General features: G+C 41.0%; 2 protein-coding genes and 1 long non-coding RNA gene across 7 annotated transcripts; 1 reads left to right on the top strand and 2 right to left on the bottom strand.

Annotated features, from left to right (window-relative positions):
• The first annotated feature begins 125142 nt into the window (after nucleotides 1-125142).
• On the top strand, nucleotides 125143-240643 carry chd1 (chromodomain helicase DNA binding protein 1). The gene is made up of 37 exons (XM_073067738.1): nucleotides 125143-125398; nucleotides 126343-126528; nucleotides 174626-174833; nucleotides 175241-175345; nucleotides 177098-177174; nucleotides 177974-178099; nucleotides 179548-179813; nucleotides 180864-181089; nucleotides 182408-182508; nucleotides 187894-188072; nucleotides 190393-190520; nucleotides 191197-191413; nucleotides 192158-192247; nucleotides 194041-194231; nucleotides 194785-194973; nucleotides 196399-196561; nucleotides 198164-198316; nucleotides 201904-201975; nucleotides 204102-204251; nucleotides 205936-206084; nucleotides 209356-209452; nucleotides 212248-212343; nucleotides 214414-214581; nucleotides 218303-218460; nucleotides 219318-219359; nucleotides 219508-219635; nucleotides 222450-222588; nucleotides 224317-224467; nucleotides 225213-225332; nucleotides 226692-226829; nucleotides 227478-227738; nucleotides 228935-229066; nucleotides 231060-231238; nucleotides 233153-233252; nucleotides 234392-234443; nucleotides 234615-234831; nucleotides 236348-240643. Exons 2-37 carry the CDS (start codon nucleotides 126476-126478, stop codon nucleotides 236730-236732), a joined length of 5406 nt encoding a protein of 1801 aa, XP_072923839.1. The 5' UTR covers nucleotides 125143-125398; nucleotides 126343-126475; the 3' UTR covers nucleotides 236733-240643.
• Nucleotides 240644-247290: 6647 nt separating this feature from the next.
• rgmb (repulsive guidance molecule BMP co-receptor b) lies at nucleotides 247291-464829 on the bottom strand. 5 transcript variants are annotated; one of them, XM_073067752.1, is made up of 5 exons: nucleotides 464701-464829; nucleotides 271749-271786; nucleotides 254945-255117; nucleotides 253454-253986; nucleotides 247291-249739 (listed from the first exon to the last, which is right to left on the bottom strand). In XM_073067752.1, exons 1-5 carry the CDS (start codon nucleotides 464746-464748, stop codon nucleotides 249074-249076), a joined length of 1458 nt encoding a protein of 485 aa, XP_072923853.1. In that variant the 5' UTR covers nucleotides 464749-464829; the 3' UTR covers nucleotides 247291-249073. The 5 variants fall into 5 exon arrangements, with proteins under 5 accessions (XP_072923853.1, XP_072923874.1, XP_072923860.1 ...); XM_073067773.1 differs by lacking the exon at nucleotides 464701-464829 and adding an exon at nucleotides 389409-389427; XM_073067759.1 differs by lacking the exons at nucleotides 271749-271786; nucleotides 464701-464829 and adding an exon at nucleotides 263733-264058.
• Nucleotides 460832-464588, bottom strand: LOC140739473 (uncharacterized). The gene is made up of 2 exons (XR_012101650.1): nucleotides 464436-464588; nucleotides 460832-460957 (listed from the first exon to the last, which is right to left on the bottom strand). It is a non-coding gene; the product is annotated as an uncharacterized lncRNA (long non-coding RNA).
• Nucleotides 464830-576716: the final 111887 nt, after the last annotated feature.

The raw sequence follows: 576716 nt of genomic DNA, 5'->3' as shown, positions 1-576716 counted from the left end.
AAGTTTACAACCAAATTTGGCTGAGTGGTGCCACAACAACGAACTCTTACTCAACATCATCAAGACCAAGGAGCTAATTATTGACTTCAGAGGTCCATGAGCCAGTCCATATCAAAGGATTAGAGGTGGAGGGGGTCAGCAACTTTAAATGCCTTGGTGTTACTATTTCGGAGCACCCGTCCAGGGCTCAGTACATAAGTACAATTACAAAGTAAGCATGGCAGTGCCTCTACTCTCCACTTCCTTAGTTGTTTGCTAAGAATTTGGATATATATATATGGAACACAAATTCCTAAAAGAAATTGTAAGCTTTATTTGTCACATCGAGACATCAGAATGTACAGTAAAATGCACTGAGTTTACGTCAATGACTAACATAGTCCAAGGATGTGCTAGAATGAGCCTGCAAGCCTCACCACGCACCAACATGCCCACAACTTACTATCCTAACGCATACGTCTTTGAAGTGTGGGAGCACCTGGAGGAAGCCCACACAGTCACAGGGAAAACATACAAGCTGCTTACAAAGAGTGGAGGGGAAAGTTGCAGATGCTGGAGATCTGAGCAACGCACACAAAATGCTGGTGGAGCTCAGCAGGCCGGGCAGCATCCATGGGAAGAGTGAACAGTCAACGTTTCAGGCTGAGACCCTTCATGGGGGAAATTGAACCCCGATCGCTGAATGCTGATTGCTGGCGCTGTAAAGTGTTGCTCGAGCTGCTATGCTATTGTACTGCCCCATTTATAAAACATTTATTTTTTAATCACTCTCACAGTTGGTCCTGAACAAATAAAGGATTTTCCCTCACTCCTGTGAAATTTCTCGACTACAATACTGTTACTTATGTACTCCCTCATGTTCAGCATCACTCTTTTTGTTACTGAACAAATGAAATTAACATACAGGTTTATGAAAGTAAGGCAAAGCATTTAAAACACTCAGACATAAGTTGGATGAGGGAGTGATGGAAAATGCTGTCAGTGAGATTGTTGTTTTGTAACAGTACACCACCCAGGTGAAACAACATGAAACATCACTCATCTGGTGCCTGAGACAGCAGGTTGAGAACCAGACTCTGTGAGTTTCACCTGCAGCAGATCGTTAACAGCCCTGAGAAATAGCAGCATGTGAAAATGCATCTGCCTCGTTATTTAACCCTACATTTCTAAAAGGCACATTGGTTGATCATTAGCGTGAGTTAGCTTTATTATTTCCATGTTGCAAGGATTGTTAGCACTGGTAAACCTCTTTATTGTGGTAGAGATGTGATGAACAGCCCAAGGCTTACATTTTCAAATCGAAATACATCAAATCCAGAAACACGCACTTTCAGAAACATTTTTTTTCTCTGACGTGCAATGTTATAAATAAGAATAGAAATGCCCTTTATTTCACTTATCTGACTGCTCGTTTTATTTCCTAGTGTCAAGATAAAAAGATACAAGCTGAAAAATGCAAAGATCTTTGGCTTTTGGTATGTGTGGCAGCTTTGATTGAGTGTGTTATTAATAAGGAATGGAGACATGCCTCATGTTCCATTTATATAGTGTCAGCAGTAAAGTCAGAATCAAAGTGTTTCAGGTCTCTATCAAAACTCCCAAACATCATTACTTGCATGCATTTAATCCTACTTTAGAAACTCTCACAAGCATTTGACTCTGCAATCTGAAACTTCTCTTACCTTACAGCTAGAAGATACAGTTCCTATTTCCATACATGCCCTTCCCCAAGATGACTTTGGGAAAGCTAATTACCTGTTCCATCTTTCCTTAGCCTACAAGTTGCTCATGTCAGACTTGTCAGATCCTTGCTGTACATTTGCTCTGGGGTACTTTTTGTTTCCACAACTGATCCTCCCGAACCTTAGAACAGAAGTTGACCCCTTAAGTTTATTTTGTCATTCAATATTGTCCTGGCTGAGCAATGATTCACGCCAATAACTCTGCCATTGTTCCAATTTCCTGATACTAGGGGTGATTGATAAGTTCGTGGCCTGAGGTGGAAGGAGATGAGTTATACAGCTCTCGTTACATGCACATGCAGTTTAACTCTTTGAGTGATTATGTAGAAAGTTTGAAGTTAATAACTCATCAGTTAACTCATTTTGGGTGATTGATAAGTTTGTGGCCTAAGGTAGAAGGAGATGAGTTATTAACTTCCAACTTTCTGCCTAATCACTCAAAGAGTTGAACTGCATGTGCATGTAATGAGAGCAGTATAACTCATCTCCTTCTACCTTAGGCCACAAACTTATCAATCACCCCTGCTGTGGACACTTTCTGGAGGTCCAAGATCCGTATGCTCCAAGACCGCTGGACTAAGTGTGTAAATGTAGGAGGGGTCTATGTTGAAAAATAAATGTGCTAGATTTTCTAAAATTCACTCCTTCTTCCTAAGGCCATGAACTTATCAATCACCCTCGTATCTTTAGTTTTTAGAAAGCTAGTAATCCAATACTTAAAATCAAAAATTAATCTTATAAGAGTCACTCTTCACAGAAATATATTTAAAATTCTAATAATCTTCTGTGTAGAAGTGGATTGATTCTTTAAGGCTGTTACAGCCGGGGGTGGGTGGTAATGGGGACGAGCTCCCTCTGCCTATTAAATGGGATGCGCCTCAAATAGCCTCTGACAACCAAGTCCAGCTCCTGGCCTTCACATGTGGCTTAGCTACTGAGCCCGGCAGAACCATTTCTACGAACAGGAGAAGGGAAAAAGGGGGGTTACTGATGCCTTAAAACCAGACGCTTCGGGCAGGTGGGGTTCATGAGCTGTGGTTGGCAGCTTATCTAGGAGAAGAGAAACTCTCATCTTAAACCTCCGCTGTCTTTTGCAGGCACAACCGCTCATGGGGAGGGCTTTATGTGTAATCCCCAAGGAATAATTAAGAGCTGGAGTCCTTAACTGGACGGTCCCACGTTGAGTTTAACATTGACCGGCAACTCCTGCGAGTCTGCTTGCGCCAAATTGTATTGGTCTCTGCTGGTTTTTTTTGATTCATCAGCTGTATAAAGAGGGGAAGTCTGCTGCATCAGCAACAGCTTGTTCTCCATATCATACTGCCCTGGCTAGTATATCATGCAGACAGCTAGGATGCAATATCCATGGCTGACCCTGACCAACAGGGGGCCTCATTCAGAGGGTGGAGAAGCGGATTCTAGAAAGGCTTGGTTCAGGCCCGTAGTTAGTGTCCTCAAGCCCTAGATTCCAAAATCAGTAGGAATCACTTCTCACTATCTGCTTTTGCCAATTCCCATTTAATAAATGGAACAAATCAACCCTTGGTTTCCAGGGAATACTACATGCAATCTCGCTCTCGTAATACAACTGTCAGGGTCTAAAGACCATTCAAGGGAAAAGGCACTCCTGAAAGGGCAATATATCTATCCTGGTGTTTGGTGCTCAAAGCAGCAGAACTGCCTTGTCTAACTGGAGCTCCTTCAAGCTGTACAGCGATTTCTAGCTCCTCATGTTCTGATGCTGTACTTGTAAAAAAAATTATCTTTCTATTAGCCTCTTTGATTTTTTTAAAAACTACCAATAATATTTTAATAGTACATACCAACCCTTTCATTTCCTTGAAAGCTTTTCCTACAGTCATGCTTGTCCTTCAGATTTATAAACTGGTTCATAGTTAAACTCCTCCCACTACTCCTATGGATAATCTCTGACATTGTTGTCTTAATCTAGAATCTTAGTTGCTGTTTAACATTTTTGTTTTTAAAAATTACATCAAATTTAATCATATCATTATATCTTTTATATAAACCATAAACCACTATTGACAAACTCTAAGTCAATATAAAAGCTAATGAAGCCATCTCCATTGTTGGTCAGTGTTGCTTCTTATCTTGTGTCTGTCTACTGAATGAAATTATTTTGCAAGTTAAAATTGCATTGTGAATGAATACACCCTGCGTTTCCAATGTGTTTGACTATTCTCTCCACAAATGCATCACACCATTGACAGCTGATCTAAATACAACTCAAAGTATAGCTGTTACTCCTTTTCCAATACAGTGTTACAAGCTACTCTCTCCACTGGAAGTGGGAGCTCTTCTGTGTAAGGATGCAGGTAGCTGATGGCTACCAAGAGCACCTGCTTCTGGTTGAAACATAAAAACCTGAATCTTTATACAACCAAGAAGGATTAGTCCATGCGAAGAGCCTCAGCATGAAACATAACTGTCCATTTCCTTCCGCAAATGCTGCCTAATCTGTTGAGCTCCAGTAGCAGTTTGTTTTTTTTTTGGCTCCAGATTCCATAGTCTGCCATCTCATATGTCTCCGTTTCACTGCCCTAATCCACATGAAGGTCCTTAAACTGCAATGTTGACTGTCCATTTTCCTCCACAGATGCTGCTCAACCCACTAGGTTCTTCCAGAAGTTTGTTGTTTTTTTTTACTGCAGATTCTAACATCTGCAGTCTCTTGAGACCCCAAGAAGGACAATACTCTGCTGGGAGAGCACCTAATTAGACAAACCTTTATAACCATTGTAACTCGCGACACTGTCAAAAAAAGAGTCACATTTATTCAAATTTCAAACGTCACACTCACACATTTTGCATGTATCAAATAATGACTTAGGGTCCCTAGACTCCAAAGGTTTCAAAGGTCCATTTAATGTCAGAGTAATGTATACAATATACATCCTGAAATGCTTTTCTTCTCAACCATCCAGATGCAAGCAAAGGAGTCGCCTTTAGGTGCCATTAACCCTCCTAAGCTCCACCTTTAAGTAGGGAGGATAAAATGTCTGAAATCTCTGCATACATAAGTGTAACATTTTTACAGAGTACTTTAAAATGCCTTTCTTAAATCAACACAGCTTATTGCAGTATCTATCAGAACTGACAGCAAGTTTAAGGTAATGCCTGTTGATATTCAATGCCATTTGAAACCAGCTGCACAACTGACACAAAATAGTTATTAGCAATGTGGCTGTAGTTAAAGCTATGCGTAATTATCCTTCAATAGGAGTTTTGCAAACACTTGTTAATCTATTAACTGATCAATTCGTAATTGCCATTATTTTCAAAAGCTAGATCAACTGTAGATAAATCTTTCATTTTAAAACCTACAACATACATAAGGCGGCTACCAGGAGATATAAATCAGTAAAGAAAGTTGGCAGTGAGTATAATGTGGGGAAGTAGAAATGTTTTCATAGGAGAAGTAAAAAAGCATATCATCTAAATAGCGAGAGATTGCAGAGCTCTGAGATACACAGGGAAAAACGTGTTGCCTAGGGCATGATTGACAAAAAAGGTTCTGCAGGGAATTAGAAAAACAAACCAACATTTTTCATTTGCAAGACCCTTCTCCTCTTCTGTAGACAGTACTCAAGTTGTGATCTTATGAATGCCTATATAATCGAAGTATAAACTCCCTCTTGGAAATCTTGAGCAATGCACACAAAATGATGGAGAATCTCAGCAGATTAGGCTGAGACATCAACTGTTCATTTCCCTCGACAGATGTTGCCTGACCTGCTGAGTTCCTGCAGCATTTTGAATGTGTTTCTCAATATTTCTAGCATCTCTTATGCCTCCAACTTTTCCTTTACTTTACTTTACTTACTTTACTTTATTGTCACCAAACAATTGATACTAGAGCGTACAATCATCACAGCGATGTTTGATTCTGCACTTTGCGCTCCCTGAAGTACAAATCAAAGTAAATATAATAAAAATTTAAATTATAAGTCATAATTAGAAAATAGAAAAGGGAAAGTAAGGTAGTGCAAGTCAGGTCCGGATATTTGGAAGGTACGGCTCAGATCCGGGTCAGGATCCGTTCAGCAGTCTTATCACAGTTGGAAAGAAGCTGTTCCCAAATCTGGCCATACGAGTCTTCAAGCTCCTGAACCTTCTCCCAGAGGGAAGAGGGACAAAAAGTGTGTTGGCTGGGTGGGTCATGACCTTGATTATCCTGGCAGCACTGCTCCGACAGCGTGCGGTGTAAAGTGAGTCCAAGGATGGAAGATTGGTTCGTGTGATGTGCTGGGCTGTGTTCACGATCTTCTGCAGCTTCTTCCGGTCTTGAACAGGTCAACTTCCATACCAGGTTGTGATGCACCCTGGAAGAATGCTTTCTACAGTGCGTCTATAAAAATTAGTGAGGGTTTTAGGGGACAGGCCAAATTTCTTCAGCTTTCTCAGGAAGTAAAGGCACTGGTGGGCCTTCTTGGCAGTGGACTCTGCTTGGTTAGACCAAGTCAGGTCATTTATGATATTCACCCTGAGGAACTTAAAGCTTTTGACCTGTTCCACCTGCGCACCACCGATGTAGATGGGGTCGTGCGGTCCGCTGCTCCTTCTGAAGTCAACAACCAACTCCTTCGTCTTGCTGACGTTGAGGGATAGGTTATCTTCACACCATGCCACCAGGTTCTTAATTTCCTCTCTGTACTCAGACTTATCATTACCCAAGATACGGCCTAAAATTTATTTTAATTTATTGTAAGAGGAGTTAAATACAAAAGTAGAGAGTTTCTACTTCAATTATATAGGCAATGGGGAGATCACAATTTGAGTACTGTCTACAGAAGAAGAAAGGGACTTGATTTTAAAAAAACCCTGCGAGGTCTTGAAAGGTGGAAGATTTGTATCTTCTCCTATTGGGCAGATGATATGCAAACCTGAAAGCACGTGCCACCACATCCAAGGATTGCTTCTAACACACAGCTATCAGAGTCCTGAGTGGATCTCTTGTACTATAAGTTGGATCCTTGGCCTCACAATCTACCTCAAAATGATCTTGCCCTTGATTACTTACCTCCATTACATTCCATTATTGTTAGCTTTTACACTTTATTCTGCATTGTTATTGTTTTACCTTATTCCAGTTCAATGTACTGTGTAATGATTAGATCTGTATGAACACTATGTAAGATGTTTTTCACTGTATCTATGTACATGTGACAATAATAAACCAATACCAATGGATTGGATATGGAAAGGATCTTCCCTCTAAAAGGAGAATAGACAACTGGAGATAATTGTTTAAAATTAATAGACAATCATTTTAATAGTGTTGAGCTGATTTTTTTTTTAGTGTAACATCTCTTAGCAAGTAGGGAAGGCAAAATCATTCAGCATTTTAATGTGGAGGGAAGGAGATTCTTGACATGCAAGGGGGTGAAAGGATACTGGAGTAGGCAGGAATGTAGAGTTAATGCTCTCAGTCATATGGAGCATTGGAGCAGACCCCTCAAGCCTATTTCCAACGTTGATGTTCTTGCATTCGTTGAATAATTCATCGACACCAAACATCTGAGTTAGCAGACTACAGGGTACCTTTAATTGGAGTTGAACGTGAATACAGTTCACAGACATGAAAGAAAATTGTATACTTATGGAAATCATACTAAGTAATTACAGTGTGTCAATTAGAGCAATGATTTGTGCAGCAAATTAGGTGTCAGTGGAAATGGAGAAATCCTGCAGTACAACATTGGTTTAGTGACTGTGTGAGTGTTGATATGATTTTAAAAAAGTCATGAAATTCTGACCAATAGTGGCATTGTTGGTGAAGTACTAAATTAAATACCTGGCCTAGAGGTTGTCCTTTATCCATTGTCAGTGAGGCACACACACACTAGTCCTCGTTGAGGCGGAAAGGGTGAGCAGTTCCAAGTTCCTGGATGGACAACATCTCAGAGGATCCACCCTGAGCCCAATACGGTAATGCAAGGAATCGCGAAGGAGGCACGCCAGCCGCTGTATTTCATTAGGAGAATTGGTATGTCACCAAAACCAAAGAAATTTCTACAGATGAGCGGTGAACAGCATTCTGACAGGTTGCTTCACAGTCCCGTGTGGAGGCTCCAATGCACAGGATTGAGAGAGGCTGCAGAGAATTCGAGATTCAGCCAGCTCTATCATGGGCACAACCCTCTCCATCACCGAGAACAGTGCTTCAGGAAGATGACATCCATCATTAAGGACCCTAGCCACCTGGGGCATGCTGTCTTCTCATTACTGTCATCGGGGAGGAAGTTGAGGAGCCTCAAACTTTTAGGAACAAATTCTTCCCCTCTGCCATCAGATTTATAGATGTCCCATGAGCCAGGAACACTACCTCAGTATTCCTTTTTATTTTTGCCCTATTTACTTACTTACTTACTTATTATCTAACTACAGGTGTCCCCCACTTTACGAATGTTCACTTTACGCCACTTCGCTTTCACAAAAGACCTAAATTAGTGACCTGTTTTCGCATTACAAAGGATTTTCGCTTTTATGAAAATTTTTCCCATATAAGTTAATGGTTCTTTGCTTTACGCCATTTCGGCTTAAGAAAGGTTTCATAGGAATGCTCTACCTTTGTAAAGGGGGGGCACCTGTATCAATTTATTATTATCTGTTTACTTATTTGTAACTTGTAATGATTTTTATGTCTTGCACTGAACCGCTACCACAAAACAAAAAATTCACAACATAAATCAGTGATAATAAACCGGGATCTGATTCTGATTCATAGCCTGCAGATGTTAGAAAGGAAAAAAACCTACAAACACTAGAAATCTGAAACAATAACACAAAATTCTGGAAATACTCTGGCACAGTATAACTGGTAATAAAATGCCTCTCCACTGATGAGATAAAAGTTGATTTCCACCAAGCAGGGCCCCTGAGTGGAAGGAGACACAGAAACAGCAGGAGACAGGGAGGCACCGTAACCCAAAATATTAATAGAACTGTACAATTTATGGATCTATTTCTTTTAGAGCAATGACTCCCCACTAGCACTACATAACAGTATGAAATGTTGTCTATGCATGCATATTGATCTGTTGTCCATGCATGCACATTGCTCTCTCTCCCTCTCACTGCAACGTGACTACACCAGTTAAAACGCGTGTGCCTTTAATTAATTGCTATGTAGTTGCAGAACCACAATAAATTGATGACAAGTACAAGCCTGAATGTCAGAGAGTATCATGAACTGCACTGACAGTTACAAGATGAAACAACAAGAGGAAAGAGTTAAACAGTACTGAAAAGCCATCACAGACGCTAACAAAGGGGTTAGAATGCAGTGAAAAACATAACTAGCAAATTTAAAGAGAAAATAACGTGCCGATGGCTCCAGTCAGGACAGTTGGCGAATTTGATAGCGCTAATGCAGGCTGGGAGCCGTATGTTGAGAGGGTGGACCTGTATTGTAACACGAAAAACATGGGGGAGCAAAACGAAACCCCCACACTTCTTAGCTTAATGGGTGTTAGGGCGTACAGTCTCTTACACAACTTAGTAACCCCTGAAAAGCCAGCAAGCAAGACGTTCGATGAAATTGTTACAATTTTACAAAATCAGTTGCGCCCTAAACCATTGGCAACAGCTGAAAGATCTAGATTTTGCTAAAGCAACCAGTCAGAGGATGAAAGCATTTCTGAATACATTGCATAACTGCGCAAACTTTCCCAGTACTGTGGCTTTAGAGATGGACTTTCTGTTGCATTAAGGGACAGGCTTGTATGTGGCATGCATAGTCAAAGCACTCTAAAGAGGCTACTTGTGGTGAACTACATATACCTGTCTGGACACGCCCCCTGCTGACTGCTCCTGTGGCTCCTCCCACAGACCCCTATATAAAGGCGATTGAGGTCTGAGCCCGGCCTCTCTGTCTCCAGGATGTAGTATGGTGGTCAACCACTGTTTGTTCCTTCTTCCAGTCGATAAAAGCCGATATCTCGCCTTTACGTCTCAGAGTGAGTTATTGATGGTGCATCACTACTGTCAGAAAGAGACCGAACCTTAGAACAGGAATTGGTCATTGCAATATTGTTAGAGACTGCAGCAGAACTACAGAAAAAAAAGTTAGAATGTGAAACGCACAAAATATCCCCGAATGATGCCAAGAGCCAAAAATGCTATTAATGTGGCAAATCCTTCCAAGATGCAAATGGTTCAAAGAAAAAGTTTGCAGAATGTGTCACAGACAGGGTCACATGGAGTAAGAGGGCGCAAGGCAGACAAAAAGCACAACTGAGTGAAAAGTTTCAAACACAAAATTAAGCAAGTGCATAAAGTGACCAAATGTGAAACAGAATCAGACAAAGGTGAGCTGTCATGCCTAGAACTGCATAGTATAACTGAAACAGATCACAAAATCACCTGGATCACAATAGATGTGTCTGGTGTAAAACTGAAAATGGAGCTTGATACAGGGTCGGCTATGTCTATAATTTCAGTGATGCTAAAAACCTAAACAGGTGAAAAAGTGTCTTCTAAAGGCAAACTGAAAGTGAATGTGACGTATGGAGGCCAAACACAGCAGGTAGAGCTTTATGTGTTGAAAAGTGGAGGACCAACACTTCTCAGGCGTGAATGGTTGAGAAAACTCCAACTAGACTGGCATTCAACCAAAGCTCTCAATGCAACAGCAGCCCAAATGGTAGCATTAACCAGAGACCGGGAATATATAAACATTGAAGACTTGGCCAAAAGCTGTTTGAGATGCCAAAAGGTTCAAACTGCACCCCCTCAGGCACCGTTGCACCTGTGGGAGCAGCCATCTTCACCATGGTAAAGAGTATATATTGTCTCTGCTGGGCCATTTATGGACTCCATGTTTCTGATTGCTGTGAATGCTTATTTGAGTTGGCCAGAGGTTATATTAATGAAGTCAACCACCTCAGAAAAGACTGTCTCTGCTCTGAGGACTATCTTCACCAGAAACAGCTTGCCAGAACAAATTGTGAGTGACAATGAACCACAATACACGTCTGAAGAGTTCAGACTGTTCATGAAGAAAAATGGCATCAGACATTTCAAGTCAGCTCCTCACCACCCAGCAATGAATGGGTTAGATGAACGGTTGCTTGGCCAACAGCTTCATCCGCGGTCACCCTGTCAGTTACTGAGGTCCAGACTCCTACCTCCCTTTGAGTGAAAAAACATCTTATCTCCCCAATCATTGTGCCCGGGTTATAAATGTCTCTGCTAAGCCTGGGACTGAGCGTGTTACATAATTCAAGTTGTGAGCATGTAAGAAAATAAATGAAACATCAGGAGGAACCTGCATTATACAGTATTTCCACTTCTCTAGAAATGCTCCCAAAGGCTTCACAGCCTTAGCTGACATTTCCCAAAGTTCTTGATGTTAACCAGCCAAGGATGCAATTTATGATTGTGGAATATGGTGGTTTCTCAATACTGCCTCACTCCTAATTCTCTGTGGTAAAAATGCAGGATTTCTGTCTGGATTCTTTCAACAGCTGAACAACCATCATGTCCATAGAGAAATTAATCATCTGTGTTTATTTATCCTTATAACCTTCAATCTTGTACTTAATTAGATATTCTCTCTACCCTTGGACAGCATATAATAGAATTTAATTTAATTTGTACTCCTCAATTAATATTAATGGTCTAATAGATTTAGGTCAGATTTTTTGAGTGCTCTCATCTACCGAGGTCTTCATCTGAATATCGCAGATAACCTCAGGCACAGGGTCCGAGGTCCATCTGAATATCGCAGATAACCTCAGGCACAGGGTCCGAGGTCTATCTGAATATCGCAGATAACCTCAGGCACGGGGTCCGTAGGTTTCAGTCCTTAGCTACAGAAAATATTAGGCAACACACACAACATGCCAAAAGAATTCAGCAAGCCAGGCAGCATCCATGGAGGGTATTAAACTGTTGATGTTTCAGACCAAGATCTTTCATCAGGACAGGAAAGGAAGGCGGCAGAAGCCAGAATAAAAAGATGGGGAAGGATGTACAGGTGACAGGGGAGGCAAGGTAAGAGGGAAGGTAGGTGGGTGGGGGAGAGGGAGATGAGGTAAGAAGCTTGGAGTTGATAGGTGGAAGAGGTCAAGGGCTGAGGAAGAAAGAATCTAATAGGGTGTAATAGTGGACCATGGGAGAAAGGGAAAGAAGAGGGGCACCAGAGGGAGGTGATGGGCATGCAAGAAGAAGAGAAGGATACTGGGATTTTAATTTAAATGTTAAATTAAGGTTAAATCAAAACTTTCATTTATGTTCACTTTGAAGAAAATTGCAAGTATATTTGAGATAACAGAAGGACCAATTTTAAATCACAGGGAGGAACAAGTAAAACTCCCAGTCAGAGGGTATAAGGTATTAGGGAAGCGCACAGGTCAAAGGGGACAAATGGCTTTGGCCTGATTACTGCATTGCTTGGGTTTTAAAGGATGTAATTGCAGAGAGTGTTGACATTTTTCAAAACTTTTATAATTCCAGGAGGGTCACATAGAACTAGAAAACAGTCTATATGGTTCCCTCGATCAATAAGGATGGAAAACCGAAGGCAGGGAACCTTAAGCACAAGATATTCAGCAGATACTGGAAATCTAGAGTAACACACAAACTGCTGGAGGAACTCAGCAGGTTAGGGAGCATCTAAGGAAATGAATAAACAGTTAATGTTTCGGGCTAAGGATTGGAAAAGAAGGAGGAAGATGCCAGAATAAAAATGTAGAGGGTGGGGAAGGAGGACAAGCCAGAAGTTGGGTAGTAAAAGGTAAAGGGCTGGAGAGGAAGGAATCTGATAAGAGAGGAGAGTGGACCAAAAGAGAAAAGAAAGAAGGAGGGGCACCAAAGGGAAATGATAGGTGAGGACAAGAGGTAAGAGATCAGAATGGGGAATAGAAGAAGAGGGAAGCGGAGGGGGGGAAAGAATTACAGGAAGGAGAAATCAATGTTCATGCCATTAGGTTGAAGACATCTATTGTTGGCAATAATCAGGATCAGATTCAAATTCATTTATTTATCATACGTACATCGAAACATACAGTGAAATAAATGTGTCATTTGGGTTAACAGCCAATGCAATCTAACGATGAGTTAGAAGGAAGTGTTGAAACACATTCTGAGCCTATCTAGCATGCCCTCAATGCTCAGCAGAACAAAACAGAACACAACAAGCAACAATACAACAACGGCAAAACAAGCCTTGTTCATAACTTCCAAGCACCCACACACATGGCCAGTCCTCCAACTCCAGGACAGGGCTCTGGGCTCCAGTCTCCAGTCTCCGGGTTTTAGCCATTGGGCTTCAAATAATGGGCTTCCAATAACGGCCTCCAGGCTTCGTTCTGCAGTATCTACCCCCAGACTAGCCGATGATGAGACACGGACCTCCAGGCTTTGAACTCTGGGCTTGGCACTTCACCGGCCCTCAAGCTTCCTGCTCACATTGACAGGATATTGAATGTGCACGAGTTCTGCTGTACAGTGAAAGATCCGTGTCACCTGTGCTGTTAGACAGTGCCTGGATGTGCCTTCACACTGCTCCTGAGTGTTTAAAGGTGACAGACCCGTCCCCATCAAAAGTAGCTCCTTGTGTTATAAGCTGACTGGCAGCTGTCCATCAAAACTTCAATGAGGTGTTACGCAGCAACATACTGGTCCTTACCAGGAATGTTCCCCAGTTTTATTCAGGTGTAGACCTGTGGCTGGAAGTACTGAAGCTGCGTATAATGATGTGCATGTGCCTACTAGTGTTTAAGACCCAGTTTGGATACTCCAGGAATCCTTCAGCATCCAATTCAGGAAAATTGCCTTCAATGAATGAAAAGGAGAATACTTACTGAAACATGCTTACTTACTAGTTTATGTTTGGTCCTCTAGGACAAGTCAGATAGTATCATGTCTGCTGTATTTTATTGATTTTACTTAGAGATACAATACAGGACAGGCCATTCTGGCATTGCAAGTCACACTATCTAGTAACCCACCGAATTAACCTTGGTCTAATCACGGGGCAATTTACAATAACTAATTAACCTACTAGTCAGTACATCTTTAGAGGAATCTGAAGCACCCGGAGGAAACCCACACAGGCAAGGGAAGGAACTTATAGAGGACACCGGAACTGAACTCTGAAATCCAGCGCCCCAAGCTATAATAGCGTCACGCTAATCGCTACATTACTATGGTGCCCCAAGTTGTGTAATTCAGTTTAATTGACATGAATGGAATTAAACTTAAGTCTGGGTGTATCATGGTGAATCTATACCGTCCTTTTAGCCCTCCCAGCAAGAAGGATTTTTACCACACGGGCACAATATGGACCCTCCAGAGTGCCGCCTGGAGAGGCTTTTAGTGGCAATAAGAGAATGCCCCAACTCCTCACTACACTAATAGGCAGACAGTGCAGAAGGTACCTTCACTTACTCTACCTGCTTCATTTCCCATGAGGAACGGATCACTATGTGTGCAGATAATAATGTACGTCAGCTCCACTTAGCATCATACTTAGGGAAGATGGTTTAATTCATGAAAATTCTTTCACTGATACATCCTCATTATAACCATTCTGTCTCCCATTTACTAAAAGAAGATTTTGGGGATGTTTCTGAATGATTAGGAGGTAGCAGTCAAGGAACCTAATTTGTCATACGGAACTGGTGAACCTCTTAGGCTGAAAATGGAAACTATTTCATTAAAAATAAAATATTATCTAAGAATAGTGTATCATAATTTGTAAGACAGTTTTAGTATTCTGATAAGTCTGTTTTTAAAATAGGAATCATCCTCAATATTATCAATAACAAACTAAAATAACCTTCTATTTATCTGCTGTAGGAGCACCAAGCAAAGGTTTCATCTTTTGTCCCTGTCATGTTTGCAGTTATCAGTGAATAGTGTTACATTTATTAAATCTCTGTGGACTTTGGCTTTTATACCACTTGGATGATAAGGAATCTTAGATGTTGATATGCACCGACAAAAAATATCCTTTGTGTACTTAGATCCAGAAAGGTTCATGAGCCGCCTCCACCTGGAAGAGCAGTGTATTGTGTCTTTGCAACTACATATCTATTAAATAAAGGCACGCACACGGGAAATGGCCTTAACTGGTGCATTCACATTGCAGCGAGAGCGAGAGGGAGAGAGAGCAATGCACATGGGTAGACAACAGATCAATAGGTAGTGCTAAAGGGGATGTGGTCATTGCTCTAAAAGTAGATCCATACATTACACTTCCTCCCCCTATAGATTAATTCAACATAAAACTGTGTATGTACAAAACATTCAATTTCCCTTTCCTAAACCCATGTTCCAAATAAACGTTCTTTCATGATATCAGACCATAACAACTTTGCAGTTCTAAAGGTTCAGTCTTTTGGGTGGTGCTCTGTTTCCTTCGGGATAGTGCCCCTGGACCTATGCAGTGGCATCAGGCTTGGCAGTATCTTGTCAAAGATAACGTTCTCGGTTGCCGATATCATTTTGCTGTCAGTGACATGATTATCACTGAGAGGTAAATCCAGTGGCAGTAACATGTCCATCTTGTTGGATGCAATCAGCTCAGGCGTGTTCTTCCGTTGAGCATCCAGTATCTGGTCCACATGACGTCTCCATGTCTGATCTCCACCATCCAATGTCTACATCAGTGGTCCAGTTCTTGTAGCTATCCTACTGGGTGTCCACTTGACTTTTCAGTACTCATGCACTAGGACTTCCTGTCCAACCTCGAAGCGCTTCACGGATACACTTGGCAACTGGCTGAACTGTTTATTCTGCACTTCGCTCCAGAGGTCTGGTTTCAGGAGGTCTATGTAAGAACACAGATTCCTGTTCATGAACAGCATTGCAGGTGTTTGATTTGTCATCGCATGAACAGAGTTCTGATACCTTGAGCTGTAGAGAAATGTCCTCCTTGTCCATCGCATTAATAGACTTCTTGTATCAGCAAACAAGAAACAGCCTATCCTGAAGCCTTTCAAATCATTGTCAGGGACTTCAGTCTGGCCAGCTTGAAGAAATCTCTGCCCAATAATCATTTGCCTATCACCTGTAGCACCAGGGGTCCCAAAACACTTGACCGCTGCTATACTATGATTAAGAATGCCTACTGTTCCTTGCCCGGACTGAATTTCAGGAAATCTGATCACTTGGCTGATGCGCCCCCCCCCCCCCCCACCACCACCTGCATACAGGCTAAAGTTCAAGGCTGCAGAGATAAGGACAGTGAAGAGGTGGTTGTGGGAGACAGCGGAGCAGCTATGGGATTGATTTGAGTTGGTGGACTGGGCTCTGATCAGGACTCATCTGAATGAATACACCACGGTTTTCATAGACTTCATAAAAACACTCATACATGAGTATGTCCCCACAAAATCCTTCAGAGTCTTCCCCAGCCAGAAGCAGGAGATCCATAATCTGCTGAGGGCCTGATAGCTGTCCTTCGGGTCTGGTGAACACATTGAAAACAAGAAGTCCAGGTGCTATCTCCAGAAAACCATCTTACATATGAAGTGACAATTCCAGACCAAACCTGAAGCACTGAAGGAAGCTCAACAGCTGGTGCAGGGCTTGAATGCTATCACCTTCTACAACATAAAACCAAGTGACATGAATGACAACAAGGCTTCGCTCGCAGACGAGTTCAATACCTTTTATGCTCGTTTTGACCGTCAGAACACGGAGGAACCTTCACATACTCCCACAGGCCCCGAGGACCTTGTGATTTGAGACCAACGATCTGGAGGGTGAACCCACAGAAAGCATTCGGCCCAGATGGGGTACCTGGCCGAGTACTAAAGACCTGTGCTGATCAGCTGGCTGTAGTTCCAACGATACCTTTAACATCTTGCTTCGACAGTCTGAGGTACCCACCTATTTCAAGCCGGCTTCAATTGTACCGGGGCCTAAAAAGAACTTGGCGACCTGCCTCAATGACTATCACCCAGCAGCACTTACATCCACAGTGAGGAGGTGCCTTGAGAGGTTGGTGATGAAACATATCAACTCCTGCCTGAGAAGTGACTTGGATCCGCTCCACTTTGCCTACTAGAGCAACAGGTCCGCAAAAGGTATCATCTCATTGGCTCTTTACTCAACCTTGGAACATCTGGACGTCAAAGATGCCTACATCAGGATGCTCTTCATCAACTACAGCTCAGTGAAACTAATCAATAAGTTTCAAGACCTTGTCCTCAATACCTCCCTGTGCAACTGGATCCTCAATTTTCTCACTTGCAGAGCCCCAGTTAGTTCAGATGGGCAACATCTCCTCCACAATCTCCATCAGCACAGGTGCACCACAAAGATGTGTGCATAGCCCCCCTGCTCTACTCATGTTATACTTAATGACTGTAAGGCTAAGCCCAGTTCCAATGCCATGTACAAGCTTGCTGACAACACCTCTGTTGTAGGCCAAATCAAAATCAGTATAAAGGAGGGAGACTGAAAATCTGGTTGAGTGATGCCACAACAACAACCTCTTGCTCAGCAACAGCAAGACCATGACTACGGACTTCAGGTGAAGGAACCAGAGGTCCATGAGCCAGTCCTCGTCGGCAGTTCAGGGGTGGAGAGGATCAGCAACTTTAAATTCCTTGGTATCATAATTTCGGAGGATCTGCCCTGGGCCCAGCATGTGAGAAAACATTGCAGCACCTCTACTTCTTTAGAAGTTTGTGAAGGTTTGCATGGCATCTAAAACCTTGACAAGCTTCTATAGATGTGTGGTGGAGAGGATATTGACTGGTTGCATCACAGCCTGGTATAGAAACGCCAATGTCCTTGAATGGAAAATACTACAAAAAAGAAGTGAATGTGGCTCAGTGCATCATGGGTAAAGCCCTCCCCACCATTGATATATCCACTGCACTAGGAACATTGTCACAGGAAAGCAGCATCCATCATCAGGGAACTTTGATAATAAACTTACTTCGAACTTTGAACTTCGCAATGACTACCATCCTTAAGCTATGGGGTCTGTAAATGCTTCTGGGTTGGTTGGCGGGGTGAATAACTGCAGTGTTATATCATTCTTGCTGTTGTAAAGATGTTAATGTATTGCAAATGGCCATAAGACCATCAGACATAAGAGCAGAATTAGACCATTCAACCCATCGAGTCTGTTCTGCCTTTCCATCATGGCTGATATATTAGCCCTATCAACCCCATTCTCCTGCTTTCACCCCATAATCATTCACACCTTGACTAAGAACCTATCAGCTTCCACTTTAAATACTGTATTCCCAATGACTTGGCCTTCACAGCAGGCTATGGCAATGGTTTCCACAGATTCACCACCCTCTGGCTGAATAAGTGTTAAATTTTGACTGTGATCAAACTGCCCCATACAAATTTACAAAGGGCACATCGTAACTGATAAAAACAAACTCGAGATAACCAAAGCAAAAAGCAGCCTGCTGGAGGAACTCAGTGGCAGTATCAGCGGGAGGAAAGGAATGATTGATGTTTCGGACCCGAACCCTGCAACAGGATCGTTGCTTTACTCCCTCCGGATGCTGCTCGACGCTTTGAGTTCCTCCAGCAGATTGTTTGTTGCTCCAGATTCTATGATTTGCCGTCCCCTGTGTCTCTAAATAGCCAAACGCTTCTGATAGGACAAAGTAATTTATATGGATAGTGTAAAAGTTTGGAGGATAAGAACATAAAAACATAAAAAAAATAGGAGCACGATCCAAAGAAGACAACTTGTCTGCTCAAGCTGTCGCTCCAGTCAATATATATACATGACTTATATAGAGGCTTCAGCTTCTCTGCTATGCCAGTCAAAGTCAAAACAAATTTATTATCAAACTACTTATAAGTCACAATATACTATCCTGAGATTTATTTTCCTGCAGGCACTTACAGGGATATAAAGAAATACAATAGAATGTATGAAAAACTATATATAACAAAGACTGACAACAACCAATAATCCTGAGAACATGAGTTGTAGAGTTCTTGAAAGTGAGTCTATTTGGTGTTGAGTCAGGTCAGTGTTGAGGTAAGTGGAGTTATCAGCACTGATTCAGGAGCCAGTTCACTCAATCTATCTGTACCCTATTGCAGAATCACAATGTCTTCACCTCAACATGATAAAAGCCCCATACTCCTGAAACAGCCTCTGTTGTCACAATATTCTGAGGGATATTTCTCTGAATGAATTGAGAAATAGTACAAGGTTCAGACTTGGTGACAGATATATTGTATTGATGAATGGCTTATTATTTATCAAAGTTTCATTATGCATGTGTCTTTTTAAAGGATTGTCTTGTCAGTTTCCAAATCATACCTATTATGTGGTCTCCTACAGCATGTCCTACTCTCCTCACAGACACCGTCCTTGCTTAATTGGCTGTCCTTGTAGTTTCAAACCAAACACTACCAGTCCCATTAATAACTACCACACATTAACCTCTGATGACACTGAACAGTATCACTGGAAGAAACTTAGTCCCAGAACTTGTATGAGGACTTCTCAGCCTTCATGGAGAAGCCACAATGTAAATGAGTAAACTGACCACAGGACTCCGATACAGGGGGGGCTGGCAATTGAAGTTGGAGGATGACAAATATGGTGGCAGTAGGAGGCAGTTTTGTTACATTGGATACTATTTTCCGCATGTCCAATCCCAAGTCCCAAAGGCTCTGTTCCTTACACAGTGCCAGGGTTCCCTTGGGACAGTAGTGGTGTTTGGAATGGAAGGGGAATGATCCAGTCTTCATGGTCCTGTACACGGATAGGATAAAGAGCAAGATTCTGCTTAAGGGAAATGAGCCACATGCAAATTATCATAAGGTTAAAAATATATTTTATAATTAAATATAACATGACATTCAGAAACTGTGAGAGAAATAAACAGGCTCTTTTGCCCACAATGTTGTGCCAGCCATTTAGCCTAACCCTTCCCTCCTACATAGCCCTCTAATTTTCTTTCATCTATATGCCTATCTAAGAGTTTCTTTGATGTTCTAATGTATCTTCCTCTACCAACACCTCCATCTCCTTAAAAGTACGTCCTTTCCTATTAGCCACTTCTGCCCTGGGAAAAAGTCTCTGGCCATCCACTCAATCTACGTCTCTTATTTTCTACACTTCTAACCAGTCACCTCTCAACCTCCTTCGCTCCAAAGAGGAACAACCTAACTCATTCAGACTATCCTCCATAATCCAGGCAGCATCCCGGTGAATCTGTTCTGCACCTTCTCAAAAGCTTCCACATCCTTCCTATAATGAGGCAACCAAAACCAAACACAGTAGTTCAAGTATGGTCTAACCAGGGTTATACAGAGTTGCAACATTACCTCCTGGCACTTGGACTCGATCCCCCGACTAATGAAGGCCAACACACCAAATGCCTTCCTAACCCTATCAACTTGTGCGGCAACTTTGAGAGATCTACAGGATAAGGACCCCAAGATCCCTCTGTTCCTCCACACTGCTAAGAATTCTGCCATTAGCCCTGTATTCTGCTTTCATTGAACCTTCCAAAATAAATCACTTCACACTTTTTCCAGATTGAGCTCCATCTGCCTCTTCTCAGCCTAGCTCAGCATCTTGTGAATGTCCTGTTGAAACCAACCATGATAATCCAAGTTTGTCAGGAAAGGACAAAGTTGGAGTATCCTTCAATTAGAGCAAGGAAATTTGAGAATTTTGTTTTAAACGAAGGATCTTTAGACGTAGGTGACCTCCATAACAAAATGAGTAAATAAACAGCACACATAAATAAACAAATAAATAAAATCCAGTTATGTGGGGACCTGTTTGCAAAGTTTCCAAGATAGGAAATTAAATCTTCCAGGGTACTTAACTCTTAGAAGAGATGTTAGGGCTGAATGGTGCATAACTGTTAGCATAACACTTTAAAGCACCAGCAACCATAATCAGGGTTCAATTCCCACTGCTGCCTGTAAGGTAAACTTAGAAACATAGAAAATAGGTGCAGGAGTAGGCCATTCGGCCCTTTGAGCCTGCACCACCATTCAGTATGATCATGGCTGATCATCCAACTCAGAACCCTGTACCTGCTTTCTCTCCATACCCCCTGATCCCTTTAGCCACATGGGCCATATCGAACTTCCTCTTAAATATAGCCAATGAACTGGCCTCATTTGTTTCCTGTGGCAGAGAATTCCACAGATTCACCACTCTCTGTGTGAATCCGGTGTTTGTATGTTCTCCCCATGACTGTGTGGGTTTCCTCAGGGTGCTCCTGTTCCTCCAAAGACTTACAAGTTAGTAAGTTGTGGACTTGCTACGTTGGTGCCGGAAGCATGCCGACACATGTGGGTTGCCCCCAGCACAATCCTCAGGACTGTGCTGGTTGTTGACGCAAATGATGCATTTCACTGTATGTTTCAATCTACTGTATATGTGACAAATAAAACTAATCTTTAGAGTTAAAACAGAAAAGGAAATGAATATTAAAGAATGAGATAAATATAGCAGAGGGAAAGAATCTAAGCTCAGAAAATCATGAAGTCAAATCAGTTTGGGTGGAAGTATGAAGAGCAAAAGGAGGAAAGCTTTGGCAGGAGTTATACAATGGCCTCCAAATGGTAGTAGTAATGCAAAGAATAATTTAAATCATGAACTTACAAATATGTAAACATAAGCTACAATACAAGATCGCCCAAAAACGAACCTTCGTGAAAATCTGCTGGTTAGATTGCGCGACCTCGGCTTGCTGAGGGAATCGGGCCTGCAGTCCTCGGTGTCGCCTGCTGCCGGTGGCCGGAGGTGGGGACGTCGTGAGCGGTGTGCGAGGAAACGGAAGCGAGGCAAGCAGGCAGGAGTCCGTGCCAAGAAAAAAGCAAGCCCCAGCCAGCCGGCTCTCCCGTCCATTCTGCTCTCCAATGGACATTAAATTGGACTACATCTGTGGCAACGAAATACTTGGCGGGAGTACAGAAACGGACGGAATCCCGGATGCCACCATTCAGCTGTTTATTTATGTAACAGATTTTCCCCCAAGCCATCGGACTACCAACCTACTGCCCTCTGCTGTGCCTATTGCTTTGTTTATTATTTATTGTAATGCCTGCACTGTTCTGTGTACTTTATGCAGTCCTGGGTAGGTCTGTAGTCTAGTGTAGTTTTGTGTTGGTTTACGTAGTTCAGAGTAGTTTTTGTATTGTTTCATGTAGCATCGCCGTCCTGAAAAACGTTGTCTCTTTTTACTGTGTACTGTACCAGCAGTTATGGTCGAAATGACAAAAGTAGTAACTTGACTTGACTTGATAAGAGAGTCTACAGATGCTGGAATTCCAGAGTAAGACACACAAAATGCTGTAGGGACTCAGCAGATCAGGCAGCAGTTATGGAATGGAATAAAGAGCCGATGTTTTGGGCCAAGGGCCTTCATCATGACCCTTCATCTTAGAGGTGGGTAGAACGAGGGCGATATAATCATATATTTTGAACAACCCAAATTAACACTGGCAACGTGAATGGCAAATTCATGGAATGTACAAAGTTCTAGTTCACTGTGTTAAGGAACCAAGTAGAAGACAGATTGTTTTCAGTAATGAGAGATTACTTGATTTTTAAGAGGAGTGATCAGAATATTATAAATTTCATATGAAGATTAAAAGCAATTTGTTCAGTCTGAAACCAGCAGATTAAAACAAACTAGAAATTAACCTCAGCAGGTCAGGAAATAATATCAAAGGATGAACAATCATTAACATTTTGAAAATTAATACATAATTTACAAGTAATTTTAAGGCAAATAAGCAACAGGAAAAGGGATCTTGCTGTGGCTATCAAAATATGCCAATGAAATTTATTGAAGGAAAGAGCTTATAATGTTGGCAAAACCAGATTTAAGTCTAAGCATTGGAAATCTTTCAGGATTCAGCAAAGGAAGACCAAGAATTGAGAAGGTCTTTTTTTTTAGCCAAGGGGTGGTAAATTTATGGAATTCTTTGCCGCAGGCGGCTGTGGAGGCCAAGTCGTTTGGTATATTTAAAGCAGAGGTTGACAGGTTCTTGATTAGTAAGGGTGTCAAAGGTTACAGAAAGAAGGCAGGAGAATGGGATTGAGTGGGATAATAAACCAGTTATGATGGAATGGCCAAACAGACTCAATGAGCCAAATCGTCCAATTCTACTCTTTTGTCTTATGGTCTCAAGAGAGCAGTCTAGAAAGAAACATAAAAACAAATAATAAAAGCTTCTGTGGATAAGTAAAAGGAAAACATTAGTAAAAGCTGAAGTTCCTTCAGGCTGACAGAAGAAATTATACTTGAAGATAAAACAAATGCTAGAGAAATCAAATAAGTAAATACCATGTCAGAGTCTTGATTAATGAAGCAAGAAAACTTCCTAGAGATAATAGTTACATGTCTAGACTGAATGCAGTGTTCTAAGAAATTAGCAACAATAAAAAAAAATGAACACTGATGAAAGTACTGGGATTTAAAGCTAATATAAAGCCCCAAAACTTGATGGTCTGTGTTAAAAGCTTTGAAGGAGGCAGCTAACAAAAAATTGATTCATTTTTCATCTTGCAAAATTTCATAGATTCTGGAACATCTTTACTCTGAATTAGAATTAGGGAGTCCTCAGCTCTCTTCCAGATTTAGTTTTGTCTTTCACTCAGGCTGGCCCCCTGGATTCCACAAATAATTCTCTCTCAGGAACAAGTCCTTCAAATTGGCAAAGCATCAATTACCTCCTAACTGTTTTAGTGCCATTAAAATACATATTTTTAAAAATTTTACTACATGAAAAGGACAGTACAGTCAACTGTTTCATTTCCAGGGTGGTTATAACATGGTTGCAAAACATATAATGCATGCCCCAACATCATATCAGAGTGCTCTATATGGGGTTAATTGTCTCCCCTTTCTGAACAATGAGATATAAGGACACCTTAAACTTAGTCTGCTCTCTGAGGATCAGAAGTGGAGAGGGTGAGCAGTTTCTGCCACAAAATCCTGACGTCCCTTCTCCTGCACTGCCTCAGTCGACAACACCGGAATGGAATCGGTTATCCACAGCCCCAGAGGCACGTGTCTTGCAGGCCGCTTCTGGAGAACGTCAGAAAATGGCTGGTCGGTGAGCTCCAGGAACGGGAACACATCCGCTGTGAAAAACAGCAGTTTGAGTGCAGCTGCAGATCCCAGACTTAGATAGAAGCCCAGCCACCTTGAAAAGGAAATAACAGATATTACAGAGAGGGGCTTAAGCTGTTTCTGTAGCTGAGCTCGAAAAAGCTGCCATTTGGCAACATCCTAGTTCCATCTCAGAATCAGATACCATTTACGAGGCATTTAGACAGACAATTAAATAGGTAGCGGATAGAAGGATATGGTTCTAATGTAGGCAAGTCAAATTAGAGTAGATGGGCAAAATGTTTGGAGAGGATATGGTTTGCCATACAACTCTGTGACCCTATGATTCTATAAAATAGGTAAATTAATAAACCCGGAATAAAAATTAAGCTAATCTTCTGAATAGCAACCACAAAATGGTTAGGTAATCTTAAGAGCCCAGCTACTTAATTGAAGTTCCTCAGGGCAGGAATCCCGTAGTCCTAACCCTCAGCCATCTGGAGAACTCTTCCATCTGGTTGGCTCTGCGGGTATGGACAAATGGGAGAATTTCCAGGAACATTCACATCTTGTGAATGATTAAACAAGGAGAAAGTCAAGCAAAGCAAATTAATCAAATGACAGACGCCGTCATTTGTGCAGTTTATTTGCTGATAAACAAACTGGCTTTTTCCAGATCCTCAATGAAACATCTCTATCAATCAATATGGAGATCAATTGGTGTCAAACTGAAATTCCTAAAGGGTGCATGCCCAGTCACCTGTAATCAGACCTTCCCATTTCCCGGTTATATCGATGACTACATTCAGTGGTCATTTTATGAGGTACCTCCTGTACCTAATATATGGCCGCTGAATGTATGTTCATGGTCTTCCACTGCTGTAGGCCATTCCTTTCAAGGTTCAATGTATTGTGCATTGACAGGAAAGTGCCAGTAACTCAAGTAACCACAAGCTCTTCTGCACACATGTAGTTACGTGAGTTACTGGCACTTTCCTGTCAGCTTGAACCAGTCTGGCCATTCTCCTCTGACCTCTCTCATTAACAAGGTGTTTTTGTCCACAGAACTACTACTCACTGAATGTCTTTTGCACCATTTTCTGTAAACTGTAAGGACTGTTGTGTGTGAAAATCACAGATTATCAGTTTCTGAGATACACAAACTACCCTGTCTGGCACCAACAATCATTCAATGGTCAATGTCACTTAGATCACGTTTCTTCTCCATTCTGATGTTTGGCTTCAAAAACAACTGAACCTCTTGACCATGTCTACGTGCTTTTATGCTTTGAGTTGTTGCCACTTGATTGGCTGATTAGATATTTGCATTAACAAGGAGGTTGATAAAATGGGCACTGAGTGTATGTTGGCATACTTTATTACAATATTTTATGAATCATTTAAAAGGTAATGCAATGTTGCTATTGTTAAGAGAACTTTAAACTTTTCCTTTTTAAGAATAAAATCCACAATTACTATTTGAGACTTTCGGATCCTGGCATGGCTGATAAGACCAACATTTACTGCCCATCCCTAATTACCTTTGAGAAGGTGATAATGAGCAACTTTCACAAACCACTGCAGTCCTACCGGTTAAGATACTCCCACAGTGCTGTTCAATAAGAGCTTGAGGACTGAAGGTGCAGGTACCTTTGAAGGTGCAGAATGGTGTATGATTTATGAGTGTCAGTGGGGTGGCAAGGAAAGAAGTCTTTGTTTTGCATCATACAGCTGTGAATTTGTCCAATTAATCACATACATCAAAGGATTATCCATTCCAGTCCACTGTTACTGTAACCTTTGCAAACTTCCGAAAAGTTTTAAGACACTTACAGTGCCTATAAAAAGTATTCACTCGCTTGGTAGTTTTCATGTTTTATTGTTTTACGACATTGAATCACAGTAGATTTAATTTGGCTTTTTTGACACTGATCAGCAGAAAAAGATTCTTCTGTGTCAAAGTGAAAACAGATCTCTACAAAGTGATCTAAATTCATTTCAAGTAAAAAACACAAAATAATTGATTGCGTAAGTATTCACCTCCTTTATTATGCCACACCAAATCATCACTGGAGCAGCCAATTGGTTTTAGAAGTCAAATAATTAGTTAAATGGAGAACACCGTGTGCAGTCAAAGTGTTTCAAATGATTGTGGTAAAAATACACCTCTAACTGGAAGGTCCAGCTGCTGGTGAATCAGTATCCTAGCAAAAACTACACCATGAAGACAAAAGAACACTCCAAGCAACTCCACAAAAAGGTTATTGAAAAGCACAAGTCTGGAGATGCATACATGAAAATTTCCAAGTCACTGAATATCCCTTGGAGTACAGTTAAGCCAATCATCAAGAATGGAAAGAATATGGCACAGCTGTAAATCTGCCTAGAGCAGGCTGCCTTCAAAAACTGAGTGATCATGCAAGAAGGAGACTAGTGAGGGGGGTCACCAAGAGACTACGGCAACTCTGGAGGAGTTACAATCTTCAGTGGCTGAGATGGGAGAGATTGCGCACAAAACAACTGTTGCCCGGATGCTTCACCAGTCATAGCTTAATGGGAGAATGCCAACAAAGCCATTATTGAAAATATCTCACATGAAATCTCAGTTAGAGTTTGCCAGAGGGCATAAGGGAGATTTTTAAGTTAGCTGGAAGAAGATTCTATGGTCTAATGAAACCAAAATTGAGCTTTTTGGCCATCAGACTAAACACTATGTTTGGCATAAGCATCATGCTGTGGGGACGCTTCACTGCAGCAGTACCTGGAAGGCTTGTGAAGGTAGAGGGTAAAATGAATGCAGCAAAATACAGGGAAACCCTGGAGGAAAACCTGATGCAGTCTGCAAGAGAACTACAACTTGTGAGAAGATATGTTTTCCAGCAAGACAATACACCAAGCATAAAGCCAAAGCTACACAGGAATGGCTTAAAAACAACAAAGTTAATGTCCTGGAGTGGCCAAGTCAGAGTCTAGACCTCAATCCAACTGAGAATTTGTGGCTGGACTTGAAAAAGACTGTTCACTCACAAACCCCATGCAACAGAAGTTAAGCAGTTTTGTAAAGAAGAATGGGGAAAAATTGCAATGCCCGGATGTGCAAAGCTGAAAGAGACCTATCCATACAGACTCAAGATTGTAGTTTCTGCCAAAGGTGCATCTACTAAGTACTGACTTTTGCAGTCAATTATTTTGTGTTTCATATTTGTAGTTAATGTAGATCACTTTGCAGAGATCTGTTTTCACTTTGACACAGAGGAGTCTTTTCTCGGTTGATCGGTTGGTCAAAAAGCCAAATTAAATCAATTGCGATTCAATGTTGTTAAACAATAAAATATGAAAACTTCCCAGAAGGGTAAATACTTTTTCTAGGCGCTGTATAATAAACAGGCCTGTATGAACTTCACATGTGCTGAATGTACATCACCTCCAAGAGGACCACAAACTTGTCGTAGAGCTTGCAGGCTTTTGTGCCTCAATGACCCAAAGAGACATTTTGGCTGGAGTCAGGGCTTTATGCTTTGCCTCTTGGCAGGGTCACCCATGACAAACAGGTCAAAGGGTAGAGGCCAGGCTAAGAGTTGTCCTCTGGTCCTCCAGGTTCAGGGGTTCAGCTCAGGGCTAACAAGCCTGACTGGTCAAACAAAACCGTTACAGAAACAGCAATGAAGAATTCTTCTACATCTGAGTGTAATGGTATTCCTGAACTCCACTCAGGACTTGCATGACTGAGAGTAGTGAAAACTGAGCTACCGACATGATGAAAGAAGCCTCGAACGCCAGCAGAGATGGAGGACCTTCATTGCTGCCCTAACAGCCAGCGGCGTAACAGGCAGTACAGAAGGTACATCAGGATACAACGCCAATCATGCAGACATCTCCATCATCCCCACTACAGTCTCCACCATACATTATGTCCCATCTTTTGTGGGATGGAACATTTCAAAGATCGCATGCCAAAATTAGCCACTAATGACTCTATGCTACAGTGTGTGTAAATTGTTTCATCTCCTACTGAGCTCTTGGCTATTTGCACAAAGGAAAATGAACAAAAGATAGTATTGTACCATTATGAGTAATCACTTGGACTATTAGTACAAAACAAACATAATATTGTGTCCAGTCAGCCAAACATTTGGAATTTATCCATCACTTGTGATTGAAACTGAATGCCTGTTATTTCGATGCATGTAATGCCCATCGTTAGTGAAGGGAATGAATTTTAAAAATTAAATTACTTTTTTCCTACCTCTGTGTTGATCACCCCCTGTGAGCTGGACTCCATTGTCAGATTTGCTAGAATGGCACTCGTGCTGATGGGCATCAAGATGAAATAAGTCCAGTTAGGTTCTCCATGTCAGAATGTGCCAAAATCTCTCTGGTAATGGCCTTATTCCACTTCGTAAATTTTAATTTGATGCGATATTGGTCTCTGCTGAAATTATACTCAGTGCCCGTTTCCATAAGTACATCTGTACACCTGCATGTTGATTAAAATATCTAATCAGCCAATCATGTGGTAGCAACACAATCATGGTCAAGTGATTCAGTTCCTGTCCAAACCAAACATCAGAATGGGAAAAAGATGTAATCTCAGTGACTTTAACTGTGGAATGATTGTTGGTGCCAGATGGGGTGGTTTGAGTATCTTTGAAACTGTTGACCTCCTGGGATTTTCACATACAACGGTCTCTGGAGTTTACAGAAAATGGTTCAAAAAACAGAAAAATCCAGCAAGCAGAAGTTGTGTGGATAAAAACACCTTGTTAATGGGAGAAGATAGAATAGAATGGCCAAAATGTTCAAGCTGACAGGGAAACGCCAGTAACTCAAATAACCACACGTTACAACAGTGATGTGCAGAAGAACATCTCTGAACACACAACATGTTGCACCTCGAAGGGGATGGGCTACTGCAGCAGAAGACCATGAACATACTCTCAGTGGCCATTTTACTAAGTACCGGTACCTTCTGTACCTAATAAAGTGTCCACTGAGCATATAAAGGAGTTGTAGGGGAATGAGGTTCTGCCTGTGAGTCTACAAACAGCAGCAAAGAGCCTTCTCGTGCCAGACAATGAAAGTAACAATCTTCAGTATTTTGTCATCCCGGATAATCACACACATTCTGACTGTGCATTAACAAGTCTCCCTTCTATCCCTTTGTGATTTGCCTAACCTTCTCTTAATTTACAACTGAAATTAGATTTACAAAAGGAAATCAACTACTAATTATGGCTCTAAATTCATTAAAATTACAATTGCTACGAACTCTGAGGAAATGTTCCCACTATTATCTTAATCAGGCTTCAAAAGATAGTTAGCATGAGCAAAAATAATGGCATCCTTTCAGGAGATGGTATTATCCAGACAACTAACTACCATGAAAGAATTAGATGCAATAGAATGTGTGGAAAACATTGTGCCATTTAACCATCAATGAAAAAATTCTTTTTATTATTCATTTTTTAGGACCTGAGTATACTTGACCTTGAGAAGGGACTAGTGAGCCATTTTCATGAACTTCAGAACTTCTGGTGAAAGTATTTCTACTCTAGGAGTTGCAGAATTTACAATTAGCAATGATGAAAAACAGTGATACACACTCAGTAGCCAGTTTATTAAGTACCCTGCTGTACATCCTATACCTAATAAAGTGGTCACTGAGTGTATGTTCGTGATCTTCTGCTGCAGTAGTCCAACCATTTCAAGATTCAATGTATTGAGTGGTCAGAGTTGCTCTTCCGCACATCACTGTTGTAACATATGGTTATTTGAGATACTGTCACCTTCCTGTCGGTTTGAACCTGTCTGTCCATTCCCCTCTGACCTCTCTCATTAACAAAGCACTTTCACCCACAGAACTGCCACTTATTGGATGTTTTTTTTTGTTTCCCTGTGAACCCTAGAGACTGCTGTGCATTAAAATCCCAGTGGAACAGCAGTTTGTGAGGTACTCAAACCACCCTGTCTGGCACCAACAAACATTCCATGGTCAAAGTCACTTAGATCTCATTTCTCCCCCATTCTGATATTTGGTCTGAACAACAACTGAACCTCTTGACCATGTTGGGATGTTTTTATGCACTGATTTGCTGCCACATGATTGGCTGGTTAGATATTTGCCTTAACAAGCAGATCGGGTATACGCAATGAAGCGGCTACTGAGAACATGTTCAAGTTAGGATAGTTTGTAACTTGGAGGGAATATGAAGGCAGTAGCATTCCCAAGTATTGTTGCCTTTGTCTCTCTTTGTGGTGGAGGTTGCTGGTATGAGAGATGTAGTCACTGTGATGCACCATCAATAACTCACGCTGAGACTTAGGAAGCGAGATATCCGGCTTTTATTGACTGGAAGAATAAACAACACTACATCCTGGGGAAAATGAGGGAGAGCAGCAGCCCACAGTCGCCTTTATACAGGGGTCTGTGGGAGGAGCCACAGGAGCAGTCAGCAGGGTCTGTGGGAGGAGCCACAGGAGCAGTCAGACAGGTATATCTAGTTCACCACACACTGTGGCCTAGACTGCAGTGCAAATTGTAAATGATCCCTGTAGAAGCTGTTATGCGCATACGAGTGTTTTGGGCGGTAGCTGGGCCAACCAAGCATACTGCCTTTCCTGAATGTCCTCTGGAATGCTGTAGGATTTGCACTCCTCAAGGCAAGAAAACAAGTTAAATTGTTTCATTTCTCTCCACACAGCTTGCTTCACCTGCTAGAGATTTCCAATACTTCCTATCCTTGACATGCAATTGGAGAGAATCCATTAAAATAGGTCCTCTCTATCCATTAACAGAACAATTGATCACCGTGCGTCTCTTCTGCTGACTCCTGGTAAATTTCATTTCAACGTCTGCTCTCACTGATAGGCCGCCTCCAGACTCGCGTTGACCCCTGACCCCAGACCCGCTGATATGGAGGCTCACAAACTCTCGGAAAATCAGATGGCTGACTTCTGGGCTCACCAACTTCGACCTTGAGTCTTTGGGCTTTGACCTTTAGTGCCTTGACTTCTGGTCTGGCCCACGCAAATACAAAAAAAACTTAATTCAAAATTTAACCTGCTAAATATATAATTTATCACAAGGAAAATTTCATCAGTTTTTGTACAATTTCAGAGAGAAATAGTTTATTCAAAAACTCATTTAGTCTTCCTTACCTCATATTTGCCTCAAATAAAATAAAGGATTAAACAATAAATGTGTGACAAGAAATACTGACAGAAAATATATTTAAAATCACTCATAAGAACAAGATTTTAAATTAATGTAAAAGAAAAACAGATAAAAGTATTTAGTTGCATTTAGGACACAGATTTGTGCAATTATACTCCTGAAGTGCTTAAACCAAATCATCAGGAGCTTATTCTTTACAATGCTATTTGACATTCAGGCGATATTACCTGACTATCTGTGCAAAGGCTTTTAGCTCAATCTGTGAACAGTGTAAAGCAGGAAAAGGAAGCAAGTACAGAGGAATGAAAGAAAAATTCCATTTGCTAGCCCACGTAAGGCATTCACACTCCTGAGTTTACATTATCAGCATTTAAGCAGAAGCAATCAGAACGCAGTAGAACTTCAAATTATAGTACTTACGCTAATTGTCCATTAAAGGCTCTGTCATTTTGTGAATGGACAGAGAAAACACATATTAATGTAGGCATAAATAATTACATGGTTTATTATATTAAAAACCATAGTATATTCCTCTCTCATTAAAGCTCCATATCAAATGTTTGCATTCATAAAATTTGCCCTGTTATCCTTTTCAGTTCACCACAGAAGACTTTCACTTTCATTGGAAGTTGAAGTGAGTACCTCCAATTTCTTGGAGTAATTTCAGTCCAAATTACTACAAAATAAACACACACACACACACACACACACACACACACACACACACACACACACACACACACACACACACACACACACACACACACACACACACACACACACACACACAATGCTGGAGAAACTCAGTAGATCAGGCGGCATCTATGGATGGGAATAAACAGTCAGCGTTTCAGGCCAAGACCCTTCATCGGGCTGAGAAGGTGGTGGGAGGGGAAGGAATCAAAGCTAGAAGGTGATAGGTGAAGCCACGTGGGTGGGGGAGGGCAATGCAATGAGAAGCTGGAAGGTGATAGGTGGACAAGGTAGAGGGCTAAAGAAAAAGGAATCTGATAGGAGGTGAGAGTGGACAATGGAATAGGGGAAGGAGGAGGGGCACCAGAGGGAGGTATTGGGCAGGTGATGAGAAGTGAAGGGGTGACATGGTAACCAGGGTGGGAAATAGAAAAAGAGAGAAGGTGGTGGGGGGAGTAGCCAGCAGAATCAATGTTCATGCCGTCAGGTTGGAAGCTACCCAGAGGGAACATGAGTTTGACTCAGTTAATTGCTGAGACTACTCCTTACACCTCCTCTGAAGCCTGCAATCTCCTCCAACAAGAAGGATAAAGATAGTAGGCAGATAGAAAAATCCTCTCCCCTAGCTGCATGCCGTCCTAGCTTGGAGATATATTGTCAATCCATCATCATTACAGGATCTAAATCCTGAAACTCTTTACCTAAAGACAACATGGAAGTGCCTCCAACAGAATTGCAGGCTGAAGAAGATCGATCACGATCACCTTCTCAAAAGCAGTCAGAGGTGGTTAATAAAAGCTGTTCTTTCCAATATGCTGAGTATATTTTCAGCCACATACTGAAAAATGAACCAATAAAGAACAGAGTCCAAGCCCCGGCAATGAAAAGCATGTCCCTTGCTTTAGTTGGAAGCCGAGATGAGTACCTGCAGTTTCTCGGAAAGTGTACAATTTAGTACATTGAAAGGAGTCCATTGTTTCACGTGTTAATCTATTTCAATTCCATGGAATGGAAAATAAGTCATTTCTTCATAAGAAGTATGCAGCACGCGTAGAGATCCAGCGCTAAGTTGAAGATGAAATTTACTCCCTCTGTCAATCTTACATATTATAAATGAATCCAAATCATCATTTCTTGACAACCATACACTGCAAAAGACTACTGAAACCTATTTGGCAATTCCTACAATGAAGAAATTCAATTTCAGATCCAGCTACCCATGCACAGCACCTCTTTTTGATCAAAAGGCTTTGTAGCTCCCCTTTGAATTTGCTGAGATTTTCTGCCTTTATTGTCTCATTGGATAAAAGGTCAAATGGACTCTGTCAAATCATTAAACAGCTCTCTTCCTTTTCTCTAAACTTGAGTTCATATCCATACTCCAGAAAATGAATATCCCTTGAAATCTTGAATCCTTTCATAAAGTATGCACTAAGCATTGAACATCAAAATTATTAATTTCCTAAATCCATTATGATTCATACATACTTTGATTCATCCATAATGGAATTGCTAAATCTATTATGACTCATTCTTTGGGTGCAATTGGTGATTTTTACGACACAACGATGTTCTCAGTTTTCCAACCGAACTTTTTGAACACGAAATCCGTCATGGGCCAATGTAGTCACACAGCAATTTAAAATGCTTGTTTTTTTTTTAGAAAAATCCATTATATATTTAACAGTCCAATTTGAACCATACTGTTGAGTTTATCACAAGAATAAGGTTAATCCTAGTGCTGACAAAACACTTGTGAATAATGTGATATTAAGTAGTTTAAAAATGTAAGAATATACAGAAATATTTGCCATTTTATTGGTTACAATAGTGAATCAAAAGCCAGGTATATTTAATAGTATATAAATTGTTTCTATCAGTAAATTTATACCACTGACCTCCCAACCACCAAAATGAAATAATATTTCAAGCTTTGAAAGTCTAAAAAGGACCACAATTAGCAGAAAATATGAATGAAGATTAGTTTATAATCAACATTTCTGGTTTTTAAATCTGCTGTGCTGAGCATAATTAGTGCATAAAATATGACAATATTTTATGCTGCTTTCACCTTTTCCTGCATTAGTTTAGCCTCCTCCACTATCAGTTTGTCCCAAATGAAAAGAACAACTGAAAGTGTACTGGAATCGATTGATAAGTTACCATATTTTGATAATTTAGATCAAGTATCTTTATCTTGCTTTTTGATAATGAAAGAATTCCATTATAGATGAGGAGGAAATCACAGTGTATCAGTTAATAAGTGAGAACAACATATTCAAAAAGTCTTATCTGAGAAATTAACTTTGGAAAAAAATTGTGTATAAATGAGTTTTGGTCCAAGATTTTTCCCAGCACGCAGCACCAAGAAAACCAACACTGCCCTCTTCTGACCATGCAGGGTAAAGCAGAATTCAAATTTACACTCAGAGGCCTCTTTATTAGGTACAACTGTACACATGCTCGATAATGCAAATATTGAATCATCCAAACATATGGCAGCAACTCAATAAATAAAAGTATGTAAACATGGTCAAGAGGTTCAGTTGTTGTTCAGACTGAACATCAGAATGGGGAGGAAATGTGAACTAAGCGACTTGGACCATGCAATGATTGTTGGTGCCAGACAGGGTGGTTTGAGTATCTCAGAAACTGCTGATCTCCTGAGATTTTCACGCACAACGTCTTTAAAGTTTACAGACAATGATGCGAAAATGATCAACAACCAGTGGGTGACAACACCTTGTTAATGAGAGAGATCAGAGGAGAATGGCCAGAGTGGTTCAAGCTGACAGGAAGGTGCCAGTAACTCAAATAACCACATGTTACAACTGTGGTGAGGGAAGAGCAGCTCTAACTGTACAAAACGTCAAACCTTGAAGTCAGTGAGCTGCAACAGCAGAAGACCGTGAAAGAATAGAAATACATTCAATGGTCACTTTATTAGCTACTTCCTGTATGTAAAGCAGCCACTAAGTGTGTTGTGTCTATGCAACTACATTTTGATTAAATTAAAGCACGTACGTGGCAGGTGGCTTTAACTAGTGCATTCACACTGCAGTGACAGAGAGAGAGAACAATGCATATGCATAGACAACAGCCCATACGTAGTGTTAAGGGAAATCATTGCTCTAAATAGATTCATACATTACACTTCCTCCCCCTTTAGATGAATGCAATATAAAACTGTATATGTACAAAACATTCAATTTCCCTTTAACAAACCATATTCAAATAAATACGCTTTCACAATAACAGTCTGTTACTAACTTCACTCTACTAAAGATTCAGTCTTTCGGGTGGCGCTCTGTTTCCTACAGGATAGCGCCTCTGCATCTGCGGTGTTGCATCAGGTTTGGCAGGTGTCTTGTCAAAGACAACTCTCTCCATTTCCTGTGTCACGTTGCTGTCAGTCATATGATCATTACTGAGAGGTAATTCCGGTGACTGTAATGTGTCCGTCTTGTTGGATGCATTCTACACAGGCGTGTTCTTCAGTTGAGTAGCCAGTATCTGGTCCACATGACGTCTCCATCATGATACTTCTAGTGTCCTCCTTCCTCTCTCCCCCCCACCACCCCCCCACACACTTTTGTTCTGGAATCTTCCTCCTTCCTTTCCAGTCCTGATGAACCATCTCAGTCCGAGTCATCGTCTGTCTAGTCCATTTTGATACGTGCTGCCGGATCTGCTGAGTTCCTCCAGCACTGTGTGTGTGTTGCTCTGGATTTACGACATCTTGTGTCCCTATATCAATTTATTGATTTCAACCAATAACAAAGCTACCCATTTTTGACTCAGTCTCTTGCTATTATGCCTATTTCCTACAAAGAATCCACAAGCATTCTGATGTCGGAAATAGAAGACATTTCCTGGCATTAAGTTCAATGAGGTTGAGGCCACAACTCTCTGTTCTGGCAAAATATAGAAGTCTTGTAACTTCTGGCAAATGCTGATCAGTCAGCCTGGCAGCGCTCAGCTCCAAGTGAAAAAGTGAGAAAGTAATCCTCATCATGACAGCCTCCGCCATTTATTAGCGTAGCAGCATCTTAAATGATTTCTGTTACCCGTGGAAATTGTTCATGACAGAAATGTAAATGGGTCAGCTTTTTTCCTTTTTAAATCTTTTTATTGATTTTAAACAAACATAAATGAAACATTGAGTACAAAGAGCTTGAGAGTACATAATTAATAGGTTAAGGTATAAATACAAATAGATGATAATCCATATATAATAACCTCCCAAACTCATAGTGGTTACAGAAAATGGAAAAAATAAGAAAACCCCCCCAAAAAAAGCAAAAAACCTAACCAACATGGGCCATTGCATTATATCAAATATACACAGTAGCGTCAATAGCTCCGCACCTCTATGCAAATAATTAAAGATGATAAGAATAAGGTTTAGGAAAAGCCAGTTTAACTCGTATGAAAATGGTGAATAAATGGTCTCCAATTTTCTTCAAATTTAACTGAAGGGTCGAAGACAACACTTCTTTTTCTAAACTCAAACAAGAAATAGTTTGAGAAAACCACTGAAATATAGTTGGATGATTAATTTCTTTCCAGTTCAATAGGATAGATCTTCTAGCCATTAATGTAACAAATGCAATCATCCGCCGGGCTGAGGAAGATAAACAGCTATTATCCACCATTGGTAAACCGAAAATCGCAGTAATAGGATGCGGCTGCAATTTGATGTTCAGAACTGCTGAAATAATACCGAAAATATCTTTCCAATAATTTTGCAAACAGGGGCAAGACCAAAACATGTGGGTCAATGAAGCGACTTCAGAATGACATCTGTCACAGGTTGGATTAACAAAAATAAAATCGAGCAAGTTTGTCCTTGGACATATGAGCCCTATGTACGACCTTAAATTGTATTAGGGCATGTTTAGCACGAATAGAAGAAGAATTGACTAATTGTAAAATTTTCTCCCACTGCTCTGTGGGTATAAGACAGTGAAGTTCTTTTTCCCATTCCTTGTTAATTTTTTCTGATATTCCTGGCTGTATTTTCATGATCATATTGTAAATGATGGCTACTAAACCCTTCTGGCAAGGATTCAGAGCTAGAATTTTTTCCGTAATTTCCATTGGACATAATTTCAGAAGAGACTGTAACATATTATTCAAGAAATTTCTAACTTGCAAGTATCTAAAGAAATGAGTTTTAGGCAAATTATATTTATTGGACAGCTGTTCAAAGGACATAAAACTGTTATCTAAAAATAGATCACGAAAACATGTTATAGCTTTTATTTTCCATAACGCAAAGGCTTGGTCCATAAAAGAGGGCTTTTTCCAATCTTTTTATCAACACTGCAACAGTATTAACCATAATTAGATGGTTATAAGCAGCAAAATTTTTTTTAAAACTGACTTTGTTCTTCTGCTCTCCGACTGATTTTGTTGAATATAAAGATCATTTAAAGTGATTAGCACAAAAGATACTGCAGGTGCTGACAATGCAGAGCAACAGACACAAAATGCTGGAGGAACTCGGCAAGTCAGGCAGCAGCTAAGGAGGGAAATAAACAGTCGATGTTTCAGACCAAGAAAGGTTCCATACCAGGTGAGGGTAGCCGGCGGCCTCATACCCCAGTGAGATATGGACATGCCGTCTGGCAGCCCAAATCGGCAGCGGGAGCAGAGCAGAGAGAAGTAAATAAAAGTCCAGAAGGGACAAGCAGAGCAGCTGTTGTTGGGAGTGGGCCAGTGGTCAGAGTGACAGTGTCAGGCTTCAGCTGGCAAGAGACATTAGCTCCGGGTAAGTTTCTGTTAAGTTTCCCTTTTTCCTTACTGTGTTAGGGGTACCTGTTGTAGTATAAATGGCCGTTGTGTGTCCTTCATGCCAGATGTTGGAGTCCTGGGAGACTCTGGGTCTCCCAGGGAACCACATCTGCATGAAGTGCATCCGGCTGCAGCTCCTTGAAGACAGTGTTAGGGATCTGGAGCAGCAGCTGGATGACCTTCGGCTTGTATGGGAGAGTGAGGAGATCATCGATCAGAGATACAGGGAAGTAGTCACCCCGGAGTTGCAGGAGGCGGGTAGCTGGGTGACTGTCAGGAGAAGGAATGGGAAGGTGAGTAGGCAGTTAGCGCACAGGCACCTCTGTGGCCATTCCCCTCAATAATAAGTATACCGTTCTGGATACTGTTGTGGGGATAACCTCCTGGGGGAATGACACAGAGACCAGGGTAGACTGAGCAGAGGTCCATGGTGCAGAAGGGGAAGAGGGAGAAGAGGGGAGCAGTAGTGATAGGGGTCTCAATAGTCAGAGGAACAGACTGGGGATTCTGTAGACATAAATGCGATACCCGGATGGTATGCTGCCTCCCAGGTGCCAGGGTCAGGGACGTCTCAGATCGCGTCCACAGCATTTTGGAGGAGGATGGAGAGCAGCCAGATGTCTTGGTACATATTGGTACCAATGACTTAGGAAGGCAATGAGGTCCTGAAGAGAGAGCTAGGCAGAAAGCTGAGAAGCAGGACCTCTAGGGTAGTAATTTCTGGATTGCTACCTGGGCCGTGTGCCAGCGAGGGTAGAAACAGGATGATTTGGCACATGAATGCGTGGCTGAGAAGCTGGTGCAGGGGGCAGGGCTTCAGGTTCGTGGATCATTGGGATCTCTTCGGGGGGAGGTATGACCTGTACAAAAGGGACGGGTTGCACCTGAACCCGAGAGGGAGCAATATCCTCGCAAGTAGGTTTGTTGGAGCTGTTGGGGAGGGTTTAAACTAACTTAGCAGAGGGATGGGAACCGGGGTGAAGGGACTCAGGATAGGACGGACGGTAAAAAAGCAAAGACAGACTGCAGTCAGACTGTCAGGAAGGGCAGGCAGATGATAGAACAAAATTGCAGCTATCGGTGCTTTAGGGATGCAGAATCAAAAAGGGTAGTAAATACAGTACTCGAAGCTTTATATCGCAATGCATAGAGTATAAAAAATAAGGTGGATGATCTTGTTGTACTATTACAAATGGCCAGGTATGATGTTGTGGCCATCACTGAATCGTGGCTAAAGGATGGTTGTAGTTGGGAGCTGAATGTCCGAGGTTACACATTGTATTGGAGGGATAAGAGGTAGGTAGAGGGGGTGGCATGGCTCTGCTGGTAAAGAATGACAACAAATCATTAGAAACTGGAGGTGATTAGGGAGCTTAAGGTAAAGGAACCCTTAGGAAGTCATGATCACAATATGATTGAGTTCAGCTTGATATTTGATAGGGAGAAAGTAAAGTCTGACGTAGCAGTATTTCAGTGGAGTTAAGGAAATTACAGTGGTATGAGAGAGGAGTTGGCCGAAGTAAATTAGAAGAAGAAGCTGGTAGGGATGACAGCAGAGCAGCAATGGCGTGAGTTTCTGGGGAAAATGAGGAAGGTGCAGGATAGATGTATTCCAAAACAAAGAAATACTCAAATGGCAAAATATTTTGCATTGAGTATAGGGTGTTATGAAGGATGAACAACTCTGATGGGCAGAAGGGTGCAGAGTGGCCCCTGCCCCCTGCCCTTTTTGGAGAATTGCAAATCACTACTATTTTGATGCTGCTAACAAGGAAGTAAGAGAGACAAAAGGAAATCTGCCAGGGCAGTTGTTATTGATAACAGCTCATGAAAGAGAATGAGAGAGAGACACAGCTCAGATGTACACAAGGTGGAATGTCTCCTACTGACAAAAGAAGAGATTTACTGCTATTGTCTTTTGGAGAAGGATTGTTTACTTGGTACTGTTCTATTCATTGAAATCCCTCAGGGGACAGCCAGAGTGGGCTGGTGTGATGGGTTAAGTCATTCAAACCTGATTGACACCTGAGACCCCGTGAGTGGGGATAAAATTGAGGTCTGGGGTGACACCCCTCAGACGCACCAGGAGAAACGCTAGTGAGCAGCAGAAACCCACGAGACAGTGTGGGACATTGGAGACCGAACGAAGGGTTGGTAAATTTTAACTCACAATGTTTATAGCGAGACCGGTGGGGGCTTGTGTGTGTGTCCACCCTTGACTGGGTGACGAGTCCACCACGGAAGAACGGTCTAGCTAAAGGACAGAGGGGTAACACTTGAATGGCCACAACAACGACACATCGACGAATCGAAATCGTAAAGGAAGGTTGGCAAAGACCATAGCTGTTACTGTTTGCGCGCTCTCTTTCTCTCGTTTCTCTCTCTCTCCAACAATTGCAACACATCGACCGACAACTACCGCAGCCTGCATGAACTGAACTTAACTTTATACTTTCCCATGATAATTCATTATCCCCTAGACAACGATAGAGCTTGTTTATTATTGATTATTATTATACCCACACTTTTAGGTTTAGTATTGCTAACGTGTATTATCTGTATATTTGCATTGATATTGATTTGTATATTTTTACTAATGAACACTGTTGAAAATAGTACCACCAGACTCCAACGGACACTTCTATCTTTGCTGGTAAGACACCCAGTTACGGGGTATGTAACAAGGGGTTGGGATGTAATGTTAAAATTGTACAAGGCATTGGCAAGGCCAAATTTGGAGTATTGTGTACAGTTCTGGTCACCGAATTATAGGAAAGATGTCAACAAAATAGAGAGAGTACAGAGGAGATTTACTAGAATGTTACCTGGGTTTCAGCACCTAAGTTACAGAGAAAGGTTGAACAAGTTAGGTCTTTATTCTTTGGAGCATAGAAGGTTGAGGGGGGACTTGATAGAGGTATTTAAAATTATGAGGGGGATAGGGATCAGCCATGATTGAATGGCAGAGCAGATTCAATGAGGCCAAATGGCCCAATTCAGCTCCTATATCTTATGGACTTATTTCCTAGCATGTGAAGTCATCTCCGGTGGATTGGGGCAGATGAGATCAACAGTGTGATCCAACGGCCAGGAGGGTGGTTCTGCAACGCTTCATGGAGAGCTAAGGGCATGACAAGGCATAAAATAAGTCATGATCATCCACTACAACCAAGGAAGACCCCAGACCAGACCTTCCCCAGTACAACAGCTTTTGCACTTTGAAAACTCTCCCACATGGTTACAGCAGACAACTAACCACTTCAGGACATTTCATCCTTTTTTTTTCCCTGAATTTTTCCAATATCCTTTCTGAAGTAATATGATTAAAACTGCAAAGCATACTTCTAAACTGCCTAAAGTCAATGCAAGACTTCGACTAATAATCAACCCCATAAGATACAGCAAATTACTTGGATCAATCGCAGGTTAATGTTTGAGTTAAGGACAATGATCATCCTTTTTCACCTTTGTTAATGGTAACCCTTTTGTATAAGTCATATTTACTGTTAATTACTCCTGTGTGGGTTAACCTATCGTGTCCTATACAAAATCTTCATGCATTCATTATGTGCCATGACATTTGGCATGGGCGATCTTGGTCTTTCCCGGATCTCAACCACACAATTAATCCAAATTAGATGAAGATGGTCAGCTGATGAGTAGGGCAAATACACTTACAGTATTTCAGGGATTGTGACTCACAACCTTAACAATGTAGATTTCTCAGAGACTGTCCTTATGGAATACAGGATGAGCATTTGTATTTATCATCGCCATCTATCAAGCCGACAAACCAGTCGTTAATCCTGTTGATAATTCATTGCTTATTACTGAATCTTAATCTTCCTCATCTTTTATCTCATGTCCTTTGTCCATTTTGAAATCCAGGGTAACCTGAATTTACTGCAGTGATCTTAGTTTAGTTATCAGCACACTATAATAAATTGGGAAGATGCAGTCTATAATTGGGGCTGGCCAAAACTGGACTTTGAAGTGGATGGTCCAGCCGGGTCTCAGCCTGGGCAGCAGCAGTATCTGTGCGGAAGAAAGGCTTAGTGATCTCCTTCCATATTTTGGTTTCACACAGCAAGATCTTAACCTGGTTGCAAGGGAAAACAAATACTGGAGACCAGGCTCTGCCACATGGCATGAACACACTCATACACGAGCATACATGCAACATGTAGAAGAGGCTCATTGAATCAACAACAGTAGGAACACATACCCAGGTTAAACAACAAACCACTTGTTTGTTGTCAGTTTCATGGAGTAATGATGGCAAACACTGATAAACACAACTGTAAATTCTGGGTGTATCAGTAAAGTGCAAGAGATTCTGCACATGCTGGAAATCCAAACTAACACACACCAAATGCTGGAGGAACTCAGCACGTCAGGCAGCATCTACGGAGAGGAACAAACAGTCAACAGTACGGAGGGAAGAACTGAACAAGTCAGGCAGTATCCATGGAGAAGAATAAACAGTCAAAGTTACGGAGGAGGAACTCATCAAGTGAGACAGCATTTATAGAGGGGAAGAGACAAAGTTCAAAGCAAACTTATTACGAAAGTATATATATATCAACATACACAACCTTGAGATTCATTTTCTTGCGGGCATACTCAATAAATCCATAATAGAATAATAACCATAATAGAGTCATTGAAAGACTGCACCAACTTGTGCATTCAACAACTGTGCAAAAGACATCAAAATGCAAACACAGAAAGGAAGAAATAATAAATAAATAAACAAGCAAATGACCAAGCAAGCAATAAATATCAACAACATGAAATGAAGAGTCCTTGATGGTGAGTCCATAAGTTGAGGGAACATTTCAATGAGGGATCAAGTGAAGTTGACTGAAGTTATCCCCTTTGGTTCAAGAGCCTGATAGTATCAAAGGGGGTGATAAATCAACATACAGGAGGGAGACTGGAAATTTGGCTGTGGCCTCTCACTCAATATCAATAAGTCCAAGGAACTGATAGTAGACTTCAGGAGATGGAAACCAGATTTCCATGAGCTATTAATCATCGGAGGATCAGAGGTGGGAGTCACTATCTTGGAGGACCTGTCATATAAATATATTTGCGAAGAAAACACAACAGAGCTTCTACTTCCTCAGGGCTCTGCAGAGGTTCGGTGTGTCATCGAAGATCTTGGCAAACTTCTATAGATGTGTGGTGGAAAGTGTGCTGACTGGCTGCATTTAGGCCTGGTATGGGAACACCAATGCCTTTGAGCAGAAAGTCCTACAAAAAGTAGTGGATTCAGCCCAGTACATCACAGGTAAACCCTCCCGACCATTGAGCACATCTAGGTGAAACGTTGCTGTAGAAGAGCAGCCGCCATTATCAAATATCCTCAGCACCCAGGCCGTGCTCTTTTCTCACTGCTGCCATCAGGTACAGGAGCCTCAGACTCACACCACCAGGTTCAAGAACAGTTACAACCCCTCAACCATCAGGCTCTTAAAACAAAAAAATGATAGCTACACTCATTTAAGAACTCTTTTATCGTGTAATTTCATTCTCCTTATTTATTGCTATTTATTTGCATTTGCACAGCTTGTTTACAGTTAACAGTTCCTGATCTTGTCCTGCAGGCATACTGTTGCACAGATTTGCTAAGTATGCCTGCAGAAGAAGAATCTCAGGGTTGTATGTGGTGACATGTATGTACTTTGATTAATAAATTTTACTTAGAACTTTGAACTTTGAGAGGTAATAACTGTTCCTGAACTTGGTGGTGTGAGTCCTGAGGCTCCCTGTACCTTCTTCCTGTTGATAACAGCAAGAAGAGAGCACAACCAGGGTGGGGGTCTCTGATGATGGACGCTGTTTTCCGGCAACAACACTTCATGCAGATGTGCTCAATGGTGGGGAGGGCTTGGCCCTTGATGGACTGGGCCATTTCCACTACTTTTTGTAGGATTTTGTGGAACAGTATTCGAGACCCTTTATCAGGAGTCCTGATGAAGGGTCTCAGCCTGTAATGTTGGCTCTTTACACCCCTCCGTAGATGCTGTCTGACTTGCTGAGTTCCTCCAGCTCTCTTGTATTTTGCTGGGTCCTCTTTATATACGGTGTAAATTTATACATACCCGCCGGAGGGCGCTATTGTCAAATATGTGGAGGACGAAAAAACGGCTGACAAACTTCCTTCATAACACACAGAGGAGAAATCTGGTTCTACGCTTTAATTATAAAGTTTGCCATGCAGTAATTATTTGAAGGCAATGTGCTTTATGACCGACTGCAAGATAGTAGGTAATCAAGGCTATTCAACCCATTCTAACTCGGCCGAGGGAAGTATCAGAGAACTCAGATCTTTGCTGGATGATTCCTGGAGAGATGCCTCTGTAAGTCTGTGCTGTTTACTGATCGCATTCGATCTCTATGCATGATCATTTCCACCCTAAGGTATTCAGGGAAATAATATAGAAATTATATTCAAAAAGTTTTTTTAAAAAAGCAGAATATGCTGCCCAATTAATGTTTGAGGCAATGACTTTTCATCTGATGAGCACTTGTATCATTTTCTGTTTTCAATACTGTCATCATTTTCCAATGCCTGCTGGATGTACTGCTTTGGAATGTGGAAATGTCACTTAAGATGTTTCAAAAGCATAAGTGGAAGGAAGCAGGTAACTGGAGAATGGTGGGTTTAATGTCAATTGTCAAGAAGCTTAACTTTTATTATCATTATATCATTAGATCGTTAATATTTCCCTATGTGTCAGCATTCTTATAGTGCACTCTAAACCTCACTTGTTTCCCTATGGTCTTGCTTTTTTGTCCTTTTCAAACCAATTCGGCACATGGATGATAGAAAAATGGAGAGCTCTATGGGAGGGAAGGTTTACATTGATATTAGAGTAGGCACATTGATCACATCTACACGAAATATTATTACCAGGGAATCTCAGGACTCACACCACCAGGTTCAGGAACAGTTATTGCCTCTCAACCATCAGGCTCTTGAACCAAAGGGGATAACTTCACTCAACTTCACTTGCCCATCATTGAACTGTACCCACAACCAACAGATTCACTTTCAAGGACTCTTTATCTCATGTTCTCCATATTAATTGTTTATTTATTTATTTGTTTGTTTGCTTATTTTTGTGTTTTCACAGATTGTTGTCTTTGCTCTCTGGTAGAATGCCAAAGTAGGTGTGGTGTCCATCTCCCACGCCCCCCCCCCCCCCAATCCTCATCACATTTACAGGGGTTGTATTGAGAGCATCCTGAGCAGCTGCATCACTGCCTGGTTCAGAAATTGCACCATCACGGATCGCAAGACCCTGCAGCGGATAGTGAGGTCAGCTGAGAAGATCTTTGGGGTCTGTCTTCCTGCCATCACTGACATTTACACTACACGCTGCATCCGCAAAGGAAACAGGATTATGAAGGACCCCATGTACCCCTCATACAATCTCTTCTCCCTCCTGCCGTCTGGGAAAAGGCTCCGAAGCATTCGGGCTCTCACGACCAGACTACGTAACAGTTTCTTCCCCCAAGCTATCAGACTCCTCAATACCCAGAGCCTGGACTGACACCTTGCCCTATTGTCCTGTTTATTATTTATTGTAATGCCTGCACTGTTTTTGTGCACTTTACGCAGTCCAGTGTAGGTCTGTAGTCTAGTGTAGCTTTCCCTGTGTTGTTTTTTTTTCCGTAGTTCAGTCTAGTTTTTGTATTGTTTCATGTAACACCATGGTCCTGGAAACTGTTGTCTCATTTTTACTGTGTACTGTACCAGCAGTTATGGTCGAAATGACAATAAAAGTTGACTTGAGTTGAGAAGGGAGTCCTTTTAGAGTGGAGATGAGGAGGAGTTTCTTTAGCCAGAGAGTGGAGGCCAAGCCTTTATGTATACTTAAGGAAGAGGTTGAAAGTTTATTGACTGGTCGGGGCATGAAGGGATATGGGGGTGGGGCAGGAGATTGGGGCTGAGAGGCAAACTGGATCAGCCATGATGGAATGGCAGAGCAGACTCGATGAGCCAAATGGCCTAATTCTGCTCCTATATCTTATGGTTTTACGGTCTTATTTTGTTCAGGGTTTCTTGTTTTAGTGGACAAATGCCTGGTCTTACATTCCTGGGGTGTGAAGAAGGTCTGGAATGAGTGGCACCTGCCCATGAAAAGGGTTGGTTGAAACTGTAAGTAAAATTGAACAGCCTTTGTAAAGTCAAAGTCTGGGTAGAGAGTAGGTTCAGTCCTCAGAAAATTGACAACACCACTAACTAGAAAATGTTAGTATTTGATGGACACTTGAGACAGAATAGATTGGAGGGTTCTGAAGACCGAAATTGGGGAATGGGTCTGAGAGGATTGATCAGGCTGGGACAACCATTGACACTGTTGGATTGGCTTCTCTCTCTGTGCACTAACAAGTCTACCATGATATGATTCTGCAATTTGCACAGGAGAAAGGATCCTGTCTCTGGTATCACCCAGGTGATGCTTTGGGCCGCACTGTAGTTCAAGGTTCAAAGTAAAGCTATTACCAAAGTACATACACATCACCTTGAGGTCCACTTTCTCACAGGCGTTGACAGGGAAAACGAAGCTCAGAGAAAACTACACGCAAACAAAGACTGAGAAACAACTACCGGTAATGTGCAAAAGGAGGCAAATAAAAATAATACTGAGAATGTGAGTGGTAAAGGGTCCTTGAAAGTGCGTCTGCAGGTCGTAGAATCAGTTCAGAGACGCGGTGAGTGAAGTGATCCAAGCTGGTTCATGAGCCCGATGGTTTTCCTGCACTTGTTAGAAGTAAAGCTTCTGCATCTCCTGCACGATAGTGGTAATGAGACGAGGACATGGCCTGGAATGATGGGTTTTTTTGATGATGGCTGCTGCTTTCGTGTGGCAGTGTTCCAGATGAACGTACTCGGTGGGGGAGGGTTTTACCTGTGATGGACTGGGCTGTATCGATCACTTTCTGTGGACATTTCCATTCTGGGCATTTGTCTTTCCAGACCAGGCCTTGATCCAACCAGTTAGGATCCTCTCCACAGTAGCACATACAAAATGCTGGAGGAACTCAGCACGTCAGACAAAGGAATAAACAGTCGAAGTTTTGCCCGAGATCCTTCTATGGGACAGGAAAGGAAGGGGGAAAGAGGGTGGGGGGGAGGGGAAGGAGTACAAACTGGAAGGTGATAGTTGAGGCCATGTGGGGTGGAACAGGGAGGATGAAATGAGAAACTGGGAGATGATAGGTGGAAAAGTAAAGGGCTGAAGAAGAAGGAATATGATTGGAGAGGAGAGTGGAGCATGAGAAAAAGGGAAGGAGGAGGGGCACCAAGGGGAGGTGATGGACAGTTGAAGAGAGAAGAAAAAGGAGAGCCAGAGTGGGGAATGGAAGAAGAGAGAAGGAGAAGGGGGAAAATTGCCAGAAGTTGGAGCAATCGATGTTTATGCCACCAGGTTGGAGGCTACCTGGACCGAACATGAGGCGTTGCTCCACCAACCTGAGAGAGGCCTCATTGCGGCGGTCGAGGAGGCCTTGAACCGACATGTCAGAATGGGAGTGGAGACAGGAATTAAAAAGGTCGGCCGCCAGGAAATCTGCGCAGATACTCAGTGGAGGGTACTCGTATAGCACAGCAGCTATTCATTCAAGATTAAGTTTGCTGATGACAAAACTGCTGTAGGCTGAATCAATGGACAATCTGGCTGAGTGTTGCCATAACAACAACCTGTCATTCATTCTATGTCAGCTGGCTATTGGCTACAGGAGGAGGAAACCAAAGGTCCATGAGCCAGTCTGCATCAGGGATCAACAGCCTTAAGTTCCTATGTTATCATTTCAGAGGATCTGTTCTGGGTCCAGTGCATAAAAGCAATTATGAATGAAGTACAGCAGCGCCCCTGCTCCCTCAGAAGTCTGCGAGATTCAACGTGTCATCTGAAACCTTTGGGGTTCCAAGGCTTCACAGCCATGGGGACGAGTCGATTCTACGCTGGTGCCACCAACCGAAGCATCACAGGAGAGGATGAAACATCAGCAGCAGCAGATAAGCTGTCGCAGGGCTCTGTACTCAGCAAACTGCTCTCTCTCATCGGCGGGAGAGTTCGCTGCTGATTCTTGAGTCAGATAACTCAGGGAAAAGATGTGGCGTGGCAAACAGCGTAAATCAGCGAGTGTTTGGTCTGGCTAGTCTCTCTCTGAGTGACACCTCTCTGTCCCTTTGGCATGTCGAATTGTCAGGTGAGCAATTAGTTTGTGCTGTACTACAGATCACGGTCTCTCTTGGGGGCTTTGCTATTGCTTGTTTGATGGTGGGTGGTGGGTGGTGATGCTTTTTCCTGGAATATATGGGAGAAGGTTGATATCCTGCTGCTGCTTGTGAGTGGAGGGGGGAGTAGGGGGCTTTTAGGTTCTAACATTTTTACTGGCTCGCATTATTTCAGGCATTCTTCTAGTTTTATGGATGTGTGCGAAGAACAAGAATTTCAGGTGTATATTGTAGGCATTCTTTGATATTAAATGAAACTATTGAAAACTTTGACAGACTTCCACAGATGTGTGCTGGTTGACTGGTAGCATCATGGCCTGCTGTGAAAATACCAACACCCTTGAATGGAAAAGCCTACAAAAAGTAATGGACACGGCCCAGTCCATCACAGGGAAAGCCCTCTCCCCCACTGAGCACATCTACGTGCAGATGTCACAGGAAAGCAGTATCCATCATCAAGGACTCCCACCATCCACTCCATGTTGTCTTCTTGTTGTTGCCATCAGGAAGGTGGTACAGGAGTCTCAGGACCACACCGCCAGGTTCAGGAACAGTCAACCATCAGACTCTTGAACCAGAAGCTTCACTTGCCACAACCCATGGACTCACTTCTCAATATTTATTGCTTATTTATTATTATTTCATTTGTTTTTTATGCAAAAGTCCAGAAGAAAATGGATCTCAGGGTTGTACATGGTTACATATATGTACTTTGATAATAAATTTACTTCAAACTTTGAAAAAAAAAGAGATTGCTGTAAATGCTAGGTAATTGAGGCCACATCTGTGGGAGGAGAAACAGAGTTAGCACCTCTGATTGAAGACCCTTCATCAGAAACGGGAAAGAGACAGAAGAACATTGTTAAACTGCAGGGAGGGGGGTGACCAGGGGGATAAACCATAAACATGCCTATCTGGCCGGTGAGTGAATGGAACGAGAACTTAGGTAAAGGCACAGGCACAAAAGAATGTGGGAGCAGTGAAATGCAGAATAGAAAGGCATGCCTGGTGACAGAAAATGAGACAAAGGAAAAATAAAAATAAGCAAACAAGCTGAATTGCTATCACGGATAGATTATCTGCCACAGAACCTGACGCAGAATCAAGTTACCTGAAGTTGCCTAGTGCCTAAGGCTGCAATGTGCTGAGATGGAAGATAAGGGATTGTTCCTCGAGCTTGCACTGGGTTTTAGTGCAGAGGTACAGGAGAGCACAGATCTATAGGTCAGACTGGGGGTGGAGTGGAGAGCTTAATTGCACATGGCAGCTTTCTGTGAAATTGGCTCAGCTTGATTGTTTTTGTGTTCCTGTTTTTCCATCTTATTTGCTCAGGAACTGGAGGACATGCCTCCTCTGGCCGGCTGGACACACCTTCCTGACCTCCATTTTGAAATTCCTACACTGCTCTGTCTACATTCTCAATCTGTCAGCTTCCTTCTCACTCATCGACAAGATGATCTTGTCTGCAGCTTATTCTTATTCTAACCCCACCAGAGATACAGATCTCACCTCTCCTCCTGCATCTCTTCTGTCTTTCCAAGTTCTGGGGAACATTCTTCAACCTGAAATGTTTTAGTTTCTCTTCCCACAGATGCCACCTGATCAGCTGGGCATTTCTAGCATTGCCTGCTTCTATTTTAGATTTCCAACTTCTGCAGATTCTTTAAAATTCCATTGACTATTGCAATCAAGATTTTGGTAACTAAAAAAAAATCAAAACCACAAAGTAAGCGAACAGATAATGAAGTGGGAATGTGGGACATAAAAAAGCCTTTTGTGCTTGGTATATCTGGCGGTACAGCACAACCACAGAACAGGTGTGTCTTGTGACAAACCAGCTTTCAGAGATAAAAATAAAGAAGCAGTTTCTTTACGATAAAACCTCAGTTTATTCTCAAATAATTTTGCTAAGTAAGTTTGATTTATATTCGGAGACAGACTTTAATGACCATGGTGTTCGTGCTGGTTTACAAACAGCAGGTCGGCATGGATGCAGCATGGCTGGTATAACACCGTCACAGAACGAGTGACTCGGGTTCAATTCCCGCCACCGTCTGTGAGCAGTTTGTATGTTTTCCCCGTGAACCCACAGGTTTTCTCCAGGTGCTCCAGTTTCCTCCCACATTCCAAAGACGCAGAGGTTAGGGGTAGTAAATTGTATGCCTGCTATGCTGGTGCTGGAAGTGTGGCAGCACTTGCGGGCTGCCCCCTAGAACATCCTCAGGCTTTGTTGGTCATTGACACCAATTCACTATATGCTTTGATGTTCCAATGTACAATACTGTGCAAAAGTCTTAAGGCACATACATATACAGCTGGGGTGCCTAAGACTGTTGAACAGTACTGTATTTGTCATCGTGGAGTGGAGAGTGAGTTTGTAAATCTGGCAGGAGTACAAGGATGTTGGGAATGGCGAGGGTGGAGCACTACAAGAGGAGTGTCAGACAGGTAGCGCAGAAGGAGTTCCAGGGGCAGGTTGAGTGGTGTGGGTACAGACACACCAGGCAGCATAATTTGATTCCAAACAATTGGTTTATTAGTCATTATAGAATGTCTCTCTGGTGCTTCCCACTCCCTCCCCTCTCCCTTCCACTCCCATCTCTGCCTCCTTCCTCCTCTCTCGTGTGAGTCCACGAGAGAGACTCACATCAGAATCAGGTTTATCAATACTCACATATACATATCATGAAATTTGGATTTTTTTTTGCTGTAGTAGTACAGTGCAATGCATAAAATTACTACAGTACTGTTCGAGAGTCTTAGGCAGACTAGCTATATGTGTTTGCCTAAGACTTTTGCACAGAACAGTACGTATGATGAATAAAGGTAACCTTAATCTTTAAATTAAGTGCTAGGGTTGAGGATGCAGAATGGCAGAGGGCAGCACCAGAGAACTACTGGAATTTGGGCTGATATCCTGTTGCCCTGAGGACAACTACAAATCCTGACAGTTTCTGTTCTTCCAGCCCAAGGATACTTGAGGTCCCACTCCTCCTCCCTCCCTGCCCCTCACCTTCTCCCACAACATTAAGTGTTAAAAGCCATTTCATTTGGCTGTGTTCATGTTTGATTGAATGGCTATTAAACTTGAACTAGAAGTTTCCAGCTTTGACAATTGTCCACCTTCAAGGGTATGGATTAGCAGGTAGACAATCTTTTTTTTGTGGCAGGACCTCAGTCTAGTACAGGTAGATACCTCCCAGCAGTTTCTGAGGGTTCCTAATGACAGAATCTCTGTAGGTTTTCATTTCTTACTGAAGTCAATGATGAGCTGACCGGAGAAATAGAATGTGCTGGCTGGGTGTCAGAGCCATGCATTTTGTATGTGTCTACATTGTATTTTGTGGTGTGTTTATTATGGTAATTGGTGTCACATGGGTTGGGCATGGTAGAAGCAAATGGGTATTCATGCTTGGAGTTAGTTGTTAGCCAGTGGGAGTGAGCCACGGGCAATGATTTTTTTTGTTGTCTGCTTAAATATTCTAACTTTGCTAATTTAGTTTGACTGCTAATTACACTTAGCATCACTTAGTTATATTGCTAATTGGAACACTTAGCTACACTGAATTGAACACCAGCATTATTATTTCACTAATAGAGTCTCATTTGCTTTTTAAATCGCTACAAGATTGTTTGTTTTTGATGGTTTCGTAATAAAGGATCGAACATACCTTTAGATTTGGGAAGTTCGTTATCAGGAAGCGTGTCACAGTGTCGAGTACCCTGGCTTAGTCTCTCAGCGGTTCTGGTTTGTTTCCCAGTAACTGCTACACTGGGCTCAATGAAAACATTCCGATTCAGATTCGTTTATTTATCACACGTACTTCAAAACGTGCGGTCAAATGCACTTTTTTGCGCTAACAAGCTGAGGACGTGCTGGCAGCAGCCCACGAGTGTTGCCAAAGGTTCCTGTGCCAACAGGGCATGCCCACCATTTTCACGAGCAACTAACAGCAGAACAAAAGCATTGACACAACAACGGCAAAGCAAGCAAAGGACATCTGCAGACTCTGCAAATTCGAGCAACACCCACAAAATGCTGGAGGCAGCATCTACGGAAAAGAGTACAGTCGACATTTTGGACTGAGACCCTTCTTCAGGACTGCAAAGCAAGCTGCTTTCTACCCTCCACCCGCCCATACAAATGCAGTCCTCTAACCCCAGACCACACCACCGGGGAGCCTGCAGTCTCCAGAGGATTCACAGACTCTCAGAACTAGGCTTCAGCCACTGGACCCCGACTTCCAGACTTAATCAAACTCCCGGCTTCGACCTTCGGTAGCAACTGCAGGACTCACCAGTGATGAAGAATGAGGTCCCTAAGCTCCAGGCCTTGAACTCCAGTGTCTGATGATGGGATCCCATGCACTAGGACTTGAGCTCCAGTCTCACCGTCTCAAATTCCCAGTGGTTCTCCAACCCACGTGCCTCCTTCCCACAAGGAACTCGCCAGAACCCGCCAACAACTCGATGACCTGAAGGGGTCACTAGCCCTCATCCTCACTGGTCTGCTGAAATAATATCTAACCACCGACGTCCTTTGTCACATACCTATGTTACTGGCCTTCAAACACGGAGCATTCTCCTCCAAAAGTTAGATAAGGAAAGGTGATGATCTAGGAATTCCAGATACGCAGGTCAATGAACAGTATTTTGTCACCGTGACAAAGTTCTTTATTTCAAAAAACCTAAATTGTCATCCTCAAAAAAGAAAGACCTTGCACTATTAACATGTTAGAATACTTCCCTTCCAATCATTTCATGATGCATGTCCAGACAACCAGCCATCAAATGTGGACAGGGCAGTTAGAGTGGTGTGTGGGAAGGTCGCAGAGTGCAAAGGTTATTCTGGAGCATGAGCTGCTGTGGACGGTTCAAGGCCACAGCTGACGTAATATTGGATGGGAAGAATAATTGTTACTTTAAAACCATTACTTTTTAAACATCATTCTGGGTGACAACATTGTTTATGGAAGCAGACCATAAGAGCGCAAGAGACAGGAGCACAACTAAGCCATTCGGCCCATCACGTCTTCTCTGCCGTTCCATCATGGCTGATTTATTATCCCACTCAACCCCATTCTCCTGCCTGCTTGTAACCAAGGGGCCCGAAACTGCTCACAATACTCCAGATGTGTTCTGACCAATCCCTTATAAAGCCACGGCTTTATAAGTTTGAGGGTGCAGCTCAGGGCTCACAACCCTCACTGGTCAAGTAAAATTGTTATGGAAACAGCAATGAAAAATCCTTCCACATCAGAATGTAACATATTCCTGAGTCTCCACCCGGGACTTGCATGACTGACGGTAGTGAAAACCAAGACGAAGCTACTAAAATAATGAAGGAAGCCCTGAACACCACCAGAGATGGAGGACCTTCGCTGCTACCCTAAAGGCCAGTTGCATAACAGGCGGTGACTAAGTACTTTATTAACACAAGAAATTCTGAAGATGCTTACGGTGTTGTCTTTCCTACAGCTTATTATTTGGAAATGGCTGGGGCCTGGCAGAAACTGTGGAGATATGAGAATTTTGAACTATGTAGTGTGGGAAGGAGACTGTTCTTGTGAAAATAATAATAATTCTAAAGCAAACATGAGAGAAGAACGTTGAGCGATAGCCAAAAACGAGAGGAGGTGATCAAGCCGGTTGAGCAAAATGAGAACTGTATGATCAAATATAATGTTAAAGCAGAAGAACAGGTTAGACTTGTTGGACGTCAAGGTATTAATCCAGAAGTTCTTCTGAATTCACGATGAGGCATGAAACTTGATGATAATGCCCATTTCATTAAGTGCTGCCAGAGCAAAGATCAAATGAACCATAGAACCATAGACCATAGAACATTGCAGCACAGAAACAGGCCTTTTGGCCCTTCTTGGCTGTGCCGAACCATTTTTCTGCCTAGTCCCACTGTCCTGCACCTGGACTATATCCCTCCATACACCTCTCATCCATGTACCTTTCCAAGTTTTTCTTAAATGTTAGAAGTGAGCCCATATTTACCACTTCATCTGGCAGCTCATTCCACACTCCCACCACTCTGTGTGAAGAAGTCCCCCCCACCCCATGTTCCCTTTAAACTTTTCCCCCTTCACTCTTAACCCACGTCCTCTGGTTTATTTCTCCCCTAGTCTCAGTGGAAAAAGCCTGCTTGCATTCACTCTATCTATACCCATCATAATTTTATATACCTCTATCAAGTCTCCCCTCATTCTTCTACACTCCAGGGATTAAAGTCCTAACCTATTCAATCTTTCTCTGCAACTCAGTTTCTCAAGTCCCGGCAACATCCTTGTAAACCTTCTCTGCACTCTTTCAACCTTATTAATATCCTTCCTGTAATTTGGTGACAAAACTGCGCACAATACTCCAAATTCAGCCTCACCAATGCCTTATACAACCTCATCATAACATTCCAACTCTTATACTCAATACTTTGATTTATAAAGGCCAGTGTACCAAAAGCTTTCTTTACTACCCTATCTACCTTTAACGCCACTTTTAGGGAATTTTGTATCTGTATTCCCAAATCCCTCTGTTCTACTGCACTCCTCAGAGCCCTACCATTTACCTTGTATGTTCTACCTTGGTTTGTCCTTCCAAAGTGTAATACCTCACACTTGTCTGTATTAAACTCCATCTGCCATTTTTCAGCCCATTTTTCCAGCTGGTCCAGATCCCTCTGCAAGCTTTGAAAACCTTCCTCACTGTCTACTACACCTCCAATCTTTATATCAGCAAAGTTGCTGATCCAATTTATTACATTATCATCCAGATCATTGATATAGATGACAAATAACAATGGACCCAACACTGATCCCTGTGGCACACCACTTGTCACAGGCCTCCATTCAGAGTAGCAATCCTGCACTACCACTCTCTGACTTCTCCCATTGAGCCAATGTCTAATCCAATTTACTACCTCACCATGTATACCTAGCGACTGAATCTTCCTAACTAACCTCCCATGTGGCACCTTGTCAAAGGCCTTACTGAAGTCCATGTATACAACATCCACTGCCTTCTCTTCATCCACTTTCCTGGTAACCTCCTTGAAAAACTAATAGATTTGTTAAACATGACCTACCATGCACAAAGCCACATTGACTCTCCCCAATAAGTCTGTCTATCCAAATACTTGTAGATCCTATCTCTTAGTACTCCTTCCAATAATTTACCTACTACCGACGTCAAACTTACCGGCCTATAATTTCTGGGATTACTTTTAGAGCCTTTTTTAAACAACGGATCAACATTAGCTATCCTCCAATCCTCTGGCACCTCACCAGTAGATACTGACATTTTAAATATATCTGCCAGGGCCCCTGCAGTTTCAACACTAGTCTCCCTCAAGGTCCGAGGGAACACGCTGTCAGGTCCTGGGGATTTATCTACTCTGATCTGCCTCAAGATAGCAAGCACCTCCTCCTCTTCAATCTGTATAGGTTCCATGACCTCACTACCTGTTTGCTTTATTTCCATTGACTCCATGCTAGTTTCCTTAGTAAATACAGACGCAAAAAAACCCATTTAAGACCTCCCCCATTTCTTTTGGTTCCATACATAGCCGACCACTCTGATCTTCAAGAGGACCAATTATCCCTTACCATCCTTTTGCTCTTAATATACCAGTAGAAGCTCTTTGGATTATCCTTCACCTTGACTGACAGAGCAACCTCATGTCTCCTTTTAGCCCTCCTGATTTTTTTGTACATTTTATACTCCTCAAGCACCTTATTTGCTCCCTGTTTCTTATACATGTCATACATCTCTCTCTTCTTCTTTATCAGAGTTCCAATATCCCTAGAGAACCAAGGTTCCTTATTCTTATTCACTTTGCCTTTAATCCTGACAGGAACATACAAACTCTGCACTCTCAAAATTTCTCCTTTGAAGGTCTCCCATTTACCAATCACATCCTTGCCGGAGAACAACCGGTCCCAATCCACACTTTTTAGATCCTTTCTCATTTCTTCAAATTTGGCCTTTTTCCAGTTTAGAACCTCAACCCGAAGAAAAAAGACCAAGAAAAGGGAATCCTGGTGATCTCATACTCAGAGTAGAGATAAACACAATTCCAATGATAAGAACTCACCTCTAAAATAACCAGATTAAAGTGGTGTGACACCTGTTGCAGAAGATTGTATTTATTTATGGAGTAGGCCACGCAGCCCAGCCAGCCCTGACTTAATCCCAGCCTGATCACAGGACAATTACAATGATCAATTAATCTACCAACCGGGACGTCTTTGGACTGAAGGTAGAAACAGGGCCAACTGGAGGAAACACGCACAGTCACAGGGAGAACATACAAACTCCTCACTGACAGCGGTGAGAATTGAACCCTGCTCACCTGTACTGTAAAGCGTTGTACTAACCTCTATTCTGGTTCCCCCTCTTACCCCTCATCTTCTCCTCACATAATCATCATCTCTCTCTCTCTCTCTCTCTCGGGCCCCTCCTCCTTCCCTTTGTCTCACTGTCCACTATCCTCTCCTATCAGAATTCCTCCTTCAGCCCTTACAATTATCACCTCCCAGCTTCTCACTTCAATCTGCCCTACCCCACACACCTAGCTTTCCACTCACCTGGTCTCACCTTTCACCTGCCAGCTTGTACTCCTTCCTCTCCCCCATCCCACCCCCCAACTCCATGTTATTACGGCTTCTTCCTCCTTCCATTCCAGTCCCGATGAAGGGTCTCAGCCCAAAATGTCAACTGTCTATTCCTCTTAATAAATGCTGCTTGACTTGCTGAGCTCCTCCAGGATTTTGTGTGTGTTAATCTAAACAAACTGCAAATCCAAATGTATCTTCAAGAACCCATATCAGACTGACTGTTGAGACAGAACCAATGGAAACTGAAGCTACTAGGTTATCACGTCTAAAGGAGAGATAAGAAATAAAATCAGAATATGTCGGGAAAAACTCCGCAGTTCAGTAAGAATCTGTGGAAAGAAAAAGAGTCAAAAACCTTACATCAGAATTGAGAAGTCTGGGTTTTGAGAGCCATTGAATAATTTTATGTAAAAATACGTCCTAATCATCAACTAGGATAATGGCATCCATTATTAAGGACCCCCACCACCCAGGATATGCCCTCCCCTCATTGTTACCATCAGGAAGGAGGTACAGAATCCTGAAGCACTCACTCAGCAATTCAGGAACAGCTTCTTCCATGATTCTTAAAAGGATATTGAACACATTCACACTACCTCACTATTTTTAAAAATTTATTTCTGTTTTTTGCACTACTTATTTTGACTTAATATACATACATATAATTACTGTAATTGAGTTTGTTTCTATATTATGTATTGGCATTGTACTGCTGTTGCAAAGTTAACAAATTTCACGACATATGCTGGTGATATTATGCCTGATTCTGATTCTGAATTAAGTCGAAGCAAAAAGTTGTAACAAGGGTTCTGCTCTTAATTTATCACTTAATATTGACAGGGCTTTGGTGGATTTCTGCCATCTGTGTTTGCTAACTTTTCTTTTGATTTTTACTTTCAGCAGCTTGATTTGAACTTTGAAATGGAGAAAGGTGAAACTGTACAGGACTACAAGGAGCTGGCACACTAGCAGAAGAGGTAAGAATATGAAACTTTGCAAAAGAAAGTAACACTGAATTAGGAGTGTGACTCGATTAAAGAAATCTCATGAATAATATAATTCCACTTAAGCGACAAATTCACAGTTTTAGAAGGTTTCCATTTGAAAATGTCTAAAGGAAGTGGGTGAAAAAATTACACGTGCCTTGACACTAATAACATCCTCTCGATTCAGGAACCATTCCATTTAGACTGGAAAGATACAGATGTGCCTCAGCTATTCAAGGAAATGAAACTGAATAATAAACTACATGGAAGTTTTCCTGGCATATGTGATGAATAAACTCTTCTCCAGCCGGGTATAGATATCGATCTTAACCAATGTTTCAATATCAAGCTCTGCCATCTTCATCAGGGTTGATGCCTGGTCATGTCTAGTCCAGTGGTATTTATACCTCCATCATCCATCCCTTCTGAAATTCAATTGGAAACAAGGTGGGACAGTGGAAATCTGATTGGATGAGGATTAACCAATCAGGAGGGACAGACGATGGGGGTATAAATACCACTGGACTAGACATGCTCAGGCATCATCCTTGATGAAGATGGCAGAGGTTGTTATCGAAACATCAGCTAAAATTGATACCCATACCCAGCTGGAAACCTGAGAAGAGTTTGATAAAATTCTTGGTCTAACTTGTACTGATAGAAAATTCCTAGGATCTGGAATGAAGAATACAGTGATTCTGTATTTAGAGAGGTTTCATAATTCTTTATTGTAAACAATCCCACCCACCCTGCTTATGGACTGTTTGTTCCACTCTCATCAGGAAAGAGGCTACATAGCATCCATGCCAGGAACACTGGGCTCAAAAGCATTTACTTCCTCAAGTCATCAGGGTGATAAACACCTCCACCCAATACCCACCACTGTCCTACACCATCACTGTGTACACACCACCTAGTGTCACATTATGTACAGTCAGTGTATATAACAATTACTTATACGTTTATAAGATTGCCTTTATATTTATATTCATCGTGTTTTCTTTGTTTCTTTCTTGTGTTCTTTATGCATATTGTGTTATTTTATGCTAAGCATCGTTCTGTTCCCCTTCATACTCATGCACTGAAGCATGACAATAAACCATCTTTAATCGATTAGTTCAGTCTTTCTTTTTGTTTTATTTTTGTTCCTAACTCTAGTTCACCTCATCTCGATCACTCCATTATTTCATTCTGTTTCTTCAAATCCCATTGTTAAGAAGCTATTTTTGGGGAGAAGGCAGAAGATTGGGGCTGAGATGGAAAATGGATCAGTCATGATGGAATGGCCGAGGAGACTCCATGAGCAAAATGGCCTAATTCTGCCCTTGTATCTTATGGTCTTTAGATACCAGATTGACATCACTGACATTGACATCACTGCGCCATTGTCCGAGAATTTTAGTTTCTGAGAATAAATAACAGTTCTTGCAAAATGCAGGAAGGGATATGATGAAATAAATGGCTTCCTTGTGTGTTGTAAGATTTGGTCCGACATAGAGCAAATCATGCAATGAATACCAGGCACAAACTTGACAAAATAAGATAAACCACAAACACTAGAGATCCTGCAGATGCTGTAAATCCAGAGTAACGCACACACACAATGCTGGAGGAACTCAAAAGGAAAGTCAGCATCTGTGGAGGGGAATAAACGTTCAATGTTTCATAGAACATAGAACAATACAGCACAGTACAGCCTCTTCAGCCCACAATGTTGTGCTGACCCTTAAACCCTGCCTCCCATAAAACCCCCCACCTTAAATTCCTCCATATACCTGTCTAGTAGTCTCTTAAATTTCACTAGTGTATCTGCCTCCACCACTGACTCAGGCAGTGCATTCCACGCACCAACCACTCTGAGTGAAAAACCTTCATAGAAACATAGAAAATAGGTGCAGGAGTAGGCCATTCGGCCCTTCAAGCCTGCACCGCCATTCAGTATGATCATGGCTGATCATCCAACTCAGAACCCTGTACCTGCTTTCTCTCCATACCCCCTGATCCCTTTAGCCACAAGGGCCATATCTAACTTCCTCTTAAATATAGCCAATGAACCGGCCTCAACTGTTTCCTGTGGCAGAGAATTCCACAGATTCATCACTCTGTGTGAAGAAGTTTTTTCTCATCTCGGTCCTAAAAGGCTTCCCCTTTATCCTTAAACTGTGACCCCTCGTTCTGGACTTCCCCAACATCGAAAACAATCTTCCTGCATCTAGCCTGTACAATCCCTTTAGAATTTTATACGTTTCAATAAGATCCCCCCTCAATCTTCTAAATTCCAGTGAGTATAAGCCTAATCAATCCAGTCTTTCTTCATATGAAAGTCCTGCCATCCCAGGAATCAATCTGGTGAACCTTCTCTGTATTCCCTCTATGGCAAGAATGTCTTTCCTCAGATTAGGGGACCAAAACTGCACACAATATTCCAGGTGTGGTCTCACCAAGGCCTTGTACAACTGCAGTAGAACTTCCCTGCTCCTGTACTCAAATCCTTTTGCTATGAATGCCAACATACCATTTGCATTTTTCACCGCCTGCTGTACCTGCATGCCCACCTTCAATGACTGGTGTACAATGACACCCAGGTCTCGTTGCATCTCCCCTTTTCCTAATTGGCCACCGTTCAGATAATAATCTGTTTTCCTGTTCCTGCAACCAAAGTGGATAACCTCACATTTATCCACATTAAATTGCATCTGCCATGAATTTGCCCACTCACCTAACCTATCCAAGTCACCCTGCATCCTCTTAGCATCCTCCTCACAGCTAACACCGCTGCCCAGCTTCATGTCATCCACAAACTTGGAGATGCTGCATTTAATTCCCTCGTCTAAATCATTAATATATATTGTAAACAACTGGGGTCCCAGCATTGAGCCTTGCGGTACCCCACTGGTCACTGCCTGCCATTCTGAAAAGGTCCCGTTTACTCCCACTCTTTGCTTCCTGTCTGCCAACCAATTCTCTATCCACATCAATACCATACCCCCAATACCGTGTGCTTTAAGTTTGCACACTAATCTCCTGTGTGGGACCTTATCAAAAGCCTTTTGAAAATCTAAATATACCACATCCACTGCCTCTCCCCTATCCACTCTACTAGTTACATCTTCAAAAAATTCTATAAGATTCGTCAGACATGATTTTCCTTTCACAAATCCATGCTGACTTTGTCCGATGATTTCACCTCTTTCCAAATATGCTGTTATCACATCTTTGATAACCGACTCTAGCATTTTCCCCACCACCAATGTCAGACTAACCGGTCTATAATTTCCCGGTTTCTCTCTCCCTCCTTTTTTAAAAAGTGGGGTTACATTAGCCACCCTCTAATCCTCAGGAACTAATCCAGAATCTAAGGAGTTTTGAAAAATTAGCACTGACGCATCAACTATTTCTTGGGCTACTTCCTTAAGCACTCTGGGATGCAGACCATCTGGCCCTGGGGATTTATCTGCCTTTAATCCCTTCAATTTACCCAACACCACTTCCCTACTAACATGTATTTCCCTCAGTTCCTCCATCTCACTAGCCCCTCAGTCCCTTACTATTTCCAGAAGATTATTTATGTCCTCCTTAGTGAGGACAGAACCAAAGTAGTTATTCAATTGGCCTGCCATGTCTTTGATCAATTCACCTGTTTCTGACTGTAAAGGACCTACATTTGTCTTGACCAATCTTTTTCTTTTCACGTATCTATAAAAGCTTTTACAGTCAGTTTTTATGTTCCCTGCCAGCTTTCTCTCATAATCTTTTTTCCCTTTCCTAATTAAACCCTTTGTCCTCTACTGGTCTCTGAATTTCTCCCAGTCCTCAGGTGTGCAGCTTTTTTTTGCTAATTTATATGTTTCTTCTTTGGACTTGATACTATCCCTAATTTCCCTTGTCAGCCACGGGTGCACTACCTTCCCTGGTTTATTCTTTTGCCAAATTGGGATGAACAATTGTTGTTGCTCATCCATGCAATCTTTAAATGCTCGCCATTGCATATCCACCGTCAACCCTTTAAGTATCATTTGCCAGCCTATCTTAGCTAATTCACGTCTCATACCTTCAAAGTTACCCTTCTTTAAGTTCAGAACCTTTGTTTCTGAATTAACTATGTCACTCTCCATCTTAATGAAGAATTCCACCATATTATGGTCACTCTTACCCAAGGGGCCTTGCATGACTAGATTGCTAACTAACCCTTCCTCATTGCTCAATACCCAATCTAGAATGGCCTGCTCTCTAGTTGGTTCCTCGACATGTTGGTTCAGAAAACCATCCCGCATACATTCCAAGAAATCCTCTTCCTCAGCACCCTTACCAATTTGGTTCACCCAATCTGTATGTAGATTGAAGTCACCCATTATAACCACTGTTCCTTTATTGCACGCATTTCTAATTTCCTGTTTAATGCCATCCCCAACCTCACTACTACTGTTAGGTGGCCTGTACACAACTCCCACCAGCGTTTTCTGCCCCTTAGTGTTATGCAGCTCTACCCATATCGATTTCACATCCTCCAGGCTAATGTCCTTCCTTTCTATTGCGTTAATCTCCTCTCTAACCAGCAATGCTACCCCACCTCCTTTTCTTTCCTGTCTATCCCTCCTGAATATTGAATATCCCTGGATGTTGAGCTCCCATCCTTGGTCACCCTGGAGCCATGTCTCTGTGATCCCAACTATATCATTTTCATTAATAACTATCTGCACATTCAATTCATCCACCTTGTTATGAATGCACCTCGCATTGACACATAAAGCCTGCAGGCTTGTTTTTACAACACTCTTAGCCCTTATACAATTATGTTGAAAAATGGCTTTTTGCTTTTTGCCCTGGATTTGCCTGCCTGCCTGCCACTTTTACTTTTCACCTTACTACTTTTTGCTTCTACCCTCATTTTACACCCCTCTGTCTCTCTGCACTTGTTCCCATCCCCTTGCCACATTAGTTTAAAGCCTCCTGAACAGCAGTAGCAAACGCTCCCCCTAGGACATTGGTTCCAGTCCAGCCCAGGTCCAGACCGTCCTGTTTATACCAGTCCCACCTCCCCCAGAACTGGTTCCAATGCCCCAGAAATTTGAATCCCTCCCCCTTGCACCATTTTTCAAGCCACATATTCAACTGAAATATCCTCCTATTTCTACTCTGACTAGCACATGGCAGTGGTAGTAATCCAGAGATTATTACCTTTGTGGTCCTACTTTTTAGTTTATCTCCTAACTCCCTAAATTCACCTTGTAGGACCTCATCCCATTTTTTCTACCTATATCATTGGCACCTACGTGCACCACGACCACTGGCTGTTCACCCTCCTATTCCAGAATGTCCTGCAGCTGCTCAGAGACATCCTTGTCCCTTGCACCAGGGAGGCAACGTACCATCCTGGAGACTCGTTTGCGGCCGCAGAAATGCCTATCTATTCCCCTTACAATTGAATCCCCTATCACTATAGCTCTCCCACTCCTTTTCCTTCCCTCCCGTGCCGCAGAGCCACCCATGGCGCAATGAACTCGGCTGCTGCTGCCTTCCCCTGATGAGACATCTCCCCCAACAGTATCCAAAACAGTATATCTGTTTAGGAGAGAGATGACCTCAGGGGACTCCTGCACTACCTGCCTACTGCTACGCTGTCTAGTGGCCACCCCTTCCCTTTCTGCCTGTGTAGCCTTTACCCACGGTGTGGCCAACTCACTGAACGTGCTATTCACGACTTTCTCAGCATCGCGGATGCTCCAGTATGAATCCAATCGCAGCTCCAGATGCTCAATGCGGTCTGCCAGAAACTGCAACTGGACACACTTCCTGCACACTTAGTCGTCAGGGACACTGGAAGTATCCCTGATTTCCAACATGCTGCAGGATGAACAAACCATAGGGCTGATCTCAGCTGCCATGACCTACCCAATACTTGCTTCAACTTTTGAAACTTTCTCCTTTGAAAGGAACTTACCCAGCCTTACCTCACTTGGAGTGAAGCTCGTCCTCCGTCTCTTCTCTTCTCTTCTCTTCTCCTCTCTTCTCTTCTCCTTCACTAGCTGCTTTCCACAGGCTGCTCTGCTTGAGGTAACCCTCTATTTATTTGTTTGAGCTTTTCAAATTGCTTGGTCACCTGACCTCGATTGCCCAATCAGCTGCTTTCTGCTGAGTCTGAGCTATTCAAATCTTGATTGACTTGATTGCACAGTCCAACTGCCAAAACTGCCAGAATCTCTCGAGTCAAAGCCTCAAATCTCCACTCCTTCCTTCATATTCCTCTAATATCCCTCTTGGTCTTTCCTTCCCTTACCTTAAAGCCGTGTCCTCTTGTACTGAGCAGTGGTGCACTGGGGAAGAGGCGCTGGCTGTCCACTCTATCTATTCCTCTTAATTCTCAGTTTCAGGCTGAGAATTTTCATCAGGATAAGTCATAACATCCTTCAAAACTTTGAAGTAATCATAATGGGGTGGTGAATTAAAACCATTAATTTTGCCATAGTTTTACCAATTCAAGAAGAAAACAAAAGATTCTTAAGTTATCCAACATGCAAGTTATCCATCCATGCCAAAGGTTCATTTTAATATCAGAGAATGTACACCGTATACAACTTGAAATTCATACTCTTCACAGACATCCAAGAAAAAAAACCCATAGCATTAATGATAGAAATATTAAAGCTCTGAAACACCCCCCCCCCCTTTGCACAAGGTGCAGCAAAAGCATCGACCCCCTCCATTCCCCCCCCCGTGCCTGTGGAAGCACCAATCCCCCCTCACCCCCCATACCATGCAAGCAATAACAGAGACCTTGATCTAGAGTGCATCAAAACTACAGTCCACAACGCAGCCATTCAGTATCTCATACAGGCTCTCTCTCCCCAGCGAGGGAAAGAGATGTCACTCCTGCAACAGCAAGAGCGGAGACCAGCAACTCACTGTTCCGATGTTACAACCTTCCACGTCATCTCTCCAAGCCCTCCATCTCAATGATTGTCAGGATCTCACTCTCCATCAAGAGAGAGAGAGGGATCGCTTGAGTTCAGGGGTCTTCCTCCGACAGCAGCTGGTGATTAGCAAAAACATCGCCTGCTCCATTGGTGTTCTCGTCTCGATGTTCCAGTCAGCGAAATCGGTGAGAAACTGAGTTGTCCACAGGGCTGCTCCCCGACTTCCAACATCCCAGCCCAGGACGCACATCTTCCAGGCCATACCCGGAAATAGTGAAGTATTAGGCCGCACAATCAGTCCAAAATCCCACCACCTGCAAAGAACCATAGATCACCACCCAGCAACCTAGGCCCATTATTAACCTGATTAAATTTTTATTAAATTAAGCTCTGAAAATGTACTAACCACCTGTAAATTCAGTGAAATGGATGACTCCACCACATGATTGAAACATATAAGATTATTAAGGGAATGGACAAGATAGAGGCAGGAAATATGTTCCAGATGCTGGGAGAGTCCAGTACCAGAGGGCATGGTTTGAGAATAAGGGGTAGGTCATTTAGGACAGAGTTAAGGAAAAACTTCTTCTCCCAGAGAGTTGTGGGGGTCTGGAATGCACTGCCTCGGAAGGCCAATTCTCTGGATGCTTTCAAGAAGGAGCTAGATAGGTATCTTATAGATAGGGGAATCAAGGGATATGGGGACAAGGCAGGAACCGGGTATTGATAGTAATTGATCAGCCATGATCTCAAAATGGCGGTGCAGGCTCGAAGGGCCGAATGGTCTACTTCTGCACCTATTGTCTATTGTCTATTGTCTATGATCAGGTGTGTCCCAATTCCATATATTAAGATCCTGTGCCAGATAACCTGTTTAGAGTGTTTCAACACATCAAACCACATGGTAAGAAGCAGCTGTATGTTACCTTCATGACGGTTAACTGATAATTATTCATTGAAATGAAACTCAGTTTGAAATACAATTATTTTCAAGTGAGACTCAGCTTTGAGTGATTGAGCCCATTTGCTGGGAAACTGGATCCCATTTTGCCCTTAAAAAATAATTCTGTAATCAAAACAGAATTCAATGCAGTGTTTTATCTTTCAACTATGAATGCTTTTTCCTAAGTACCTTTAATAAGTCCTTATAATTTCATTATTTGCAGGATATTGACCAAGAAACGAGCAGATGGGTGTGGATTTTGGAAGATATACTGTATCTCACCATAAGCAATAACACTGTCAGAAAAGGTCGTCGATGACTTTACTTCTTGTTATCATAACCCATTTAGATCATTCCAGCCTCACCTGAAATGTTTGCATTAAATCTCACCAAACACTTTTTTTTCATTATGTCAGTTTTATTCTCATGAACCTGACAAGATCTGTGAGCAGGTGTGTTTTCTTATTCTTTATTGGACATCAGAGGTAGCAGGAGAAAAATAACGAAAAAAATTCTATTTTACTTCTACTAATAAGTTTTAGGATTATGTTTATGGCTTCTACTGTGCGGGACTACAGGAAGACAGATCGGAAAGGCAGGCAATTCAAAAAGAAATATTAGTTAACTATTGTATCTTGTGCTTATTTCTGCTACATTTTAGCTTTTCATGTCTATTGCAATTTTAATAATCATAAACTTTCGAAGAATCATGAAGGGACGGTGCAGCAGCATCATGGTTAGTTTAATGCTTTTCCACTGTGATCGTGGTTCATTCGGGGTTAACCACCTGTGACTGGGGTTCAATTCTTGCCGCTGTCTGTAAGGAGCTTCAGGTGGGTTTCCTCTGGGTGCTTTGGTTTTTTTTCACATTCCGTGACAAGACGTTATGTGTCAGTAGATTAATTGGTCACGTGGGTGTAACTGATCAGTATGGACTCATTGGGCTGGAAGGCCTATCACGGTGCTACTGACATCTCTAAATAAAATAAACAATAAAGGAATCGTCCCACCACCATCCCTCATGTTGTAGGCATGCTGTGTTGGGACTCAAACATAGTGACATCTGTGGGCTGCTCCCAGCACACCCTTGGACTGTGTTGGTCAATGACACAAATGACGCATTTCACTGTATGTTAGGGCCCTATTCTACCATTCAGGGCCCCAAACAGTCCTTTCAGGTGAGGTGACACTTCACCTGCGAGTCTGTTGGAGTCTGGTGCTGCCTGTGTGACCTGTATATTGGTGAGACTCGACATAGATTGGGAGACTGCTTCGCCGAGCACCTATGTTCCATCCACCAGAAGAAGCAGAGTCTCCCAGCGGCCACCCATTTTAATTTCCCCTTCCTATTCCCATTCCAATATGTCAATCCATGGCCTCCTCCACTGTCGTGATGAGGCCATACTCAGGTTGGAGGAACAGCACATCATCTTCCATCTGGGTAGCCTCCAACCTGACGGCATGAACATCAATTTCATCTCTCCCCCTCCCGGTTTCACTTACCACCTTGTGTTTCTCTCTCCCCTCCCCCACCTTTTAAATCTACTCCTCCTCTTTTTTTTTCTCCAGTCCTGCCGAAGGGTCTCAGCATGAAATGTCGACTGCATTTTTTTCCATAGATGCTGCTTGGCCTGCTGAGCTCCTCCAGCAGTTTGGGTGTGTTGCCAAACTTACCTTATCGGCACTGACCACCAAGCACCCTGCTCAGAGCTTCCACTACGATAATGGGTCGTATTGCTCAGCAGGCCTCTGGCGTTGACGGCAGCAATGAAGATCATCCTTCTCTGACAGTGTTCAGGGCTTCCTCCATCACGTCAATAACTTCCTTTCAGTTTTCACTACGGTAAGTCATGCAAATCCCAGGTGAAGGCTCAGGAATATCTTCGCACTCAGATGTAGAAAGATTCTTCGTTGCTGTTTCCGTAACTACTTTGTTTTACCAGTCAGGGTTGTCAGCCCCGAACTGAACCCCCGAACCTGGAGGACTGGTGGACCACTCTGAGTCTGACCTCTACCCTTTGACCTGTTTGGCATGGGTGACCCTACCTAGAGCCAAAATATAAAACCTTGACTCCAGCCAATGTAGTCCTCCAGGTCTTTGAGGCATGCAACCCCTCAAACCCTATGACAAAGTTGTGGTCCTTTTGAAGGACAATGATAACAAACAGTGAATTCAAAAGAACATCCAGACCAGGTAAAGTTTTTTAGCCGAATCAAAAGAGAGGGAAACAGCAGCTCCCATCATCTCCGGAGAGACCAGAGGATCAGGACCATCTGCCAACCCTTGAAACAGAAGCTGCTGGTGCCCAGAGAAGGTTGCACTTACCATATCAGATATGCTGTGGCTTTAATACCACCTCATCACACCAATCATCAATCATCCCACCTTGGCTAACATCAATCCTATAGGCAGCCTCTCCACATCATGTCTAGGGGTGATTAATTACTATAGGATCACTAGAGCCCAGCATACCAGCCTGCAGAAACAGGGAGGGAAGGGTTTGTAGCAGGTTCCAGGCATCCAGGTCCCACTGAACCTCCGGAAAACCTCATCAAACTTCAGCAAAGGGGGTACAGTAGCATACCAGTTAGTGTAACACTATTACAGCACCCGCGACCCAGTGTCAATTCCTGCCACCACCTATAAGGAGTTTGTACTTTCTCTCCGTGACCGCATGGGTTTCCCCTGGGTGCTACAGTTTCCACACACATTCCAGAGACGTACGGGGTAGAAGGTTAATTGGTCACATTGGTGTAATTGGTTGGCACAGACTCATTGGGCCGAAAGGGTCTGCTACTGAGTTGTAGCTCTAATTAAATGAATAAATAAAATTAACTCCATCTGCAATTCTCTAGCCTGCTAGGTTGTGGAGAAAGGATCTTTAAATGTACTTAAAGAAGTTTTATTGTAAGATCAGTGAATTAAGGACCCTGGTGAAAAGGCACAGGAGGAAATAAGGCATGGGCCAAAAAGCCATGACTATATTGAATGGTGGGGTGCGTTTGAGGGGCAGAGTGGCCTATTTCTGCTCTCCTGCTAGTTTTGTGTTCTCATGCAGACTTGTGCCTTTCTCCTTACAGTCAGAGTTTGGTAGAGATCAGGCAGAAGAATCAAAAGCTCAAAAACACACACCATCTGGCTCTAGGACAGTTTTTATCCCACTGGACCATGTACGACAATGATGAATTCTTGACCTCACAATCCACCTTATAGAAACATAGAAAACCTACAGCACAATATTGGCCCTTTGGCCCACAAAGTAGTGCCGAACATGTCTCCACCTTAGAAATTACTAGGCTTACCTATAGCCCTCTATTTCACTAAGATCCATGTACCTATCCAAAAGTCTCTTAAAGGACCCTATCCTATCCACCTCCACCACCGTTGCCAGCAGCCCATTCCACGCACTCACCACTCTCTGAGTAAAAAGCTGTGGTGAACTACATATACCTGTCTGGACAGCTCCTGTGGCTCCTCCCACAGACCCCTGCTGACTGCTCCTGTGGCTCCTCCCACAGACCCCTGTATAAAGGCGATTGAGGCCTGAGCCCGGCCTCATTCTCCAGGATGTAGTGTTGTTCATTCTTCCAGTCAATAAAAGCTGATATCTCGCTTCTTACGTCTCAGAGTGAGTTATTGATGGTGCATCAAAAACTTACCCCGACATCTCGTCTGTACCTACTCCCCAGCACCTTAAAACTGTGTCCTCTTGTGGCAACCATTTCAGCTCTGGGAAAAAGCCTCTGACTATCCACACAATCAATGCCTCTCATCATCTTGTACACCTCTATCAGGTCACCTCTCATTCTCCATCGCTCCAAGGAGAAAAGGCTGAGTTCACTCAACCTATTCTCATAAGGCATGCTCCCCAATCCAGGCAACATCCTTGTACTACTCCTCTGCACCCTTTCTATGGCTTCCACATCCTTCCTGTAATGAGGTGACCAGAACTGAGCACAGTACTCTAAGTGGAGTCTGATCAGGGTCCTATTGCCTCTCAACATTATTACCTCTGCAACATTACCTCTCGGCTCCTAAATTCAATTCCACGATTGATGAAGGCCAATACACCATATGCCTTTTTAACCCATGAGTCAACCTGCGCAGCTGCTTTGAGCGTCCTTTGGACTCGGACCCCAAGATCCCTCTGATCCTCCACACTGCCATGAGTCTTACCATTAATACTATATTCGGCCATCATATTTGAATATTCTGCCATCATATCTGATGGCCTTTATATCTTATCGACCAATTGCACTGCACTCCTGCTGTGACTGGAACACAAAGTTCGAAGTATATTTATTATCAACGTATGTATACATTATACAACCTTGAGAATTATCTCCTTACATGCAGCCACAAAACAAAGAAACCCAAAAGAACAAAACACAAATTGTGCAAACAACAAAAGTAAGCGAACAGCATTCAGAACTGAAGCTTAGTGAAAGTGAGTCCACAGGCACAAATCTGGACATCACCGCGGCTGGAACAGAGCACAGCCCCAGTTCGGCACAGAGCCAAGTTAAAGCAATAACAATACTGTTGTTGCTTTTCCCCTGTACTAATTTTCCCAATGCCAATGCCACAGAAAATTAAAGAGGTTGCAAATAGGTTAGCAATACTGAAGATCTTTGCTGATCAACTGGCTGGTGTGTTCACAGATATCTTCAACCGCTCGTTTCGGCAGTCTGTATGGTACCCACCTGACTCAGGTAGGCTTCAAACATACCGGTGCCCAAGAAGGGCATCGTGACCAGTCTCAATGACTATCGCTGACTGGCATTTACATCCATAGTGATGAAGAGTTTTGAGAGGCTGGTGTTGAAGCATATCAGCTCCTATCTGAGTGGCAACTCGGATCCACTCCAATTTACTCACCAAAGCAACAGGCCCACAGCAGATGCCATCTCATTGGCTCTTCACACAACCCTGGAAGATCTGGACAGAAAAGATGCATACATCAGGACGGTCTTTATTGATTACAGCTCAGCATTTAATGCCATCATCCCCTCAAAACTAATCAGTAAACTCTGAAACAAGAGAAAATCTGCAGATGCTGATCTGGGCCTCAGTATGGCCTTGTGCAATTTGATCCTGGATTTCCTCACTTTCATTCCCCAGTCCGTTCAGATTGGCAAAAGCATCTCCTTCACAATCACCATCAGCACAGGTGTGCCTTAGGGATGTGTACGAAGTCCCTTGCTCTACTCACTTTACACCAATGACTGTGTGGCTAAGTACAGCTCCAGCACTATTTTCATGTTTGCTGATGACACCACTGTTGTGGGCTGTATCAAAGGTGGTGATGAATCACCATACAGGAGAGAGATTGAAAATTTGGCTGAGTGGTGTCTTAACAACAACCTCTCACTCATTGTCAGCAAAACCGAGGAATTGATGATAGACTTCAGGAGAGGGAAACCAGAGGTCCATAAGCCAGTACTCATTGGAGCAGCAGAGGTGGAGAGGGTCAGTAACTTTAAATTCCTGAGTCTCACTATCTCAGAGGACCTGTTCTGGACCCATCATATAAATGTAGTTGCAAAGAAAGCTCAACAGTGTCTCTACATCCTTCAGAGTCTGCAGAAATTCAGCATATTATCAAAAACCTTGACAAATTTCCATGGATGTGTGGTGGAAAGTGTGCTGACAGGCTGCATTACAACCTGGTATGTGAACACCAATGCCTTTGAATGGAAAGTCCTACAAAAGGTAGTGAATTTGGCCCAGTACATCATAGGTAAAGCCCTCCCAATGAAAGAGTACATCTTACATGACAATGTTGTAGAAAAGCAGCATCCATTATCAAAGATCCTCACCACCCAAGCCACATTCTTTCCTCGCTGCTGCCATCAGGTAGAAGGTACAAGTGCCTCAGGACTCGCACCACCAGGTTCAAAAACAGTTACTACACCTCAACCATCAGGCTTTTGAACAAAAGAGGATAACTACACATTCTATTGCTGGTGCTCCCTCAAGGGATGGTCTCACATTAAGGACTCTTTATCTTGTCATTTCATGCTCTCATTATTTACTGCTGTTTATTTATGTTTGCCTTTGCACAGTTTGTTGTTCATTGATCCTGTTCACAATTACTGTTCTATGGATTTGCCAAGTATGTCTGCAGGCAAAAGAATCTCAGGCCTGTATGCGGTGGTGAGATGTATGTACTCTGATAATTAATTTTACTTTGAATTTTGAACTTTGAAGTCCTCAAACTGCAGTCGGATGAGAGGTGCTGGGGGCAAGTATTCCTCCTCCTCCACTTTGTGGGCGTTTGTGGAAGCTCCAAGTCCAGCCAGTGAATTCATGCCCTTGTAGGTTTTCAATGGGACTCGCACTCATTGAAAGATAGAATCAAGCGAGACTTCCTGAGCTTTACTGTGCACCTCAGTCGCGATATAGCGGGGAGAGCATTCTAACTGGTTGCATCACCATCTGGAATGGAGGGGCCAATGCACAGTTACTAAAGGTGCAGAGGGCTGTAAACTCCTTCGTGGGCACTAACCTCTCCACCACTGAGCACATCTTCAAACGACAGCATCTATTGTTAAGGACCCTCGCCTTCCCAGGGTATGCATTCTTCTCATTGTTATTAGAGAGGAGGTATGCAAGCCATAAGACACACAGGAACAGCTTCTTCCCCTTTGCCATCAGATTTCTGACTGGATCATGCACTCAACACCACGTGACTTTTTTGTTCCCTTTTTACACTATTTATTTTTTTCTTATTGTAACTTCTAGTAAATTTTTAACATATTACACCACACTGCTGCCACAAAACAACGAATTTCACGACATACGCCGGTGATATCAAACCTGATTCTGATTATGACAGAGGGAGTCTGGTGGCTGCCAAACACAGTTTTATTTTGTTTCTCCATTTTGTTTAGGCATCAAGACAGAAGCGAGACAGTAAATCCAGGGATCATTCTGCCTTAAGAGTTAAAGCAGATCAAACTGGGGAGAGTGTGACTAATATTTTCCTTACAAGCACTAGGAATTTATTGACCCATATTTCCAGGAAATGATATTTGTATAAATAGATTGGGTGGGTAAAGAATTGACTGATAATACAAATCCTTCCGAGTTTAGGAATTTTTCAGGCTTCATCCTGATGTTATGTGCCTAAATGTAACCAATCAGGGCAGATCCCAATAACAAAAAACATATTATAGCCCCAACAGGCAAGAAATAGCAAAGCTAATTTATTTATTCATAAAGGAACATAGCCAATATACTTACTGTTATAGTTTGTTAAAGTGAACATCCTGACCTGATGTGAGGTGATTAGGACAAAAAATTACAACATAGACCATACAACCTCACAGCACAGTGCAGGCCCTTTGCCCCATGATGTTGAGCCAACCTCTTAACCTGCTGCAAGGTAAATTTAACTTTTCTCTCCACAACCAGTGGCAGCACATTTCCACGCACGCACTACTCTGTGTGTAAAAAAAATCTTACTTCTTTCTGTACTGAAAATGCTCATAAAAGGCTGCAGATTTGCAATTCCCACTCATCAGGGCATATTTCCTTCATATTATGAAAAATATTATAAGCTTTCAGTGCAATTTCTGAACTCCTTCAGGATATATCAAAGGTTTCAAAGGTACATTTAATGTCAGAGAAATGCAGACAATATACATCCTGAAAAGCTTTTTCTTCACAACCATCCACGAAAACAGAGGAGTGCCCCAATGAATGAATGACAGTTAAATGTTAGAACCCCATAGTTCCCACCAGCTCCCCTCCCTCCCGCGCATTAGTGGCAGTAAGCAACAATCCCCCCCTCCCCCCCCACCGGCAGAAAAAAGTATTGGCATTGCCACCAAGCATTCAAGTGTGAGCAAAGCAACAGCAAAGACACAGACTTGCAGTTACCCCAGAGACTTCCCATTTCCCCCGGTATTTGACATACCAAAGGCTCCTTCTCTCTCTCCCAAACAGGGAAGAAAGAGATGGCTCTGCTTCACAGCGAGTGGGGAGACATAACAAACAACTCGCTGGTTTACAGTGTTATAAGCCCATTAAGTTGCTTTTTTTGAGCTCTGTGCCCAAAGGGTCTCTGGGCACACAGCCATGGAGATTCTGACTCCCCCGACAACACATGGATCTCCTGCTGTGACACCGACCTTCGACCCGCCCATCTCCAGAGCCCCGAGATCCTAGGCCTCCAAAGTTGAGCCGAATTCTTAGGCCGAGCCCTTGGCATGCCGAACAACAGCCAGTTATGAAACCCTGAGAGCAGGTCCCATTCCCGGGAAGAACCATATTCGGTATGTAACTCCAGGTCAGGGTCTTCAAAAGAACCCTGAAAGGGAAAAATAAAGATATTAAAGATGGAAGTAGAGCTGTTTCTGAAAATGCAAGCAAAGGAGTCCCCGTTCAGCGCCATCTTCAATTCGCTCTGCCCCGACATTTCAGATATAAAATTATGCAGAGTGACAGTACTTGATGGCCAACTGGCAAAATGTTCTAACTTACTGAGTGTTATCAGAATCAGGTTTAATATCACTGGCATATGTCATGAAATTTGTTGTTTTACAGCTGCAGTACAATGCAATACATACTAATTAAAAAACTAAAAATTACAGTAAGAATTATATATAAAAGTAAATTAAATAAGGGGGCAAAAAGAGAGGAAAAAAGTGTTCATGGGTTCATTGCCCATTCAGAAATCCAATGGTGGATGCTGCTCCTGAATCATTGAGTGTGTGTCTTCAGGCTTCTGTACCTCCTCCTTGATAGCAGCAATAAGAAGAGGACAAGTCATGGATGACGGGAGTCCTTATTGATGGATGCTGCTTTTTTGAAGCATTGCCTTTTGAAGGGAGGCTGGTGCCCATGATGGAGCAGACTGAGTTTCTGACTTTCTGCAGCTTATTTCAATCCAGTGCGGTGATTCAACCATACCAGATGGTGATGCAACCAGTTAGAGTGATTCCCATGGAACATCTGTAGAAACTTACAAAAGTCTTTAATGACATACCAAGTCTCCTCAAACTCCTAATGGAGCATAGCCACTATCATGCCTTCTTTGTAACTGAATCAATAGTTTGGGCCCAGGACAAAGATTTTGACATGCAGGAACTTGAAACTATTTACCCTTTCCACTGCTGGTCCATCAATGAGGGCGGGTGTGCGTACACTCAAATTCCCCTTCCTGAAGTACACAATCAATTACTTGAATTCAATGACGTTAAGTATAGGGTTATACCATTTAACCAGCTGATCTATCTCGCTCCTGCGCGCTTCCTCGTCACCACCTGAAATTCTGCCAACAAGAGTTGTGTCGTCGGCAGATATATACAGTAGATAGCATTTGCACTGTGACTAGCCACACAGTCATGGGTAGAGAGAGGGTAGAGCAGTGGGCTAAGCATGCATCCTTGAGACGTGTCAGTGTTGATTGTCAGCTAGAAGTTATTTCTGATCTGCACTCTCTGTGGTCACTTAATAAGGAAGTCAAGGATCCAGTTGTAGAAAGAATCCCCGGTTTTGGAGCTTTTTGATTAGTACTGAGGGAATGATTCTGTTGAACCCTGAGCTGTAATCAACAATCTGCAGCCTGGCCTAGGTATTGCTTTTGTCCAGGTGATCCAAGGCCAAGTAGAGAGCCCGTGAGATTACATCTGCTATAGACCTCTTGTGTCGATAAGAAAATTGCAGTGCCTCCAGATCCCTGTTCAGGCAAGAGTTGAGTCTGGCCATGACAAACCTCTCAAAGCACTTCATCACAGTAGTTGTGAGTGCATCAGAGAGATAGTCGTTGAGCAGCTCACCCTGCTGTTCTTGAGCACTGGGATGATTGATGTCCTTTTGAAGTGGGAGGCAACCTCTAACTGCAGCAGCGGAAGACTGAAGATATGCTTGGACATTGATTGCTCTGTAGCTTTTCAGTCCCCTACCAGCTACTCCATCGGCACCTTGCGAGGGTTCACCCCAGGGGTGTCAAACTCATTTTAGGTCACGGGCCGGATTGAGCAAAATGCAGCTTCATGCGGGCCGGATCAGTCGGACGCGTGCGAACGCAGCTTTCGTTGCCTCCGTTTTTTCAGCCTGCTCTCATGTGTCTCAGTCTCTGCTATAACTACAAAGTGTTTCACTTTACAAATTCCGTTTCTTATGAAGAAGACTGCCGAATAAACACTAAAAACCCTGAAAACCTGGTACCTGAATAAACTCAGCATTAGCTATATCATACGCCATAGGCGCTTCGATTACTGGGGCCAGCTTTAATAGTAATTAGATATTATCTCGCGTGCCAAAGATAATTCCACCGCGGGCTGGATTTGGCCCGCGGGCCTTGAGTTTGACATATATGGTTCACCCTCTTGAAAGATGTTCTGATGTCGCACTCCAAGACAGAGATTACAGGGTCATCCAGATGCTGCAGGGATTTGCGTGAATGTAATTTTATTCTCCCTTTCAAAACATGCATAAAAGGTCATCTGGGAGTGAAGAATCACAAGCATTCATGATGTTAGGTTTTGCTTTGGAGGAAGTAATGGCCTGCAAGCCCTGCCAGGGCTGACGTGCATCCGATTCCATCTCTAACCTTGATTGTTTCCTGCTGTTAAAATAACCTTCCGTAGGTCAGACTTGGATTTCTTATACAGTTCTGGACTTGAATGCCACAGACCTAGCCCTCAGCAGACTACAAATCTCCTGGTTTATCAGCAGCTTTTGGTTTGGGTATGCCCGGTATGTTCTCAAAGACACACACTCAACAGCACAGATCCTGATGAAGTCAGTGACAATTTGGTGTATTCATTCAGATTTGTAGATGAATCGCTGAATATTGTCTAATCCACTGAATCAAAGCAGTCCTATAAGTCCTCCTTCCTCCACCTCCCTTGACCATACCTTTTTGGTCCTCTCCACTGCTGCTGCAGTCTTTAGTCTCTGCCTGTTTGCCGGGAGTAAAAGTACAACCAGATGAAGTACTTTCCAAAGTGTGGGTGTGCGATGGCACAATAAGTGTTCTCAATGATGGTATGACAGTGGGCAAGTGTGTTGGCTCCTCTGGTTCCACAGGTGATATGTTGGTAATAATTGTTCAGAGACTTCTTCAAGCTAGCCTGGTTGAAATCCCCCTCACTGACAGGGGACCAATGAGAGTTCGCAGTTTCATGCCTGCTGATAATATTGTTCACCTCCTTCAGAGCCTGCTTGACACCGGCCTTCAGTGGAATGTACACCACAACTGAAGTGATGCTGGAAACCTCCCTCAGCAGATAAAATGGACAACGTTTGACCGCTAGATGTTCCAGGTCGGGTGAGCAGGACTGAGACAGAACCGCCACATCTGTGCACCACGATGAGTTAGTCATAAAGCAAACTTCACCTGCTCTCCCTTTAAGAGACTGAGCTGTCCTATCTTTGTGGAGATTGCTGAAGCCATTAGGCCACAGCGCTGAGTCCGAAATGGTGGGTGTGGGCCATGTTTCTGTGACGTAAAGTACACAACAGTCCCTGATGACCATTTGGTACTGCAATCTTGCTTTGAGGTCTTCAATTTTATTTTCCAGAGGCTGTACATTCACCAGCAGGATAGTCAGGAGTCCCCAGTTAAGGACCATAGGTTATAGCGAATGCTGTGTAAACGCAGTGTACCTGTAGCCCGGAATGACAGATTGTACACTAGCATAGAATTATAAAAGTATATTTGTCAAATTTTCAACTTTAACAGGCAGTTACAGAAAAAGAAAAGCACACATTATAGCTAAACCAGTCCAATGTGCACACAACATTGGAGCTCATTTGGAATAGTCAGGGAGTCTTTACTCATGTGCTGAACCCACTGTCTGTGTGAAAGCACCTGCCACGTTCCAAACTCCCCTCGAAGACCATCTCAAATGAACTGGCTCTCTCTCAGGAGTACCGGCCCTTCCTCCTTGGAGCTACTCATCTGCACAAAGCACTTCTTGCAATGGGGACTGCTGCAACTTCCCTTGTGCCCCGCTCCGCAGCTCCTACCAAAACACCCCAAACCAGACTACCGTTCTTCTGAAAACTCTTCCCCACAGCTCTCTCAAACCTTCTCTTACATCCCACAATCCTGATTGGTAGACACACATTCCCAAGTTGGACAACATGGCTCCTTATCTTTAGCTGAAGCCAACACACTCTTTCCAACAGGACACACTGCTTTAACAGAAAACTGTTAAAATACCTCACAGCACAGCAGTGGAAATCTTAACCAGGGTTAGAATACATGTGCATGCGACAGTCGTTAGCCTGGCATATTTCTTTCAAAACAACACATTTTCAGCACAAACATAAACAACTGGTTTCAGTAATGGGAAGTCATAGAGTCATGGAGTCACAGAACACGACAGCACAGAAACTGGCCCTTTTGCCCATCTAGTCCATGCCAATCTATCTATCTGCCCAGACCCATCAACCTGCTCCTGGACCATAGCCCTCCATACCCCTCCCATCCATGTACCTTTCCAAATTTCTTTTGAAATCAAACCTGCATACATCACTTCCTCTGGCAGCTAGTTCCACACTCTCACTACACTCTGAGTGAAGAAATTTCCATCGCCTTGTCGTCATCAACTTTCCAGTTAACTTCCTTGAAAAACTCTCTAAGATTAGTTGGACATCATGCACAAAGCCATGTTCACTATCCCTATACAGTCCCCTCATATATCCCGTCCCCTTTAGAACATCTTCCAATAACTTACCCACTACTGGTGTCAGGCTCATGGGCCTGTAATTGCTCGTATTCTTAGAAATTTTCTTAAACAACAGAACGACATTAGTTATCCTCCAATCCTCTGGCACCTCACCCACGGCCAAGGATATTTTAAGTATTTCTGCTAGGCTCCCTTCAATTTCTGTACTAACCTTCATAGTGTTCAAGGGAACACCTTCTCAGGCCCTGGCACAAACACTTTCTCCACTGTAATCCGTAAACAGCCCATCACCTCACTGCTACTTTGCCTCACTTCTGTGCATTCTGTGTCCAGCACCCGAGTGAATGCAGATGCAAAAAGCCTTTTAAGGTCTCCTCCATCTGTCTCAAACACAGCAGCCTCCTCATATAATTCCAACAACAGTAAAACTTGGGTGTGGGCTGTTAGAACAATTGTACTACATAAGGCTTCATGGTATGGCATGCTTAGGCAGCTAACTAGACTTCAGAGGAGCTGGCCAGTTATATACTAGAGTCCATCTAAAGTACCTTAAGAGATCTGGTCTCAAAATAATTGGTTCGAGGTGGATAAATGGAATAAAAGCAAAGACCAATTAGGATTTAATTGAATTGCAGAACAGACAAAAACAGAACAAAAAGTAATCTATGTCAGTTGTTGATGTCCTGACTACTCTCTCCTATCTGAAATAATGTTAAATTAACTAGATTATGCCATCAGCCACCAATCATGATTTGCATACCAGCCTCCTTTATTACAGTTCCTTGTTTCAGTGATGATCAATTTGAATAGATATGAGACATGATAAGTTTTAACTATATCAAGACTGCACTAAAATCACCATCTATGGAAGTATTGTATAATTACAGATGTAAATCTTCCAGTCTTGACATCTTTGTGCATCTGCAAGCACGTAAAAACACAAATTTTAATTTTCCATGTTTTAGTTTCTGGCGATTGTAATGTTCTGTTTGTTCTATTTCAATGTTATTAATAAACTTTTCCTGGATAGAATTTCTAATACATGAATGAAGCTTTCCAATATAATGTGTATTTGATTATTGTTTTTCAAATATTTCACATCACTTCCAAAATAAATCCTTCACACTATTATTAAGAAGAAATATTTCTAAGCAATTATATATTTAATTGTTGAGATTGTCTGAGGTGGATATACTACACAAGATGTTTCTAACTTAATTCATTACTTAAATGAAAGTACACGCCATTTTTGAGCAGCCAAGGCAATTTTGTGCCTACCAACAAGCTGTTTTCTTTAAAAAAAAAAAAAGAAGTGTCACAGAACGAAAAAGGTAGGAAGAAGGCTTTTGGTGCACATGGGACAGATTGGCACCCCGGAGGTGGCAACTATGCGTGTAGGTGGACAGATGTGACACGGTTGTACAACAGGCCAATAGCGATCACCACAGCGGGAGAAAGAAGGTCAGAGACTCAGAAAGTAATCGTGAAGGTCTTATGACAATTACTATACAGATTTACTTAAAGCCATCGTCATCTGGTAATCGTGCACCCACTTTTGATGAATTCTGTACAAAGCACTATATCTATTATACATTGGTTCCTAATGTATGCAGGATGCATTTAATATAACAAAATGTGTCAAAGTTCAAAATATAATTGCAATTAAGCAAATAATTAGAATCTACAATGTTGGAAAGAAAATAGACCTAGTCGCCTACTTTACATATTAATTGCCGTTGTATCTCCTGAATCTACGTTAAGTCAACCTAAAAACAATATATGCGCATTGTAATTTTTGATTAAATTTAGGAGGCATTTTAGCAGTTTCCTGAATCGAATTACTTAGATCTTTTCAAAAGGGATAAATATTTTAGAACTGAGGTTCCAAATAGTTTGTTGAATACTCTCATATTCATGTGAGTGAGAACATGAATTTAAATGCAAAATATGCTATATACAGTAAATTTTAAATTGACAGAAAAATTCCATTTACATTTGGAAACACATCAAATAATACAAACTGTATTAAGTAAAGATTACATGAAATCTGAAAGTTTTCATTCTTGACCAGCTCCCAACAACACCTGCCCGAAAGCAGGATATGTGACAAGTTGGCTCAGGTTCAGCTACACTGGCAGCCAAGTCAATTCAATGCACTAAGTCTACAGGCGCTTTTGGAAAGAATAACACTAATGTGAGGTACTTCAGTGGCACCCCATCCATCAACTAACTCTGGAAAGCATCCTTTGATGGCTGGTCAAGGATTACATCTGCAGCTTGCTACCACACAAACTGGACCCCCTACAATTCGCCTACTGACACAACTGATCGACAGATGATGAAATAGCCATTGCTCTATGTACTGTCCTTACACATCTGGAGAAGAGGGATGCTTATGTGAGAATGCTGTTCTTACATTTCAGCATTCAACACCATAGTTCCATCCAGGCTCGTCAAGAAGTTTCGAGACCTTGGCCTTGACCCTGCCTTGTGCAGCTGGATCCTGGACTTCCTGTCAGATCGCCAGTAGGTTGTAAGAGCGGGCTCCCTCACCTCCAACCCTCTGATTCTCAATAAAGGATCCCCTCAGAGCTGTGTACTGAGTTCCCTCCTTTACTCCCTGTATACCCATGACTGTATCGCCACCCACAGCTCCAATCTGCTAATTAAATTTGCCGACAACACTACATTGATTGGCCTTATCTCAAACAATAACGAGGTGGCCTACATGGAAGAAGTCATCTCTCTGACACAGTGGTGTCAAGAAAACAACCTCTCCCTCAATGTCGCAAAAACAAAGTTGCTGGTTCTGGATTACAGGAGGAATGGAGATGGGCTAACCCCTATTGACATCAATGGATCTGGGCTTGAGAGGGTAAACAGCTTCAAGTTCCTCAGCATCCACATCACCGAGGACCTCATGTAGTCTGTACATACCAGCTGTGTGGTATAAAAGGCACAACAGCGCTTCTTTCAGCTCAGACGGTTGAGGAAGTTTGGTATGGGTCCCAAATCCTAAGAACTTTCTACAGGGGCATAATTGAGAGCATCCTGACTGGCTGCATCACTGCACAGGACTCTGCAGAGAGTGGTGCGGACAGCCCAGCGCATCTGTAGTTGTGAACTTCCCATGATTCAGGACATTTACAAGGACAGGTGTGTAAAAAGGGCCCGTAGGATCACTGGGGACCCAAGCCATCCCAACATAATCTATTCCTGCTGCTGCCATCTGGGAAACCGTACTGCAGCATAAAAGTCAGGACCAACTGGCTCCGGGACAGCTTCTTCCACCAGGCCATCAGACTGATTAACTCACGCTGATTTGAGTGTACTCTATATTACATTGGCTGTTGAATTTATTATAAATTACTATGATTGCACATTTAGATGGGGACGTAACGTAAAGATTTTTACTCCTCATGTACAAACTGTGAAGGACGTAAGAAATAAAGTCAATTCAATTCAATTCTAATATATGGTAGAATAAGGGAGTACCAGCCAATGTGCTACTGTTGGTTGGGACTCTTACCCTTTAGGAGCACTGAGAGAAATTCCAAAGGTACAGTACTTAGTTAACAGATTGCTATGCACACACCTGAACTTCATGAAGTGCTTCCTTATATTTAAAACATTTATAATCTACCTACTGTCAATCTCATATGGATCGTTATTAGCTCTAACAATCTTTTGGCAGTGTAATCAAGATAATGAACAAAAACACTTTCTTTCATATTTACTTTATCTGTTGGACTTTTTCTGTGACGACGAAATCTTTCTCATTTTTTATCATCAAATGAAAATTGAATGTGCAATTATATATGGTGCATATTTAATATTTAAGCAATGTTTGTGCAATCTTGTATACTGTACATATTGTTTAATTAAGCATTTTTTTGTTTAAATAATTCATTTTAGGTTATATATATAAATAAATGAATTGCTACCACATGTGCACCTCGCTTAAAGTAAACCCGAAGTTAGACTCACATTTCGTACTTTGGTGTCTTTCTTTGAATTAACTTAATGTTTTTAAGTTACAAAACATAACACGGAAACATAGAAAATCTACAGCACACTACAGGCCCTTCGGCCCACAATGTTGTGCCGACCATGTAACCTACTCTGGAAGCTGCCAAGAATTTCCATACCGCACAGCCCTCTATTTTTCTAAGAGTCTCTTAAAATAATTTATTATATCCGCCTCTACCACCATCACTGGCATGCATTCCATACACCCACCACTCTCTGTGTGCAAAATTTACCTCTGACAACTCCCTTGTACCTACTTCCAAGCACCTTAAAACTATGCCCCCTCACATTAGCCATTTTAGCCCTGAGAAAAAGACTCGCGCAATCTCTAACAAGATAACAAAAACTAAAATATCAAAATATGATTATCTCTATAATCACAAATGTCCAAAAAGTCTGTTTTCTCCATCCTAAACAATTATATGATAGTCGCATTTTTGTACACATCAGATGGTTTAATAAGGATCTAAAGCAATACAATTTATTTGTTTATGGAACTAGCAAAATGGGATTAATAGTTCATTCTTCAGAATCCTGAGCTGTGGCTGTTAAAAGTTTGGTCTGGAGTAGTTTATGGCTAGATTAAATGAGGATGAACAGATATTTTTCATTAAAGTATTGGACAACCAGATGTTTTGTTCTTGCATTCTCCTACAGTCCAAAGATGTACTGGTTAATAGATTAATTGGTCATTGTCCTGTGATTAGACTAGAGTTAAATAGGTGAATTTCTGGGTGGTATGGCTCAAAAAGGTCTGCTCTGAGCGGTATCTCTACATAACTAAATAAATAATTGGTTCAGCGTACATAGTTGACAATAGTTCTTCTCATAGAATTACATAATTGCTTAAATATAATTCCCTAGCTGCCATGACGGAATTTGTACTCACAATGGACAAGAATTTTGATTAATGCTATTTACTATATAAATCATTTAGATCAAATTTTAATCTTCCATTGTCAATGGAATTAGCTATTTCTTCTGTTCTGTGATTCAGAATGAGGAGCTAAACAAAACTGAAACTTATTTATACAAGAGTACTGCACAAAAGCACTTGTTCACGGTAAGAACAGTGAATGTTTAAACAGCCTCTCCCAGAATGGAGCTCACAAGAGGTGAACAGGAAGTTTCAAAAATGTGGTTGAAAGGTTTTGAATAGGTATGCATGTCAATGGTTACTATAGCAAAGTAGGTGGATAGAGTTGAGGAACAGAAGATGTATGATATAATTTATATGCAGAAATTTCTTGGAAGTTGAGAAAGGATAGCCCTTAAAGTGAACACAAGAGATTCTGCAGATGCAGGAACTGCAGAGCAACACACACAAAACGCTGGAAAAACTCAACAGGTCAGGCAGCATCTCTGGAGAGGAATAAACAGAGGAATTTTTGGGCAGAGACTCAAGTGCCGAGGAAGTCTTATAGTGTACCTATTTAGCTTTAAGATTTTATATATATACGTGTGTGTGTGTGTGTGTGTGTGTGTGTGTGTGTGTGTGTGTGTGTGTGTGTGTGTGTGTGTGTGTGTGTGTGTGTGTGTGTGTGTGTGTGTGTGTGTGTGTGTGTGTGTGTGTGTGTCATATTCAACCATTACTGAACAAGAAGATAATGAGGATGTCCCCCTCATAAGAGTAAATAAAACAAATAACAACTGTTAATGCTTAGTGTCTGTAAAAGTAATTTGAAGGTAATACATACATAACGCTCAAAGAACAACTTGTTTTTTCTGCTACTGTACCATGCTGGATATTGGAAAAAATTAACTGCTGTACCTTTGAATGGATGGCATGCAAGACATGTTTTTCTCTGTATGTCAGCACATTTGACAATAATAAACAAATGTATCAATTTATCAATCTATTTCATTTTCCATTGATGCACTCTGTCCCACATTTTCTTTATTTTTGTTTTAGAAAGACTGCTGAAGTCCAAGCCTAGTGTATGTTCCAAAGTGGAGAAGTGTGAAGAATCTGTCATATTAGAACTGTTAATTCTTAGTGTATATTTGACAAATGTCTGTAAAATTTCTTTAGAGGTAATACAAACAAAATTCTGGAGAAACTCAGCAAGTTTTTTCTACTACTCTACCATACTGGATATAGAAAACATTATTTGCTGAACTTCTGATATGATGGGTACTTCACACTTCTTCTCCACATGGGAAAATACACAGGGTGTGGACTTCACCAGTCTTTCCAAAACAAAATAAAAGAAAATGTAGCTCAAGGTGCATCTATAGAAAGTGAAATAGATTGGTAAATTGAGAAATTTGTTTATTATTGTCAAATGTGCTGGTGTACAGTAAAAAAACTTGTCTTACATGCCATCCATGCCGGTCATTTCATCTGAGCAGTGCATTGAGGTGAACAATAAAAAAAGCAGTATGAGGTGTTACAGTTACAGAAAAAAATGCAATACAGGTAGACAATAAGCTGTAAGGCAATAACAAGGTAGATTATGAGGTCAAGAGTCCCTTTATCATACTAGGGGACTGCTCAGTAGTCTTCTAGCAATGGAATGGGGCTGTCCTTGAGCTTGGTGGAATGTGCTTTCAGACATTTGTATCTTCTGCCTGAAAGGAGAGAGGAGAAGAGAGAATGAGTGTGTGGTCTTTAATATGTTGGCTGCTTTACCGAGAGAGTCATCATGGGAGTCTGGTTTCCTAAGATGTGCTGATCAGGCATCCACAACTCTGCAGTTTCTTGAGGTCACGGGCAGAGCAGTTGCCATACCACACCAATGATGCAACCAGATAGCATATTTCTTCTGGTTCACCAATAAAATATGGTGAGGGTCAAAGAGGTCATGCCAAATTCCTTTAGCCTCCTGAGGACATAGAGGCATTGGTGAGCTTCCTTGGATGTGGCATCTACGTGATTGGACCAAGACGGTCTTTCGGTGATGTTCTCTCCTGGGAACCTGAGGCTCTCAACCCTCTTGACCTCAGCACCATTGAAAGAGGAGAATGTTCACCACTCCCCACTTCCTAAAGCCAATAAACAACTCTTTTGTTTTGCTAGCACTGAGGGAAAGGTTGTTGTCATGACATCATGTTACTAGGCCCTCTCTCTTGCTCCTGTATTCCAGTTCAACATTATTTGAGATACAACCCACTATGGTGGTATCATCTGCAAACTTGTAGATGAAGTTAAAGCAGAATATGGACACACAGTCATGAGTGTACAGGGAGTAGAGTAGGGGGCTGAGGACACAGTGTTAAGGGGCACCATTGTCGAGGATGAATATGGCAGATTCCTTAATGATTGCAGTCTGGTCATCCTGAAGTCATTAATAAATAATAGTCTAAAGTAGGTGGTAATTCCTATAAAAAGAAATAGATACGGTCCAGTCCTTCACAGGTAAAGCCCCCTCCACCGTTGAGTGCATCAATACAAAACATTGTTGCAGGAAAGTGGCATCCATCGCCAGGAACCTTCACTACCTGGGTCATGCCCCCTTCTTATTGCTGCCATCAGGAAAAAGGTACAGGAGCCTCAGGACTCACACCAGCAGTTTCAGGAACAGTTATTACCACTCAACCAAAGGGGAAAAGTTCACTCAACTTCACTTGCCCTTTATTGAAATGTTCCCACAACCTATGGACTCACTTTATTACTAGTTCTTTCTTTCGTATTTGTACATTTGTTGCCTTTTGCACACCGAATGAATGCTGAAGTTAGTATGGTCTTTTATTGATTCTGGTATGGTTCTTATTTTATGCATTCGTTGAGAATGCCCAGGAGAAAATAAATCTCAGGGTTGTATATCATGACATATATGTACTTTGATAATAAATTTACTTTGAACTTATTGTCCAGCTGTTTCTGAGGTGATTATAGGGGCAGGGAAATGGCATCTACCATAGGCTGGTTTCAGATTCCGATGGAGATTCAGATTTATCTATCACATGTACATCAAAACATACAGTGAAATGCGTTATTTGCGTTAATAACCAACACATCCGAGAATGTACTGGGGGGGGGGGGGGTTGCCTGCAAGTGTCGCCACATATTCCAGCACTAACGCAAGTGTGCCCACATTGATCAGCAAAACAACACAAGCAGCCACAACAACAGAACAGAACAAGCAGAAGTGAATTGTAATGGGAGTTCAAGTTGTCTGGAAGGCTAGAGTTAGTATGTGTCATGACCAGCCTGTTGAGGCACTTTGTGAACATGGATGCCAGAACCACCTTAAAGTACTCATGAAGGCACTTTACCAAGTTTTTCTTGGAAACAGAGTCAATGTTTTGGGCCAGAGATCCTTAATCAGAACTGAAAAGGAGACAAGGGAGCTGCTGAGAGGTTATGGGTGATGCAGGTCTGTGAAAAGATAAAACTGAGGAGATAATGAGGATAAGCTGTAAGCAAGTAATAGGAAGATTGGAGAGTGAGACATACCACAGCACCATAGTGCACAGAACAGGCTCTTTGGCCTAATTCATCCATGCCAACTGAGACGCTAATTCCTCTTTCCTGCATTTACCACATTTCTCTCTGTCCCTTTCCTGTCCATGTAACTGTCCAAATGCTTTTTAAATGCTGTGATTATTCCTGCTTCTACCACCTCCTCTGGTTCCATATCACCCTTTGTGAAAAAAAAATCTCCTTAGCTCACTGTTAAATGCTTCCCCTCTCACCCTATATTCTCCTCTAGTTTTAGATTTCTCTAACTTTGTAAAAACTTTGAACTTTGAGTAGAGTAACATTCACAAAATGCTTGAGGAACTCGGCAGGTCAGGCAGTGTCTTCCCTCTCCCTTTCCTGTCCTGATGAAGGATCTCGCCCGAAATGTCAACTGTTTATTTCTCTTTGTTGATGCTGCCTGAGCTGCTGAGTTCCTCCACCATTTTGTGTGCATTATTCTGGATTTCCAGCAACTGCGAAATCTCTTCTGTTTATGAGTATCCACCTTGTCTATGGTCCCCACATAGACTTCAACAAGGTCACATGTCAGCCTTGTGTGTCCAGTGAGAACAATTCAAGCCTAGCCAGTCTCTTCCACTCCAAGCAAGTGCTGATGAATGTCTTCTGTATCCTCTCTAGTGCTTCCATGTTCTTTCAACAGTGTAGTGATTGGGACTGCATACATTAGTCTAAGTTGTAATTAAACAATATCTTACATGGCGACAATATTCACTCAATAACCACTTTATTAGGTACACATGCATGTTAGTGCAAATCAGCCAATCATGTGGCAGCTACTCAATGCATCAAAGTGTGCAGACATGGTCAAAGGGTTTTGTTGTTCAGAGCAAACATCAGAATGAGAAAGAAACGAGCATTGGACCAGAAACCCCGACAAAGGATAGTGAGAACAGCTGAGAGGATCATAGGGGACTCCCTACCATCCATCAGGGAGATTTATCAGGAGCGCTGCATACACAGGGTTCTTATTGTTATTAAGGATCCCACCCATCCATCCAGAATCCTCTTCGACTTTCTACCATCAGGCAGGAGACTATGATGCATAAAAACAAGAACGGTCAGGATGAGCAACAGTTTCTTCCCTCAGGCTATTAGGCTTCTGAACTCCCTGCTGCATCGTATTCGAAGTGTCACTGGTTAATCTGTGTCGTACCCTACAGTATTTAATAATAATGTACTTTAGGCTGTTACTTACATGTAGTTCATCTGTAGATGTTATTCTTACCTCCATAAGTTATTGTGTGTTATGTGTACTACTGTTCTTTACACCGTGGTTCAGAGAAACATTGTCTCCATATATATTATATGGTTATATACGTTATATACATGTATATAGTTAAATGACAATAAACTTGACCTGACTAAGTGACCTTGACCATAGAATAATTGTTGGTGCCAGAAGGGGAGGCTTGAGTATCTCAGAAACTGCTGATCTCCCGGAATTTCCATGCACAACAGTCTCTAGAGTTTTCAGAGAATGGAGTGAAAAACAAAATAATCAAGTGAGCAGAAGTTCTGTGAGTGAAAATGCTTTGTTAATGAGAGGAGTCAAAGGAGAACGGCTAGACTGGTGCAAGCTGACAGGAAAGGGACAGTAAAGTGGCGTGTAGAAGAGCATCTCTGCATGCACAATACATCGAACCTTGAAATGGTCGGGCTACAGCAGCAGAACACCACGTAGGCATACATTCAGTGGCCCCTTATTAGATACAGGATGCACCAAATAAGGTGGCCACTGTGTGTACGCCCCAAGTTTTACACAAAGAACCTACACAAAAAAATGTGAGATTTGCAAACTGCAGAGGAAGAACGGGTCAAGCCTTTAAGGGAAAGCTGTGTGTGTTCTTCATTCTCAGAGGGAAATAAAGAGAAAAATATACATGAACTAATATTAGAGATGTACAGTATGGACGATATGGGCTGAGATATCATGTAACCTGAAGCCTTTCAAGAATGTCATGAACTAATATTAGAGATGTACAGTATGGACGATACGGGCTGAGATATCATGTAACCTAAAGCCTTTCAAGAATGTCTTATTTTTAAATCAAATTGATTTACTTGAACTTTCTAGTGAAATAATGGTCAGACTGACAGCTTGGAGACTAAAAAAAATTGATCGGTTAAGCTAGCTAGGACTGTTCCCTTTGGAATGAAGGAGAATGAGAGGTGAACTGATAGAAGCATGTAAGATGATAAGAAGTATAGATCAAGTGGGCAGCCAGAGACTTTTTCCCAGGGCAGGACTGGCTAATACAAGGGGGCAAAATTTTAAGGCGATTGGAGAAATATACAGCAAAAGAGGGAATCAGAGGTAAGCTTTTAACACAGAGAGTGGTGGCATGTGGAACTCCCTGCCAAGGGTGGTAGTAGAAGCAGATACATTTAAGAAACTCTTGGAAAGGTACATGGATGATAGAAAAATGAAGGGCTATGTCAAAGAGAAGGATTAGATTGATCTTAAAGTACCGTAGGTTAAAAGATCGACATGACATCATGAGCCTGTGCTGTGCTGTTCTGTTCTGTGTTCTATGTTCTAAAAGTTGTAAATGATTGCCCATCTCCCCAAGGTAGGTGAGAGGCTTAGAAAGTAATTGCAGAAGTTTTACAATGTTCAATAATGTTGAAAAGGAATGTCAGAGCTCAGGATCTAACCCATGAAGTAATTGCCCTGATATACTCTTGATGGACAAATCTTATTACATGAAGATAACGAAGATAAATGTTCACTCCTAAGAAGAAGTGTTAAGACTTGTTTCCCATGATGTTTCACATTTGTGTCTCTTTTTCTAAGCAGGACAGGGCATATTATAAATAAAAAGTGATATAAACTATTCCCAGGTAATAAACGGAATCTGTTTTACCAGACATGATTTTGTCCATGTCAGAAAGTTTACAAAAGTTGCTAGACATGTTAAACATATTGAACAAGTACTGTAGTGAATGGCATCAAAAACACAGAAGACTGATAAGAAAAAAAAACAATTACTAAAAGTGGAGAGAAAGCTAGATCTGATTTCTCAGGAATAAACATTTGTACATACAGTACATAGGACTTTTGAACTTAATAATATTATGGGAGCTCATTCATATGTTTGTGTGTCCATAAGTCAGGGTTTTGTAACCCATATATTGTTTCTATTGGTCAGTAAGTAATATCAAAACTTAAGGATTCTGGAAATGTAACATTCTCCAGCACCACTCAGTGACAGTACATGAATTGTTGTAGAAGGAAATTGAATAGCTTGAGTGTACTAGTATGAGTATACACAAGATGTTAATTCACGATATCAACTATTTTTTGAAGACAAGAATTGTGGAGTTGATAGAGGATCACTGTAAGAAACTGACACCTTGATAAACTGATTGGAAGAGTACAAAAGTAGGGAAGGTGCTTCACATTGTGGTTGTAGGGATGTGGGGAGAGACTAGCAGAAAAATACCTCACTGGAGAACAAAGGGAGAAATATCTCAGGGAGTTTCCAAGTACCAAGCTGAGAACCAAGAGGAGGACAATGCCTCAGTGAAGCGAAAGGCTGGAAAAGTCCCTCAGTGACAGAAAAATCTGAGGCACACCTCAGCATGTAGGCTTTGATCTTTAAACGAATGAGAAGATAGATTCCTTCTAATAAGGAATACATTGATGAATAGACTTTACCTGGAGTTCCAGTGAGGTACAAGTATCGATTACAACTGATGTTTCAACGACAAACTCTGCCATCTTCATCAGGGATACACTGGAATTCATTGAGTTGAAAAATGCTGACGGAGGATTTCTGGAGGGATGCCATATGACTGACTTACTCAGCTGATGTTAAACAATTTATGACTCTATACAATAAATTAGGAAGGTTTAATGGCTACTCTTAATTGGCCCTAATGGGTAATAAGTACCATCTGAGCAAGTTGATGAGGTTTAGGGAGATTAGGTCACAGGGAATATTACTTGGAGAATTGTGTTGTTCTGTTAGCCAGTCAATGGGCTGAATAGCCTCCTCTATGTCATAAGGAAACATGGATCGAAAATAAGGAAGATCCCTAAATGTCATGCCCGTGCTTATTCGTCAACCTACAATATCAAAATACATGCGATGGCCACTTTATTAGGTACACCTGTGCACCTAATTGTTAATGCAAATATCTAATCAGTTAATCACGTGGCAGCAGCTTAGTGCATAAAAGTATGCAGACATGGTCAAGAGGTTCAGTTGACTTTAGGTTACATGATTTAATAAAGCCTAACGATTCTGTTGTGACTGAGAGTCATCAATATATGAAGGAAAATTAGTATGGTTTGTTAACCATTTTTACAGATGGGTCAAAAGGTAATTTAACTGGGAATGTTGGTGTGGCTGTTTTTGTGCCTAAATTATAGGCCATGATAAAGAAATGACTTACTAACCATTTATCATTATATACAACAGAATTGGTTGTCATCATTTTAGGCTTAGAGTGAGTGGGGAAAATTTGTAACTTGTTCAGATTCCTTTTTCAGTTTTGAGCTTTAAAACAGGTCATTCTAGCAGTAGATCAGATTTACTGCTGGAAATTTATCAAACATAATTTCACCTTTAAAGTATTGGTTTAATTGTTTGCTTCTTATGGGTCCCGACACATAGAAAAGTTGAAGGGAATGAGCAAGTTGATTAATGAGCTAAAAAAAAAATTTCAGCCATGGATATAGAACTTCCACTTAATAAATCGGAAGCTAAGGGGTTAGTAGGGTTAAGATATGGGGGTTTATAGCAAGATTTGTGGGATACTAGGCATAAGGGATAATGCCTTTTTAGAGTACATAAAACTGTTGGGTTTATGGCAGAAGAGGGTAAGATAAGAAAGGAAGGCAATATTTGGACATGACTTAGAATTGGGCATACTACGCTTAATTATTCTTTGCATTTTGTTGGAAAACATTCTGGGTTGTGTAGGTTTTGTCATCATCATGAAACGGTTGAACATACATTATTACAGTGTGAAGCATACAAGGTTGACAGAAAACAAATGCATGCTCCATTACAATCTTTGGAGTTGATAGTTTTAATTTAAAAACTTTAGTTATGAGAGTTAGTTAATTCAATTCACAGTATCTTCCTTCATTACGTGCAATCTATAGGGCTTTTTGGGTTAATTTGGCTTTCATTTAAAGGAGAAGTAGTATGGGTTATTTTTCCCAATCCTCTACACCACACTCCAGTTCAGTTGGTAGTGGTAATGCACCTTTGTTGGACTGCCAACTGCCATAAAAAGTCAAAAGAAAAAGAACAGGTTCAGTTGTTGTTAAGACCAAACAACAGAATGGGGAAGAATTGTGATCTAAATGACTTTGACAATGGAATGTTTGTTGGTGTCAGATGGGATGGTTTGAGTATCTCAGAAATTGCTGACCTCCTGGGATTTTCACACACAACATCTCTGGAGCTTACAGAGAATGGCTCAAAAGACAAAATACATCCAGTGAATAGCAGTTCTGAGGGCAAAAATGGCTTGTTTGTGTGAGAGGTCAGAGGAGAATGGCAAGAGTGGTTTAAACTGACAGGAAGGCACAGTAACTGGACCAACCATGATATTACAACAGTGGTACTTAGATGAGCATCTCTGAATGCACTACACATCGAACTTCAAAGTGGATGGTCTACAACAGCAGAAGACCACAAACCTACACGCAGTAGGCTTTTTATTAAAAACAGGAGACGCCTAATAAAATGGCCACTCAAATTAGCTAGTAATTTAGCTGTAAATTAGCTAGTAATTTCTTAGAAGGTTATCTGTGCAGTGAACATCCACTGCCTCGATTGCCTTTTGCTAACATTACTATAAATCTGTTCCTCTAGGGCAGCGCTTCCCAACCTGGGGTCCACAAACCATTTGGTTAATGCTAGGGGTCCATGACCTAAAAAAGGTGGGAACCCTTGCCCTGAGGTCACAGTGACTGGGTAAATACACATTATGATGTGATCTGTTTATTAAACGCTTAAAGAGCCAGCACATTTATACGGATTAAATTGCTCATAAGTGCACAGGATACATCCTATTAGACTTCTCGATTTAAGCAAAGACATTTAGAATAGAGATGACGAGGGATTTCTTTAGCCAGAGGGTGGTAAATCTGTGGAATTCATCCCATAGACTTTCCTGGAGGATTAATCATTGAGTATACTTAGCGGAGAATTGATAGGCTCTTGATTAGTAAGGGCGGCAAAGGTTAAGTGGAGAAGGCAGCAGAATGGGGTTCAGAGGGATAGTAAGTTCGATCGCAATGGCGGAGCAGACTCCGTGGGCCGAATGGCCTAATTCTGCTCCTATGTCCTGTGGTCAATCGAAGTGAATATAGTTAGATTTGTTAATGAAATTCGATCCATTCAAATTCGTGCCGCTATCCTGAAAAAAAAATCAACGGGTTTCAACGCAATTTAGCAATCTAATCAAGACGAAATGACTTAGCATTCATATATATCGAATTGATATTTTTTAAAAATTGCATACTGAACAGATGACCGGGATTAATTGAATATCTGGGCTGTGCTAGATAGCATTGAGCTTTTGGGGATTATTACTAGATTACAAAGCGATTAAGCTTCATTTTATTAATTAGCAAATCAGCTGGCACGAAATGTGTCAGTTAATCATGTTTCATCGAACTCCGAACAAGGGTGAAATTGTTGCCAAAATCAGTATTTGTATTTTTAATATGAGTCTCAAAAGGTAAACAAACGTATTACTCGCCAGAACCTCAATGTGCGCGAAGATCACTTTCTAAAGTGCTTCAACACCGTGATTTTTAAAAATGGTTTAGAGACGATTGCACCATTCTAATTTGATATAAAAAGCATGACACATAAAATATGAAATTCTGACCTTTTTCGAGGTAGCTTTGGGGATCATATGTGACTTTTCGAGTCACTGACAGCTTGTAAATATTGAATTAATAAAATTGCAGAGCTATACATAATATGAAATAGTTGACATAAGCACAATTGTGAAACTCCAGATGTCTTTCCTTCCCTGTCGTGCATGTAGAAAATATGTGCGTGTTTGATGGGCGCTTGCAATTTATTTTGCTCCAAGTTACGATTAAAATTTAAGATTAAACAGACTTCATTTTAATTTAATATTGCTCAAATATCAGCCTTCAACATTAGATTGTGTACCAGCTCGTCCGTGAGGAATAATCATAGCAGCAGCTGCCGGCTCCCCTTCTATCTGCCACCTGGACGGCCGTATCCCGGGGAAGTGAAGCCTTCGCTTCCCGCTGTTCACCCCGAGTGTGCCAACTGCCACAAAGCGGGAACGTTGTGCGCACTTTATAAACGAAAAGCAATGATACGCGGATGAGAAAGTGATCCTTACAAGGTTATGCGTAGTAAACTCTAGCTCTTTTTCCGTAGATTCGTGCATACAACCTTTCAAGCATTAGTATCTCATGGCGAAAACTTTTTTTCTTCGCTCTGTGGAGCACCAATCAATCAACTTTTCTGCTTCATCAAGACTTGGATAGAAGTTGAAATTACCGTGCATTTTCTACAACAACCTCGACTCTGTAAGTAAATAGCGTTGGGTTGCTTTGGCATGTTGATACATTTTTACCTTCATCAAAATCATAAGAATTTAAACATAGCGTAGAATTTAAAATGGCGAAAAAAAGCATCTTGTTAAACGTTCTTAGAAATATTGTTAACTTTTCCTACTTTTTCGTTGTTTGGATACTCCAAAGGAAAAATGCATTCAGCATTCGAAAACTGGTGGGCTAAAAGGATAGATCAAACTTAGTTTATACAAATATAAAATAAATCTCCAGCTTTTTTTCGGATTCGCTATCACCAATGGCCACACCACGATATCCAGAACGGAGAAAAGAAGTATTGCATCCAACATTGTTTACTGTCACGTCTGATCGAGCGAGTTTTATTTATAATCTCGTCACTAATGTTAACGTATTGTAGTTACTGTTTAAAGATATCAATTTAAAGCTATCGCATATCAACCTGACTTTTGTCAAAAACCCGGAGAAATCTACGGTCGTGCAGTTTTGCCTGACAGTGTTTAGCACTGACAAATAATGCCTAACAAGGAATTAGATTATCAGCTTATTACCTATTTTGTAATAGTGCCATCTGCAAAAAAAAGTTAGCTAATTTAGTATATTGGGAAGAATGTTTCTTTTATGTGTGTATGTATGTATGTGTGTGTGTGTGTATATATTTGCACTGCTATATGTTGTGCCTCTGAAGCTGGCTCAGTCAATATACTAGATGGAAAAAAACGTTGGACACTTGTAGCTTCAGTGAGGTGGTAAAGCTGGGAGACCATAATTCTCACCTGCATGCAGCCAGGGAAAATAACAAGGTTAGCTTACATTCAAAAATCATGTAAGTAAGCCTTGAAACATCCTCACCTACAACCTTCCTGCCCAAGCAAAATTTTTGTTTCTTCAACTCTCCAATATTAGTAGATTTTTGGCATTACTTCTGATCCTGATTACTATCATTTCCAATTTTAAAAGGATACTCAAAGAATTCAGGAGCCTTTCTATTCTATAGTAAATGCAAAGTGGTGATGTATGGAAAATAGCATTTCAAAATTTTATTAGAAAAGGCAATTTCAGATTTCCATCAAACAATTAAAGAAGCAGAATTTCTTGATTTCATGTCTATATTTACCCTTCTAAATATCAGAGATTGAACTTCAAACTTTAAACTTGTACATATATTGGTTAGAAACAAAAAGGACCAATGTGGTCTCAAAATAGAAACACTGCTTTATCAAGGAGTTAGTGCTATTTTGCTTTGTTGTTGTCAACCATACTTCTATGGTGCAACATACTTTGTGGAGAATAAGTAAACCACATAACAGCAGGAACCAAGTTATGATAAAAATGAAATGTAAATTACATATATATCTGTTCCCTCATTTAAAATATGAAACCAACAAAGAATTATGAAGCAGCATAAATTCTTCATGGAAACATTATTTCCAAAAGCAAATTTTCAAATTGAAAATGGTCTGATTGAGCCAGGATTTTTAAAATATAAATTTTGTATTCATGTTACAGTGTGCAGTTGTTCAAGAATGTGTGATAAAATTGATGACAGCAGCACACAATTAATATTTATATAACATCTGGTGTTATTATGTCAATTGTATGCTGCTGATGAAATATTTGAAACCACTATAATTGTGAATATGTACAATAAATTAATTTCAAAGATTCAAATGGTTGATGCAATGTAATACTGTACAGAAATTTTCTGATCTACTGATAGACAACTTTAAATAAATTATATTAAAACCCATCCTCATTCAAAAACTTAAACATTTTTTTCCAGGAAATTATTATTGGATAGTGGTAAGACACAGGAAACCACTGTGTCTGTCCTCCACTCTACCCCCCCCCCCCACCACCGAGAGGCACTGAGGCCAATGTAATTGAGTTGATTCTTGCTGAGATATTCTAACTTAGCATAGTTGGAAATGAGCTTTGTGCCTCTCTGATCTGTGCCGTTAAGATTTTTTTCATTGAAACATTTTCATGGGTACTCCGTAATATTTTTTATCACTGTGTCATATTGATATAACCATATAACAATTACAGCACAGAAACAGGCCATCTCAGCCCTTCTAGTCCGTGCTGAATGCTTACTCTCACCTAGTCCCACCTACCTGCATTCAACCCATAACCCTCCATTCCTTTCCTGTCCATATACCTATCAAATTTTTTTTTTAATGACAATATCGAACCTGCCTCTACCACTTCTACTGGAAGCTCATTCCACACAGCTACCACTCTCTGAGTAAAGAAGTTCCCCCTCGTGTTACCCCTAAACTTTTGCCCCTTAACTCTCAACTCATGTCCTCTTGTTTGAATCTCCCCTACTCTCAATGGAAAAAGCCTAAGCACATCAACTCTATCTATCCCCCTCATAATTTTAAATACCTCTATCAAGTCCCCCCTCAACCTCCTACACTCCAAAGAATAAAGACCTAACTTGTTCAACCTTTCCCTGTAACTTAGGTGCTGAAACCCAGGTAACATTCTAGTAAATCTTATTATTATAATAATTATTATAAATCTTATTATTATTATTATAAATTATATGCATAATTTATTTTGGAATGCAAATAAATCTTTAACAGAAACAATCAAGATAAGTGATTACAGTTCAGAGTATGGAAGTACACAACAATTACATTACTGTAAATCCATGAGCTGAATAGTCACCATGTTAGTATTTTACAGATAGTTATTCACATTTCAGAAAACTTAATCTAAGTGTATATAAAATAGCTGTAATTACATAGAACCTTTTCCAACCTCACAACCAAAGATGTGCTTTTGAGGTGCAGTATCTATTCTTAACCGTTAGTTGAAAAACGTATGTTGAAGAAAAAGCAGCAAAGTTAAATAAGAAGAACAGCAACACTGTATTATTGCTCTGGAAGTTATTTTAAATTGTGTACTTTAGAATCCAAACTAGCTGAGAATGTTAACACCAAATTACACCTGACATTATTTCAATGGTTGTAGTCACTTTAAAAAGTGAATAATTTTAGAGAAATTTATTTTCCCCTTTCAGTACTTTCTTATAAACTAGAGTTCCCTGCTTGTTATTCAAGTCTATTTTTTCCTTAAAAATGACTAGAGAAAATATCACACATGAACTTAAAGAGAATAAGAAAATACCTAGAAGATCAGTCAACATCTGTGGGGAAAAACACTGTAAACATAATGAAGAGAGTTTAATTGGAAGTATTCTAGGCAGGGCATTTTAATATTGTATTTGAAATATCATAGTGCTAACTTGATGCCACAGTAGATGAAAGAGGCAAATGACTTTAAATAACTACAATTGAAAATCATAAGCACATGAGATTATGTAGATGCTGGACATGTTGATCAGCAAACACAAAATGGTGGAAGAAGTCAGCAAATGTTGCAGCATCTTTGGAGGGGAATAAACTGTTGACGTTTTGGGCCATCAGAACAGGAAAGGAAGGAGGCAGAAGCCAGAATAGGAAGGGGAAAGGCAAGGAATACTGTACACGTTTGCAGTTGATTGGTGAAACTTGTGAGGGGTAAAGTGAGGATGGGGAAGTGGGGATGAAATAAGCTGGGAGGTGATAAAGGGTCTCAGCCCTGAGCATCTGCTGTTTATTCCCCTCCATAGATGCTGCCTGACTTGATGAGTTCCTCCAGCAATTTGTGTGTCTTTTTCAATTGAAAGTACTGTATTAAATTATTCTAATTGTGTCCTTTTGACCATACTATGGATTGTTTTACTGTGGAACACTTCTGGCCACACACGACTACAATGCATGTGCTGCAAATGTGCCAGTCCAGGTAATTTTCCAACTTTGGCTTATTATAATACAGTACTGTGCAAAAGTCTTAGGGACGAGTGCCTAAGACTTTTGCACAGGACTGTATTTGTCAACCAGGAGCGGAAAGCGAGTTTGTAAATCTGGCGGGAGCGAATGTCGAGGGTGGTGCGCCGTGGAAGGGGTGTGGGACAGGAGGCCGAGGAGGGGTGGAGTGTAGCGCGTCTGCGGACACACCCAGACCTGAGAACGCCAGGCAACATCATTTGATTTTTAAAAATAGTTTATTGTTCTTTACAGACTGTCTCTCAGGTACTTCCCGCTCCCTCCCCTCTCACTTCTCCTTTTCCCAACCATGACCCCCCCCAACTTCTAGCCTACTTCCCACTTTCAGTCCACAATAGAAGGCCATATCAGAATCAGGTTTATCATCGCTCACATATGTCTTGAAATATGTTTTTTTTTGTTTTGCGGTAGCAGTATAGTGAAATACATAAAATTACTATAGTACTGTGCCAAAAGTATTGGGCATCCTAAGTGTGTGTGTGTGTGTGTGTGTGTGTGTGTGTGTGTGTGTGTGTGTGTGTGTGTGTGTGTGTGTGTGTGTGTGTGTGTGTGTGTGTGTGTGTGTGTGTGTGTGTGTGTGTGTGTGTGTGTGTGTGTGTGTGTGTGTGTGTGTGTGTGTGTGCGTGTGTGCTTGCTTGCTTAAGGCATCTTCGTACTGTACTGTAGATATTCTTTCACTCTTCTCTTCTGTTAGTACAGTGTCCATACATAAATAGCCAGAGATTTAGATACTCAAGTTAAATAGCTGCTTCTCATATACAAGGGAATTCTTTTAAAAATTGTGTAAGGAAGGGACATTAAAAACAGCAAAATCGTGACGCTGCACGTCAAATATTACTGGGACCTTCTGAATGCAGAGCTTCCGTTTTGATTAACATAATTTGGGTTGAAGTAGAGAAGTAACCCGTTTGTCTCCCATCGCCATCGGTAATAGGAACAAATCCAGTGGTCCGGATTTTGTGGTCACCAGCGAACTTTTCATTTTACAAAAATGGTTTTTAGCGTTCACAATGATCCGTTTAGGGAAAAAAATATTGTGTTGTAAGTCTATACTGTGCAGAAGTCACATGTAAATGATTATGTGAAGTGAAGATGCTTTCAAAAATAATGAAAAGTTTCTAAATATCAAAAATATTATAAAGAGCAATGAACAGTAGAAAACTAAATCAAATCAATATTTGGTGTAACCACCCTTTGCTTTTAAAACGGCGTCAGTTCTCTTAACTGTACACTCGTGCAGTTTTATAAGAAAATCGGCTAGTAGGTTGTTCCAAGCGTCTTGGAGAACTTACCACAGTTCTTCTCGCTGTTTCGCTAGCTTCTGTCTCTCCAGGTAATTCCAAACAGCCTCGATGATGCTGAGAATAGGGCTCTGTGGAGACGACACCATCGACAACATATAAAAACCTAGGGTGTCTAAGACTTGCTGAGGACTAGACTTCCGAGAGATATAACTGGAATGGCTCCAGAATTGTATAGGGACATTTAAAACGCTTTCAAAACATTTTAAAGATTTGCAGAAATGTAACAGAAAGTCAAATTAACAAGCTATTGACTAAATTCAGGAGTATTGAGGAGAAAACTTATTAAATTAGAAAGACAACCACTTGGAAATATTTTATGTTAGCAAAACTATTAAAAATCTGTCAACGTGAATACCTGTACCTGTTCCTGGTATTCCTTCCCTTCAAAATCTTCTCTCATTTTGGAGGAACATCCCCTTCATGCTCTCAAATTTGGTGCAAATACATCGTTGACGGAACGCGGTTTACAGCTGATGGAGACCCTGGATGAAACCAGGATCAGATGGACAAAATGCCACCACAACAGGTCCTTAGTCATATGATTTACACGCACTGTGCTACACACTGACGGCTATACCTGGGACTCTGCTTCCCAGATTCAGTTCCTTTTATAAAATGTATGCCATTGTTTTGCATGTTTGGGTGGGCAACCAAGCGTGAACTTCTGCCGCGACATCTTTCAGCTGTCGAAGGAGAACAAAACAGTTCCACTGTTTTCTTTTCTCCCCGGACAGAGGAGATAAAAGGAGATAAACCTTGCCGTTCCCGGTTTCCAAACTTGCCTCCCAGGAGAATTTGTGGGGAAAAAAAGTCACGAGCTTTTAATGACTTACTGTCGGAGGCCGTCTTTAATAATTATAGCGTGGCTTGTACTTTTGCGAACGAACCCCTTCAAAGGGGTTCAAAACAAAATATTTTTACCCGCTTTCCATTGGCCTGCCAATTTACCCCGAAACCGCCATGCTAATCATTTCCCTTTGAGGCTATGTAAACAATTCAAGAGGCGCGAATCTTCCGCATCTTGTCGCATCAGAAAACTACAGAATCGGCAAAACTGTACTCTACCAAATAAATTAAAGTTTCCTAGGAATTCTTTTGATAACGTTTAACTCCAGCAGTAATGCATAAGACATTTCACAAGAAATGTACTGGTAAATGTTTTAATTGTGATTACGTATGAATGCCTCATTTAGCTGACAACCATGCCACCGAGGATGAAGAAACCCTTTACTATTAACATCGGTGTTGTCATTGTCACATCTTTATACATGTAAACCAGGTATCGTGTCCAAATTATAAAACAATAATAACTCCGAATGTAAAAGCTACCGAAAAAGTGCAATGCAGGTAAATGATAAAGTGCCAGATCATAATTCTAGGTAAATAGTGAGGTCAAGAGTTCACAACACACACACACACAAAATGCTGGAGGAACTCAGTAGGCCAGGCAGCATCTCTGGAAAAGAGTAAACACTCGACGTTTCGGGCTGAGCCCCTTCATCTTAGGCCCGGAACTTCGACTCTTTACTCTTTTCCATAGATACTGCCTGGCTTGCTGTCTTGATTGTACAAGAGGACCGTTCAAGAGTCCGATAACAGTAGGATAGAAGCTGTCCTTGAGTCTGGTGGTCCGTGTTTTCGGGCCTTTGTATTTTCCGCCTGAAGGGAGAGGTGAGGAGAGATGATGTCGATCGAGGTGGTTGGTTGTGTTTTCACTAAGCTGGCGGAGGCGGCGAGCGTGTGGACGGAATGGTTCCTGTGAGGCGCTGAGCTGCAGTCAAACTCTGCAGTTTCTTGCGGTCATGTGGCGAGCAGTTACCATACCGAGCCGTTAGGCATCCGGACAGAATGCTTTCTTGGGTGCATCGGAGGAGGGGGGCCTGCCGAATTTCTTTAGCTTCCTGAGAAAGTCGAGGCGTTAGTGAGCTTCTTTGGCTGTGACATCAACATGGTTGGACCAGGGCAAACTATTGGAAATATGGCTAGGAAGCCTTAGTTAGCTGGCGGTATTGATCATAGAATGATTAAGGGTTTCACAAACAGAACTAACATAACAGTCGCTACATGAGTGAGATAATCTACCCAGTCTCTATTGAGGCTTGTCAGAAAGGGAAATATCTCTTTGTGAATGGCTCTATACGCTTTCCCCAAACTCTATTATGAAGTGTCTGTTTACCCAGCAATAGCTAAATCTGATCTTTTGATATCCAGTTCGTTTTGTAAGCAGAATGGTAAAGGGCTGAAGGGAAAGGAATCTGCTAAGAGAGGACAATGGATCGTGGGACAAAGGGAAGGAGGATAGGCATTGGAGGGAGGTGATGGGCACGGAGGACAAGAGAAGGGGTGACAGGGGAACCAGAATGGGGAATGGAAAAAGGAGAGTAGGGGGAGGGAAGAGAAATACCTGAAGTTAGAGAAATCGATATTCATGCCATCAGGTCGGAGGCTATCCAGACAGAATCCGGGCTGCCACTCCTCCAACCCGAGTGTGACCTCATGGTGGCAGCAGAGGAGGTCATGGGCCAACATGTTGGAATGGGAAGTTGAAGTGAAATGGGTGGCCACCAGGAAATCCCACCTTTAATAAAAAGAAGTTGGAGAAATCGATGTTCATGCCATCAGGTTGGGGTCTGCTCAGTACGCTTCCTTTTGACTGTCCTTGCTAAAATGACAAATATTCTTGAATATCTTTCTTCCAGCTTTGGTCAGCCTGAGATGCTTTTCTGTAACAGCAATTAGATTCAACTCTGTGTCAGTCCATCTGCATTGCTGTGAGTACTGTAAGCCTTTTGATACACTTTCAATTTTGCCATTTTAACAAGTGTTTTTTCCTCATATTTTGACCCAGTTACTGCTCGCCTTTGTTTCAGTTACCTATTTATTTTGCTTGCTACTTTTCCAACTTCCACTTTATGTTTTGTTTCTGTAATGAGCTCTTCAGGCATGTGCAGGGTGCCAGAGAGCATTTGTCTCAGGTTTTTAGAGTGCCTGGATTGGTTAATTGTTTCTAATGAGAGTCGTTAATGGTTTAGAGTTCCTTATGTTTTTTCTCTCTTGAATGACTTGCTCTTTGTAATGGGATCTCCTGGTGCTTTCTGTTTAAACTTGTTCCATTTATTTTGATATCTCTGGGATTTCTTGTTACTTGCATTATTTAAGCAGACACTAATTGTAGGGTCCTAGTTTGAAGAATGTTACGTCTTGCAGTGTCGCTTGGCCAAGCCACCAGTGTTCTTTTGAAGTCTGCCTTTCCTCCACACTTAGGTTCTGACATTGCCAGTACACATTGTGACAGTTCCTCTCCTTACTGAATCTCCATTAAGTTCCTGTCTCATTGCCGGGATAGTTTAACCCCTGTCCCAATGTCCAGTCAAACCTCCTTGCGAGAATATAGGACCCATTTCAGCTGAGGTGCCATAATTCTGGATCAGCCTGGCTGAAAGGGGAGGGTGGAGAGTTTCTACTCAGCACCAGCTGCATCAAGCATCAAAGTCTTGAGTTTCAATTCAGAATCAGGATCAGATTCAGGTTTAATATCACTGACATATGTTGTGAAATTTGTTCTTTTGCAGCAGCAGTGCAATACAATACATTGAAATTCAATAAATTACAAAAGAAATTCACATAAACATCAAGTTAAATAAGCAGTGCAAAAGGAGAGCAAATCTAGTGAGGTTGTGTTCATGGGTTCGTTGTCTATTCAGAATCTGATGGTGAAAGGGAAGAGCTAAAACATTGAGCGTGTGTCTTCAGGCTCCTGTACCTCTTCTCTGATGGTAGTAATAAGAAGAGAGCATGTCCTGGGTGATGGGGGTTCTTAATGATGGCTGCCACCTTTTGAAAATGTCTTCAGTCCTGGAGAGGCCAGTGCCTATGATGGAGCTGGCTGAGTTTGAAACCCTCTGCAGCTTTTGCTCATCCTATGCAGTGGCCCCTCCATGCCAGATGGTGATGCAACCAACACCATCAACACTGTCCTCAATCACATCTCTCCCATTTCACATACGTCTGCTCTTACCCCATCCTCCCACCACCCTATCAGGTTATTGTTGCCTTCACCTACCAGCCCACCAGCCTCCACATCCAGCACATAATTCTCTGAAACTTCTGCCACCTCCAATGGGATCCCACCACCAACTACATCTTTCCCTTCACCCCACTTTCTGCTTTCCACAGGGATCGCTCCCTATACGACTCCATGTCCATCCGTCCCTCCCCACTTATCTCCTTCCTGGCACTTACCCTTGCAAGCAGAGCAAGTGCTACACCTGCCCCATGCCTCCTCCCTCACTACTATCCAGGGCCCTTATCAGTCCTTCCGGGTGAGGCGACTCTTGACCTGTGAGTCTGTTGGGGTCACTTATTGTGTTCGGTGCTCCTGGTATGGCCTCCTGTACGGTGGTGATTCTCCACATAGATAGGGAGACCGCTTCACCGAGCATCTATGCCAGAACAAGTGAGATCTCCCAGTGGCCACCCATTTTAATTCCACTTCCCATTGTCATTCCGATATGTCCAACCATGATAAGGCCACAGTTAGGTTGGAGGACCAACACCTCATATTTTGTTTGGGTAGCCTCCAACCGGATGGCATGAACATCAATTTCTCAAACTTACAGTAATGCCCCCCCCCCCCCAAACCTCCCCCTCACCCTTCTCCATTTCCCATCCCCTTTTGCCTCTCTCACCATATCTCCTTGCCCACCCATCACTTCCCTCTGGTGCTCCGTCCCCTTTTTTCTTTCTTCCATAGCCTTCTGTCTCTTTCACCAGTCAACTTCCCAGCTCTTTACTTCATCCTTTCCCCTCCGGGTTTCACCTATCACCTGATGGCTCTCTCTCTCCTCCCCCACCTTTTAAATCTACTCCTCAGCTTTTATTCTCCAATCCTGCTTTGGCCTGAAACATCGACTGTACTTTTTTCCATAAATGCTGCCTGGGCCTGCTGAGTTCCTCCAGCATATTGTGTGTGTTGCTCAGATTTCCAGCATCTGCAGATTTTTTCTTGTTTGTGATTGCAATCTTATTGTTGTCTTTGAGTGATCCTCTTTACAAAGGCCCCTGTTACACCTCTGTTTGCAGTTTTTAAAACTCTGGCTATACCTTTCTAATGCCAGCCACCCACACTTCTTACAGTGGTGTAGCTGAATATTGAAAGACTGTTTCTATACTTGCGCTAAGTCTTTGATATATTATGGGAGGCCTAGTAAACAGCCACATGAACCTCACAATCCTCCAAGCCTGAGTCGCAGTGTTAATATTATTAAACTGATACTTTTAATAATTGATACCTCTGTGGTCAATGGTAACTGGGACAAACAAAGTATCTGTGTATCCAAGGTACCATCCTGCAGTTTGAGGAATGGATTTAAAAGTGTCAGGTTCTAAAGTCAGGTTCGAAGTGTCAACACCATAATTCCATCCAGGCTCGATAGGAAGCTCAGAGACCTCGACCTTGACTCTGCCTTGTGACGCTGGATCCTGGACTTCCTGTCAGATCACCAGCAGGTAGTAAGAGTGGGCTCCCTTACCTCCACCCCTCTGACTCTTAACACAGGAACCCCTCAGGGCTGTGTACTAAGTCCCCTGCATACCCATGACTGTATTGCCACCCACAGCTCTAATTTGCTGATGACATTACATTGATTGGCCTAATCTCAAAAAATAATAAAGTGGCCTACAGGTAAGAAGTCATCTCTCTGTCACAGTGGTGTCAAGAAAACAACCTCTCCCTCAACGTTGCAAAAACAAAGGAGCTGGTTGTGGATTACAGGAAAAAATGAGACAGGCTAACTCCTATTGACATCAATGGATCTGGGGTTGAGACGGTAAGCAGTTTTGTTCCTCAGCATCTGCATCACCGTGGACCTAACGTGGTCTGTACAGACCAGCTATGCAGTCAAAAAGGCACAACAGCGCCTCTTTCACCTCAGGTATTTGAGGGAGTTGGGTATGGGCCCCCAGATCCTAAGAACTTTCTACAGGGGCACAATTGAGAGCATCCTGACTGGCTGCATCACTGCCTGGTATGGGAACTGTACCTCCCTTAATCGCAGGACTCTGCAGAGAGTGGTGCGGACAGCCCAGCGCATCTGTAATTGTGAACTTTTTATGATTCAGGACATTTACAAGGACAGGTGTGTAAAAAGAGCCTTAGGATCTTTGGGGACCCGAGTCACCCCAACCACAATCTATTCCAGCTGCTTCCATCCAGGAAATGGTATCATAGCATTAAAGCCAGGACCAACAGGCTACGGAACAGCTTCTTCCATTTAGTTACTTACCGGTACTTTACTTTATTGTCACCAAACAATTGATACTAGAGCTCACAATCATCACAGCAATATTTGATTTTGCGCTTTGTGCTCCCTGAAGTACAAATTGAAGTAAATATAATAAAAATTTAAATTATAAATCATCATTAGAAAATAGAAAAGGGAAAGTAAGGTAGTGCAAGTCAGGTCTGGATATTTGGAAGGTACGGCCCAGATTCAGGTCACGATCCACTGATGTTAACACTGATTAACTCATGCTGATTTGAATGTATTTCTATGTTACATTGACTGTTCTATTTATTATAAATTACTATGATTGCACATGGCACATTTAGATGAAGATGTAACGAAAAGATTTTGACTCCTCGTGTGTGAAGGATGTAAGAAATAAAGTCAATTCAATTCAATTATAAAAATTCTTTACTATGCTCTTGATTATCTACCTAATATAGATAACAGAGGGCCTTCATTGAAGGTATCAACGATTGCATGGTCCAAATCTTCAGTTCCATGGTAACATTGGAGGTGGTTGTCACTACCTTCAATTTCTTTGTAGTTCTTAACTTGTTGAAGTAGTAAAATCATTTAATTTTTGCTCCTGGCCATTCCTGGCCTCTTCAAGCCTGAATGATGACTTACTGATGACAGTAAGCAAAACAGTTCTGAATTACCCTACTGCTTATTAATTGCCAACTATCAATGACAAAAATCATTGTTGTTTTGAACACAAGTGCACGCAACTGGCACTATTTAAAATCTGTTCTCTCTAAACATGGTGTAATGTCTAACTATCACACAATTGCATGCCTCAGATGCTAGCTAGAAATTGTTTGGCAACCGTTTCCTGCCCCAATTAAGTGGCATTGTGTCTCAAATAAACAAAGGGAATCCTGGCTATTTTCTTGATTAGATTTTGTTCTTTAAGAGTTGTCCAAATAAGTGGCTGTCCTGATTAACCGATGGACCAATTAACTGGAATCCACTGCATCTATATTTATAGTACCTGGTCGATACATAGGTATATTTAATACCTATATTGACCTGATCTATACTTGATATATATTTAATATATATTTTCTGCCTGTTGGATGCCTGTGAGATGACATAAAGTGGAACACAAAGAGTAACCGAATGCTGTAGCCTCAAAATTGCAAAAATTTGTTGCTGTCTCCTTTTGAGTTTGCCTGATCTCCTGTGATCTTGTTGGTTTTCCAGGGGTGTTTTGATTTCTCTTTGCATCCAAGCAACATACTAGTAAGTTATGTTAAATGATAAATTTCTGCAAGTTTACACTCAGTGGCCAGTTTATCAGGTGCTGAATGGTTGATGTGAATGTGGTATCTTCACGTTGTATTGTACTGCTATGACAATACAATCCCAAATGTATGTCTATCACTGATCACTCAGTTATCCATGCATTTTAGAAAGATTACATGTAATTAAAAAAAGTTGATCTGGTTTTCCATACTCTTTGATATTCGTTTCCTACATAATAGCACATCATTATCTTGTGCCAATGCAAGTTTATCAATCAAGTAGTTGCCAGTCATTCTCTATGTCCATTATACAGAGTGACTGGTAACAGTATAGAACAGTACAAACATTTTCAATCGGGCCTCCTTATGAATCATAGTGAAAGTCATTAGAATGATAGAAGAAGGTTTTGATCTCTGGTGTCACGTGACAAAAGTCTGATTCAAAAAGAACAACTTTATAACAGTGATGCAGATTATGAACCAGGAAATTACAATCAATCGTAATCCTTACCTTTCATCATGAGTGTGTGTTTGTAGACCAACCAATGTTATTGACTATTAATTGCCTCCTTAGAGGCAATTAGGAGCTAATGATGTACTTGTGTAATTGTGTGCTGGCTGAGTTTACAATTTTCTGCAGCCTTTTCCGATCTTATGCAGTGGCCCCTCCATATCAAACAGTGATGCAACCAGTTAGAATGCTCTCCATCTGTAGAAATTTGCAAGTATCTTTGGTGACATACAAATTCTCTTCAAACTCCTAATGCAATATAGCTGTTGCCATGCCCTCTTTGTAATTACATCAATATGTTGGGACCAGGACAGACCCTCAGAGATGTTGACACCCAAGAACTTTTATTGGTGACTGACCTTTGGACTGTTGTAATGGCTGATTATAAATATGCTAACAAAACTAATAAATTCTCTGATAATTATCAATTTATTATTAACATATCAATTAATTTATTTTCATATCTGCATGTTTTGCTGCTTTTAAACTTCATTTTTTATTTACTAATACATTTCCCTGATCACCCCCTTTGATTTGAACTATTCACTACAATATAGATCATAATGGTGGTCAAAAGAATCTCTGTGGTTATATGACAAATGTTCCTTTCCACGATAATTATATTATTTTATCAAACTACTTGAAGATAAAACACAACATCTGTCCTTGTATTTGGCCTCATATAGTCAGGAGAACGTGTAATTAATATTGCATTTCAGTTTTAACACTGATACCAAATGTAGTGTGTTTCTGTTCACTTTGTTTGTGGCATGACAAAACTTATTTTGAAAATAAAAACCTTCCAAAAGGATGCATTTCCTTTCAGAATAACAGATGGCAACTGATTTCACCTGGTCATCCCTTATCTTACAACTGTCTAGATAACCATTTTCCTAGTAATGTCATGCAAACCGCAAAGAAATGTTATTGAATTGAATTGACTTTATTTCTTACATCCTTCACGTACGTGAGGAGTAAAAATCATTATGTTACGTCTCTGTCTAAATGTGTAATATGCAATCATAGTAATTTATAATAAATAATAAATAGAACAGTCAATGTAATACAGAGTACCCTCAGTCTGATGGCCTGGTGGAAGAAGCTGCTCCGGAGCCTGTTGGTCCTGGCTTTTATGCTACAGTACTGCTTCCTAGATGGTAGCTGCTGGAATAGATTGTGGTTGGGGTGACTTGGGTTCCCATTGATCCTACGGGCCCTTTTTACACACCCGTCCTTGTAAATGTCCTGAATAGTGGGAAGTTCACAACTACAGATGCGCTGGGCTATCCGCACCACTCTCTACAGAGTCCTGCGATTGAGGGAGGTACAGTTCCCATACGAGGCAGTGATGCAGCCAGTCAGGATGCTCTCAATTGTGCCTCTGTAGAAGGTTCTTAGGATTTGAGAGCCCATACCAAACTTCCTCAACCGTCTGAGGTGAAAGAGGTGCTGTTGTGGCTTTTTCACCACACAGCTGGTATGTACAGACCTCCATTAAAAGAAACATTAAAAGAAATAGAGAACATTACAGCACAATACAGGCCCTGTGCCACACGATGTTGTGCTGACCTTTAACTTTAAGGTCAATCGAACTCCTGCCTTCCACATAGCCCTCTAATTTCTATCATCCATGTGCCTAAGTGTTTATTAACTGCCCTTAATGTATCTGCTTTCACCACCACCCCTGACAGGGCTTTCCACACACTCACCCTCTCAAAACTTACCTCTGACATTCCCCTCTTCTCTCCACCAACCTCTGTTAAATTATACCTCCTCATATTAGCCATTTCCACACTGGTGCTGGCTGCTCCCTTGATCCATGCCCATTATTTTCTTGTACACCTCTATCAAGTTGCCTCTCATCCTCCTTCACCCAGGAGAGAAAAGCCCAAGCTCACTCAACCTATCCTCATAAGACATGCTTTCTAATCCAGGCAGAAGCGACAGAAATAATACTCTGCTATTTCATCTGGCAAATAAACTACAGTGTCAGCTAAGTGTTACTTTGACAAAGTTAAAGACTGAAGTATGCTGAGAATGAACAATTTTAATCCTCACATTAAGCAACATGAAATCAAAGAATTAAATGAGACTAAATTAATTCCTGATTCAATGAATTCATAATTGACCATGTAAATGGTAATTCTCACATCATCCCTTGCTGATACTCTGATATGTAGAATCATGGATATGAGATTAAAAATCAACTCCAAGGACAACCAACATCTAATACAGACCAATCTTCAGCATGCTCTCTTTCCCATTACTACCATGAAGGAGGAGGAAGATGCACACTTAACATTTTAGGAACAGCTTCTTCCCCTCTGCCATCAGATTTCTGAATGTTTCATGAACCCTTGAGCAGTACCTCACTATTTTGGTCTCTTCTTGCACTACATAAATTGTTTTTATATATTCCTTATTGTAACTTATAGAATTGTTTTCTGTATTGCACTCTACCACTGCCACAAAACAACAAATTTCATGACACATGCCAGTGATAATAAACTTGATTCTGATTCTTGGGTGCAAGTTTATTGCTCCATGAAAGAGGTGACACGAGTGGATAGGGTATTAAAGAAGGTGCTTAGATACTCTCATAGGCTGGTGTATTGTGAATAAGAGATGGGACCCGTGTTGCAGCCTGAGAAGACATAGGTTAAAGTCACAGTAGGAATGTTGTATGCAGTTCTGTCACAATACTATAGAAAGGGGCAGCACGGTAGTGTAGAGGTTAGCACAATACTTTACAGTTTCTATGTTCTCCCAGTAACCATGTGTCCTCTGGGCGCTCCAGTTTCCTTCCACAGTCTTAAGATGCACCGATCGGTAGGTCAAATGGTCACTGTATATTGTCCTGAGACTAGGCTAGGATTAAAATTGGGGGATTGCTGGGTGGCATGGTTTGAAGGGCTGGAAGGAGAAAGGGGGCCCTTCTCCTTCACTATTTCCATTCCCATTTCCCCTTTCTCACCTTCTCTCCTTACTTGCCCATCACCTCCCTCTGGTGCTCCTCCCCCTTCCCTTTCTTACATGGCCTTCTGTCCTTTCCTTTCAGATTCCCCTTTCGCCAGCCCTTTACCTTTTTCACCAATCAATTCTCCAGCTATTTACTTCACACTTCACCCTCCTCTCACAGTTTCACCTATCACCTACTACCTTGTACTTCTTCCTCTCCTCCCCCCACCTTCTTCTTACTTCTAATCTCTTTTTTCTGGTTGCGATGACGGTTCTTGGCCCAAAACATTGAGTGTTTACTCTTTTTCATAGATGTTGCCTGGCCTGCTGAGTTCCTCCAGCATTTTGTGTGTATTAGTTTGATTTCCAACATCTGCAGATATTCTCTTGTTTGTGATTTGATCTATGTAACTTCGAGGAATCTAAATGTGGATTCTGTGACAACCCACAGTTATTGCTGTAGGCATAGATAAAAGAAAAACTGTTTGGAATTGTGAAAGGCATAATTGGACATTAATAGACAATAGGCACAGGAGTAGACCATTCAACCCTTCAAGCCAGCACCGCCATTCACTGTGATCATGGCTGATCATCCACAATCAGTACCCCGTTCCTGCCTTCTCCCCATATCCCTTGACTCCGCTATCTTTAAGAGTTCTATCTAACTCTTTCTTGAAAGCATCCAGAGAATTGGCCTCCACACTGCCTTCTGAGGCAGAGCATTCCACAAGTCCACAACTCTTTGGGTGAAAAGGTTTTTCCTCAACTCTGTTCTAAATGGCCTACCCCTTATTCTTAAACTGTGGCCTCTGGTTCTGGACTCCCCCAACATCGGGAACATGTTTCCTGCCTCAGCGTGTCCAATCCCTTAATAATCTTACATGTTTCAATCAGATCCCCTCTCATCCTTCTAAATTCCAGTGTATACAAGCCCAATCACTCCAATCTTTCAACATATGACAGTCCCGCCATCCTGGGAATTAACCTCGTGAACCTACGCTGCACTCCCTCAATAGCAAGAATGTCCTTCCTCAAATTTGGAGACCAAAACTGAACACAATACTCCAGGTGCGGTCTCACCAGGGCCCTGTAGAACTGCAGAAGGACCTCCTTGCTCCTATACTCAACTCCCCTTGTTATGAAGGACAACATGCCATTAGCTTTCTTCACTGCCTGCTGTACCTGCATGCTTACTTTCAGTGACTGATGAACAAGGACACCTAGATCTCGTTGTACTTTCCCTTTTCCTAACTTGACACTATTCAGATAGTAATCTGCCTTCCTGTTCTTGCCACCAAAGTGGATAACCTCACATTTATCCACATTAAACTGCATCTGCCATGCAACTGCCCACTCACCAACCTGTCCAAGTCACCCTGCGTACTCATAACATCCTCCTCACATTTCACACTGCCACCCAGCTTTGTGTCATCTGCAAATTTGCTAATGTTACTTTTAATCCCTTCATCTAAATCATTAATGAATATTGTAAATAGCTGTGGTCCCAGCACCAAGCCTTGCAGTACCCCACTAGTCGCTGCCTGCCATTCTGAAAGGGACACATTAATCCCTACTCCTTGTTTCCTGTCTGGCAACCAATTTTCTATCCATGTCTGTATCCTACCCCCAATACCATGTGCTCTAATTTTGCCCACTAATCTCCTAAGTGGGACCTTATCAAAAGCTTTCAGAAAGTCCAGGTACACTACATCCATTGGCTCTCCCTTGTCCATTTTCATAGTTACATCCTCAAAAAATTCCAGAAGATTAGTCAAACATGATTTCCCCTTCGTAAATCTATACTGACTCAGACCGATCCTATTACTGCTATCCAAATGTGCCGCTATTTCATATTTTATAATTGACTCCAGCATCTTCCCCACCAATGATGTCAGGCTAACTGGTCTATAATTCCCTGTTTTCTCTCTCCTTCCTTTCTTAAAAAGTAGGATAACATTAGCTACCCTCCAATCCTCAGGAACTGATCCTGAATCTATAGAACTTTGGAAAGTGATTACCAATGCATCTATGATTTCTAGAGCCACCTCCTTAAGTCCATGCCAATGGTTAACCTGCCTGGTCCCATCAATCCACACCTCCCATGCATATACTCATCCAAAATTCTCTTAAATGTTGCAGTCGTTCCTCATCCACCACTTCTGCTGGCAGCCCATTCTGCACTCACACTACCTTTTGAGTGAATCAGTTTCCCCTCAGGATCTCCTTAATTTCACCTTTTACCCTCAATGTTCTAGTTTGACCCACCCTCAGAAGAAAAAGCCTGCATGCATTTAGCTTATGTATACTTCTCGTAATTTTAATATCTCAATCAATTCTCCCCTTATTCTCCAACACTCCAGGGAATAAAGTCCTAACCTATTCAACCTTTCCCTATAACTCAGGTACTCAAGTCCCAGCAACATCCTTCAATCTTACTGATATCTTTCCTGTAGGTAGGTGATCAGAACTGCACACAATTGACTGAACAAACGATAGGCTTTTTATTAGAATTGAGAGATAGCAATAAACTGTGTACAGTCTAGATTAATCTGAAGGGCAATTTGGGAAAAAGAAAAGAGATGAGTGTTGGACATGTAGGAATGTGTTTTAGAAACAACTATATTTGAAATCTCACAGATGTTGTAGCTATGGGAAAATTGAATACGTGACTAAGGAATACTGATCTTTTTTATTTTAAAAACAGAAATCAGAAATTACTTTTCTCTCAATATTCACCTTGAGCTAATATACACTCTGTGGTCACTTTACTAGGTACCTCCTGAAGCTAATAAAGTGGCCACTGAGTGTATGGCTGTGGTCTTCTGCTGCTGTAGCCCATCCACTTCCAGGTTCGATGTGTTGTGCATTCAGAGATGCTCTTCTGGACACCACTATTTTCATTCACTTCTATTGCATTCAGAGATGCTCTTCTGGACACCACTACTTTCCTGTTAGCTTGAACCAGTCTGGTCATTCTCCTCTGACCTCTCTTATCACCAAGGTATTTTCGCCTACAGAACTGCTACGCAGTGGAATTTTTTTTTGTTTATCGCACCATTTTCTGTAATCTTTGGAGACTGGTGTGTGAAAATCCCAGGAGATCAGCAGTTTCTGAGATATTCAAACCACCCCATATGGCACCAAAGTTCAAAGTAAGTTTATTATCAAACCACATATATGTCACCATGTACAACCCTGAGGTTCATTTTCTTGTGGGCATACTCAATAAATGCTTAATAAATTAGAACCATTACAGAATTAATGAAAGACCATATCAACTTGGGTGTTCAATCTGTATACAAAAGACAACAAACTGTGCAAATACAAAAAGAATGAAATAATAATAATAATAATAATAATGAATAAGTTAGTAATAAATATTAAGAACATCAGATGAAGGGTCCTTGAAAGTGAGTCTATAGTTTGTGGGAAAATGTCAATGATGGGGCAAGTGAAGTTTAAGTGGAGTTAACCCCTTTGGTTCAAGCGCCATAAGATTGAGGACTATTAATTGTTCCTGAACTTGGTGGTGTGAGCCTGAGGGTCCTCATGGCAGCAGTGAGAAGCAAGCATGACCTGGGTGAGGGATCCCTCTTGATGAATGTTGCTTTTCTGCGACAACACTTTGTGTAAATGTGCTCAGTGGTTGAGAGGGCTTTACCCATGATGGACTGGGTCGCATTCACTACTTCTTATAGGATTTTCCATTCAAGGGCATAGAAAGGATTTACTGTTTCCATACAAGGCTGAGATACAGCCAGTCAATATATTCTCTATGACACTTCTATAGAAGTTTGTCAATTTCAGATGTCAGGCTGAAACTTAATAAACCTCTGATGAGTTAGAGGCCTTGCTGTACTTTCTTCATAATTACATTCTTGGTCCAGGACAGATCCTCCAAAATGATAACACAGAAGAATTTAAAGTTGCTGACCCTCTCCACATCTTCTGATCCTCAGATGAGGTCTGGCTAATGGACCTCTGGTTTTTTCCTCCTGCAGGCAATAATCAAGTTCTTCATCTTGATGGCGTTGGGCAAGAGGTTGTTGTTATGGCACCACTTGGCTAGATTTTCTATCTCCCTCCTATATGCTAATATATCACCACCTTTGTTTCGGCCTAAGACAGTGACCTATGACCAACAATCATCCCACGGTCCAAGTCACTTAGATCACATTTCTTCCCCATACTGATGTTTGATCTGTACATCTTGATCATGTCTGTATGCTTTTATGCATTGGGTTCCTGCCATATGCTTGGCTGATTAGACATTTTGCATTAATGAGCAGTTGTATAGATTTATATACACAAAGTTGCCACTGAGTGTATATAAATAAATTAGACACACTAGAATATAGAATGTTCAGAAACAGGCCTTCGGTCCATAATGTTGTGCAACTCTCCGTGGTTTTCACATAAGTCAGTTCAGGAGAATTTCAGAGACTTGAGTCAGTAGTAAAGGGGTCAAATACAGTGTTAGCGTTCATTTCGAGAGAGCTAGAATGGACTTCTGAAGCTGTATAAGTCATTGGTCAGACTGCATCTGGAATACTATCAGCAACTTTGGACCACATATCTAAAGAAGAATGTGCTGGCCTGGAAAGGATCCAGAAAGGCTCCACAAGAATAATCCCAGCAATGAAAGATTTTACAAATGAGGAGCACTTGATCCCTCTGGGTCTGTATTTATTGCAGCTCCTAAGGATGAGGAGAATCTCATTGAAACCCACTGGATACTGAAAGGACTGGAGAGGATGTTTCCATTATTAGGTGAGTGTAGTATCCAAGGGCAGAGCCTCAGAATGAAGAAACATCCCTTTAAAACTGAGATGCAAAAGAATTTCTGAGCCTCTGGATGGGGAATCTGTGGAATTCATAGCAACAGAGGGTTCTACAGGCTAAGTTACTGGGTGTATTTAAGGCAGAGATTGATAGGTTCTTGATCGGTAAGGAGATTAAGAGTTAATAGGAAAAGGCCAAAGAGTGGACAATTCCAGTAAAGACTGAATGATAGAGCAAATTCAACGGTCTAAATGGCCTAATTATGCTCGTATATATTATGGCTTTATAGCATGCAGGGGATGAGTCAGTAACTTGGAGTAAATAAAGAAGCACTGCAGTATTACAGGTTAAAATATCCCCAGTAATAATAGAAAATGCTGGAAATACATAGCAGGTTAGGCTGCATCTGTAGAAAGAGAAACTGAACTCACTTCTTTTTCTGGGTATCACCACTTTGTACCCTCAGCCCTGATACATCATCTCAGCCTGAAACACTGACCATCCCACTGCAACCAGAAATTGAGATTAGTATTTATTTATCATTGTCACATGGTTTATGTCACAATGTGTGCTGGCAATGTCAGAACCAAAGTGTGGAGGAAAGACAGACTCCAGTGTAGAGATGGTGACCAGGGTTTATTTATAAAAACTCCAACAGAACATCAATGGCTCAACTGAGTGGCACCATGAGATGTTACATTCTCTAAACTAGGACCACACGATTAGTGCTAATCAGGCATCTGCTTAAATAATGCAGTTAACATGGAATCTCAGTGCCTATCAAAATAAACTTAACAAGCTTGAACAGAAAGCACCTGCAGCCCTCATTACAAAGAGCGAGTCGCCCAAGTAAAACACAAGGAACTCTAATCGATTAACAACTCTCGTTAAACAACAACTAACCAATTCAGGTGCACAAGCCTAAAGAGCTCATTGGAGTTTATTATTGTAACAGGCTTGTCTTGCATCTGTTTATACAGATCAAATCAATATGCAGTCCATTGAACTTGAATAAAGTAAAACAAAAAACAATAAATAAAGTGTAAGCACTACTGAAAAAGTGTGGTGCAGGTAAATGGTAAGGTGCAAGAACATAATGAGGTAGATAGTGAGGCCAGGAGCCATCTCATACTAGGGAATCATTCAATAATCTTACAACAGAGGGATAGAATCTGTCCTTGAGCCTGTTGTAGAGGAAGGGCCCTGAAACATTGTTGAGGACCCCTACCACCCATCCCACAATCTCTTTGACCATCAGGAAGGAGGTGCAGGACCAGGACTGCCAGACTGAGTAACAACTTCTTCCCTCAGGCTGTGAAACTAATGAATACCCAGCCACCACCAAGGTCTCATCACTAGGATAGCAAGCTGTTTACTTTACCTGTACTGTGCACTAAATGCACTTTGAATTGTATTTTATGAACTTATTTATAGTAATAAGTTGTTTTTACGTGTTGTGTGTGATGCATGTTTTGAGGGTGCACCGAGGTCCTAAGGAACCTTGTTTCATTTGGTTATATAAGTGTACAGTCAGATGACAATAAACTTGAACTTGAAAGTATGCGCTTTCAGGCTTTTGTATCTTCTGTCCAATGGGAGAGGCAAGAAGAAAGAATGTCTCAGGTAGGTGAGGTCTTTAATAAGGCTGGCTACTTTACTGAGGCAGTGTGAAGTAGAGACGGTCCATGGAAGGGAGGCTGGGTTTCCAAATGTTGAGGCATGTCCATAACTCTCTGCTGTTTCTTGCAATCACATGCAGAACAGTTGACTTACCAAGCCATGATGCATCCAGATAGAATGCTTTATATGTGCATCAAGAAAAATTGGTAATGGTCTACGGGTCATACCAAACTTTTAAATCCACCTGAGGATGTAGAGATATTGATGACCTTTTTGACCATGCTATCATCCATACTCTTAGCCTATCTGTATTCCCAATATTCTCTAAATACCTTGTATTTTCCTTACTGTCATTCAAAGTTCAAAGTAAATTTATTATCAAAGCACATGTCTGTCACCATATACAACCCTGAGATTAATTTTCTTGCGGGCATACCCAATAAATCCATAATAGAATCAATGAAAGATCATTTGTCTTTTGTTCAACCACTATGCAAAAGACAAGAAGCTGTGTAAATATGAAAAGAAATAAATAATAATAAATAAATAAGCAATAAGTATCGAGAACATGAGATGGAAAATGATTCCATAGGTTGTGGGAACATTTCAATGATGGGGCAAGTGAAGTTATCCCCTTTGGTTCAAGACCCTGACGGTTGAGGGGTAATAACCGTTCATTAACCTGTTGGTGTGTATCCCAAGGCTCCTATACCTTCTTCCTGATGGTAGCAGCGAGAATAGAGCATGTTCAGCTTAGTGTAATCAGATAATGATGATATACTACACTTGCACTCCTCTTTCGAATCATTGATGTAAATTGTTAACAGCTTGGTCCTTTGTAAAAGAAACTAACATCATTTGTACTGATGCTAAAACCTAGCAGTTTCTCTCATGAACTTTAGCAATGGCGATCTAGATATCCAGAGAGCTGACCTTGAGACATTTCAGGCTGCAGGCTAGACTCAAATTACTGCATTTGCCACTCCTGTGTCAGTTGTGCATGTGTAATCTCTGACCCTGCATCTCTTTCCTGGAAGACCTGGTCATGTGTACACATATAAGTTTGAGGTTAATTACCAATGTCCAGGCCCATACCAGGGTATTTGCATTTTGGCCTGCACTTTTTAACAAAGCGCATGTAATCTGGATGATCTTTGTAAATAATCAGAAGAACCTACTTTAGGTCATTTTACCTGGTGTGGCCTGTAAATGTTTCCAGTTCTTCACTAGCATTCTTGATTTGTTGCTGCCTTTCTATATCGACTCAAATTATATCAAACCGCTTCAAAGCAGCTTTCTGGGGGCATCTTCTCCACACAGTTCAATCAGATGGCTGTCTGAATACTACTGAGAACAGGAAGAAAATGCAGGCGGGTCTGTTTTAAAATTTTAAACTACATCACTCCATTAATCACAGAGTACTCTCTGCCACTATTCGTACATGCACAAATGATTCATTTTCCATGTCAGATGAACACAAAAGGATGTCATTCCCTCTATATCACTCGGTTAGTGTTGCTGGGAGAAAGTAGTCTGCACTTTGCATCAATTTCTTCTTATCTAAGATTGCCATCCAAGCTAGATTTAGAATAGTGGTGCTTAACCTGTAGTGGTACAATTTTAAGGAATTCTCCCCGACCAGATCGTGAACGGGTTCTGCAAACCTAGCTAGCGCAGATAGGTTCCCTTTAATTTATAAACACAAAAAAATTCTTCATATGCCGGAAATCCAGAGTGACACATACTGCGTTCTGGAGGAACTCAGCAGGTCAGGCAGTATCTATGGAGAGGAATAAATAGTCACTCGACGTTTCATGCCCAGACCCTTCTACATCCCTTTATTACTTATTTATCAGCCCCCCCCTCACTTTTAGGGCCTTCAGTCCCAACATTACCCTAATCCTGGTTCAAAAGCAAGGACATAAACAGAAGACCTCTGGCACAACACCAGCCTTATTGACCTTACCAATTTAGGCTGACGTACCGAGATTGGCATTTCATACACAGAACAAGCACATTTTAGACTAGATGTTGTCATTGTGTAGTAGATCTAAAACAATGGAATGTTGCCTGCTGTGACTATTATATTGATTAATTTTGTTGCTTGTTCATGAGTATCAAACATAATTCCATATTTTTCTTGGCCCAGTTCTGAGTGACTCATGATGGGGTACTAGTTTGTTCAAAAAGTTGATGTATCCCAGAAAGCTCTGCACATGTGCAATGTCTGTCAGGTTTTCCTCCTTGGCTTCAGCTGTTTTCAGGCCATCCCTGGTGATTAACTAACACCGGCAGCAAACTTCTTCACTTTGAAAATGCTGGAAATACTCAGCAGGTCAGGCAGCGTCTATGGAGAAGGAAACAGAATTAATATTTCAGAGTCAGTAACATTTCATATGAGTAAGAAAAAGTTATCAATTAAAAGTTACAGAGACGAAAGAATGAAGGAAATGTCTGTAATAGGGTGGAGACCAATAGACACAATGGCATAGGTGGTGGTGATGTCAGCTTCAGGAGTCTGGTGAAATTTTGTTAATCACAGATGATCATTCTAAAGGAGATGTAAAGAAAGGAATAAAAAATGATGCTGGAACAAAGGCACAAAACACTACAGTTGATCCCTGAGATCTGTAATCAAATTCAAGTTTAATGTTCAACCATACATAACCGATGTTTTTGTTGTTCCTCTTCACGGCTTGTAGCGCATCAGGCAGCAACCTTGCCATTTCTTTGGCATTGCCTTTTTCTACAAGGCTGAGTTGTTAGCTCGACTCTCAACCTGACACAGATGGAAAGCGTGCAAGGAGTTGGCCAGATTCGAACCCAAGACCACTTGCCTCAAAGTCCAGTGCTGATGCCACTATACCACCAGCTGATAAAATCATACATTTGTATACAGGGAAATGAAACATCATTCCTCTGGGACCACAATGCAAAACAAAGTATATACAGTCACACAGAGCACATATACAGTAGTTACAACAGCATATACAGGCACAAAATAATATTAGCACAAATCCCAGAGCGGCATCATCTGAAGATGATGGTGCATGGAATGTAGTCTTGGAGCCATGCTTCTGCAATAACAAGAATGCAGCAGTTTCTCATCTCACACTGGGTCAGGTGCAGACGATGGGAATTCAGCTTGCCTTCCAGGAATCAAAGACTGGAGGGCAGCACTGATGAGAAATCCAGCCTTCAGGGGCCAGTCCCCAACTCAGCAGGGATTCCAGAACATCCTCTGTCCAACTGTTCTCTGCCACACCGTGTCTGGTGCCCCTCCCCTGGGTGGCTAACAGTACATGCGCCCAGTTCGAAGAGCCATATGTTTTCCCATGACTCTGCATTGGCTTTGAAGAACAGCTTAAGAAGCCCGAGACAATGAGGTCAACTTGTGAGTGGGATGGCAAATTAAAATGATAGGTGAGTGTCAAGTCATAGGGGACCAAACTTTAATTCTTTGCAAAGTTGACACCAATGAGAGGCATTGATCGTGTGGATTGTCAGAGGCTTTTTCCCAGGGCTGAAATGGCTAGCACGAGAGGGCACAGTTTTAAGGTGCTTGGAAGTAGATACAGAGGAGATATCAAGGGTAAGGCTTTTACACAGAGAGTGGTGAGTGCGTGGAATGGGCTGCCAGCGATGGTGGTGGAGAAAGATATGACAGGATCTTTTAAGAGACTCCTGGACAGGTGTATGGAGCTCAGAAAAGTAGAGGGCTATGGGTAACCCTAGGTAATTTCTCAGTTAAGGACATGTTTGGCACAGCTTTGTGGGCCAAAGGGCCTGTCTTGCTGCAGGTTTTCTATGCTTCAGTCTGCAAATGGTTTATCCAATGCAGAGACATTATAACCACTAAATTCTACACAAGGTTGGAAGGAGTACAGTTTTATCAAGAGCCACTTTATTACCAATAATCTACTCACAGATGCTCAGTTTGCTTTCAACAGGATTACTGAGTATCAGAGTTCATCACAGCCTTATTACAAACAAACAACACAGAACGGTACAACACAATACAGGCGCTTCAGCCCACAATGTTCTGCCAACCCTTTAACTTATTTCAAGATCAGTCTAACCCTTCCCTTCCACATAGCCACCAATTTTCTTTCATCCAGGTGCCCATCTACAAGTCTCTTAAATGCCCTTAATTGAAGGGTATTGAATCTGTGGAATATGAACTCATTGCCATAGGTGGCTGTGGAGGCCAAGTCATTGGGAATATTTAATATATGGCGGTTGATACATTCTTGATTGGGAAGGATGTCTAAAGTTCCAGGAAGAAGGCAGGAGAATAAGCTTGAGAAGGATAATAAATCAGCCATGATGAAATAGCAGCACTTACTCAATGGGCCGAGTGGCCTAATTCTGCTCTACGGTCTTATGATGTTAATGGAAGAAGGAACTGAATTCAAAGACAGAGGTAAGATTGACTGATTTTGGCATCAAGGCAGTATTTGACCAAGTGTGCCATCCATAAGCCTGAGTAAAACTGAAATCAAAGGGAAAATAGTCCAATGCTTGGACAAAGGAACTAAGTCACAATTGTTAGACGTCAAACATCTTACTCTAGATTTTCCTGCAGGAGTTCCTCAGGACAGTATCCTAAGCCCAACCATCTTCGACTGCTTCATAAGTGATCTTTCCTTACATGGCAAGTTCAGGCAAGGGAATGCTGGCTGGTGATTGCACAAAGTTCAATTCTATTCATATCTCATCAATAAAAGAAGATTCACAAAGATACTCCAAGGCTTTCTACCAAGCACAATGTCATAAGTCCTCTGCAAATTTTCCATGTGGCAAAGACCTAAATGATAGTTAAGCATGGGCTGATGTGTGACAATATTCATGCCACACAGTAGCCAAATGATGAATATTTCCAGGGGAAAATCTAACCAGTAACCTTTGCTATTCAATTTCATTGTCAGCCTTTAGGCCTAATGTTACCTCTTTGTCTTCCCTTCTTCTCTAAGCCGGGAGTTATCCAAAGGGTATGAATGCATTTCATTAAAAGGACCACCATTCTAAAGATAAGGAGTAAACCAAGATAAAAAAAAAGTTAGATGCGTAAGTACTCAGCATTCGTTTCATCAAATAGAGGTAATTTAGTAATTAACTTTTTCGAGTTAATGAAGTAACATACAAAATGCTGAGGCAACTCAGTAGGTCGTGCAGCATCTAAGCAGAAGAACTCCCTATTCCCAGTCCAACATGTTGGTCCATGGCCTCCTCTCTTGCCATGACATGGCCACTCTCAGGTTAAAGGAGCAACACCTCATATTCCACTTGGGTAGTCTCCAGCCTGAAGCATGAACATTGATTTCTTCATCTGGTACTTCCTCCTTTCCCTTTATCCAGTCCCCATCCTGGCTCCCTTCTTATCCTTTCCCTTCTGCTCACCTGCCCATCAATTCCTCTAGTGCCAGTCCACCTTCCCTTTCTCATCTAGTGAGCAGGCTTTAGATGATCTGAGCAATGGGATCAACATGTACGAAACAGCACACCCTAACACCTTCACCATCATTTTGGGGGATTTTAACCAAGCCAGTTTGAAAAAAAATCACTGAGCAATTACCATCAACAGATCACTTGCAATACTAGAGGAAACAGCACACTGGATCATTGCTACACCACCATCAAGAAATTCCACGCCCTCAGTTTGGGAAGTCTGATCATCTGGCTGTACTTCTACTCCCTGAGTATAAGCAGAGACTGAAGACTGCAGCACCGGCAGTGAGGACCAATAAGGTATGGACAAGGGAAGCACAGGAATGCCTATAGAACTGCTTTGAATTGGTGGACTGGACTGTATTCAGGGATTCATCTTTGAACCTGGATGAGTATGCTACAGTTGTTACCAATTTCATTAAAACCTGTGTGGATGAGTGTGTGCCTACAAAGACTTACAGTACATTCCCAAACCAAAATCCGTGGATGAACCAGGAGGTACGTCATCTGCTGAGGGCTAGATCTGTGGCATTCAAGTCTGGCGACCCAGGCCTGTACCAGAAAACCAGGTATGATTTGCAGAGGGCTATTTCAAGGGCAAAGAGATAATTTCAAATGAGTTTGGAGGCGACATTGGATGCACAGGGACTCTGGAAGGGTTTGCAAGACATTACTTCTTACAAAGCGAAACCCAATAGCATGAATGGCAACGATGTTTCACTACCAGATGAACTCAACGTCTTCTATGCCTGCTTTGAAAGGGAGAACACAACTATAGCTACGAAGATCCCTGCTGCACCCAGTGACCCTGTGATCTCTGTCTTGGAGGCTGCTGTTAGGATGTCTTTAAAGAGAGTGAACCCTCACAAGGCAGAAGGGTCCCGATGGAGTACTTGGTAAGGCTCTGAAAACCTGTGCCAACCAACTAGCGTGAGTATTCAAGGACATTTTCAACCTCTCACTGCTATGGGCGGAAGTTCCCACTTGCTTCAAAAAGGCAACAATTATACCAGTGCCCAAGAAGAATAATGTAAGCTGCCTTAATGACTATCACCCAGTAGCACTCACATTGACAGTGATGAAATGCTTTGAGAAGTTGGTCATGACTTGAATGAACTCCTGCTTCAGCAAGGACCTGGACCCATTGCAATTTGCCTTTTGCCACAATAGCTCAACAGCAGATGCAATCTCAGTGACTATCCACGTGGCTTTAGATCACCTGGACAACACAATCATCTATGTCAGGGTGCTGTTCATCAACTATAGCTCAGCATTTAATACCATCATTCCCACAATCCTGACTGAGAAGTTGCAGAACCTGGGCCTCTGTTCCTCTCTCTGCATTGGATCCTCGACTTCCTAACCGGAAGACCACAATCTGTGCAGATTGGTGATAACATATTCTCCTTGCTGACGATCAACACTGGCGCACCTCAGGGGTGTGTGCTTAGTCCACTACTCTATTCTCTATATACACATGACTGTATAGCTAGGCATAGGTCAAATACCTTCTATAAATTTGCTGACGATACAACCATTGTTGGTAGAATCTCAGGTGGTAACAAGAGGGTGTACAGGAGTGAGATACGCCAACTAGTGGAGTGGTGCCACAGCAACAATCTGGCACCCAATGTCAGTAAGATGAAAGAGCTGATTGTGGTCTTCAGGAAGGGTAAGATGAAGGAACACATACTAATCCTCATAGAAGGATCAGAAGTGGAGAGAGTGAGCAGTTTCAAGTTCCTGGGTGTCAAGATCTCTGAGGATCTAACCTGGTCCCAAAATATCGATGTAGTTATAAAGAAGGCAAGGCAGCGGCTATACTTTATTAGGAGTCTGAAGAGATTTACCATGTCAACAAATACACTCAAAAATTTCTATGGATGTACCATGGAGAGCATTCTGACAGGCTGCATCACTGCCTGTTATGGGGGGTGGGGGGGGGGCTGCTGCACAGGATTGTAAATTTAGCCAGCTCCATTTTGGGTACTAGCCTACAAAGTACCCAGGACATCTTCAGGGAGCAGTGACTCAGAAAGGCAGCGTCCATTATTAAGGATGTCCAGCACCCAGGCATGCCCTTTTCTCACTGTTAACATCAGGTAGGAGGTACAGAAACCTTAAGGCACACACTCAATGATTCAGGAACAGCTTTTTTCCCTCTGCCATCCAATTCCTAAATGGACATTGAACCCTTGGGCACTATGTCACATTTTAATATACAGTATTTCTGTTTTTTGCACTTTTTAATCTATTCAATATATGTATACGGTAATTGATTAACTTATTTATTTATCTATCTATCATTTTTCCTCCTATATTATGTATTGCATTGAGCTGCTGCTACTAAATTAACAACTTTCACGTCACATGCTAGTGATAATAAACCTGATTCTGATTATTCACTCTCCTCTCCTATCACATTCCTTCTTCAGCCCTTTCCACCTATCACCTCCACGTTTCTCACCTCATCCTCCCTCCCCCCACATTGGGTTTCACCTATCGCTTTACAGCTTGTACTCCTTTTTCCCCCACGTACTCCCCCATTTTCTTATTCTGGCTTCTTCCCCCTTCTTTTCCAACCCTGATGAAAGGTCTCGACTTAAAACGTTGACCTTCTATCTATCTCTGTAGAATTGATGCTGTCTACCTCAGCACTTCGCGCTTACTGCTCTGGATTTTCAGCATCTGCAGAACTTGTGTTTGTGGTTTATGACGGTTAGGTAAGAATTAAGCAGGATGTTTACAAGAAACGGTTTGCACCTTGGTTCAGCCTGAATAGACGGCACAGGAAATTGATAGGGCGCTCCAGAGCAATTTTGGCACACAGTACTGTACACAAAATTTGGTTTTAAATGTAGATCAACACGCAAAGTTCCTCCAGCGGTGTGTGTGCTTGTTGAACAGGATTTACAGCATTCGCAGTATCTCCTGTGTTAGAAATGTGCTCATTTTAATACGGTAGTCCCGTCTCTGACATAGCAGATTCGGATCTTGACTCAGTGTTTGACCTCTGAATTCGGAAGAACTTGTAGCAGCATCTCAATGTTTCACACAGACATTGCTTAAAAGCGACTCCACCGTACACTATTTCGGAGGACGACCCTGGAAACATGGGCTTGACCTGGCATCCGTCGGTTTGGATTTCCTCCTTTGGACCTCCTGCATATTTGAAATGCCTACGCTGTGCGTCCAAGCGATCAGTCAGACGCCGGGATGCCGAGCCCGGGACTCCTCCAGCCTGTCAGCCAGCTTCCCGTCATGCTCCACTCTCCAGTCAAGCGTCCCGCTCTCCTCCCCCCCCCCCCGGCGGGGTGTGGCTGACGTCATCGGCAGTGAGTCCCGGCCCGAAGTGTGAACGCGAGTCATGGCGGCCGTGTCTGCCGGCAGGGAGACCGTGAACGCGAAATAAAACTGTCCGTCGGCAGCCGAACTACAGGGGGGCAGGGACAGAGAGGGGGGGAAAAAGTCTGTCTGTGTGTGTGTGTGCTCGAGTGAGGGGAAGAAGGAAGAAAACGAAAGGGGGCAAGAAACGAACAGGGTCCCGAGACGACAGCAACACTGAAGGAGAACAAAACAGACGCACCGGGTGAGAAACCGTGCTGGAGTTGCCCTCCCTCCGCTCCGTCCCGGGGAGGGTGCTGTGAGACGGAGGGTTAGCCCCCCCACGACGCGTGGGGAAGCAACGCCGAGCGTGAGCTCCCGGGCTGACGTGCGGCCGCCGGGGAAGCGGCTCGAGCCCGGGGGGGGGGGGGGGGCGGGAGGAGAGGGCTCGCGCGCCCGCGCGCATTCCATCAGCAGCCGGCGTTGGCGGAGCGGAGGGGCCCGGACGGACGGACGGACAGACGGACCCGCAGCGGCGCGCTAGGCCGAGGCCTGCAAGTGGATGTACAGTGCGCTCCGCCAGCCCCAGCCACAGGCGCTTTGTTGTTCATCCAAGGCCCAGCGCACAGCCACCCTGAGGTTGGGGGCAAGCTGTGCTGGAAGACTGTAGGCATTTACAGGACAGAATTGTGTTTTCTCTCTCTCTCTCTCTCTCTTTGGATTTTTTCCCCTCCCTCACATCTTCCTTTGTCTGACATGTTCACTTTCCGGGAGTAAGTTAATCCGTGCATGTTCAATGACTACCGAACATGGGGTCCGGTGTTTCCCGGCAAAATTGGCGATTTATATTAGACGGTAGTGGTGGAAGTGACATTACAATACGGCCATGGGCATCGCTTAACAAGATTGTCTTTTACATCAACGTTTATACTGTGAGTAACAGTAGGAGTCCGCATGGTGATCCCCTTCAAGTGTAAAAAAAAATGAAAGCTAGACAATCGAAATCGATTGAATGTAGGAACGAAGAACGTTTTGTGTTTTGGTTAATTTTAAGAGCTTTCTGGCAGAGCTGTTCAAAATCGATGCTAGTTATTTGATTTTATCAGACGGTAATAAGTGTCGTAGTATTCGGTCCGTATTTATCTCTCGTAACGCCAGCTTTTGCGATTGTAAGGAGATTCCTGAATACTTCTATTTCTTTCCTTGCAGAAACGTGGGACACGCATTTGGAGAATAAGGAGAATAAGAACCGGTGTGGGCCGATCTGTTTTATTTCGAAGCGGGATCTTGGCAGTTTTCTAGCTTGTGAAGACTCTTGATACTTTCCTTTTCGAACCTGCAAATGGAGGGTCACGGTGATGAGGACAGCGTCAGTAACAGTAGTGGAGACTCAAGGTATTAAAAGCTTTATGCTCAACGCTAAGCAACAGAGCTCTAGCGCGCTGCAACATTTTTAAGTGGCATTTCCTGGTGTATTCTGCATTTACAATTGAAAATGTATTTCTACCTCTATGGGTTCAGTGATTTGAATGGTCTATTATAGTTTTGACAACAATCTGAAAATTAGCATTCTGTTGTTAATGCTGCCAAGAATTTGAAAATCAAATAAAATTCTCAAAGAAAAATTTCCAAATATTTAAGGCAGTAATAGCTACTGGAAATGTAGACACTGGACTATTATCCACTGACAAGGTTCTACCACTTCAGTTGATGAATTTTAAATAATTAAATGAAACAAGAATTTTAAAAGTTGTGCAACCACTGGTTGACTCATGCCTTTTTGGATAAATTTTTACAATCCTTTACTGGCCAGCCAAAATGTCACTCTCAACCCGCACATCCTCAGTTTGGAAAATCAGAGATGGGCAACATCTGCCTGTGTTGTTCAGAATGTCCACATCATGTAACGAATGAGACCACTTTTTTTTTCTTTCGCTTTCATACTTTGACATCTTGACTTTTTAAGTGTGTAATACAATCTATTTCCAATCAGATACTATGCAGAATTTCCATTGCCTGTGGAGTACCTTTACGTGTTTGATTGCCATGCAGGCTTCATTATCAGCCATTCCTTGGTGGAAGTTTGTCTGGGGCACAAATTTCTGGAGGCATTTGGCAAAGAAAGTCCTATATTTAATTTCATTCCGCAATTTCTTTTGCCCCTGAGTTCTGGCACCAACATGAAGTGTGTGAACTTACTATAACTGGGCAAAAGGTTCTTGGGAAACTGAACAGTTTGAAGTTAGATAAATCAACTGGGCCAAATGGTATACACCCCGGAGTTCTGAAAGAGGTTGCTGAAGAGACTGTGGAGATATTAGTAATGATTTTTCAAGAATCACTAGATTCTGGACGACTGTCAATCCACTCTTCAAGAAGGCAGAGGCACAGAGGACAGGAAACTATATGCCAGTCAGTCTGACCTCAGTGGATGGGAAAGTGTTGGAATAGCTTGTTAAGGATGAGGCCTCAAGGTACTTGGAGGCACATGATAAAATAGGCTGCAGTCAGCATGGTTTCCTTGAGGGAAAATCTTGCCTGACAAATCTGTTGGAATTCTTTGAAGAAATAACAAGCAGGATTGACAAAGGAGAATCAGTTGATGTTGTGTACTTGGATTTTTAGAAGACCTTTGACAAGGTGTCACACGTGAGACTGCTTAACAAGCTACAAATCCATGGTGTTACAAGAAATGATCTAGCATGGATAATGCAGTGGCTAATTGGCAGGAGGCAAAGTGTGGGAATAAAGTGAGCCTTTTCTGGCTGGCTGCCGGTGACTAGCTTTGTTGCACAGATGTCTGTGTTGGGACTGATTCTTTTAATGTTCTTTGCAGATGATATGAAGCTGGGTGCAGGGGCAGGTAGTTTTGAGGAAGTAGAGAAGCTTTAGAAGGACTCAGCTTTGGAGAATGGGCAAGGAAATAGCAGATAGAATACAGCATCGGGAATTGTATGGTTATGCACTTTGGTAGAAGAAATGAAAGGGCAGACTATTTTCTAAATGGAGAGAAAATACAAAATTACTGAGGTGCAAAGGGGTTTTTTGTGTGACTTTGTACAGAATTCCCAAAATGTTAATTTGCAGGTTGAGTCTGTGGTAAGGAAGGCAACTACAATTTCAAGAGGACCAGGATATGAAAGCAAGGATGTAATATTGAGAAACTTTATAAAGCACTGGTGAAACCCTACTTGGAGTATTGTGAGCAGGTTTGGGCCCCTTATCTAAGAAAGGATGTGCTGAAACTGCAGAGGGTTCAAAGGAGGTTCATGAAAATGATTCCAGGGTTGAATGGCTTGTCTTATGAAGACTGTTTGATGGCTCTGGGCCTGTATTCATTGGTATTCAGAAGAATGACAGGTGGCCTCATTGAAACCTGTTGAAGGCCTTGATAGAGTGGATGTGGACAGGATATTTGCTATGGTGGGAGAGTCTTAAGACTAGTGGACAAGACCTCAGAATAGAGGGGCATCCATTCGAACAGAGATGAGGGATTTCTTTAGCAAGAGAGTGGTGAATCTGTGGCATTCTTTGCCACAGGCAGCTGTGAAGGTCAAGTCTTTATGTATATTTAAGGCAGAGTTAATAGATTATTGATTTGTTAGCTGGAGATTGGAGTGAAGGGAACATTGGATCAGCCATGATGAAATGGTGGAGCAAACGCGATGGGCCACCTAATTCTGCTACTATATCTTATGCTCTTGTTTCACTGCTGGTCATCAGCAAAAGAAAAATGAGATATCACCTTGTGCACTATTCAGTGTTTTACACAATTACATTTCACGAGAAACCACAGATCACAAAAATGTATGATATTTAAGTTTTAATACTTTAAAATGACTGTTTCAGTTAAATTTTTGTGATTAAGCTGTTGTTCATATGCTTAATATAATATTTTGTGAAGTTCTCTTATTCAGTGAATCATCAGAACTGTCCTAAAGCATTTACTAAGAGAACTTGTGTAAAGGCTTTTGCTTTAGTATTGCAAATTGGAAAATGTCCCACACCCAGAATTTAATACTTGCACCTGTTTTACTTGGGATGCATTTTATTACTTCAAAACAAAGTGTATTACTTTTGGCATTTAACTAAGAGGGATGGCCCTCATTGTATGTGGTAGATAGTTTGCTCTCAAGCTTGGATGTCATGGCAAATTTAAATTATGCTGCTTGTTGACAGTGAATTTTTATCACTTTTCCATTGATGCACTGTTGAAAGATATGTTCTCAAAAGGCAGAAGTAAATCCTGCAGTTTTTTTATTGTCTCGGCGAGGCGTTGGTTACATTATACTGAGGAACTGTCCAGTTAACAAACAATACCTCCTGAACATTAGTTGATAAAAATTGGGAGAAGGAAATTGTTCAATTCTCACTCTTAATGAAAGATCATGATGCATACATAACTACTGACCACTTTTGTTTGAGGGATATGGACCTCAAACGAGACTCTGTTGTGATGTCAACATTTGCAGGAAAAGGTTCTGAAATGCAGATTTGATTATAATTGCAGTTGAATCTTAGTAATTATTATGTATATGATCCTTCAACTATGTTCAAGTGTACATCCAAATATTGATTGAGATTTAATAAAAAGAGATCAAATTGTTCCACTCTTGAGGAAAGAATGCAGTTGCATTGTTTAATGATCAATGTGGCACACTTGGTTTTTTAGTCCTTTTTTTTTAGGATAGTTAGTTACCATCTGTTATGCTGCTGGCATTTAGGGCAGCAATGAAGGTCCTCCATCTCTCTGTCCTTAGCCATATTCTCTGTTGTGTGCCAGGTGTGGTTTAGTAGCCTCATTTCTGTCGCTCTGTTACAGCGCCAAGTTGTCCTTGGTTTCTTGTGTTTCCTCCGTCCTTCAGGGATCCAGTGAAGCACTGTCTTGATGATGGAGTTTGTCTCTCTGTTCATCATGTGCATTTTTTTTAGGGATTATGTCCAGAATATTTTGTTTCTCAACTGTCGTCCTATTTTAGGTGTTCTTGTACATCAGTCAATGAAAGCAAGCATGCAGGTACAGCAGGCAGTGAAGAAAGCTAATGGCATGCTGGCCTTTATAACAAGAGGAATTGAGTATAGGAGTAAAGAGGTCCTTCTGCAGCTGTACAGGGGCCTGGTGAGACCCCACCTGGAGTATTGTGTGCAGTTTTGGTCTCCAAATTTGAGGAAGGACATTCTTGCTTTTGAGGGAGTGCAGCGTAGGTTCACAAGGTTAATTCCCGGAATAGCGGGACTGTCATATGTTGAAAGATTGGAGCAACTGGGCTTGTATACACTGGAATTTAGAAGGATGAGAGGGGATCTAATTGAAACATATAAGATTATTAAGGGATTGGACACGCTGGAGGCAGGAAGCATGTTCCCGCTGATGGGTGAGTCCAGAACTAGAGGCCACAGTTTAAGAATAAGGGGTAGGCCATTTAGAACAGAGATGCGGAAAAACTTTTTCACCCAGAGAGTGGTGGATATGTGGAATGCTGTGCCCCAGAAGGCAGTGGAGGCCAAGTCTCTGGGTGCATTCAAGACAGAGTTAGATAGAGCTCTTATAGATAGCGGGGTCAAGGGATATAGGGAGAGGGCAGGAACGGGGTACTGATTGTGTATGATCAGCCATGATCACAGTGAATGGTGGTGCTGGCTAAAAGGGCCGAAGGGCCTACTCCTGCACCTGCTGTCTATTGTCTATTTATAATGTGGATACCGTGACTGTGACAATTACTTTTTTTCCTCTTCCAACCCCTTGTCTATTGTATAACACATTCTTTGTGTTGTTACTTTCAGCATACGATTAACCATATTTCCATACAACATGCAAAATTGATCAAGGAACTAAATAGGGGATAACTGGAACCAATGGTCAAGTAGAATTATTGAACTTAAGAAATTGCTGTACAGAATTAAGCAGTTTTGTACAACTGTTCTACCATGATGCTGATGCTTGAACCACCTCTTTGGCAATATTCTCTTTGTCTAAATCATCTAGATTCCTCTTAATGCATATATACCTCAATTAGTTTTTGTTGGAAAGTTCCACATTGGAACATTCAAAGTTTCATATCCATTGCCAGGGTAAAAATGTTTTTGAATTTGTTGGATGTCTGGAGTATCTATAAATTGCAGCCTGGCTTGTCTTCCCTGCAACTCAATATTTTGATGGTCAAAGCCATTCCCACCAACTCACTTCCGTAGCTATAATTCCATTTCCATTCTCTGGAACTTTAGGAGTTCTGTACGTATGTAGGAGTTCTCGTTGTATGTAATCTTATCTTATATGTCAGGCCATGCAGTTCTATAACATAGTGCATCCAGACTCCACATCAGGTGATCTGCTACTGAAATCTCATGCAGGATTATATACGGTAAATCTTTTTATATTTGTCTGATGCAGCAAATTTCAGAGTAGTTTTTCTCATTCTGCCTTGTAGAAAATTAACATCCAAACCTCTGCGCTGCTGCCATGTTCCACTTAACCGCTGAGGTTACGTTGGAGCTTGATTTTGTAATTTCTAATCCTGAAGTTATTTCATGGCCTTACCTCTTCCCATTTCCACATGCCTCTTGTTTGTTGAATTTAACTCCACTGCTGGCAGCCTTCAACTGGAACTAACCAACATCCACCATCCCTGGCCACCAAAATCTCTCTTCTCCAATTGTCTGTCTCTCTGGCTTCAATGAGAGAATTAAAGCGCATTCATTTGACTGTGCCTTTTGTCATCTGTTTCTTTATATGACTAATTAGATTTGAAAATTTTCAAGTGTAGCACTTTTGGACATTTTACTACTCTTAAGGCATTACATAAATATTGTGGATTCTGGCACCAAGTTTTGTATAGCAAATCAAGTGGGAGCATTTTATTCATGTGGACCCTGTGAAAGATCTCCAGAACTGACTTTTAATTGTAACTCCCTTTGGCTGTGTCCTTTTTCTGGAACATCTTCAAGTTTGTGACACAAATGTTTTGTGGTGAAAAGATGGGTTGTTGTGTATTGAGGCTTAGCTCAATTATCTGGAGCAATAATGTGACTAGATTAAAAAATATCAAGAATCAGGTTTATTATCTCACTTATGTAATATAAAACGTGTTTTGCAGAAACTGTGCCATGCAAAGATGTAAAATTAGTATAAATTACAAAATATAGCGTAAAAAGAAAGGAATAATGAGCTAGTGTTTATGCGTTCATGGACTATTCAGAAGTATGGTGAAGGGGCGTGGCCTAGTGGGCAAGGCATCAGACTAGTAACCTGAAGGTCACTGGTTCGAGCCTCAGCTGAGGCAGCGTGTTTGTGTCCTTGAGCAAGGCACTTAACAACACATTGGTCTGCGACGTCACCAGTGCCAAGCTGCATGGGTCCTAGTGCCCTTCCCTTGGACAACATCGGTGGCGTGGAGAGGGGGAGACCTGCAGCTTGGGCAACTGCCGGTCTCCCATACAACCTGCCCAGGCCTGTGCCCTGGAAACTCCAGGCGCAGATCCATGGTCTCTCGAGACCGACGGATGCCACCACCACGATGAAGGGGCAGAGGCTATTCCTGAATCATTGAGTGTGGGTCCTCAGATTATGAACTCCCAAACAGTGGTAGCACAAGAGATGATGAGCTTCCTTAATGATGGATATTGCCTTCTCGACTCACAACATCTTGAAGATGCCCTCAATGGTGGGTAGGATTGTGCCATTGATGGAGCTGGCTGTGTCTGCAATCTTCTGCAGCCTCTTACAATCCTGTACATTGGAGACTTCTTAATACCAAGCTAAGATGCAATCGGACAAATGCTATCCAGCATAAATCTGTAGAAATTTGCAAGTTTGATAGCTTACCAAATCTTGTCAAACTCTTAATGAAGTAGAGTGTCAGGGCAGCCAAGAATTTAAAACTGTTCACCCTTTCCACAACTGATCCCACACTGAGCACTGGTGCATGTTTTCTCAACTTCTCTTCCTGAAGTCTTTATTGGTCTTGCTGATGTTGAATGGAGGATTGTTGTTGCAGCACCACTTAACCAACTGAGATTCTCACTCCTGTATGTCTCCTCGTTGCCATCTGTGATTTTGCCAACAGTGGTGTTATCTGTGTGGATTATCAGTTGAAGAGATGTTATCACTGATCCACACCTACTGTGGTCCCCTAATGAGGAAGTCGAGGATCCAGTTACAGAGGTCCATGTTTAGAAATTTGGTGATTAGTACAGAGGGGATGTTGGTATTCAACACTGATCTGTAATCAATAAATTGCACTTGTCTATGTGGTCCAAAGCAAAATTAAGTACCAGTGAGCTTGTGTTTGTTGTTGTGTTGTGGCAGCAGCAGGTCTGAATCCTTTAAGCGGGCATTAGATCTAGCCATAACCAACCTCTTGAAGCACTTCATTGTGATACACGTGACAGTTAGTCAGTAGTCATTGAGGTTGTTCACCCTGTTCTTTAAGGATACTGGTCTGTGCTGCCCTTTTGAAATAGGTGGGAACCTCAGACCACAGAGGTGAGAGGTTGAAGATGTCCTCAAACACAGCAGTCAGTTTGTCAGCACAGATTTTCAGTACCTGGTCAGGTACCCCCTTGGCACCGGTCACCTTCCGAGGGTTCGTCCTCTTGAAAGATGTTCTGACATTAGCCTTCAAGACAAAGATCACAAGGTTTATTTATTTGAAATACAGCATTGTCTAAGCCCTTCAGGCCCTTTGAGCCATGCTGTCTGGTAATCCCTCAATTTTAATCCTAGCTCAATCACAAGACAATTTGCAGTGACCAATTTGTATGCCTTTGGACTGTGGAAGGAAACTCACCTGGTCACAGTAAGACTGTACAAACTTCTTACAGATAGCGGTGGGTCACTGAACTGTAAAGCATTGTGCTAACTACAGCGTTACTGTGCCAGATGCTGTGGGGCTTTGAGCAGGCATAGTGTTATCTTCCCTTTCAAAGTGGGGATAAAAGGATTTGAACTCATTAGGAAGTGAATCATTGCAGCCATTTATACTGTTAAGGTTTCACCTTTTTGGAAGTGATGGAATGCAACCTTGCCACAGCTGTCATGTATTGGATTGTGTCTCACACAAAACTATCTTTTTGCTGTTACAGTGGCCATCCATAGGTTGTTCCTAGACTTGCAGGATTCTGAATTGCTGGTCCTGAATGTCACAAATGTAGCCCTTAGCACACAGCAAACCTGGTTCATCCAGGGTTTCTGGGTTGATAAAGCTCAGTGTTCTTGAACGCATCACACTCACCCACTCAGGTCTTGATGAAGTCGGTATTGGCCGTGGCTTAATCACTCAGATCCAATGAATTTGGTGCAGGCCACTGACTCAAAACAATTTTGTAATTGCTGATGAAGGGTCTCAGCCCAAAATGTCAACTGTTTATTCCTCTCCATAGAGCTGCCTGACCTGAGTAAAAACATTTTTCATGTGTTACTCTTGGTTTCCAGCATTTGCAGAATATCTTGTGTTTGTAAATTCTGTCTTCAATCTCTGCCTATATGCTGGGATTAGAGTACAAGCCAGGTGATTGGACTTGCGAAGGTGTGGGATGGCAAAGTAAGCATTTTTGTTGGTGTAACAACGATTGAATATGTTGGCTCCTCTGGTTCCACAGCTGACTTGTTGGTCATAGTTTGTCAGAGACATCAAGCTGGCCTCTTTGAAGTCCTCTGCAATATTTGGGAAGGCATCAATATGCGCTGTTTTATAAATGTTGACCATGTTCATCTCCTCTTGTATCTTAAGTTTTGCCAGGGGTTTGGTGTATACAGCTACCAGGATGATAGAAGGGGACTCCCACAGCAGATAGGATTTACAATATTAGACATCAACTTTTAATGAGCCAATTTCTGAAATTGCATTACAGCTCCATGAGTTTTTCCGATGTACAGTGGCATGCAAAAGTTTATGCACCCCTGGTCAAAATTTCTGTTACTGTGAATAGCTAAGCGAGTAAAAGATGACCTGATTTCCAAAAAGGCATAAAGTTAAAGATGACACATTTCTTTAATATTTTAAGCAAGATTACTTTTTTATTTCCATCTTTTACAGCTTCAAAATAACAAAAAAAAAGGAAAAGGGCCCGAAGCAAAAGTTTGGGCACCTTGCATGGTCAGTACTTAGTAACACCCCCTTTGGCAAGTATCACAGCTTGTAAATGACTTCTGTAGCCAACTAAGAGTCTTCCAATTCTTGTTTGGGGGATTTTTGCCCATTCTTCCCTGCAAAAGCCTTCTAGTTCTGTGAGATTCTTAGGCAGTCTTGCATGCACTGCTCTTTTGAGGTCTATCCACAGATTTTTGATAATATTTAGGTCGGGGGACTGTGAGGGTCATGGTAAACCTTCAGCTTGTGCCTCTTGAAGTAGTCCATTGTGGATTTTGAGGTGTGTTTAGGATCATTATCCTGTTGTAGAAGCCATCCTCTTTTCACCTTCAGCTTTTTGACAGACGGTGTGATGTTTGCTTCCAGAATTTGCTGGTATTGAATTCATTCTTCTCTGTACCGGTGAAATGTTCCCTGTGCCACTGTCTGCAACACAAGCCCAAAGCACGATCAATCCATTCCCGTGCTTAGCAGTTGGAGAGGTGGTCTTTTCATGACATTCTGCACCCTTTTTTCTCCGAACATCCCTTTGCTTATTGCGACCAAAAAGTCCTATTTTAACTTCACCAGTCCACGGGACTTGTTTCCAAAATGCATCAGACTTGTTTAGATGTTCCTTTGCAAACTTCTGACGTTGAATTTTGTGGTGAGAACGCAGGAAAGGTTTTCTTCTTATAACTCTTCCATGAAGGTCATATTTGTGCAAGTGTCACTGCACAGTAGAACAGTGCACCACCACTCCAGAGTCTGCTAAATCTTGCTGAAGGTCTTTTGCAGTCAAACGGGGGTTTTGATTGGCTTTCTAACAATCCTACGGGCAGTTCTCTCTGAAAGTTTTTTTGGTCTTCCAGACCTCAACTTGACCTCCACCATTCCTATTAACTGCCATTTCTTAATTACATTATGAACTGAGGAAATGGCTACCTGAAAACGCTTTGCTATCTGCTTATACCCTTCTGCTTTGTGGACATCATTTTAGTTTTCACAGTGCTAGGCAGCTGCTTAGAGGAGCCCATGGCTGCTGATTGTTGGGGCAAAGTTTGAGGAGTCAGGGTATTTATTAAGCTTTGAAATTTGCATCACCTGACCTGTCCTAATGATGACTGTGAACAAGCCATAGTCCTAACAAGCTAATTAAGGTCTGAGACCTTGGTAAAAGTTATCTGAGAGCTCAAGTCTGTTGGGGTGCCCAAACTTCTGCATGGTGCTTCTTTCCCTTTTTTTCAGTCTAAAATTGTACAAAACAAAAATAATACACTAATCTTGCTTAAAATGTTGAAAAGAATGTTTCATCTTTAACTTTTATGACTTTTGGAGATCAGTTCATCTTCTACTCACTTAACTGTTCACAGTAACAGAAATTTTGACCGTGGTGTCCAAACTTCTGCATGCCACTGTAACTGCCTTACATAATATGAATGGCAGGATTGTTTTTGTAGTTGTGAATGGTTATAGAGCTGTGAGCATGTCAGAAATGCTTCCAGAAGTTGTACTGTCTAAACAGTAGAGCGGAAATGTATTACTTCAGATCTGTAAGAATTCTGTTTTCACATATTATCTATTAGGAAGCACTAGTAAAAAGAAAATAGCTCTTGAAGCTTGGAGGTGTTTTTAAGTGAATTACCTTATGTTTCTCTCCTGCCCATTTCTCTGTTGATTTTGTTCATGATTAAAATACAGTTTAGAAGACTGCAGCTCACTGTGGAACTTCAGTTGTTTTAATCACAGGTTTAAGGATACAACTAGGGGTATAGGGAAAAATTTGCATTATGTTATACACGATCACATTAATATCATTGGATAATTGTTACTCTACCTCTGGTTTGTTTGCTAGGGTATCTTCCCCTTGTACATCTGAAGACAATGTGTTATACTTCCACATATTTGATCTATAGTTCTGATACTGGACTGGCAATCCTATATTTGTTTCACCAAGACAAGTTAAGCAATTCAATTAGATGAAACCATTTTGTTCAAAAAGTGATCCATTGGCCTTAAAGCATAAATGTAGACTTGCTATTGTCACTCAAATCCACAAAATCAGCATATTGTTGTAAAAACATTATATTTTTGTTTGTAAACAAGGTTGAACAAGTTAGGTCTCTATTCATTGGAGCGTAGAAGGTTGAGGGGGGATTTGATCGAGGTATTTAAAATGTTGAGAGGGATAGATAGAGTTGACGTGAATAGGCTGTTTCCATTGAGAGTAGGGGAGATTCAAACGAGAGGACATGATTTGAGAGTTAGGGGGCAAAAGTTTAAGGGAAACACGAGGGGGTATTTCTTTACTCAGAGAGTGATAGCTGTGTGGAATGAGCTTCCTGTAGAAGTAGTAGAGGCCAGTTCAGTTGTGTCATTTAAGGTAAAATTGGATAGGTATATGGATAGGAAAGGAGTGGAGGGTTATGGGCTGAGTGCGGGTAGGTGGGACTAGGTGAGATTAAGAGTTCGGCACGGACTAGGAGGGCCGGAATGGCCTGTTTCCGTGCTGTGATTGTTATATGGTTATATGGTTATATGGTTAAACCCAACACATGGGCCAAGATTTTAAAACTACTATTTTTGATCTGTTTTCACAAGATAAATGGTGTCTGCCAATTTTGTTAGTCATGGAGTTAAGCTGAATGGTGCAACACAAATTAACATGTATTTTTAAAACTGGCAGTCTTCAAAATGTGAACATCTGTGTGAATGCAATACATCTGTGCTATTGAAGGAAGTAAGGATCGAAATTGTTGAAGTTTTGGTCAGACTGATGTCAGCCACAGGCAAATGTATACTGGATAAATTGTCATTTGGAAAAAAGCAGCTGAATAAATGAAACCTGAATGATGGTTTCCTAACAGTAAATGTATATTTGATTAATTTGACGGAGGTTTTGGATAATGGGGAAGGTTGTCTAAAGCTATAAAAGTGCATGCATTTAGTGGTCATTTTATTCAGTACATCTGTGGTACATTTTCACTACTAGTGAAAGTAAATATCTCTAATCAACCAATTATGTGGCAGCAACTCAATGCATAAAAGCAGGCAGGCAAGGTCAACAGGTTCACTTGTTCAGACCAAACATCAGAATGGGGAAGAAATGAGTTATAAGTGAAGTGAATATCATTGGATAATTGTTACTCTACCTCTTGTTTGTTTGCTAGGGTATCTTCCCCTTGTACATCTGAAGACAGTGTGTTATACTTCCATATATTTGCTCTATAGTTCTGATACTGGACTGGCAATCCTATATTTGTTTCACCAAGACAAGTTAAGCAATTCAATTAGATGAAACCATTTTGTTCAAAAAGTTGTTGGTGCCATACGGGGTGGTTTGAGTATCTCTGAAACTGCTGCTCTCCTGTGATTGTTATGCACAATAGTCTCTACAGTTTGTGAAAATGAAAATCATCTAGTGAGCATCAGTTCTATGGGTGAAAAAGCCTTGTTAGTGAGAGAGTCAGAGGAGAGTCGAGCATCTCTGAACACACAACACATTGAAGCTTGAAGTGGATGGGCTACAGCATCAGAAGCCCTCACCAGATTCCACTCTTGTATCTAATGAAGTGACCACTGAGAGTATAGTTCAAGTAGAAAGTCAGGTGAAGCATTGACAAATGAAATTTAATCTTTTTAAATTAGAAGTGATGCCTTTTGCAAAGTTGAAAGATTGTAGTAAATGTTAGGGCACTCAGGAATGTTGATGAACAGAGATCTTGAGATCCAATTCCATAGTTCCCTGAAAGTGGCAACACAGGTAGATTATGAGATGGGGTGCACTCCTGCAAATACTGAATGTCTGTACGCTCCTGACAAATGAACTTGAGGTTCTTTACCATCCTTAATGTTCCTTCTCCACTTTGAGGACTTGGGTTAGTGATTCCCAGGAGCCAGTGAGATGTTGTATTTTTTTAAAAGGGAGCTTCAAGCACATCATTGAATATTGTAAAGGAGTGGCACGGTGGCGTACCAGCTAGCGTCATGCTAACAGTGTCAGTGATCAAGGGATCAACCCCTCTGTCGTCTGCAAGGAGCTTGTGTGCTCTCCCTATTACCACATGGGTTTTGTCTGAGTGTTCATATTTCCTCCCACATTCCAAAGATGTACGAGTTAGAAAGTTTAGGCCATTTGATATTGGGACGAGAAACATGGCGACACTTGCAAGCTGCCCCCCAGAACTGTTTCAAATTGTTAATAATCATACCAGCATCCAAGAAGAGCAGGGGTAGCTGCTTCAATGACTACTGCCCAGTTGCACTCACATCTACTGTGATGAACTGCTTTGAGAGGTTGGTCATGGCAAGAGCAAACTCCTGCCTAAGGAAGGACCTGGACCCACTGTAATTTGCCTATCAGCACAATAGGTCTACAGCTTATGTAGTCTCACTGGCTCTCCACTCAGCTTTGGATCACCTATACAATAGTAATACTTGTGTCAGGCTGCTGTTTATTGACTACAGCTCTTTGTTCAACACAATCATGCTGTGTGTTCAAATCAACAAGCTTTGTACCTCTCTCTGCAACTGGATTCTTAAATGGGAGAGCACAATCTGTGCAGTTTGGAAATAATATCTCCTCCTCACTGCCATTCAACACTGCCACACCTCAAGGATGCGTGTTTAGCCTGCTGTTGTACTCACTACACCCACAGCTATGTGGCCAGGCACAGCGCAAGTGCCATCTATAAATTTGCCAATGACACAATTATTGTTGGCAGAATTTCAGATAGCCACAGGTGTATAGAAGTGAAATGGATCAGCTGGTTGAGTGATGTTGCTTCAACAACTTTTCAGTCAGCGTCAGTAAGACCTGGGAATTGACTGAGGACTTCAGGAAGGGTAAGTCGATGGAACACACCAGTCCTTACTGAGGGTTCAGCAGTGGAAAGGGTGAGCAATTTCAAGTTCCTGGATATCAATATTTCTTAGGAGCCCAACATACTGATGAAACTACGAAGAGGGCACAACAGCGGCTATATTTCATTAGGTGTTTGAGAATTGGTATGTCGCCAAAGACTTGCAAATTTCTACAGATGTACCATGGAGAGAATACTAACTGGTTGCATCACCATCTGGTAAGGAGGGGCCACTGCATAGGATCAGTAAAAGCTGCAGAAAATTGTAAACTCAGCCAGCTCCATCATGAGCATCAGCCTCCCCAGCATTCAAAAAGGGGCATCCATTATTAAGGAGCCCCATCACATCATCCTCTCCGATGAGAAAAGCCTGAGCTTGTTCAAGCCATCTACATAAGACGGCATCCTGGTCAATCTCCTCTTCATCTCCAAGGCTTCCACATTCTTCCTATAATGAGGACAGGACATGTCCTATTCTCATTGCTGCCATCTAGAAGGATTGTAGAAGTCTGAAGTGACATACTCAAAATTTCAAAAATAGCTTCTTCCCCTGTATGATAAATGAATCTATGAAAATTTCTTCAGTAATTATTCCCTCTCATTTTGCATTGCTTATTTAACTTGTTGTTTCTATGTGCTTAATTGTAATTTATAATTTTATTACTATGTAATGCAATGTACTGCTGCCGCAAAACAACAAATTTCACAACATATGCCTGATTATTAAACCTGACCATGTAATCTGTTCTAAGACCCTTGCTCTTTGTGATTTTTTTTTTATAGATGAGTTGGATGAAGAAGTAGAAGTGTGGATTAGTAAGTTTGCAGGTGATGTTAGGGATACTGTACAAGGTTGTCATAGGTTAGAATGGGACATTGATAGGAAGCTGAGCAGTGGCTCAGTGCAGCTCAGTTTGGAAGAGTGAAGTGATTGGCTTTGAAAGGTTAACAGGATACAGTGTTAATGACAATATTCTTGGCAGTGTGGAGGAATGGGGGATCTTGTTCACGTTCATAGATCCCAGAAATTTGCAGCGCAAGTTGATTGCTCAGTTAAGAAGGCATGTGTGTTGGCCTTCATTAGTTGGAGGATTAAATTTAAAAATCTGTGAGGTAATGTAGCAGCTCTAAAATCCTGATTAGACCAACTTGAACAATTATATTCATTTCTGTTCACCTCATTGTCCAAAGGATGTGGAAAATTTAGAGAGGGAGAAGAGGAGATTGACCAGGATGCTGCTTTGATTAGAAAGCGCATCTTATCTGGATAAGTTTAGCAAGATAGGGTTGTTCATTGGAGAAGAGGATGAGAGGTGACTTGAAAGTGGAGTACATGATAAAAGGCATGGATAAAGTAGATAGCCAAAGACTTTCTCTGCGGCAGAAATGGCTAATGTAGGGTGTTGGGGGAGCAGGTGGTAGGTACATAGAATGTTCAAAGTTCAAAGTAAATTTTATTATCTAAGTACATGTACTTGTATGTCACCGTATATAACCCTGACATTCATTTTCTTGTGAGCATCCTCAACAAATCCATAGGATAGTAACAATTAAAGATCAATGAGATCACCCAACTAGGGCATTCAACCAGAATGCAGAAGACAATTAACTGTGCAAGTGCAAATATAAATAAATAGTAATAAATAATAATAAGAAGAGTCCTTGAAAGTGAAGCAATTGGTAGTGGGAACATTTCAATGATTAGACCAAGTGAAGTTTTCCCTTTTGTTCAAGAGCTTGATGGTTCCGGGGTTGTAACTGTTCAGGAATCTGGTAGTGTGAGTCCTGAGAAGCTCTTGTACCTTCTACTTGATGGCAGCAGTGAGAAGAGAGCATGACTTGGGTGGTGGGAGTCCCTGATGATGGATGTTGCTTTCCTATGACAGCATTTCATGTAAATGTGCTGAACAGTAGGATTTTCTGTTCAAGGGCAATGGTGTTTCTGTACCAGGATGTGATGCAACCAGTCAATGTACTCTCCATTACCCATCTATAGAAGTTTGACAAAGTTTTAGATATCATGCTGAATCTCCATAAACTCCTAAGGAAGTAGAAGTGCTGCCATGCTTTCTTTGCAAATGCACCTAGGTGCTGGGCTTCTGAAATAGTAACACTGCGGAATATTAAAGATGTTCAACTGATCCACTGATGAGGGCTGGCTCATGGTCCTCTGGTTTCCATCTGCTGCCAGGTCAAGGCAGATACATTAGGGACATTTGAGAGACTCCTAGGCATGTGGAAAAAAGAAAAATATAGGGCTTTGTGGGAGGGAAAGGTTAGATGGATGTTGGATTAATTTAGAGAATCAGCAGAACGTCATGGTCATCATGGTCTTTCCTGTGTTGTACTGTTCTATGTGCTAATAAATTGATTAACTACAGTTAGACAAAAAAGACACAAACGTTCGGATGCTGTTCATAGACTTCAGTTCAGCATTCAATACAGTCATCCCTCAGAAGCTGACTGGATCCTAGACTCAGTAAGTCTGGATCAGGAGCAGCATCTCCAACACCATCACACTGAGCACGGGGGTGTCACCAGGACTGTGTGCTCAGTCCACTGCTGTTCACTCTGCTGACCCACGACTGTGCTGCAACACACAGCTCGAACCACATCATTAAGTTCACCGATGACACACCATGGTGGGTCTCATCAGCAAGAATGACGAGTCAGCTTACAGAGAGGAGGTGCAGCGGCTAACGGACGGGTGCAGAGCCAACAACCTGTCTCTGAATGTGAACAAAACAAAAGAGATGGTTGTTGACTTCAGGAGGACATGGAGCGACCACCCCTCGCTGAACATCAACGGCTCCTTGGTAGAGATCGTTAAGAGCACCAAAATTTCTTAGTGTTCACCTGGCGGAGAATCCCACCTGGTCCCTCAACACCAGCTCCATGGCAAAGAAAGCCCAGCAGTGTCTCTACTTTCTGCAAAGGCTGAGGAAAGTCCATCTCCCATCTCGCCCCCCCCCCCCCCCCCCCATCCTCATCACATTTACAGGGGTTGTATTGAGAGCATCCTGAGCAGCTGCATCACTGCCTTGTTCAGAAATTGCACCATCTCGGATCGCAAGACCCTGCAGCGGATAGTGAGGTCAGCTGAGAAGATCTTTGGGGTCTGTCTTCCTGCCATCACGGACATTTACACTACACGCTGCATCCGCAAAGGAAACAGGATTATGAAGGACCCCATGTACCTCTCATACAATCTCTTCTCCCTCCTGCCGTCTGGGAAAAGGCACTGAAGCATTCGGGCTCTCACGACCAGACTATGTAACAGTTTCTTCCCCCAAGCTATCAGACTCCTCAATACCCAGAGCCTGGACTGACACCTTGCCCTATTGTCCTGTTTATTATTTATTGCAATGCCTGCACTGTTTTTGTGCACTTTATGCAGTCTTGTGTAGGTCTGTAGTCTAGTGTAGTTTTCTCTTTTTTTACATAGTTCAGTCTAGTTTTTGTACTGTGTCATGTAAAACCATGGTCCTGAAAAACGTCTCATTTTTACTATGTACTGTACCAGCAGTTAAGGTCGAAATGACAATAAAAGTGGCTTGACTTGACCTAATTTGCTTTATTCACATACTTTAGCATTTTGAGTTTACTTCAGTGAATTTAAAGGATTACGTATATTGATAGCTCATCCCAACTAGCAGAATCCCTTTGAATATTCAATACTGGTGTATCTTCTAATGTCTCTATGTACCAGTGCTACACATCCAAAATATATCTCTTGTTACAATGTTCAGAAATGATTGCATGATTATGTAACTAATCAGAAAGTTGTGAAAAAACATCTATACATTGTCAGGAATGCACCTTTAACAATGTGTTAATGCCAGGAGCATTCATCTATTGTCTTCTCCTGTGTAGTTTCAATGGGACAGAATCAGAATGTCCCAGATCCAATGCTTGGTTTCATTAGCCACAATTTATTAGTTGGAAATTAAATTGTGTGCAAGGCTTTATTTCTTGAAGATTGGTTCTCATTTTATTTAATCTATAATGTCACCATTCCAGAATGATTCTGAACAGGAGATGATAGCGAATTTCATCATTAATGTCTGGCTTTGTAGAAAGGTTGCACCAAAATCATAGCCAGCCTTCCACAGTTTCTGGGATTGTTCTGTGAATCTTTGGTGTTCTTTGGACTTCTGCTATTCGGTACCTGTGGAACAGTTCCTTTTCGCTTGCAATTCAAAAACACAGTTTGTGGTACTCCTTATTGTATTGGCCTTAGTTGTTCTCAGAAGAGAAGCCAAAAGTCATTCCTAGGTTCTGGTCAGGGCAGTCCATTAACTGTGTGCAGTAGCTCCCGCTAACTGAGAATCGACAAGTTGTTTGTGGAGGGCTGTTAAAGAGCTATATTTGTGATGTCCTTGATAGATTTGCCACTGATTTTTCTAGTCTCTGTTGAACCTGCAATTTTAAGGTCAAGATAATAGAGAAAATGAAATAAAGTGCTGATTAGTCTGATGGTTATTGGCTCCTATCCTGCTGTGGATAAACCAGTTAGTCCTGAATTTGGAAGATAAAGTAATCCAACAGGTACCATTACCCTGACAATCTGTTGCCATGACAGTATGCTTGCATCATAACTGTGCTACAGATATTTTATAGGGTACAATCTCATCCTGTTCTTCACCCCTCCTCATTTGGATTCGCCTTGCTAGCTCTTGTTTCGTCCCTTCTCACTGCTTTATGATATCTCCATTTCATGTTTTTCAGTCTGGATGAAGGGTCTTGCCTAAAACATTGATTGTCCATTTCCTGGTACATATGGCACGTGTACATATGTCTCTGTTAAGGCACTAAGTTCAAAAGTCAAGAAGTTATGTTGCAGCTTTATAAAAATCATTGGGCTGCATCAGGAATATTACATGCAGTTCTGGTTGCCCTATTGAGGGTTTGGAGAGGATGCAGAAGAGGTTTACCAGGTTGTTGGCTGAATTAGTGGATGTGCTATGAAAAGACGGTGACAAACTTGGGTTGTTTTCTCTGGCAATCTGATAGAGGTTTATCAGATTGACGTGCATAGATAGAGTAGAGAGGCAGTATCTTTTTTCAAAGGTTGAAATGTCTAATACAAGAGGACATGCATTCAAGGTGAGAGGGGGTAGCTTCAAAGGAGATGCAAGGGACAAGTTTTTATTTACACAGTGGCAGTGTCTGGAATATACTGCTTGGGGTGGTGGTAGAGGCCATAAGACAGAGGAGCAGAAGTTGGCCATTCGGTCCATCGAGTCTGCTCCACCATTTCATCATGAGCTATCCAATCTCCCCTTTAGTCCCATTCCCCCACCTTCTCACCATAACCTTTGATGCCCTGACTGCTCAGATACCTATCAATCTCTGCCTTAAATACACCCAATGACTTGGCCTCCACTGCCGCCCGTGGCAACAAATTCCACAGATTCACCACCCTCTGGCTGAAATTTTTTTTCGCATCTCTTTTCTGAATGGGTACCCTGCAATCCTCGAGCCATGTCCTCTCATACTAGACTCGCCCACTGTGGGAAACAACCTTGCCACATCCACTCTGTCCATGCCTTTCAACATTTGAAATGTTTCTGAGGTCCCCCCTCATTCTTCTAAACTCCAAGGAGTACAGTCCAAGAGCAGTCAAACGTTCCTCATATGTTAACCCTCTCATTCCCGGAATCATTATAGTGAATCTTCTCTGAAACCTCTCCAATGTCAACACATCCTTTCTTAAATAAGGAGCCCAAAACTGCACACACTACTCCAAGTGAGGTCTTACCAGTGCCTTATAGAGCCTCAACATCACATCCCTGCTCCTATACTCTATTCCTCCTGAAATGAATGCCAACATTTCATTCGCCTTCTTCACCACCGACTCAACCTGGAGGTTAACCTTAAGGGTATCCTGCACGAGGACTTCCAAGTCCCGTTGCATCTCAGAACTTTGAATTCTCTCCCCATTTAAATAATAGTCTGCCCATTTATTTCTTCTACCAAAGTGCATGACCGTACACTTTCCGACATTGTAATTCATTTGCTACTTCTTTGCCCATTTCCCCCAATCTATCCAAGTCTCTCTGCAGACTCTCTGTTTCCTCAGCAGTACCAGACCCTCCACCTATCTTTGTATCATCAGCAAACTTGGCCACAAAGCCATCTATTCCATAATCCAAATGGTTGATATACAACGTAAAAAGAAGCGGCCCCAACACAGACCCCTGTGGAACACCACTGGTAATTGGCAGCCAATCAGAATGGGATCCCTTTATTCCCACTCCCTGTTTCCTGCCAATCAACTAACACTCTATCCACGTATGTAACTTTCCCGTAATTCCATGGGCTCTTATCTTGTTTAGCAGTCTCATGTGTGGCACCTTGCAAAGGCCTTCTGAAAATCCAAATGTACAACATCTACTGCATCTCCCTTGTCTAGCCTACTTGTAATTTCCTCAAAAAATTGCAATAGGTTTGTCAGGCAGGATTTTCCTTTCAGGAAACCATGCTGAGTTCTGCCTATCTCATATGCCTCCAGGTACTCCGTAACCTCATCCTTCACAATCGACTCCAACAACTTTCCGACCACCGATGTCAAGCCAACAGGTCTATAATTTCCTTTTTGCTTCCTTGCCCCCTTCTTAAATAGCAGAGTGACATTTGCAATCTTCCAGTCCTCCGGAACCAGGCCAGAATCTATCGACTTTTGAAAGATCATTGCTAGTGCCTCCGCAATCTCCACTGCTACTTCCTTCAGAACATGAGGATGCATTCCATCTGGTCCAGGAGATTTATTTACCCTTAGACTATTCAGCTTCCTGAGTACTTTATCGTAATTGTAACTGCGCATATTTCTCTTCCCTGACACCCTTGAATGTCCGGTACATTGCTGATGTCTTCCTCAGTGAAGACTGATGCAAAATACTCGTTCAGTTCCTTCGCCATCTCCTTATCTCCCATTACAATTTCTCCAGCATCATTTTCTATAGGTCCTATATCTACTCTCACCTGTCTTTTACTCTATATACTTGAAAAAGCTTTTAGTATCCTCTTTGATATTATTTGCTAGCTTCCTTTAATAGTTTATCTTTTCCCTCTTAATGACCTTCTTAGTTTCCTTTTGTAAGCTTTTAAAAATTTCCCAGTCCTCTGTCTTCCCACTAATTTTTGATTCCTTGTATGCCCTCTGCTTTGCTTTTACTTTGACTTCTCTTGTCAGCCACGGTTGCATCCTTTTTCCATTCGAAAATTTCATCTTCTTTGGAATATATCTGTCTTGCACCTTCCTCACTTCTCGCATAAACCCCAGCCACTGCTGCTTTGCCGTCCTTCTTGCTAGTTGTGTCCCTTTCCAGTCAACCTTGGCCAGTTCCTCTCTCATGCCACTGTAATTTCCTTTACTCCACTGAAATACCAACACATCGGATTTCAGCTTCTCTTTCTCAAATTTCACAGTAAACTCAATCCTGTTATGATCACTGCCTCCTAAGGGTTCCTTCACTTCCATCTCTCCAATCACCTCTAGTTCATTACACAATACCCAATCCAGTACAGCTGATCCCCTAGTGGGCTCAACAACAAGCTGTTCTAAAAAGCCATCTCGTAGACATTCTACAAATTCTCTCTCTTGAGATCCAGTGCTGACCTGGTTTTCCCAATCCACTCGCATTTTAAAATCCCCTACCATTATCTTAACACTGCCCTTCTGGCAAGTCTTTTCTATTTTCTGTTGTTATTTATAGTCCACATCACTGCAGCTGTTTGAAGGCCTGTAGATAACTGCCATCAGGGTCCTTTTACCCCTGTGATTTCTTAGCTCAACCCATAAAGATTCTGCACCTTCCAATCCTATGTCAACTCTTCCTAATGATTTAATATCATTTCTTACCATTAAAGCCGCACCACCCCCTCTACCTACCTGCCTTTCCTTCTGATACACTGTGTATCCTTGGACGTTCAGCTCCCAGAGACATGCATCCTTTAGCCATGTCTCAGTGATGGCCACAATATCATACCTGCCAATCTGTAACTGTACAACAAGATCATCCACCTTATTCCTTATGCTGCGTGCATTTAAGTATAACACCTTAAGTCCAGTATTTGGTACTTTTTGCATTGATTGCACTGCAACTCATCCCAATGGCTGCAAATTTGCTCCATCACCTGCCTGTCCTTCCTGACATCCTTATTGCTCACTACCTTAGATCTAGTTCTGTTTTCCCTCTCCTCCGCTCCATCATTCCGGTTCCCATCCCCCTGCCAAATTAGTTTAAACCCTCCCTAACAGCTCTATTAACCTTCCCGGCAGGATATTGGTCCCCGTAGGATTCAAGTGTAACCCGTCCTTTTTGTACAGGTCACGCCTGCCCCAAGAGAGGTCCCAATGATCTAGAAACTTGAATCCCTGCCCCCAGCTCCAATCCCTCAGCCACGCATTTATCCTCCACCTCATTCCATTCCTACTGTCACTGTCGCGTGGCACAGGCAGTAATCCCTAGATTACTACCTTTGTGGTCCTTCTTCTCAACTGCCTTCTTAACTCTCTATATTCTCCTTTCAGGACCTCTTCCCTTTTCCTACCTATGTCATTGGTACCTATATGTACCACGACCTCTGGCTCCTCGTCCTCCCACTTCAGGATATCGTGGATACGATCAGAAACATCCTGGACCCTGGCACCAGGGAGGCAAACTACCATCCAGGTCTCCTGATCGCATCCACAGGATCGCCTATCTGACCCCCTAACTATCGAGTCCCCTATTACTACTGCCTTCCTCTTCCTTTCCCTACCCTTCTGAGCCACAGGGCCGGACTCTGTGCCGGAGGCATGGCCACTGTTGCTTCCCCCAGGTAGGCTGTTCCCCCCAACAGTACTCAAACAGGAGTACTTATTATCAAGGAGTACAGCCACTGGGGTACTCTGTAGTACCTGACTCTTCCCCTTCTCCCCCCCCCCCCCCCCCCCCCAACAGTGACCTACCTGTCTGCCTCCCATGGCCCCGGTGTGACCACCTGCCTGTAACTCCTCACTCTCCCTGACTAGACAAAGGTCATCGAGCTGCAGCTCCAGTTCCCTAACACGGTCCCTTAGCTACAGCTCGGCGCACCTGGCGCAGATGTGGACATCCGGGAGGCTAGGAGACTCCAGGACCTCCCACATCTGACACTGAGAACAATAAGTTGCCATCACACTCATACTTCCCCTTTCCTCAAATAACAGGAAAAACTGAATCCTAAACCTACCTTGCCTTGCCCGTTTCTGCTTAAGGCAGAAACATTAGAGACTTTTAAGAGACATAAATGGAAGGATGTGGATATTGTGTATGTAGACAAGATTAGTTAGCAATTTGATTATTACTTTAATCAGTTGCTGATTTGAAGTGCAGAGTTTCTCCAGCAGTTTTTGTTTGAACCCCATGAAGTTTGCCTTCACTACTCCCTCCTTGCCAATCTTAACTTTTGGCCATCAAATCCACGCTGACCATTTACAGTAATCATAGTTAAGTGCTTGACCTAGACATTAGTGATTATATTTGACTCCATTACCTCCACTTGCAGCAAGTTCCAAATGTCAACCATTCTATTTTTAAACAAAATTCCCTTCCTCTCATCTTATGCAGCCTTGTTTTTGATAGCCCTACCATGGAAAATAGAGATTCGACTATCAACATTTGCCTTATATATATATATCGCATTATTACCTTACACTCAGACTCAAAATGCCATCTTTGTAACTGCAAACTATGGAGGTAACAGCAACATTTAAAGTACAGTCGGTGCTCCTTATCCGCGGGTTCCGCATGCACAGATTCAACCAACCGTGGATCGGGAAAACCAGGAAATTCTTTCTCCAGCACTTGTTTGAGCATATACAGTATTTTTTTCTTGTCATTATTCCCTAAACAATACAGTAAAACAACTATTTACATAGCATTTACATTGTATTAGGTATTATAAGTAATCTAGAGATGATTTAAAGTAAGCGGGAGGATGTGCATAGATTACCACGGATCGGGGTTGGAAAAAAAAGGAAGTTCTCTTACTAAGTAAGTCGGAACAGGTACATCCGGTATTATTTAGTGTCAGTTCGTCAAACATTTGTCTTAGTATATTTTACTTTTCTATGCATATAAAACGCTTAAATGTATATTTCAATAATTAAATCACTGTGTTGCTTAGTAATAATTGTAGCTTTCATCAGGGCAGGGCCTTTCACATGCTCCATTATTCTCACTTTATCCTTTAAAATTGTTCCGATCGTTGACCGACTGTAGCCTAACACTTTTCCAATGGCCGATGGCATTTCGCCTCTTTTTGATTGCTTTATTAATTCCACGTTATTTTCAATCGTAACTGTTTTCCATCAATGGAACAGAAACACTGCGGGTTCAGAGCCCCGCCGGGTCCTAAAGTCCACTGGACTGAGACAAGTTAAATAAGGGACTTGAGCATCCGCGGTTTTTTGGTATTTGAGGAGGATCCTGGGACCAATCTCCCGCGGATAAGGAGGGCGGACTGTATTTGTTATGTCAAACAATTTTTTGAAAATCATCCCTCATCTGAAATCTGAAGTGTTTCTAAATCTTGGAATATTTGCATTGATATAATGAGATACCTTGAGTATTGGACTCGAATCTAAACATACTCCATTTACATATACAACTTATATATGTACGCTGAAGGTAGTTTTATGTCAGTGGCTATCATTTCCAATGGAATTTATGTGCTACTGGTAAGCAGTCTTTGTCTTACACTTGTACTGATGCAGCCGTTCACGTGTTTGATTTTCATCAGCAACGATCTTGGCAAACTCATCTATGAATTTCTCTGCTACTTTGTGATCAGCAGACCCATTATTACCTTTAAATATTTACTGCTATGGCTTTTCTTAAATTTCTGCAACCAGCCTGCTAAATATTGACAGTTACCTTCAATTTTCAGTTCGTTGTGATAGATCTTTGCTTGTTTCATGATCAGCATGCCAATAAGTGATATTATGTTCACTCCAAAGCTGACAAATCCATTTTTTTCCAATACATGATTGTTGTTTATTTTTTTATTATTAACTTCTGTTCATTACATATGGGGTAACTTCTCAGAACTGCCTGTGGTACGCAGAGACCCAAGAACTATCCCAGCACCTTGTGGAATTTTCCATTTATAATGTCAGCGCTCAAAAAGTTTGAATTTCGGAGGTTTTTGGATTTTGGAGTTTTTGATGTTCAACCTGTAATAGGAAAATATTCAATACTACAGATTTGTGTAGGAATTGGTATATTATTGTCACATACAGTGAAGCTGGTCTTGCAGACTGTTTATATAGATCAAATTGTTGCACAATGCATTGAATTAGGATAAGAATATATATGAAGATTTAAAAAAATGTATTATTAGGCTTTGAAGAATTTGTGTAGGAATATTATAAGCTCCAATATGGGAAAATATAAACCATGGATGACAAAATAACTTGGAGCAATTACAGAGTAAAGCTTAGTGGGCACTGACTGTAATAGATCTATCAATGATTCTCAGCCAGTAGCTACGTTGGATTGCCTTCGTATTTACTGTGTATTGTATACTACCTGAATTGAAGATCTCTTTGTGTTGATTACAACAACATTTCATTGAATCCCTTATGATACGTTTGTCCTCATTTGCTAAGGGGACTTGAGTCAATTGTATTGTGCTGAACTGGGCCATTCAGTGCACTAAGTCCACATTGATCACTTAGCCTATTATACCATTGCCATTTGCTTGCCTTAAGACTAAATCATTCTATACCTTGCCTATTTGGGTCTGTCTAAATGCCTCTTAAAAATAGTGATTCATCCAGCGGTGCCTTTGACATGTTCCAGATATCAGCTACTCTATTTTTTTTTAAATAAAACACACTTGGATCCCCTTTAAAATTCCTTCTTATTTGAAACCTATGACTTCATTTTGTACCTAATCATTGAAAAAATATTTTGACTTTTTTTTTGCTCCAAAGAAAACAAGCCCAACCTATTTAATCCCTCCTGCACACTCATCAGTGCTTTCACATCCTACTTATAGTGTGGAGACAATACCCTTAATTGACAGCAAACATGCTATTATATACTGTCTCCACTACCCTATTGATCAGTGTTGACACTTTTGGAGCACTGTGGACATGGATTCTTGGGTTTCTCTGTTCATGAATATCCAATATCCTCACAGCCAAGTTGGCTGGAGTTATTTGGGAGGGTTTAAACTAATTTGATAGGGGGATAGGAATTGGAGTGATAGTCCTGAAGATCAGGTAGTTGGTTTACAAACAGAGGGAATGTGTAGTGGGACTCGTAGCAGGGAGAGGCTGACGATGGGGGCAAAATTGCAGTCAACCGGATGAGTTGCAATGTAAAATGCAGGCAAAATCGAAAAGGGTGAATACAGGACTGAAAGTATTTGAATGCGCACAATGTTTGGAATAAGGTAGATGAACTTGTACCACAGTTACCGATTGGCATGTATGATGTTGTAGGCATCACTGAATCATGGCTGAAAGATTATAGCTGCGAGCTTAATGTCCAAGGATACATACTGTATTAATGGATGACTGACAGAAGAGTGAAGTGAGAATGTCAAAAGGTGGGGAGCACCCCTATGACAGTCCCCCTCAACAATAAGTACTCCGTTTTGTATACCGTTGAGGGAAACGACCTACTGGGGGAAGCAGCAACGGCCGTGCCTCCGGCACTGAGTCTGGCCCTGCAGCTCAGAAGGGTAGAGAACTGAGAGGATGGCAGCAATAACAGGAGACTATAGTCAGGGGGACAGATAGGCGATTCTGTGGACGTGAAAAGGAAACACGGATGGTAGTTTGCCTCCCAAGTGTCAGGGTGTCCACAATATTCTGAAAAGGGAGAGTGAGCAGCCAGAAGTCGTGGTACATATTGGTACCAATGACATAAGAAGGAAAAGGGAGGAGGTCCTGAAAAAAGAATACAGGGAGTTGGGAAAGAAGCTGAAAAGCAGGACAACATGAGTAGTAATCTCGGGATTGTTGCCTGTGCCGCGCGACAGGGAGAATAGGAATAGAATGATAAATACATGGCAGAAGAATTGGAGCAGGGGCAGGAATTCAGATTTCTGGATAATTGGGATCTTTTCTCGGGTAGGTGGGACCTATACAAAAGGGACAGGTTGCACTTGAATCCTAGGGGGAGCAATCTTCTTGAGAGCAGATTTATTAGAGCTGTTGGGAGTTGTTTAAACAAATATGTCAGGTGGATGGGAACTAGGATGATAGAGCTGAGCATGAGCCAGCTAGCTTACAAGTGTGTGTTAGGTGTAACATGAATGTAAGGAAGGACAAGCCAATGATTGGGTACAGATGCAAACAGAGCAAAGAGTTAAATTCAAAAGAGTGAAGAATGCAGGACTGAAGTTGCAATTAGAGATTGATCAGTATGACATTGTGGGCATCACTGAGTTGTGGCTGAAAGAAAGCCATAGTTGGGAGCTTAACATCAAAGGGTATACTTAGTATCAAGATGGAATTACATCTTTAGAGGGTGACATAGGGTCAGAGAATGTTGAATCTTTGTGGAGTTAAGAAATTGCAAGGGTAAAAAAGAACATTATAGGAATCATAGACCTCCAAGTACCCAAAATGTGGAGTTGATGTTGCAAAGGGAGCTGGAAAAGGCATGTAATAAGGGTAAAGATACAATTGTAATGGGGACTTAAATATGCAAGGGGGTTTGGAAAGTCAAGTTGGTGTCAGATTGCCTGAGAGGGAATTTGTTGAATGCCCACAAGATGGCTTTTTAGAGCAGTTTGTGCTTGAGCCCGCTCGGAGAAAGGATTGGGTGTTCTATGATAACCCAGATCTTATTAGCGAGCTTAATGTAAAGGGGACAATGATCATATGATTGAATTCATACTGTAATTTGAGAGGGATGTATCAGTATTGCAGTAGAATAAAGGGGATTACAGAGGCATGTGGATCTTGCCCAGGTGGATTGGAGGAGGTTACTGGCGGGGATGACGGCAGAGCTGAAGTTTCTGGGAATAGTTCACAAGGCGCAGGCTAGATGTGTTTGACAGCGGAAGAAGTTCTCAAATGGCAGGGCTAGGCAACCATGTCTAACACAGGAAGTTAAGGACTGTATAATAGCCAAGAAAAGGGCATGTACGATAGCAAAAGTGAGTGGGAAGTTGGATGATTGGGAAGCTTTTGAAATCCACCAAAAGGCAACTAAAAAAAAAGCTATAAGAAGGGAAAAAATGAAATACGAGGGCAGACTAACAATAATATAAAGCAGGATACCAGAAGTTTTTTTCAATTATATGAAGAGTAAAAGGGAGATGAGAGTTGATATTGGCCCACTGGAAAATCATGTTGATGAGATGTGAATGGGGGGGACAAAAAAGGTGAACTTAATGGGTAGTTTGCATTTGTCTTCACTGTGGAAGACACTAGCAGTGTGCCAGAGGTCAGTGAGTGGCATGGAGCAGGAGTGAGCACCATTGCTATTACAAAGGAAAATGTGCAAGGGAAACTCTAAGGTCATAAGTCGGATAAGTCATGAATCACTTGATTCTGGCATGGTCGTGGAGGACTGGAAGATTGTAAATGTCACAGCACTCTTTAAGAAGGGAGGAAGGAAAAAGAAAGGAAATTATAGGCCTGTTAGCCTAAAGTCAGTGGTTGGGAATGTGTTGGAGACTATTATTAAGGATGAGGTTTCAATGTACTTGGAGACCAATGATAAAATAAGTCAAAGTCGGCAATGTTTCTGTGAAGGGAAATATTGCCTGACAATTCTGTTAGAGCTTTTTGAGAAAGTAACAAGCATGGAGGACAAGGTAGAGGCAGTGGATGTCATTTACTTGGATTTTCAGAAGGCGTTTGATAAGGTGCCACACATGAGGTGGCTTAACAAGATAAAATCCTATGGCATTACAGCAAAGATACTGGTATGGATAGCAGAATGGCTGACAGGCAAGAGGCAATGAGTGGGAATAAAAGGGGCCTTTTCTGGTTGGCTGCCAGAGACTAGTTATGTTCCTCAGGGGTCAGTATTGGAATTGTTACTTTTCACATTGTTTGTCAGTGATGTAGATAATGGAATTGATGGCTTTATGGCAAAGTTTGTGTATGATATGCAGATTGGTGGAGGGGTAGGTGGTGCTGAGAAAGCAATGTGATTGTAGCAGAACTTGGATGGATTGGGATAATTGGCAAAAAAAGTGGCGGATGGAATACAGTGTTGGGAAATGTATGATAATGCATTTTGGTAAAGGAACAATAGTGCTGACTATTATCTAAATGGGGAGAAGGTACAAACATCAGAGGTGCAGAGGGACTTCGGAGTCCTCGTGCAAGACTCCCAGAAGGTTAATTTACAGGTTGAATCTGTGGTAAAGGTGGCAAATGCAACATTGGCATTTATTTCAAGGGGAATAGAATATAAAAGCAAGGAAATAATGCTGAGGCTTTATAAGACATTAGTCAGGCTGCACGGAGTATTGTCAATAGTTTTGAGCCCCATATGTCAGAAAGGATGTGTTGGCATTGAAGAGAGTCCAGAGGAGGTTCATGAGGATGATTCTGGGAATGAAGGGGTTAACACATGAGGGATGTTTAGCAGCTTTGGGCCCTTACTGGAATTTAGAAGAATGCATGGGGATCTCATTTAAAAACTACCAAATGTTGAAAGGACTAGATAGGGTGGATGTGGAGAGGATGTTTCCTTTGGTAGAGGTATCCTGAACTAGAGGTTACAACCTCTAAATTGAGGGACAACCCTTTAGAACAGAGGTAGGGAGAAATTCTTTTAGCCCGAAAGTAGTAAGTCAGTGGAATGGTCTTTCAAGGGCTGTGGTGGAGGCCAAGCCTGTGGATATAGTTAAGGCGGAAGTTGATAGCTTCTTGATTGGTCAGGGCATCAAAGGATATTGCGAGAAGGCAGGTGTTGTGGGTTTGAGTGGGATCTAGGATCAGCCATGATAGAATGGCGAAGCAGACTTGATGGGCTGAATGGCCTAATTCTGTTCCTATATCTTATGGTCCCAGTAAGAAGTGTTCAATTTTTTGCAATGCACAATGGCTTTTAGAGTACTTCCTTTAAATTCTTTCAACCCATGCATTGTGACCTATTGCTCCACACATTAGCAAATCTTATTTAATTCAATTAGTTAACCAACACAGATTGGGCAACTTTGATGTGGAAGTATTCATGAAGCATGAAGAAATTTTGGTTATTACATGTGAAAATATTTGATACATTCTATTACAGTCTTGTGGCCCAATTAGTATATTAGTAGTTGATAATTTGAGATCTGATTTGTTTTCCCTGTACTTGGTTTACCCACATTTCTAAAAATGTTAACAATTTGAAGCAGTTAGTGCCCTTCTCTGAAATAAGTTTCTCCCATCTTTTAATGGCTTGCTTTGTATTTTCTATTAATTGCCTGCAAGCTCGTGATCTATCTTGTAGAAATACAGGCAGTCCCCGGGTTACGAACGAGTTCCGTTCTTAAGTCTGTCTAAATTGGATTTGTACGCAACTCTGAATAGGTATTATTTAGCATCAGTTAGTCAAATATATATGTCTTAGTATATAGTATATATTTTACCTTTACATATAAAACAATTGAGGAAACACTTCCAAATATACTAAAACATCTTAAACATAATACAGTACTTAATAATAGCCGGCTGGTGGCACAGTGACATCAGCGTCGGACTCTGGAGCGAAGGTTCCCGAGTTCGAACCCAAACGGGCCACTCCTGGGCATGCTTTCCATCTGTGCCGGGTTGAGTGTTGAGCTTGCAATTCGGCCTCGTTTTTTTAAAAAAACTGCGCTGTGAGAAGGACGTGGGGGGCCACTCATAGAATCTTTCCTCCAAGTAAACCACTTGGGGGAAAAAAAGTGGTTGCCGAGGCTCTGGCAGAGTATGGCACGCACACAAAAAAATAATAATACAGTAATAATGAAAGTAACTACATACAGTTCCATTAATGTCTTGCATACCGGAAGGGGCATTTGTGAGGTAAAGTGATGGACCTGGTGCTGGAGAGTCAGGGTTTGATTCTGCTGCTGGAGAGGTGGGGGAGGGGTTACTACTGTGGTCAATTTCTTGAAGTAGGCATCAAGGGAGGCTTGTGCAGAGCTTTTCTTTTTCTCATCATAAATGGCCTTGTAGCAGTTGAGGTCCTCAGTAACTGCACGGTAAACTTTGAATCTCTCTGGGTTAGGATCTTGCTCCTCTAACTTTGCCATCCTTGCTTCAATGAGACAAAAGGCTTCAGCTAACTCTTTTGTCACAAACTTTTTCGGTCCCGGAGTTCCTAGGTCCCAGTCTTCTTCCTCAAATGCTCTCATCTGCTGCTCTAGTTCCATAAGGTCTTCATTGGTCAGTTCTTCAGCAGCTCTACGACATCATTTTCATTGATGTCTAACTGCCGTTCATTACCAATACCAACCACAGCTTGCCTGGCTTTGGCGATGTCGTCAACTGTAAACCCCTGAAAAGCAAGCGTGAATTGGGGGCACAATTTGTTTCACACTCCTTTCATATTTGACTGCTTCACTTTATCCCAAGAATCAGCAATATTTTTGAAGGCATCATAGATGTTATAATCCCTCCAGGACTCGCTTAAGCTCATCACATCATCTTCATCATCTTAGGTAGCCCTGTAAATAACAGGCCTTAAAGGAGGCTATGACTCCCTGATACATTGGCTGAAGTAGTGATGTGGTGTTGGGGCTAAAATTACGACCTTTACATTGCGGTGAAGGTCATCTAAAGTGCTTGGATGTCCAGGTGTGTTGTCAAGCACAAGGAGAATCTTGAAAGGAATTTTCTTGGCCAAGCAGTAACGTTCAACAGCAGGAACAAAATGGTTCAAGAACCAATCTTCAAAGATGGCGATTGTGACCCAAGCCTTTGAACTTGCCTTCCAAATAACAGGAAGAGGTGCCTTAATGATACGGCGAAGTGCCCTTGGATTTAGGGAGCGATACACAAGCAAAGGCTTGAGCTTGAAATCCCCGGATGCGTTACCCCCAAGCAATAACGTTAGCTTATCTTTCGAGGCCTTATGCCCTGGTGCACTTTTTTCCTCTTTTGAAATGTAGGTCTTTTCAGGCATGTTTTTCCCAAAGTAAGCCAGTCTTGTCTACACTAAATATTTGGTCAGGCAAATGCCCGCCCTCCCTCAATAATTTTTAAAAAACATTTCAGGAAGATCACCTGCAGCACTTACATCGGCACTCGCTGCTTTACCTTGCACTTTAATATTTTGTAAATTTGCCCTCACTTTGAAACAATTGAACCAACCCCTACTCGCAACAAATTCATCACAATCACCTTCACTTGCTTTACGTGCAGCTTTTAAATCATTGAAAAGGCTTCGAGCCTTTCAATGATTCAATAGGAATATTACGCTGATTTTGATTGTCTAACCGAATTATCAAAAGCCTTTCCATTTAAATAATCAAACCACTGCATTGCTTAGTAATAATTGTAGCTATCATTGGGCCAGGGCCTTTCATTTGCTCCATTATTCTCACTTTATCCTTTTAAAATTGTTCTGATCGTTGACTGACTGTAGCCTAACGCTTTTCCAATGACCGATGGCATTTCATCTCTTTCCGATCGCTTTATTATTTCCATCTTATTTTCAATCATGATTGTTTTCCTTTTCTTTGATCCATCACCAGCACTTGCATTGGATTTATGCTTCGGAGACATGGTAAATAAGAGAATTTTAAGCCAGATACAAAGTTACACACTCAACAGTGTTAACGGCAACGTCATTCGACTTAAAATGGCGGACGGCATTCTCCTTCCTCGAGCCGATGAACCGCTGAAGCCACGCAATATTTTCATGAGCGTCACAATGTAGTATGTGTGTTCATCATTAGGGACAATTGTATTTAACTCGAATTTTCAATATAATAGACTTATGGCAGGCTGTTTGTAAGTTGGACATTGGTAACTCGGAGACTGCCTGTAGCCCCATTTCATGCTTTTTGCCTTTTCCATTGTTACTGAATTAGAAATCAAGTTATGCATGCTGGACAAATCCTAGTAGATCAGAAAAGGATTCAATTCCTAACCAGGTTATGAATGTTTGACTTGTGTATCACTTGTACAAACGAACAAGCATTTGGGAGACAAATTGGTTTGGGATTTTCTGACAACAAGCATTTTCTGCTGCTTGGCAATTTTTTTGCAGCCATATTTCTGACTTCTGAACTCTCCAGGTTACAGGAATGGAACCCTACTGTAACACGGGGAGGATCTGTACTGTTTCAGAAAACTGGGCTCAAAGGGCTTTCGGTGCAAATGTTACACCGCTATTTAAGAAGGGTGGGAGGCAGCAGACCTGTTAGCCTGAAATCAGTGGTTGGGAAGTTGTTGGAATTGATTGTTAGGTATGAGATTACGGAGTACCTGGTGGCACATGACAAGATAGGCCAAAGCCAGCATGGTTTCCTGAAAGGGAAATCCTGCCCTACTAACCTACTGATTTTTTTTTTGTGGAAATTACAAGCAGGGTAGACAAGAGAGATTCGGTGGATGTGGTGTACAGTTGGTCCTCCTTATCCGCAAGGGATTGGTTCCGGGACCCCTCGCGGACACCAAAATTCGCGGATGCTCAAGTCCCTTATTCAACCTATCTCAATGCGGTGGACATTAGGACCCAGCGGTAGAGATCTGAATTCGCAGTATTTCTGTTCACGAAAATAATCATGATCACAATTGAAAATAAAGTGGAAATAATAAAGCGATTGGAAAGAGGTGAAATGCCATCGGTCATTGGAAAAGCGCTAGGCTACGTCGGTTAACGATCGGAACAATTTTAAAGGATAAAGTGAGAAAGGCTGTGCCCCGATGAAAGCTACAATTATTACTAAGCAACGCAGTGGTTTAATTATTGGGTTTTGGAGTTTTGGGTTTTTGATCCTCCACATCAACCCGGCACGGTGGAGAATGCACTCCATAGCGATCTGTCACTAGATCGAACTCGGGAACTTCCCGAGCCCAGCGCTGAAACATACGTTCTTAAGTGTTTTATATGCATAGAAAGGTAAAATATATACTATATACAAATGCAAACGTTTGACTAACTGACGCTAAATAATACCGGATGTACCTGTTCCGACTTACTTAGTAAGAGAACTTCCGATTTTTTCCGATCCCGATCCACGATAACCCACGCACATCCTCCCATATACTTTAAATCATCTCTAGATTTACCTATAATACCTAATACAATGTAAATATTGTGTAAAATAGTTGTTATACTGCATTGTTTAGGGAATAATGACAAGTAAAAAAGTCTGTACATGCTCGAACAACAAGTGCTGGAAGAGCACTTCCGGGTTTTCGTGATTCGAGGTTGGTTGAATTCGCAGATGTGGAATTTACGGATAAGGAGGGCCAACTGTACTTGGATTTTCAGAAAGCCTTTGACAAGGTGCCACACATGAGGCTGCTTAGCAAGATAAGAGCCCATGAAATTACAGGGAAGTTACTAGCATGGGTGGAACATTGGCTGATTGGCAGAAAAAAGTAGGAATAAAGGTATCCTATTCTGGCTGGCTGCCAGTTACCAGTGGAGTTCCTGGGCTTGGTGTTGGGACTGCTGCTTTTTACAATGTATGTCAATGATTTGGACTACGGGATTAATGGATTTGTGACTAAATTTGCTGCTGATACAAAGACAGCTGGAGGAGAGGTAGTGTTGAGGAAACAGAGCCTGCAGAGAGACTTAGATAGTTTAGAGGAATGGGCAAAGAAGTGGTAAATGAAATACGATGTTGGAAAGTGTATGCTGATGCACTTTGGTGGAAGAAATAAGCGAGCAGACTATTAGTTAGTTGGGGAGAGAATTCAAAATGTAGAGATGCAAAAGGACTTGGGAGACCTTGTGCAAGATACCCTAAAGGTTAACCTTCAGGTTGATCAATGGTGAAGAAGGCGAATGCAATGCCGGCAATTCATTTCTAGAGGTATAGAATATAAGAGCAGGGATGTGATGTTGAGGCCCTGTAAGGCACTCTTGAGACCACACTTAGATTGTGTGCAGTTTTGGGCTCCTTATATTAGAAAGGATGTGCTGAGATTGGAGAGGGTTCAGAGAAGATTCACAAGAATGATTCCAGGAGTGAAAGGGTTACCATACGAGGAACATCTGCCAGGTCTTGGGCTGTATTCCCTGGAGTTCAGGAGAATGGGGGGGGGGGGGGGGGGGGGATCTCATAGGAACATTCTGAATGTTAAAAGGCTTGAACAGATTAGTTATGGCAAGATTATTTCCCATAGTAGGGTAGTTTAGGATATGAGGGCATGATTTCAGGATTGAAGGGCATCCGTTTAGAGCAGAGATGTGGAGAAATTACTTTAGTCAGAGGGTGGTTAATCTGTAGAATTTGTTACCATGAGTGGCTGTGGAAGCCAAGACTGGGTGTATTTAAGGCTGTAGATAAGTTCTTGATTAGCCAGGGCATCAAAGGGTGTGGGGAGAAGGCAGGGGAGTGGGGATGATTGGAAGAATTGGATCAGCCCAAGATTGAATGGTAGAGCAGACTCGATGGGCTGAATGGCCTGCTTCTGCTCCTATGTCTTACGGTCTTGAAATATTAAATTTGTTTCTCTTCTCGTAATTGCTGTTCTGATGTTCCTAGCACTTTGACTCTTGGCCTGTACTCACTGGAGTTTAGAAGAATGAGGGGGCACTTATTGAATCTATCAAATATTGAAAGGCCTTGATGGAGCAGACGTGGAAAAGATGTTTCCTCTAGTGGGGGAGTTTAGGACCAGAGGGCACAGCCTCAGAATAGAGAGATGTCCATTTAGAACAGAGGTGAGTTGGGACTTATTTTGCCAGGCGTTGATGAATCTGTGAAATTTATTACTACAGATGGCTGTGGAGGGCAAGTCATTCGGTATATCTAAAGCAGAGGTTGATAGGTTCTTGATTAATCAGGGCATCAGAGGTTATGGGGAGAAGACAGTGAAATGGGGTTGAGAAGGATAATCCATCATGATGGAATGGTGGAGCAGACTCAGTGGGGCGTATAACTTAATTCTCCTCATGTGTCTTATGGTTCTTTGGCCTAATAAGTCCATGCCACCCACAATGACCTCCCAATTTCCTGCTTTGGCTCGTATTCCTCTATGTCAGAGGTTCCCAACCTTATGCCATGGAGCCACAGGAGGGGCTCATGGACCCCAGGTTGGGAACCCCTGCTCTAAGCCTACCCCTCCACATATTTAACCCTTTTGTTTTAAAATTATACTATTGTGCCTGCCTCGACCATTTCCTCTGTGAGCTTGTTCCATTTACTCACCCCCCCCTGCTTGGAAAACCCTGCACTTAAGTCCTTTTTAATCTTCCTACTCCCACCCTACATCTCTGGTGTGGTCTCCCATGTCCTGGTAAAATTCTGTTACTGTCTGATCTGCTTTTTGTGATTTGAACATTTCTGTAAATTTGCGCTCCACCCTGCTCAGTACCTCTGCATTTGTAGAAATAAAGACCTAGCCTGGCCAACTTCGCCTTGTTTATAACTCAACCCCTCACTTTTCCTAATACAGAGTGACCAAAACAGTCACAGTACTTGATATTTGGATTCATCAACAATTAGAAGTTGGGACTTTTACAACTGCACTATAATGCCCCAATTCTGATACTCCTAGCCATGACTGATGAAGACCAGCATACTAAACATCATTTTTACCACTTAGAAAATGGCGTTTAGCATACTGTCCTTCATCTGTGTTTACCTGTGACGCCACTTTCAATGAGCAGTGCGCTTGGATTTGAGTTACTCTGTTTCATTACTTCCTAGTGTCCTGCCATTCATAGTATAAATCTTGACTGCAAAATGCATCATCTCACATTTCTACTCCAATTTTTATATTGTTTTAGAATTAAGTTGCATGATTTCAGCAATGTGAATCTTGCTGAAAATGCTGCAATTAAACATTTTACCAATGCATAAATTTCAAAATTCCTTGTCTGGATCAAACTAAAGTATGTGATTTTAAAACCACCTTGGTGTTTTGCCTGCTATTCTCCACATTATCATTTCTCTTGCAGCTCATCCAGTTTATTTCAGGGAACAATAAGATACATTTTGAAGTATTCAAGTACAAACCCCATTTCCAGAAAAGTTGGGATTTTTTCCAAAATGCAATAAAAACAAAAATCTGTGATATGTTAATTCACGTGAACCTTTATTTAACTGACAAAAGTACAAAGAAAAGATTTTCAATAGTTTTACTGACCAACTTAATTGTACTTTGTAAATATACACAAATTTAGAATTTGTCTCAGTGATGCATAGGAAAAAAATATAATTGGATGTACAATTCTTGAGGTAAAGCATGGGATTATATATTTTACTGTCTCATCCTGTCTCATACACAGCCACCATGTCTAATTGTTTGTGATTTAATGGCTAGGTGTAATTAAGTGTACAAATCAATTGACTTATCCTTAAAGTGTACAGTTACTGGCCAAATGAAAATGAAACCGTAGGTAAATTACTGAAGGATAAGCTGAATGTGTCTTGTTAAATGTCAGACTACACCTCGTATTGCGAGCAGTTTGCTATTGAAGCATAAAGAGAATACAATTGCATAGAGAGTTACAAGGGTATGTGCAGTATCAAGATATTGAATTAGATCCAGATAGAAAGGATAAAAGCAGGTTGAAGGTGGGTGAAAAGATTGATCAAATTCTGAATGTAGTAATGGAAGCTAAAATTTTCAAGCTATGTATGAGATTTCCTAAAGTGATGTTGGTAATGCTTTCGTTTCCGGATAAGCTTGTGTGGGTCATTGTCAATGAAAGGAAAAACTTACCGTAGATTCCGGACTACAGAGCGCACCTGATTAAAAGCCGCTGGCTCTAATTTTAGAAATAAAATCAATTTTTTAATTGTACAGGCCACACCGGATTTTCGGCCGCAGGTGTCCCACGTTGTAATATAAGATATTTACACAGAAAGATATTACACGTGAGGATTTTTTAACTTTTAATTAAATCCATATGGTAACAAAAACAAATACATATTGCAAATGCTTTTTTTCGAACCGTGCCCGTAACGCGGCTACTTTTAAATATACGTTGCGTATACTTCTTTACTGAACAACATTCCAATATCTCCTAACGACTGGTAAAAAATATATATACTGCAGCCTACCAGGAAAAGTTATTGATCGCCTTTAACTTAAAAGCAGCGTTTTCGCTCCGCCGCTCGCGTAATGCGCTCCCTCCCTCCGTCCCGTTTTATCGCAAACGGCATTTTTCCCACAAGACGCGGCGAAACCGGGTGTGACGTCATAGCATCCCGCGATGTAGTACAGAAAACAAATATAGTTAAAACTCTTCTAACTTTAACTAGAAAATGAATTACTAAGCGAAAATATTATAAACTAAATAACTGCCATAAGGCAGCACAATGCTTCGAGTGTTTTCCATGTTGATGAGGGTGAGTACAAATGACTGATTTACAATAATTTAATTGTGAAAGTGCGCTTGATTTATCGTACAATTTCATTGGACCTCTGTGAACTACTCATCAATTTTATTGGTCTACTGTTATGAGGCAAAATGTTTACGAGGCGGCATGAAAAAAATCATGTATTAGCCGCTCCGTTTTAAAGGCCGCAAAGTTCAAAGCTGTTCAAAATGTGGGAAAAAAGTAGCGGCTTAAAATCCGGAATCTACGGTATTTGTTATACCACTTAAAGGTATGATTAATTCAAATAGATTACATTGATAAATTGCCATCAAAAGGACTTGTACTATAATTGACATGTTGTTAAGTTTGAAATACTATAATGCCAAGTTAGTGATTTTTGGGTTTAGGTCATTTACATTTAGCAAATGGCTTTGGCTGTCAGTGTTCTGTTCCTTGGTAATGTATTGTGGATTCATTTTGGGACAATGCATTCCGAAAAGCTGTGGATCCCAGTCCAGATGCTGCTGGCATCTGAGGAATGAATGCAAATCAGAAGGTGTGAAGTTTGTATGTAGTTTCAAAATGAAGCATTGTCTATACTTTTTAATAATGGAATTATCCTTTGTATTTAGCAAGCCCCTTGTTGGGTCAGCAGACCTTTCCACCAAAAGTGCCTCCTTCATATGATGCCTGCTGTACCTTGTTTTGTCAAATAAAGAAGCTGCTTTATCTACCAGTAATTCTCTCTGGCAATTTTACTCGCGCTACTACACGCCACATGGTTAGTTAATTTAAAATAGTCACTTCCAATAATATAACTAACCTAAAGGTAGCTTTGTTATCCCTGATATATTTCAACTGGTAACATTATATCTGGACTTATTTCTAAAGTAAACTTTGGCATGGTGCTTACATTCAGGCTAGTAATTAAATATAGAGGTTGAGTATATTTTACTTCTACTATTCAGAATGCCAGTTATTAAGTAATTTTAAAATATCCCAAATGTTTCCATGTATCTTCAAAGGTAAAGTACTTGTTTTATTATGTTTGACCAAGTTATGAAAGATGATCTCAAGACCCACAGAAATCAGAGGCTGCTTAATTTAGTTGGAGACCAGAAACAAGAAGGATAAGTTGTTTTCAGGACTCAAGTGAGACATTTTTCTTAGAATTCTGAATCTTTGGAATCCTCGGTCTCTGAGGGCAGTAAGTGCTCAGCCATTTGGTACTTTTGAGACTGAGATGTGAGATCTTCATACATGAAGGGAATAATAATAACCAGCACTGATCTTTTTGATTGCTTATGTAGATAAAGGATCACAAGTCCTGATTCTTATGTTCTTGCATATAATAATAATAATAATGCAAATAGATTATCTTGCAATGCATCACAGGCAAAAAACAGAGGGCAACTTTTTTTTTTATTGTGGCCATTCCTTTGTATTTTATGATATGCTATTTCATATTGAACTGAGGAAGTCAGCAGCAGGCCAGTAAAGCTTTTTGGTTAAGCTTTAAAAAATTGAGGTGGAACATTTAGCATAACAATATTACATTTGTTGGGGTTCAATTCCTGTCAGTGTCTGTAAGGAGCTTGTGTCTTCTCCCTGTGACAGCATAGGTTTCCTCCAGGTGTTGTGGTTTCCTCCCACATTAGAGACATATGGATTAGTATGTTTATTGATCACATGGATACAATTGGGCAGTATGGGCTCGCTCATTGGTACAGAAGGGCCTGTTTCTGTGCTGTATCTAAATTTGTGTGCTGTAAACTAAATTTAAATTAGAAAGAAGTTATGGGACTTGCACATGTAACCTGGCAACTATTCTGCACTACTTTGAGTTGGGAGCTCCTATTTTCCCCAATTTGTTAATTTGGAAATTTTAAAATAACTATTACCATAGGATTGCACAGTAAGTTCAACAAAAGTATGTATTTGTGACATAGCATTAGTTGGCAAGGTGATAAACTGCAGTGATGCTTGCAGTGCAGTTTATTTAGTTTATTTACTTATTGGGTAGACTTGCCCAATGTTGATTCCTGCTGAGAAAACTCAGTTGTTTACAGATTCTGCCCTGGCCTGAAACGTCGGCTATATCTTTTTCCATAGATGCTATCTGGCCTGCTAAGTTCCTCCAGCACTTTGTGTGTGTGTTGTTTGGATTTCCAGCATCTGCAGATTATCTGTTGTTTATAAAGTGTAGAACTTTTTCAGGATTAAAGGTTTAAGGAACTTGGTTTACTTGGTCCTTTGTTGGTCCTGGTCAACAATGGGTGCTGCGTCCCAGCTGTCTACATGATACGCAAGCAAAGACAGTACAATATGAAGAGCAAGCTGCTGTCCATGCAGCCGCTCTTCCTCTCATGCAGCTGATGTATCCAAAGGAACGGCAGCAGCCAATACAGTCTAGCACTAGTGGTGTCGCAGGAAATGCCAGTCAGTATTGAACTCAGCATGGAACTACCTTGGGACTGCAGCTTCGGACTTTTCTTCTTAACTTATTCCTGAAACTTTTCCCGTGAGTTGGTGTAGCCGCATGCTTGAGATCAGAGTTTTTGTTCTAGATGAGCTGCCAACCATGGCTGACGAGCCCCACCTGCCCAAAGCAACTGGTTTTAAGATGTCAGATACCTGCCTTTGTCCCTTCTCATTTCACTAGAAACTGTTCCACTGGTTTTAGTAGCTAAGCCACACATGAAAACTAAAAGCTGGTCTTGGTTGTCAGATGCTGTTAGAGATGCATGGCATTGGGAGCCATAGGTAGTGAGAGCTTATCCATGTTACCACCCCTGGCGGTAAAACCTCAAAGAACCTGAGTTTACTAGAATTCTAGTAAATCCTAGCTTACTTACAAATAGATGACCAGAAGCATTTTCCACTCTGGCTTTGGGTATTTATTAGTAGAGCTTGAAATTTAGGATTAATGTGTTTTTTTTTATGTGTTATTTATATATATATATATATATATATATATATATATATATATATAAGAAAGCATACTGTTCAAGCCTAATTCATAGGTTACATTTTTTTTCTGGATTGAATCTTACCACAAAAACCTTTGTTTCTTCACAAAAGGAGATTCCCATCATAATTCTAAAGCCAGGTGTTTATCAAGTCACTCTGTGAGCAATGTTAAGGCAGCAGCACCCTCTAGTGTTTAGTACTTTAATAATGAAACTTGATTTCTCTGTTTTACAGTTGGCTGGGCTGCAAGCAAAGAAGGCAGATTGAATCAGAAAGATTTGATTTGTTTTAATTCTTAGCCTACTAAATTTTTGCAGAAGTTGCCATTTAGCTTCCACTACACAATCAAGTCTTTCAGTCATTAGGGATAAACAGATGAGGCGCTGGACTGTCAAATGTTTGGTTTCAACAGTGACTTAGTTGTGTTTGGACTGTGGCAGTGATGCAACATGATATGAGATTGACCTATCTAGGTAAATCTAATGTTGTAAAAATGTTGACCTTCGCAGCTTCTAATGTTGTAAAAACGTCATGTCAGTAGAATTTCTAATGCCTGCCTTGCACTAATTAGAATTCTCTATTGAAGAATATAGTGCTTTAGGACAAGATCTGCACGGTAGTCTGCTTTTTAAAATGTAGGTTTGACATTGCTTTCCTAAATGAGGCTGTTTAAATGTGATGTATGGGTAACTCATTTGTATTTGGGAAAGTAAACACATTCGTGGTTCTAACCAATTGTGAATTTATCTTGTAACACATTGCACAAGTTTTACAATCTAATATGTGTTTCACATTCTCAGTATGTCTTCATTTCCTTTATTATGCTACTATGAGCTGAGGTAGATTCAAATTCAGTCAAACTAAGGCAGGAGTTCCCAACATGGGGATCACAGACCCTTGCTTAATGGTATAGGTCCATGGCATTAGAAAGGTTGGGAACCCCTGAACTAAGGTATGTTTAGCTATTCCTTCCTTTGCTCTTATTACCGGCATGGAATCCTTGAAAAGTCAACAAGACAGCAGTATGGATTATCGTGCCACTTAGTTGAAAACAAAATAACCTAGCTTTGCCCATCAGTTAAACATCTAAGTACTTTTTAATTGTGAGTGTTTCTCTACCATCCTTTCACACAGTGAGTTTCAGACCTCAACTACTTAACCTGGTTGTCAATTTTCCCCTACGTTTTACCATTGTAACATTTCTGTCACTCTAAATGACCCTTCCCACTCCAACCACTCTCTCTCACTCCGTTTCATTATTATTATCAGTGCACTGAATTCAGCAATTTCGCAGCACTCCTTGTATATTGTCATGAAAATATCGCAATGTATTAACTAAGGGATTGTTTATGTTGGAGTATTCTAAGAGAAAGGTGAAGTTTCTAAAAGTGATATTTTGGTATCCCATCAAATGCAGCATTAACCAAGACACTCATATGTAATAATAAAGTGGTGATCTGCTGTAATCAATTCGGTGAAAACTGCTAGGTGAAGAATATTAGGGATTTGAACCAATGTTTCAATGATCCTGTAACAACTCGTATTCAGGCAATTGCAGTATATTCCATCACAACTGAAGGGCTTTCTAGGGTAGTGGGGTGGTTTTAGATGTCAGGATGACAGATGGTTGGAACAGAACATTCACTTATTTATCTGCTATATTAACCTTGACTTCTTTTACCTATGTTGGACCCCGGAGAGAGTAATGGTGGAGGATGCAGTGGTGGTTGTATCAGTGAATGTAGTTGGAGTTAGGTTCAATAGGTACATTTAATGTCAGAGAAATGTATACAGTATACATCCTGAAATTCTTTTTCTTCACAGACATCTAGGAAGACAGAGGAGTGCTCCAAAGAATGAATGACAGTTAAATGTTATAACCCCAAAGCCCCCCCCAACTCCCCCGCCCCACGCATAAGCTGAATTAAAGCATTAGTACCCCAAAGACTACTCGTTCACCTGGTATTCAACATACCACAGGCTCTCTTTCTCCCTCTAATAAGGGGAAAAAAAAGGTGTCCCTGTTTCACAGTGAGAGGGGAGACATAACAAAACAACTTGCTGATTTATGGTGTTAAAAGTCTATTGTGTTGCTTCTTCCGAGCTCTGTGCCCAAAGATCTTGAATCCCTGAGCACACGGCCAGTAGCCAGCTCGCTGCTTTCGATCTTCTCTGTACTGCCACGAAAATCTGGCACCCTGAAGGTGCGCTATTCTTCCAGGCTGCACCCTCAGCATATCAAAAAGTGACTGGTCGTGAGGCCCCGAGTATGGGTCCCATTTCCGCAAAGAACCGAAGTCAGCATGTAACTCCAGGTCAGGGTCTTCAAAAGAACCTTGAAAGGGAAAGAAAGAGATATCAAATCAGATTCTGTCTGTGAAGCTGATTTGTTTTCTGGCATTTGTATGGAATGAACAGCAAACTAAGCCAAATATTTTCCAGGTTTGGCTGTTCATAGGTTATGTTTGCAGGATATTTCAGAATGTTGAGAATGTACCACAATTGTGGATTAATTCAAACCAGATGTTATCAAAGCATTGCTGCTCATAGGTATGAGTGGAATATATTCTGAATTCATGGAAGAGTTAAAGGTGAATTTCAATTTGGGATTAAGCATACAATTTTAGCACCATTGCCTGTGTCTTTTGTATGTGGTATGCAGTGGCTGTAGGCAAATTATTTCTGGATATTGCATGTAGAGGTTTGAATTGGTATCAGTAAGAGTCAGTATAAAGTGTCTGAGGAATCATCTGTTTTACACTTCTGGCTGAATTGATATTGTCTTTTTATATATTGTACGTCATTGACCATCAGAAAAGGCACGAGCGTACTACTTGGTTTTCCCTTGAGCCTGTTCTATCATTCAATAAGATCATGGCTCACCCAGTTTTTCTCAAGTCCACTTTTTCTCCCTTTGTCCATAATTCTTAATTCTAAACATTCATCTATTTAATCTTTGGGTATATTCAAGTATTCAGCCTCCACATCTTCCTGGAAAAAGGAATAACAAAAACTTTAATATTGTAGGAAACAAAACTCATTCCCATCTCAGTCTTAACTGTGTGACCACAATGATTCCCAATCTCTGAATAAAAACTCTCCTTATTCACCTAGATGAAATGTGCATCATGGGCCCCTCCCCTCCAAAATCAATGATTTATGGTATGCATTATTTTTTAAATATTGGGAATATAAATTTGAACATTCTGCTAAGCACATTGTTTCAGCACAGCACATTTGACATGAATATTAAAAAAATTAGAAACAAGTCAAAGCAACACACAGAATGCTGCAAAATGCAGGCAGCATCTATGGAAACGAATACAGTCGATGTTTTGGGCTGAGATAGGCAGGACTGGAGAAAAAAATGAGGAGAGCTAAAAGTTGGGGGGAAGGGGAGGGATAAATACAAGGTGATGGGTGAAACGAAGGGGGTGGGGTGGGATGGGATGAAGTAAAGACCTGGGAAGTTGAGAGGTGAAAGAGATAGGAGAGGACAAAAGGCCATGGAAGAAAGAAAAGGGGGAGGAGCACCAGAGAGACAATGGGCAGGCAAGGCTGTGAGATGAGAGAGGGAAAAGGGGATTTGGAATGGTGGGTGGGGGGGCACACAGGTTACCTCTCACACCCTAATGATATGCTAGTAGAATAAATTATTACTGAAAATTCCTCTAGTTCCTCTAGTGTAGGTGAGTGGTAGGAGAATCAACAGAGTTTACAGGCATTGAGGTTACAGTGAAATATGTTGGGAAATAAGACTGATGATACTGCTCAGAGAGATGTCACAGACATCACAAGCAAACAACCATCTCATATGTCAAAAGAAAATAATGAGGAATGTGAGAAATAGCTGTTTTTCCCCCTTGGAAAGCTGTTAGGTAGGTTATATAAGGCTCAGTGACCTGTGTTGCACTTTGCAAAATACCTTTAAGACTTAAGAGTTGAATGCATGGAGCATGATAATTGTAATTAATCTTGCACTTGGAATACTAAAGAATTTTGATGGCAGTTTCAAGCTGGATCCTTTTGATAGGCTCAAAGTGTGGCATATTGTAATGAATTTAGAGATAACATTAAAATATGAACAGATAAATATTCACTTGGATATTTTCAAGATGATCCTGATAGTTATTTGATAGCACTCTGCAAAGCAGGAGGGAAATTATCTGTCATTTTTCAAAGTTTGTGACTAGCTAAATAGGTTGGAGGATTTTACATTTACTGGTTGGCCTTGTGCTGTAATAAAATTATTACATTGTGATGATTGGCAGGCAGAAATGTTAACTGATTGCATCTAAAAACAATATTTGTACTATTTTGTTATATTTGGAGGAAATGGTATTTAAAATTGTACATAAAATAACAAAATTCGGGAATGTGCATTTTAAAATTGATTAGTTTCATTTCTCTTGATTGGCGGGTACTGCCAGAGGTGGTGGTGGGGGCTTGGGGGAGAGCACCTTCATTTAACTACTGTCTTTCATTCTGTTATGCAAACTGTGGCATTAGTGATTCAGTCAAGTCATTAACATTCTACTGTGCTAAGGAACATTTTCAGTATTTAACTTGTTCATTGAAAAGGAAATACTGAAAATGGTCAAATTTTTTTCCATCAATTAGCATCACATTCACTCTGTTATGGCCATCTAGTCACCCAATTTCTTACCAAGTTTACTAAATCTTTCAGAACACAATGTATCAGAGTTGGAACCATCAGTCACTGAATGTTCTCTAGTTGAAGAGTAGTGTGACGTCAGAATTATTTAGACGCTGTCAAATAATACTTTGATTTTATTTTGTTTTTATCTCTAACTTCATTGTCCTTTGCTACTACTGCTGAGTTCACCCAATCCTATAAGTGAGAAAATGGTATTCATTTCTGGCCTCAAGCACCCCAGCTCAAGACTTAAAGCAGACTGAAAAGCTTGAGCATGTAGATATTAAAGTGGATGTTCTGGAGCTTTTGGATAGTATCAAGTTGGATAAATCACCGGGACAGGATGAGATGTACCCCAGTCTACTGTGGGAGGCGAGGGAAGAGGTTGCTGAGCCTTTGGTGAGGATCTTTGCATCATCAATGAGGACAGGAGAGGTTTCGAGGGTTGGAGGGTTGCAGATGTTGTTCCCTTTTTCAAGAAAGGGAGTAGAGATAACCCAGGAAATTATAGACCAGTGAGTCTTACTTCACTGGTTGGTAAGTTGATGGAGAAGATGAGAGGCAGGATTTATGAACATTTGGAGAGGCATAATATGATTAGGAATAGTCAACATGGCTTGGTGAAAGGCAGGTCATGCTTTACGAGCCTGATTGAATTTTTTAAGGATGTGACTAAATACATTGATGAAGGTAGAGCAGTAGATATAGTGTATTTGGATTTCAGCAAGGCATTTGACAAGGTACTCCATGCAAAGCTTATTGAGAAAGTCAGGAAGCATGGGATCCAAGGGGACATTGTGGATCCAGAATTGGCTTGCCCACAGAGTGGTTGTAGACAGGTCATATTCTGCATGGCGATCGGTCACCAGTGATGTGCCTCAGGGATCTGTTCTGGGACCCCTACTCTTCGCGATTTTTATAAAAGATCTGGATGAAGAAGTGGAGGGATGGGTTAGAAGATTTGCTGATGACACAAAGGTTGGAGGTGTTGTGGATAGTGTGGAGGGTTGTCAGAGGTTACAGCGGGACATTCATAGGATGCAAAACTGGGCTGAGAAGTGGCAGATGGCGTTCAACTCAAATAAGTGTGAGGTGGTTCATTTTGGTAGGTCCAACATGATGACAGAATATAGTATTAATGGTAAGACGCTTGACAGTGTGGAGGATCAGAGGGATCTTGGGATCAGAGTCCATAGGACACTCAAAGCTGCTGCGCAGGTTGATTCTGTGGTTAAGAAAGCATACAGTGCATTGGCCTTCATCAATCGTGGGATTAAGTTTAGGATCTGAGAGGTAAAGTTGCAGTTATGTAGGCCCTGGTCAGACCCCATTTGGAGTACTGTGTACAGTTCTGGTCGCCTCACTATAGGAAGGATGTGGAAACTATAGAAAGAGTGCAGAGGGGATTTATAAGGATGTTGCCTGGATTGGGGAGCATGCCTTATGAGAATAGGTTGAGTGAACTCGGCCTTTTTTCCTTGGTATTGATGGTGTGGATAGTCAGAGGCTTTTTCCCAGGGCTGAAATGATTACATGGCTGAAATGTCCATGAGAGAGCACAGTTTTAAGGTGCTTGGAAGTAGGTACAGAGGAGATGTCGGGTAAGTTTTTTATGCAGAGAGTGGTGAGTACGTGCCAGTGACGGTGGTGGAGGTGGGTATGATAGGGTCTTTTAAGAGACTCCTGGACAGATACATGGAGCTCAGAAAAATGGAGGGCTATGGGTAACCCTAGGTTACCCATAAAAGGGAACATGTTCGGCACAGCTTTAGAGGCCTGGACACACACAGTTTTAATAATAAGGAATTTATTTACAAGGGGAAGTCGGGTCAACACAAGCAACTACAATACACAGGAACCGGTGTGGGGACAGGGTACGGTTACACAAACAAAGAACAAGGGAAAAGCACTACGACAACTACCCCTCTTGACCTTGGATAGCTGTGGCTCCCTTACCAGGACAAACGATAGACCTTCCCAAACATAAATCAATGCACTTACCTTCAATGAGGTGGTCTGTAAGAGAGCCAGGCACAAGTCTCACCTTTTATAGCATGGGGCTGGGTGACATAATCCAATTAAGGTGACCAATAATTTAGATGTGCATTGATTAGTTGGGAGGGACCAAATGTTGATTGGCATGTGGTGTGTCCTCCGACCAGCCAGGTGGCAGTGCGTCTGTCACGTGGCCGGTATCTCTGGATACACTGTGTTTCTATTCCACTGTTGGTGTCTAATCCCTACTCTGGGATTCTCTTCTGAGACTTTCTACTTCTATAACTTTGTCCTTTTAAGGTGCCTAGCCTTTCAGCACCCTTTATAGTTGTCTGGTGTAACTTTGGTTTCTTTGGGAAGTTAACAAACTGAAACCCCATAAGATTATGGTATGGTTCCATATTTCTCTAGGCAACTTGCAGAAAGAAAAAAAGAAGAATATTTCAAAATATTAAACTTAATTCAGTTACAGCGAAGATTTAATCATTTGTGCTTAATTTTTCTTTTAGCCAATCTGACAAAGAGTCAGGCTCAAGTTCTGAGAGCAGCAGTGATGGAAGCAGCAGCCAATCTGATAGCAATGACTCTAGTGACTCTGACAGTGGTTCAGATTCTGCCAGCCAATCTGATTCTGATTCATCCGGTTCTGAAAGTAATGCATCTTCTAGAGGAAAGAGACCAATTGAAAATAAAGTCCTTAAAACGGATGGAGTAGAGGTAAATGAAACAAATATGTTAGTGAATACTTCATATTAAACTGAAGCATGTAATGCTAGATTTGAAATGAATTTGAAGAAATATTTCTTGATTTGATGTTGCAATTTATGTATCTCAATCATTGGAATTCCTTGAGCTATCGCAGTTATTTATTAAATGGCAAAAGGCTGCATACACAAAATATATAATTTCCCTTCCCAGTAATTTGTAATAACTGATGAGCTATAGTAACTAGTAAAAAAGCCAGGTAACTCTTGTATAGGCAGCTGCAGAAAAGTTAATTTATCTTGAAGAGTTACCAGATAGTTTGCATTAGGGAGACATGATTTTTGGTAATATTAGCTCGTTAAAGTGTGGGTGACCATCGTAAGTTTTAACTGTTGACATGCTCTTGCTCTATGTTGCAGTTTTGGAAATCAAATCCAAGTATTTTGGCTGTGCAGAGATCTGGAATGTTAAGAAAACAACAACAACTACAACAACAGCAACTTTCTTCAAACAACAGTTCAGAGGTTTGTCATTTGATTAAAATACTCCCTGCGAGACCTCTATTAAATATAACAGGCAATTGCTAAGTGTGCTAAGTCACCCAGCACTGGTATTTAACAAGGAAAACCAGGGCATTTTACCCTCTAGTCACTTTCAGTGGTACAGGTTCCCCCGGCAATCCAAAGGTAGAGCATTCATGTGAAAATGTTTGTAAACCGAAATGTCGTAAAGTGAAGAAGCATTTACCATTAATTTATATGGGAAAAATTTTTGAGCGTTCCCAGACCCAAAAAAACCTACCAAATCAAACCAAATAACACATAAAACCTAAAATAACGCTAACATATAGTAAAAGCAGGAATGATATGATAAATATACACCCTATATAAAGTAGAAATATTGTAGGTACGGTGTAGTTTGACTTATCAAACTCAGGAAGATAGCGAGCCAAAATCGATTTGGAGAAAAAAAAATCGGCAAGTACACACATGTGCAAACAGCTGCCTGCACAAGGCTTCACGGTCATTGTAGTCTTTCTTGGGTAAACACATGTATAAAGCAGGCATCTTTTTTTTGTAAAAGTGAAAATCCTCTTTGGTTAGGGAAAACCGGTACTAATGTAGGTTTTTTGTAACAGTGAGTTGTCGTAAAGTGAACGTTTGAAAAACGGGGGACACCTGTAGTTGTATTTCATCATGCGTGCAATTAAATTTATTCAGTGGTTCTACAATACAGAACCTGATGTATCATTCCTACATTTACAAGTAGTCAGTAGTAACTTCATTTTTACACAAAGGTTGCATCTTGAAATATTTTAAGTAAACCAAGTCATGCTCTTCACGTCAGTAATTCTGGTAGACAGGTACTCTGTAACTGATATATGAATAAAGTGTTTGATTTCTGAAGCCTAGTTATATTTGGGACTTTGGTAATCTGGCACCCTTGGGAGTTTGGTAGAGCTGAACTGGTAGATTTTCCAGACTATTAATAGCCCAACACCCTTCTAATTCATTTTTTGCATATTGTACAGGCTTAGAATAAATATCATGTAGTAGTATAATACTTCCAGTGTGATAAATAATAAGCAGCAGTATTCTATAAAATTTCCAGAGAATCTAATAGCTTTAAATGGACACCTGACAATGGATAATAGTGATTTCAAAGGGAGTGCCCAGTGCCCAAACAAATATACAGGGATTGGGGGAAAGTACCTCTGATGAACCTCATGCTGAAACATCCAGATTGTTCTTTTAATTTGATAGTAAGTTATCAGTTTTACTGAAGTATGTAAGTCACTAATCAATACAGAAGCATTGATCAGCACTTTGTTGTGGGCCTTAACATTAAATTCATAAACTGTAGCTAGGTTTGATGTTATAAACCTGAGAGACTCTGCTGTTGCTGGAAATCCATAGCAATACATTCAGAATGCTAGAGGAGCTCAGCAGGTTAGGTAGTGTTTATGGAAATAAATAAACAATTGACATTTCAGGCTGACACCCTCCTTCAGGACTGGAAAGGAAGGGCAAAGATTCCAGAATTAAATGGTGGGGGGTGGAAGGTGAAAAAGTATATTTGTTCATATACAAATTTGATCTCTTGAATAATATAAAATCACTTGCATACCACTTTTTAATAGTATGTGTTGAAACTTGGAAGCGTTTCTTTAAATTAGTGAGAAGATTCATTATTAGTATTCAGAATTGTTTGCAGTAATTTTTGTTTTTATATATGTTGATATGTTAAATATTATTTGTATTGCTTTGATACTTCAGGAGGAATCATCAAGCAGTGAAGATTCTGATGAAGACTCATCTTCAGAGGACACAGCTAGACATGTGAAACGTAGAGAGTAAGTTTATTTATTTTGACTATTTGCACCAGAGGAAAAGGATAGTCAATATAACATAGAAATACAGTAGTGTCAGCATGAGTTATGCTGTCTGATGGCCTTGTGGAAGAAGCTGTCCCAGAGCCTGTTGGTCCTGGCCTTTATGCTGCGGTACAGTTTCCCAGATGGTAGCAGCTGGATCAGTTTGTGTTTGATGTGACTTGGGTTCCCAATGATCTTTTGGGCCTTTTTTTACATACCTATCTTTGTAAATGTCCTGAATAGTGGGAAGTTCACATCTACAGATGTGCTGAGCAGTCCTCAACACTCAGTCCTGCGATCGAGGGAAATACATTTTTCATACCAGGCAGTGATGCAGCCAGTCAGGGCGCTCTCAATTGTGCCCCGTAGAAAGTTCTTCGGATTTGGGAGCCCACACCAAATTTTTTCAACTTTACGAGGTGAAAGAGATGCTGTTGTGCCTTTTTCACCATACAGCTGGTATGTGCAGACCACGTGTGATCCTTGGTGCTGTTTATGCTGAGGAACTTAAAGCTATTCACTCTTTCAACCCCAGGTTCATTGATATCAATAGGGACTAGCCTGTCTCCATTCCTCCTGTAGTCCACAACCAGCTCCTTTGTTCTTGCGACTTTGAGGGAGAGGTTGTTTTCTTGGCACCAAATGTTTCTGTTGGGGGTGTGGGATCCAAACTGCTCTTGGTACTGACCCACAGGTGATGAGGGAGGTTCTTTAGGTTAGTGGGCTTGCTTTACGTAATAGTGAAATAATGTCATTAGTGTCCCTCTTAACTCTCTAGTGAAGACTGGCAGATGTCTGGCTCCGGTTCTGAGGAGGAAGATTTTCGAGAGAAGAGTACCTCAGGAGACAGTGAGTCTGACTACCAGCCCAACAACAAAGTAAAAAGCAGGAAGCCTCAGTGCAGGTACAGATTTAAGGAATTTAAAATGAGAGATTAGCTGAATCTTGCAAACTTAATAGGCACTTTTAGTAATTTTTTTGTTATCATGATCTTCATTGAAGCTATATTAATATTTTATTATGAATTCAAAAACTGGGTATATTGTTGACTGATGCAATCACTTGTTGCAGGCTGCCCCACTTTATCAGTATGTGAGTATGAATACCAAATGTGGGCTTGATTTGAGTTGGATATCCTGCTCTTTCTTTTAGCTAGTTAGTTTTCAAAGACAGGTTATTGTCATGCACAAGTAAATTATTGCATTGGTACCCTAAAACACTTGCAGCAGCAATAGAGACACAATATTCACAAGACAAATATAAATTATGCAAAACTATCCAAGAAAGAACACAATTAGAATAAAGAAAACAAATATGGAAAAGGTTCTAAGGGTTATGGAGGTAGTGTCTGGGTTGAGAGAAAACTAATGAACTAATACAACATTAAAATGTGTATAGTCAGTGCCCAGTTGTAATGAAATGTTTGTAGATCAGCAATAAAGGAGGTGCTGATTCCTTTAGTTGTAGAACAGAATGTACTGGTGGAACATTTGGGAAGGGTGATCTTAGAAAAAGTTAAAACCTGAATAAGATACTTTATTTACTAGAATTCATATATTAAGTAGAATTTTCTCAAAGGCATAATTTAAATATTTCATTGTTAGCTTTTTTTTTACAAAGAATAGTTCAGCGACTTCTACTCTTCTAATTGCATCCAGTTGCTCAAAGTTATTGGCAAAACCGGAGGACGTTTGTTTAAAGTGTGTGCAGGAAAGATTAGGGGAGATGTCAGATTTTTTTTTACATGGAGAGGGGGTTATCTGGGATACACTGTTTGGGTGGTGGTAGAGACTGATATAATAAGGACATCTAGGAACTCCTAGATAGACACATGGATGTTACAGGCAAGGTTGGATTGATCATAGAGCAGATTAAAAAGTTAGCATAACGTCATGGCCTGAAGAGCCTTTAAGATTTATGTTCTAAGCTGTGTATATACTCCAAACTACATTAAGATGCTGTTTTGGACCATATCCAAAACATTTTTCCTGAGATCAGTAGCACCCATAGCTTAAGCTACCTTTCTACCTCATCTTTTTCCAGCTACACAGATATCCTCTCACACACGTTATTTCACTTAATGATCAAAGCTCAAGAATGAATAGTTAATTGTATGAGAAAGAAATGTATTGATAAGTGGGGAAATGCTGTGTGCATGATGACATTATCTTTCTGGATTAACTAGGTGCTTTAGCAGGTTTTGACTTAGCAGTGAATGGATATGCACAACATTGAAATGCAACAGCCTCCCCAAGCATTCATTTTAAAATCAATGTTGTTCAGTTTTTCTTTGGCCTTGAATTGATAGGAAAATAATACAGCTGCAAACTTTAAGTTGTAATTTTGTTAAAGGGCCAAGACAAAAAAGGTGAAGGGGAAGGGACTGAAGAGACCAGTTGAATCATCAGATGAAGATGATGATGACGATGATGAGCATAAGAGGAGTTCTCGTCGTCAGGCAACAGTAAATGTCAGCTATAAGGAAGATGAAGATGCTAAAACGGATTCTGATGATTTGCTTGAAATCTGTGGGGAGGATCTCCCTCCTCCCCCAGAAGAAGAAGAAGAATTTGAAACATTAGAGAGGGTAATGGAATCGCGAACAGGAAGGAAAGGAGGTAGGTTCAAAGACCTGGTAAAATATCACTTAATAGGGACACATACTAAACAACAAATTGAAACATGCAAAACTATTTTACCAATACAATTTTGAACAGTTTGAGCATTGTCTGATATAAGCTCTATGATCTATGAACCTTCCTTCATGAATTTTAGATTATGTTCCACCCTTTGTGAAACAGATATTTTTCAATATGGCAAAATGTATTGAAAACTTGATTACACTAATTGAAGTAAATCCTAATAAAACATTGCAACTTTGAAGCACAAACAAGAGCGTGCCCACCAGCTGAAAATTTTATCAGGTCTCTTTGATACACTGATAACTAACTGAACTTGGCATAATTTCTGGGAATGAGAATGTTGAATAAATCAGCTCCAATAGGACATTACTGCATGTTTATGAGCTGTAATGTGCTCTCACTGACCAAGTGACTGTAAATAATGTAGCTATTTTCAGCAAGCTGTCTGCCCACATTTAGTGAGCTAATTAATTTTGATAATTTGTTTGCTGGTATTTGATTGTAAAAATATTTTTCTCCTGGTCCAAGAGCACTGAGATTTTGTGGAGTAGTACCAAATCAGGCTTCATTATACCTTTCATATTGCCAATAATTAATGCAAATATATGGAAATATCCATAAAGAAAGCTTCCTTTATTCCCTTGATGAATTTAGTAATAACTTGTTATGTTAAGGCATTGAGTACTTTTAATGTCTTGATCATTTTGAGAGGTTAACCTACACCTGTATTTGGGTTTGTTATAATGCTTGCAGGTGGTAGGTGCAGTCAAACAAGCTCTCAATTTCCAAAAAAGGCAGTGGTGCACTTATTTCTGGATGATGCATATAGAATGAGATTGATTTTGCAGTGTTACAGTTCTCAGTTAAACTTATTTACCAAGATTTTATGTAGGTGATAAATACTCATGTTAAATACTAATGTATAATGAATTTTCCATCAAAACAATTAATAGAAAGTCATCCAACTGAAAATTAAATTAAAACTAAGATTCTGCTTAACATTTTATATTATTTAATACTGTTTAGCAACTGGTGCAGCCACTACTACCTATGCAGTAGAGGCTGAGGGTGACCCCAATAGTGGTTTTGACCCATTGAGGGAGGTTGGAGAGCACCAGTATCTGATTAAATGGAAGGGATGGTCTCACCTTCACAACACCTGGGAAAGTGAAGAAACGCTTTTGCAGCAGAATACAAAAGGAATGAAGAAATTGGAGAACTATAAGAAAAAGGAGGAGGAAGCCAAGCGATGGTATGTAGTTCAGTTGAGATTATTGTTACAAAATGTGATATGCAGCTTTCTGAAACCACATAGATATCTTTACATCATTTTGCTCTTTTGCATCTGCACATTTCATTTATATCTAGCATTTAAATTGGACCCAGACCCCTTTAAAGTGACAGTGGATTATAAGGCTGGTATTAATGGGCATCCATGAGAAATTGGATTGCAGGGAATGGGATTGATCTGATTGCTAGCTTCTCTATTCTAAGGTAATGTGAATAGGATGCAGGTTTTCAAGGTAGAGAAACTGGCTTTTGTTAAGTATGGAATTGCTAACATGGTAATTGTAAGCAAAATTGTAACATCAAATCTCCCACTCATTAGAGTTCAGGAAAAATCTTCAATGTAAACCAGGGGTTCCCAACTTTTTTATGCTGTGGACCCCTACCATTAACTGAGAGGTCCATGGACCCTAGGTTGGGAACAAAGATTTTCTAAACACTGCTTCTGCCTGAGAAAACTTGGGTGGTATTTGAATATGTTCACTGCCAGGTTAACTTGAAAATATTGATGCCAATTTTGGGAAAAGAATAAGGTTTCCCTTTCAGCTGAGAACCAGTGTCACCTGCTTGCTTTAAATAAAAACAGCATATTCCATAGATGCTGCCTGGCCAGCTGAGTTCCTCCAGCAATTTGTGTGTATTTTTTCATGGGTGTTCATTTTTGCCACAGGAGTTTTAAAAAGAAGGTAATAAATTTATTTAATATCTGTTCCTTGAGTATTTTTGACACTGTTCTCATCTATTAGCATATTATTGTTGTGCAAAATTGTGTAGGTAATGGCCAGTTATACCCTAGCTCACACTGTCTCCTTGATGTTCGTATGAGCTGGAACTTAAAAACAATCTGCGGGAATCTTTATTATCTTTATTAGAACTGATAATAATTATCAAAATTTCCATATCAAAACATGAAATCCTTAAATTGCTGATATTTTCAAATAGTCATTAGAGTAGACATTTGTAGTCATTTTGATTTTACCAATAAAACTCAAAGCAGTAGTATAACTTAAGAGATCTGTTTTGGAGGAGAACAGTATAAAAAAAATTATAACTAGGAAATCATTTCCAAACAGAGGTTCAGCTCTTTAGCCATGAAGTCCATATTTTTGTAATTGCTATATTTTGGATGGTCAGTCTTTTCCCCTGGATTGTGGAGTCCAAAAGTAGAGGTCACAGATATAAGATATAAAGGGAGAAATATAAGAGAGCTGAGGCATAGCTGTTACTACTGTTTGTTTATACTTAAAATATTTTGAAACTTAAAAATATATTTAAATTTATAGGTTGAAAACTGCATCACCTGAAGATATCGAATACTTGAACTGTCAACAGGAATTGGTGGATGATTTACATAGGCAGTATCAGTTAGTGGAACGAATAATTGGTAAGAGTGTGTAAATATTCTTTTGACCTCAAGTATAATATATGTAGGATTTATTATTTCAGCTTGTTTTCTATAAACATCAACTTGCTTCAGTCAAATAGGAGCTGTATCAAAATGCTCTTGAGTTTGTTTGCTGCAGTGTATTATATAAAACTTTCATAGGTACCTGTCAGAATATTTCCATTGCTTTAAAGAAAGGAATAAAGCTTTGTTTGCCCTTGATTTTTTTTTTTGGTGATCATCTTAAGCAACATTAGGTTGTAGTGAATGGTTACTGTTAAAGTATGATTTTAGCTACTGAGGGCTTTTCTTTGATCTCTATTTTACTATGACTTCTACCAATGCTGACTTGATGCCAAAGATTTTTTCCTGTCATTGTGAATTGTGTTCTTAATTATGTAAAGACTGTAACGTCCAGAACTGTAAGACATCTTTAAACGCAAATGAATGTCAGCAACAGCTTATTTGGATAGATTTTGCTTGTTGATAACTTGAATCTTCACTTCACTGATAACTGGAGGCCGGAGATGTTCTGTTCTGGAGAATTGTTGCAGTATTGGATAAATGTTAGTATACTAGACCAGCTAAACAAGATGAGCAGTTAATTCTGGAATTGCAGGCCAGCTGAAGGCAAGATAATATTTATCAGAAAATAATTTGCAAGCAACATATGATCATAGTTTTTCAAATACATCGATCTTTGTGGAAAATATTTGACAGCTTTTCTGTCAAATATGATAGGCTTGGAGCAGCTGATTATGTGCTTGCAAGATTACTTAAGAAATCTCAGTGTAATTTAAGCAGACGTGACCTTTTATTGGTAATATCTATTTCAGCTGGTTCATCTTTACTATTGTTAATACTGTACTTGTATCTTGTATCCTTTGAGGATTCTTAATAAGTTTTTCACATCTGTTTTAAAATTATATTTTTTCAATGCTTTTGGCGTCATTGACAAAACAAGGAACTTTTGTAGGGAACTTTTTCAAAGTGAGTTTTAAATCTCTTCTTCAAAAAGTTGTACTTGCATGTTTGAAGTGTTCATGTTTAGTTGAAAGTGTCCAAATAGAATTTATATTTTAATCTGAGTTATTTGTGAAGTTTAATATAAAATACAGACAGGTGTGAGGTATTGCACTTTGGAAGGAAAAACCAAGGTAGAGCATACAAAGTAAATGGTAGGGCATTGAGGAGTGCAGTAGAACAGAGGGATCTGGGAATACAGATACAAAATTCCCTAAAAATGGCGTCACAGGTAGATAGGGTAGTAAAGAAAGCTTTTGGTACATTGGCCTTTATAAATCAAAGTATTGAGTATAAGAGTTGGAATGTTATGGTGAGGTTGTGTAAGGCATTGGTGAGGCCGAATTTGGAGTATTGTGTGCAGTTTTGGTCACCGAATTACAGGAAGGATATTAATAAGGTTGAAAGAATGCAGAGAAGGTTTACAAGGATGATGCCGGGACTTGAGAAACTGAGTTACAGAGAAAGGTAGAATAGGTTAGGACTTTAATCCCTGGAATGTAGAAGAATGAGGGGAGACTTGATAGAGGTATATAAAATTATGATGGGTATAGATAGAGTGAATGCAAGCAGGCTTTTTCCACTGAGACTAGGGGAGAAATAAACCAGAGGACGTGGGTTAAGAGTGAAGGGGGAAAAGTTTAAAGGGAACATGGGGGGGGGGGGGGGGACTTCTTCACACAGAGTGGTGGGAGTGTGGAATGAGCTGCCAGATGAAGTGGTAAATATGGGCTCACTTCTAACATTTAAGAAAAACTTGGACAGGTACATGGATGAGAGGTGTATGGAGGGATATAGTCCAGGTGCAAGACAGTGGGACTAGGCAGAAAAATGGTTTGGCACAGCCAAGAAGGGCCAAAAGGCCTGTTTCTGTGCTGTAATGTTTTGTGGTTCCATTACTTATAAGGGATATTGAGGATTTGGTCAAGAAAAATAAGGCATATATTAAATAATGGCAGCTGGCATTAAGTGTATCCTTTGAAGAGTGCAAGGTATGCTGAAGTACATTTAATAATGAAATTAGGGGACAGAAAAAGGCTTTGTGATATCTATGGCAGATAAGATGGAGGAGAATCCTAAAAGATTCTACAAGCATACTAGCAGTAACAGGGTAGTTATGGAGAGTGTAGCCTCCCAGGGGGTAGATCCTCTTACGGATCAACATAATCTATTGTGGATGAGGGTTGAGGGCTGACAAGGTGATGTATGTTGGGAAATTTAACCAGGGCATGATGTACACAGTGAGTGGTAGAGCTCTCAGGAGTTGTTGGGTAATATAGCGTGAAAAGAGCCCCTTCAGCACAACTGGTCCATGCCAACTATGGCATCTTGCTTGGTAGTCTTAGTTGCCTCCGTTTGGCCCATAACTCTCCGTCCTTGTCCATGTATCTATTCAAATGCGTGTTGCAATTGTATCTCGCCATCTTGTCTAGTTCTCATCCTCAACAATTTCTCCTTTGGTTCTTCCCACGTTTCTCCCAACTCAAGGGGTAGCCATGGGCCTTGGCTCTGCCTGCCTTTTCATTGGTGACGTAGAACAGTCCATGTTGTAACACTTCCCTAGTAATGCTCCTCAACTCTTCCTGTGAAACATTGACATTAGTGCTGCTTCATGCACCCATGCTGAGCTCATCAATTTCATCAACTGTGCCCCCAACTTCCACCTTGCCCTTAAATTCAGTTGGTCTAATTCTGTCACCTCTCTCCCCCTTCTTGATCTTTGGAGACAAACTGTCTGTTGATTTATTTTATAAACTTACCAATTCCCAGTGCTATTATGCTATTATATAACATTATACTGTTTCTCACCCTGTCTCCTGTAAAAATGTTCTTCCCCTTTTTCAGTTCCTTCATCTCCTCTGCATCTGTTCCCATAATGAGACTTTCCAGGATATCAGATGTCCTCCTCCAAAGAACGGGGTTTCCCTTCCTCCACCATTTAATGCTGCCCTCACCTGCATCTCCTCCATTTCTTGGCCATCCACAATCACCCCCATCTTCTCACTGCCTTAAGAGGGGTAGAGTTCCTCATCTTCACTTACCATCCCACGAGCCTCTACATTCAATACATTACTTTCTGCAACTTTTGCTTTATTCAGTGGGATCCTACCACCAAACACATCTCTACCTTCTGCATTTTCTGTTGGAAATGCTCTGTCTGTGATTCTCTTGTTCATTCATCCTTCCCCACTGATCTCCCTCCTGGGACATATCCCTGCAAGTGACAGAAATGCAGCACCTAACTGTTCACCTCCTCTCTTAACACCTCTCAGGGCCCAAACAATCCTCCTTCCAGGCGAGGCAACACTTCACCTGCGACTCTGTTCGGGTCGTCTATCATAAATAGTGGTGCCATTGTGGCCTCTACACTGGTGAGACCAGATGTGTATTGGAAGACTGCTGTGCCCAGCATCTCTGCTCCATCTGACAAAAGCAGAATTACTCAGCCATTTTAATTCCAGTTCTGACATGGCACTCCATGGCCTTCTCTTTTGTCACAATGAGGCCACTCTCAGGGTGGAGGAGCAAGGCCTCATATTCCGTCTAGGTAATCTCTGACCTGACCACGTAAATATCGATTTCTTCTTCCAGTAATTTTTTTTCCTCCTACTTCCCCTTCTATTCCTCACTCTAGTTTCTTGCTCTTCTCTTCACATGCCTATTACTTCTCCTTGGTGCTCCTCCTCCTCTCTTCCCTTTCTCACATGACCCAGTCTCCTCTCCTATCACATTTCTTCTCCAGCTCTTTACCTTTCCCATGCACTTGACTTCACCTATCACCTAGCTAGTCCTCCTTAGTGCCCCACCCTCCCCCACCTTTTTATTCTGGCATTTCCCCTTCCTGTCCAGAGCTGAAAAAGTGTCTTGGCTCGAAATATCAGTTTATTCATTTCCATAGATGCTGCCTGACCTGCTCAGTTTCTCCAGCGTTTTGTGTGTGTTGCAATCGTGCTTTCCTTGACTATTTCCTCAACCTCATTACCCTCGTAATTGATTACTTCTTGGGTCTCCTTAAATGTCTCCTCTGTTGTATCTGTGCCTACTGGTTTTGGCTCCCCAGTCCTAGGGTAAAGACTGTGACCATCCACCTTATCAGTACCCATCCTGATTTTATAAGCTTCTGACAGCTCACCTCATTCACCTAAATTCCAGGGAATAAAGATCCAGTGAGGCATACCTCTCCTTGTAACTCTGGCCCTCTAGTCCAGGCAGCATCCTAGTAACTATTACTTTGCACCCTATCTAGCTTGACCGTCTTTCCTATAACAGGGTAACTAAAGCTGTATTGAACAGAGACCTTTGATTACAATACTTGATTTCCTGAAAGTGGTAACACTAGTACACAGGGTGGTAAAGAAGGCATATGGCATGCTTACACTCATTGACCAGGGCATTGAGAACAAGAGTTGGCACATAATGTAATAGTTGTACAGAATGTTGGTTGGTCACACTTAGGGTATTGCGTATCGACAGGAAAGATGCGATTAAACTAGAGCGAGTATAGAAAAGACTCCCAAAGTTTTTACCTGAGTATTGAGGAAAATTTGGATAGGGATCATCATGGCACTGTTCTTGTGCTGAACTGTTCTGTATTTTCCCCAGAATTGAAAGAGCCTGAGAGATAATATTGAGATATAAAATTGTGAAGCTGAGACAGGGTAGATATCTAGAATCTGTATGGTGAAGTTTAAGGTGCGACATAGAAGATCTGAAGGGTAAATTGTTCACACAGTGTTGGTATCTAGAATGAGCTGTAGGTGGTTATGATGGAGGGAAGAGCTGTAACAAAATTAAGAGATATTGATACAGGTACTTGACTGATGTAGGTGTACAGTGGGATGTGGGATTAATGCAGGCAAGTGGGATAAGTAAAGATGGACATGATGATTGGTATAGGCTTTAGAGTCTGTTTCTATAATGTACCACTGACTAGAATTCAACTTCCTGCAATATCAAAGTATTAGTGGGGAACGGGTGCGGGGGATGTGGATGTGCAGATTATGATTCATGATAATGAATTCTTAGAAAATCCAGAATTCTATTAGCTTTTTAAAAGGCTGTTTTTAAGTTATTGAGTATTCCTGAATCAGTGTATTCAACTGGAATATTGTAAACACAGAAAAACTGTGCTGCATTTCTGATAGTATCAAGGATGTGGAAAAGATGTCGGGTTGTGACATGTTAGTTTCTGTGTGCATGGTATATGAAGTACAGCATTTTCTATTTGTTTTGGATTTTCCAGTAGTAGTTTGATATATGTAATATTACTGAAAAAGCAGTTTCCAAGGGTTAATCTTTTAAGTTGTATACTTTTTTTGGCATTATTGGCAAGTCTTCATTTATTTATTTGATCATTACTAGCACACTCCAACCAGAAGTCTGCTTCCGGTCATCCAGACTACTTGTGCAAATGGCAGGGGCTACCCTACTCTGAGTGTAGCTGGGAAGATGGTGCCCTTATGTCCCGAAAGTTTCAGTCACACATTGATTCATATACTAACCGGAACCAATCCAAAACCATCCCTTTGAAGGAGTGTAAGGTAATTAAACTAAAATATTTGGATTATATGCATTAAACTGTTTAAATACAGCTCAATATTTCTGTAATTTATTAAGAAAATCTTTGCAATATATTCTTTACTGAACAGTCTTAAAATAGATGGTTTATGCTTGGCCTGACTTATTTGCACAGATGCGTGTTTGAGGATTATTAAGTGGTAAGTTGTAAAAGTAAATGGGTGTAGTTGTTTCTGGGAAGGAATGTAGATAGAAGTCAGGGACAATCCCATGATGGCTACTGGTGAATTCAAATTCAAGTAATTATTTGAAGCAGACTAGTTAGTCTCAGGAAAGGGTTCGATGAAATCCCATTTTTGTAAACTTGTATCAGTCCATTAAACTTGTTCAAGCTACTTTCTGTTGGCCTAAGTGTGATGGACTCTTAATTCTCCCTCACTGAGGGGGTAAATAAACTAGACACTACATGTTAGCAATATTTGCATTCTTTGAACAAATAAAATTTGTGGGCTGTGCTAGTCCTGGGAACAGATCCCGTTGAACCATTGCTTACTCCACACTGGTGGAATGGATAATTCTCAGAAACCTCTGCATAGGTATCTGACACTTTTTCCTGTCACTGATCATTGACCTGACCCTACAACTGGCAGCACTGCTGCATGTTTCCTCTCAGCATTCTAGACTGGATCACACACAAAATGCTGAAGGAACTCAGCAGGTCAGGTAGCATCTACGGAAATTAACAAACAGTCAACGTTTCAAGCATTGTTGGAAAGGAGCTGTTGCTCCTCCACCCTGAGGGCACAAGAGGAGGCCATGAATGGGAATCGGAATTAGTCTTTGGCCACCAGGAAGTTCCATTTTTGGCTGATGGAATGGAAGTGTTCCATGAAGCCGTCCCCCAATTTATGATGAGTCTCACCAGTGTAGAGGTGGCTACATTGGAGCACAGGATACAATAGGCAACTCCAGCAGATCCGCAGGTGAAGTATTGCCTCACCTAGAAGGACTGTTTGAGGCCCTGAATGGAGATGAGGAAGGAGATGAATAGGCAGGTGTAGCTCTTTGGCTGCTTGGAGGGATAAGTGCCACTCTGGCCTCTTGCCTCTTCTCTCCTGCCTATCACCTGCCCTGGTGAGCCCCTCTCCCCCTTCACTTTCTCCTATGATCCACTCTCCTCCATCAGATTTCTTCCTCTCCAGCTCTTTACTCCCCCCTCCCCCCCCCCTTTTAATTTTGGCGTCTTCCCCCTCCCCTTCCTTGCCCGTCCTTAAAGGGTCTCAGTCTGAGCATCAGCTGTTTGTCCATTTGCATAGATGCTGCCTGATCAGCTGAGTTCCTCCAACATTTTGTGTGTGTTGCTTTGGATTTCCTGTATGTGCAGAATTTCTGGTATTTATGATTCTAGACTGGATATTCAGATCAGAGATTCAGTTTGAGATCGTGTGGAATGGCACTTGGAAGTGGTGACCCAAATAAATATTTATTGGAGGTGACCTCCAATAAATATTGGAGGCTTAATGTTGCAAATTCTACATTTTCAACAAAACTGCATTCTGGGTAAATTAATGATCCATTAAAGTTACCTGGTCAAATATTTTTATTAAAGTTTGCTCTTTTTGAGTTTATAACTATTTCTGTTACTTATCAAGAAAACTCATCACTGCCTCTACTTCCTCAGGAGGCTAAAGAAATTTGGTATGCCCCATCGCCTCTGAGCAATTTTTATTGATGTACTATAGAAGGTATCCTATCCAGGTGTATCATGGCTGAGAATGGCAACTGCTCAGTATGTGACCACAAGAATTTTAAAGAATTTAAGATGGGTTTTTTTTCTTAAAGGAGTTTGGGATGTGATTAGTTTTAGTTTGTGAGGTGCTGATTGTAGATCATGTTGAGTGCCCTCATTGGAAGTTTTTGACTTAAATTTATTTGCTATTACACCGGTGAAATTCCCTTGTCCAATTATCCACCCAGTTGAACATTAAATATTGTTTCGATTGTGATGTTCAAAGAGTTCTATGTATATATGCTGTCTTAACATTTTTACATTAGAATTTAAATATTAGAATTTAAGTAGAAGAGGCGTTCTGTGTTTCATAAATCATTACAGATTGGTGATTGAGAAATAAGTGGCTGATTGGTCACCCTGCCATTTCTATCTTTTTTTTTTGGAAGAATTCTGCTTCAAGATAAAAAAAATGGTGTAGTACAAACACTCAATGTTTGTTTAATAGAATGTTTCATTTGTTCTGTTGCAGTTCTAGTTAGATTATAGTTGATGGCTGGTAATTAAGGAGGCTTTTAAATTGTTCTTCACCTTTGGGTTTATGTTTTATGTAGGTCTTAAAGCAAAGACCCAGATTTGTTGCACTGAAGAAACAGCCAGCGTACATTGGTAGCTCTGATGTATTGGAGCTCAGAGACTATCAGTTAGATGGCTTAAATTGGTTGGCACACTCCTGGTGCAAGTAAGTAATTACAGACCCCATGAGATTCGAGCTGTTTTGGGCACAATAGAAATTGAGTATACTTTAACTGAGTAAATTAGTTTTAAATTTTCTACAACATATGATTATGTGGGTAATGACATAAAATCTTACAAACATCACATTTGATCAGGGTAATAGAATAGTTTTTCTTGCACTAAAATAGATTCATAGAATATATTCAAAATTTGCCTCATGAGATTAATTTGATATGTGGGCATTTTTTTTGTTGAATGAATTTAAGTGACTGCAAATACTTATGTTCAAAATATCCAAAACATTTAGACTGGTTCAGCCAGTTTGACCCCTGACTGATGAAAGAAGTTAAAACTCAAGTCCTTAATTTGTAGTTTTCTTTTGCATAGTATAGCATCTTAAATCTTTGAGGTACGGTCAGGAAAAGATTTGGTTTAAATATTTAGATTACCCAGCTAAGTGTACAAAATAAATATTGAAATCGCTATTTTATATATTTTTTCTTCAAGAAATGTTAAAAAATTGTATGTTTTCTGTTTGGTTTATTATTCAAAATACAGAATGATAAAAATTTGTTTTATATTAGCTTTCTTTGCATTTTAATTTGATAGTTCATACAGAATGAAAATAAACTTTTAAAATGCTTTATTTAAAACTATATATCTTTATCTTTATTTCACAGGAACAATAGTGTTATTCTGGCTGATGAAATGGGTCTGGGGAAAACTATACAAACCATCTCCTTCCTTAGTTATATATTCCATGACCATCAGCTGTTTGGGCCTTTCCTTTTAGTAGTTCCACTCTCAACGCTCACTTCTTGGCAACGTGAAATTGAGATGTGGGCACCTGAGATGAATGTTGTCGTTTACTTGGGAGACATCAGTAGCCGTAATATGGTAAAGTGCTATTTGATAATTGCTTTAATATTCCATACAGTTATGATTTTTGGCTTTTATGGAGGATAGATAGAATTAAAGTTATCCTGAACTGCATTCACAAATTCAAATTAGTTACTGTAAGTATGTGGGCTAAACAATTAAGATTGGTAAAAGTCTGGCTCAAATGTTTTGATCTGTATTTTTGTGTGATTAAATTTTTTATCTTTGGAATTTTTTTTTCAAAAGTGTTTCTTGGAGGTTTGAAAATGATGGTTGTAGGTCATCCTGTTTTCCAACCCCCCCCCCCCCCCCCCAAGCTACTTGCATCACAACTATCATTTTTCTCAACCATCTAGTTTCCTAGAATTGTACAGTATGCTATATGTCTTGTTCCACCAGATGCTAGGAAAATATCCCAAATCTTCTCAATACCCCTTCTCACAAAAATCATTTGAAACAAATCCAGAGAGACACTGACAATGTGTGGCAAAGCATAATCTAGTTGTCTTCTATTATGATCTTTTTTTTCAAATCACTAAATGCAACTCACTTTTGAAGTTGTGTAGAGATTGTATATACACCTGGGTTGCCAATGTTCACTCAAGGCTCACCACTTGGGAAAATAAACAGTTCACCATCTAGTTGCATGTGTTGCATATTATAGTTGAATGGTTCCCCCCATCAGCCTCATTCTGTCAAAGTGAAATAATCTATCAAGAGCCATTGACTTGTTGTTTTATCTTGTGTTTATTTTGTTATCAGATAAGAACATATGAATGGATGCATCCTCAAACTAAGAGATTGAAGTTCAATATCTTGCTGACAACCTATGAGATCCTGCTTAAAGACAAGGTAGATAACCAGCCATTCTGTGGGTTTCCCTTAATTCGTAATTTTCACTCTACATTCAGTTTAGTAATGTCTTAAAAATGTTTCATATTTTGTAAGGAAACTGAACTGCAAGTAGATAGTATAGTGAAACTCCTGAACATTTTTTTGGATGTGATCAGAGACCGAGGTTTATATTTCATTATCTCAACTGATGAATTTATATTCAAGGCATTAAGTGAACCTAGAATTAAAATAAAACAATGCTGCTATTCATGAGTACTAGGTTATTTTATAATGGTAGGTTGAGAGGCATCATCATGACAGTTGGGTAGTTTAGGTTCAATAATGCAACTTTTTTTTATTAGCTACCGTAAGTAATGGTAGCTAAGAAGCTACTAGATTTTTCTAGTTAACTCGTGTTTTCCGGATGAAAACCTGTCATCTTTACCCAATCTCAACTATATAGGACTATCTCTAGGACATAGCCTCAAAATTCAGGGGAGTAGATTTGGGACCGAGATGAGGAGGAATTGCTTTTCCCAGAGGGTGATTAATCTGGAATTCTCTGCCCACTGAAGCTGTGGAGGCTACAGAAAAATATATTTAAGACGAGGATAGATTTTGCATAGTAGGGGATTTAAGAATTATGGGGAAAAGGCACATGGGTAGAGATGAGTCCATGACCAGATCAGTCATGATCTTATTGAATGGTGGAGCAGGCTCAACAGGCCAGATGACCTGCTCCTGCTCCAATTTATTATGTTCTTGTACTCTTATATGCAACTCTGGACCTACAAGTTCTGTTGATCTAATTCCTCTTTAGTTCAGTGACATAGCAGATGGAATAATAAATGCTAGTGTTAGTAACAGCATCCACATTCATGTCAGAATAAATGGAGGAAGAAAACCTTCACATTCATGGGGCTTTTAATCTAATAATTTGAAAGATTAAAATTTTTAGTTTACTTAGTCAATAAAATCAAGATAGTGCATGTAATTTTATCAATTTTCAAGAAAATGGCAAAAGGGAGCACTAGATCTAAAAATGCAATGAACATTCATAATTGATTTAAGTAAATTGACTGCAAAAGAGAAAATTTACAGCAGTATATGGATTTGGATATATAGAAACTTTAAATGATTATCAAAAAGCAAGTGGCTTAATTTTTGGGCTGGGAGGTGTAAAAGTCAATAAAGTAAGACTTTTTAATGTTTCACCTAAAAATATATAATTTGAATTTGAATTGCAGTGACCATATAGCATTTTTAGTGGACAAGCACTCTAATTTTCAGTTCTAATTCAGTTTCATTTACCTAGGGAAAGCAGCTGGTCCCCCAAATGTTTGTTTATACATACAGGTTGTACATGGTCAAAACGTTTGAAAGTTGGGGAGGACAAATAACAAAGGATATCATGGCAATTTGTTACCAACTTTTAGTGTTGTGGAGGCCGCTGTATTTGGCTATATATCTTAGATATGTTAGCAGTATCAGTGGCCTATAACTTCTATATGTAATGTAAAAATGTTATAAAGCTGAGCTGTAATCACTCTGGTTTCATAAGCTGGTGATAGTTGCATTGGATTTTGAAAAAAGTCTTTGGGTGAAAATACAGGTGGATTTATAATCTCTGTAATTATATCCAAGCATGAATCTCTGGATTCTTCAGTTCTGCATTTGCATTGTTGAAAGTTAGTTGATAAAAGCCTATTCAACATAAACTTTTTCTTTTTCTAACAAAAATTCAGGCATGAAATACTGTATGATGTAGATTAAGGTAGTTTGAAGTGTTAACATTTGATGTTTTGTTTCAGTCATTCCTTGGAAGTGTAAATTGGGCTTTCATCGGGGTAGATGAAGCTCATCGTTTGAAGAATGATGATTCTCTACTTTATAAAACCATGATGGATTTTAAATCAAATCATAGGCTGCTCATAACAGGAACTCCACTCCAAAACTCGCTTAAAGAACTCTGGTCTCTCCTTCACTTCATCATGCCAGAAAAGTAAGTGGGATGAATAATTCAACTCTTAAGATATAGGGTCACAAATGTCGGGGAAGTGTGGTATTATTCTTTGAAAGGTTCATTTCCATGGAATAATATTTTAACAATTGTTGTTTAAATTTCTCAAACCAGTTAAACATTTCAGTACTATGTATGAGGTATTACTGATGACAAATTAGCTGACATATTCCTTGCATTTCAACATGACTGCCTTTCATATTTACCTCATTGAAAATAAAATGATTTAAACATTCCGATGGCATGAAAAATAATAATTGTAGTTTTTTAATGGAGAAATATATTCAGTAATTTTTAAGTTGGCTTTTTCCTCTCAATTTTCAGGTGCAAAGGTAATTTAAAAGCAGGCATTTTGCGATAAGCTTGCACCTGGCTTCAGCAGCTGGTGGAGAATTACTTTTGCTCCATCAAGAAAGTAATATCCTAAACAAAAAGTATTATGTCATACACTAGCTACCAACTATTACCTTGGTGTATTGTTATTTGGGAATGGCTTAATAAAAATGTTATTCTTTATTTTTTGGGGGGGTAAAAGGTTTTCTTCCTGGGAAGTGTTTGAAGAGGAGCATGGGAAAGGAAGAGAAGTTGGTTATACAAGCCTTCATCGAGAACTGGAGCCGTTCTTGTTGCGGAGGGTGAAAAAGGACGTTGAAAAATCTCTACCTGCTAAAGTTGAACAGATCTTACGAGTGGAAATGAGCGCAGTGCAAAAGCAATATTACAAGTAGGTATTTGCTCATGAATGGTTTTTTTCAAGCTCTGTGCAATAAACACTCATCAGCTTTATCAACCTTTGCAAAGAGAAAGAATAGATGAACTGCATCCATTCTTGGTGTGTGCTCCTTTTAACAATCTCTGTATTGCCCCTCAATGCAGTTGTCTGAATTCTGTGTGTTAGCAAGATCAGGAAGACCATAATTTTACTCCTTGTTCTTTGCTGCTGGCTCCATCTTACCTTGCTGACAACTTGCAGATTTAATATCGCTTTTGAACCTTAAGTAACTTGGCGCACGTAACCACAGTCAATGAAAGTGCTTATTTCCAGCTCCTTAATATCATTTGAATTGAAGCTCATTTTCTGAAACAGACACCATGTCTTTGTTACCTCAGGATTTGATCATTTCAGAATAATCCATATAGCCTGCCATTTTCTATCTTTGTAAGCTTAACATTCATCATTACTCTTTCTATATCCTAAATCGCATCAAGTCCTGTTTGTCACCGGCACTCCCTAATCTGCATTGATTCTAAAGTTAAGCAGTGCCCCAGTTTCAATTTCTCATTCTTGTATCTAAATCCATTGTTGTGTTGTAAGTGTATCTCTATAATTTCAACCAAGCCTGCAATCATCTGACGCCAGTGATTCCCAGTTCGGACTTCCCAGCCCCACTATTTTGTTCACTCCACCACTGAAAGCAAAGTTTTCAGCTGCCAAAACCCTCAATTCTTGAATGCCCACTCTACCTAGCTTTCTTTCAGACATGTCTTAAAATCCTTTGTCCATAATTTTATACTCTTATTTTAGGATATTACTGCAGCCTGGTGTTAAATCGTGTTAATTTTTACATTAAGTGTCTATGCGGTTTCGCTGGGTTAAAGAAGCTGAATTAATATATTTGGTCTTGTAAAATTTCTTGGGTGTGGTGTCTCTTACAAAATGTGGGCACTGTTTTGCAAAATTTTGAATATAAAAAGAACAGATTCTGGAAATGCTGGAAATCCAGAGCAACACACAAAATGTTGGAGGAACTCTGCTTGGCAGGCAGGCAGCATCTACAGAGAGGAATAAACAGTCAAAGTACCAGGCCTCATGGATTCCTGATGAAGTGGTTTAACAATATTTGTTAAAGTTAAATAGTGGCTTGTTATTGCTAGTGCATTAAGCCATTAACTTAAATAACAAATTTTGAATATTTAAACACTGCTTTGATGTGTACCAGTCAGTTTTGAAATGTTAAAATATAAGCACAAGACTGCATGTGTTAGAATCTGGAACAAAAATACTAACTACTGGAACTATCATTACAGATGCTGCTTGACCTGTTGATTTCCTCCTTCATTTTTGTGCTTGAAAGTCATGTTAATGTGATGTACTTACTATTGTTTTGCAATGCCTGAATCAATTATCAGTATTTTTGTTTGACTTAAGGTGGATTTTAACCAGGAATTATAAAGCCTTGAGCAAAGGGTGTAAAGGCAGTACATCTGGGTTCCTGAATATCATGATGGAACTTAAAAAATGTTGTAACCATTGCTACCTCATTAAATTCCCAGAAGACAGTGATTTGTATAACAGACAGGAGGCCTTACAGGTATGATCTGAGAAGAGTTTATGCTTGTAATAATTTTGTTAGAATCTCAGGCATCAGCATATGCACCACAGTTTGTGTGTCCAGGAAATTTCAATTATGGAATTTTTAATTTACTATTTTAAGATTTGCCATTTCAAACATTTGTTTAGACACATTATTTCTTTTGAAGCAAACTACCTGAATACGGTTGTATTACCCTGCTGCCAAAAATCCAGATTTCATGTATGGGAAAAGTTTGTTTCAAATTTCAGTACTGTAAATTCTAGAGATGATCACATTATTTAAGACTGGAATTGTAGATCTGTGGTAAAGCCATATTCAGTTAAGTCATTGAAACTTCAGGATGTTCTTATGTAATGCATGCTCAATACCTAGAGCATGTTTATCAGGAATTTACTTGACTTCCCTTCAAACTGATATTGAATATTTAAGTGGTTAATAGAGGAAAAAGTAACATTTTTTCTTTAAAATATTCTCCATATGGGAATTGCTTATTGTTCATTAATCCGTGTAGTGGTAACTGCTTTAAATGGTTTATTTATTTTTAAGCAGTGCAGTGTGGAGTAGACCATTCCAGCTGTTTGAGCGGTGCCTGCCCCAGTAACCCCCAACAGCCACAATTTAACCTTAACCTAATTACGGGACAATTTATAATGACCATTTAACCCACCCGGCTTGTCTTTGGATTGTGGGAGGAAACTGGAGCATCCGGGGAAAACCCACACATTCCACGGGGAGGATGTACAGTGACTCCTTACACACGGTGCTGGAATTGAATTTTGATGCCCCGAGCTGTAACAGCGTCGTGCTAACCACATTACATCCAAATTATTTGCTCGGTTACCCCTGAGGTCTACCAAGAGTGAGGCACTGGTTCATAATATACAACTTTTTTAAAAAAAATCACATTCCTACATCTTCATGAAACATTATACTAGATTTTTAAACAACTAATTCAATTTGCGTTAAATTAATCAATTTGCCATTGTGGATTTTGAATTCTGCATTCTCTGGTTTCCTAATTAGAAGTGTGTGTTACTAATCTAGTAATTAGCACTCACAAAGAATAGTTTGAGTGATTTTGAGGTCCTCACTAATTTTTCCATCAAAGTAAAACAGAGATCCTCATCTCATTCCACCTTATCCCCCCCCCCCCCCCCAATCATAACACCTATAGACATTATCCACATTCTTTAAAAATATCTATACATGGTTGGAAAGAAAGAACATATAGAGATAGGGTGTTTTTAGTTTCTACAGGCTCATCAATGGAAAACTAATCAAATTTAAAAGACTTTCTGGATGCACTTTTGAGAAACCTAATCAGATTTCTCAACGCAACTCCTAAGAGAAACTATGATCCCTTTTGTGTCTGAAGCTGCACACCAAGGTCTTGAATATTATTGTTTTATTTTTAATTCTTCCTAGGGACCAAAAAGCAAAAGTCTGCAGTAAATAGTTAAATTTGAAACAAATGGAATTATAATGCATAATATTTCTTCTGAATTAACCATCTTTCTCTGAAGGTAATTTGATTATGCTTCTACCCAAGAGTGGGTTATACACTTATGTCCATCAGTTTTTCCTGATTTCTTTTCTTAGCACTTGATCCGTAGTAGTGGGAAATTGATACTGTTGGACAAGTTGCTTTGTCGACTAAAAGAACGAGGCCACAGAGTTCTTATCTTCTCTCAAATGGTTCGAATGCTGGACATTCTAGCTGAATATCTGAAATGTCGACAGTTTTGTTTCCAGGTCAGTTTTCTTATTCTGAATTTATGAAACATTACAGCAAAAGTAGTCTTGCACTCCATTTTATCTTCAGCCATGAGGAGATGTGTGCTGTAACAATACTTCAGCAGGAATTAAGGAACTTAGTTGTCCGTTCAAATGCAATTAGATTATTTATTGGATTTAAATCCCTCCCTAGCCTATTTGGTTGAGTTTCCTCCATCCACTGGGCACTATCCACTAGTAAAAATCAGATGGAGTTCCATATGCCCTCTGTTATGCACAATTATTGTGTGGAAGCTGCAGCCAAACAAAGATGAAAAATGCTTAATTGTAAGCACGATTGAAAGGTGACTTTGAAAAGTGCAGTTATACAGATTTAACAGTTATTCAGTAGGTCAATCTGATTTTGCACATTATTCCTTTTGCAAGAGTTGGTTTGTGACATTGTGATTGACTATACAGGGTTTCTGATGTAGCCTTGCATTAAGTTAACCATACTGTATGTTAGATATTGGGCAGACAAGGAGAAAAATCTCTGAATGAATTTAAATCATGCAGTGCAGAATGGGTTAACTTCAGGAAGAAAGTCTGGTAATATTGCTGCACCATCTACCAAGAATTATGAAGTTACATTTATTGGTTTTAAAAACGAGGAATGGCGTTATCAACAAAAGTGGATGAGGAGACACATTTTGGACATGTGCATTTAAGTCTTTGTAGGTAGCAGAACTAAGCCTGGCTTTTAAAAGAAAATCTCTGGAAGTTAAGTTAAACTGTGTAAATTCTCTGATTAAGTATCACGTGTTCAGTTCTGGAGACTACCATTTTGGGAAGGATGTTGAAGAAAGGATCGTAGGGATGAGAGATTTTGGTTGTTTAGTGAAGACTGCTGGAGCTAAGTTAGCTTGCCTGAAGAACTTAAGGTTAATGTGGTTATTAAAATTCTTTGATTACAGTTTTCTAAACATTAAGATGGTGTCAAGTGCAGATGTATTTTCACTGGCAAAGTGAGAGGACACAGATTTATGATGTTTAACAAAAGATTAGATTTTTCTGCAGTAAGTTAGGATTTAGATTAATGGCTAGCCATGATGACTAGTTGACATGAGGGCAAAAGCTTGCCTTTGCTATATTTTTCTATGGTCAAAGATAATGAAAATAGATTTGTTAATTTTCACACCAGGATATAAAGGGTTACAGGGATAATCCTAAAGAGCAAAAGCTTGAAGCAAATTAGTTACCTATTTCAAAGTGCTGTTCCATACATAATAGTTTGGAAGGTTTCCTATGATTGTAAGATAATATTTAACTTCCTGATTTACAGTAATTTGCTTATCATTTACACTTTGATTTGACAATTTTTTTCTAACCAAATAAGTTAGAGCATTTTTGAAGCTACCATATCATGAATTTGTTAGTGGCTTTGCATGTGTCATGAGAATTAACAGGACAAATGATGGTTAATGATCATTCATTTTATTGTGCATTTCTCATTTCTGTCACTGGAATTAGTTTCTCTTCACTAAATAATGCTGTAACATTATGAAAGTATCATTAACTCTGCAATAAATTATTCCTGGAAAGATAGAGTTATCAAAACATTTTTTTTTTCCTCTAGCTTCCTTCATTCTTTTTGTTTTCCTTAATTATCACTGCAGGGACTTAATACTTTCCTTCATTCATTCACAATCTGTGGATGTCACAGTCTAAATAACTACTTGTTACACACCTCAAGCTGCACTTGATACGGTGGCAAAGAGCTCCCTTTTGAATCTCATGAGTCTGTGTGTGGTGTGGATAATCTGACTGCCATTAAAAAAAATTCCAGAGTTGAGACTTGGTGCCAATGAAAAAAAGGAAATGCATGTCATAGTCATTGTTGTTGGAGGGAAATTTGTAATGCTGGTGTTCCCTTGCATCTACTGCCCTTACTTCCAGATTATCATTGTTTGGGAGGTGGTGAAAAAGAAATCTTGTATATTTGATTTAGATGATGGAATCGATGACTTTGTTGCCAAGTTTGCAGATGATATGAAGATTGGTGGAGGGGTAGTTAGTGTTGAAGAAACAGCTAGGATGCAGGACTTAGATTAGGAGAATGGGCAAGAAAGTGACAAATGAAATACAATATTGGAAAATGCATGGTCATGTACTTTGGTAGTGGAAATAAATGTGCGGACTATTTTCCAAACGGGGAGAAAATCCAAAAATCTGAGATGCAAAGGGACTTGGGAGTCCTCATGCAGAACACCCTAAAGGCTAATTCGCATGTTGAGTCGGTGGTGAGGAAGACAAATGCCATGTTAGCATTTATTTCAAGAGGTCTAAAATATAAAAGCAAGGATGTGATGCTGCGGCTTTATAAGGCCTGCTGAATCCTCACCTTGATGATTGTGAACAATTTTGAGCTCCTCATCTTAGAAAAGATGTGCTGCCATTGGAGAGGGTCTAGAGGTGGTTCACAAGGATGATTCCAGCAATGAAAGGGTTATTATACAAGGAACGTTTGATGGTTCTGGGTCTGTACTCACTGGAATTCAGAAGGAAGAGGGGGATCTCATTGAAACATTTAAAATATTGAAAGGCCTAGACAGAGTAGGTGTGGAAAGGATGTGTCCCATGGTGGGAGAGTCTAAGACAAGAGGGCACAGCCTCAGGATGGAGGGGAGCCCTTTTAAAACAGAGGTGTGGAGAAATTTCTTTAGCCAAATTCCAATTTATGGAATTTGTTGCTGCATGCAGCTGTGGAGGCCAGGTCTTTGGGTGTTTTTAAGGCGGAGATTGTTAGGTTCTTGATGAATGGACATGGCAGCAAAGGTTACAGGAAGAAGGCTGGGAACTGGGGTTAAGGAGGAAAAGAAGGATCAGTCATGATTGAATGGCGTAGCAGACTTGATGGGCCAGATGGCCTAATTCTGCTTCTATGTCTTATTGGCAAACGGTTGCAGTGCATAATGTAATTAGTGTACTTGGCAGCTGCTTTGCATTGTTGTGGAGGGAGTGAATATTTAAGTGCTGGGACAGCAAATGTGCAAGCTACTTTTTTGTGGATTGTTCAGCATAATAAATATTATCTACTCATCTTAATATAGCAACTTTTATAATCAAAATAGCTAGTTGAATGGACTTCAATAGTTTCTGCTCAAGCCTATTACTTTGTGAAAATGTAGATCTTCCCCCACAAAGCAAAGGCCTAGTGCTGCAGAATTTTAACACTTCCTTTCTGTGAATGTTACACAAGAGTTTAAAAATCGATGGATATTTTGTAAGCAATCATTGGCATATTTAATATAAACTGGCTAGTTCACTGTGTTTATTTTGTATGAAGGACATGAAATGATTCACTTTAAAACATATTTTTAAGTTTGTACAGACAGCCAACATTAAAATTAATTTTTATTTTAATTGATAAAATACTTTGAGGGTATTACATTTTAAAAAATTATCCTGTTTTAACATGTTTGAAGTGACATTGTCACATCTTGAGACTCATTGGTTAACCCAGATGACTTTGCCTTCACATTCTCTTAGCTTCATCCTTCCCAGTTTATAGCCTTAAATCCATTACTAGAAAGAAAAATCCACTCTTTTTGTTTCTTCTGTTACAGCGACTAGATGGATCTATTAAGGGAGAACTGAGGAAGCAGGCCCTGGACCATTTCAACGCAGAAACATCAGACGTAAGACTCCAAATTTTTAATAAACATCTTAGTGTGCACAAGGTAGAATGCTTTGGCTACTGATTAAAGAAATTTAGTCCATGAACACCAGAATGTGTTCCTGCCCATTATGCTTCATCATTTTGTGGTCGGATTGTTTGAGTGACATAGTTATGTGTTTGGCATAATATTTTCTGCCAGCCATGTACAGATTGGCACCATCTTTGATTGAAGAGCAAAATGATGGATCATCTTGGACAACTTATGTGGTAGAACGTAATGAAACTGATAAATTTGGAACGTCTGATTTCATTTGGATTTCATGCATTGTAGCATGATTGATTCATTTCATTTATAGAGTGGGCACTTCAATGTGCAGGTATTTAGATTTCATGTGCAGTAGTGTCAAAAGCCAAAATCTGTTTAAAAATGTCTGAACCTTAAAATGATGCAGTAATTGAAAGTGGCCAATCATGTTTATCCGTTTACTATGCTTGTTCCATAGTCAGGTAATATTCTCCCTCTAGTACTATTTAATTAATCCCCTTTTGAAAATTTTCAGAATCTGATTTAATATCACTGACATATGCCGTGTGCTGTACAGTGCAATAAAAAACTAAATTCCAATAAGAAAATACTGTATATTGAAAAAAATTAAGTAGTGCAAAAAGAGAGCTAGAAGAAAAGAGCAAACAAAAGAAAAGTTGTTCTTAAAATGTTGAGACTGTCATTATATTTACAGCCCATTTGTCATTAAACAGTTTTTCCTTTATTAATAGAATCCTGCCATAGTTTCAACTATTGTTTTGAGATTAATTCTTTACCTCTGCTATACTAATCTTGAAAAGATCTTTCATCAGTAAATCTCCTTTTACTACTTCATAAAATTTTCAGAGGAATAGTTGAGGTCTAAATTAGAGACATTTGATTAAAATGAAAATATTGTGGAAAAATAAATACATTGGATTCCAGTTAATTGGACCGTCGATAATTGGGGTAGTTGTTTATTTGGGATAACTATTAAAGAACAAAAACTAAATTGAGAAAATAGCTGGATTCACTCCAGTTATTTGGGACACTGTGCCACTTAATTGGGGCAGGAAACCATTGCTGAACAGCTTCAAACCAGTGTCAGTCATCTGCACCTGCGAGGCTGTTAGATACTACACCGTGCTTAGAGCAATCAGTTTTTAAATTGCTGGTGTTTGTGTTCAAAAAGCAGTGATTTTTATCACTGATATTTGGCATGAAATAAGCAGTAAGACAATTCAAAACCATTTTACTCACTATGGTTTCAAGCATTCAGCCTTAGAGATGCCAGAAATGGCTAGGAGTGAAAATGAAGATTTGGAGGATGCAGTCATTTAAAGCATTGTATGAAGGCAGTCCACGCATTATCCATGCAAGGTGTCTATGCTGATTTTGTTTGTTTATAGGCAATCATAAGAATATGGCAGTTTTATAGTACTGTAAAGATACTGGTAGTGTTCTAACTTCTGTGTTTCATTTAAATACATAAATTGGTAGGTAATTTGTAATTTTTTAATGCCTTTTAACTATTTCCATGAAATTTTGGCTAATTGGGGAGCCACCCAATTGGGATAAAATGTACTGATCCTGATGTGTCCAAATTAACTAGAATCCACATTAATTGGCTACTCATTATATGACTTCTTGATTGTACTAACAAAAAATATAGAATATTAAATCCACCACAATACCCAGATACCCAGCAGCTCTTATCCCAGCCTTGCCATAGATGTTATATGTGAAAACATTAACAGAATAAAACAGAAACATACATTTGCTGCTTGTTATTGATGGACTAAGGATCATTTTCAACTGCAACGTTTCTGAGGTTCTTCATAAAAATTATTTAAATATATTCTTAAGAGTTATTAAAGTCATCTTCACATTTTGTTTGTTATAGTTTTGGCATTATAGAAGTCTGCATTCAAAGTTTTTGCACCCCAAAGAAGATTTGTTGACTTGTTCATTGTACAACAATAGCAAGGGATAATGGATTAGAATACTGATCTAGCAATAACTATATAAATGAAGGAATATAGCAATGTATTTAACATTCCCCTGGGATTAGTAAGAATGAGGTATTGCAGTATTGTGAGATCTGCTCTTTATAAATACAGGACTTCTGCTTTCTGCTATCGACCAGAGCAGGAGGATTAGGTATAAACTTGGCATCCGCTGACACTGTAGTTATTTTTGATTCGGACTGGAATCCGCAGAATGATTTACAGGCACAAGCAAGAGCTCATAGAATTGGTCAGAAAAAGCAGGTAACTATTTTCTAGCTACCAATGTAATATTATACTTTGAGAATGTACATGGTCAACATTTGTTGTGGGGTCACTACTGTATTGATACACTTTATGAACTACTCTCTCATGTACTCTAAATTCAAACAAATCAGTTTGAAATTTTAGTAATTTTGATAACCTATTTTTTGCAGCTGTCACATCTGTGATGATTTAAGTCTGTGTCAGTCAGATAATATATGGAAATATTTGTTTGGCCCAATCTCTGTGCAGTCGTATATGTTGAAGTTGAGCCACCTTCAAATCTTTGACGTGTCATTTATTTCAGCCTTTAGTGCTCATCTGCTCTTTGTGTTAACAAGTTGCACATCCTGACGGGGCGTTGGATAAAGTAGTTCTTTCAATACTCCCAATGGGATTTCTTAGTGACAACTTTCTTAGTTTAAACTTCCAATAAGTTTAAAGTCCTCTGTTAGGTCACAACTTTCAAAAGAGAAAAGACGCAGAGTATTTATTCTTCCTTGAAATACCATCTCATTTCTGGTAATTTTCTTCTCAAAGTTACCCTCTTCACCCACTGCAGGCCACTATGTGCTTTCCATTCTAAATTTTCAATTCTGTCCTTGTAGAAATAACCACTAGGCTTTGTTCTGCCTTTTTTTAAATAACCTTTGTAATCTGAAACTTTACTGATTTTGCTAGCCAATTGCAGTCCCATTCTTTAATTTTATTGATGTCTACCTTTTACTATTTGCAGTCCTTTTGAGTATTGACTATCCTCCCTCTGACATCTTCCTCCCCCTCAAAAAAAAATTCAGAAATTGCGATTTTGTTTCCAGAATCGAAAGCACTAAAAACAAATTGTGAAAAGCAGCAATCCCAGTACTGTTTCTTAGGGGGAATTATTCTCTACTCCTATTGTTGTTTTGCTTTCCTGACTTAATGATAACAATCCTTTCTACCCTCTAATCCCGCATTCTGCATTCTTTGAAGTTCGAGGGCCTTCCAAGATGTACATGGATAATTTTCTTCTTGCCTACTTTCTCTTGAAAATAAACACAGCAAGATTGGTCTAAGTTTACAGTTTTTTTTCTCGATGTTTTATTCTCTCTTTTAATAGGGATTCCATTGTTTTTTCTTATTGCTATTATTAAGCAGCCTGGCCCACACTTCCTAGATATGTCTGGCCAATCCTCAAATACAGTGCTTTTTAGCTTTCTACCACTACTCTTGCACTACACCACCTTCTGATGAATTATTAAAATGTGTTTGCCTTTCTACCTCTCATAAATTATTTTAAAATGTAAGAATAAAATCCATCTAGGCCATGCATTTTATCTACTTCGATCCTGTTTCATTTATTTAATATATTCCTTTTTGTTCTTAATTGAACTTCTTATTCATGCCCTCATCAATATCCTGTACACTATTACTACCCCACCAATGAATACAGAAGCAAAGACATGATTTAATTTTCTTTGTCATTTCTTTATCATTGTCTGGTATTATCCAGTCCAATCTTCAGTGTCATCATTCCCATTCTTTCTTCCTTTATGTCAAAAAATATTTCAGATTGTTTGCTCCTGGATATTTGTAATTTCATAGTTCTCCTTTTGCCATTTTAATTGCCCTTTATGACCTTATATGCTCAAAATGGATTCAAAATGCATTTGCAAAGAGATGATGGTTGAGGTTTATCTTTCAGGTTAATATTTATCGGCTAGTTACAAAGGGAACAGTAGAGGAAGAGATAATTGAAAGAGCAAAGAAGAAGATGGTGCTGGATCACCTTGTTATACAGAGAATGGATACAACGGGGAAAACTGTGCTGCACACTGGCTCCAATCCTACAAAGTATGTAGCAGTATCTTCGTTATATGTGTAATTTTTCATATGCAAAACTAAAAAATTGTTGTACACATTGCTCTTTTGGTGTTCCATCAGTATGCCTCAGCTTCTGACAAAGCACAGACAAAGGGTGAGGTTTCCCAATTGGGCAGAATCTGACATCTGCTTCCCAATCCTTGTCTATTCTTTTCAGTTTGTTTGGGTGAGTTGCAGAGTGGAATACCACTCCGGAACCAGATTTCCCAATTTTTAATTACAAATATTTTTTAGAAGCTAATTCAGTGTCCAAAACCAAAATGCTGCAGATGCTGGAAATATTCATCAGGTGCAGTCCCATTCTAGGGTGCAAGACAGGTGATTAGTTTGCCAGGTGAGTAGCCAGGAAGATAACAAAAATGTAAACGTTACCATGGGGTAATAAGACCAATGCATAACAGAAGGTTGATGTAAATGACATATAAATATATGAAACCACTAGGTGGGGGAAATTGGCTGAACTGTAAAACACATAGTTGGAAGTGCTGTTTATCTGAACCAGTTAAATTCATTCACCTTCCCAAATTTTAAAAAAAGATAATATGCCTAATTGGGTTGGAGGGAGGGTGGCATGAAGGATTTTTTTTAGTTATTCAAGCTTATATGGTGTAAGAGAATGGTGTAGAAGATCAATAGCAATACAATTGAAAGGAAATACAGTACTGTGCAAAGTCTTACACATGTATATGTGGAGAGATGGCTAGGGTGCTTAAGACTTTCGCACAGTATTGTATTTGTCAATGTGGACAGAGCGAGTTTGTGAATCTGGCAGGAGCAAAGGATGTTGGGAATGGTGAGGTTGGAACAATGTGGGACTGGTAGCTGAGAAGGAGTGCCAGGGGTGGGGATGGCATGGGTACAGACACATTCAACCCTGGGACACCTGACTAAATCATTTGATTCCATACAATTAGTTTATTGATCATTACAGAATGTCTCTCTGGTGCTTCCTGCTCCCTCCCCCTTCCTTACCATTTTTTTTTCAATCATGATTTCCCTTTCCTTGCCCTTTTTCCACTCTATTGTGGACTAAGAGACCCATATAAAAATCAGATTTATCATCACTCACATGTCATGTTTTTTTTTTGCGGCAGCAATGCAGTGCAATATGTAAAAGTACTATAGAACTATGCAACTTCTAAGACCAGGACCATGGGCGCTGATGTGTGTTAGACAAAGTGATCAGCAACCTGCATTTGATTTCCCCAGTGGGAAACCACATTGTGAGCAGTGACTGCAGTGCAGCCATTCATCGAATTTTAAGAGGCACACGTTTCTGGAAAGCATTTTGTTCAGCAAAATTTTTTAATCAAAATGGCTGGAGCAAGAGCATTATGCGAGTTATTGGTACAATGAAATCATATGGCAGAATTATAGTGAAAAATAGCTCTGGAAATCAAAAATAATGTACCCCAAATAGTCAATGGTGTCATAGTGAAAATTGGTAAATGAATCATTTATAAGTTGAGTAATACCTGTGCAATAAATTGGAAAAAGTGCAAGTTAATTTGCTTCTTCTGGTTTTCTATTTCGTCTCTGCTAGGATAAACGACTTAAAGCATTAACTCTCTCTATAAATGTTGCCTGATCTGCTGAGTGTTTCCAATATTTACTATTGAGCACTATTGATGCTTAAAGCACTTAGTCAACAGTCTTTGGAAGTAGATGGAAGACCAAAACCAACTGAAAATCCAAACCTTCCATGCCTGACAGAAACACCTGCAGACTATTGAGTCTGCTTTCCTTAATTAGCTGATCTAAAACAATACATATGTGCCATGTTGGGAGAGAAAAGTGCACAGCAGGATATTCAGCCATGTTGATCTAGGCACTCTTTTGGGTGTTTACTGTGTACTTGGGATATTTGGAAGTTTATTCTCCAGGAGTAATTAAAAATAAATATAAGAAAGTTGTCTGGGGTGTTTAATATTTCTTTCCATTGTAGTAAACTACTTTGGATATCCTAATTGCACAAAACACAGTGCTCAGGATTGAAAACTGTGTTGTCTTCCTTGTGCTTTAAGGTGGTAAACCATGTGGATGTCATCTGATTAGTTTTGTAAGCTGTCCAGCAAAAATAACTTGGTTTGAATATTACCTTGTTATATTCCATGGAAGAACAAACTTCAAATTAACAGGCTTCCCTAAGGTCTCTCACAGTTTATTTACAGGGCTTCATTAAATGGTTGTCAAGCTGGATAGTTTTTGGGTAGTAAAATCTATGAGTAAATTTGTATTTACTCACCAGAACAAAAGAGAGTTGTGTACCAAGAGATGTGAATTTACCAAGTAACTCTTCATGAGATTAGCTTATACCATCACCATCTCCACTACCATTCAGTTCTGTGAAAACCAAGTGTGCCCATTTAATTTCTGATGTGACCCCAAATCACAGATTGATCATAAAGAATGGATTCCAAGGGATTTGTATAGACATGTTGATAATCAAGTGAGTAGTCAGAACTTAAATTATATTGCTGGAGGAATATAAAGTATGGTGTCAGCATGGTAAGAGGCATTTTGTGTCTCAAGTCCAGACAGGTAAAATGCATAAGCAATCTAGCAATTCTAGCCCCTCTGCACATTGTACTCTAAATTCTTTCATTTCCCTTTTCACCACTAGAATTGCTTCTGATGCCATTGCTAATCTAGGCAGCAAAACACCCAGACCCTAACAATATGCTGTATTTAAAAGGGGATTTTTGATATATCACTAATTTTTTTTGCAATATTATATCATCTGTGACCTTCAAGCCCTTTCCACCAGCACATTGCTTTGATGTTTTTTATGGCACCACTAAGTTTTCCTGTCATTTTCAAATTTGGAAATGTGCACTCAAATCATTAGGAAGGCTGTAGTCCTAATGTCAAATATTGTAAATTCACCAAGCTGTTTAATAATAATTTCAATTATTTTAAAAAGTTTAAAAATTCAAAAGTACGAATAAAACGAGTACTTCGTGTTTTTTTTCTCTCAAAGTATTATTGTTTGTTAACAGTACTATTTAATGGAAATGGAAGTGTAGGTTTGTGAAATTCAATTTTCTTGTGAGCAGATATCATCTTTGTAGATGTAGTTAAATTCTTGTGGCAGTCATTTTTTCGTATCTGTGGAACTTTAGTTCCAAAGATGCTGAAGATTGTGTTCTGAATTGTTTTATTTTCAGATAAATACAATGTGTTCACACATTGAATGTGATTAGTAACTCTGATTTTCTCAAATCATTTTTGATAATTCCAGTTCAACTCCATTTAATAAAGAAGAACTGGCAGCTATCTTGAAGTTTGGAGCTGAGGAGCTTTTCAAAGAACCAGAAGGAGAGGAGCAAGAACCACAGGTAGATAAATAGTCATGGTGCCTTTCTAAGCTATATGTGGACAATTCAATGGTCTTTGCAGCCACAACAGGTTCTTTTACACGGTTGTCATAGATCCATGACGGCATTTGATCCACAGCCAGATCACCAGTAGCTCATTTTAGAGGCTTTAGTAATGGTCAGTCAGTTCTTTCAGAACTTTTTCCCAGGAGGATGGTGTCATCAGTGCTGAGAAGGATGATGTAAATGTGTAATTGGTTGTGTACTATTTTAAGCATATTACAGAAGTTCTTATGATTAGCAGTAACTCTGGTTAGAAAACTTGATTGCTTTTGAGCTCTGTCAGACCTCTCATCCAGTATTCTATTTCAGACTGATTTTTTTTTAATTGTAGTCATAAACTTGGTTCTACTGAGTTGATGACTTGTTCCTTGACAATAATGACTTCAGGGTGGGGTTTTTAATCAGTTCTGTCCTGGTATCCAATTATTACTGGGTCACTGTGGAATCTAGAGCAATTTTAGTCATCTTCAATGTCATCAGAGAATGTTTCCTTACCATCTGCCTTTGGCGAGTTTTTCCTTCATGGGTCAGCACAGCTAGTTGGATAGACTACCAAGCCACAGGCACAAAATGCTAGAGGCCAGGCAGCATCTACAGAAAAGAGTACACTTGACATTTCAACAGGACTGGAGAAAAAAAGATGAGGAGTCAGAGTTGGAAGGGGAGGGAGAAACGCTAGGTGATAGGTGAAACCGGGAGGGGGAGGGGTGAAGTAAAGAACTGGGAAGTTGATTGGTGAAAGAGATACAGGGCTGGAGAATAGGGAATCTGATAGAGGACGAAAGACCATGGAGGGAAGGAAAATGGGTGGAACACCAGAGGGAAGTGATTGGCAGGCAAGGGGATGGGGAATGGTGTAGGGGGAGGGAGTGGCTATTACTGGAAGTTATAGAAGTTCATGCCATCAGGTTGTAGGCTACCCAGATGGAATATAAGGTGTTGTGCCTCCGACCTGAGTTTGGCTTCATCATGACAATAGAGGCCATGGATTGACATGTTGGAATGGAAATGGGAAATGGAATTACAGTGGGTGGCTACTAGGAGATCCTGCTTTTTCTGGCTAGCAGAGCGTAGGTGCTCGGCGAAGCGGTCTCCTAATCTATGTTGGGTCTCACCGATATGTGGGGGGCCACACCGGGAGCTCCAGATACAGTAGATGGCTCCAACAGACTCTCAGGTGAAGTGTCACCTCACCTGGAAGGACTGTTTGGAGCCCTGAATGGTAGTGAGGGAGGAGGTGCAGGGGCAGGTGTATCACTTATTCCACTTGCAAGGATAAATAACAGGAGAGAGATCAGTGGGGGGCGGGGGGAACAAATGGACAAGGGAGTCATGCAGGGAGCAATCCCTGCGGAAAGCAGAAAATGGGCAGAAGAGAAAAGTGTGTGTGGTGGTGGGATCCTGTTGGAGGTGGTGGAAGTTTTGGAGAATCATATGCTGGATGCAGAGGCTGGTGGGGTGTTTGGTGAGGACAAGAGAAACCCTTTCCCTAGTGGGGTGGCAGGAGGATGGAGTGAGGGCAGACGTGCTCAAAATGGAAGAGGTATGGTTGAGGGCAGCGTTGATGGTGGAGGAAGCTTCCAGTACCTGCAGATTTTCTCTTGCTTGTGATTGGATAAACTACCGCTTGTGACCATTGCAGTGAGACCATTCTCCTTTTAAGAAAAGTTTTCCAGGTGCAGGAAATTTAGATACCAGACTTGGACAATAATGAATTTTGCCATGTGCTTGATGTAAAAGGTGTTGGACTTCCAATAAAATATTTGCAATGCATAGTTGCCAGTGAATGAAGATTTGGATTAAAGGCATTTATTCAAGATATTTACAGACATCAGTGGTAGATTTCAGTAGTATGAGAGGAAGATATTCATAAGAGGTCTGTTTAAAGCAGAGTCTTGAAGTTTGTGATTGACATTTGTTGATCTGATGAGGCATATGTTACTAGAGCAGTACATTTGGATTCGATGCTTTTGGAAGACTGGCAATGTTGAACCTTGTAGATAAATGATCAAGTAACTTGTAACTAATAAACCCACTTACCAGAAAATTTATCTCCTCTTACCAGTTCTTGAGGCTTGTAAGTTTCCTTGAGCATTAAATTCTTATCCACATGCAGTGGGAAGGTAAATGCTTGTAGTTAAATCAATGTAGAAGAAAGTCTGGCTCAAATTTCAAACTATGGCTAGATTCTTACTTTATTTATTTGAGGTAAAATTGAGCAGAAGTTTAAGGAATTATTTTAGATTTCATTGGAATCATACTTGTTTCCTCTCCAGTATCTTAAAGCTGTTTTAATTGCCTCAGTATTTTCGTTGTAAGATTTGTAGGGATATTGAATGAAGGTTAATGTCTCAAGGTGGTTAAGGACATATACACTCTTGGGTTTATAGGCAGGTACAGGTAATGTTTCAATGGCAAACTCTTGTCATCTTTCATCAGGGATGACTGGATTTCAATTGTAAACAAGGTGGTACAGTAGGAACTTGATTGGATGATGACTAACCAATTGGGAGGGATGGATGACTGGGGTATACATACATGACCAGCATCATCCCTGATGAAGATGGCAGAATTTGTCATTGAAACGTCAGTTACAATCGATACCCTGTACTGGATGGAAGCCCAAGAAGAGTTTATTTGTCATATACATTGGGAAAACACCAGTCCTTTTTTTAAAGTTAAGGACATATTAATGAAATAGAATATACAGAATGAACACATTGTAAACAATAATAGGCAAATTTTAATTGCAGGAAATGGATATTGATGAAATCCTTTGTCGTGCTGAAACCCATGAGAATGAACCGGGACCTACCACTGTTGGGGAGGAGCTGCTATCCCAGTTCAAGGTACTGAAGAGCTTTTATTATTACATTTGCTGACCTGTGCATTTTGAAATTTATTTAGTACCTTTCTGACAGAGATTTATTCATGAAATGAAATCACCCGACCAAAACAGTAAAGCAAGAATTACTTTGTCATTTCCTACCAGGTATAACTGAGTATTATAAATCTAATTAACTGCAAAATATTTAGGCAGGATTTACTACTTTTAACAAGCAAACTCTGCATATGTTGAACATCTGAAATAAAAACAGCAGATGTTGAAAATACTCAGCAGGTCAGGCAACATCACTGGAGAGAGTAATGGAGTAAATGTTTTGGGTCAATGACCTTCCATGAGAACAAGAACATGTTGGAAATCAAAACAAGTTTTCAGTTGTACAGAGATGGGAAGGATAGAGAAAGCAAAAAGAATATCTGTGATTGAGCGTAGACCAACAGAGACTAATGCAAATGGTATTCATGCCAACTGAGAGAAAGTTCAATCACAGAAGGGATGAAAGATAAATGAGAACAGGAGAAGTAAATGTTGCTGAAACCATCATATTTGAAGCACTGTTGATGGAAATGTGAACTAAAAGGGAATTCTGGAAATAACTAATTCTATGAGCTGAAAAGTGCTAGTTAACTGAAATAATTGAACTTAATATTGAAGCCTTCAGGACTCTAATGTGCCTCCATGGAGCATTAAGCAGGGAGCACTCCAAAGCTTCCACTATCTTTTAACTTGATGCCTGTACCAGATACACAATCCCCTCCATTCTCAGCAGTCACAAAGACTATGCCTCCGTGGTTCACTTTTTTAAAAAAATAGCCATTAGGGACCAGCCCCATGCAACAATAGGATTTGCAACACCTTTTGCACAGTTTCTCTAGCCAAGGACCAAAACACTCCTTCCGGGTGAAATAACAGTTTGCTTCTGATTCCTCAAATGTAATTAATGCATTTCCTGCTACAGTGCAATATCCTCTACTTTGGAGAAACTAAATCCAAAATGCGGACCAATTTACAGAAAAGATATACAGGTGACTGAACTCTCACTTGCGTATTACATTCACCGTTCCATTCACACACACTTCTCTTGCATGAGTTCAGTAAAGCCCAATATAAGTTTCGGCAACAGTCTTATGCTTTTTTTTAATGCTGCATTGGATCTAGAGTAACAATCGTTTCATTCTCCTTTACACTTTTATGACAATAAATAATCTTGAATCTTCTGACTAAGTACGTTGCAGCCCTTGAGACTTTTAATTGGATTAAACAAATTCAAATGACCAGTCTTTCTAATTTGTATTAGTATTGGGCAGTTTTAATGCAAAGTCGTCAACCAGTGCCATTTCACTTTTCTATTCCAGGGGTTCCCAACCAGGTGTCCGTGGACCCCTTGCTTAATGGTATTGGTCCATGGCATAAAAAAGGTTGTGAAACCCCTGATTTACACAGTTGCTGGTGGTCATTTCCACTATTTTCTTGTATTTCATATTTGATGAAACTATCCTGTTTTGTACTCACAGTTCCAGATTTTTTGCCACCTCCTCTTCCCTGTCTTCTTTCATCTATTTAAATCTACTTTAACCTGATGGGTTACATATAACAAGCTTTGACCACACTTCCTCAGCTGGCCCTCTCTCGTTCTCTCTTTTCTCATTCCCCATTCTGGCCCCCATCTTGCCCCTTCTCACCTGCCTAGTACCTACCTCTGATGCCCCTCCTCCTTAGCTTTCTCCCATGGTCCACCCTCCTCTAATATCAGATTCCTTCTTCAGCCCTTTACCTCTTTCACTTATTACCTTCCAGCTCACTTTTCACCAGCCAGCTTGTACTCTTTTCTTTCCCCCCACCTTCTTATTCTACTTAGTCGTTCCCTTTTCTAGTCTTGATGAAGGGTCTGAGCCTGAAATGTTGACACCATATTCCTCTCTACAGATGCTGCCTGACTTGCTGAATTCCTCCAGCATTTTGTGTGTTGCCATCAACAGTTACTGTTATCTTACCACCACCCCCCCTCTGGCTTATTTTTAATTCTTTTATGCTCTTGTACAAGGTTGTCTGAAGATTACTTTTCTCACCATAGGTGGCAAACTTTTCAACAATGGATGACGACCTTGAGCCTCAGCGCAATAACAGGGACTGGGATGACATCATTCCAGAAGCACAGCGAAGAAGAATGGAGGAAGAAGAAAGGCAGAAAGAGCTTGAAGAGATCTACTTGCTTCCTCGAATGCGCAATTGTGCCAAACAGGTATATTTCAATTTAAATTTCTAATGTAATAAAAGAAATAAAACTGTTCATAGCACATTATATCCCACAAGGTTGACTATTTAAGATTGTAAACAAGAGGCTAAGTAATTTATTGTTATCCTGTTGGTTACATGATGTGCATAATGCTCGGTGCCTAATCTCTTCTGAAAGATGGAAGAATATCATATGTAAACATTACATAGACTAACAGGTTTTCCACCTTGGAGTGAAGTGAGTGTAGATATAACTAATAAAGCATTTTCAACGGCTTATCTCACTTACTCATCCAAAGGATCTTTGGGTGCAGAAATGTCAGTAAATGTTCTTGGTTTAATTTAATAGGCTGTCATTTTCATTCTTAACTGGACCAATCCTGCATAGAATTGTATAATGGTATGACGCAGAAGGAAATCAATTGCATCTCTTCAGTGAGCTTTTCTAATTAGTCCCATTCCCCTGTTCCATTTTTATAGACCTACAGACATTTATTCATATATAAATATTCATGTTTATTTAATGCTCTTGAATATTATTGAATTTGCTAGTAGCATACTTCCAGGCAGTTCTTTCAAGAATTGTAAAAAGTGTAATTTATTTTTTCTCTTGTTGTCTCTTGTTCTTTTGTAATTTACCGTAAACCTGTAATCTCTACCAACTCATGAAACACTGGGAACATTTATTTACTGTATCAAATGTGATACTACTTCTGAATCATGGAGAAGTGTTAATTTCTGTAATCTCTTCACATAATGTGCCTTTAATCATGATATCAATCTGGTAAGTCTTCTGTGTACTCCTTCAAGCCATGGTCATTCTTTACTGTAGCACTTCCAAATTTCATCTGTAGTTTGCCCACCTATTTTAAGTCTGCGTTACTATCCTGCTCACCATTGATGTTTCTGTGGTTCATACCTGAGACTTCAAAATTATGCCCTGTATACATCATCTGGGCTGTGCGCATCATAAAGAGGAATGGGCTTAACAATAACCCTGGCTGACACACTTGTATGCAACTGTGTGGGAAAGCAACTGTCACTTCTACTGTCTCTTTTCGTCAGCTTTCTTTTACTTGTGCCTCACTGCCCCTTTCATACAGTCTTAAATTTTTTTAGCAAGCATAAAATATGTTACTTTTTTGAACATTTTAGTGATTGGAGGAATGTATAGGAGGGGCTGTCAGGTGTAGGTTTTTTTGTACAGTGGTATGTGTGTGAAATGCCTTGTCAGGGGTGGTGGTAGAGGCAGACATATTAGTGACATTTAAGAGACACTTAGTATCTGAGACGTGCATAGATGAAAGAAAAATTGGAGGGCCGTGTGGTAGGGAAGGGTTTGATTGTGAAGTTGGTGAAAATGTTGGCACAACATTGTGGGCTGAAGTCTTTGTACTGTGCTATACTATTTTTTTCTACAACTTTCACCCTTTGAACCTTCTCATGAAAAACCTCCTCCCTCATCATGAAATTCAAATTAATTGAACAAAATTGTTTTTTTAAAATCTATTCTCCATTTACTTCCATTTTTTATAAATCTCCAAGTGACTGTTTCCCTGTGTTTTTCCTTTCTCGAAGGGTTAAGTGACAGTCTTGTGAAATATATTTCATTTAATTTATGGTAATTATTACTTTGTGTTATATATGTTGTTTGTGCACTTTGTTCCAGAGGAATTTTCATTGGGTGATATATGTATATACGGTTGAATGACAAGCTTGTATTTGAGCATTTGCAGTCACTGGCTTTACATCATCAAAAAAAACACAAAACTGCAGTGAAAGAAAAGATAACCCAGTGGGAAACTAGCTAATACTAGATAATTTGAAATTCTTCACAACTTACCCATTCTTTTGAAGTGCTTTGTTGGAACCTTACTCAGGAATGCCGATGCTCCCAATTTGATGCCAACTTCAACCCAAAGTTTATCAGAATAAACTGCTTGTTAAAATAGCCGTGATGGTTAAGATGTAAATCCAGTGTTGCTGTTTAACATACCTACTGCAAGAGTGTGATGCCATTTCTTGGGGAAAAGAAACAGAAAATGCTGGAAATATTCTGCAGCTCAGGCAGCTGTAATAAGATGGTTAAACATTTGTCTTTGGAACATGAATGCTCTTAAAAGAAATAGTTTTCAGACACAAGAAAAAGTGGAAGAGAGGAAATAGGTGCACTTTGAGGTAAAGGTGGCTTTTTCAAGTCGGGTCATAGATCAGTCATGTTCTCAGTAGCATTTGAAGAGGTTTGAGAAATTAAGTAGTCGACTCTGTCTCCAAAGGTTCCCTTAAAATTGATGATTTTCTGTACACATTTAGCTTGTGGTGACTATTTTTCTACCACTAGATGGCACCATTTCCCAAGAACAGTGGCAGATAGGTAAAACTGATCAGGGTGATGTGATGTAATAGAATTGAATCATCTGAACTGGTATGTAACCAATGTATACCTTTTATATATGTACTAATTTTTTGTAAGAACATCTTCTCAATACAGTAAGTTTTCAAAAATGAAACTTTATGATTACACCACATTAGTGATCTTAGATCTGAAAAGTGTATTGCAGGGACATATAATGCACTGCAATTTTCATTCCTTTCATCAATAATTCATACAGTCATAAACAAGACGTTCCCTGTGGCTTATTTGTAAAGTGGAAAACAATGCTAATGTTGTATTATGAATGCTGCTACATGCTGCATATTTTCAGTGCTGCAATTTATTATTCATATTTAGTAAAGTTGCATAAAACATTTAATTTTATCAAGAATTCCTCTTGTCCTCACTTACCATCCCATGTGCCTTCACATCCAGCACATCTTTCTCTGCAACTTCTGCCATCTTCAATGGGATCCTATCACCAAACACATCTTTACCTTCTCCCACCCCCCCCCCCCCAGTCACTGCTTTCTTCAGGGATCATTCCCTCCGTGATTCCCTTGTCCATTCGTCCCTCCAAACTAATCTCCCTCTGGCCGCATATCCATACAAGTGATAGAATGCTGTACCTCTTGATGTACCTCCTCCCTCGCCTCCATTTAAGGTCTCAAAGTGTCCTTGCAGGTGAGGCCACACCACATAGGAATCAGTTGGGGGTCACCTTTTGTACCTGGTGCTCCTGATGCGGCTTCTTCTACATTGGTGAGAAATTGGGTCGAGCACCTCTGCTCCATCCGCCGAAAACAGAATTTCCCAGTGGCCAAACATTTTAATTCCTAATATTATTCCTGTTCTGACATGTCAGTCTGTGATGTGGCTGGAGGAGCAATGGTTCATATTCCGTCTAGGTAGCGTCCAACCTGATGGCATGAACATCAGTTTCTTCTTCTGGTTTAAAAAAAAATAATTCCTTACCCTTCTGTCTTCTATTCCCCACTCTGGCCTCTTACCTCTTCCCACCTTCCTATCTCCTTGGCTTCTCTCCTCCTTTCCTTTGTCCTATAGACTCTATTACAGATTCATTCCTCTCCAGCCCTTTATCTTTCCCACCCATCTGTCTTTGTCTATCACCTAGCTACTCTTCTCCTCCCCCACCTTTTTATTCTGTCACCTTCTCCCTTCCTTTGCAGTCCATAAGAAGGGTCTCAGCCCAAAATGTTGACTGTTCACTTCCATGGATGTTGCTTGACCTGCTGATTTCCTCCAGCATTTTGTGTGTGTTGATCTGGATTTCCAGCAGCTGCAGAGTCTCTTGTGTTTTTGAATTTTATTTGTGCTGTTTTTTCTACTTCAGATAAGCTTTAATGGAAGTGAAGGAAGGCGAAGAAGAAGACGGTCTTCAGAGTCTGACAGTGACTCAATTTCTGAAGGGAAGCGACCTAAAAAACGTGGAAGACCTCGGACAATTCCTCGTGAAAATATTAAAGGGTTTAGTGATGCTGAGATTCGAAGGTATGCTTTAAGTATAGATCAGACTGGTCAGCACAATAAAAATGTTTACTTGTAACCACAAAACTCCAAAGATTTCGTAATGAAATATTTATGGTTTGGAGGCTTGCTCAAGTAAACATCTATATTTAATGTACAATAAATGATTTGTTGTGTGTGCAGCATCTCATTTTGTTAAAGGATGTATGATCTAAATAACCTGAAAAATAAAAGAACATCTGATTTTTTTTTCTTCCTGAACCAATAATTAAATACTGAATATTCCAGGCTTTTGGCTATGTTATTTTGGACTAAAGGGAAAATTTTCCTATAACAGATATTGCATTGAGAAATGACAACTAGCGTATGCTATTTCAGCGCCAGTGACCCGAGTTCAATTCTGCCAGTGTCTGTAAGGAGTTTGTACGTTCTACTCATGGTTTTCCTTTGGGTGCTCCAGTTTCCTCCCACATTCCAAAGAAATATGGGTTAGTAGGTTAATTGATCACATGGGTGTAATTCGGTGCCATAAGCTCATTGCACTGGTAGGACCCGTTACTGTTCTGTATCTCTAAAATAAAACTTTAAAAAACTAAAACAAATATAAATTAGTGAGTGAATGTTGAAAAATCACTGCTTCAGTACACCTGCAACTCAAAATTGGATTGTGAAGGCTTGTATAAGCACATTTGAATTAAATTCTTCATACCTTGAATGGTAATGACATTGTGTGTGAGCTACGATTATATGCAATAGCATCACATGAATCACAGTTTAAGAAGTGTTTTGTACCCATTTGGTTTTTTGAAATGTTGATGGTTAAACACTGGTTCACTTTTAATGCACTGTCAGTTTAGTAAATGCTGTTTTGTATTTGTTAGGTTTATCAAGAGTTACAAGAAGTTTGGTGGACCTCTGGATAGGTATGCTACCAGTTAGTGTTCAATTTAAACTAGAAAATATAGTTAAACCATGTTTATATTTGAAATGTGTTGCTCACTTCGACTAGTAGAGTATTGGTAAAATATTGTTAAAACTATTGTTTTTAACATATTGGATCCTTTGCCATAGATTGGAAGCAATTGCTCGTGATGCTGAACTAGTGGATAAGTCAGAAGTCGACCTCAGGCGATTGGGAGAGATGGTGCATAATGGTTGTATTAAGGCTCTACGAGAGTCCACTGGGCAGGAGAAGACAGGTACATACATTTCCTATTTTCCAACTTATGTGAGTAGGATCGTGAACCATTATAGCAAACTCTGCTGTGGATTTGAGTTAAATGATCATGGGTTTAAGTCTCGCTGTAAAACTAGTTCAGAAGTTCAGTTAGCATTTGACATACAGTGGCACTAGAAAGTTTTTGAACCCTTTAGGATTTTCTGTATTTCTGCTTAAATATGACCTAAAATGTGATCAGATCTTCACACAAGTCCTTAAACTAGATAGAGAGAACCCAATTAAATATAGAACACAGAAAAAAATACACTTCATTTATTTATTCAGAAGAATTATCCAATATTACATGTATTTGTTGGAAAACGTATGTGAACCTCTAGGATCACAGTTTGTTTAAAGGGGAAATTGGAGTCAGATGTTTCAATCAATGAGATGACAATCAGGTTTGAGTGTGGGAGGCCCTGCCCTATGTGAAGAACATAAACCTGGGTCTTCACTTTCAGAATCTAATCTTCACCACACAGGTTTTTGGAAGTGTACCATACCTTGATCAACGGAGATTTCTGAGGACCTCAGGGGGAAAAAAATGTTATTGATGATCACCAGGCTGGAAAAGGAGACAAGACCATTTCAAAAGAGTTTGGGCCCCACCAGTCCAGGTCAGGCAGATGGTGTACAAATGGAGGAACTTCAGCCAGGAGTGGTTGACTACCAAAAATCACTCCCAAGAGCAAGGCGTTAAATGTTCCAGGAAGTCACAAAGAACCCCAGGGTAACATCTAAGGAGCTACAGGCCTCTCTTGCATTGGCTATTGTCAGTTTTCATGAGCCTAACATCAGGCAAACACTGAACAACAGTGGTGTGCATGGCAGTATTGCAAGGAGAAAACCACTATCTCTATGAAGAACATTGCTGCCTGTGTAAAGCTTGCTAAAGACCACGTGGATAAGCCAGAAGGCTATTAGAAAAATGTTCTGTTCTGTGGAGTGGACGAGTCTAAAATAGACCTTCTTGATATGAATGAGAAGCATTATGTTTGGTGAAAAGCAAACACAGCATTCCAGCACAAGAACCTCGTCCTATCTGTAACACATGGTAGTGGCAGTGTCATGGTTTGGGTCTGCTTTGCTGACTTGGGACCAAGGCAGCTTGCCATCAATGATGGAATGACGAATTCTGTATTATACCAGCAAATTCTACAGGAGAATGTCAGGGTACCCATCCATGAACTGAAACTCAGAAAGTGGGTCATGCAGCAAGATAATGGCCCTAAACACGCAAATCATACCAATGGCCCTACCAAAGAATGGTTAAAGCAGAAGAAATGTCATGTTTTTGAATTGCCAAGTCGAAGTCCTGATCATAACTCTACAGAAGTATTGTGAAAGGACCTGAAGCAAGCAGTTCATGCAAGGAAGCCCACCAACGTCCCAGAATTGAAGCAGTTTTGTAAGGAGAAGTGGCCCAAATTCCTCCAAGTTGATGTGCAGGACTGATTAACAGTTATCAAAAACGTTAGTTGAATTTATTACTGTACAAGGGGGTTATACCAGTTTCTGAAAGCAAAGGCTCACATAATTTTCCAATAAGTACAATATTGGATCATTTTTCTCAAATAAGAAATATAATGATTTTGTGGTATTTATTTAATTGGGTTCTCTTATTCTAGTTTTAGGACTTGTGTGAAGATCTGATCACATTTTAGGTCGAATTTTTTCAGAAATGGAATTCTAAAGGATTCATAAACTTTCTAGCACCTCTGTAGTTATAAGGGAGTACCCTCTGCTTTTTTTGTATGTGCCCTGTATGACGTAAAGCTGACTTGATTTAAAGAACAGAAAGAAAGTTATCTCTGATGTTTTGGTTATATTTTTCTCTGAATCCTCGACTAACATTGATGAAGCATGTTTATTTGCTTTTGTCACAATGCTGTAAGTGCTTTGCTGCCTTGATTACCAAATAGAGATAGCAACTGCTCTTCCAAAAGTATTTTGTTAGTTATAAAAACCTTTAGAAATATTGAGTTTTATGAAAGATACTTTATACAAATTAATCTTCCTCATTATTATTGGGAGCACTGCGGTTGAGGAAAAATGGTTACTGGATACATACTAATTATTGCTCACTGAGCTCCCTTTCTCTACATGATATACGCACAAATGTTGTATAGTATTTTAACCTTGTTTTTTTTTAAACTTTAATTCAATGCTGCTTTGGGCTTAATTCTTACCTAAATTTTATTTTTCGCATTTTTCAATGGACTTTTACCTTTTCCAGTAAAGTCCAGTGCAAGTTCCTCAAATTAATAGGAAGTTAGTTTTGCAAAATGTGAAATGGAAAGACAGTTTTGTAGTAGTTTGGAGAGCTCTGGATATGGGCTTCTCCTGCATCCTGTTGGTAAGAAGTACCGCCTAACTCATTAACAGAGAACTCCTGATGTTCAGTAAACATTGTGTATATGTACAACCCAGCTGTGCTTCGTGAAGAATTCCTGATATTTCTCGGGTTTTTTTCTCTCTGTTCGTTTGAATGTCAAAGGTAGTTGTTTTACACACTGAGTGGCAAGTGTATAGAATGTACTGAGGAGGGTGGTAGTGGAGGCAGACACATTAAGGTAATTTAAGATTGGCACATGGATGAAAGAAAAATGGATGGTAATGTGGGAGAGAAGGGTTAGATCGATCTTGAAGTAGGTTAAAGGGTTGACAACATTATAGGCCGAAGACCCTGTGCTGTACTGTTCTGTGTTCTTTTCCATCTGATTTAACAAATGAGGTAACCACTTGGTTTGCTATATTTGCCTTTACAACATCTGAAATTTTGATTTTGCACCAGCTGCCAGGCGTGGTAAAGTGAAAGGTCCTACGTTCCGCATCTCAGGTGTTCAGGTGAATGCTAAACTCGTCATTGCACATGAAGAGGAGCTTGCACCTTTGCACAAATCCATTCCACCAGATCCGGAGGATAGGAAGAAGTAAGAATTTTATTATTTAATCCATGACTTAAATAACTTTTATTGTCTTTATTGTGTATGCTTCATGTTCCTAAGCAGCTTTGATATACATCAGATATTGAAGCTTACAAAATAGATCCCTAGACAATGCGTTAGTATGCTGTGGTTGGTAATACCTTGAGGAAAAGTTGATTTAAAAAAAAGGTTGTTGCTGGCTGTTTGGATTATTTCATGATTTGGTGTCAACTCCATTAACTACTTAAAAGGAATGATAGATATTGGTTTCATTGTATTAATATTTCAGTATCACTATCAGTAGAGGAAGCTTTAAAGATCTCAGACTCAAAGGAAGTTACAGCTCAAAGGAGGTCATTTTGTCCCTTGTACCCTTATGAAAGACTTTTCCATTACCTCTTGTCTGTTTCCATAATGTAGCTCTTTGCTCAAAGCCCCTTACATTGTAAACTTGATGCTTAGTCAGGTTTTTTTTTAAAACACATTGCAGATTTATACTTTACCTGCCATTCTAGTAATTACTGTATTCCGGACCTTGCACTGCTTGTTGGATGTAGATATTTTCCTTTGCTCTCCTCCAATCATTTAACCAATTTTCTTCAATTTTGGATGTGTACTGGAAATTGGTCCATCCTGTTCAGCTCAATTATGTCTCATAATTTTTGACATCTTTATTAAATCTCCCTTCAGTTTCCTTTCTTCCAAAGCAAGGTACTTTAACATAGTCAATCTTTCCTAATGTTCTCCATCCCTAACATTGACTGCAGACCTTCTCTGCACTTTTGTTCCTCAAACAAATAAAGGTAAATATTTCTTGTACCTTACTAACTAGCTTAATTTTATATCTCTAGCCTCAGAGCATGTACTCCATGATCCCTCTGCTCCCCTAGCTGTATGATATGCTTGCTCTTAATATATAATTTTGACATATTTGCCTTTCCAAAATGCATCTACTCATTCTTTACTGTATTGGATTCCAATAACACAAAGAATTTAAGTGTCCTCTGGAAACTTGCTGAAAGCCACTTCACTTGTATCCAAATCATTGCTATATACCGTAATCACAAGGGACTAACATTATTCTCTGTAGAACTCCAGGAGTATACAGTTTTCTAGTCACTAAGACTTCCTCAGCCAGTACTTCTAAACATATTTGCATCGAATATGCACTTTATTTTGAATTGTATGGGCTATCAAATTGAAGGACCACCATAAACACATGGGCAGTGTAGCTTTACATACCACCAAAATATTCTCTGAAAAACCTTCATGCAGTTGCCTTACATATTAAGTAAGAAAGATACAAAGTGTTAATGTTTCTGTCCTCCATCACTGCTTTACTGTGGATTAAAATTAATTTCTAGACATGTTAGCAATGACAGTGTAGTTATGTGTTTGAGAAAAGATTCAGCACTTTTCTCAAGATGCACACAGGAAAATGAATGTGTTGCAAAAGAAGTTTGAAATATCTGTTATAATTAGTATATTGCGTTGAAAAGACTGAAAAGTCCTTCGTCACAATCCACGCTCACGAAAAAATTGTTTCTAGCTTTTGATAAACAGACCTGTTGCTTTTTACAATTTAAAAGTTTGGTACTGTACAGAGAACATTTTTTGTAAACAATCTTTGTAATTGTTTAATTCGAATGTGGTTAGCTTTTCAGTCTTCCGTAGTGGGACTTCAGTACGGTCTTTAAACGTATTGCTTTTAAATATAATATGTTGCTACCACAGGTATACCATCCCATGCCATACTAAAGCTGCTCATTTTGATGTGGAGTGGAACAAAGAAGATGACTCCAATCTTTTAATAGGCATCTATGAATATGGATATGGCAGCTGGGAGATGATTAAAATGGACCCTGACCTCAGTTTAACGCACAAGGTACAAGAATGCTCTTCAAATAAAAAATGGTATGGATATTCACCAGGTCAGGTTGAAGAATGGTTGATATTTCAGATCCGTGACCCTTCACAATGTAAAAATGTATTGTTCATCAATTAGATTGTGTGATACAAACACACTATATATGAAATATCAAAATAATTTGGCATTCTTGTTACATAGAAATATATTTCCCAGTAATTATAAATTAATACAAAACTTGTATGTTCTTTAAGCATTGAAGGTTTAACAGAATGTTGCAATCGTGGATATTTAATACATCCTAGCCAAATTACATTTCAAAATGTGAATCTGTAATGTATATTTTTATCCAGTTCTATAAATCAAAAATTCGCCCTAATCTCGGGACAATTTACATAGACCAATTAATCTACCACTGACATGACTTTGGATTGTGGGAGGAAACCAGAGGAAACCCATGTGCTCATGGGGAGAACTTACAAACTCCTTACAGGCAGTGGCGAGAAAAGCAGTTCTACAAAATAAAAGACCAGTATCTTAAAGGTTATCTGAAATAAGTAGCAAGAAAATAAAGAAAAATTGTCAGTTGTACCGAAACAAGTGAGATTTTGAGACAAACTTAATTGATTTGAAATAGAATTTTAATTTCAGTTAGTTCCACAAATGGAATGATATTCTAATTGTACATGACTTGGTCTGGTATTTTCTGTGATGAAAATGTTTTTAGTGTGCCTTTGTTAATTGTTTATGTTCTTGTCTTTAGATTTTGCCTGATGATCCAGATAAGAAGCCGCAGGCCAAACAATTGCAGACCAGAGCTGACTACCTCATCAAACTATTAAGTAAAGATCTGGCCAGAAAGGAGGCACAAAGGCTTGCTGAGGTACACATTGCAATACAATATTTTCTGTTTCAAGTCTTCTGCATGCTGAATCTATTTCTGTGGGTCCAGTGAATACTAATAAAAGTTTGTATTTGTTCTAAGCACATGAGAGATACAGGCTAGAAAACATTTATTGCCTATCCCTAATGAGTTATTCTCAGTAAACTTGCATCGTTATGCTGCTACAGTGCATTAGTCAAATAATTCTAGGACTTTAAAAGAATAATGTTACATATTTTGACATGAGTTTACAAGTCAACTTTTAATGCAGTACAGAAGGGTAATGTTGCACAACAAACATCTCTGAAAAGGGAAAAGACCAGAAGATTATGTAGAGGGTCATTAAGAGAGCTTTTGGCACATTTGCCTTCATAAATCAAAAATATTGAGAACAGGAGTTGGGATGTTATGTTGAAATGTTGAAGTTGTTTGTGAGGCCTAATTTGGAGTAGTTTGTGCATTTCTGGTCACCTATCTACAGAAAAGATGATATTAAGATTGATGAGTGCAGAGAAAATTTACAAGGCTTTTGCCAGGACTTGGGGACCTGTGTTATAAACAAAGTTTGAATATGTTAGGACTTTATTCCCTGGAGTGTAGGAGAATGGGGAGATTTGATAGCGATACTATATAAAATTGAGTGGTATAGATAGGGTAAATTCCAGCAAGCTTTTTCAGTGGAAGCTGGGTGAAAGGTGGAATGTTTAAAGGGAATATGAGGAGGATCTTGATTTAAGTGGATGGTGAGAGTGTGGAACAAGCTGCCAGTGGGAGGGGTGGATATGGGTTTAATTTCAACATTTAAGATGTTTGGATAAGTACATGGATGAGGGGGGTTTGGAGAGCAATGGTTCAGCTGCAGGTCAATGGGGCCAGCTTGAGTACTAGATAACACACACAAAATGCTAGTAGAACACAGCAGGCTAGGCAGCATCTGTAGGGAGAAGCGCTGTCGACGTTTCGGGCCGAGACGTCGACAGCGCTTCTCCTTATAGATGCTGCCTAGCCTGCTGTGTTCTACCAGCATTTTGTGTGTGTTGTTTGAATTTCCAGCATCTGCAGATTTCCTCGTGTTTGCTAGAGTACTAGATAGGCTGAAAAGCCTGATTCTGTGCTGTAGTGCTCTGACTATTATTATAATTCTTCTGCAAGAAATGGTAGCTATTCCACAGCCGGACTCCATAGAAATGATTTCAAAAGTTTAAATATGGAATTTATCTTAATGGTAATTCTGCTGCATTTAATTCATTCAATCTTTGTGAAATAATGGTGGTAGGCATTCTAATTGATTCAATATGCAACTTAGAGATCTGCATTGAATTCCATTTTCACACTGGTTTTACACTCTGTTTCATAAAGGCCAATTCAAGAAAAAGAAAGCCAAGGAATAAACGAAGCAAAGCAGTGAAAATTGTGAAAGTAGAAGACGTTAAAAGTGATTCATCATCACCACCACCACCTTCAGTCAAAAGCTCAGATGAGGAAGGAGAGATCAAGGTATGGAGTCAGATGTTGCCAATGGATTATGGTAAACTGGAAAATTATTAGCTAGATTTGTGTTGCAGTGCCATGCAGAACTCCACGGGCTGATGAAAGGTTTTGATAGATAACCAACTTGAAAGATTGAATCTGCTTTCCTCAACTTGAAAGATTGAATCTGCTTTCCTCTCCACAGATGCTGCCTGTGCTCCAGCATTTTTTGTTTTCCCCTCAAGAAGTCATGCTTTCTTTTTTCCTGTCTGTATTTGTCTGTGGTAGGGTCAGATTTCATTCAGGAAGAACTAAAGTTATCCTGTTTGACTTAAAGCACCACCAATTTGTCACTCAGTCTCCCTTCCTCCTGCCCTCCCCCCCCCCCCCCCCCCCCCCCCACAACCAATGGACTTTTCAAGGACTTTTTGTCTCATGTTCTTGATATTTATTGGTTATTTATTTATTGCTATTCTTTTTGTGTTTCTTGTCTTTTGCATACCTTTTGAACAACCTAGTTGGCCGGTCATGATTCTGTTACCTTTATTATTCTATAGATTTATGCCCAGAAGAAAATGAATCTCAGGGTTGTACATGGTGACATATGTATGTTGATAATAAATATACTTTGAACTTTGATTTCAAGACATTAAATTTTCTTTATTTTATTTATAGGATGATACAGCAGGAACAAAGCCCTCAAAAAAGAAATTGAAAACAGAAAGAGATGTTGAAGAGAAAGAACAGGAAATTGTAGTCAAGAGAGAGTCTGAAGACAAAGAAATCAAAAAAGAAATAAAAGAAACTAGAAAAGATAAAAAGGAAAAGGAAGAAAAGAAAGAAACAAAGGAAAAAGATGCAAAGAAAGAACTAAAAGAAAAGGAGGATAAGGATAAAGAGCCTATTTATAAAGATAAAGAAGTAAAAGAAGAGAAAGTAAGATATTATTTTAAAGTAAATACAGTGTTGGTTACAGTTCCATGTAGAATTTTATTCTTGGATTTACACTGAATTGTGAATTTCAATCATTTGAAGTAACTACCAGAAAAAATAGATTGATGTTTGTTTGTTCATCTGTATCCCATCATATTGCATCTTCATATAGGCTTCTCTCACCAGAATGGTGATGTGGCTATTGTACAGTGTGGAAGTGTGTGTATTTTATTAATTGGCAAATATGAATTGGAAAGTTTTAAGTTCACCTTTTTTTAGTAGCAGCTCAGTTTCCCATGTAGATTAACATTTTGTCAGGATGGAGTGCAAGTATTATACACTGTGGTTGGATTAGGTGAGTGGTGGATTGTTTAAAGAGATGAAGAGAATGAGGTACCTCAATGAAAATGGGGAATATGAAGGTAATGTTAGATTTTCTTGAAAAAGCAGATTGCCTATAAATCTAAGAATCCTAATGCTCATGTACAAATTCTCAAAATAAACTAACTTGAAGAATAAAAATACCTATCAGAATTAAAGGAAGTGACACGTAGCTTTGATAGAAATCAGACTTCGGCTTCAAGATGCAAAGAAGAAAAAAGTGAGGCCTGAGTTTTTTTTACAATTTGTGTGAGTGACTTGAATGAGGGATGTTAGTTGTGACATGAGCAAAGGGTAGGCTTTATCTGCTAGAGCTTATAATTGTAAGAGGCAGCTTGACTGAAAAATTCCTTAAGATCTTGAAAAGCTGAATGTGAAAAATATATTTTTCTTGTGGCAGAATCTAGAAGTAAAGATCACTCTTTAGAAATAAAAAATGATTGTTTAAAACAGATGAAGTGAAATTTTAAGTTGAGCCTTTGAAGTACACTTCTCAAAAAAGCAGTGAAAGCAGTATCTATGAATATTTTTTTGGCAAGGGTAATAGATAAGAAATGAGTGACAGTGTTGCCAGGAATAAGCAGGATTAGGAATTGGTGCATGATTTTAATTGAATGACTCCAAGTGCTGCCTCTTGCTCTTAATTCATGTGTATATACAATAATTTACAGAAAAACATACAGGTTTGGTGGAGAAAGCAGTGAAGTCCAGTGATAATCAGTAAACAACTATTAACAGACAAATGTCCTGCAGTTTCCTTGAAATTTGTTTTCCCTCTGGCCCAGTACTGTTCTAATTTGTAACTCTGTTTGATGTAGGTAATTGAAGCCAAGTCAGAGGTGAAGGAGAGGCCTAAAAAGACTGATGGTTCAGTTAATTATCCAGCAAGCACTGATCCAGTTCCAATCTCAGAAGAGACAGAAGAACTTGATCAGAATACATTTAGTATTGTAAGTACGAGTGATGTTAACTGTATTAAAGTTTAATATTTCTAAGCTTCAACTGAAGGCATCCTGCTGGTATAATTTTCTTCCCTGAAGTGCTTTTGTCACTTCTGTCACAATTAAAGATTGAATATATTGTTTGTAGCTGCAATTGGTTAGTGGAGCATGATAATATTAATATTTGCAAGTTTTTGAAGCTCACTGGACAAATTAATGAGTTTTAAAAGATATAAATAGATATTTATTGCAAAAACAATTCTGGATGTCATTAATATGGTTTCATTCCGGCATCACTTTTGGAGATGATGCGGGTGGGATGTCAGAGTGAGAAAGTTAAATTATCATGGAGGGATCTAAATAGTACAGAAGGTTGTGAGGCACATGGAAAGAGTATTAGAGTAACACTGGAGGAAGAATTAGTGAACAGAAAGAACAAGATGATTGGTAACTGAAAGACAGGAAGAGAGTTGGTCTTTTTTTTATATGGCTAGATGTTAAAATCTGGAATGCCCTCCACATAGATCTGTAAAATACCAAGCGCCTATAGGTGTATACCAATGCACAGAGGCTATTTGGCTAGCTTGAAGAGTTGCCAAAGCCAAAGTGATCAAATTGTCTCTATAGCCCTGATTGGTGTTCAGGGTAAGGAAATGCATCCTTCATCAGCTGAATCCTAAGAGCATTTTAAAAATACACCGTTCAAGCACAAGATGTGATCTTAATTGAGTGTGCAAAGGAGATTGCTGCTGGTTTTAGACACCTGCATGCATTCATAAGGACATCATTGAAGATGCAGTTTTGGGCCCCTTATCTAAGAAAGGATGTGCTGACATTGATGAGGGTTCAAAGGAGGTTCACAAAAATGATTCTAGGATTGAAAGGCTCACTAGAATTCAGAAGAATGATGGGTGAGCTCATTTAAACCGATCAAATGTTGAAAGGCCTCAATCGAGTGGATGTGGAGAGGATATTACCTATGGTGGTGGAGTCAAAGATCAGAGAACACAGAATAGAGGGAGGTCCTTTTAGAATGGAGGCGAGGTAGAATTTCTTTAGCCAGAGAAGGGATGGCGTATCTGTGGAATTCGTTGCCACAGGCTGCTATGGAGGCGTAATCATTAGGTATATTTGAGGCATTTAACTTCTGAAACAAGAAATGTAGAGTATGCTGATTGAATTAATGTATATCTTTCAACTACTAACAACTCTTTATTCTGTTTGAAAGGAAGAAAATAATAGTGTGCACCTCCATAAAAATTAGATCAAGTTGTAGCCTTATGGAAATTTGCCATTCTTGGATACATTTTCTTCCTTTCTTTCTTTTTACAATATTTTTATTCGGGAAAAAAAAACAAGATTTACAGAGTGCAACACATAGATACATCTCAACATAACTTGTGTACATGCATATATTGTAATAAAATTGATCAAAATGTTATAGCATAACACATAAAGGTATACCACTCTGTAATCAAAAATTTAAAGATTTTTCCTGACTGCATCATTGACTTCAGTTATGTTTGAACCTCTTGGTTTGGCACTGTTTACTTCATTGCAAATAGACCTTTTGAACTTGCATCAAAATTAACTCCAGCAAGCTTTCTACCAAATGGAAAAGCACTAGTTCTCAGCTGGTATGGTTTTCGACTTCAGGCTGCTGTCTCATCAAAACCCCCGTTCAGTACTCTCAGATCCTTCTAAACATTTGCTACATGAAAGTGAATGGAGGTGAACAAGTGCCTTAGAGGTAGCCTTTGGCATAGCATAGACTCATAAGGCACAGAAGCAAACCCCTGGCCCACCGTTCTCATAATGAACCCAATTTCCATTGTCTTCTACGCCTTGATGATTCAAGTGTTTTCATCTAGATAAATGTTTTAAGTATCATCTCCACCTCCCCATCATGTTGGTGGTGCAATAAATACAAAGATTACAGTATTGTCTTGGCCAGCACTGGTACAGTTCATGACTTATTATAAATATGATTTTTGTTTTTCAGTGTAAAGAGAGAATGAGACCTGTAAAGGCCGCACTGAAACAGTTAGACAGGCCCGAAAAGGGCCTTTCGGAAAAGGAGCAGCTGGAACACACCAGGCAGTGCCTGATTAAAATAGGAGACCACATCACTGAATGTTTGAAAGAATATTCAAACCCAGAACAAATCAAACAATGGAGAAAGTAAGCAATTCTTAATCATTTTCATTCATCTTCTCATCTGAAAACTAAACGGGGAATGGTAAAGATGGATACACAGTGCATCATAAACCTTTAAGTCAAATTATATAAACCCTAACCTAACATAGAAATCTATAGCATATTATAGGCCCCTCAGCCCACAATGTTGTGTCAACCATTCAACCTACTCTAGAAACTACTCTAGAATTTCCCTACAGCCTACCTCTGTACTTTTCTAAGTTCCATGTACCTAAGAGTATCTTAAAAGATCCTATCTGACGCCTCTACCACCGTCTCATTCCATGCATCCACCACTCTCTGTGTGAAAATCTTACCTCTGACATCCCCCTTGTACCTACTTCCAAGCCCCTTAAAACTATGCCCCCTCGTGTTAAACAATTTCAGCCCTGGGAAAAAGCCTCTGGTTAACCACAGGATCAATGCCTTTCATCATCTTGTACATTTCTATTAGGTCACCTCTCATCCACCATTACTCCAAGAAGAAAAGCCAAGTTTGCTCAACCTATTCTGATAAGGCATGCTCTCCAATCCAGGCAACATCCTTGTAAATCTCCTCTGCACGCTCTCTATAGTATCCACATCCTTTCTGTAGTGAGGTGACCAGAACTGAACACAGTACTCCAAGTGGGTGGGGTCTAACTAAGATCTTGTATAGCTATAACATTACCTCACAGTTCTTGAACTCAATGATGAAAACCAATACATCATACGCCTTCTTAACAACACTGTATACTTGCACAGCAACTTTGAGTGCCCTATGGACACAGACCATGGGCAATCCAAGTTCAAATAAAGATTAATCTTTTTCTTACCATCCCTAAACCACCACACGGTCTGATGTTGGTTCAGTATCCCAGTTCAGTTTGCTGATACAATGGATATGTATTTTTGGTGCTGTGGTTTGTAGAGTGTGTAAGATGAGCACAATCTTGTGTTTACGACTCAGTGGTGAATAAGCAGAGACGAATGGACTTGAATTCAACAGGTGAAGTGTTATTATAAATGTACAGCTGCATCGATAAAGCAAAGCTTAGCATCAGAAGATTTAAATCCAGCTGCAGCTGCCAGTGGACATGTCAAAGATGAACAAAATTGCTCTTCCCTTGAACATTGAAGTATCATGGGTCAAACCTCTACCTCCAGGTGCTCATCTCCAGTTTTGAACCTTCTATTCTGGCCAAATCCAATTGATCATACAGTATCATAGTGATTGTAGGGCAGAATGCTGCATCCAGTTCCATGAGTCAGGCACCAGTGTGGGAAATACTTTCAGATGTACTCAGCTAATTCACTCGTTGATTAAAAGGTAAAATACAGATGAAATACAATGGTTAGTGAAGGGCAGTAGCACCTAACTGCGCAGTGGTGGCTGTATGCAGCACTTCACTAGAGCATTTGGAGCTTTGTTTCAATGTGTGTAATAGCATTATGAATACTGTATGTTAATAGAAACATAGCTGTCAACTAATAATTTTCACACATGAACCAACACATGGCTACTTGCCTTGTGCTGAGGTCAGCTACTCAGGCTCTACAAAGTACCTTTGTTCTCTCCAGCTGTGTATCAGCCCTACTATCAGAAATGTGCCTTCACCTTTTATCAGTTGAACTATCAGTCTATTTGAGAAGCTTTGTCAGTTGAGCTCTCTGGTAACCGGTCACTGGAGATGCTGCTGAAGGTACTTTCTGAGAAGAAAAACCTGTTTATTTGCCCATTGATAAAAGCTGAATTTAAGTCATTTCCCTGTGAAAACTGAGTTTTCACCGAATTCCAAGTCAGTTGAGTTAAGGTGTTGCATTTTTAGAACTAGAGCAGAGCATATTTGACTTGTGTTGTAAGCAGTAAATTTAGTGTTATATTTTAAAGCTCTGTAATTTTTTTTAAAATATTTCTAGAAATCTCTGGATCTTTGTTTCAAAGTTCACAGAATTTGATGCAAGAAAGCTGCATAAACTCTACAAGCATGCAATCAAGAAACGACTGGAGAATTCTCGGGTATGAGTACATCATTGTCAGTAGAAAGATCATTTGGCAAAATGTTATGTATATGACAGCTTCTGCAAATTCATTGCCCAAGATGGATTTATTCAAGTTTCTTTCCAAATATAAATGTCATCATGGTCATACAAACTTCAGCACAGAGTTCACGGTATTTGGTGTCAACTAACAGGTGCTTAATTTCACTTTCACCCTCTGTCAGCCCCTCTTTGTTCGTTCTCTCTCTCTCTCATCATCATCCTCCTCCTCCATTCCACCCCCCCCCCCCCCCCCCGAGTGACCTACTTATTCCAGTTTTCAGTCTGCTGATACTCCTCCAATACCTTAGGCTACAAATTTATACAATAGCCTCTTGGGCCTTTTGTCAAATACCTTTTTCAAAGCTAAATACACTACATCTACAGGTTCTCCTCTGCTGTCTGTCACTGTCACTCCCAAATAATTTGAGCAAATTTGTTGAATTTTCGTTAATAAAGTGTTGACTAGATTTGACTAGCTTTCCTAAATCGAGTTATCTCCTCTTTGATTACTGACTCCAGTATAGGTGTTAACAAACAACTGTTCCCCACCTTGTCTTTCTCCCTTTCTTAACATGGCTATTTCCCAATCTTCTGCTCTCCCTTCACCGAAACTATATTGCAAAACATTAGACTGTCCACCTAGGAGAATATATAATTAATAACAGGCATTCTTGTGGTTTCTGTGGTCACTGCAGTCAACTGCATCAATTAATTCTTAATTGTCACTTGATACATTATTTAGTTCTTTATCTAACCCTTTCCATTTGAATTCCAAACTTTTCTTGTCTCTATTTCATTAGAGTGAATGACTGGCTGATTTATCCATTCTATTATTTATTTGTTTTAGCTAGTGTGTGATTTCTGGCATGATGCTATCAGTATGATGGTCACTCCATTCTCTGCCACAGTGTCTGTCTGCACATTTCTCAATTCTGGGATGGAGCTAAAATGTCATAACTTTGCAGACATATTACAGCTGAATCAAGTTGACTTCTTAAACATTCTGTTGAAGAATAGGAAACTATAGCACTAACTTTTTAGAATATTTATAGGGTGGAAGCTAGTCTTTCCATTGAAGACATTGTTCAATCTTTGTGCTTGTGTTTTGTGTTCCAGCATAACGATCAGCACAGTAGTGCTCTTGGTACCCAGCATGCCAAACTCTCAGGTATGGCCCCAAAGTAATTTTCTTATGCCTTTTGTAAAAATACATAAAATATTTTAAGTTGGCTTACAGCTTTCAGTGAAAGTTTAAGGGTGACCCTTTGTGCTTCATTGTTGTGAATATGTAAGAAATTGAGAAGATGGGTTAATCCTGGCTCCATTTTTTATTGAACAGAATCTGAAAAACCCAAGGAGAATTCACACAATGATGACAGCAGTAGGGATAGTCATTCATCTGAAAGGCACCATTCATCTCATTATCACGATCATCATCGAGATCGTCACCATGGTGATTCCTACCGAAAAAGTGATTCCTCAAGAAAGAGACTGTATTCGTCATTTAGCAATGGCAAAGACCACCGGGACAGAGATCATTACCGAACAGATAGCAGGTACATTGAGACAGGTTGTCTTCTTTTAAAGATAAGCTGTTATGGAACACTTAAGCTTTGGAAAATCTATAGCAAAGTTTATTTATTTAATGCTTTTGTTTTTGGCAGTGGCAGGATAAAAATTGTAAGATAAAGTTGAGTCTAGTTGGTTTTTGAAAGTTAGTCAATTTTTGCTTGAGAATTGGCAGCCATGTAGTAATGCAGAAGAAAGGCATTTGGGTCATCTTGTCAATGCCAACTAACTAATTTTTTATAGCTCTGTATTTTCTGCTACAAATGTTTATAGGAGATTTTTCTTAAGAGGCAGCAGTCTTGGCCTCGACTACCTCAGATAGCAAGCACCTTGTAACACTTCCAAGAAAAATTTTTTTCCCCTCAAATCTCTCTGTAACCATTTTAAATTGATGTTATCTTCATTGATATCCAAGAACATTGCCCCATCCACCCCTTTAAAACATAATTGCAAAAAGAATTCCATTAGACTACAAGACAGAGGAGCAAAATTATGCCATCGGCTCATCGAATCTGCTCTGCCATTCCATCATGGCTGATTTATTATTCCTCTCAACTCCATCCTCCTGCCTTCCCCTTGCAACCTTTGACACCCTGACTAATCAAGAACCTCTAAAACTCTGCTTTAACGAAAACCAGTTACTTGGCCTCCATAGCCATGAGTTCCACAGATTCACCACCTACTATTCATTACTCATTTGCCTTCCCGGCATCAGAGTTCAAAGTATATATATGTCACCATATACAACCCTGAGTTTTATTTTCTTGACGGGCATACTCATTAAATCTATAGAATAATAACCATAATAGAATCAATGAAAGACAGCTGAACTTGGGCGTTCAACCGGAGTTCAGAAGACAGCAAACTGCAAATATAAAAGGAAAGAAATAATAATAATAAGCAATAAATATCGAGAACATGAGTTGGAGTCCTTAAAAGTGTGGGAACATCTCAATGATGGGGCAAGTGGGTGTGAGTCCTAAGGTTTCTGTATCTTTCTGTGGTAGCAGTGAGAAGAGAGCATGTCCTGGGTGGTAAGGGTACATCCACAAACGAATTTCAAGTACTTCATTCACTCTCAATATTTATCTTGCCAAAATAGAAAATCTGTGCATGTGCTGTTCAATAGAGCTAGCACTTCCATGAAGCCTTTTACATCCTCAGGGTATCACTAGTTACCTCAATACCCTGAATTAATTTAGTCACTTTAGGGAGGGAGCCCAAGCCACAGATATGCATAAACCATAAGACATATTGGCAAAGTTAGGCCATTCACTCCATCGAATCTTCTGTCATTCCATCATGGCTGTTATATTATCCCTGCCAGCTCCATTCTCTTGCTGTATCCCCATAACTGTTGACACCCTTATGAATCAACAACCCACCAATCTCTGCTTTAAATATATCCAGTGTTGCCACATATACAATAAATCTATCGATTTAGAACTGTATCTATATTTACATGAACTTTGAAAGTAACCCTGATCTCTTCCAATTTTACAGGTATCACAGTGAAAGTAAGCATAGAAAACTTGATGAACACAGAAGTCGGGATCACCGTTCTGGTCCAGACACCAGTTCAAAGGAGAGTCGCTCACATGCTGACCATAGATCTCACTCGGATCACCGTTCAAGTTCAGAGCATCGATCTCATTCGGATCACCGATCCAGTTCAGAATACTCAGGCCATCACAAATCCTCCAGGGATTATAGATACCACTCAGACTGGCCAGTGGACCACAGACCATCTGGTAGTGGTCCAAGATCTCCCTTGGATCAGAGATCTCCATATGACTCTAGATCACCATTGGAACATAGATCTCCCCTTGAATATTCCTCTGATCACAAAAGTACCCCAGAGCACATCTGGAACAGCCGTAAAACATAACGGCACGAGACTTTGTGTCTTCACCCAATGCAGCCATAAAAAAGTGAACACAGTAAATGCCTTATGTGACTTATAGCAGATAAGAGCTGCTTCTCGAGCAGTAATATTGTTACTCCTCCTTACAGGTTGCAAGGTTGTTATCTCAAGAAGAAAATATTTTTGTATTGAGGTTAATGCTGCACTGTGCTACAACTTTGTGGCATGTTTTGTTCCTGTTTTTTTAATTCAAAGGTGGACATGTTTACTACTGCATATATTAGAACACTGCCCCGAACACACTGGATCATAGAATTCATTCTCCTCAGACATGGAGGGTTTCAACCTCATCAACCAGAATTATGTGTTGAAGAACAAATTTAAATCCACGCAAGTACACAAGATTATGCAGGAATTTAGGAGCGGAGTAAAAAGTTAGACTGTTCAGAAGGCAGAGGACGCTAGTACACCTCCCAAAGTTATTTGTATTGAGTCTGTTTACATTTTACACTGCGACCACATTGCCCAGTTCTTGGCAAGCTTGAATATTTAAATTCTGTACTTACAACTGTAAAATATTTTGTTGATCAATTGTAATGCCTTTGAAAATATACTACTGTAAATTATTGTAAATTTAGTGAATCGAATCTGAGCTTTTTTTCTTCTCAGGCTTTTTTTGACAACTTTCCTTTCCCCACCAGCTCAGGCCTTCACATCATGAGTATAAAATCCGTGTACTACAGTTTTTAATGAATTGTCATTGAAATCACTGTTTAGAATGTAAAATGGGAAAGGGAAGATCAATTCCATTATATCTAGTCCTGTAGTACTTTTTTATTGATAACTTGTATTAGAAATGTGTTTATTTACTTTAAACTCAGTGTTGTGATTGCTGTAGTAACTAAATAGGAGAAATTCCTTAAAATTCAGATGTCAAATTATAGTTTGAGATACATTTTATAAACAGTTCTACTTCTCCCCCCCATCTTAAGATTCCATTTACAGCAAGAACAATAAAATGAGGTGAATTTGATATATCATCTTCCCTATTCTTTTCCCTACTAAAACAGGCAATAATATGAAACGTGCTATGCAGTCAAGACGAATTTCCAATGCATTGGTGAACTGGGGAAACTATATGGTGTTATAATGCACACCGATGTAAATATCTGCTATATATTACAAAGTAAATTTACAGAGAATGATGTGTGAATTCCTGACATCTTTTTCACCCTGGAAGAAAAATGTCAGATTTGTACAAACCAACACATTCATTATCAGTCTCTCTTCCCATCCCCTTTATTTCTCCAGAAAGTATCACAGACTTTTTAATAAAGTAATTTTGTAACTCTCCCTTGCAAATGTGTGCTTTAACTTTGGTCAAAAACAAAAATTACAAATGTGCCAAGTAATAATGGGGTAGACAGTATAGCTGTGAATAAATTACACAGTGAACTAATGTAGAGATGTAAATATAGTTTGTATGTGCAAATACTGGGGAAAAAATCTAATCTATGCTATTCGCTTTCATGTTTCCCAGCCCTAAGAATGACGATGGATTGAGAAATAGGCAACATTTATTTGCATAACAAGGTATATGTTATACTTTGGGCGCCATGGTAGTGCTGCGGTTAGCGTAATGATATTACAGCTTGGGGCGTTGGAGTTCAGAGTTCAGTTCCAATGTCATATGTAAGGAGTGTACATATTCCCCATGGACTCTGTGGGTTTTCTCCAGGTACCGATTAGTAGGTTAATTGGTCATTGTAAATTGTCCTGTGATTAGGATAGAGTTAAATCTGGAATTGCTGGGTGGTGCGGCTGGAAGGGCCTATTCCGCACTGTATCTCTAAATTAAATAAATAAATATTTTTGCAGTTCCACAAAACTTTGTGTGTCGTTAACAGACTGGATGAATTATATCCTGTTATTATACTTATGAATGAATAAAGGAAGGAAAGCTGTGCTTCAGAGTTCAGATGAAGTATTGACTGTTAAAAATCAATTTTTTTTCCATCTCCTGGAGTGTTCATTGAAATGATCTTGGGAATACCGCAGCGATTTCTATTAATTTTACTTGTGATATGAACCAATGGATAAACCATACACTAAAGCTACTTTTTATGAAAAACTGTTTTATTGACTAACAATAATTATATTAAGGTAAATATTGCAGCTTTTGGAAAACATTAACTATTTCTATATTACTGAATCTTTTAAGTAATGTAGATCAGTCATGTTTATGAAAGATGATCTTTAATTGGATGAATTAATTGGATTAAACAGATGAATATTTTAAAACTTAATATGCTAAATTTGTAAAAAAAACTTTGAACAAAATATTCTGTGAAAAGCCAGTATACCTTTCAGTAATAAGACTCATCAATTGTGTTTATTTACTGTAAAGTTTCATTAATTCTTCCTATAACAGAGGCTGAATTGTTTGATTAGCAGAGGAAATACTGGTAGAACTTCCAAGCCATTAGAAGGATCTTTTCTAAAAATCCAAATGATGTACACACACCAACAGGAGAACATCAAACTCAACTCAAGTAATCAGCCTACCTATCACCGATTCAAATGTGTATTATTACTTTTGAGGAGGGGCAACAGATGCTTAATGGACTCTAGTTTTTGGTAATACTGTTGTTATCAGGCTGAATTGTAAACTAATCATACTGCAAAACCCTGCAAACCAAGCATTGATTTTTTTTTAAGCAAGCTTGTTACCATTTTACAGATTGTGATTTTAAGTTATGAGGTTGATGGGAGAGCTGAAATGCACTTTTTAAAATTAAGTTTGTAATACTTTTGATTGAGGTAATGATAATGCAAAATGGGTTTTTAAATTGAGGATTATTTAAAGCTTTGTCCACCAATGATCTCAGTTATACCTCATCTTTTTAGTGTTTTTTTTATGGCATGAATTGCTTTGGTAATTGGAGTCCTCATCAAGCTGCTGATTAGATTGCTGATGACCACGGTGTTAAGGTAGTGATTCAGTGACAGCAGTTTACTGAAGATGGATGCAGTCTGGTCATTGCTGAAAGTTGACTGGCTAACCTTCCATTGTTTTCACTGTAAATTATTGACCAATGTGAACCTTGCTGTAGCTTTTCAACTACAGTATATGCTGCAATTTTCACAACAATTTCAAGCTTGCTCTGACAGCTCATGATTTTTTTTAAAAAGTGCCAAATAAAGATCAACATACACAAAATGCTCAGCATGTCAGGCAGCATCTATAGAGGGGAATAATACAGTTGCCATTTGGGTCAAGACCCCTCATCGGGACTGCCAAATAAATTGATGAATGGTAAGAAATCAAGGAATTGGCATGTTTACATATTTGCTGGCTTAAGCAGTGTGTGTGTTTTCTTTTTTGGTGTCCTTAGTTCAATATGTAGCACACAATATTGAATTCACAAGTTTATATTTTTTAAAAATCTGGATTATTTTCCCCAAATTTTGCATTAGGGTATTTTCCACCTCCATGTTAAACAGCATCTAAGGTAAAGACAATGATACCAATGTCCAAGTAAGTGACTCCATGTTTTCACATCATTCACCTATCTATACTTTAATTCAGCAGAAGAACATTATTAGTTCAGAACTGAGATGAGGAATTTCTTTAGCCAGAGGGTGGTGGATCTGTGGAATTTGTTTCCACAGCTGGGTATGGAGGCCAAGTCTACGTATATTTAAGATACAGTTTGATAGATTCTTGGTTGGTCAGGGCATGACGGGTTACAGGGAGAAGGCAAGAAATTGGGGCTAAGGGAAAATGGATCAGCCAAAATGATATGGTGGGGCAGACTCAATGGGCCAAATGTTCTAATTCTACTCCTTATAAAGAAGACCAACATAAGCTTTCAGAAATTAATATTCTTGTCATAAAATGAATTTGTCAATCACCTATAATAAATGCAGTAACATGTTCTACAGGGTGTTTGTCAGCCATTCATTTGCATGAGATTAGTCTCAGACAATTTTTAAACAAATAATTTAATGTTGGAAGTAAATCTGTAGTGGATGTGTTTATACCTTCTATCATTATTTCTGCCTTTAAACTCTTCTTATCACCCTTTAATTGTGTTTGTTTTCTTTAATGCTTTACTCAACAGTTAATACCTGCAGTCAGATATTACACGTGTATTGTTGGACAAATAAGCACCAATCATTTGGTTGAGAGAAATAAAGTTGTCAAAATCTGTGGGCTTTGTGAAGCCTGGTTTTCAGAGAGATCTGAGTACTTTTGTACAGGTACTTGTGATGCAGCCTGGAATGGTCCTGTGGTGAGCACTGGTGCATAAATGCCTCTCAATAGTACTGCTTGAGGAGAGATAATTAACCAGCGATGGTATCCTGCTTTTGGTGGACATTGAGTAAATGGGCAGTTTTATACTGTGTCAGTGTTACTAGGTAAACACAAGAAACTGGATGCTGGAAATCCAAAGTAACATACATATGAAATGCTGGAGGAACTGGGCAGGTCAGGCAGCATCCATGGAAATGGACTGAGACCCTTCTTCAAGCTTTTCCACGCATGCTGCCTGACCTGAGTTTTTTCAGCATTTTATGTGTGTTATATGGTGGCAGTTTGGCTAGAGACATTCTAGAGTGCAACTCTTCACACATCCAAGGTATGGTACTGGTCCCATAGTCTCTTTCAGTGTGTTTCTTATTATTACGTGGAATCGTATACATTGTCTACAATCAAAATTGGCTTTATTATGGTGGGGAGGCTAATAAGAATTATATACTCTGGGTATCTGGCTGAATGTCCTTATAAATGCTTTGACCTTTGGTACTTATGCTGGCCAACCATCACTGGTGATGGGATGTTCTTTGAGCTGCCTCTTCCCCTGAACTGTTTAACTGATGATGATGCAACCAGTTGGAATGCTGTCTGTGGTACATCTGTAGAAATTTGCTAGTCTTTGATGATATGCCATATCTCCTTAAACTCCTAATGAAATATAGCCACTGATGTGCTTTCTTTGTAATTGCATCAAAAATTGGACCTGTGATAGATCTTCAGAGATATTGACACCTAGGAGCTTGAAACGGCTCTCCCTCTCCACTCAGTGTTGATACATCAATGAGGTCTGGTGGGCGTTTCCTCAACTTCTTCCTGAAGTCTACAATCAATTCCTTGATATTATTGACATTGAGTGCAAGGTTATTCTTGCAACATCACAACCAGCTGATCTATCTCCCGTATCCCTTCTTGTCATCATCTGAGAGGATTATTGGAATATACTCATTGCTTATAATAAATAATAATCTTAAAAACTATCAAACAACTGTTATCCCAGTTCAGGGTTTGTTAATAGGTGATGTTCTCGTACTTCAATGTACTTAAACATTTACACTATATAATGAGGTGACAGGATAGCAAACCATTCAAATTTGTTTTGTTGAATAAATATTTTAAACAGATTGTTTTAAAAATCAATTAAATATACAGTAGGTTAACAACAAAAATGTAAATACAAATATTTTAAGTCACTGTCAGATTTTATCCTGGGGACTTTATTTAATGTCAACCTGGGTAGCAGTGTCAAGATGCTTTTCTCTATGGAAACAGAAAACCTACAGCATAATACAGGCCCTTCTGCCCATAGTGCTGTGCTGAATATGTAGGTACTTTAGAAATTACCTAGAGTTACCCATAGCCCTCTCTTTTTCTAAGGTCCTTTGGACAAAGAATGCCATAAATCAAATAGTGTCTGAGAAGACAACAGAAACCTCTTTTGAGGAATCTCCCTTCATATATGACCTCATAACATCAGAGAAAATGTGTTTTTAGATTAGATAGTCAAAGTAAGGTGCCAATGTCTCCTCTTACCAACTGAGCTTTCTTTTTAAAGCTTAATACTTGCCATCTCAATAAATAAAATGGGAGGAATTATTTTACAATGTATTGCTTCTAGTATTTTTTTCGTTCAAATTGTAAATTTAATGCTGTATCCATAGATCTGAAAATTGAATGGATGTTTAACTCAATTTTGAAAATTGGCATGGAATCTCCCTGCACCATTCTTTTATCCTGAGAAAAGGTTTCAGCCTGAATTGACAACTGCTTATTCATTTCAATTGATGCTGCCTGACTTGCTGAGTTCATCCAGCATTTTGTGTCAGTTGCTTTGAAACTCCAGCATCTGCAGACTTTTTTTTGGCTTTGTCATTTTTTTTTTGGTGCATTGCATATCCGAGTAGCTCACTTAGGGGAAATCATGTCCATTTCTCCTCCAGTTCTATAACTTTATTTTGAACCTTTAATTTCTAGATAGTGATCTAGTTACCAATGGAAACAATGTGCATCACAGTTTTGAATATTTAGATTTCCCTTTAAATTTTCTCATTCACAGGAGAACAATCCCAGTTTCTTAAAACTCTCAATAGGTCCTGCGTGCTAGGCTAGTCTGGGAGATTGCTCTGCTGTAATGAAATAATCGGTATGGCAAGTAAAACAAAGTTTTTCATTACACCTCAGAGCTATTACAAAAATAAACAGAAAACATTGGTAAGTAAATTGTCTTATGTCCATGCTTATTAATGCAACATCAAAGAATGCAAGTGTGAGCCAAGAATGACAGCACTAACACGAAACAGAAGGAGCTTGGGATCCACATCCATAGATACCTCGAAGTTGCACACTTTGGATGGTTAAGAAGGTGTATGTTATGTCGGTCTTCATTAGTCAGGGAACTGGGTGCAAGAGCCACGAGGTATTACTGCAGCTCTATAAAATTCTGGTTAGACTGCACTTGGATTATTGTGTTCAGTTCTGGTTGCTTTATTATAGGAAGGATGTAGAAGCTTTACAGAGGGTGATTACCAGGATGCTGCTATGACTAGACTAGGTCTCAAAAGCTTAGATTGAGCAAGTTAGGACTTTTATCTTTGGAGTGAAGGAAGATGAGAGATGACTTAACAGACTTTCCCAGGGCAGAAATGGTTAAATGCAGAGCATAATTTTAAGGTCATTGGAGAAAAGCATAAGGTGGGGGGGGGGGGGGGGTTGAGGTGGTATGTCAGATATAAGTTTTTGACTTGCAGAGAGGTGGGTATGTGAAATATGCTGCCAAGGGTGATGGTAGGTGCAGATAGGTACATAATAGGAAACTAGAGGAAGAAAATCTGTGGGAGGAATGGGTTTGATCTTAGAGTAGGTTGCAGGGTTGGCTCAACATTGTGGGCTGAAGGGCCTCTATTATACTGTTGTCAACCCCAGAGATTTTGAATATGCATTTTGTGTGTGGGTGTGTGTTGGTCTGTGCTATTCTGTTCACATCCTTTAGTTGTTAGAGGCTTTCTCTCTATACCCAGCTATAGAGAGACTGAGCTTGTACACGCTGGAATTAAGGAGATTGAGAGGGGATCTGATTGAAACATATAAGATTATTAAGGGATTGGACAAGATAGAGGCAGGAAATATGTTCCAGATGCTGGGAGAGTCCAGTACCAGAGGGCATGGTTTGAGAATAAGGGGTAGGTCATTTAGGACAGAGTTAAGGAAAAACTTCTTCTCCCAGAGAGTTGTGGGGGTCTGGAATGCACTGCCTCGGAAGGTAGTGGAGGCCAATTCTCTGGATGCTTTCAAGAAGGAGCTAGATATGTATCTTATGGATAGGGGAATCAAGGGATATGGGGACAAGGCAGGAACTGGGTATTGATAGTAATTGATCAGCCATGATCTCAAAATGGCGGTGCAGGCTCGAAGGGCCGAATGGTCTATTTCTGCACCTATTGTCTATTGAGCTCGTGAACTTCCTACCTAAATTCTGCTTTCCACCTGCCAAAGGCTCTCCTCAGAGCTCAGCATTATTGTTCATCCCATTGGTTTTCCATTCCAGTATTCTTTGGCCTAATACCATTTTTTTTTACAATTAGGACATTAGATGATTCCTAGTTTTTTTATTTTGTTTAGCAGCTGTGGTCTAGTAATAATCTAAGCAAAATAATTTAAAGTGCTTAGGCTGGAAATGTTAATAAATGTATAGCAACATGAACATCCACAAGTGCACTGTTTTGAGTTACACATTCAGTTAGTTAATAGAATGTTGTTTTTTAGTTTTATATCCAATGTCAGCATCTTGCATTTCCAAACCACACATATGTGCAGTCTAAACCATTTCCAACTGCCAGCACAAAGTCCCTTAACCAGAGACTGTGTTCTACAGCATCTAGAGGTCACTCATGATTTCAGCTGATCTGTTCATTATAAAAGCCAAGCACGTACTGCATGTTTACATCGAGGAATTAGACCTTCATGTTTTTCATTATTGCCTTGATTGTTATTGTGGCATCAGCTGGTTTTTAAATAGAGGAAAATACAAGGGCAAGGTAACCTATGAACTCACTTTCAAGGACTCTACAGCTCATTCTCAGTATTATTTTAAATTATTATTTGCAATTTCTCTTTTGCAAATTGGTTATCAGTCTTTGTAATTTTTCATTGTATTTTTCTGTTCTGCCATGAATGCCTGCAAGAAAATGAATCTCAAGGTAGTATGTAGTGAGTACGTGCCTTAATCATAAATTTATTTTGAACTTTGAGTAGGCTGAAGTAGGTGAATGATGGATATTTAAACATTCTAATAAATTCAAGCGAACTTTTTTCCAAAAAAAAAGTTCGAGCACTAACTAGATTCCAAGAATTCTGACAAAGCTGGATGGCATCCCAAAAGAACAGTGTTTTTTCTCCCCTCGGTATTTCATTATTTGCTTTTGCACAATTATGTTTCTCTCATTTTGGATTCAGATTTTGATCTTTCTTCCCTTTTGCAGACAGGAAATAACAAAGGCTGGAAGCTTGCTGACCAGATGGAAATATGACTCAATACGATATTGATCTGTTCCCTCCTCCTGCTGGAATCCTGCTTGGCCTTTGTTAGCAGGCTGCTGCGTCAGTAATGAATTGCAATTGAAAACCCCTTTTTATTAGCTTGGATCTTTCAGTTATTCCAATACTGTACGTGGTGAAGTATGTTCACCAACCTAATAGGATGTACCAGGAAATAAAGGTTTGCTAGCTCATGTACTAACTAATCACCCAGTTCTATTTCCCTGAATAGGCAGTTCAAATCAGACATTATAAGGAAGAGCTTGAATTGGTTAGGACTCCACCCTCCCCCCAACACAGGAGAATTAAGGGAGATTTGACAGAGGGGTATAGATAGGGTAAATGCAAGCAGGATTTGTCCACTGAGGTTACGTGAGACTAGAACTAGAGAGCATAGATTAAGGGGAACAGGAGGGCAACCAGAGGGTGGTGGGACAGTGAAAAAAGCTGTCAGCTGAAGTGCTGGAAGTTTGGCTAAGTACATGGATATGGAGATGTTATGGTCCAGGTGCGGATCAATGGGACCAGGCAGATTAATAGTTTGGTACAGACTAGAGGGGATGAAGGGCCTGGTTCTGGGCCGTAGTGCTCTACAACTGTTCTGTCAGCAGTGAATTAAGACCATAAGATATAGGAGCAGAATTAGGCTATTCAGTCCATCGAGTCTGTTCTGCCATGATGTAATTCTATCATGGCTGATCCCCGATCCTACTCAACCCTATACACCTGCCTTCTCACCATATTCTTTGATGCCCTGACCAATCAGGAAACTATCAATTTCTGCCTTAAATACATGCACAGACTTGGCCTCCACCGCAATCTGTGGCAGAGCATTCCACAGATTGACCACTCTCTGGCTAAAAAAAATTCCTCCTCACCTCTAATCTAAAAGATTGCCGCTCAGTTTTGAGGCTGTGCCCTCTAGTTCTGGATATCCCCACCATAGGAAACATCCTCTCCACATCCACCTTATCTAGTCCTTTCAACATTTGGTAGGTTTCAATGCAATATCCCCACATTCTTCAAAATTCCAGTGAGCATAGGCCCAAAGCTGCCAAATGCTCCTTGTATATTAACCCCTTCATTCCTGGAATCATCCTTGTGAACCTGCTCTGGACTCTGTCCATAACAACACATCCTTTCTGACATATGGGGCCCAAAACTGTTGACAATATTTGTTGAATTATTCATATATTGAATTTGTTCAGTGTAATCAAACCAAGGTTGCAGGTTAAATTGTACTCTTAAGAGACCAAAAGCATTCTCTTGAATTTAGGTCTCTTATATGGATTTCACTATGCTGGTAATGAAGAACAGAAATATGTAAAGCAACTTTGCAAATTATCAAATGTTGGTTTAGCTAATGATGCCACTAAGAAACAGATGAACTACACAACCCCCACATCTCTGATAATTATGAAGTTATGCAAATGTTACCCATTCTTTAACAACATTCATGTTGAAGGCATAATTTAGGCAGCTCAGTAAGCATGACTCTATTAAACACCAGCAACCTGGGTTCATTTCCAGCTCTATCTGTAAGGGGTTTGTATGTTCTACCCGTGACAATGTGGGGCACTGATTTCCTCCTACATTCCAAAGACATATGGGTTAGTAGCTTAACTGGTCACATGGCTGCAGAGGCCTGTATCTCTTAAAAAATAATAATTTTCTCCACCTGTATAATGAGACATTCAGCAAATCAGTTTAACACAAGACAGACACTAGGTGCACACTTCCTAACAGAACTTTAATGCATGTTTGACTTAAATACACAAACTTCCACTCTGAAAGACTAAGGGAGGACAAGTACAAAATCAGGTGGTACACAAGTGAAATTGCTCAACCTCACTAGCAGGACCAGAATTTTATCACAAAGGAGAAGTCAGGCATAAAACATTAGGGGCTCAACAATGACTCAGCATCTGACTGATAACTTCTATACCTTGTTCTGAAAATACGTCCTTTTACTGTGATAAATATGCTAAGTTATAGTGCAGTTTCCAGTTCAGTTAGCAGCTACATAATAAACACACAACTCGTAGGCCCCATTGATAAGTTCACCTTGTGTAAGCACACCTTTATGAGGAGGTGTGGGGATTTGCTCAAGTATTTACTGTCACCAATTTGAAAATAAATGATTCCAACACCATGTATGAATAGATCTGTTAGAAAATAGTTGACAGACCCTTCCTGAAATAAGACTAGGTGACTGGTTGTCATCTCTGGAGGTGGATACTTTGTTTATCTTACACACTGAAAGGATGGCAAATTGTTAGTTGGAAGGTGCTCCCTGGAAAATTCAGCACCTATACAGAGCACACTTTTGATCACCCCGCCTCAGTTAGAGTTGAATTAAACTATCCATAGACATTGGCAAGATTATTTCCACAGTTTATGCAATTTTGATGAGAACAATTCGCACATTGGCTGACTTTTACTTAGCAAGATCAAAGCTTGTGAATTTGAGAAACCATTGGGGCAATTTACCAGAGTTTCACTGTACTGTTTGCCAACAGGGCCATAATGAATAAGGAGAAAGTGCTGTAAATGTGAAGGGCAGGGGTGAATAACTTGCATTTCCTCGTTCAAAAACACATCAGTGAGGAATCAGACACATGAAAATAAAGCACGATACTCTTAACTAGTTAAATACAGACCAGCCAAAGCCTGAAAGCAACATTTTCACCAGCTGAACCTTTAAAGACGAAGGAGTATAAAGATTTAACAAAACTAGATCTTCCATTACTGTTGAAACTTGAAGAGACAATTATTGTGGAAATACCTGGAAAAAAAAATTTACGGGCTTAGAATGAAAATTTTGTGAGTTTTTTTTGTTTAGAATTTCTAACAAAGGTTTGAAAGGAGGTTCTGTGGGGCAGTGATTGAAAAGGATAACTAACACATCACAATATAAAAGGTATTTAAGACCTTTTGTTTAATAGTCACAAATTAAGATTCTGTAATCACTGGTCACCTGAACACTGAAGTAACTCAAGTGCAATCCACTAGGTGGCACCACTAACACAGCAGAGCGAACATCAGAAATAGCACAGAATCTGCTCTGTTTTTCTAGCAGGACATTTTGTTTATAAATAAGTTAACTATTTACATACTTAGACAATCACCGCTTATACAAACAGTTATCCATTTTGAAACCAAGAAGCATAACTGGTAATCCTTCGGAGACTGAATATCGAACTCCGACAGCTATGAACACCTTTACCGGCAGCTATTTTAAGTATCAATAAGTAGAAACATAAAGTGCCCTTTGTAACAACAGACCCTAACTGTAGGGCCATCAACTCACACACAACTTGCAAAGTAACTTTCAACAAAAAAAAGTATATAATACTACAACTGAATTTGTATGAACTTACACAACAAATTACACAATATGTACAGTCTTGTTTGCTCAGGATTGCCATCCTGTCATATATACTGTATATACATATATACTTTTCTGAATATATTATAACAATATATATTTAATATTTATATAAACTAAAAAAACCTACAAAAACACAATCACAATAAAGGAAAACAGTCCAACATAAATGTTAAATAATACACCAGTGTTCTGGGCAACTTTGTTACCCCTGGGGAAAATATGCCACCGTTCTCTCTTTGGATGCAATGTCTCCAGGTCTTGGAGTGCACTATAAGCTGCAGCTGTAAAGTTTGCATCTCCGGTTGTCAGTAGGTCAAAAACACAGGAGTGAAAATAGACGTCCTTTACTTGGATTTTCTCATGGCATTTAGCGGTTGCGCTCTCTAATGTGTAAGCAGCTTTAGGCTGGGCCGGGGGGTGGTGCGGATGGCTTTGACTACTGGCCGGCAGAGGGAGGTGGCCACCTTCGTCGATGCGCTCATTCATGGGGCAGCCACGAGCACAAAGCTGCAGTCCCTGGCTGTCGTCCTCATTCAGCGCCAATTCCTCAGGCATCCTCAAAGCGAATGTTAAGTAACGCCCCACCTGCCGCACGATTACCGTCATTCCTATGTATTTTGCGTGCACCTCCACGTGTTTGCCAATGGCTTTCTCCACTATCCACAGAGTCTTTATCCAGCCATTTCCCACTGTTGTACCATCTATGAACGCTGCGGGCAGATCATCAGTCATGGCTTGGTAAACCTTCTGATCGGTACAGTCATGATAGGTTTTGAATATGATGGTTATCTGAAAGAAATTAAAACCATGCACACTCAGTGTGTATTAACAGATACCACAGAGAATACCCAAGTAAATCTTTTCTGTGAAGAATGACTTCAAACATCAGGATATGGTGCACTGTAATATATTGTACTTTGTTTGTAAATGAGAGCAATAGAGACGTCCCAAAATTTCCAACAGTGCAGGATTTGAACTGAGTTTAAAATCGGTAAAGTGCAAATTGCTATCCCCACCATAAGACACAAGAGCAGAAGTAGGCCAACTGGCCCATCGAGTTAGCCCTGCCATTCCATCATGGCTGATATACAATTCCTCCTAACCCCATACTCCCACCTTCTCCCCTTCTCACCAGTCCTAGTGCTTGTTCTGAGACCAGTAACAGACAAAAAAAGAGGGCTCACTGGTGTTCCTGCTAATTGCTGTGAAAACTTGCAACATGCAACATATTGTATGAACATGACATTGACCTCCTGTGCCAATTCTGCCTTGATAAGTTGCAGCTCTGTAAAACCCTTGGAATATTGTGTTCAGTTCTGGTCACTTCATTACAGGAAAGATGTGGAAGCTCAGAGAGGGTGCAGAGGAGACTTGCCAGGATGCTGCCTGGATTTGAGAACATGTCTTAGGGGATAAGGTTGAGCAAACTAGGACTTCTTCTCTGGAGCAAAGGAGGACGAGAGGTTAGTTGATAAAGCTGTACAAGATGGTAAGAGATGTAGATTGAGTGGATAGCCATCGGTTTTTCCAGAGCATAAATGACTGAGTGGGTATAATGTTAAGGTGACTGGGGAAAGTATGGGGGGCGGGGGGAAAAAGTGTCAGAGGCAATTTGAGTTTTTATTTACAAAGAGCGTGGTGAGTGCATAGAACACACTGCCAGGGATGATGGTTGAGGAGATACATTAGAGGCATTTAAGAAACTCTTAAGATGGGCAAATGGGTGATAGAAAATTGGAGGGCTCTGTTGAAGGAAGGTTAGATTGATCTTGGGGTAGGTTTAAAGGCTGGCATAACATCATGAGCTGAAGAACCTGCTCTGTGCTGTTATATTCTAATACACAAGACCATAAGATGTAGGAGCAGAATTAGGCCATTCGACCCATCTATCTGCTACACCATTCCATCATGACTGATTTATTACCCCTCTCTTTTCTCCTGTCTTCTTTGAAATCCTAACTAGTCAACCTGTTTGAAATGTACCAAATAATTTGGTCTCCACAGTTGTCTGTGGCGAAGAATTCCATAGAGAAATGACATACCTAACAAACCAGTCCCAATACTGCAAGGGAAGGAAGGTTTGTTACCCACCCATTCCACCCCCCCCCCCCACCCCGGGATTGTTTGATGTTCTCCCCACATATCAGGACGTAGGTGCAAATGAATGGATGATGGTTACTTGGTGAGCAAAAGAGTGTGCGTTGATGAGAAAGCATAGGAATGTATTTATACATACATCCACATAAGTCTTAACTTTAGGGGCAATACACACAGGTCAAATATTGAGACCTTTACTTCCGTCACCCAGATGTAATACATGGCAAATCACCATTTTCCTTCTAAACACAGACGTAATAATTAAACTTGCATTTCTGTAATCAGAATTCCACCTAATGTGTACCCATTAAATTACTGGGATCTCATGTGCTTGGCTAATTCTTTGAAAATTGTGAACACTAAGAACATTTTTGCAGGTTCAGGGTCAATTAGATACATCTGATGTATAGAAGAGGAATTTTAAAATGGCGCTGGGTTGAATCAACAATTCATTTAAATGGATGCACTGTGCCCATGTCATGGGTTCTAAAAAAGACATACATATACTGTCCTATTATACACTTATTTTAAAACAATACTTTCATCCAGTAGTGAAGCGTCGCTGGTCATGTGCAGAACGACTTCTGATATAGTCAGCGGCCAGTTTATTAGTTACCTGCTGTACCTAATGAAGTATTCTCTGAACGGAAGTTCATGGTCTTCTGCTGCTGTAGCCCATCCACACGAAGGTTCGACATTCAGATACACACCACCGTTGTAACCTGTGATTATTTGAGTTACTGTCATCTTGAACCAGTCTGACTATTTTCCTCTGACCTCTCTCATTAACAAGGTGTTTTTGCCAACAGAGCTGACTCTCGCTGGATATTTTTGTGTTTGCTGCTCTGTAAACTTTAGAGACTGTTGTGCGTGAAAATCCGAAGATTTCAGCAGCTTCTGAGATACTCAACGCACCCCGTCGGGCACCAACAAATATTCCACGGTCTAAGTCACTTCGATCACATTTCTTCCCCCATTCTGATGTTTAATCTGAACAACTACTGAACCTTTTGACCATGTCTGCATGTTATTATGCATCGAGTTGCTGACACATAATGGGGTGGTTAGATATTTGCATTAATGAACAGACATACAGGTATACCTGACAAATTGGCCAGCGAGGGTATAAAACTCATAAGATGGAAATGAGTCTCATAAAAATATGATCAACTGGCACAAATGGGATTGAATGCATTTTCATTATTACGCCATGTAATCCTTAGTAAACTGATCAGTTCAAACTCAACGAACATTTCTTCATATCCAAAGGGCATATAGAATGCAATACCAATAAATGCAGAGATTTATTAGGTAGGTTTTGAAACTTTCCTATTGAATGGGGAAAAAAAACTTTCAAAATAGTTAATTATTTGGGAGTTCATCAAAATGTATTTGTGTATGCAACACACAGAGGAACTAAATAATAAGCCATGACAGATCTAGCTGGCATTGAAATGGATCTTCGGATTGGGTCATAGAAACCCATTTGAAGAATCACAATTCACATCCCACAATTATGCCTTTAATAAACCTTTCCAAACATCTATGACAATCAGGATTTTTATTCCAAATATTTAAAACATAGGAGTAGGGGTTTTCCTGTAATTGGAAAATGCACGCCAACATTTGCCAATTTAACTGGTTTAGCGACTGCACTGGGGCTGACATCTGTGTTACGGTCCTCGGGGACTGGGGAACAAAATGATACCGAGAAATGGAACAGCGCCGGGGGAATTATAATGCAGTTCACTAGTTACAGAATTAATAGATTCTATTCCAGTTCGGCCTGGTTCTCACTTCACCACTGTCTCTCCCTCTCTACAATTGATAGAAAAAGCTACACACATCAAGGGCATCCTCAAAAGGGCACAGGGTTATTAAGGACCCCCGTCACTCGGGACATGCTGCCTCCTTATTTCTACTATCAGGAAAGAGCTATGAGCCCGAAGACGCACGCTCAACGTTTCAGACACAGCTTCTTCACCTTCACCATTGGATTTCTGAACCTACAACGAACCAGCCCGTGAACACCACCTCACTATTTTTGCTTTCCCTCTCCAAATATATATACATTTAAAAATGTAACAAATAGTATCTTTATGTACATCGCACTCTAATACTGCTGCAAAACAACGAATCTCACGACACAACTCAGCGATACTAAGATCTGATTCCGAACGTGATTTGAGTGGAAAAGTTTGGGGACATTATAGGTAAAAGAATTAAAACAGTTTGAAGACTAACTACAACTCAGGGCGGGATATCTGGTGCACAGATCCTCTCCCATCCCTAGGTGCAAGCACTTCAAGGCAGGGATTTTCCCAACATTTATCTCTTTCCTTTTCCCCTTACATTCCCAAAATATGAGTGCGAAACAGCGGCCGGACAGAGCGAAGGGAAGGGTACCTTGTTGGTGGCTGTAGCGCTGGATCCCTGCACAACAGGGACGTTGGTTACTTGCACTGACAAGTAGTCGTTATCAATGAGGGGCCAGGCTCCCTCCACTTTGCAAGTCTGGAAGTGATCCCGGAAAGTCCTGAGGTGCGGGTCGCCGAACAAGCCGCAGAAGACGTAGCGGCGGCGGGCAGCCCGCAGCTCGGTGCTCGCCGCCGCCGCCGCCGCCGCCGCCCGGTTGTCGTAGTCGCAGAAGCCGATGTTGTGATTGACGGGTACGAGGTCCTGGGCCGCGATCGACGTGGGGCCCTCCCGCGAGCAGTTCCTCTGGCTCATCAAGTCGCTGATGCCCAGCGTGGCCGAGTGGAAAGCCAGGTTGCCCCGGCACGCTTTGGCTGTCCGCTCCGTGCACAGGGCGTAAGCCCGCAGGGCAATGCAGAACTCGGAGGCGAATGCATTAAGAGCGGTGTTCAGATGCGACGTGAGGGCCACGAAATCGGTCGTGCACTTCTGAATCCTACACTGATACTGCTGCTGGCAGTACCCTGCAAAATAAAAAAAACAATTTAAAGTCAGGAACCAGCAGACGAACGCTTGTAAACAAACCAATGCAGTAGCGCCAAATTGCCGTTAAACACATACTTGCATTCCAGAACGATAAATCAGTTTTCGCAAAACGCTGCTCGGTACTATTTTAAACCTCATGATTGAAGATAAGCCTTTTGCATTTACTGAAATGAAGTGCACGATAACTTTACAATTTCAAAGTATTGCCATATAAAGGCTTGAAGTGTGAGGCGGTTAAATTTAATGCGTTTGGGATTGCAGCGTATCGTTCAGCTCGCAGTTAAAATGTCACAAGTTAGGCAAAAGAAAATCCCTGTATCATGTGCGGGAAGTCAGATACTGATTTGTAAAGATTAAAAATGAAAATCTATTCTTAACACGTAATCAGACTCCAGGCAACAAACTTGGTTAGCATTTTAAAATGTTTGGGGAGATTCAGAACAAAAAAATAAAGGAGTGCCGAGAGAGAGGAAAGAGGCGATCCAGTCACTGCACGCCGCTCGTAACTTGAGCTGATTTGTGGACTTTAAGTAAACACAATCAAATAACAAGAGATCAAGAAAGAAAGATCTGGTTAAATCCTGTTAGCAATCTCCAAGGGGGAAAAAATCCTGTTACCACTTCCAACCGAGTTCTTCCCGACGTGAGCCGTTATTTGCTTAAGTTTAATTAGGAATGTTTACATCGTACCGAGGAAAATGCCTGCTCAAAAATGATGAGAGTGAACGGATTGCAGTCAGGAAAGTTTGCAAAATAAACGAACCAGCTGGTGATAGTGTTTGGCTGGAAGCGAGAGAGATTTATGGGCAATTTTGCTTGCATCAAATATAAACATTTAAAATCTACGACCAGCTACAGTAGCGGCGGTGCTAAGATCCCGAACAGCTCCGAACGCTAATATTACAGATGGTGCTGAGGAATTGGAAAAAGGGTTACCTGTGTTGGCGAACGTCGAAATGAAAAGCAGCAAGAAGGTGAAGGCTGTGGCGGGCCGTTCAGCCCCGGGGTAGCAAAAGCCTGTTTTCCCCATGTCCATCCATTCAGGTTGCAGTGAGTTTCTCAGATACTCCACCGAGAAGGGGTAGCAGCTGCAGGAACCACTCCTCGACCTGTAGGTGCGAAAGATGCATGAAGGAAAATGAAGAGCCGAGGATGCAAGATCGCTTTCGGATGCAAACAGTGCAATACCGCACGGTGCGTCTGCCCGAGCGCTATCAATCTCAGCTATCGCATCAAACACACGCCAGCCTGCGCCGCCACACTACTCACCCTTACCCCACCGCCCAGCACGGAACTCCCGCCCACTCCGCAGCCTATTGGCCGAGCACCATTCCACCGGACCAGTTCTGTCCGGTGATTGGTGGACCGCCACCGTCCATCATCGCCCTCCACCCCCGCCCCGCTCCCAGGCCAGCGATCCACAGTTTCCGCTGACAGGTTAGGCTGCGCCGAAGAACATGACTTCATCGCGGCGGAGAGTTGAGTCAGAGCTTGAGGTGCTTCGGGGAGGAGGGGGTGAGCAAAAGGAAGAATGCAAAAAGCGGAGAGAAGCAACAGCCGAAGGGGGGAAAATAACAAACGCAGACAAGACATAGGTTAGAAAATGGATGCAATATAAAATAATTTAATGCAACCTCGCTAGCATTAAATATTGAGATAGGTGAAAAATTAGCACAGTTTAGATATAAAAAAGAACGACTATGGACTGATATAGCAGAAAAAATGCAATATATACACCAGACCTCCCAACCGGAATGATATGGTGAACTGAAACACAGATTAAAACGAAACTATACATTATTTGATAAATAGAGACATTTATCGATTGTGTGCGTTTCTTCATTATTTGATTAATAACAAATAAACCAATAGTTTGTAACTTATGCAAAATCCCAGTTGGAATTGGGTCTCAGCGGAGAAAACAAACCAGTATAGGAAAATAATGTGACCCCGAGAACCAGAGCCAAATCTGTCCATTTTGGTTTCAGCAGGAGAGCGTTAAACCTTCGGCTGTTTTTTTAAAAAATATTTTTCTCCGTGACATCCACTGTGTGCAGTTCAGGTTACGGCTGGGAACCACACAGTCGACCAGCAGAGCGTGTGCAGACTGCACATGGCGGGGAGGCAAACCCCGAGATCAAGCTTACAGTTCCGTCCAGCTCAAGATTTCTGCCCATGACCGTGCAGGGAGCAAAACATTTATCGGGAGATCGCAATCTCCTCTGCCCTGCTGCCCCGCTCTCTTATGTGCGGCCATAATTTGGTGCAAATTAGTTGCTAAAGTCATTTGGCTGCGAAATGCTTCACGCTTGTGTTAAACCACATTTGAGCAATGGGCCAGGCAGTGAGTGCAGCGGGCGAGCTGGAATCACCAGCCGCGCAGCGCTGTGTGAACGGCAGCGCCTAGAGGGGGCGCCGCGGGAGCAGCCTCCACCAGCACCGGCTCGCTGACAGCCTCAGCACTCGCACTCGACAACCATTTATTTCCATAGAAATTTGACATCCGTCAAATATTCTTTTCTTTTATGATTACTTGCAGAGTACAATATTGATAAATAACCAGCGAAAGATGATTTATTTAAAAGGTGACGGAATGCATTGAATCTAATCATTACCACATGCTCTCTATATGCACGTAAATAAACTGAAAGCATTCTAAATCACGTCTATTTTTGTCTCGAGACCCACACAGCCGAGGCTGACAAGCGAATGTCCATTCCTAACGCCTTTCCGACTCTTTGTTCGGGAATGCTCAAAAACTCGCTGAGGTCAAATCTCTATCGATCTCTCCCGCCCATTCCACCAGCAAGACAAGATCTGATTTCGACCAAGTCGCTCCCCCTAATAAAACACGCGACTTCTTTTTGTGGGGAAGAAGTGGAATTGCGTCCAAATTTACACGACTTTGAACTGGCACTTGGTATTTTATAATATAATGGTCCTTACTGTTTTAAAACGGTAGTTTTCCTAATGTGGACCGTGGATTCCCACAGCCTGAGAGAATTCCCAACTTGTACCAAGTGATTAGAATATCATCGTACAAAATGTTACACTCCAGACTATTGGAAGCACAGCCTATTTTACAAGATGCATCAATGTTCCGGAGTGTTCCTGATCTGTTGATAATGTAATTGGATTTTGGTTTCAGCTATGGTTTCAATATTACACGTCAATCAGGCTGAAACAACAGTGCAGTGACTATTTCAGATGCAGAATCCTTCATATTAGATGATAAATCAGGTCCTCATCTGCTTATGCCCATGGTTGAGATACTGGAGAGAATGACTTCCCCAGGTTTTCCTGACAAGCTTCTCCCCTGACTACACCTCCAAAAACAGGTCTATTGTTAATTCATCTTTTGGCTGCTTTCAGGATCAGAGGATGTGCAAAATGGCTGCCAGATGTGACTAGATAGTGATCCCTGCACTTGAAAGTCATTTATTGTATGGCACTTTGACAGCTTTCTGAAAGCCATGAAAAGATATTTATTATTGCACATTTTTTTCTTATTCCCATTGGGGAGGGTAACCGATTTGTATTAACGGAGGAGGAGGGATGTCAGTAATTAGAAATATTTACTTCTATCTTTACAATTAGGTTCAACATGTAATAAATGTAAAGTTTTCAAATGGTTCAATTTAATATCAGAGAATGTATACAGTATACGAGGTAGAAGGAGTCAATTTTAGAAAATCTAGCACATTTATTTTTGAACACAGTCCCCTCCTACATTTACACACTTAGTCCAGCGGTTGTGGAGCATACGGATCTTGGACCTCCAGAAAGTGTCCACAGCAGCGGTGATTGATAAGTTCATGGCCTAAGGTAGAAGGAGATGAGTTATTAACAAAACTTTCTGCATAATCACTCAAAAAGTTGACCTGCATGTGCATGAAACAAGAGCTGTATAACTCATCTCCTTCTACCATAGGCCACAAACTTATCAATCACCTATCCGTGGACACTTTCTGGAGGTCCAGGATCTGTATGCTCCACGACTGTTGGACTAAGTGTGTGCATGTAGGAAGGGACTATGTTGAAAAATAAATGTGCTAGGTTTTCTAAAATTGAGGTAGACTCCCTCTACCTTGGGCCACGAACATATCAATCACCCTTTGTACAACCTTAAATTCTTACTCTTCACAGACGTCCACAATACAAGAAACCCCATAGAATGAATCATAGAAACATCAAAATCCCAAAGCCCCCATTGCCAATCAAAGCACTAACCCACTCCCGCCACTATGCAAGAAATAGCAATAGTTTTATCTTGCATTACTGTATTTCATAATGGGTGTATGGAAATAAGTGTGAGCAGAGGACACATGCAGACATCCAGGGGTGTTGGAGGACTATCAGTTACAGTACACTGGAGAATTTATCTCAAATTTTGCTTTTGATGGCACTATTGTCACCGAATCACCCACAATGACTTCACAGGTGTCATTGATGACGGGGACCAGCCACACAAATGTAGTGGCTACAACAGGACTGCAAAGCCTGTATGTTCTGTAGTGAATGGTGCGTGGCAAAGGAATATTTGTGCCACTGAAGTGTCAGGCCGCCTACAACATAAAGAGTACCTGCAGCTGACACTCAATGGGGTAACTATTTACTGAGTCCTCATGGGTGGGTCACCATCAAATGGATTGATTTATTTATTATTCAGAGATTCAGCTTGGAACAGGCCCTTCTGACCCAATGAGTCATGCTGCCCAATAACCCACCTATGTAATACTAGCCTAATCACAGGACAATTTACAATGACCAATTAACATACTAATCGGGGCAGGAGGAAACTGGAGCACCCAGACGAAACCCACACAGTTACGGGGTGAACGCACAAGCTCCCTCCAGACAGTGTTGGAACTGAACTCTGAACTCGGACATATTGGTGTCACACTAAGCACTATGCTACCATGGCGCCCTAAGAAGCGGAGGTTGCTGGTTTCTTGATTAGTAAGGGCATCAAGGATTGCAGGACGAGGCAGGAGAACGGGGTTGAGAGAGAAAATAAATCAGCCATGATGGAACGGCGGAACAAACTCAAAATTGCTCAGTCCAATTGCTTGGGATTTTTACAGCCATGAATGAGATCTCTGATTGCACCATTTTGCTCAGATACAGAAGCATCACAAAGCTGAATCATGATCACAATGGTCTATGATTTTATTTAAGATTCCATTTTTACTCATCCTTGATCCTTTCTTCCCAGCTGACGCTATTCTGCTCTGGACAGTGAAAATGCAGCCTGCTGAAAACGACTCCATTCTGTTGTCACTTGCGCACTTCTCCATTACAGAATTGCATACAGAAGGAAAAGAAGTAGACAACCCTCGAATACTGTCTCTTTTCTCACTCTGATAAATTTACTGCAGCTGATGAAAGTCACAGTTCTAAGGAAGTCGAAGTGTCAGCACTAGAATTTAGCCTATCTTTATCAAACACTGTTGTTTGCATCTGGAAAGAATCACTTGCAGTTATTGAAGTAAGCCGTCATTTAGAAAGAGATTGTAATGAAGGTTCTTCCTTCTGAGTCACACCAATTGTCCATAAGTTTCTCTTCTTTAAGGAGAAATAACACCCCTTGTTATTTTATTCCTATTAAATTTCTCTCAGACCATAAGATACAGAAGCAGAATTAGGCCATTTGGCCTGTCAAGACTGCTCCACTATTTCAGCATGGCTGATCCATTTTTCCTCTCGGCCTCAATCTCTTGCCTTCACCACATATCACTTCATGTCCTGACCAATCAAGAATCTATCAACCTCTGCCCTAAATATACATAAAGACTTGGCCTCCACAGCTGCCTGTGGCAAAAAAATCCACAGATTTACCACTCTCTGGCTAAAGAAACTCCTCCTCACCTCCATTCTAAAATCTCTTACTATCTTTCCTTTCAGTTAGTCCTGACGAAGGGTCTCGGCCCAAAACGTCGACAGTGCTTCTCCTTATAGATGCTGCCTGGCCTGCTGTGTTCCACCAGCATGTTGTGTGTGTTGTTTGAATTTCCAGCATCTGCAGATTTCCTCGTGTTTGATCATTTTCATGAATCTCCTTTGAACTCCCTCCAGTTTCAGCACACCCTTTCTAACATAAGAGGCCCAAAACTGCTCACAATACTTCAAAAGAGGCCTCAGCAATGCTTTATAATGTTTCAACATTACATCCTTGTTTTTATATTCTAGCCCTCTTGAAATTAATGCAAAATTTCTCTTCTCTGAGAGATTGCTTTCCTTGCTATTTTATTAATAATAAACATAAGAGATTCAGTAGCTGTTGGAAATCTTGAGCAACACACATAAAATGCTGATGAAAGTTAGCAGGTCAAGCAACATCTATGGAGGGAAATAAACTGTCACTTTTCGGGCCGAGACTCTTCATCAGGACTATTTTATTAATGTTTTCTTTTAGAGAGAGAAATTCACTGTGGTTTGGATTACATTGGACAATAACATTTTTTGGAAGTATTGTTTCCTCAGAATTTTTTTTGTTTATGATAGACCACTTGAAGTTGAACACAAATATAATTTCAGACTACTTGTGTCACATAGGAATTTGGAAAAACAAGAATTTAACTTATATTGCATATAATATGTTTAATTGCGTAATGGTGCTGACGCTTTGCAATAGTTGAACTGAGCTAAAAATGTTTTGTTGATGATTTTCATTTGTACTCAGTGTCTGAGGTTTCTTGCTCTTGCAACAATAATTAGCCAGCATTGATGGATTCCAGTTGCCCTAATACTGGATCTCCATGGCCGCAATGTCCTAGTGAATCCTTTCACCATGCTCGTCACTGACAGCACCAAGATTTGCAGGGAAGAAGTCTAAACGGGGAATGCAGAAAATGAATCTTTAGTGACATGTTGCACTTCATGGTTTTGTATGCTTGAAGCGTGTTTTCAATCAGCTGCACGTAGTTTGGTGTTCTATCGTTGCCAAGAAATTTTCAACATCTTGCCTTCCACGTGATTTTCTTCAGTCCCACTAGGAGTTTTTCAAATTGCCTGCCATTGATGACCTGTTTGATTTGTGGACCACAAAAATGCCTTCCTTAATCTTGTTATTTTGACTTGAATTAGCAACTGAAATAGCAAATATAGATGCTTTCAAAAATGGCGCATGATAGGGAAATTTCACAGTGATTTACATGATCAGCAGCCCAAAATCCATAAGATACTCCCAAAAGTATTCAGGAAGCAAAATCTTTGTTGTCTGGTGTAATAAACATAAGAGATTCTGCAGATGTTGGAAATCTTGAGCAACACACATAAAAAGCTGGAGGAACTTAGCAGGTCAGGCAGCATCTGTGTGGGGAATAAACTTCACGTTTCAGGCTACGACCCTTGATCAGGATTATTTTATTAATAATAAATGTTCTTTTTTGGGAGAGAAATTCACAGAAATTTGATTATATACAACTGATTGTTTCTGCTAAAATTCCTGAATTTTTTAAAAGCTAGACAACATTGGATTCCTCAGAGTGTTTTTTTTTGTTATAACTTCACAACTTCCTTGCCAGATTACATGCTCTGTGTCTTAATAATAGAGACTACAAGAGGAGTCATATTGTAAGGAGAACCTTTAGGGTCAAATGTTTATTGGACCAAAGGATTTTTATCTAATTTCACTGTGAAATATAAGTAAAGGTGTAAGAGTGTTGCCATGGTTTAAATAAAGCAGATTTATATTTAAGGTGTAAGTAAGTTTTATGGAAACACAGTTCACACCTCACTGTTGAAATCCTGGCCCATCACCTACACTCTCAGTTTGCCTGGCTGGATTAATAAGTGTGAACACTAGAGACTCAGCAGAAGGAATATAGGAAAAACTATCATCGACCAACTCTATAATTTTCTGCTGATAGAATATATATGGTTATATTTTAGTTTCTTCTCTTTTGAATCAAACTGCATTCAGAACTGCCAGCTGTTAATTTACATATCTGGGTGCAGTGTTTCAGTTTCAATATAACATCTACATAAAAAGCAGGAACTACTATTTAAGAAAAAGACACAACTTTTTAAAATTAGCGATTTATTCTAGAATTCTAAAATCTCCGGGGACAGGGAATTATGAAGTTTTATTATTGTTTTCTACTTGATACGCATGCAAGAGATTCTGCAGATGTTGGAAATCCAGAGCAACATGCACAAAGTGCTGGAGGATCTCAGCAGGTCTGGTCTGGATAGCTAACGGTACAGGTGACCAGGGATCAATTCCCACGGCTGCCTGTAAGGAGCTTGTATGGTCTCCCTGTGGCCACATGGGTTTCCTCCAGGTGCTCCGGTTTCCTCATTGTAAATGTCCTGTGACTAGGCCGAGGTTAAATCGGGGATTGCTGGCCAGTGTAGCTTGAAGAGCCAGGAGGGCCTATTCTGCCTTGCATCTCAATAAATAAATAAGAAATCCGTGGAAATGAAGAAACAGTCGACGTTTCGGGCCAAGACTGGAAAGGAAGGGACAAGTATATAAAGATGGCGGGAGGGGAAATTGGAATAGCTAGGAGGTGATTGGTGAAGCCAGGTAGGTGGGAAGGGTGAGAGGCTGGAGAAGAAAAAATCTGAATGGAGAGGAGAGTGGAGCATAGGAATAAGGAAAGGAGAGGTGATAGGCGGGTGATGAGAAGAGGTAAGTCAAGTCAAGTATATTGTCATTTATGTATACATATATAACTGCATTATGAACATAGAAACAAGAGAACGTTTCTTCAAAGCAGGGTGTAAGGCACAGTAGTACACATAACACATGATAACCTATGAAGATAAAGATAAAATATACAGATGAATCACACATAAACAACAAACTAAAGTGCATTAATATTAAATATTGTAAGGTGGGAGAAGGAAAACTCTGATTTTAAACCTCTGCTGCCTTGCAGCCATACCCACACATGGGAAAAGCTTCGGGAGTAAATCTTGCGGAAGAAATCCAGAGCTGGGATCCCTAAGGCAGTTTTATGTTGCTTGCAGCTTCGCTCTGGCGACCTCTGCGGCGGCACTGGTGCCAAGCTGTATCGGCGCTTGCCCTTCCCTTGGACTACAACAGTGACATGGAGAGGGGGAACCCACTGCATGGGCAACAGCTGGTTCTTCAAATCTTCCCGACCAGGCTTGTGCCCCGGAGAGGACACAGTCCATCAGAGGCACAAACCCATCATCTCCTAGGATCAACAACTGCCTACTAAGGTAAGGAACAGATTAACTAGTGACACTACAAATACGATGCGGCAGGAAGTTCAGAAGCCTAATGGCCTGGAGGAAGAAACTTTTTCATCCTGACCGTTTGTGGTGAACTACATATACCTGTCTGGACACGCCCCCCCCCCCGCTGATTGCTCCTGTGGCTCCTCCCACAGACCCCGGTATAAAGGCCCACCTACAACTATGATATCTTGTACCGGCCTGGAAGGCTCAATGAGCCCCCTGATGCCCTATCCCGGGGAGCGTGTGCCAGCGCGCAGCTCGACCAGCTATACGCCCTCCATGCAGATCTTTGCCACCCGGGGATCACTCGATTTTACCACTTCGTGAAAGCCCGGAACCTGCCTTACTCCCTTGAGGACATCCGGACGATGATCAGGGACTGCCAAGTCTGCGCTGAGTGCAAACCGCACTTCTACTGTCCTGAAAAGGCACAACTTATCAAGGCCACCCGCCCCTTTGAGCGACTGAGTGTTGACTTTAAGGGCCCCCTTCCCTCCACCGACCGCAAGCCTACCTTAACTCACGTCTCAGAGTTATTGATGGTGCATCACCGTTCTTGTTTTTATGCATCGTAGTCTCCTGCCTGATGTTAGAAAGTCAAAGACGATGCTGGATGAATGGATGAGATCCTTAATAACACTAAGGGCCCTGAGTACACAGCACTCCAATAAAGGTCTCAGCCCGAAACGTTGACTGCTCGTTTCCATGGATGCTGCCCGACCCGCTGAGTTCCTCCAGCATGTTGTACGTGTTGATAAATGTCCCTGATAGGTGGTAGGGAGACCCCTATGATCCTCTCAGCTGTTCTCACAGTCCTTTGTAGGGACTTCTAGTCTGATGCTCCAGGGTGGGGAATAGAAGAAGAGGAAAGGAGGAGGGAAAAAGAATAATTACCAAGAGAAATCGATGTTCATGCCATCAGGTTGGCGGCCATCTAGAAAGAATATGAGGTGTTACTTCTCCAGCCCGAGGGTGGCCTCATCGGGGCAAAAGAGGAGGCCATGGACTGCCATATCAGAATGGTATGGGGAAAGGGACGCGAGTTTGTAATTCTTTTTTTAAATATTATTTATTTATTGAATTTTAGAAATTACAAGAATAAATGTAATAATAAAATAGTAAGAAAAGTGATATTAACCCTCCCCCCTCCCCTTAACCCTTATCTAAAGAAAAAGAAAAAAAAAAGAAAGAAAAGAGAAGAAAGATTGCTGGATATCGGAGGATCCCCACATGTTCCATGGAGTTCAAAATAATTTTGATATTTATTTTCACTTTCCCCAATTACTATAATTTTATCTTCAAAGGACCTATGTATCTAATCCTATCTTTCGTAAGTATGGTGACCAAATTTTCAAAAATATCTCATATTCATTTCTTAAATTATACGTAATTTTTTCAAATGGAATACAACTATGTATTTCATTATTCCAACGATCCATAGTTAAATTTAAATCAGTTTGTAATTCTAAAGCCTTGTTTTCATTGCATATTTTATGAGTCCTTCACCTACCCATTGTACACTTCAGCCAATATCGTGGTATTACTTTCAGTATATCTCTCCAATTTAAACTGCATCAATATAGCCAACCATCTTTCCGGTCCCTAGGACATGACATGCCATTTCTCAAGCTAATCTTCAGATTCAGGTTAATTTATTTGACACATATATATTGAAACATACAGCAAACATGTTATTTGCATCAATGAACAACACTACTGAAGGATGTGCAGGGGCAGCCCGCAAGGGTCGCCACACATTCAAAGTTCAAAGTAAATTTATTATCAAGGTACATTTATGTCACCATAACAACCCTGAGATTTATTTTCTTGCAGGCATACTCAATAAATCCACAGAATACTAACCATAACAGAATCAATGAAAGACTGCATCAAGTTGGTCTCGCTGACATTGAGTGAGAGGTTATTGCTGTGGCACCGCTCAGCCAGATTTTCAATCTCTCTCCTATATGCTGATTTATCACCACCGTTGATTCGGGCCATGACAGTGGTGTTGTCAAGTTGATGTTACCAACTTGAATATTCCAGCACCAATGTAACGTGCCCACAAAATTCAGCAGAACAAGAGAAGCAACAACAACAAGAACAGAACAACAGCAACATTGACTCAATTTTGACTTTGGTTGAAGCAGTGCAAAGGACCAAAGAGGGCGAGTGGAATGAAGATTAAAGTGAGAGTTGACAGGACACTCACAGTCGTGCTTGTGGAATGATAATGTATTCGATTTATTCTGATATCAGGTCATCCACCTGTAATATCGTCTTCTCTCTGCAGATATTGCTTGATATGCTGAGTGTTTCTAACATTCCTGGGTTGCTTAGGGTTCCAGCAATTACTGCACTCTGTACCTCAAAGTTCAAGCACACACTCTTAATTTCTTTTCTCTCTAACTGCCCTCATTTGTTATTGACTGGGCTAAAGCACTGTGTCATCAGGCCTACCGTAAGGGGTGGAGAGAGAGCAAACAAAACATCTGTGATAGGGTGGATGCTATCCATCTGCAGTTCAAGCAACACACACTTCATTTACACACGCAAGTCAGGCAGCATCTATGGAGGGGAACAAACAGTTGACGTTTCGATGAAGACCCTTCATTGGGACTGGAAAGGAAGGGGGAAGAAGCCAGCATGGGAGAGGAGGGAAGGAGTACAAGCTGGCAGTTGCTAAGTGAAATGAGGAGTGTGGGAAGGTTGTAGGTGCAAAAGGTAAGAGGCTGAAGAAGAGGGAATCTGATAGGAGAGGACAGTGGATCATGGAAGAAAGGGAAGGAGGAAGGGGCACCAGAGAGAGGTGATAATCAGGTGAGAAGAGAAGGGCTGAGAGGGTAACCAGAATGGAGAATGAGAAAAGAGAGGGGGGAGGGGTGGGGAGAAATTATCAGAGATAGAGATACTTGTTTTTTTACTTTTCCAGTTATGAGGGATCATTAATCTACAGAATTAACTCTTTTGATCACTCATAATATTTGTAGCACTTTCTGTTGTTATTCCAGATTTACAGTTTCAGTGTTCTTCTTGTCCATTCACTTTTTAGATCTTGGCTTTAACGGAAACTCTGCTCTCCACATGAGCACATATGGTACCCATGGGTTAATCGGCTCTCTTCTCAAAGGCTTTATCCCCTCTCAGTATGGGAACCGAGATGAATGGTACTTTCTTCCAATGACCCATTGTGACGGCCGAAGCCATCATCGTTGTTTCCTATCATAAATGTGCAGATTGAGGATTCCTGCATAAAACAGACAATTTGCCTCAGTATTCCCACTTCCTGTTGGAGCCTGGGCTAAGCTCCCAATCCCATCTTCGCTCCTTCTACCCTGTTCCATCACATCTCATCTGTTGCTGTAAGTCTTAACCAAGTGCAGAGATCACTGGTCTGCTGATCAGCCTCTCATTTTGCAATTTTGTAAACTTACAGGCAATCAAAACTTTGCTGTCCATTTGGTCCACATCATTAAATCTTCCACCTATATCATAGAGTCATAGAAAAATACAGGCCCTTCGGCCATTCCACTCTGTGCCTAACTACTTAAACTACCTAATCCCATCGACCTGCACATTGTCCTCCAGACCTTTACGCCTACCATCCAAGTACCTATCCAAACTTCTCTTAAATGTTGAAATTGAGCTTGCATGCACCACTTGTGCTGGCAAATTGTTCCACACTGTCACCACCCTCTGAGTAAAGAAGTTTCCCTTCATGGTCCCCTTAAACTTTTCACCCTTCACACTTAACCCACAACACCAGTGGAAAAAGCCTGTTTCCATTTACCCTATCTATACCCCTCATAATCTTGGATACTTCTAGCAAATCTCCTCTCAGTCTTCTATGTTCCAAAGAATAAAGTCCTAACCTATTCAATTTTTTCATATAACTCAGGTCCTCCAGACCCAGCAACATCCTTGTAAATTTTGTCTGTACTCTTTCTACCTTATTTACATCTTTCCTGTAGGTAGGTGACCAAAACTGCACACAATACTCCAAATTAGGCCTCACCAATGCCTTGTACAACTTCAACATAACATCCCATCTCCTGTAGTCAGTACTTCTGTTTAATGAAGGCCCATGTGGCAAAAGCTTACTTTTTGACATCACTTTTAATGAATTATGGACCTATATTCCCAGATCCCTTTGTTCTACCACACTCCTCAGTGCCCTACCATTCACAGTGTAAGACCTACCCTGATTGGTCCTACCGAAGTGCAAAACCTTGCACTTGTCCGCATTAAATTCCATCTGCCATTTTTCCAACTGGTCCAGATCCCACTGCAAGCCATGACAGCCTTCCTCACTGTCCACTACACCCGCGATCCACAAACTTGCAGATCCAGTTTCCCAGATTATCACCCAGATCTTCGATATAGATGACAAACAACAACTGATCTAGCACCGATCCCTGCGGCACTCCACCGGTCACAGGCCTTGTCAATTTACCCTATCTCCAGTTTAAAGTTATCATACATGTATGTTTTTCTCTACCCTCCCCTCCTCTCTGAACCCTGAAACCTGTTCATCTGTAATTCAGCCCAGTTCCGAGGAAAGGTCATCAGCCTGTTTGATTGCCTGATCTGATCAATTTTTGTTTTCATCTGAATTTACAGCTGTATTCATTCAATTATTAAATTGTATTTAAATCAATAAAAAACCTTGGAGCTCGTCCCTCCTTCCCTCACCTTCCCTATAATCTGCTCCATCCACAGCACCAATTACAGAGTTAATTGTAACTCCATTCTCCTGACAATCCATCACTTGCCCTATCAATGCCTACAGCCACCATGTCCCATTCCTGGAATTCACTCTAAAACCCTTAGACCTAGTATCTACCTTCGTCTGGATTCTCTCTGTTCATAGAGCCTCAATATGTTTTATCCACATTAAGGGCTCTACATTAATACAGGGCCAAGGGATTGTGCCACTCCTTTCCTGCAGTCTTCTTCTCTCCACCTCGATAACACATCCTCGATGCAATTAGATTACTCACAATTCTGTTTGAATCACATTAACTTTAAATTAATTTCAAGATTACTGCCACAACCCAAAGGGCCAATTACAATGAGACAATGAAAATTTGGCCTCCCATTAGTTCACACAATGAATGTACTTAACATGTCTATTTTTGAAATGTGCTGGGAAGAAAATGGGATCAAAATGGCTCTTTAAATCGGGTAGATTGCTTAAGCATACAGGACGTCTCCACGTTAGGAATGCATGTTTGTGAACAGCCATACGTATGGAATGAGCTCCTATAACATTATTAAATTCAGAAGTCTGACTTAAGATTCAGAAAATAAGACCTAAAACCATAAGACATTGGAGCAGAACTAGGCCATCTGGCCCATCGAGTCTGCTCCATCATTCCATCATGGCTGATTTATTATCCTTCTCAACCCCATTTCTATGCCTTCTGCCCATAATCTCTCATGTCTTAATTAATCAAGAAACTAAAGTCTGTAAGTAATAGTTTTCTCTTCAAAAACCAGTCTTAATGTGGAGGTGTGATTACTATATTTAGTACAGACACGCTAATACCAGTGTACTGGATGAGACCAATATGAACAGCATCTCCCCCACAATAAAGCAATACCAAGATCCTCAGACTCACATCATCTGGGTGCCCAACTCATGTCTCGCCAAACAGAACCTTCACTCCCAGCTGAAGGAAGGTCAGCAAGCCCCTGGTGGGCCAAGAAAATGGTTCAAAGATAACATCAAAGTCATCCGAAAGAAATTGAGCATTCCATCTAAAAAACTGGGAAGACATTGCACTCAGTAGGTACACCTGGAGGAAATCTGTTCAAGAGGGAGCTGCGCTACATGAGAATCACCTTTGCTGTGCCACAGAGAACAAGCGGCAGTTATGAAAGAGACTGTAGAACCAAAAGACCCAACCACTAACCATAGTCACCACTTACTCTTGCCCACACTGCACCAGAATATGTGGATCCCGGATCGGCCTCCGCAGGATCTGAGGACCCACCAACAGACCACCCCTTAGAAGAGCAGTAATCTCAACTCGAGTGATCGCACTACAACTAGATAGAGTGATTGTTAAGTATTTTCCAACTTACGAACAAAATCGAACCAGTTTGTTACCTGAGCATGGCCTGTACCTGTTAAATTTAAATGTCATGCAGTTTCCTACAACAAGGTGGAATGTTTTTTTATCTCACTGACATTATTTAAAATTGACAATAGATCTGAGACATGAATTATCTCATAGATAATTAATAATGCTCAAGGTCTAATAAATCATACCATTATATAGTCACATAGAAACATAGAAAATAGGTGCAGGAGTAGGCCATTCGGCCCTTCAAGCCTGCACCGCCATTCAGTATGATCATGGCTGATCAGCCAACTCAGAACCCTGTACCTGCTTTCTCTCCATACCCCCTGATCCCTTTAGCCACAAGGGCCATATCTAACTTCCTCTTAAATATAGCCAATGAACCGGACTCAACTGTTTCCTGTGGCAGAGAATTCCACAGATTCACCACTCTCTGTGTGAAGAAGTTTTTCCTCATCTCGGTCCTAAAAGGCTTCCCCTTTATCCTTAAACTGTGACCCCTCGTTCTGGACTCCCCCAACATCGGAAACAATCTTCCTGCATCTAGCCTGTCCAATCCTATTAGAATTTTATACGTTTCAATAAGATCCCCCCTCAATCTTCTAAATTCCAGTGAGTATAAGCCTAGTCGATCCAGTCTTTCTTCATATGAAAGTCCTGTCATCCCAGGAATCAACCTGGTGAACCTTCTCTGTACTCCCTCTATGGCAAGAATGTCTTTCCTCAGATTAGGGGACGAAAACTGCACACAATATTCCAGGTGTGGTCTCACCAAGGCCTTGTACAACTGCAGTAGAACCTCACTGCTCCTGTACTCAAATCCTTTTGCTATGAATGCCAACATATCATTTGCTTTTTTCACTGCCTGCTGTACCTGCATGCCCACCTTCAATGACTGGTGTACAATGACACCCAGGTCTCGTTGCATCTCCCCTTTTCCCAATTGGCCACCGTTCAGATAATAATCTGTTTTCCTGTTCTTGCAACCAAAGTGGATAACCTCACATTTATCCACATTAAATTGCATCTGCCATGAATTTGCCCACTCACCTAACCTATCCAAGTCACCCTGCATCCTCTTAGCATCCTCCTCACAGCTAACACCGCCGCCCAGTTTCGTGTCATCCGTAAACTTGGAGATGCTGCATTTAATTCCCTCGTCTAAATCATTAATATATATTGTAAACAACTGGGGTCCCAGCACTGAGCCTTGTGGTACCCCACTAGTCACTGCCTGCCATTCTGAAAAGGTCCCGTTTACTCCCACTCTTTACTTCCTGTCTGCCAACCAATTCTCTATCCACATCAATACCATACCCCCAATACCGTGTGCTTTAAGTTTGCACACTAATCTCCTGTGTGGGACCTTGTCAAAAGCCTTTTGAAAATCTAAATATACCACATCCACTGGCTCTCCCCTATCCACTCTACTAGTTACATCTTCAAAAAATTCTATAAGATTCGTCAGACATGATTTTCCTTTCACAAATCCATGCTGACTTTGTCCGATGATTTTACCTCTTTCCAAATGTGCTGTTATCACATCTTTAATAACCGACTCTAGCATTTTCCCCACCACCGATGTCAGACTAACCGGTCTATAATTCCCCGGTTTCTCTCTCCCTCCTTTTTTAAAAAGTGGGGTTACATTAGCCACCCTTCAATCCTCAGGAACTAATCCAGAATCTACGGAATTTTGAAAAATTATCACTATTGCATCCACTATTTCTTGGGCTACTTCCTTAAGCACTCTGGGATGCAGACCATCTGGCCCTGGGGATTTATCTGCCTTTAATCCCTTCAATTTACCTAACACCTCTTCCCTACTCACATGTATTTCCCTCAGTTCCTCCATCTCACTAGACCTTCGGTCCCTTACTATTTCTGGAAGATTATTTATGTCCTCCTTAGTGAAGACAGAACCAAAGTAGTTATTCAATTGGTCTGCCATCTCTTGTTCCCTATGATCAATTCACCTGTTTCTGACTGTAAAGGACCTACATTTGTCTTGACCAATCTTTTTCTTTTCACGTATCTATAAAAGCTTTTACAGTCAGTTTTTATGTTCCCTGCCAGCTTTCTCTCATAATCTTTTTTCCCTTTCCTAATTAAGCCCACAATTTCCTTTTGGAGAAGATGTGGATCTTGTTCAAATTCTTAACACTGCTTATTCAAATAAGCAAAGAAGATGCACTAAACATTCTCAGATTATGACTACATATTAAAATAAAAGATAAACCTGCTCATGCTATAAAATCCAAAACAATGTTTAACTTGTTGGGGTAACAACCGATGTAGTAATGATTTGTTGACTCTGTAAGGGAAATAGATCCCCTAATGGTAAAGGAAAAAAAAAGATTATAATATAAAAAGAATAAAGGAAAACAGAATGGTGACTAATTGCCATAGCAGGAGCAAAGAAGCAAGGAGAAAGGCAAACTTACCAGAAAATTCTTCTGAGCTCCACGGTGCTTTTAATCATCTGAAAAATAACACAGAAGACATCAAGATGTTCATTTCACTCACAAAGATAGAATGCAGGGCTTCTGACAGAACGACAGTTCACACATCACCAGGCAACGAAACTCATCTGTTATACTAATTAGCTTGCTCTGATTCTGGACTGTGCCAAATTAAGTCTGCTCTTCAAATGTCTGCGCAATTTTAAAGAAGTGAAATCCTTTCGCCCCTCTCTCTGATGATCCCAGAATGTGAGGACATACACAGGTAATATCAGAAATGCAGTGGTACCTTCTATTAGATACACCTGCTCATTACTGCAAATATCTAATCAGCCAATCACGTGGCAGCAACTCAATGCATAAAAGCATACAAACATGGTCAAGATGTCTTCTTGTTGTTCAGACCAAACATCTGAATGGGGAAGAAATATAATCTGAGTGACTTTGACCGTGGAATGATTGTTGGTGCCAGACGAGGTGGTTTGAATATCTCAGAAACTGCTGATCTCCTGGGATTTTCACGCACAGCAGTCTCTAGAGTTTACAGAGAATAGTGCAAAACGACCAAAAAAAATCCAGAAAGTGGCAGTTCTGTGGGAAAAAATGCCTTGTTAGTGAGAGAGACCAGAGGAGAATGGCCAGACTAGTTCAAACTGACAGGAAGGCGGCAGTGACTCAGATAACCAGGCATGTGCAGAAGAGTATATCTGAACACACATGTTGAACCTTGAAGTGCCTGGGCCACAGCATCAGAAGATCTCAAACAAACACTCAGTGGCCTCTTTATTAATTACAGGAGTTACATAATAAAGTGGCCAATGTGAGAATATACATTAAGAAAGAACAAAGAGACTTACTCTCTTTTCTCTCAAAAAGATTGAGAGGTGACTGAGAGAACGAAGGACCTTGGTAGAACAGATGCAGGGAATATGTTTCCATTTGCAGGAAAGAGCTGAAACTATTTTGCAAGGTAAATTTATTGAAATCTTTGGTCATATTGGTGTAATTGGGTGGTGCAGGCTCAGCGGGCCAGATGGCAGGAATTGGACCTGCATCACTGGCGCCATAATAGCGTTTTGCTAACCGCTATGCTACTCTGCCATCCCTAAAATGAGGAAAAAGTTTGAGTGAAATACGTATGCCAACATTGACTAGTTGTGCTGCACGGGCTTTTTCTTCCTTTGTCATTTAGATTTAGAGATACAACAGTAACAGGCCCAATTGGCCCCAGAGCCCACACCACCCAATTACACCAATATGACCAAGGATTTACTTTGCATAGTTGTTTCAATGTTCAGGAAGATTAGATGAATGAAAATAATAAATCTGCTAAAGGAAATAATGGGAATATTTCACTCTTTATGAGGTGAAGTCAAATTAAAATTCATTGTTCTTGCAACAAGTCACCAAAGGAGTTTTCAGCCAAACAAGCAACACACACACAAAATGTTGGAAGAACTCAGGAGGTCAAGCAGCAGTTATGGAAAAAAGTACAGTCAAGGTTTCAGGCCGAGACCCTTCAACATACTACACTGCAAAGTCTCTTCCAGGGATGCCTACCCTGAAGAAGTTTACATCTTCCCTGTACTCTTTCCCATAGATGCTGCCTGGCCTGATGAGTCCCTCCAGCATTTTGTGTGTGCTGCTTAGATTTCCAGCTTCTGCAGATTTCTCTTGCTTGTGACTGAGTCAAACAAGGCCCATATTTATAACAAGTGCATCTGCTGAATCGTAACTTCAGACATCCTCAAAAAGACTTAAGTTGCTCTAGCATGGACAGCCTTTATTATTGAGATACAGGACAAAATAAGCCCTTCTGGCCCTTTGAACAGGAGCACCCAGCCGTGATTAAGAAGGCATACGGTGCATTGGTCTTCATCAACTGTGGGATTGAGTTTAAGAGCCGAGAGGTAATGTTGCAGCTGTATAGGACCCTGGTTAAACCCCACTTGGGAGTACTGTGCTCAGTTCTGGTCACCTCACTACAGGAAGGATGTGGAAACCATACAAATGGTGCAGAGGAGATTTACAAGGATGTTGCCTGGATTGGGGAGCATGCCTTATGAGAATAGGTTGAATGAACTCTGCCTTTTCTCCTTGGAGTGGCGGAGGATGAGAGGTGACCTGATAGAAGTGAGTAAGATGATGAGAGGCATTGATTGTGTGGAAAGGCTTTTTTCCCAGGGCTGAAATGGCTAACACAAGAGGGCACAGTCTTAAGGTGCTTGGAAGTAGGTACAGAGGAGCTGTCAGGGCTAATTTTTTACGCAGAGAGTGGTGAGTGCGTGGAATGGGCTCCCAGCGATGGTGGTGGAGGTGGATACGATAGGGTCTTTTAAGAGGCTCCTGAATAGGCACATAGAGCTTAGAAAAATAGAGGGCTATGGATAACCCTAAGTAATTTCTAAAGTAAGTACATGTTCGGCACAGCCTTGTGGGCCGAAGGGCCTGTATTGTGCTGCAGGTTTTCTATGCTTCTATCCCCCAATTTAATCCTAGCCTAATCAGAGGACAATTTACAATGGCTGATTAATCTACCAACCGGAACATCTTTGGACTGTGGGAGCAAACCATAGGACCAAGTTGTAACCCATGTGGTCATGTGAAGAACGTGCAAACTCATCCCAGGCAGCAACAGGAATTGAACCTGGGTCACTTGTACCGTAAAGCACTGTACTAACCACTACACTACTGTGCCACCTCAAAAAAATGAAGGCATCTAACACACACCATAAATAATACAAAAGCTCCTACCCCAATTTTCTAAATGATACAGTTGAATACACATGAAAGGGATGAAGCATGCTTCTCTGTGTTTTCTAAAATTATTTTCCTCCTGAAGACATCAGTTAAAGCTGAGATTGATTCATAAATAATCAGCCATTGTCTGGTATCTCTCCCAACGGTAAATTTTCACAGTCTTGGGAACAGACAATTCATCCATGAGGAAGATGCAGCCAAGCCTCGTTCGATCGACTAAAAGGAGTATCCTTTCAGAAAGATTAAAGATTAGCTTTATTTGTCACATCTATCTTGAAACATACAGTGAAAGGCACAGCTTAGGTCAACAAGCAACATAGTGTGAATTTGTACTGGCTGCTGCCCACGAGTGTCGCCAACATAGCAAGCTCACAACTCACTCACCCTAACTGTACATCCTTGGAATGTGGGAGGAAACCGGAGCACCCAGAGGAAACGCATGGGGTCACAGGGACAATGAACAAACTGCTTAACACGTGGATTAGAGAACGTGTCCCAGAAGGATAGGTTGAGCTAGCTAGGGCTCTTCTCTTTGGAGCGAAGGAGGATGAGGGGTGACCTGATAGAAGGGTACAACATGATGAGAGGCATAGACTGCATGGATAGCCACAGACTTAATTCCAGGGCAGAAATGATTAAATCGAGAGGACATAATTTTAAGCTGATTGGAGGGAAGTATAGGGGAGGATGTCAGATGTAAGTTTTTTTACCCAGAGTGGTGGGTGCATGGAATGCCCTGTCAGGGTGGTGATAGAGGCAGGTACACTCAGGACATATAAGGAATTTTTAGATAGGCACATGAATGACAGAAAAATGGAGGGCTGTGTAGGAGGAAAGGGTTAGATTGATCTTTGAGTAGGTTAAAAGGGCGGCACAGCATTATGGGCTGAAGGACCTGTAGTACTGTTCTGTAATGTTCTTTGTTCTATAGCTAGGCTTTGAACACGTTAGACTAATCCAACAAGCTAACAGAAGAAAGCATAAATATTTTCGTTTATCCCCAAAACGAGGATTTGAAACACATTCAAATCTTGCTCTCACAAACCGTATTGACAGATGCAAGTAGTAGGGACTTAATCACCCTAAAGCAGAGATTAATTTGATGCAAGGGCAACAGCAACAGAAGGCAGGGTTGTGTGCCATGAGCTGGACTGCTCTTGCACCAGACAGCTGGAGTGGCAGTGACAAGAGTTCATTCGTCTGCGGACTGCAGGGAACGACATTGCTGGAAGGTTATTGACAGCACATCCTGTTCAGCCACAGATCATCTTGTTTCCAGTCACTCACTGTGACTATGGGACACAACTGCATAATTCTGAGCCATGCAGTCAGCATTACTCACCAAACGTGGCAGAACAGGTTAAATTAGAGCGTTGCAGATTGGAGATTACGTGTAATATAAAATACGTAAAACCTTTTCACTATATCTTGGTACAGAGAGTCACAGAAAAGTACAGCACAGAAAAAGGCCCTTTGGCCCATCTAATTAGTACATGCCAACCTATTTAAACTGCCAACTCCCACTGACCTGCACTGGGACCATACCCTTCCATAGCCCTACAATCCATTTGCCTATCAAAACATTTCTTAAATGTTGAACAGGTGTGGGAGCTCAATTAGGGCGGCATGGTAGTGTGGTGGTTAGCACAGTACCAGCAATCCCAGGTTCAATTCCAGCCGCTGTCTGTAAAGAATCTGTACATTCTCCCTGTGACTCCCTGGGTTTTGCCCTGGGTGATCCAATTTCCTGCCACAAAGGCATATCAGTTGGTAGGTTAATTGGTCACTGTAAATTGTTCTGTGATTAGGCTCGGATTAAATCGGGGTTTTGCTGGGAGGCATGCCTTGAAGGGCCTATTCTAAATAAATAAATGAATTTTTAAAATTAAATAAACTTGAGCCGGCAGCTCATTCCACACTCTCACCACCCTCTGACTGAAGGATTCCCCTCATGTTCCCCTTAAACTTTTCAACTTTCACCCTTAACCCATGGCCTCTGTTTGTAGTCACACCCAACCTCAGTGGTAAAAAAAACCTGCTTGTATTTACCCCACCTACAGCCCTCATAATATTGTATACCTCTATTAAATCTCCCTTCAATCTTCTATGTTCCGAGGAATAAAGTCCTAACCTATCCATTCCGGAAGAATCCTTGTAAATATTCTCAGTACTCTTTCAACCTTAGTTACATCTTTCTTGTAGGTGGATGACCAAAACTGCACGTAATCCTCCAAATTGGACCTCACCAACGTTTTATACAACTGTGGCAATAATATACCAGTATCACTGTACTGTACAGTGCAGTGTGGAAAGAGTCTACACTGTTTTCAGGTGAGACACAACCTTAATAATTCTATGATTCTGCTGGGATGACAAATTTGCCCTAAGACCCAGCACAGACACTATAAGGTGCATAGATGCTCTCTGCATCATAACGATGATGAGAAGCTATAAAGAAGTGACCCTGACTGCCATCCCAGGGGATGCATGATTCTGCTCTAGGACTCTCCTGGTAAATACTTACACTCAGTGGCCACTTTATTAGGTACACTTGTACACCTGCTTGTTAACGCAAATACCTAATCAGCCAATCATGTGGAAGCATGAGAGCATGCAGACATGGTCAAAAGGTTCCTTTGTTGTTCAGATCACACATCAGAATGGGGGAGGAAATGCAATCTAAGTGACTTAGACTTATGTCTAGTGACTTAGACGTATAAGATTATTAAGGGATTGGACACGCTAGAGGCAGGAAACATGTTCCCGATGTTGGGGGAGTCCAGAACCAGAGGCCACAGTTTAAGAATAAGGGGTAGGCCATTTAGAATGGAGTTCGGGAAAAACTTTTTCACCCAGAGAGTTGTGGATCTATGGAATGCTCTGCCTCAGAAGGCAGTGGAGGCCAATTCTCTGGATGCTTTCAAGAAAGAGTTAGATAGAGCTCTTAAAGATAGCGGAGTCAAGGGATATGGGTAGAAGGCATCTCAGGAACTGCTGATCTCCTGGGATTTTCATGCTCAACAGACTCTGGAATTTACAGAGAATGGCATGAGAAACAAAAAAAGAACTTCCAGTGATAGGCAGTTCTGTGGGCGAAAACGCCTTGTCAATGAGAGAGGTCAGAGGAGAATGGCCAGACTGGTTCAAGCTAACAGGAAGGTGACAGTAACTCAAATAATCACATTACAACTGTGGTGTGCAGAATAGCATCTCAGAATGTACAATAGAGTGAGCCTTGAAGTGGATGGGCTACAGCAGCAGAAGACCATGAACATACACTCAGTGGCCAGTTTATTAGGTTCTTCCTGTACAGGGGGGTACCTAATAAAGTGCCACTGAGTGTATTCCTGAACCAACACTGCTAAAGGATTATTTGGTCATTTTCTCAGTGCTCTCTGTAGTGTACAAATTGACTGACTCACACAATTATTGGAATTATTATTAATATCACAATTCCAATTCACGCTGAAGCACCGAAATGTGTCAAAGATGATCAAAGGCTGTAGAGAAATGCAATTTCTTCGGTCAGATGAAGTCACTGAGATTTTTCTCTGGCTAAACCATTTGAAAGAAACGCCACAGGAGGAGAAAATTACTTTTCATCATTGTAATGGCTTTCGAAAATTGATGATGCTCTGATTCAGTTTTGATTGAGAAGCCTCATTCAAAGGCAATTCGGGTTGGGAAATTTGAGTTTAACTCCAGCTTGTTCCCCCTGTGAACTCAAATGCGCTAGTATACTCAGAGGCCACTTTGCTGGGTACCTCCTGTACCTAATACAGCGGCTACTGAGTATTTGCTGGTGGTCTTCTGCTGCTGGAGCACATCCACTTCGGTTTGACGTGTTGTGCATTCAGAGATGCTCTTCTACACACCACACTTATAAACACATGGTTATTTGAGTTACTGTCACCTTCCTATCAGCTTACACCAGTCTGGCCATTCTCCTCTGACCTCTCTCATCAACAGGGCATTTTCGCCCACAGAATTGCTGCTCACTGGATTTCTCCCCATTCTGATATTTGGTCTGAACAACAACGGAACCTCTTGACCATATCTGCATGCTTTCTTGCATTGAGTTGCTACCACATGATTGACTTAGATATTTACATGAACAAGCAAGTGTACAGGCGTACCTAATTAGCCACTGAGTATTGTTATGATCCCAGCCCCGTCCTTCCTGAGAATCGCAAGATCGCTATTAATTTGGGTCTTGGACCCAGGAAATGAGAGAGAATCCTCAGAAAGACAACGCAACGGATTTGACCATTGTTTCTTGGAGACATCTTTGTGGATTGCGACCCTATGCTACGTGCCAGCTATGCTACGTGTACACCCTCGGGCAATGTGGGGTGGGAATTGCATCACCCCACCTTGATTGACATCTACAATCCTGCAAGTCAAGATAAAAGAGGGGCTGCAGGGGGCAGTCCCCTAGTGACGCACCAGAAGGAGACACCATCGCTCATCGCTCCCGTGATAACGGGAAGCTATTCGGAAGCCATGTGTGGTCTATTTCCCCTGGCCTGAGGAACGGGTGGCTGATAACACCAAAAAGGACTTCGAACTGACAACGGGGAACCCACGTTCCCGATTCAACAGTTTGCGTCCAAAAAGACTGGCAAGTTTCTTTTCTCACCAAAAATCTCTCTCTCTCTCTCTCCAACAAGTGAAACCCAGCGGTCCCCAAACGGCTAAAGCCTGCATGAGCTCGAGAGACTTTTATATTTCCATCGGACAATATTTTACCCCTAGACAAAGCGATAGAGCTACTTCTTATTGATGATTATTACTATACCCACGCTTTAGATTGAGTATTGACGACGTATATTATCTGAATGTTTGTATTAACCTTACTTTTGTGCCCCTTTATAAATAAAAACGTTTAAAAATAGTACCCTCAGACTTCAACGGACCTCTCTATCTTTGCTGGTAAGTGACCCAGTTATGGGGTTCGTAACAGTATACACTCTACCTTACGTCAAAATCTCCTATTTTTAACAGTTTTATTGAGAAAATTTGACATTCCAATACGTGACAGCAATATTTATCTTTCAATTAAAGTGCACTGCAAATTTAAGATCATATTTATTTCAATCTATTGAAATTGCTTTGTGTTCACCTGTTCCTGTGCTGAATGATGCTGTGATTTTGTAACTTTAGTTACTTACTCATGTTATCCAGCCAATCACTCCAACCAAATGTGTCCCATCTCCTAAATTATGTGATTAATTTACTCAAGGGAATTCATTACTTTCTACTGCAATCGAATTTGAAAATGTAGCATAATTTGATAGCATGCGATGTGACACTTTTGAAATGCTCTTAGAATACGTTGAGAAGGAAGTGAATTCTATGAAAACCATGTGCCCACGTGCATGTTTCTGCAAGAAAACATCCAAAAGGTCAGCGATATTTTGGCCAAATAATTAAGTGAAGGCAAAAGCTGGCCCTAATGTGTCTTAAAATATTTTAAACCTATTTCAGATTGGCGACCCCAGAGTTCGATGCTTGGAGATCTGGTTGTGTCATCGGCTAGTCCAAGGGTCAATACTGAAGATCGAAGCCTGAAGGTTGATTGGAAATCTGGAAGTCCAAGCCCGATGGCCGAAGCCTGGAGAATGGAGATCCAGAGGGCTATTCTGGGGCTGGAGGACTGTCCGTGTGTGTGGGAGGTGGGAGGATGGAAAGAGACTTGTTTTGATGTTGTCGTTTGTTGTGTTCTGTGTTGTCATGCCTCAGCAACCTCTTACTCAAAGTCAGCAAGACCGAGGAGCTGATATTGACTTCAGGAGGAGAAAACCGGAGGTTCATGAGCCAGTCTTATGAAGAAAGCATAGTAGTGCCTCTATTTCCTTAGCAGGTTGTGTTGATTAGTATGGCAAACCCTGACAAAGTTCTATAGATGTACTGAATAGTGCAGATGACATTGACTGGCTGCATCACAGCCTGGTATGGCAAATCCTACAAAAAAGTAGTGGATACGGCCCAGAACATCACAGATAAAGCCCTCCCCACCACTGAGCACATCTACACTAAGTATCCATCATCAGGGACCCCCACCACTCAGGCCATGCTCTCTTTTTGCTGCTGCCATCAGGAAGAAGGTACAGGAGCCTCAGGACTCGCACTGCCAGTTTCAGGAACAGTTATTATCCCTCAACCATTAGGCTCTTGAAACATAGGGGGCAACTTCATTCAACTTCACTTGCCCCATCAATGAAATGTTCCCACAACCTAAGGACCCACTTTCAAGGACTCTTCATCTCATGTTCTCAATGTTTATTGCTTATTTACTTGTAACACTTACCCAACAGGCTGGTATATGTCTAGGGGAAAAGGAGATCCAGCCACTCACCAACCCCACCACCCGTACAGGCAGGTGCTGTGGGAATCAAGTTTATGCCACGCGCACACATACCATATCAAACTCACACCAGATACCGCTATGGAATACACTTTAAAGATTTTACTAAAACTAAAAGAGTACTATGCAATACAATATATATGAAGGAAAAGAAAATAAAGTAAAAGGCGCCAACTTATCAAAGTTCAGTCAGTTTAGTGCACATTGTTGGAGCTCAACCATTGAACCATTCAACCCCTCGTCACTTTCCTCCGACCTCCACGTCCTTGCACCTGGGACCACCCGGGTGGTCGACCGAGCAGTGAGGCGCACGTCCACCTTCCTCGGCGTCTTCTTCCCGACTCCCCTGAAAAGACTGCGAAAACCCCCAAGCTCCCAACCTCACAAGACAAAATAACATTCCCCATTGGTCAACAAATGAATACAATCCCGATATCAGCAAGTCCAAAACTAAACAACTGTGAGAGAAAGCACTTATCATACAAAGAAGCACTCCTACTCTTAACAGCACAAAGAAGCCATTTTGATTAACATACACAGCACATTGTACATACTTTTTTTTGTATTTGCAGTTTGCTGTTATTTGCATGCTGGTTGAATAATGGTCTTTCACTGATTCTATTACGGTTATTATTCTATTATGAATTTATTGAGTATGCCTGCAAGAAAATGATCTCAGGATTGTACATGGTGACATATTATAAATTTACTTTGAACTTTGTGGGCATGCTACGTTGGCACCAGAATGTGTGGTGACACCGGTGGCGTTGGTTGTTAAGGCAAACATAGTACTTCACCGTGTTTTTTCGATTGGCACGTGATAAATACATGAATCTGAAATCTGAATCAGAACTTTTCCCGAGTGCTCGAGGTTGGAGTCTCGGTGATGTTTCTCAGATCTGTTGCTTTTGGGGGCTAGAAAGGGAAGGGGCAAGTATAAGGCCTACCAGAAAATAAATAGTGAATAATGATTCAGTTAAACTGTGGTAAATATGGAACAGATTTACCACATGATCCTCTTCCCAAGAGAAGTTACACGGGTAGTACAAATATTTTGCAAAACTATAATAGTTCCTCCAAGGGAAATATTTGCATTGTTGCAGGAAATTGAAAATGGTGCAACAGCAAGTCCTTTATTACCAAAATAAACATAGAAATCTGGCTAAAGTCATATGAACTCTTGTGATCTACCAGGAGTTCACTAAACCACTGATCTTTCTGGAATATTAACAGTAAATTAGAGAAGTGTTGTAACATTTAATGTGCATTATGTAATACTGATCTAGAACATACAAACAGGCCATTCAGCCCATGATGTTGTGCTGAACTAATTAAATTAGTAAGCAAATACCCAACCAAACTAAACCCTTCTGCCTACACCACGTCAGATTGAGATTTATTTATTTATCAAATCTACATCGAAACACATACTGACATGCGCTGTTTGTGTTAACAACCAAAACACTCCAGGGCGTGCTGGCGGCAGCTCGCAGGTGTTGTCACACATCGTGGCGCCGACAATGTTCAACAGAAGAGCACAAGCAACAACCACAACACAAAACAAGATGACAGCAGAGAAACAAGCCCCCTTTCCCAATCCTTCCATTTCCTGCTCATTCATGTGCCTAATTAAGAGCCTCTTAAATGCCTCTATTGTACTGGGCTCTACCACCACCCCTGACAGCACAGTCCAGGCACACACCACTCTCTGTGCGCTAAACTTGCCCGGCATACCTCCTTTGAACTTACCCCTTCTCTCTTAAATGCATGTTACTAGACATTTCAATCGTGGGTGAAAGACTCTATGCCTCTCATAATCTTACAAACCCCTGTCTGATCTCCCCTCAGCCCCAGAGAAGACAACCCAACTTTGTCCAACCTCTTTTTATTGCACATGCCCTATAATGCAGGCAACATGCTGGCAAGCCTCTTCTGCACCACCTCCAAAGCCTCGACATCCTTCCTAATAATGGGGCGAGCAGAACTGCATGCAATATCTTAGATGTGAGCTAACTAGAGTTTTATAAAGCTGCGACATAACTTCTGACTCTTGAACTCAGTTCCTCGACTGAGTTTACCACCCTACCTTTCATGAAGCTATAAATGACCAATGTGGATATTTATTAAAATAAACAAACATAGAATATTAATATTAATAATAGAAGTATTAAGAATAGTTACAAACTGATTTATAAGCATTTTTCCTGTGAATATTTTTACACATAGTGAGTTAGCAAATTAAATGTAGGAAGTAATTAATTACTGCAGCAAGAAACAATTATGAAATACAACCAGCTAATTAAATTAAATTCAGTAATTTAGTTAATGAAGTGTGCTGAGTAATGCACTGTAGATGAGTCAGCAGATGCTCCTACCAATTTTGTCCGCAGGATTATGGCTTGCAAGTTTTGGATCTCAAGCTTTTCAGTAGAATGACGTGCTCAGAGAAACTGTAACTGGTCAACGTTGCTGGGACAGAGTACCATGAACTAGTTGTGGTATTCTCATTTGACACTGAATTGATTAAACCTGGTGAAGTTCTAAAAATTTGTACCTCTATGTTCTTAAAGAAACCTCATTGAATAAGATCTATAAGCATTACAGAGCATATGTACCAACACTAGCAATGTCTTCAATGAGAAATCAGTGATTAGATTATCCAAATTGCAGGTAATTACTTTGAACATCAATGACTATTGTAATCCATTATATTGAGATTTACACTTGAGATTTCTCCTTGTAGTACAGTGGACATTAAATTTGATTTTATTCCCATTCCAGAACATTATAGCAGCAGGGCCAAAGGACACAATTTCTGTGAAAGTAATATTATAGTTAAAGAGTTAAACTATAGTTGTAAACACAAGAGATTTTGCAGATGCTGGAAATCCAGAAATGCTGAAGGAACTCAGCAGGTCAGGCAGCATCTATGGAGAGGAATAAAGAGTTGTTGTTTTCGGCTGAGACACTCATTGTGTCTGGAAAGAAAGAGGGAAGAAGCCAGAATAAGGTGGTGGGAAGTGGGGAAGGAGTAAAGCTGGCAGGCACAGGTGAAGCCAGGTGTGTGGGAAGGTAGGTGGGTGGGAGGGGGGTTTGAAGTGTGAAACTGGGAGATGATAGATGGAAGAGGTAAGGAATCTAATGGGAAAGGACAATGGAATATGAGATAAAGGGAAGCAAGAAGGGCACCACAAGGAGGTGATGGGCAGGTGAGGAAAAGAGAAGGAGTGAGAAGTGAACCAGAATGGAAAATTAAAAAAGAGAGAATGGTTAGGGGAAAGAAATTACCATAAGTTATCAAGCCTGATGAAGGGTCTTGTCCAATATGCTGACTTTTTATTCCTCTGCATAGATGCTACCTGAGCTGCTCAGTTCCTCTGGGGTTTGTGTGTGTTACACTATGGTTGTGGTTTTAATTCTATCACGTTTCAATCGGTAAGGTGTGGGTTAGTTACAGAGACACCATTACTTGCTAACTTAAGAAATGTGGCAAAATCTGGGGACTTCCATCCATAGTGTGCAGTTGCATTGATCCCTTTCAGGTCTTGATACATACTGGAGTTTGACTTGTTCAAACAGCATGTCCCTCATCCAAGCATTTATTCTGGATTCCAGGCAGGTGATAATCATCTGGCAGGCCAGGGCATCAATTTAAATGCAGGCAGTTCCCAGGCTGCAACCAGGTTCCATTCCTCAGAACCATGCAAAGGTTCATTCACAATCAAAGTACACAACTCTGAAATTATTCTTCTCCAGACAGCCATGAAACCAAGAACGAAAAGAAAGGCAGCACAATTATCAACCCACAAATCCTTCCTCCCCACACAAAAAACACAAACTAAAATGGAACAGCCACATGATCCCCCTAATCTCCTTCCCCCGCACACACAAAAAATCAGGCAAAAAAACACAGAACATAAAAAAACTATAAGACTGAAAGAAAATCAAGTCCAAGTCCATATCCAAAACGCAGAAACCCTGGGTAACATTCTCTGGGCTCAGTGGTAGGGCCTTTCTCCCTCTGGCAGTGAGCAATCCCACGACTGATTAAAAGGCAGTCTTCCCTCTCCAACAGCAGAGCGATCCCCTGTGATAAAAAGGTTCCTTCTCGAATAGCAGAGTGATCCCCTGTGATAAAAAGGTTCCTTCTCGAATAGCAGAGTGATCCCCTGTGATAAAAAGGTTCCTTCTCGAATAGCAGAGTGATCCCCTGTGATAAAAAGGCAGTCTCCCCTCTCCGTGCAAAGCAATCCCCCTGTGATAAAAAGGCAGGTAGCTGGTGCTCACCCTCCATTTATGCCTCGATGCTTCAATCTCTCTCGTCACTTTAACTGACGAACAAAGGAAGCTTTAATTGGCAACATAGAGTTGAACATTGGCTCACAGCCTTCTCGCCATGAGAAAACTCGAACAACAACTGCTTATAAGGTGGAAATGAACAGGAACAGTTGCGACGAGGGAGCGAGCAGGTGTGGGAGGGATGGCTGCCTGCCGGCCTCTCTGACTCAGTGAGTCCACTTCGCTCAACCCTGGGCCCTAATCGTTACTGCTGGGGGTGGGGTTGAAGAGAAGCCGTGCAGGAACAACTCGTTCCTCGAAGAAGCTGCCAGATCCACACCCATCCAGGCTCCCAAATGCTCGGTACTGTGTACAGGATGTCCGTAAGTCAAGTGTTCATAACCTGTAGAGGACTTGAAGCTAAAGATGGGTGCTCAATGTGGAAAAGCTAGTACTGTTAATGTTCATTAGGGTGGTAGTCAGGAAGCCCACCAAGAGCCTGACTGAAACCCTAAGCAATTCTTCAACCACAGTTGTGCCCGCAACACCAAAGGACCAAACATCAACTCATATATATTAGCCAGTATTTACTCATGGGGATACCACACACAATTGTGCTCCATTTCAATCAACCTGATGCCCTCTGTTGGTCGAGGTCAACCGTGGATGTTGCATCCTAGCTGTCTACATGATATGTAGGCCAGGGCAGTACCGTATGGAGAGCAAGCTATTGCCCACGCAGCAGGCTCCCCCTCTCTACGCAGCTGATGAACCCGAAGGTACGGCAGAGACCGATGCGGTTCAGTACCAGCTGTGTGGCAGGAGTTGCCAGTCAGCATTGAGCCCAATGTAGGGTTGTCTTCAGGACTCCAGCCAGTCATTTACACGCACAGGAACTCAGCAGAGATCAGGAGGAAGATTTTGGGTTCTTTTTCTCCCCTTCACGATCTAGGATGCTTTGACTAGTTACCAGTTAATTCATCCAGGATCCTGTTGTGCTGGGTGTTTGGAACTTCAGAACTAAGAATTAAATGTGGCAATGTTGCAAAAGAAAATCCACCAGAAGAACCTCCCAACAAATGGAAAACTGCATAAATTTATCATAAGCAGTGACCTTTCCAAGTCACCAGGAATCCATGTTATCCTTAAAGATGGAGCATTTTGAAGAGCCAGCAGTTCTGTTGGCAGTGTCCTCCCAGGTATCTTAGCCCTGCATGCTGTGCCTGTGCTTTGAAATGCAGTTATCAAGGTCAAACTTAATGGTATATGGTCCTGGGCTGAAATGCAAATTCACTGAGTAGAGGGCCTGGGTGCACTTCACACCTGACCCCTCAACTTTCAATCAGCCATGGCTGGCGTAAGTAGTTCAAACCCCATTTGTCTGAATGGGGGTCTCTGATATTCATTAAAAAGTGAGTGCAGATAGATAGTTTATTCTTTTATAGGACATCAACTAGTACCGCACAGTACCTTTCAGACCACGATGTTGAGCAAGACCTTTTAACCTCCCTCACAATTGAAGTGGTCAGAGAAACAGGTTCAATGGTTCATTTATTACCTAAGTATACAACTTGGAAATTCTTCTTCACCGGATAGCCACGAAACCAAGAAAGAATGGCAACACGATCATCAACCCGCAAATCCACCCTTCCCGCCACAAAAAAAAGCAAAAACAGAACAGGACTATCAACCCCCAAATCCCACTCCCCCGCAAAAACACAAGAGAAAGATCGGGCAACCCCCTCCCCCACCCAGATAGAATATGAAGAACTATAAGACAGAAAAAATAGTCCATGGTCCATAATCCAAGTCCATATCCAAAGCACTGAAGACCCGGGTAACATTCTCCAGGTACAGTGGCACGTTCTCCCCTCTCTGGCAGCAGAGCGATCCCACCAGTGACCAAAAGGCAGGTAGCCGGTATCACTTTCCACATTCGCCTCAATGTTTCAATCTCCCTCTTCGCTTTAATCAATGAACAACAGAAGCTTTAATTGGCAAAATGGAGTTGAACATCGGCTCACGCACTGTCCTGCAGTCCCCTAGTCACGGAGTTCACGTTTGCTGCCGCCGCCCCTGCCTCCCAGAATCCGCTCCGAGATGGTAAAGTGCTGGATCACCCAAATGATCTCCAAATATCAAATCACAGGCTCCAACCGTTCCCGAAACACATTCAAGATGAAAAACAGATGTAAAGGACATTAAAAAAAGTGAAGTGAATAGTTTTGTGGGCTAGCCAGAAGATGTCAAGTGTGGGAGCGTCGTACGCAGGTGCCAAATTAACTGGAAGTTTATCTAACCCTTCTAACTCTTCCCTCCCACAAAGACCATAACCTTCCATTCCTTCATCCATGTGCCTATCTAAGAATCTCTTAAATGCCCCTAATGTATGTGCTTCCACCACACTCCCCCAGTAGTGCATTCCATGGAATTAACAACTCTCTGTGCAAAACACTTACTTCTGATATCTTTCCTAAACTTTCCTCCACTCACCTTGAAAGGTTGTCCATTGCTGGCTTTATCTTCATTTTGTTTCAAAACTTTTAATCACAAAGCACTTCTAAGCAAACTTTTAATTTTTATAATTATTTCAAAGTAAAGTTCAAAGTAAAATTTTATTAGCAAAGTACATATATGTTACCATATACTATCTTGAGATTCATTTTCTTGTAGGCATTTACAGGGAAATAAAGAAATACAATAGAGCTTACGAAGAAAACTACACATAAACAAAGACTGACAAACAACCAATGTGCAAACAAAGACAAACTATGGAAATGAGAAAATGATAATACTAATATAATAATAATAATAATAATAATAATAATAATAATAATAACAACGTAAGTTGTAGGGACCTTGAAAGTGAAGGTCTGTAGAATCAGTTTAGAGTCGAGGTGAGTGTATTCTTTATTTATTGAAACACTGCAAGGAGTAGGCCCTTCTGGCTCTTTGAGCTTTGCTCCCTAGCAATCCCCTGATTTAATCCTAGCCAGACAGACAGACAGACAGACAGACTTTATTGATCCCGAGGGAAATTGGGTTTCGTTACAGTTGCACCAACCAAGAATAGTGTAGAAATATAGCAATATAAAACCATAAGTAATTAAATAATAAGTAAATTATGCCAAGTGGAAATTAGTCCAGGACCAGCCTATTGGCTCAGGGTGTCTGACACTCCGAGTCACAGTGACCAATTAACCTAACAAATAGTGCATCTTTGAACTGTGGGAGGAAACTGGAACACCCGGAGGAAACCCAAGCAGCACACGGAGAACGTACAAACTCCTTACAGGCAGTGGCAGGAATTGAACCCAGGTCGCCTGTACTGTAAAGCGTTGTGCTAACCACTACGCTACTGTCCCAAATCCATGCCAGTATGGGAGCCTGATGGTTGTAGGAATAATATCTGCTCCTGAACCTGGTGGTGTGGGACCTACGGTTTTTGTACCTCCTGCCTGATGATGGTAGTGAGAAGAGGGCACAGCCTAGATGGTTGAGGTTTTTGACGATGGATGTTGCTTTCTTGTGGCATTGCTCCATGTAAATGTGCTCAGTTTTGGGAAGGGTTTTGCCTACAATGGACTGGGTTGTGCCCAACATCTTCTGTGGCCTTTTCCACTCCTGGGCATTGGTATGTCCATACCAGGCTGAGATGCAACCAGTTAGGCTATTCTCCATTGTGCATCTACACAAGTTTATCCAAGTTTTTGGTGAAATGCCAAATCTACACAAACTTTGATTCTAATAAAGTGTTAGAAAATGTTGTTTAAGTCCAGTCAGAGCATTCGGGGGTCAGGGTTCAGGATCTGTACCTTGAAGCCGTGTCATCGCTTGTGATCATCCGTGCCCAGCAAGATGGATAACATCTTGCATTTCAAGTTGATCAGAGTGGCAAGAAGTGTGGCTGAAAGAGCCGTGCAGGATACGAGTTCAGGCATTGGGCCAGCCTGCTCACAACCTGAGTTGGATTAAGCATGATCCAGCCCATCATTCAAACAGCACTGACAGCTCTCAGGCACACCAAACATCTTATAATGTGAGTGAACGTGGTATATATTTCTATTAAACACAGATCAAAACTTCAAAGTCAGTTAAATGATCAAAATCTGACAGATTCATCATCTGACAGCGAAAGTGACAGACAGTTTCTGTAAAAGAAATGGTTCTACATGAGTTACTGCTTTTTAAAATTTCACTTTTATTGATAATGCAAGATGTTTAATTCAAAAAAACATCAACCGCCTGTGTTTAGAAAGTACAACTACACAAAGCACGACAGTTGCACAGGCAGGCATCAATTATCTTGAAAAGCTTTCTTACAATGAAGAAAGTACAAATGACTGGTTTTTGCTTTGCATGCATTGTACTTATTCTGGAAGATGCTGCAGTAGGGATTGCCCAACAAAGAGACTGGGTTCCTCTTGTTTTAGTTCAACTGCTTTTTCATTACACATTTGAAAGCCAGTTGGCCAGGCATTGTCAGTTGTTACCCAAGAACTGGTTTGGGTACTCAGAGTTATCCACCCGTTTGCCCATCCCTCACCCTTGCAACGGTTCATTTAGCATGCACCTGGACTGGAAACTGGACACTCATTCTGAAATGAAAACAGTCTGTGACACTGGCCCACTGTTTGAAGATAAGATGAACTCTATTTGTCACATGTACATCAAAACATACAGTGAAATGTGTCATTTGTGTCAGTGGTTTTACAATGTGCTGGGGGGGGGGTGGGGAGATATTCTGGCATCAGCGTTGCATGCCCACAACTCACTAACCCTGTCTGAAGTCTGGAATGTGGGAGGAAACCACATTGTCATGGGGAGAACGTACAAACTCCCTACAGAAAGTGGCAGGTATTGAATCCCGATTGCTGATCACTGGTTTCCCTACGATTTGTCTCGTCACATTTTCCCAATGCCACCAATTTCCATCTCCAGTCAAATAAGTCTTCCACTTTACGGTACGCAGAGGCAAGCACTGGGTGCACTGTTTAGGAAGCACTCTACAAGAGAGAATCATTGTACACTTCTACACAGGTCAAATTGAAAGGATTTGATGTAAGTGGTGAACTGAGAGCATGTGAGGGGAAGGGAATGGGCACGGCAAATCAAGGGAATGCAGAAGGAGAACAGGAGTGGTCTGAGAAAATCTAAGACAGAGAAAAGGGACTGCAAAGATAGAAGAAGGGAAGAACTGAAATAGGTAGGAATTAAAACGAGAATCTGTTTCACTAGTTGGGAAGGGCTATAATGAGAGGTACATTTGAAATGATTGCTTGGATTGTGCAACTAATTCTGATCACAGGATTGTACTGTAGGGATTATCATTTGGAAGATTACTGTGTAAGGTTGAAATACGGTGGTACAGTCGTGTAGTGGTTGGCTTTACAGTGCCAGCGGCCCAGGTTCAATTCCTGTCACTGTCTGTGAGGAGTTTATACCTTCTCCTTGTAACCGTGTGAGTTTCCTCCAAGTGCTCTGGTTTATAGACAATAGACAATAGACAATAGGTGCAGAAGTAGACCATTCGGCCCTTCGAGCCTGCACCGCCATTTTGAGATCATGGCTGATCAATTACTATCAATACCCAGTTCCTGCCTTGTCCCCATATCCCTTGATTCCCCTATCCATAAGATACCTATCTAGCTCCTTCTTGAAAGCATCCAGAGAACTGGCCTCCACTACCTTCCGAGGCAGTGCATTCCAGACCCCCACAACTCTCTGGGAGAAGTTTTTCCTTAACTCTGTCCTAAATGACCTACCCCTTATTCTCAAACCATGCCCTCTGGTACTGGACTCTCCCAGCATCTGGAACATATTTCCTGCCTCTATCTTGTCCAATCCCTTAATAATCTTATATGTTTCAATCAGATCCCCTCTCAATCTCCTTAATTCCAGTGTGTACAAGCCCAGTCTCTCTAACCTCTCTGCGTAAGACAGTCCAGACATCCCAGGAATTAACCTCGTGAATCTATGCTGCACTTCCTCTACAGCCAGGATGTCCTTCCTTAACCCTGGAGACCAAAACTGTACACAATACTCCAGGTGTGGTCTCACCAGGGCTCTGTACAAATGCAAGAGGATTTCCTTGCTCTTGTACTCAATTCCCTTTGTAATAAAGGCCAACATTCTATTAGCCTTCTTCACTGCCTGCTGCATTTGCTCATTCACCTTCAGTGACTGATGAACAAGGACTCCGAGATCTCTTTGTATTACTCCCTTACCCAACTCTATACCGTTCAGATAATAATCTGCCTTCCTGTTCTTACTCCCAAAGTGGATAACCTCACACTTATTCACATTAAAGGCCATCTGCCAAGTATCTGATCACTCACCCAGCCTATCCAAGTCACCCTGAATTCTCATTACAAAGATGTATGTGTTAGGGTTCAGTTTGTAAGTTGTGGGCACGCTGTGTAGGCGCTGGAAGCATGGCGATTCTTGCGGGCTGTGCCTAGCACATCCTTGGACTGTGTTGATCATTAACAAAAATGATGCATTTTTACTATATGTTTCAATATACCTGACAAATAAAGGTTAGAATATTGTGCCGATTTGATTCTAGGGTTTGGATTTTATTTTTCATTTTGCAAATTATACTTTTTGATTCATAGTTTCTTTACACATAGGGACCAAAGTTGTAAAGTACTGCAGGAATAATTACTTTCCTTGTAAAATGTTTGTTTTGCTACAGGAGCCTGGCTTTTATCTAACCTGGGATGGTGTTCTGTGTGTAGTCAGCACGTGCTCTCTGAGAGGGTTTTCTCCAGGTGATCCGGGTTCCTTTCACACTCAAGAAGGTGTGCAGGTTGTGAGGCTAATTAGCCATCCCGGTGACTAGGTGAGTGATGGGATCTGTGGGGAGATGGCAGGAATGTGGGGTGGGGGGAATAAAATAGGATTAGTGTTGAGTTTTAGTGCATGTGATTGGTTAATGGTTACTATTGACTCGATGGGCTGAATGGTCTGCTTTCGTGCTGTATGAAGTTAAACTGTGTGCCACGAAGATATGTGACCATATGTAATCCCATTTCTGGGTGTACATGTTTTCAACAGAGAGAGAACTAAAGTAGGGTTTCCAAGTATTTGCACTATGTTTTTGCTATGATTTGCATAGATATAACATCCCAATACCATTGAAATGCTGCTGTTATTCAATGGAAAAAAAAAGACATGGATATGTTTCATCACTTATGAAAGACTCTATTTAGACAAACTCTAAACATAGATCAATTCAAGAGAGAGACGATGAGTTTTTTTTACCAGTGACATGACCATCACTGAGACCCTCACAATCAATATCCTGATGGTCACCACTGACCTGAAACTTAACAGCACTATTCATATGCACCTTAGCTGGTATTCTGTAAAGCAAGCTTCACAGCTTGACACCCAACAGGTTTTGCATCATCCACAAGGCACCAATCAGAACAAGGATGGGATACTCTCTATTCGCTGCTCTAAGAACTCTCTAAGAGCTCAAAATCCAGGATGTTTGGAACTTCATCAACCATCCTGAAAATTCATCTGGCACCACCAGTGGCTGTAACGTGTACCATCTACAAAGTGCCCAGTACTCTCTCCCCAGGCTATTCCTATGGCAACAAGTAAACATGTGACCTCTGCCATGACCTTACCTGCAGGCTCTTTCCAGGTCACATAAGACAGGTTTGGCTAGGTACATGGATGAGAGAGGTATAGAGGGCTATGGTCTGGGTGCAGAGAGATGGGACTAGGCAGAAAACCAGGCCAGCAGAGACTAGATGGGCCAAATGGCCCATTTCTGTGCTGTAATGCTCTATGATCCTAATCTGGATCATTGGCCCTTCATTGTCACAGTCCAAATACTAGAATTTGTTTTACCAAAAGCAACGTGTATACACCTTCACGAGAAGGATTGCAGTGATTCAAGAAGGGTGCATAACTTTAAGGTTTTGGGAGGAAAGTTTAGTGGGGGATGTCAGAGGCAGGTTTTTTTACACAGAGAGTGGTGGGTGTGTGGGAGTGGTAGGTTGTTGCCAAGGGTAGAGGCAAATATTTTGGGGACATTTAAGAGACTCTTAGAAAGGCACGTGGATGAAAGGCAGAATGGTGGGTTATGTGGGAGGGAAGGGGTAGACAGATCTTAAAGTAGGTTAAAGATCGGCACAGCATCATGAGCTGCGGAGCCTGTACTGTGCTGTAACATTCTATGTTTTACAGCCTGTTCCAAAGCCACTCACCACTACAGCCTCAAAGCCTGGCCAGATCCCGGAAAACAAGCACACAGATAAATAAATGAATGTGTGTTTCTTTTTCAACAGACTCCACTATAATGGACTGAACATTTGTAATTTGTTCATCATGATCCTCTCAACATAATTTCTATATTAAAGCACGCAGTCAAAGTACGCTGAACAGATGCTTTGATTAGTCTCCAGTGTGGAACTTGCTAAATTTTAACATCTGGTGGAAGCACTGACTTCAGAGATTGATTCTGGGATACTAACGGAGGCCCACAAATGTTCTGTGATCTGAGTGCAGTGAAGCCTCGGTGATTCCAATTCTTGGATCTCATTTGTATGTTTGATATCAAGTGTCTGAATCACATCAGTGGCACACAGGGAGTTGTAATCATTCCACATTCTTTTCCAAATAATAACTATTGTGCATATACTTTAAGTAAAGTACAATATATGCAGAGCATATTTCCATCTGGGTAGCTTCGAAGTAACAGCACGAACATTGATTTCTCTACCTTCTGGTAATTTTTCCCTGCTTCCCTTCACTCCTTTTCCATTCCCCATTCTGGCTCCCCGTTACCCTTTCTCTTCTTCTCACTTGCCCATCACCTCCCTCTGGTACCCCTCTTTCTCCCATGGTCCACTCTCTTCTCCTATAAGACTCCTTCTTCAGCTCTTTACATCCTCCACCTACCACCTCCCAGCTTCTCACTTCATCCCACCCACATTCCCCCTCACCTGGTTTCACCAATCACCTGCTAGCTTGTTCACCTTCCACTCCAGCCCCCCACGTTCTTATTCTTGTTCCTTCCCCCTTCCTTTCCAGTCCTGATGAAGGGTCTCAGCCCAAAACTGTTTATTCCTCTCCGTAGATGCTGCCTGAGCTGCTTAAGTTCCTCCAGCATTTTGTGTGTGTTATTTTAGTTTACAGTTTCTGGAACTCTAGTGTTTTTAACTTGAATTACTTGATTAACTGACAATACTCCTCAGCAATGACTTTTAATTTAAAACATTGTTGCCTGCATCATCATTTATTTATTTATTGAGATGCAGTGTAGAACAGGTCCTTCTGACCTTTCAAGCTGCACTGCCCAACAATCCCCGATTTAACTGTACCCTAACCACAGGGACAATTTACAATGACCAATTAACCTACCAGGCAGTATGGCTTTTGACTGTGGGAGGAAACCGAGCACCTGGAGGAAATCCATACAGTCACAGGAAGAACGTACAAACCCCTTACAGACAGCAGCAGGAATTGAACCCTGGGTTTCTCTTACTGTAAAGCCTTGTGCTAACCATTATGCCACTGTGCCCTGGAAGACAACGGACTTATTGTTCTGGAAAGATGACAAAAGAATTCGAATTAGAATTTTTTATTTCTCACATCCGTCTCCGTCGCAATGTACAAGTAATAAAGGGGGGAAATGTGGGAGGATATTGCCCAAACACTAGGATTGTATTCAGAATTGTTTTGTATGCATGTATGTACAGTCAGAGAAGCAACCAGATGAGTGTGTATCGATGAATCTGATGGCCTGGTGAAAGAAGCTTTCCCTGGTGGTCCTGGCCTTTGGCACCATTTGCCAGACAGAAGCAGTCCGCACTACTCACTGCAGTGCCCTGCGATTGAGGGTAGTACAGTTCCCATACCAGGCAGTGACACAGCTAGTCAGGATGCTCTCAATTGTGCCTCTGTAGAAAGTCCTGAGGATTTGAGGACTCATGCCAAACTTCTTCAGCTGTCTGAGGCGAAAGAGGTGCTGTCGTGCTTTCTTAACCACACAGCCAGTACTTACAGTCCAGGTGAGATCCACGGTGATGTGTAGACCAAGGAATATGAAACTACTCGTACTCTCTACTACAGTCTCATTCATGTCAATAGGGGCTAGCCTGTCTCCATTCTTCCTGTAATCCACAATCAGCTCCTTCGTATTTTTGACATTGGGGAAGAGGTTGTTTTCCTGGCACCACTGTGTCAGGGTGTTGACTTCTCCTCTGTAGGCTGCCTCGTCATTGTTGGAAGTAAGGCCTATCAATGTCATGCTATCTGCAAATTTGATCAGCAGATTGGTGCTGTGCGTGGCATCACAGTTGTGGGTCTATAAGGAGTCAAGGAGGAGGCTCAGAACACAGCTCTGGGGGGGGGGGTGTCCTGTGTTGAGGGTCAGAGGGGCAGAGCTGAGGGAGCCTATCCTTAACACCTGCCGGTGATCCAACAGGAAATCCAGGATCCATCTGCACCAAGCGGATGCAGGCCAACTAACAATCAAATGACAAAATTAAACACCTTTCAAAAAAAATCTCTGTCTAAGAATTATGTTACCTCATAGGAAGCAGTCCAAATTATTTAGATACAGTACAATGAAATACTTGTCAGAAAGCATTTAATGACCAAGGCATCAGGATAGCGAAAGCCAGTGTGCAGGAAGGTCGTGGTAAACAGCAAGGGGGGGTGAACCAAGGGGAGGAGGCCCCAGCTGGTTCCTCCTGATTCTACAATAAATTGAAAGCTAATTCCCCGTTTTCTCAGCTGCTTCCTGCTGCCCCCTTAAGGAGTATTGATTAAGCGATTGTAGAGCAGAACAAATCTGTGTATGGCATACACAGTTTATGGCAAACTTGAGAAAGCGTTTCCAAATGTATGCTACTGCACTTTGCCCAGGGCTGGTGTAAGCAAAGGTTTATTCATACTGACTTTAGGCCTCTAAATGTAGTGTTGTGATTGATATTTTTTCCAATTTAGCAATACGAGCTTTTGTCCTTCATTAAATTGGGAAGTATGATTCTTAAACTTTACAAGATGCAAGCACTATCACTGATTTAATCAGATACAATAATGGAAGTGAAGGGTCAATTCAACTTCCATTATTTCATAAAACAAAAATGCTTTCAAATATAATGAAATGTAAAGTCTCTAAATATCAAAAAAATTACTATAAAGAGCAGTAAACAGTAAAAAAGACTAAATCAAGTCAATATTTGGTGTGACCACTCTTTGCTTTTAAAACTGCATCAATTCTCTTAGGTTCACTGTTGTGCAGTTTTATGAGGATATCAGCTGGTAGGTGTGAGAGTAGGTGAGGGAAAGAGTGAGAGAGAGAAAAAACAAAGAGGGAGATGAAGAAAATCTGTAATAACAAAACAAAATGACAGAAGGCGCAGGAACAGTATTAGGCCATTTGGCCCATCGAGTCTACTCCGCCTTTCAATCATAGCGGATTTATTATTCCTCTCAACCCCATTCTCCTGCCTTTCTCCCATAACCTTTGACATCCTTACTAATCAAGGTGCCTCCACCGTCATCTGTGGCAATGAACTTCACAGATTCACCACCCTCTGGCTAAAGAAATTCCTCCCCAACTCTGTTCTAAAGGAACATCATTCGATTCTGAGGCTGTGCCCTCTGGTCCTATAGTACTTTGCTGTGCTGGCTTATCTAGAAAATTAGCTCAGATCTAATGTTGTTAACATACCAAGATCCTATGGACAATTTTTTTCACACCTTGTGAAAGTTAATTGCTGACAGATATTAACTGCACAATATTATCAGAGACAATATGCAATAGAAATACATACCTTAAGAAACCAGCCATACCTCAAGGTATCCTCTCAAATACAGGCCCATAATTGTTCAAGTTTATTGTCATAAATATATATTTGTAGGGCTTGCGAGGAGAAATCAATCAATGATAATTGAAAAGCAGCACAGACTCAATGGGCCAAATGGCCATGCTTTGTTTCACGTTTTGTAGTCTTATGGTATAAATACACAGGATATAACTGGCATAAAAATCAGCTTTTGCAGCAGCAGTACATTATTCTACAAGCATGACAAACATCAATTAACATAAACAACATAAGTTATAATTACTCACGTGCGCAAAATAACCAACAAATAAACATAACGTTAGTGCAAGTTGAAAGTGAGACAAAACAAAAGAGAGAACGTAGAAGAGTGCAGCACTGCACAGGCCTCTCGGCCCCCAATGTACAGTACTCCGCACACGTAAACAAATTCTGTAAGGCGAAGATGCTTTCAAAAATAATGACCAGTTAACAGCAAAAAACCTAAATCAAATCAATATTTGGTGTGACCACGCTTTGCACTGAGATCTTTAATCTCTTGCTTCGGCATTGTGTGGTACCCACCTGCTTCAAGTAGGCTTCAATTGTACCGGTACCCAAGAAGAACGTGGTGACCTGCCTCACTGACTATCACCCAGTAGCACTTACATCCACAGAGATGAAGTGTTTTGAGAGGTTGGTGATGAAACACATCTGCGCCACTTTGCCTACTGGAGCAACAGGTCCCCAGCTGATGTCATCTCCCTGGCTCCTCACTCAACCCTGGAACATCACTGGTAAAGCCCTCCCAACCACTGAGCACATATACCGGTACATGAAATGCTGTCACAGGAGAGCAGCATCCATCATCAGGGACCCCTCACCACCCAGGACATTCTCCTTTCTCACTGCTGCCAACAGGAAGAAGGTACAGGAGCCTCAGAACTCACAGCACCAGATAAAGGAACAGTTACTACCCTCAAGCATCAGGCTCTTGAACCAAAGAGAATAACTTCACCCAACTCACTTAACCCATCATAGAAATGTTCCCACAGCCAATGGACTCATTTCAGGATTTTCGTCTCATGTTCTCAATATTTATTGCTTATTTATTTATTACTACTCTTTATTCTTTTTGTATTTGCGCAGTTTGTTGTCTTCTGCACTGTGGGTGAACACCCTAGTTGGGCAGTCTTTCATTAATTCTGCTATGGTTATTATTCTACAGATTTATTGAGTACGCCCACAAGAAAATGAATCTTAGGGTTGTATTTGCTGACATGCATGTACTTTGATAATAAGTTTACTTTGAACCTGATGTCGGTAGGGAAGAAGCTGTTGTTGAACCCTGAGGTGTCAGTCTTCAAGCTCCTCAGCCTCCTGCCTGATGGCAGCATAGAGAAGGTACGGCTGGAAGTTTGTTTATGCGGCACATTTGAGCCAATTTCAACAGAGAATCATTTAATTTCATGCACGATGTTGATAATATATTTCAAATTTAACTTAATCGTTGCATAAATTCTGCCAGTCTCAGAATATTCACATATAGAGAGTGAAATCTATTTAGATTTTATTGCCACTTCTTAATGTGTTCCTTCCGAAGGATGATCATTGGAAGGGCCAATAACTTTGAATGCCCCTGCATTCTACCAGTTGATGGCTTAAGAAATTTGGAATGGCACCATGCAAAACTAAACACGACCCAACTGCCTAAAGGAGTATAACTAGCCTTTCAAGCTTCCTCCAGGAATTTCTGGCACATTTAGACTGGTTTTGTTTTATGGCAATGACAAAAGGCAAGATTATGAATTGAGAAACTGCATGAACTGGATGATGTTGAATGAAAGTAGAGGTCAGGAACTATCATATTGTAGTCCTCGAAGGATTCTTATAAATGCAAGTATTTTTTTTAAACTTGATATCTCTTTTATTTTTTTCCACAGTGTTTAGGTATTTGAAAGGATTCTTTTTATCTATAGTAACACATCCAAAATGGTGGAATATTTCAGCAGGTCAGTCAGCATCTATGGTGAAGAATAAAAGTTGACATTTCTTGTCCCAAAATGTCAACTGTATATTCCCCTCCATAGATGCTGCCTGACCTGCTGAGTTCCTCCAGCATTTTGTGTGTGTTACTCTAGACTCCAGCATCTACAGAATCGCTTGTCTTTATATTTTAACATTCCTGTTTCTACTTAAAGTGCTGGTGACCAAATCCATGGGTGTGGGCATTTAATTAATACTTCAACCTTTGCATATTGTTTTGTGTACACCTGGGAAGTCACAGAGGCAGACAATGAAGAACAAGAGAGCTGGCTGATTTTCCATTTTACTGCTTGAGGCTGGTGGGACCAGCTCTCATGTGGAAGGCACTGTCAGACAAGGTGGTGGAATCAATCACTATTACTACATTTAAGAGGGATTTAGAGAAGCACTAAAAGAGGAAAAGCACCGAAGGGTATAGCTTTAATACGGGCAAATGGGATTAGAGAGAATGGGCAATAAATGTGGTAGGCCTGGTGAGAAGTGAGCTTGTCTTCATCTCTCAAGTGATCGAGTATAGAAGTTGGGATGTTATGTCGTATCTGTGGAACACATTGTTGAGGTTGCACTTGGAGAATGGTGCTCAGTCTTTTGCAGTGTGCTATAGGAAAGATGCCATTAAACTGGAGAGAGAGCAGAAGAGATTTACAAGGACCTTGCCAGAATTCAAGAGACGGAGTTATGTCAAGAGGTTTGGTAGGCTAGGACATTATTGACTTCTGGAGACTAAAGTTGATGCTAAAGAGGTGTATACAATCATAAGACCATAGACATAGGAGCAGTATTAGACCATTTGACCCAGTGAGCCTGCTCTGCCATTTCATCATGGCTGATCTATTTTCCCTCTCAGCCTCAGTCTCCTGCCTTCTCCCCATATCCCTTCATGCCCTGACCAATCAAGAATAGATCAAGCTCTGCCTTAAATATACATACAGACTTGTAAACACAAAGTACACTGCAGATGCTGTGGTCAAATCAAGATGTACAAACAAGCTGGATGAACTCAGCAGGTCAGGCAGCATCCGTTGAAATGAGCAGTCAACGTTTCGGGCCAAGACCCTTCATCAGGACTGAAGAAGGAGGGGGCAGTGGCCCTATAAAGAAGGTGGGGGGGCAGGGTGGAAGGTGCCAGCTGAAAAACCAATCAGAGGAAAGATCAAGGGGTGGGGGAGGGGAAGTAGAGAGGGGATAGGCCGCTGAGTTCATCCAGCTTGTTTGTACATACAGACTTGGCCTGCACAGCTGCCATTGGCAACAAATTCCACAGATTCACCAGTACCTGGCCTAAGAAATTCCTCTTCATCTCCATTTTAAAAGGATGCCCTCTGTTCTTAGACTCCCACCAAAGGAAACAACCTCCCCACATCCACTCTATTAAGGCCTTCGACAGGTTTCAAGATGTCCTGGGTACTTTGTAGGCTAGTACCCAAGATGGAGCCCACTAAATTTACAACCCTCTGCAGCTTCTTTCAGTCCTGTGCAGTAGTCCCCCCATCAACCCCACTCCTCCCCATACCAGACAGTGATGTAGCCTGTCAGAATGCTCTTCCTGGTACAACTATAGAAGTTTTTGAGTGTACTTGTTGACATGCCAAATCTCATCAAACTCCTAATAAAGTATAGCCGCTGTCTTGCCTTCTTTATAACTGCAGCAATATGTTGGGACCAGGTTAGGTCCTCAGAGATCTTGACACCCAGGAAATTAAAACTGCTCATTCTCTCTACTTCTGACCCCTCTATGAGGATTGGTATGTGTTTCTTCATCTTACCCTTCCTGAAGTCCACAATCAGCTCTTTTGTTTTACTGATGCTGAGTGCCAGGTTGTTGCTGCGGCATCACTCCACCAGTTGGCATATCTTGCTCCTATATGCCCTCTCATCTCCATCTACCAACAATCGTTGTATTGTCAGAAAATTTATAGTTGGTATTTGAGTTATGCCTAGCTACACAGTCATGGGTATAGACAGTAGAACAGAGCAGCGGGCTAAGCACACACCCCTCAGGTGCACCCAGTGTTGATCATCAGCGAGGAGATGTTATCACCAATCTGCACAGATGCCCAGGTTCTGTAACTTCTCAATCAGAACTATGATTGTGTTGGTGTTGAATGCTGAGCTGTAGTCGATGAACAGCATCCTGACATAGGTGTTTGTGTTGTCCAGTTGGTCTAAGGCCATGTGGAGAGCCATTGAGATTGCATCAGCCGTTGACCTATTGTGATAATAGGCAAGTTGCAGTGGGTCCAGGTCCTTACTGAGCCAGAAGTTCAGTCTAGTCATGACCAACCTCTCAAAGCATTTCATTACTGTAGATGTGAGTAACTACCAGATGATAGTCATTAAGTCAGCTCACATTATTCTTCTTTGGCACTGGTATAATAGTCGCCTTTTTGAAGCTACTGGGAACTTCGGCCTATAGCAGTGAGAAGTTGAAAATGTCCTTGAATATTCCCGCCAGTTTTCAGAGCCTTACCAGGTACTCTATCGGGATCTTCCACCTTGCGAGAGTTCATCCTCTTTAAAGACAGCCTAACATCAACTTCTGAGACAGAGAGCACAGGGTCATCAGGTGCAGCAGGGATCTTCAAAGCTGTAATTATATTCTCCCTTGAAAAGCATGCATAGAAGGCATTGAGTTCATCTGGTAGTGAAGCATCGCGGCCATTCATGCTATTGGGTTTTGCTTTGTAGGAAGTAATGTCTTGCAAGCCCTGCCAGAGTTGTTGTACATCCGATGTCACCTCCAACCTCAATCCAAATTGTCTCTTCACCCTTGAAATAGCCCTCCGCAAATCATACCTAGTTTTCTGCTACAGACCTGGGTCACCAGACTTGAATGCCACAGACCGACCCTTCAGCAGACAACATGGTTTATCCACGGCTTTTGGTTTGGGAATGTACAGTAAGTCTTTGTAGGCACACACTCATCCACACAGGTTTTAATGAAGTCAGTAACAACTGAAGCATAGTCATCAGACTATGAACCCCTGAATACAGTCTAGTCCACCCATTCAAAGCAGTCTTATAAACGCTCCTGCACTTCCCTCATCCATACCTTCTTGGTCCTCACTACTGTGCTGCAGTCTTCAATCTCTCTTTATATTTAGGAAATAGAAGTACAGCCAGATGATCAGACTTCCCAAAGTGAGGGCATGGAATAGCACGTTAGGCATTCTTGATGGTGGTGCAGCAGTGATCCAGTGTGTTGCTTCCTCTAGTATTTCAAGTGATCTGTTAATGGTAATTGTTTAGTAATTTTTTTCAGAATGATCTGGTTAAAATTCCCCAAAATGATGGTGAAGGCATTAGGGTGTGCTGTTTCGTGCATGTTGATCCCATTGCTCAGATCATCTAAAGCCTGATTGACATTGGCCTGAGGTGGAATGTATACCGCTACCAAAATGATCCCAGAAATCTCCCATGGTAGGTAAAATGGAAGGCACTTCACTGCTAGATAATTCAGTGAACATCTTGTTTGAGCATGGGTTGTCCGGGAATACCCTGACCTTAACTTCTGATTGGGAGAAGGGAAGGAGTCAACATTTTACAGTCAGCAATAGGTACATACAGAGCTGATAATAACATTAGTTTTCACAGCTTTAATACTGTGTATGTATTATTGATATATATATACAGTACTGTGCAAAAGTCTTAAGCGCATACAGTATAGCTAGGGTGCCTAAGGTTTTTACACAGTACTGTAGTAATTTTATGTTTTACACTGTACTGCAGCCATAAAAAAGAACAAATTTCATGACACATGTGAGTGACGATAAATCTGATTCTGATGTGGGTCTCTATTGTGGAATGAGAATGGCGAGGGGAGAGGGAGAGAGGAATCATGGTTGGGAAAAGGGAGTGAGTGGAAAGCACCAGAGACACATCCTGTAGTGATCAATAAAATAATTGTTGGAATCAAATGACCTTGCCTGGTGTCTCAGAACACCACATCACCACCCACATCAGCTACTGCCCCTGGCACTCCTTCTCTGCCACCTGTCCCACACCCCTCCCACCGTGCTCCACCCTTGCCATTCTCCACATCCTTTGCTCCTGCCAGATTTACAATCTCACTCTCCGCTCTACATTGACAAAAATAATGTCTTAGGCACCCTAGCTACACATATTTGCCCAAGATTTTTGCACAATACTGTAGGTTTTTGTACTGGACTGTAGGCTTCTGCACGGGACTATAGATTTTTTTTGCTCTGTACTGTAGAACTGTAATTGATTCCACCACCTCTTCTGGCAGCCTGTTCCAGATATTATTACAACCACGTAGTAATATTTTCTTCTGGGTTTATAATTGGCAGTTTTAGAATACCGCAGTAAATTTGAACTTGTAGTTTTATTTATATTCATAAAAGTATTTTGATTTAGTCTTAGAATCTATGGTAATAGTAGTACATCCAAACTGGGGTCCACTGTTGTACATATTGCACACTCATGCACACGCACGTACTGCTGGACATATGTGACAAATCCATTCCATTTTTATCAACACACACAAAATACGGGCAGAGCCCAGCAGGTCAGTATCAATGGAAGGAAATGAACAATCAATGTTTAGGGCTAAGATTCTTCATTCATAGATGCTGCCTGACCTGCTGAGCTCCTCTGACATTTTGTTTGTGTTGCTCTGGATATCCAGCATTTGCCAAATCTTTTGTGCACTCCATGTTCATGCTGGGTAACTCCAGTTTCTAACTCAGTAATCCATTTCTGCTTTTGCTAAATTCTACTTACAATATACCACTAGATTACTAAAACAGACAAAACAATGAACAAATAAGATTGTCAAAGAAAAGTTTAGTTATGCATTGGGAGGACGGAATGTAGAAGTGTCACCAATCAGTGACAAAAAGGAAATCAGAATCAGAAGCTCCTAATTGCCAGTATGTGAAACATACCAGAATTGATCAGGGTTCGGTGCCAAGCATAAAACACAGGGCAATTCTGTAACAGACAACACAATAGCAACCAACAACTTACAAGACAATAGTACAAACAGCCATGAGCACCCAACAATTTAGCAGAATGGTCACATGTGCAAATGTCAAAATTCAAAATAAATCTGAACATGTCAGCAGATTAAACAACTACCGACAGAACAAGGAGAGCAGGTTGCTTGAAAGCGACGAACACGTAAAGGAATGGGGAGCAGCCAACGGTGAAAATATGTAAATCATGGGTGCCATGGTAGGATAGCAGTTAGCACGATGCTACCACAGTGGGGGCAACAAATGTCGAAACTATGTAAATCATGGGTGCCACAGTAGCATAGTGGTTAGCATGATGCTACCACAGCTCGGGATATTGAAATTTGGAGTACAATTCCAAAATCATCTCAAAGGAGGTTGTACATTCTCCTCGTGGAATGCGTAGGTTTCTTCTGGGAGCTCTGGTTTCCTCTCACATTCCAAAGACATGTTGGTTAGCTCAATTGGTCATTGTAAATTGATCATTTCGTGATTAAACTAGGGTTAAATCAGGGATGCTGGGTACTACGGCTCAAAGGGTAAGAAGGGCCCATTCCATGCAGTATCTCTAAATAAATAAATGCTAAAATGATCACAACAAGTCAAGTCAAGTCACTTTTATTGTCATTTCGACCATAACTGCTATGTACAGTGCACAGTTAAAATGAGACAATGTTTTTCAGGACCATGGTGTTACATGACACAGTACAAAAACTAGACTGAGCTACGTAAAAAACAACACAGAGAGAAAAAAAACAACTACACTAGACTACAGACGTACCCAGGACAAAACAGTGCAGGCATTACAATAAATAATAAACAGGACAATAGGGCAGTAAGGTATTGAGGAGTCTGATAGCTTGGGGGAAGAAACTGTTACCTAGTCTTGTTGTGAGAGCCCAAATGCTACGGTGCCTTTTCCCAGACGGCAGGAGGGAGAAGAGTTTGTATGAGGGGTGTGTGGGGTCCTTCATAATGCTGTTTGCTTTGCGGATGCAGCGCGTAGTGTAAATGTCCGTGATGGCGGGAAGAGAGACCCCAATGATCTTCTCAACTGACCTCACTATCCGCTGCAGGGTCTTGCGATCCGAGATGGTGCAATTTCCAAACTAGGCAATAATGCAGCTGCTCAGGATGCTTTCAATATGACCCCTGTAGAATGTGATGAGGATGGGAGTGGGAGATAGACTTTCCTCAGCCTTCACAGAAAGTAGAGCCTTTGCTGCTGGGCTTTCTTTGCTATAGAGCTGGTGTTGAGGGACCAGGTGAGATTCTCCGTCAGGTGAACACCAAAAAATTTGGTGCTGTTTACAATCTCTACTGAGGAGCCGTCGATGTTCAGTGGGGAGTGGTTGCTCCGTGCCCTCCTGAAGTCAACAACCATCTCTTTTGTTTTGTTCACATTCACAGGCAGGTTGTTGGCTCTGCACCAGTCCATTAGCCGCTGCACCTCTTCTCTGTAAGCTGACTCGTCATTCTTGCTGATGAGACCCACCTCGGTCGTGTCATCGGCGAACTTGATGATGTGGTTTGAGCTGTGTGTTGCAGCACAGTCGTGGGTCAGCAGAGTGAACAGCAGTGGACTGAGCACACAGCCCTGGGGGGTCTCTGTGCTCAGTGTGATGGTGTTGGAGATGCTGCTCCTGATCTGGACTGACTGAGGTCTCCAAGTCAGGAAGTCTAGGATCCAATTGCAGAGGGAGGTGTTCAGGCCCAGTAGGCTCAGCTTTCCAATCAGTTTCTGAGGGATGATTGTGTTGAATGCTGAACTGAAGTCTATGAACAGCATCCGAACGTATGTGTCTTTTTTGTCCAAGTGGGTTAGGGCCAGGTGGAGGGTGATGGCAATGGAGTCATCTGTTGAATGGTTGGGACGGTACGCAAACTGCAGGGGGTCCAGTGAGGGGGGCAGCAGGGTCTTGATATGCCTCATGACGAGCCTCTCGAAACACTTCATGATGATGGATGTAAGTGCAACAGGACGGTAGTCGTTTAGGCAGGACACTGAAGACTTCTTCGACACGGAGACAATGGTGGCGGCCTTGAAGCATGTTGGAACGGTGGTGCTGCTCAGGGAGATGTTGAAGATGTCAGTGAGAACATCTGCTAGCTGGTCTGCACATCCTCTGAGCACTCTACCAGGGATGTTGTCTGGTCCAGCAACCTTCCGTGGGTTGACCCTGCACAGGGTTCTTCTCACATCGGCCATGGTGAGACACAACACCTGGTCAACAGTAATGAGGAATCCTTTTCCTTCCATTCTATGAATTTATTTGCTGTATCATTTTGTGTGTAGCTATGTATGGCTGTGAAGCACATTGCTGTGATTTTATCCTGTTTCTAAATGCAGAATTAATTAAATTTCTTTACACACACACACAACACTGTTGTATTGTACGCACACAGCATCTACTTATTTGAAGTTGATTGGAACAAATTACTTTTACCATTCATCTTAAGCTGCTTCGTCTCATTTCATTAATTCAATATTAAGTCAAAGGATGATGCCTTCTCTCTTTTAACAAAATAATTAGACTGCTAGGAAGATGCAGACTATATTTCCTTTGTATAAAATCACTGAAATTCCCTGCGGACAGGCATGTGCTGCAGCATGAGACAGTGCTACATAAAAGTAACATTGTATCAAATAACGATCAGAAGTTCAAAAACACTGGTAACAAAGATCTGCTGTGAAGCTCCATCACACATTGACAAAGCCAACCTTACAATCGAACCTCTTACTGCTGTGTATGTTAATATGTTGGAAACAGAGGAAAACCAAGTGCAACTGTTTTTGAAAGCTCTGGGATTTAGCCATGATACTGAGATACACCTAGGATGTGCTTGGACACATCATCAGTAACGTAACCTGGAGTCATCGGCCGTTTCGGGTCTTTCAACATCAGACACTCCCACCCAGTTGACCCAGCCAGGGTTGATCACGCCCCAGCTTGTGTCCCAGCAGCATTGCTCTACGGGTCACACCTCTTGATCCATATTCATCTGGAGACTCGCTCAGCAGCCTCTGTGATGGCCCTGGTGGCTCTATTCTTTGCAGCCCCCGTAATGCTAAGGAGACAGTAAGTTCTGCACAGCAAGCAGCCAGCAAAACTTTTACACCTCACTTCTATATATTTAGTACTTGAAGGACGGTGAAATTTACTCTTGTGTTCTTCCTGTATTGATAGCACATTCTCGGGCAAGAGTCTATAATTATAATGGCCAGCATAACACAAATACAAAATGCTGGAAGAACACAGCAGGTCAGGCAGCATCTGTGGAGAGAAATAAAAAACACTAATGTTTCAGGCTGGGACGCTCCTCAGGACAGTCCTGATGAAGGGTCTTGTCCCAAAACATTGTTCTTTTAATTCCTCTCCATAGATGCTGCCTGACCTGCTGGGTTCCTCCAGCATTTTGTGTGTGTTACTCTGGATTTCCAGCATCTGCACAATCTCTTGTAATTATAATGACTATTTAGTTTCCAATATTTATTTATTCAAGGTCTATTTCCTTCAACTAAAAGACAGGAATTGCTGATAGTATTTTGTACCTTTCCTCTGCTATACAATTGTAAGATAATATATAAGAAACCTGCATCTAGAAATTAGGTAATGTGGTGGATTTTCTATGGCAAAATAAAGCTTTAATGAAAATCAGGGACAGATCTCAACGCCTACAAGTTTCTTTCGAATTTCCTCCACACAATCGATGCATGACACTGCGAGGACACAGACAGGTGTGTTGACAACCTGTGACATGCAATGCATAACTGGAAGCCACACCTGGGGTTTTCATTCTGCAGGGCATTCACGCAGAGAGAGGCATTCAAAACACACGTGAAGTCCACCTCTAATTCACTTAAAGGGCACTCCCCACACCTGTACTAAGCCAGAACTAGAATTAAAGAGCAGCTTTATTTGTCATATTGAAACATACAGCACAACGTGCCGTTTGTGTCAGTGAACAGCAAAGTGCAAGGATGCACCAGGGGGCAGCCCACACGTGTTGCCATGCTTCCCGTGCCAGCGTAGCATGCACACACTGCACTAATCCGTAGGTTTTTGCACTGTGGGAGGAAACCAGAGTACCAAGAGGAAACCCTCATGGTCATGGGGAGAGCGTACAAGCTCGTTACAGACAGAGGCAGAATTGAACCTGGGTCACTCGTGCTGTTACACTAACCACTGCACGAACTTGTAGTCCCCAATTTTACCAACTTTAAATAACTTACTTATCGGCTCACCTTTGGTGTCACCAAGCTCACAATATTTGCCCAGCAACTTCAGAGCCAGCAGATCCCGGCAGATCACTGGACCTGACTGCAGAGAGCAGTCCTGCGTCTTACCAACGATCGCAGTAACATTCATAATGCCATCACTTACCGACCTCCCAAGCCCTGACTGCAGCCTTTCTGCCCTGCCAATCCACACACTCGGCCAATGGGTACAGCCTTCTCGGCTGCTGACGCCCACCAGTCGATCCTCCCAGCCAACGTTCAGTCAGACCCTTGTGTTTCGTGGCTCGATCCATGACACACTGGCCTCGCTCTCTCCCTGGTCCCACTGCATGGTTCGGAAACTGCACTGCAGCGGACAGGAAGGCAAAACTGCTCAGCTTACTCGCCATCAAGGACATATACGCAGAAAGATGCTGGGAAAAGGCCAGTGATTTCATGAAGGATCCCACCCACCCTGCTCATGGACCGTTTGTCCCACTCCCATCAGGCAAGAGGGTGCATAGCATCCACGCCAAGACTGCGAGACTCAAAAGCAGTTACTTCCCCCAAGCAGTTAGGCTAGTCAACACCTCTCCCACTGACCCAACCCACAACATCTCCTACCACCACTGCTTTACAACTTCCTGTCAAAGTCACCTTATGCAGAGATATACACACAAAGTGCTGGAGGGACTCAGGAGGCCAGGCAGCATCTATGGAAAAAGCACAGTTGAGGTTTCAGGCCAACACCAAGGGTCGACTGTGCTTTTTTCTATAGATGCTGCCTGGCCTGCTGAGTTCCTCCAGCATTTTGTGTGTGTTGCTTGGATTTCCAGCATCTGCAGATCTTCTCTTGTTTGTGGTATATAGAGATATTCCTGTGCCTAGCACCACCTTATGTAAATATAATCAATCTATGTAAGATATCTTATGTATTTATATTTATTATGTTTTTTATTACTGTGTTCTTTATCTTATTGTGGTTTTCTTTAGCTGCATCAGGTCTGGAGTAACGATTATTTCATTCTCCTTCACACTTGTGTCCTGGAAATGACATTAAACAATCCTGAGTCTAGAATCTTGAACTTCTCCCAGTTTCTTTGGAGTGCAAAGGAGCTCTTGCTGCTTGCGTACGGAGCACTTGGCGTTCCGCAGGCTGTGCTGTGCTGACACATTCCATCTGCAGAACATTCGGGAAGGTAAACACAAGAGATTGTGCAGATGCTGGGAGTCCAGCGCAACAAACACAGAAAGCTGGAGGAACTGAGCAGTATAAGAAGGTGGGGAGTGGGGATGGAATACAAGACCTATCGCTTGTCAGCTTGTCAGTCTGGTTTCTCCCACCTTTCCTTCCAGTCCTGATGAAGGGTCTCGGCCCGAAACATCGACCTTTTGCTCCTTTCCATGGGTGCTTCCTGACCTGCTGAGTTTTGCATTTGTTGCACCTGCCACTTGCCCCTTTGCAGGTGTTGTTGCAATTTTCGGCAGTTGACCATCAGGTTAACCCTACAGCTTCACTCTTTTTGGCTTCCTACTGATTGCAGTTCCACTGCACTGTCAGTTCATCCCATTTCACACAATGCAGACAAGATTAGCAGGCTCGCAATTCGGCAAACAGAGGAACGTAATTTTCTCCAGCAATCTGGTACAAAGAACTGCATTTGTTTATACAGTGTGTGCTCAAAATGTCAGTGGGTGATCTGGCTGGGAGGCATTGCTGAGCCTGACTGTGTTAAACTGAATTATTATCAGGAGAAACAGTTGCTAAGCCAAGGAAGGTGCTTATGCTTCAGCTATGCATGTTAACTAAGCATTTCCACAGAGTTAGTAATGCTACATTACTACCTATAATAAATTCACTGCCTTATCTTCACAGCTGCATACCTCATTTAGGACCAGCTTGCAAGCTTTGGCACTTTGAGTAGACAAATGACTGCTCCTTTTTTATATACCTTCCAAACTAAACATATAGATAACCATTACATCACAATCATATATTCAAATTAGCCTTTTATTTCATCCTTCCACAAGTATTAATTTCAAATTCACTGAACCCACACAGAACATCCAAAATCCACCCCTCATGTGGCACATACCAATGACCAATACTGGAAGAGCTATATATAGAAATTAGAAGCAATGGCAACCAACCCTGATTATTTTCTGTGATAACCACTCAATTATCTACACTGAAATCTCTTCCTTATCTGACATAAGTGTTAGACGATCGACATTTTCCCTTCCTCCTCTTCTTCTCAGCAGGTGTGAGTGCAGCATTAATATTAATCCCCAAATGAACGCAAGGGATGTGAGCAGAGAAAGCCAGCTGGGTCACTGACACAAACCACCTCCACTAATGACCATTTACCATATTAAGTATGTGCATATATGTGTAAATTTATACATCTGACTGAAGTGTCAATGGAAAGCAGTCGGATTTAAATTCTCATGTCTGCCCAGTCATAGGCAGTTCTTTACACTCACACACGTGATTGTCTCTGAAGGAAAAGTCCTAATGAGCTAAATCTTCCACCCTCCCTTCACCAGCCCTTGTGTGCTGGGGATGACCTCACCAACTGTGTTCCTGGGTTGCTTACCGCACCTGCTCCTTTTATTTCCACAGTAAATCATTAATTACGACCCTATCCATATTTCCCTGCAGAATTAGATTTGGCAGGTCATTTACCCCAAACATTAGCCACGTGTCTTTCTCCACAGAGTGTGCCTGACACAATCAGTATTTCCAGCATGTGCACTTTTCAATTTCAGACTCCTGCACTCACAATACTTTGCAAATTGTACTGGATGATTTTTTTTTTTAAATTAAATCACTTCTTTTAAGCTCAGTTTAAGACCACTATCATCAAGCTCCTCAACTAACCTGCAACCTTCAGATTTTGCCATGGTCTATTGTTGAGACCAATGGCGGGGGAGATGTGTGGCCTTGGTTGTAGTGAGGATTTGGCCTCGTGCTGCGGGCTTGCCTGTTGCATTAGTCCAGGAGGAGAGATGCCAGAGGTAGTGTGGCAAGGCATCCATGCTGGGTTGGCTCCTCCCATCTGTGCTGCCCTCCAGTGTTTGCTCAGTGGAAGACAAGATGGATTCCGCAAGTTCATCTGCGGACTGCTGAGAACTGCTTGTTCTTGCTGATAACACCCAAGCACCATCAGTTTATGAGATATGTCACTTAGGAATTGGGCTATATCCAAACATTTTTATGCCATATATTTATAGTGTGTCTGTATGTTTACTGCTGTCCTTTATGTGCTATATGCGATTTGTGCTGAATATGCTGTGTATTTTTCACCTCGGCCCTAGAGGAATGCTATTTTGTTTGGCTGTATACATGTATAGCAGAATGACAGTTGAATTTGAACTTGTAAATTATCATATCTCCAAAATATCCCTTATTTTCCTCTAATATGGTCACTTCCCAAATCCACACTCACCTTCCTTGCCACTCCTGGTATGAGTACTTCCAGTCATGTTGCTGCCCATACACACTGCTGGAATGGAATTAGAATCGGCTTATTATTGTCACATGTACCGAAGTATCATGAAAACCTTCTCTTGCATACTGTTCGTAGAGATCAGATTATTACTGAAGCAGTACAAAAGTAAAAGAATAAATCCTGGTCCAACTACATTGATGTCACAGACAAGAAAGCTCACCTCTTCAGGAGACTAAAGAAATACGGCATGTCCCAGTCGACTCTTACCAATTCCTATCGAAGCACCACAGGAAGTATTCATCTGAATGCATAAAGGCTTCGTGTGGCAACTGCTCGGCACGTGACCACAGGAAACTGCAGAGAGTTGTGGACACAGCTCAGCACATCACAGAAACCAGCCGCCCCTCTATGGACCCTGTCTGTACTTCTCGCTGCTTCAGTAAAGCAGCCAACATAATCAAAGAGCCCACCAACCCTGGACATTCACTCTTCTCTCCTCTTCCAGAGGGTAGAAGATACAAAATACTTTTTGTATAAAAGAACAGCTTTTATTCCACTGTTATCAGACTCTTGAATGGATCTCTTGAACAATAAGGTGGATTTGTGGCCTCAGAATCTACATCATTATTAACTTATTTTTATTGTTTACCTGCACTGCTTTCAATGTTCTCTCTAATTTGTAATGACCAGTGTGCACAAAAATCTTGTGCTGTGCATTTTTTTGCCCAGTGACAACAACATGTGCGCACTGAATATTTAAGTGGAAGTAAATCTGAAGCTATTCTAAGGATAATAAGCCATTCCACTTTAAATGAACCAGCATGTTTTTTTTGCGTCTCATGCTCTTTGGTTCTTTGGATTTCAACATAGTGAATCAATAATTTCTTTAATAAAAACAGTATAAATAAGCCAATTCTAAAATCTGCAGACAAATATTGCAAACTCCACGTTGTCAATACCGTCCGCATCAGAAAGCCAGAAAAGGAAATGTGACTGTGTACAATCGTGAAATATACTTAACATGCCAATGAGGTACAGGGTTTGCGCGCAATTTAAATTCCTTTGTGCGTTAGGAGCAAAAGACGTGCACACGCACACCTCAGGGGGAACATTGACTGCACTTTCTCCATAGTTTTTATGCTTTATTCTGCGTTGTTATTGTTTTATCTTGTACTACCTCAATGTATTGTGTAATGATTTGATCCGTATGAACAATATGCAAAACAAGCTTTTCAATGTATCTCAGTACATGTGACAATAATAAGCCAATAATAGAATGCAGATGAAGACTGTTTGGGAGTCCACTGGGTTGGAGATCTGATATCTGCAAGTCCAGGAAGCTCCACTGGAGGCTGGAGGCAGCCTACACTATCTGTGTATATGAGTGGGCAGGAGGGAGGAAAGTCTTGTTGTTACAATGCTATTGTTCTGTTATTGCTGTTTGTGACGTTCTGCTGAACATTGTTGGTACCAGAATATGCAGGCGACACATACAATCTGCCTACAACACATCCTAAGTATATGTTGGATCTTAACGGAGACAACACATTTCACTGCATGCTTCGATGTACTCATGATGAATAAATGAATCTGAATGTGAGACAAACCACACTTGGATTCTCTGCTCTCCATCCAATCAATCCATCTGAGTCAATGTTAAGAAAGGCAAATGCAATGTTAGCATTCATATTGAGAGGACGAGAATATAAAAGCAAGGATTAATACTGAGGCTTTACAAGGTACTAGTCAGCCTGGACTTGGATGTATTGTGAGCAATTTTGGGCCCGTTATCTAAGAAAGGATGTGCTGGCATTGGAGCAGGTCCAGAGGAGAGTCATGAGAATGATTCTGGGAATGAATGGGATCGCATATGAGCATATGGCTCTCAGCCTGCACTTATGGAGGTTAGAAGAATTAGGGGGATCTCATTAAAACCTTTTGAATATTGAAAGGCCAAAATAGAGTGGATGTGGAGAGGATGTTTCCTATAGTGGGTGAGTCTGGGACTAGAGGGCACAGTCTCAGAATAGAAGGATGCCCCTTTAGAACAGAGAAGCGGAGTTTTTCTTTAGTCAGAGGGTGATAAATCTGTGGAAATCATTGCCACAGATGACTGCGAAGGCCAAGTCATTGGGTATATTTAAAGCAGAGGTTAATAGGTTCTTGATTAGTAAGGGTGTCAAAGGTAACGGGGAGAAGGCAGAAGAATGGGGTTGAGAGGGATAATAAGTCAGCCACAATTGAATGGTCGATTAGACTCAATGGGCCAAATAGCTTTATTCTGCTCCTATGTCCTATGGTTTTATCAAAACGTATCAGTTTTGCCTTCTCTGTATCATTGTCTCCTGGAGTCCTCTACTTTATCTTTGTCTTTGCACAACAGAATTAAGTTTGAATTATTGTGGCAAATAAAAATACAGCATTAATTGGATAATATGATGTTGCAGACATTTCATTAGACCGTAGGACCATAAGATATAGGAGCAGAAATAGGCCATTCAGCCCATCGAGTCTGCTCTGCCATTTAATCATGGGCTGATCCAATTCTTCCAGTCATCCCCACTCTCCTGCCTTCTCCCCATACCCTTTGATGCCTTGGCTAATTAAGAACCTATCTTTCTCTGCCTTAAATGCACCCAATGACTTAGCCTCCACAGCCGCTCATGGCAACAAATTCCACAGATTTACCACCTTTTGACTAAAGTAATTTCTCCGCATCTCAGTTCTAAGAGGATGTCCATCAATCCTGAAGACGTGCCCTCCTGTCCTAGAATCCCCTACCATGAGAAATAACTTTGCCATATCTAATCTGTTCAGGCCTTTGAACATTCAGAATGTTTCTATGAGATCCCCCCTCATTCTCCTGAACTCCAGGGAATACAGCCCAAGAGTTGCCAGACATTCCTCATACAGTAACCCTTTCATTCCTGGAATCATTCTCATGAATCTTCTCTGAACTCTCTCCAATGTCAGTATATCCTTTCTAAAATAAGCAGCCCAAAACTGCAAACAATACTGCAAGTGTGGTCTCACGAGTGCCTTATAGAGCCTCAACATCACATCCCTGCTCTTATATTCTGTACCTCTAGAAATGAATGCCAACATTGTATATGCCTTTTTCACAACCAACTCAACCTGGAGGTTAACCTTTAGGGTATCTTGCACAAGGAATCCCAAGTCCCTTTGCATTTCTGCATTTTGAATTCTCTCCTCATCTAAATAATAGTCTGCCCATTTATTTCTTCCACCAAAGTGCATGACCATACACTTTCCAACATTGTATTTCATTTGCCACTTCTTTACCCATTCTCCTAAACTACCTAAGTCTCTCTGCAGGCTCTCTATTTCTTCAACACTACCCACTCCTCCACCTACCTTTGTATCATTGGCAAATTTAGCCACAACTCCATTAATACTCCAGTCCAAATCATTGACATACATCGTAAAAGACAGCAGTCCCAACACTGACCCCTGTGGAACTCCACTGGTAACTGGCAGCCAGCCAGAATAAAGCCTTTATTCCCACTCTCTGTCTTCCGCCAACCACCTATGCCAGTAACTTCCCTGTAATTCCATGGGTTCTTATCTTACCAAGCAGCCTCATGTGCGGCACCTTGTCAAAGGCCTTCTGAAAATCCAAATACACTATGTCTACTGCATCTCCTTTGTCTACCCTCCTTGTAATTTTCTCAAAGAATTGCAGTAGGATAGTCAGGCAGGAATTTCCTTTCAGGGAACCATGCTAGCTTTGGCCTATCTTGTCATATGCCTCCAGGTACCCCATAACCTCAACCTGAACAATTGATTCCAACAATTTCTGAACCACTGATGTCAGGCTAACAGGTCTATACTTTCCTTTCTGCTGCCTCCCACCCTTCTTAAATAGCGGAGTAACATTTGCAATTTTCCAGTCATCTGGTACAATGCCAGAATCTATTGATTCTTGAAAGATCATCGTTAATGCCTCTGCAATCTCTCCAGCAACTTCCTTCAGAACCCAAGGGTGCAATCCATCAGGTCCAGGAGATTTATCCACCCTCAGACCATTAAGCTTCCTGAGCACCTTCTCAGTCGCAATTTTCACTGCACATACTTCACTTCCTTGACACTCTTGAATGTCCGGTATACCGCAGATGTCTTCCACTGTGAAGACTGTTGTAAAATACACATTCAGTTCCTCTGCCATCTCTGCATCTCTCATTACAATATCTCCAGCTACATTTTGTATTGGTCCTATATCTACCTTCGACTCTCTTTTACCCTTCATATACTTAAAAAAGCTTTTAGTATCTTCTTTGATATTAGTCGCCAGCTTCCTCTCATAATTCATCTTTTCCTTCCGAATGACCTTCTTAGTTCCCTTCTGCAAGTTTTTAAAAGCTCCCCAATCCTCTATCTTCCCACTAGCTCTGGTTTCCTTGTATGCCCTTTTGCCTTTACTTTGGCTTTAAGTTCACTTGTCAGCCACGGTAGTGTCCTTCTTCCTTTTGAAAATTTCTTCTTATTTGGAATATATCTGTTTTGCACTTCCCTAATTTTTCGTAGAAACTCCAACCATTGCTGCTCTTCTGTCCTTCCTGCAAATGTCCCTTTCCAGCCAACTTTGGCCAGTTCCCCTCTCATGCCATTGTAATTTGCTTTATTCCGCTGAAATACCGACACATTGGATTTTATTTTTTTCCCTCTCAAATTTCAACGTGAACTCAATCATATTGTGATCACTGTTCCCTACGGGTTCCTTAACCTTAAGCTCTCTTATCGCCTCCCAATCACTGCACAACACCTAGCCCTAGTGGGCTCAACAACAAGCTGTTTTAAAAAGCCATCCCTTAGACATTCTACAAATTTTCTCTCTTGAGGCCCAGTACTGACCTGGTTTTCACAATCCACTTTCATGTTAAAATCCCCAATGATTATCATGACATTGCCTTTCTGACACACCTTTTCTGTCTCCTGTTGTAATATGGTGCAACCCTGCTGGATAGCTGACATGTTGCAAATTCTATACCAATTGCTCTGAACAACAGGGGAAAAGGTGGATAATGGGATTTCTGCAAGGATCTCCCACCACTGATAGCAATCACGGAAACAACAGGTTGTACCTCCTGACAGCCAAGACGTTGTGCACCAGCCAAATTGTGACAGATTGAGAAAGTCCTGTATCAGCCAGCTGAGAGCTCTAAACTAGTTGCATGTGTGTGTTTTCATTAGCACACTATATCATGTCTTGCAGCCAACCTAAGGAGCTCCCATCAATCAGAATAATCGAGACATTAAACTCCTATTATGGTGCTGAAATCCAGAAAAGCTACTGGACTGGATTTAGAGAGAATGAGGTATTAGGAGCTGTACAACAGAGTTTAAAAGCTGGATTTTGTCTGTTATATTCTCGGCTTCGCGTGCACTTTAAATGGTTTAAAACGTCTGGGTTTTTAAAAAATATATACAGTGGGTTCTTCTGATGTCAGAGAGAGGACAAAAAAAACACAATGAAGGTGGTGCGCATGAAAGTCTCACCATTTATCAAATCACTTTTGAGAAGAATCACAATATTCAGAGTGATTCAGACAGTGCTGTTAAACTGAAATCCTTTCCAAAGAAGCCATCATTACACCTCCTCCCATCTGGCCTCTTGTAAGGAAGCCATCCATTTCTCTCAGTTTCTCTGTCTCCACCCCATCAAGATGAGGCTTTCCATGCCTGGGCATCTGAAAGTATCTCTTTTTTCATCAAATATCATCGACGGAGCTCTCGGTTTCATTCACTACATTTCCCAGCCTTCTGCATTCACACCACCCCACTCTGCCCAGACAGAAGAGGTAAGGTTTCTTTTGATCCTCAGCTTTCATCCCCCCAGCCTCCGGATTCCAACACATCACCCTTCATCATTTCCGTCAACTGCAATGGGATCCCACCAATATTCTCACCCTGACTTCCCCGCACCCATTTCTGCTTTCTGGAGGGACCATTCCCTCCGTGACTCCCTGGGCTGCTCATCCCTTACCACCATCCAGCGAGTAAAACAGCCCCTCCTGGTCAGGCAGGTTCATATACACCTTCTCCAACCTCTTCTGCTGCATCTGGAACCCTCAGAGTGGCCTCCTCCACATTAGTGAGACCAAGTCTAGACTAGGCAAACATTTTCCAGAACACCTGCAAGCTCAAGATGGCCACTGGGACCATAACAACTCTCCTTCCCACTCCCACACTCACTTCTCAGTCTTCAGCCTTCTCCACCACCAGGGTGAGGACAAATACACACTATTCATCTTTTGCACTATTTATTCTATGTTTGGAACTTATAACAATTTTTATGTCTTGTAGTGAAATGCTTCCACAAAACCACAAATTTCATGACATTCAGTATGATAGTCATAATAAACCTGATTCTGATTCTACCTGCCATACATTAAACCCACAGGGTGCCCTATTCTCTCCCCATTCTCTCCTGTTTCCATCTACCCAACTTCTCTTTCTTATCTAGATCTCTTTTATCCCCCTCACTTATTAGATCCCAGCATTTGCAGCCTCGAGTCTCCACTTATCATCTTTGATCCTCTGAATCTAACTTCATCCTCCCCTCCCATACCTGACTCCATCTTTCCTGTCACTGCCTATCACCCACCAGACACTGTCTCTCATCTCTACCCTTTCCTCTCCCCTACCCAGGTCCATCTGCCTCTCATCCTCCTGGTTCCACCCATCAGCAGCCAGTCCCTGCCTCACCCCTCCCTTTCATCTTTTTCTATTGGCTATCTCTCCTCAATACTCTCAATCCTCATATAGGATCCTATTGAAATATTGGTCCCTTTGCCTCCACATTCGCTGTCTGACCAGCTGAGTTCCTTGAGCAGTTTGTTTTTCACTTCAAACTATAGCATCTGTGGTCTCTAGTGGTCCTGAAAACCATTTTTCTATGTAGAGATGTTTCCGTATTTCTTTTTATTTATTTATTCAGATAGAGCACGGAATAGGCCACCTACCAACTGGAACGTCCAAAAGAAACCCGTGTGGTCACAGGGAGAACATGCAAACTCCGTGCAGACAGTGGCACGAATTAAATCCAGGTCACTGGTATTGTAAAGCATTGTGCTAACTGCAGTGCTACCTTGCTGCCCCTTGCAATTTCATTCCTGTGACTAAATTCTAAATTTAAGTACCACAGTCTGTTTGTTCTGGATTCTTCTGTCAGAAACAGATGTAACCAACTCCATCACTTACAAAATGCTGGAGGAACACAGCAGGTCAAGCAGCATCTATGGAAATGAATGAACAGCCGATGATTCAGGCCAAGGCCCTTCACCAGGATTACTTAATCGTCTTGAACAGCTTTTACTGATCAACAGTTAACCTTTCATTTCTGGAACTGAAGGAACACAGTATCAAATTCTCCACTTTTAGAACTCTCATTCCCTCTTTATCAGGCCGCCTTTCATTATTTTGGCTCTGTTTTTTCTTTCCATGAATGCAGTCAGCTTTATTGGGCATGCCTCAAAGCTTTGCTATTAGCAATGCATACCACAGACAAAGAGACATAATGGGCTTTTAATTGCCACTGTAAGTCATTAGTTCTCACACTATCAGACACAGACCCTTTGCTCTACCCATTCCTCTGCCAATTTTTCTGCTATTAAAATAACCTCCCCCCCTCCACTTTCTTAATTCTGCTGAAGAGTACCCAATCTGAAATGTTAACTATCTCTCTTTCCACAGAAACTATTTCTCTTTCCTTTCTGCTGAATGCTTCCAGAATTTTGTTTTTATTTCAAACTTCCAACACATGCAATTCTTTTGACTTCCATTATTTTATTGGAGAGCACTCTGACTGATAGGAGGCTTCAATGCACAGGATTGAAAGAGGTTGCAGAGGCTTGTAGGCTCCATCACGGGCACAATACTCCCCACTATCGAGGTCGAGGAGGTGGCATCCATCGCTAATGACCCTCACCATCCAGGACATGCCCTCTCTTCCATACTACCATCAGGGAGGAGGTACAAGGGCCTATGATGCACAACTCAACATCTTCTTCTCCTCCGCTAGTAGATTTCTGAATGGTCCATGAACACCACCTCACCATTCCTCTTTTGCACAGTTATTTCTTATTGCAACTTGTAGTAATGTTCTGTGTCTTGCACTGTACTGCTGTACAAAACAGCACATTTCACGACACGTCAGTGATGATAAACTGCCAATCTACCATGCCGCCCCAGCGCTTCTTAACTTTGCACTTTAAAGATGCAAGAAGTGTGAATGAATAAAAAAAATTCAACAAACCTTCAAAACTTTAAGAACAGGTCACTGGTACGAAACATCATCACTCAGTGATGAAGGGAAGGCCGAAGTGAATACATTATTTTTTTTAAAACTCAGAACTATTTAACTGTCCAAAAAACCGTGGAATTACAAGATGTCAATTGGGGTCAATGTGCATATTGCTATGTAATTGCTCCGGTGTTGACTGATGGAAAGAAGGCACCGCGGAGTGCACAGAAACACAAAGGAAATGTTATCCATATGGATACTGAAACTGCACTGCAACTAGAAATCCGCCTGTATTGCATGGGGGGAGGGGTGGTAAAGTGCTAGTAACAATCTATTTAGCACAGTCAGTACGTCCTTCCCCTAGGGAAGACACAACTCAGAGCATGTAATCAAGAGAGCTTTACAGAGTTCCTTCACAGTAGAGGTTTTGCCAGACCGACATCCAGCATTTAAGAGCACCTTCACTTTGTCACCCTTCATACAGTACATACACATGTATTTATTTAGATACAGCTTGGAACAGGCCTTTCCAGCCCTTCGAGCTGCACCACTGAGCAATCCCCAATTTAACCCTAGCCTAGTCCCGGGACAATTTGCAACCTACCAAATGGTACATCTTTGGTCTGTGGGAGGAAACCAGAGCATCTGGAGGAAACACGTGCAGTCACGGGGAGAGTCTACAAATTCCTTACAGTTCGCAGTGGGGTTTGAACCCGGGTCGCTGGTACTATACAGCGTTGTGCTAACCACTGTGCTACTACACCGCCCCACGTATACCAGCAGAATTAGGCCACGGCCCTTCGAGTATGCTGTGCCATGGCTGATCCATTCCCTCCCAGCCTCAATCTCCTGCCTTCTCCCCGTACCCCTTCATGCCCTGACCAATCAAGAATCTATCAATCTCTGCCTTAGATATACCCAATGACTTGGCCTCCACAGCCACCTGTGGCAATGAATTCTACATATTTACCACTCTCTGGTGAATTCCTCCTCATCTTCGTACTAAATGGATGTCCTTCTATTCTGACGCTGTGTCCTCTGGTCTTAGAGTCCCCCAACACTGGAAACATCCTCTCCACATCCACACTGTCGTGGCCTTTCAACATTCAAAAGGTTTCAGTGAGATCCACCCCCCACCCCCCAAGGTTTCTTTGTGCGATAGATTTCCTATATATTGATTGTACAATGACTTAGTACAGAAATATAGAACGTTAATACGATGTACATTTGTCAATATGAACAATCTGAGGGACAGTTTCTGGTGACCTGCATTCATTTGCCTGCTTTAGCAGTGTCAGCTACATTGCAATGCAGTATTTATAATAAAAAATATTCGTTCAGGTCCTGAAGCAAAGAAGCAATACATAAAATGCGTAGTGGCTGTTCATTACACTATCTGTCATTTTGCCAAAATTACAATTTTTTTAAAAATTCAATTTCAAATCAGTATACGGTGCTTCCGAAATTTTTTCCTCAAAGTTCCTTCATGCCATGCAGAGGTGGAGGACTGTCTGCAAGGCTCGGGATCAATGGAGAGGGTCGAGTGGACGAGGGAGTCACAAAGAGAGTGATCCCTACAGAAAGTGAAATGGGAAAGGGAGGGAAAATTAGAGATAGTCAGAATGGGTTTCTGAGGGGTAGGTCATAACTCATGAGCCTGACTGAATTTCTTGAGGATGTGACAAAGCAAATTGATGAAGGTAGAGTAGTGGATGTGGTATATATGGATTTTAGTTCAAAGTAAATTTATTATCAAAGTGTGGCGACCCACTTTCTGCGCAGGTGAACCGGCTCACAAATAGCCAGCATGCGAGGGGAGACACATCGCTACATTGGTGACACCGACGGTCCAAACGGGATTTGGACCAAAGATGACTGACTCTTCATCTGTTCACGCAGTTTCGCTCAAACTGCTGACTTTCTGGACGCTGCGACCACGCGTGTGGTTTAGCCAAGCAGAAGCCCAGTTCCAGATTCGGCAGATATCCTCTGATTCCACGCATTACTACCACGTGGTGAGCTCCCTTGACCAGGAGACGGCCGCCCAGGTTGCGGATTTCATACAGTCGCCCCCGGAAGAAGGCAAATATGAAGCATTCAAAGCGCTGCTCATTAGGACCTTCGGCCTCTCACGGTATGAGTGGGGTGCCCGCCTGCTTCACCTGGACGGTTTGGGAGACAGGCTGCCATCAGCATTGATGAACGAGATGCTGTCCCTGGCTGACGGACACAAGCCCTGCCTCATGTTCGAGCAAGCGTTCCTGGAGCAACTGCCCGAGGACATACATCTGCTGCTGGCCGACGCAGATTTCAGCAACCCCCGGAAGGTGGCGGCCCGGGCAGACGTGCTGTGGAAAGCCAAGAGGGAGAGCATGGCATCCGTTGGTCAGATTACCAGGCCACGCGCCCAACAGCAGACCAGACCAGGCCCGGCAAGGGAGCGCACACAACACAGAGGCAGGAGTGAGGAGGACAGTGAACAGTGGTGTTTCTACCACCAGGGGTGGGGCACAAAAGCCCGCCATTGTCGCCCGCCCTGCAAGGGCCAGGGCCAGCTGCCGCTAATGACTATGGTGGCTGGCCACCAGGACAGCCTCTTGTACGTCTGGGACAAACAGTCGGGATGCTGCTTCTTGGTCGACACCGGAGTGGAGATCAGCGTCTTGCCCCCGACGGGGTACGACACCCGCAACAGGAAGCCAGGACCCACCCTGAGGGCCGCAAACGGCAGCACGATACGGACCTACGGCACCCGCACAGTGCAGCTGCAGTTCGGTGCCAGCCGGTTCACGTGGGACTTCACACTGGCCGCCGTGGCCCAACCACTCCTGGGGGCGGACTTCTTGCGAGCTCACAGCCTGCTGGTCGACTTGCAAGGGAAAAGACTGGTACATGCCAACACTTTCCAGACGTTCTTCCTGGGTGAAGCCAAGTTGCCGGCCCCACACCTGGACTCCATCACGCTGTCGGACAACGAATTCACCAGAATCCTGGCGGACTTCCCATCGATTCTGGCACCGCAGTTCACGGCAGCCATGCCCAGACACGGGGTACAGCACCACATTCCGACCCAGGGACCACCCCTCCACGCCCGCGCACGAAGGCTCCCCCCGGAAAAGCTCCGCCTGGCGAAGGAGGAGTTCAAGAGGATGGAGGAATTGGGGATCGTACGGAGGTCCGACAGCCCATGGGCCTCCCCCCTGCACATGGTGCCCAAAGCAGCCGGGGGTTGGAGACCATGCGGCGACTACTGCAGACTGAACGAGGCTACCACTCCAGACCGCTACCCCGTGCCGCACATACAGGACTTTGCAGCAAACCTGCACGGGGCAAGAATCTTTTCCAAAGTAGACCTCGTCCGGGGATACCATCAAATCCCGGTGCACCCTGAAGACATCCCCAAAACAGCACTCATCACCCCGTTCGGCCTGTTCAAGTTCCTCCGAATGCCGTTCGGCCTGAAGAATGCCGCACAGACGTTCCAGCGGCTAATGGATGCGGTGGGATGCGACCCGGACTTTGCGCTCATCTATTTGGACGACATCCTTATAGCCAGCAGTAGTCGTCAGGAGCATCTGTCCCACCTCCGCCAGCTCTACTCCCACCTCAGTGATTTCTGCCTCACAATCAACCCGGCCAAATGCCAGTTCGGTCTCGATACCATCAACTTCCTGGGCCACAGGATTACCAAAGACGGGGTAACATCTCTGCCCGCCAAGGTAGACGTGATCCGCCACTTTGCCTGGCCCAACACGGTCAAAGGCCTGCAGGAGTTCGTTGGTAGGTGAGCTTCTACCACCGTTTCCTCCCCTCAGCAGCCCGTACCTTGGGACGAGGAGGCCGCGGTCGCTTTCGTTAAAGCCAAGGAAGCCTTGGCAGATGCCGCGATGCTGGTACACCCCAGAATGGACGTTCCGACCGCACTCACGGTGGATGCATCCGACACAGCAGTTGGTGGGGTGTTGGAGCAGCTCATCGAGGGGCGCTGGCAACCCCTGGCATTCTTCAGCAAGCACCTATGACCACCCGAACTCAAGTACAGTGCTTTCGACCGGGAGCTGTTGGCACTGTATCTGGCAATCCGGCATTTCAGGTACTTCTTGGAAGGCAGGCCGTTCATCGCGTTCACAGACCACAAACCGTTGACCTTCGCGTTTACGAAGGTGTCTGATCGGCTCGCCAGCAGCAACATCTGTCCTACATCTCCGAGTACTCGATGGACATCCAGCATGTCTCGGGGAAGGACAACGTCGTGGCGGACGCACTCTCCAGACCAGCTGTCCAGGCCCTATCCCTGGGGGTGGACTATGCAGCACTGGCGGAGGCGCAGCAGGCAGACGACGAGATGCCCAGCTATAGGACCGCAGTCTCGGGTTTGCAGCTGCAGGACTTTCTCGTAGGCCCAGGTGAGAGGACCCTCCTGTGCAACGTGGCTACCGGCCAACCTCGCCCCATCGTCCCGGCAGCCTGGAGGCGGCGGGTTTTCGACTCCATACACGGTTTGGCGCACCCATCTATCAGGACAACCGTCCGGCTGGTCTCCAGCAAGTTCGCGTGGCACGGACTTCGCAAGCAGGTCAGTGAATGGGCCAGAACGTGCGCGTAGTGCCAAACAGCCAAGGTGCAGCGGCACACTAAAGCCCCGCCACAGCAGTTCGAACCCACCCACAGGAGGTTCGATCACATTCACGTGGATATCGTGGGCCCCGTACCAGTGTCCCGAGGAGCACGGTACCTCCTAACTATGGTAGACCGGTTCACGAGGTGGCCAGAGGCGGTCCCGCTCACCAACACATCTGCCGATTCCTGCGCCCAAGCACTGATCGCAACCTGGGTAGCACGCTTCGGGGTACCGGCCCACATTACCTCCGACAGAGGCGCCCAGTTTACCTCCCGCCTGTGGTCGGCTGTGGCCAACCTGTTGGGAACGCAGCTGCACCACACAACTGCCTACCACCCACAGTCGAACGGACTGGTGGAACGCTTCCACCATCACTTGAAGTCGGCTCTCATGGCCCGCCTGAGAGGACCTAACTGGGTGGACAAGCTTCCCTGGGTCCTGCTTGGAATTCGTACAGTGCCCAAAGAGGATCTGCACGCCTCGTCGGCCGAGTTGGTGTACGGCGCACCCCTGGTCGTCCCGGGAGAGTTCATACCAGCCCCAAGGGGGCAAGAGGAAGAACCCGCAGCAGTCCTGGACAGGCTACGCGAAAGGCTCGGCAACCTGGCCCCCGTACCAACTTCACAGCACGGACGGACCCCGAGCCATGTACCCAAAGACCTGCAGAACTGTAAGTTTGTGTTTGTACGAAGGGGCGGACACCGGGCGCCGCTACAGCAGCCGTACGAGGGGCCGCTCAGGGTGATCAACAACAACGGGTCCACGTACGTTCTGGACATTGGGGGGGAAAGAGGAGGTTTTCACGGTGGACCGACTCAAACCAGCCCATGTTTGATATATATATGGATAGGAAAGGAGTGGAGGGTTATGGGCTGAGTGCGGGTAGGTGGGACTAGGTGAGATTAAGAGTTCGGCACGGACTAGGAGGGCCGGAATGGCCTGTTTCCGTGCTGTGATTGTTATATGGTTATATGGTTATATGTGGACTTGGCGCAGCCGGTCGAGGTTCAGGTACCACGGCGCAGAGGCAGACCTCCCAAACAGAGGCTGATCCGGACTGTGGACATTGGGGGGTGCATCGCCGGTTCTGGGGGGGGGGGGGTTATGTGGTGACCCACTTTCTGCGCTGGCGAACCGGCTCACAAATAGCCAGCGCGCGGGGGGAGACTTTGGTAATGCACCTCTGGCGTCATTTCCGCCCGGAGAGGGCGGGCACTAGGGATTTAAATACCAGCACCGCGAAGTTTGAATAAACTAGTCTCAAAACGACTTACCGACTGCGTGTCGTTATTTCAGCGCTGTGTGTAGCACATCGCTACAAAAGTACATATATGTCACCATATACAACTCTGAGATTGATTTCTTGCAGACATACTCAGTAAATTGTAAGTGACCCACAGAACATTGCTGTGTTTCACTGGTGCCACCTTCATTATCCTGGAAAGATTTTGGTTGAAGTTCCCCATGGTGGGCTGGTGGGCTCGCTCAGAAAGTCTAGGAGGCATGGGATTCAGGGAGACTTGGCTGTGTGGATTCAGAATTGGCTTGCCCATGTAACGCAGAGGCTGTTGTAGATGGAGTGTTTTCATGCTTGGAGGTCGGTGATCAGTAGCATTCTACAGGGATCTATTCTGGGACTCCAGCTCTTTGTAATTTTCATAAAAGACTTGGATGAGGAAGTGAAGGTCCCTCATGAGCTTGGAGATGACACAATGATCGATGTGTGTTGTGAATAGTATAGAAGGCTATCAGAGGTTACAACAGGAAAATGACAAGGTGCAGAGCGGGGCTGAAAAGTGACAGATGGTATTCACTTTGGATGGTTGAGTTCAAAGGCAGAATACATGCTAGTGGCAGGATTCTTAGCAGTGTTGAGGAATTGAGAGAACTTGGGGTCCGCGATCATAGATCTATCAAAGTTGCCACACTAGTTGATAGGGTTGCTAAGAAGGCAAATGGTGTGTTAGCCTTCATTAGTGGGGGGGGGGGGTGGGTTTGATTTCAAGAGCCATGAGGTAATGTTACAGCTCTATAAAACTCTGGTTGGATCCCATTTGGAATATTGTGTTCATTTCTGGCCACCTCATTATAAGGAGGGAAAAGCTTTATAAGGGTGCAGAGGAGATTTGCTAGGATGCTACTTGGATTAGAGAACATGCTTTATGAAGAAAGGTTAAGCGGCTGGGGCTTTTCTCTTTGGAGTGAAGGAGGATGAGAGGTGACTTGATAGAGGTGTATTCAATGATAAGAGACATAGATGGAGTAGACAGCCAGCAGCTTTCTCCCAGGGCAGTATTGACTAATCCTAGTCAGCATAATTATATTATAGGGGAGAAATAGGCACGTGGATGATAGAAAAAGGGAGGGCTATGTGGGAGGAACAGGTTTGATAGACCCTGTAGTAGATTAAATGGTTGGCACACATTGTGGGTCGTAGAGCCTGCACTGTATTGTTCCTTTCCCTTTCGAACAATAGTGACTACCTTTCAAGGTTCTTCATTGCATATAAAGCATCTTAGCATATTTTAGAACTGTCTATATAAATGAAGGTTCTTCTTTCATGCAGAAAACACAGCAAGGAATAATTGCTCATATTTATTTTTAAAAAACAGTAAATAAATTTAATAGCTTATCTTCAAGCAAAGAAAAAGATAGGCATCACGACAATTAGCCTTCTGGAGGTTGGAGTTCAATTTAAGCAGTCTGTATGTTCTCCCTGTGGAATGTGTAGGTTTTCTCCAGGTGATCCAGTTTCTTCCCAGAGTCCAAAGATGTACCAGGTAATTTAATTTGTCATGCTAGCCCTAAGGACCTACTCCACACTGTACAGCTAAATAAATTAATAAATAGATAGATAAACCCGAGATTAGCTCACGTTGCCCATTATCAGCTGCAACACCACCATTCCATTGCTGATTTTCTCTTCTCCCATATCTTTCCTAGATCCATCAGACATCTTGCATCCCACAGCACGCTCAGAGGTGGAATATCTACTTGCTTTTCACTAACTTGCAGGCTAAGGAAAAGGCCTTGGTACACGTTGTACATTAAGGGCAATGTGATACTTCAAAACATCTTGGCTCTCACCTGCCTTTCACAGTGGGGTGGCCTTACACAAAACGTGTGTTGGCTCAGCGTGCGCTCCTAGTTTAACGCATCTCTCCAGGCATGGAAAAATAATTTGGTCAGCATCTCTTAGGTATTCTGCCTATAACACTTGATAGTGCGCGTTAACGATCAGTTTGTTAAGACACCAGCTTCTCTTTTACCAGAATTAATCTGGGATAAACAATACATTTGTGATGGGATGAATTTCTCTGCAGTTGGACCCTGTAATAATAAGTCACGCAAAGAAGTAGATTTATTTGGTAACTGTACATTGACATTTGCACAATAGCAAACTTGTTCCAATCAGGGTGTAAAACCACAAGGAAACAGTAATTGTGTCTATTAATTATATATTCATTGGACAACTCAGCTATAGCAAAGTTTGGTGTCAGTAACTGTAAAGAAATAATTTAAAAGAACAACTTACTTAATGTCATATCTTATCTCGGTGCAGCAAAACAGTTCATTGATCTTCGTAGAGCCTCCGGAGTGACATGGCAATGTAGAGGTTAGTGTAATGCTTTACAGTGCCAGCGACCTGGGTTCAATTCCCGACACTGTCTGTAAGGAGTTTGTACGGTTTCCTCTTGACCATTTAGGTTTCCTTGGGTGTTTCCTCCCACATTCCAAAGATGTATGGGAGAGTAGGTTAATTGGTTATGTCGGTGTGACTGGGCTTGTTGGGCCGGGAGGGCCTATTACAGTGCTGGTTCCCTAAATAAAAATAAATAAATAAACGGAGGGGCTTTTTTTACACTGTAGCCCCTGTGAAAAGTGTCAACTTGAACAAAATGTTAGATTACTTACTTCTGGTGTGAACTGCTTATTCTATCAATGTAATTCAGCTTCATGTTTGAATGAACAAACCATCATCTAAACAGGGAGAAAACAACTGTTGGGTATTGTACTTCTAACACTCCAGCCTGCACATAAAATTGATCCATTCTTAGCACTTCGAATAATGCACTTAAGCTGGTTTTAAGTGGGCAGAAAGAGAAATTGAGCTGATGCATTGAAGCCAGAAAATTGTAAAAATTGGCTCTTGTAGTTCAGAGAAAGAATCATGGATGAAAACTGAATGCCAACTAAATAATGAAGCAGATTATGGACAGTTTAATGGCACTTCTCATAGTCCACATAAAAAAAATCATTATCCTCTGCTAGCAGAGAAAACGAAGACAGGGAAGTTTAATGATTCAAACTGAAGCCTATTTGGAAACTAAAAGCCTTTAAGAAATTGAACCAATGAGTTGTCAGTGCAACAATGATTTGTAAAGGTAGGTATAATTTTCAGTGCATGGCTTCCAAAGTGATTCAAAAGTAATTTATTATCAGCAGATGAAAATTCCTAGCAGGTTATAAAGTGAGTCTTCTGCACTTAAACAACATCCTACTGTCAAAAGAGTCAAAGATCCCTATATTTCATACAAAATTAAATGAGCATGGGATGTTTTTTTAAAAAGTTATACCTTCTCATAAAGCTTTTGAGCAATGTTATTTATAAGGAGAGTGCACAACTCAAACCAATTGATGACTAACTACTGTCTTATGATGAACACCAAAGCTACTTTGCTTTTATTTCCAAGAAAAATTGCTTCCCTCCTCCCCCAGATTGCAGGAACTTCAACTTAATGAATCTGTTTTCATTTGTTCTTAGAAATGCTATACAATAGAGTTAGTCCAATCTCAGATTCAGAACATCTGATAGGAAGTGAGATGCTTCCAATGATACCAGATACAAATGGTTATATCCAAAAGTGATAAACTCAGGCCATTTCAGTATGGAATATCCAAGAAAAAGAAGGATAAATATGTTGTGGAAATTTCACATTCTCCCCAACAGCAGCCATATAGCAGAATTTATAAAACTTCTGTCTAACAACAAGAATATTTAGGTCCAGAATTAGCCAATGTTTTTATATTGAAAAGGAATCAGAGGTGAAGGGTCTTATTATGTCATCTTCCCCCTGAAAGAGTTTATATGTACTTTATCTCCTTATATCTCCTTAGGCTAGAAAAGCTTTGATCTGAGATATTGATTCTATTTCATTAGTGCCAAATGTTTTCATTGCTGCCTTCCTCTTCTTTCCACGGTCATTTCTCTACCCTTGGTGGCACATGTAAAGTCCTGATCTTGTGTGATCCTGAACTCTGTAATTTGGGCCAGTTCCCTGGAGCTTCACCCACCACGGACCACAGTGCTCTTTGTTGCAATTATACTGCATTAATCGGTGCTACTATTGTCAGTCTTCTCCGAGGAACATCATCTTGTTGTGGTGGCGAGGCTTGGGAGTCTCTGAGATGCTGACAGCGATACTCTCTGGAGTTTAATCATCTGGCACTTAGTTCCTGGTAGGGTCAGCTATGGCAGTAAGGTCAAGGGGGAGATTCCAGACAAGGAGCAATCCAACCAAAAAATCAACGGTGGAGATGGCGGGAGATGATGACTCCTCACAACAGTAGTGACGGTGGAGGTAGGCTACAGCAGTGAAGGGTTCTCAATCATCTTGCACTCCACATCACTGAAGTCTGACTCTGATCTGTCAAGGACAATATAGTGGCTGTCTGTGCATCATTAAATAAAGTCAGGCATTTTCCATTAAGGGAATCCACCCTAGCATCCCAGACACAGCAATCCTGGATCAGCCCCTACAACTACCTGAGGACCCACCAATGTTCCCTCTAAGGTGTGCGTGTGTGCACGCACACACATCTTTTGCTACTAGTGCACAAAGGAATTTAAACTGCACATGAAAGGTTGTTACCCTCTGCCTCGTTGGCATGTTAAGTATATTTTACGATTGTACACAATCATATTTCCTTTTCCTGTTTCTGATGTGGACAATGTTGACAACATGGAGTTTGTGATGATTTCTCTGAAGATTTTAGAACTAGCTTACTTATACTGTTTTAATTGAAGAAATTATTGATTAACTATGTTGAATTCCAAAGTAGCAAAGGACACGAAGTATAAGAGAACTGTTAGTTCATTTAAAGTGGAATGCCTTAATGAAACAGTAGTCACTGCTACACTGAAAGCTCATGAAGTCAGGAAGATGCAGCTACAAAAAATATTTATGTATAATAGAGAACCTGCATGTATGGTCATGATGCAAAAGTTACTGGAGAATTTGCAAGTGGGAAGAAGTGGAGGGATATTTAGAAACTTGACTTTTTAAAGCATCATTTAGTAAGCAAATTTCATATGGACGTGTGCAAAAGCTCCAGTGAGAAAATCCTTCATTGCCCACTACAGGCCTGCGATGTACGTTTTGTGAATGTGCAGATGAACGAGAGTGAAAACAATCAGACCCAGAGGAGATCAAAGTTCTTACTGGCACTGTTTTGCTAGCTGTTAAAATTATTATCTCTCTCTATATAAAATTCAGTGTTCACACGTTGTCACTGGGCAAAAAATTACACAGCACAAGATTTTTGTGCACACTGGTCACTACAAATTAGAGGGAACAGTGGGACCCACCATTAGACAAACCCTTTGGAGAACATCATACTCGCTTGAATGATTACACTATTACCACTACCATTGTCAGTACATGCAGATCAATCTTTTCTGGCTCACAGTGGATTCTCCATTACACTTTGGTCCCGTGTTTCCATTGGGCAACCTTCAGCAAAATCTCCACCTCACACAGCTTGTAGAATCCAGACCACCTTCACCAGTCTCCCTGGTTAGCAAAGTTGCAGCAGTCAACAGCAAGTAAATAACACGATGCCAAAACTCAACGCTGGAGATTCCCACCTGTCACCTCTGCGCCCCCTGTGTCTCAGTCTTCTCTTTGCTAGAAACCTGAAATTAATGTAGCAATGGTCTACTCTTCTCTTCCTTCTTCTGCATCCCTTTACCTTTTCTATCTATCACTTCCCAGCTTCTCACTTCACCCCCTCTCCTCCAGCTACCTACTTTCTAGATACTCGCCTACCACCTGTCATCTTGTGCCACTTCTCCCTCCTTCCACCTTCTTACCCAGGCTTCTTTGCCCATCCTTTCCAGTCCTGATAAGGGATCTTGGACCAAAACATTGACTCGTTATTCCTTTCCACAGATGCTGCCTGACCTGCTGAGTCCCTCCAGCATTTTGTCTGTGTTATTCATGAGGGCAATTGGACTAAATTTGAATTGTCTGTCAGAACAGCTAATTCAAACACTCATACTAAATAGACAAGGTATTCTGTTTCATTCTCAGCCCTGGCTTGGGGTCAGCTAGTGTTTAACATTCTTCGCCTGCAATGTTAATACAAGCCAAAGAAAATGGCATTGAGAAACTTTTCCAGATCGTTAGCAAGAGAAATCATTATTGCTGATGAAAGAAAGAACTGAGATATGCAATTAAGTCAGTAACAAGTGCGGGTAAGAGAAGCATAACATGCCAGTGTCCAGATATTTCCACATCCTCAGTGAAGTAGCAGACAGGGGACGTCACAGGGTTATCTTAAATCTTCTTGTACCAATATTGTCAACTTGGTGGGTTAGTGAAAGATGGAATTTCTTTGCTAAGTCCTTATAGCCTGCAATCTTACACAAGAACAATATTGCCACTTCCCTGTTGTGACAATACTTCTTTCAAATGCATGTTCTATTAACTGGTCTGCTATCGTTCTATTCACCAAAACATTTTAATTCAGATTCTTACTTTTTCTGCTTGTTCTTAGAAGCCCTTGGCGAATTGGGAAAAATAGTCATAAAATTCCACTGGGTAGTCTTTCTAATACTTATAATGCTTATTCTAAATAAAACCCGTAGGAGCATCTCATTAAAATGCTGCTGTGTCTTCCTACAAAGGCTAATTTGCATGCCCAAACTCATTTGATATTCAAATGAAATGATGACAGATAAATGAATGGCAATGTTCTTATCATCTTTGATAACGTAGGTTCTGACTCAATTCTATCTTATCCCCATTTCATTATATTCTTACTTCAACTTTCAGTTTCTTATACAATATCCTTTCTTCAGGTGGTTAAAAGAATGCACAATTTCTAACTCCTTCACCAAGAAATTCTATTAACACACTGCAACATTATTTATTTATTGAGATACAGCACGGAACAGGCCCTTCTGGACTACCGAGCCGTGCCAGCCAGCGACCCCCGAATTAACCCCAGCCTAATCACAGGACAATTTACAACGTACCTGCCAACCGGTAGGTTTGTGTGTGGAAACTGAAGCTCGTGGAGGAAATCCAAGTGGTCACGGGCAGAGCGTACTGTTATGACCTCGGCCCCCTCCTTTGTGAGAATCGCAAGAGCCCTAGTCAAGGGGGGGTCAACTGACCCAAGAGGGAGAGAGACGTGCTGAATAGACACAGGAAATGGGAGAGAGAGAGGGAGACGTGCGGAAGATCACATTCTCCCGAGAAGCAGAATAAAGGCGACATTGACTATTGTCTCATGGAGACCACGTGAAAAGCCCTCGGGCAAAGTGGGCTGGTGGAGAGAGAGATCGTATCACCTGCAACCTGATTGACACCTGCGATCCCGTGAAGAAGTATAAAGGAGGGTCTGAGGGGGGGACAACCCTCAGACGCACCAAGGAGACACCAAGGAAGCACGATACCTATTCCCGTGGGAGCGGGAAGCCATTTTGAAGGAAGCCACGTGCGTTAGATTCCAACTTTTGAATCTGTGGCTGGAACCATCGGAAGACCGCTTTTTAACTAACAACGGGGAAGCCTGCTCCCGATTCCAAGGATTTGCTCTGTAAAGACAACGGGCAAGTGTTTATCCTTTCTCAACCATCTCTCTCTCTCTCCACAACGTGAAACCCCAGCGGTTCCCAAAAGGGAAAAGCCTGCAGACTTCTGAGTGACTCTTTATATTTCAATTGGACTCAGTATTATCCCCTAGACAACTATAGAGCTTATTTCTGATTGATTATTATTACACCGGTGTTTTAGATTGAGTTTTGACGATGTATATGATCTGAATGTTTTGTATTAACCATACGTTTGTGCCCCTTTTTGAATAAAACGTTTGAAAATAGTAGCATCCGACTCAGCTGATCCCGCTATCTTTGCTGGTAAGTTACCTGGTTACGAGGTTACGTAACAGTACAAACAGTGGCAGGAACTGTATACTAAGTGATTGAATCCTTGAGTGGCAGAGCACACTTTCCTCAACTATCAGGAGGTCCTCTGTGAGTCTGATGTGTATGCTTAAGGAAGATGCACTGTTAGATTTTGATATCTTTTAGCTTTTAGCTCTGAGCCGGCCTGAACTGGAATTTGCTAGTCAAAATGGGTGCGATTTTACTTACTTTACTTTATTGTCACCAAACAATTGATACTAGAACGTACAATCATCACAGTGATGTTTGATTCTGCACTTTGCACACCCTGAAGTACAAATCGAAGTAAATATAATAAAAATTTAAATTATAAATCATAATTAGAAAATAGAAAAGGGAGAGTATGGTAGTGCAAGTCAGGTTCAGATATTTGGAAGGTACAGCCTAGATCCGGGTCAGGATCCGTTCAGCAGTCTTATCACAGTTGGAAAGAAGCTGTTCCCAAATCTGGCCGTACGAGTCTTCAAGTTCCTGAATCTTCTCCTGGAGGGAAGAGGGACGAAAAGTGTGTTGGCTGGGTGGGTCGTGTCCTTGATTATCCTGGCAGCACTGCTCTGACAGCGTGCGGTGTAAAATGAGTCCAAGGATGAAAGACTGGTTTGTGTGATGTGCTGGGCTGTGTTCCCGATTCTCTGCAGCTTCTTCCGGTCTTGGACAAGACAACTTCCATACCAGGTTGTGATGCACCCTAGAAGAATGCTTTCTACGGTGCGTCTATAAAAATTAGTGAGGGTTTTAGGGGACAGGCCAAATTTCTTCAGCTTTCTCAGGAAGTAAAGGCGCTGGTGGGCCTTCTTGGCAGTGGACTCTGCTTGGTTAGACCAAGTCAGGTCATTTGTGATATTCACCCCGAGGAACTTAAAGCTTTTGACCTGTTCCACCTGCGCACCACCGATGTAGATGGGGTTGTGCGGTTCGCTACTCCTTCTGAAGTCAACAACCAATTCCTCTGATGCTAAAAAGCCTGAAGCTTCCATTAACTTAGACTCTCTAAGTTAATTTTCTTGAGTTCACTCATTATTTGCACATCTCAACACTTCACACCCTTTCAAATGCCCTTCTAAACAATCTCCGATCGGTTCAAGCATATAGAACGTGGAACAGTTTGGGGTAGCAACAGTAATCTAGCTGTTGGCGTAACACTACTACAGCGCCAGCGACCCGGGTTCAATTCTGCCACTGTCTGTAAGGAGTTTGTACGTTCTCCCCAAGACTGCATGGGTTTGCTCCAAGTGCTCCAGTTTCCTCCCACATTCCAAAGACTTACAGGTTAGAAGGTCAATTGGTCACATGGGTGTAATTAGGTAACACGCGCTTGTTGGGCCAGGGTGACCACTTACCGTGTTGTATCTCCAAGGTCAATGTGATTGATGAAGGGGTTAACCTATGAGGGGAGATTGAGTCACCTGGGACTATACTCTCTGAAATTCAGAAGAATGAGAGGGAATCTTGTAGAAACATACAAAGTTTTGAAAGGGATAGATAAGATAGAAGTAGTAAAGTTATTTCCATTGGTAGGTGAGACTAGAACTAGGGGACATTGCCTCAAGATTCAGGGGAGAAGATTTAGGATGGAGATGAGGAGAAACTGTTTTTCCCAGAGAGTGGTTAATCTTTGGAATTCTCTGCCCAGGGAAGCAGTTGAGGCTTCTTCACTAAATATATTTAAGTTACAGTTAGATAGATTTTTACATAGTAAGGGAATTAAGGGTTATGGGGAAAAGGCAGGTAGATGGAGCTGAGTTTACGGACAGATCAGCCATGATCTTATTGAATGGCGGGGCAGGCTCGATGGACCGGATGGCCGACTCCTGCTCCTATTTCTTATGCTTTTATGTTTGATCCTAACTGCTTTCTGAAAGAATATAGAAATGAAACCACAGAACATTACAGCACAATGCAAACCCCTGAATCCATGATGTTGTGCTGACATATATAGACCTACTCCACGATCAATCTAACCCTTCCCCTGTACACTGCCCACAGCCCTCCATTTTTCTTACATTCATGTGCCTATCTAAATCACTTAAATTCCCTATTGTATCTGCCACTATCACAGTCCAGCTATGTGTTCTAAGCACCTACCACTCTCTGTGTGAAAAAAACACCCCCTCTAACATCTCCCCTGAAGTGGCATAGTGGTCGTCACAACACTGTTACAGTTCGGTGCATTCCAGAGTTCAGAGTTCAATTCCAACGCCATCTGTAAGGAGTTCATATGTTCTCCCTGTGGAATGCATGGGTTTCCTCTGGGTGCTCTGGTTTCCTCCCACAGTCCAAATATGTACTAGCTAGTAGGTTTACTGGTCATTATAAACTGTCCTGTGATTAGGCTAGGGTTTGAATCGGGGGTTGCTGGGGAGGTGCACCTTGAAGGGCCTAGTCCGCATTTTATTTTTTAAATAAATAAATCGATAGATAGATACCTCTAGTCATCTTAGATGGATATCCTCTGGTAATAGCCTGCAAATTACAGTAGGTTACAGACCTCTCTGCATACCCCTGATCCCAGACACTACCGAATCCAGTCACTATTCTGACCCACTTTGTCCTGTCCCATAAACTGATCTCCAAACCCCAACTCAACAGGCATTCACCTCCCATTCCAAACTGTCACTCCGACTAATCCTGACATGAGCTGTTCCTCAGCGCTGCCCGGATGCTGACTTTCCTGCACTGCCCATCTATCTACGCCCCCAATTACCTTTACCAACCCCCACTCTGGGAATGTGAGCTGAATGAACTTCTCTACCAGTTGTACCATGTTATTTTTGGGGAAGGCTGGACAAAATTGGTTCAGAGTGTGCATGCAGCACCATCTTGCATGGGAGCTTCCCCCATCCACTATCAGATTTCCGAACCCATGACTACTACCTCACTATTTTGCTCTCTTTTTTGCACTACTTTTTTTTATATATACTTTTGATTTGTAACTTACATATTTCTTATAGTAATTTATAGCATTTTTTATGTATTACATGGTACTGCTGCTGCAAAGCAACACAGTTCATTCCATATGTCAGTGATAGTAAACCAAAGTTTTAACATTCCAAGTGTTGTAACTCCATGTCCTTTGTATCAGATGTTCTTCAATATTACTGAAGAGCCACATAACTTATTATGGTCAACAAATTACATTCCCTCCACATTTTCTCATATTCTCTATCATTCTCCAAATGCGCACTCCAGGTTTTTCCTCACTGTTTATGTGGCAACAACATGCAATTTCCTACTCCAAATCAAGTTCAGCACCTCCCATTTGCTCATTCTTTCCTAGAAACCTTCAGAGCTTTGATGGTCATCTATAATTCATTACTGCAGCATTCACACTATTTACCAACCGCTGTGGCACTCGCTATCAAAGCTTACATCATTAGCAAATTGGATAGCTTTTACTGACTCATCTCCATGAGTACATCAGGCAAGAGTAGGATAATGCCATGGATGACTTCCTCTGCTAGCTCAAGGGGGTGGAACACTATCATCAAAACAGCACATTTGATACTTGCTTCTTGATTAAAATTCCTCACAGGAAAATGAGCAAACATAGGCATTTAGCTTTGCCTCGATTTCACATGCAAAAGATTCTGTTTATAAATGAGTAGGTCTTCAATGGACATGTTGGCATTGCTCTGATACCAGAACTTGCAATACAGTACCACACAGAAATGGGCCCTTCACACTACCATGTCTGTGCCAACTATGATCTAGCTCAGGGGTGGGCAAACTTTTTGACTTGTGGGCCACAAAGAGTTCTAAAATTTGACAGGGGGGCCGGACCAGGAGCAGATGGACGGAGTGTTTTGGTAATACACCTCATAAGAGAAAATAAAATATCATGGGATATGTAGAAAATATGTGCTTTAATTTCAATTGAAAATGAACAAATGCATTACAACAAAATATCTGTCTTTGAAGTCCCATGGTATTTAGCTATTTATTGAAATGACTTTTAAAACACTGAAAATTAAGTGAATAAAATACAGTTTTTTTAAATAGTAACAGTTATTATTTTAAAGCACTGAAAATTCTGTTATCCTTCAAGATATTATCATCATCACTCTCCTCCTGACTGTCTTTATTTCAAAAACGGTAGGAGATGCAGGTCTACTTGTCCTGCTCCTTCTTATTCAATTGTCCCGTGCCAAAACTCAGCAACGACCAGCACAAGGACAGAACAGTGACAGCGCGCCAGTATGCGGAGCGCGTTATTTGATCTGGAGCGCATTTTTTATTTTGAGAACGTACGTGCACCTGCGCACTACTCATTTCAATCACTTAACAGAAATAACATGTAACATGTAAGGCTTATTGAAAAAAATATTTTCAAATGCATTTTTTACATAACACAACGAAGAAACTTATTTTTAATTTCAGTGGGAACAGTGTTGTTGGTCTCCCTTTTTAGCCAGCGCATCAAAGTCTGGATTTAGTTTTGTTGTGGCGATTCTCAGGATGGATCTGAGGTGTTAACAAGGTTTATTAATAAAATTTCATCAAGTTCTGCGGGCCGGATTAAAAAGCTTAACGGGCCGTAGTTTGCCCATGCCTGATCTAGCTAATCCCATTTCTTTGCACAGTCCCCAGGTCTTGTCATCAACTATTGTCTAAACCAGGGGTTCCCAACATTTTTATGTCATGGACTCCTGGCCTAAACTGTTGTTTAGACCAGGTGTCTAGCCTTTCCCCAGTTTAGCACTTTCTTAAGTCCAGTCTTTATCAGTAACTATCTGAAAACTTAGGGAATTATGATCCCAAAATGTTCCCCCACTGAAACACAGATCATCTAACCATGCTCATTTCCCAATATAAGATGGCTCCTTCTGTGGTTAGAAACTTCCTTTGATGTGACTAACAAATCCTGCCCCTTCTAATCCTCTGCCACCAAGTCAATACTGGGGAAATTAAAGCCACCCACTTTGACCATTCTGTTGATTTTACACTCTTCCATAATCTGCCTACATATTTGCTCCTCGATTTCTTGCTGGGTATAGGGAGGCCTGTAGTATAATCCAATCACGGTGAACCATTCTTATTCCTGAGCTCGAGCCATATCGCCTCAAGATTCGGGGGAGTAGATTTAGGACGGAGATGAGGATGAACTGCTTTTCCCAGAGAGTGGTGTATCTGCGGAATTCTCTGCCCAATGAAGCAGTGGAGGCTACCTCAGCAAATATATTTAAGACAGGGTTGGATAGGTTTTTGCATAGTAGGGGAATTAAGGGTTATGGGGAAATGGCAAGTAGGTGGAGATGAGCCCATGGTCAGATCAGTCATGATCTTGTTAAACGGTGGAGCAGGCACAAGGAGCCTGATGGTCTATTCCTGCTCCTACGTTCTCAACTCAAGTCAAGTCACTTTTTTATTGTCATTTCGACCATAACTGCTGGTACAGTACATAGTAAAAATGAGACAATGTTTTTCAGGACCATGGTGTTACATGACACAGTACAAAAACTAGACCGAACTACGTAAAAAAAAACACAGAGAGAAAAAAACAACTACACTAGACTACAGACCTACCCAGGACTGCATAAAGTGCACAAAACAGTGCAGGCATTACGATAAATAATAAACAGGACAATTGGGCATGTAAGGTGTCAGTCCAGGCTCTGGGTATTGAGGAGTCTGATAGCTTGGGGGAAGAAACTGTTACATAGTCTGGTCGTGAGAGCCCGAATGCTTCGGTGCCTTTTCCCAGACAGCAGGAGGGAGAAGAGATTGTATGAGGGGTGCGTGGGGTCCTTCATAATGCTGTTTGCTTTGCGGATGCAGCGTGTAGTGTAAATGTCCGTAATGGCAGGAAGAGAGACCCCGATGATCCTCTCAGCTGACCTCACTACCCGCTGCAGGGTCTTGTGATCCGAGATGGTGCAATTTCTGAACCAGGCAGTGATGCAGCTGCTCAGGATGGTCTCAATATGACCCCTGTAGAGTGTGATGAGGATGGGGGGTGGGAGATGGATTTTCCTCATTCTTCACAGAGAGACGCTGCTGGGCTTTCTTTGCAATGAAGCTGGTATTGAGGGACAAGGTGAGATTCTCCGTCAGGTGAACACCAAAAAATTTGGTGCTCTTAACGATCTCTACTGAGGAGCCGTTGATGTTCAGCGGGGAGTGGTCGCTCTGTGCTCTCCTGAAGTCAACAACCATCTCTTTTGTTTTGTTCACATTCAGAGACAGGTTGTTGGCTCTGCACCAGTTTGTTAGCCACTGCACCTCCTCTCTGTAAGCTGACTCGTCATTCTTGCTGATGAGACCCACCACGGTCGTATCATCGGCGAACTTGATGATGTGCTTTGAGCTGTGTGTTGCAGCACAGTCATAGGTCAGCAGAGTGAACAGCAGTGGACTGAGCACACAGACCTGGGGAGCCCCCGTGCTCAGTGTGTTGGTGATGGAGATGCTGCTCCCAATCCGGACTGACTGAGGTCTCCCAGTCAGGAAGTCTAGGATCCAGTTGCAGAGGGAGGTGTTCAGGCCCAGTAGGCTCAGCTTTCCAATCAGTTTCTGAGGGATGATTGTGTTGAATGCTGAACTGAAGTCTATGAACACCATCTGAACGTATGTGTCTTTTTTGTCCAGGTGGGTTAGGGCCAGGTGGAGGGTGATGGCAATGGAGTCATCTGTTGAGCGGTTGGGACGGTACGCAAACTGCAGGTGGTCCAGTGAGGGGGACAGCAGGGTCTTGATATGCCTCATGATGAGCCTCTCGAAACACTTCATGATGATGGATGTGAGTGCAATGGGACGGTAGTCATTTAGGCAGGACACTGAAGACTTCTTCGGCACAGGGACGATGGTGGCGGCCTTGAAGCACGTTGGAATGGTGGCACTGCTCAGGGAGATGTTGAAGATGTCAGTGAGAACATCTGCTAGATGGTCTGCACATCCTCTGAGCACTCTACCAGGAATGTTGTCTGGTCCGGCAACCTTCCGTGGGTTGACCCTGCACAGGGTTCTTCTCACATCGGCCACAGTGAGACACAGCCCCTGGTCATTTGTAGGAGGGGTGGACTTCCTCGCTGCCACCTCATTTTCCGCCTCAAACCGGGCGTAGAAGTTCTTCAGCACATCTGGGAGGGAGGCATCACCCACACAGTCAGGTGATGTTGTCTTGTAATTGGTGATGTCCCGGATACCCTTCCACATGCGCCGCGTGTTGCCACTGTCCTGGAAGTGGCTGTGGATTCGCTGGGCATGTGCATGCTTTGCCCCTCTAATGGCCCAGGACAGTTTGGCCCTTGCTGTTGTTAGGGCTGCCTTGTCACCTGCTCTGAAGGCGTTCTTATGCCTTACTAGATGAAGCCTCAGAACAGTCTCACTCAGTGCAAGTGTGACATTCTCCCCCAACCTGTTTCACACCCTTTCCAATCCGCAGTCCACAGGATACAAACATATTGCAAATAAAACTTCTATACAATCGTCTCATTTGAAAACTTCACTCTTAAAAGTATCATGAACTTCTTGAGGATCCTAGGCTTGGAGAAAATAATGAACACAATAGGGCAATGAAAAGGACTTATGTAGTTGTTTACTCTTCTTTATACATTTATATAATTTCAATTCTTCTTATGGTACTTCCAGTGATGTATACTTTAATGACTATTTTAAGGAGTAATTTTTAGGTTACTACAGCTAGAACTTCTAGATAGTGACAGGATGTGCCATCTACTTGACATTCCCACTTTGCATCATATTATGGAGCTTTCAGAGTGGCTGTTTTGATACAAAAACACAATACTTTCTATCTTTAGTCTCCATTGTGGGCACTTAAAATGGTTTAAATTCTAGGTTAATATGTTTTAAACACTGCAATATTATTATCGCCACTCTCTGACAGAAAATGTCATTAATAAAGGTGATTAAATCAAGGTCTCATCTCAGATGATGTTTCATAAGGTATTGAAGAAGGTTCCCCCCCAATAATCTGGACAACATTTTCCATCAAGTAACATCACCATAAATAGGACCTTTATGCATGCAATTGATTTTCAAGTACTTTTCCGCTCTGTAGCAGTTAAGGACATCCAACAAAAAAAAGTACATTTTTAACCAGTTACATAACTGTGTGCAGACATTGGAACAAATGCTGCTGCATGTGCCAACATCCGATATCCCTGAGATTACAATTCATTATAGTACAAACTTAAATTACTAAATATTACATTAACTCTCTAAAAATAATACAATTCTGTAGATATATATTTGTAGAGACATATGTAGCCTGCAGATTAGGGAACCAATAAGGTTAGTATTTAGAGATACAGGACGGTCACAGGCCCTTACGGCGCAATGAGCCCGTACCACCCAATTACACCCAAGTGACCAATTAACCTGCAATACTGTATGTCTGTAGAATGCGGAAGGAAACCCGAGCACCCAGAGGAAACCCACGTGGTCACCAGGAGAACAGGAATCATTTTGTTCCTGTCATCATCTCATTTTTTATCTCACAGTTACCGTCATGAAGGAGGTGCAGAAGCCTGAAGGCGCACACTGAATGATTCAGGAACAGCCTCTTCCCCTCTGTCATCCGATTCCTAGATGGACATTGAATCTTTGAACACTACCTCACATTTTTATATTATATGTTTCTGCACTACTTATTTCAACTTAACTATTTATATATATTTACTGTAATTAGATTTTTTCCTGTACTTATGTATTATATTGTACTGCTGCTGCAAAATTAACAAATTTCATGACATATGCTGGTGATATTAAACCTGATTCTGATTTCTTTTAGATTTTACACTTATTTTTCTTTAGTCTTTTGTAGTTCTTTGATAACTTACAAGTAGGACTGTAGGAAACACCAACATAAGGACAGTACTGTGCAAAGGTCTTAGGCACACATATATATAGCTAGGGTATCTGAGACCTTTGCACAATACTGTTGTAATGTTCTGTATTGCACTGTACTTAAAAATTCTTGACATATGTGAGTGATGATAAATTCAATTCTAATATGGGGTATAGCTATATATGTATATATGCATTAGACTATGTATTTGTCAACATGGAACAGACAGCGAGTTTGTAAATCTGGTGGGAGCAAAGGACATTGGAAATGGCAAAAGTGGAGCACCGCGGTAGGGGTGTGGGACAGGTAGCAGAGGAGGAGTGCCAGTGTGGGGGGGGGGGGGGGTCGTGATGCAGATGCAGACACACTTAGTCCTGAGACATGAAGCAAACTCATTTGATTGCAAACAATCGGTTTATTGATCATTGCAGAAGGTCTCTCTGGTGCTTTCTGCTCACTCCCTCTCTCTTTCCTCTTTCCCAAACATGATTCCCCTCTCCCTGCCCCCTTCCTGCTCTCACTGCACAAACAAGACACATATCTGAATCAGGTTTATCATCACTCACATTGTATCATGGAATCTGTGTACTTTTGCTGTAGCAATACATAAGATTACTATGGTACTGTGCAAAAGGTGGCATCAGGCTACAGCTGCCACACAATACAGAGTTATTATTAATAGGTTTTGTGTTCTTATGATCAATAGCATGCAATGTTGGACACCCACCATCCAGGCCATGCTCTCTTTGTGCCATTAGCATCAGGAGGAGGTACTGGAGCCTTAGGTCCCACACCACCAGGCTCAGGAACAGTTATTACTCTTCAACCATCAGGCTCCTGAACCAACGTGGATAACTTCACTCACCTCAACTCCGAACTGATTCCACAACCTATGGACTCACTTTCAAGGATTCTACAACTCATGCTATCAATATTTTTATTTGCTTCTTTTTTGTACCTGCAAAATTCGTTGTCTTTTGCACATTAGTTGCTTGTCCGTCTTTGTGTGTAGTTTCTCATTGATTCCATTGCATTTTTTTGTATTTACCGCGAACATCCACATGAAAATGAATCTCAGGGTTGTATATGGTGACATATATGTACTCCATTAACAAATTTACTTTGAATGTATTCTGAATTTTTGTTTTATGCATAATATTATATGAAATAAACCAAAATAGACCAATGGTTTCAACTGTTGGTGCCACGGTAGTACAATGCTATTATAGTTTGGGGCATTGGAGTTTAGCTTGTACGTTCTTTGTGTGCGTGTGTGCACGCGTGCATGCGTGCGTGCGTTTCCTCCAGGTGCTCGTTTCCTCCCACAGCCCATAGACCTACCGATTAGTAGATTAATTGGTCATTGTAAATTGTTGTGATTAGGGTAGGGTTAATTCGGTGAGTTGCACTGTATCTTTAAATAGATGAAATCACTACTACTCCCAACTAACAAGCCTTGAGTAGCAAAAGCATTCAGTTTGGTGGTTGAAGCTGGGAGTTGTAAAACACAGCAGTGAAACATTTCCACTAACTGGCCCCCTGAAGGCGGTTTGTTGGTGGCCACCAGCAGGTGAAAGGGCAAAGGATGCTGCTTTTGTTGACTTCTAAATCAAAAGCCACAAGAGGAAGCTTTGTGAAGCAATGTTATTGCTGGGTCATTGATGTAATTAAACAGAAGATTACACCTGATGAAACACACAAAACATCTGCTCACTTCAAATGTCCATTTTGTTATAATTATCCAAAGCGCATCTTGTAAAGTTTAAATTGTTGCTGCATTGTTAAATTGTGGTCAAGAAATCCTTGGTAATATTTAATTTAGCAATGCTAAGGGGGTAAACACTGGGCGAGCACTCATGTTGTATAAAAATACGTTATATTAATTTAATTAAACAAATAACTAAGTAACCGTGAAATAATAGCAGTACATCAGCTTTCCTTTGAATTTCTTTTTCATTGCCAAAAATATCCTGCTTCATCTTATAACTGAGATATTGTTTTCACAGTGACTGCAATGCCTTGTTTGGAAAGGACTCTGGTCTTTGGGATAATTCGACGGGTTTGTAATTAATACAATTTTTCTTATCCTTCATTCGCTCTTTGTTGGACTTTGGCTTTGACATAGATCATCGCTGCATGCACAAGGTGCAAGTGGTCAGGGGTGTTAGAGCTGAACGTGTGAATATCAGTGTTTGATCATGTTCTGGAGGACTGAATTACTGTGAAGACATTAAGTGCAGCAGCAATTTGAGCCTCTTAATCCTCAATACAGCAAAGCTAGAATAGTTTCCTAGGGGCAAGGTTAGTATAATTGCACGTATTACTGAGCCTTCAATGTACATAGTCCAGTGACTGTATATAACAGGAATAGAAGCAGGAAGGAAGAAAGAAGAAAGATCCAGCAGTATTCCTTTCAATGCCTCAGAACACGTCAAAGCATTTTACAGCAAATCTGAAGTGTACTCATTGTTGTTACAAAGAAAATAAGGCAGCTATCTCGGAAGATAACAAACAACAATATGATTGATTTATTTATTTAGAGATACTATATAGCACAGAACAGGCTTTCTCGGCCCAATGAGCTGCACCACCCCACCACCCCAGCAACCCACCTATTTAACACTAGCCTAATCACAGGACAATTTACAATGACCAATTAACTTTGAGCCTGTATTTCTTTGGACTGTAGAAGAAAACAAGAGCACCCGGAGGAAACTCACGCGCGGGCAGGAGAAACACACAAATTCTTTACAGACGGTCCCGGAATTGAACTCTGAACTGCCCTGAGCTGTGACAGTGTTGCACTAACCACTACACGTCTGTGGCACCCAGATAATCTGTCATTGATGACAGTAAGTATTTTGGTATAAATGATGTTATTATATACAGTATTTAACTGAAAATGAAATAGAAGACATCAAATAGGGTTAAGACATTTTGTTTATTCTCTCTACATTTAACATGACTTATTGATCGTACTGTTTCTATCACTGTCACATTCCAAATCTATCAATGATATAGATAAAATCCAACCAACAATGTACAAACAACAGAAACCAGAATATGTTATTAACCTTGCATTGATTGATCACAGATCATTAATAAAAATAACCAGCAGCACTCAATGTGCATCTACTCACTGCCTGTAAATAACAGAGAGAAAGTGGTCACTGTTAGAGCTGAGGCACTGTTCACGAGGGGATTTGGGGGTATTTGACCAGGTTGTGAAAGCTTTGAGTTTACAGAATATTTAGCTTTGCCTTCGAGGGAAGGAATCAACTGAATCAGTTGAAATTGTTAAAGAAAATCAGAATTCAGATTCATTTATCACATCTATACCAGAACACACAGTGAAATGTGTTGTTTGCATTAATAACCAATGCATCCTAGGATGTGCTGGGGGTAGCCAGCAAGTATCGTGACACTTTCCGTGCCAGCACAGCATGCTCAAAATAGAACAGTTTCTTCCCCTCTACATTCAAAATTTCAAATACTCCAAGAACCCATAAAAATGCATCAACATTTTGCTCTTTTTTTTGCACTATTTATTTTTATATTTCTTACTGCTGCAACAAAACAACAAATTTCCCAAGATATGTCAGAGATAATAAAGCTGATTCTAAATCTGTATATACTAGAAATCACTCTAACACAAACACGCTTTCCTGGAATGGGACAATTATGTTATTGGCAGCATGGTAGCATAATGCTATTACAGTGCCAGTGACCTGAGTTCAATTCCCAACACTGGCTGCAGGGAATTTATATGTTCTCCCTGTGACCATGTGAGTTTCCTCTAAGTGCTCCGATTTCCTCTCACCTTCTAACCTAATTGCTGTAATTGGGTGGCAAAGTCTCATGGGCCGGAAGGGCCTGTTACTGTGCTGTGTCTCTAAATTTAAGAAAATAAATAGATCAGACAGACTAGCTTAAAAGAATGAGAGATGATCTCATTAAACTGTATTTTCTCAAAGGGCTTAACAAGATAGGTGCAAGACAGATAATGCTTGAAGTGTCACAGTTTCAAAATAAGTGGATGGTCATTCAGGACAAAAATGAGAAAAAAAAATTTTCAGCGAAAAGATGGTAAATCTTTAGAATGCTTGACCAAATAGAGCTGTGGAAGACCAAGGTAGATTTTTTTGGATGTTAAGGGACATTTAATAAAGACATTACAATGGTGCTGAGGTAAAATGTTCAGAATCTTATTGAATCAAAAGACAAGGGTCAAATTGACTACTTCTATTTGTCAAGTCTTTAACACATAATATTTTTATCTGAAGCTACTTTATTTGTAATTTCAGTTTGTCTTAAACTTATTAATCAATGAGAGTTTCTACTGTTATAATAAATACTTAAGGCGGGTGCCACAGTAGCATAGCAGTTAGTGTGACACAATTACAGCTCAGAGCATTCGCGTTCGGAGTTCAATTCAAGTGCCACCCGTAAGGAATTTGTACGTTCTCCCCACAGACTGTGTGGGTTTCCTCTGGGTGCTTCGGTTTTCTCCCACATTCCAAAGACGTATGGGTTAGTAGGTTAATTGGTCATTGTAAATTGTCCTGTCATTAGCCTAGGGAAATGCGTCGATCGCATCAAAGACCAACACAGTCTGAATATGTGCTGGGGGCAGCCCGCAAGTGTCAGCAGGCTTCCAGCACCAACATAGCATTCCCACAACTTACTAACTCTAACCGAGACGTATTCGGAACATGGGAGGAGACTGGAGCCCCTGGAGGAAATCCACACGGCCACGGGGAGAATGCGCATTCTCCTTACAGACAGCAGGGTTATTGAACCCTGATCACTGACACTGACCACTACATTGTACTGCTCCCCCCTCCCCCTCCCCAGGAATTACAGGTATCCTGAAATCTACTGTTCAGAAGCTTACTGTATTTATTACACAATGGCTGTACCTCGCATTCAAACATGAGATAGGAACATCTTTGCACATTTTTCACAGATAGGGTATCTGCCTCAGATTAAAAGTTTACAAGATTTATGGAATAGGAGTAGCAATATAACAAAAATCAAAATAAACCCTGATTCTGGAAATCTGAAACAAAAGCAGAAAATTCTGGAACTGGAAAGGTCCGGCAAAAGAAATCTTTTGTGCTTCCACAGACACTGCCTGACCTGCTGAGTATTGCTAGCATTTTCGATTTTGACATGTTAGGCAAGTAGATACCTAATGACATTTCTCTGTATCTATTCACTCACAGTATTATGGGGAAAATTTTTTAATTTCGAATGGGAGAAAGGCTTGATGTTAATAAATATAAATCAATATTCAAAGGAGCAAGCATGATATAAAATAACCAGAGAAAAAGCTCCAGTGAAATATTTTGTGTTAAGAACATAATTAAAGTTCAAAGTTAATTTATTATCAAAGTACAAATGTCACCATATATAACCCTGAGATTCATTTTCTTGCAGGCATATGCAATAAATCATAAAAGAATCAAAGAAAGACTGCACCAACTTGGGGGTTCAACCAGTGTGCAAAAGGCAACGGACTGCGCAAATACAAAAAGAAATAAATAATAATAAAAAAAAAAAAATAAGCACTAAATATCAAGAACATGAGATGGAGTCATTGAAAGAGAGTCCATAGGTTGTGGGAACATTTCACAGACAGGTCAAGTGAAGTTGAGTGAAGTTATCCCCTCTGATTCAAGAGCCTGATGGTTAAGGGGTAATACCTGTTCCTGAACCTGGTGGTGAAAGTCCTGAGGCTCCTGTACCTTTTTCCTGATGGCAGCAGAGAGATGGAATATAAATGCATTCCAGCAACCATGAATAGTTTTTAAAATGCCCATTCAGATATTTCCTTCCTAGGGTGTGGGAAAGTGCACGCCTGCAGAGAGGAAGCTAGACAGCTGGGTTTCTATTGCATGCTTTGGAACAGGCATTTCAAGAATGACAAAGACAATGACCTGGAAGTTGGCACAGATGTGATGTTAAAAGGACAGGGATCACTCTACATAAAGCAACAGAAGAAAAGGGCAGAACACTCCTGGTATGAATATAAAGCACCTGTGAAATACAAGACACAAAGTGCTCTAAATACCCATCAGGTCAAGCAGCGTTGTGACAATAGAAACACGGTTAATAATTCAGGTAGTGATGAAGCGTTCTCACTTCACTGTGCTTTTATTTCAGCTTTCCAGCATCTGTAGTTCTTTCAGTTTTACAAGTAATAATTTGTTTGATTTTTAACACTGACAGGGACTGGCTGAGCTGAACAGCATATTTGACACCATAAATTCTATCAATTCAAGATTCAAATTACATTTATTATCAAAGTATGTATGCTGTATACAACCCTGAGATTCGTCTTCCCACAGACAGCCACGGAAATGAAGAAACATCATGGGACCCATTCAAAGAAAACATGATTTACAAAAATATATATACATGCTGCCTTCTTCTTCATTTTCTCTCCATTACAACAGAATAATAACTGATCAATGTAGAGTTTTGGAGCACAGGGCTGAATTTAATAATTTGTTTGATCTGTAATGCTGACTGAAACCTGCAGAGTAGGCTGGTTCAATGCTGTAACCATGTGGAATTCTTACGATTACTGTATTTCCAAAATAAATATAAAGATGACCTTTTCCCTCATTTTCTCTCCATTACAACAAAATAGCAACTGATCAATGTAGAGATTGGGAGCACTGGGCTGTACCTTAATTTCCCGATATGATGGGGAGGGTATCAGTACTGAAAAGCAGATCCTGAATTGTCCACAGCATTTTTTCTCTCAGGTGAGGTAATCCAGCTACTAGCTATTATTTTTAGGTTTACTAACTACTCAGGCTGAGTGGGATGTGATGACACTGCGTACAATTCAATTTTGGCTGCTCTCTTCAATTGAGCACACCAAGCGTGACATTTGCTAGATGCTGGAGATGCACAACACAGGGCAACCGGAGAAAGGGCTGCACAGATGCAAGTGCTGCATCTCCACTCAGTGACCTTTCACCAGACGTCACACTGGGAGCCATAAGGTCCTGCAGGGACCTTGCATTCCCCAGCGGGAAGGAGTCGTCTGCTGCTGAGATCCAGGAGGCGTGGCTGGAGGGTACCATGATTCCCTGCTATTGGATTCAGTATTGCAAGGCTTTAATACCTTCGTTAAATGTGCTGTCATTGGCGAGCCTGGAGTTCGGGTCCTCCATTCAGGATCCTCATTCGCCTCCATCGGCAGGTGCTGGAGTCGATGCAGAAGATTGAAGCCTGAAGGTCATTGGAAGTCTGGAAACTGAGGCCTGATGGCCAGAGCCCTGAGTCTGTGATATTTTGTGAGTTTGCTGTGGAAGTCGAAGGCCCATTGACTGTGATTCCGAGTCCACAGGAAGTTTGAGGCTGAAGATGCCCAGTGCTGGGGTTGAAGGACTGGGTGGGAGGGAGGAGCAGGGCTTATAGACAATAGACAGTAGGTGCAGGAGTAGGCCATTTGGCCCTTCTAGTCAGCACCGCCATTCACTGTGATCATGGCTGATCATACACAATCAGTACCCCGTTCCTGCCCTCTCCCCATATCCCTTGACCCCGCTATCTATAAGAGCTCTATCTCTCTCTTGAAAGCATCCAGAGACTTGGCCTCCACTGCTTGGGGCAGAGCATTCCACATATCCACCACTCTCTGGGTGAAAAAGTTTTTCCGCATCTCTGTTCTAAATGGCCTACCCCTTATTCTTAAACTGTGGCTTCTAGTTCTGGACTCACCCATCAGCGGGAACATGCTTCCTGCCTCCAGCATGTCCAATCCCTTAATAATCTTATATGTTTCAATCAGATCTCCTCTCATCCTTCTAAATTCCAGCGTATACAAGCCCAGTCGCTCCAATCTTTCAACATATGACAGTCCCGCCATTCCGGGAATTAACCTTGTGAACCTACGCTGCACTCCCTCAATAGCAAGAATGTCCTTCCTCAAATTTGGAGACCAAAACTGTACACAATACTCCAGGTGGGGTCTCACCAGGGCCCTGTACAGCTGCAGAAGGACCTCTTTACAGCTATACTCAATTCCTCTTGTTATAAAGGCCAGCATGCCATTAGCTTTCTTCACTGCCTGCTGTACCTGCATGCTTGCTTTCATTGACTGATGTACAAGAACACCTAGATCTCATTGTACTTCCCCTTTTCCTAACTTGACTCCATTTAGATAGTAATCTGCCTTCCTGTTCTTGCCACCAAAGTGGATAACCTCACATTTATCCACATTAAACTGCATCTGCCATACATTTGCCCACTCACCCAACCTGTCCAAGTCACCCTGCATTCTCATAACATCCTCCTGACATTTCACACTGCCACCCAGCTTTGTGTCATCAGCAAATTTGCTAATGTTACTTTTAATCCCTTCATCTAAATCATTAATGTGTATTGTAAACAGCTGCGGCCCCAGCACCAAACCTTGCGGTACCCCACTGGTCACAGCCTGCCATTCCGTAAGGGACCCGTTAATCGCTACTCTTTGTTTCCTGTCAGCCAGCCAATTTTCAATCCATGTCAGTACTCTGCCCCCAATACCATGTGCCCTAATTTTGCCCACTAATCTCCTATGTGGGACTTTATCAACAGCTTTCTGGAAGTCCAGGTACACTACATCCACTGGCTCTCCCTTGTCCATTTTCATAGTTACATCCTCAAAAAACTCCAGAAGATTAGTCAAGCATGATTTTCCCTTCATAAATCCATGCTGACCTGGACTGATCCTTCTACTGCTATCCAAATGTGTCTTGTTTTAGATCATAAGACATAGGAGAAGAATTAGGCCATACGGCCCTTCGAGTTTGCTCCTCTATTCTATCATGGCTGATTTATTATCCCTCTCAAACCCACTCTCCTGCCTTTGCATAATCTTTGATGCCCTTGTATTACGTCTTACGTCTGTCCTACGTTCTATCTCATGTTCTACATTACATCTATCCACAATCAATCAGCCCTATGTCATCTATCTGATGTGAACTGATGTAACATTTTACAGAGCATGATTTATATTAAAAATCTTACTTCGATCCATTTTCGTTTTTCTCTATCGAATTGTTAGGGTGTAAACTAGACTTGGTGAACAGTATCACAAGGGATTTGTGGCCCTCTGCATGAACAGCAGTTAATGGACTGACTTCCATCCAGAGAATCTGGTTTCAAGTGCGCCTGCAAGTACTACCCCAGTGTGGGTAGGCATAAAAGTGGACAAGCCCTCTGCCAATATGGCAATCTCATTTGCAAAAGTTGTGGTATAACTTCTGTGGGAAATGGAAATAGTGTTGTGTAGTGCACTTAAAGCTGTAACAGTGGCATATTATGGTCAGGAAATGTAAGAACATTTCATTCACGTCATCTACACCATAACTGTATTCCCATAATTGCAGGCAACTAGTCCCTAATAACATACCTAGCCTTGACAACAAGAAATTACTGACATTTAAATATTATTGTTGTTTTGTTGCTTGGTATATTCTGTTGAGTGTGTTGGGCATACTATATTGGCACGAGAATACATGTCATTACCTTCATTCAAAGTTGTTCTCTTCACTCTCCACACACTGAAATGGTATACAGAACATCGAGTGAATATGGAAAAGTGGCACTGATCCTCCAAACATTTTGTAACTCATGTCAGCTGTGGTGGGACCCCTGGAGATGACCTGTGTAATGACAAGCATGATAGTTTCTGGGATAGTTTCTGCGAATAGCACATTCTAAAGGCAACCAGGCATCAGACTGGACTGGTTCTGGTATTGTTCTATGAGAAGAATTCATGACCCTAGGTAATTTCTCAGGTAAGGACATGTTCGGCACAGCTTTGTGGGCCGAAGGGCCTGTAATGTGCTGTAGGTTTTCTATGTTTCTATGACCTCAGTTTGAAAAAATGGGTCCAGAACTGGTATTTTAAATTTAAGTAAAAACAAACTAAATTAAGGACTGGTAGTGGTACTGAGCATTTTGGCCTTTTAACTGCACATCACCAGTTCTTAAGATCCTGGCTAATCATGGGTGTCCACACCATTTTCCCGCACTATTCCCACATTTTCATGAAGATTTATTTTATGCAGAAGGTGGTGAAATGTTGGACTTCTCTCGCCCAGAGGACCGTGAAGACTCTCATTTTCATTCAAAGCAGAACTTGATAGCTCTCAGAATATAGGGAATTTAAGATGGAAAACAAGCAGAGGGCATATGTGCCAGGCATATTGTATCAGTCTTCATCACAGAGGATTCAAATAACATCTCAGAAATTGCTGGAAACTAGTAACTGGAAGGGACGGGGAGGGAGAACAAGATGGCACAGTAGTGCAGCGGTTAACCCAAAGCTTTAGAGCATCAGCGATTGGTGCTCGGGGTTCAATTGTACGTTCTCCCTGTAACCATGTTGGTTTCCAACAACTATTCCAGTTTCCTCCCACATTCCAGAGATGAACAGTTACCAGTTAGTAAGAAGTGGGCAAGCTCTGTTGGCACCGGAGGCATGGCAATACTTGTGGGCTGCCCCCAGCATATCCTTGGACTGTGTTGGTTGTTGACATAAAAACGCACTTCACTATCTGTTTCGATGTACATGTGACGAATAAAGCTCATCTTTAAAATTACAACCACCAGTGTAGTGGAACTCAGCAAGTTGTTGGAGTTGTGAGCTGATAATTCTCTGGGGCAAAGTCAAGGTCAAAGTTGAGTTTGTTGTCATGTGCATAATTACACGTATGCACAGGTGCAATGAAAAGCTTTATTGCAGCAGCATCACAGCCGCATAGCATCATTTCAACAGTATTCACAAGAAATCAATAAACAAAATTATACATGATTTTTACAAGAAAGAACAAGTATAGAACAAAAAAGTCAATTTTAGTGCTAAATGATCATAGTGTAGTGGTCAGGTTTAAGAAATGCTCCTGGAGTTCACTTTCATGTTTTAGAATAAGTGTCTTGAGAGATAGCTAGTCTGGTTTTAACTACAAAAATTCCCCATATTTGGAGAAGCTTCCATTAGATCAGTAAATACCAAAAGTACCTTTTTATTGAAAATAGCAAGGGGATGGTAGGAGTGGGGAACAGGAAAGCAGTTCGCTAAATATTGGTAACAGGGAAAATCTCAGAAGTTATTATTAAAGGTATGAAAGCAGGGCGCAGACAAATCCACGTAATCTCTTCACACATCAGCAACTAGCTACTTAAGGAAACAAGAAACTCCTTTCTAAAAGACGACTAATGCCACCATTGAGAAGCGATAATGTCCAGGGACAGTGTACCGTCTGCTAACAAGAAGTTAGTAAGCCTACAGCAGGCTGCGCTTTAGTTCATTCAGAATTCAGGAGGTGTCTTTCAGTGGATTGAGGAAAAAGGCCGCAAAGTACTTCCAAAGTTTGAAGGTGTGTGGTGCAGTACTCTCCACTTGCTTGGATTAGTGCAGCTCTGTCAAAAGCAACATTGCCCAGGACAAAGTAGCTCATTTAACTGGTCAACCCATTGGCATCCAAAATATTTATACGCTCCCATCAACTTTTCATGGGCATTCGAAGGTAACCTTAAACAGCGGCCTTGCCAGCAATGCTCAGATCCTGGGAAAATGAATATATTTTAAAAAGATGGCCAATAGCTGACATGATAGCCCAAGTAGTCCCAAGGCATGTTAAGGAAACAATTCCCTGTATCCCTTATGCGGCAAAACTCAGCTTGCAGACTGGAACTCTCCCCTGATTCTCTCTCTCCTGGTCAACTGTGCCTATGAGGGGAACAGCTTGTTACAGCTCCTGGGACTTCTGCTGACGCCAATCATGGTCTTCTTCATTGTAATTAACACAACTACAGTGATACCAAATACATTGATTATTGGCAGCATCCTAGAGTATAAATGAGAACAAGGTGAGTAGGCTAACTTAGCAGGCTAACAAAACCTCCTCCAAAGTTTAATATTTAACCTACCCAGAGAATTTCTATGAAGAAATCCTGCCAACTCTTTCGGCCTTCCCCAATTCCATTCTGCTTCTCTTCATTCCCTGAAGCTCAAGAAACTCACACATACTGAGCGGAAAACCTAAAACATATCACATAGGAGCAGAATCAGGCCATTCGGCCCATTGTATCTGCTCTACCATTCCATCATGGCTGATTTATTATCCTTCTCAACCCCATTCTCCAGTCTTCTTCCTGTAACCTTTGACACCCTTACAAATCAAGAACCTATCAACCTCCACTTTAAATATACCCAATGACTTGGCCTCCACAGCCATCCACGGCAACAAATTCCACAGATTCAGCACCTACTAGCCAAAGAAATTCCTCCTCACATTTCTGTTTTAAAGTTACTTGTACTCTGAGGCTGTGCCCTCTGGTCCTAGACTTCCCCACAAGGGTCTTGACCCAAAACGTCGACTGTTTACTCTTTTCCATAGATGTTGCCTGGCCTGCTAAGTTCCTTCAGCATTTTGTGTGTTGCTTGGATTTCCAGCGATTGCAGATTTTCTCTTGTATAAGAAACATCCTCTCCACATCCACTGTATCTAGGCCGTTCAATATTCGTTAAGATTTCAATGAGATCCACCTTCATTCTTCTAAACTCCAGTGAGCACAGGCTCAGAGCCATCAAACACTCCTCATACGATAACACTTTCATTCCTGTGAATCTTCCCTGGATCCTCTCCAATGGCAGAACATCCTTTCCTAGATAAGGGACCCAGAAATGCCATATTCCAAGTGCAGTCTGACCAACGCCTTGTTCTGTAATATAATGCTCAATGTGTGAACAGCACATTAAATATTACCAACTTGTTATTCCCTCAGGATTTCCCGCATGACCTGATAAGCTCAGATTACATACTGGAAGGCTGCCATATGATTTTTATTGCTCCTTCATACTGCCTGATCCTCTGCTCATCAGATGCAGGGGGTAAAATCTTCTGGACAGCCTTTCACTGCTTTTGGTTGGAGTTAACCATAACTTTTGTGAACTTCAGATCTGAATATAATTTCCTTATTATTTTTATTTTTTGCATGATTTTTTTCTCTGCATATTGGGTGTTTGATGGTCTTTTTTAATGGGTTCTCTTGGGTTTCTCTGTTTTGTGGCTGCCTGTGGGAGACTAATGTTAAGGTTGTAAATAGTATAAATACCTTGATAATAAATGTATTTTGTCTTTGAGTTAGGAAGTTGCCTTGTATTTCAAAAAGCTGCATTTTACTCCAGGAAGGTCCTCACTAAGTTTAAAGTTTCTTACTTTATTGATTATTAATTAAAACTGTGGATTTTAGTCCTTGTACACTGTGTAAGATAACGTGAAAAATCTTAAACCCAATAGGGAGCTGAGGGGCAACATTTTCACGCAGAGGGTGGTGAGTATATGGAATGAACTGCCAGAGGAAGTGGTTGAGGCACGAACAATAATATCAGTCCTGCAGAAGGGTCTTGGCCCAAAATGTCAACTGTTTATTCATTTCCATAGATGCTGCCTGGCTTGCTGAGTTCCTCTAGCATTTGTGTGTGTTGATTTGGATTTCCAGCATCTGCAGACTTTCTTGTGTTTACAATAGTATCATTAAAGTAGAGCTTGGATAAGTACACCGAGGGACGAGGTACAGTGGAATATGGGTCAAACACTGGAAATTAGGACTAGCTGGGTGGGCACTGGGGTTAGCATGGACTCTTTCGGCAGAAGGCCCTGTATCCGGGCTGTATTGCTCTACGACTAAAATAAACTTATGATCCAACTTATCAAAACAAAACAAATTTATGTATAACATAAACAGCCGAGAGAGAACAGTACCACTTTAGAGAGAGAGTAAATCTTTGTATTTGAGTAAGGAATTTAATTGCTGTCAAGCTGTCCGAATATCCATCTTGTACCTACCTCCGACAAATTCTAAAAAAGCTGAAATAGAATTAATTTCAGGTTGCCATAGAAAACATTGTCACACATTGCTCAACAATTACTTCCTCGCAGTTAGGTTTCTCCCTTGGCTAAATGTACTGATTAGGAATCGAATATGTTACTCAGACATTTTAATTCATTAAATTTCTGCATTTTTGTGAAGTAGATAGAAGTGGACAAATCCTTCATCTGAAGTTCAATCACACCTTTTTTTTTGCTTATAAAGTGCATCCAGAGGCAGAAATGTGACAGATCAGAAGACACTTGTATAATGTTTGTTGTCACATGAATTGCTTTGTGCAGTTAGATAACATTCATCCACGTGCTGGTGGCCAGCCAAGTTATTAAACCTTATGTCTGTCACAGTCCGAATTCCACCTACTAAATGTAAACAAAACCCACAGCCCAAGTTAAATTTCAGGCTGCATTTCACTACAACTGATCTCAGACTTTAAATCAAACTCGAAGTTCAAAGTAAATGTATGATCTATAACGTACATGTCACCATATGCTTTCTTGAGATTCATTTTCTAGAAGGCATTTAGCAAGCAGACAATGTGCAAAAGACGAACTGTGCAAATACAAAAAATAATAATGAATAAATTAAGTAAATCAATAATACTGAGAACGTGAATTGTACAGTCCTTGAAAGTCAATCCACAAGTTGTGTTCAGTGATCAGTTCAGTGTTGAGGTGAGTGAAGTTATCCACGTTGGTTGGAGGGTAATAACTGCTCCTGAAACTGGTGGTGTGGGGCCTACAGCTCCTGTACCTCTTGTCCGATGGCAGCAGCAAGAAAAGAGCATGGCCTGGATGGTGCGGTTCCTTGGCGATAAAACTCGAAAAATGGTTTCAGTGAGCTGTGTGAACAGTTTTACTATTGAACCCATCTTTACTGCATGCCAACTGGCAAAGCAAAAGGTAAGAAGGATCACTGTATGGCATTGCAGACTTGGTTTAGGAGTACTTGTCCTGAGCCATCAAGACATCTCAGCTTTGCTGAGCATGTCTACCATTCATCAGACTTCACCTGTCAGGTTAAGAGATTGATTTTATGCTTTGCTGGTTCATGTATTTTTATTTTGAAGACCAAGATATCTAAATACGTTGTATTGGTATATCACACTTCCTTAATCATAGTTATGGTAAAAATGTGGACCTGGTTGGTGGTGACCCACAATAGAACTGAAGCAACAGTAGTTGCTCCTGAACCAACATGGATAACTTCAGTCACTTCAACACTCAACTGTGAGTGTTGCTTTAGACTTCCAGCATTTGCAGATTTTCTTGTCTTTGTCAACACTGAATTGATTCTAGAACCTATCAACTCACTTTCAAAGACTCTACAAGATGCTGGGAATCTGAAGCAACACACACAAAAATGTTAGAGGATCTCATTTCCATTCATCAGGACTGGAAAGGAAGGGGGAAGATGTCAGAATTGAAAGGGTGGGGGAAGTGGAAGGAGGGTAGCTAGAAGGTGATAGGTAAAGTCATGTGGTTGGGAAAGGTCACAGGCTAGAGAAGAAGGAATCTGATTAGGAGAGGTGAGTGGACCATGTGAAAAAGGAGGAGGGGGCCCGAAGGATGTAGTAGACAGGTCAAAAGAGGTAAAAGGTCGGAGTGGGGAATAGAGGAATTATTATTTAATTATTATTATTATCTTGTTACTTTTGCACTTGCATATTTTGCTTTATTTTACACATTGGTAGTTTGTCAGTATTTGTGTGTAGTTTTTCATTTTTTTGTATATCTTTATTCTACGGAGAATGCCAGCAAGAAAATGAATCTCAGCATAATAAATGGTGCTATGTACATACTTATACAGTAAATCTACTTCGAACTTTGTAATTGAACAGGATGGATTTTGAATGAGTCTCCGAATCTTAGCTTTTTCTTTACAAGCATCAGCACTTTCCTAAGTTGCTAATCCTATTGATAAAAATCCATGAAGATAAATATGGAAAATTCATAAATACAAACAAAGATTACTTTAGGAGGCACATCCTGCAGCAGAGGATGAGGAATTTCCATCTCCTCTCTGTTTCTCAATTCATGTTAGTAGTGCTCTATGTTCCATTACCAATCCTTATGTTGCTCAATATAGGGTGCTACAAGTTGAGTTGCTGAACTGCACAGTCTATAGAAACAAACAAACTTTAACCAGGTGTAAACGCGAGGAAATCTGAAGATGCTGGAAATTCAAACAACACATACAAAATGCTGGTGGAACACAGCAGGCCAGGCAGCATCTATAAGGAGAAGCGCTGTCGACGTTTCGGGCCGAGACCCTTCATCAGGACTAACTGAAAGGAAACCAGGTGTAATTGCCTGATTGAAGACCATTTGCTTCTACAGACTCTGTAGTTTCGATATTGTTCTGACTACACCAAATGACAAAAGCAACGGTAAAACCAACATTGCTGGAACAACACACAAAACATTGGAGGGTCTCGGAAAATTAGGCACCATCTATGGAGAGAACAAACAGCTGACTTTTCGGGCTGAGACCTTTCTTGAATCCTGATCCAGGGTCTCGGCCTGACATATTTATTTCTCTCCATAGATGCTGTCTAACCTGCTGAGTTCCTCCAGCATTTTTTGTCTTTTTCGCTGGATTTCCAGCATCTGCAGAATCTCTTGGGTTTCTTGTTGGCACAAACTTTTTTCCCCACATAGATAGTCACAGGTTGGGAGGTCATTTGATCCCACGCAGCTCTTAGAACGAATTTCCACAGTATTCAACTGTTTCTGAAATCATGCACATTCTTGTCCTCCTCTCCCTTCCACTGTATTATCATCTGAGTGAAAAGGTTCTTGTCATCAAATCAAATTTCTTTTTTGGTAGTCTGCTCTCTTCTTCAACTCCAATACTAAATGTGAGAAAGTTCTTGTTGTCAAACCAAATCACTTTTTTGCTAGTTTGATCAATGGCCAGTACTATTGTCAATATATTAGGTTTAATCCTGACATTTAAAATCTGAATTCATTTGCTTGTCTGTTTGCAAAAGAAATCTTATTCTTTGTTGAACAAAATAAACCCAACCCCTTTTCCACCTTAAACCCGTGTGAAATTACTGCCTAATCAAGTTAATGATTGTTTAAGAACTGTGGTTAAATCAACAAGACGAGTTATATAATCGTGAAATACCAGCTTTTGCTTGTAAATAACTATAATCAAAAACACTGACCTCAACTGGTCTGTTTGAACGAGGTTTTAACCACACCTTACTCATTAATTAGTAAGGGAGGATTTCAAGAGCAAAATAAAACTCAATACAACCATCTATTAAAGAAGCCAATAGCTTAGCCAACCATTGCATCCAATAAAATAGTCAGTAAAACTTGACACCACAACTTTAGGTAAGAGAGGGTTTACTCTGACACTTGCAGAAATCCACAAGAGTTCCCAGCAATCTCATCTGTCTGGAGACTGGAAAACATAAGATATATGTATATTTTAATAGCTTTTTAATAGTTAGCAAGAATAATAACTGTCTAAAGTCATTCAACAATACTTTGCAGAATATAAACTATACACCGAATTATTGAGATTGCTGTGGAAACCTGAGGATATGGATACTTTATCTACATATTGGCAGGAGGCTGAAACTGCAGCAGTAATGGAAGAGATGAGATGATATGAGGAATGCTGTTAGACCATTTATACTCTCAAAACTGGTGTGGGGCTGCAGCATTCGGGAACTTCACTAGGGCATTATTATCAAGGCAGTGCTGACTGTGCGTACCCCAGTTATTTAGTTCACTGTGACCGAAGAACAATGTCAAATTAGTCCCGGCCCCTATAGATCCAAGTGTTGCTCATTCCTTGCTAGGACATCTACCTAAAATGCTTTGACTGATAGGAATCCAGGATCAGAACTTCTGTATCCTACCTCCCACCTGTAAAGGCATGATGCTGAAAGTGTCATCAGAGTGTGGGCAGTCTGTTACTGATTTCTAATAAATAGCTGAGATCAAGAACTTCATCTATATACCTCCCCAATTTTTCCAAGATTACTAGAGTCTGGCTTTTAATGAACTAAATCAAGCCAACCTCTTGATAATGTTATTCCTCATATATTACTTGGTATGATCTTTGAATTAACAGCGAAGATGGCACATACAGCTAAAGGAATCCAAACGCCCAGTCACCAGTATGTACATTGGCAAGGTTTGTATTGGTTATTTTTTTCCTTTCCTTTTTTCCCTCCTCTGCTCCCAGAAGGTAAAGATTTACCTACAGCAAGTCATTTGGAATCCACACATATATCTGTTTCCTGTTTCCATCCAAGGGGTCAGTGTGGACATGGTGGAGGATTACAAATACCTGGGGATATGAACTGACAATAAACTGGACTGGTCAAAGAACACTGAGGCTGTCTACAAGAAGGGTCAGAGCCGTCTCTACTTCCTGAGGAGACCGAGGTCTTTTAACATCTGCCGGACGATGCTGAGGATGTTCTACGAGTCTGTGGTGGCCAGTGCTATCATGTTTGCTGTTGTGTGCTGAGGCAGCAGGCTGAGGGTAGCAGACACCAACAGAATCAACAAACTCATTCGTAAGGCCAGTGATGTTGTGAGGGTGGAACTGGACTCTCTGACGGTGGTGTCTGAAAAGAGGATGCTGTCCAAGTTGCATGCCATCTTGGACAATGACTCCCATCCACTCCATAATGTACTGGTTAGGCACAGGAGTACATTCAGCCAGAGACTCATTCCACCGAGATGCAACACTGAGCATCACAGGAAGTTATTCCTGCCTGTGGCCATCAAACTTTACAACTCCTCCCTCAGAGTGTCAGACACCCTGAGCCAATAGGCTGGTCCTGGACTTATTTCCACTTGGCATAATTTACTTATTATTACTTAATTAGTTATGGTTTTATATTGCTATATTTCTACACTATTCTTGGTTGGTGCGACTGCAACGAAACCCAATTTCCCTCGGGATCAATAAAGTATGTCTGTCTGTATAATGTGAACAATTTACCATCATTTTCTAAATATTGTCACCTGATCAATTCCTCTAACAGCACTGGTAAAGTGTTGAGGTGAGTGAAGTTATCCATTTTGGTAAAAGTTCAGAGTTACTTTTACCAGCGTGGATAACTTCATTTGCCTAAACACTGAACTGACTCTCCGACCTATAGACTCACTTTCAAGGATTCTACAACTCATATTATTTATTTTATTATTACTTGCATGACTTGCTTTCTTTTGAACATTAGTTGTTTGTCAGTCTTTGTTATTTGTAATGTTTTATAAATTCTACTGTATTTCTTTATTTTCCTATAAAGGCACACGAGAAAATGAATTTCCAGGTAGAATATGGTGTAGTATATGGTGAACTATATATTCTTAGATAATAAATTTTCTTTGAACTTTTTACTGCACACACTAAATTTAATAACAGCCAAACTTATATGGAAGAAATGTAGCATCTCAAACAACATTAATTATGGGTAGAGATCTGATGTTTGATGTTATTTTTCCTAATTTGATAAGAATCTAACTTCAATACCAATGAGAGGAAATGGTTCTACACACAATTCTGTAGACTACCCATCACTCTCACTCTGCACTAAATAAGAAGGTGATTACATTTCAAAAAAGAACTTTAACCCTTCTAAACACACAAAAACATTATATTGACATTTCTGAAGATAAAGCACTTCAATCACCTGTTCCACTAAACACCAAAATAGAAAAATACCATCTTGTCTCCAAATGCCCCAAAATTATGGCATTCAGTATTAATTTCACACATTTTGCTTTATCTCAATTTTCACTAAATTTTAAAGAGTTATTTCTGTCCCATTTCATCTGCATTGGATGTTTAGGTGACATTCACACATGTATCGTATAATATTTAGTTTCACTGGAGTAAAATAGTGTGGCAAGGGCCTATGAAAATACCAACAGGGTGATGGGACATTAGCTTTTCATGGCAACACACTGTTCATTCTGGATTCCATACAAGGTACATTTTAGCATGTTGGTACGCACTTTCACTGACATGTTTGAGGTAACATTTGGTATAAATTATTCCCTTTCCGAAACTGTTACTGGTGCCAAATTTCTACGTTTGATAGGTAGCAGAACTGGCAAGAAAAGTGTTTCTCCTGAGCATACTGACTTTGCAGTGAAACTGATGCATGAACACATGTTGATGCCAAGTATACCTTTGGGAAAATCATGCAATGTAACTAGTAGCAGCTGAGTCTAACTTGATTTCTTTCTCTTAGAACACTCAGACTTTGCACTGCTCTGCAAAACACACTTTCAGCAGTTGACAATTTTTACCCATTAACAGCAGCCACTTTGTTTGGAAAACTAGACAATTTCCATATAAACCAGCTCCACCTTCGGATTTCTGAATCAACAATGAACCCATAAACTCTACCTCGCTATTTTTTCCTCTCTTTTTGCAATAATTACTTATTTCTGATGCCCTCATTTGGTTAGGGTTGACCATAGATGTTGTGTCCCAGCTGTCTGCATGATGAGCAAGCCAGAACACGGCCAGGGCAGTACGATATGGAGAGTGAGTTGTTGCCCATGCAGCAGGCTTCCCCTCTCCACACAGCTGATGAATCCAAAGGAATGGCAAAGACCGATACAGATTGGTACCAGCGGCGTTGCAGGAATTGCCAGTCAGCTGACACTTGCCCCTTCACTTAACTGTTTCCACAACCTATGGTCTCACTTTGAAGGACTCATCTGCTCACGTTCTTGATACTTATTGCTTATTTATTTACTTAGTATTATTATTCCTTTATTTTCTTTCTTTTTGTATTTACACAGTTGTTGGCTTTTGCACACACCGGTTGTTGACCTGTTGATGCAGACTTTCAAATATGGTCATTGGGCTTATTGAATCTGGTCAAATGAATCTCAGGGCTGTATATGGTGACATACATGTACGTTGATTATAAATTTACTTTGAGCTTTTGCACTTTGAACTCAACATAGGACTGGCCTTAGAAACTCCAGCTCTAGATTTTTCCTCAGTGTCTACTCCCAAAGCCTTCCCCATGAGTGGGCATAGCCGCAAGGCAGCAGAAGTCTGAGATCAGAGTTTGTCTTCTCCTAGATATGAGCTGTCAACCATGGCTGACGAACCACATCAGCCTGAAGTGATTGGTTTTAAGGTACTAGTAACCCACCCCTTTGCCCCTTCTCCTGTTAGCAGAAACAGTCCCACCAGTGTATATATATGTATGTGTGTGTGTGTGTGTGTGTGTGTGTGTGTGTGTGTGTGTGTGTGTGTATGTGTGTGTGTGTGTATGTGTGTGTGTGTGTGTGTGTGTGTGTGTGTGTATGTGTATGTGTACAACAAATTTCACGATGTATGCCAGTGATATTAAACCTGATTCTGAAAAGGCTACTGCTTTCCGAATTGATTTTGTAAATCAAAGGTGGTCATATGTTTTTACTTGTGCCTTACTTGAAACGTATTTCTGTGTTTTCTCCTCCACCCTCAGCATTTCTACATTCTAATTATAAATACAGAATAAAGGCTATTCATTTCTATGACAGGGCCTTCTTTGTCCTATTGCACACTTAATCTACCCTACCTCCAACATCTTTTGAAAATCTAAGTTTTAAATAAAACACATTGGCACTTCAGAACAAAGTGCTTAGTAAATAAATAAATTCAATAAACTTAATGGTTATGGGAAAGATATGAAAAGAAAGTTTAATTTAAAAAAGAAGTTAGTGTTAAACAGACAGCTTGATTATAATGCATCCGATGTAACAAATGTAAAACTTCCTTTTGTACAGTATATCCCTCCTGACTGGTGTTGCAATTCAGCACTGATAACCTCAGATATAGTCATGCAATCAGAATCAGATTTATTATCACTGACATATGTTGTGAAATATGTTGTTTAGAATCAGCAGTACGGTAAAATACTTACAGTATACTATACATTATAAGAAACATTTGTAAAAAATTAAACGAATAGTGCAAAAAAGTTCAAAAATAGTGAGATATTGTTAATGGGTTCATGGAGTATGTGGAAATCTGATGGTGGAAGGGAAAAGCAGTTCCTAAAACGGTAGTTGTAGAGTGGTGGAGGGATGGAGTAAATCAGCACAGAAACAGGCTATTCGGCCCAACTGGTCCATGCCAACCATAGCATTCACCCCTACCCCCACCTGGTACTACACTCTGTGGCTTTCCAATCCTACTTCTATTTGTAAATACCGGTACATATCCCTTCAAAAATGAAAGTTATAGGGTAATTCATATAAAACAAAAATGATAGGTCTATTGGATCAAGTCTTGTATAATCTTTCCCAGCAATCCCACCTACCAATAAATGCTTTGAATCTCAGTGTCAAATGCGTAAGAGATGAGACATTATCAGCGCATGGCAGTTAGCTCCAGCAAAGTGGACTTTTATCTAGCTAAAACTTAAGAGCATTGGTAATTTCTAGGAGAAGGAGATATTTTGAAGCTGTTGTGATAGTCACCCATAATGAGGAATGCAAGATACTGCGGAGAGCTGTGGACACCCTAATGTTCAGTACATCACTGGAACCAGCCTCTCATCTAAGGAATCTATCTATATTTCTAACTGCCTCAGTAAACAGCCAGGTTAATCAAAGACCACCTGACACCGTGCATTCCCTCTTCTCCCCTTGGGCAGAAGATACAAAAACCTGAAAGCACGTAGCACCAGGCTCAAGGACAACTTCTATTCTACTGTTATCAGACTCTTGAATGGACCTCTTGAACAATAAGATGATCCTGGCCTCACACTATACCTGGTAAAGAACTTGCACTTTATCATTTACCTGCACTGCACTTTTTCGGTAGTTTTTACACTTACTTCTGCATTGTTTTTATTTTACCTTATTCCAATGCACCGTACAGTGATTTGATCTGTATAAACCAAATGCAATACTAGATTTTCACTGTATCTTAATGCATGTGACAATAATATGCCAATAGCAATATGCTTACTGAGTCCACACTAGCCTTGGTCAAATGGCTTGTCTGTGGCAGAAAAATGGAAAAAGATGCTGCCGTACTGATCGCACAACCTCTTGCTTCCGAGAAGTCAAGGAAGGTCCCAGCTTCAATACAAATGAAAGGAAATGGTTCAACGGTCTGATCCCCTCCACTACTTGTTTTGTCTAAATCACAATTTCTCCAATCAATTGGGATATTATCTCATTTTATTAGCATATTCTCAATGGTCACCTATCATTTAGAAACTCTGCTAAGCTCCTCCCACAGCATCTGGCACTGCCCTTCACATTTACTTTCATACAAGATCCAGCAAAGCCAAGCACACTTTAAATGGATAATTAGTTATAAATAAAGTGCAAGAGAATATAATCTCAGGTCAAATACCCCTTATAAATCTGTTCCAAATACAGAGATTAAATAAAGAATTGAAAGAAACCTAAAAGTTTAAGTGAAATCATGAATTTATTTATCCATTATAATCCTTCTCTAAAGCCAATGTGTGCACTCTTTTTTAACTCATTGAAGTGCAAAGCATTTTTGTCCAAATGTGGGACAAAAAAGATCTGTAACAAATTCAGCAAAATGTCTTTTTAACCTCAATGAATAATTGGGTTTAGCAATCGATGTACAATAATGTTTGCAGAAGTGTAAAAACCACCTCATCAGGTGATAATGTTCTAAATCATGAAGTTCATAAATTATCAGCATCAAAAATCCTTTGGGAATTAACTGCATTGAAAGATGTGGCTGATTTGTTTTTAAAAGATCCTTCTTCAAATAAAAAGAAAATTATTACCAGAAACAATCCGCTTTACTGTATCATAATACCAATAAGCAAATGACTTAATACATTCACAACTGCACAGTACTGTAGTATTTTTATGTATCGCACTGTACTTCTGCTGCAAATAAAATCATGTCATATGTGAGTGATGATAAACCTGATTCTGATATGGGTCTCTATAGAGAGTGGGAAGGGAGCAGGGAGAGGAGAATCATGGCTGGCAAAAAGGGAAGCACCAGAGAGACATTCTGTAATGATCAACAAACCAAATGACTTTGCCTGGTGTCTCAGAGCTGGGTGTGTTTGCATCCTTGCCCCGGCAACCCTTCTCTGCCACCGGTTCCACACCCATCTTGGTGCTCCAACCTCACCATTCCAATATCCTTTGGTCCTGCCAGAATTACAAACTCACTCTCTGCTCAACATTGACAAATCGAGTACTATGCAAAAGTCTTGGGCACCCTAGCTGTATATATGTGCCTAAGACTTCTTCACAGTATTGTATATTTATACATTAATTATAATTCTGTTTGAATTCCGTTCTTCACCTCCAGAGGCAAAGCAATGGAAAAGTGAAGTTAAGTAAATTTAAATACTGGCAAAGTACTGATCTAGTTAATTGGTTTGCTGCATATTTGTTTATCAAAAATACTCAAGTTCAAATCTTGAAATAAACTAATCAATATTTTAACTTGCTCCTTTTGTGATTCAATCTCTCTTATACAAAGCAGATATTATGCTGCCATGTCAAGGATTCTTCAGCCAATAAAGTTGTGAGCTGACTTCGGATGGCATGGCTGCTTGCATTTGTCTATGCCCCACCTCCCGCCCCTTGAAGATTGATAGACAAAAGCCTTTGTGAGTGGAAACAAAAGTACAATTCCAGACCTGCTACATCAAAGCACAGCTGCAAGCGTTCAAAGCCGCAAGAGCCAGAAAATAGTAGCGATGGGTTGCAAATCAAGGAAAGGAAATATCTGGCCAGCTGCTTCGTTTATCAGTGCATTCGATTCGGAGAGTAGCTCTGCATGTCAAGCTGGTACATTTCCATCCTGATTCACCACCAGAAAACTGTCACTCACTAACATACAGCCAGGAAAGCAGTTTACTATCATTCATGAACAAAGCTCAAATGAGATTACAGAGGTGAAAGAATTCTCAGAGCCAAATTACCCATTAATTAGATCACAAAACCATAAATAGGAGCAGAATAAGGCAATTCGTCCCATTAAATCTGCTCTGCCAATTCATCATGGCTGATGCATTTTCCTCTCAGCTCCAATCTTCTGCTATCTCCCCGCAATCCTTCATGCCCTGACCAATCAGTAATCTATCAACATTTGCTTTAAATTCACTCAATGACCTGGCCTCTACAGCTGTCTGTGACAATGAATTCCCCAGATTCACCACCTTCTAGCTAAAGAAATCTCTCATTAATTGATTTATCCACAGCTAATAAATGCTTTATAACATAGGACATCACAGGCCCACAAATGTTGTACCAACTTTGTAAACATACTCCAAGATCAATCTAATGCTTCTCCCTGCATGACCCTTCATTGTTCTTTCATCCATGTGCCAATCTAGGAGTCTCTTAACTGTGACTAGTGCATCTATCTCTATCAGCACCCCAGGCAGTGCATTCCACATACACACCACATCCATCCCGCTCCCATACTTCCCTTCAAACACCCATGGCCTCCTCTTTTGCAACACCTTATATTCAGTCTGGGCACCCTCCAACTTTATGATATGATATTGACTTCTCCTTCTGGTTACAAGAAAATCTCTCCCCTCCCCTTTTCTGCTGTTCCCCATTCTGGCCTTTTACCTCTTCTCACTGCCTATTGCCTCCCCCTGGGTTTCCTGCTCCTTCCCTTTCTCCTATGGTCCACTCTTCACTCCGATCACATTCTTTCCTCTCTGGCCCTGGCTTCACCTATCATCTTCTAGCTATCCTCCTTCCCCTCTTCCCATATAGAAGATTATAACAGCGAAACAGCGAGCTGCTGGTGTCTGCTCTCATTGTTGCAGAACAGACTCTCTCTCACTGGAGAGAGAAAGCCTGTCTGAGATACAAAGTGCTGGGTTATGGACTGTAGTTTTGATGGATTTCAGATCAAGATCTTTGAGGTTTTTTGCTGTTGCTTGCATGGTGGGGTGGTGGGGGTATGTGGGTGCTTTTGTTGGTGCGAGGGGGTGGGTTGATGCTTTTCTGGAGGGGGGAGGGGTTTTGGGCTTCAATGTCCTATCATTCATTCTATGGACTCTCTTGTTTCGTGGATGTCTATGAAAGGTAAGAATTTCAGGAAGAAAGATCTCAGCCCGAAATGTTGACTGTTTATTCATTTCCATAGATGCCGCCTGACTTGCTGAGTTCCTCCAGCATTTTGTGTGTGTTACTTTAAAATTATGCCCTCTCTTATTAACCATTCCTGCCCTGGAAAAAGGTGTTGGTTGCCCACTCTGTCAATGCCACTTATCACATTACACACCTCTATCAAGTCACCTCTCATCTTCCTTCATTTCAAAGAGAAAAGGTCTAGCTTAAAAACCCAAAGAGAATAGCTCAACCTATCCTCATAAAGGGTACTCCAGTCCGGGCAGAATCCTGGTAAATTTCCTCTGCACCCTCTCTAAAGCTTCCACATCCTTCTTATAATGAGATGACAGAACTGAACACAACAGTCCTGAAGAACGGTTTCAGCCCAAAACGTCAACTATCTATTAATTTCCATAGACGCTGCCTGACCTGCTGAGTTCCTCCAGCACTTTCCACGTGTTGCTTTAAACACAACAATATGTAGTAAACGATACAAAATTAATTTTCTTATATCTTCAAGTAAATGAAAGCTGCAAGAGTAAAAAGACCCTGATGGGAGTTATATCCAGGCCTCTGAACTGTAGCCAGGATGCGGGGTACAAGTTACAATGAGAGTTCGAAGAGGCTGGTCAAAAGGGCAAGGTAATGATAGTCATGGGAGATTTCAATATGCAGGTTGATTGGGAAAATAAGGTTGGTGCTGGATCCCAAGAGGGGGAATTTGTAGAATGCCTATGAGATGGCTTTTTGAGAGCAGCTTGTGGTTCAGCCCAATAGGGGAAAGACAATTCTGGATTGGGTATTATGTCATGAGCCAGATTTGATTAGGAAGCTTAAAGTAAAGGAACCCTAACAAGACTGTAATCATAATACGATGTAGCTATGAAGAAGACAAGACAATGGCTATATTTCATTAAGCGTTCGAAGAGATTTGGTTTGACACCTAAAACCCTCGAAAACTTCTACAAATCTACTGTGGAGAGCATTCTGACTATAGTACAGGATTGAAAGAAGCTACAGAAAATTGTAAAATTAGCCCATCTTGGGTACTTGCCTCTGTAGTATCCAAGACATCTTCAAGGAACAGTGCCTCAGAAAGGCAGTGTCCATTATTAAGGACCCCCATCACCCAGGATATGCCTGTTCTCATTGTTCTTGTCAAGAAGGAGATACAGAAGCCTGAAGACACACACCCAGCGATTCAGGAACAGCTTCTTCCCCTCTGCTGATTCCTAAATGGACGTTGAACCCATGAACACTACCTCACTTTTTATATTATTATTTCTGTTTTTGCATTACTTTAACTTAACTATTTTATTTATTTATTTATTTATTTATTGTAACTGATTTACTTACTTATTTTTCTATATTATCATGTATTGGATTGTACTGCTGCCACTAAATTCACAAATTTCTCAACATATGCTGGTGATATTAAACCTGATTCTGAATTCACCCTGCTGTTTGAGAAGGAGAAGCTAAAGTCAGATATATCAGTATTACACAGGAGTAAAGGGAACTATAGAGACCTGAGACAAGCTGGCCAAAGTTGATTGGAAGGGGAAACTGGTATACCGAAGAAAGACAAGACAACGGCTATATTTCATTAAGAGTTTGAAGAGTTCTGGTTTGATACCTAAATGTGAATATGAAAATCTGTGCCACAGTGACAATGCACAGGAGATCATCACTAGTTTTATTGCACAGAATTTTCACTTGCATACCTCCTGCAAAGAGTTATCTCAAAGGAAGTACTAACCACAGTCACCAAGAGTATGTGACCTCGTAAAGCTCGTGCACCAAGCGAAGGTAACTGACACTGATTATAACTGGCACTATAGGAGTTTGTTGAGCAATTTGGAAACATGCTGAAATGGACAGCAGATACCCATGTAAATCTCAAATTTTGCACAGTGCTGTACAGATATACATGGTACAGTGGGGCATGGTAGCGTAGTGGTTAGCGTAACACATTACAGTGCCAGCGACCCACCACTGTCTGTAAGACATTTGTACATTCTCCCTGTGACCACGTGGGTTTCCTCCGGGTGCTTCAGTTTGTTCCCACTTTACACAGGTAATGAGTTAGAAGGATTTGTAAGTTGTGGATATGCTACGCTTTGCACCGGAAACATGGCAACATTTGTGGGCTGCCCCCACAAAATCCTCAGACTTTTAGTCATTGATGCAAACAACGCATTTCTCTGTTTGTTTTCAAAGTGTTGGAAGTTCAAAGTAAATTTATTACCGAAGTATGTTTCCCATATACAACCATGAGATTGATTTTCTTGCAGGCACCCATAGGAAAACAATAGAATCCATGGAGAAGGCTAACATAAAACAAAGACCGACAAACATCCAATGTGCAAGAAAAATAATACTGAAACATGAGGTACAGACTCTCTGAAACCGAGTCCACAGGCTGTGGAGTCAGTTCAGTGCTGAGGCTAATGAAGCCACCCAGCAGCCCAGTGATTGTAGGGTAACAACTGCTTCTGAACCTGGTCGTGTGGGACCCAAGACTCCAGCATCTCCTACCCAATGGTAGACGTACATGTGACAATGATAGCTAATACGTCTCTTTATACAAAGGAACAAAGCAATATATTTAGACACGAGGATCATATATGACTGAGAGTCCTTTTGCTTGTATCTAAATGTCAACTGCTCTCACCTTCCTTGAAGGTAAAGGTCAAAGCTTTTCCTTATAACTGGAAGAAAGCTTTGGTCAGTTTTATACATGGTGCATAAAATCATTGTTGGACTGGAGTGAAAGATCAGGATGTTAACGGGAATGGTAGATCAGCAAGTTGCTTTTCCCTCAGTGGGTTAAAGAATTCTTCAGTTACCTTTTTCTACGTCAATACACTGAGTGCCTTCCTTATTATCTGTGGAGCCATAGAGTACTACGGTACAGAAACAGGCACATCAGCCCATTTAGCCTGTGTCCAATTGTTACACTGCCTGGTCCCATTAACCTACACCTTCCATCCATGTACTTAAACGTTGCAGTTGGACCAGCATCTACCATTTCTGGGGGCAGTTCGTTCCACACTTGCACCAATTTCTGAGTGAAGAAGCTCCCCCGCAGGTTCATCCTAACCTACGACCTCCAGTTCTGGACTCATCCAAGCTCGTGGAGCTGTCAATAATTTCTCTTGTATCTTGGCTGTGCATTCTAGATAGTGACATGGCTCTGAGAAGTATTAAGCATAACCTTCTCGCTGTAAAACACATAAACTTTGATGTGCTCAGAGGAATTAATTAGATAAGAACCAGGAGCAGAATAATGGTGCAGGTCATTTCCAGATCAAAGGCAATTGTCAGGCTGTTACTGGTAAAGGAACTAAACAGTTGTAATGTCATGGGGGAAGTGACATCTACAACTGCTTATTTGTCACTCATAGTATGTAGATGCCACTGGACGTGCGGGAATCTAACTTGCAATTAGGGATGGGTAAGATTCAACTGAACTGGGGGGGTCTGGAGTCAAAGTAAGTCTTGCTGGGAAAGAAAGCAAAATTCTTTTCCTGAAACATATCCGTGACCCTGACCTTGAAGGGTTTTGAGGTCAATTCTGTGCTTTCCTGGTTACTATTACTGGTTTAATTATTTACTCAAGTTTAAATTCCACAGGTGCCCTGCTGGAATTGGAAAGCATGGTCCTCGATCAATGAGCCAGACATCTTGCTGCTCTTCCAAGAACTTAATCATCATGTTGCTGTTCTCCCAAATATCGTGTTTGTTATGTGCTATTATAATAGAGTTAACCAACCTAGTGCCAATGGTGACAAAGTCTTTTTCCATTCTGGGTGAATTGCTTCTCTGTAAGACAGGGGTGTCAAACTCATTTTAGGTCACGGGCCGGATTGAGCAAAATGCAGCTTCATGCGTGCGAACGCAGCTTTCGTTGCCTCCATTTTTTCAGCCTGCTCTCATGTGTCTCAGTCTCTGCTATAACTACAAAGTGTTTCACTTTACAAACTCCGTTTCTTATGAAGAAGACTGCCGAGTAAGACTGCCGAATAAACACTAAAAACCCTGAAAACCTGGTACCTGAATAAACTCAGCATTAGCCATATCATACGCCATAGGCGCTTCGATTACTGGGGCCAGCTTTAATAGTAATTAGATATTATCTCGCGGGCCAAAGATAATTCCACCGCGGGCCGGATTTGGCCCGCGGGCCTTGAGTTTGACATATATGCTGTAAGACATTAGCTAATTGAATGCACTCTACATCTCGATCTCTTGAAAGTTAGTGCAGAAGACGCTGGAGAGTAAAGCATGGTATCCAATTAATCGTCTGGTCAATGGATTCTCACTGAAGGTCCAAATGACAATTTCTACACAAGGTATTCAAGGTCTGTTGAAAGAGAATTTGAATTCTGCTCTACAACACCATGAAGAGCTAGGATTGGAATGACGAATCACATTTAAGAGGGGCAAACCTTCCTCTCTCATTCAGTATCTCTCTCTGCATTTAACAAGCTCCTGTGAGATTTTTGGGTACATTGTAATGATTAGAAGTGATTTATATACACTCTCCATACTGAGGAAATCAAGATTTAACTCTATCAACTCATAAGCCTGAAGCTTTCCAGTCATGGAGGAGAGGAATCCCTCTCTCCAGGGAGAAAAACTACATGTCCATACTTATGATCTGCAAGTTGACAGATGACAACTTACTGGGTAGAATTATTTAGAGGTGAAGAGGTTTTGGGTGACAATCTTAATCCCCTGCAGGGTTGAACGGATAGAAGGCTTTCTGCTTGCAGCAGGTGAAAGTTCTCAGACACTTTTTCTTGTAAAGCTCCTCCAATAAGAGATACAAGATGCTGTGGTAATAAATTCTTTAAGTTCTCTCCATCTGCCTCTATCCACCTCAGTGAAGAGGGCTCTGCTTTCAGCTGCCTCTCCTTGTCATGATGGATACAAACAGGACCCAAGTGTTTTCTTTGAAAAGAAGATAAAGTTTCATGCATAGACTGCTCCAAGTTAATGAAATTGCTGTGCTTCCAAAGTTTCTGTGGCTGAACCTTCCTTCAAATGGATCAAATCCAAAGACATCAATGATTCACTTTTGTAGCTCAAGATCGGAGCTCATTATTCTGACCCAATTTCTCACATGACGCACACAATGGGTGCTAATTATATTTCCATTAATTAATTGGCAGGAGACTAGTCACAAAGCTACCCCTTTGGGCAGTCTATGCATTAGAAGCATGTGCACAAGTGTATGGGAAAACAGTATTGGATTTTTAATTTGGTGCCATCAATATCCCCTCTATGGTCTCTGTCTATACTTCACACTACGTCAGTAAAGCTGCCAACATAATCAAAGACCCCATTCACCCAAGACAGTCTCACTTCTCCTCCTTCCCATCAAAAAGACAATTCAAAAGAATGTACTGCCAGACTTAAGGACAGCTTCTATCCCACTGTTATCAGACTCTTGAACGGACCTTTCCTATGATAAGTTGGACTCTAGACCTCACAAAATCTCTTGTTATGATCTTGCACTTTATCATTTACCTGCACTGCACTTTCTCTGTAACTGTTACACTTTATTCTGAATTGTTATCATTTTCCCTTGTTCTACCTCGATGCACTGTGTAATGATTTGATCTGTAGGAACAATATGCAAGACAATTTTTGCACTGTATCTTGGTACATGTGACAGTCCTGACAGTCAATTTTATTCACCAGTATAGCCCTGTAGTGCTTAATAAATACGCAGTGCACAAGCAAATATCTTTACTGTGGACATCATAATTTAGGGGTAATTTTTACTCAGCACAGGACCAAAAGAAGCTGCAGAAGGTTATAAAATTAGTCAGCTCCATCTTGGGTACTAGCCTCTGTAGTACTCAAGATATCTTCAAGGAGTAGTGCCTCAGAAAGGCGGCATCCATTACTAAGGACCCCCACCAACCAGGACACACCCTCTTCTCATTGTTACCATCGGGTAGGAGGTTCAGATGCCTGAAGGCACACACTCGCAGGAACAGCTTCTCCTCCTCTACCATCCAATTCCTAAATGAATGTTGAAATAAATGTTACCTCTCTTTTAAAAGTATATTATTGCTTTTTTTCACAAATTTTAATCTGTTTCATATATATTTACCGTAATTTATTTATTCTTTTTATATCATCATGTATTGCATTGAACTGCTACTGCTAAGTTAACAAATTTCACGACACGTGCCGGTGATAATAAACCTGATTCTGACTTTGGATAATCTATCTATACTAAGTCCATCTACAATGTCCTGGTAATTCAAGTGTGTGCTCAGATGCTTCATAAATGGTGAGAGAACACCTACATCCATCACTATCTCAGGCAGTGCATTCCTCACAGTGAAATATTCCTTCTCAGATCCTCTCTAAACCTCGCACCTCACTTTGAGTCAATACTCTGTGGTCTCAGACACAAACAAAAAGATAATTGAGAAATTCAGGAGCAGATAAGCTGAGTCAGAACTAGTTAACTAATTAGAGCTTTTAAAAGTCAAGGATGAGTATCAGTTGTATTAGGATAAATGGAGTTAATTCATAGAGTTAACTACCGTAATTAGAGTTACTAATTTTACAGAGCACATAAGCCATTTTGGTAATGTTCCAAAATGGAGAATTCATTCCAGAATTTCATTTCTATTGAAGTAAATAGTGAGATTTACAGGAAGATGTTATTTCTTGCTTGGCATTGCTGCCTGTCACACCTCCAATAGTACCCTTTGGTCCTCATTGAACTAAGTAGAAACACCAATCAGAAGTTGATATTCCTATTCTACCACATACTATCAACAAGTCACATTTAACCCACTGCTTTCAGTGAGATGGCCTATCAATTTAAAACCTAGTCAAGACTCCCAGACAGCTAATTTATAACAGTAGATGTTATTATAGTGCCTTTCCAAAACAGTATTCAAGCCTTCTGCGATAGATGGTCTTCAGCAAATTGGTAAAAATTTAAACAAACTTTTACTTTTAAGCACTAATATTTTGGCTCAATGGATCTGCACAGGCTTTAATGTGTGCTTTTAATCTGAATTGTGTAGTTGGAAGGCTGTAGTTTTAATGCCAACACATCCCAGCAGTATCCATTTATCCCTAATACAACTGATACCCTTTCTTTTATAAGCTTAAAGGCAAGAGGCCTCATTGAACTAGAATTTCAGACAATTTTCTTTAAGTAAAAGCAGTTAGCTTACATTAACCAATTTCCCCCAATACACTGTGGAATGCCTTTTGAAATTTATAGAATGAAAACAAAACCAGACAACCAGTTAAGTTTTTAAACTGTTAATCACATTTGGATCACATACTCTTCGATTCACTGCAGTGCATTTGAAGGCAAATAAGTAATAAAAATAGAAACATTAGTAGGCTATTCAGCCTGTTATCCATGCCCCACCATTCAGTATCCAAAAGTTTAAAAACAAAGCCAAACTTCAATACAAGTTGCATTCAGTCCAGATCAGATTTTCAACAGAACAGTCGTGCCTTGTATGAACATTTTAACAAGAAAATATAATAAAATTACGATAAAATTGGTAACAATGAAACTAAGAAAATAGTTAATTTTATATATTATATATACGTACATACACACATAATACACACAATAAAACATCCAGAGTAAAAACAGCAGGCAACTTCCATATTATGTTAATTTGGATAATGAAATTTTGCCTTTAGAGGATTGACAAATCCTTACCAAAGAAATCTCAGAAATCTTAAATTTCACTCTTATGAAATTTATATGAAAACAATTAAATAAATAAAAGTAGTGTTTCTCATCAAGCATTTCTGGACGCAAGTGCATCATGGAAAAATCACAATGTGGACTGTTTTCTAAGAATGAAAGCAACTCCTCCAAATTGATGTGGGGGTGTCACTTGTAAAAAAAACACTTCAGCCTTCTTGCAACCCTTTTCATTTAATCTTCTCAGTGTAGTGTACTTGGAGACTGTGAGCCATTCTTGTAGAAATTGTCAGCATTATAACAATCACTAAGAGACACCAGAAGCTTCAGAACATATGTTCAACTTTTTTGTAGACTTAACAATTTCCACATGTGGTTACCTCACATCCACAAGTTACATGCACATGTGACTTATTTAGTTATTTACTTACTAATATATTACATGGTTTTCCTTTGAAAGTATGCTCTCAATATATACAGGCTCAGTCTGTTCCCTGGTTTCCCCAGATATTATAGACCTCTAACTGAGTTTAGGTCTTTGACATTGCAGTTACTTCTAGATCTGAATAACGCTTGACATCCTGACTCAAATCAGAGTTGACTGGCATCTCCTTTTCAACTGCTGGCGCTATAGTCATTTCTGGAATAAATTTGACATCAGAATATGTTTTGATTAACCCCTCTCTAATAACTTGGTTAATGTAGACACGTCTGGCTTTTCCGCTATCTTCAGACAAGATATTGTCTATATCTTGTTAGAATTGTACAAACTCACTTTCACCAGTTGAATTAGTTAATCTTAAAATTCTTTCTCATGTTCCTTGAGCTGCATCTGTTTGTCTCTTCCCAATGAGTTTTTTCTAAGAAAGTGAGTCATGAGTTTGACACACAAAGTGCTGGGGAAATTCAACAAGTCAGGCAGCACCTGTGGAAAAGAATAAACAGTTGATGTTTTGGGCCGAGACCCTTCATTGGACCTGGTCCTTTTCTTGTATTTTCTCAAGGCACAGCTCATTCTGTGTGCATGCTGGGTCTCAGAACATCCCTCTTTCCCCTTGCATTTCACTATAACATATTTCCTCTCAGATGTTCATCAACTTGCCTCTGATGTGTTTGTCATCCACGAACATTGAAGATAATTTAACCAGCTAATTAACCTATCAAACACTCTACTAGATGTCATTAGTCAAATGGCATAATTGCATCATGCATTAAATATTATAATTTCTTCTGCTATCTCCCAAAGAACTCATACTGAAACAATTAGCTATTGTAACACTATATAATTTGAGACAATTGCCCAGTGATTTTGAGCTGCAGATTTGGGTCGATGTCAACTTAAATCTATTTCACCCAAAAAGCCAATTTTTACTGGATTCAAATTCTTGCTAAAAGTACAGCAAAATTAAAAGCTCCAAACTGATGGCATGAATCAATTCCTCCAGCTTCTGATATTTTCTCCCCCGCCCCATTCATTTTCCATTCTCTGGTTCCCCTCTCACCTCTGTTCTTCTCCTCACCTGCCCAGCAGCTCGCTTTGGTGCCCCTCGTCCTTCTCTTTTTCCCACGGTCCTATCAAATTATTTCTTCTTCAGCCCTTTGCCTATCACCTCCCAGCTTCTTACGTCATTCCCCTCCCCCACCCACCTACCTTCCCCCTCACCTGGTCTCACCTGCCAGTTTGTAATCTCTCCCCTCCCCCACATTCTTATTCTGGCTTCTCTCCCTTTTCCTTTTCAGTTCCGATAAAGGGTCTCAGATGTATGTATGTAGGTAGGTAGGTGGGGGGGGGGGGGTGTTTGTGTGTACGCTGATCAAATTATCAGCTGGTTCTGCACACCACTGGATCTCAGTTAAGATGAGCAACCAGTGCAGTGCAACTGAAAAGGTAACTGAAAGGCTTTCTTGCAAAAATTTAGCCTCATAGGTCAAACCAGCTGTTTGAAACTGTAGTCCTAAATAATAGTAAAAACCTGGAAGTAGCCTTCTATCATTTAAATATATCCTACCTTCAATTCTTCTTTATTTCCAAAGTGCAATGTTCTGAGACCAGAGTGATCAGGATTTCACCAGTATAGAAAGTCAGGGTTTCAGAGCTTTCATCAGAGTAGCATAATTGGTCAGGGAGTGAAAGGATACAGGGAGAAGGCAGGAGAATGGGGTTGAGGGGGAATTTAATCAGCCATGATGAAATGGCAGAGCAGATTCCATGGGCCAAATGGCCTAATTCTGCTCCTCGGTCATTTGGTCCAATTACTAATAGTATTGTAAACACGCTAAATGTTAGGAGGACTCAACAGGTCAGCCAGCTTCTATGGAAAGGAATAATAAATGTATCATGTATTTGAAGCAATTGTCAGTATCTATCACTTTTCCCATTCCCATGACAAATAAATTGCTGGAGTATGTTTAGAAACTAATGAAGGATTATTTATATAACCTTCTACGGTACATCAATAATGGACATTTAATTGTTCTGAAGCAAATTTTGAATCTTTCTGAATAATCTTAAACAGGCTGTCATTCTAATATGCAATAATCAGTATTAAATTAGAAATTAAACAGCTATTAAGTCATGAATTTTCAAGCTTCATCTTCAATGTTCTTCGTTAACATGCACTGCAATTAGTCTCCAAGCTATACACGATAATTTGCATTTACATAGAACTTCTAACTGTGATTGAGAGAATCTGCTTATTGCAATTCCAGCCTTCACTATCCTGAAGCAACTTTATCTGCACATTATTAGCTTTCATAAAGTCTTGTTAAGGGGTTGAATTTATATTTGATTTTGTTACCACCAACAATGAATAATCTCTTTAAAAATATCATACGTCGTGTATATATGCAAATGTACTGCATACAATTGCCCAAATGCTGCTGGATTTCAGGACCTCATAGCATGCTTTGTTAATTAGATTCATTAGTGCATATTTAGCATTTTTAAATGCCCATAAAGTTGTTCATGTGAGACTTTTGACATGATGTGTCAATGATCTGGACCCAAGTGAACAACAGGACAAATGTAAGGAATGTAGCAGGGAGAAATAAATAAACGGAAAGGTCTATTAAAGTTGGCGAACTCACTCTCAGAAACGGGCAAAAACCAAAAAGAAAGAGAGATTTTTGAAACGTATAATGTGTGAATTTAAAAATTCCTCCAAGGGACCCACAACCTTGTCGTGGTTTGGAGGCTTACATGCCTCAGTGACCCAGACAGCTATGTTGGCTGGAGTCAGGGCTTTAAGTTTTGGCTCTTGGTAGAGTCAGCCATGCCAAACAGGTCAAAGGTTAGAGGGCAGACTAAGAGTGGTACACCAGTCCTCCAGGTTTGGGGGTTCGGCTCAGTGCTAACAACTCTGACTGGTGAAATCAAACAGTTACGGAGACAGCAATGAAGAATCCTTCTACATCTGTGTGCCCAAGGACAGACAGAGATGGAGGATCTTCATTGCTGCCCTAAATGCCAGTGGTGTAACAGGCAGTAAGTAATTTAAAAATTCTCTAACAAAGATTCACAACCAATGAAAACAGAGTTCAAGTTTTTTACTTTTTGGAATAGAGCAGTTTAATGTCAGTCATTAACAACTACTGCATTATTAATATGATACCTATACTGTTAATTACTTAGATTTAATATTGTGATGAGTTTAATTGGCAATTAATTTGAAATGCAACATTGCAATAAAACTCAAAAAATACATGCCACCTGTAATTCAATTAGAAAATTAACAACAGAACGTTTCATGAAGCCAACATAGTTTTTTTAAGCAAAAACTAAATAATTGTGACCAGCAAAGTAAACATGCCAAAGGGCTGCAGGAAATTCTGAGATGAGATTTACCTATTTTGGAAAGTCAATAACTGTTTAAGGACAGTCAGCATGACTTAGTGCATGAGAAATTGTGCTATGAAGTTGAGTTTTGTTTGTGACCAAGAGGGTTTACAAGAGCAGAGTGGTAGATATTGTGTACATGGAATTTAGTAAGGCATCAGCAAATTCTGCATGGCAGGCTGGTCCAGAAGATAAGATCACGTGGGATCCAGAGTGAACCAGCCATGAATCTATGGCACAGGAATAAAACTACAATAAAGTGTGAAGTATTTCAAGCTTGTTGATGTTAACTTACCAAGAACTTCAACAGGAATAAAATACTAATTCAGTTTGCAGTTTTATATACATCCAGGACATCTTCAAGGAGCAATGCCTCAAAAAGGCAGCATCCATCATTAAAGATCTCGAATGCCTTTTCTCATTGCTACCATCAGGGAGGAGATACAAGAGCCTGAAGGCACATACTTAATGATTCAGGAACAGCTTATTCCCCTCTGCCATCTGATTTCTGAATGGACATTGAACCCATGAACATGACTTCTCTACTTTCTTTCCCTCTTTTTGCACCACTAATTTAACTTTAAATATATAAATATATATTTAATGTAACTTAGTTTTTTTTATTATTAGGTATTGCACTGTTTTGCTGCCGCTAACAAATTTTACAACATATGGTGATGATAGTGAACCTGATTCTACTAACAAGTCACTAATGAAATTCTCAAAAACTGCATATCTTCGGTTATAAAGTATTCATTGAGGGAGATTCACAATTTATTCTGCCTTCATGATTTAGTATGGCTGAAGAAGAATGCAGTCAGTGAAGCCCTGATAAAACAAAATTTCTGTACATAAAAGGAATTATGTTAAAGCCTCAAGTAAGATGAGCTGTTCATTCCATCTGTCTTCCTGATATTTGACTTTTTGGTATTCGTGAACTGAAATTTAGTAAACATTCTGCAGTTCGAAAGATATAAAGATTATTCACAAAGCCAATGAAAAATAGATTTAGCATCTGACAGAAAAAGTGGCAAAAATAAAGCAACTGCCTGAAGCATCCATACTCAGCCAGGCAGACAGCCCAGAGACAACCAGGAATGATAAATTCCTGGGTCAGTCTAATATCTGTGCTGTTTGCAGAGAAATATTTTTGCATGGAATCCACAAGTTGTATTAAATTGCTGATGAATTACAGGTTGTCATAATTAGTAATGATGGGCAAACCATGCCATTTAAAGCCAAACTCAACAAAATGAGTATGATGGTTTTACACACGTCATAACTTATTCCAAGTTGCTGCATGTATGCTTTTCCTGGCTTGTGAGTGTGCATACAGTAAGTCAGGCAGTCAGTTCTGAAGCTAGTGATTAATATACAGATAGGGAATGAAGTTGGGCTCAGAGTTCTATATTCTAGGACCATTCAAGAGGCTGGCTCCATTAAATCGCACAACTGTTAAAACAGGATACAGGCTGCTGCACTCTATATATTTTTAAAAAGCTTTTATTATAAACCACTGCACAAGTAACCTTTGTTACAGGATGGTAAGAAGTATGACTTCACAAAGCTATTCTACTGATTTTTTAAAGCAACATCTCTGATGCTGGGGCTTTTTGTACTTATTTATTGTCCACAGGTAAGGCTGCAGAGAGTAAAGGCTCTTCTGTTCTCCACGCGTAATACATTTTTCATTAATTTGGTTAACCCAGGAAACAGAAATCTTATGCACATGAAGATTAATCCACTTAATCAGAAGAGAAATATGGGTGATGCATTTTGGGAAGGCCAACAAGGAGACACGACACATAGACATTGTCCCAGGGAGGGGATACTGCAAACAACAGGGGCTAGGTTTAAGATCAGAGGCAAGAGGTCTAAAAGGAATATCAGGAGCAGCTTATTCATGCAAAGCTGATTCATAATTGATGCAGGCATATAAACAATGTTTGAAAGTCATCTAGATAAGTACATGGACAGAAGAGGTGTAGAGGGCTAAAGGCCTGATGGGACTCACTCACTAGTCAGCCAAAGGGCCTGTTTCCACGCCATATGACTTTAACTTATTTAAGTTTAAGGAAGTTAGAGGTTAAATTAGCGGTCTGTTTAAAGATATTTTAGAACTTCCTTAGATTTGCCTTTTACTCTTCCATGAGTGCCAAGGAGTTTCAAAGTTTCAAAGTACATTTATTATCAAAGTAAGTATGCAGTATACAACCCTGAGATTCGTCTTCCCACAGACAGTCATGAAACAAAGAATCACCATGGAACCCGTTTAAAGAAAGCATTGAACGCCCAACTCGCAAAAATAACCATATTGTGCACATAGCAAAATGCAAGCAATAAAACACTGAGTATTAAACATCAAACTGCAGAGTCCCCAACACAGTCCAGGAGTGACAGTTACTGAGTCAGTTCAGCTTAGCGCTGTGTCGATGTCTGCCTGCCTCAGATGCAGAGCCAATTCCGCGCCAAAGCGCTTCGATCTAATCACACAGAATTTCTTGTGTTTACTCTTTCTTCTAGATCAGCAGTTCCCAATCATTTTTATGCCATGGAACCTTATTATTAACTGAGGGGTCTGTGGACCCCAGGTTCATAACCCCTGTTCTAGATGCTTTCAAATTTCTCATCTTCAAGTGTTCACCAAATCTGCTTTTTAAACTTGAAACCACAATCTCCTCTGTACAACAATTTGCATGTAACACTGTTCACTCGAGTAACATCCCAAATACTTCTCTGGAGAATAGTCCGATGCATGTAGGAAAATCGTGGGGAGATCACTCTAAGATGAGCTAGTGCTTTTAATTGAAGTAATGGGGCAAGGAACTTTAAGGAGAGAATTCCAGAGCTCCAGAAATAAAGCTATAATGAATTAATTTATAATGACAAATTATTTCAATCCTATCTGGGATGTGGTTATATGGAAAGATTGGAAATGTTGAGTTTATTCACAATGAACATGAGAGGCTGAGGAATGATTATAGAGGTTTATAAGATTGTAAGGGCATAAATAGGGTAGACATTTAGAGGGAAGGGGAGTCTAAAACTAGACAGCACAGATATAAGGTGAGAATGGGAAAATTTAAAGATCTAAACTATAAACACATAGGGTTATGGTTATCCAGAATGGACTAAAGGAGCAATTGGTAGAGGAAATGCAATAACAATGTTTAAAAGGCATTTAGACAGGTACCTGGAAAGACAGAGGAATTGGGCCTAAGGCAGGTAAAGGGATCAGCATTGGTGATATCATGGTTGAATGGATGCGAGAGACTGCAAGGCCTCTTTCTATGCTCTTAGTTCTATGTTCAAATTGTGCCTGCTGCGAAAAGTTTACATGAAATAAACACTGATTTTCTTATTTTTTAACATTTGTGCTGGATTTGTGCTTTTGCTGGATTGAACATGGATTTCCGACACATTCATTTTCTCAGTAATTTGCCTTTTTATCAAAACCATGATTTATCAAAACAAAACAGATCAAGAATAGCGATTTAAATCCAATGGGGGGGGGGAGGAGAATAATCAATAGAAGATATCTTTGACCAAAGCTGCCCCAATTGTCGTCACCATCATTATGTGCCATGTTGAATGATGTGGATGATCATGGTCTATCCATAACCATGATTGTTCTTGGCAATTTTTTTCTACAGAAATGGTTTGTCATTGCCTTCTTCTGGGCAGTGTCCCTACAATACAGGTGACCCCAGCCATTATCAATACTCTTCAGAGATTATCTGTCTACCGTCAGTGGCCGCATAACCAGGACTTGTGATATGCAACAGCAGCTCATATGACCATCCACCACCTGCTACCATGGTTTCACATGACCCTGATCGGGGGGTGGGGGGCTAAGCCGGTGATACACCTTGCCCAAGAGTGACCTGCAGGCTAGCGGAGAGAAGCTGCCCCAATGAACAATTTAAAACTAATAAGTACTATTGGTTTTGCAATAATGTTTTGGTTTCAAGTTAGAAAATGCTTTTCTCTACATAAAGAATAACAGTTTTCAAATACAGATCTGGGTGGACAGCAGCAAAAATCTGAGAATATTTCACCTGCTTGCTCTCTCAGCCAAAAAAATAGCACATGGCTTTATAAGGCATTAGCCAGACGGAACTTGAAGTATGCTGAGCAGTTTTGTGTCCCTTATCTAAAAAAGAATGTGCGGGCTTCAGAGAGAGTCCAGAGATGGTTCAGGCGAATGATCCCGGGAAAGGGTGGGGGCTAGGATAGGAAAAAAAATCAAAGTACTGTAAATAAATAAGTTTAGTTATTCATACATCTGTAGTCCATACACCATTTGCAAAACTAATCCTTTTTGGCAAAACATTTCCATACTTGGGATTTGTGCACACTGACTAAACTATAGAACTTAGAAATTTACAGCACATTACAGGCCCTTCAGCCCACAACGTTGTTCCGACCATGTAACCTACTTTAGAAACTGCCTAGAATTTCCCTGGTGCCTAGCCCTCTATTTTTCCAAGCTCCACATACCAATCTAAGAGACTCTTAAAAGACCTCATTGTATCCGCTTCACCACCACCGCCACCGGCAGTGCATTCCACACACCCACCTCTGTGCCTAATTCCAAGCACCTTAAAACTATGACCCCTCATGTTAGCCATTTCAGCCCTGGGAAAAAGCCTCTGGCTATGCACACAATCAACGCCTCTCATCATCTTATACACCTCTATCAGGTCACCTCTCATCCTCCATCACTCCAAGGAGAAAAGGTCAAGTACACTCAACCTATTCTCATAAGGTACACCTTCCAATTCAGGCATCGTCCTTGTAAATCTCCTCTGCACTCTCTCTATAGTATCCACATCCTTCCTGTAGTGAGGTGACCAGAACTGAGCACAGTACTCCAAATGGGGTCTGACCAAGATCTTATATAGCCATAATATTACTTCATGGCTCTTGAACTCAATCCCACAGTTGATGAATGCCAACACACCATATGCCTTCTTAACAACACTGTCAACCTGAGCGGCATCTTTGAGTGTCCTAATGACATGGATCCCAAGATCTCTCAGATCCTCCACACTGCTGAGTCTTACCATTTATATTATTTTGTGTCTTCACATTGGACCTACCAAAGTGAACCACTTCACACTTATCTGGGCTGAACTCCATCTGCCACTTCTCAGCCCAGTTCTGCATTCTACCAATGTCCCGCTGTAATCTGTGATAATCTTCCAGGCTATCCACAACACCCCCAACCTTTGTGTCATCAGCAAACTTACTAACCCACCCTTCTACTTCTTCATCCAGGTCATTTATAAAAATCACAAAGAGGAGGGGTCCCAGAACAGATCCCTGAGGCACACCACTGGTCACCATCCTCCATGCAGAGTATGAGCTATCTACAACCACCTTTCGCCTTCTGTGGGCAAGCCAATTCTGGATCCATAAAGCAAAGTCTCCTTGGATCCCATGCCTCCTTAATTTCTGAAGGAGCCTTGCATGGAGAACTTTATCAAATAAATGCCTTACTGAAATCCATATACACTACATCCACTGCTCTACCTTCATCAATGAGTTTTGTTACATCCATGTACTATGTAAATGGCAAATCATTGTCAGCTCTTTATTAACCACAATTTTTCTCCCCATTGACACTGTTATGCTGACAGGATGGAGATCAGCCCACAATGTAGTTCATAGTTATTCTGTAATGCATCCAAGCTTTACACACAGTCCTTTCATAGCGTTTACCTGGAAATAACAAGCTATTTGATGATTCAACCTTACACTTACTGTACTTATTTATTTAGGGATACAATGCGGAAAATAACCCTGGCCTAATCACAGAACAATTTACAATGACCAATTAACCTACTAAACGGTATGCCTTTAGAATGTGGAAGGACACCAAAGGAAACTCACACAGTTCATGGGAAAGACATATAAACTCCAAATATATGGTGCTGGAATTCGACTCTGAACTTCAAAACTCCGAGCTGTTGTAGTGTTGCACTAACGCTATGCTCCCGTGTCAACTTCTCTCAAGTGCAAACAAAATTCAATTTTGCAAAAGGATTAAGTAAGAAATTCTGGTTGAACAAAATTAAGATTAACAAAACAGATAAAATTTAAAAATAAGACAAATGCTTTTATTTGTAATCACCTTCAAATCTTTTTTTGTGACTGGAAATAAAAGAGCTATTTTGGGGGGGAAAACAAAGAGGATAAAGCAACCTCTGGCTAATGATCCTGAAGGCTTTTCCATCCTCCAAATAATTCTCCAGAAGCTGGTGTCCAGCTGTTCACCTTCACTCCAATCAGCACAATCCACACACAAAGCCCCAGTTGTCCTCCCTTTTTGATGCAGAACAAAAAAGCACCTATAATTCATTTGCAATGATTAATGACAATGCCACAGAAATACAATGCCTATTTAAAAATACAAATCAAATGGGAAACCTCTGTTTCACATTGCAAATCCACAAGCAACATCCTTCTTTGTGACACCCTTTTTTTTAATTGCAAGAGCTTCTAAAATACAGCTTTGAAAAGCAACCACACTGTTTGGCATTAAGCAACTGGAAGAGTAAAGCAGCTTTAAACTTTTTAGGTTCTATATGCAGGGGAACACAAAAGCACAGCAGTTAGAAGCTTTTGATTTTACTCCAAGAACAGACTAATTGAATAAAGAGTGCAAAGGTCATCCCCCTGGGTTTTTTTAACTTTCAAACTGTACTTGTAAGTACAGTACTAATTTTGCTATACCATCAAAATTGGGGCTTGGCATCAATGTCAAAGTCAAGTAGATTTATTGTTACAGTAGGTATATGTATACCTTGAGATTCTTCCAGGTACTTGCAGGAAAATGTGGAAATACAATAAAATTTATGACAAACTACACATAAACAAAGGCTGACAAACAACTAATGTACAAAATAAGGCAAATGCAAATGAAAAATAAATAATACTGAGAACGCGAGTTGTAGAGTCCTTGAAATTGAGTCTGTAGAGTCAATTGTGGAGTCAGGTCGGAGTCGTAGTGAGTGAAGTAATCTGTACCATTTCAGGAGCCTGATGGTTGTGGGGCAATAACTTTTCCAAACCTGGTAGCATGGGACCCAAAGCTCCTGTATCTCCTGCCTGATGGTAGCACTTTCTTCTTGCAAGGCTCCATGTAAAGGTGCACAATGGTGGGGAGAGCTCTGCCTGTTGTGGATTGGGCTGTATGCATCATTTTCCGCAGACTTTCCCACTCCTGGCCATTGGTGTTTGCATACCAGATATGACCGCAGCAGCACTGAAGGCAAAATTAGCTATATTATAGAAGAGAACACTTTGCCCTCATTAGATAAGGAAATAAAAAACTTCTCCACAAGCTTCCTAGGGCTGTTATATGAATCTCTGAAATACAAAGGTAGGGAGTGCATCTTACTTTGAAGGAGTAGATCACCAAAGAAGGGGAAGTCATGGTGATAATAGTACTGCTAAAGCAAAAAGTCACTAGTGTTTTCTTTGAAACTTTGAGGTATCCTACTATACTAAAGCAATGTGTTTACTGAAGGACCCCTACCCATAAAAATGCAGAGAAAACTGCAGGAAAGGAGGTTTATAATATCTTGCGTGCACTTTGTGGCCACTTTATTAGGTACCTCCTATACCTAGTAGAGTGGCCACTGAGTGCATGTTGATGGTCTTCTGCTCCTGTCGCCCATCCACTTCAAGGTTCAATATGCTGTGTATTCAGAGATGCTCTTCTGCACACCACTGTTGCAATGTGTAGTTATTTGAGTTACTGGTGCTTTTCTGTCCACTTGAACCTGTCTGGCCATTATCCTCTGATCTCTCTCATTAACAAGGCATTTTTGTCTAGAGAACTGTTGCCCACTGGATATTTTTTGTTTTTGTATCATTCTCTGTAAATTCTAGGAACTGTTGTGCATGAAAATCGTAGGAGGTCAGCACTTTCTACGGTACTTATCTACATATTGCTTCAGGAAACCTTCCTGAACACACCTAACAAACTCCACCCCATCTAAACCCCTTGCGCTAAGGAGATGCCCATCAATATTAGGAAAGTTAAAATCTCTCATCACAACAACACTATTATTATTGCACCATTCCAGAATCTGTTTTCCTGTCTGCTCCTCGATATCCCTGTTACTATTGGAGGGTCTTTACAAAATACCCAGTAGAGTTATTGCCCCTTTCCTGTTTCTGACTTCCACCCATACTGACTCAGTACACCAGCTCTCCACGACTTCCTCCTTTTCTGCAGCCATGACACTATCCCTAATTAGCAGTGGCATGCCCCCACCTCCCTTGCCTCCCTCTCTGTTCTTTTTGAAACATCTAAAGCCTGGCACGCTCAGCAGCCATTCCTGCTCCTGCGAGGAGAAAGTCTTTTTGCTTTCAGAAACAATGCAAAAAGGCTGGCGGTTCTGAGTTTTTGTACAGTTGTTGTGAGTCCCCATTAATTAGACAAAAATCTAATGGGATATGACACACCTCTGGGAAGTACTATTGGCACAGTTCAAATAGTACTCATTCATTTGGGCTGAAATTCTTTGCAAATTTTATTGAAGATAGGAAAGGCAGGTGGCTGTTTTGTGAAACAGATGGTGAAGGCAAGAGTCTGTCCAAGCAAATTCAAGGGCATGTGTTCAGATCTTTACACAAGCCCTGACAACATCACAAATAACCAAAGTGCCTGGCATCTGTTGGCCTCTGGCAATTATTATCTATTACCTCAATTAAGGGCTAATGATTTTAATTCATCAGCATTTCATTTGAATTACTGGACTATAGCAATGTATGTTCATTTTGAGTTTACAGGAGCAGACTGCATGCCACTTTTAGAACCTCTAAACCTAACCTTAATTCTCATGTGTAACATGCAAGAACAATACAACCATGGAACAAAAATATAATCCTGAAGAACCACCCAGTTGTACAAGGAGAAAACTAGTACAGTATTTATAAAAATGTAAAACAAAACTTCCTACAAAACTAGCTGCCAGAACTCTTTATGTCTACTTTCTTTTATGGGTAAGATTTATACTATTACTATAGTAGAACTTTACACTAACACTAGTTAGTCAGAGGGCGGAATGGTAGTGTAGTGGATGGAATAAAACTTTACAGTGTCCTGTAAAATTAGGGTCCAGTTCCTATCACTACCTGTCAGGAGTTTGTGTTTTCCCATTTCCTCTTCCACACTTCAACGGTTCATTTAATATCAGAGAATGTATACAGTATACAACCTGAAATTCGTACTCGTCACAGGCATTCACAAAATAAATCCAAAAACGTAAGGGTTAGGGTGAGTAAATATAGGAACGTTACATTAGCAGCAGAAGCATGGCAACAATTATGGCTACCTGGAGCACATTCTTCGACTGTGCTGGTCATTAACACAAACATTGCATTCCACCGAACGTTTCAATGTTTCGAGGTGCCTGTGACAAATAAAGATAATCAATATTCATGAACAAACACAATGGCTGGCAGTAATGCCAGTTTGCTTGATATCAGATTATTCTTTCAGAAAATTGGATATTCACAAATTAGTGCTCTTTAACCTCTGACCTCACCCACTACCTTGCAAAATCAGCTATAGGAATAAAACCTACAAAAAAAATTGCTGAAAAGAAACAAACATTCTCTCAGAGAAGTTTCATTCCTGAATTTGCCAGTCTAAGTGGAAAAGTTATTGCGATGACCTGTCACATTTAAATACACAGTTAAATATATAAAGTGGATTCCAGTAAACTGGAACACATCAGGACCAGTACATTTTGGCCCATTTAAGTGGCTACCCTGATTTTCATGGAAATAAGTTTTTTTTTAAAAGAAAACCTACCTTTTAACTGAGTAACACTTTATGAAATGCAGAACCAATTAGAAGACCACCAAAGCTACTACTGTCGTGTATTTAATATTTGAGTAATATTGTAAATATATTATTTGATTATGCATCATTCATTACTGGTTATACATACAAAGTATGTGAATGGCATACATCATTATGGCCATAACGTTATAAGTGTGTGCCTCGATAAAAAGTAAAAATGAAGTAGACATGCTTCTCCTAGTCTCCCGTGTTTTCTTTACATTTGATTTATGTTTTGGAGTTTAAAAACATAACTACAGTACTACAAAACTGTGCATTAGTTCCTAATAGTTGTTGATAGAGGAATTTAATCCAGTAAGCACTGCCATATTCTTTTGATTGACTGTAAATGAACAAAAACAGTGCAAACACCTAGTGCAGATTGTGAACTGCCTTCAAACAGTGGTTTTGACGATTGCATCCTCCAAATTGTCATCTTCATTGTAATATTTAAGATAACTGTCAATACCTTCAAACTCTTTGTATTTCTTAACTTGAAGAAGTGAAATTGTTTCATTTTCACTCCCAGCCATTTCTGGCATTCCAGGCCCGAATGCTTGAAACTGCAGTGAGCAAAACAATTCTGAATTGTCTTTCTGCTCAATACTCGCCAACTATCAGTGACAAAAATAACTGCTTTTTAAACACAAACATACGCTAGCAATGCTATTGGAATAGTTCTTGCTCCAAGCATGGTGTAGTGTCTAATGGCCACATGACTGTTGCCAAAACTCTTCAGCAACAGCAATAGTCTCCTGTCCCAATTAAGTGGTATAGAATCTGAAAGAGAAATCCGGCTATTTTCTTGATTTAAGAGTTGTCCCAAATAAGTGGCTGCACTGATTAACCAATGGCCCAGTTAACTTGGAATCCACTGCATTTTGAAGGGGATATTATTTCAAAATGGACGAGAAACCTATCTACCACCATATTAAATCAATTTTATAGTTTCTTTCCAGCTAACATGGACACTCCAGTTTGCGAGATGGGCTACAATGGATTACATAAAAACCTTTAGTTCAATTTCAACAAGATATCAGTATCTCATGAAGAAGTATTTTGTTTTAATCAAAGAAGATTGCACAAGCAAACACACAGTTGGCAACATTGGAGAAGCAAAGGTTGATGAACAGAAGGCTAATGGTGCCTACAATAGGAATTATGGCAAAGGAAGAACCATTGTCACTTCCTAGGCGACTGAATACATGCTATATAATCAAAGATGCTTTAGTAATTCTCTCTAGAGTTTCTCTCTGAATGAACTTTTTGTTTTAATCTGTAGATTTTAATTACTGTTCAATAATCTAATTCTAATTTATCTCTCTCTCTCCAAGTAATAAAACAAAATGTTGCTTATTCTGGAAATCAAAAACAAAAAAAAAGTTGCTGGAAATGCTGCAGAGGCTGGTTGGCAGTGGTGGATAAATCAGTTAATGTTTCACAAGATGGATCTTACATTAGTACTGGGAAAACGCAATAGAAACAAAGTTCAAAGTAAATTTATTATCAAAGTACATATATGTCACCATATACAACTCCAAGATTCATTTTCTTTCAGGCATACTCAATAAATCTATTAACCATAACAGAATCAATGAAAGACCACACCTAACAGGGCAGACAAATAGTGTGCAAAAGACAAAAAGAGGAAATAATAATAATAAATAAATAAGCAATAACAATCAAGAACATTAGAGGGAAGAGTCCTTGAAAGTGAATCCATAGGTTGTTGGAACAGTTCTATGATGGGGGCGAGTGAAGTTATCCCCTTTGGTTCAGAGACCAGAGTGTTGAGGGGTAATAACTGTTCCTGAACCTGGTGGTGTGAGTCCTGAAGCTCCTGTACCTTCTTCTTAATGGCAGCAGTGAGAAGAGAGCATGGCCTGGGTGGTGGGGGTCCCAGATGATGGATGTTGCTTTCCTACAGCAGCACTCTGTGTAGATGCACTCAATGGTGGAATGAGCTTTACCCATGATGGACTGGGCTCTATCCACTACTGTTTGTAAGATTTTCAAGAGCACAAAAAGGGTAGAATATAGAAACACTTAATGGGCCAGGCAGCGTTTCTAGAAAGAGAGACAGAGCTAATATTTCAGAGTTAATGAAAAATTATCAAACTGAAATGTTAACTGTTTATCTCTCCGCAGATGCTGCCTGACCCACTGAGTGAAGCAATTTCTGTTTTTATCTGTTTTCGGATCCTAAGCAAAGAAAGATTTTGCTTTTAGAAGGAGAAAAGGAAATTAGAGGAAGTGTAAAGGATATGTAGATATGGTTCAAATGGTTCAATTTAATATCAAAGGTGTGTTACAGTATACAACCTATGAAGTTATGAAGAAATAACATACCCCTTCATGATGCTCTTAGTGGGCTTGTCTGTGGCACTGCACACCTCCTTTTCTCTTGGTCGGTATACAGTACAATGCTTTCTACTGCTGAGATGTCTACCAAAGTTTGGTCTTTTTTTTACATTTCTACCAAATTCTGGTAGAAAGAGAATTTCTACTTTTTTTCCCTTTTCTTTGTAGCTAGGCTCCTCCACAAGTATCTTCTTCATCTTTTCCTCCATTCAACTTCAATACATTTCTGCTTTCCTTTTAGTCCTTCCAGTACTTCTCTGAGCTGCAGAGGTTTGTGAGTTTCTGAGATCTTGAGAGCAATGACATCTGTGCTTAGCCATCTGGTAGGGTCACCCAAGGTGGTAAGGTCAAGGGGGAGGTTCCAGAAAAACCAAAGAGCTGACAAAAGATTATGACACATCACAACGGCAGTGAAGGATCTCCAATTGTTTTGCATTCCATGTCACTGGATCCTAATCCCGATCTGTCAAGGACCGTGTGGTGGTTGCCCATGCATCAGCCTCACCACATTAAACAAAGTTACACACAGCCATTCTCCATTAAGCAAATCCATCCTAACATCCAGATTAAGTCTGGTGGCAATCAGGGGCAGGATTGAGAGGTCTGAAAGTCTCTAATCACGAGAAACAATATGTGAATCCTTGATCAGTCTCTACAGCCCGTGAAAATCCATCAATAGCCAACCCCTTTGGAGAACATCATACTCAACTTGAGTGATGGCATTACTACTACTGAAACCCCTTTAAATTTATGCACTTCGCAATAATCTACATGCATCAATTGGTTCTAATTCATTGAACTGGTCTTCAATTTTCCCAGGTGGCAGTTTTTCCTCTTGTTAGCTTAGCTTGCAGCTACTTGTCAGTGGCAAAATAAGAATTTCTCAGTCCCGCCTTTCAATTCAACATTACTTAATACTACATTGCAAATTAACATAAAATATATCTCAGGAGGAAGATTATACTTCTTGAAGACCGAAAAATACATGAAAGGCTCTATATAAATAACCAGACTGGATTAAATCTATTCATGTGCAACAATGGATACCGGAGAGTAATTAAGAAGCAATATCTAACTGAGCACTCCTGAGAGCAAAGTCTGAGATAAACAGTTTGTTTTTACAACACTATTGTCTTTGTTCAATGCAAATCACAAAAGTGTTGTGTATTAATTTGATGCCAAGCAAATTTTGCATTTTATTAACCAGTTTAATTAATATGATCCAGGTGACTTACTTTCTAATTTAATAGGACATGAACACAAGTTTCAAAATTGTAAAACAATTCCCCAAACTAATTGAAGACCATTCTTGAATTCGGTTCAGTTGAGGAATTCAGTTGGAATTAACAAGGAGCAAACTTTGTATTTTTTTCAGTTGTAATGCCGACTGATAAAGCACCATCAGAGGCCTACCACATATGGTTCAGGAGGTGCATGACCTGAAATGCAGATGGTAGGGGAGATGTTGTGCCCTGCTATTTTTCCTGAGCTTCTGTATGCTCTTGATAAAGAAATTTGAGATTATAGAAGTGTACATCAGAGAAAAGGGCCTAGATAGTGCGAACATGGAGAGGATGGTTTGTATAGCGGGGAAGTCTTCGACCAGAGAGCATAGCCTCAGAATAGAAGGACGTCACTTTTGAACAGAGTAGGAGGAATTTCAGAATCTCTTTAGCTAGAAGGTGGTGCATCTCTGGAATTCATTGCCATAGACAGCTGTGAGGCCAAGTCATTGGGTATATTTAAAGTGGAGGTTGATAGCTTCGTGATTAGTAAGAGTGTTAAAGGTTACAGGGAAAGGGTAGGAGAATGGGGTTGAGATAGATAATAAATCTGCCATTATGGAATGGCAGAGTAGACTCGATGGTCTGAATGGCCTAATTTGCTCCTACGTCTTATTATCTAATATTTGTGACACTATTACGTGCACAGAGATTGCTACTAAAATGCATAGTTCAGCTATATAATGTCCAGGTAACCTTCTCACTGGATAGGAGGATAGGACTATTCTTTAAGATATTGTTTTAAAAGATTATTGGAGTCACTTAGAACATGAGGGAATGCCACTTGGCTTTCCCCAAGGAATATTTATTGTAGGCCTTTTCCATGAAGTTACAAATAATTCCAGTTAATTGGGCCACATTGGCTCCAGTACATTTTGGCACAATTAAGCCGCTATCTTAGCTAGCTGAAGTTTCATGAAAATATTTATAAAGGTATAAAAAAGACAAACTACCATTTAACTGAATAACAAACGGTGACTATGACACTAAACAGCGACTCCTTTGCTTGCATCTTCGGAAATAGCTTCATTTCTATCTTTGATATCTCATTTATTCCTTTTCAGGGGTTCTTTTGAAGAACCTGACCTGGAGTTACACTCTGACTTCAGTTCTTTACAGGAATGGGACATGCTGTCAGGGCCTCATGACCAGCCGCTTTTTGATATGCCAAGGACGCGGCCTGGAAGACGAGTTGCCTACAGGGTTCCGAGATTTCGTGGTTCTGGGGATATGCTGGTTCTAGGATGGTGTCCCTGACCGAAGCGTCGCAGGAGAACACGGAACATCAGTAGCAGTGGGGTAGCTGCCGAGGGTTGTGTGCTCGAAGAGCTGTGGCTTTTTGGTGCCGACTCTCTGGGCACTAAGCTTGGAAAAAGCGATGCAACAGACTTTTAACATCGTAAATCAGTGAGTTGTTTGTTATGTCCCCCCTCTCGCTGTGGAACAGCGACACCTCTTTTTCCCGTTAGGGAGAGAGAGAGCCTGTGGTATGTCAAATTATCAGGTGATCGTGCCGTTTTTGGGGTACTGCAAGTCTGTGTTTTTTTTGATGCTTTACTACATGCTTAAGTGTTCACTGGAGGGTACTGACGCTTTTTTGCTGGTGGGGAGGCCGTTGCTTTGTTTCTACTTGTGCATGGGAGGGGGAGTTCGGGGGACTTTGGGGTTGTAACGTTTTTACTCTCATTCATTCTTTGGGCACTCCTCTGTTTTCATGGATGTCTGCGAAGAAAAAGAATTTCAGGATTTATACTGTATACCTTCTCTGACATTAAATGCACCTATTGAAATTATATATTTAAATGAAATACAGAAGTAATTAGAGTACTATCAATACTTATACAGTACTGTAAGACTCTGCATTAGTTCTTGACAGCTATAGAGGAGTTCAATCAGTGTACGCTGCTGTGATCTTTTGACTGGCAGTAAATGAATAAAATCAGTGCAAACACCTAAAGTCAGATAATGGACTACCTTCATACAATGCTTTCAATGATTGCATCCTCCAAATCTTCATTTTCATTGTAACATTGTCAATACCTCCAAATCCTTCATAATATATAACTTGATGAAGTACTGAAATTGTTTCTAGCATCTCCATGCCTGAATGTTTGATACCACAGTGAGCAAAACAGTTCTGAATTGTCTTACTGATTATTTCTTGCCAACTATCAGTGATAAAAATCACTGCTTTTTGAACACAAACATGAAAGTGATGTTATTTAAAATTGTTCGCTTTAAGCATGGTGTAGTGTCTAATGGCCACACAACATGCAGATGGCTGACATTAGGTACAAACTCTTTGGCAACTGTCTCCTATCCCGATTAAACAGGACAGTGTCCCAAATAAATGAAGTGAATCACGGAAATTTCTCTATTAGTTTTTGTTCTTTAAGAGTTGTCTCAAATAAGTGACTGCCCAGATTAAGCGACTGCCGAGATGAACCGATTGCCCAATTAACCAGAATCAACTGTACTTAAAATCCTTGAGCATTTTAATAAAGGTGACACAAGAGCAACTTTACGGATCTGTTATACTACATTTGTCTTTAATGATACTGTATATGCTCATACAATCACAATGAACATCATGCCACAGATGGTTAATGGCATGCCCACTATTTGGGCTTTGCACGATGTTTCCTTGGATGCACAATTCAGAAGCCAACGAACACAATGTATTTCACATTTCCCCTCCTCAAATTTCCAGAAACACTAATCTGGATCCACTTATTTTTCTGGATTTCTAGAAGTAAACACTGTTCTATTTGGGAATTTGGCTACTTTTTTTGATGATGTTCTAGGTTCTGATGGTGTTACATAACCACAACTGACAAGTCTACTCTCTGGATAATTTAGGAATTGCACATTTTTACTATGTGCTAAGTTTCATGCTCTTGTCTGATTAATATTTATACAATTTGGGAAAGAAGAGTACAACTGGCATGCTGTCTCTTCCCTGCTATGTACCGAATGAATCAACCACAAGCCCACACATTCTGTCAAGATCATAAAAAAGGAGAGCAATTCAACTCTAGGTTCAGAAACTGTAGTAATGTCATGTAAATATCTACTGTGTCCCAACTTAAATAAGCTCCATTAACCCATCAAACTTGTGCTTGATCTTCACTAACACCTAAGATACCATTGTCTCAATTTCAAGTTCTGTGGTCTTCAAGCAACACAAAATGCTGGTGGAATGCAGCAGGCCAGGCAGCATCTATATATATCGATATAGATTTCCACCAGCATTTGCTTGTATTTCTAGCATCTGCAGATTTCCTCGTGTTTCATAGCCTCACCCCTTCCCACCTCCATAAACTTCTTTAGTTCTTTCACTTCTCTCTTTTCCTGGTCATCTGTGAACTTACTCACTACACCACAGGCAGACATGCCTTCACCACCCTGGTCCCTAAAGTTTCTATTCCCTCTATTCTAGTTCCTTTTCCTCTTGAAGATAAACTCTACTCTGACCAACCTTTTGGTTACCTGCCATAGTAACTCCTCAAGCGAGTCTACATCCAGACCTTCTTGACAATGCTCGAGTGAAGTACCTTGGTATATTTAAAAGAAGTTGCAAGGGGTATAAACAGTTTTATGCTGATTTATTTATAAATTCCTTTTATATTTATTGCATAAGAGAAAAATATTTTCTTTATTTTTTTTATATTCATTTCTTCATAACTTCTTTAGCCAGAGGCTGGTCAATATCTGAAATTCATTGCCACAGAAGGGTGTGGAAGCCAAATCATTGGATATATTGGCTGCGGAAGTCAAGTCATTAGGGAGATCGATAGGTTCTTGATTAATCAGGGCATCAAAAGTTAAGGGGTGAAGGCAGGAGAATCGTATTGAGAGGGATAATAAATCAGCCATGATGCAACACAAAATGTAAATAAAAAGTCAGCCATGGAGCAGACTTGATGGACCAAAAAGCCTAATTCTTCTCTTGTGTCTTAACGGTCTAAATACTATTTTTTCTGTTATTAATTTTATAAGCTTGTGTTAGAATGTATGAAAATTTGTGGAATATGTCCCAAACTTCACAAAAAATGTGACCAGCCATGAAAATTACACCAAAGGACACTAGAGCCAATATTTCTTATCTGACCTTTAAATCCACATTATTATCCACTTCCATTGTGTCTCAAGTTGCTGAAACAGAATAAATTTGCTTGTTCTGATTGTTTTTAATCTACCAGTGAAGTGACAGAGGCAATATTAATCATTTCCAAGACTCGGGTCCAACTGAAGGGTCACGTAACACTATTACACTGGCAGTGACCCAGATTCACTTCCCACTGCTGTCTACAAGGAGTTTGTACATTCTCATGACTGTGTGGGCTTCCTCCGGATGCTCTGGTTTCCTCCCATATTTTAAAGATGTACAGATTAGTCAGTTAATTAGTCACGTGGATTAATTGTGTGGAGTGGGCTCTTTGGGCCGTGAGAACCGATTGCCATGCTATATTTCTGAATATAGCCATCAAGCAAGATGGTCTAATTAGAGAAGACGCACTATAGCTTTCGAAATTCTGCTCAACAAAATTGCCATTTATGTAACTAAGGCGCTTTTCAATGATATGAGCAAACATGATCAGAACAATAATCCAACTTCTTTAAAATATATAATTAACCTAAGCACTGCAACATAGGGATTGTTTTTCCAAGTTTGTTCATTCAGTAGAAATCTGGAATGAATTGTTTCTGAGAACAGAATTGTTAATAAGTTTGGCTACAAAGTTGCTATACATTGATGTCAAAAATATAGTGAAATAAATCAAACGTGTCAACAATAGAAAGCAGAATCCTGGTATCTTATAGGACCTTAATTTGCTCAACTGTGCTTTCAAATCTGTCGGTTAAATTAGGCTAAAACCTAAAAGGGTGCGCTCCTGATAACCTCCAGAGGCTTGATTCTAGTATAAAGATATTGATTCCTGGCCTCTGCTTCACAGGTTTAAGGACTTCAAATATATTTCACATCCCCCTCTCACACTCACAACACTCTTTAAAATGGCGGCACAGCAGTGGAAACTGCAAGGGGTTTCAAACTCCTGGGAGTGTATGTCTCATCCGACCTCTCATGGTCCCAGTTCACATTCAGGAGAGCTCACCAACATCTACCTTCTGAGGAGGCTGAAAAGAGCTGGACTTTGCACATCTATACTCACATCATTCTACATACACACATCAGAGAGCATCATCACACGATGCATCACTGCGTGGGATGGAAAATGCACTACAGCAGACAGGATGACTTCACAATGGGTAGTCAAGACTGCCAAACTCATCATTAGCATTGGCCTACCTGCCATCAAGCACGTACATACAGAAAGATGCCGGCCGAGGGCTGGTAACATCATGAAAGATCCCACCCACTCTGCTCATGGACTGAGCCAACAACCTGCCTCTTAATGTGAACAAAACAAAAGAGATGGTTGTTAACTTCAGGAGGGCACAGAGCAACCACTCCCCACTGAACATCGACGGCTCCTTGGTAGAGATCGTTAAGAGCACCGAATTTCTTGGTGTTCACCTGGTGGAGAATCTCACCTGGTCCCTCAACCCTCAGCTCCATAGCAAAGAAAACCCAGCAGTGTCTCTACTTTCTGCGAAGGCTGAGGAAAGTCCATCTCCCACCCCCCCATCCTCATCACATTCTACAGGGGTTGTATTGAGAGCATCCTGAGCAGCTGCATCACTGCCTGGTTCAGAAATTGCACCATCTCGGATCGCAAGACCCTGCAGCATATAGTGAGGGCAGCTGAGAAGATCATCGGGTTCTCTCTTCCCATTACGGATATTTGCACTACACGCTGCATCCACAAAGGAAACAGCATTATGAAGGACCCCATGCACCCCTCATACAAACTCTTCTCCCTCCTGCCGTCTGGGAAAAGGCTCTGAAGCATTCAGGCTCTCATGACCAGACTATGTAACAGTTTCTTCCCCCAAGCTATCAGACTCCTCAATACCCAGAGCCTGGACTGACACCTTACTGCCCTATTGTCCTGTTTATTATTTATTGTAATGCCTGCACTGTTTTGTGCACTTTATGCAGTCCTGGGTAGGTCTGTAGTCTAGTGTAGTGGTTTTTTTTTTCTCTCTGTGTTGTTTTTTACATAATTCAGTCTAGTTTTTGTACTGCGTCATGTAACACCATGGTCCTGAAAAACGTTATCTCATTTTTACTATGTACTGTACCAGCAATTATGGTCGAAATGACAATAAAAAGTGACTTGACTTGTTAGTCCCTCTCCCATTAGAGAGAAGGCTACATGGCATCCATGCCAGAACCACCAAACAGTTACTTTGCCCAAGCAGTAATGCTGATCAACACCTCCAACCACAAACCCACCCCTCCACACCCCCACCACCACTTTATCATTTCCTTTTCTTTTGCAATATTTTTATTGAAGTTCATCATCAAACATTTCCATATCATTTCCTGTCTGTCAATTTATGTACAGAGACTCCTGTGCCTACATACAATTAATCTATGCATATAAGCTATCTTATGTATCTATGTTTACTGAGTTTTGTTTTTATTATTTTCCTCATCTTATTGTTTTTTTCTGCTGCATCAGATCTGGAGTAACAACTATTTTGTTCTTTACACTTGTGTACTGGAAATGACATTAAACAATCTTGAATATTCAAAAACTCCGACACCTTATATTCTCATGTTTTTATTATTTCCACATTTTGTCATCTTTCCATCAAATACTGAAAGGCCTAGACAGAGTTGACGTTGAGAGGATGTTTCCTATAGTTTGGGCTGTCTAGGACCAGAGAGCACATCCTCAGATAGAATTACGTCCTTTTAGAATGGAGAAGAAAAGGAATTCCTTTAGCCAGAGGGTGGTGAATCTAAGGAATTTGTTACCACAGGCAGCTGTGGAGGCCAGGTCACTGGATGTATATAAAGTGGAAGTTGATCAGTTCTTGATTGGTAAGGGCGTCAAAGTTTACAGTGAGAAGGCAGGAAAATGGTGTTAAGGGGGATGATAAATCAGCCATGATGGAATGGAAGATCAGACTTAATGGGTCAAATTGCCTTTTGAACATTCGTCATTTGTCAGTTATTGATACAATGAATTACAGTTAATTGGGCCATCAGTTAATCTGGGCAGCTGCAAATTTGGGACAACTCTTAAAGAACAAAAACAAACAGAACAGCCAGGATGCCCTTTATTTATTTAGGACACAATACTGCTTAAATGGGGCAGGGGACTGTTGCCAACCATTTTCTAACTAGTGTCAATTGTGTGTACATATTGTGGCCGTTAGACACTGCGCCGTACCTAGAGCAAATAGTTTTTGAATAACATCACTTGCATTTTTATCTTCAAAATATTTGGTGAGTAATAAGCAGTAAGATTGTTCAAAACTGTTTTGCTCACTGTAGTTTTAAGTATTCAGGTTTGGAGATGACAGAAATGGTCAGGGATAAAAATGAAACCATTTCACTGCTTCAGCAAGTTAGAAACTAGGAAGAATTTGAAGGTATCATCAGTCCCTCGTTAAATTTTACAATGAAAATGTGAAGATTTGGGGATGCAATCGATGAAAGCACTGTTTGAAGGCAGCCCACCATCTGCATCAGGTGTCTGCGCTGATTTTGTTCACTTACAGCCAATCAATAGAACACATCAGCGTACACCAAATGAATTCCTCCGTCGATAACTATTAAAAACCAATGCATAGTTTTTACATTACTGTAGTAGTTTTGGTAGTGCTTTAATTTATTCTGTATTTAATTTAAATACATAATTTGTTACTCAGTTAAACGGTAGTTTGTCTTTTTTATACCTTTTTAAGCTTTTCCATGAAACTTCAGCTAATTGGAGCAGCCACTTAATTGGGCCAAAATGTACAGGTCTAGATGTGTCCCAGTTAATCAGAATCCACTGTATAAGGGTTTTCATAGATTCTGTTGTATTTCTTTATTATTACTATAAATGCTTGCAAGAAAATAAATCTCAAGGTAGTGCACGGTAACGTGTAAATACTTTGTTAATAAATTTACTTGGAACTTTGAGTTCTCTCACTTTTCTTCCTGGGCTTCTCATACCCATCCACATCCTGCCAATTCAAATGGCTACTTTTGCTTCTCTTTCAGAGGAATGCTAGTATAGTGGAGCCACATTTGCTTGTGATGAAGATGATAACTGGCCTGTAAAATTATATTTGTTTATCTCAGATCAGTGTAGCTTCCTCTAACCCAATTTACCTGAATATAAGAGTTAGATAGAGCTCTTAAAGAAAGCGGAGTCAAGGGATATGGGGAGAAGGCAGGAACAGGGTACTGATTGTGGATGATCAGCCATGATCACAGTGAATGATGGTGCTGGCTTGAAGGGCCAAATGGCCTACTCCTGCACCTATTGTCTATTTTGCAGCATCCCTTTCAGCACCCACCTCCCACTTGAACTGTTTCTTCCCTATTTAAACTGCTAAACCACTGCCACCATTTTGCTGCAGGATGTTTTAAAGTGGCAAAAACATTAAAAAAAAGATAATCAGAATCCGATTTAATATCACCAGCATGTACCACGATACTTGTTGTTATGCAACAGCAGTACATTACAGGATAATAAAAACTGTGAATTACAGTAAATATATGCTTTTGACATACATATGTGTTAAATAGTTAAACTAAATAAGTAGTGAGGTAGTGTTCATGGGTTCAGTGTCCATTCAGAAATATGACGGCAGACGGGTAAAAGCTATTCCTGAATCATTGAGTGTGTGCCTTCAGGCTCCTGCATCTCTTCCCTGTTGGTAACAATGAGAAGAGGACATGTCCTGGGTGATGGGGTCCTTAATGATGGATGCCACCTTTTTGATGAATTGCTCCTTGAAGATGTCCGGGATGCTGGGGCTAGTCATCTGCTAGAGTGTAATGGAGTTAGAATTATTTCATTTTTCTTTACACTTGATCATACCAGAATATATTCTGAAGAAATTATTTGGATGCACAGCTGAATGTAGCAGTGATGTCTAAATTTGATAGTAATTCCTGAAGAGTATTCTGGGACCAAAGGAACAGAAAGTATTGATCAAGTAGAACTTAATGCTCGTAAATATGACACAGAGTATTTTACTTTCAAAACAAGAATGGCCAATATGGAAAGGCAGAGAAATCTGAGAATTCTGATTAACAAATCACTAATGTAAGCATGTGAAGGCTGAATGAAACAAGTAGAAGAGCTTTACAGTGAGGAATAACATTAGAGGTAAAATTAAAACGTAACCTATATAAACCGAAATTTGAATACAGGGTCAAACACAAAGAAATCTGCAGATGCTGGAAATTCAAACAACAACACACACAAGATGCTGGTGGAACACAGCAGGCCAGGCAGCATCTATAGGGAGAAGCGCTGTCGACGTTTCGGGCCGAGACCCTTCGTCAGGACTAACCGAAAGGAAAGATAGTAAGAGATTTGAAAGTAGTGGGGGGAGGGGGAAATGCAAAATGATAGGAGAAGACCGGAGGGGGTGGGATGAAGCTAAGAGCTGGAAAGGTGATTGGCGAAAGTGATACAGAGCTGGAGAAGGGAAAGGATCATGGGACGGGAGGCCTCAGGAGAAAGAAAGGAGGTGGGGGAGCACCAGAGGGAGATGGAGAACAGGCAAACAACTAAATATGTCAGGGATGGGGTAAGAAGGGGAGGAGGGCAATAACGGAAGTTAGAGAAGTCAATTACAGGTTGTCTATTTTGGGTACCAGGCTGCAGGAAGGATCTCAGGTCAACAGAGTGGATATAGTGTGGATAGGACTCCTTAAGGTTGTCATAGCCATAGGAGGTGTGGGGTAGCTCCCACTGCCTATTAAATGCTCCCAATAGCATGTGTCCCAAATAGCCTCTGAAAACCAAGTCCAGCTCCTCATTTGTGGCTTAGCTACTGAGCGCAACATAACCATTTCTACTGACAAGAGAAGGGGCAAAGATGGGCTACTGGGCTACCAGTCGTTTCAGGCAGATGGGGCTCATCAGCCATGGTTAAGAACTCCTCTAGAAGGAAAATTCTAATCTCAAACCTCCGCTGCTTTCTGGTTATACCCACTCAAGGGGAAGACTTCGGGAGTAAACCCCAAAAAAAATCTGGAGCTGGAGTCCCTGAGTTCAACACTGACCAACACCGCTGTGATGCCACTAATGCCCAATTGTATCGGTCTCTGCTGTTCTTCTGAATTCATCACATGCATTGAGATGGGGAGCCTGCTGCCTGGGCAACAGCTTGCTCTCCTTATCGTACAGCCCTGGCTTGCATATTAAATGGACAGCTAGGACACCACATCCCTGGTTGACCACAACCAATGGAGGGCCTCAGTGTGGCTAGTCTGAGATATTGACCAATTTGACCAAGTTAGCTCTTCACATCTTCACAAGTCCAAGCCTTTCCATCTGCACAAAGTTGTCATCCCATGACAACTCTAAAGTTCAAAGTTCAATTTAGATTAATTATTGAAGTACATATACCAGCAGATACTATCTTGAGATTCATTTTTTTGCAGCACAGGCCTGATTGAGTTTGGTGTACAGCTCTGTCAAATATCAGATAGATTTCCCACAGATTCCTGGGCCAGAAGTCGTCATGCTCCACTAAGGTTTCTTCTCAAAATGAAAAGCTACACAATCAATTCTCATTCAAGCCTTATGGTGAATATTAGGTCTTCCCGTTTTTATAGCTGATTAAACAATACAAACAATGACTCAGCTGTTCTACTTATTCAACATCTTTGTTGTATTTTTACGTAAGCCTTTGAGTATGCAAGAAAAGAATCAGAAATTGTCTTAGCCATTTGTGTATACAGTACTGGGTTACCTAGAATGATTTAACCTTACCACTGGAAATACTTTACTTGTCACACTTACATCAAAACACACAGTGAAATGTTTTGTTTGCATTCATTCAAATCAGCGAGCAGCCCACAAGTGTCACCACGCTTCTGGCGCCAACATAGCATACCCATAATGCACAATATCTTACAGTATGCGGGAGGAAAGGGAAGCACCCAGAGGAAATCCACGAGATCACACGAAGAACATACAAACAGCTTACAGGCAGCGGTGGTAATGGAACTGCGATTGGTGATTGCTGCACTGTAGAAGATGTGCTACTATTCCACCATGCCATTTCTATTACCATCTGCAGACATATGATACAAGAAACAAGTTGTCTACCAAATTTAAAACACAATAATTTAATCAAAAATGTTATGCTAACTTTTTATGATCAACATTAATAAAAGAGAAAGCACACATCTAAGAAGACAGGTCGTATTCTGAACGCAACAAAGATAAGCCTAATCTTTCAGATCAATGACTTTCCCAGGGATTGTAGGTCTGCCATATGAGGAAAGGTTCCAGACTGCGCTTGTACTCTCTGGAGTTTAGAAAACCGAGAGATGATCTCAATGAAATGTACTATTTTCTCATGGGGGCTCGTCAGAGTAGAGATACAGAATTGATATTTCCTTGGCTGGGGTCCCCAGAACTGAAGTCACAGATGGGAAGAAATTTCTTTGTTCAGTGGGGAGTGAATCCTTTGAATTCTTCACCCAAGAGGGCTGTGAAGGCATAGTATATTCACAGCTGAGACTGATAGGTTTTTAGATATTAAGGTTATCAAGGGAATCGGGGAAAGTGCATGAAAGTGGTGAGCTGAACAATCATCCAGGATCTATTGAATGGTGGAACCAGCAAGAGGGATGGCCTATTACTGATTTTATTTCTCCTGTTTCATATTTTTCATCAGACCATAGTGATGTTTACATTGTAAATACATGCTGGTATTTATACACATTTTATTCTGTATCCATCCTTTAGCTCTATCGTTTATATTTTTACATACAAAATTCTTGTTTTTATATAATTCTTTACTCTTTCTAACTGTTTAATGTCTAATGTTAATGTTTAAGGCGCTTGCGTTTGAGTGATCTCTCTCTCTCTCCCCCCCTCAATGCTGTCAGTGGTTGGCACTGGAGCAAGGTTTAATCCACATGGATTCTAGATTTGGACTCTAATTCAGGTTTATGATGTGTTCTGGTTCTGGTTGATCTTTTTTGATACTACCTTTGGGTGATTCTTGAATTGGGATGGCCTGCAGATACTCTGAACACTGAGCTGAACTGGACTTGACTGGAATATGCCTTCTGATTTTGTGTTCTATATTCTGTGTTTTCACTCATTTCTTTTGTTGCCATCCATGTGATTTTTTTTCTGCGTTTTGATGCACGAAACAGCGCACCCTAACGCTTTCACCATCATTTTGGGAGATTTTAACAAGGCCAGTCTGAAAAAAAAATCACTAAGCAATTACCATCAACAGATCACTTGCAATACCAGAGGAAACAACACACTGGACCATTGCTACACCACCATCAAGAATGCCTACTGTGCTATTCCACACCCTCACTTTGGGAAGTCTGATCACCTAGCTATGTTTCTACTCCCTGAGTATAGGCAGAGACTGAAGACTGCAGCACCAGCAGTGAGGACCAAGGAGATATGGACAAGGGAAGCACAGGAGCACCTACAGGACTGCTTTGAATCGGTGGACTGGACTGTATTCAGGGATTCATCTTTGAATCTGGACGAGTATGCTGCAGTTGTTACCGACTTCATTAAAACCTGTGAATGAATGTGTGCCTACAAAGATTTACTGTACATTCCCAAACCAAAAGCCGTGGATGAACCAGGAGGTACGTTGTCTGCTGAAGGCTAGATCTGTAGCATTCAAGTCTGGCAACCCAAGCCTGTACTGTACCAGAACACCAGGTATGATTTGCGGAGGGCTATTTCAAGGGCAAAGAGACATTTTCAAACGAGTTTGGAGGCAATATCAGATGCACGGCAACTCTGGCAGGGTCTGCAAGACATTACTTCCTACAAAGCGAAACTCAATAGTACAAATGGCAGCGATGCTACACTTAATGCGTTTTATGCGCTCTTTGAAAGGGAGAACACAACAACAGTTGTGAAAATCCCTGCTGCACCTGATGACCCTGGATCTTTGTCTCAGAGGCCGATGTTAGACTGCCTTTAAAGAGAGTGAACCCTTGCAGGGCAGAAGGTCCTGATGGAGTACCTGGTAAGGCTCTGAAAACCTGTGCTAACCAACTAGCGGGAGTATTCAAGGACACTTTCAACCTCTCACTGCTACGGGCAGAAGTTCCCACTTGATTCAAAAAGGCAACAGTTATACCAGTGCCTAAAAAGAATAACGTGAGCTGCCTTAATGACTATTACCCGGTAGCATTCACATTGACAGTGATAAAATGCTTTGAGAGGTTGGCCATGACTAGACTGAATTCCTGCCTTAGCAAGGACCTGGGCCCACTGCAATTTGCCTATTGCCACAATAGGTCAATGGCAGATGCAATCTCAATGGCTCTCCACACAGCTTTAGACCACCTAGAGAACACAAACACCTACGTCAAGATGCTGTTCATCGATTATAGCTCAGCATTTAATACCGTCATTCCCACAGTCCTGATCGAGAAGTTGCAGAACCTGGGCCTCTGTACCTCCCTCTGCAATTGGATCCTCGACCTCCTAACCAGAAGACTACAGTTTGTGCAGATTGGTGATAATATATCCTCCTCACTGATTATCAACACTGGTGCACCTCAGGGGTGTGTGCTTAGCCCACTGCTCTACTCTCTGTATACACATGACTGCGTGGCTAGGCATAGCTCAAATACTATCTGCAAATTTGCTGATGATACAACCATTGATGGTAGAATCTCAGGTGGCAATGACAGGGCGTACAGGAGTGAGATATGCCAACTAGTGGAAAGCTGCCACAGCAACCATCTGGCACTCAACTTCAGTAAGATGAAAAGAGTTGATTGCGGACTTCAGGAAGGGTAAGATGAAGGAACACATTCCGATCCTCATAGAGGGATCAGAAGTGGAGAGAGTGATCAGCTTCAAGTTCCTGGCTGTCAAGATCTCTGAGGATCTAACCTGGTCCCAACATATCAATTTAGTCATAAAAAAGGCAAGGCAGCGGCTATACTTTATTAGGAGTTTGAAGGGATTTGGCATGTCAACAAATACACTCAAAAGCTTCTATGGATGTACAGTGGAGAGCATTCCGACAGGCTGCATCACTGTCTGGAATGGAGGGGCTACTGCACAGGACCGAAAGAAGCTGTAGAAGGTTGTAAATCTAGTTAGCTCCATCTTGGGCAGTAGCCTACAAAGTACCCAGAACATCTTTAGGGAGTGGTGTCTCAGAAAGACAGCATCCATTATTAAGGATCTCCAACACCCAGGGCCTGCCCTTTTCTCACTGTTACCATCAGGTAGGAGGTACTGAAGCCCGAAGGCACACACTCAGCGATTCAGGAACAGCTTCTTCCCCTCTGCCATCCGATTCCTAAATGGACATTGAAGCTTTGGAAACTACCTCACTTTTTTAATATACAGTATTTCTGTTTTTGCACATTTTAAAAAATCTATTCAATATATGCAATTGATTTACTTGTTTACAGTATTTATTATTGTTTTATTTTATTTATTATTATCTTTTTCTCTCTCTCTCTGCTAGATTATGTATTGCATTGAACTGCAGCTGCTAAGTTAACAAATTTCACGTCACATGCCAGTGATAATAAACCTGATTCTGATTTTTTTCTTTGGGTGTGTTGGTTCCATGGCTCTTTCTTGTTTCGTGACTGTCTGTGGAGAAGACAAATGTCAGGGTTGCATATCGCATACATACTTTGATAATAAATGTAAATGTACTTTGAATGTTGTTCTTTGTTGCATGTCACACCCAGACCAACACAACCTCGGCAAATTCCCAATGCTTGTAAATGTATATGGTGAATAAAATCAATCCCTGATAAAAGCTTATCAACTTAAGACTTTAAATTTGCTTTTTCTCTCTACAATGTTGCCTGTCTTGCTGAACGTTTCAGCATTTTTAGTTTCATTTCAGATATCTAACGTCTGCAGGTTTTCAATAAATCTAGTCTTTGCAGCAGTGTAACTGAACCAGGGTGTGTTTGAATACAACCAGAACGTGTAATAGCTCTGAGTAACTGTGCAATGTGCCCCCACTACTCTATCATGCAACAAAAATGTTGAACTTCAATAACAATGTTCAAGGAAGAGAATAGTTTAACAAGTGGGATCCAAACATGATCCACTTAGTTTAATTAAAAGAATACCATAAGCATTTGTTGCTATAACAGCATATTAAATGCTATCCCATGATTTTTTTAAAGAGAAAACTCAACTGTGATTCTGAACACTTATTTTTATCATATTTACAAACACTTATTTGCAAAAACCAATAGTGAAGCCTTGGCAATGCTTTGCACATCTTCTATGGTTCAGGGACCTTTAACTGACATATGTAGTTTGGTGACATTCTTGACAACTGTGCTGTTGTCCCAGTATGAAGCTAGCAGCATCAACTGCAACTCAGTTGCTCACTTGCGTGAAAGCAGTCCAGAAACAGGAAACTTAGAAGCCGAATGAAATGTGAGGAGAATGCAAAGGGATTTTGGAGCACAGGCATGTTTTATGGATCCAGGCCTTTCACTTTGCTTCTCAAAATACAAAATGAGAAAAGCCGAGGCTCTACGAGGCACTGGTCAGACCGCACTTGGAGGGCTGTGAGCAGCTCTGGACCCTTCATCTTAGAAAGGGTGTGCTGGCAGCATTGAAGAGGATGCAGAGGAATTTCACAAGAATGGTCTCAGGGTTAATTAATGAGGAGCATTTAGAGGCTCTGGCCTGTACTCACTGGAGTTTAGAAGAATGAGGGGGGAGATCTCTTTCAAACCTACTGGATAGTACAGTTAGACGAGAAGCTTGACTGGGCTGCCAACACAGATGCCTTGTGCAGGAAGGCACAGAGTCGACTGTACTTCCTAAGAAGGTTGGCGTCATTCAATGTCTGTAGTGAGATGCTGAAGATGTTCTATAGGTCAGTTGTGGAGAGCGCCCTCTTCTTTGTGGTGGCGTGTTGGGGAGGAAGCATTAAGAAGAGGGACGCCTCACGTCTTAATAAGCTGGTAAGGAAGGCGGGCTCTGTCGTGGGCAAAGTACTGGAGAGTTTAACATCGGTAGCTGAGCGAAGGGCGCTGAGTAGGCTACGGTCAATTATGGATAACTCTGAACATCCTCTACATAGCACCATCCAGAGACAGAGAAGCAGTTTCAGTGACAGGTTACTATCAATGCAATGCTCCGCAGACAGGATGAAGAGGTCAATACTCCCCAATGCCATTAGGCTTTACAATTCTACCGCCAGGACTTAAGAACTTTTTAAAAGCTATTATTAATGCTTTTTGAGATGGTGATTTAGATGCATATCATATTTTTTACTAAGTTAAGTATTGTATGTAAGTAGTTTTGCTACAACAAGTGTATGGGACATTGGAAAAAAAGTTGAATTTCCCCATGGGGATGAATAAAGTATCTATCTATCTATCTATCTATCTAGTGAAAAGACTAGATAAAGTAGATGTGAAGAGAGACAAGGAGGAATTTCGTTAGCCAGAGATAGCTGCGGAGGCCAAGTTATTGGGTATATTTAAAGTGAAGATTAATAGTTTCTTGATTAGTAAGGGCATCAAAGGCTATGGGGAGAAGGCTGGAAAATGGGGCTGAGGAGGACAATAAAACAGCCACGATGGAATGGTGGAGCAGGCTCAATGGGTCAAATGGCCTAATTCAGCTCCTATATCTTATGGTTTTAAACTACCAACTTATTCAGAAAAATGTCTTTCAAAAAAACTAATAAACTATATTGTTCTTTATTTAAAGCACAACTTTTGATTGTAAAAATCTGTGCTATTACTAATTCAAATAAAAGTCCTTACCACAGTCATGCATTTATTAGCATTACTTTTTTAATTATTTCTATTGAATGATAATATCACTTCTGTATGGTAAAATTCCAAACCAAAAAACTTCTGGGAATTTCCAGTTTTCCATTCTGATTTACACTGTAACCTTAGATTCCAAAATTCAATCCTTGTAGAATATGCCAATATTTTATCAAATCCATCACTTAAGAACACACAGCCTCTTAATTGCAGGATATGCTCTGAGTGACACTTGTTTACTTGCTTTGTAAATTACTCCACAGGAGACCAAAGTGATAAAATATCAGGAACAGATCAATTTACACAATGCAACTGCCACTGTTACTTTGACAATTCATTCTAAGCTCTTATAACTATTTTGGCAGATGCCTTTCAGATACTTACTTTCCGCAAAGGGTGATGGATGACTAGGTGATATACATGTGACTGCCCTGACACATACAAAGTAGTTTCAGTTTAGACATTTGTAATTTCAATGGCGTGTTAACAGACTCAAAATAGCTCATTCAATGGATGTCACTTAACAGACTAGAGTGCCACTTCTCTACATAAACCTGACAAGAACCACAAACGCCAAAAATTTCAACATGGAACCATGCTGAACTGCAATCTGTACAAAACTTACACATGGCAGCTTTTGGAATTTCACTATGTTCACATGACAATTACCCTATCATTTAATTATTTTCCTACGCCCATCCTAATCTGACTAAATCTTTGAAATCCTGACATTTATTAAGTTGTGATAAATGGAACTAAAAGAAATTGTTCTCATTAAGTGCAATACCTGAGATAAAACAATCAGTTACACTGATTTAATACCACTTATTATTTAATTAAAAATGTAACATTAAGTATTTCATTAATAAATGTCTTTCTTGAGAAAGCCAAGTTTAAAGGAAAGCTGGAATCCGGAAAAAAATAAAATTTAAAATTTTAGCACAAGAGATTCTGCAGATGCTGGCAATCCAGAGTAATACATGCAAGATGCTGGAGGAACTCAGCAGGTCAGGCGGCATCGCTGCAGAAGAGTAAACAGTTGAAGTTTCTGGCAGAGACCCTTCATTGTGACTGGAAAGGAAGGGGGCAGAAGCCAGAACAAGAAGGTGGGTGGAGGGGAAGCAGTATAAGCTGGCAGGTGACAGGTGAAACTAGGTGAAGAAGGTGGTGGGTAGGAACAGAAATGGAGGGGGGGTATTGTGAGAAACTGGGAGGTGACTGGTGGAAGAAATAAAGTGCTGAAGGAGGAGTCTGATAGGAGAGGAGGGTGGACCATGGGAGAAAGGGAATGAGGAGGGGCACCAGAGGGAGTTAATGGGCAAGCAAAGAGAAGGGGTAAAAGAGGGAATGGAATGGAATGGCGGGGGGGGGGGTGCAGGAGAGAAATTATCAGGTTTGAGACATCAATGTTCATGCTATCAGGTTGGATGCTACCCAGATGAAAAAGTATGTTGTGTTGCTCCTCCAACCTGAGCTGAGGAATTATAAAAACATTAACCACGCTACTTAATCTAAAACTGATCACTTACTTTCTTTTAAACACATGCTATTCCACATCCTAGAGTGATCCTAGCCTTGGATCACTTCTATGATTTAAAACCAAGAAAAAGAAATCAGGATTTAGCTGAAGTCATACATATGGACAGGTCAATATTCTGGGTCAGGTCAATGAATAGCATTGTTAAACTTCACTATTTGGAGGTTAAAGAAGGTATGGCAGGCAGAAATGGGTAATAAAGGCTGGCTTTCCAGCCACATTCAGCTGTGGAGGCCAAGTCATTAGGTATACTTAAAATGCTGGATGAAAGGTTCTGGATTTGTAAGGGCATCAAAGGTTACAGGGAGAAGGCAAGAGAATGGGGTTGAGAGGGATAATAAATCAGCCATGATGGAATGGTGGAGCACATTTGACAGGATGAATAGCCTAATTATGCTATGTCTTATGATCTAAAACTAGTAGAATGACATTAATTTTAAAAGTAGTTAAAAATAAGTTCACAGAGCAACAGATCTAACGTGAATCCACATGATATCCATGACTGCTACAAAATGTTCATTAACCCAGTCAAGATGCCAAAATCCATAAGTTACTATTGTTATCTTGATAATCATATAACCACATCTTTTTTTAAATGTCTGATCAAGTATTTTAAAGAAGGGCGGAGCTGGATGACAAAATCTAATAACATGTTGGTTCAGGTCTCAGGTCCAGAAAACTTCCTAAGTTCTGTTCCACTGCATTGTTATCATAAAGTTACCTTTAAATCTTGAGTTATATAATAATGAGGTGCTATTTTGTCTTAAACACAGGAGGTTCTGCAGATACTGGAAATCCAGAGGAACACACACAAAATGCCAGAGGAACCCAGTAGGTCAGGCTGAAAGAATATGAGTTGGTGTTTCTCCAACCTGAGAGTAGTTTCATTGTGGCAGTAGAGGAGGTAGGACATGGGAATGGGAAACAGAACTAAAATGGGTGGTCACCAGCACATCCCGCAGTCGTGGCAGACGCAGTAAAGGTGCTTGACGAAGCAGTCTCCCAAACTATACTGGGGGCACCACATCGGGAGTACTAGTTACAGTAGATAACACCGAAAGATTTCTAGGTGAAGTGTCACCTCACCTGGAAGGACAGCTTGGGCCCTGAATGGTGGTGAGGTGCCAGGAGGGAGATCAGTGGTGAATCATGGAGAGAGAGATCTCTGCAGAAGGCAGAGAGTGGGGGAGAAGGAGAAGGTGTGTTTAGTGGTGGGATCCCATTGATGATGGTGGCATTTGGAAAGATGTGGAAAGACGAGAAAATCTGCAGATGCTGGAAATCCGAGCCACACACACAAAATGCAAGAACAACTCAGCAGGTTGGACAACATCTACGGAAAAGAGTAAACATTTCAGGCTGAGACCCTTCATCAGGACTGGAAAAGAATGAAAGTTTGTTTTATCTAGTCCTGATGAAGGGTCTTAGCCCGAAACGTCGTCTGTTTTCGCACATTTTTTACATCTATTCAATACACGTAATTGATTTACTTGTTTATTTATAATTGTTTTATTTTATTTGTTATTATTATTATTTTTTCTCTCTCTGCTAGATTATGTATTGCATTGAACTGCTGCTGCGAAGTTAACAAATTTCACGTCACATGCCGGTGATAATAAACCTGATTCTGATTTTCCATCTATGCTGCCTGACCTGAGTTCTTCCAGCATTTTGTGTTTGTTGCTGGATGCGGAGTGGTAGGAGAATTCTATCCCTGTTACAGCAGTGAAGAGATGGGGCAAGGGTGAATGTCTGGGAAATGGAATGTGTTGCTATTTTGTCATGTTTGGAAGTTAAAAAACACCAGCCACAAACACATATAAATTGAAATGAGGTCATGGAAGTTCTTTACTTAATTCCTGAATGGGTTACAAATGTAGCAATTTAGAAAATTAATTTTAATTATGGCAACTGACCGGGTGTCAGATGCGCTATTGGAAGATAAGATTCGAAATGATACAACTACTTTCAAAATTAAAAAAAAAGCCAAACAAAGCCAAACTCTGGGCCAATCGAATTACAGTCAGTGGCCACTATATTAGGTACGCCTATATACCAGCTCATTAATGTAAATGTCTAATCAGACAATCATGTGGCAGCAACTCAATGCATAAAAGCAAGCAGACACGGTCAAGAGGTTCAGCTGTTGTCCAGATCGGACATCAGAATGGGGAAGAGATGTGAGCTCAGTGACTTTGACCATGGAAGACTGTTGCTGCCAACTTTCAGGGTGGTTGACTCAGTGAGAAACTGCTAACTTCCTGGGACTTTCATGCAAAACAGACTGTAGAATTCTCAGAAAATGGTGCAAAACAAAACAAAAAAAATTCAGTGATTGGCAGTTCTGTGGGCAAAATTGCCTCGTTAATGAGAGAGGTCAGAGGAGAATGGCCAGACTGGTTCAAGCTGACCGGAAAGTAAAGGTAAGTTAAGTAACCACATTACAACAGTGGTGTACCAAAGAGCACCTCTGAATGCACAACATCAAACCTTGAAGAAAATGGATTCCAGCAGCAGAAGACCTTAACAGTTTCCACTCCTGTACCAAATGAAGTGTGTTGGCGCGTGGCCAAGTGGTTAAAGCGTTCGCCTAGGGATCTGAAGGTCACTCGTTCAAGCCTTGGCTGATGCTGTGTGTGTGTCCTTGAACAACACACTTAACCACACATTGCTCTGCGACGACACCGGTGCCAAGCTGTATGGGTCCTATTGTCCTTCCCTCGGACAACATTGGTGGCGTGGAGAGGGGAGACTTGCAGCTTGGGCAACTGCCGGTCTCCCATACAACCCTGCCCAGGCTTGCGCCCTGGAAACTCTCCAAGGTGCAAATCCATGGTCTATCGAGACTAACGGAGGCCTACATACCAAATGAAGTGGCCACTGAGTGTGTATCCAAGCATTTTCAAGAAATTCAGGGTAGGTGCAACTGAAGCGCCATTACTAAACTGTTAAAAATACATAATAAGAACAAATTCCAGTTAACAAACAACCCAGTAGGATTTTCACAATGGCTACTAATCAAACAAATAACAATAAGGCGCTAAAGGAATTATTGAACCAAATTTTAAAAAGGTTTGGTCAGAAATGTAGGTGTTGATCATTGTCTAAGGGAAGAAAAAGCAAGTAGGATATTGCTTATTTAAAATTACCAATTCAAATGAAACATTTATAATGCATGACATGTAATGAGAAAGACTGGAGCAGTAATTGCTACTGAAATGGAATGTTTTAATGTTATGCACATTTGTGGAAATTTTTTATTTATTTCAGCAATAATAACACTGGAACACTTCAGAAGGAAGGCCACAGAGTAAATTCTAGCTGTTAACATTCAATATCCCTAAAATAATAGAAATTTTCCCTCTTGTACGTAAATCAGCTGTAGCCTTTCCTATATTGCAACAACAACCCCATTTTAAAATACTTAGTTAATGCAAAGTACAGAATCCTGAGATCACAAAAGGCATGATATAAATGCCAAATTCTCTTTCTTTTACACTGCCAACAGCTTTGAGATTTCCTCCAGACACAGCCTGCTGGTCAGTTGTCAATGGCAGTTTTTCCCATCTGTACCAGAAGATGATAGAGTGCAAGACTATAGCAGTTCAGCAGTTGTTATTGCTGAGGAATATTTCTACTGAACATGTACTGTTAGATCTGTTGCAAAACACACAGCCCCAATCATTGAAATGGCTTTAAGGATTACACTCTCGTTGTAGGCTTTGATCAGAGATTTACTTCCCTGCAAAATATAAAGAGGGATTAAAAAAAAGGACATTACCTTTGTCACAGGTATATTGAAATATACAGTGAAATGCATCATTTGCATCAAATCAGACAGGATTGTGTTGGGCAGCCCACAATTGTCACCAAGCTTCTGGTGTCCACATAGCATGCCAAAAACTCACTAAATCTAGCTGTAAGTCCTTGGAATATGGGAGGAAACTGGAGAACCCAGAGGAAATCCATGCAGTCATGGGAAAAACATCCTAACTTCTTACAGGCAGTGGTCAGAAATGTACCTCAAACGATGATCACTGGCACTGTAAAGTGATGCACAAACACCTTTGCTGTCCTTTCATACACAGTGAAATTGCATGTTGTCTCACAGATTTATAGCATTATACAAAAATGTACTGGGACATTCAAAGGCATAGTACTTAAAATGGTCATTAATGAATGCTACAAATTATGTCCTTATACTTAAGGATTTGGTGTAGAAATTTACTTCTCCGCAACATTTAAAGAGAGATAGTAAAGATCAGATTTGTCACATGTACATCGGAACATATAGTTAGTGTCAAACTAAATCAGTGAGGATTGTGTGGGGCAGCCCGCTTCTGGTGCCAATATAGCTCACAACTCACTAACCCAAATTATATGTCTATCGAATGTGGGAGGAAACCGGATCTCCCAGAGGAATCCTACGTGGTAAAGGGGAGAATGTACAAATTCCTTACAGACAGTGGCAGGTTTGAACCCAGATGAAAAAGCGAAGTACTAACAGCTATGCTACCATGCTGTTCCTTTAGCACAAAGTGAAATTGCATGTTGACTCACAGATTTATAGACAGAAGACCACGACCATACAGGAGCAAAATTATGCCATTTGGCTCATTGAGTCTTCTAGTCTTCACCATTTCATCAAGGCTGATTATTTCCCTTTCAGAGCCAATCTCCTTTCTCCTCCATGCATCCCTTCATGCTCTGACCAATCAAGAATCCATCAACACCTGCCTTAAATATAGCCAATGACTTGGCCTCCACAGCCACCTATGGCAACGAATTCCACAGGTTCACAACTCTCTGGCTAAAGAAATTCCTCATCAACTCCGTTCTAAATGGTCATCCTATTCTGAGGCTGCATCCCCCATAGGGAATACCCTCTCCAGCTCCTCTCTGTCAAGACCTTTCAGCATGCAATAGGTTTCAATGAGACCCTCCCCCCCCCCCCCCAGTTCTTCTGAATTTAAGCCAGTACAGGCCCAGAGCCATCAAACATTCCAATTATGATAAACCGTTCAATCATGGAATTATTTTTGTAAACCTCCTGTGAATCCTCTCCAATGTTATATCCTTTCATGGATAAGGGGCCCAAAACTGCTCAGAATACTTCAAGTGAGGCGTCACCAATGCCTTATAAATCCTTAACATTACATCCTGATGTAACAGTAGCATGAAACAGCACATCCCAAAGCCTTCCTCATCATTTTTGGGGGATTTTAACCAGGCCAGTTTGATAAAGTCACTGAATAATCATTATCAACAAATCACCTATAGTGCCAGAGGAAATAACACACTAGACCACTGCCACACTACGTTCACGAGTTCCTAGCCTGCTATTCCACACCTAAGTCTCATCACTTAGCTGTACTTCTACCCCCGAGTATAGGCAGAGACTGAATACTGCAGCACCATTTGGGAGGACCAAGAAGGTATGGACCAGGGAAGCACTGGAGTGCTTACAAGATTGCTTTGAAACAGTGGACTGGACTCTGTTCATGGAGTCATCTTCAAGCCTGGATGAATATACCACAGTTGTCACCAACTTCACTAAGACCTGTGTCGATGAGTGTGGGCCTACAAAAACTTACAGTACATTCCCATACCAAAAGCTGTGGATGAACCAGGAGGTTTGCAGTCTGCTGAGGGCACTTAAGTCTGGCAATCCGGGTCTGTATAAGAAGACCAGGTATGACTTGCGGATATCCATTTTTAGTGACAGGAAACTATTCCAAGCTAGGTTGGAGGTGACATCAGATGCAGGTCAACTCTGGCAGAGTTTACAGTCCTACAAAGCAAAACCCAACATCATAAGTGGCAGCAATGCTTCACTAACAGATGAGCCCAATGCCTTTTATTTATGCTCACTTTGAAAGGGAGAATAAAACCACAGATACAAAGATCCCTGCAGCATCCGATGACCCTGTGATCTCTGTCTCAGAGACAAATGTCAGGTTGCCTTTCAAGAGGGTGAACCCTTGCAAGACAGCAGGGCCTGATGCAGTACCTGGTAAGGCTCTGAAAACCTGTGCCAACCAACTGGTGGGAGTATTCTAAGACAATTTTCATCCTCTCAGTGCTACAGTCCTAAGTTCCCATCTGCTTCACAGGGGCAACAATTAGACTGGTGCTCAAGAAGAGCAATGTGAGCTTCCTCAATGACTATCGTCCAGTAGCACTCACGTCTACGGGTGATAAAATACTTTGAGAGGTTGGTCATGGCTAGAATCAACACCCGTCACAGAAAGGACCTGGACCCACTGCAATTTGCGTATCACCACAATAGGTCTAGAGCACACGTGATCTCAATGGCTCTCCACGCAGCCATGGACCACCTGGACAATGCAAACACCTATGTCATGATTCTGTTTATTGACTGTAGCTCAGCGTTTAACACCATCGTTCCTACAGTTCTGATTGATAAGATACAGAACCTAGGCACCTTTGTACCTCTCTCTGCAATTGGATCCTCGACTTCCTAACTGGAAGACCACAATTTGTACAGATTGGAAATAACATCTCCACATCGCTGACAATTAACACTGGCGCACCTCAGGGGTGTGTGCTTTGCCCACTGCTGTACCCTCTCTATACCAGTGACTGTGTTGCTAGACATAGCTGAAACAGCAGCTATAATTTTGCTTAAATGTTAATTATTGAATGCTATTAATGGCTTCCTTATATTTTCTATAACATCTTATGTTTTAAGTTCATTTAAGAATTACAAGGAACTATATTGTCATCACGAGTAGTAAGGCACAGGTATTTTTTTGCCACGGAATTTCTGGATTTCTAACTTCACTGCAAAATGTCAGAGTTGCCAATCACACTGATTTATCACATTCCTGCTTCCCAAGGCAAAGCTTTTCTTCAGTAGAGCAGAATTCAAAGCGTCATTAGTATTCTAATCAGGCCGGAGAGATCCACATCCCCAAGGAGAACAAGATTCTTGGGTCTGAACTGATTTCAAGATCTTGCAGCCAATCTAATGTACAAGGTGTTGACTTTCAAATCAATGCAGCTTTCAGAAAACTTGGGAACGGCAATAATTTAGCACTGAAAATTGCAATAATTTTGTAGTGATATTATCTTCAAAAGCACATCTATCTGTGAACAAATAATCTATTTATACTGGACCCAGTCTCCAAATAACTTAAATTTTAAATCCCTCATCTTGCATATAATTCCTTTCCTCATCATAGCTCTGTAATCTCCTCCAGCTTCACATGCCAATATGACCTGAGCTTTTGATCCCACCCTCATATCTCCCTAGTCATGCATCTGACCACCTACCCTAATCCCTCTCTGTACTCATTTGTTCTTTTTTAGCTGCACATTAAGGTCACTATATAAATGTAAATCAACTTTTCTTTATGCAATCATTGTTGCATGCAATTCGGCAGCCATATCTCAGTGACATCCTTTGTAATATGGATGATATATTAAAATAAAGCGCATTCCCCATCACATCGCGCATGGCCACTCCAGGAATGAATATCTGTTATCTGTAAGTAGGGGCCGTGCACAATCCTGATTTGATGGGGACGGACGTGAGAAGCACGGAGGAACATCTGGTGAATCTTCTGACATGCCTGTTTCGCTGTTGCTGCTACTGTGCAATCGAGAAATCTCCGGACAGGAAGGCCCCGAATCCTCGGCTTTGCCTGTTGCTTGGCGGCCGGGGCTGAGGTCCAAGCGCTCGGCAGAGATGGTGCTCGGTGCTCGGTGTCAGAAGGCTGGTCGGAGGCTCGAAGTTTTTCGGACAGACTCAGAGTTGGCTGTGGTCGGATGCTTCCAGACGGTGCATCGGGAAGCTTTGTGGCGCTGAAGGTTCATAGCAGGAAGAGTTTTTCTTCCTTCTACCATCTATGCGAGATGATGGGCTATCGAGGACTTTGAGACTTTCTTTTACCATGTCCATGGTCTGCCCTTATCAGATTACGGTATTGCTTTGCACTGTTGTAACTATATGTTATAACTATGTGGTTTTTGTAAGTTAGTCTTGGTCTGTCTTGTGTTTTTGTGATATTGTACTGGAGGAACATTGTATCATTTCTTAATGCATGCATTACTAAATGACAATAAACGAGGACTGAGTGTCCTTACAATCCAATCCAATCTCAAAACATCATACACTGCACAATTAAGTTCTATCAGGCAATATTTGTGGGCAGAGAAAAGGGGGGATTTTAAATCCACAAACGTCCATCAACTTTTACTTCCAACGACAGCAGCACCTTATTTTCATATTTTACATAAATGTTTCATTCTTTCACAATTCACTTTTAATTTCTGCCCCCCCCCCCCCCCCACCCCGCAGCATAGGGGAATGAGGGGAGAATTGATAGAGGAATGCAAAATTATGAGGGGTGTACAGCCGGTAAATGCAGTTGAGGCTTTTCTCAGTGAGGATAGGTGAAACTGGAACTAGAGGTCATGAGTTAATGGTGAAAGTTGAAATATTTTAGTGGAAACCTGAGGGGGAACTTCTACACTGGTGTGAGTGTGGAATGAGATGCCAGTCAACGTGGTGGATGCGGACTTGATTGATTGGATGAGTATATGGATGGGAGGGATATGAAAGGCTATGGTCCAGATGCTACATCAGGTAGCATAACAGTTTGGCACAGGCTAGATAGGCCGAAGAGCCTGTTTCTGTGGTGTAATGCTCCGTGACTTGCTTACTCTAATGGTAAGATTTAAAAGAGACCTCAAAACAGAAAATATCAGCTTTACAAGCAATAGAATATGTACTTTTAATCCAAGGTTTCTCCAGAATTCTTCTAATGGATCGTCCTAATCCTGTATCTGAATTGCCTACAATGTCTCAAACAGAGGGAGGAGTTTGAAGCATCGGAGAAATACACAAATCCAAGCAATTTATAGCATTCTTCCACAATGCCTGCAAAACATACCGGAAGAGACTCTGCAGACGCTGGAAACCCAGAGCAAATTCTAGAGGAACTCAGGAGGTCAGGCAGCATCTATGAAAATGAACAAACAGTCGACATTTCAGGCAGAGACCCTTCAGCAGGATTGGAAAGGAAGAGGAAAGATGCCAGAACAAAAAGGTGGAGGGAGGGGAAGGAGAATTACCTAGAAGGCAATAGCTGAAGCCAGTTGTGTGGGAAAAGTAAAGGGCTGGAGAAGAAGGAACCTGATAGGAGATGGGAGTGGATTATAGGAGAAAGGGAAGAAAGGGAGAAACAGGATGAGGTGATAAGCAAGTGAGGAGAAGAAATAAGAAGCTAAAGTGGGGAATAGTAGAAAATGGAAATGGGGAGGGAATAAAAACACTAACAGAAGGAGAAATCGATGTTAATGCCATCAGGATGGAGGCTACCTAGACGGAATATGAGATGTTGCTCCTCCACCCTGAGAGTAGCTTCAGAGTGGCATGAGATATCATGACAGAATGGGAATGGGGACTGTAATTAAAACGGTTGGCCACCAGCAAACTCCACTTTTGGTGCCCGACAAGGAGGTCCCCAAATTACATCAAATCTTACCAGCGTAGAGCAGAATGCATCAGGAGCACTGGGTACAAGAGACAGCCTCAACAGATTCACAAGTGAAGTGTTCCTTTACTTGGGGGACTACTTGGGGCCCTGAGTGGAGATGAAGGAGGAAGTGCAGCATTCCTGTTGCTTGCAGGGATAGGGATAAGTGCCAGGTAAGAGATTATTGGGGAAGGATGACTGAGCAAGGGAATCATGGAGGGAGCGATCTCTGCAGAAAGTGAAGAGTGGGTGGAGGAGGTAAAGATGTGTTTGGTGGTGGGATCCCATTGAAGATGGTGGAAGTTGCAGAGGCTCACGGGGCGGTAGGTGGAGACAAGAGAAATCCTATCCCTGTTAAGGTGATGGATAGATGGATGGGTGTAGCTGTTTAGAAAATGGAGATGCAGGTGAGGGCAGCATCAACAGTGGAAGAAGGAAAACCCCGTTCTTTGAAGGAGGAGGACATCACTGATGTCCTGGAAAGGAAAGCCTCACACCAGGAACAGATGCGGCAGAGACAAAGGAGCTGAGAAAAGGAATAGTATTTTTACAGGAGACGGGGGTAAGAGGTATCATCAAGGTAACCGTGGGAACTGGTAGATTTATAAAAGATATCGGTAGATAGTTTGTGTACAAAGATGGAGACAAAGAAATCAAGAAAAGGGAGAGAAGTGTCAGAAATGTACAAATGAATTTAAGGGCAGAGTGAAAGTGGAGGCAAAGTTGATGAAATTAGCAAACTCATCATGGGTACATGAAGCAGCACCTAGGAAGTTGCCATTGTAGTGCAGGAAAGCATTGGAAAGCATTACCAGGAAAGACTAGGACCATGGACTGTTCTACTGCCCAATGAAAAGGCAGGCATAGCTAGTGCCCGTGAAGAAAGTGGGAGGAACAGATAGAGAGATTATTGCGGGTGAGAACCAATTCCGCCAGACGGAGGAGGGTGGTGGTGAAGGGGAAGTGGTCGGGTCTTTTGTTAAGAAAGAAGTGGAGAGCTTTAAGGTCTTCTGAATGGGGGAAAGAAGTAGGGGACTGAACGCCCATGGTGAAAATGGGGTCAGGGCCAGGGAATTGAAAGTTGCTGAGGAAATGGAGAGCATATGAAGTATCATGGACGTAGGTGGGAAGGTACTGAATCAAGCGGGATAGAATGGAATTGAGATCTGAGGACAAGAGGTCAGTAGGACAGGAGCAGGTCAGACAGCATCTGAGGAGAGGAATAATAAGACGACATTTCAGGCTGAGACCCTTCATCATGACTGGAAAGGAAAGGAGAAGAAGCCAGAATAAGGTGGTTGGAGAAGAGGAAGCTAGAAGGTCACAGGTGAAACCAGGTGATGGGGAAGGTAGGTGGGTGGGGGGTGGAGGGATGAAGTGAGAAGCTGGGAGGTGATACGGGGAAGAGATAAAGGGCTGACGAAGACGGAATCTGATAGAAAAGGAGAGTGTATCATGGTAAAAAGGGAAGGAGAGGAGGGGGAAGGGAGAGAAAGTATTGCAAGTTAGAAAAATCTGTGCTCATGTAATCAGGTTGAAGGATAGCCAGATGGAATAAGAGGTGCTCCTCCTCCATCCTGAAGGTGGCTTCATCATGGCAGCAGAGCAGGCCATGGACCGACATGCTGGAATGGAAATAGGTAGTGGAATTAAAATGGCTGGCCACTGGGAAATCCTGCTGGTTAACAACATTCACCTAAAAGCAAAATATTGCACTCTGTGAACACCTGAAATTAAAAGGAACTGAAAATATTGTAAATACTTGGAAGGTCCAGCAGCATCTCTGAAAAAAAGACTTCAGAGTTAACATTCCAGGTCAATGACTCATCACCAAAAGTAGAAAAAATTAAAAGTGAAACAAGGATTAAGTTGCACATAGAGGAAAGACTGGAGAGAGATAGAAAAAAAGAGCATTTGTTTTTAGCTGGAGACCAGCAAAAACATCATCAGTTAGTGATATCAATGTTAATTCTGTTCTATTCTCCACAGATGCTATCAGATCTTCTATGGGACTGTGCAAAAGTCTTAAGCACATATATAGCTAGTGTGCCTAAGACTGTTGCACAGCAATGTACTTGTCAACGTGTAGCAGACAGTGTGTTTGTAAATCTGGTCAGGACAGAGGATGTTGGGAACAGAAAGGATGGAATGCCATGGGACAGGCAGTGGGGGGGGAGTGCCAGGTAAGGCACACCCAGCTCTGAGACATCAGGCAAGGTCACTTGATTCCCAACAATAAGTTTATTGAACATTACAGAATGACTGACTGGTGCTTCCTGCTCCCTCTCCCTCCTTACCCCTTTTCCCAATCATGATTCCCCTCTCCCCTTCCCCTTCCCATTCTCAGTCCACAATAGACACCCATATCAGAATCAGGTTTATCATCACTCAGGAAATCTGATTTTTTGCCTGAGACTTTCACACAGAGCTGTGAGTATTTTCCAAAACTGTTTTGTGCTTCCATGCTCTTCTTGATGATCTCAGTGTCTTGATGAAGAGAGTGATCTTTTTTTAATAAAAACAAAATAATATTAAATTACTTGCAGAGACAAAAATATTGTGTTCAACTATATTTGTACAAAGTTTTAGGATTTTGACCCTTTGGACAATGTTGGACAGAAGTCAATAATTTTCCCTTTGACAAATACATGCGTCGATAATACTATTTAAATCACAATTGCACAGGGTTTCAAGGGACTGACTCCCGTCCTCAAACCAAGGTCACTCTCCATTGTGTTGCATGGCTCTACGACTCTGTTAAATGGTACCGTTTCAAAAGAAATGCAGCAGCTCAAAGCTGAGCATGTATGAGGCATTGTAGACATTCAGCAGCACAAGCAATCTGCAGACATATGGTTGAGCATCTCTCTCATGCCATTGTTAAATTTAACACCAATTCAATAAGGAATGCAGAAAGCCTTGACAGGTGCAGTACAAGGTTCACTGAAAAATGTATGCCAGCCCTGTGAAACTGCAACACAGATGTGCAAAAGCAGCATGCAATGGACTCACTAATGTGAAGTGATCACACAACCAACACATATCAGATCAAAGTTCTGCAGCCCTGACACATCCAGCTGTCAATGGTGGTGCTGAAGACTAAGGCTGAAGCATGCTCGGCTAGGCAGGTTGAGTAGTGATCTATCACAGCTTCCTCCTGTGATTCCGGCTACTGTGGAAGCGAGTCTTCGACAATGTCACTTTTAATGCAGCACTGTGCAAATGCCTTAAGCTAGCGTGCCCAAGACTTCTTCACAGTACTGTGTTTGTCGATATGGAGCAGAGAGTGAGTTTGTAAATCTGGCAGGAACAAAGGAGATTGGCAATGGTGAGTGTGGAGCGTTGCGGGAGAGGTGTGGGGCAGGTGGCAGAGAAGGACTGCAGAAGCAGGGTTTGGTGCAGGTGCAGACACACCCAAGCCCTGAGACACCAGGCAAGTAATTTGATTCCAAACAATTGTTTTACTGATCATTACACAATGTCTCTCTGGTGCTTCCTGCTCCCTCCCCTCTCCCGTCCCCTTTTTCCAACTATGATTCACCTCTCCCTGCCCCCTTCCCACACTCTGTCCACTACAGAGACCTGTATCAGAATCAGGTGTATCATCACTTACATACGTCACAAAATTTGTTTTTTTTGCGTGGCAGCAGTACAGTGCAATACATAAAATTACTACAGTACTGTGCAAAAGTCTTAAGCACCCTAGCTGTATATATGTGCCCAAGACTTTGCACAATACTATATTTAAGAACTGTACTAATATATTAGTATAGTAAATTTTAAAAATGTGCTAGCCAAATTTGATCAGATATTTCAGTACAGTCCTATCTGACCAAAAGGCATGTCCTGATCCAAAGTCATTGCTTATAACAGTTAAAAATTACCTTCCAAAATATTTTATTCTGTAACTTATGTCCTTTACAGCTTTCAGACATTTTAAAAAAGTAAACTTTTTAGATGATTTAGGCAACTATCTAAGTATTAAAAAGAAAGATAAAAATATTATTTATCACTTATTAATCTATGTGACCAGTTTATGAAGCAACTAAATGTCCATCCCACCCAAAATAATTCAATTTTAGACTGCAAAATAATCTCCAATATTACCAACATACCATACCCACCATGTGATACAGTAGCTTGTAAAAATACACATTAAGACAAACAAAAAATAAGTTCAACATCATCCTGTGAAGTTACATAATTTGAAGTGAAATGCCTGAACTTATTTTTTTTAAACTGCATTTGTAGCTTCTGTGATTATAAAAGCTCCTATTCAGTAACTTTATAAAATGTAATGTTTTATACAGTATAAGGGAACAAAAAATATAGTCACTGCTTTCAATAAAACAAGAAGCTTAATGCAATCAGTCTCGCAAATTTTCTGACCCAACTTGGGTGCCTGCAATTCATTTATGGAGTTTTTTTCCTCATGATATAATATATAGAATATTGGACAGCGAAGAATCTCAAGTATTTCAACTCAATTTCAAAAACTAATGTACTGTAATCTAATTTTCTCTAATGATGATGTAAAAGGTCAGTTGATCTCTCACTTTGAAAAACAAATTTTAATTCAGCAAAATGAAATCTTCTTTGACAAACTGCAATATATATTTTTTTAAAGATGCAAATAATTATAAAGCAATTCCCAGTCTACTGGTTCAGTTCACCACTGATAGCCATTAAAGTTAAGGTGAAACTATTATATATTTCAATCCTTATTATGCACTTGAAATTTGATTAGTTCCTGAATACATTTTCTAAAACAGCAAATTTTGAAGTACATTGTGGACGAAAATCATCAATCTCAATTAGCAATTCTTTCCCACAAAACAATGACAATTCTCCTTATCACATAAAAATATCTTGTGCATATAGTTTTTGCTCTTAACATAATATTTTTAACTATTCACTACAATGCAATTGCTCCAGAAATTCTGTACAAATAATGATGGCATATCATAAGACATAAGAGAAGAATCAGACTATTTGGTCCATCAAAGTCTACACTGCCATTCCATCATGGCTAACTTATTATCCTTCTCAGCCCCATTCTCCTGTCTTCTCTCTCTAATCTTTGATGTCCTTACTAACCAGGAAACAATCAACTTTCAATGAAAATATCCATTAATTGTCATACGCAACAACCAGCTCTAGAAATCTGAGGTAAATCTTTACAAATGCAATAAATGCAGAATCAATTAAATGACATAAACCTTTTACAAATTATCATCAGTGAAAAACCACAGAAAAGTAAGAATTAGATGTAACTCAGTTATTAAATGGCATATTAAATCATACACATCTCTGCTCAAATATGGCTGCCTACAGCAATTGTCTCCATCTGATGTTCGTTTTGTGGGTCATGTTGGCTCTGGAGATGATATTGTCTAGAACAGGGGTTCTCAATCTTTCTTATGCTACGGACCAATACCATTAAGCATGGAGTCCATGGACCCCAGGTTGGGAACCCCTGGTCTAGAAGGTTCTTCTGAAGTGTAAATCTTGTTAGAGCCATTTTATTAGGTGTTCATAACAAAGAAATAACAACTTACACAGATGAAAGTTTCTTTAGGTAGCTCCAAATCAGACACTTCATTAATCCTTTATCACCCAACTTTCCTGAGATGCCTGAGAAAAACGCTGTGGATTCTTTCTATTAATCCACTGGGTAAGGGCTTAATATCTTTTATTCGTGATAAATTAGTGCCTTTACAGCATGCCTCCTTTGATAAAATTAGAATGGCTTGGGAGCATGACTTAAATATTTCCTTATCTGATGTGGTCTGGGACTCAATTCTCAAGTCAGTTAACTCAACTTCTCTTTGTGCTCGCCACTGTCTTTTACAGTTTAAGATTGTACATAGGGCTCACATGACCAAATCTAAATTGTCCCGATTTTACTGGAACATAAGTCCTGTTTGTGACAAATGCAAAAGTGGCGAGGCTTCTCTTATTCATATGTACTGGACCTGCCCTAGTCTAGAGAAATTTTGGAGAGATGTTTTCCTAACCTTATCACATATTCTGAATTGCCACTTAGAACCTAACCCTCTGATTGCTCTTTTTGGTTCCTTGGCTGAGACAGATATACATTTGAGTCCGACTAAACGTCGAACATTAATTTTTGCTTCTCTTCTGGCTAGACGTTTAATTCTTCTTAGGTGGTGAGATGTTGCCCCACCCACGCATGCTCAATGGCTTAATGATATTATGTCCTGTTTAGACCTTGAAAAAATTCACTACTCACTTCTTAATTCGGACATAAAGTTTCATAAGGTGTGGGGACCTTTTCTTGAATATTTTCAAAACTCTTCCTTAGACCAAGTTTTATTTTCAGTCCCTTACTTTCAGCTTTTTTTTCTTGGTAGTAGGCATTATTATCTTTTGCTCTTATTTTCATGTACAGTTTTGGGGGTTTGAATGTTCTGATTTATATTTCCTACATTCTGCTGTGGTTGGTCTGGAGTTTTTTTTTCTTGCGGGGTGGGGTGGGTACTAACTTTACACGACTTTAGTTTGGGTGCTTTTTTATCATTATTTAAAACCATATTATCATTGTGTGGTTATCTTGCACTGTATTATTCTCTTATTTTGGTCTTGGTTTTTTTTTTGTTTGTTGTAGTGTTGTAGAAATGCATTAAAAAATCAATTAAAAAAATGATGGTAAGAACCAAAGGAAGACGACAAAGAAAAGACAAATAACAATGAAGCCGTGGTAGACTTATACAAAAAAACTAGCTTAAACTAGACCGATAAGGAAATTCCTTGATAAGAGCAGCCTACGAGGCCATTCCATTTATGGCATAACACAGGCTTCAGACAAAGAAGCTACAATATCACAGTGAAATTCACTATATCAATTAGTGAAAATCCACTCAACATTTACAAACAGATGATCATACAAATATACTGTATAAGCAAACATAAAAAGTTAAACTACAAGAAAAATTACTTTTTAAAGATTAACTTTGTTTGTCACATGCATACCAAAACATACAGTGAAATTAGAGGATCAGAGGTGGAGAGTGTCAGAAATTTAAAGTTCCTCAGCATTATAATTTCAGAGGATCTGTCCTGGGTCTGGCACATAAGTGTAATTACAAAGAGAGCACGGCTGCATCTCTACTTCCTTAGGAGTTTGAAAGGATTCAGCATGGCATCTGAAACTTCCATAGATGTACAATGGAAAGTATATTGATCGGCTGCATCACAGCCTGGTATGGAAACACCTTGAACGGAAAGGCCTACAGAAAGTAGTTGATACAGCCCAGTCTTCAACAGGAAAATACCTCCCCGCCATTGAGTCAATCTACAAGGATGGCTGTCACAGGAAAGCAGTATCCATCATCAAGTATCCCCACAATCTATGCCATGCTCTCTTCTCTTCTCACTGCTGCTATCAGGAAGGAGGTACAGGAGCATTAGGTCACACACCTCCAGATTCAGGAACAGTTATTGCCCCTCAACCGGCAGGCTCTTGAACCAGTGGGGATAACCTTACTCCCTCCAACACTCAACTGGTTCCATAATCCAAGGGCTCACTTCCAAGGACTTCACAACCAATGTTCTCAATATTTATTATTTATTTATTATTATTTTGTGTTTTTTTTGGGATTTGGAGACATTTTTCACATCGTTTTGCTTGTATGCATGTTTCTTTGTGTTTACTCTGTATGCCCACAAGAAAATGGACCTCAGGGTAGTATATGGTGATATTTATGTACGTTAATAATAAATTCACTTTGAACTTATGTTTAATTTATATTTTTTCTTGACAATGCTTATGATGTGATGTGCCTACAAGGTTGCTGTAAGTTATTCATTGAATTTGTGCACATGACAATGAACTCAATTTTGCCTTTAATCATTTGGCTTGAACTGGTTTCTATGGTAGAGAGTTTCATGGGCTCATTACTTTCTGGAAGGAGAAATTTCTCCTCATTGCAGTCTCACATAGCTTGCTATTTCTCCTTGGAATATGATCCCTCGTCCTAAACGCCATCATCAGAAACACTCTGCCTGCATCTGACTTGTTCAGTCCCCTTGAAATTACAAATGTCTATGAGATGCTTTCTCTTCCAGATGCTGGGGAACATAAGCTAATGGCCTAATCTCTCCTCATACAGTATGCAAGTCCAGCCATCTCTAGAATCAGTATTATGAATAGAGACATGAGACTGGCTGACAGATCCAGATGTTAGAGTTCAGCAATCCCAGAAGACTGCAGTCAGGTCAGCAAGTGCTGAGGACAAAAACCTGAGATCCCAGAGGTCAAGGACCACGGTTAATGAGTCCCAAGGATGAGAGTCGCTGAACCCCGATGGAAGAAGGTCCCAGGTAGGACGGCGTTTGTTTTGTTGCTGTAATGTCCACCTCGTTATATGCTGGCTGCGTGTTGTTCCCTTAAACATTGTGGGCATGCTATGCTGGTGGCAGGAGCGTGACAATACCTGCTGGCTGCTCCTAGCACTTCCTCAGACTGTGCTGGTTGTTAATGTAAATTATGCATTTCACTATCTATTTCAATGTACCAGTGTACAATTTAATCTTATCTGTTCTCCAATAAGGAAACCAAACTCCAATACTCAGTGTGTAGTTTCACATCTCCCTGTACGAGTGAAGGCCAACACCTCAGCTCCTTAACTCAAATTCTCCCTCCGTGGCCCAGAATTCATAGTAATAGTAAGTGAAATTGTAGGTACAGAACACTTGCCTTCTTACTTACTTGCTGAACCCACATGCTTACCTTCACCAACCGAGAGCTTGTTGTACTTCCCTCTTTCTCAGTCTATCACCATTCTGATAGCAATCTGGCTTACTATTATTATCAAACTGGATAAACTCACATTACCACATAATATGACATCAGCCCATTCACTTAACCTGTCACTGAAGCATGCATGAAAATGAGCTTTGGACTTAATTTTGGTGAAACAGGAATTGGAAAGACAAACGCAAGCAAATTATAATCAGCAGAGAAGCTGTATTATAACGAGTCTCCTGGTCCAAATGCATTTCCTTCTAGGTGGCTGATGAGTAACTTATGTTGTGTTTTCAATTATCCAAAACCTCCTATATTCAGGGAAGGCTCCATTAGATTAGAAAACAGCAAATACAATTTTTTTTATTGAGGAACAAAGGGAGACAGAATGCAGAAAAATACAGCCAGTTTAACATCTGTCAGAGGAAAAATGTTCAATGCTACTGTTAAATATGTTATGACAGGCCAGTTAGAAAGAGTCAAGGCAAATGCGACTTTGTGAAAGTAAAATCAGGTTTGACCAGGTTAAGGATTTTTTTTGAAGTAGTGGAGTATCCTGTGAATAAAACAGACAGTGGACACACTATATTGAGATTACAATCAGATCTCATGAAGTGATGGATCAGGCCTGAGTGGTCTCCTCCTGCTCCTAATTTGTACGTTGTTATATAAAATAAGTGACCTCCTGAGCCAAATCCCACTATACAACACCAACTTCTGACAATAGTGGGACTGATCAAATGCAGGAAAATGTGGACCATATTTTAGGAGCCACCACTCAATGAAGGCAGTCAAATTGATGTTGAAAGTTACCTTCATGTTCAGTGTACCATTGTGGTCTTTGGTTGTCTGAGGAAAAGACCCAGATATCAAACCTAGCACAAAGCTCACAGTAGAAGGGCAACAGTAATTCCTGCCCTCTGATGTTTCAGAGACCTGGACCACCAATAGTAGGCACTTCAAAGAGATACCAACAAGCTGTCTTCGCAAAATCCTTCAAATTCACTTATGAAATAATCAAACATCAACATCCTCTCCCAAATCAATATGCTAGCATTGAGGCCAAAATTATCCTCAAATTGGTCCTGCTGGGTTGGTCATATTATTGATACATGCGAGTATTTATTTATTCATACATTTTGTTCCATATCTGTACTGACTTTATTTTATGTAATTCGTTATATGTTGAACATTGTTGGTTTCTGTTTCATGTCGCACCACCACACCACAGCCAATTTCTAATACACGTAAATGTTTACGGCAAATGAAGTTGATGCCTAACACCAGATTTTAAAATACATATCTTTCCAACTCTGATATGGCTAAAGATTACCAGGTAACAGGGGGAGGAAGTTCCAAAAGAATCTTAAGGCCACCTTGGCAAAATCCAACATCTCCACCAATTTATGGAGTTCCTTCTCCCAAGTCCATTTGATAAGGAGAAGCAGCATTCAGATTGATACTGAGAACTGCGTAGGGAGCACAAAAAGCCTAGTATAAATAGAAGAGAGGCTCTACCTCCCAAATTATCAGGAATTTATCAACCTCCTTTTGAAATATATTCAGTGAGCCTCTACAGACCTTTTTTTTACATGCAAGATTTTCTACTTATGGTGAAAGGAATGTATTCTTAACTGTGTCCTAAATGGCCAACAACAGACATCTCAAACAAGAGATCCATATCTCCTTGTAAGAAGCTTGTACATTTTAGTGAAGTCACCTCTCATTGTTCTAAACTCAAGAGAGATTAAGTCTGCTTAATCTCTCCACACTGTCAAACTTGTGCTGGGGCAGCACAGTAGCATGGTGGGTTAGCACAATGCATTAGAGTACCAGTGATCAGGGTCCAATTCCCGAAAATACCTGTAAGGAGTTTGTACAGATCATTTATTAAACAATACTAGATCTAAAATTGGAGAATGTGGGGTCTTATGGAGAATTAGTAAATGGGTGATTGATGTTTGATGGGTGACCTTGGTATTCCAAAGGGTCTGTTTCCGAGCTGTGTGTCTCGATGACTCAGAATGATCTTGCAAACCCCATGAATCAATGTCCACACTACTTCTACTTTGTTCCACCCAGTCTAAATATAAATTAAAGATCCCGCGAACATTACAATGCCCTTGATACATACACTTCCATCTTCCTGGCTTATACATTACTACTGCTATGATAAAGACACATTGAGAAAGAACGAAAAGGACGACCTCTGCCTGCTGCCTGTACTGTTTAGCTTAAAGCCTTATCTGCACTCAAGCCATTTTATTTAGTGGGATGCAAGTTCCCTTCTGATACAAGTGAACTCTGCCCCAGTGAATCAGCTCTCTTCTCCCCTAGTCTCGGTGTCAGTGCAATGAATTAAGTTCCATTTTTCTCTGCTACTCATTTTCTGTACTAATCCCACTTGTGTGCATTAATTCCATTTCCATCTATGCTTGTTCATTCAAGTACCTGTTCAGTTTCTTCTTAAATGCTGTCACTATTCCTGGCACCATCGCTACCTCTGGCAGCTCATTTCAGATCAATTACCCTTTGAGAGAGAAACTTACTGCTCAAATCCCTTTAAACCTTACCTTAATCTTGAGATTACTACCACTCTGTAAACTGCTTCCCTGTTATTTCAGTCAAATGCACTTTTGATTTTGATCATGATATTCTTGTGTAGCAAAAAGCAAAAATGTAATCCTAAATATTTTATTACATGCCACTAATCTTCCTCACCTTTCTCCTTCTCCCCTACAAATACAAAATGAATAGCAAAAATAAAAAAGCTAAAATTAATTCAGAACCCAGACCTCTGTAAAGATTTTGCTGAAATAATTCTGTCTATTGATGGGAAGAAAGATTGTGCATAAAAACACAATTTCAGAATAAAATACTCATCCAAGTTTTATTCCACTATTATCAAGTCCACATTCTATATACGTGCAATGGAGAGTATATTGACTAGCTGCCTTACAGACTGGTATGGAAACACCTATATACCCTTGAACGGAAAATCCTACAGAAAGCTTTTGCCCTCACCACTGAGCACATCTACACAAAGCATTGTTGCAGGAAAGCAGCATCCACCATCAGGGACTGCCACCACCCAGGTCATGCTCTCTTCTCGCTGCTGCCATCAGAAAGAAGGCACAGGAGCCTCAGGACTCCCACCATTATGCCTGAGGAACACATATTACCCCTCAGTCATTAGGCTCTTGAACCAAAGGGGATAACTTCATTTGCCCCATCATTGAAATGTTCCCACAACCTTTGGACTCATTTAAAGACTCTTCATCTCATGTTCTTGATATTTATTGCTTTTTTAATTATTATTATTTTCTTTTTGTATTTGCACAGTTTGATTGCCTTTTGCATACCGGTTGAATGCCCAATTTGGTGCAGCCTTTCATTGATTCTATTATGGTTATTATTCTATTAAGGATTTATTGAGTATGTCTGCAAGAAAAAGAATCTCTGGCTTGTACATGGTGGCATATATGTACTTTGATAATAAATTTACTTTGAACTTTGAAGTTCTGAAGTTTAATTTATAGGATAATTACTCTATTGCTCTGCAAACTAAATGTTGAGATAGCATGGGACACATTGCTCAGAGTAGCAAATCCATCCTCTAATAAAGTGAGATGTAAACTATGGCAGGTGGTATTATTTGTTGGGAAGCTACAAATTCTGGTGCACAGGTACAAGCAGGAATTAAAAAGATGAAGGAAATATTGACCAACATATTGCGGGGATTAGAATCCACAAGTAGGAAGCCAACATGTTTCATTGGTACCCAACTTAATTAGGCCCCTTTTCTGGTACTGACTTCAGTGTCAGGGACAATAACTTGGGGAAAATGCATCTGCAATTTAGGGAAATTACTTCCTTCATCAGAGTAATGCAGAATAAAGGACCAAAATCACAAAATCAGACTTGGGGCAAGGTGGTGCATTTCACATAAAGAGCAGACAGCACTTTTCCTTAATTTATTTTCCCTGACACTGAGCTCAGTACAGTGCCAGAGTTGTGGCCTGGAAATCTCTCCCAAAAAGCTGTGGATACTCAGATAACTTGTACTGTCAAGACTGAGGTCAGCATATTTTTATAAGGAGGGAGGAGACTGGGTTATACCTGTGTATTGCCAGGAACCTGAAGAAATACCAAATTAATACCATCCACAAACCCATAAGGAAGCTCAAATTACAGCTTATGTGGGACAAAAATGACCTAGGACTCAGGACAGCTGATGTTTACAGGATTCCCTGTGCATGTGAAGAAGCATATATCAGCCAGACAGGATGCATGGTGGAAACCCACATCAAGGAGCACAGGTGTATCCATTTGGGTTACCCGGAGAAGTGGACGGTAGCAGAACATTGCCTTTGCAATGGCCATAAGATTGACTTTGACAGCACAAAACTACTGTGCCACGCCAACGGCTTTTGGGACTGACTGGGAATGGAAGCCGTTGAAATAAAACTAGAGGAAAAGAATTTTAACGAAGATGATGGTCTTGCTATAAGTAAAAACTGGAATTCGATTGTAAACAAGGAGGAACAGTGTAAATCTAATTGGATGAAGACTAACCAATCAGAAGGGATGGATGACAGGGGTATAAGTACCACTGGAATAAACATGTCCAAGCAATATCCTTGATGAAGATGGCAGAGTTTGTCATTGAAGCATCAGTTAAAGTCGATATTTGTACTTGGCTGGAAGCCCGAGAAGCTAATTCGTCATATAGTGAAATGCACCATTTTGCCGCAAATCTAATCAACAAAGATTGTGCTGGGCAGTCAACATGCTTCCACACAGCATGCCCACAACTCTCTAATCTTAATCTGTAAATTTTTGGAATGTGGGAAGAAACTGGAGCATCCGGAGGAACCCATGCAGTCACAGGGAGAACATACAAACTCCTTACAGACAGTGGCAGGAATCAAATCCTGATCTTACAGATAGCTGCTGTAAAACATTGCACTAACTGCTACACTACCATGCCGCCCTATAAGAAAATATAAGAGAAAGTATCAAATTGTACATTGGATACACACAATGGCCACTTTATTAGGTACCTCCTGTACCTAATAAAATGGCCACTGAGTACATGCTTGTGGTCTTCTGCTGCTATAACCCATCAACTTCAAGGTTCAACATGTGTGTTCAGAGATGCTCTTCAGTGCACCACTGTTGTAACATGTGGTTATTTGACTTGCTGTTGCCTTCCTGTCAACTTGAACCAGACTGGCCATTCTCCTCCGACCTCTCATTAACAAGCTGTTTTTGCACACAGAACTGACACCCACTGGATTTTTTTTTGCTGTACACACCATTCTTCGTAAACTTTAAAGACTGTTGTGCATGAAAATCCTAGGGGATCAGCAGTTTCTGAGATACTCAAACCACCCCATCTGGCACCAATAATCAGATGTACCTAATAAAGTGGCAATGAGCATACTTTGGTTCTTCTGTCTATAAGACCATAAAACATAGGAGCAGAATCAGGTCATTTGGCCCATCGAGTCTACTTTGCCATTCAATCATGACTGATACTTTTCTCCCCTCCTCAGCCCTCTCCCCCGTCCAATCAAGAACCTATCAATCTCTGCCTTAAAAACACCCAATGACTTGGCCTCCACAGCTGCTTGTGGTAACAAACTCCACAAATTCACCACTCTATGGCTAAGGAAATTTCTCTTAATCTCTATTTTAAATGGATGCCCCTTTATCCTGAGGCTGTGCTGAGACTCCCCCACAATGGGAAACATCTTTTCCGCACCTACTCCATCTAAGCCTTTCAGCACTCAAAAGGTTTCAATGAGATCCTCCCTCATTCGTCTAAATTCCAGCGAGTACAGACCCAGAGCTACCAAATGTTCCTCGTATGACAACCGTTTCATTACTGGAATCATTCTTGTGAACCTCCTCTGAACTCTTCAATGCCAGCACATCTTTTCTTCGATGAAGGGGCCCAAAACTATTCCCAATACTTAAACTGAGGCCTCACCAGTGCCTCAGCATCACATCCCTGCCCTTATATTCTAGACCTCTTGAAATGAATGCTAACATTGCATTTGCCTTCCTCACCACCGAGTCAACCTGCAAGGTAACCTTTAGGGTTTCTGCACAAGGATTCCCAAGTCCCTTTGCATCTCAGATTTTTGGATTTTCTCCCCATTTAGAAAATGGTTTGCACATTTATTTCTACTACAAAGTGTATGATCATGCATTTTCCTAAATTGTATTCCATTTGCCACCCTCTTGCCCATTCTCCTAATCTGTTTGGATTATTCTGCAGCCTTCCTGTTTCCTCAACACTACCTGCTCCTCCACCAATCTTTATATTATCTGCAAATGTGGCAACAAAGCCATCTATCCCATCACTTAAATCACTGATATACAGCATAAAAAGAAGTGGTCCTAACATCGACCCCTGTGGAACACCACTAGTCACTGACAGCCAGCCAGAAAAGATCTTTTTATTCCCACTCGCTGCCTCCTACCAATCTGCTGATGCTCTAACCATGCCAGTAAACTTTCCAGTAAAATTTCCTGTAATAACTTTCCTGTAACTTTCAAGTTCTTAACTTGGTAAGCAGCATCATGTGCGGCATCTTGTCAAAGGCCTTCTGCAAGTCTAAAAATACAACATCCACTGCATCCCCTTTATCTATCCTACTTGGAATCTCCTCAAAGAATTCCAACAGGAATTCCTGCTGCTTCCCACTCACAATTTTGTTTAGAATACAAGCTTTATGTATACATGTGCTAAGCTCTTTGAATCTTCAATCTTCTGATTCAGTGGTCAGGGTTTTGCAAGCTGAATTGATATAATGGTTTTGGCTCATGTGATTCTGGCATTTGATCAGGCATTTCAATCCCTTTTTTTTTTGCAGGATTTAACATAACCAAAATAATGTAGCATTATGTCAGACCTGAAATAAAATATAGCTGGCTGCTGAAATTATCTTATCAGGGCTCTTGGCATTGCCAATGATCCCTCCCGTCTGTCCAACAGTCTCTTTCAGACAGACAGACAGACAGACATACTTTATTGATCCCGAGGGAAATTGGGTCTCGTTACAGCCGCATCAACCAAGAATAGTGAAGAAATATAGCAATATAAAACCATAAATAATTAAATAATAATAAGTTAATCATGCCAAGTGGAAATAAAGTCCAGGACCAACCTATTGGCTCAGGGTGTCTGACACTCCAAGGGAGGATTTGTAAAGTTTGATGGCCACAGGTAGGAATGCTATGGTACCTCACAGGAGGTACCATAGCATTAGGACAATGATCGTTAGGATTGTCTCCCAGGCCGTAAGACTACTGAACGCTCTGCCACTACCCAGTCTCATGAAGTGTTGGTATCATGAACTTTTTAATTTGTGACATAAATGTACCTTATTATTTGTTAATTTATTTGTGATAATATTACAGAGTATTGTGTATGTTATATATATTGTTTATTTATTGAGATACTGCGTGGAGTAGGCCCTCTGGCAGCTCGACCCACGCAGCCCAGCAACCCTCGATTTAACCCTACCCTAATCACAGGACAATGTATAATGACTAATTAACCTCCCAACCTTTGGACTATGGGAGGAAATCAGAGCACCCGGAAGAAACCAACATGGTCACAGGGAGAGCATGCATACTCCTTTCAAACAATGGTGGGAGTTGAACCCAGATTCCTGGTACTGTAAAGTGTTGTGCTAACTCCTGTGCTACCGTGAACCTTGGTCCAGAGGAACGTTGTTTCATTTAGCAGTATACAAGTTTATGGCTGAAATGACAATAAACTTGTATTTTAACTCATCTTAAGAAACACTTTAAGATATCGAAGGGAATAAATAGCACTTTTAGACAGAAAAGTACTCAATATTGCAGCAATACAAAGAAAGAACTTTTAATCAGATCCAATTGTAGTTGTGTCCTGATTCTTACCAACAGCTAGCATGAACCATTAATAATCATCTTTGGACAGTGCAGGAATCTTTTCAGATAAACATGTTCTTCTGGAACATGTGCCTTATCTAGATTAAACTATCACATTAATCTAAATATAAAATAGCATCTTTATAAATATAAAGATTTGAATTATAGTTTCTTGAATCTGCACTTCTGGTAAATATCCAAGTAAGACTGAAGAAAATACTGCTGAAGAAATGTAACCTAGTACTGGACTATACTGGGCCAGCATCTTTAGAAGCAAAATAAATGATACTGTTTTACAATACAGGGTCAGCCAGCAAGGCAGATTGTTTTATCTGGTTTATAAACATTCTGCTCTCTGCTTATTTCCTTTTAAAGAAAATTCAAAGCAATACAGAAAAGAAAGTGTTCACAATTGTAGCTTCAAACACTTACAACATCAATTTATCCCAGTGACCTCCACTGTAGAGGCTTGCTTTCACAGCTGCCTCTCTTGTTAAAGTTCACGGAATGGTCTCATCGGGCTCTTTCAAGTGTTGCACAGATGGAAAAATTTGCTTCAGGACCCTAAATTCCAGAAAATGCTTACAAATGACTTCCATACAAAGCATCCCAACAGAAGATATGTTAATTGCATAATAATGAGGACATTTTAATTTTTTTTAAACAGATTGCCATTTGAAAAGGCGTTTTACCACATTAGTGCACCTGCACTTGGCGCCTCACCCAGTGAATGATAAATGCTTCAGTTTCATGATGGCAACAACATAATAATGACTTTTATTCCTTCTCATTTTGCTTTGGCTTTTAATGCTCAGTTACATTTGTATGGAGACCTTAATCTTATATTGTGTAATTGCTATTGTTCTCCAATAGGCTTTTTAACGAAGGAAATAAAAATAAACTGAAACTGAGTAACCAGATTACTATTTTGATTTTGCACCTTTGTGATTTTGTATTTACAGACTGAGTGCCCATGGCTGTTGTCAACCTACCTTCAGGACCAGCTGGGGAAAAAGGAACAAACATGTCTTTATCCTTTCCTCAATCATCTTATCAGTCTCCAAAGACATGTATGCTCAAATTTCTCTCAAGCAACATTTCATCCTCTAAACACTGAATCATAAAATTATCTCAGAAAAACCTTCCCAGGCAGAGGAGTTCAACAAATGGGCAGCGATCCTCCATTAGTCCCCTATCAAATTCATGAGGCATTTGCTCTTGCTGCGACTGTTTTTGTCTCTCGCAGCTGCTTTGTCAACTAAAATTTTAAAAAATGCAAACTTATTTTTGTTACAACTTTAAAAATCTCAGGGTTACCAAATGCACCTTCAGATTTTTTATTTCAATGGTGAAATGTATGCTTTGTAATTTTTTAAACTTTTTTTTATTCAAAAGGAGCAACAGCCAAGGACTGAAAAAAAATCATCCAATTTAATCACTCAGAGATCAGATAGATTTTTTAAAAGATATCTATAATTCAAGAGTGCTTGGTCTGAACCTAAGATCTATGATTTACAAAACATCAGTTTTTCAAAAGAATTTTGGAATGCGACTTGCATGTAAAAATTTGGTACGGACAGCATCTTACATAAATAAATAAGTACAGTGATTAAACAATATGTTGTTAATTCATTACCATGCCAGTTTAAGCAGATTTTGGAATCAAAACTGCTGTAATTCAATGCGAAGTGCATTCCTCAAGACTTAATATTGTTACCAAAAAAAATCATGACTATCCTAAAATTAAAAACAACACCCAGCAGCAAAGTCAATGCAGTTTGCCTCAGTCTCACTGCTGCCTCTGCATGTTTTTGCTTCTTTTAAATTATTTAAGCAGCCTGTCAAAATGGAAAGCACAAATGGGCTTCCAGAAGGTCTCAAATGGAAAGGCCAACCCAGAAAGAGGTTATTTATGATCAGAAGGTAACTTCTTCCTGATAGTGAAAAGCAACCAAGGAGAAAGCAGAAGCTGCCTTCCTGTAGAACAAAATTTCGTGGTGAGTCCATAGCTAGTTAAACTTTCCTTATAGCCTGATGATGGCATGTTTGTTCGCATTCCCCCTTTTCTTTTTACTCTCAACCCACACTGCAAGAAACAGCTTCATCCTTACCCATGGAGGCCTGCCACTGCAAATGGCCATATGGGTTTAATGTATTATGCATGAAAATCAGCATGACGGCAGCTGATTCAAAGCCTGGAGCTACAAAGTGGGCTCAGGAGAAAAGCATTAGAATCAAATGTCATTTACCTTCATTGTATTAATTTTGTAAACTTAACAACTAAGACCTAGTACATCCATTCAAGCATTTAATCCTCTACCCTCATCTGCATAATTACTAATATACAAAATAAAGAAAAATTCAAAGCCACTAGGCTTTTTTTCAGGACAGATTTCTTCTTACCTCCTCTCCCATGGTGGATGGACATGGTGTAACCGAACAGAATGTGTCCAAGTGATTATCACACACAGCCTTATGTTGGAAATGTAGCAGTGGGGAATGGAGGAAGTGTGCACAAACAAGGGAAATGCCTAGCTGCCAACATTGCAACTTTCAAGCTGTTGATAAAATAACCAAACTGGGAAGAAAAATAAAGAGGCAATATTGCTTATGAATAATGAAATGTAATTGAAATGAACATCTAACCAACTGTAAGATAAATATAAACTGAATGTAAGGAAATCAAGTATTTTTGATGGAATTCTATGAACCTTTCTTCAAAAACAGCCCTCTACTTTCTCCAAATTGGTCCACACCATCCCAGCATTGTCTGAACTTATTGGGCTCTGCAAAGCTCACTTTTAGCAGTTCTCTGTTTTTTTTTTTGGCTGTCCCTCGTGTGAAGAGGGGATATAAGATGGGGCTATCACTGCCTGATGTGATGGTTGTAACAATGGGCCTCCATCTATGGCAGGTGTCGGCCTCATTATACTCAAGTGGGTCCCAACTGCCTGAATGTGATCGCAATGCATTTGGCAGCTGTGCCTTCAGCTGCCAGGGTCCTAAGCTCTGGAATTTCCTCCCTAAATCACTATGCTTCTTTAGTTTTAAGTCAAACCTACCTCCTTCACCAACCTATTTACCATCTGCTCCAATATTTCTCTTGTGATTCAGTGTCAACCGCTGTTGTTGACTAGGACTGCCAGAAATTTTGCTACTTTAAAGGTGGTATAACAATGTAAACTATTGTTTTAATGAGAATGCAGAATCAGAATCAATTAGGTTTATTATCACTGACATATATTACAACATCTGTATTTTTGCAGCACAGTGCAAGACATAAAATACCACAATCAAATTACACTAAGAAATATATCAAAATTAAATAAGTAGAGCAAAAATAATGATTTAGTGTTCGTGGGTTCATTGTCCATTCAGGAATCTGATGGCAGAGAAGCTGTTCCTAAAACATTGAGTGTGTATCTATAGGCTCCTGCTCCACCTCCCTGATGGTAGTAAGTAGAATGTAAAATGTAACACTGAAGCTAGAAGTGGGGCAATAAAGAAACAACCAGCAGGAGCTTATCGTTAGGGTTTGTTGGAAATTGTTCTTGGCAACTGCATGAGGTAGTTGAAAAAGGGATGCAGTTGGGGAAAGAAAGCCTTTGGGTGTGGTAGGGTCAGCTGGATCTAAAATTATGTAAAGTATGAGAAAGCCATTGTAACTAATGAGTAAAACTGAAGCAGAAGTGGACAATATCACTGCTCCTACCATTTCCTGGGTGATGGGGGTCCTTAAGGATGGATGCACCTTTTTAAAGGCATTGCCTTTTGACAATGTCCTCGATGCTGTGGAGGATAGTGCCATTGATGGTGCTGGTTGAGTTTGCAACACTGCAGCTTTTTCCATTCCTGTACTGTGGAACCTCCATACCAGATGGTGATGCAATGTTAGAATGCTTTCCATGGTGCATCTGCAGAAATTTGCTAAAGTCTTTGGTGACATATCAGATCTCCTCAAACTCCTAATGAAATATAGTTGCTGGCATGCCTTCTTGATAATTGCATCAATATGTTGGGCCTAGTATAGAAACTCAAGAGATGTTGATACCCAGTTACTTGAAACTGTTCACCCATTCCACTATTGTCTCCTCGATGAAGACTGTTTTATGTTCCCTCAACTTTCCCTTCCTGAAGTCCACAATCAATTCCTTGGTCCTACTGATGTTGAGTGCAAGGTTGTTGTTGTGACCAGCCAAACTACCTTATTCACCAAAACGGATAACAGAACAAATACTGATCAGTGGATGGGGTGGGTAGTAGAAATATCCACAGTGGGGGTGCAATAGGTAAATTTAACAGTGGGACCTCACTGTATTTCCTTCTCCCATTTCTGCTCAGCAGCTGGTTGCTAATGAAGAAACAGCCAGCATAAGCTGTAGTTAGGATTTGTTGGAAATTGTTCTTGGCAACTGTGTGAGGTATCTGGGTTTGTGAGAATTGAAAAAGGGAAAGTTGGGGAAAGGAAGTCTTTGGGTGTGGTAGGTTCAGCTAGATCTAAAATGACGTAAAGTATGAAAAAGCCATTGTAATTAGTGAGTAAAACTGAAGCCAGAAGTGGGGCAATATCACTGCTCCTCCTACTGGCAATAACTGCTACAATAGCCAGTTACCTTCGAGATTCAACAGTTACCATTTCCCCTTTCACTGTTGAGTTTTCAGACTCTTGGAAAACCAATAGGGCAGGCAAACTACAATCAATGTAAGAGCCCAATTTAAAAATCTTAATATGACTCCCACCTCTGCATGTTGGGATAACATTATTAAATACAGGCTGAAAGTGAGATATACAAAAGGCTGGAGGAACTCAGCAGATCAGGCAGCATCTATGGAGAAGAATAAAGAGCTGACGTTTTGGGCCAAGACCACTCATCAGGTTTAATGTAAGGGGTGGGAAATTCAGAAAGTATTGGAGAACAATTTTTTTGAATTATTTAGGGTTTGGTTGAAAAGTGAAACCCACTGCCTAGTATGTTGGCAGATCTCACAACATTGAAGTAGTATTTAGATAAGTAGTTGAAATACCATGACACAGAAAATTGGAAATGGGATTAGGACGAGTATCTGATGGCTGTCATAACAGCAGGGACTGAAGGGCCTTTTTTCCATGCTGTATAACTCCATGGCCAGTCTTGCAATGAAAAGCTCTGCACTGGATTACCCAAGGACATTTTTTCTATAGATAACCATAGTTTTTCCTTTTGCTACATTTAATTTCCATTCACTCAAGAGAGAAGCGGATGAACATGTCACAACTGCATTCCAGTCACGTACAATGGATCAAAGTATGCACTTAAACTAAGGCACAGCACAGAATTTTTTAGTTCTTCATTGGGTCTTCTAAATTAAGAATTAATATGCTAAGGCTGCTAATTATTAAGGATCTTTGAGGAATTGTGTAGCATTTAATGAATTAATTAAAAATAACTTTTTTAAATTTAAGTCATGAAGTATAGAACAAAAACCACACCATCTTAAAAATGTCTTCCTCTGGGCAATTAATCTGATCATTTATTCTATTTAGTCCCCCCCAATTCCCTTTATTCCCTCAGTCACTGTGATGCACTGTAAACACTTTAAACCATTTTTAAAATAATGCTGTTTACATTGTAAATATATGTTGGTACTTATGTATTTATACACATTTCATTCCATAGCCATACTTTAACTTCTAACTTATTTTTATATAATTATGTTTAGAATTACTGAATTTAAAAATGTTTCTGGGCATGTCATGCCAATAACCCTCAGCAAATTCCTAATACATGTAAATATACAGTTCTGTACAAAAGTCTTAGGCACATATATACAGCTAAGGTGCCCAAGACATTTGCACAGTACTGTATTTGTCAATGCGGATCAGAGAACAAGTTTGTAAATCTGGTGGGAGTAAAGGATGTTGGGAATGGTGAAAGTGGAGCATCATGGGAGGAGTGTGGGACAGATGGCAGACGAGGAGTGGCAGGGGTAGGGAGTGACATGGGTGCAGACAACCCCAGCCCTGAAACACCAGACACGGTAATTTGATTCCAAACAATTGGTTTATTAAAAATTACAGAATATCTCTCTGGTGCTTCCTGCTTCCTCCCCTCTCCCCAACCATGATTCCCTCTCCCTGCCCCCTTCCCACTCTCATTCCACAATAGAAACCCATATCAGAATCAAGCTTATCATCATTCACTTGTCATGAAATCTGTTTTTTTTTTGCGGCAGCAGTACAATGAAAACATGAAATTACTACAGTACTGTGCAAAAGTCTAAGGCACCCTAGCTATGTGTATATTATACACACACAGTACTATATACAGTGAATAAAGTTCATCCAAAGTATTGCTGAACGCGATGCAATGTGCCAAGGAAATAAAGTTGTAATTTTTTTTCTATTGACATGTACTCTTCAATACCATTTCTGTTTTGGGCAGATATGGCTCGTTAACCGTGGCTGGCAGCTCATTTAGAAGGAAAACTCTGATCTCAAACCTCCGCTGCCTTGTGGCTATACCCACTCATGGGGAAGGCTTCGGGAGTAAACCCCAAGGGAAACGTCCAGAGCTGGAGTCCCTAAGGCCATACATTCAACACTGACTGGCAACTCCTGCGATGCTGCTGGGACCAAACTGTATCGGTCTCTGCCATTCCTTTGGGTTCATTGATGCACGGCGAAGGGGAGCTTGGTAGATAGGCAACAGCTTGCTATCCATATTGTACTGCCCAGGTTTGTGTATCTAGAGAGCTGGGATGCAATATCCATGATCAGCTCTGGCTGACAGAGGCCCTCACCTCTATTTCTGTATTTTGGATGGAATTTCAGGAAGAGTTAAAAGAGCAGCAGGATTTTATCACTGTACTATTGTGCATTTCCTACCAATTTCAACAAATTTTGATCAGTCAGTACTTTAATCTCCCCATGCCACTGGGCTATCAGTTAAACAGGACACATGGTATTCATTTCTGGTGGATGATAGATGTATAGCAACATGGATGACCAGATACAAATCATAAAGTAGCAGTTTGTTGATGGGCTATCTCTTCATGATCCCACATTGTTATACAGGGCTGATTTTGTACCTCTTCCTGTTCATCATCTGTATACTCCATAAGGTGATTTTTTTGTATTTTGTGTTATTCCAGATGGTCACATTCATTTTGCATGCTCCTGCAGTACAAAGCTACACGAATAGGTCTCAAATGATTTGTGGAACATTGCTATAGGCAAAATGGTTGCAACATCTGAATACCTAACAATAATTCACGTTGAAAAATTCATTAGATATGAAGCACCATGAGACATAATAATAAGTACAAGTACCTTCATGCTATAAAAGATAGAGAGCAATAGAAGCTGCTGATCGATATGGGTAACGACCTCCAATTTCCATCTGATTGTATTTATATGAGGCATACAGGAAAGACATTGCACATGTTTGAGATACAGCAACTTGTTCAATTTTAGAAATAAAACTTGAAAAAAGAAATCATTACTCAGAGAGACAGGATGCCATACAGATGCTGGCAAGGCAATACAAGCTTGTGCAGGTGAAGTTACTATGGCTACTAATATCTACGGTTATTTAGCCAATGCAGGATTTTCAAACGCTCAGAAATGCTGGATTCATCTGGCAATCATCTCTGGACTTACAGAATAAAGTGGGAGAATATTACAAAATGACATTGATTACACAGATTTCTTCTTATTTTGGTCAAAACCCAAATCATGAAAAACCAAACCAGTAAATTTTCAACACTGGCTGTAAGATGCAGCGTTACTGGTCAGCTATTTTCCGACAGTAATATGTTTCAGTTCAGCAAGTCTACACTTGAACATGGCATACTGTGACAGTAAGCTCAAGGGCTCAAACGAACATCTTATGCTATCAATGTATCTAACTGCAAGGGGTTTCAACTAGGACACAAACAGCCTGTACTAGTTCTGTCAGCACTAATGGAAGTATAAGAGGATAGCAGTAGAGGTGGTAACTCATTAAATCCATAAATATTCAGAAGTGACTTGATCTCACAACTACCAAATGATCTTTCAAAGGTCAGCCTGCAAGTTCAACATAGTTTTATTTAGAGATACAACACAGTAACCCTGAACCACACTGACCTGTTGCACCCATGTGGCCAATTAACCTAACATATATATTGTCTCATACCAATTTATTTTGAATAATTAATTCACTTCACCCGTTCTGAAAATATTTTAAAACTAGTTCCAATCTTTTAAAGGTTAGATAAGCTTTGTTGTCCAAATGATGTGTCAGAGCTCAACTATCACAGCAGGGGTACAACTGTAGAGAGAGGGTGTTGAGTAAGTGATCTTCAAATGGTGTGTTCTTAGTTTAATTTAGATGATAGTCATAGAATAATACAGCACTGATACAGGCTGTTTGGCCCATCTAGTCCCCATTTCCCGCATTCATTCTTAGCCCTGCTTCTGCATCTATCTATTGTAGTGCTTCTTAAGTGATATTATTCTACCTGTCTCAATCACTTCCTCTGGCAACTTGTTCCATATACTCACCACCCTCTGAGTGAAAATGTTGATCATCAAGACCCTTTTAAGTTTTTCCCCTCACCTATGCCGCCTAGTTATGGATTACCCTATCCTGAGGAAAAGACTGCTACCATCCACCTTATAATTTTATTAACCTCTACAGGGTCTCTCCTCATTCTCCTATGCTCCAAAGTCCTATCCTGGCCATCCTCTCCCCATACCTGGTTCAATCACATCTTGAATTGAATCAACTTTATTACTTTCATCATTCATATACACGAGGAGTAAAAATCTTTACACAACTTCTCCGTCTAAATGAGCAATTTATAATAAATAGTATGTACAACAAGATGGTCAATATAACATAGAAATACAGTTGTATCAGCATGAGTTAAGTAGTCTGATGGCCTGGTGGAAGAAGTTATCCCAAAGCCTGTTGGCCCTGGCTTTTATGCATTTCCCAGATGGTAGCAGCTGGAATAATTTGTGGTTGGGGTGACTCGGGTCCCCAATGATCCTTCAGGCCCTTTTTACACACCTGTCTTTGTAAATGTCCTGAATAGTGGGAAGTTCACATCTACAGATGTGCTGGGCTGTCCGCACCACTCTCTGCAGAGTCCTGCGATTGAGGGAGGTACAGTTCCCATACCAGGCAGTGATGCAGCCAGTCAGGATGCTCTCAATTGTACCCCTATAGATAGTTCTTAGGATTTGGGAGCCCACACCAAATCCCAAGGTGAAGGAGGCGCTGTTTTGTCTTTTTCACCACACAGCCGGTATGTACAGACCATATGAGATCCTCGGAGGTGTCGAGAAACTTAAAGCTGTTCACCCTCTCAACCCCAGATCTATTGATGTCAATAGGAGCAAGCCTGCCTCCATTCCTCCTGTAGTCCACAACCAGCTCCTTTGTTTTTGCGACATAGAGAGGTTGTTTTGTTGACACCACTGTGTCAGAGAGATGACTTCTTCTCTGTAGCCTGCCTCATTATTATTTGAGATTAGGCCTATCAGTGTAGTGTCGTCAGCAAATTTAATCAGCATGGTTGGAGCTGTGGGCGGTAACACAGTCATGGGTACGCAGAGGGTAGTACCTGTGTGGAGGGTCAGAGGTGAGGGAGCCCACTCTTACCTCCTGCCAGTAATCTGACAAGAAGTCCAGAAACCAGCTACACAAGGCAGGGTGAGGGCCAAGGTCTCTGAGCTACAAGCCTGGAGGGAATTATTGTGTGGAATGCTGAACTGTAGTCCAAGAAGAGCATTCTCACATAAGCATCTCTTTTCCAGATGTGTAAGGACAGTGTGTAGGGCTGTAGCTACTGTGTCATCTTCCCAAGTACAAAGTGACCAAAACTGTACATGCTGCTCTAAATGTGGTGCTACTCTGTTATAGGAAAGATGAGGTTGAACCAGGAGTGTAGAAAAGATGCACGAGGATGTTGCTAGGACTAAAGGGTTTAATATATAGGGAAATGTTGGCCAGGATTGAATGGCTTGTCATATGAAGAGTTCTTGTGCTTGTATTCACTAAAATTCAGAAGAATGAACGGTGACCTCATTGAAACCTGTCGAATGGTGAAAGGCCTTGATAGAGTGGATGTGGAGAGGATGTTTCCTACCATGGGAGAGTCTTAAGACCAGAGGATACAGCCTCCGAATAGTGGGGCATTCTTTAGAATGAAGATGAGGATGAATTTCTTTAGCCAGAGAGTGGTGAAATCTCTGGAACTTGTTGCCACACGCAGCTGAGGAGGCCAAGTCTTTATGTATATTTATGGCAAAAGTTGATAAGATTCTTGACTGTTCAGGGCATGAAAGGATACAGGGGGAAGGCAGGAAATTGGGATGGAGAGGAAGAATGAATCAGTCATGATGAAATGGTGGAGCACACTTGATGGGTCAAATACTCTAATTCTACTCCTATATCTCATGGTCTATATCACAATGTCCCAACTCCTATACTCTGTGTCCTGACTGATGTAGGACAGCATGACTAATGCCTTTTCACCACAGTCTATCTGTGATACCAGTTTTAATGAACTGTCCAGGGTATTACACCATTTTCAATGAACTATACAGTTGTAATTATGGAGATCAGAGAAAGGTGATGTGTAGGACAAAGGGTGACTACCCACATTAAAAAAAAAGCTACCTAAGAAACAGGAAATAGGCCACTCAGCCCTTCAAGCCTGAACTGCAATTTAACAAGAATTTGGCTTTCTCATCATCACTTTTCTGTCAAACTTCCCCCTCCCTTGATTCCTCTAGATACCAAAAATCTACTCATCTTAAATATACTCAGCAACTAAGCTTCCGCAATTCCTCTGAAGCACCGAATTACAAAGTTATGTGTTAAAGGGTAAAACACCTACTAAATGAAAAAAGATTCATTTTGACCTTAGTTCAAGTATTGAACCTGAAATTGTGACTGAGGGAGTAATAGCTGTGGTAAAGTATTGCTGAAGGTTAGGGGATTTATCACAGCAAATTTCCCAACACACGACAAGTAAATTACAACTAAAATCACATTACTATTCCAGTTCTTGGTTTATGAAAAAGGAATGTGTTCTAAAATATCCAAAATACCATATCCATGGATGAGAAAGATGCCAATTCTCATCAGCAATCCTGCTGGGTTCAAATGAACGACCATCTACCTGAAAGGTTCACTCCATTTTTCTAAAAGATGGCGAAGAACCGGTGTATAGGAGAAAGACTAAACATCTGACTGAATGATACCACAACAACCTCTCTCTCAATGTTAGCAAAACCAAAGAGCTCATTATTGTCTGCAGGAGGAAATTTAAGTTCCATGGCCCGGTCCTCATCAAGGGATCCGAGGTGTAACTTTATATTCCTCAGTGTTATCATTTCACAGGATCTGTCTTTAGTCCATTACCAAGAAGACACAGCAATGCCTCTGCTCCCTCAGATGTTTGCAAAGATCCAATATGTAATCAAAAACTTCAATAAACTTCTACAGATGCATGGTGAAGAGTATGGTTGCATCACAGTCAAGGTATGGAAACATAAAATCTTACAAATGGTAATGGATACAGCCCAGTCCATCACCAGTAAAGCTTTCCCCACCAATGAGTACATCTACAAAGTATATTGTCACAGGAAAGTTCCCTTCTCAGTGCTATCATAAGGACGAGGTACAAGGACCTTAGATTCCACACCTCCAGGTTCAAGAACAGTTATTACCCCTCAGCCATCAAGCTCTTGAACCAGAGTGTGTAACTTCACTCACCTCAGCACAGAACTGATACCACAACCTGTGGACTCACTTTCAAGGACTCTATAACTCATATTCTCAATATTATTTATTACTTACCTATTATTATTTTGTTATCATTTTGTATTTGCCCAATTTGTTGTCCTTTGTACATCAGTTGGGCTGTTCGTCTGTCTTTGTTGTGTGTGGTTTTTTCACTGATTCTACTGTATTTTTTTGTTTGTTGTTCCTTTTCACACCTTGTATTTCTTTGTACTTAATGTAAACACCTGCAAGACAACGAATCTCAGTGTAGTATATGATGACATATGTACTTTAATAAATTTACACGAATGCTGTCTAAGCTGCTGAGTATTTCCAGCACTTCCTGTTTTTTTAATCCCTTCTAGTTATTAAGCTCCCTAACACAAACTCCTCAACTCCAGCCCAAGAGATGTACAAGTTCAGAAATCCTTGCAATCTTTCACAATGTTCACAACAATAAGTATAACTCAGTGATTTTATATATATACACACACACACGCACACGCACGCACACGCACGCACGCACACACACAAAAATGACCTTAGGGTTTGTTAATAAAAACTCTTCACTGCTACCCAACTTGCTAGATCCACTGCTGGATGTGCAAAATCAAACTGATTTAAAGGTTAGTTTTATTTCTCACATCTACAGCAAAACATCGAAATGTACAGTGCATCAATGACCAACATAGTCCGAGGATACACTGGGGACAGTCTGCAAGTGGCGTCATGCCTTGGCATCAATACAGCATGTCCACAATTTACTAACCCTAACCCACACATCTTTGGAAATGTGGGAGGAAACCAGAGCACCTGGAGGAAACTCACATAGTCACAGGAAGATCGAATAAATTCTTCACAGACAGTAGTGGGAATAGAACCCCGACTGCTGATTACTGGTGCTGTTACTGTGCCAAACCACCTCTTTCACCATTGTTATAGAGGGACCGTAGCAATTTTCTGTTCTACTAGTATGCAAAGACATGAATATTTTCCTTAGTGCTATTGTTTAGAAGAGCATTGTACAGAGATCCACTAAAAAAAAAACACATTTATGAAAGGAATGGCTTGCTAACAGCATCCAACAGGGGTTGGAGCTGCCTGAATTGGCAGCTCAGCAAGGAAGATTTTGCACTGAAAGCAGTTCAAGAGAAAGTATACCAGACTAATACATGGATTGAGCAGAAAAGCTCACACACAAGTCTTATAGCTGCTGGGGTTTTGATAATTTAGATGATTTCATTGAAACTGAGATCCTGAGGGGGTCTTGACTGAAAGGACATTCCAACTTGTGCAAGTAACTAGAATTGGGGGGGGGGGGGGCAGGGAATAGTTTAAAAATAAGCGGTCATTCATTTATGACTAAGATAAAGCTTTTTTCTTTTGAGGATCAGAAGTCTTTAAAATTCATTTCCCTTAAGTATCATGAAAGCAGTCTTCAAATAATTTTGAGAGAGAAGTAGAAAGATACTTGATAATCCAAGGTTGAAAGATTCAGGCAAAGAGACAGGAATGCAGAATCAAGATTATAATTCCATCAGTTCATGATCTTATGAAAAGATGAAGCAGTCTTGAGGGGCAGAATGGCTTCTTATTCATGACCCATGTGGTGTCAAAAGTCACACTGTATACATTACTCATTCAGTAAAAAAATCAATGCACACAAACTGCTGTGGGAGCTCAGCAGGATCCAAGGAGGGAAATAAAAAGCCAATGTTACAGACTGAAACCCTTTGGAAGGGTGTCACCCTGAAAAGTTAGCTGTTTATTTCTCTCCGTAGATGCTTGCTGATCTATTGAGTTTCTTCAGTATTTTGTGCATGTTGCTCAAGTTTTCCAGCATTGCAGAATCCCGTGTCAGTAAAAGCATCCCGTGTCAGTTAATCATAGTTCAATGGGAAGTGCATGTTACAGTAGTACAAACTACAAACCTGGGAGCCTTTGTCAATCTAGACAACTTTTGGGAAGAAGATGCCATGTCAGTTTTTGGATTTGAATTGGCTATTGCTCACTTTCTTATAGATGTTATAGGTAACCACTTGAAATGAGCAGGAGGGCTTGTGCCCATGTGCCAGCTTCCCCAATTCTCCAAAAATACTATCTCATCCCTCTCTTGGAAACTAGGGCTTTTCCTGTCACTGAGTCAAGGAATTTGATGATTATGATCCATGATACACGATTCCTGTATGGATACTCTTAAGTCCCAGCAATCTGAAAATAAAACATTGATTTTAATTTCAGCTGACAGATGCCAAAGAAGGATGTTATGGATGAAATGGGAGGTGAGGACCTTGAAAAAATCACTGTAACTAAAGAGATAGTGATGAGCAAACTAGAGGGCCTGAAGATAGACAAGTCCCCTGGTCCTGATGAAATGTATCCCAGGGTGCTGAAGGAACTGGCGGATGTTATAGTAGATGCTTTGGTAATCATTTATCAAAACTCTCTAGACTCTGGGCAGGTCCCGGCGGATTGGAAGACAGCAAATGCCACTTTTTTAAAAAGGGATGTAGGCAAAAGACAGGCAACTATAGGCCAGTTAGTTTAGTATCTGTTGTCGGGAAAATGCTTGAAGCTATCATTAAGGAAGAAATAGCGAAACATTTAGGAGTGGTTCTATTAGAGAGACACAGCATGGATTCAGAAAGGGCAGATCCTGTTTGACAAACTTACTGGAGTTCTTTGAGGACATAATGAGTGCAGTGGATAGAGGGGAACAGGTGGATGTCGTATACTTGGATCTCCAGAAGGCATTTGATAAGGTGCCGCACAAGAGACTTATAAAAAAGATACAGATGCATGGAGTCGGAGGAAGTGTATTGGCATAGATAGTGGATTGGTTAACCGATAGAAGGCAGAGAGCTGGTATAAATAGGTGTTTCTCCGGTTGGCAGTCAGTGGTGAGTGGGGTGTTGGGCCCACAGCCGTTTACCATTTACATTGATGATTTGGAAGAGGGGACTGAGTGTAGCATAGCAAAGTTTGCTTATGACACTAAACTGAGTGGAAGAACACATTATACAGAGGATGTCCAGAGTTTGCAGAGGGATATAGATAGGTTCAGTGAGTGGGCCAAGGTCTGGCAGATCAAATACAACGTTGGTAAATGCAAGATCATCCACTTTGGAAGGAATGATAGAAGAGCTTATTATTATTTAAATGGTGAAAGATTGCAGCATGCTGTTGTGCAAAGGGACTTGGGAGCGCTTGTGCATGAATCGCAAAAAGTTTGCTTGCAGCTACAACAGTTTATTAAGAAGGCAAACGAAATGTTGGCCTTCATTGCCAGAGGGATTGAATTCAAAAGCAGGGAATTCATGCTGCAACTATACAGGGTACTGATGAGGCCACACCTGGAATTCTGTATGCAGTTCTGGTCTCCATACTTGAGAAAGGATATATTGGCTTTGGAGGCAGTGCAGAGGACGTTCACCAGGTTGATTCCAGGAATGAAGGGGTTAACCTATGAGGAGAGATTGAGTCGGCTGGGACTATATTCTCTGGAGTTCAGAAGAATGAGAGATCTTATAGAAACATACAAAATTTTTAAAGGGATAGATAAGATAGAAATAGGGAAGTTGTTTTCACTGCTAGGTGAGACTAGAACTAGAGGACATTGCCTCAAGATTCAGGGGAGAAGATATAGGACGGAGATGAGGAGAAACTGTTTTTCCCAGCGAGTGGTTAATCTGTGGAATTCTCTGCCTAGGGAAGCAGTTGAAGCTGTTTCACTGAATATATTTAAGGTGCTGTTAGATAGATTTTTACATAGTAGGGGAATTAAGGGTTATGGGGAAAAGGCAGGTAGATGGAGCTGAGTTTACGGATAGATCAGCCATGATCTTATTGAATGGCAGAGCAGGCTCAATGGGCTGGATGGCATACTTCTGCTCCTGTATCTTGTGTTCTGACCACCAGGCCTACCATGTGTGCCACCTCCAACCTTGCTGAATTCAGGATTGAAAGCGTGTACAGACAAATCTTACTCATTTATATTTGCGCTGTAGAACTGAGAGCTGCAGATTGATGGGATAAAGAGGTACGGCGGTTTACACTAATGGGAACCATTGAAGTTCCTCATTAATGAATAGTTACTTTGACAGCTCAGCAGTTTAATTCACTGCAATTGCTCAGTTCTCTACTTTCTCTGACTGTAGAATTAAATTCTTGTACTGACAGAAAAACTATAAGTCAATACTAGATTTGTCAAATTCTAATGTTACACGATAGTCAAAGGTATTCCTTTTTATTCTGACTCTTATTGAAAGGGATGAGAACAGTTTATTGTGACGGTTCCAAATCTTTTCACAACCCATCTATCATGGATTTTCTTTTAAATAGCTGAGGATAATAAAGACCCACATGTTCTCAAGTGATATCAAAATGATCAATATCTTAAGAATTCTTTTTAAAAAATAATCAGCGGTTTAACATTCCCTCAGGCAACACTGAAAATTTTGTTCAAGTTTAATCAATGTTTTCATTATGTTCTTTAATCTAGCAGAAATAATTGAAGTTTGTGAAGCTAGAAGAAGCTGCCACTTTCATACATTTCCAGTTCCCTTGCACTTCCCTTGAGTATAAACGTGGAAGAGATCAGCTCAGTTTTAATACGTACTGTTTATAATGCAGAGGAAATGGTCTCCAGCAAGGGAATGGATACCTTTGTGCACTCACTGCTAAATGTAATGCACCAGCCTTCAAAATTGCACATTTAATGAGCTTTAAATTACTAGCAAAATTGAGCCAATGAATATTTCTGAAAATACATCTACAAGCTCGCTACAGTGATTTAAAAATTCTAATTTTTCGCCCATATATAATTGAAAGGCCACTTTACTAATGCAAACCTGACACTTACTTGTGACAATCTTCATTATGTTCACCAGCAAGACATACGGCAGTCTTCAATATTTATGCCAATTTTCAAAGACTTTTTGTGCATTCATGGAAATGGGGGACCTCTACTCAGGTACACAAATGAGCAAAAAAAAAACTGCAGATACTTGAAATCCAAAGTAAAGGAAGAGAGTACTTGAACTCTTCATCGGGCCAAACAGAGACACAAGGTCAAGGTCCTTCTATTAGAACTAGATAAGTGAGATGACAAACTGATATTAATTCACAAAGAGGGGCAGGTGTAAAGAGGGAGTGCCTTTGATTGAGTGCAGAGCACAGTAGGCAAGGTAACAGCAACTTTAAAATAGCAGATGGAACCAAATGATACGGAGATAATTTGAAACAAAGGTACAACAACATCCTTGACAAAGAGAACGGTGGGGGGGGGGGGGGGGAGAGAAACTGAATAGCTAAAGTTGTTAAATTGAATATTAAGTCCTGAGGGTTGAAACATGCAGTAAAAGTACTGTTCCTCAAGCTTACTCTGGGCAAAACTGTTTGAGACAACACACACAAATGTTGGAGGAACTCAGCAGGTCAAGCAACCTCCATGGAAATGAATAAACAGTTTATGTTTCAGACTGACAAAGTTCTTCAGGACATGATGTTTTGTTTGGCAGTATGCACGTGTATGGTTGAATGACAATAAACTAAACTTGATTGGGGCAATAAAGGACATTGGTCTGAGGTACAGTGAAAAGAGATATTAAGTGACAGGTGACTGGGAGACTTGGGTTGCCTTTGCTGACTGAAAGGATTCTGCAAAACAGTTCTTTAATCTGTCTTTGATTCCTCTGAGGGCCACATTGCAAACATCAATTGACTGCTGCTTCAACCTAGAAAGAAATATTTTGGTGCGTGGATGGTGCAAAGGAAGCTAAGAGCATGTGTGTCTCCTGAGATGTACGGAAAAGTGCTTTGAGCAGGGTCAGTAGTACAACACTTGATTCCTTTGCGAAAACAGGTTTGTGCTAGACTTGATGTGGGAAACATTAAATTTAAAATGCCCTCTATTCCAATATGAATATTAAAATTAACTTCCAATGGCATCAGTATGAATTTTGCTCTTTCTTGAAACAACTCTCCACACTGCTGCCCAATTAAGTCAAGGCTGTTCATACTGTGAGATGAGGGGGAAAAACCCTCGAGAAGTTGTTAATAACTAAATTGTTTGGCATTTCCAGCATTTACACATTTTCTAGTATTTAAGTCAGAGGAGCAAGAAAGGTCAATTATGCTCACGATTTAAACCTGTTTGAACAAGTAACAAAGCTTCGTTCTGATACTGTGAGATTATTAGAGTAATAAAGTGTTTTATAGCAAGTTTAAGAAAATACATTTACCCAATTTACTACATAAAAGCAATGCCAGATGAACTTATTTTCAAAATGTAATAAATTGACGTACAGAGAGTTAAGGCAGTTAGGCATATAATAGGCCAATTAGGCCAATATTCACTTGAGTTCAGAAAGATGAGGAATTCACTGAAATTTACAAAACCCCCAACGAGACAAAGTGCAGGAAAGACCTTCCCCAAGGCAAAGTCTAGGTACAGGACTCACAACCTAAGGATATTTAAAACTGGCATGAGGAAAATTTTCTTCAGCTGAATTCTTTATTGAAAAAGGCAGTTAAGGACAAAATTATTAAATATATTAAGGGAGTATCTTATATATTTCAAGAGGTCAGGGAAAAAGGCAGGAAAAAGTCAGAAACTTTGGGGCATTTAAAAAAGAAATTGAGATACAGCACAGTAGGCCATTTGAGTTACTCCCAATTTAATGCTAGCCTAATCATGGGACAATTTACAATCACCAATTACCCTACTAACTGGTACATCTTTGGACTGGGAGGAAACCTGAACACCCAGAGGAAACCCATGCAGTCACAGGGAGAACATACAAACTCCTTACTGGCAATGATGGGAATTGAACGTGGGTACTATAGAGCTTTGTGCTAACCACTATGCTACAGTGCCACTCCTCAGCATGACCATTGTGAATGACAAGTACCCTACTGCTAATGTCTGTGTTTCTATGGCCTGAATTAGATCTTGCTATCTCAATTTCTCTGCCATATTCTGGCTGAAATAGGAATTATTTTCTCTGCCATTAACTAACTGGATACCAAAGCAAATGTTGAAACTGAATATACTTTTTTTGTATTTAACAATGCTGAATACTACAATGATGGGTTAACGTGTATTGACCTAGACACTGTTATACAGTACTCAGCAGAACAAACAGCTGACTTAACACTGATCCAAGATTTTATTGAAAAAGATGAAGTATCATTACTACTTCTTATAAAATAAATACACAAAAGTTAGAAAATTCATATCATTGTGCATCATTTTCCCCCTCTTCCATTTTTGTTGAATTTGGAAAACTGCACAGAACATTCTACTTGACTCACCTAAAGATGGTGAAGATGGAGCTCCCTCACAAGCAAGCACAGTTAAAATAAGCCTTAGGCATTCCAGCAAAAGGATCATACTGACGTGTGTAAGCCTGTCTGTTAGGAGTACCCAAATTTCAAGTTCATTTGACTAGTATTAAAGTTGCAACTCACTCTGTAATGATGAAACAAACCGCTAATACTAAATGATGGTGATGAAAGACCACCTCCCAGTCCTTTGCTGAAAGTTAGTGGCTCCACCACACCCCCAACCCATGTCCTCAACACCCACCCTCCCTCCCCACAACCACTGGGCACTGTGTCAGAAATAGATAGTTCAGTGAGTAAATTAATAATGATGAGTGGACAAAAAAAAAACAAACTGGCATGAAGACAACAGGACAAATGTATCATGAAAGGCTCAGCAAAACGGACTATCACACCAAACCCTTGTGCAGCAGCTTGCACATAATTCAGAGTGGATTTTCAGATTTATGGAAAGCTGCAGCAGAAAGCTGTTTTACAGTTTTTTAAAAAACTTTAATTGACTTGAAAGTAGAAGAAGCAATTAGATGGATTATGTATAGTACAACAGACATAATGGGGAGTCTCTGAACAGCAACACGAATTAGATCACGAACTGTTTCTTTCAATTTCTGCCTTCACCAAACCAAATACATTCCTTCGCCTCCCAAACCAGACCATCAATATAATCTACTAATATCCAACATTTCAAAGTGTTTGCAAATATGTTATAATTTGATTATAACATCCTCAAAGTGTATGCTGAAACAGCCAAGGCACAAATGAAACAATTCCAATGTATTCCTTCTTAACCAAGGGTGGGAATTATTTTCTAACAAGATTATCATAAAAATTAAAAATAAATTTAAATTCAATAGGAAAAAAGTTGCACCTACTTTTCAGATCAGGAATAAAGAGTGAGAAAATGGAAGTCACTTGATGTTCCAGCATCAAACCATACCTTCAACTATCCCAATGAGTAACAACTTCCAATTATATAACACTCGTACAATAAGGAATTGGGTGGTGGGGTGGAGATACGTCTCTATCAAAGGAAGTGTATTCCCTCTCTCCGCTAGCCTGCAAGTCATTCTTGGGCAAGTGTAGCACCTGCTTAGTCCCTGATCAGGGTCATGTGAAGACTTGGGGGCAGGTGGTGTATGGTTGTATGAGCAGCTGGTGCACATCAGGCAGACGTCAGACGCCTGAAGCACATTGATAATGGCTGGGGTCACCATCTTGTAAATACACTGCCCAGAAGGCAATAGCAAACCACTTCTGTAGAAAAATTTGCCAAGAACAATCATGGTTATGAAGATATGATACAGCACATGATGATGTTGATGGCGAGGAAATAACCAGGCATCCTGGGTAAATGAATGCCACATCACTGAAGAATATACTGTTTCTAAGTTTGTTCAAAGAACAAAGCGATAGAGTTTAAGGAGGAAGTTTGAGAATTTTTGACCAGAAAACTGCAATCAGATTAGGAAGTGCAAGGCTTCAAAACTTTACAGTTCCCACAGTATATGACTGAAGAAAATTATATGGTGTAGGAACAGCAAGTGAGAGTGAGAGCAACACACACAAAATGCTGGAGGAACTCAGCAGGCCGGGCAGCATCTGTGGAAAGTAATAGTTGACATCTCAGGCCAAGACCCTTCACGTGGACTAATGAAGGGCTTTGGCCCGAAATGCAGACTGTTTACTCTGTTGTCATAGAGCAAAAAACTCAACTGTGTACAGCAGTGAAGTTGTTTAAAAACATTCAAAGAAAGATTGGAGTTCGAAGTGGTGCAACAAGAATTTGTGGCAGAAGTAGAAAATAATGGCTCGTTTTCTCAAGAAAAGCCATTTGATGAAATAGAAAGTCATGTGCTGCCTGTGCTTGTGAGCTTTTATACCATTTTATGTTTTAGTTTTCAATTCTCAGCATTTTTCATCTTATACAAAAAGTTTGGAGCAGTACCCAAACAACCATGGGGTGACTGTCTGCACTCTTCATTATCAACATCTTTATTACAATCCCAAAATAAAACATATAAAAATACAGGCCATGTCATTCTTATCATACAAAAGAAATTAAATTGCAGTTGCTCCACGAACATTTTCCTAAGATTCCAATTGGCCACCAGCAAAATCTCTATTTAAAAACTGATCATGAATGACATCAAATCTATTTTCTCACGACCAACAGGAGGCTTAATATATTTTCCATTTGACTGGAGTCACTATTGCTATTTAACAGTTTCATTATTATACATTTACTCACAAATTTCAAAAAATATACTGATGAATCAGCAACATCTAATAAGCTAAATTAGATATCAGAAAAAGATGTGCTGGCATTGGAGAGGGACCCATGAAAGTTCATGAGAATGATTCCAGGAAAGATAGGGTTAACGTATGAGGAGCTCTTGATGGCCCGAGGTCTGTACACACTGGAGTTTAGAAGAACGAGGCATGATCTCATTGAAATCTATCGAATATTGATAGAGTGGATGTGGAGAGGTGCTTCCTGTAGTGGGCAAGTCTTAAACCAGAGGGCACAGCCTCAGAATAAAGGGACATCCATTTTGAACAGAGATGAAGAGGAATTTGTTTAGCCAGAGGATATTGCCACTGCGGAATTCATTGCCACAGATGGCTTTAGAAGCCAAGTTATTGGGGATATTTAAAGCTGAGATTGATAGGTTCTTGATTAGTCAGAGTGTTAAAGGTTACAGGGAGAAGGCAGGAGAAAGAGGTTGAGAGGGATAATAAATTAATGGAATGGTGGAGGAGATTCAATGGGCCAAATGGCCTAACTCTGTTCCTGTGTCTTATGGTCTAAATCAGGGGTTCCCAACTTGGGGTCCACAGACCCCTTGCTTAATGGTATTGGTCCATGCACAAAAAGGACTGGAAACCCCTGGTCTAAACTGTTTGATTATTAAAAGAACTTCCCTACTGGACAATTTCTTCAGGTTTTTAATTCTCAATGTATTCATTATCTCTCAGTTTTAAGAATGACTTTATCAGTAAATTATGAAGAATTCTGGGATGTCTTTCTTCTTTAAAACCACTTTATGCTGTGACAGATCCTCTATTACTCTCACCTCCCTTCCCACCATTGTATTTTCCTCTACCTTTGCTCAATCCTCAAAGGTTATCAATCTGAAACTTCATTTAGTTCTCTATCTGTAGGTGCTGCCTAACCTGCTGCATATTTCTAGTGTTTTTACTGTTTTAATTTCCAATCTCCAGCATCTGCCACATTTGGTTGGGTATAATGATACGTAGTTCCAAATCAGTGGTTCCCAGCCTGGGGTCCACAGACCCCTAAGTTAGTGATAGGGGTCAATGACATTAAAGAAAAGGTTGGGAACCCCTGTTCTAAATAAAGCTTGTATTACTTTCAAAATAAATCACATTACTTTCCAATAAAAAAGCAAAATTCTATTCAGGACACATACAAGCTCTGATAAAAAAAGAGAGCAGCATGGTTTCACACTCCTGATGTATATTTCCATATTTTCAGTTTCTGATGGTAACATAACAGTATTTATGTGATTTACTGTGAACCCATAGAAAACCCAAGCAAAGGCACAGAATTGACAATCTTTATTTACATCTGGAAGCCATAATGACATCATAACATGGAATCATCTTCCACTGTCTCCCCGGCTTGCTGACATCACAATCCAAAAATAAAACAATGCAGATGCTGGAAATCTGAAATAAAAACAGAAAGTGTTGATAATGAACACAAGAGATTCTGCAGATACGGGAAATCCAGAGTAACACACATTCTTATTCTGGCTTCTTCCCCTTCCTTTCCAAACCTGATGAAGAATCTCAGCACAAAACATTGACTCTTTATTCCTCTCTAAAGAAGTGCTAATACTATTCAAGTCTTCTAGTATCAGTGAAAGCAGAATCACAATCAACTTTTGACTTGAAAAGTTAGCTAGAGATATGGCACCTCTCTGTCAAGTAAGCTCATTGCAACCTTCCCAGACCAGTACCTTCAACAACTTAAGATATCTATCAATTCTAGCATTGTAGGTTGGAAGTGTGAAATGCACACCAACATTCTTCTGGTGACTTTTAATTATTCTGCTTCCCCTATGTATTTTTCCCTTTATACCAAACCTACTTTTCATTAATATTTTTACAGAGTCACCACATTCATTCTCCTTGTATACGGTGGATTCCACCTAACTGGGCCATCGGTTAATCAGGGCAGCTGTTTATGTGGGACAACTCTTGAAGAACAAAAACAAATCGAGAAAATAGCTGGAATTTGCTTCATTTATTTGGGACACTATGCCACTAATCGGGACAGGAGACTGTTGCCAATTGTTTTCAAACTAGTGTCAGTCGCTAGCACTTTGTGTGGTCATTAAACACTACACCGTACTTACAGAAATCAGTTTTTAAGTAGCATCACTTGTATGTTTCTGCGCAAAACGCAATGATTTTTGTCACTGTTAGTTGGGGAGTAATAAACAGCAAGCCAATTCAGAAATGAATTCATTGTTCCAAGCATTCAGGCTTGAAGATGCCAAAAAACGGCTGGGAATGAAAATGAAACAATGTCACTACTTCAAGAAGTTAGAAACTACAAAAGATTTGAAGGTAACAACAATCATCTTGAATGTTACAGTTAAAATGAAGATTTGGAGGATGCAGTCTTTGAAAGCACTGTTTGAAAGCAGTCCAGTATCTGCACTAGGTGAGTGTGCTGAATTTGTTAATTTACAGTCAAAAGAACCCAACAGTGTGCACTGAATCAATTCCTCCATTGATAAATATTCGGAACTAATACCGGTACATCATTTTACAGCACTGTAATAATTTTGGTAGTGTTCTAATTTATTCCATACTTAATACATAATTGTTACTCAATTAAATGGTAGTTTGCCTATTTTTTATAGCTTTTAACTATTTCCGTAAAACGTTGGCTAATTAAAGCAGCCACTTAATTGGGCTACAATGTACAAGTCCTGATGTGTCCCAATTAACCAGAATCCACTATACTCCTATTTTTGGCCTTAGAGGCATTTGCTTAGTTGGGCATTTAGTTGCTGGTTTAATTAATTTGCCTCAACTTGGTGGGCTGAAGGACCTGTTCTTGTGTGGTACTCTGTTCCCTTTTTTAAAAAAATAAAATTCTACTTATGTTCAAAATCTCTTCTGCCTTCCACTCTATTGCAAAGTTTCCCATGTTCTCTCCCCTTCTCCATCACGTTCTCTGCATCTTCCTCAAACTTTTAATCAGCCCTGATAAAAGGTCACTAATCTGAACCATTAGTCTCATTTTTCCCTCCACTGTTACTGCATTATTCCTAGAGCTCTAATTTATTGCTCATTTCAAAGGCCTTGACATGAAGTCACTCACTTACTGTCATCCCACAGAAAAGAGCTGTGTTGTTTCCTTGAACCTACCACCTGCTGGAGGTAACATCTGGCCAGGGGCACTGCCAGCAAACATGGACAAGCCTCAGTCAATCCTGTGCCTCCCCACTCCCCCCCCCCACCACAATTTTGACATTTTTCACTCTAAGGAAGCACGAGGATACCACCATCATGAGCAAATGAAGCAGTCCATTAGTGCAAACAGGGCAAGACCACACTCAGACATAGGCTGATAATTGGTGGGGAAAAAAATAACATTCACATCATAAAAGTATTAGAAAAGACCATCTCCGATACAAGATGATATAACTACCCATTCTTGACATTTAAAGGCATGACTGCCAGCGGAAACAGAAGCAGCCATTCAGTCTCTCTTGACTGCTCTATTCATTTATATAGAGACTGTTCACACAGTATACCTCAGCACGATGCTCCTGCACCATGCCACGTGGTTCAATTTCTCAACATCAAAAAAACTTGTTATTTGAACCTTGAATATACTCAGCCACTATTTGCCTTTATGGCAGGTAATTTTAAATGTTTACCACTTGATGAAATTTCTCCTCATCGCAGTCCAAAATGGCCAATCACTTATGGGCATCTCCTGCTTCTCAAAATCCTAGCCAAGGGAAATATAATCCCCACATCTGTCAAAGCCTATCAGAATTTTAAGGTCACCTTTTATTCTTGTATACTCAAGCTGTATATTTAATCTCTTCTCAAAAGGAGGAAGATCCCCATTTCAAGATTCAACCAATGAACCCATTGTTGAGTCCCCCATCATCAATATCCTAGGAAATACTACTGATGAGCTCAAGCCGACCAGCCACAAATACTATGGCTACAAAAGGACATTGTAGACAGCCCATTCTTCTGTGAGTGATTTATTTCCTGACACGGCAAAGCTTTTTCACCATTAATAATTCACAAGCCAGGAGCGTGATGAAATACTCTGTTTGACTTGCTCCAGTAACACTCGAAGCTCAACACTACCCTGGACAAAGAAACCTACTTAAATGGCACTCCATCCACCACCTTAAATATTCATTTCCTCAAACACAACGTACAACAATATAAATCATTAGTCTGTTCTGGTTACCACACTATAGGAAGGACAAGGTTGCATTGGAGAGGATAACAGAGAGTTGCTTGGGATTGGGCACTTCAGCAATGAAGTGAGACCTGGTTCCTAGAAATGCAGATGGTTAACCTGATTTAAGTATATGAAATTATGAAGGGCATGTACAGGTTGGTAGTGAAAAAGTTTTGCTCTTTGAGTTGTCTATATCCAGGTGGCATAGTTTAAAATAAAAAGGTAGAAAGAAAACCATGTAGCTGAAATTTGGAACATGCTATCTGAAGGGATTGTGGAAACTAGTAGTGTCCTAACATTTAGGAAATGTTTTAAATGACATGAGCTACAAGACTACAGGCCAAGCGCAGGGAGATGAGATAAGCAGAGATAGGAATCTGATGGCCACATAGGCACAAATGAGTAAAGGTCTTGTTTCCATTCTATATGCATCTATGACACTGACAGCTATGGTAGGACGTACTCCCCTGGACCACTTTGCCAGCATCTCTGTACCAATAGCCTCTCTTATAAAGGACAGCAGTTACATAGGAAATTCCAACACTAGTAGAACAGCGAGAGAACCAAAAGGAACGGTCCAGTTGAAAAAAGCTACTTAACCTCAACCTTCTTAAGGGCAAGCTCGAATCAGCAATAAAATGTTAGCCTGCCACAGATGCCCAGAATGCGAAATAAAACGAATACATTTAGAATAATCACATTTAAAGACGACTCCTTGAAGGAAACACCGGCCGCTTTCTGGGGCAGTGGCAGTGACCCGCTACTTTCTGTCCACCATGCCCAGGTATCACAGTTGAGATGGGTTCATACTGTCAGACTGCTGCAACGCGCAAAGCCGAGCTGGTTCCAGCCTTACTCACAGTCACCATGGATCAGGCTGCAGGTCAGTGGTTTTACCGCATTCACACCCACAGCCGGCCCCGGCGCTCACCCCCGAAAACGATCAATGCAGAGCATCACTCACGGGCTGCCCTTCCACCCTCTGTCTTCGGGCGCCTGCCAAATGCTTCATTCGCCGATCCTAGAGCCTCAGCTCCCTCCTAGCAACGCTGTAGGCTCGGCCATGATGCTCCCTCAAAACGCGTGCGCGGCCGCGTTGGATTCTGGATGTTGTAGTCCTAAGCAAGGGACGAGGCAACGCGCTACTCTCATGTGGACTACAGTACCCACAGAGCCGTCTGAGCACCAATCCCTCACTAGACTGTCTGGATAACTCTCTCTCTATCCCAAAGCGAGGAGGCGATCTCCTTTTATTTAAGGGTAAATCTTTGATATCCTTTATTCGAATAGAACAAATACATGTTTGCAAAAAAGAATAATGCAAAACCAAGACTAAATAATATAAATATTGTAAATCTTAAAGAAATAAATTCATGAGGAAAATAATTAAGTGTAGGCTATTCGGCCCCTCACATGTGTTCTGTACTTACTGCCTCAGTAAAGCAGCCAACATAATCAAAGACCACACGCACTCCAGACATTCCCTCTTCTCCCCTCTCCATCGGGTAGAAGATACAAAACCCCAAAAGAGCCTGTACCACCAGGCTCAAGGACAGTTTCTACCTCACTGTTGTAAGACTGTTGAATGGTTTCCTAGTACAATAAGATGAACTCCTGACCTCACAATTTATCTTGCACCATGATGTCTACCTGCACTGTACTGTACTTTCTCTGTAACACTTTATTCTGTTTTTATCTTGTACTATTCAATGCATTGTGTTATGATTTTATCTGTATGAATAGTATCCAAGACAAGCTTTTCATTGTATCTTGATACAGTAACAAACCAATTCCCTTGTTAAACAAAATCACAACTAATTTTTGACACAGAACCACTTCCCTCCACACCATACACCCTCAGTTAAATTCATATCCAAAAATATACAGTATCTGTCTTGAATAATACTGTGACTGAGCCTACAGAGCCATCCTGAGTAAAGAATAATTAGGATTCATTATCCAATAAGTGAAAAAAAATCTCATCACAGTTCTGAATGAATGATCAGTGAATATTCAGGAAGTATTTGGCTGTTCTGGCAGCATCTGAATAGGAAACAACTAACACTGTAGTGTAAATGTGTAAGTGTGCCTCAGGAGCTGTGCATCATGTAATATGTTGTAACAGACATAGTTGTAAATTGAGAATTTACTGCCTTTGGTAAAAGATACTATGTTGATAACACTATCTCTGTTAGCAGTAAGCAAACACTATCTCTGCAAGCTGTATGAGTAAAGATCCTTCAAATAGTTTATAGTCAGTGAACATCTGAGCTAGAAAATTCCTTTAAAGCAAAGCAGCTAGTAACTGGTACTTCTAAGGTACTCTTCTCCAAGGATCGTTGCCTTATCATGGTGGAGAGGCTTGAGAGTTCCTGAGATCCCAAGTGTGATGCCGTCTGGAGTTTATCCCTCTGGCGGTAAGGTCAAGGGCAAGGTTCCAGACAAAGAGTGTTCCAACCAGGACCTCAACAGTGGAACTGGTGGTAGATGATGACACATCAAAATGGCAGTGAGGGCGGACGAAGGCTGCAGCAGTCAGCTTGCATTCCATGCCACTGGGCCCTGGCCAACAGATGACTTAATGTGCATCAGCCTCCTCAAGTTAAACAAGGTCATGCACAGGTGTTCTCCAATCATGTAGGTGCTGGATCGGCCTCTACAGTCACCTGAAGACCCACAACTGTTTAGAAGAACCTCACATTCGACTAGAGTGATCGCATTACTACTACTTCTAAAGTGCAACTAGCCATGATTGCAATTGTAGAATGGCAATGACTCAGAAGGGAGCCATTTGACTGTTCAAATCCATAGTAGTTGCCTACCAGTGCAATGCAGCTTGATACAGCCCTCTGCACTTTTCATGCAGCCCTCCAATTTTCTTTCAAATACTAATCACATTCTGCTTTGTAGCTAAAGTGTGCCACTTGCTGATTACTTTATACATAAAAGTTTCTTCCCCATGTCATCTTTATCTTTTTTACCAATCCTTTTAAATCTGTGAATTCTACTTCAAAATCTTTACATCTACTCTATCTACACTGTCTAACCCCCTCATTATTCAAAGTTAAAAGTTCATATATCTCAATATATGATTCATTTTCTTATGGGCGTTCACAATAAATACAAAAGAAACACAATAGGATCAATGAAAAACTGCACACAACTAATATGCAAAAGAGAACAATTCTATAAAATGTTGGAAGTGCTCAGCAGATTGGCTAGTATCTGTGAAAACAAGAAGGAGATTTTATTTACTTTGACTGCTTTTTCCTCTCCATAGATGCCGCCTGACCTGCTGAAGCCCTCCAGCATTTTGTGTGTGTTGTTCAAGATTTCTACCACTTGCAGAATCTCTTGTGATTATAGAGTCAATATTTTAGGATGGATTTTCCTCCTGCTTATCTGTTCTAGCACAGTTATAGCACAGAATCTGGGTGGAATTCTCAGCTGTCTGTAATTCCAGGATCTGTCCTCATAAAAATTACATCTCTCCATTAGCTTCCATTACCAGTGCTTCCTCAGTTCTATTTAAGTTCCTCAGCTGCATACTTTGGTTAAAAACATCATTGAATCATGGAGAGATACTGCACAGAAAAGGCCATTCAGCCCACTTTGTCTGTGCTGACTACTGAACATCCGTTTACACTAACCCTCTATTAATCCCATTTTTCTATGAGACCATAAGCCTATAAAACCATAAGACATAGGAGCAGACTTCGACCATCTGGCCCATCAAGTCTGCTTCACCATTCAATCATGGCTGATCCTTTTTTTCCTCCTCCTCAACCCCTCTTCCCTCTGTGGCCAGTCGTCCTAGACTCTCCCACCATGGGAAACATCCTTTCCACATCTGCTCTATCCAGGCCTTTCAATATCTGAAAAATTTCAATGAGATCTCCCCTCATCCTAAATTCTAGTGAATACAGACCCACAGCCAACAAACATTGCTTGTATGATAATCCTTTCATTCCTGGAGTCATCCTTTTGAACCTTCTTTGAACCCTTTCCCATGCCAGCACATCTTTTCTAACATCAGGGGCCCAAAACTGTTCACAATACTCAAGGTAAGGCCTCAGCAATGCCTTATAAATCCTCAGCATCACATGCTTGCTCTTGTATTCTGGACCTCTTGAAATGAATACTAACATGGCATTTGCCTTCCTCACCACCGACTCAACCTGCAAGTTAACCTTTGGGGTGTTCTGCACAAGGACTCCCAAGTCCCTCTGCATCTCAGATTCCTGGATTTTCTCCCCTTTTTAAAAATAGTCCGCACATTTATTTTTACTACCAAAGTGCATGGCCATACATTTTCTAACATTGTATTTCATTTGCCACTTTCTTGCCCATTCTCCTAATCTGTCTAAGTCCTTCTGCACCCTACCTGTTTCCTCAACACCACCTGCCCCTCCACCAATCTTTGTATCATCTGCAAACTTGGCAACAAGGCATCTATTCCATCTTCTAAATTATTGATATACACCATAAAAAGAAGCGGTTCCAACATCGACCCCTGCAGAACACCACTAGTCACTGGCAGCCAACCAGAAAAGGATCGTTTTATACCCACTCGCTGCCTCCTACCTATCAGCCAATGCTCAAACCATGTTAATAACTTTCCTGTACTAACATAGGCTATTCCTCTCCATAGATGCCGCCTGACCTGCTGAAGCCCTCCAGCATTTTGTGTGTGTTGCTCAAGAATCTTGAGGTGCCACACATGAGGCTGCTTAGCAAGTTAAGAGCCCATGTTATGTCACCTCTTTCTAAAGATTTGATTTCATTTTTTACCAATAAAGCCACCCCACCCTCACTGCAAATCTGCCTGTCTTTTCAATACATTGTGTATCCTTGGATGTTAATCTCCCATCTATAACCTTCTTTCAGCCATGACTCAGTCATGCCCACTACGTCATACGGCTAATCTCTAAATGCACAACAAGATCATCTACCTTATACCGAATACTCCGTGCATTCAAATATAACACCTTCAGTCCTGTATTCATTATCCTTTTCGATTTTGTCCCTGTTACACTTTAACTCATCCCATTGACTGCAATTTTGCCCTATCACCCTGAAGATGGGTCTCGGCCTAAAACATCGACAGTTTATTCATTTTCATTGATGCTGTCTGACTTGCTGAGTTCCTCCCGCATATTGTGTGTGTTACTATATCATCACCTGTCCTTCCTGACAGTGTAACTACACACTGCCTTTGCTTGTATAACATCTGCACGATCCTCAGCCCAACAGGTCTAGCAAACCTGCCAAAAGGACATTGGTCCCCCTCAGTTTCAGGTGTAATCTGTTCCTTTTCTACAGGTCATACCTTCCCCAGAAGAGATCCCAATGATACAAAAATCTGAATTCCTGCCCCCTGCACCAATTCCTCAGCCACACATTCATCTGCCAAATCATCCTATTCATACCTGCACTGGCACGTAGCACAGGCAGCAATTCAGAGATTACTACCCCTGGAAGTCATGGTTTTCAGATTTCTACCTAGTTCCCTAACTTCTCTCTTCAGGACTTTCTCCCTTTTCCTACCCATGTTATTGGTGCCAATATGTTCCAAGACTTATGGCTATTTGCTCTCCCCCTTTAAAATGCTGTGGACATGATCCAAGTTGTCCCTGACCCTGGTACTTGGGAGGCAACATACCATCGGGGTGTCCCTATTGCATCCACAGTATCTCTTGCTTACTCCGCTGACTATGGAATCCCCTGTCAGCACAGCAGTCCTTTTCTGCCCCTTCCCTTCTGAGCCTCAGCACCAGACACAGTGCCAAAGACCCAGTCGCTGCGGCTTCAGTAGGGCTCCCCTCTCCCCCAAGCAGTATACAAAATGGTATACTTATTGAGGGGAATGGTCACAGGGGTACACTGTACTGGCTGCCCATTTCCTTTTCCACTCTTGACAGTCACCCCAGTACCTGCTTCTTGCAACTTAGGGATGACTACCTTCCTGTAGCTCCTATCTGCCACCTCCTCAGTTTCCCGAATGAGCTGAAGGTCATTGAGCTGCAGCTCCAGTTCCTTAACACGTCTCTGAAGAGCTACAGCTCAGTGCAGCTGGTGCAGATGTGGTTATTTGGGAAACTGGAGGTCTCCCAGAATTCCCACTGCTCACACAAAGAACGCAACATAGCCCCTGGAGCCATTCTTACTGCTCTAAGTATGTACAAACAGATGAAGAATGAAGAAGAATTTACCAGGTACTTACCTCACCCAAGCCTGTTCTTGCCTAAGCCTGATGAGCCAAAGCCATCAGATTCCACTGACAAATGTACTAAATTTCCTTACATGTTTCCTAGATGATGTCAGAACCTAACCCCTCTCCCCATCGTCTCTTTTTTTGTTCATGATTTTCTCCCTTGCTTTCTGCATCTATTGTGAATACAATAAACTCGAACATGTTATTAATGTAATCCCACTGGTGACCGTGTAGTTTGGACACATTGTACATATTATGCAGTCACTTGTTGGACCCTGATGTTATTAATCCAGTATGGTTCACAAAATAGCAGAAATTCTTGCTTCCTATGCTTGGCCTGAAAGATTTTAACATTTCTCACATGCTTTGAAAAATTTTCAAATCTTATTTTTCTCTAGAGATGCAATTTGGAGGTTGAATTATGTTGAAATATTGCATTTTAAAGCAGTATATTTTCAAACATTAAGAACAACAAAAGGCATTGAAATGCACACTTTAAAGACTGAAAGACAAAGCAAGAGAATTTTAGAACACACAGATCTTTTCAAATTGACTCTAAGAAATTCCGAAATAATTTATAATTTATTTTCAAAGGTTGACTAGAAATGAGAAGCAAGTCCCAGTGAAGGGTCTCAACTTACAAATGGTCAACTGTCCATTTCTCTCCACAGCTGCTGCTTGATCTGCTGAGTTCCTCCAGCAGTTTCTGTTTTGCTTCCTATTCCAAAATTTGTAGACTCCATGTCTCCAGTCCACATGCAACAAGATATTAGCTTATTATATGCAACAACTAAAATATACTACAGTTTAAGTTTTCTTAATGGGCTTAAAGATGTCAATGTCAGCAAGACAAGGAGCTGATTATTGATTTCAGAAGGAGGAAACTAGAGGTCCATGAGTATTGGAGGATCAGAGGTGGAGACAGTCAGCGATGTTATCATTTCAGAGGAGCTGTCCTTGACCAAGGACCTAAGTGCAATTATGAAGAAAGCACAGCAGCATGTCTTCTTCCTCAGGTGTTTGTGAAAGTTCGGTATGACATCTAAAACTCTGGCAAACTTCAATAGACGTGTGGCAGAGAGTATATTGACTGGTTGCATCGCAGTTTAGTAGTTGAAAACCAATTGCCTTGAATGGAAAATCCTACATAAAGTAATAGATGCAGCCCAGTCCATCATGGGTAAAGACCTCTCCACCACTGAGCGCATCTACATGGTGTATTGTTACAGGAAAACAACAGGCATCATCACAGATTCCCACAACCCAGATCATGCTCTTTTCTCACTGCTGCCATCAGCAAGATGGTATTGGAGCTTCAGGACTCACACCACCAGGTTCAGGAGCACTTATTACCCCTCAACCATCAGGCTCTTGAAGCAAAGGAGATAACCTCACTCAACTTCACTTGTCACGTCATTGAGATATTCCCACAACCAATGGACTCACTTTCAAGGACTCTTCATCTCATATCCTTTACACTTATTGTTTATTTATTTATTATTATTATTTCTTTCTTTTTGTATTTGCACAGTTTGTTGTCTTTTGCACATTGGTTCAAAGTCTATTTGTTGTGGTCTTTCAATAACCCTCTTATGGTTGTTATTCTATTATGGGTATAGTGAGTATGCCTGCAAGTAAATGAATCTCAGGGTTGTATATGGTGACATATATATATTTTGACGATAAATTTACTTTGAACTTTGAGATGCATAAGTCCATAGCACTTGATGGAACATATCCCAGCCTACTATTGGAGGCAAGAATGGAGATGATTGGGGCTTTGCCAGAAAATTTGAAGACTTCCCTGACCACAGAAGCAGTGCCTGATGACTGAAATACCTTTTTCATGAAATTTTAGCAAGGTTACACTGGGTAATTCTAGTTACACTGGTGAATCAAGCCAACATTAGTGTAAACAAAATTATTAAAGAGAATTCCGGAATAATCTGCCTTGAAGAATCAGGATTGATCAGGGACAGCTCTTTTGTTAAAAGGAGATCCTAGCCAACTATTTATGATTAATTTTTTGAAGAGTTGATTAAATGTGTTAATGAGAAATGTGTTGATGTAGTCTCTGTGGACTTCAGTAATGTCTTTGACATGTGGAAGACTGGTGCAAATCATATAAGACCAAGAGATCACAGGAAATTTGTCAATTTGGAACCAAAATTAGCTTAGTGATGGGGGCAGTGAATGGCAGTTGAGGTTGCCTTTGCAATTGGAAATATGCGATCATTGGTCTAGTTCTGGGGCTCATGTATGCTCATTAATGCAAACAGCTGATCAGCTAATCAAGTGGAAGCAACTCAATGCAAAAAAAAAGCATGAAGGCATGGTCAAGAAGTTCAGTTGATGTTCATACCAAAGATCAGAATGGGGAAGAAATGTATTCTAAGTGACTTTATCCATGGAATGATTGTTCTGTAGTGCTGCCTGGCCTGCTCCAACAATTTTTGTGTGTTGAATGATTGTTGGTGTCAGATGGGGTGATTTGAGTATCTTAGAAACTGCCGATCTTCTGGGATTTCCACACACAGCAGTCTCTAGAGTTTACAGAGAATGGTGCAAAGAAACATCTAGTGAGTGGCAGTTCCCTGGGCAGAAACACTTTGTTAATGACAGAGATCAGAAGAGAATAGCCAGACTTGTTTAAGCTGACTCAAGCAACCACACGTTGCAACAGTGGTGTGCAGAAGAGCATCTCTGAACACACAACTCATCGAACCTGGAAGCGGATGGGTTACAGCAGCAGAAGACCATGAACATACACTCATGGCCAATGAGTGTACATTGTACATTGGATATAAAGGGAGGAGAAGAATGAGAGGTGACTCATTTTGGGATGCTATGGTGCACATAATGAATGGCAGTATCCCAGGAATTAATGAGGAACAGAGGAGTCTCAGTGGACATGTCTAAGGATCTCTAAATATTTTGAACAAAAGGGCTATAAAATCTAGCTTTTGGCCAGAACAGGAAGTAATGAACATTACCTTTCACTAAGAGACATTTTACAGGGAGAAAGATATTATAAAAACATGCAAGGCACCCCCAGGAAGGGCCAAAACATGTGGATTAAAATATTTTCCCATTCTTCAAAGTTTGCTTTGTTTTAATGCTTTGACTTATTCTGGTTTGGTTGTAACCATTGAAAGGAAGCAGCTTAATCATTTTCATTATGTCTTGTTTCTCAGGATTTTTATTAGTTCATCCACAAAATATTGTGGAATTATGCCTGAGTTTATGTGTAAGAGAAGAAATTAAAGATAAAGATTAGCTTTATTTGTCAGATATACATCAAACCATCAAAAAATACAGTGAAATGTTTTGTTTGTGTCAACAATCAACATAATCGGAGGATGAGCTGGAGGCAGCCCGCAATGGTGCCATGCTTCTATTGCCAACTTAGCTCACTAACCCTAACTCATACGCCTTTGGAATATGGGAGGAAACCCATGCAATCTTGGGAAGATTTATTTGTAATTTCAGTTTGTCCTAAACTTAACATTAGTTAATGACAATTTCTACTGTTCTAATAAGTACATAAAATGGATGCCACAGTAGCATAGCGGTTAGTGTAAAGTTATTACAGCTCGGAGCATTGGAGTTCAGAGTTCAAATCCGATGATGTCTGTAAGGAGTCTGTATGTGTCTTCTCCGGGTGCTCTGGTTTTCCTCCCCAGTCCAAAGACATACCAGTTAGGAGATTAATTGGACATTGTAAATTTTCCCGTGATGGGGCTGGCATTAAGTTGGGCTTGCCAAGCAACATGGCTCGTTGGGCTGGAAGGGCCAATTCCACACTGTATCTCAATAAATAAGCAAACAAGTTCCTTATAGACAGCAGCAGGAACTAATGAATAGGGCAAATGAAGGAGATTACGATGGTTGCTGAATTGGACATACTGCTGTATTAAGCGGATGAGTGGAGAGTTTCTCTGATTTGGAACTACCACACTACTACCACAACTACAACTTCTCATCATTACTATCAGGGAGGAGATACAGGAGCCTGAGAACACACACTCAATATTTCAAGAATAGCTTCTTCCCCTCCTCCATCAGATTTCTGAATGAACAATGAACCCATGAACGCTACCTCAGTACTTTTTCCCTCGTTTTGCATTACTTATTTAATTTAAATTCCTTTATATATATATATAATTGTAATTTATATTTTTATTACTACATATTGCAATATACTGCTGCCGCAAAACAACAAATTTCATGACATATGCCACCTGATTTTGATTCTGAAATATGAGATTCTTCTCTAAAGAAGAAAAATATTGAAGAAGTAACTAGTAAAGTGACCACTGAGTGTATTTCTGTCTACTCATTGTCTTCTGCTGCTGTAGCCCATCCGCTTCAAGGTTCAACGTGTCTGTTCAGAGATGCTCTGATGTACATCACTGCTGTAATGCATGGTTATTTGAGTTACTGTCACCTTCCTGTCAGCTTGAACCACTCTGGCCATTCTCCTCTGACTCCTCTCATTAACAAGGCGTTTTCACCCACAGAACTGCTACTCACTGGATGCTTTTTTTTTGGTTTGCGCATCATCGTCTGTAAACTCTAGAGACTGTTGTGTGTAAAAAACCGTGGAGATCAGTAGTTTCTGAGATACTCACATCACTCTGTCTAGCATCTACGATCCACAGTCAAATCCATTTAGATAATATTTCTTCTCCATTCTGATATTTGGTCTGAACTACTTCTTGGCCATGTCTGCATGCTTTTGTGCACTAAGCTGGTAGCACATGATTGGCTGATCAGATTCTGCGTTAACAAGCAGGTGTACTGGTGTACCTAATAACGTGGCCACTGAGTGTACATCATAAATGCTAAATAGTTAAATTCCAAGGCTCTCTTCTGGGTTCAATATCTGCAAATGGCACTGGATATCAGCACTTTGGTACCCAGTGCAACTGCAGATACTGAGTCTGGTAGAGAAAGATGAGAAAGCTTAGACAATGTAATGCGACAGGTATATGTATTGTGTAATGTTGTTGCTGATCAATCTGTTTGACAATTACTCATCCGGCATGTCAAGGCTGCTTCCAACTTTACAGCTCTGTTATTGTATCTCATGCAAGGGTACATATAAATGCTAAAACTTAAAAATTAAAAATTAATAGGCTTCATAAATTGGTTCATACAGTTGCTAGATCCATATATGATCATTAACTGTTATTCTTCATTGGTGGTGATGTTAATTGAACTCTTGTACACTACCTCACTTTTTAAATATATATCATTTCTGGGATTTTTGCACGATTTTTAATCTATTCAATATACGTATACTGTTATTTATTTATTTATTATTATTTTCCTTTTTTCTCCTGTATTATGTATTGCATTGAGCTGTCTCTAAGTTAACAAATTTCACGACACATGCCGCTGATAATAAACCTCTTTACTTCTTAGGAGTCTGCAGAGATTTGGCATGACGTTAAAAACTTTGATAAACTTCTATAGATGTGTAGTGGAGAGTGTATTGACTGGCTGCATCACAGCCTGGTATGGAAGCACAAACGCTTCTGAATGGAAAATCCTACAAAGGTATTGATTCGGTCCAGTACATCACAGGTAAAGCTCTTCCATCCACTGAGCACATCTACATGAAACGCTATCATAGGAAAGCAGTATCCATCATCAGGGACCACCTCCATCCAGGTCATGCTCTCTTCTCGCTGCTGCCATTAACGAGAACGTACAGGAGTCTCAGGACTCACTCCACCAAGTTCAAGAACAGTTACAGTTACATCAGGCTCTTGAACAAAAGGGGATAACTACACTCTCTCGCCCATCCATTGAGATGTTGCCAGAACCAATTATCTCACTTTAAGGACTCCTTATTTTTTTTATTTCATGTTCTTGTTATTTATTGCTATTTATTTATATTTGCATTTGCACAGTTTCTTGTCTTCTGCACTCTACTTGATCTTTCACTGATCCTTTTATAGTTATTATTCTATAGATTTGCTGAGCATACTCACAGAAAAATAAATTTCAAGGTCATATGTGGTGACATATATGCACTCTGATAATAAATTTTACTTTGACCTTTTGAACCACCTTTCCTCTCACTTAGTTTCACCTGTCACCTGCCTGCTTCTCCTTCCCCCCCCCCCCACCCTTCTTATTCTGGCTTCCTCCCCCTTTCTTTCTAGTTCTGATGAAAGGTCTCCGCTTGGAATTTACTGTTTAATTCCCTCCATGGTTGCACTCTGACCTGCTGAGTCCCTCCAACACTTTGTGTGAATTGCTCAAGATTTCCAGCAGCTGCAAAAATCTCTTGTGTTTGTGATTTACAAGTTGCTTAATAACATGGCACATCTTACCAGAGAATCGAATCTATTTTAAAAAAAAAAGAAAATGAAATAACTCTTTTCCACCCAGTAGTGGATTATTTATTGTTTCTGGGAGAAAGGTATTTTCAAATAATTTGTTTTCAAATTACAAGCAGAAGTCCCTTTATCAGGTGGAAAAAATCCCTGTCTGTGTTTATTGTAGGCAAGAAAGTAATGAAAAACACGCTTATTATTTTTATGCCTTTGATAACTCTTTGTGCTGTAGATTATATTCTGTCCTTATTTTTTAATTATTTCTATTAAAAAAGGAATAAAAGGAAACTGAGTATGCACACATCTTAATTGAGAAACTTAAAAAAACCTATTTGCATTATCACATCATTATTTGCCATTTAGAGGAGCACATCTTGTTGGAGCGTTTGGGGGCTTGCACGTCTTAATGACCTGGAGAGCTATGTTGGCTGGAGTCAAGGCTTTATGCTTTGGTTCTTGATAGGGTTGCCAATGCCAAACAGGTCAAAAGATAGAGGTCCACCGGTCCTCCAGTTTGGGGGGGGGGGGGGTTTCAACTCAGGGCTAACAATCCTGACTGGTAAAACAAAATTGTTATGGAAACAGCAATGAAGAATCCTTCTACCTCTCGGTGTGATGGTATTCCTGAGTCTCCATCTGGGATTGGCATGACCGACAGTAGCAAAAACAGCGAGGAAGCTGCTGACGTGATGAAAGAAGCCCTGCACACCACCAGAGATGGAGGACCCTCAATGCTGCCCTAAATGCCAACGACATAATGGGCAGTAAGCATTGTCAAGTTTGGGCATTCATGAATTGTATATTTTTTTTGTGCTGGCTCTCAAGATTGCTAGCATCTCGCTATTATTTTATGCTGGTGTACGTACTCAGGTCTTGTCATTCATGGGTAAGCAGGTATGAAATATATCAAGCAAACAACATTCTTTTCACTGCCCGCTCTATTTGGCACAGTGCTTCAGAGGTTGCATTTTTACATATGTCACTTTATGTTATTGCGCGCACGTGCAGCAGCCAGCTAGCACTGCCAGTAGCTCGGGTCTTCAAAGAGGCCTGTAATTCTCTGAGCCAAGTTTGAAAGCACCAGTACAGCTGCTCACGTCCCAAAGGATGCAACTAATGAGTGCGAGGAGGCAGCGCCAGGTGATTCAGAAACCCTCTGGTCCAATGAATACCCAAAAAAATCTCTCAAATTTAGTAGCTCTGGGAAATTATACAACTCCCTCAATCTTCTGTCACATTGCGGTGAGGAAAGTAGGTGAAAGAGCAGGCCACGCTGCCCTGGAATGAATTGAAAATATAAAAATTGATGGTGACCTTCACTGACTTCGACAACACAGTACCATTGTTTTAGGTAGGTCATAATTGTCATTACAAGAGTTAATGAGACTACACAGTTGACATGGAGCTTGTAGAGGCATCTCTCAGTCAAAGGTAGGTAATCCATCAGCCCCTGTATATTATCGCTGCACTGTCAATATGGTTCAAAATTCTACCGATGTTCTATTTTCAATAACAGAAAACAGAATTTTCTATTTTTATTTTCAATTTTCAATAACAGGAATTTATTGAAATTCCAATAACGTTTTCAATATTTTCACATGCATTTTCAATAACAGGAATGTCAGAAGTAGAAGTGGAGAAGGAACGGAGCATACGGCTGTTCCAGCATTTAATACTATTGCACAATCTTCTTTCCTTCATTCTTTACGTATCCTAGAGCTCACTGACCTATCTTCAACATGCACAGGAAATCTGGCGGAGGTTTCATAAAATATTTTTATGGTAAGCCCAAAAAACAATTCATTCTTAATTTTGTTATATTTTACCAAGGAACTTTTTATTTTGCAAATTCATATGCCGCAGCTCTCTGAGCTCTTGGGTGAAACGTTTCAGATTATTCCATTGTTATGCTTTTAATTGCTTTGTAGGATCTTTTACCTGAAATCTGAAAAATCAAAATGCCATAAGATATAGGAGCAGAATTAGACCATTTGACCCATTGAGTCTTCTATGCCATTTCATTATGGCTGATTTATTATCCCTCACAACCCCATTCTCTAGTCTTCTCTCCATAACCTTTGATGCCTTGACCAAATACTCATTTTTTTTCTCAGGATTTGTACCACATTCTTAATTAAGTAATTATACCACAAAACAGCTCAGAAAACTGTTAGGTTTTCTAACTCCAAAACCTAATTGAAAGGAAAATGCAGAGGCGGGATGAACGCGTCTCCTTCAGTAGGGGTCCATTCATGAACTTTTACATATAACCCATAATGAATTATGTAAACAACTAAGGATGCTTAATCAAACAGTGTCTTTGCAATATTACCCAAATATTGAATACAAAACAAAAACATTTGAAAGTATACTAAAGATGTAGCAGAGGTATTCATCTCCTGTTGTAAGTGCTAAGTAAGCATTGTGTTGAAATATGCATTCACTTTCATTAGAGTCAGCATAATTCAAAGCTCTGTTAAATTTTCCACAAGCCAACTTGACTTGCAATTTGGGGGCAGGAACTGAAAGGGCAGAAATGAAATTTGGCTAGATAACAGTTTAAATATTTTTATTTTGCAGAAATCTCTGAAGTATAAAATATACAGTACTGTGAAGTCTTCGGTACATATAGCTAGGGTGTCTAAGAATTTTACACAGTGCTATACTAATTTTATGTATTGCAGTTACTGTTGCTGCAAAAAAAAGCAAATTTCATGACATATGTGAGTGATGGTAAACCTGATTCTGTGGATTAGTGGATTGAAAGTACGAAGGGGGTATGGAGAGAGGAATGGTGATTAGGAAAAAGGGGAAGGGAGAGGGGTGGGAACGGAAAACACCAGGGACATTCTGTAATAATCAATAAGCTTGGAATAAAATGACCTTGCCTCGTGCATCAGATCTGAATGCGTCTGCACCCACCCCATCAGTGCCCCAGTACTCCTTTTCTGCCACCTGCCCCATTCCCCTCCTGAGGTGCTCCACCCTTTCCATTTCACAACATCCTTTGCTCCCGCCAGGTTTACAAACTTGTGCTTCGCTCCATCTTGACAAATACAGTACTGTGCAAAACTCTTAGCACCCTAGCTGCGGTATACACATGTGCCCAAGACTTCACATCATCAGAAAATTTGAGGAAGATGGAAAAGTGTGGCAAGCAAACCTGCTTAATCATTTTTTCTGGCTTAATGAGCACAGTTGCTTGAGAGAGGAATGAAAGGAGTAGGCATTCTTATTTTTTCTTCTCCGAGATCAATATCATTAAGCCTGTTTGCAAATGTTTGCATGTAATTCAGACACATCTGCTTGTTAACTTGCCAATGGGTATAATTAGCATTTAATTTCAATATTTCCCTTTGATTTATATTCCTTTCATGAACAAGACTTTAGTAAATCTTATTTTATCAATACAAAAATTAATTTGAAATAGTTCTCTGTTGCTTCTGCATATCCTAGGCATTTTGCATTAAAATAATGATATTTGTAATTTATTCTTGGTTCTACTTTGCTTTCAGCAATGCTTTACTTTTATCTTGTCAGCTTGTGATTGGGTCTTCAGAGATATCAAAATGTGAAATTTGTGAATGTTATTTCTTCCCCTTCTTGTGTATCTCCAGTGGATTGGGGATCACTCGCTCCCAATCTAGAAATGACTGACACAAGATCAATGTGGGAATCTTAGACACTTCAGCAGTTGGGGGAGGAGGTGACTGATGGGGTAGATGGGCAGAGGAGTTACTTTGTCCGGTGATATGCTTTTTCTGCAACTTGCTTAGGTCTCCATCTACATCTAATGCCTGGACTTTGTTACCGATGCCATTCCCACAGTTTTTTCTTCAATTTAAGTCAATGGTTCCCAACCTGGAGTCCATGGGCTCCTTGTTTAATGGTACTTGTCCATGGCATGTGAAAGGTTAGGAACCCCTATTTTAAGTGATCATGGGCCACAGATTCAATTTTTTGTTATTTTACACTGGGAATGCAAGTATTTATTGCTCATTCCCAATTGCACTTGTAAAGATCAGATCAATCATCTACTTGAAGTGCTGCAGATCATGTATTGAAGATACTTCTTTCCTTAGATCCTCTCGGCACAACACTTTACAGAATGAGCCATCAGCCATCAGGGTTCAAATCCCCGTAGAGGTGTCGTGAATGTGGAATTATGATAGGCATAGATATGGTAGATAGCCAGAGAAAATTTCCAATAGTAGGAGTGTCTAAAACTAGAGGGCATAGGATTAAGGTAAGGGGAAGAAGGTTGAAGGGGATCTGAGGGATGTTGTATTTTTATACAACGCGTGGTTTGTATCTGGTAGGAGCTGCCAGTGGAAATGGTTGAAGTGGAATGGGAGCAACATTTGGGGTGACACAGTAGCAGTTAGGTCATTTGCTTTAGAGCTTCAGCAATCAGCAATCAGATTTCAATTCCCACCACTGTCTGCAAGGGCAAGGGAGTTTTGTCCGTTCTCTCTGTTATTGCGTGAGTTTCCTCTGAGTTCAGTTTCCTCCCACATTCAAAGACAAATCCTTTGGGTTAGGGTAAGAGGTTGTAGGAATGCTACATTGGCATCGCAAGCATGGTAACACTTTTGGGCTGCCCCTAGCACATCTTCGCACTATGTCCATCATTGATGGAAATGTCGCATTTCACTGTCCGTTTCAATGTTTTTGATGTACATGTGACAAATTAAAAGATTAAAGATCTTATCTTTAATCTTTAATCTTTTAATTTTTTGGTATTGAGGATGGTTTATTTCAACTCTGTGTCTGTGGGGTCAGAAATTATGAATGAAGTCAATGTGGAAATCTTTGACTCTCCCATAGACAGGGCAGCTGGTGGCCAAGGAAGTAGGACAGTGGGCTGTTGGTGAGGTCGTGTGCTCTGTTGGATCTGGTAATACTGATAGGAGGTTGTTAGGAATTCAAAAATGAGGCATAAAGTATGGTGGTTAAGGTTGTTTTATTAAGTGTTACAAGAACAAAGAAGGAACAAAGAAAGACAAATAAAAAGATATTGTGGTCATCTCATATTCAGGCTAGAGATAAAGCACATTCCATTGATAACATGCAACTTATCAAATAGCAGATTTAAATGGTGTGACACCTGCTGCAGAAAAACTAAGACATTATATTGTGTGTGTGTGTGTGTGTGTGTGTGTGTGTGTGTGTGTGTGTGTGTGTGTGTGTGTGTGTGTGTGTGTGTGTGTGTGTGTGTGTGTGTGTGTGTGTGTGTGTGTGTGTTTATATAAAAATTATAAGCAAGTGTTGGAAAGTTAAACTGCAAAAAATATTAGGAAAATAACATTCTACACCCTAATCCAACAGCTCCTACTGCTTACTCTGGGCTTCTGTGTGCTCTTGACACATGGCTTCCAACACCATGCTGAGTGGTCCTTCTCCACTTTGAGCAGTAATGCTCCGGAGATTCTAAAAGTCAGGGAGCGGTAGTGTAGCGGTTAGTGAAATGCTATTACAGCACCATCAATACGGGTTCAATTCCTGCCACTGCCTGTGAAGTGTTTGTATGTTCTCATCAAGATCGCATTGATTTCCTCCAGGTGCTCCATTTTCCTCCCACATCGTGAAGCCGTATGGGTTAGTAAGTTAATTGGTCACATGGGTATAATTGGGAGGCATGAGCTTGTTGAGGTGTAACTGTGCTGTGTCTCTAAATACAAATAAATAAAATAAAACAAATAGTTGTGGAGGGGTGTTGCAACTTTAACAGAGGTTTTGAGTACATCCTTGAATCTTCTGTCCATCTCATAACACCGTTGTAGATAGTCTGGCTTTCCAGACTTGGAGGGCAGGCATCACTGATGCCTGGTTGTTCATGAGTTATATGCCAGGGCCCAGGTCTTGATTTTCAATGTGATAATTGGTACTTGGCGATTGGTTTATTATCATCAGATGTACCAAGGCCTTAACATGAAAACAGAAAGCTAATTGCAAGAAAAATCAGAAGCCAAAGAGAAACAAGTCTTAGTTTAGTCTTTACTAAACAGTCTACAAGATGCACATGTATCACGTGGTAGCATCATGACACTTGCAATTCATATATTTTAACCTATAACCTGTAATGAATTATTTAAATGAACAACATTGCTTAGTCAGACAATATATTTACAAGATTACTCAAATGTTACTGAAACATTAAATACACAAGGTATGGTAAAAAAAAAATATTTGCTTGCCATCTGAACAGATATCTCCATACATTGAGGTGGTACAAAAGCCAATAGCAGAGAAAGTGCAGTGCAAAGAGACAATTAAGGTACAAGGACCATGAGAAGGTAGACTGAGGGATCAAATGTGCTCATTGTAACTGATTCGACCACCTCCTCTGGTAGCACTGTCCAGATAGCAGCCCCTGTCTTTGTACTAGAGTGATGGTCAGACACTTAATTAAGCTGACTGTTTTATTTTGGAGCTATGAAGCTGTCTTGTATTCAGTCAGACAAGTCAAATATGTTCCATGATGCTCCTGAGTCGCAGAATGGTGCAACATGGACTCAAGACCTTCAGCCGATCACATCCATGCCAACCTCATGCCGATCTACACAATTCCACTTGCCTATACTAATTCTATATTACTCTGTGCCTTGCTCAATGCCGCTTAAAGAGTCTTTAAAGAGATTAGCTTTATTCGTCACATGTACACCAGAACATCGAAACATACAGTGAAATGCGCCATTTTGCATCAATGACCAGCACAGGGTTGTGCTGGGGGCAGCCCGCAAGAGTCACCACAACTTCCAGTGACCACATAACATGCCCACAATTCACTAATCCTAACCCTAAACAGTATGTCTTTGGAATATGGGAAGAATTTGGAGCACCTGGAGGAAAACAACACGGTCACATAAAAAGGCTTTACAGATAGTGGCTCGAATTGAACTGCAATTGGTGATGCAGGGGTGGGGGCAGCAGACGGAGCAGCATGGTAGCATAGCGGTCAGCACAATGCTCTACAACGCCATCTGTAAGTTATGGTTCAAGTACCATCGCTGTGTGTAAGGAGTTTGTAGTTTCTCCCCGTAATCGCTCTGGTTTCCTCCCACGTTCCATTGATGTACAGTTGGGGTTAGTGAGACGTGGGCATACAGTGTGGCAGCACGTGCTGGCTATCAGGCAATCCTGGCTGATCTGATTTGACACAAAATGATGCAATTTAGTCCTGATGAAAGGTCTTGGCCTGAAAGGTCCGATTCGTAGATTTGCTGAACTCCTCCAGCACACTGTGTGTATTGCAAATCACCGCTCGTTTTGATGACAAATAAAGCTAATCTTCATCTTTTCTATTCCCTTTATGAGATAAAGCCTGTACAAACTCTCCTAACAATTCAAGCCCTTCAATCCATAATCTCTCGTTTTAACACAAAATCCTCCAATCCAGTGTGGACAAGTTATAAAGATAGATCGTGTCGTATAAGTGGTGAAAATATTTGAGTGATTTAGGAGATAAGTTACTTCCTGCAGTGAAATTATCAGAATATCTTTATAACCACAGTATTTATATGACAGTTCTAGATTATTGGTTGTTGGTGGTGAATGTTATAGCATCCTTGATACTGCCGAATATTACGAAGCGGTGATAAATCAAAAGCCAAGACTACCTCATTTTGTGAGGACCTGCAAATAAAACTAAACACTGCACAATCGTTAGTGAATGATCCTATTTCTATCCTTATAAAGGACAGATGGTAGGTGGTTGTAATGGTTGCTGCATACTAACTGCATTAAAAAAGGATCCTCTGATCTCCCATTCCAACAATAACTTCCTAAAGCTATGACATCTGTGCTTATAAAAACAGAAAGCACAAGAAAGACTCAGCAGGTCAGACAACATGTGTAGAAAGAGAAATAGAATTAACATTTCAGATCAAAACCATTTTCTTTGAACGTAGAAGATAGAATGTAGAACACTACAGCACAGTACAGGCTCTTCAGCCCACAATGTTCTGCCAACCTACCTTGAGATCAATCTAATACTTCTCTTCAATATAGCCATCCATTTTTCTATCATCCATTAGCCTATCTAAGAGTTTCTTAAATGCCCCTAATGTATTTGCCTCTACCACCACTGCTGGCAGGGCATTCTCTGTGTGAAATACTTACCTCTGACATCACCACTGTATACTTCTCTCCAATCACCTTAATATTATGTCCCCATTGTTTGTTTATTTATTTATTCAGATGCAGCACGGAGTAGGCCCATGCAGCTCTTCAAGCCATGCCCACCGACAATCCCCGATTTAAGTGTGGCTTAATTATGGGGCACTATATTAGCTATTTCAGCCCTGGGGAAAAGTCTCTGGCTATTTACTTGATTTATGCTTCTTATCATCTTGTATGCCTCTTGTATGATTAAGACACCTCTCATCCTCCTCCTCTCCAAAGAGAAAAGTCCTGGGTGGTCAACCTATTTTATTTATTTATTTAGAGACAGCGCAGGACAGGCCCTTCTGGCCTATCAAGCCGCACCACCTAGCAACTGACCAATTTAACGCTAGCCAAGTCACAGGGTAATTTGCAATGACCAATTAACCTACTAACCAGTAGGTCTTTGGATCTTTGGACTGTTGGAGGAACCCAGAGCATGCAGAGGAAACCCACACTCTTACAGAGAGGATGCACAACCTCCTTAAAGATGGAGCTAGAAATGAACTCCGAACTCTGAACTCCAGAATACCTTGAGCTTTAATAGTGCTGAGCTAACCACTATGCTACTGTGACTCCCCGTCTTCATAAGAAATGTTTTCTAATCCAAGCAGAACTCTGGTAAATCTCCTTAGCACCTTCTTTGCTCTCATCCTTGTATTTAAGTCCATGGACTTCTAAGTTCCAAAGTCAATAGTTGCATGTTGGTACTTCTTTATTTCCTCCTTTTTTTTTGTTTCATGGGCCTCTCTCAGATATCCTCAATTCAACCAGATATTAGTTCTTGAAGGACTAGTTTCGAGGAAAATCCTACAAAAGGTAGTGGATGCAGTTCAGTACATCGTGGGTAAAGCCCCCCAACCATTGAGCACATCTACATGAAACAGTGTCATAGGAAAACAGCATCCATCATCAGAGATCCTCACCACCCAGGCCTTGCTCCTTTCTTGCTGCTGCCATCAGGTAGGAGTTACAAGAGTCTCAGGACTCGCACCACCAGGTTTCAAGAACAATTACTACCCTTCAACCATCAAGCTCTTGAATAAAACTGGATAACCACAGTCACTTGCCCCATCATTGAAATGTTCCCACAACCAATAATCTCATTTTAAGGACTCTTTATCCCATTATCTTATGTTCTCATTATTTATTGCTATTTATATTTTGTATTTGCACAGTTTGTTGTCTTCTGCACTCTGGTTGATCTTTCATTGATCCTGCTATAGTTACTATTCTATAGATTTGCTGAGTATGCCCACAGGAAAATGAATCTCAGGGTTTTATATGGCGACATATACAGTATTTACTTTGATGATAAAATTAACATCGATCTTTGCAAAAAATCAAAATGCATAGATCTTGTTCTTGTGTGATGTGCAATCTGCAAGCGCAAGAAATTGAGCTTTGCTCTTTCTGTTTAGAGCAGGGGTTCCAAACCTTTTTTATGCTGTGCGCCCCTACCATCAACCATGGATGAAGTTCCATATGACTGATGTCTCATGTTCAGTCTACAGGAAGGTAATAGAGCATCTTGTTCTATGTTCTATTTCGCTGTTCTTTTCCGCACCTAGTGGCGCATCGGGTGGCAACCTTGCCATTTCTTTAGCATTTTTGTCTTTTTTTTAATGAGGCTGAGTTGCTAGCTCGACGCTCAGCCCAGCACAGACGTAAAGCATGCAAGGAGCCGGCCGGGTTCGAACCCGGGACCACTCACCCTGAAATTCGGGTGCACCACCGTTCGGTTTCGGTTCTATATTAGGAAAGGCATGAGACTCGTGTTTAATACTGTTATTGACACAACTGAGAAAAGAAAATGGATAAAAAGAAATTTAGCTTTGGGATTTGTGGAAACAGAAAAGGGGTAGTAAACACAAACAAATAGCTGTCAGGCTTTCAGGTATTTGTTATCCATAAAATCTGAAGTGAAGGAAACAAAGGCAAACAGATTTCTCCTGTTTGCCTGTATTGGCAGCCTGCTGGGTAAAACAGCTGAGGTAATAAGCACCACACAGTGTCTATAAAGCAAGTGTTCCTGCCATCTGTGCTGTTGAGGGATGACTACGGAGAACAGAAACATATCCAATTTAAAACTAGGTGAGCTGCTTTATAATTGCTTCTTGGTACATTTCAGTATTTTATAATGAAAAGCAAAACAACAGAACTGTCAAATAGTGTCACATCCTTATTCCAGAAAGCACCAGTGGTTCAATCTGAAACACTATTAATTAGTGAAATCTCCAGGGTGGAAGGGAAGGTATTGAGTATCCTGTGCTGTTCAAATGAACTGTTTTTCTTTTCATCCTTTGGAATGAGAAAGTCAAAAATGATTAAAAATTTTAAAGACATAGATTCATTGCTTTGAATTTTAAAGAACTTTTGATTGACTTTCTCCTTACCCTTTTTCATTTATGGATCCATAGGCTCTGGTCCATGAATGACAGACAAAGTAAAAACACGTTTAATGCTATTGAATTAATGCACAGCTACCTGATTTCAATAACACAAGAGATTCTGAAGGTGCTGGAAATCCAGACTAACACACACACGATGCTAGAGGAACTCTGCAGGTGAGGCAGCATCTATGGAGAGGAATAAACAGATAACAATTTGGGTTGAGACTCTTCATCAGGATTGGAAAGGAAAGGGGAATAAGCCTGATCTTGTTTCGTTGCCACATACAGGTGTGGAGGCCCGATCATTGAGGGTGTTTAAGGAGGAGATTGATAGGTATCTAATTAGTCAGGGTATCAAGGGCTATGGAGAAAAAGCCAGAAATTGGAACTAGATGGGAGAATAATTTAGCTTATGGTGGAGTGGCGGAGCAGACTCAATGGGCCTAATGGCCTACTTCTGCTCCTTATCTTGTGATTTCAGTGTGTTTTTGACAAAATTTTGTTTCAGATCACTGTTGCAATGGCTTTGATCGAAATAAATAAATATCCATGTCCCAGTACGTTGAAGCACAACAGGGATGATAAATGGGCTCTATCTCAATGAGATCCTAAAATTTTATTAATCTATAGTGATGGCACAGACAGTACTTTATCTCCAAATCTCCCATTCATGTAAGTTTACTGGAAGCTCAATACAGAAATGGCCCTTTCGCCCCATCATATCAACGTTGACCATTTACACTAATCCCATTTATCCACATAAGTCCATGCCTTACAGTACTCATCTCCACCTGCATTCCTTTCCCCCATAGCCCTTAATTCCACTACTAATCCAAAAATCTATCCAACCTTGTCTTAAAATATATTTACCGAGGTAGTTTCAACACTCTTTCAAAAACAATGAAAAATTTCTACATATCAAAAAAAAATGCTCTAAGAGCAGTAAACAGTTAAAAGAAACCAAATCAATATTTAGTTTGACCGCCCTTTGCCTTTAAAACTGCATTAATTCTCTTAGGTACACTGTAATGGAGTTTTATAAGAAAATCAACTGGTAGGTTATTCCAAGCATCTTGAAGAATGAACCATAGTTCTACAGACTTTGGCTATCTCGCTTACTTCTATATCTCCAGGTAATCCCAGACAGCCTTGATGATGTTGAGAACAGGGCTCTGGGGAGGCCATACCACCTGAAACCATATAAAAAAATCTAGAGTGCCTGAGAGTTTTGCACAGTACTGTATATTAGAAGAAATGGGAGTAAATTTCTGCTTCACCTGGAAATATTTTCTGTAATAAAGGTATACATTCTCACAGTCTATTGTACCTGACTGATGTCTTAATTATAATCTCAAGAAAGTAAGAGAGGATTTTGGCCATTTGGTCCCGTTGAAACTGCTTCAATATTCAGTAAGATTATGATTGATCTGATTGCTTCAACACTCTAGTGAGGTGGTGTTATATTTTGCAACTTCAATACATTAAAGTAATTCAAAGAAACTCACAGGAATCCAAAAATATAGTTGTAGTTTGAGTTTACTTTAATCAAGGTGTGCGCATATCAAGTAGTGTGATGACGTATACAATTAGCATATTTTTACATATAACCCATTATTAATTGTTTAAGCAAACAAGCTCATCAACCAATACATGTACAAGATTACTAAAATATGACTGAAATATTAAATACGCAACAGGTGGCACAGTGGTGTAACTGGCATGGCTTCACCCTCACAGTTCCACCTGAGATACAGCCTTCTTCTCCAACATTGTCTGTTCTATCTCCCTGTACCGTCTGTGTAATCCAGATTCCTCCCATATCCCAATGCATTGCAGGTTGGTAAAATAATTGGTCTCTGTAAATTGTGTAGAATGGGGGGGGGGGGGGCGAGAATAAAAATAAGACTGGTTGTAGAATCAGTATAAATCGGTGGATGATGGTTGGCAGGGATTGGTGGGCTGAAGGGCTTCCTTTTGGGCTGTATCTCTCTGTGACTGTGACTGTACGTTGCTAAAATGAGCAAGAAGGCAGATTCGAATTGCCTCCTTTAAAACTGTTTCCATAATACAGATGAGGATCCAGGTGTTTCCATGAACAATACAGAATTGATCCGCTCGTGCTGCTTAAACTCGATCCAGTTAATTCAGTAGAACTGTGCACATGGGTAGGAGAACTGAGAGTAAAATCATTAGATGAAAATACTTTCTGATTAGGGCCACATATTTAAAGTTTCAGAGACAGGTGCCAGCAAGATGATCTTTACATTTGTTAATAAAGCATTGCCCAGAAAATAACAAGCAAATTTCATGTTTTACCTACAAAAGGATTAGATATTGCATATTTCATGAAAAATACTCCCATGTCTCCACATTCTTTAGGATTTTGTTTGAGCAAATAAAGTTATGAAGGTGCCATCAAGAAACTCCAAAATGTTCCGAGCATAGAAAGGTTGCTGTAGTTTATTGTCTGTATACATGTTTACAGCTAAATTAAACGACATTCCTCCGGGACCAAGTTGCAAATCACAGTACACGAACTAATAGTAACACAGTAATGAAAGCAGATTAAAAAAAATATTCTGTAGATGTACAAGTCTACATACATCTAATAGATGTATAAGTAGATAGCCTTATGTGTGATCATCTACTATTGTGCAACACCAACCTCCTATAACCTGTCCTGGTGTATCTGTAGGTTCAATGGAAGACCCACTATTGAACAGATTGGATATAGGCCATGTCACTGTTAAAATGATTTCCCCTTATGTTTGTGAGATCTGGCATGGACTTAATGGGCTGAATGGCTTCTTTCTATGTTGTAAGAAAATATGTGGTACACCGGAATGGTTTGTGACTTGGAGAAACCTGCCAAGATTCTATCCCTCTGACCATGCATTCTTTCATGTGGTTGGGACTTGTATAAGAGCCACCTGGCTGAGCAACTGCAGGGCTCTTTACGCTGTGTATTGATAGTGGAGGCAATGAATATTTAGAGTAGAGGGATGCTGAAAAATCAGTCTGTTTTATATCTCAAAGTGACATTTCTCCTCCTCATCCTGTATAGTGTCAATCCCTGAGGAAATGTTCTGTGATGACAGACATAGCACGCCTGACCCTTTGAGATCCTTCAGCCTTTTGTTTCTTGCCCTAGATTTCACAATCTGCAGTCTTTTGTGTTTCCACAATGCTCATCACCACTGACTTCTCCCCCTTGCTTCTCTTATCTTCCCAAGTGGATCGATTGGTTAAATGACCACTATAAAATACTCTAGTGTGGTTTGATGCTGGAGGGGGTTGAGTGAGTTGGGGGTGGTTTATGAGAATATAGTGAGAACAGATATGGAATTAATGTAGGTTTAGTTTAAACAGATTGTTGATGGTCAGTGTGGACTTGGTGGGCCGACAGGCCTGTTTTTGTCCTCTACCTTTCTCTAAAGCAGAGCAGCAATGGCATGAGTTTCTGGGGAAAATGAGGAAGGTGCAGGATAGATGTATTCCAAAAACAAAGAAGTACGCAAATGGCAAAATAGTACAACCGTGGCTGATAAGGGCAGTCAAAGCCAAAACCAAAAGAGAGGGTATACAACAACACAAAAATTAGTGGGAAGACAAAGGATTGGGAAGCTTTTAAAAACCTACAGAGGGCAACTAAAAGAGTCATTATGAGAGAAAAGATGAAATATGAAAGCAAGCTAGAAACAATATAAAAGTGGATAGTAAAAGCTTTTTCAAGTATGTAAAACTAAAAGAGCAATGAGAGTGGATATAGGACTGCCAGAAAATGAGGCTGGATAAATAATAAGGGAGGACAAGGAGATAGTAGGTGAACTAAGTGAGTATTTTGCATCAGCTATCACTGTGGAAGACACTATCAGTGTGCTAGAGGTAGAAGGGTGTGAGGGAAGAGAAGTGAGTGCACTTACTATTACAAGGGAGAAGGTGCTCAAAACGAGTAACACAAGTCACCTGGGCCAGATGAACTGCACTGTAGGGTCTGAAAGAGGTAGTGGTAGTGGCTGTGGAGGCATTAGTAATGATCTTACAAAAATCATTGGACTCTGGCATTGTATATTTAGACTTGCAGAAGGCCTTTAACAAAGGGCCACACATAGGGCTTCTTACCAAGAGCCTATGGTATTACAGGAAAGTTACTGGCATGGTTAAAGCATTGGCTGATTGTTAGGAGGCAATGAGTGGGAATAAAAGGATCTTTTTCTGGTTGGCTGACAGTGACTAGTGGTGTTCTGCAGGGATCGGTGTTGGGGCCACTTCTTTTTATGCTGTATATAAATGATTTAGATGATGGAATAGATGGCTTTGTTGCCAAGTTTGCAGATGATATGAAGATTGGTGGAGGGGCAGGTAGTTTTGAGGAAACAGGTAGGGTGCAGAAGGACTTAAACAGATTAGGGGAATGGGCAAGTAAGTGGCAAATGAAATACAATGTTGGAAAATGTATAGTCATGCACTTTGGTAGAAGAAATAAATATGCGGACATTTCTAAATGGGGAGAAAATCCAAAAATCTGATATGCAAGAGCACTTGGGAGTCCTTGTGCAGAACAACCTAAAGGTTAGCTTGCAGGTAGAGTTGGTGGTGGGGAAGGCAAATGCAATGTCAGGATACCTTTCAAGAGGTTTAGAATACAAAAGCAGGGATGTGATGTCGAAGTTTTATAAGCCACTGGTGATGCCACTGAGAAAAGATGTACTCGCATTGGAGAGGGTTCAGAGGAGGTTAGAACCATAGAACCATAGAACATTGCAGCACAGAAACAGGCCTTTTGGCCCTTCTTGACTGTGCCAAACCATTTTTCTGCCTAGTCCCACTGACCTGCACCTGGGCCATATCCCTCCAAACCCCTCTCATCCATATACCTGTCCAAGTTTTTCTTAAATGTCAAAAGTGAGCCTGCATTCCCCACTTCATCTGGCAGCTCATTCCACACTCCCACCACTCTCTGTGTGAAGAAGCCACCCCTAATGTTCCCTTTAAACTTTTCCCACTTCACCCTTAACCCATGACCTCTTTTTTTTTCTCCCCTAGCCTTAGTGGAAAAAGCCTGCTTGCATTCACTCTATCTATACCCATCATAATTTTATACACCTCTATCAAATCACCCCTCATTCTCCTACGCTCCAGGGAATAAAGTCCTAACCTATTCAACCTTTCTCTGTAACTCAGTTTCTCAAGTCCCAGCAACATTCTTGTAAACCTTCTCTGCACTGTTTCAACCTTATTAATATCCTTCCTTTAATTAGGTGACCAAAGCTGCACACAATACTCCAAATTTGGTCTCACCAATGTCTTATACAACCTCACCATTACATTCCAACTCTTATACTCAATACTTTGATTTATAAAGGCCAATGTACCAAAAGCTCTCTTTACGACCCTATCCACCTGTGATGCCATTTTTAGGGAATTATGTATCTGTACTCCCAGATCCCTCTGTTCTACTGCACTCCTCAGTGTCCTACCATTTACCTTGTATGTTCTACCTTGGTTTGACCTTCCGAAGTGCAATACCTCACACTTGTCCACATTAAACTCCATCTTCCATTTTTCAGCCCATTCCTCCAACTGGTCCAGATCCCTCTGCAAGCTTTGAAAACCTTCTTCACTGTCCACTACACCTCCAATCTTTGTATCATCAGCAAATTTGCTGATCCAATTTACCACATTATCATCCAGATCATTGATATAGATGACAAATAACAATGGACCCAGCACTGATCCCTGTGGCACACCACTAGTTACAGGCCTCCACTCAGAGTAGCAATCCTCCACTACCACTCCCTGGCTTCTTCCATTGAGCCAATGTCTAATCCAATTTGCTACCTCTCCATGTATACCTAGCGACTGAATCTTCCTAACTAACCTCCCATGCGGGACCTTGTCAAAGGCCTTACTGAAGTCCATGTATACAACATCCACTGCCTTCCCTTCATCCACTTTTCTTGTAACCTCCATGAAAAACTCTAATAGATTGGTTAAACATGACCTACCACGCACAAAGCCATGCTGACTTTTTCTAATAAGTCCCTGTCTATCCAAATACTTGTAGATCCTATCTCTTAGTATTCCTTCCAATAATTTACCTACTACCGATGTCAAACTTACCGGCCTATAATTTCCCAGCTTACTTTTTGAGTCTTTTTTTAAACAACGGAACTACATGTCCAATCCTCTGGCACCTGACCCATGGATATCGACATTTTAAATACTTCTGCCAGAGACCCTGCAATTTCAACATTAGTCTCCTTCAAGGTCCAAGGGAATACCCTGTCAGGTCTTGGGGATTTATCTGCTCTCATTTGCCTCAAGACAGCAAGCACCTCCTCCTCCTTAATCTGTATAAGTTACTGTATCTGTATAAGGTTCACAAGGATGATTCCAGGAATGAAAGGGTTATCATGCGAGGAACATTTGATAGCTCTGGATCTGTACTCGCTGGAATTTAGGAGGATGAGAGGTGATCTCTTTGAAACCTTCCAAATGTTAAAAGGCCTAGACATGGTAGATGTGGAAAGGATGTTTCCCACAATGGGTGAGTCTAGGACAAGAGGGAATAGCCTCAGGATAGAGGGCCGTCCATTTAAAACAGAGAGGCAGAGAAATTTCTTTAGCTAGAGGGTGGTGAACTTGTGGAATTTATTACCACAGGCAGCTGTGGAGGCCAGGTCATTGGGTGTTTTTAATATTGAGCTTGACAGGTTCTTGATTGGATATGGCATCAAAGGTTATGGGGAGAAATCCAGGGAGTGGGGCTGAGGAGGGAAAAAAGGATCTGTCATAATTGAATGGTGGAGCAGATTTGATGGGCCAAATGGCTTAAATCTGCTTCTATATCTTATGGTAACTCAGTGACTCTGGAAACAAATGGTGTGTGGATGATAGAATGCAAGAGGATGTGCTAATCATAGTGAAGCTTTGTTACTGAGCTTATCTAGGCCTTGGTGACCCTTCAGCCTGAAAGAGTCTATTAGTTTGAAGAGGTAACAAAAGAAATTGATGAGGGTAGAGTGGTAGATGTGGTCTACATGGATTTTAGCGAGGCATTTGACAAGGTCCCCCAAGAAAGACTCATCTAGAAAGTTATGAGGCGTGGGATCAGTGGCTGTTTGGATAAAAAAATTGGCTTACAGGAAGAAAGCAGAGGGTAGTAGTGGAAGGAAAGTATTCTGCCTGGAGGTCAGTGACTAGTGGAGTGCCACAAGGATCTGTCCTGGGACCCATGCTCTCTGATTTTTATAAATGACCTGGATGCAGAGGTGGAAGGATGTGTGAGTAAGTTTGCAGATGACACGAAGATTGGAGGAGTTGTGGATGGAGCTGTAGGTTGTTGAAGGTCACAAGAGGATATAGACAGGATGCAGAGTTGGGCAGAAAAGTGGCAGATGGAGTTCAATCCGGATAAGTGTAAGGTGATGCATTTTGGAAGGACAAACCAGAAGGCTGAGTACATGGTTAATGGTCGGTTACTTAACAGTGTGGATGAACAGAGGGACCTTGGGGTTCAAATCCATACATCCCTCAAGGTCGCTGCACAGGTTGATAGGATAGTTAAGAAGGCCTATGGGATGCTAGGCTTCATTAATAAGGGTATTGAGTTCAAGAGTAGACAGGTCATGTTGCAACTCTACAAATCTCTGGTGAGACTGCACTTAGAGTATTGTGTTCAGTTCTGGTCACCTCATTATAGGAAGGATTTGGAAGCTATGGAGAGGGTGCAGAGGAGATTTACCAGGATGTTGCTTGGATTGGAAAACAAGTCTTATGAGGCAAGGTTAGCAGAGCCAAGACTTTTCTCTTTGGAGCCTAGAAGGATGAGAGGGGACTTGATAGAGGTCTACAAGATTATGAGAGGCATAGATAGGGTGGATAGCCAGTACCTGTTTTCCAGGGCACGATTAGCAAACACCAGATGGCATATGTACAAAGTTAAGGGGGGGAAGTTTAGGGGAGACATCGGGGTAAGTTTTTTATACAGAGGGTCGTGGGTGCCTGGAATGACTTGCCAGGGATGGTGGTGGAGGCTAAAACCTTAGGGGTATTTAAGAGCCTCTTGGACAGGCACCTGGATGAAAGAAAAATAGAGGGTTACGGGGTAGTGCGGGTTTAGTACATTTTTTTTTAAAGGAATATATGGGTCGGCACAACATCAGGGGCTGAAGGGCCTGTACGGTGCTGTAGTATTCTAGTGTTCTAGTGAAAATAGTCTCTTCCGTGTGTGAGATGCCAAAGTGTCAGGAGGGCAGCTGTGCTTTGTTGGAGGTCTCCATTCTCTTTCTGGCGAGTTTCACCTTAATGGAGATGAGGACAATGAGTATATGCTTAACAGTGGCCATTTTGCAATGTTGAGCTGTGTGTGAGTTGTGGAGGGTTAGAATGTGAATGATCAGGTGAGGGTTGCCACGGGAAGAATGGGGTGTGTGCAGGATGAGTGAGTGTCAGTATAAATAAATGCTATTGAAATAGTCGAGAGTTCATCATCTTTACAGATCTTAAAGAGCTTGTAATTTCTTCTGGTATTGACCCACTGTTCATGTAGTTGCAGCTCTGGAGGTGACTTCTCTGTCCATCCTGTGGCTGGGCTGGTCTCCTGTCTCCCAGTGCAGAGAAAATTACCCCGACCTCCATCACTACTAACAGTGCCACAATGTCTCTGTATGTAGATCTGAGTGGTCTGTCTCTCTTTGTGAGGGATCTCTGCACCTTTCTGTTAGCCACCATATGTATTGCTGCTGTCTGCATACAATGAGAAGTTGCCTTCAAGGGTTGAAGCCCCTGCAAGATAACAATATAGGGCAGGTACTGCAAGTGCATTAAATTTGTTGAGATACCTATAAAAGAACATGTTGTGTATGTCTTGTTTTAATATATGACTTTCTGTAAAAACCATATTGATAATTTGTACAGAGAACATAGAACATTACAGCACAGTACAGGCTCTTCAGCCCATGATGAGACCTTTTAAGCATCTCTGAGATCAATCTCACCCTCCCACCTACACAAACTTCCTATTTTCTATCATTCTTGTGCCTATCTAAGAGTTTCTTAAATGCCCTCCTGTATCTGTTTCAAGGCATTCCATGCACCTGCCATTTTCTGTGTAAAGAACTTACCTCTGACATCCCTCCTATGCTTTCCTCCAATCATGCTCCCTTGCATAAGCCATTTCTGCCGTAGGAAAAGAGTCTCTGGCTCTCCACTCTGTCTGTGCCTCTTTATCATCTTGTACCATTCTATTATGCCACTTCTCATCCTCCTTTGCTCCGAACAGAAAGCCCTAGCTTGTTCAAGCTATCTTCATAAGACATGCCCTCTGCGCCCTCTCTAAAGCTTCCACATCTTTCCTATAATAAGGCCATCAGAACTGAACCAAGTGTGGTCTAACCAGGGTTTTATAGAGCTACAACATTACTTTGCAGCTCTTGAACTCAATCCATTGACTAATGAAGGCTAGCACACCATATGTCTTCTTAACAACCCTATCAACTTGTGTGGCAACTTTGTGGGATCTATGGACGTAAACCCCAAGATCCCACTGTTTCTTCACACTGCTAAGAGTCCTGCTATTAACCGTGTAGTCTGTCTTCAAATTTGACCTTCTTCCAATTTCAAACATTTTTTCCCCTTGAATACGCATAAGGCAAGAAGAACTGTAATCCCTCCAGTTGTGAATGATCCCAATGCATCCACATAAGATCTCTAAGCAGCATTTTATAAAGGTGTTTTAGTATTAATTATGATAACTAATGGGATTAAGTAGAGGCTGTATATAGATTTAAACATAACAGGAAAATTGAAGGAAAATTACTTGGTTCAACAAAACAAACATTATGATATAATCCTTACTTAATTGCTTTCTGCATTGGTTATTGCTGCAAATCTTCTGCAAAAGTCAAGCTAAAATAATCAATATATGTTTAGCAGTAAAATCACTGTTAGTGGCAGGTATAGTATTTCAGGAAGTGTCTTTCTCATTGGATTATATGTCTCACTGTCAGGAAATTGCTGCCCTTCTCAATTCGGTATTCACACACCATTAAATTACAGCTTTGTCCAGCTCAAATCTTTTTGTGCCAGTTCATAGTTAATCTTCACTCTCTCATAAGCTCACTTCCAGTACAACATGACTTTCAGGGGTCTCATTATTTTTGGATGTCTGTGATGGATTGGAAATGAGAAGATTACCTGCCCAGGGAACTAGCAGATATGCATGTCATATTTGTCAGCTACAAACCAGTTCAGCAGAGAGGAGGTTATCAGGGCGTGTGGAAGGAGAGCCATTAAAGTGCTGTTCCATTACTTACAGCCTGTCTGATTGGTGAAATATAGGCTGGCGAGCATAGAAAATTCCCCATGGGAACTATCTTCTATGTAATGTGCCCAAGTATGAAAATTCAAAATGACAGCCAGAACTGTAAGGAGCTTTCAGCAAGAGCTCCCTGTGTCATTTCATTCCTCACTTCCATCTTTCTTTCGGTCCTTGAGATCAGTTCACCAGTTCACATCTTTGAAGCTGGGGAGGCTTTTCTTAACGAAATAGCTTAAATGCACTTCTATGGGTTGGCTGCCAAGGACATCTGAAGCTAAAAAGAAGTTTGTCCTTTGATATACTTAATAAGCACACTTGCATTGATCACTGTATGAGGATTGCAGGAACAGACAGGAATGCTAAGTTAATTTTCCATTATTTTGATCAGAACGGAAATATAACAGTCTCGTTAAAAGTAAGGTCATTGTATGCCTCATTCAGAAAAAAAAGTTCAGAAGCTGGTAAAATATTTCATTCCAACAGCAGAGAATGTAGGAAAGACAAATTGCTGAAGTTGAGTGCTTTCTCCTCGTTATGGAATCATTCAATTTAAAATGTAAATTAAATGCACTTGCATTCCACTAATACATACACTCAGTGGCCACTTGATTAGGTACTTCCTGTAGCTAATAAAATTGCCACTGAGTTTATGTTTGAGGTTTTCTGCTGCTGTAGCCCATCTAATTCAAGATTTGACACCTTGTGCATTCAGAAATACCTTCTGCACACCACTGTTATAAAATGATGTTATCTGAATTACAGTCGCCTTCCTGTCAGCTTCAACTGGTTTGGCCGTTCTCCCCGGTCCACTCATTAACCAGGCATTTTTGCTCAAAGAACTGCCACTCACTGGATTTTTTTTTTGTTTCTTGCACCATTCTCTGTAAACTCTAGAGATTTTTGTGTATGAAACTCCCAGGTTCTCATTTCTTGAGATACTCAAGCCACCCTGTCTGGCAACAACAATCATTCCACAGTCAAAGTCACTTAGATCACATTTCTTCCCCATTCTGATGTTTGATCTGAACAACAATGAACCTCTTGACCATGTCTGCATCCTTTTATGCATTGAGTTGCAGCCACATTGAGTGGTTGATTAGATATTTGCATTAATGAGCAGGTGTACATGTGTACCTAATAAAGCGGCCACTGAATGTATAATGGAAATAGAATTTGCCTGCATTCCACTAATACATACTACAGGGCCAACTACCTTACATAATGCTGGTAGGTCAAAGTGCATAACACGCGGTATGAGTGAAGGTGAAAGGGGGTGAATTTGGGTAAGACAGTTTAAGCAGTGATCCTTTTCAGCAACAAGATGAGAAAGGTAATCAACAAGTTATATACCGTAACTTAACTGATGATGATGGTTTAGAGGTATCAATACAGAAGGTAATTGAACAGAATGGAGTGGAGTTTTGGAGTTTTGGACCACCATGTAGTGTGGTTTACAGAGTGGATTAGAAACATAGAAAACCTACAGCACAATACAGGCCCTTCGGCCCACAATGCTGTGCCAAACCTGTACTTACTTCAGAAATTGCCTAGGGTTACCTATAGCCCTCTATTTTTCTGAGCTCCATGTACCTATTCAGGAGTCTCTTAAAAGACCCTATCATATCTGCCTCCACTACCGTTCCATGCACTTAACACTCTCAGCGTAAAAAACTTACCACTGACATCTCCTCTGTACCTACATCTAAGCACCTTAAGACTGTTCCCTCTTGTGTTAGCCATTTCAGCCCTGGGAAAAAAGCCTCTGACTATCCACACAATCAATGCCCCTCATCATTTTACACACCTCTATCAGGTCACCTCTCATCCTCCTTCGCTCCAAGGAGAAAAGTCTGAGTTCACTCAACCTATTCTCATAAGGTATGCACCCCAATCCAGGCAACATCATTGTAAATCTCCTCTGCACCCTTTCTATAGTTTCCACATCCTTCCTGTAGTGAGACGACCAGAATTGAGTGCAGTACTCCAAGTGGGGTCTGACCAGGGTCCTATATAGCTGTAACATTACCTCTCGGTTCTTGAACTCTGTCCCACGATTGATGAAGGCCAATGCATTGTATGCCTTCTTAACCACAGAGTCAACCTGCACAGCAGCTTTGAGTGTCCTATGGACTCGGACCCCAAGATCCCTCTGATCCTCCACACTGCCAAGAGTCTTACCATTAATACTATATTCTGCCATCATATTTGTTCTCATTTTTAGATTCTTTTTATTGATACATAATCTTCTACAGCTATAAAATGATACAGAAGTTCAATAAGTTAATATATATGCAAATAATAAAGCTGAAGAAAAAAACTTATCAAAAAAGGATAATATATGATAATGAAAAAAAATTATAAAGAAAAGGAGGAAAAAAAGAGAACCCCAACTTACTAAAAAAAAGAAACCCCACAAGAAAAAGAAAAAAGAAAAAGAAAATTAGGAATCAACTCCCGGAGTAATACGACTTACCATCATCTATATATATAAAAAAGAATCATCAACTACCAATTCATGTTTATATAAAATAAAATTGGAAGGAAACCATATAAAATAATTCAAATTAAATGATAATATTTGGCAAAAGAGCCCCATCTTCTCTCAAAATCAAATTGAGAATCAAAAGTTTTACTTCTGACTTTTTCCAAACTAAGACATAACATTTCTTGAGAAAACCATTGAATTAATGCAGGGACAGAGGTATCTTTCCATTTTAATAAAATAGCCCTTCTTGCCAAAAATGTACCAAATGCCATCATATTTGAACTACCAAAATGAACCACCTCACACTTATCTGGGTTGAACTCCATCTGCCACTTCTCCGCCCAGTTTTGCATCCTATCGATGTCTCACTGTAACCTCTGTCATTAGCAAAGTTACTAACCCATCCCTCCACTTCCTCATCCAAGTCACTTATAAAAATCACGAAGAGTAAGGGTCCCAGAACAGATCCCCGAGGTCACCGACTTCCATGCAGAATATGACCTGTCTACAACCACTCTTTGCTTTCTGTGAGCAAGCCAATTCTGGATCCCATGCCTCCTTACTTTCTCAATAAGGTTTGCATGGGGTACCTTATCAAATGCCTTGCTGAAATTCATATACACTACATCTACTGTTCTACCTTCATCAATGTGTACAATCATTAGATGGGACGAATGGCCTAATTCCACTCCCATGTTTTATGGTCAATAAGGCTAAAGATAAATAACTTTAGGGTGTGATGAGGAATTTGATTTTAGGAAGTCTACATAATTATGTTACTGTTCATTTTGAGCTAATTTACTTGTCGATATAGAGGAGGCCACTTCAGGAGCACTGAATGAAATGGACTTGGTTGAAGGAGGGGCACATGAATTATTACCTTCCCTGCCAGAGTTATGCAGGTCCCTGTATTTTGTGCAGAGGTGTGTGTTAGTTGAACTAGTTGCCACCCATAGGAACACAGATTCTGTAATATGGAATTCCAGGGCTTGAATTAGGGAGTTCCAGGAGAAGTGGCACTGTGGAAGCCAAGTGTTTGGGTATATTTAAAGCAGGGGTTGATAGGTTCTTGATTAGTCAGGGTGTCAAATATTATGGAGAGAAGGCAGGAGAATTATATTGAGAGGGATAATAAATCAGCCATGGTGGAATAGCTGAGCAAACTCGATGGGCCGGAAGGTCTAATTCTGCACCTACAGTATGATCTTTTGGTGTTATGGAATGGATGATAAAAAAAATGGAGGGCTGTGTTAGATTGATCTTAGAGTAGGTTAAAAGGCCAGCAGAACACTGTGGGCCAAAGGGCCTGTACTGTGCTGTAGAGTTCTATGTTACATGAATGCCATTGAAATGGTCATCTACAACCACTGCTCTAACAGTAGACAAGGCAGCAGCTCCTTTGCATGGATGCCCCTTTCCCCCATGTGCTTTCTGTGTTGTCCTCCTGTATACCATCAGGCTCAGGGACTCCTCCCTCTGATGTCTGCTACTGTGCCCAGGTAAAATGGCCACCCTAAAAAACTGTGCAGCGCCCAGCAGGTTGTAATGCATTACACGCACAGTTGGAGCATTCAAAACCCAGTGTCTGTGAGTCCTAACTCCAGTCTGAGTCGGCTGGAGGCTGGGGACCGAAGAAAGAGGCTTAGCTGTGGGATTAGAGGACTATGTATGAGCGTGGATGGGAGGGAGGAATGGGGCTTGTTTTGCTGTTGTTGTTTTGTTGCTTGTTGTGTTCTGTGTTGTTGTGCTGAGCATTATGGGTATGCTATGCTGGCGCCAGAATGTGTGGCAACAAATGCAGGCTGCCCCCAGCACAGCCTTGGGTGTGTTGGTTGTTAACGCAAATGAAGTATTTCACTGTATGTTTCAAAGTACGCTGATCCTTGAATTTTGAACATCCCAGAGCTCTGGAATCACAACCGTGTTCCCCAAAACCGTCCCAGTACTTGTATGGTTGTCACTGTACTGGTATTCTACCGATGTGGTGTAAGGAATTAGGGAAGGAGAGATTATCTCTTGTACCCCACTTCCTGTGACTTTGGTGGCTGCCAAAAATCTCTGGTGGTTTGCTGTTCCTCAGGATGAATGCCAGGGAATGTGGCATTCATAAATCCCATGTACTCCACACTGAAATGAAAGTAGGACATTTCAACTCTCCTTGTGGAGGGCTTCTGTTTGACTTCTCTGATGCTGGAATGAGCGGCAAATTACGAAACATGAGAGAAATTCATGGCTGTTAAAATGGACTAATAAACTGGAGTGGAGGTTAGGTGGTGAAGAAGTATGCTTGCCTCTATTGGTCAGGGTATGGGATACAAGAGTTGGGACAAAGTTTCTGTGCTGCACAACTCTATGGCTCTTTGACATTTAAAGAGGCCAGGAGTTAAATCACTGAAAGAATAGTCTCATTGGTAATACAGAGGGATCCAGAATCCAAGAGGCAGGTAACAGTTATCCAGGAAAAGGCTTTTCTGCCCATGATTTCTGTGCTAACCATGATGGGAGTTTAAACTGCCCACGTGCCAATGTATGGTCTGTATCTTTCAATACCCTGCCTGTTTATGTGTCGGTTTAAATACTTCTTAAATCTGCTTCCTCCACCTCCCTGGCTGTACCTCACAAACTGTTACAGCACTCTCTGTTAAAGAAATCTGCTTTGCACATCCCCCTTAAGCTCTCCCTCTCTCAGTTCAAAGCTTTACAACACTTTGCACTTGTCTGAATTAAACTCCATCTGCCATTTCTCTGCCTACATTGCCAACTGGTCTAAATCCTGCTGAATCCTTTGGCATTCTTCCTCACTATCTGTCAAATTTACTAATCAGTTCACCTACATTTTCATTCGAATCAGAGGTTCCAGCACCAATCCTTATGGAATACTACAGGTCACAGATCTCCAGTCAGAATTGAATCTTCCACCATTATCCTCCATCTTCTACAGCCAAGCCAATTTTGAATCCAGTCTACCAAGTCTCCATGGATTTTGTGTCCCTTATCTTCTGGATCAGTCCACCATGAGGGACCTTTTCAAAAACTTTACTAAAGTCCATGCAAACACAATCCACTGCCCTTCCCTCATCAATCACCTTCATCACCTCTTCCAAAAACTCAATCTAGTTTGGTAAGACATGACCTCCCTGGTAAAAAGCTATGCTGACCAACACTAATTCCAGCAACAGATGCTAGAAGAATGGAGCAACAGATAAAAAGCTGGAGAAACTCAGCAGCAGCTATGAAGAGAAATGGACAGTCAACATTTTAGGTCGAGATCCTTCATCAGGACTGATGGGTGACTTTGGGTGACCATGTGGTCAAAGAGCTGGAGAGCAATAGAGATTCCAGAGTAGGAATAGTGAGAAAGGGTCTCACAGAACTCCCTTCGAAGAGAAGAGGGAGACTTCTTCAAGGCAGGCATTCCTTGAAGAGACTTTGCAGTGAAACTGTGAAATGGAGATATAAGAAACTGGTTGAAATCAAGGACCACACAAAAAGCTGGAGGAACTCAGCAGGTTAGATTAATGATGTCCTGATAAGGTCTTGACCTGAAATGTTGACTGTTTACTTCCCTCCATAAATGCTACCTGACCCACTTTTTGTGTGTTGCTCTTAATAAATTTATGTTTTTCTAGATGCTAGTAGATGTTTGATTTTATAAATAGTCAGCTGCTCTTAACTGTGGTGCAGGTTAGAGTCCTTTCTCCAGATCATTGGTCCAGCCCTCTGGATCATAAGTACTGCACCTCCATCCTTCTGCTTATGTGCATAAGGGTTTGGACTCAGAGCTCTGGTCCATCTGATGCTCTTTTAAGACTGAGGCTGAAAGTCTAGCAAAAGGAGCATTTTGAAAAATTTGCTGTCAACTGCTTCAGTAGTAAATAGATCTTTCAGCAGCAGATGGATAAAATTAGGGCTATGAGGATATGATGTTTTGTCAATGGTAAAAGTCTGTCTTGATGATGGACTGGATGTCAAGATTAATTGAACATCAAACACAAGACCAAGTGAACACCTCCAACTTCAACTTGAATAGGCATAATGAATTGACGTATAAAGTAAATGGTGAGACTGAATGATGTGGTCTCAACTTTGGAACGTTAAATCATGGAAAGCTGTGAATTAATAATCATGGTGAGAAAATAAATAATTTCCCCGGAGGGGGTGGTGGAATGGATAAATAGAATTGGATATTGTTGCAATATACAGAAGATGGCCATGTGCTTGTTTGCATTGTCATTGGGAGTTGCATATAGGTGATAAATAGAAATGGGCTGAATGTAGAAATTTGTACATTGGAGAATACCTTCCATAGTGATTTTGTCTTATTCTCCATCAGCAAATCTGTTATAGTTGCACAGAAAATGAAATGTAGATTGGATGGGAGCCAGTGGAGAAGAAGGTTCAACAGTGTTGAGAGTAGTTGAGGGACTGAAGAACAAAAGGCTTTGACCAACCCATGAACACTACCTCACTATTTTGGTCTCTTTTAAAAAGCTTATTTAATTTAATTTTCATATACAGTGCCTATAAAAAGTATTCACTCCCCTTGGAAGTTTTCATGTTTTATTGTTTTACGACATTGAATCACGGTGGATTTAATTTTGCTTCTTTTGACACTGATCAACAGAAAAAGACTCATTCAGTCAAAGTGAAAAGAGATATCTGCAAACTGATCTAAATTAATTACAAATATAAAAAGCAAAATAATTGATCGCTTAAGTATTTACTACCTCCCCCCCCCCCCCTTTAATATGACACACTAAATCATCACTGGTGCACTCAGTTGGTTTTAGAACTCACATAATTAGTTAAATGGTGATCACCCTGTGCAGCAATGATGTTTTAATTGATTGCAGTAAAACTACACCTGTATCTGGAAGGTCCAACTGCTGGTGAGTCAGTATCCTGGCAAAAACAACACCATGAAGACAAAGAACACTCCAAGCAACTCCACAAAACGTTTGTTGAAAAGCACAAGTCAGGAGATGGATACAAGAACATTTCCAAGTCACTGAATATCCCTTGGAGTACAGTTAAGTCAGTCATCAAAAAATGGAAAGAATATGGCACAGCTGTAAATCTGCCTAGAGCAGGCCATTCTCAAAATCTGAGTGACCGTGCAAGAAGGGAATTAGTGAGGACCTATGACAACTCTGGAAGAGTTACAAATTTCAGAAGTTAGGATGTGAGAGACTGTGCATCTAACAGCTTTTGCCTGGGTGCTTCACCAGTCGCGGCTTTATGGGAGAGTGGCAAAGAGAAAGCCACTGTTGAAAAAAACTCACATGAAATCTCAGCTGGGGTTTGCCAGAAGGCATTTGGGAGACTGAAGAATCCTATGGTCTGATGAAATCAAAATTGAGCTTTTTGGCCATCGGACTAAACACCACACATCATCAGAAACACAACATCCCTATTGTGAAGCATGGTGGTGGTTGCATCATGCTGTGGGGATGCTTCACTGCAGCAGTACCTGGAAGGCTTGTGAAGATAGAGGGTAAAATGAATGCAGCAAAATACACAGAAATCCTGGAGGAAAACCTGATGCAGTCTGCAAGAGAACTGCGACTTGGAAGATTTGTTTTTCAGAAAGACAATGACCTCAAGCATAAAGTCAAAGCTACACAGGAGTGTCTTAAAAAACAACATCAATGTTCTGGAGTGGCCAAGTCAGGGTTCAGACCTCAATCCAATAGGCTAGACTTGAATTGATCTGATGGAGTTTGAGCAGTTTTGTAAAGAAGAATGGGGAAAATTGCAGTGTCCAGATGTGCAAAGCTGATAGAGACCCATCCACATAGACTCAAGGCTGTAATTATTGCCAAAGATGCATCTACTAAATACTGACTTGAAGGAGGCAAGTGATCATGCAATCAATTATTTTGTATTTAATAATTATAATAAATGTAGACCAATTTGTTTTTACTTTTTATATGAAAGATTCTTTTCTGTTGATCACTGTTAAAAAAAAAGCTAAATTAAAACCACTGTGATTCAATGTTGTAAAACAATAAAACATGAAAACTTCCAGGGGGAGGGGAGGGAGTACTTTTTATAGGCACTGCACATATTTCTTATTTATAATTTAGAGTATATTTTATGCATTGTACCACACTCCTGCCACAAAAAACAGAAATCAAGATCCACAGTATGTAACAGTGATAATAAACCTAATTCTGATTCTGACTTCAGCATTGTTTTGTGTGCTTGATTGGTTGGAAGTTGGACTTATCTGCTAAAATAGTGTGATCAGAGTTGTTCAAAAGTAAATGGCAATAGAGCGAAGCATGTGGTTCTGCATCAAATATGTATTTAAGGGAAGTCTGGGTTGAAAATGAAATAGCACCATCTGAAAATAAAAAGGATTCTCATGGGCTGCATTAGGTAAGGAGGATAGCTGGAGCACAATAATATTTGAAGAGTGGAGAGATTTACAGTGTCAATGAAGGGAAAATGGTTTCAGCTGGATATGAAGAGTCTTTTGGAGGAAATTGCTTCAGCGTGAAGGAGTCAGAAAATCCACAAAATATTGATTTTCTGAAATAAAGAACTGTTTTTGCTATAACAGTTTGTACTAAAGATGAAGATCGTTTTAATTTAGTCATTTACAGGGTGCAGAACCTTTTACAAGATCAACATTTATGTGTCATTTTATAATGGCGATTGAAAAGAATTGTTTGTCAGGCAGTAAAGTTGCGCATTTATGGCATATTGGGTTAGAACAGATTTTTTTTATTTAGTGACTGTTAGGGTTTTCAGTAAAATCTGGTACTTCTGCCATTACTATTTCTGGTATTAGATTTGTATTTACAGAATTTAGTTTCATTAACTGAATCTAAATACCTCAGCTGTTGTAATGGAATCTGAACTGATTAATCATTGATCGGGCCCTGCTCAGACAATCCAGCAGCACAAACATCAAAAGAACGAAATTGAGGGAGCTAACTTCAGAGTTCAAAGTAAATTTATTATCAAAGTACATTTCTGTCACTATATACTAACTTGAGATGCACTTTCTTGCGGGCATTTACAGTGGAACAAAGAAATACAATAAATAGATATATATCCTCCTTACAAAAGGTGCTGATCACCTAGCAGAGCTTGGAATGAACTGCAATGGAACTCCTTGTAATGGCTTCAAAAGCAATGGCATCAATCCCAATTTCTCACCTACACTTTTCACTTGTGCATACAGCCTTGCACCTTATTATCCATCTGCACTGCAATTTCTGTAACTGTATTGTTAATATGATGAAATGATCTATGTGCATGGCCCGCAAAACAAAGTTTTTCGCTGTCCCTTGGTATAATTTAACTAGTTTTCTGATTTTACTTTAAGACAGGGGTTCCAAACCTGTTTTTAATGCCATGGATCGAGGGGTCTGTGGACCTCAGGTTGGGAATCCCTGCTTTAAGGAGTGCATGTCCTTTACCCAGTCATTTTGAGAGATGGAAAATGAAACCTTGAGAACTCTGACATGCTTCAAGTTTGCCAAGCTGAGGCCAGGAACAGGCGAGTGGAAAATGCATTCTTCAATGCTTACTAACAGTTATGTATTTAATTAAAGCTTGGAAGACTGAAAACAACTGGGAGAAGATCAATAAAATAGATGGAAGTAGACCCCATGAGGGTGTCCCTTGGGAGAAAATGATTAAAAGCTAAATTGCAAAAAATGTCAGTCATGTGGCCATAGTGTTTTAATTATGGTTCCATTGAAATAATGAGAGGTTCCTCTGCTCAACTTTGGAAGACAGAATATCTGAGTTTAAGGTCTTGAAAGGATCATACCTAGCCACCCCTTGACTTGTATTTGAGTTAGAAGTCAATAAAAAGTATGTAGTTTCATATATTGGCAAATCTAATTTTATGACTATATATTATAGACTATGTACACTTCTGAAACAAACAGATCTAATTTTTTTCTTCATCCTCTTTTTGGTGCTCAAACTAGCTGTGTTCAAGAATGTGAGGCTTCATACTAAGAGCATAGGTTTATGACACATTTTCTAGATGTTAATCCAGTAACTACTGTGAATTGACAGAGAAATGGGCTTGACTTGGCAGTGGTGAAGTGTTCCTGAAGCTCTGTTTTTAGTGGGTTAGCCCTACAATTACTGTGCAGCTGAAGACAGATTGATATCAAAGCAATTTGATAGGTGAAGGTTGTCATACCAGTAAGTACACTCAGGTGCCACTGTATTAAATACATCTGTACACCCACTCTTTAACGCAAATATTTAATTAGCCAATCATGTGGCAGCAACTCAATGCATAAAAGCATGCAGTCATGGTCAAGAGGTTCAGTTGTTCAGACCAAAGAGAATGGGGAAGAAATGTGATTTCAGTGACTTTGTCCGTGGAATGATTGTTGGTGGTTTGAATATCTCAGAAGCTCCCAATCTCCTCAGATTTTCATGCACAATAGAGTTTACAGGGAATGTGGCGAAAACAAAAAAAAAATCCAGTGAGTAGCAGTTCTGTAGGTCGTGTTAATGAGAGAATTTAGAGGAGATTGGCCAGGCTGGTTCAACCTTGAAGTGGATATGCTACAACAGCAAAATACCATGAACATGCACTCAGTGGCAGAAGACCATGAACATATACTCAGTGGCTACTGTATTAGATACAGAAGGTACCTATAAAGTGGTCACTGAGTGTACAATGACAAATTTTCCATTGGAACCATTCATATAGGATCCAATTCCTGGAGATTCCTTCCTGCTCTTGAAGAGACCTTTTGAATTAAGGATGTTCTGTCACTCATGCCAGCTTCAATAACTACTGGTAATTAAAAGGATGTTTTAAATAACCTGACTGATAATTATACTTATTATTAATTCATTGAGCAATGGTACTTGGACGTATGTTTAACATGGCTGAGTGAACAGGCATTCCTTCTGGTCATTCTGCCACAAGTTATTCCCACAACCTATGGACTCATTTTCAATGACTATCTATCTTATGTTCTTAATATTTATTGCATATTTATTTATTTACTTTATTTCTTTTTGTGTTTGTGCGGTTGTTGTCTTTTGCACACTGGTTGAACATCCAAGATGATGTGGTCTTTCATTGATTCTATAACGGTTATTATTCTATTATGGAATTATTCAGTATGCCAGCAAGAAAATGAATCTCAGGGTTGTATGATGTGACATATATGCACTTTGATAATAAACCTAATTTGAACTTTAAGTAGGAACATGATAGCAACTACATTTAAGCATTTATCTACCAATCTCCCATAGAAACTTTGAAGGAAGTAGACTTCTACAATGTGATGATCAAACAGTTTATCCATTCTTATTCTAGATGAAATGCCAGCCAGTGGTGTAGTGGCATCAGTATTGGACTTCAAGGCCAGTGGTCCCAGTTTTGAATCTGGCCGACTGCTTGCATACTTTCCATCCGTACTGGGTTGAGCATCTCGGCCTCGTTCAAAAGCAGACAAAATGCTAAAGGGCAGGCAAGGTTGCTGCCTGATGTGCCACAAGATGCGGAAATAAGTAACATTATTTGATAAAATAGAGTATACAGTACAATCGAGTACCGGTCCTGCCTGCCAGAGTTGATTACTATTTCATGGTCATGCAAGACATTGAAGAGAGCGCACTGGTTGCCTTTTTCTACTGTAGTCTATTTCCTTAAACCCTTGTCTCCTCCAACTTTACCTCTGGCAGTTTTCTTCCAATTTCCAACTCATGAACTTAAATTTCTACTGTTCTGCCTCATCTCAGTTTCTAGTTCTCTTATTTTCTACTTAAACTCTATAAAGATCTTGTCCACGAGAACCCTTTCTTGCTCCTTTGGCTTCATTCCATAAGGCCTTAAGACACAGAAACAGAATGAGGCCTTTCTACTCTCTGGCTAAAGAAGTTCCTCCTTAATCTACTCTGAGGCTATGTTTTCTGGACCTAGACCCCCCCAATATAAGGAACATCCTCTCCATGTTCACTCTATCAATGCATTTCAATATTTGAATGAATAGGTTTCAATGAGATTCCCCCTCATTCTTCTAAACTCTAGTGAGAACAGGCCCAGAGCCATCAAACACTCCTCATCTGTTAACCTTCCATTCCCGGGATCATTATTGTGAATCTCCTCTGGACACCCGCCCAAGCCAGGTCATCCCTTCTCAGACATAGGACCAAAAATTGCTCATGGCACTCCAAGTGTGGATTCACTCTAATCAGTTGATTGCTCAACGTTGTTCCTCACCCCTTTCTTCATTCATATACCGCTGTTTTATTTGAAACAATCCTGTGGAGTAGCTTGGTTTGTTTACTGGGTACACAAATGTTGCTGATGGGAAAGACTCTGGAGATAATCTTCAGTGATTGAGTGTGGGTGAATAGATGCACAAAAGTCAACAACAAATTGTAACTTAAAATAAATACTTCAATTTTATTATTTAAACTAAATATAGATATACATTCAATAATAATTTATTTCTATATCAAATGAATTATTTTAAACAATTACTAATATATGTATATGTTATGTATTGGGGGAAAGGTGCTGGCTCTTCATTCGATCTTTCATTGATTTCATTGTATTTGTTTGCATTACTGTGAATGCCTGCAAGAAAATGATTGTCAAGGTAGTTTACAGTTCTATGCAAAAGTCTTAGGCACATGTATATCAAAATGCAGAGATGCAACAGGACTTGGGAGTCCTTGTGAAAGATACCCTAAAGGTTAACCTCCAGGTTGAGTCGGTTGTGAAGAAGGCAAATGCAATGTTGGCATTCATTTCTAGAGGCTTAGAATATAAGAGCAGGGATGTGATGTTGAGGTTCTATAAGGCACTTGTGAGACCACACTTGAGAGTGTTGTGTGCAGTTTTGGGCTCCTTATTTTAGAAAGGATATACTGATATTGGAGAGGGTTCAGAGAAAATTCATGACAATGTTTCCAGTAATGAAAGGGTTACCGTGTGAGGAATGTCTGGCAGCTCTTAGGCTGTATTCCCTGGGGGGAATCTCATAGAAACATTCCGAATGTTAAAAGGCCTGAACAGATTAGAAATGGCAAAGTTATTTCTCGTGGTAGGAGATTCTAGGACAAGAGGGTATGACTTCAGGATTGAAGGACGTCCTTTTAGAACTGAGATGAGGAGAAATTACTTTAGTCAGAGGGTGATAAAGCTGTGGAATTTGTTGCCACAAGCGGCTGTGGAGGTCAAGTCATTGGGTGTATTTAAGGCAGAGACAGATAGGTTCTTGATTTGCCAGAGCATCAAAGGGTATGGGGTGAAGTCAGGGGAGTGGGGATGACTGGAGGAATTGGATAAGCCCATGACTGAATGGCGGAGCAGACTCGATGGGCTGAATGGCCTACTCCTGCTCCGCTATCTTATGGTCTTATGGACTCCACTTTTGCCAATGTGGAGTGGCGCGCGAGTTTGTAGATCCGGCGAGAGCAAAGGATGTTGGGAATGGCGAGGGTGGAGCACTGTGGGATAGATGAGCAGAGCAAGAGTGCCAGACTCGGGGGTGGGGGAGGGGAAGAGTGCAGATTTAGACACACCCAGTCCTGAGACACCAGACAAGGTCATTTGATTCAAAACAATTGGTTTTTTGATCATTACAGAATGTCTCTCTGGTGCTTCCCATTCCCTCCCCTCTCCCTTGCCCTTTTCGCAACCATGATCATCCTCTTAATAGAGACCCATATCAGGTTTGTCATCACTCCCACAAGTCATGTTTTTTTTTGTGTGGCAGCAGTACAGTGCAATACATAAAATTACCACAGAACTGTGCAAAAGTCTTAGGCACCTAAGACTCTTTGCACAGTACTGTATATAAATTTTCTTTGTTCAAGACTTCATACCTTAATTTTATTTTTGACAACTTTAATAATGAATTGTTTCTGAAGTTAGATAAAATAACCCATGATGGATTATTGGAACTCAAATTAACAATAGACTGAGCAGCAGAAATGTATATTTAATTATATTATGCACAGCAGACTTCATTTCAGGTTTCAATCATTCAAATAATTTGTTTCCAGGTAGTTGGTATTAGTAATTAGGTATTCATTATGCAGTATAAATGAATCTTGAAGTAATTTATTTTACATACTTCATTTAATGTTTCAGTGCTTCCAGAAAATCATTGATTAATAATCCTTTGTGCCAATTACTTCAACTTTTTAATGGATAAATACTACTTTCAGTCAAGACACTAAGCTCCATTTTATAATTACTTACAAGAGTTCCAAACACTGCACTTTCAGGCTCAAAATTGTATGTAACTATGTTGACGATGCTGTAATTGGAATCAGTTTGACTATCATTGACATATATTGTGAAAATTGTTTTGTGACAGTGGAACAGTGCAATGCATAAAAAAACTATAAATTGCGATAAGAAATAGATATAAAAAGTAAATAAGTGGTGCAAAAAGAGAGCAAAAAGAGTGAGGCAGCGATCATGAGTTGGTTGATTGTCCGTTCAGAAACCTGATGGTGGAGGGGAAGAAGCTGTTCCTAAGATGTTGAGTGTGTGTCTTGGGACTCGTGTACCTCCTCCCTGATTATAGCACTGAGAAGAGGGCATGTCCTAGGTGATGGGGGTTCTTCATGATGATAATGTTGCTATCACAAGGGCTGCACAAAGACAGATAGCAGCTGTCAAGAGACATCAAATAAGTCAATCTTTTAATTCTTCATTTATTTCCCGCAGCCTATTTATTAGGGGTTCATCGCAAGCCAGCCTTCACCCTGGTGACAAGCCTAAAGTCCAGCAGAACGTAGACTACGTGGAAACTATCACGATAATATTGGGTGAGTCTCAAACCTCACAAAAAGAAAATACAGCATCCAAAAGCTGGAATCTAGTTTGGAAGCTGAGAAGGTAGTGCATAAGCAATAAAGCATGAGGAAAGTAATGACAAACTACATGGAACCAAGCAAGTGTTCAATATCTCTGTTCAATATCTGCTGTATATATAGCTATGGTGCCTAAGACTTTTGTACAGTATTGTAGTAATTTTATGTATTGCACTGTACTGCTGCTGCAAAAAAAAACCCAACAAATTTCATGATACATGTGAGTGATGGTAAACCTGGCTCTGATATGGGTCTCTTTTGTGGACTGAGAGTGGGAAGGGGCAGGGAGAGGGGAATCGTGGTTGGGGAAAAAGGGAATTAGTAATCAAGTGTTCAACTAAACCAATCCCTTCTCCTACACAATGTCTGCAGTATATCCTTCCAGTTGCTGTTTGTCTGCAGTAGTGGCAGTGGCTTCTTCCATCGTCACATGGATACAGAAGACAGCTTCAAATGGAAACCTTTACACAAATATCAGGATAATCGTTAAGCTTCTGACTGTCATTTAGGACAGGTTGTTGCTTTAACTGCTTTAACTCACTTGTCCATCCATTGAGATGTTCCCACAACCAATGATCTCACTTTAAAGACTTTTACTTTGTTATCTCATGCTCTCGTTACTTATTACTATTTATTGATATTTGCATTTGGACAGTTTGTTGTCTTCTGCACTCTATTTGATCTTTCTTTGATCCTGTTACAGTTGCTATTCTATAGATCTGCTGAGTATACCTGCAGGAAAATGAATCTCGGGGTTGTATGTGGTGACATATATGTACTTTGATAATAAAATTTATTTTGAACTTTGGAAATGGAACAGGTAGGATTCAACTGCAAAACTAGATGAAGGAAAATGACAGCAGTTAACAACAGTTTGCAGATGTCCTCCTAGTAAGGCAATAAATTCCATAAGCTACTACTCTACATGTGCTTAGTGGTTGAAGACTTTAAAAAGATGCTTTTCTAAAGTCAAAGAAAGAGTGACAGTAGTAATTTCAAAACCATTATGATAGCAAATGGCCAAAAACCTGACATAAAATTGACACTCTTGCAGATTGCTTTATTATGGGAATAAAGCACTTTCATCAAAAATTCAGCAAGACCCCATTAATGTGCAACAGCACAATATTCTTATGAAACACTGAAGTGATTGTAGTGGATGTTGTGTTCAATTGCTCATGAATTGGAATTGGTTTGTTATTGTCAGTGAAAAGCTTGTCTTGCATGCTGTTCATACAAATATTTACACACTGAGGTTGGACAAAGTAGAACAGTAACAATGCAGAATACAGTGTAAAAGCTTACAGAGAAAGTTCAGTACAATGGGTGGCAGTAGTGGTCGACACAACACTTTAGAGTACCAGTGACCCAGGTTCAATTCCTACCACTGTCTGTAAGGACGTATATGTTCTATGGTAATAAAATTTACTTTGAACTTTGGAAATGGAAAAGGTAGGATTTATCTGCAAAACTAGATGAAGGAAAATGACAGTAGATAACAACTGTTTACAGAGAGCAGTCACATTCTCCCCTGACCATGTGGATTTCCTCAGGGTGCTCCAAAGACATACTGGTTGGTAGGTTAGTTGGTCTTTTGAAAATCGTCCCGTGATTAGGCTCGGATTAAATTGGAGGATTGCTGGGTGGCATGGCTCGAAGGGCCAGAAGGGCCTACTCTCTGGGGTATTTCTATAAAAATAGAACAATAACGAAGCAGATTGAATTGAATTGACTTTATCACTTGCATCCTTCATGAGGAGTAAAAATCTTTATGTTATGTCTCCATCTAAATGTGCAATGTGCAATTTATAATAATTTATAATAAATAGTATGTACAACAGGACAGTCAATATAACATAGAAATACAATTGTATCAGCATGAATTAGTCAGTCTGATGGCCTGGTGGAAGAAGCTGTCCCGGAGCTTGTTGGTCCTGGCTTTTATGCTGCAGTACCGTTTCCTGGATGGTAGCAGCTGGAACAGTTTGTAGTTGGGGTGACTCGGGTCCCAAATGATCCTTTGGGCCCTTTTTACACACCTGTCTTTGTAAATGTCCTGAATAGTGGGAAGTTCACATCCACAGATTTGCTGGGCTGTCTGCACTGCTCTCTGCAGTGTCCTGGGATTGAGGGAAGTACAGTTCCCATACCCGACAGTGATGCAGCCAGTCAGGATGCTCTCAATTGTGCCCCTGTAGAAAGTTATTAGGACTTGGTGGGGGGGCCCATACCAAACTTCTTCAACCGTCTGAGGTGAAAGAGGCGCTATTGTTCTTTTTTCACCACACAGCCAGTATGTACAGACCACGTGAGATTGTTGGTGATGTTTATGCTGAGAAACTTGCAGCTGTTTACCCTCTCAACCCCAGATCCATTGACGTCAATAGGGGTAGCCCGTCTGCATTCTCCTGTAGTCCATAACCAGCTCCTTTGTTTGTGCGTCCATTTCACACAGGACGACACATGTTTTGATGAATATATGACAAATAAACCTTATCTTTACATACTAGGGAATCACTTAATAGTCATATCCAGCAGGGCAGGAGCTGTCCTTCAGCCTGGTAGTACATACATGAAATTCTAATATAAATAATTTTTACTGAATACTCACAAAAAACTATTTTATTGGGCAGAGATCAGCTAAAGACACCTAAACTTGTCTGGAAACAAGTGTTCATTCTTCACCGAGGTCTGACTAGGTTTTTAATGTGTGAAATACAGCTGCTCATGGATTCTCATATTGACTTTGAGGGTCACCTGTCCACTTGCTTGAGGCAAGATACAATATATTGTCAACTGATATCTGTAACCAATGCCCACCAAATGCAAATAGAACAACTGAAGAAACTTAAACCTCATGAAGTGCTGGTAAAAGTGCAGCAGAATAACTGGATGTTGCCATTCTGGAATGAATCCCAAATTGGGCAAGATTATCTTTCTCTCTGACAACACAGCTACAAAATGACCTTAAAATGTCAGCGACAGGTTACTATCGATGCAATGCTCCTCAGACAGGATGAAGAGGTCAATACTCCCCAATGCCATTAGGCTTTACAATTCTACCGCCAGGACTTAAGAACTTTTTAAAAGCTATTATTAATGCTTTTTGAGATAGTGATTTAGATGCATATCATATTTTTTACTGAGTTAAGTATTGTATGTAATTAGTTTTGCTACAACAAGTGTATGGGACATTGGAAAAAAAAAGTTGAATTTCCTCATGGGGATGAATAAAGTATCTATCTATCTATCTATCTAAACATAGCAGTGGACAGTACATTCAGCCTACAGTATATCCAGTACACTTGATTTATACCACATGCATACTCAGCTTAAAGCAGATCAGGCAAGTCATTGCCACTTGAAGAGAATTCTCATAAAGGCTTGCACAAAGATTTACTGCATTGTTTGAATCTTCCCCAAGACTTTATCAACCCATTATGGACAGAATATCACAAGGCATTCATCCTTGTCTCTGTTATCAAGAAGGTGGTGTTCAACAGCGGGTAAAAGTATGTTTAATAGGATGTCCAAAAGACTCCATTACAACAATGTGAAATTGAAACAAACATGTGTTCTTTACTCCAAAGAGAGATCATGTACTGCTGTTTAAAGATGGATGAGAATAGATGGCAGCTAGCTTAGGAGAAAGTGACAGTGATACAAAATCCCTGAAGATAAGAGAACCCTATATAACTGAAGCCAAAAGCACAGTATTCTCTTCTCTCATTTTTGTAGTAGCCTGGGGTATATATCCCCTCTTCCATAGCCCTACATTTTTCTCTCATCCATGTGCCTATCTAAGAGTTTCATAACTGTCCCTAATGTATCTGCCTCTTCTACCACTATCTGTCACAGGGCGTTCCACACACCAGCCACTGTCTATGTACAGAACTTACCTCTGACATCCCCCCCCCCCCCCCCCCGCCCATACTTTTCCCCAACCATTGTAAAATTATGCCCTCTTATATAAGCCATTTCCACGTTAGGAAAGTTCTGCCCATCCATTGATCTATGACCCTTATCATCTTGACAAATCACCTCTTATCTGCCTTCGCTCCAAAGAGAAAAGCCTTAGCCCATGTAACTAATTTTCATAAGTCGGGACAGCATGCTGGTAAATCTCCTCTGCACAAAACTCTAAAGTTTCCACATCTTTCCTCTAATGAGGTGATCAGAACTGAACATAATACTGCAAGTTTGCTCTAACCAGGCTTTTACAGAGATGCAACATTACTTCACGGCTCTTAAGTTCAATCCCTTTACTTATAAAGGCCAACACACCATATGCCTTCTTCACAGCCCTATCAATCTGTGTGGCAACTTTGAAGGATCTATGGATATGGACCCCAAGATTTCCAACATTTGCAGTTTTTGCTGTTACAAGAATCTAGCCCTTGGTAACAATGATCAGAGAGGCACAGAGAGAATCTGTATGTAGAAGAAGAGAAGTAACTTTTATTGTCTCAACTAAAAAAGCATTTGGGTTTACAACTAGCTACCTGTGAGCACACCCACTAGAATTCCTTGACCTTCCAAAGAAAAGATATTACCTAGGAGAGAAGTCTACACTGGCCAGGCGTTCCTCATGGTCCTGATCTCCACGTGTCCACCGGGTCTTCCACATCTGCAATGGTTGTTCTCTGGAGAGTTATCACTGACAGTGCAATCAGAATGTCCATTTTTTTATTCATTCTTTATCAATTCAAATGTAGCATTCCAGTGTCATTGAATATATATCACCTGATAGGAATAGGAATAGAGGGATAGGGATATAGGAAGAGGGGGCGGCATGGCTCAGTGGAAAGAGGTGACATACGATAGGTAGATGTTCAATCCTGCAAGGGTAAAAGGACCCTGATGGCAGTTGTATAAAGACCTCCAAATAGTAGCTGGGATGTGGACCACAGATTGCAATGGGAAATAGAAAAGGTGTGTCAAAAGGGCAATTTTATGAGAGTCACGGGTGATTTTAACATGCAGGTAGATTGGGATAATCATGTTGCTCATGGATTTCAAGAGTGAATTTGTTGAATGCCTATGAGATGGCTTTGTGTATATGTATGTATATTTAAAGTTGTAATTTATAATTTTTAAATTATATATTGGAATGAATTGCTGCTGCAAAACACCATATTCCACAACATATGCCAGTGATATGAAATCTGATTCTGATTTCAGCTGTAGAAGATTGCCTACTGACACATATACAGATTCCTTTGTAATTCCTAGACTATTGCATCAGATTTTATAAGCCTCATTTAATTCAATAGGAACTTCAGATTATGTTAACTTCCAGTAGACGGGAGCCTGGAACTGACTTCAAGCTCTGCTTTTGTGTTTTTGCTCTTGGCCTAGAATCAATGTTTGCCACCGTTTTTATTTGAACCCCTTTAACTTGAACTTTGGGTGTCCTGGATGACCTTGAACTCATTTTGCATTTATAACGGTGAAGTTCAAATGGGAGTTTCAACTGCTTGTTATCTTCACCAAAAGTTCAAAGGAAATTTATTATCAAAGTACACATATGTCACCATATATAACCCTGAGATTCATTGTCTTGTGGACATACAGAATAAATCCATAGAATAATGGAATCAATGAAAGACTGCACCAACTCATTGCAAAAGACAACAAGCTATGCAAGTACAAACAAAAAGAAATAATAATAATAATAATAAATAAGAAATAAGTAGTGAGAACATGAGATGAAAGTGAGTCCATTGGTTGTGGGAACCGTTCAATCATGGGGTAAGTGAAGTTACCTCCTTTGGTTCAAGAGCCTGATGGTTAAGGGGTAATAATGCTACTGAGCCTGGTGAAAAGGAATGAAGGTCAAGTTTGAGCACTAGCAGATTATATATCAATATCTGTAATAGCACTATTGTAGACATTTTTCCACGGTCATTTCAGTTCTTAAATAGAGCTGTATTATTATAATAAATACTGGACTTATATAGGCCTTGCAAGGTATGAAACAGAGATGAACGATGTGGCTTGTTGGGCCAGAAGGGGCTGTTCTGCACTATATCTCTAAGTAAACAAAAAATAATTTTTTTAAAATGGCAGGTGGGTTGCAACAAAGGCATAGTAATTAAGTTTGTCATATTCTGTGTTGCAAGTCAAGATAATGAAAAAAATAATTGAAAATAAACACAAGAGATGCTGTGTTACACACACAAAATGCTCAGCAGGTCCGGCAGAAACTACGGAGAGGAATAAACGGTGAATGTTTTGGGGCGAGACCCTTCATCAGGATTTGAAAGGAAAGGGCAAGAAGCTAGAAAAATAAGGTGCGGGGAAGGGATGGAATACTAGGCAGCAGGTGACAGGTGGAACCAGGTGACAGGGAAGGTGGGTGGGCAATTTTGGCAACATTGTTTTGAATTCTGAGTAAATTTATACAGCTGGCAATCCCAGGGAGCTAAGTCGCATAATAAAATCAAAACTCCTCAGGTCTGTCCTGGTATTCAGTCTGTTCCTGGCTGATATACCCCAGGGCTCCTCTCTGTGCCATTTCCGGCAGCCCTTTATATCTCTGACCTTTCAATAATGTACTGTGTCTGTTTCCTTTCTAAGTATCCCCAGTGATCTTGCATCCACAGTGCTCTGGGTAGAGATTCACCCAGCTCAATTTGAAAGTAAATTTTTATGAAAGTATGTAAATGTCACCATATATTACATTGAGATTCATTTTCTTGCAGGCATTCACAGTAGAATCAAGAAATACAATAGAATCAATAAAAAACTCCACATTAAGCCTGACAAACAACCAATGTGCAAAAAAAGACAAACAGCTTGAATACGAACAAGTATAATAAATACATAAATAGTACTGAGAACATGGGTTAGAGTCATAGAATCATAGACAACTGCAGCACAGAAACAGTCCTTTTGGCCCATCCAGTCCATGCCGAACCATTTAAACTGCCTAGTCCCATTGACCTGCAACTGGACCATAGTCCTCTATACCCCTCCCATGCATATATCTATACAAACAAGTCTCAAACGATGAAATCAAAATCGCATCCACTACTTCAGCTGGCAGCTCGTTTCACTCTCTCACCACCCTCTGAGTGAAGAAGTTTCCCTTTAAACGTTTCACCGTTCATCCTTAACTCTTGACCTTTAGTTGTAGTTTCAGTCAGAGTCCTTGAAAGTGAATCCATTGGTTGTGGAATTTGTTCACGGTTGAGATGAGTGAAGTTATTCATTCTGGTTTAGGAGCCTGACGGTTGTAGGGTGATAACTGTTCCTGAACCTGGAGGTGTGGGACCTGCTTCCCAATGGCAGTGGTGAGAAAAGAGTGAGGGTCACCACTCCTTCTCCTAAACTGCAAAGAATAAAGATCTAATTCTTTAGACACTCACAATAGGATTTCCATTAGTCTTCAGATTTCTCAGGCAGTGCTAACTCCTTGACACATCCAATTTGCTGGAAGAACTCTGTGGATCGAACTGCATCTGTGGTGCTTTATCAGGCAGATTGTTATTGCTCTGGACTGCCACATCTTCAGTCCCCTGTGCCTCCTAACTCCCTGAGAAGTGGGGTGACGTATATCTTCGGAAATGTTCAATAATCTGTAAAGGTTAAAATATGATTGGCTTAAAATCTATCATGCGTGAAGATATTTTTCATTATCTGCTAATGATCTCAGTGGACAAATAATCTCTGATGGATGATGTTCAAACTCAGTTCAGGAGAGGCTTTGGCCATTAACATCATGAAGTACAGGTTGTTATTGAGTCTTGGAGAGGTAATAATGCAAATATTGACACAAGTGTTCATCCTGCAAGGTAAATGGTTATAAAGCTGACCTCAAAAATGCAATAATGCCCTCAGCTGTACTAACACTCTCTGTCACTTCTGTAAACCTTGGGTCAATAACCTTCTGCTATCCCTCCGAATGTAATCAATGTTTGTACAATATTGATGACAGTGTAATATTGCAGCCTGTACTGTTTTCAGAGAACATAAAATGATCTCTGATATAGTGTCAATTTTTTTTAACAGAATGAGTTTGCAACTGAAGCATTTAACAATGTGCTTCTGATTTCACAAATATGCTAGATCCGAAAATGGTTTCTTTGAGAGATCTAAACAACGATTTTCAATAACATGAAAGTGAGAATTTAAGAAAAACACAAAATATGACATTTCATTGCTCTTTTCCATTAAAAACACTCAAACGACATAGATTGAAAGCAACACCTCACTCAGGTTTCTACGCTTTAATTGCTAGGAGCATGAAGTAGAAACAAAGCCGGGTTTCTGCTGGTTTACATATTTTGGGCCAATGAGAATCATTTAAAAATTTTAGCAAACTAACCCCTTCCTCCTAACCCCTTTTCTGATTGATTTACGCAGCATCTAAGCTTGTCTCATTGCAGAAATAAGGAGGCGGGATTGTTAAAAAGCATAGAACATTACAGTGTAGTACAGTCCCTTTGGCCCACAACGTGTGCCAACCCTTTAACCTCTACCAGGATCAATCTAAGCCTTCCCTCCCACATAGCTCTCCATTTTCCATTTATCCATGTACCTCAGAGTCTCATCAATGACCCTAATCAGCCTGAAAGCATGTCCCACATACACTCTGTGCATGAAGAAAAGACCTCTGACATCTCCCCTATACCTTCTTCTAATCACCTTAAAGTTATGCCCGCTTGTATAGCTATTTCCACCCTGGGATAAAGTCTCTAGCTGGTCACTCTATCTATTTCTGATTGCATTCTGTACACTCTGGACTGTTCAGTGAGTTATCCTTCGATAGCAACTGTTATAGAGTAGGAGAAAGTTCAGATAGAGGAAAATATGGATATGCAGCAGAGTCATCTGTGGCAGTGTAAGAGCTGGAGTACGTTGTCTGAATAATGGTAGAGAAAATTGAATGAATTTAATTTGAAAGTTCTTTATATGGAAATGAAGATGGGGGACTTAAATTTGGTTATTGAAGTCATTGAGGGTACAGTTGAGACCCAAGCATCTAAATCAACTGAATATCCAATATGTAAAACTGTCACAGAACTTGCCACAAAGTAGATAGGATGATAAAGGAGATGCATGGTATGCTTGCCTTCATTTGTTGGGCCACTGTAACTATATAAAACTTTGGTTAGGCCACACTTGGAGAATTGTGTGCAGTTTTGATTTCCTCATTATAGGAATGGTGCAAAAGAGTGTTTAAAAGGATGCTGCCTAGATTAGAGGGTATGAGCTATAAGGAGAGATCAGATAAATGTGTTATTTTCACTGGAGCACCAAAGACTGAGGGGGTACCTGACAGCTACATAGTCAAAATAGAACGGAGGGAATTATTTTCAGGTTGTAATGTGCTACAAGGAGGTTGTACTGTTGATGCTGTGAAAGAGCCAAGCACAAAGGAATAGGAAATAACCAAACAAATAGCTTGAGATCAGTTTTCAACAGCTCCATAGACACCTTAATTTCCAAACAAGACTTGATAATGTTCCACAGAACTTCAATTCCACCAAAAATTCTGATGTCTATTTCCTCTTCCTTATTTGTCCAGCAAAAACCTATCATTCTATCAACCTATCAAAAACCTACCCTCCTGATGAAGGGTTTCGGCCTGAAATGTCGTCACTACCTCCTCCCATAGATGCTGTCTGGCCTGCTGAGTTCTGCCAGCATTTTGTGTTTTTAAAAACCTATCATTCTTGGATGTAAAATGATTAATTGTGTATGCAGCTTTTCTTTTTGGGGGAGTGAATTCCAACCTTGAGCCATTCACGGTATGATAAAATCTCTTTTGAATGAACTAAATCCAATACTAACATCGTATTTCCATGCTCGAGATGTGGGTCCTCACTCATAGTGGAAAACACGTCTATTTAGCTGTGCTCTCAACTAACACATTCACTTTATGCAGTACCATAGATCTACATCTAAACAGCACATCTGGATAATGCAATCATCAAACTGAGTCATTAAAGAGTAAATTAGACAGTTGAATTGAGATCCCAATAAAGATCATCGTTGAACACCATTAGTTACTCTTTAACAATCTGTGAACACATCCATTATCTTTTCAATCTCAGTTTAGTGCCTAAGCCGTTGATTAAACTGACTTCTACTCTCAATCCATTCACATATTCATGTCAATAACTTACCTTTAATTCCATGAGCTTTTATGATGATCTATTTTGTGGAACCTTTTCTACCATCCATCTAGATGTATTTTAAACTTTGCTAATGTGCCCCCTCAACCACTATTTCTAGCAACTCATTCCAAATACACACCACTCTGCATGAAGAAGCTGCTCCTGATGTCCTTTTTAAATCTCTCGCCTCTGATCTTAAACCTGTGTCCTTTTATTTTTACCACCTGCTTCCTGAGTGGCAAAGCGGAGATGCATCCCGTCCCTCTGCTGGCTTGCAGGTCACCCTTGGCCTCCTGATCACAGTCACATGACCCAATGGGAGCAGGTAGTTGATGGTCATATGAGCAGCTGGTGCATATCGCAAGTCTTGGTTATGTGACCACTGACACCAGACAGACAATCTCTGAAGAGTATTGATAATGGCTGGGGTCACTTGTCTTGTAAAGACTCTGCCCAGAAGAAGGCAATGGCAAACCACACCTGTAGAAAAATTTGCCAATAACAATCATAGTTATGGAGACCACCATCACCTACGTAAATGACACGGCACATAATGATGATGATTCCTGAGAAAAAAAGACTGTGCTTTCATTCTTTTTATACCTTGTCATGATCTCAGTTTCCTATGCACCAGGGAGTAAAATCCTAGTCTATGCAACTCTTCCTTGTAACTCAGACCACAAGTCCAGGCAAAATCCTGATATATCTTTCTCTGTCCTGTCCCTCACCTTTTAAATCCACTCCTCATCTTTTTGTTCTCCAGAAAAGGGTCTTGGCCCGAAACATCGACTGTTCTTTTTTCCATGGATGCAGTCTGGCCTGCTGAGTTCCTCCAGCATTTTGTGCATGTTGCTCCAATTTCCAGCATCTGTAGATTAAATCTTTTCTGTACTCTTTCTAACTTATTAACATCTTCCCCATAACCTGGCAGTTAGCACGACGTTATTACAGCTCGGGGCGTTCTGTAGTTCTGAGTTCAATTCTGGCGGTGTTCTGTGAGGAGTCTCTGTATGTCCTCTTTGTGGAATGTGTGGGTTTTCTCTGGGTGCTCTATTCTCCTTCTTCAGTCCAAAGGTGTATTGGGTAGGTTAGTTGATCATTGTAAGTTGTCCCGTGATTAGGTTAGGGTTAGTAGGGGATGTGGAGTAGCTGGGGCAGTGAGGCTCGAAAGGCCAGAAGGACCTACTCTGCATTGTATTGTTAAATAAATGATAAATAAACAGTGACCAAAACTATACACAGTACACCAAGTGAGGCCTCATAAATGTCTTCTATAATTACACCATAACTTCCCAACCCCTATTCTTGATGCTCTGACTGATGAGCCTAATTCCTTCTTTGCCACCCTATCTACCTGAGGTGCCACTTTCTGCAAGCGATACACTTGCATTTCAAGCTCCCTCTGTTCCATTACACTCTCCAGCCCCTACCTTTCAAGGTAAACGGCACCTCTACTTTCTCAGAAGCATGTCATTTAAACATTTTAAAAACTTTTATAGATGTGTGGTGGAGAGTCTACTAACTGCCTGCATCATGGCCTGGTATGGAAACACCAATCCTTTCAATGGAAAACCCTACAAAAGATAATGGACATGGCCCAGTCTATCATGGGTAGAGACCTCCCCACCGTTGAGCATATCTGCATGGAGTGCTGTTGCAGGAAAGCAGCATCCATCATCAGGGACCCCCGCCATCCAGACCATGCTCTCTTCTCACTGCTGCCATCAGAAAGGAGGTACAGGAGTCTCCTGAACCACACCGACAGTTCATTTCATGAATAGTTATTAACCCCAACCATCAGGCTCTTAAAGCAGAGGGAATAACTTCACTCACCCCAACTCCGAACTGATTCTACAATCTATAGACTCAATGTCAAGGACTCTTCATCTCATGCTCTCAATATTCATTGTTTATTTGTTTACTACTTGTTTACACAATTATTATTGTGTTCTCGACGGTGCCAGTGAACAATATGACGAAAGCAACATCCTACAGGCAGTTCATGAAACTACTTCTTTTCCTTTTTCTTTCAAATATGATTCTACTGCTAAGCTGTGCAATTGGAACTTGTCATTTACATTTTGATGATGTGTTTTTGGGCCACTAGAGCGATACGATGCTTTGCTCTCTCTGAGGTGGAGTTGGGAACAGGGTGTGCAGCCTGGTGTCCTGGAAGCCCACTGAGCAAGGTTGAAGTTGATCAATAGAAGAGCAGAGTGTGGGCGGGTGTTCGGCGCTGTCTGCCTGTGTGTGACTGGTCTTCCTCTCCCTCTTGCTAGCAGCTGTTGGAGGAACGTGCAGGAGTCTTGAATTCCACATTGCATGGATTGATCAGTGAGGCTCATGGCTGTGGTTCACCTTGGAGGTCTTTGAGGTTCATGTTGAATGCATTCCTGGATTCTGGTTACTCTATTTTTTTGCTGTTTGATTGGGGCAATCGGTGCAGACAGGGTCACCTCAGCGAAGACTGGCTCTGTGGCCTGTTGTCCACTAGTGGCCCAGTGCTGAATACTCCTGGACTCCTGGTTTGATATTCTGATATTCTACATGTTGTTCACTCACTTTTTACGGTTTGTACAATTTGTTCCTTTTTCACGTGTTGGTTGTTTGATGCTTTCTTTGAACAGGTTCCAAGCTGTTTATTTGTTTCGTGCCTGTCTCTGGGAGGACGAATCTCAGAGTTGTATTCTATATACATACAGTACCTTGTACTTTGAATCTTTAATATTATTTATTTTCTTTTTTTTTGTATTTGTGCAGTTTGTTGTCTTTTGCAAATTGGTTGTTTGACCATGTCTGTTGTGTACGTTCTTTCATGGATTCTATCATGTTTCTTTGTATTTACCATGAAGTCCTGAAAGAAAAGGGATCTCAGGTACATGTACATGTTGATATACATGTACTTTGATAATAAACTTATTTTGACTTTGACTTTAAAATCCTACTTAAATGGTTTGATATTCCAAAATGCAATTTCCCAGGATTAAAAATCAGTCCTCAGCCCACATACCTAGCTAATCAAGATGACCGTGTAATTTTTCATAGCATTCTATGCTGTCAACAACACCACCTATTTTAGTATATTTGCAAACTTGTACTTTCAAACCTAAATTGATTATATCAATTACAAACACAGAGGTCCTAGCTCCGACCCCGTGGCACATCACTAGACTCTGGTCACCAGTATGTAAAACAGTCCTTGACCATCACTCTCTATTTCCTAATACTGAGCCAATAATGAATCCAATTAACTATCTCCCACTGGATCACATGTGATCTAACCTTCCAGACTAGCCTGCCTTTAAGAATATAAAGGAGGATAGTAAAAGCTTCTTTAGGTATGTGAATAGCAAAAAAATAGTTAAGACCAAAATTGGGCCATTGAAGACAGAAACGGGTGAATTTATTATGGGGAACAAGGAAATGGCAGATGAGTTGAACAGGTACTTTGGATCTGTCTTCACTAGGGAAGACACAAACAATCTCCCAGATGTAATAGTGGCCAAAGGAACTAGGGTAAAGGATGAACTGAAGGAAATTTATATTAGGCAAGAAACGGTGTTGGATAGACTGTTGAGTCTGAAGGCTGATAAGTCCCTGGGACCTGATGGTCTGCATCCCAGGGTACTTAAAGAGGTGGCTCTAGAAATTGTGGACGCATTGGTAATCATTTCCCAATGTTCTATAGATTCAGGAACAGTTCCTGCTGATTGGAGGGTGGCTAATGTTGTCCCACTTTTCAAGAAAGGAGGGAGAGAGAAAACAGGGAATTATAGACCGGTTAGCCTGACGTCAGTGGTGGGAAAGATGCTGGAGTCAATTATAAAAGAGGAAATTACGACACATTTGGATAGCAGTAGAAGGATCAGTCCAAGTCAGCATGGATTTATGAAGGGAAAATCATGCTTGACTAATCTTCTGGAGTTTTTTGAGGATGTAACTACGACAATGGACAAGGGAGAGCCAGTGGATGTAGTATACCTGGGCTTCCAGAAAGCTTTTGATAAAGTCCCACATAGGAGATTAGTGGGCAAAATTAGGGCACATGGTATTGGGGGCAGAGTACTGACATGGATTGAAAATTGGCTGGCTGACAGGAAACAAAGAGTAGTGATTAACGGGTCCCTTTCAGAATGGCAGGCTGTGACCAGTGGGGTACCGCAAGGTTCGGTGCTGGGACTGCAGCTGTTTACAATATACATTAATGATTTAGATGAAGGGATTAAAAGTAACATTAGCAAATTTGCTGATGACACAAAGCTGGGTGGCAGTGTGAAATGTCAGGAGGATGTTATGAGAATGCAGGGTGACTTGGACAGGTTGGGTGAGTGGGCAAATGTATGGCAGATGCAGTTTAATGTGGATAAATGTGAGGTTCTCCACTTTGGTGGCAAGAACAGGAAGGCAGATTACTATCTAAATTGAGTCAAGTTAGGAAAAGGGGAAGTACAACGAGATCTAGATGTTCTTGTACATCAGTCAATGAAAGCAAGCATGCAGGTACAGCAGGCTGTGAAGAAAGCTAATGGCATGCTGGCTTTTATAACAAGAGGAATTGAGTATAGGAGTAAAGAGGTCCTTCTGCAGCTGTACAGGGCCCTGGTGAGACCCCACCTGGAGTATTGTGTGCAGTTTTGGTCTCCAAATTTGAGGAAGGACATTCTTGCTATTGAGGGAGTGCAGCGAAGGTTCATAAGGTTAATTCCTGGAATGGCGGGACTGTCATATGTTGAAAGATTGGAGTGACTGGGCTTGTATACACTGGAATTTAGAAGGATGAGAGGGGATCTGATTCAAACATATAAGATTATTATGGGATTGGACACACTGGAGGCAGGAAGCATGTTCCCGCTGTTGGGTGAGTCCAGAACTAGAGGCCACAGTTTAAGAAAAAGGGGTAGGCCATTTAGAACAGAGATGTGGAAAAACTTTTTCACCCAGAGAGTGGTGGATATGTGGAGTGCTCTGCCCCAGAAGGCAGTGGAGGCCAAGTCTCTGGATGCATTCAAGAGAGAGTTAGATAGAGCTCTTATAGATAGCGGGGTCAAGGGATATGGGGAGAGGGCAGGAACGGGGTACTGATTGTGTATGATCAGCCATGATCACAGTGAATGGCGGTGCTGGCTAGAAGGGCCGAATGGCCTACTCCTGCACCTACTGTCTATTGTCTATTGTCTATTAAGGCCTTGCAAAAGTCCATATAGACACACCCACTGCCCACCAACCACCTGTTCATTGATCACCTTGAGGTTGTGTATTAGGAATATCCAGAAGCCCTATTTAAGTGGTGCAAGAAGTGGACTACCTTACTTCCTGCTCTATCTGTGGAAGAACCCACGGTTCCCACATTAGCCATATGAGAAAACTCGGAGTGGAAGCAAATCATCCTCATTCCACAGTGTCTACCTAGGAAAGAATAATTCTGTTCACAACATTGCGTGCTTAATTTGGGAGGGTTGAGAGCAGTTTTATGCATATAATGCTGGAACTGGAAAATTTTAGTTTTGGGGAAAAAAAAAGATTTGATGGGCTTGTTCAATTTGTTTGAAAAAGAGGAGGTAGAGGTGAGGATTAATTGAGATGAGTGAAAAAATGAGGGTGCCAGTTGAGTGGTTTGCAGAGGCATCTTTCCCGTAACAAGGAGGTCAATTGTCAGAGGAATAGATTTTAAGTAATCAGTGGGAGTGTGGTGAACTACATATACCTGTCTGGACTGCTCCTGTGGCTCCTCCCACAGACCCCTGCTGACTGCTTCTGTGGCTCCTTCCACAGACCCCTGTATAAAGGCGATTGAGGCCTGATGCCCGGCCTCATTCTCCAGGATGTAGTGTTGTTCATTCTTCCAGTCAATAAAAGCCGATACCTCGCTTCTTACGTCTCAGAGTGAGTTATTGATGGTGCATCAGGGAGAATCTTGTACAACCTGACAGTGGGGTGTCCGGAAGGGTGGAGGAGGCAAACAAATAAACATTGCACTAGATGTGCTAGACTTCTAAGGGTACAGAAAAAGAACCAAGAATTGAGATTGAGTGGAATAATTCTGTGAAAGATGGCAAGTATACAATAGTGATTCCATGACTTCATCATGAGTCCTTGAGGGAAATTTAAACCTTCCGTGGTCAGTGGGAATTCTAAGCATGCTGAGATTTTGCTGGTCCAGAGTTTCCTCTCACAATAGGATTTACCTGAGGGTGGAACTAACAGTATCTCATTGACATTGCGGATCAGAACGATCAGATGCCATCTGCAAGTTTAAAACAGGATCTCACTCCTTCATTTGGCTCAATAATGTAAGATAAAATGGGAACTTAAAAGAAAGTAAATAGGATTTGTAGGCATTGTTTTAACTGCTCTTCTGCATGGATTTTACCAATATAAAAGTTCAAAGTAAATTTATTATTGAAGTTACATATATATCACCATAAACTATCCTGAGATTCATTTTCTTGCAGGCAGTCACAGCCTTTTCTGTAATGGCACTTAAATGCTGGTGTCAGGACAGATCCTCTGAAATTATAACACCAAGGAATTTAAAGTTATTGACCTTCTCCAATATCTGTAAAGAATCCATTTTTCGTGTTTTCTTCTGTCATTGATGAAATGCAAAATTCTCACTTTTAAGATTCAGAGAAATTTCTTTCTTAACATATCCAAAGGACATCAGGATAGTATTACTAATTTAACACTAATGAATGATTCTGCCAAAAGAACTGGATAAGACCTTCTGACAAACATGTCATCCTGGCTGATTATCTCCAAACTGTAATTGTGAGTTTTTCTAATTATTACATAAATGAATGTATGCAAGACAAAGATTTATATTTACTGGTACAAGACAGGGTAGGAACAATTAACCAGGCATTGTGGGTTTGGTCAATGTAATCTTCTATTTTCGTCTTTTAGTTTGGAGACAAACAATGCTGCTTTTCACTGAATTTGTACTATCATCTATGAACTGAGTTTCCATCAAACACATCACAGACAGTGAGAATAAATCAGGGCAAAAATAATATGATGCAAGGACAAAGCTTTTATTTACTAATCTGATACTAAAACTCCCCCCCCCCACCCCCCCACCGCATTATTTCAATTAACATTTCCGGACAGAAATCAAAAGCTGAAGAAAATGTAGATTCTAGATTACCTGTCTTTTTATGTGCCAGATATCCAATAACTTAATTTTTTTATGGTTGGAATCAACTCAAGGGGTCATTTGTTTTTTTTTAAAATGTAAAGTACCTTTGTTTGTCATTAGCCTCAGAGAAGTTTGATGCATTATTGCAGAATGTTTTCTTGTTATATGTTGTTATTCTTGTTACTCTTTGGTTTTTATCTCCATACGATCAGATTACCATCAGGTCACTTTATGAACACAAACTGTTTTTGTTATCCAATTATTTATTGGAGGAAGGAAAATCCTATTCCTCTATTCAAAAGGCACAAACTTACAAGAAGATACCTCATTCTTATTTGAATGCTTTTTGAGCATTTAATTGTGCAAATTATTTTCTCAGCATAATACATTAATGAAACCCCACATCTGTGATGATTTAAATGAAAATGCAGCTCTTCAAAAATATATTACAGAGATATTTTTCAGCGGTTCCTAAGGTTGTCATAGCCAAGGGTGGTAGTGGGGATAAGCTCCCACTGCCTATAAAGTGCTCCAAGTGGTGTGTGACTCTAACAGCCTCTGACAGCCAAGTCCAACTCTTGGCCTTCATGTGTGGCTTAGCTATTAGGCCTGTAGAACTGCTTAAACTGACAAGAGAAGGGGCAAAGGTGAACCACTAGCACCTCAAAACCAGTTGTTTTGGGCAGCTGGGGCTCATCAGCCTTGGACAGCAGCCCACCTAGGAGAAGGAAAACTCTAAATTTAAACCACTGCTGCCTTGTGGCCATACCCACCCATTGGAAAGGCTTCGGGAGTAAACCCTGCGGAAGAAATCTGGAGCCGGGGTCCCTAAGGCATTTAGATGTTGTTTACAACTTCATTCTGGCAACCTCTGCGACGATACTGGTGCCAAGCTGTACTGGCACTTGCCCTTCCCTTGGACTACAACAGTGACATGGAGAGGGGGAACCCACTGCATGGGCAACAAAATCTTCCTGGCCAGGCTTGTGCCCCGGAGAGGACATAGCCCACCAGAGGCACAAACCCATGATCCCCTGGGGTCGATGGCTGCCTACAATTTTTCAGAAGTCACACAGTCAGGCAACACTGGGCCAAATATTAATATTTGGGCAGCACAGTAACATAGTGGAGAATGATACAAGGCCAACGATCACAAATTTAGGTTTGATTCTCACCACAGTCTATGAGGAGTTTATACATTCTCCTCATGACTGCATGGGTTTCCTCCAGTTTCCTCCCACATTCCAAAGACATATGGTTGTAGGTTAGTGAGGTGTGGGCACGAGATCTTGGCGCCAGAAGCATGGCAACACTTGTGAGCTGCCCTCCGAGCAATGCTTGGACTGTATTGGCTGTTGATGCAAAATGACATGCTTCACTGTGACAAATAAAGCTATTTTTTAAAAAAACCTCTTAATATAGTGACTTTCAAGAACTAGATATTCCAATAGGATTTGGGAGACTTTGAAAGAATCCCATAATGGTATTAAGCGTATATAGGTAGCTAGGGAGAAAATAGGTCCCTTTAAGGATCAGTGTGGTAATCTTTAAATGCAGTCATGTGAGACTTTGCTTTGTCACGGTGGCACCATTGACCGTTGGAAATTTAATGCATCATCAAACCTGGCAAGGACGTGCACTTGGATGACTTCAGAATCGATCTCGCAGTGCAGAAGCATTGATGAAGCACAGATGGCTTTGAACCGTTTAAATGCAATGATAAGCAAGTTCACAGATGCAATGTTTATTTGCAGGTGTAGTTGTAAGCCATGCGATGATATTTATCAGTTGGTTCTATGAGCAGACCAGTGGCAGATGGGATGTTATTCTGATGAGTGTGAGGTTATGCATGTTGGGAGGACACACTAGGGTAGGACCAACACGATGAATGGTCAGCAAACCTAAGGAACACAAAGATCCCTGAAGGTGGCACCATAGGTAGATTAGAAAGTGAAGGAAACATACAGAGTGCTTGCTGGTTCAGAGGATATATAAGGATAGAAGTTATGGTATGAATTTATAAAACATTGGTTAGCTCAGAGCAGGAGTTCTGGGTAAAGCTCTGGGAAAGTTGTGATTACACTGGGGAGGGGCTACAGAGATTCCCTAGGATTTTGCGTGGGATGAGTACTTCAGTTAGAAAGACAGATTGGATTGGGCTACGTTAGTTTTCCTTGGAGCTGAGGAATCTGAAGGGAGACCTGACTGAGGATTACAAAGTTATGAAAAGCGTTGAGAGAGTAGCTCAGAGGAAATATTTCCCCATAACAAAAGTATTTAAAACTTCACAGCATAGCTTGAGTGTAAGGTGTAAATGATTTAGAAAAGATTTGAGAAGAATGTTTTACACCAAATTTTCAGATTCAGAGTAATTTATTTATCTCATATACAGTGAACTGTGCTGTTTGCGTTAACAACCAACACGCCCAATGGTGTATTGGGGTAGCCCGTATGTGTTCTAAGTACATTTATTATCAAAGTATGTACGGTATATTGTATACAACCTTGAGATTCATCTTCTTGCAGACAGCCACAAAACAAAGTAACACAACCAAACCGGTTAAAACCCCCCAAATAGCACACAATGTATGAAAAAAGGACAAACTGTGCAAACAATTAAAAAAAACAAATAATACACAGAATATGAGTCCCTGAAGGTGAGTCCACAGTCACGTAGCCGGTTCAGCACCAGGTGAGTGAAGCCTTATGGCTGCAGGCCGCAGTCACAGAGCCAGTTCAGCGCTGAGGTGAGTAAGCCTCATGGAGTAGTGAGCGGAACACCGTTCATCCTCCACACTCAGCCTTAACACCGCGACCGAGTTGTGCAAATAGCAACAAAAATGTAAACAAATACACATGGAACATGAACTGCAGAGTCCCCGAAAGTGTGTCCATAGCTGCAAAGTCCTTTCAGTGCTGAGATATCCAGGAGAGCAGAGAGTGCAGGGCAACAACTACTCCCAAACCTGACAGTGTTAGACTGAAGACTCCTGCAACTTCCGCTCCGCAGTAGTAATGAGAGGAGAGGGAAACCGGTCAAAATACAGACAGACGACACTAATCACCTGTTTGTTTTCTGCTCTTGTCCTCGACGATTTCAATCTTTTTTGACTCTTTAATTATCACGGAGTAATGGAGCTGACCATGGTTCGACTTCCACTATCAGGCCTCGCCACAGCATCCATCTCCAGCAATGGCTGCCCTGGCCATACCTGCGCTCTTGAGAGTGTAGTTCGTCGAATCCCCCAAGAGGTTGCAAAAGGGCCAGCTCATTTGGTCGGTTCAAAAGCACATCCTAAAAAGAGAAATTACAGGCTGCAATCTGCAGTAATATCAGTTCAGAATAAGTATATTTACTGGAGTATCTCGTAGTTTTGTGAGTTGTCTGCATGGCATGCCCACGAAATTCATGATTAAATAGCAATACAAAAGCAAAACAAACTCTTTTCCTCTCTGCCACCCAGCCAGACCTCCAACCCCAGGACAGACCGTCTCCAGCATTCAGCCTCCAGTGGACTGTCAAACTTGCAGACCCAGAACTTCAGCCACTGGGCCTCGACTTCCAGACACTCTGAACTGGAACTACTGCTTGAGTGGGTGGCGGAGAGAGGTACTCTCACAGCATTTCAAAATAAATTCTAGATGACGCCAATACATAGAAGATTATGGTCTGAGTGCTTGTAAATAGATATTTGGTGGTCAGCTTGAACACGATGGGCCGAAGAGCCTGTTTATGTGCTGTATGATTCTGAATCTAACTACAACTGAAGGTTGCAACTTCTTTTTCATGATGTTATTGTTATCAAGGCAAAAACCTATCAGCTTGAATATTGAATAACAGATCACCATCTACATCTAGAAATATTTCAGCCTGTGACGTTTTTTAAGGGTTTGGGACTTGGAAGAGTGGTCATTGGATATTCTGGTGATGAGTGTATTGATTTAACTTGGGCAGTAAATGAGCTGCTTGAGACAATTTATGGTAATAGGTCTTTCCGGCCCAATGTGCCCAGACTGCCCAATTACACTCATAGGTCTTTGGAATGTGGGAGCAAACCGGACCACCCAGAGGAAACCCCTGTGGTCACGGGGAGAAAGTACAAGCTCCTTACAGAGTAGCAGCAATTGAACCCAGGTTGCTGGCACTGAAATGGCTTTACACTGACTGCTGCGCAACCTTGTTCCCCCACCCCTTCCAATGTATTTTTTGGCTTCTTTACCTCATGTTGCTTTCGGTCCCTTGATTGCTCCTGTATATACCCTTATTTGGGAAGATTTGGAGAACATAAAAACTCATGAGCCTGATATTAAACAGTATCAAGTTGAGTATCACTTAGGCCCTAGTGAGTCCAGAGCTCAGAGGCCTGATGTCTGCAAGTTTAGGCCACAGTCATGAAGTTGGAGGTTCAGAGACAGCCTGACCTGGGTTTGGAAGCTCATATGTGTGAAGGGGCCTTGAGGGGAAAGGGGATTAGTTTGCTGTTGCTTTTTGTGACACATTGGTTGTGTGTTGTTTTGCTGACCATTGTGGACACGCTGTGTTGGCACTGGAATGTGCGGCAACACTTGTGGGCTGCCCCCAGCACATCCTCAGACTCTGAATAGAAATAAGGCATTTCACTGCATGTTTCAATGTACAAATGATTAATAAATTGATCTCATTTATTAATAAGTTAAATAAATCTTATCCAAGATTAGGGTTTCACACACGCAGCCTAGCTTGTAATTTGATGGGCTTGGGTGACTTTCTGATGCACTTCATTATGTAACCCTTGTAGCCATAAGACCATAAGACATAGGAGCAAAATGAGGCTATTTGGTCCATCAAGTCTGTTCTGCCATTTGATTATGAGTGATTTATTTTCCCTTTCAACCCCATTTCCCTGCCTTCTCCCCATAATCTTTGATGCCCTTACCAATGAAGTACTTCTCAACCTCTGTTTTAAATATACCCAATGACTTGGCCTCCACAGCCATCTGTGGCAATGAATTCCACAGATTCACCACTTTAGCTTAAGAAATTCCTCCTCATCTCTGTTCTAAAGAAGCATCCTTCTATTCTGAGGCTGTGCCCTCTGGAAACATCCTCGACACGTCCACTCTCTCTAGGCCTTTCAATATTCATGAAGGATCTTGGCCCAAAATGTCGACTGTTTATTCCTCTCTGTAGAGGCTGCCTGTCCTCCAGCATTTTCTGTGTGTTACTCTATCCATGCTCTTTACCATTTTATTATCTTCAGTAAGATCACTCTTCAGCTTCCGAGGATTCAGTGGAGAATTTACCCAGCCCATCCATTATCACCTTATTAATAAGAATCTGCATTTCTCATGAAGCTCTTCCACATTCATTCTAATGATACTACATCTTTTCTGTAGTACAGCAACCAGAACTGTACACAATACTCCAAGTGCACTGACCACAATTGCAGCTGACATCCCAGATCTTACCTGTATTGGCCAAGGTGAGAAGGCAGGAGAATGGGGCTGAGAGGGATAATAAATCAGCCAAGATCAAATGGCGGAGAAGATTCAATGGACCAAATGGCCTAATTCTGATCCTATGTCTTATGGTCTTTTGCCATTGAGTACAAGCATGCTGTATGACTTTATTGCTACCCGAACCACCTGTGTTGTTATCTTCAGGGAGCTATGAACTTGCACCTCAATATCTCTCTATACATCAAATCTTCTGATGTCCTTTCTATTTACAATATATTGTACATCCTATTAGTATTTGGCATTCCAAAATACTGCAGTTAATATATCAAAAAAGCATATTGATGAATATAAACATAAGAAATTCTGCAAATGCTGGAAATCCAGAGAAACACACACAAAGAACTGGAGAAACTCAGCGGGTCAGGCAGCATATATGGAGAGGAATAAACAGTTAACTTTTCGAGCTGAGGCCCTTCATCAGGACTAAGGTGTGAATATTTGCACTACCAAAGTTCAGCAAGAAGAGTCTAGAACAGGTCATTCCGAGTCATGCTATTAAATGAAACAACCTGGGAACTCTCCACCTTACCACAAACCCCACCCACAACCACAATCTGCAGAAAATACTAATGACCTTGTTGATCTGTTGCCTTGTAAACTTAAGCCAACCAATAATATAACAATTTCCTCAGTTAAAACTTAAGCCGCTAAATGGAAGCTCTTGAATGACGAATGGATCAGTATTAGCTTTAAGCTCGACATAACAGCTTGTGAGCTATTATCCAACCTACCTGTACAGCTGCATGGTACCAGATATCTTTTGGATAAAGTTTAGAGAAATTATTTTATTTAACTATGACTTTGCAGTGAAGTCATCCACAGTCAATTATCCAGCCAATAAAATCTCTCAGATTTCACATATGTATGGTTCATATGGTTCTATTTTATTATCAGAGAAGGTATACAGTATACAACCTGAAATTCTTGCTCTTCACAGACATCCACGAGAAACAGAAGAGAACCCAAAAGAACGAACGACAGAAAATCATTAGAGCCCCAAGGGCCCCGCTCCCCCTTCCCCCGTACATGCATCAACCTCACCCCTCCCCCTCCAGAAAGCCCACCACCCACCAAGCACCAACAAAGCCCCCAGCGAGAGACCATGATATGCAGTCATCAAGAACTATTCTTTACCTGACCCTTCGACATGCTACAGGCTCTCTTTCTCACGAACAGGGGACAGAGAGATAGCCATTTCTACAGGTGACTAATACTCAGGAGGTGGAGTAAGGCACTCCTTCCCTCCGCTAGCCTGCTGGTCACCCTCAGGCAAGGTAGAGCACCTGTGTAACCACCCCACTCACCCAATAAAGGTCACGTGAAAGCATGGGAGCTGGTGGTGGATATCCTATGAGGAGCTGGTGCATATCACAAGTGCTGGTTATGCGACTACTGACACCAGGCAGACAATCTCTGAAGAGCATTGATAATGGCTGGGGTCACCCATCTTGTGAAGACACTGCCCTGAAGAAGGCAATGACAAACCACTTCTGTACAAAAAATTTGCCAAGAACAATTATGGTCATGGAAAGACCTTGATTGCCCACATCATACAACACGGCACTTAACAAATAAATGAACGAATCGATGTCCAACAGGGAATTGGTGCCTTCAGAACAAGAGGTAAAACAGGAGAGGAGAGGTGGATGAAAGAAAATTTGGCAGGAGAAGAAGATGTAATCAGCAATTCTTTTCAGTAGTTATCACTAAAAATGGCAAATGTTAGATTCATTTATCAATGCTATAAACTCTCCATATTTCTCTCATTTATCTGAAACAAGATATTGGCAAAACTGATTGCAGCGCTTTATATATTTTTTTATTTCTGTTGCGATACAACTAAAAGGTAAGCAATATGATGTGTGGTATTTATGTTGTTTAAAGGTGTTAAACACATAGTGTTCATCAACCTTTGCTACCTCTGCTGTAGAATATTTTATGTTGACGTTGTATAAGAGGTTGGTGAGGCTTAATTTGGAGTATTGTGTGAAGTTCTGATCACCTGCCTCTGCAGAAAGGATATCAACAAGATCGAATGAGTGCAGAGAATATTTAAAAGGATGTTGCCAGGACTTATGAACTGAGTGTAGTAGGCAAAGGTTGAATAGGTTAGGACTATATTTCCTGGAGCATAGGAGAATGAGGAGAGATTTGATAGAGATATATAAAATTAAGAGGATTATAAATAGGGTAAATGCAAACAGGCCTTTTCTACTGAGCAAACACGAGGAAATCTGCAGATGCTGGAAATTCAAACAACAACACACACAAAATGCTGGTGGAACACAGCAGGCCAGGCAGCATCTATAGGGAGAAGCGCTGTCGAGGTTTCGGGCCGAGACCCTTCGTCCTGACGAAGGGTTTTGGCCTGAAACGTCGACAGCGCTTCTCCCTATAGATGCTGCCTGGCCTGCTGTTTTCTACTGAGGCTGGCTGAGACTAGAACTAAAGGTCATGGGTTAAGGGTGAAATGTGAAATGTTTGATGGGAACATGCAGGAGAACTTCATCACACAGAGGGTGGTGGGAGTGTGGAACAAGCTGCCCGTGGAAGATGTGGATGAAAGTTTCATTTAAATATTTAAGAGAAATTTGCTGAATAAATGGATGGGAGGGGTATGGAAGGCTGTAGTCTGGTTGAAGTCAATGGGACTAGGCGGAATAACAGAATGAATTAAATAGGCCAAGGAGCATGTTTTTGTGTTATGGTGTTCTATGACTCTATGATGAAGAAATTGCAAACTGGTTAAGCTCCTTTATTTCAGCATAAGCACCACTCTGTTAATGTGCACATTTACATTTGTGCTGGGCTGCATTTTCCATGTTCAGACGAGGAATATTTAAAACATAGCTGTAGGGCTCTTGTACTCCCAGCTGAGCAATGATCCAGTTTCTAATTACTAATGATTTTTCACAGGACTCCTTAATTGCCTATTCTTTCTTTACCCCCTTTCAATTGCCATTTTTCACGTCTTCACACTGATTGGTAACGCTCACTACAAAAAAATTATAGTTCTAAAATAGATCTAGTTGTAGTATAATTGTAGTGTTGACATTTTTCAGTGCTGACTTAATGAAAATTACATCCTCCACAAAGGATCCTGCTGTCCGGTGTACCACGACTTTGTGTGGAGTAAAGGTCAATTGTCTTGAGACTTTCAATACACTTCAGAAAAATTCAGGTGCTGCCGATGTGAACACACAATATATTGCAACAACCAGTATCAACTGTTATTTATTGATTTATTTAGGAAAATTAAATATCACCAATTTACAGAAAAAAAATGAATCAGTTAGGTGCAGATTGAAGCAGAGGTGAAATCTCTCACTACTGTTACAGATTAGAAATCCATAAGAGTACTGAGAATAATGAAATATAAGTTAATCCTTTAAGACTAAAAGACGGAAAAGCTAATTTAATTGTTCATTTCATTTTTTGATTTAGAGTAGAGTAAATGCAGGACAGAAACTGGCCCTTTGGCCCATCTCGTCCTTGCCAACCATGCTGCCCACCAAGTTGTTCCCATTTGCCTACATTTGACCCCTATCACTCTAAACCATTCCTCTCAGAGTACTTAGCAAATGTCTTTTAAACTGTTGTTATTGTTCATGGTTCATAGGGCGGTAAGGTAGCATAATGGTTAGCACAAAGCTTTACAGTACAGGCGATCTGGGTTCAATTCCCACTGCTGCCTTTCTCCCTGTGACCGTGTGGGTTTCCTTCCACAGTCCAAAGACGTACCAGTTAGTAGGTCAGATGGTCATTGTAAACTGTCCCGTGATGAGGCTAGGATTAAATCGGGGGATGGCTGGGTGGAGTGACTCGAAGGGCTGGAAGGGCCCATTCTGTACTGTATCTCAATAAATAAATTAGTAAATAATCAAGTTTTATTGCACTGATCCTTTTCTGGACATCTAGATTCTAAATCATCCCAAGCTCACATCGACGCTGAAGAAACATATATTTTCCATATAGAGAGAGTATATAGTATTTAGTATTTCAGTAATATTTGAATAATATTGTAAATATTTAGTTTGGTTAAGCATTTTTAGTTTGTTTAATTACTCCATTATGGTTATATGTGCGAAGTGCGTGAATGGCATACGTCATCACGCCACTGCGCCATACCTGTGTGCCTCACTTGAAGCAAGAATGGACTAAGACATGTTCTCTTGGGCTCCTTCTTGCATTAGTTTTATGTTTTAGTGTTGCAAGGCATAACGAACATGTCTGATAAAGAGCTTCCTGAAACAGCTTCCTCTACTTAAAGGATGCATTAGTCTGATGAAGGGAACTGCTTTCTCGATGTGGCCTTCCTCAGGATACCGAGTAAATTGCTCTGTCAATAATGGAGGCAAACACATCTGGGCTTTGTGATGTTAAAAGAAAGGGAATGCAGACAAAGCCACAAATATCTGAGCCGTGAAAGTGTCACCTACTATGCACAGTCTTTCACTTTTAATACCTCTCTAAATGCCAGCCAGATGATTGTCTGGGGATTGACTCTCAAAAAGAAAATGATATAGGAAATGTTCATTCCTGCAAACCACTGTGAGATATTCAGGGAAATAAAGTGTAGGTTGTTAAGCTCTGAAGAAAAGCACCACTGGGTTCCACAAATGCCATCTGCTTAACACCTCCAGAGTCTTGATGAGCAGTAACAATGGCATAAAAACATAAAGCATTTTTGAAACAGGAAACTGGATTAAACAGGCTTGTCTTAGTTTGAACGTTCGCATCTCTTCTGAATAACTTATCTTAATTCCTTTGTCTTTTTTGCAAGTATTCTCATATCATCCACATCAATGCTTTGATTTAGTCAGATCCATTAATGCATGAATGAAAAAAAACCTCTCTGAATTCCATTTTACTTAAATTGTGAGTAATATTTAGTATTTAAACCCTTTCCCAAAATGGACAATTTATACAAATGAACTCTCAAATTATATTTGCTCTTCCATCTATGAAAAGTGCATTAGCGTGGTAGCACAGAAATGGTATTACAGCTTGGGGCATCAAAGTTCAGAGTTCAATGCCAATACCGTCTGTAGAAGTTTGTATGTCCTTCCCGTGAGTGAGTGAGTTTCCTCCAGGTGCTCTGGTTTCCTGATGTACTAGTTAGTAGGCTAATTGGTCATTGTAAATTGTCCTTCGATTAAGCTTGGGTTGAATAGGTGGAGTGCTGGATGGACTGGCTAATTGGGCTGGAAGGGTCTGTTCCGTGCTGTATCACTAAATAAAATAAATATATCAATGTGGTTTTGGTACATGTAACTAATTATCTAGAAGTAATATTGCACCTATATGGTGCTACAAGGATTCCAGCCAACCATTCTTTTTCTTACATGAACATCAGAACTGACATATTCAGGGAATTCCTGATTCATCATAATTTTGGTTTTGGAAAGGTGCCTGCATGAGAAATGCTGTCCAAGCTTCAGAAAAGTGAGATTCCAAATGCTGTCTCCAGTAGGTGCAAAATAACAGTCTACGTTGCCACTTGTCTGGACAGCTAACATAAGGGCAATACTGCAAAAATGGTAACAATGATATTTTAGAAGATTGCTGGGAATTAAATGACAGATAATAGATTTCCAGAACTTATTGGGTGATCCATCAAACCTCAGCAAATAATGGCTATCAAGTCTTTGTTAAATGTCTCTAATGTTTCAATGCAAATAGTGCATTTCCTTGTGATGTCTATGTGTGAGAGGCAGAGCCACCAGCATCTCGAGACCTCACTGCAGCGATTCTTCCAATTCCTTTGCAATGTTAAGGTGCAACTGCTTCAGCTGGTTTGTCCTTAATTGGGAACTGTCTCATAAACGTAGCTAATCTCATGAAAAACAATGTACTATTACAAGATATCACTGGGCAACAAATATTTTGCTTCCTAAATCCTTTTGGGGATACCTTATGGATTTTCAGCTGTTGATCATAAAAATTACTGAAATGTCCCTATCACCTATATTTCAATTTATAATTCAAGTCAGAATAACTGAGGCCAAGATTAAGGAAGGCACTTTTGTTGGTCCATAAATTGAACAGGTCATCAATGACAGTCAATTTGAAGAACTTCTGGTGCGACCAGAGAAAATCACATGGAAGGCAATCAAGGATGTTACTGAAAATTCTCTTCGCAACTACAGAGCACCACAAGTCAGTGCAGCTGGTTGACAACTTGCTTCAAGTATAGCAAATAATGAAGTGCCACATGTCACTAACTATTAATGTTCTGCATTCCCATTGAGATTTCTTCCCTGCAAAAATTGGTGCTGTTGGTGACGAGCATGGTGAAAGGTTTCACCAGGACATTGAGGTCATGGAGAAACAGTATCAGGGCAACTGGAATTGATCAGTGTTGGCTGATTATTGTTGGCCACTTAAGCAAGAACCTTTAGACTGAGTAAAATGAAAATCATCAACAAAATATTTTTAGTTGAACTAATGCGTTATGCAATTAAACTCATTATATTCAAAAAAACTAATTTCTTATTTCTCCAAATTCCTACGTGATACATATCGTCTGAAATTATATTTGTGTTCAGCTTCAAGCATTCTATCATAACCAAAAAAAGAATTCTGAGGAAGCAACACTTTTGAAAAATTTGTTGTCCAGTGTACTCTGCAGATGCTGGAAATCCAGAGTAACATATACAAAATGCTGAAGGATCTCAGCAGGTCAGGCATCATCGATAGAAAAGAATGAAGAGTCAAAGTTTTGGGCCATTAAGACCCTGATGAAGGTTTTGATGAAAGTTCTCAGCCCAAAACAGCTACTTTTTATTCCTTTCGACAGCTGCTGCCTGACCTGCTGAGTTACTCCAGCAATTTTGGTCATGTTATTCTATTACATGCTGTTTAGCAGTGGCTAGCGGATAATATTTTTTCAGTTCATTACAGTTATCAAAAATATATATCCAATCAATACATAAAAGATGAAATTCAAGTCAAGCTGATCAATTGGGATTACTCATTTTTCCAATGCAATGCATCTTATTTTTTTAACATATTTCTGAATTCAGATAAATATCAAATGAATACCATTCCCTGTGGTCTGCAAATCTAAATTAAAAAAAACAACTTCTGGAGTCAAAGCTATAACTTGTTAACAATATACTAAATAATCCTCATCAAGAGAGCTTTTATGTCCAATCAATTTCTCAAACCTCAGGTGAGAAAGGACTATAGTAGGAGCCCAAAAGTTGCTATAAATCCTGGCATGGAAGAACATAAGAACATGCCACTGAGGCCTTCAGATTTACTTTGCTGTCAATAAGATCATGCCTGATTTATCTGACTTAACCTCATCCTTTTGTGGAATATCCCACCATAACGTAGCAGTTAGCACGACACTATTGTAGCTCAAGGTGTCATTATCTGTTACAGTTCCTCTGTAAGCAAGTTTGTATATCCCGTGTGCATGGGTTTCCTCTGGGTGTTTCAGATTCCTTGCCGGTTCAAAGATGTATCTGTTAGAAACAGAGAAACATAGAAAACCTACAGCACAATATAGGGCCTTTGGGCCACAAAGTTGAGCTGAACATGTCCCTACCTTAGGAATTACTAGGCTTACCTTTAGCCCTCTATTTTTCTAAGTTCCATGTACCTATCTAAAAGTCTCTTAAAATACCCGATCATTTCCACCTCCACCACCGTTGCCAGCAGCCCATTCCATGCACTCACCACACTCTGCATAAAAAAAACCTACCCCTGACATCTCCTCTGTACCTACTCCCCAGCACCTTAAACCTGTGTCCTCTTGTGGCAACAAGTTCAGCCCTGGGAAAAAGCCTCTGACTATCCACACGATCAATGCCTGTCATCATCTTATACACCTCTATTCGGTCACCTCTCATCCTCCTTCGCTCCAAGGAGAAAAGGCCGAGTTCACTCAACCAATTCTCATAAGGCATGCTCCCCAATTCAGGCAACATCCTTGTAAATCTACTCTGCACCCTTTCTATGGCTTCCACATCCTTCCTGTAGTGAGGTGACCAGAACTCAGTACATACAGCACTCCAAGTGGGGTCTGACCAGGGTCCTATATAGCTTCAAAATTACCTCTCGGTTCCTAACTTCAATTCCACGATTGATGAAGGCCAGTACACCGTACGCCTTCTTAACCACAGAGTCAATCTACACAGCAGCTTTGAGTGTTCTATGGACTCGGACCCCAAGATCCCTCTGATCCATTAATACTATATTCTGCCATCATATTTGACCTAACAAAATGAATAACTTCACATTTATCTGGGTTGAACTCCATCTGCACTTCTCAGCCCAGTTTTGCATCCTATCAATGTCCCTCTGTAACCTCTGACAGCCCTCCACACTATCCACAACACCTCCAACCTTTGTGTCATCAACAAACTTACTAACCCATCCCTCTACTTCCTCATCCAGGTCATTTATAAAAATCATGAAGAGTATGGGTCCTAGTTGTATAAAGTTGCATTGTTTGCTGTGTAACCAAAACTATGTAGTCAGCTTTGTGTTTGCTATTTGCTATGTATGTATCCAATTTAGTAGGAGAATGAAATCTCTGTATTGTCTCTGTACTATTGAACACATCAGTGACTTAAGAATGTAGCCAAATAAGAAGTTAATGAGAGGCTAGCTAAGATATGTAGATTAGAACATGATTAAATTAATGGGTAGAAAACAATAGTGGCAAGTCGGGAGTTGATGTACTGGTGATACACAACTGTAGACCGATTGGATATGCTAATGCAACTAAACAACCAGAAGATTGCTATAAAAAATGCTATGTACAAGGATCGGTGGGCAATCAGCGACTAGCTCACTGACTGTCTCAGCTTTGATTTGCAAATTAAAGTTTAACACTTCTTGAAGAATCTTCTGCATCTCCTGGTCGTTTGTGGGGCACGACAAACCACAACAGTTCCAGAACAGATCCCTGAGGCACTCTGCTGGTGACTGACCTCCATGCAGAGAATGACCCGCCTACAACCACTCTTTGCCTTCTGTGGGCAAGCCAGTTCTGGATCCACAAAGCAATGTCCCCTTATGCCTCCTTACTTTTTCAATAAGCCTTGTATGGGGTACCTTATTAAATGCCTTGCTGAAATCCATATACACTACATCTACTGCTCTTCCTTCATCAATGTGTTTAGTCACATCCTCAAAAAAATTCAATCAGGCTCGTAAGACACAACCAGCCCTTGACAAAGCCATGCTGACTATTCCTAATCATATCATACCTCTCCAAATGTACATAAATCCTGCCTCTCAGGATCTTCTCCATCAACTTACCAACCACTGAGGTAAGACACACTGGTCTATAATTTCTTGGGCTATCTCTACTCCCTTTCTTGAATAAAGGAGTAACATCCACAACCCTCCAATCATCCAGAACCTCTCCCATCCCCACTGATGATGCAAAGATCATCGCCAGATGTTCAGCAATCTCCTCCCATGTCTCCCACAGTAGCCTGGGGTACATCTCATCCGGTCCCAGTGACTTATCCAACTTGATGCTTTCCAAAAGCTCCAGCACATCCTTTTTCTTAATATCTACATGCTCAAGCTTTTCAGTCTGCTGCAAGTCATCACTGCAATCTCCAAGATCCTTTTCAATATTGAATACTGAAGTAAAGTATTCATTAAGTACCTCTGCTATTTCCTCCTGTTCCATACACACTTTCCCACTGTCACACTTGATAGGTCCTATTCTTTCACGTCTTATCCTCTTGCTCTTCACATACTTGTAGAATGCCTTGGGGTTTTACTTAATCCTGCCCACCAAGGCCTTCTCATGGCCCCTTCTGGCTCTCCTAATTTCCTTCTTAAGCTCGTTCCTATTAGCCTTATAATCTTCTAGATCTCCAACATTACCCAGCTCTCTGAACTTTTTGTAAGCTTTTCTTTTCTTCATGACTAGATTTATTACAACCATTGTACACCACGGTTCCTGTACCCTACCATAACTTCCCTGACTCATTGGAACGTACTTATGCAGAACTCCACATAAATATCCCCCGAACATTTGCCACAGTTCTTCCGTACTTTTCCCTGAGAACATCTGTTTCCAATCTAAGCTTCCAATTTCCTGCCTGATAGCTTCATAGTTCCCCTTACTCCAATTAAACGCTTTTCTAACTTGTCTGTTCCTATCTCTTTCCAATGCTATTGTAAAGGAGATAGAATTATGATAACTATCTCCAAAATGCTCTCCCACTGAAAGATCTGACACCTGACCAGTTTCATTTCCCAATAGCAAATCAAGTACAGCCTCTCCTCTTGTAGGCTTATCTACATATTGTGTCAAGAAACCTTCCTGCATACACCTAACAAACTCCACCCCATCTAAACCCCTTGCTCTAGGGAGATGTCAGTCGATATTTGGGAAATTAAAATCCCCCATCACGATAACTCTGTTGTTATTATACCTTTCCAGGATCTGTTTCCCTACCTGCTCCTTGATATTCCTGTTACTATTGGGTGGCCTATAAAAAAACACCCAATAAAGTTATTGACTCCTTTCTGTTCCTAACCTCCACCCACAGAGACTCCGTAGACAATCCCTCCATGGCGTTAACCTTTTCTGCAGCCGTGACACTATCTCTGATCAACAATGCCAGCCCCCACCCCTTTGCCTCCCTCCCTGTCCTTTCTGAAACATCTAAAACCCGGCACTTGAAGTAACCATTCCTATCCTTGAGCCATCCAAGTCTCTGTAACGACCACCACATCATAGCTTCAAGTACTGATCCACGCTCTAAGCTCATCCGCTTTGTTCACAACACTCCTTTTGTTAAAATAGACACATCTCAAACCTTTGGTCTGAGCGCATCCCTTCTCTATCACCCGCCTATCCTCCCTCTCACATTGTCTACAAGCTTTCTGTATTTGTGAGCCAACCTCGTCTTCCCCAGTCTCTTCAGTTCAGTTCCCACCCCCCAACAATTCTAGTTTGAACTCTCCCCAGTAGCCTTAGCAAACCTCCCTGCCAGGATATTGGTCCCCCTGGGATTCCAGTGCAACCTGTCTTTTTTGTACAGGTCACACCTGCCCCAAAAGAGGCCCCAGTGATCCAGAAATCTGAATCCCTGCCCCCTGCTCCAATCCCTCAGCTATACATTTATCCTCCACCTCATTCTATTTCTATTCTCACTATCGTTAAATTCATTGGAACTTGGGCTTGGCCAACTCTCCTCACAGACTCAGCACCTTAGAATCACTGAGTCTACACAACATTCCCTCTAAAGCAAGTATTTCCTATTCACCTTGCTCTGGTTCTGGTCTCACTAAGGCTGTACAAAATCCAATCAGATTTCTTGTTTGAGATGTTCTGCTGCATCATGCATCATTCTTGTGGTGTCCGAATGCTCACAGAGGAAATCACAGTTTACTAAACTGAGTCACAGCAACTCAAGGAAAGTGGAGTAGAAGAAGGCTGCATGATCTACCTAACGTTCCCCTCCATTCATGATCGCCATGGTTGATCGGTCCTAGGCCTCAACTCATTTTCTGCAAGAGATCTGCAAACCCTTTGACTTCCCCAAGCTTTATCTACCTCCACTTTAGACTTTACAATGATTTATTCTCCACAGTGATCCAGGATAGAGAGTTTCAAAGAGTCACCACACTGTAAGAAATTCTTATGCACCTCAGTTTTAAATGACCACCTCATCTTGTAACTAGTCCCCTCATTCAAGGCTCTTCTATAAGTTGAAATATGTTGCCCGGATTCTTATATGTTTCAGTCAGCCCTTATTCTTCTAAACTCTGAAGAATATCATATTCTTCTTCAGCTCTTCACCTCTTCCACCTTTTACCTTCCATCTTCACTTCATCCCCCCTCCCTCACCCACCCTCTCTCACCTATCACTTGCCAGCTTGTACTCCTTTACCTCCCTCTACATTCTAATTCTAGCTTCTCTCTTCCTTTCCAGGCCAAAATTTCTGACTGTTTTTTTTTTCCCTTTCCACAGATGCTGCCTGACCTGCATAGTTCCTCCAGCATTTACTTACTTATTTATTGAGATGCAGTGTGGAATAGGCCTTTCCAGCCCTTCAAGCCCAGCTGCCCAGCAATCCTCCAATTTAATCCTAGCCTAACACAGGACAATTTATAATGACTAATTAACCTACCAACCAACAATATTCCAAGCGTAGTCTGATCGAGATTTTATTGAACTGCAACATTACCTTGCTGCTTTTGAACTCAATTCCCTCAACTCATGAAGTCAATGCATCATACACCTTCTTAACCACCCTAAATATATGTTTATCTGTATTCTTTATTGAATGATGCCTTGGATGCTGGACACATTAGAATATTACAGCAGAGAATGTTCTCTGGCCCAGCATAGTTTAACACCAGTTTAATGTGCTCTTCCAAGTGCAGAACTGTTTCCAGAATTTTTGCTCATACTTCAATTGCTGTATAATAAAAGTTTAGTATGCTAACTGCTCCTAAATGCTAACATTTGGTGATTCATGTATAATGATGGCCAAATCCCATATATCTTAGTCTTCCACATTTGGAAACAGATCTGCTTGTCTATTTAATTCTACCAAGATGAGGGACTCCAAATTTTACTCTACCATGTTTTGTCGGTCACATTCTTGCCATCTCCCTTGGCTTATCTGTCTGTCTTCCCTTGTGTTCTCCTCATAGCTCATGTTCTCACTCAGATATACAACAATAATGAGTTGGCAGAAAATGTAGTTTTCCTTCAGAACACATGGCAAGCTCGGCTGGAGCTAATGTACTCATTAAACAGTACTTCACATTGCTTATCATACTACTGATACACAGACTGGGACAAGCCTCAAGATAAGCTTTTGCGTCTGTTCTTATTGAAGTGTTCCCTATACTGATCATAAAGAGAGAGAAAGCGAGATTAGAAAAACCTAGATATTAGAACTGCTAACTTAATTTTATCTGAGATTCCATTACCTGTGAGAATCATCTCATTCTCTTTCTTAAACATATTTCCTTACTGGAGCCGAAGAGTCAGAGACCTTGGATATTGGAAGAAAACTGGTAAAGAAATTCAGGCGCATCCTTTTTATAAATACAAGAGATTCAAACCTCTTGGAAATCCAGAGTAACACACACAAAATGCTGGAGGATCTCAGCAGGTCAGCCAGCATCTATGGAAATGAATGAACAGTCCACGTGTCTGGCCAAGACCCTTCTTCAGGACTGGAAAGGAAGGGGGGGGAAGAAGCTAGAATAAGAAGATGGGGAGAAGGGAAGGTGTAAAAACTGGAAGATGATAGGTAAAGTAGGTGGGTGGGGGAGGGCAAGAAGTATGGCGGCCATAGATGGAAAAAGCAAAGGTCTGAAGAAGAGAGAATCTGATAGGAGAGAGGACCATGGGGAAAGGGAAGGAGGAGGGGACCCTAGGGGAGGTGATAGGCAGGTGAGGAGAAGAGAAGAGTTAAGACAGGAGCCAGAATGGAGAATGGAAGTAGAGGGACTGGGGAATGAGGAAAATTACATCAATTTGGATCCATTAACATCCATCCATCCAAATGGAACATCCATTTTATTACACATCTTAAATGTATTCCTTCTCTTTCTTCTTCTCTCACCTTTCCACTGGACAGAACAATATGAGGCTTCTTTCCCTGAAGTGTCGAAGGCTGAGGGGTGATATTATAGAGGTATATGAAATCACGAGGGTGGAGGTCACAGCCTATTTTCCAGGGTAGCGAAATCTAAAACTAGAGGACATAGCTATGAGAGAGGAAAAATTTACTGGGGGCAGAGAGGGTAAACAGAATTGTGGGTATATGGAATGAGCTTCCTGAGGATATGGTGGAGGTGGGTACACTTATGTGACATGGATAAGAAGGGTTCAGAGGGATATGGACCAAATGCCTGCAAATAGAGCCCCTTGGAGTATAGTGGTTAGCATGACACATCTACAACTCAGGACATCGGAGTTCAGAGTTCAATTCTGAAAGGAGTAAGGAGTTTGTATGCTCTCGCTGTGACTGCCTGGGATTCCTTTGGGTACTCTGGTTTCCTCCCACAGTACAAAGACGTACTGGGTAGGTAGTAAGTTAAATTGATTGTAAATTGTCCTGTGATTAGGCAGGGGTTAAATAGGTAGGTTGCTCTTTGAGTTGGAAAGGCCTGCTCCATGCTGCATTTCTAAATAAAAATAAATAAATAAATGGGACAGGGTACCTGCCCAGGTACTAAGGACTTGTGCTGACCAACTGGCTGGAGTGTTTACTGAGATCTTTAACCTCTTGCTTTGGCAATGTGTAGTACCCAGCTACTTCAAGAAGGCTTTAATTACACCAGAGTCTCAGAAGAACATGGTGACCTGCCCGATTGACCATCATCTAGTCGCACCTACTGTACACTAACAGTGATGAAGTGTTTTGAAAGGCTAGTGATGAAACATATCAGCTCCTGTTGCAACGAACGAGGTGAACCCAAACGCAGGACACAAGCACGGAGATTGAGTTACGATACAGACGTAAGCGTTGAACAGCAAACAGGAGGGAGTGCAGGAAAGCAGGAGGCAAGCAGAACTTATCTTGACATGGACTGTAGAAAGGGAAACGGCAGACAAAACTTTTCTCAGCATGGAGAGATGGAGTTTCACAGGTAAACCTCGGAACTGGAGTAAACTTGGAATCCTTATCCTCACTCGGAGAGAGTGAGTTGCACAGGTAAACCTCGGAACTGGAGTTGAACTTAGAAAACTTATCTTGACTCGAAGAGACTGGGTTGCACAGGTAAGTCTCAGTACTGAAGCAAAACTTAGAACACACGGTCCTAAGCAGCCAGGAAATGTTAATTACCACACTGGCAAAACCAACGATCTGGCAACTAATGGGTGCAAAGCTGGGGTTCTTATACTGCAGATCTTGATGAAAACCAGGTGTGCCGCCATCAAAGGAAATTAGGAGAAAGTGGGGAATTAACAGTCGGGACTGTGATAGTACCCTGCCCCCCCCACTCAACGGGAGCCTCCAGGCGAACCACCAGGCTTGTCCGGATTGTCTCGATGGAAATCTCGGATGAGGGAATGGTCCAAGATGAAAGAGTGGGGACTCCAGGTGCGCTCCTCAGGACCGTGTCCCTCCCAATCGACCAGGTACTGGAGGCTCCTGTGTCGGCAGCGCACATCCAGTATTCGCCGGACGGTGTAAGCTGGGTAATTGTCGATGATCTGGGTGGGTGGAGGAGGTCCAGCAGGAGGGCACAAAGGGCTGACAGATACAGGTTTCAGTTGGGAGACGTGGAACGTGGGACAAACGTGCATGGATCTGTGCAGTTTGAGTCTGACCACCGAGGGGTTGATGATGCTCTCAAATTTCGAATGGTCCGAGGTAACAAGGGGCGAGTTTCTTGGGTTCATTCTTGAGGGGGATGTCTCTTGAACAGAGCCAAACCTTCTGGCCAGGCTGATAGTTGGGTGCAGGAATTCAATAGCGATCGGCAATTCTCCGGTTGCGGTCGGCTGAGCGGAGCAGGGCCGCGCGTGCTTCCTTCCAGATCTTGCGGCGCCAGCGGAGATGGGCCTGAACTGAAGGCACAGCAATATTGTCTTCATGGGCAGGAAACAGAGGGGGTTGATAACCGAGGGGGCATTCGAAGGGAGGCATTCCAGTGGCAGTGCTGACCAGGGAGTTGTGGGTATACTCCACCCAAGTGAGATGGGTGCTCCAGGATGACGGGTTGTTGGTGGATATGCAGAGCAGTGCTGCTTCCAAATCCTGGTTTGCTCGTTCCATTTGACCGTAAGTCTGTGGATGGAAACCGGAAGACAGACTTACTGAGGCTCCAAGGGCTTGACAGAAGGATCTCCAGATTTGAGAGATGAATTGGGGACCTCGGTCAGAGATGATGTCAGGGGGAATTCCGTGAAGGCGGAAGACGTGACAGACAAGGAGGTCGGCTATTTCATGGGCTGTAGCACGGTGAGAACAGCAGTGAAGGGGGTAGTCCAGTAACGAAATTCAGAGCAATGCGGGACCAAGGGCGGCTAGGGACAGGTAGGGGATGAAGCAACCCAGCAGGTGGTCATTGGGAGGCTTTTCTATGGGCACATACAGGACTGGCAGAGACGAAGGAGCAAGTATCAGCATCCATGGTGGGCCACCAGAAATGTTGCTTCAGAAGGGACAGAGTTCAATCGATTCCGGGGTGGCAGGCGAAACGAGAAGTATGCCCCCACTGGAGAACCTGAGACAGAACAGCGTCAGGCACAAAGAGGCGATTGGGAGGGGGGGTCCATTGCCTGAGTCTGGTTGAGTACGTTGGGCCTCGCAGATTATGGATTCGATCTCCCAGGTGAGGGTAGCCACCACACAGGATAGTGGAAGGATAGTATCAGGGTTGGGAAGGCCCTCCTTGGAGTCATATTGATGAGAGAGAGCATCTGGCTTCCCATTCTCGGAACAGGGATGATAGGTGAGGGTGTATTTGAAATAGCCAAAAAGTAATATCCAATGGGCTTGGAGGGAATTAAGGCGTTTAACGGTTTGGATGTATTTGAGATTCTTATGGTCTGTCCAGACGATGATGTTCAGCTCCCTCCAGCAAGTGCCTCCACTCCTCCAAAGCGAGTTTGATGGCCAGCAACTCCCAGTTCCCAACGTTGTAGTTCTGTTCGGCCGGGAGAGAGAAGAAGGCACAGGGATGGAGCTTTTGGCCTGGTACGGAGTGTTGAGAGAGAACCACTCCCGCCCCAGAGTGGGAGGTGTCTACTTCCACTATGAACTTGCCAGAGGGGTCAGGTTGGACCAGGATGGGAGCGGAGATGAAATGCCTCTTCAGCTCTGAGAAGGCTGAGCCTGCTTTGGGGGTTCAGTGAAAATGGGTCGCAGGAGAGGTGAGCTGAGTAAGAGGCGCTGCCACCCGGCTGTAATCCCTGATGAAGCGACGATAGAATTCTGCGAATCCCAGAAATCGCTGGACTTGTTTGAGTGCCGTGGGTTTTGGCCACTCCGCCACTACCCGGATCTTTTCGGGATCCGCCCTTACTTGCCCCCTCTCAATGATGTACCCTAACAAACTGACAGAGGGGACATGGAACTCGCACTTCTCTGCCCTAACGAATAGCTTGTTCTCTAAAAGCCTCTGAAGAACCTGATGGACATGGTGGGTGTGTTCCTGAAGACTGCAGGAGAAGATTAGGATGTTGTCCAAATCAACGAAAATTAAACGGTTATTAAGGTCCCTAAGGACGTTGTTCACCAGGGCTTGGAGGACGATGGAGACATTGGTGAGACCAAATAGCATGACCAGATATTTGAAATGGCTGTGAGGGGTGTTAAAAGCTGTTTTCCATTCATCTCCCTCCCTTATCCTGACCAGGTGAAAGGCATTCCGCAGGTCCAACTTGGAGAAAATGGTGGCTCTGTGAAGGGACTTGAAAGCTATGTTGATAAGGGGCAGAGGATACTTATTCTTTATGGTGATGCTGTTCAGGCCACGGTAGTCAATACGGGGACACAGTGAGCCATGTTTCTTCCTCACAAAGAAGAAACCTGCACCCACAGGGGAGGATGAGGGTCGGATAATGCCAGGCACGAGAGAGTCATTTAGGTAAGCCTCCATTGCTCCCCTTTCTGGTCGGGACAGGTTATACAGCAGACTGGTGTGTGGAGAGGCTCTGGGGAGAAGGTCAATTGTGCAATCGTAAGGGTGTTGTGGAGGCAGGGAAAGAGCTCATTGCTTGCTAAACACTTCTCCCAGATCATGATACTCTACTGGAACCTTGGATAAGTCGGGGGGTTCAGATGCGGACGAGGTCGCGGTGAATCCCACTGGGGAAAGGGCTGTTTGTAGACAAGTGGAGTGTCAGAACGAACTCCAGCTGACTATCTTCCCAGTGGACCAGTCAATGTGGGGGTTATGACGACTTAACCAGGGGAGCTGGTTAACTATAGGAGCTTGAGGAGTGGAAATTAAATTGAATCGTACCTGCTCCTGATGGTTTCTGGAGAGAAGGAGAAGCAGGGGTGGTGCGCAGTGTGTGACTCGGGCCAGTAGTCTACCATCCAGTGCCCGGGCTTCCCGGGGGGTACTCAACGGCTCACGAGGAATTCCGGCTTGGAAAGCTAGGTTTTCATCCAAAAAGTTTCCCTCAGCACCGGAGTCCGCTAGTGCTAACAGAGGCAGGGACTGTTGGTTGTAATGCAAAGTGGCTTGAAGCGGCATCCGGGGTCGGGGGACCGAAAGAAATGTTGTCTGGCTCACCAGGATTCTCCTTTCTACTGGTGAGCCTTCTCTTTTTGGCCGAAGGGGACAGGTAGCACAGAAGTGGCCGGACTGGTCACAATATAGACACTCACCCGCTCTCAATCTCTGGAGTTGTTCTGTGGGGGAAGGGTGGTTCTGTCCCAGCTGCGTGGGTTCCTCTCCCTGAGCGGTGGAAACGGCCGGGCTGGGAGCTACTCTAGGAGCAGGAGGAGGAGAGAGGCTTGTTCTGGTGGGAGACGGTAATGAGTGCTGAGGAGTGGCCAAAGGTGGTGGACGATCAGTTCTTTCTCTATGGCATTCTTGAAGACGATTGTCCAACCTGGTGGCTAGGGAGATCAAGAAATCCAGGCTGTCGGTGTCACCTCTTGCCGTCAACTCACCTTTCACCATGTCACTGAGACCATTCCGAAATACCCCTTGGAGTGCCTCATCGTTGAGTGGATGAATGGAAACCTGGTCCACCTGGTCTGTGTGATGTGAGCAGACCTCCCACAGACCTCCGTGACCTCCCACAGGAGTTGGTTGTGTTGTCCCAGTAAGGAACCTTGGCTGGTGAGGGCTTGTTGAAGGGTATTCATGTCTGATGTGTCCATAGTGGCCAGATCATTCTGTTACAATGAACGAGGTGAACCCAAACAAATGGGAAATTAACGGTCGGGACCGTGACAGCTCCAGCCTGAGAGGTGACTTGGATCCACTCCAATTTGCAAACCGGAGCAACAGATCCACAACAGATGCCATCTCATTGACTCTTCACACAACCCTAGAACATCTAGACAGCAAAGTTGCATACATCAGGATGCTCTCTATTGATTACAGCTCAGCACTTAAACCATCATTCCCTCAAAACTAATCAATAAGCTCCAGGACCTTGGTCTTAATTCCTCCATGTGCAATTAGATACTGGATTTCCTGATCTGTGGACCACACTCAGTTTAGATTGGCAAAAACATCTCCTCCATGATCTGCATCAGCACAGGGTCGCCAAAGGGCCGCATGCTTAGCCACCAGCTCTACTTGCTGAGTGACTAAGCACAGCTCCAGTACCATATTCAAGTTTGCTGATGATGCCATTGTTGTGGACGGAATCAAAGATGGTGATGAATCAGCGTACAGGAGAGAGATTGAAAATTTGGCTGAGTGGTGTCATAACAACAACTTCTTACTCAATGTCAGCAAGACCAAGGAGCTGATTATAGACTTCAGGAGAGGGAAAGCAGAGGTCCATGAGCCAGTCCTCATAGGAAGATCAGAGGTGGAGAGGGTTAACAACTTTAAATTCCTGAGTGTTAATATTTCAGAGAACCAGCACGTAAGTGCAATTGCGAAGAAAGCACAACAGTGTCTCTACTTCCTCGAGAGTCTGTGGAGATTCAGCATGATACCTAAAATGTTGACACATTTCTATAAATGTGTAGTGGAAAGTGTATTAGAAACATAGAAACATAGAAAATAGGTGCAGGAGTAGGCCATTCGGCCCTTCGAGCCTGCACCGCCATTCAGTATGATCATGGCTGATCATTCAACTGATATTGACTGGCTGTATCAAGGCCTGGACATGGAAACACCAATGTCTTTGAACAGAAAATCCTACAAAATATAGTGGATTTGGTCCAGTATATCAAGGGTAAAGTCCTCCCAACACATCTACATGAAACAATGTCGTAGGAGAGCTGCATCCATTATCAGAGAATTCCACCACCGATGTCACGCTCTCTTCTCATCAGGTAGAAGGTAAAAGAGCCTCAGGACTCACACCACCAGGTTCAAGAACAGTTACTACCCTTCCACCATCAAGCTGTTGAATAAAAGGAGATATCTACACACACTAGCCCCATCATTGAGATGTTTCTACAACCAATGATCCCATTTTAAGGACTCTTTATCTCATGTTCTCATTATTTATTCTATTCATTTATGTTTACGTTTGTACAGTTTGTTGTCTTCTGCACTTCGGTTGATCTTTTATTGATCCTATTGTAGTTACTATTTTATAGATTTGCTGAGTATGCCCACAGGAAAATGAATCTCATGATTGTATATGGAGACACATATGTACTTTGATAATGTATTTATTTTGAACTTTGAAGTTCAGGTCCACATTGGGTCAAAGGGCCTGTTCTTGTGCAGTATGACACATATTTAACACAGTATTGTTAGGCTTCCCAGAACCTATTGCAGTTATACACAGCAGAGAAACATTCTGTAGCATTTGCAGAATAGCGGTCCCGTACCTCGGGACCATTCATGGCATAGCACTTGATCTCTGCTGATTATCAAGAATGCTGAGATGGGATTTTACATAAAATTAAGGCAGTTACCCTTTCCCTGTGTTTTCTGCCCATCTGTAAGGCTGTACCATAGCCAGTTAGGAGAGAGTTCCTCAAGTATGACTCAATTCCCACTGCGAAGACTGCTATTTTAAGAGATGTCCTCTTTTTAACTTGTTTGGACATTCTCAATTTAACTACTAGAGGAGAAACAAAGTTTCAGACTAAGGGCAAGTTACACAGGCATGCGATCACCCAGCTACAGATTAGATAGAGGTATGGGAGGAAGCTTGATTTTTTTAATATAAAGAGGAGATGGGATATTGAAAGATTGATAAAAAGATAAATAAATTGCTAATAATTATCTTGTTTCCCCATTAAAACGTACTCTGCATTCAGTCATTTGTATAGTTAGGGTGCCTAAGGCTTTTGCGCAGTCCTATATTTGTCAATGTCGAGCAGAGAGAGGGTTTGTAAATCTGACAGGAGCAAAGGGTGTTTGGAATGGTGAGTGCGGAGTGCTGTGGGAGGGGCATGGGACAGACGGCAGAGAAGGGGTGTCAGGAGCAGAGGGTGGTGGGGTTACAGACACACCCAGCCCTAAGACACAAGGCAAAGTCATTTGATTCGAGACAATTGGTTTATTGATCATCACAGAATGTCACTCTGGTGCTTCCTGCCCCCTCTCCTCTCCCTTTCCTTTTTCCCAACCATGATTCCCCTTTATCTGCCCTCTTCCCACCTTCAGTCCACAATACAGACCCATATCAGAATCAGGTTTATCATCACTCACATATGTCATGAAATTTGTTTTTTTGTGGCAGCAGTATAGTGCAATACATAAAATTCCTACAGTATTGTGCAAAAGTCTTAGTCACCTATGCTATATATATGTGCCTAAGACTTTTACACAGTACTGTATATGTACTTCTGTACTTCCTTCCATAACATCTATATGTCTGAGTTAAGTTTTTCTTATACACAGAGTGGTGGGTGCATGGTACGCCCTGCCAGAGGTGGTGGTAGAGACAGATACATTAGGGACATTTAAGAGACTCTTAGATAGGAACATGGACGATATACAAATGGAAAGGGTTAGATTGATCTCGGAGTAGGTTAAAAGTTCAGCACAACATTGTGGGCCGAAGGGCCTGTACTGTACAGTAATGTTCTATGTAAAGTATTTTGCTACTTCCTGATCTGAGTTGCAAGTTGATTTGCAATCTCACTTATCTCAGAGCAACCACTCTCACTGATTCAAAGATTCAAAGTACAGTTATAATTAAGGTATGTATGCAGAATAGAACTGAGAGTTGTCCTCCCGTAGGCAGCCACAAATCAAAGAAAACATCAAACACCCAACGCACACAAAAAAGAACAAATTACGCAAGCACTAAAATCAAGTGAACACCATGAAGAATATCAAACTTCAGTAGAATTAAGGTTAGTTCAGTTCAGGGCTGCGCCCCTAGACAATGGAAGCCACAGGAGCCTTCTTTGCCAAGGTGCCCCAGTCCGTATCGATTGTCCTGATCAAACTGATCAAAAATAGAAAAAACAGAGTCACCAAAATCCAGCAGCACATGCAATGTGAACCTTAAAGTCCCCCAAAACAGGTCCACAGCTTCGCTGACCAATCCTGGCAACATGGAATCCGAGACTACAGTACTGCAATTTCCTCTGACAGCAGATAGCAAGAGAAAGAGGAAGATTGGTCAAACGTAGGCCGGACACCCACCCACCTTCCGCCCTCATCCTTGTCAACTTCAACCTTGCTCAATGCCTCAGAAGGAGAGAAGCAATGGAATCAATCATGGGCTTGCACCTTCAAAGCCTCAATTGGAGAGAAGCATTGGAGTCTATCATGGGTTTGTACCCTCAATGCCTCAATCAGGGAGAAGCAATGGAGTCGATCCTGGGCTTGGGATCCGTCTTCAGGCTATCAAGCCTCTAGGTTGCATACTCTACTCCAAACTTCATTGATCTCCTTTGGAGATAGCAAAGCGCCAAAACACACCATCAAAATGTCAACCCCAGGTTCTAATCCCATGCAGCTTTGTAGTAGAATCTACTCAATGTTGGTTGCTTTTTAATTGGTGATGAGGCAAGAGATGTACTAATATGTACCTGAAACCTCAGCTGTCAAATTTAGGCGCAGTAACGTAAACTGGTTACACCTATAATTTCTGGAAGGTTATTCCTTCCATTTTCTGGGTTGTGTGATTAACCTGCATTAGTGAAAGTGTATTGCTTATGAAGAAAATATGCTGTTTGGAAGGGAGTCTTGTAAATGGAAGAATTGATTTGACAGTTCTACTTTGCATAGTTCTTTAATTTGCTTTGTCAGTTTGTTCAACATTTACTATCATTTCATGAAGAATAAATTAGAATAAAGACAAATGGAGAGGATGTTTTCTATAATGGGGGAGTCTAGGACCAGAGGGCCCAGCTCAGGATAGAAAGATGTCCTTTTAGATCAGAGATGAGGAGGAATTTATTAAGCCAGAGTGGTGAATCTGGAATTCATTGCCATTGACGGCTGTGGAGACCAAGTCATTGGGTATATTTAAAGTGGAGGATGATTGGTTCCTGATTAGTAGGGGTGTCAAAGGTTATGGGGAGAAGGCAGGCAAATGGGGTTGAGAGGGAAAATAAATCAGCTATGGTGGAATGGTGGAGAGGATTCGATGGGCTGAATGGACTAACTATGCTTCTATATCTTATGGTTTATAAATACTTTGGCATCAGGCATTCATTGCAATTATTCCCTATTACGAATGTAATATTACCCAACATTTTGAATGTCGCAGCCTGTAACATAATGATAGTGGTCACATTGGAGTCAGGTATGTCCAATCTGATACCTAAAGAGGAGGTGCAAGAGACACGATATGGGATTTTGACCCAAAATGTCAACAACTCATTTCCCCTAGATGTTACTCAATCCATTGTGTTCCTCCAGCAGACATTTTGTTGCTCCCTGATATCAAAGTGACATGTATTGTCAAGGCTGAATTTGATTGAGATACTTTTTTTCCTTTCCTTGAACCCTATCCAGTTTTTGTTTATTCTTCTGACACGGTTGCATGCAAGATACATGGCAGCCCTAGAACCAGTAGTTCTGAGGTAAAACAAGCTACAAGGGCTAATTTCCATGAGACTTCCTTCCTCATTTTTCTTGTCACTTTTCCACATGTCCTCCAAGAGGACCACAACCTTGATGTGGTTTGGAAGCATTGCATGCCTCAATGACCCGGAGAGTTATGCTGGCTGGATGCCAGGGTTTTATCCTTTGGCTCTTGGTCAGGTCACCTTTGCCAAACAGGTCGAAGGGTAGAGACCAGACTAAGAGTGGTCCACTGGTCCTCAGTATTTGAGGATTCAGCTCAGGGCTAACAACCCTGATCATAAAACTGTTAGAGAAACAGCACTGAGGGATCCTCCTACATCTGAGTGTAATGGTACTCTGCAGTCTCCATCTGGGACTTGCGTGACCGACAGTCATTAAAACTGAGAGGAAGCTACTGACGTGATGAAGAAAACCCCGAACATCACCAGAGATGGAGGATCTTCGTTGCTGTCCTAAATACCAGCGGCATAACACGCAGAAAGAAAAAAAAATCCACATGTCACTTTTCCTCAGGTAGTTTAACAGAGATATGGAATTCACTGGATAAGCAACAACCCCTCACCTTCAACACAAATTATGTGTATGCTTGTTCAAGGTTTAATTTAGTGATCTTGAATGTTTACTTTGCCTTTCATATGGTTAAAAAAGTTCAATTCTATACAAGGATGCAATAGTAAAAAAATCAAAAACTGTTCTTATCCCTTAAGTAATGGATCAACCTGCAGTATGCAATGACAAAATGCATCTTAGTATGACAAAAATAAACACGGGAAAATCTGCAGATACTGGAAATCTGAAGCAACGCACATTAAATGCTGGAGGAACTCAGCAGGTCAGGCAGCATCTGTGGAATTAATAGATAATCAACGTTTCAGGTCAAGATCTTTCATCAGGACCCAGTACTCCAGAATTTTGTGTGTGTTGCTTATTATGATGATTTTGCCAGCCTTAAAATATTACCTTGACGCCTGATGGCATTGTGGCTTAATAATTTGATCTAAGCACTTAGTTTCAAAAGTTTAGTTTTACTTACAAAACATTTTCAAAGACAGTCAACTGTTATGACCTTATGTTTCTCTCCCACTTGTACAGTAAAAGAAATTCAGCCTTATACTTTTATCACCACTATAACTCTAGTTGACATGGAGCCAACAATTAATTCTCTCTTGCATTAAATGGTGGCTGTCAGAAATTAGAGTATCTCTACAGTTTATCTCTTGGAATACATACTGAGGTTATAAACTGGATTAGATCCCACATAATATACAAAACACATTATAATCCTAGCTCCAGCAGGTCAATGATATCATCTTTCTAGAACAGGAAAATATGATGGTGTACAAACATTTGTTCCTCAAAACGTTTCAAGTGTTTGTTGCCCAGTCAAGGAAACCCAGGGACCAGATTCTCTCCCAAGACAATCTCTACTTTAGCCTTTCTAATTTTCATGTGTACGAAAGGATCGTCACCTTGCCATGGTGGAGAGGCTTGTGAGTTCCTGCGAGGCTGAGAGTGATGCCATCTGGAGTTTATCCATTTAATGCTTAGCTCCTGGTAGGGTCGCCCATGGTGGAACAGGCCTGTTGGATCTCTGTTCAATTTATGATCGTTAAGGTTTTTCCAGGAGTCAAAAATGGCAAGCAGTTTTAATTCCTAGATTTCAATTTAGCACAAATAAACATATAAATATTTAAGCAAAGCAAATAAAGAGCTGAGAAATGATGCTAAGAGGAGAATTAATGGTAGGTGTACAGACAAAAGAACAAAGATGGCATTTCTGGATAGTCTATCTCTTTTATAGAAATGATAACGAAATTCCTTAGATAGAGATAAATTAGTACAAAAATAAAACAATTACATTCTATGGGTAATGTGCTAATTCTTAGCCAATGAAAAATGAGAAAGGTGATAAACGGTTAGTTTAGCTACCGTACAGCTTTCAGTGGGTGTGAAAAATATACGAGTTTGTTCAAAAGTACAAATCTTACAAAAACTTATTATTAGAAAAACAGTGGTTTCCAACAGGTCAAGGGAGAGGTTCCAGACAAAGAGTGAGCCAATCGAGACCTCAACAGTGGAGCTGGTGGAAGGTAACGACACATCACAACAGCAGTGAAGGTGGAGGGAGGTTTCAGGAGTGAAGAATCCCTAATCATTTTGCATTCCATGCCACTGGACCCTGATCTGCCCGTGTATCATCCTCCTCACATTAAACAAAGTCATTCTCAATAAAGGGAATCCTCCGTAACATCACAGATTAAGTCTCGTGGTGATCAGCAAGTGGCAAGGAGGGCAGGATTGAGAGTCTGGATGCCTTTCAGATGATCTTAGATTGGCCTCTACCTGAGTACCCACCAATAAACAGTCCCCTAGGAGAACATCATACTTGACTCCAGTGGTTGCTCATCTACCAGTTCTAAGCGTTTTGTTTTCCATTAAATGGAAACGTTGTTATCAGTATTTTTATTTTCTGGTGTGTTTTTGACAGGTACAAAGCCATATCCATTTCAGCAGCAATCTGACAACCTTTAATGGCTTCAAAGCACAAACTCTTCCACTAAATCCAGGTACCACCCTACGTGGCAAAAGTGTTAAAAATCCCAAAATATGAAAAGAAGTTTAGTTCTGGTCTGTGATCAAAATATATGTATAAAAGCTGATGGAAAATGTTCATAAACATGTGAAATTCTGCAGATGATGGAAATCCAAACAAACACACACGAAATGCTGGAGGAACTCAGCAGGCCAGGCAACATCTACGGAAATGCTTAAATAGTCGACATCTCGGGCTGAAACCCTTCTTCAGCACTGAAAAGGAAGGAGGAAGATGCCAGAACAAAAAGGTGGTGGAGAGGGGAAAGAGGACAAGCTGGAAGGTGATAGGTGAAGCCTGGTGTGTAGGAAAGCTAAAAGGGTAGGAGAGGAAGGAACAATAGGGGAGGAGAGTGAACCATAGGAGAAAGGGAAGTACAAAGGGACTTGGGGGAGGTAGTAGGCAGGTGAGAAGATGTACATTTGTCTTATTTGGAAAACTATCATAAATATTATCTATTCTGACATTATAATGTTTCTTAAATATGGAACATGTTTATTTTGTAGTATCTATATTCATATTCAGATTTCAATCCTATTTCACATGTGAGACATTCGAGTTGCCCGTTTCTCAAATGGTGTAGGAATTTCACAGAGGATCTCAACATATAAACAGTAAGCTGTCTTGCAAGTAAGCACCACCTCTTTGGATATATTCTTGCATATTCCGAAGACATTATAAATAAATGTTGATTGGCTTGTTGAAGCTGATTGTTGATTCTCATTTGACAATTTAGGTGGGTTAGTAGCAGCAAGTCTGACTTTTCTTTTTTGCAATATATCGCTGGGAACCCCTTGGATGAAATCTCATTTGTCAAAAGCCTCTGAGCCGATATAAGAACAATATGCCTCAGTGGCAAGGGACACAGCATTTGTCTGTCAAGGAACTATTGCAGTTGCAAAATTTAAAATCAAGGAGCAGTCCGCACGGTCAACCCCACTGATTGTGTTGAAGTACAAATAACTATTCTCCAGAACAATTTCAATGGATGGAAATGTTCTTTAAGGAAAAATGCAATATTGCTTTGTTACTGACAAAAGCATGGAGGAATGCTAGAAAAATTTTGTGGATAATAGCAGATGAATGAGAACAGAGGAAATGGAATAAAACAATGTGTGAGCTCAGAGATACAGAAGAGAGCAATTGCTGGAATGTGAAAAAGTAGTAAATATATTGCAAATACTCAGTGGGTCAAGGAGTGTCCCTTGAGAGAGAGAGAAAAAAAACAACGCTAAATGTCATCTTGCTGACCTCTCATCAGAATTGACCAGTTATTTCAGATTTGCAGCTACTGAAGTTCTTTTGCTTTTAAATCGTAGTTCACGGGTTCATGTTTTACTACTGAATGTGCTAAAAATGAGTGATGCCTAATCTATCACCATTCAAATAATAATCTGTCTTTCCATTTGGAGAACCAAAGAGAAGGGCCTCACATTTATCTACATCAAATTGCATCTGCCATCAATTTTACATTTTGTCCAAACCAGATTGGAGCTTCTCTGCATCTTAGAGCTAGACCCAATCCACACTCCCAGGCACTGCTGTTATCTGCAGACTGAGAGATACTATATTAGATCAGATTCAACTTTATTGTCATTGTGCCGAGTACAGATACAAAGCCAATGGAATGCAATTAGCATCTAAACAGAAGTGCAAAAGAGTAGTATTATTTACAAAATAACTGCAAATAAAAAGTGCTAGAGCACACAAATATAAAAGTACTGGGACAGTACAATATGGGTGCAATACTGCTTAGCGCTGTGATGTGAGGTTCAGCAGGGTCACAGCATCAGGGAAGAAGCTCTTCCTGTGCCTGCTGGTTCGGGAGCGGAGGCTCCTGTAGCACCTACCGGATGGGAGGAGAGTAAAAAGTCCATGGTTAGGGTGAGGTGCATTCTTGATAACAGAACCACACACAAAATGGTGGAGGAACTCAGCTGGTCAGGCAGCATCTATGGGGAGGAATAACTTGGGCGCCACGGTAGATGAGCGGTTAGTGCGACACTATTACATCTCCGAGTTCCATAGGTAGGTACATTTAGTGTCAGAGAAATATATACAATGTACATCCTGAAGTCCTTTTTTCTCGCAGACATCCACGAATACCGAGGAGTGCCCCAAAGAATGAATGACAGTTAAAACGTTGGAACCCCAAACCCCACCCCCAACTCCCCCTCCCACGCACAAGCAGCAGCAAAGCAATGACCCCCCACCAGCAAAAAGGCATCAGCACCCTCCATCAAGCACTCAAGCTTGCAGCAAAGCATCAATAACGATACAGACTTGCAGTTACCCCAGAGACTACACATTCACCGGGTAATTCGACATACCGCAGGCTCTCTCTCTTCCTCCCTAATAAGGGTAAAAGAGGTGTCCCCATTTCGTAGCAAGAGGGGAGACATAACAAACAACTTGTTGATTTGTGATGTTAAAAGTCTGTTGCGTCGCTTTATCTGAGCTCTGCACCCGGAGAGTCAGCGCCAAAAAAATGCAGCTCTCCGGGTGTACTACCCCGGCACAGTCCTGGTGTTTTCTGTACGGAGTTTGTACACCCTCGCTGTGGAATGTATGGGTTTTCCCCAGGCGCTCTGGTTGCCTCCCATAGTCCAAAGGCATAACAGGTAGGTTAATTGGTCATTGCAAATTGTCCTGTGTTTAGGTTAAGGTTAAACCAGTGTTATGGGGGTTGCTGAGGTGATGCAGCTTGAAGGGCCAGAATAAACAGACAGACAAACAAATAAACAACTGATGTATCGGGCTGTGTGTTACTCTGAATTTCCGGGATCTGCAGAATCTCTTGTGTTAATACCACGTAGTAGTTGGTGCATCTCACACATTCTATGTAAGAAAGCTTAGAATCTGAATAAGATTAAGCTCAGCAGATTCACTGCCTTCACAAATGTTTGCCAGTGCAAGTTATTGTAGAAAATAAGAGCCTATAGTGAAGGAGGGCCTAAAGGTGTCTTTTTCTGCTTGTCAAGACACAACGAGACACACAATCACATTACAGGCAACCACCTCAGACTCACGACAACAAGACCAAGGAACAGATTCAACAAGGGGAAGGTGGGAGAACACACTGATCCTCATTGAGGGGTCAGCTGTGGAAAGAGTGAGCTGATTCAAGTTGCTGGGCAGCAGCATCTCAAGGATTTATCCTGGGGACAACGCGTTGATGCAGTCATGAAGAAGGCACGTCAGTCGCTCTACTTCATTAGGAGTTTGAGATTATAGCAAATTTCAACAAGTGTACGAAGGAGAACACTCTGGTATGGAGACTCCAATGCACAGCATCGCAAGAGGCTGCAGACTCAGCCATCTCCATCACAGGCGCAGCCCTCCCTGCTATCAAGGCCATCTTTAAGATGCAGTGCCTCCAGAAGGCAGCATCCATCATTAAAGACCCATACTGTATAGGTCATACCCCCTTCATGTTACTAGCATGGGGGTTCAGGAACCAAAAAGTCTTTTAGGAACAGCTCCTTCCCCTCCACTATCAGATTTATGAATAGTCCGTGAACACTCCCACTACGGTCTCTGGAAAATGAAACCAAAGGCTTCAGAACAAGATTGCTGTACTAGAGGGAAATCAGGAACTGCTGTGCACTTGGCTTCACAGAAACATGGTTTACTCTGGTAATTTCGGAAGCAGCACTGCAGTTTGGTGGCTTAATCATTCTCCACAAACTTAGGACAGCTCAGTCTTTTAAAGGCAGAGGAGATGGAGTATGCTTTATGATTAACTCATTGTGGTGCCCAAGCAATGGCGGCTCTGTCTCAGACCTGCCCACCCAACCTGGAACATCTAGCGGTTCAAAGTTGTCCATATTATCTGCTGGGGGAGTTTTCTGCCGTCACCCTGGTAGTGGTGTACATTCCACCTCAGGCTAACATGAGGCAGGCTCTGAAGGAGCTGAGCAACATAATCAGCAATCACAAAACTGTTCACCCTGATGCCTTCCCTACCATTGCAGGCAATTTCACCTTGGCCAACTCGAAACAGCTACCACCAACATATCACCTGGATTTCTGAATGGACAATGAACCCATGAACAATTCCTCATTTTTTTCCCCTCTCTTTTTGCACTACTTATTTTTATATATCCTTATTGTAATTTATAAATTTAATACAATGTATTGCAATGTGGTGCTGCAGCAAAACAATACATTTCACAACATGCTTTAGTGATATTAAACCTGAATCTGATTATTCTTATTCCACTCCTTTGTGCCATTTATTTTGTAGTTTCTAGTAGCTTTTATGTATTGCAATATACTGTGTCACAAAACAACAGATGTCATGACATATATCAGTGATAATTAACCTGATTCTGATTCTCAAGCAAAAGTAGGCCACTTGGCCCCCTGACCCTACTCTACCACATAATGAGGTTGTGACTGAGATAAATGTTACCTCAGCTCTGAATTCCCATCTACCTGCAGGAACCTCTTGCACCCTTGGTTATCAGTTCTGTCTAATCAGACTGTTTGGAAAGAAATGTTGGCTGATTGGCTAGAGGGTTAAAAAGGAATTAGTTAGAACACAAATACAAATCAGTTAAAATTCAAATCAGTTTTCAGCCATGATGGGTTGTGAATAAAGCATTAATGTAAGACTGAATGTCAGAATTAAGACTCAGCAAAAAAAAAGAGCAACTTGTAGCTAATGAATAAGACAGAGGAATACCCAAGCAGATTTAATGGCTGAAGGAGAGACAGCACTAGATTAGAATGGTGCCTTAAGGAAAGGGAATAGTGAGATATAACAAAATGACAGCCACAAGTGATTAGTGAGGATGAAAGTGCTTTGTTAATGAGATAGGTCAGAGGAGGATAGTCAGATTGGTTTAAACTGACAGCAAGGTGACAGTAACTCCAACAACCACAGGTTACAACACTGAATGAACAACACGTCAAACATTGAAGTGGATGAGCCGCAGCAGCAGGAGATCACGAACATACACCCATTCATCGTTTTATTAGGTACAGGAGGTGGATAACATACCATTGAGTGCATGTTACGGCTTTTATGTAATTCCAGTTAATCTTCTGAAATAAAACAGATTAAAACTTCCAATTATCCAGATGTAATGGAACCAGATTCCAGGATAATCAAATCTCTCCATTCCCCAATTATCCCTGAACTCTTCCCTCAGCCAGTAACGGTACCCCATCCCAACAGTACATAAACCTTAGAGCCGTACAATTCCTTGGAGGATATGATAATTTATCGTGAAGTCATGAACTTATTTCCTACAAGAATACATAGTGGTTGCTGAGCACCAAAATATTTTCAGCAATCCACACAGATTATTACTGAGTATTTATTTTCTGAGTATTTAACACCAAAATGAATAGTACACACAAGTGTATATTTTAAAACTCCCTAATAATTATCACCCCACTTAGTTTCTTGCCATTCGAATGACATTCAAGATTTTTATTTTTAGTAAACTGTGTTCTGATATCCTGGCTCACAGTGAACTCCGTGTGCAGTGGATGTCTGGTTTAGAATTTATAAAATTGACAAGTGGGTCATTAGGAAAGTGACACTGCGGCTTACTATGGTAATACAAATGCTGCGGAAAAATTCACCAATTACAGACGAGTAATGAAGGTCTGCACGAAGGATTGGTCTCTCGACAGGTGCCAATTAGGGAGTATGCTGCTTCCAAATTAGCTCCATGGTGGAGAAAATCCTTCCCATTTACTGTCAAAAAGCATATGGCTTAGAGAAAGCTGTCTTTACAGCCTCCAAAATGACCTCATAGTGAGAATCAGGCACATTGAAAGATTAGCCACCTGTGGAGAACAGATCATTTTATTTTATTCCTGAGGTCACCGGCTTGTCTTAGAATGACTCCTCCACAGGCTGCTTCAGTAAGCTATTAACTAGTACTTGGTGACTGTGAAAGTTAAATTGCTTGTAAAGAAACAATTAAAAGACAATTATCACTCAGAACTGCATTGAATGCAGCCTCTAACAGCTTGTCAGCCTGGCAAGGTTCCAGACAAAATATTTGAATCTACATTAGTATTCCATGCTCAAGATATCGCTTATTAGCAATTAGGATTAAAGGACATACCACAATAACAGAACAACTTGGAAGCAAAATTATTCAGGTCTGATTAAGGCATTATTTTTCTTAGCAACAAGCAACAAAAGGTCTGAATATTTCATGACTGTTTTCCAACTTCATCAGTCTCTGAGGGAGAAATGGGAATCTGTTTTAGTTTCCATCAGTCTAATTAGAAAAAAAATAAAACTTATTGTCACAGTTGTCCAGAAACTGGGAAGCATGATGCCATGCTTTTCGTTGCTATGTAATTCAATTCAGTTTAAAACAAACAAAGGAATATTGAAAGCTTTTGCTGCCAGAAGTCCATTGAATTTCATTCCGTGTCCCCCTTGATGTCAGACTGGAATTTTTCTCTACGCATGTCAATGTAGGTATAAATGTGTTGCATGCTTCAGTGGTATTTAAAGGGGACTTGATTAAATCCATCTCTGGCAACTTTCGTCAGCTAAATCTCCTTTGCACAATGTACATCCTTGAAACTCGGAGGGAGGGAAAAAAACACAGAGATGGTGGTAATGTGAAATAAAAACAGAAAACATTCAGAAATTTTAACAGCTCAGGCAATATCAGTGGAAAGAGATATAAAAACATTTTACAGATTAGGCTTTGCTAGGGTCAATTCTTTTTTGCCAGGGCATTGGTATTTAAAAGCAATGATAATAGATTTAATGTGAAAGGAGAAAGATTTAAAGAGGATCTGAAGGACAATTTTTCACACAGGGGTTGGAGGATATGTGGAATGAGTTGCTAGAGGAAGTGGTATTAAATAATGTTTAACAGTCTTTTGGACAGGAGTTATGGGCCAAACACAGTCAAATGGGACTAGCTTGACAACTTGGTTGGCATAAACGATTCCAAAGAGACTGTTTCTATGCTATGTACCTCTATGATGCCATGACCAAGTAGTTGGTAACTGCAACCATTATGCCATCCTGACTTGCCCTATCACATACAGTCTCTTTGTTTAACACACCCCTCCCCCAACTTCTCATCTACTTAAACTAACCTGTGTCCCATCACTTTCCCATTTCTGACTAAGGGTCGCAGGCCTGAAAGGTTGATTGTTTCTCTTTCCACAGATGCTGCCTGTCCTGGTGAGTTTTTCCAGCATTTTCTGTTTTTATGTACTTCCTTGTGGTCGCCACAACATTGTCTCTGAGTGTGCAGAGCCCACAGCTCCCTCCTCCAAACACCAGGCTGGTGATCCTTACACCTCCCTGACTAATCTCTTGCCACTGATTTTCTTTCCACACCCTGCCTGCAGGTTGTAATCGTAACTTTAATACAAGAGAATCTGCAGATGCTGGGAATCCAAAGCAACACATATAAAATGCTGGAGGAACTCAACAGGTCAGGCAGCGTCTATGGAGACGAATACACAGCCAATGTTTCAGGCTGAAACCTTTTGTCATGATTGGAAAGGAAGGGGGAAGAAACCAGAATAAGAACATGGGGGTGGGGGAGGAGAAGGAGTACAAGTTGACAGGTGATTGGTGAAACCAGGTGAGGGGTAAGGTAGGTGGGTGGGGGAGGAGGGATGAAGTCAGAAGCTTCAAAAGTTCAATGTAAATTTGTTATTGAAGTAGATATATGTCACCATACACTACTCAGAGATTCATTTTCTTGCAGGCCTTCACAGTAGAACAAAGAAATACAAATTCAATAAAAAAAAACTGCACACAATGACAGACAAAGACTGATTTACAATGCACAAAAGAAGACAAACTGTGCAAGCACTACTACTACTGCTAAAAATAATAACTAATACTGAGAACATTAGTTGTGGCATCCTTGGAAGTGAGTCCAGAGGTTGTGGGATCAGTTTAGAGTTCTGGTGCTTTAATTTGATTGTAGCTTTATCAGTTGTGCTGAATATTGAGATTTTATTTCAGAAAGTTACTCTTCATAATTTTTCTGAAACACCGTCTCTTGGTGTTTCACAATTCTGACTAAACTGAATACTAGGAAAAAAGCATATAGCAAAATCCATTCTAAAATTAAAAAATTGGAGTGATGTTCTGATCTTCAAAGGACAAGAGGTTCAATTCTGAAGACAATTTTGAACAGTCTTCTATTTTAGTCACAGTCCAGCTGACTGATGACTAGATAGAAGCAATCAGGCACCACAATTACTTATTTCACAAAAATCAATGCTGCCGTGAAAATACATGGCCAGCTCCTTTTTGACAAAGAGAACAAAATCTTATGGAAATGGACTGATTGTTGTACTTGTATTCCAGTGCCTGTTTCTTCACAATGTTGAATACACACAGGTAACTGTAACTCAAGCCTGTACATGAACTGGACATGTTGTAGAATGGTGACAGTACCATGCAAGCAAATGCAAGCAATATTTCAGTTTCCTCCAATCTTATTATCTGTGGAACACTTTGTACAATCTTTCTCCTTAGTAGGAAATCATGGTATTTTTAAAGTCACACTTTAAAGAACTGAATTCACCACCTATGACCATAGAACATGCTGTAGGAACAGAATTAGGCTACTCAGCCCATCAAATCTGCTCTGCTATTCCATCACGGCTGGTTTATTATTCCATCTCAACCCCAATCTACTGCCTTCTCCAAGTCATACACTCAATGTCTTGGCCTTCATAAGCATGTGTGGCGATGAATTCCACATATTTACCACCCACGGGCTAAAGAAATTCAACTCGACTTTGTTCAAAAGGGATGCCCTATAATTCAGAGGCTTCATCCTCTGGTCCTAGACTCTCTCACCACTGGAACCGTCCTCACCACATCCATTCTCTCCAGACCTTTCAGTATTTGATAGGGTTTCCCTGAAATATAACCATATAACCATATAACAATTACAGCACGGAAACAGGCCATCTCGGCCCTTCTAGTCCGTGCCGACACTCACACTCACCTAGTCCCACTGGCCTGCCCTCAGCCCATAACCCTTCATTCCTTTCCTGTCCATATACCTATCCAATTTTACTTTAAATGACAATACTGAACCTGCCCCTACCACTTCTACTGGAAGCTCATTCCACAAAATATCCTCTCATCCTTCCGAACTCCAGTGAGTACAGGCCCAGGGCCATCAAATGCTTCTTGTGTGTTAACCCTTCCATCCCCAGGATCATTCTTATGTACCTCCTCTGTACCCTTGCCAGTGCCAGTACATCCTTCCTTAGATGTAGGGTCCAGGATTGTTTGCAATACTTTTGATCAATGCCTTTGAAAGCTTCAGCATTGCATCCTTGCTTTTATATTTCAGTTTTCTCAAAAACAAATGCTAACATTGCAATTACTTTCCTTATTACTAACTCAACCTGCAAGTTAATTTTTAGAGAATTCTGTACTAGGGCTCCCAAGTCTCCTTGCATCTCCAATTTCTGAATTCTCTCCCCAATTAGAAAATAGTCTATGCCTTTATTCCTTCTACCAAAGTGCATGACCATACACTTCCCTAAACTGTGTTGTATCTGTCACTACTTTGCCTATTCTCCCAACCTATCCAAGTCCTTCTGCAGACTCTCTGCTTCATCGGTACCATCTCCCCCTCTACCACACTTTGCATCATCCACAAATATGGCCACAAAGCCATTAATTAATATATAACAGGAAAAGTAACAGATCTAACACTAACTCCTTGGGAGACACCACCAGTCACTGGCAACCAACCAGAAAATGCCCCTTTCGTTCCTCTTCTTTCCCTTCAGCCAATCTTCTATCCTTTGTTGTAATACCATGGGATTTTATCTTGTTTAGTAGCCGCATGTCCAGCACCTTGTCAAAGGTCTTCTGAAAATCCAAGTAAACAAAATTCACTAACGCTCCTTTGTCTATCCTGGCTTTTTCTTCATCAGAATATTACACCAGACTTGTCAGGCAAGGATTCCCCTTAAAGCCATACTGACTTCAGCTTACTTTATTAGGTGTTTGCAAGTAATAGCCTCTAAAATATTACCAATCACTGAAGTCAGGCTAACCAGCCTATAATTTCCTGCTATTTGTATTCTGCCCTTCCTTAAAGAGTGAGGTGAGTGGCATTAGCAAGTTCAGTCCTCTGGAATCATTTGTGACTCTAGCGATTTTTGAAAGATCACAACCTATGCCTCCACAATCATGTAAACATATAACAATTACAGCACGGAAACAGGCCATCTGGGCCCTCCTAGTCCATGCTGAACGCTTACTCTCACCTAGTCCCACCGACCTGCATTCAGCCCATAACCCTCCATTCCTTTCCTGTCCATATACCTATCCAATTTTGCTTTAAATGACAATACCGAACCTGCCTCTACCACTTCTACTGGAAGCTCATTCCACACAGCTACCACTCTCTGAGTAAAGAAATTCCCCCTCAATGTACCCTTAAACTTTTGCCCCCTGCTTCAACTCATGTCCTCTTGTTTGAATCTCCCCTACTCTCAATGGAAAAAGCCTATACACGTCAACTCTATTTATCCCCCTCATCATTTTAAATACCTCTATCAAGTCCCCACTCAACCTTCTACGCTCCAAAGAATAAAGACCTAACTTGTTCAATCTTTCCCTGTAACTTAGGTGCTGAAACCCAGGTAACATTCTAGTAAATCTTCTCTGTACTCTCTTTATTTTGTTGACATCTTTCCTATAATTCAGTGACCAGAACTATACACAATACTCCAAATTCGGCCTTACCAATGCCTTGTACAATTTTAACATTACATCCCAACTCCTATACTCAATGCTCTGATTATAAAGGCCAACATACCAAAAGCTTTCTTCACCACCCTATCCACATAAGATTCCACCTTCAGGGAACTATGCACCATTATTCCTAGATCACTCTGTCCTCCTGCATTCTTCAATGCCTTACCATTTACCATGTATGTCCTATTTGGATTATTCCTACCAAAATGTAGCACCTCACACTTATCAGCATTAAATTCCATCTGCCATCGCTCAGCCCACTCTTCTAACCGGCCTAAATCTCTCTGCAAACTTTGAAAACCTACTTCATTATCCACAGCACCACCTACCTTAGTATCATCTGCATACTTACTAATCCAATTTACCACCCCATCATCCAGATCATTAATGTATATGACAAACAACATTGGACCCAGTACAGATCCCTGAGGCACACCACTAGTCACCGGCCTCCAACCTGACAAATAATTATCCACCACTACTCTCTGGCATCTCCCATCCAGCCACTGTTGAATCCATTTTACTACTTCAATATTAATACCTAATGATTGAACCTTCCTAACTAACCTTCCGTGCGGAACCTTGTCAAAGGCCTTACTGAAGTCCATATAGACAACATCCACTGCTTTACCCTCGTCAACCTTCCTCGTAACTTCTTCAAAAAATTCAGTAAGATTTGTCAAACATGACCTTCCACGCACAAATCCATGTTGACTGTTCCTAATCAGACCCTGTCTATCCAGATAATTATATATACCATCTCTAAGAATACTTTCCATTAATTTACCCACCACTGACATTAAACTGACAGACTTATAATTGCTAGGTTTACTCTTAGAACCCTTTCAGCTACCAACAATAATATGGCTTCAAACAAAACAAAAAGTCAAATAAATCACAAACCATTGGTCTGAAGTATCATCCCAGCATGTTGCCTAAATATTCAAGTGGGAATGAATTAAAATTTCATACCTATTATTTTGCAACAGTCAGACTGCTGATGTGTGGGGAGCCACATTTGATGAGAACATTGGCCAAGGACTAGTATGGAGTGCATGAGATCTTATGTTTGGAGGGTTTGCAGTGGAGATACATCTCTACCAAAGGAGGTACAAGGGGCTTCTGCCCTCCACTATCCCACAGGTCATCCTTGGGCAAGGTGTAGCACCTGCTTAATCCCCCTGATCAGGGTCAGGTGAAGCAATGAGAGCAGGTAGTGGATTGTGGTCTGAGCTCCTGGTGCATATCACAAGGCCTAGTTATGTAACCACTGATGCCAGGCAGACAATCTCTGAAGCACATTGATAATGGCCGGGGTCACCCGTCTCATAAAGCCACTTCCCAGGAAAAGCCACTTCTGTAGAAAAGTCATCATGGTTATGGATGGACCATGATCACCCATGTCATATGACATGGCACATAATGATGATGATGATGATGAGATCCCACATATTTTATAGAAAGGCCTTTCAATAAAAATAAAGAACATATTTTATGACCAAACATTTCACCATCCATTGCAAGTTTAGTTGAAGATAAATACTGTTTTTAATTATGTCATTTGTAGTTATGTTTTTCACTTTATTTGATCATTCCATCCTACTAGGTCATTTAACTCTTGAGATATTATTTAATTATAGGAAACTGGTAATGCGAAATGAGTCAGCCAGTGCGTTGTCTTGCAGCTAATGCAGTTCACTAAGGCGAGGGAAAGACGGAATAATGCATCTGTTGTAAGAGCTTGGGCAGAAATGCGATAATGACATTCAATTGACTCTATCTACTTCAACCAGCCTGTGATTGTCAAAGACTCATCATCAGTGATCAACCGTGGAAATGTTCTGTAAAAGTAATCTCTTCACTTAAGTTCATTAAACAAAACCCCAGATGGTGAATGGTCACCGTAATATCCCCTTTTATCCAGCAGCTCTTTTCTCTCACAGACGTTTCTCCTTCCACCCTCGTGCACCGCAGGAGTCATTGTTTCTTGTGGTTTGTTTGATCAACCCAATCTACAACCATCTGTTAGCCTCTGATCCCATCCCCTCCATATAATTATCTGGCTTCTTCTTAAAAGAGAAAGTTGATTGACTCAATCTGAACTGATTGTTTTAGGAGTCTGTTCCACTACTTCTTCCAGCAAAAAGCAAAATTATTTCTTCCCATCTCCCTTCTTACATGAAGATTTTCAACTGAAAAAAAAGACTTCTACTTCCCAGGATATGTTTCCTCGCTGTGCCTTCTTTCTTGAATGAAGGCATCATCAGTTTTATAAGTATTTTTTCTTTGATTTAGAGCTTTAGCAAAATCATCTTTAACAGGTCCAGAAACTTGCCCATGGAGAGTTTTTTTTTTCGCTATTTGCCCCTGATCCTTGCATCCCTGTGAATCCATCTATTTCAAGGTTATTTTTATTTAAGTCATCATGTAACATATCACAATCCTAACCAACAGTGTATGCTCCCCATCTACACAGTACAGACAAATCCTTGGGGTTACTTTTAGGACTTGCTGCTTATTGGCCAGTGCTGCATTAAGCACACAGCACAGTATATTCCTTTAACTTGGGTTTAAAAGATTTTGAAAAGATTTATTTATCAGATGTACATCGAAACTTCGAAACATACAGTGAAGTGTGTAATTTGCGTCAAGCACCAACACAATCTGGAGATGAGCTGGGGGCAGCCCTTAAGTGTCTTCATGCTTTCAGTGGCAACGTAGCATGCCTGCAATTTGCTGAGCTTAACCGTATGTCTTTGGAATGTGGGAGGAAACCAGAGCACCCAGAGGAGACTGATGTGGTCACAGAGAGAATGTACAAACTCCTTACAGATGGCAGCAGGAATTGAACCTGGGTTGCTGGCACTATAGAACATTATGTTAACCACTATGTTACCATGCCGCCCACATGGTAAACCACAAGGTTTAAGCTGACCTTCCTCTATCTGTCCCAAGTGGACAGCTTCTCTAACTGATCCAATTACAAATCTTTCTGCATTTCTTTCAAATTATGTTCTCTTCATTCAAGTTATTCACTTTGATTTTCTTCCTCTTGTCATTCACCAAATTGATCTCCACAACCCAAAGGTTCCACGTCTCTGTGTTCATCTGCAAGACCTGAAACAGCACAATGCAAACTTGAAAAGACGAAGTCAAGCATGTTGCATCTCCAATGTTGGCATACTTGATAGTAGCTTGCTAAATATGTTCTTGGACAACTTCTTGGAAGAATACCACACTTTTCAAGATGAAAATAACAATCTAAGCTGGAATCGCTTAGCACTGCTGTAAATAATGACTTAATTAGAGCTTTGAAAATAGGGCAGAACATAGTACATAGTATAGCATAGAAACAGAATCTTCAGCCCACAATGATGAGCTGAACCAATTAAATTAGCAGTTAGTAATTAAAACTAATCCCTTCTGCCTACACAATGCTCATATTTTTCCATTTTCCTCACACTCATTTGCTTATCTAAACATCTCTTAAAAGTCTCTAATGTTTCTGCCTCGACCACCACTCCAGGCAGCGCATTCCAGCCATCCACCACTCTGAAAAAGAAACTTTTCTCTCGCATCTTCTATGAAATTACCCTCTCACCTTAAATGCATGCCTACTGGTATTAAGAAATTTCTACCCTGGGAAAAAAAAGTACTGTCTATCTATCCTATTTATTCCTCTCATAATCTTATAAACCTCTATCAGATCTCCCCTCATCCTCTGCCACTCCAGAGAAAACAACTCAAGTTTGTCCAAGCTCTTGGTGCAGCCCATGCCGTCTAATCCAGGCAGCATCCCGGTAAACCTCTTCTGCACCCTCTCCAAAGCCTCGACATCCTTCCCATAATGGGGTGACCAGAACTGTGTGCCAAACTCCAGATGCAGCCTAAATGGAGTTCTACAAAGCTGTAACATAACTTCCTGACCTCTCTTTTCTAACTCTCTTTTTTTTGTTCCAAGATCTCTGTTAAAACTAAGAAAGCAGGTATGCGTATAGAACTGTGTAAAAGTCATAGGCACATATATATAGTTGAAGGGTTTAAGACTTTTGCACAGTACTGTATTTGTTAATGTGGAGCAGAGACTAAGTTTGTAAACTTAGTGGGAATGGCGAGGGTGGAGCGCTGTGGGAGGGGCGTGGGACAGGTGGCAGAGAAGCAGTGCCAGGGGCAGTAGCTGATGTGGGTGGAGACACTCCAAGTTCTGAGACACCGGGCAAGGTCATTTGATTTCAGACAACTGGTTTATTGACATTACACAATGTCTCTCTGGTGCTTCCTGCTCCCTCCCTTCTCCCTTCCCTGTTTCCCAACCATGATTCCCTTCTCCCTTCCCTGTTCCCCAACCATGATTCCCTTCTCCCTTCCCTGTTCCCCAACCATGATTCCCTTCTCCCTGTCACCTTCCCACTCTCAGTCCACAATAGAGACCCATATCAGAATCACTCACATACGTCATGAATTTTGGTTTTTGTGGCACCAGCACAGAGCAATAGTTAAAATTGCTACAGTGCTGGGCAAAAGTC

Source organism: Hemitrygon akajei, chromosome 2 (genome assembly GCF_048418815.1).
Source record: "Hemitrygon akajei chromosome 2, sHemAka1.3, whole genome shotgun sequence".
Classification (NCBI taxonomy): Eukaryota; Metazoa; Chordata; class Chondrichthyes; order Myliobatiformes; family Dasyatidae; genus Hemitrygon; species Hemitrygon akajei.
This window is presented reverse-complemented; position numbering and strand designations above follow the sequence as displayed.

Bases quoted from the DNA above. Each gene is read 5' to 3' on its own strand.
- chd1 (XM_073067738.1), top strand. From the start codon at position 126,476: ATGGAGGGTCACGGTGATGAGGACAGCGTCAGTAACAGTAGTGGAGAC. The intron at 174,834-175,240 runs GTAAATGAAACA...TCTATGTTGCAG, and splicing joins TTAAAACGGATGGAGTAGAG to TTTTGGAAATCAAATCCAAG. The intron at 224,468-225,212 runs GTACAAGAATGC...TCTTGTCTTTAG, and splicing joins ACCTCAGTTTAACGCACAAG to ATTTTGCCTGATGATCCAGA.
- rgmb (XM_073067752.1), bottom strand. From the start codon at position 464,748: ATGAAGCATTTGGCAGGCGCCCGAAGACAGAGGGTGGAAGGGCAGCCC. The intron at 253,987-254,944 runs GTAACCCTTTTT...TTTATTTTGCAG, and splicing joins TTCGACGTTCGCCAACACAG to GGTACTGCCAGCAGCAGTAT. The intron at 249,740-253,453 runs GTACCCTTCCCT...AATTTCTTTCAG, and splicing joins GCGCTACAGCCACCAACAAG to ATAACCATCATATTCAAAAC.